Source organism: Melanerpes formicivorus, unplaced genomic scaffold, assembly GCF_026170545.1.
Source record: "Melanerpes formicivorus ecotype bairdi unplaced genomic scaffold, bMelFor1.0.p_v2 SCAF_4, whole genome shotgun sequence".
NCBI lineage: Eukaryota > Metazoa > Chordata > Aves > Piciformes > Picidae > Melanerpes > Melanerpes formicivorus.
In genome coordinates, this window is record NW_027142356.1 from 37,643,040 (window position 1) to 38,210,430 (window position 567,391).

General features: G+C 50.8%; 5 protein-coding genes, 1 long non-coding RNA gene and 1 other non-coding gene across 16 annotated transcripts; 4 read left to right on the plus strand and 3 right to left on the minus strand.

Annotated features, from left to right (window-relative positions):
* Positions 1-23,731: 23,731 nt before the first annotated feature.
* On the minus strand, positions 23,732-100,968 carry USP46 (ubiquitin specific peptidase 46). 3 transcript variants are annotated; one of them, XM_068137685.1, is made up of 12 exons: positions 100,897-100,968; positions 99,517-99,624; positions 86,983-87,143; positions 57,425-57,579; positions 44,765-44,845; positions 40,467-40,680; positions 39,287-39,516; positions 36,091-36,167; positions 33,024-33,107; positions 32,022-32,219; positions 30,812-30,890; positions 23,732-29,828 (listed from the first exon to the last, which is right to left on the minus strand). In XM_068137685.1, the coding sequence occupies exons 4-12, from the start codon at positions 57,458-57,460 to the stop codon at positions 29,727-29,729; spliced, it is 1,101 nt and encodes a 366-aa protein (XP_067993786.1). In that variant the 5' UTR covers positions 57,461-57,579; positions 86,983-87,143; positions 99,517-99,624; positions 100,897-100,968; the 3' UTR covers positions 23,732-29,726. The 3 variants fall into 3 exon arrangements, with proteins under 3 accessions (XP_067993786.1, XP_067993787.1, XP_067993789.1); XM_068137686.1 differs by lacking the exons at positions 86,983-87,143; positions 99,517-99,624; positions 100,897-100,968 and adding an exon at positions 67,512-68,022; XM_068137688.1 differs by lacking the exons at positions 86,983-87,143; positions 99,517-99,624; positions 100,897-100,968 and having other exon boundaries at positions 40,467-40,644; positions 57,425-57,916.
* Positions 68,210-70,936, plus strand: LOC137440346 (uncharacterized). Its single transcript, XR_010987099.1, has 5 exons — positions 68,210-68,227; positions 68,518-68,667; positions 69,677-69,782; positions 70,201-70,278; positions 70,649-70,936. It is a non-coding gene; the product is annotated as an uncharacterized lncRNA (long non-coding RNA).
* LOC137440965 (small nucleolar RNA SNORA26) lies at positions 69,954-70,071 on the plus strand. The gene has a single exon (XR_010987275.1). It is a non-coding gene; the product is annotated as a small nucleolar RNA SNORA26 (small nucleolar RNA).
* A 12,733-nt stretch (positions 100,969-113,701) lies between the features above and the next one.
* On the plus strand, positions 113,702-118,378 carry RASL11B (RAS like family 11 member B). Its single transcript, XM_068137689.1, has 4 exons — positions 113,702-113,843; positions 113,932-113,988; positions 115,158-115,234; positions 116,049-118,378. The coding sequence occupies exons 1-4, from the start codon at positions 113,717-113,719 to the stop codon at positions 116,514-116,516; spliced, it is 729 nt and encodes a 242-aa protein (XP_067993790.1). The 5' UTR covers positions 113,702-113,716; the 3' UTR covers positions 116,517-118,378.
* A 1,779-nt stretch (positions 118,379-120,157) lies between these two features.
* SCFD2 (sec1 family domain containing 2) lies at positions 120,158-307,585 on the minus strand. The gene is made up of 9 exons (XM_068137763.1): positions 306,844-307,585; positions 299,524-299,692; positions 274,558-274,685; positions 258,266-258,441; positions 223,723-223,972; positions 138,025-138,170; positions 133,621-133,755; positions 127,036-127,155; positions 120,158-122,530 (listed from the first exon to the last, which is right to left on the minus strand). The coding sequence occupies exons 1-9, from the start codon at positions 307,583-307,585 to the stop codon at positions 122,438-122,440; spliced, it is 1,959 nt and encodes a 652-aa protein (XP_067993864.1). The 3' UTR covers positions 120,158-122,437.
* A 4,155-nt stretch (positions 307,586-311,740) lies between these two features.
* FIP1L1 (factor interacting with PAPOLA and CPSF1) lies at positions 311,741-350,183 on the plus strand. 5 transcript variants are annotated; one of them, XM_068137694.1, is made up of 18 exons: positions 311,741-311,913; positions 312,659-312,698; positions 316,321-316,378; positions 318,507-318,610; positions 321,207-321,268; positions 321,829-321,936; positions 323,760-323,890; positions 324,160-324,228; positions 327,358-327,467; positions 330,607-330,700; positions 332,275-332,428; positions 336,194-336,220; positions 338,647-338,701; positions 339,060-339,115; positions 340,511-340,606; positions 342,226-342,424; positions 348,244-348,381; positions 349,835-350,183. In XM_068137694.1, exons 1-18 carry the CDS (start codon positions 311,832-311,834, stop codon positions 349,980-349,982), a joined length of 1,731 nt encoding a protein of 576 aa, XP_067993795.1. In that variant the 5' UTR covers positions 311,741-311,831; the 3' UTR covers positions 349,983-350,183. The 5 variants fall into 5 exon arrangements, with proteins under 5 accessions (XP_067993795.1, XP_067993797.1, XP_067993798.1 ...); XM_068137696.1 differs by lacking the exon at positions 340,511-340,606 and having other exon boundaries at positions 342,205-342,424; XM_068137697.1 differs by lacking the exon at positions 340,511-340,606.
* Positions 350,184-351,127: 944 nt separating this feature from the next.
* On the minus strand, positions 351,128-458,079 carry LNX1 (ligand of numb-protein X 1). 4 transcript variants are annotated; one of them, XM_068137690.1, is made up of 12 exons: positions 457,954-458,079; positions 437,690-438,169; positions 397,209-397,450; positions 396,222-396,377; positions 388,907-389,062; positions 384,561-384,763; positions 380,252-380,623; positions 373,817-373,954; positions 363,876-364,053; positions 361,254-361,482; positions 353,081-353,239; positions 351,128-352,062 (listed from the first exon to the last, which is right to left on the minus strand). In XM_068137690.1, the coding sequence occupies exons 1-12, from the start codon at positions 457,977-457,979 to the stop codon at positions 351,927-351,929; spliced, it is 2,475 nt and encodes an 824-aa protein (XP_067993791.1). In that variant the 5' UTR covers positions 457,980-458,079; the 3' UTR covers positions 351,128-351,926. The 4 variants fall into 4 exon arrangements, with proteins under 4 accessions (XP_067993791.1, XP_067993792.1, XP_067993793.1 ...); XM_068137691.1 differs by lacking the exon at positions 388,907-389,062; XM_068137692.1 differs by lacking the exons at positions 437,690-438,169; positions 457,954-458,079 and adding an exon at positions 431,801-432,421 and having other exon boundaries at positions 351,131-352,062.
* Between the last annotated feature and the right edge of the window lie 109,312 nt (positions 458,080-567,391).

A 567,391-nucleotide genomic window follows, 5' to 3' on the forward strand; every position in this document is an offset into this window, starting at 1 on the left:
TGTAAATCAAGTGTGAGAGTCTGGAGAGTGACATCCAAAGGTATGTGCTGGATAAAGCTTTTCTCTGTTTGTTTTTTCCCCATAAATGAAGGTCAGGACTCTAACAACAAAGCATGGGACAAGATGAATAATCACAGTGACAGTGAAAGCTGTTAAACATCTCCAGTCACTGTCTGAAGGACCAAAGGTATGCTGTAAGACACTGATAAAAGTGGCAGCTTATGATAAGACTAAGAGTGGTACTTGAAGCCATTTGCAACAGAAAGTGCATTCCTCCAAATACAAAAGCCTGATCCACTCTGTCTGACCTCAGCCTGCCATCAGGCACAGGCACTCTTGCAATGTAACACACTCCTGGGGACTCTTTGAAAACTCAAAGGATGACTGGAGATCCAAGTATAGGCACCTGAAATGGGGATGGCACAGCATGTGGACCAGGGCTTAGCACTGAAATGATGCCAGGTGGTGTTCAGAAGGAGACTTGATGGGGTGCTTGGTGCCATGGGTTAGCTGATTAGGTGGTGTTGGATGATAGGTTGGATACGATGATCTCGAAGGTCTCTTCCAACCTGGTCTATCCTATCCTATCCTATCCTATCCTATCCTATCCTATCCTATCCTATCCTATCCTATCCTATCCTATCCTATCCTATCCTATCCTATCCTACCATGCAGTATGGCATCCACCAATCCACTCTGTTCATTAACTCTCACTTGCTTTCCCTTGTGGCACAGAAGTTGATGCAAAGTCCCAGAGTCTGGTTAGGGCTTTCCTCAGTGAACACCTCCCACCCCTGCTGTGTTGTCCTGTCAGATGTTCCCTGGGAGAGGACAGTTTCGTGATCAATGCAGAGGAAAAAGCCACTGCCAAACTGTTAACAGCCCTCATTAGTCTCTGCCTGCTTTCTGAGCTGCCTTTGTGCTCAGTGAGTCAAGTCAAAATGTGCATCATTCATTATGTCCTTATTTATCTTTCATATTCACAGAGACCTGGTAAGAGGTTTTCTTTCCCTGGCTGATATCTCCCCAGTGTAACCTAGGCTAGGAAGGAAAGTGACTCAAGTGAAAAGAAACCAGCAGAAGAGTAGAAGACTGCACAGCCCAGCTGTCAGGGGTGGTAAGATGCAACAGACTTTGTCTCAGAGAGGTGCTTCCAATGTAGTGCATTGCTTATGGGGGAAGGGTGAAGAGAGTCACATCCCAGCAGCAGAAGAGTCTTTGCTGTGGTTAGGAAGTGCTGCAGTTTGCAGAGGTTTTGCCAAGCAGGAGAGGGGATGTTGTGGTACATTTTTTTGGTGAACAGGGAATAGTGACTTAGAATGGAGCAAAAGTTAAGGCTTAAGTGTGTAGCTGTCAAAACTGAAGCTCCCAAGCCAAAGTGCCATTGGCTTTAATTACTCAGGTATTTGCAGTCTGCTCTGGAGTTGAAGGCCAGAGGATGACTAATATAGGCTGGTTTATTTAAACTGCCTCCTTCCACAGTTTGTAATACTTTTAGAGGAGAACAATCAAGGAAAGCTCTAATGAATATCTTTAGGATAAAGTCATCACGACACACTCGGAGCAAAGCAGGTCTTTGACTTCATCACAGCACCTTACCAAGCTGCTTTTTAAAGCCACAAAAAAGTCTTCAGCATCTAAAATAACCATCTGGGTAGAGCAGCACTGGCTGGGAGCAACAAGCAAAGTGGTTGTGTCTTCTATTCAAGAAATGCCCAGACACAAACCAGAATGATCAGGTTTGTGACCAGAGCCATCCTCAGGCAGCACTGACCATGCAGCATGAATCAAACCTGATACTCGACAGGGCACAATATGTGAAGAGCTTTAGTGGCAAAAATTTGGTGCATCTTAGACTTAGAATCATAGAATCCACCAGGTTGGAAGAGATCTCCAAGATCATCCACTCCAACCTATCACCCAGCCCTATCCAATCAACCAGATGCTGGCAGTGAGTGCCTCAGCCAGGCTTTTCTTGAAGGTCTCCAGGGACAGGGACTCCACCACCTCCCTGGGCAGCACAGCCCAATGGCAAATCACTCTCTCTGTGATTTCCCATGGGGGCCACTGTTTTAAAGAAGAAAGGAAGTGAAGGTCTTGCTCCACTTGCTCTACATCATAGGTTTTTAATATGCTAACTATTGCCTTCTTTCAGAAAAGTCTTGCAGAGTGCATTGGGTTGGAAGGGACCCTCAAAGCTCATCTTGTCCATCCCCCCTGCAATAAGCAGGGACATCTCCAATCAGATCAGGTTGCTCAGGGTTCCATCAAGTTTGACCTTGAATCATAGAATCACAGAATGGCTCAGGTTGGAAGGGACCTCAGTGATCACCTACTCCAAACTCCACACTATGGGCAGGGACACCTCTCAGCTCGACTCAGCTGCTCAAGGCCTCATCCAACCTGGCTTTCAACAACCTTGGGGAGGAGGCAGCCACAGCCTCCCTGGGCAGCCTATTCCAGAGTATCACCACTCTCCTACTGAAGAACTTCTTCCTAAGATCCAGTCCAACCCTATTCTTCCTCAGCTTCACACCATTCCCCCTTGTCCTGTCTCTAGACAACCTCAGGAGAAGTCCCTCTGCAGCCTTCCTGTAGGATCCTTTCAGCTATTGGAAGGCAGCTCTGAGGTCCCCCCCAGAGTCTTCTCTTCTCCAGGCTGAACACCCTCAGCTCCCTCAGCCTATCCTCACAGCCAGAGGTGCTCCAGCCCTTAGATCATCTTTGTGGCCCTCTGGACTCGCTCCACCAGCTCTGTGTCCTTCTTATGATGGGGACACTAGGTGGGGTCCCAGGGACAGGGCCTCAAGCACATCTCCTGGCAACCTGTTCCAGTGTTTCACCACTCTCACTATAAAGAACTTCCTCCTGATGTCCAACCCAAATCCACTCTGCTCCAGTTTACAACCATTGCTCCTCATCCTATTGCTACAAGCTCTTCTAAACACCTGAAAGTCAATTGTGGCCTTCCAGTATCTGAAGGGGGCCTACAGGAGGGCTAGGGAGGGACTGCTCAGGATCTCAGGTAGTGATAGGACTAGGGGGAATGGAATGAAGCTGGAGGTGGGGAGATTCAGGCTGGAGGTGAGGAGGAGGTTCTTCACCATGAGAGTGGTGAAGCCCTGGAATGGGTTGTCCAGGGAAGTGGTTGAGGCCCTGTCCCTGGAGGTGTTTAAGGCCAGGCTGGATGAGGCTCTGGCCAGGCTGATCTAGTGTGGGGTGTCCCTGCCCATAGCAGGGGGGTTGGAACTGGATGATCCTTGTGGTCCCTTCCACCCCTGACTGATACTATGATACTATGAAATGGCCTTGACTGTGACTAAAACCAGGCATGGGCTGCCTGCCAGGAGAGAAAGACAAACTGTCAAGAAGTCAAGAACTGGGGCAGCAAGCTCAGAATCTTGAAATCCTCCTCAGATCAGTGGGGTTTTTTGTCTAAAAGCCTTCCTGGTCAGTGTCTCTGGCTTCAATTTGTGCTTCATGGGAATGTCCTCAGCAGAGCACAGCAGCAGCACTCATTGAGAGCTGGAACAGAGTATTTCCACCACGGTGTTTATCGACCAGAAAAAGCTGCTTCAGAATGAGTTGTTGTTGGGGCTTTTTTTTCCCTTCCCATATGGTTGTTGATGTGAAACCTCTCTCCAAGAGAAGCCAGTGAGGTATTGCAAGAATGGTGAAATGTTCCCTGTGCCATTTCCCCAGTGTGCCTCTGCTGTTTGCTATTCAAGATTGACTTTCTTTCTAATAGTTTGTAAACAGTTGAAAACTGTAATTCAGATGGATATTAAACATCTTACAGAGGCCAAAGCAAAATACTTCCAGGCCAGGCCAAACACATTTGGTTTCAAACTTTGATTCACAACCAAAAAAAATTAACTCCAAACATCAAACCCTGTCTGTGGAACACAGGGTCTCAATTCAAATTGGTTTTATTCCTTCCAAATAAAGTGGCTTGATGGCTTGTTAGAGGTCTTCTCAGACCTGCTGGAGTGCACAAGGAGGAATAGGAGGTCATCAGGAAGGACACTCTGGCCAGGGAATCAGGGAATTCAGGGAGTCCTGAATCAGCCACAACTGCAGCAGCTTTAAAGGCACTGCTCTGTTAGTGAATTGTGCTGAGGGTTGGGCTTTTGGCTCCTCTGGATTTCAGCACCCACAATAGTGTCTGAACACAGTGCTACACTGTCCTTGTTCGGGTCGGAGTCGCCTTTGTGAGGCACAGACAGAGCAGAGAGAACTAAAATTGCTCTGTGACGTTTGAGAGTGTGTCTGGATTCCAGGAGCAGTGGATGTAAGCTGCAGCACAGGAGATTCCACCTCAACACAAGGGGGAACCTCTTTCTGTAAGGGTCACAGAGCACTGGAACAGGCTGCCCAGAGAGGTTGTGGAGTCTCCTCCTCTGGAGACTTTCAAGGCCTGTCTGGATGTGTTCCTGTGTGACCTGAGCTAGATTGAGATCCTGCTGTGGTAGGGGGGTTGGACTCAGTGATCTTTAGAGGTTCCTTCCAACCCCTGACATCCTGTGATCCAGCTCCCAGGTGTTGTCCTGGGCAGCCACCCTTTGTCTGAGACCACAGGTTGAGAAGAATGTCCTTGGTGGAGAAATGCACTGGCATTGACTATCAGAGCAGGCAGAACCATTTGTGGTTGGCAGGTAGGGAAGCTTCTCACTGGTCACATCTTAAAACTGAAGAAGGCAGAGTGTTTAGAGATGTATAAGGAAGGAAACTGCTAACAGGGATACCTGGCAAGATGGTTAATCCTTTACTTGTCTGAGAGTCCTTTAGTGTTCACAGGAGCTGTAACTTGGTTTCCAAGACACATCTTAGCAGTCAGAAATACCTTGCTCTCAGGCATCCTGTAGGTTTTGCTTGGAGTCCTGTCAGGCAGACAGGCTCTGCTCAGTTGCACCCTGGGATAGGACAAGGGGCAATGGATATGAACTCCAGCACAGGAGGTTCCACCTCAACCTGAGGAGGAACTTCTTCACTGTCAGGGTCCCAGAGCCCTGGAGCAGGCTGCCCAGAGAGGCTGTGGAATCTCCTTCTCTGGAGACTTTCAAGCCCCATCTGGATGTGTTCCTGTGTGACCTGTGCTGGATTCTATGGTGCTGCTCTGGCAGGGGACTTGGACTGGAAGTTCTCCAGAGGACCTGTGAGCCTGTGACCTCCTGCTTCTGGATAGAGCCATAACTTGTTGATTTCAACCTGATTGTATCCCCAGTGCATTTCCAGTGGGGAGCAAAATCTGAATGTTTAACATCTCTCCTCAGTTTACATTGAGTTCTAGCTGGGATTTGCCAGTCCCAGCCCCACCATCAGTGCAGATCTGGAGTAGGATTTTGTGGCTAAGTGCATTGTGCCCCTGGCTAGCACAAGTACATGAACCAGGGAGCCTTTCTTCATTTCACTCCCAGCTCTACCTTTTCACATTGTTTACCTAACAGGGCTGACCTGCAGTCTTTCCAGTGACAGTTGGAAGGTATCAGTGTGTCAGTGTCTAATCAGGCAGCAACTGGTGCTAATGCATTACCTATTTGGGACTTAAACCCAGAAGTTTTCCTCACCTTAGTTCTCATAATGCATCAGTACTGAACTGCTTTGTTTTATGAGGCTAATAAATTGAAAGTTACTTTCCATGTTCTCTGGAAAAGACAAAAAGTTGTTATTATTCTTGCAAAACCCACATTAAACAGAAAGCAGCAGCAAGCAGGGGATTGCTGACAGTGCTTAATGAAAACCAGAGCACTACAGTGCAAAACACACTGGAAAGGACAGCTTCAATTAGAGGAGAAAAGAGATTAAAGAGCTCCCTTTTATACAACCTAGGGAAGGAATGTGCAAGAATGGGTTTGAAGAAGGGCCTAATTGAAGGGTAAAATGGAAACAGTAACTGGCTTATGATAAGATCAGCAGGCAGAGAGTGAAGCCAGCATCGCCAGGAATAGTGTGTACGAGTCCATAAACCTCCCCCAAGCCAATTCAGTCTGGAACAGACAGACACAAAGGAAATATTCCAGGAATTGGGAACGTGTAGAAATCCTATTGGCCAAGGACAAAAGGTTTGAAAGGAAAGAATGTCAATAGTTTGCAAACCCATCAGGTATTTTTCACATTAAGCAAAATATTCACTGACAGGGGAGGAAAGTCAGGAAGATCAAGGAGGAATGGATGGAATTTGGTGACACTTCTGGTCTGAAGATCCCCCTGCAATCACAGCAAGCTGGGCTTCTCAGCAGGGAAAATCAGTAGAGCTTGGAAAGGTAAAACCTTTTAAACTTGAAAGTACCACAACCATTATGACCTATTTCATCCTAATATGGTGCATAGAAGAGCTTTGGCTCTACACAGCTATGCTTTTAATTCATTTAAATTGTTAATTCAGCCAAGCTAAGGACAAGGAAAGTGGGATGGAGGAAATTATTTCAGCTTCAAAGGATATCCAGCTGCATTAACAAGAGAAACAGGAGGCTGTCTGCAAAGTCCTCCTCCTCCCTTGGCTTTCTATAACAGCTCCAAAAATTCAGCCTTTCTGTTTGCTGCTTCTCTGATTTTGAAGCAGGGCTGACCAGTCCTGTGGTCATTCACCCATGGTTGCTTTGGAGAGTGGCTCCACCTGAGCATTCTGCCACCAGTCTCTGCCAGTGCAATACTTTCTCACCACAGCACAGGTTAAGTGCTGTTATCTCTTGCAGTTATCATTGCCATCTGATCCCCTGACTGGTCCAGTTATTCTGTGAAGTCTCTGGGATGTCTCTGCTCTCTCAGGAGGTCATTTCTTCCTGTTCTTGACTGAATCACAGAATCAGCCAGGTTGGAAGAGACCTCCAAGATCATCAAGTGCAACCTATCACCCAACCCTAACTACTCAACCAGACCATGGCACTAAGTGCCTCATCCAGGCCTTTCCTAAACACCTCCAGGATGTCGACCCCACCACCTCCCTGGGCAGCACATCCCAATGGCCAGTCTCTCTTGCTGGGAAGAACTTCTTTCTAAGACCAAGCCTAAACTTCCCCCTGGCACAGCTTAAGACTGTGTCCTCTTGTTCTGGTGCTGCTTGCCTGGGAGAAGAGACCAACCCCCACCTGGCTGCAACCTCCCTTCAGGGAGTTGTAGACAGCTGCTCCCTGCCCTGCCTTTGTGCCACACACCTCTGCTTGCCACTTGGTCTACTCTTATCCTACCAAGTTTATTTCTCTCTCAGCTTTTAAAAGCCCTGGGGCTAGAGCAGTCTGCCTGTATATAAATGCCCCTATGGATGTATTTCATCTCTCCAAGCCATGGTCCTTTATTGATGGCAACTGTTTTGGTGCCAGTTGGCTGGCAGATATGGGCAGTGGTGGAAGGAGGGCAACCTGTCCCTGCATGAGAAGTATGTGAGGAAGCTTGGCTGGTGCCTGCCTGTGCCATACCTAGCTCTGTGTCCATTTGCTTTAGCAGTACTTAAGGCTCCTTTGGAGTATTTACAGTTTTTTATTGGGTGTTGCTAAGAGACTCACATAACACAATGGGTTCACCGGTGATTCTGCTGTGGTGTGTTTATAAATGCAGGCTTTAGTGTCTTTGGAAAGTTCAGGATTTCACATTGGAGGATGCAAGTTTACACAGAGGTAGAAATGTGAACCAGCAGAGTGAGGCCACTAGGGAAGAGTTTCTATTTTTGCCTGAAGTAGATGAGCATTGACTGACAATCCTTACAAGCACATGGCCCTGGCTTCTCACTGACTGATTGGCACTCTTTGATTTAAACTCTGTCCTGGGGAGGCACCAGGGAATGTTCCTGTTGCAGCAGCAGAGCTATGTACAGCTACCCACATTAATTAGTCCTGTTCATCAGCCAGGTGTACTCACCCAGGCTGAAGAGTATTTGTAACTTCATACAACCACAGAATTGTTCCAGCTGGAAGAGACCTCCAAGATCATCCACCACCATGGCCACTAAACCATGCCCCCAAGTGCTATACCCACACATTTCTTGAGCACCTCTAGGCATGGTGACTCTGCCACCTTCCTGGGCAACCTATTCCAATGCCTGACCACTCTTTCTGTAAAGAAATTTCTCCTACTGTCCAATCTAAGCCTCCCCTGGCACAGTTTCAGGCCATTTCCTCTCATTCTATCACCTGATACTAGGGAGAAGGGGCTTTTTAGTCCAGATAAGACTGAGAGGGGGGTTTAATATATGTTTCTAAATATCTGAGGGCTGGGGGTCAGGAGGGAGGGGACAGGCTCTGATCAGTAGCACACAGGAATAGGACAAGGGGCAGTGGGGAGAAATTACAGCACAGGAGGTTCCACCCCAACATGAGGAGGAACTTCTTCACTGTGAGGGTCACAGAGCACTGCAACAGGCTGCCCAGAGAGGTTGTGGAGTCTCCTTCTCTGGAGACTCTTTCAAGGCCTGTCTGGATGTGTTCCTGTGTGACCTGTGCTGGATTCTATGGTCCTGCTCTGGCAGGGGACTTGGACTTGATGATCTGTGGAGGTCCCCTCCAACCCCTAACATCCTGTGAGCCTGTGACCCCCACCTCACTCCAACCACCTTTCAGGTAGTTGTAGAGAGCAATGAGGTCTCCCCTCAGCCTCTTCTTACTCCAGACTAAATGATCTGAGCTCCCTGATGAGTTTCCTTGTCACAGCCCTGTGTCACATAGACATGTTCAGACTAACCTTCATTACATGCCTAGCAACTGGAGCCATTTTTATGCCAGAGTGATTAAGTGACCATCAGAAGGTCACAGGTGGAGGTCATGATCCTGGCCATGAAGTGGGGCAGCACCTGGAGGAGCTCTTTCTCCACAGCTGCCTGTAGTTAACTCTGATAGCCTAGCAGGGCATGTCATCAGCTTAACTCCAGGCAGGTGATCTCCACTTGTTTTTCTCCTTGCGGTCAGAGAGCTTGGTGAGTGTTCTCAAGGCAGAGTTCTGGAGAGGGGAAAAGTTGTTCAGACCCTAGCAGTAAGACTGGCCATCAGTCTTCCCAAAACAGCCCTTGTGCTTTTTAATTGCCTTACAAATTAGGCAAACTTCAGTTTCCAGTCTGAAGTTTTCATGGGCTGGAGAAAGACATTGCCCAGGCAGCTCTGGTCAGGAGGGTGTCGCTGGGCCCCTTCTGGGACCTGCATCCTGTCACACACCACGCTGCAGATCCTGTGGAAGGAAGAGTCTGCAATGCAAGATCCTGCATGGGTAAGTGCTGTTGCTTGTGTAACTGCCTCAGTGGTGGGCTGGGATGACATTAGCTGTAGGATATCTGAACAGCTGGGTGGGAAGTTTGGAGAGATGCTGCCCTGGGCCCATTCTCCCTGGGACCTTTTTTCTCTTCAGTATCCTTCAACCACATCCTGCACTTCTCTTGGATATTTTCTGCCTCATTTTTTCCCCTGGTCAAATCAGTGTCAAAAGTGGAACCAGACTGTAAGAGAGTTTGTTTATGCTTCTCCTGTCCTCAGCTTCTCAGAGGAGGCAAGCCCTGCAGAAGGGAGGCAGTTTGCTACTATTTTATGTTGAAATGTATTTGTGTATCTGTGCTGACTCATTGAAATGCTTGCTCCACTGACTGAGAGACTTCCCTGGGACATACCTTTGATAGACATGCCCTTCAGACACCACAGTTTGAACACCTGACTTTGCAACTGCAGTGAACCAGCTCCTGCTTCTGCTACATGAAATGATCCTTCAGCTTTGACTTTGTTTAGGCAAGGCACTGCTCAAAGTACCTTTCAACATAAGCCAAAGGGAATAGAAATTGTCTGTCTCTTTAAATGCTTCCTAAAGATGTTTGGTGCCACTGGCTTGGCCTCTGAGCAGTCAGTAGATCAAAGATTTCAGAGGCATGAGAATCAGCAAGTTTTCTAAAGCTTTCTTTGGGGGTGGGGGAAGGAGGTTTGGGGAAGGTGTTTATCAGAATGAGGGAGGCTGAGCTGGGCAGAGGCAGGTGCCTTTGCTCCTCTCTTTTGAAGAACTAGTTTGGTTATTTCCTATTTGTAATGCTTTTGAAGTGCATCTGGACGTGACTGACATTGTAAAGGCTCAGTGTACCCTGCCTGGTGTTGCAAAATGGAGCCTGAGAATGTGATGGCAAATAACCTGTCTTTGAGATGGAAACTAAGTAGAAAGCAATGAATATTTCACCAGGTGTGTAATAAGGCCCTGCAGGAGGTGGGGAATGATTTGTGGCATGCTTGTTGAGCAGGAAGGAATGTGGCCAAGGTGACAGTGGTCTGCCTGGGTAGTTTATTTCCTAGTGGTGGCAGAAGAGCAGAGGCAATAAAATCTGAGATCAGTGCAGCTCTGAGCCTCCCACAGAGAACCCAAGTCCTGCTTTTGAGGAATGAGCAGAAATAAAGATCCTGTGAGGCACTATGGCAACCATCACCAGGGAGACCAGCACAGATCAGAAACATGTTTATCTGGAGGAATTACAAGTTGGGGGGTGGTGGTGGGGGGGATGGCAAACTTGGAAAGGGTGCTTTAAAAGTAAAAACACTGTCAGCTGCTAATTGCAGTGGCATAAAAACCCCACACTTTGACTTCTTAATAAAACAAAACTGCCTTGAACAGACAGAGCAGCAAGCACCTGCCAGAAATAGCTCCAGAGAGCTGTGGTGCCAAAATATCTGTGTGGAAGTGAGCTGGCTGTGGTGCAAGAGGCGAAACCAGACCAACAAAGTCTCTGCAGTAGAACTGGGTAAAGATCTTTGAGCAAAGCAGAAGTAAAAGTTAAAAAGAAAGACAGAACCAAACCAAACACAAACCAGAAATAAAACCTACAAAACAAAAACCCCAAACAAGCAACAACATAAAAAACCCCAACCAAAACTCAATGAAATGAATAATGTCAGAAATGTGTCATGCTCCTGTGTAAGACCGACCCAAACTGACCTCCACACTTAATCCTGTGTGTGGGTGAAGCGAATTCTGTTGGGTATAGAATAGTCCTCGTGGCTAGGGGGTCAGCTGAGCTGTCCCCACACATGGCAAAGGTGGAAACCCCACCAGATTCTTGGCCTGGCTTTGTTTGCAAGAGGGAAGTGCCTCATTCTGTTCCTGGAGGCATCACTGACCTGTGTGTCACACTGGGCAGTTCATTTACAAGCCTATGAGGAGAGGCTGAGGGAGCTGGGATTGTTTAGCCTGGAGAAGAGGAGGCTCAGGGGTGACCTTCTTGCTGTCTACAACTACCTGAAAGGTGGCTGTAGCCAGGAAGAGGTTGGTCTCTTCTCCCAGGCAACCAGCACCAGAACAAGAGGACACAGTCTCAAGCTGTGCCAGGGGAAGTTTAGGCTGGAGGTGAGGAGAAAGTTCTTCATGGAGAGAGTCATTTGTGTTTGCATTGATGTGCTGCACAGGGAGGTGGTGGAGTCACCACCCCTGGAGGTGTTCAAGAGGGGACTGGATGTGGCACTTGGTGCCATGGTCTAAGCATGAGGTCTGTGGTGACAGGTTGGACTCAATGACCTTTGAGGTCTCTGCCAACCTTAGTGATACTGTGATCCACTTGGGTCCAGTTTCTGTCTCTCAACAGAAGACAAATGCTTGGTAGAGTGTTATGAAAATGAGCTACCTCCCTTGTATGCAGAGGTTGACAGTTGTACAGAGTTGGTTTACAAAACACTGGCTGCTGCCATGTGTTGGCGTTCTTCACAATGCACAGTTTCTATCATGGGTCTGGGATGTTTTTTCTCTTCCATCTTGTTTCTTCATGAGTCCTCCAGTTTCACATAGTTCTTGTTGATACTCTCAGCTCATATCTTCTGCAGAGGTACAGAAAAAGATAGTGTTTTCCTTTGCTCATGCTGAACCCTAACAGAATGTCAGGGGTTGGAAGGGACCTCGAAAGATCATCCAGTCCCAACCCCCCTGCCAGAGCAGGAGCACCTAGGAACACATCCAGGTTGGTTTGGGATGTCTGCAGAGAGGGAAAATTCACAACCCCCCTGGGCAATCTGTTCCAGTGTTCCATCAACCTTACAGGGAAAAAAATGTTTCCTCCTGTTTCCATGGCACTTCCTCTGCTCAGCTTCCACCACTGCCCCTTGTGCTGGCATTGGGCATCCCCCAGCAGAGCCTGGCTCCAGCCTCTGGGCACTCACCCTGCACAGCTTTAGCAACAGCAATGAGGTCACCCTCAGGCTCCTCCTCTCCAGGCTACAGAGCCCTCAGCTCCCCCAGGCTCTCCTCATGAGGAAGATCTTCCACTACATCATTTTTGTGGCTCTGTGCTGGACTCTTTCAAGCAGTTCCCTGTGGTGTTGAACTGAGGGGCCCAGAACTGGACACAATATTCCAGATTGGCCTCACCAGGACAGAGTAGAGAGGGAGGAGAACCTCTCTTGACCTACTAACCACAGCCCTTCTAATCCACCCCAGGATGCCATTGGCCTTCTTGGCCACAAGAGCACATCAGCCATGAGTGATCCTGTAAGATCACTCTAATACTAATACAGCAGCAGTCTCCAAATCTCAGAGGCAGGCCTGGTGCAGATGTGAGATTGAACTCTCTTTCTGGTAGTTGGATGGTTCCAGTCTTCTGATTCACCTCTCTGGGTGTATTCATATCCAGCAACCTTTACAGGTACTTCACTTAAAAAGCCATCCAGTGTCCCACAAGTCCCTCAGTATCTGCTGGGATCCCCAGCTGGTGCCACTTGGCTTCCCCAGGAAGCTGGAGGCTGTTGGCCAGGGCTGGCTTACCCTGATGGGATAGTTGCATACCTGCTTGTACTCTGCACCACCCAGGAGAGGAAAATAAACAGGACTGCAGTCCATATTGCTGCTGCTGAGGCAAGTACAAAGCAGCCTCAATCAGAAGACTATTTCTACTGTTTGAGATTTGAGAGCAAGGAGCATTGTTTGTGTAGTAGTAGCCTAACCCTGATTTGGAGTAGCAAAAAGCTGTTCCTGAGTAGCAGGGAAGACAAAAGTCAAAGGCAAGTGATCATTCCCTCTCAGTCTCCAAAACACTGCCACTGCAGTAGTTTCTGAGGTGCTTTTTTGACTCTGTTATTGTGAGTGCAGTGTTTGCCTCCCAAGAGGCCATCAAACCATTTCTAAGTGCCTGTGTCTTGGCTTATGACTGAAGAAATGAGCATTTTGTTCTGCCCTGTTGTTTAACATTACTCTTCCCTGTCACTGGCAGTAATCTGTCACTGTCACACACTGACAAAACCTTAATCATCCTCTCAGTGGCTGCTTTACCCACATGAAATCAACCAATACATGCTGCATAAAAGCTAACATGGCTCAGCTCAGTCCAGCAGCCAAGAGGCTCAATCACTCCCTGCAACTGCTATCTTTGGTTATATTAGCATTGCATCCTTATGGTTTTGGAAGGCACTTATAGAATCATACAATTGCCAGGCTTGGAAGGGACCTCAAGGATCAGCCAGTCCCAACCCCCTGCCATGGGCAGGGACACCTCACACTACAGCAGGTTGCTCACAGCCACATCCAGCCTGGCTGCAAACACCTCCAGGGATGAGGCTTCCACCACCTCCCTGGGCAACCTGTGCCAGGCTCTCACCACCCTCCTGGGGAACAACTTCTTCCTAACATCCAATCTGAATCTACACATTTCTAGTTTTGCAGCCTGGCTTCTCTTGCTGCTGAGCTCACAGACCTTTATCATTTCAGTTTGCTCTATAATTGAGTGTGCTTGGAGTGAGGAGTTACAGGATTGTTATTGTTTTCCTTCTAACCTTTTTTTCCGCTTGAGTTTCAAGGCTGCAGAACAGTGTCTAGGAGAAGGGGCAGTGGATGGAAACTGCAGCACAGGAGGTTCCACCTCAACATGAGGAGGAACTTCTTCCCTGTGAGGGTTCCAGAGCTCTGGAACAGGCTGCCCAGAGAGGTTGTGGAGTCTCCTTCTCTGGAGCCTTTCCAGCCCCATCTGGATGTGTTCCTGTGTGACCTGTGCTGGATTCTATGGCCCTGCTCTGGCAGGGGGTTGGACTTGATGACTTCTACAAGTCCCTTCCAACCCTTAACATCCTGTGAGCCTTTGATCCTGTGTTGTGATGCAGGCAGCTGCTGCAGCTGTTGTGTGGGTGATGCACTTCCCTGCATAGCTTCCTTCTGCTTCTCCCTGGGGCACCTGCTTGCCTTCCACTCGTGGCAGTGTTGTGCCCAGGCTTCTCCACATCCTTGTGGAGCAGTTTGCTCTGAGTGCTGAATGATTCAGGTGTTTGTGAGGATTAAGACAGACAGCAAGGCCTCTCCTAATGATTCAGTGTAGTAGTTAGGGCTTATTTCTAGGTGGATGTGATCATAGTTTTCCCTTTCTAAATGCATACACCAAGTACAACTCAATTCCACTACCCTATGAATCAGAGGAAGTGCCTCTATGGAAAGGCTGCCGATGTGGGAGTCTCAAGCTGCATTGCTGCAGAGAAGCTGTGACTCTCTCTTAAGTGATTTAGGAAAGTCCATCCTGACAGCTGGCCTCCATGACCTTAGAGGTCCTTTCCAACTCAAATGATTCTCTGCTCTATTACAAATAGAAGAATCAACTCTCTGCACTAGGTACACAGCACAGAGACTCTGCACCACCTCATCACAGGATGGTAGGGGTTGGAAGGGACCTCTGGAGATCTTCAAGGCTAACTGCCCTGTCAGAGCAGGACTGCAGAATCCAGCACAGGTCACACAGAACACATCCAGACAGGACTGGAAAATCTCCAGAGAAGGAGACTCCACAACTTCTCTGGGCAGCCTGCTCCAGTGCTCTGGGACCCTCACAGGGAAGAAGTTCCTCCTCATGTTGAGGTGGAGCCTCTTGTGCTGAAGTTTCTATCCATTGCTTCTTGTCCTGTCACAGGGCACAAGTGAGCAGAGGCTGTCCCTTCCTTCCTGACACTCAGACCTCAGATATTGATAGGCATTGATCAGATCCCCTCTCAGTCTTCTCCTCTCCAGACTGCACAGCCCCAGGGCTCTCAGCCTCTCCTCCCCAGGCAGTGCACCACTCCCTTCAGCATCCTGTAGCCCTCTAATGGACTCTCTTGAGTAGATCCCTGCCCTCTTGAACTGGGGATCATGAAGATAATCATGAATAATAATCATGAAGATGGGGGGGAAAAGGAATCTTGTTTCACTTTGAAAGAGTTGCTGGGAGGAAGCAGCAGAGCTACAGCTTTCTGCTTGGCTGGGAAACATCATTTAGATCCTTGGACATCTCTCTTTTGGGTATTTTCACAACCTGCTTTTATAGCAAACTAAAGAGGAAGGGGAGAGATGAATTTTCAATTCTGTTATGGATCAAACTTTTTAGGGGTAACTCACAAAGAGATTCATGTGACAGCTCCCCCACAGCCCCAAGGCTGCACACCTAAAATTAGAACCACTTGGTTCAGAGGAGACAGCAACAGAGAAGGCTGGAGGATGGTTTCCATGCAGTGGAAATCAGTAAGCTTTCACAGCTCCCAGCAGAGCCTGTTCCAGCAGAGGACTTGGCTCCTTAGCTGCACACAAGGCTTGTTGTCAAAGGTGGCTCTTCTTGGAGAGGCATGCCAGGGTTCACAAGCTGCTGGGCAGCTCCAGAGTGAAAGAGAGAAGGCTGAAAGCTCCAGGGAAAGCCTCAGGTTTTCTAGTGCCTTATTCCTTACTCAGAACTAGATAAGCATCATGAAACACCTCGAGGGAGACCTTCCACAGGAAACTTGGTATCTGGTGTCAGAGCTCCAGCCCTCTGCTCATCCTCATGGCCCTTCTCTGGACACCTTCCAGGTCCTTCCTGTGCTAGGGGCTCCAGAAGGTGGGTTTCTGTTTTGGTGTAGCCAGTAAAGCAGAAAGGTTTGATCCTGCTGTGGAGGTGTATAGCAGAGATCCTTGTAGAAGGGATTTTCATGCAGCTTAAATGCAGTAATGGAGATTTGCTGCTGCAGAGACCAAATCCATGGTGATGAGAAACTCAGGCAGCAGAGAGTCATTGGGATGTGGACACTCATCATAATAAAAAGGCAGCATGGGAATATTTGTAGTTGTTTAAGGTTTAGAAGAGGCTGGTTCTAAATCACCTCTGCTCCCAGCACCAAAGGGACCCTCTGTCAGAGAGACCTTTCATCAACCCCCTTAGAAACTGGTTTTATTCCAGATCCATGTGTGTGAGTTGCTCTTGTACAAATCCTTGGGTTACAGCTAGGTGCTGAAAAGGAGGAGAAACCAAAATCAACTGCCCCCCAAACCCTGCTGTTCCACGATGAGCCACACTCCTGGAGCTGACATCTCCTCCAGAAATCTTTCATTTTCATGTTTTCAGACTCACTTTGTCTGGAAATTGCTCTGGAAAGGCAGAACTGCCAGAGTGAAGAAATTCATGATGGCCAGCCAAGGCCATGGCATCAGAATGATGTGTGCAGCCAGGGCTCACTCTCTTCTCTCTGTCCTGGGACATGGGTGCTGTAATCTTGTTGTAGCCTTCCAGTGCCTGAAGGGAGCCTACAGGTAAGCTGGCAGTCATAGGGCTGGAGGGAATGGATCCAAACTAGAAATGGGTAGATTCAGCTTGGATGTCAGGAAGAAGTTCTTCCCCATGAGGGTGGTGAGAGCCTGGCACAGGCTGCCCAGGGAGGTGGTGGAAGCCTCATCCCTGGAGGTGTTTGCAGCCAGGCTGGATGTGGCTGTGGGCAACCTGCTGTAGTGTGAGGTGTCCCTGCCCATGGCAGGGGGGTTGGAGCTGGCTGAGCCTTGAGGTCCCTTCCAACCCTACCAATTCTGTGATTTTATGTGGGTTGGAAGGGACCTTAAAGATCATCCAGTTCCAACCCCCCTGCCACTGGATCAGGCTGTTCAAAGCCCCATCCAACCTGACACTTCCAGGGAGGAGGCATCCACAGCTCCTCTGGGCAGCTTGGGTTTCATCCACCACCTCCTGCAAATCCTTCTCTACAAGTCTGCTCTCAGTGCTCTTGGGTCCAACATCTCTCCACTATGTTTTCAGCTGCAGTAACCTGCACCTAGTGATGAGCCTGATCTGTGTGCTTCCAGTGAACAGGCACCAGCTGTCCTGGCCAGTTTTCCCAACACAACAGCATAAAAATTGCTCCTATTGACTTCAGTGAATGCCCCCAGACACATGAAAGAGGCAGGGTTTCCTTTCCCATCTGTTCAAGTGCAACAAATACTGTCTGAATGTAGGTGCTGCTAATTCATGCCAGTTGGGGGTTGTTTGGATGTGCTGTTGTGTATCGGAGCTCATCTGTCATCAGACCGTGCTCCTGGGGCTGCTTTCATCCACTGGCAGTCAGGATGCTTTGAGGCAGGAGGGGCTTGCTTTGTCTGGCTTTTTGTTAGGTTCTTGTTATGGCAGGTAGGGTCTGGGAGGAAGAAGAGCAGTTCCTTTCCATGTAAGTGGGAAAACAGAGTTGCAGTGTGAATGAGATCAGTGTCACAGGGCACCTGCTGCCAAGGAAATACACTGCATTTGGGAAGTAAGATCAGTTTTCTCCTGTTGCAGCTTCTCTGTCTTAATTACATGTTAGAGTCATAGTATCATAGTATCAGGGTTGGAAGGGACAACAAGGATCATCTAGTTCCAACCCCCCTGCCATGGGCAGGGACACCCCACACTAGATCAGCCTGGCCAGAGCCTCATCCAGCCTGGGCTTAAACACCTCCAGGGACAGGGCCCCAACCACCTCCCTGGACAACCCATTCCAGGGCTTCACCACTCTCATGGGGAAGAACTTCCTCCTCACCTCCAGCTTCATTCCATTCCCCCTAGTCCTATCACTACCTATCCAGAGGAAAGAGCAGCAGGAGGGGAAGCTGCTGTTACAAAACACTTGGGCACAGATGGTATTCAGAACGATCTTCACAAGTGATAGCAGGATGACTCTTGATGCTCTCATTAGCACCGCAGGTCACACTGGAGCACAAGGATGCCCATGCCTGAGGCAGTCATCCCTTCCTGCTCCCATCACTTTCTCAAGCAGACCTTAAACCTGAGAGACAGGATATTCTTTGTGGCTGACACTGTGCATTGAGTGAGAAGCAAGGAAAAGTGGGTGATGATGAAACCCTTGTCACTTACGAGTGCCTGAGGCCCACACCGGTGTGAGGTGTCTGACCCATTGCAGCACCCCTCAGGAGATCAGGCACGAGCTAGCCAGCCTTTGCCACTTGAAAATGGATTTGAACCATATGGTTGTCAGCCTCATAACGGGAGTTCAGCTGGGTCCCAGGTCCTGCTTCTAACAATCACAAAACCATAGAACTGTCAGGGCTGGAAGGGACCTCAAGGCTCAGCCAGTTCCAAGCCCCCTGCCATGGGCTCACACCACAGCAGGTTGCTCACAGCCACATCCAGCCTGGCTGCAAACACCTCCAGGGATGAGGCTTCCACCACCTCCCTGGGTAACCTGTGCCAGGCTCTCACCACCCTCATGGGGAACAACTTCTTCCTCACAGCCAATCTCAATCTACCCACTGCTAGCTTTCCTCCCTTCCCCCTATCCTATTACTTGAATTATTTCTAACATTTTTGCATCTCTCATAAATTTGGAGCTGATTGTAAGCCTGGCTCTGACCTTTCCCAAAGTCTGGGCATGCTGAGGTGGTTATTATAGGGTTGTGAGGCCAAAAAGGACAGGCAACACTTAGTAAACCTCCACAAATAAAGAGAGAAAAAGCCCTAAGGAGCACAAAACATTTTCATGTCACATATTTGATGTGGCCCAAACCCAAAGGACAGTGACTGGTGTAAGGTCCTTGAGGACTCTTATTTATTCTGTGAAGTTCTGCATGGGACAGCAATGTGCCTTGTGGCCAAGAGAGCCAAGGGGGTCCTCAGGTGCAGCAAGAGAAGTGTGGCCAGCAGGGCTAGGGAAGTTTTTCTCCCTCCCTACTCTGCCCTGCTGAGACCACACCTTGAGTCCTGTGTCCAGTTCTGGGCTCCCCAGTTCCAGAGAGACAGAGACCTGCTGGAGAGAGTCCAAGGGAGAGCCAGGAGGATGCTTAGGGGACTTGAGCATCTCCCCTGGGAAGAGAGGCTGAGAGCCCTGGGGCTGTTTAGTCTGGAGAAGAGAAGGCTGAGAGGGATCTGAGATCTGAGAGGGGTCTATCAATAGCTGAGGGATGGGGGTCAGGTGGAGGGGGCCAAGCTCTTCTCAGTGGTGCACAGTAACAAGAGAAGGAACAACGGGTTCCAGCTTGAACATAGAAGATTTCATCTCAGCATGAGGAGAAACTTCTTTAGAGTGAGGGTGGCAGAGCCCTGGAGCAGGCTGCCCAGAGAGGTTGTGGAGTCTCCTTCTCTGGAGCCTTTCCAACCCCACCTGGATGCATTCCTGTGCAGACTGCCCTGGGTGATGCTGCTCTGGCAGAGGGGTTGGACTGGATGCTCTCTGGAGGTCCCTTCCAACCTCTGATGTACTGTGAGGCTGTGACCCCTGTGGTAAGCAGAAGAGGCCACAGAGTCACACAGGCTTGCTCCATTTTTCCAGAGGGGTTGGTAAGGTCGGTTAGGGACCCTCCCTGGTGCTGTGTCTCTTGGCTATGGAAGGAAGGAAACAAAAGCAAACTATTCTGCTGGAAAATCAGCATTCAGTCAAGTTGATTTTTGTTCTACAAAAGCTCTTAGGAGCTTTGGGAAGAGAATGGCTGCCTTTGCTTTGCTCCTTGCCCAGCAGGAAGGACCTCATGAGGAGGGGCATTGGAAATGAAAGGTAGCTCTTTAAAACAGGACTCCATTCACAGTGACAGCTAAGGGTGGTTCGCTCCTGCACCTCTGCCAGTGTTTGTTCCAGGTTCAGTATGTGAGCTAAGGTAGTTCACTCCCCACCTGGAGCACTGTGTCCAGTTCTGGAGCCTCAGTTACAGGAAACATCTGGAGGTGCTGGAAGGTGTCCAGAGAAGGGCCACAAGGATGAGCAGAGGGCTGGAGCTGCTCTGCTGTGAGGACAGACTGAGGGAGTTGGGGTTGTGCAGTCTGGAGAAGAGAAGGCTCCAAGGAGACCTCATTGTGGCCTTCCAGTATCTGAAGGGGGCTACAAGAAAGCTGGGGAGGGACTTTGGAGGGTGTCAGGGAGTGATAGGAGTGGGGGGGATGGAGCAAAGCTAGAAATGGGGAGATTGAAATTGGATGTTAGGAAGAAGTTGTTCCCCATGAGGGTGGTGAGAGCCTGGCACAGGTTGCCCAGGGAGGTGGTGGAAGCCTCATCCCTGGAGGCTTTGAAGGCCAGGCTGGATGTGGCTGTGAGCAACCTGATCTAATGTGAGGAGTCCCTGCCCATGGCAGAGGGATTGGAACTGAATGCTCCTTGAGGTGCCTTCCACCCCTGGCAGTTCTGTGACTCTAAGTGCTGTTGCAGCCACATCCCAGCTCAGTGCTGCAGCGTGCCCAGAGGTGTGCCCAGAAATGTCAGCAGTAGAATTAGCAACCTGCACTTAAAAATATCAGACTGTAAAGGTTATAAGGAAGAATCCTGCTTACCTTTTGGGTATTTTTGGTCCTCAAGGCCAGCTCCTGACAGGCAACTGTGTGTCATTCTGGTGCCCTGGCCAAGACTGGTCTCTGCCTGAGCTACTCATCTTGCAGAGTGAAAGCAGTCACTGCTCCAGTGACCTTGCCTCAGAATACTTTGAGATGCAGCTGGGAATACCCAGAAACAAACCAAACAAATGACACTGTTCTTGCTTTAGCTGCTATTTCCTGCTAGTGTACAACAATTAACAAGTGCTAGGGGGCAAAAGGAAACTAATCCATGTCTTGGAAAGCAGAGTGCTGTTGTGTCAAACCTCCTGGGTAACCTCAGCTGCCCCAGTGCATTCCAGGCAAGGCAAGCTGGCTCAGAGATAGCAAGGGCTCAGGTTCTATGGGATCCATGTGCTACCAGATCTGCCCTTTGAACTGCATCCAGGAGGGAGGAGGCCAGCAGGGCAGCTGCTGGGGAGCCAGGGAAAATGTTCCTACCAGTCAAGCAGATCTGGCTGAGGGCTGGCCAGGTGCAGGTCAAGTTGTAGCTATCTGAAATGTGTAGGGAGTCTGGGAGCACAGGACCCCATCCCCACAGCCAACCTGAAGCTGGAAAGATTAAGGGAATGGGGAAAGAAAAGGAAACAAGGCTTCCTAAATGACAGTTGGAGTGGTCACTAGTGACTGAATATAGTGTGAGAGAGACAATAATTGAGTAGAGAAAGAGGGAGAGTGTGCAGGAGAGAGAGAGAAGGAGGGGGAGAAAGAAAGAGGGAGGGAGGGAAAGAAAGAGGGTGAAAGCAAGCAAGCTAGCTAGCTGGGGAGGGACATTTCCCAAGGGCTTGTTAGGATAGCATGCGAGGGAATGGATTGAAGCTTGAGGAGGGCAGACTGCAGATTAGGAAGAAATTCCTCACAGTGAGGGTGGTGAGACACTGGCACAGGTTGCCCAGGGAAGCTGTGGATGTCCCCTCCCTGGAGGTGTTCAAGGGCAGGTTGCATGAGGCCTTGTGCAACCTGGGCTAGTGGGAAGTGTCCCTGGCATTGCCAGAGGGGTTGGAGCTAGATGATTTTTAAGGTCCCTTCCAATCCAGGCCCTTCTACGATTTCATTTGTGCTCCTGAGCTGTGTTTTTGGAGAGCAGAGAGAATCCTGTGCTGCTTCTCCAGTGCTTAGTGTTCCACATGTAGCTGTAGCTCAAGGCTGCAGGTGAACCACAGCTCTGCACACCAGATGTTGTGTGAGGATGTTTTAAGAAACTTCCTTCCAGGTTCTGTTATTACTTATCCCAGTGCAAAACTGCAAACCAGCCTGGAGCTTCATTACAGCAACACCTGACAGTGACTGACAGTAGGATTTGGACTCCAGCAGGGAGCATCCAGTTTGATGCCTAAGCATCGCTGCTTGGGTGATGGCCAAGCAAGGGGGTGGGGGTCAGGAGGAAGGTGCCAGGCTGCTCTTGGTGGTGGCCCAGTGATAGGACAAAGAACAATGGGTACAAGCTGATGGCACCTTAACAGGAGGAGACACTTCTGTATGGGGAGGGGGACAGAGCCCTGGAGCAGGCTGCCCAGAGAGGTTGTGGAGTCTCCTTCTCTGGAGGAATTCAAACCCCACCTGGATGTGTTCCTGTGTGACCTGCCCTGGGTGACTCTGCTCTGGCAGGAGGGTTGAATTCCATGATCTCTGGAGGTTCCTTTCCAACCCCTACCATTCTGTGAGTCTGTGATTTGTGATGTCTAGTTTGCAATGCTGGGTGAAATCTGTATCCTGTCTTTGGACATCTTTCCTGTTCTGGAATGTGACTTGAATATTTTTCCTCATATGTGTGTGAAATGAAATCCAAAGGATAATCTTTCACTCGGGCTTGTTCCAACCTTCATTCCAGTGTATTAACCTCTCTATTTTAGCCTTCCAGTAATTTGGGGGGAGGGAGAATCTATTAGTCTCCAACTCTTGAATTCTGTTTGGCCATGAAAGATCTCTTGTGCATCCTGGGGCAACCTGCAAACTCCAGGCTATTGCCTCCCCTGCTGCTTCTGTGCTCATGGCACTGCTGGCACCAGGTGAAGTGTCTGTGGCTGGTTAAACTGAAACAGGCAAAGAGATGCTCACGTTAAGAATACAGAATTCACCAGGTTGGAAAAGACCTTTGAGATCATTGAGTCCAACCTATCACCCAACACCATCTAATCAACTAAACCATGGCACCAAGTGCCTCATCCAGGCTCTTTTTGAACACCTCCAGTGATGGTGACTCCACCACCTCCCTGGGCAGCACATCCCAATGGCCAATCTCTCTTGCTGGGAAGAATTTCTTCCTAACATCCAGCCTAACCCTCCCCTGGCACAGCTTGAGACTGTGTCCTCTTGTTCTGGTGCTGGTTGCCTGGGAGAAGAGACCAACCCCCACCTGGCTACAACCTCCCTTCAGGTAGTTGTAGAGAGCAATGAGGTCTCCCCTGAGCCTCCTCTTCTCCAGGCTAAGCAACCCCAGCTGCCTCAGCCTCTCCTCACAGGGCTGTGCTGCACTTTGATAACTTGCAGTTATGCACAGGGAGATGTTAGGTTATGGTTGGACTCAGTCCCAAGGGCTTTACCAATCAGGTGATTGTATGATCACTCTTCACAGCAGTGAATGCCACCTACAGCTTCCTTCACAGCTGAAGCCTGGACACTTGCTGTGACAAAGTAAACTGAGAGTTCCTCCCCCCCAGCCATGGGGGAATGAGGAAGGGAAGCATAGGGCTAAGAAAACAAAAAAACCCAAAGGAAAGGCAAAGTTGTTGTGGTTCAGAGTAGTCTTGGATTGATTCACTAAAGGAATCTTCTTAGGTCATGACCCCCTGAGCCACCTGAAGCAAGAGAGTGCTTGTGGTTGGTTACCCTTCTCTCTAGAGCTGCTCATGCTTTACTGGCAGGAACACACAACTTGTGCAAAGATGAGCTTGGGCCAAATGTGTATTGCAGCTGCCTAGGTGTGGAGCAGAGAGAGCCAGCACTGGGCTCATCTCTGGACTTGCTACAACAGGGCTTGGGATTCTCATTGTTCCCTGATACAAAAGGTTAGCTTGAGCCCAGCTGCTTTTCATTCTGCTGACTTTCAGCTGTTCTCAGCCACCCTGGCAAGGTCAGTGATGTGCAGCTAGGTGATGTGTAACTAGGGCCAGCTCAGGATTCTGTGGATAGTCCACCAAGACAACTCCTGAACTGCATGCAAAATGTTGCCCTCAGAGGCAGTCAGCTTAGGTGGAGAAAAATCCTCCTAGGTCTGAGGCTCTGGCTGAGCTCAAAGGAAGGTGACTGGAAGCAAGGTGAGCCAGGGAGTTTATTTTATGCAAAATAGAAACATGTTAACAGGAGAAAATACTGCTGCTCTTATGGTACAACCTGAATAACCAACAGGAGACTTTATTTTACAGGTCTGCAGGTAGTGCAGGGTTTAATTACATGTACAGGACTAAAAAGAGCAGAGACAGCTGTACACATACAGCAGGTGTTGGGGGCTTCCCTGCAAACTCAGGATTTCTGTGTCCCTCCCTTCTGTGCCTCAGGTTTTATTACCTCTGACTCCATTTACAAAAGAGAAAAACCACAAACAAACAAAAGCAAAACCTCACACAAAGTATTGAAGTGGTTTCATGATGATTGCCTGGGTTTGACAAAGTGGAGAGGGGCTGTGCCTTTACAAACAGATAGACAGATTCAAATCCCCAAGAGAAACCCCAAACCCCATCTCTCCCCATGTTTTCCTCCCTTCCCTTTCTCTTCCCCCTAGCCTACACTCAAATTCATGCAGCATTTGGTAACTTAACTCCTCCCAAGTCACAGGTAAGTTACAGAGCTTGGCTCAGGTTGTCCTCAACAAAGCCATGAAGCTGGAAAGTTGTCTCCAGCAAAAGCATTTGAACCTATACCATGGCTGCTCTGATGCTGCTCTTGCTGCTAGGGAGTGGGGAGAGGACAAGGAGACAATGTGAACATGATCTGGGTTGGGAGGTTTGCAAATCACAGAATCATCCTAGAATGGCTTAGGTCAGAAGGGACCTCAGGGATCCTCTACTCCAAACTCCCCACCACGGGCAGGGACACCTCTCAACTACACTCAGCTGCTCAAGGCCTCATCCAGCCTGGCCTTCAGCACCCCCAGGGAGGAGGCAGCCACAGCCTATTCCAGACTCTCACCACCCTTGTACTGAAGAACGACCTCAGCTCCCATCTAACCCCGCTTCAAACCATAGCCCCTTGCCCTGTCTCTAGCGCCCCTCATGACAAGTCCCTCTCTCAGTGAGAGCCCAACTGGAGAGAATGAAGATGCAAGATGATTTATTACTCTTCTTGCTAGCAGTCACACAAGGGCCAGGAATTAATGCATCTCTCAAGATTATTCCCACTTGAGACTGTAGAGGACACAGATCAAAAGGCAAAGGGAGCAGTACCTGCCTCATCAGCTGCTGGACAGCTGACTGTCTTTGGGCAAGGGAACTCTGCTGGGAAAAGTGCAGCTTCTCTCCCTGACAGTCACTGATCACTGTGCCACAGATGAAAGTCTCACTCTCACTGTCAGATGAGTTGGCAGGCAGAGTGCAAGAGGGGCTGTGTACCCCACACACTGCTGTGGGCAGCAGACATGCAGTAAATCCTGCACCCTTGTTATGTACTAGCACCTGTGAGCAAATGTGGCCTGCCCAGCTTTACAGCCCAGCTAGGACTAGAAGCCTAGGAAAGGACACTGGGCTGCAGCTGGAGGTGTCAGATCCAAAGCAAACAGCTGCAAGAGCACAAGGACCAAGTGTTAAGCTGCTTGGAATCTCAACAAGGGTGACAGTGTTGCTAAAGTGCTTGGGTTGATTACATTAACAAAAATTAATACCAATCAGAGTCCACCAAAGTGAAACCAGCAAACTGCTAACACAAACTCCATTAAGTTACTGTACAAATACAATAACAGACCAACAAAAGAAAGAGAAATAAATTAAACCAAACACTGCCAGCAAAGGACAAGTGCCCAGCCCACACTCAGGCTTTCCAGCACACTCAGCTGTAAGATGCTGCTTGCTCCTGGCAGCTACAAGCAGCAAACATTAAGAGAGACTGAACAAGGAGGGTCTGCTGCTGAGAGGCAGCTGTGAGCTGTCAGCTCAGGTCCCTGCTGTACAGATGGGTGAATGAAATGCAATGTCTGAAGACAAAAGGCAGGTTGTGGGAGCACTTTAGACCCCAGCATGTAAGAGGAATTTCAGTTCCAGCTTAGTTAGGTCTTTAATATCTTTATTAAATCTAATCCCTGCTAGTTTATTTTCTTTGCTCCAGCTGCTAATGGAACAAGGCCTCTAAGATGTAATCTACTGCTCTGTGGGGCCTGTGAATGATTACAGTAAAAGTGGCAGGAGGAATCTTGGGACTTGATTTCAACAAGGTGTTCTTCTTCACTGGTCTGGCCTCTCCCTCAGCTCCCTCTTCTGCCTCCCTCTGCTATGGCCCCAAAAATAGAAGTTACATAAAATCCTGACAGCCTGTTCTAGGAAGCATAAAAGCTGAGGGCTGAACTCATTCTCCACCTGATTCATTGGGTTCAGCAGGAAAACAGCACAGGACAAAATCGCTTTTTGCTAAGGAAGAACAAAGTAATGGATCTAGAAATGGACAACACAGCTCAGCAACAGCAGGTGAAAGAGAGAACTTCAGATGGCCTTAGGCCTGCTGACACTGTAAACCCACTCATGTCAGGGAATCATAATGTATCATTAGACATCTGTGCCACGAGTTTGTTCCCTAGTTGCTGGCTGGAAAGCTTTTTATTGTCCTAGATATTTTTCCATCCGTTCCTAAGTTTGTCTGAGGGTTGGACTCCAACTTTCAGAAGTCCCTTCCAACCCCTAACCCCTCCTGTGCTCTAAGGGACTGGCAATCTCTCCCCCAGCAGAAGAGAACAAGGATTATGGCTTACTTAAGCACAACACTTTAGAACCTAGGATTGTTCCTGGGAGGATCCCAGTCCTGCAGACCTGGATTTGACATAGGAATTGTGCTGCCTGCACTGGCAGCCTTCAGGCTGCCCTGATGGACAGCTTTTGCTGGACCCAAGTCAAGACATTGAGCACACAGAATCACAGCATGTTAGGGGTTGGAAGGGACCTCCACACATTGAGTCCAACCCCCCTGCCAAAGCAGGATCACCTAGGGCAGGCTGCACAGGAACACATCCAGATGGATTTTGGAAGTCTCCAGAGCAGGAGACTCCACAACCTCTCTGGGCAGCCTGTTCCAGGGCTCTGGCACCCTCACCATAAAGTGCCTCCTCCTGCTGAGGTGGAAGCTCAGTATCCTTTCCCTGGGCATCACTGAAAAGAACCTGGCCCCCTCATCCTGGCACCCACCCCTCAGATACATTGATCAGATCCCTCTCAGCCTTCTCTTCTCCAGACCAGACAGCCCCAGGGCTCTCAGTCTCTTCACAGCAGCAATCTTTACCCCAATTGGCTCCTCTCCAGCAGATCCCTGTCTCCCTTGAACCGGGGAAGCCCAAAACTGGACACAGTATTCCAGGTGTGGTCGCTTCACAGCGGAGCAGAGGGGAAGGAGAACCTCCCTGGAGCTGTAGATGGGACAGAAGTTACAGAACTGTGCCCACAATCAATTGTGTTTTGTTAGCCAAAATAAAATGATCCTTAGCATGAAGTGAGCACTCCACAGCTTTGCAGAGCTGATGTCAGCTCACTGCTGTTGGACTTGGTGTGATACTCATGCTGGGACCTTTCCATGAGCTACGGTTTGCACTGCCTTATTGAACAGCTCTGCTAGCAATTTTCCTCTCACTTATCTGTGTTTTACACTCTAGAGCAGTCCTGCAGCTGGAGAAAAGCAGAGCATTACATTCATACCCACTCATATGATTCATGTTTTGAAGAGCAGGTTTCTGGTAAGCAAATTCAAATGTGGAAAACCATCTCCTAAAAGCCAGCTGATCTTAAATTAATTGCAATGGAGACTTACATCAGGTATCAACATGAGCTCTCACCCTTCCAATAACACTCCTGTGAATATAATCCTTGTGTTGCTTGTTTTAAACTTGAAGCATGTTCAGCAGTAAACTGAAGTACAGCCCTTGGGAGCAGCACTAGTTAATGTCAGTCCAGAAAGTGCCTTCATTCACAGTGAGGACACCTGCCTAACCTTCCCAGGCAAGTGATGGTTATTCTCTTTTCACAGGGAAATTCTGATTGCTTACCAATCAAGCCCCTGAAGAAGGCTTTGCAGGTTTAGCTGTTCAGTGGAGAAGCTGCTGGGCCTCAGAGCTGAGGGTAAAGTCTTCTCTGAGACAGAACATTTCATTCTAACCTCAATACAAGGACCAGAGCTGCATCCCGAGTCTGGAGCTTGCAGAGCAGCCTTCATCCGTGGGAGTGATCTCAGCAGACCACTACTGGTGCCCCAGGTAGGTACTCTAAGGTTACATTCTCTGTTTGCTGGTATAACAATAGGATGAGTCACAAACAGTGCCAGATGAAAAGTCCACTTCTGATTCTCATTCCATGTAAAGTGCTACCTTGGTTTACAAAACAGCCATTGCTAAACCCAGCTGAGCTCCACCTGAAGTTGCAGTCAAAGCTACTACTTCATTTTCACCATGACTTAACAAAACATATTCACATTCACAGTAGATTACAATGCAAGGGGGGGAAAACCAAGAAAGGTCCAAAAAAGGTCATTCTCTTTCCTACAGAAGACTAAAAATGCAAGATCTAGCTGCACTTCAAAAGCCATTGCTCAGAAGGGAGTGGCAGCCAGGGAGGGGCCAGCTCTTCAGCTCTTCTGTGCAAGAGCAGAAGGGCCAGAAGCAACCTTGGCTACCACATACCTAATGAAAGTGAGTGAAGGAAACTGAACAGCTGGAAATAATGGAAATGACTTTTGTGAGCTGAGAACACCTCCTTGTAAACACTACAGCCAGCAGCCAGGCTGAAGGCAGCACGGGGCTTTGCTGCTGACTTCAGTGCAACAGCAACTTGGCTACTGGAGTTCAAGGATTGTCTAAGTGTCAAAGCAAGCAAAGTAGTGACCCAGTGTTAGCACTGCCTCAACCTGCTTTCAATCCCTTCTCATGCACTCTTGACACTTCCTCCTACATTCATTCTTTGCCAGATGCCACTGTGTGACTTCAGCAATTTTCTTGGCCAGTGCATTCCTAGTGCCAGCCAGGCTTACCCAGGAAATCAGACTTCAGCCTTCTGAGGTCTTTAAAACCAGACACTCCAGAGCCCTGCTTCTCTGCTGACCCAAATGCTGTCACACCTGGCCAAACTGCTAGGGCTGATTTACACCTGGCAGTGCTTGTGAAGTAATGGTTGGGGTGTACTCAGTGGTGGTGAGAGGAACTGGGCTCTGTCTTGAGGCATTAAAATGGGACCTCCAGGCCTTCAGCAAACAGCAGGATCTAGACCTTGCCTCATGTACTGGAGAAGGGCTGCAGCTGCAGTCCTGATGGACACGTCACATGAGAGCAGGGCTGCAATCTCTGCACACCCAACTGAGTAACCAACCTGGGGTGCAGTTCTAGCAGAGAGATCAGCTCAGTGGTGTGGTTTCTCTCTCTGTCATCTGGCTTCTCTCACTCCCTTTACACTGAGCTATCAGCTGTACTGCCTTCACCACAGACTGCCCATAGAGGATGACTCAGTTCCATTGTCATTTAAATCCTTCTCTGGGAATTTTTGGCCTCAGGAGATGCACTGCAAGGTTTTTAAGAGCCCAAAGATTAAAATGATTTTGGAGGAGTCTCTCTTACAGCAATACATTAAAAATAAATCACCCCCTCTCCAACCCTAATTCCACTCAGCATGGAGCAGAGTGGGCTTGGTTTGTTTTCCTTCCACTTCAGCAGCTGTCAGGATGTACTTAAAGGAATGCTTTGTAAATCAACACACCCCAAAAGCTTAGAAACAGTTTTGCCCTAAATGCAATGAACACTTCCATAGGGAAACAAACCTTACTCTAGTTGGGCTGGGCTGTAACAGTTGACATCCAAACCTTGTTACCTGTCAGTGTTAGTCCATGGAAATGCCACTAAAATCTGACTGCAATTAGGGCTCCTCAATAGGACTTAAAAACTACAAAGGACTCCCCCCACCCCCACCCCAAGGTAAAGTTCTGTGTGTCAAAAACGGAGGGTTCTGGTCAGTGATGACATGGACCAGGAGACAGAGAGGATCCTTGTGCAGCCACACAAGATGCAGAAGTCAGTTCAGGGAGGCCCAGCAGCTCCTTGTGGTTGCAGCAGTGGTGTGCGTGGAGGTCGCCGGTGGCCCAGTCACTCTCTTGACTGATAGAATAAAATATAGCCAGACTCTGAATTCTTTGATATGTCAGATGTCAGCCCATAGAACTCCTCAATAGCCTGAGCATCTATTTTCTGTGGAAGAAAGGAAAGGGGTGGTTTGTTGTGCTTGGCTTTGCTGTTAGGTAACAAGAAACAGGAGAAATGGGTTAAATGGCTGCAGAAACAAGAGCTGGGGTCTGTGTTGCAAGGCAGCAGTGAGCAAGTTCTGGTCATGACTTAAGCACTGAAAGGATCATGCTCAAGGGCTGAGCCCTACTGCTCTCATCATGGAAGTCACCAGAATCAGAGTCATAGAATGGCTTGGGTTGGAAGGGACCTCCAAAGGTCACCGAGTCCATCCCTGAGCATTCCTGAGTTAGGCTTTTTGCAGCAAGAGAGAGAGACTCCTTGGCATGTGGCACTGAGCATGGTGCAAACACCTAAGTGTCACCAGCTGAAGTTCCCAGGGACCCTCTTCCAGACATGCTCTACCCAATGTCCCACTGCTCACTTTCCTGCTGCTGGGCAATCAGACTCCAGGCTCCAGTTTTGCCCAGGTGCCACAATGACACAGAGGGTTTGCTTTAGAATGATTGCAGAATGCTGAGGCAGACTCTGCAATAGCTGTGGGCCAGACCTTGCTCTAGTTTACACTCAAAGCCAGACTGGCTGCAGCACCCAGACTTCCTTGTAACTTCTCAGTGGTTCAACAATGAACATTCTCCAGCAGTGTTAGCTTTGCACAGTCCAATTTTGCCCAGTGCTGTTGCCAAGGGTTGCAACATAGCTGCTGAAGGTTTTAGTGAATTCAATTGATTTCATTAGATCTAGAAAACACTCCAAAGTAAGCTCCTTCAGAGTGATACTACACATGTCTGAAAACAGGAGTGAAATCTACAGGCTTGATGATGTTGTTTGCAGCCTTCCTTTCTAACATTGCTGAGCTAGACATCACACTACAGTCACACTGTGGCTGTGCAGGCTGCTAATCCAAACCCAGATCTGGATCAGAATTTGAACTTCCAATAGAGAACATGCAGACCAAAAGCTGTGCTTGTGACCTTCAGCATACTGACCTCTACAATGTCATCATCAAAGAGGAGCCAAAATCCATGACTCTTCACAATAGTGATATAATGCCCCCGGTTGGGTCCGCTAGAAGGCAAACAAAAGAAGCACAACCCCCAGAATATTAGAAGGTAATGAGTCCAGTTTGATCAGCCACACCTCTGCATGCATGAGGAGAGAAGTAGAACTGTTATGAGTCAGAGTGTTAGGGGTTGGAAGGGATCTTGAAAAGCTCATCCAGTGCAACCCCCCTGCCAGAGCAGGAGCACCCAGGGCAGGTCACCCGGGAACACACCCAGGTAGGTTTTGAGTATCTCCTGAGAAGGAGGCTCCACAACCCCCCTGGGCAGCCTGCTCCAGTGCTCCATCAACCTTACAGGGAAAAAAATGTTTCCTCCTGTTTCCATGGCACTTCCTCTGCCTCAGCTTCCACCCCTGCCCCTTGTGCTGGCATTGGGCATCCCCCAGCAGAGCCTGGCTCCAGCCTCTGGGCACTCATCCTGCACAGCTTTAGCACCAGCAATGAGGTCACCCTCAGGCTCCTCCTCTCCAAGCTCCAGAGCCCTCAGCTCCCCCAGGCTCTCCTTGTAAGGAAGATGTTCCACTGCCCTAATCAAGACAGCAGCTAACTCACCCCTGGTGGTACATTTACTGACTTGTTGCAGAGGTTTTTTCACCTCTGCCACTACCATTTGGAAATTCACCTACAGAACATTTCCCAACTTGCTTGGGGCAGGCCAACATATTTCAACCATTAGGAACTAAACTTGAGGAGGAAAACTGTTTGATGCCAACCATGAGCCTTTAGTTAGACAGCCTTTGAGAAGAGGGAGAACCAAGCTGTGTTCCTGGAGCACCAAGGACTTGTCTGTTGCACAGCTGACAGCACCCCAGGGGAGAGGCTGTATTAGAACTATCATTTTCATTGCCTGGACAGCAGAGCAAGCTGCTCTGGTGTAGGGCCTGCATGCTAGCAGTGTCCAGCCCTCACAGAGGCCTGGCTGATGAGAAAGGAGGCAGCTCCAGTAATTCCAGCCAGCCCTGGGACTCCTGAAGGCTTGAGACATCACTTTTTATACAAGTGCAGATTTACAATGAGGGAGAGTGGCTAAGAGGCTCAGGCCAAGGCATGGGGAAGTTGGTGCTGCAGCAGGGTTTATGTCTTCCCTCCTGCCCTCCCCCTCATTCTGTCTCAAGGTGTACAGGAGAGCAGCTCACCTCCCACAGTGCACAACAACAGCCACCAGGTCGTACATCCGGTCCAAGTTGACAGCGTCGCCGGAGGTGTTGAAGAGCCGTAACTCCAGCGGGAACACCACGCGGTAGGACAGCTTGGTGTACCTGTGCAACTGCTCCATGTACTTGAATCTCTTCAGGTGTAAGGCAAGGATCATTGGCAGTTTTTTCACTCTCATCCTGGGAAACCATCAGAGTGCAGATGATAAAGGCCTGCCCAGGTCAGAGCCATCCTGCCCTTCGCTACTGAGGAAAGGTTTGCTTTATAAAGCTCTTCCTAAGTGTCAGCAGACAGCTAACAAACTTCTGGATGGAGAGACCTGGCCCACACAGACTGCAGCTGGGCTGCAAAGCTTCCACATGCCTAAACACAATAAATCACAGACTCACAGAATGGCTCTGGCTGGAAGGGACCTCAGAGATCATCTCCCTCAATCTCCCTGCCAGGGGCACGGACACCTCTCAACTAGCCTCAGCTGCCCAAGGCCTCATCCAGCCTGGCCTTCAACACCCCTTGGGTAGCCTATTCCAGAGTCTCACCACCCTCACACTGAAGAACTACTTCCTAACTCCAGTCTAACCCTGCTCTGCCTCAGCTTCAAACCATTCCCCCTTGTCCTGTCTCTAGGCATCCTTAGGAGAAGTCCCTCTGCAGCCTTCCTGTAGGATCCCTTCAGCTACTGGAAGGCAGCTCTAAGGTCCCTGTGGGGTCTTCTCCAGGCTGACCACCCCCAGGCTCCCTCAGCCTGTCCTCATAGCAGAGGTGGATCATCTTTGCCCTTGGATCATCTTTGTGGCCTCCTCTGGAGTCACTCCAACATCTCTGTGTCCTTCTTATGCTGGGGACACCACAGCTGGAGGTGGTGTTGGAGCTGAGGCCTCTCTTAACCTTCTGGCCACACTCCTCTTCATACAGCCCAGGATACAGTAGCAAGGAGGAGGTTTATCAAAGCCCAGGAGGGAACCAGCCAGCAATTCACTTACCTTTTCTGTGCCTCTTGTTTACTGCAGCAAGTCTCACAGTAGTATTTCTGCTCACTACATAAGGTCTCTGTGTTACTGAAGTCTCTGTAAATAAACACAATGATCAGTTCTTAAAGGATCTTAACCCTTTTGCCCCCCCTGGGCTGGTGAACTGGAACCTGAAGACGACACACAGAGGATTAGCTTCTCTCTGCACTGAGACCAGTTTTCTAAAGCATGTAAAGCAGCTGTCCTGGGGCCTGCAAAGGGGCTTCAGGTATCTGGCTGCTATGTACCAGGAGCTGGGGCCCTCCAGGATACAGGTGGATGGTCAGGTACCTCAGCATGGGACATAGCTCTTAGGGGCTGCCTAGACCTGGGGGTAGTTGCTCAAGCCATCCAGTTGTTTGTTTTGGCATTGCTTGCAGAATGGAACAGCTTCTGATACCTCTCATCCTCAAACAGCTCACTGTGGTGGTCTTCTGTGAGCTGGGCTTGAGTCCTCTTGCACACACACAGAGTTCTTGGAATGGAAAAGAGCAAAGCAAAGCACAACTGGGCTGCTTAGAAGTCAGAACCAAATGGAGGGGTGAACTCTGCAACTCCCAGTGGAAATAACAGCATTGTGTCTGTACTCTATTTGTTACTAGACTTCTGCTTCAGGCCCAGGTGGCTCCCCTGTGGTGCCAGCCTATGCCAGAGGCTTGTACTCTCTGGACATGTTCAATCTGGAGAAAGCTACAGGAATAACTCTAAAGAGCATCAGGCTGCTGAGGGAAAGAAATTAAGGCTACTTGCTCTCAGCTTTACCTTCTCAATGCAGCAGCACTTAAAGCTGTAAGGACACAGCAAAGCAGCTGTTAAACACAAACCCAGAGTTTCCAAAGAGAGCAGTAACTTGGCTGCTCCTACTGAGACCCCACAAAAGCACATGTCGCTGAATAGTGCCACAGAACAGCCAGGGGAAATCCATGTGCTGGCTGCAGATCTGCTTTCTAAGCAGAGGCAGGCACACAGCCAGTGTGAAAGGCAAGCAGCAGAGATGAGAGGTGAGGGCTCCCCTCTTTCCAGCTGTGAATTGTCACCCCTGCTTCCCACTCCAAGGACAGAAAAACTGGGATTTTGCTTCCCTTTGTTGCAAAAGGAACAATGGGTGGACAGGCTGGGAGGAGTTGGGGCTGTTCAGCCTGGAGAAGAGGAGGCTCTGGGGAGACCTAACAGCAGCCTGCCAGTACCTGGAGGGGGCTACAGGAAGGCCAGAGAGAGCCTGTTTGCAGAGGCCTGCAGAGACAGAACAGGGAGCAATGGCTTCAAACTGGAGAAGAGCAGATCTAGACTGGGTATCAGGAAGAAGTTCTTTACTATGAGGGTGGTGAAACACTGGAGCAGGTTGCCCAGGAGGGTGGCTGAGGCTCCATCCCTGGAGATATTCAAGGTGAGGCTGGAGAGGGCTCTGGGCAACCTGATCTAGTTGGGGATGTCCCTGCTGACTGCAGGGAGGTTGGACTGGATGAGCTTTGGATGTCCCTGGAGCATTCTATGACTCTGTGACTTCAAAATGCACATCATGCTGTTGGAGTAAGGCAAATACTGCCCTGGGATGTGCACAGAGAGAGTTAGGGTATCCTTTCTTGTCATGATTGAGTAATCTCTAGAGGAACACTGTGCCTACTTTTCAGCAGCTGCAGTTCAAGAGAGAGAGGCTCAGCTGGAGAGAAGGCCCAAGAGTAATGAACATGAGCAGAGACCTAGAGAAGACAGCCAGTGCTCAGGCTGAAAGGAGCTCAGCAGAGGCACTCTTCAGCCTCCTTTGCATGTCAGTAGGCTTTCACATTGCCTTTGAACAGCATAGGGAAGTGCTAGGGGGTTAAGGATTGCTGCAGTGTCCTGCAGGAGACCAAAGAGAAGCTGAGAAGGAGGAAAAAACAATTTACTGGATCTAGCACTTCCAAATGTACCAGAAATTGCCTGGTGGAGGTGTGGTCCCCACAGAGCAATCACTGCTTGCTGAGTCAGCAATGTTTTCTCTGTCTGTGGCTCTGGTCTTCCTCAGCATTGCAGAACTGTGAAATGCAGTTTCAAACTTGGGAGCAATTTTGGAGTTTGAAAGACAAATGCCCAGCTGATAAACCATTACCTTGGAGCAGCAGCAGAGTGCCCTAAATCCAAGTATGAATTTATTGCACCACTGTCCAAACTCCAGAGCTTTCAAATCACTGAGAGAAACCCTCCAGGCAAAGCTGGAAATCGCTCTGACCTCTCCAAGTGGTATTTGGTTAACACCTAGGGATGTAACAGGAGCAGAGGTGCCACTTGGAATGAAAGACTTCTCCCTGGCAGTTCAGGATGAGAGAGAGTAAGAAACTCCCATGGCAGGGAAGTAGACTTTGGAAACCTTTCAGCCTGCAGGGCTCCAGCACTCACCCTGCAAAGCACACACTTCACTTAATACATGCACAGCAGTCCTGATCAACAAAGCACTTGAGCAGAAGCTGGAAGTTAAGCACATGTAAATCCCTTTGAAGCCCCATTACCATTCTGCAGCACTTCTTCAGCTGACAAGGCAAGCCAGCATTTTCCCCAAGAGATTATTTCCATTGACAGAGAAACCAGGGCATCAATGCATGTTTTGCTACTAGAGGAAACAGCCAGTTTGGAGACCCAATTTAGAGCTGTGGGTTTTTTCCCTTCTGCCTCATTAAGAAACCTCAACTCCCAGTGCCCTTCCACTTCTCTTTTCTGTACCTGCTGGACATGGAAAATTCATCAAAGCCAGACAGAGCTACCTGCCAAGGATACACACACATATATAATACAGAATTCACCAGGTTGGAAAAGACCTTCAAGATCATCCAGTCCAAGCTATCACCCAGCACCACCTAATCAACTAAACCATGGCACCAAGTGCCTCAGCCAGGCTCCTCTTAAACACCTCCAGCTCTGCTGACTCCACCACCTCCCTGGGCAGCACATCCCAATGGCCAATCTCTCTTGCTGGGAAGAATTTCTTCCTAACATCCAGCCTCACCCTCCCCTGGCACAGCTTGAGACTGTGTCCTCTTGCTCTGTCACAGGTGCATTCATTTACCTTAGACAGTGTGTAATTGAGGTGTTCTGCTCCACATCAACAGAGAGGTCAAGAAAATCTTCATCTTTGCTACTAACCTGTACAAAACCCAAACACAAGACAAAGTGAAAGGCTTAGTAAGCTGCCATACATCTGAATCATAGGCTCACAGAATTTCAGGGTTGGAAGGGACCTCAAGGGTCATCCAACACCAAACTCTAAGCCATGGGCAGGGACACCTCACACTACAGCAGGCTGACCAGAGCCACATCCAACCTGGCCTTCAAAACCTCCAGGGATGAGGCTTCCACCACCTCCCTGGGCAACCTGTGCCAGGCTCTCACCGCCCTCATGGGGAAGAAGGAGGTTAAATACCTCACAGAATGGCTCAGGTTGGAAGGGAGCTCAGAGATCATCTACTCCAACATCCCCACCATGGGCAGGGACACCTCTCAGCTAGACTCAGCTGCTTAAGGCCTCGTCCAACCTGGCTTTCAACACCCCCAGGCAGGAGGCAGCCACAACCTCCCTGGGCAGCCTGGAAAAGCCTTTGGCAGGTACAGTGTTTCATCTGAACACCAGACAGAAGGTAGGAAGTTTGCTACTGACTTCAGCACATCAAACACTCTCTGAAAGGGGATGGTGAGCTAGAGCCAGGATACAGATCAGAACTAAAGGCAGCTGGAGACCCAGACTCAGACTGCAATCTCTGTGAGCATAAGAACTGCCTGACTGTGCACCACACATGAATATGTTACCAAGAGGAACACCTCTGAATCCACTTTACAATTCCTCAAAGACTTCACAGTACAATAACACAAGAAAAAGCAAACTGGAGCAGTATCCCGAGCAGCACACAGGGTGTTGCTGCACTCCCAGTCAGCCTCAGGTAGGTCTTCCTCCACCAGCAGTCCCTAGCACTGGCTTTCCATGAAGCTTGGTCACAGAGTGACACACAGGGAGACTCTTGCTGTTGCCCAGGGACATCCCCTGAGCTCAGCACAGTTCTGTCTGAGCAGACACTGGCTATGAATTCAGAATTAGGCCTCAGCTGTTTCAAGAAGCTTGGCAGAATGATTTCTAACTGACCTTTCATTTCTTTCAGCTGTTACTGTTACTTGGGGGTTTAGAACTGAAGTCTAATTCCCAGTCTCTCTCTCCTGTTTGCACTCACACAAGCTTGTTCCAAACTTGGCCCAACTCCTTTTTTCATGTTGACTATCTCTCTCTCTCCTTCCCCACCCCACCCCTGACCCAAATCTGTGGGTAAGTCAGTCATAGTTCCTTGGAGTGCAGAGCCACAGGGCTGTTCTGGATGACCAGCAGCACCAGAATGTGTTCTTTCAGGCCCTGGGATGGTTTCTCTCACCTGAATTCAGCTGTCTACAGTTAGAAATTTAAGCTCAGCTTGCTGTCTGAAGATGCCTTCTCTGGGCACCTTACCCCATCTTAGTGCAGCTGAGATCAACTTCCATTTTTTCCTTTAGAGGAAGTCCTTGGTAGCAGCACTGAGTTAAGAGCACATCATTCTTAGGCCAGGTCAGTTGGTTGGCCCAGTGCACAGCATGGCTGCAGCACTAATGCAACAGCTCAGGACCACCACAGAGCCAGGCCACTGCCTTGTGAAGTACAACACCTGATCCTGCCAAAAACACTCTGTCTCCTGAAAGAAGCTAGAGGCAGATGGAGAGAGCTTCCTGAAGGACCTCCTTTGCAATCTCCATCATCTACAGAAGGAGCTGAGCAAACTACTTCATCCCTGAACACTTCCATTCTACAAGGCAAAGGTTAGGTGAGGTTGATTCCAACCTTTTTGGAAAGCTGGTGTCATTGCTCTCCCAAGCCAGATTTTTCCCCTCTCTGTCCTCTCTCACATAGCAACCTCACAGAGAAACTTCTCTTCTATTATTCCTTTTAAGTAGGAGCATGTGATTGGAAACCACAGCAATCAACAGACGACTTGCAATCAGGTTTCCCAACTAGAACTAATTCTCACTCAGGCTTTCAAGTGGCAGCATCCTCCAGGAAATACCAGGGGGAGAGAAGAAAACACATGGCTTGTTAATAACAAATCTGCATGCCACTCACTTCCTCAGGGCTCCATGAACACAAATGAATCTGAACATTAAACTTATTCATGGAGCAGTGATCTCAGTAGCTGCTCCTAAAGGTACAGTGAGAAGGAAAGGATTGTAACTGTAAAGAGAGGTACTAGGGGCAGCAAGGCTTAGTTTCCACAATCATAGAATCAGTAAGGTTGGAAAAGACCTCAGAGATCATCAAGTCCAACCTATCACCCAGCACCTCCTGACAACTAAACCATGGCTCCAAGTGCCACATCCAATCCTTTTGTGAACACCTCCAGGGATGGTGACTCCACCACCTCCCTGGGCAGCACATCCCAATGGCTAACAACTCTTCCAGTGAAGAACTTTCTCCTCACCTCAAGCCTAAACCTCCCCTGGCACAGCTTGAGTCTGTGTCCTCTTGTTCTGTGCTGGCTGCCTGGGAGAAGAGCCCAAGCCCCACCTGGCTACAACCTCCCTTCAGGGAGTTGTAGAGAGCAAGAAGATCTTCCCCTGAGCTTCCTTCAGGCTAAGCAACCCCAGCTCCCTCAGCCTCTCCTCACAGGGCTGTGCTCAAGGCCTCTCCCCAGCCTTGTTGCCCTTCTCTGGACACCTTCAAGTCTCTCAGTGTCCTTCCTAAACTGAGGGGCCCAGAACTGCACACAGGACTCAAGGTGTGGCCTCAGCAGTGCTGAGCACAGGGCAGAATGACTTCCCTGCTTTTGCTGCCCACGCTCTTCCTGATGCAGGCCAGGATGCCATTGGCCTTCTTGGCCACCTGGGCACTTGGCAGAGGTTGGCCAAGGAATGCTTAGGAGAAAAATAGATACATATATCTTTAGAATAGAATCATAGGATCAATAAGGTTGGAACAGACCTCAGAGATCATCAAGTCCAAGCTGTCACCCAGCACCTTATGACTAACTAACCCATGGCTTCAAGTGCCACATCCAATCCCCTCTTGAACATACTCCCTTCAAGAAGTCTACAGGAATGCCCACACTCTGAGCTGTCTGAACAGATTCATGTGTTTGTGTGTGCATATAAAATGTGTCTGCCTATGAAAGGGCAACAACCCAACCCCCCCAGCACCCTCCCCCAGCACCCTCCCCCCCAGCACCCTCCCCCCCAGCACCCTCCCCAGAGCTCACGGTTTCACAGTTCAAACATCTGGTTTCGTTGGTCAGCGTGCCCTGGAAGATCTCATGCACCCAGGTGAGCTCCTGCTTGTTGCTCTCCTCAGCTTCGTTCATGTTGCCATTTTTCAGCTTCCCATTCTGCTTCTCCTGCTTCTTCTCCTCCTGCAGGATGTCTGCGATGGTGTTGAGCAGGTAGTTCAGAAACTCGTGAGCGTCCTGCTGCATGTAGTTGTCAAAGAGATCTGGGAACAGAGAGTTGGGCTTTCTACAGCTAACTGCATCCTTTCCTCCCACAGAGCAAAGCAAAGTCATGGCTGAGAGGTCATCTACTCCAACTCCCCACCATGGGCAGGACACCTCCCAGCTAGACTCAGCTGCTCAAGGCCTCTTCTAACCTGGCCTTCAACACTCCCAGGGAGGAGCTGTGATTCTAATCCACCCCAGGATGCCACTGGCCTTCTGGACCACAACAGCACATTGCTGGCTCACGGTCAACCTTCCATCCACCAGGACCCCCAGGTCCTTTTCCTCTTCACTGCTCTGCAGCAGGTCAGTCCCCAACCTATCCTGCTCCATGGGGTTGTTCTTTCCTAGGTGCAAGACTCCACACTTGCCCTTGAGAACTTCATCAAATTCCTCCCTGCCCAGCTCCCAGCCTGCCCAAGTCCCACTGAATGGCAGCACAATGCTCTGGTGTGGCAGCCACTCCACCCAGCTTGGGGTCATCATGTTGAGGTGGAACCTCCTGTGCTGGAGTTTCCATCCATTGCCCCTTGTCCTATCACAGGGTGCAAAGTGAGCAGAGGCTGTTCCTCCCTTCTTGACCCCCAGCCCTCAACTGTTCATGGACATTGATCAGATCCCTCTCAGTCTTCTCTCCAGACTAATCAGCCCCATGACTCTCAGCCTCTCCTCCCCAGGCAGTGCTCCAGTCCCTCAGTCATCCTTGTAGCCTTCCCTAGACTCTCTCCAGCAGATCCCTGTCCCTCCTGTACTGGGGAGCCCAGAACTGGATGCAGTATTCCAGCTGTGGCCTCACCATGGCAGAGCAGAGGGAGAGGAAACCTCCCTGGATCTGCTGGCAACCCTCCTCTGCATGCAGCTCAGATGTCCCCTGCTCCCTGTCCCAACATTTGTTACCCTTTCCTGATGGCTGTGTGCACCCCCAGGGGGACCCCGGTTTGACACTCACCATTCTCCTTCCGTAGCCTCGAGATGAACTTCTTTGGTGGGATAACTCCAACTTTCTTCTTCTGAGTAGCAATACTGTGGAAAAGGTCTGCCAGGCAAGTCAAGAGGTTTTCCTTCTTTTTCTGCTGGGCCTTGTAGGACAGCACGTTCTCCCGGAAGGGCCGGCAGAAGTACAGCGCCTGCAGCACCGAGTTACAGTAGCAGGTGTTCCCAAACTGCCAGCCAAGGGAGAACAAACCACCTTAGGCCCTCTGCAGCAAAGTCAAACTGGTTGCTTCCTCTGACTCCTTGTTTCACAGTATCACAGTATCACAGTATCACTTAGGTTGGAAAGGACCTCGAGGATCATCGAGTCCAACCTGACACCGCAGACCCCATGACTAGACCATGGCACCAAGTGCCACGTCCAATCTCCCCTTGAACGCCTCCAGGGTCGATGACTCAACCACCTCCCTGGGCAACCCATTCCAATGCCGAATGACTCGCTCGGTGAAGAACTTCCTCCTCACCTCGAGTCTGAACCTCCCCTGGCGCAGCTTGAGACTGTGTCCCCTTGTTCTGGTGCTGGTTGCCTCGGAGAAGAGGCCAACTCCCTCCTGGCTACAACCACCCTTCAGGTAGTTGTAGAGGGCAATAAGGTCACCCCTGAGCCTCCTCTTCTCCAGGCTAAACAATCCCAGCTCCCTCAGCCTCTCCTCATAGGGCTTGTGTTCAAGGCCTCTCACCAGCCTTGTTGCCCTTCTCTGGACACGCTCAAGTGTCTCAATGTCCTTCTTAAACTGAGGAGCCCAGAACTGGACACAGTACTCAAGGTGCGGCCTAACCAGAGCAGAGTACAGGGGCACTATGACCTCCCTGCTCCTGCTGGCCACACTATTCCTAATGCAGGCCAGAATGCTATTGGCCCTCCTGGCCACCTGAGCACACTGCTGGCTCATATTCAGGTGGCTGTCGATCAGCACACCCAGGTCCCTCTCTGTCTGGGAGCTCTCCAGCCACTCCGACCCCAGCCTATAGCTCTGCATGGGATTGCCATGGCCAAAGTGCAGCACTCGGCACTTGGACTTGTTGAAAGCCATCCCATTGGACTCTGCCCATCTTTCCAGTCGGTCGAGGTCCCTCTGCAGAGCCTTTCTACCCTCTAATTGACTAACATCTGCCCCTAACTTTGTGTCATCTGCAAACTTGCTGATGACTGACTCTACCCCTTCATCCAGATCATCAACGAATATGTTGAAGAGGACAGGGCCCAGCACTGATCCCTGGGGGACACCACTGGTGACTGGCCTCCAGCTGGATGCGGCACCGTTCACGACCACTCTCTGGGCCCGGCCCTCCAGCCAGTTCCTAACCCAGCACAGAGTGTAGTGGTCCAATCCACAGGCTGACAGCTTAGTCAGCAGTTTGCTGTGGGGGACGGTGTCAAAGGCCTTGCTGAAGTCTAGGTAGACCACATCCACAGGCCTCCCCACATCCACCAGGCGGGTCACCTGATCATAGAAAGAGATCAGGTTGGAGAGGCAGGATCTGCCCTTCCTGAATCCATGTTGGCTGGACCTGAGCCCTTGGCCATCCTTCAGGTGCGCAGTTATTGCTGCCAGGATAATCTGCTCCATCACTTTCCCTGGCACTGAGGTCAGGCTGACTGGCCTGTAGTTTCCAGGTTCCTCCATCCGACCCTTCTTGTGGATGGGGACCACGTTGGCCAGTTTCCAGTCATCTGGGACCTTACCAGTGAGCCAGGACTGGAGGAAAATGATGGAGAGTGGCCTAGCTAGCACATCCGCCAGCTCTCTCAGCACCCTAGGATGGATCCCATCTGGTCCCATGGACTTGTGGATATCCAAGTGGCTCAGCAGGTCCCGAACTAACTCCTCATGGATTTCCAGGGTATTACTCTGCTCCCCGACCCCAACGCCCAGCTCCGGAGACCACTCGTCCTGAACTCCTGCCTTGCTGTTAAACATTGAGGTAAAGAAGGTGTTCAGGACCTCAGCTTTATCCTCATCCTCAGTAACTGTGTTCCCCTCCAGGTCCACTAGGGAGTGCAGGTTCTTCCTGCCCTTCTTCTTATTGTTAATATATTTATAAAAATGCTTTTTATTATCTTTGACTGAGGTGGCCAGCTTCAGTTCCAGCTGGGCCTTAGCCTCCCTAATTTTATTCCTACATAATCTAACAGCTTCCTTGAACATACCTCGAGAAGCCTTCCCCTCCTTCCAAAGGTGATACAGCCTCCTCTTCCCCCTTAAATCCTCCAGGAGCTGCTTGCTCATCCAGGCCGGTCGCCTTCCCCGCCGGCTTGCCTTCCGGCACATGGGGACCGCCAATTCCTGTGCCTTCAAGAGCTCCTGTTTGAAGTAGGTCCAACCCTCCTGAACCCCTTGGTTCATGAGGGCTGGTACCCAGGGGACTTTGCAGACAAGTTTTTTAAATAGGCTGAAGTTCGCCCTTCGGAAGTCCAAGGTGGAGGTTCTGTTTCCTTGCCCCTTGCCACGTACCAGCCACGTTACCACCCATTTCCACCCCCACCCCTGCTTGCAGACTCCCCCCTGCCGAGATGTCACACAATCACAGCATTGTCAGGGCTGGAAGGGACCTCAAGGCTCAGCCAGCTCCAACCCCCTGCCATGGGCAGGGACACCTCTCACTACAGCAGGTTGCTCACAGCCACATCCAGCCTGGCTGCAAACACCTCCAGGGATGAGGCTGCCACCACCTCCCTGGGCAACCTGTGCCAGGCTCTCACCACCCTCATGGGGAACAACTTCTTCCTCACAGCCAATCTCAATCTCCCCATTTCTAGTTTTGCTTCATCCCCCCCACTCCTATCACTCCCTGACACCCTCCAAAGTCCCTCCCCAGCTTTCTTGTAGCCCCCTTCAGATACTGGAAGGCCACAATGAGGTCTCCTGGGAGCCTTCTCTTCTCCAGACTGCACAAGCCCAACTCCCTCAGTCTGTCCTGATAAGAGAAGCAATCCAGCCCTCTGCTCATCCTCCCGGCCCTTCTCTGGACATGGCCTAAGTTAACTAGGATGCAAAGCACAAGTTTCCACTTGCAAGAGATGTGTTTGTTGCAGTGAATCTCATTAAGCTTGTTTCCACATACTAATATACTCCTGCTGGGCTCTATCCTACTGCTCATAGCAGAATGGAAAGGACTGCTGCGTGTGTTTGATTTGCATAGGAACAAACAAGTGACTAAGCACACTGCTCATTCATTCTCTCCTCAGACTCCTGGGAGAGTCCCCAGGCTCTCTTTGGGTGCAGTGCAGGCTGCTGTACTTGAGCTGCACAGAAAGCAGTGCTCTCCATCACTTCCTCCCTCACATTTCATAGCTAAAATAGGCTTGTATCTTTATTTAAAGTGTAAGTTCTAAGCCCTGGAGACACTCAGAGAACAGCAAATTGGTTTTGTTGTTGTGTTTTGTTTTTTTCTGGAGGCATACAAAGCTACCATAGAATCATAGAAAGAGAATAGAATAGGCCAGACCAGGTTGGAAGAGACCTTCATGATCATCAAGTCCAACCTATCACCCAACACCATCTAATCAACTGAACCATGGCACCAAGGGCCTCATCCAGTCTCTTCCTAAACACCTCCAGGGATGGTGACTCCACCACCTCCCTGGGCAGCACATTCCAATGGCCAGTCACTCTCTCTGTGTACAATTTCTTCCTAACATCCAGCCTAAACCTCCCCTGGCACAGCTTGAGACTGTCTCCTCCTGTTCTGGTGCTGGGTGCCTGGGAGAAGAGACCAACCCCCACCTGGCTACAACCTCCCTTCAGGGAGTTGTAGAGAGCAATAAGGTCTCCTCTGAGCCTCCTCTTCTCCAGGCTAAGCAACCCCAGCTCCCTCAGCCTCTCCTTGTAGGGTTTGTGCTCCAGACCCCTCCCCAGCTTTGTTGCCCTTCCCTGGACACCTTCCAGCAAGTCAACCTCCTTCCTAAACTGAGGGGCCCAGAACTGGACACAGGACTCAAGGTGTGGCCTGAGCAGTGCTGAGCACAGGGCAGAATGACCTCCCTGCTCCTGCTGTACACTGTTCCTGGTGCAGGCCAGGATGCCATTGTTAGGGCTGGAAGGGAGCTCAGGGATCATCCAGCTCCAACCCCCCTTCAAACACAGACAGTTTTGCAACCAACGTCACCTGAAATTGAAAGACAAGCAGCCCCCTGCCTTTTTTGTGTGTGTTAATGTTAGTTTTGAAGAGATTATCCTCCCCTGGGGCCAGAGAAGAAGCTGCAATTGAAGCACAAGCATCAGCACAGCTCGGTATGGGGGTGGTACTTACATTGACCAAGCCGAAGTAGTGCTCATTGATTGGGAACTGCTCTGGGCCGATGTCTTTCTCCAGAGCAGAGGCATTGGTGCCCTGTGAAACAAACAAACAAACACACACACAAACATTATTCAGAATAGTAAGAGTCTAAAATAAAATTGGGGCTGGCATCAAGACAGAAAAGTAACTTTCTTCCCTTTCAGCTACAGCTAGCCAAGCTAACTGTCTTACCAATGGGCAAGCAAAACTGCCCCAGGAGCCAGCCAAAACCCTTAGGTGATGGAGCTGGCCTGATCTGGACACTGCAGTGATGGCTGATGAGAAGTGAAGAGGTCACAACAATGGGGCTCTCCCCACAGCCACCTGCCCCTTACTGCCACAGAGTGCATGAGCAGCTGAGCCTTCCACCACAGAGAGAAAGCCCCCCAGCAGTACCAGAGAGTGCAAGGGGCTGGACACAGGAAAGCAGCATCTTTGTTATTTCATTCCTATCACACTGCATCCCCCTACACAGAAGGACATCACAGGCAGCTCTTGCTGCTTTCCTCCCTCTCTCTGCTCCTCTTATCTCCATGGTAGCCTGGGGGAGGCTGGGGCCTTACACGGTGAATTTTGTGCCATGCAATTTTGGCCTGGGGTGGCAGGGAGGCTTAGGGGGAGCTGAGGCACTGGGAGGCCTGTCCTGGAAGTTGCAGGTGGGGAGGGCAGTTCAGCCTGCTCCTGGGCCTGCTAAGGTTGAGTGGGGGGAGGCTGTTGGGAGGTTTTGGTTTGGTGAGCCTAATTTCACAGGCTCACAGGATGCTAGGGGTTGGAAGGGACCTCTGGAGCTCGAGTCCAACCCCCCTGCCAGAGCAGGGCCACACAACCTAGCACAGGTCACACAGGAACACATCCAGGGGTGTCTTGAAAGCCTCCAGAGGAGACTCCACAACCTCTCTGGGCAGCCTGCTGCAGGGCTCTGGGACCCTCACAGGGAAGAAGTTCCTCCTCATGTTGAGGTGGAACCTCCTGTGCTGGAGTTTCCATCCATTGCTCCTTGTCCTATCGCAGGGCACAGTGAGCAGAGGCTGTCCCTTCCTTCCTGACACCCAGCCCCTCAGGGTGTCAACTGGCAATAACTCTCCAGTGCTTAAAGTAAATGACAAAGAATTAGGACATTTATTAAATCCCCTGTCAGTCTCCTCTCCAGGCTAAACACCCCCAGGGCTCTCAGCCTCTCCTCCCCAGGCAGTGCTGCAGTCCCTTCAGCATCCTTGGAGCCCTCCCTTGGACTCTCTCCAGCAGATCCCTGTCCCTCCTGAGCTGGGGAGCCCAGAACTGGATGCAGTATTCCAGCTGTGGTCTCACCAGGGCAGAGCAGAGGAGAACCTCCCTGGGTCTGCTGGACACACTCTTCTTAATGCCCCCCAGGATCCCACTGGCCCTCTTGGCCACCAGGGCACATTGCTGACCCAAAGTGTGTATATATTGTGTACATGTTCCTTTTCCCCCTGAACACCTCTTGTGATGCTGTATATATTTGTAAATACAACTCATATTTAACCTCTAACTCTGTGTGAGTGTTTTTATTTGACTCCCCTGGGGGCACAATACCTTTCTGTCCTGCTGCCCTAAGCAGCTCACAGCTCAAACCTTTACCTCTGCAAAAATCAGCCCTTGGCTCTTGCAAATACTGTGTGCTGGATTCCCAATGAAACAGAGAGGCTACACTCAGTCTCTGGCTAAGCTGACATAACTCCCATGGACTTCAACAGGTATTGTGCCCTCTTAGATAAAGTCATTTCAGCCTGCTTTCTTTTAAGGTCTCCAAAAAGTTACAATTAAATGCATAGAAAAAGAAGAGTAGGAAGGCAGGGAAGAAGCACAGAGATCTAATACTTCAAAGCAGGATATATCCCTTATGTGGAGAATAAAAGCTCTCAGACAGATGACTCAGTAACCTCCAGCCATGCTGTGCTGCATATATGTGACATGTTTTCATAGGAAGACTCCTTAAAGCAGCAACTGACATGATGACAGCAGAAATGATTGCAAGTCATTCTCACCAAAGCATAGCAGAAACTGTACACCCAAACCAGTTTTAAACTGGGGGGGGGGGGGAAGAAAAGTTCTTGGAGATGTGTTAAAGCTAATTCAGAACTGAGTTTAAACCAACCATATCAAACCCAGAAAGCATGTCAGCCCACTGAGGTTAGCCTACAGCAAAAACCCAACAGGAGTGGTTTTAATCATGGCTGTGGTTGTCCCCACTCCCAGCAAGCCCCTTGGCTTACTCCTGCAGTGCCAACCTCCTCAAATGCTTTTTAATGCAATCCATTCTCTACAGGCTTATGGAGAGTCCTGAGCCTCAGCTGAATCTACTCCAGCTTCATCAGGGTGGCTAGCAACAGGACAAGGGGGAAGGGCTTGAAGCTGAGGCAGAGTCGGTTTAGACTGGCTCTTAGCAAGAAGCTCTTCAGTAGCAGGGTGGGGAGTCTCTGGAATAGGCTGCCCAGGAATGCTGGGGCTGCATCCCCTCTGGGGGTGTTCAAGGCTGGGATGGATGAGGCCTTGAGCAGCTGAGTCTGGCTGAGAGGCAGGGAGGCTGGGGCAGATGGTCTCTGAGGCCCCTTCATCCTAAGCCATTCTATGATTCATAGAGAAGCCAGCAAGAGTGGCTGTGCAGCCACAGAGCTTGGAATGAGGGCAGCCCATGTGCAGGGGCAGCTGGGGCTCTTAAACAGGCTATGGAGCCAGTCAATGAGCCTGGCTCCTTCCTGAAAGAGCACACTAGGAAGGAAATGCAACAGAGTGCTGTGGTGGCCAGACAGCATGAGGACAAGAACCAGGTTAGTGTAGAAACTCCTGTACCGTACTTGTGATGTTGGTGAACCCTGATGCCTCTGAAGTTTCCCCACTTGACTCAGCAAGCAGTATTCAGCCCTTACAAAATGGCCACAACACAGCACACAGAAAGAGGAAACAGAGCCAAGCAAGGGGCACCTCAGGCCAAGCTTTCTTCCACAGCAGCACTCCAAAACCATGCTGGCCATATGACCTGTATTTTCCCCCCCTCTTGTGATTTTGCTCCAGGCCTTCCAAGAGATAAATCTGCCAGGTTGCAGCTGAAATTTCTGATAATGTTGCTAAGAGCTTATTTTGCATCACATGACACAGATTAAGCTCAACAAACCCCTCCTGTTCCTTTGCACTGCAGGGAGCGGATTCTCCCCCTCTGCTCCACTCTGCTGAGACCACAGCTGGAGCTCTGTGTCCAGTTCTGGAGCCTCTATTACAGGAAGGATCTGGAGGGGCTGGAAGGTGTCCAGAGAAGGGCCACGAGGATGAGCAGAGGGCTGGAGCTGCTCTGCTGTGAGGACAGACTGAGGGAGTTGGGGTTGTGAAGTCTGGAGAGGAGAAGGCTCTGAGGAGACCTAATTGTGGCCTTCCAGGATCTGCAGGGGGCTCCAAGAAAGCTGGGGAGGGACTTTTTAGTTTCAGGTAATGGAGCAGAACTAGAAATGGGTAGATTGAGATTGGATGTTAGGAAGAAGTTGTTCCCCATGAGGGTGGTGAGAGCCTGGCACAGGTTGCCCAGGGAGGTGGTGGAAGCCTCATCCCTGGAGGTGTTTGCAGCCAGGCTGGATGTGGCTGTGAGCAACCTGCTGCAGTGTGAGGTGTCCCTGCCCATGGCAGGGGGTTGGGGCTGGCTGAGCCTTGAGGTCCCTTCCAACACTACTCATTCCATGATTCAGGATGTAAACAAAACAACAGTGCAGGGGTGGGGGAAGAGAGAGCAGGGCAGATTGTTGATCTCACATGTAGCAAAATAACTGAAATACAATTATTCTAAAGAGGGTGAGAAATGGAATGGAGCTGATCTGAAAGGCACTGCAGACAGCAAATCAGACTCAACTTTCTAGGGGGATAGAGCTAAAAAATAAATGGCACTAACTTTCCAGGGCTTAGTTTAAAGTAAAGGAGTAAAGGAATTTGGATACCTCCTAAGTCACCTGTGGCAAACCTACTAAACAGGCATCACCAAATGAACAAGGTGTGAATAAGGATAACAGACAAAAGAAGAAGTGGCAAGAAGTACCACAAGAAAATGGCAAACACTGTAAGAAACCAACCCAACCCCCAAATCCCAAACACACACCAATGTCATTTTCCAGACAGAAACTGTAACACATACATAAAGCACAGCAGCTCAGGGAGGGAAGATGGGTGGTCCACAAGGAAGGGCTTCAGATCACATACACCTCTGAACTAAGTTGGGTTGGTGGTTTGGGGTTTTTTCTCCCCCCCCTTAATATGCAGGGAAAGTGAGAACACTGCACTAGAAACAGAGTTGTTTCCTGAGGGGAGAAGCTGAAGACTCAAGACAAACTAAGGGTGATGGCTGGGCTGGTAGAAGAGGAATCAGAGTGAAAATAGAAATGGCTTCAGGGCCAGGCAGCCTGAGCTTCAGGATTTTGGAAGGCACAGCATATGGGAGGGAGGGGAGAAAGCAGAGGAAGAAATCTGTGGAAGGCCTCCTGGCCAGCAAAATGGCAGTGATTGATAACTCAAAGGACTGTAAGTGAAATCCTAACTCAGCTGCAGAAGCAGCACAAAGGAAAGGAGAGCCCAAGTGCAGCAAGCAGTGTCACACATGCAGTGTGCATGCAACTGTCTCCAGCAGACACAGCACCTGTCCTCAGTGCTGCTCAGCCCCAGCCCTCAGTGCTGCACAGCCCCAGGTGCAGAGAGCTGTGGGGAGTAGGTGGAACAAGGGAACTAGCCTTCTTCAAACTCACAGGCATCAAGTGTCAGAGCCAAACAGTTCCTGCAACTGTTAAAGTCCCAGGAGGGGGTTGAACTGCACCTGGGAAAGAACCCATGGACCAGCATAGGCTAGGGGCTGACCTGCTGGAGAAGAGCCTAGGGCAGAGGACTTGGGACTCCTGGTGGACAGCAGGATGCCCCTGAGCCAGCAATGTGCCCTTGTGGCCAGGAAGGCAAATGGCATCCTGGGGTGGATTACAAGGGTTGTGCTTGGTAGGTCGAGAGAGGTTCTCCTCTCCCTCTACTACTCTGCCCTGCTGAGGCCACATCTGGAATATTGTGACCAGTTCTGGGACCCTCAGGTCAGGGAAGGACCTCAGGGAACTGCTTGAAAGAGTCCAGCACAGAGCCACAAAGCTGCTGCAGGCAGTGGAACATCTCCCTGTGAGGCCAGGCTGAGGGAGCTGGGGCTTGGAGCAGAGGAGCCTGAGGGCTGCCCTCATTCCTGCTGATAAAGATATGCAGGGCAGTGTCAGGAGGATGGAGCCAGGCTCTGCTCAGGGGTGTCCCATGACAGGACAAGGGGCAAGGGGAGCAAGCTGGGGCAGGGGAGGTGCCATGGGAACATAAGGAAAAACTTTGTCACTGTGAGTGTGGCAGAGCCCTGGAGCAAGCTGCCCAGAGAGGTTGTGGAGTCTCCTCTGGAGACACTCAAAACCCACCTGGATGTGTTCCTGGGTGACCCTGCTCTGGCAGGGGGGTTGGACTGGCTGACCTCTGGAGGTCCCTTCCAGCCCCTAAGATTCTGCAATTCCAAGCAGTTAACCAGATTAGCTTTTCTTACAAACAAACCAACAGTTTGCTTGTTCTTTCAGCAGAGCTACTTTGGGTGTTTGATGCCAGGAGAGGGAAGAGAAAACCCTGTGGAAAATACTGTTTTTGGATTAGCTGCAGTAAGGCCTTTGCTGGAACAAGTAGCAAAACCTTTTGTTGAGCTCTCTCCTTGGCCATTTCCCTTCCTCAGAACACATAACCCTGAGATGGCCTCACAAGTGCAAGGAGACTGAGATTTGTTTACAGACCCTAGTGTTTTTCAGTAACATTTTGGTCTGGGCCACACAGACTGCGTGTTTGGTGCCTCAGAGCATTACAGGGGCAAGGCACCTTCTAGACTTCAGCACAGCTGCACCAGCTGCCTGACCTGGAGACAGAATAGCCTCATTAAATATAGGCTGGGCAGGGACTGGCTTGAGAGCAACCCTGAAGAAAATGACTGGGGGCTGCTGGTGCAGGAGAAGCAAAACAGGAGCCAGCAGTCAGCACTTGCAGCCCAGAGAGCCAAGCAGAGCCTGGGCTGCAGCAAGAGAAGCAGAGCCAGCAAGGCCAGGGAGGGGATTCTGCCTCTCTGCTCCACTCTGCTGAGACCACAGCTGGAGCTCTGTGTCCAGTTCTGGAGCCTCTATTACAGGAAGGATCTGGAGGTGCTGGAAGGTGTCCAGAGAAGGGCCAGGAGGATGAGCAGAGGGCTGGAGCTGCTCTGCTGTGAGGACAGACTGAGGGAGTTGGGGTTGTGCAGTGTATGCAAGAGAAGGCTCTGAGGAGACCTAATTGTGGCCTTCCAGGATCTGAAGGGGGCTCCAAGAAAACTGGGGAGGGACTTTTGAGGGTGTCAGGGAGTGACAGGACTGGGGGGAATGGAACAAAAGTAGAAATGGGGAGATTCAGATATGGATGTTAGGAAGAAGTTGTTCCCCATGAGGGTGGTGAGAGCCTGGCACAGGTTGCCCAGGGAGGTGGTGGCAGCCTCACCCCTGGAGGTGTTTGCAGCCAGGCTGGATGTGGCTGTGAGCAACCTGCTGCAGTGTGAGGTGTCCCTGCCCATGGCAGGGGGGTTGGGACTGGCTGAGCCTTGAGGTCCCTTCCAGCCCTAACAGGTCTGTGCTTCTGTGGACTCTCCACAGGAGTTATGAGGGCTGCAGTTATGGTGTGGGACAGATTCAGAACTCAAAATCCTTTTCAACAGCCAGGTTTTGGCAGTGTTTTTCTGAAACCTGTTGAAATTCTGTTGAGGTAAGTGCAAGGTTCTGCTCCTGAACAGAAGAATCACTTCTCCATTTACAGCATGAGAAACACCTGACTAAGACTACAAAAAACAAAGGGTCTAGAGACTGCCCTGGTAGGTAGTGCAAGATCAATCAGCATCAGCTGTGCAGTGCCAGTTCAGACAATAATAGATGCTGACAACATAATGAAAGCCTCAAAGGTAAGAGTCTACAAAGTTCCTAAGGTAACTTTCCTGTTTAATTTGTCATTGGTAAGGCTGAGGCCCAGTAAGTCAAAGTTGAGCTTCAACAACTCACAGTGCAAGGTCCTGCACCTGGGTCAGGTCAACCCCAGGCATGAACCCAGGCTGGGTGCAGAGTGGGTTAAGAGTAGTTCTGAAAAAAAGAGACTTGGGGATGTTGGTTGCTGAGAAGCTCAGCATGAGCCAGCAGTGCCCTCATGCAGCCCAGCAGGCAGCTGTGTGCTGGGCTGCAGCCAGAGGAGTGTGGGCAGCAGGGCAAGAGAGGGGATTCTGCCCCTTGGCTCTGCTCTGCTGAGACCTCACCTCCAATCCTGCCTCCAGGTCTGGTGTCCCCAGCAGAAGGAGGACACAGAGCTGTTAGAGTCTAGAGAAGGGCACAGAGATGATCCAAGGGCTGCAACACCTCTGCTACAACTTTAGACTGGGGTTGTCCAGCCTGGAGAAGAAAAGATTCTGGGTGGACTGTAGAGCTGCCTTCCAGTACCTGAAGGGATCCTGCAGGAAGGCTGCAGAGAGACTTGTCATCAGGGTGTCTGGAGACAGGACAAGGGGGAATGGTTTGAAGCTGATGCACAGCAGGGTTGGAATGGATCTGAGGACAAGTTCTTCAGTAGGAGGGTGCTGAGACTCTGGCCCAGGCTGCCCAGGCAGGTTGTGGCTGCCCCTCCCTGCAGGTATTGAAGGGCAGGTTGGATGAAGCAGCTGAGTCTAGCTGAGAGGTGTCCCTGCCCATGGCAGAGAGGTTGGACAAGATGATCTCTGAGCTCCCTTCCAAGCTGAGCCATTCTATGACTTAGGACAGAACCTGATGTCCAGTTTTGGGTGCTGTTTCAAGAAAGATGAAGAGAGACTTCAAGAAAGATGAAGAAAGATGAAGATAACTGGAGAGAAGCCAAAAGAAGGCAGTTCAAATGAAAAACTCAACTCTAGGGAAAAGCTACCTGTAAAAAAAGCATTGAGCAGGCCTGTGGTGCATAAGGCAGAAAAGTCTGAGGCAGGGCATGACCATGTTTCCAAGCACAGAGTGTGCTACTGATCTGTTGTCACTCTCAAGGTGGACAGGTGAGAAGTACCAAGTTCAACCCACAGTAATGTGGATTTCAGGTAAGACAGCAAGAAACATTCCAGACATAAGGACACTGGAAGCATCAGGACAGACTGCCTAGAGCAATGAGGTAGTCACCACCACTGGAAATCTCCCAGTTTGACAGACATGCATCAGAAGTAACACAAGTTGATCAAATGGGATTGCAGTGGACAGTTGGAGACTTTATTGTCCTAGGGCAGTTTAGATGCAACTATTGATTGTGACATCAAATGAAATAACCTCAACATACATTGTGCAGCAGCTGCTCAGCACAGCAGCTTGCTCTGCAAAGGCTGAGCACACCCAAAACATGCCTCCAGTGGAGGCCTGATGGTGGAGAAGCTCCCTAGAAGTGTCACTATACTGTGGTGTTAAGAGTGCATAAAGTGTGCCCACCAAACACCCAGCCAAGGGCATGTCTTGAGCCTAGAGGAAGACCAGCAGAAGAGTTTCCTGACTGCCTGTCTGACTGGCCCTGATGTACACCCCACAGGCTGTGGCTCTCTGAGTCCACCACACACAGCTAATTAGGGTCCAGAGCCTACTTCTAATCCCACCTCTTCCACCATTCAGACTCACTCAGCCTTGCTGAGCTGTAATTAAGAGGTTCCTTTAGGAAAGTATTTAGCATAACCAGAGGGTTGCTCTTAATGCAGCAACTTGCAGCCAGCCTGTATGCATCTGAAGGAAACAAACTGTGACCCACTCCTGCAGGCATGAACTGTCCTGGAGTGTTTGTCTTCCAGGCAACTGGGAGCTGCCTGATAGCCACTTCAGCCACACACAGAGAGCAGGTATTCCTGCAAGACAGGCCTTGGTCATTAGCCCAGGACAGACATCAGAAGGGATGCAGTAGCATGTTCCTTACTTTCCACAGCCTCCTCCACCCCATTAAAAGTGATCTTTTGTGGAGTTCTGCTTATCTGCTGATGGAAAATGCACACTGTGTGCTTGCCAGCCCAGTTCCCACTTGTCAGCCACGCTCTCCAATTCCTCATTTCTTCACCAATCTTACAACAATTATCATAGTATCATAGTATCAGTCAGGGTTGGAAGGGACCACAAGGATCATTCAGTTCCACCCCCCTGCCATGGGCAGGGACACCCCACACTACATCAGCCTGGCCAGAGCCTCATCCAGCCTGGGCTTAAACACCTCCAGGGACAGGGCCCCAACCACCTCCCTGGACAACACATTCCAGGGCTTCACCACTCTCATGGGGAAGAACTTCCTCCTCACCTCCAGCTTCATTCCATTCCCCCTAGTTCTATCACTCCCTGAGATCCTGAGCAGTCCCTCCCCAGCCTTCTTGTAGGCACCCCTCAGATACTGGAAGGCCACAATGAGGTCACCTGGGAGCCTTCTCTTCTGCAGACTGAACAGCCCCAACTCCTTCAGCCAGTCCTCATAGGAGAGGTGCTCCAGCCCTCTGCTCATCCTCACATCCTTCACAGTCTCCATGTTTTTCATATTTTTATCCCTCATACTGGCATTGTGCACTCCTGAGGCCCTGCTTCTCAAATTGCCTTGTTTCAACTGCCTGCAGCTAATCCTTTCAGAGGTAGAAGTCTATTTTCCCTTAGCACTCTAAACATACCTTCATATTTTGCTGCCTTGCCTTGTGTTACCCTGCTTAAACCTCTGCTTATGAGCAGTTTGAAAAGTCATGGGGAAAAAATAACACACACTGCAAGCTGTGCTAAAGCCATTCAGCTAATTTTCATCTCATTTTGTCCTTCAGGAGATGAAAGTACTTGGAGAAACACAAACTTTGCCAAGACAGGATTACCATCTATGTTGCATTCAGAGAAGGACAAGTATCTCAGGAGCAATTCCTCCCTCTCTCCCTCCTCCTGCTCCCTCTCCCCCACCCAAGAAAAGAATCCTTTTTTTTAACCCTCCCCTTTGTGTTGCAAAACTTAGAGGAAAAATAAATCTCTGGGAGCACTCCCAAGTGGAACAGAAATTGATACAAAGATGATTATTTCCCCCCCCCCCCCCCCTCCCCATGTTCAAAGAGGTTAAAGACCTCAGAAACATCCTATTAAGGAGTATCATCTACCAAAATACACTTTATTGCCTCAGAATTGTGCACCTATTTCTTAGCCCACACATTTTAAGCAGCTCATTGCTTCAAGCTCTGTGTTACAGAGCAGGAAAAAAAGGCCTGGGAATGAACATCTTTGTCTGGTGGGTTCCTGCAGGTGCCTCACATCAGCCTGGCAATGCAAACCATCAGGTTTTTCACAGGTAAAATGTTTTCTGATCTACCCTCTAACCTTTCAAAGTCCCATTCTCATAGCTCCTCCTCCAGACCACTGAGTTCAGCTCCACCACCTCAGCTCATCTAAGAGGACATGTTTTCAAAGGAGCTGTAATGCAGATATAACTAACTCCAAGAATCATATTTGTCCTGAAGCCCCAAATTCCTGTAGGTTCCTGCAAAATCTCACCTTTGGTTTCTTTCCCCCCCTGGAATAACTTCCAGTGCCTGTGGGTTACCCAGAAAAGACTAAATATGACCAGCACAACACAGCTCCAAAAGCAAAGCACACAGGTCCCAAGGAATATGCAGACTGAAAACATCATTATCATCAAACCCACCTCACCTTCTCTCACAGCACTGGTCCCGTGAGCTAGAACTGCCTTGAGCTGTGAGCCCTCCTTTGGCTTCTCTGCCTGAGGCTCTAAGGCTTCCCTTCAGCTTCTCCATTCCTCAGGTGCTGCTTTAGCAGTATGAACATGCTGAGCAGCACACCACTGGAACCACCTCATCAGTGGAGCTGTGAATCTGTTCAGTCTTTAGGACTGCACATAAGTTCACTGTATATAAGCCTGAAGCACACACACACAAATACATCACAGAGCTCCTAGCACTTTATCTCAACCCCAAGTCTCCCCTCCATCACACCCACCATTCATCAGTCACAAGAAGTGGAGCATGCTTCAGAAGCAAGGTGAGTGTGCAGAGGTTTTCTCACCCCTCCTGCACTGCTCCCTCACCACCTCTCTCTGCAGTATCCCTGGCCCCGTGGCCCACAGGACTGGGAACTGTTAACAGTGCAAAGTTTAGGACACTGCTCACTGCTGGTGAAGCAAGGGGAGCACCCAGATGGCTTCGCCCAAGTCTGCACTTTGCATTCGGTTTTTTAACCCCCAGATCCAGCCCTCTCGCTCTGCATTTCACAGCAGGTGTTTCAAAGGGAGGGCTGAGGATGAAGTCAGAACTATGTGTGGGATGGATACCTCTGTCTTCAGTGATTCTGTCTGGAAACAAAAGAGCAAGCCCACTGAGGTGGAAGCGTGGACATGTGGGAAGGGGAGCAGGCTCACAATCCACACTGCCTTGCACAGACCACTGCTGCTGACCCACAGGAGCCAGGCCTCAAGGACTCAGCTGGTGTGTGACCCTGGAGGTAGGCTCTGCTCTCCAGGGCAGATGTGTGGCACCACCTGCACAAAGCATGCTGGAGCACCCCATGAAGGGAAGCTGGCAACTGCATGCAGCTGTTCTTGAAGAGCCTGGGAACGTGGGGGGGGAAACACAGATAAACCAACAAAATGGGCAGAAAGAGGTTTCCCTTCTCTTTGCACTGGGGTGCTCAGCAACACCCCCGTTTGACAGGTTTATTGCTGCCTCACTGTATTAATAAAGCTTTGAGGACAAAGTTTGAGCTCTCCCTTCCCCCTTCAAGAAGTTTCCAAAATCTAAACCCAATCAGCTGCTCCAGGTTTGTTAGGATTGCAATCAGAGCCAAGCACAAGGCAGGAAGTGTCCTTTCAGCTGTTCCTGGGAAGGAAAGTGGCAAAGTCTGAGCATAACAAACCAACCCACCAATGTTTCCTAATTGCCTAGTCTGATTTGGAGAAAGATAAGTGATTCAAGAGTACTTAACAAACAGCAGTCCTCTCCGGCAGTGCAGCCAAAGCCTGATAGCTCTAAAGGCAAGACTTCCTGGAGCAGGTACCTAGCATCGGCATCCAAAAGCTTATTATCAGGCAACCAACATCCTCACTTTCTGTGTGCCCTAGGGAGCTCCCGGCCCCATGGGACCACAGTATACCTGCATGAGAGCTTTAAACGGGGTCACTGACTTAACGCGGATCCAGACCCCAACTTCGGGGTCCTTTAGAAGCACTACCAGGGCAGGAGGAAGGAGGAAGGGCAGGAGTAAGGGCGGGTTACGGCTCAGTCGGAACCGCGTACCGGTAGGGGCCAACCCTCCTCCGGAGGGCCCCGCACCGGCTCAGCATCTCCCTCCCTCCCTGGCCCACTCCCAGGCTGCTCCGGGAGAACTCCTCGGGACATCGCTGCTCTCCGGCAGCCAACTCCATCGCACGGGCAGAGCCCGGCGCAGCCTGCCCTGCTGCCCCGCCGCCGGGGCAGGGATGCGGCGGCTGCCTCTGCCTGGCCCCCTCGGGGGGGGGGGGGGGCCGCCCCTCCAGCCGCCCCTCCGCCGGCCGCAGCAGGGCCTGCCCCCGGAGGGGCTGCCGTGCCGTGCCGCGCCGCCCCCGCCCCCCGCCGGCACTCACCATATTACAGATGGAGGCGATGTTTCTGACAGTCATGAGTCTAAAGGTTGCAGCGATCCCGCACCGCCATCTTTATAAGGTGAAAACAGCCCCGCTCATGGTGGGAAGCGCGCAGGAAGGCAGAGGGGGCGGCGGCGGCTCCTTCAGCTCCGGGGCTGGAATAAAAGCAAGAGGAGGGGACGGCTGAGGCACCCTTTGAGCCCGCCGAGCAGGACGGAGCTTCCTGCCCTGCCTCCTCCGGGCGAGTGACCGGGGCCTCAGCGGCGCGGGCAGAGCAGCCGCATCTCCGCTCCTTCCGCCTCCGACTCTGGCAGGGTCCGCAGGGCCCCGGGCTCCCGCCGGAGCGCTCAGCCGCGCCTCTGCGCCAGCCGGCACCGCGCTAATCTCTCCCTTCCTCCTCCTCCTCTTCCTCCTCCTCCTCCGCCAGCGGCTGCCTCTGCCGCTCGCCGCTCCATCGCAGCGCCGCGCCCGCTGATCCGCGCTGACGGCGCCGGGGAAGGGAAGGGAAGGGAAGGTCAGAGGCGGTGACCGGCGCGGGGCGCCCCGGCGGGCCTGGCCGGGCGGCCGCCGCCGCAGCCAATGCGCTGCTGCGGGGAGGAGGAAGAGGGGGCGCGGGGGCTGCCCCGGCCGCCGCCTCCCGGCTGCCAGCGGCCTGGGGCGGGCGCCCCGGAGGAAGCGGAGGGGTCTGACTCGGCAGGCCCGCAGCGGAGACGGGCCGGGAGAGTCGGGATTCGGTGCAAACGGAATCACGGAGGCAGGGCGAAGGGCAGGAAGACGGCACCGACGTGCGGCAACGAGAGCATCGCTGCACTCCGGGACGCTCTGCACCTAATCTGAGGCAGCCAGGAGCCCAGGCACTTGCAACCCCCAGAGCAGCGGGCTGGAACGTAATCTGCTGCCCGCAGCAGGCTCGCTGCGCTGCCCTTCATGCAGAGCACGTTTATCTTCCCGCAGCAAACGCTGCTGTGGGAGCATGCCCGTGCCGTGCACCTTAGGGACAAAGAGCTCCTCACAGGTGTGCAGCACCTGGCACCTACAGAGCACTGTTAACTGCAGGCATCTCAGCTCCTCATCAGGCACAGGTGGAGGTCAGTGCCTTTCTCCAAGGCAGAGCAGTGCTGATGTTAAGTTGACACACATGGTAACAGGCACAGGGCTGATAAATAGCCAGCTCGAGGCCCCCCAGCACACGACCGAGAGAAGCAAAAGCAGAGTTCAGCTAGGGCAATGCCTCATCTTACAATTCCCCTTTTCCTCAGGAGGTGCTTTTTCTTTCCCCAGCATTAGCTTAAGGCCTGGTTATTGTTCCTCTGCTATGATGAGGAAATCATTGAAATGAAGAGAGAACTGCTAGCAATTCTACAGGCACCTCTGCTCCTCGCAGTCTCAAGCTGCTCCAGGGGAGGTTCAGGCTGGATGTTGGGAAGAAATTCTTCCCAGCAAGAGAGATTGGCCCTTGGGATGTGCTGCCCAGGGAGGTGGTGGAGTCACCATCCCTGGAGGTGTTCAAAAAGAGCCTGGATGAGGCACTTGGTGCCATGGGTTAGTTAGTTGATGAGATGGTGCTGGGTGGTAGGTTGGACTGGATGATCTCTGAGGTCTTTTCCCATCTGGTTAATTCCATTCACCTGGGAGGGTCACACACTCAGGCCACTCCCTTCATGATGATAGAATATAATCATTTCAGTCTACAGAGCCTGACCCCCACAGGCTTTCTTTACAGGAAAGAGTCTGAAGTCAGGGGGTTTACTTCAAGAGAAGATCTATGATTATTAATAAAAACCTGGCATCAGCAGCAGCATCTAAAGATAAATTCCTACCCTGAGAATACTGCTAGGCCTCAAGCCAGCTCATCATGGACCAGTGCCCAGTTTACAAAGACCATATCAAATCTGGCACAAGTTGGCATCTTGCTGACAGATTCAGCAAAGAAACCCAAAATAGAGTTGTCACAGAACTTTCTTTCCTCAGGAGGTTTGACTAGGTACATCACATCACTGCAGGTATCATAGCATCAGCCAGGGCTGGAAGGGACCACAAGGATCAGCTAGTTCCAACCCCCTGCCATGGGCAGGGACACCCCACACTAGATCAGCCTGGCCAGAGCCTCATCCAGCCTGGGCTTAAACACCTCCAGGGACAGGGCCTGGACCACCTCCCTGGACAACCCATTCCAGGGCTTCACCACTCTCATGGGGAAGAACTTCCTCCTCACATCCAGCCTGAATCTCCCCACCTCCAGCTTCATTCCATTCCTCCTAGTCCTATCACTGCCTGAGATCCTGAGCAGTCCCTCCCCAGCCTTCTTGGAGCCCCCTTCAGATCCTGGAATGCCACAGTTAGGTCACCTGGGAGCCTTCTCTTCTGCAGACTGAACAGCCCCAACTCCTTCAGCCTGTCCTCATATAGTATGATAGTATCAGTCAGGGTTGGAAGGGGGTGCCAAAGATTTCTGGAGATTATGGAGTAAAAGCTGTCAGGGCTTCAAACTGCTTTGTAAGTCTACAAATCACTACATCCAGGGAGGTGGTTGAGGCCCTGTCCCTGGAGGTGTTTAAGCCCAGGCTGGATGAGGCTCTGGCCAGGCTGATCTAGTGTGGGGTGTCCCTGCCCATGGCAGGGGGCTTGGAACTAGCTGATCCTTGTGGTCCCTTCCCACCCTGGCTGATGCTATGAACATTACCAAGGGAGATGGGAGTTAAGCAGAGGTGTCCTTTCAGGACTGACCACCTCCTGCCTCAGTTGTGAGGCAACCAAGGCCTGGTTGGTTTCCAGTGCATTTCCAAGTAGCCTACAGAGGAATGGTTCTTCAACTCAGACGCCAATTGTTCTGGAAGCCTAACTGTACCCTTTGCTGCAGCCCATTTATTCTGCTTTGCTGTAGGAACTGCACTTGCTCTCAGTGAAAATGCATGAGGCCAAGGGATGGGTTTGAAAGGTGATTGAAAATGTAAGTGAAACAAAAGGCAGGAACTAATGAAGCCATTTATTTTCATGTCAAAGATATTATTCCCATAGTAGGAAGGCCTGAGGAATGACACAAAGTAGGAAAATCAGAAAAGTATTAAAGTTAAGTGGTGTCTTCATGGTTTTGCCTTCTCACTGATGCCAGTTACTTGACTTCAGGGTCAGGTTTCAGGTGGTTTCTGTTTGTTAAACCTTTTTTTTCCCTAAACACTATTAAATTGCTCTTATTTGAGCATGTATTGGTTGTTCAAGGGCTACTGCTGAAAGCAAGGCTACTTGGAAATGTGCACATACACACATACAGAACTCGGTCAAGAATTCACTACCATTATCCTCAATGCCAACACAAACACTTTAGTTTCTGTGCACACATTTCATGTCTTGTCTCTGAGGATCACAGGCTCACAGGATGTCAGGGGTTGGAAGGGACCCAAAGAGATTGAGTCCAACCCCCCTGCCAGAGCAGGACCATACAATCTAGCTCAGCTCACAGAGGAACACATCCAGATGGGCCTCGAAAGTCTCCAGAAAAAGAGACTCCATCACCTCTCTGGGAAGCCTGTGCCAGGGCTCTGTGACTCTTACAGTGAAGAAGTTCCTCCTCATGTTGAGGTGGAGCCTCCTGTGCTGCAGCTTACATCCATTGCTCCTTGTCCTATCCCAGGGTGCAACTGAGCAGAGCCTGTCCCCTCCCTCCTGACCCCCAGCCCTCAGACATTTATAAACACTTATTAAATCCCTTCTAAGTCTTCTCTTCTCCAGACTAAAAAGCCCCAGGTCCCTCAGCCTCTCCTCAGCCCTGTGCAAAATGAGAAATAACGTACAAGTGCTTGTGTGCCAGCACTGGGTGGTTGTTTTTCTCCTCTTCTATCATACATCAAACCCTGAAAGGATATAGAAGCTTTCTTGAAATGGGCTGCTGAGTGTTTTGGTTTTCTTCTGGTGCTGCAGCTTTCAGTACTAGAAAGTTCAATTCTGCAGCTTTTAGGAGATGGAGAAGTGCTAAGAAAAGCAACAAATGCTAGTTACAAACATTACAGGAGCTGTATAAATCAGGAACAGTGAGCAATTGTTTCCACTCTAAAAGCCTTGCCCTATCCCTTCCTAACAAACAACTAACCCTGTGTTTCTTCTGAGTGTGAGACAAAGAGGAGGAAAACAAAGGACTATTTATAACTTAAGAGTGCTTATATAATTTCTGCTGAAAGGTCAGAACCAAAGAAATGCCTCCTGCATTTAATTTTCCAGCAGCCTTGGTCTCATCTGGTGACACACTTGAACGTTTCCATTGCACCACATAAAGCAAGAACCCGCTGCAAATATCCTCCTCGGCTAACAGCGACTCGGGCTTTCATAACATCTCCCCTGTGACATTCTCACAGCACTTTGCAAACATTCACTCAGACTTGTCAGATTATTGGGTGGCAAGTTAATATCAGCTGCTTTTGCAGAGCCAGGGAGCAGGCAGCAGAAATCCAGCAGCTTCTCCAAAGCTAGGCAGGGAAGGGGGGAGCGCAGCCGGGATTAGAGCAGCTCCCTCGCTCTGTGCTGTCTGAGAGGATATTGCATTTCCTCTCCAGAAAGCTTGGAAAATTCCACAGAGGGATCATTCATGTTTGCCTTGTAATAAACTCTGCTCCAGAAATGGGTCATCATCAGGCAGTTTTGCTGAACAAGTATTTGGAAGCCAATCAAGTTTGGGATACATTTCCAGGCAATTAAAAGAGCATTTGAATGGAAAAGGCAGTTAAAAAAATACCCAGGTTTTCTGGAAGGGGGGAGGAGGGGGAAGAATGCATAAGAAGAATTAAAAGATAATTCAAATATCTGAAATCTTAAGTCCTGACAATACATGATTAGAACTTTACCTGTTTTTCCATGTGCAATACACTCATGTGTTTTAAAATGCATTTGGTGTTTCTGTATCTCACATTAAATTATGATCTGCAAGATAAAAAACCCACCCCAACAAAACAATGTGGCAAATATGGAGGCACAAGCATGAGGAGCAAGGGTTTTCCAGGAAGCTTGGCCACTTCTGCAGAACAGATTGGGAGCTTGAGCACAATGCCAAATGCCAGCTTGCAGTCCAGGGGCTGAGACTGTAATGCGTGGCTCACAGCAGGGCCACAGAAGCCACTCCGTTCACACCCGAAATTCTAACGGAAGGAGGGAGCTCTCCATGAGAAACTCATGGCAATCCACAGAAAATGTGCTGTCTGCTGGGGTCACAGAATTTCAGGGGCTGGAAGAGACCTTGAAAGATCATCCAGGTCATAGAATCAGTAAGGCTGGAAAAGATCTGAGATCATCGAGTCCAACCTATCACCCAACACCTCCTGACAACTAAACCCTGGCTCCAAGTGCCACATCCAGTCCTTTTGTGAACACCTCCAGGGATGGTGACTCCACCACCTCCCTGGGCAGCACATCCCAATGGCAAATTACTCTTTCTGAGAAGAACTTTCTCCTCACCTCCAGCCTGAACCTTCCCTGGCACAGCTTGAGACTGTGTCCTCTTGTTCTGGTGCTAATTGCCGGGGAGAAGAGACCAACCCCCACCTGGCTACGACCTCTTTTCAGGCAGTTGTAGAGAGCTATGAGGTCTCCCCTGAGCCTCCTCTTCTTTCCCCAACTTTGCAGTCAATATTCTTTGAGACTGTCAGCTTCCAAGCAACTCCTACCTCAGATTTTCATATTAGCTGAGAAATTCTTTCTCTTGATTGAAAAGTTGCTAAAGCTTTACCTTCAGGATCCTAAAAAGCCATATTCTCACCTACCAAACACAAAGCAGAGAAAACAAACCTCTGCACTAAATGAATCTCTTCATCATACCCATCTCTGCTGGTGTAAACACTGGACAGCTGGCAGAGAGGGAAGACTACCTCTTCCTTTTGGCTATTTTTACAAGAAGACAACAAACCACATTTACCACACCTGAGTCAGCGGGTGGTTTTTTGGCCAGACATCAGATCTGAAAGCCCCAAGACAGCAGAACATGACAGGTGCAAACATATTGATTCAGATACACCAGAAGCATTCTGAAGAGATAAAAGGAGCTAATAGGTGCTGCAGTGATAACTCTTCCACAGTCTGCTTCATGAAGATGCTACTTAGGCCTTTCAGTCAGTTTGATGCTTGATAGTGGCCTAGAGGTGTGATTATCTCCTAACATCCCACTCTTGCTTTTTTCCTTCTGCTTTTGCCTCAAAGAAATTGTATTAGGAGCTTTGAGCAGTGACAATAAGAGAACTACTTTATATTGCTTCATCAGTTTATGTAACATTAATCTTCTCTGACATTCACCATTCAACTGCAAACACTCCTCCCTTTCTGTAAGGGAGAGGCCTGAGGAATGGCTGCTCTCTCAGGTATGTTATTCAGCAGGGAAGATCACTAGCAAACTCTCCTGCCATTTTTCCTACCTCAGAATCAGTAAGGTTGCAAAAGACCTCAGAGATCATCAAGTCCAACCTATCACCCAACGCCTCATGACAAATAAACCATGGCTCCAAGTGCCACATCCAAGCCTTTTGTGAACACCTCCAGGGATGGTGACTCCACCTCCCTGGGCAGCACATCCCAATGGCCAACTACTCTTTCTGGGAAGAGCTTTCTCCTCACCTCCAGCTTAACTTCCCCTGGCACAGCTTGAGACTGTGTCCTCTTGTTCTGGTGCTGCTTACCTGGGAGAAGACACCAACCCCCACCTGGCTACAACCTCCCTTCAGGGAGTTGGAGAGAGCAAGAAGGTCTCCCCTGAGCCTCCTCTTCTCCAGGCTAAGCAACCCCAGCTCCCTCAGCCTCTCCTCCCAGGGCTGTGCTCCAGACCCCTCCCCAGCCTCCTTGCCCTTCTCTGAACATGCTCAAGTCTCTCAATGTCCTTCTTAAATTGTTTCCAGGTGGAAGGACACTGTTTAAGTTCTAATCATCCACACCTGTCAGAAAGAGGTAACCAAAATTTGCAACCCTGGGAATAATTTGTCAAAGAAGAAGGGACTCAGTGAGCAAGAAGAACAGAAACTGTCAGTTTCTACCAGCAATGTGTGACCATTTCTGCCTGTGGAAAGGAAATATCAATTCTGCCCTTCCCTCCTCCTCTTCTCCAAAGATTTTATTTACTGTTTTTGTTCTGTTCCACAGGCTCTAATTTTAAGACACACTCTGAAGACAAAGCACAAAGGCTATTTTGACAGCAGGCAGGCTGTAAGTGGCATTTAGTCTATTTTTTCCCCCCCTTTCAGCATGAATTGAAACCAGGCTTTTCATTTTATGTAAATTGTGGCATGAATGAATCAGATTACACTTCTATGGCATTAGCATATCAAAGTTTTAATCAAATTAAAACAAAGATATGCCTGCTACACTGCAAGACCCCCAGATCTGCCAATTATCTAATGCAGATGGATCCTGTCATCCATCTGCAAGGACTGATGGCCACCACGGCATGATTTCATTTGCTTGTGGGGAAAGACAATGAAAAGTGAAATGAAACAGCAATGACAACTCTGCATTGTGCTGAGCCCAACAGGCTGCTTTTAAATGAGTGTTTTCCAGCAGCCTTTCAGCTGAGAGAGGCATCAGAGCAGTGCCTTTGAGATGAAATTCATGCATGCCACAAAGACTTGGCTAATTAAAGCATCACTCCTCAAGACCTGACCAGCTGAGTTCAGATCATCACAGACTCCTCACCAAGCCCAACACCAAATCCACAGGACAACCAAGGCACTCTGCTATCACTCAACTCCAAAAGGAAGACCTTCAGATGTTCTGCTCCATGACTACATAATGTGGTAATGTCCTGATGTAGCCAAACCTAACATCATCTACTGGCATGGTTGGCCTGACAGTTTTTCTTGGCCATGTGCAGAACCTGCTAACCTCTCACACTGAAGAGAAGCAAAGGCTTTTTTTTTCACCATGAGCAGTGTGGCACAAAGGTAGTACACCAAGAATCTGCTTCTTTAGTTCACATAACAAATATCATAGTTTCATAGTATCATGGTATCAGTCAGGGTTGGAAGGGACCACAAGGAGCATCTAGTTCCAACCCCCCTGCCATGGGCAGGGACACCCAACACTAGAGCAGGCTGCCCAGAGCCTCATCCAGCCGGGGCTTAAACACCTCCAGGGACAGGGCCCCAACCACCTCCCTGGACAACCCATTCCAGGGCTTCACCACTCTCATGGGGAAGAACTTCCTCCTCACCTCCAGCCTGAATCTCCCCACCTCCAGCTTCATTCCATTCCCCCTAGTCCTATCACTACCTGAGATCCTGAGCAGTCCCTCCCCAGCCTTCCTGTAGCCCCCTTCAGATACTGGAAGGCCACAATGAGGTCACCTTGGAGCCTTCTCTTCTCCAGACTGAACAGCCCCAACTCCCTCAGTCTGTCCTCACAGCAAGAGCAGCTCCAGCCCTCTGCTCATGCTTGTGGCCCTTCTCTGGACACGTTCCAGCACCTCCAGATCCCTCTTGTAATAGGGGCTCCAGAACTGGACACAGTACCCCATACATGCCCCTCCCCTCTTCAATATTTTCATGTTCACTGGTTAAGCTCCCATGATAACTGAAGTTCCAGCAAATTCTACCCATGACCAGACCTGCACCTCCCCTGGCAAGGATCCAGGATGCATGTCAGAGTTAAGCTGTACTTCGATCCACCAGCAATGGGGGCTTTCCCACAAAGTCCCCAAGACAGCCAGGGCTGTGGGCAGACTCAGCTCAGCTAAGTTAGTCAGAGGCAGACCTTTCCACTCCAACAAAACAGATCTGCCTGCAGTCTTGGAGGTAGCAACTCAATGGTTACAGCACTTGTCCAGGAAACAGAACCCTGCCTGCATGTAAAAGATGCTCAGATTCATGTCTGACTCTTCTATTCTACAGGGAAGGGACAGACAGGGCAGGTGGCCTCTGCATTCTGCCTCTGGAAGTACTGCCACTATGAGACAAGGAGCCAGAGGGAAGGCAAACTGCAAAGTCTGCACAGGGGAAAGAGAAGAAAATGTGTGCAGGGGAAGAAAAAGGAGTCAAGTATCATGTGAGTGGTTAAAATGCTCCTATGGGATGGATATTGATCACTGGTTTGCTGTGCTAAGAGAGGTGCCATTTTACACTGTATGGAAAAGAACTTGAGCTTGATATACATCTCACTCTGGCACAGGTAGTGAAAGTGGCAGAAGAAGTAACTAGAAGTTATCTCTAAACTCTAAGTAACAATTTGTAGAGCAACTTCTTGATTGCAGTTGTGTGACTGTGTGTTTCAGGCTGAATCACATTGGTTTGGATCTGCTGAATGTAATTTCAAAGCAGGGTTCAGAAAACTCTCAGGGATGGTGGGCCAACCTGTTAATTTGTTCCCACACAGTTAGAGGTTTTGTGCTGGAAGCAACTCAGTATGAGCCAAGATCATAGAACCATGGAATCATCAGGGTTGGAAGGGACCTCAAGGCTCAGCCAGTCCCAACCCCCCTGCCATGGGCAGGGACACCTCACACTACAGCAGGTTGCTCACAGCCACATCCAGCCTGGCTGCAAACACCTCCAGGGATGAGGCTGCCACCACCTCCCTGGGCAGCCTGTGCCAGGCTCTCACCACCCTCCTGGGGAACAACTTCTTCCTAACATCCAATCTGAATCTCCCCATTTCTAGTTTTGCTCCATCCCCCCCAGTCCTGTCTCTCCCTGACACCCTCAGAAGTCCCTCCCCAGCTCTCTTGCAGCCCCCTACAGATACTGCAAGGCCACAATTAGGTCTCCTCAGAGCCTTCTCTTCTCCAGCCTGCACAACCCCAACTCCCTCAGTCTGTGCTCACAGCAGAGCAGCTCCAGCCCTCTGCTCATCCTTGTGGCCCTTCTCTGGACACCTTCCAGCACCTCCAGATCCTTCCTGGAACAGAGGCTCCAGAACTGGACACCGTGCTCCTGTTTGTCCTGTTTCTCAGAGAGAAAGCTAGGAATTCTCAGCCATAACTCCACCTCTTTGTGCTGCAGGGCCCTCAGAACTCCCTGGGCAGCAGGAGGTTGTGGTCCCTACCTACCAGCGCTTTGCTGGGCAACGTCCAAAGTCTCCGTGCTACCAATCACTAACCGCCAGTTTACGCTAACCTGCTTGTACTCACCCTAAAGTCTGTTAGCAGTGTCCTCAGTCGGGCTGCCCATCTCGGCTAAGGTGTTTGGGTCGGTGTGGCGCGCCCACAGGGCTGGCACGGCAGCGGGCGGCAGCGGGCGCGCGGGGGAGCCGCATGTGCTGCGGCACCCAAGGGATTAGCGCAGGCTGGAGGCTTACTGCCCCATCCCCTACAGACACGTCCTAAGCCTGCCAAAGTAGGGCTTAGATGGGAGTTTAGACAGATCAGCAGCAGCATTTAGTTCCTCAGGACTGCTGCACAGCTGCCGCTTCGCACCGGGGACACTTTTGTTTCTCTGCCGTCAAGACCTCCGGCCCCCTCACAGAGCTCAGCCGGGGTCCAGAGGGACAATTCTGTCCCAGCCAAGGCGGAAGCCTCGTCAGTAGGCAGGCCACAGGCCCGCCCCGAACAGGCCGTCCGCAGGGAGCGCGATTGAGCAGCCGGGGCCCATCTGACCGAGGCAGAAGGCAGCCCTCGCATAGCCGACCCCAGGCGCGGCCAGCCCCACGGCAGCGCCACAGCCTACCCCCCGCACCGCAGGGGCTGCTAGGAGCGCAGCGCCGCGCGGCCAGCCACGCCCCCGCGGGGTCACGCGTGCCGCCCCTACCAATGGCGGGGGCCGTGCGGGCTCTCGCGGGAGCGGCGCGGGGCTATTTAAGGCCCCGGGTGGGGGCGGGCTGCCTCTCTCCGTGCCGGTGTCGCATGTGGTAAGGCTGCCGCAGCCGCTCTCGCAGGAGACGTGGGCTCACAGCGGGCGGGGCTGTGGGTGGGGGCGCGGGAGCTGCTCCAGTCTTCCCTTCACATTTTGCCCTCTCGGAGCCTGGCCGTGGCCCGGGGAGTCAACACAGGGGGATAGAGTACCTTCCCCTCACAAAAACCCAGGGCGGAGCCGTCCCCTCCGCTCTGCATCCTGTCGTGAGGCACAAGCGGCCGCGCTGCCTTGTCCCTTCCCCCGCGCCCCTCAGTGCTGGGCGCTGATGCCTCTCTTCCTCCGCAGCGTGTAGGATGGGCCGCACGCAGCCTCGCGGTGGTGGCTCGGCGAGGCGGAAGGCGGCGGGGAGCACCGCGAGGTACGGGCGAGGCCTGCAAGTGCGCTGCGCGCATGGTGCCCCGGGACAGCCGCAGTCGCGCCACCCAACGCATGGAGGTAAGGCAGCACGCCGACCTCCCGCCGCCTCAGCAGTGAGGCTTTGGGTTCAGAAGTGAAAGGCTTTGGCTCCTGAGAGAGTGCAGCACGCAAATACACATAGGGGTGTGAATCACCGCGGGGTGAAGAAGTGCCTGGCTAGGGCGGTATCCTTCTGCCCGTGTCCAAATGAGAGGCACGGAGCTGCACATACCCGATCCAGGTCAGGGATTTCGTTTTTGATAGGCTGCATCGAGAAAAGTGCAGTTACTGAGTGCACTTAATACCAGATACTCCAGCAAAGTCACTGAGTGCCTGGAGAAGAGAAGGCTCCGAGGAGACCTTCCAGTACCTGAAGGGGGCTACAAGAAAGCTGGGGAGAGACTTTTTAGGGTGTCAGGGAGTGACACGACTGGGGGGCATGGAACAAAACTAGAAGTGGGTAGATTCAGATTGGCTGTTAGGAAGAAGCTCTTCCCCAGGAAGGTGGTGAGAGCCTGGAATTCCAGAGATTGCCCAGGGAGGTGGTGGAAGCCTCATCCCAGAGGTGTTTGCAGCCAGGTTGGATGTGGCTGTGAGCAACCTGCTGCAGTGTGAGGTGTCCCTGCCCATGGCAGGGGGGTTGAATGACCTTTGAGGTCCCTTCCAACCCTAACAATTCTATGATTGCATAAGCCCAGTCTTGTAATAGCTCTGTGAGAGTGACTTTTGCTGCCTGCCATGGTTGAGCTCTGCATAATTTGATAGGTGGTGTATGTGAGGCAGAATGTGGCAGCTACCTGGCAAATGATCAGTTTGCTACATGTAGAAATTTAGTTTGCTTTAGGGTAGTGGCAATGCTCACACCAGTTTGGACTTGATAACCTTTGCATTGTTACTGTCTAGTAAACTGTTTTAAAAGATGCTGCTCTTAAGGCTTGACAGTGAGCTTTACATAACTGACCTCTAACCTTGTAGACTATGACTTTTCAAACTGTAATTAAACTATACATTCTAAGTTAATAACTTCAGAACTTCATGTGCTGTTTAGGGGTCCTGCTTGGCAGCCTCATGTCTGAAATGATCTAGATATGGATGATCACATCTAACTTCAAAGCACAGCTCAGGACTTCCTAGGAAAGGCCTTCTAACAGAACGTAAGTGTGCTCTAGGCTAATGAGAGTTACAGGTAGCTTTAAATCTTCCCTCTTTTTTTTTGACAACCCATGAATTTCAAGCAAATTGTAACGCCCCTGTGAGTCAGTGCTAAGTTCACATCATCCTAGTCAATAAGAAAATGGTGCTGTATTCTGCTCCCCTTTTATGCTTTGCCCTCTTAAGTCTGGCAGTGTCTTAAGTGGCCAATACAGAGGGGTATAAAAATTCTCTCTCAAACCCAGAGATGAGGTTAAAACTTGTCTTTGGATCATGCTGAGAGGAACACAGTCATGAGACTACTGAACTTCAGGATGCTACTAAATCAGCTGCTCATAGCTTGCAGGTAGATCTTGAACTGTCATCTGATGCTCTCTGGGTCTTAGTATCTGTCTCATGTGAATCTTAAACCTTTTTCAGGTTTCTGAAGTCTCTTCTTTGCAAGCCTATGTGATCAGTGTCTCCAGTGAAGAGAGTTCCTTGTAAAGTGGTCTCCAGGTATGTAGTGCAAAAAGGATTATCTGATGTTAGTAATGGATTGCTTTCTATATTGAAAAGAAGTTCAGATAGGCCTTACCATAGGAAGCCAAAATTAGTTTGGACTGATCTAAATTGGAAGACACCTAAGGAAAGCTATTAGTGGATCCATTTACTCATCCCAGACTGGCTGGTCCTCTGGAATGGAATCCATGTGAATAGTATGGGAAAGGAAAACAGTCCTGTAGCAGTGAAGACATTCCTATTGAGCAATGGCTCTGACACAGGGGTTAGTGTCTTGTAGGATGTTCCTAGAGCTATAGCTCAACCTTCAGCCAGCTGCCTCTTCTGTGTGCTCAAGACTGCAAATGACACTAAACATCTTTTACAGGGAGGAAGCCAGCATGTGCAAGGAACTTCAGCTGACAACAACCACCAGCTTATGATGTCCTGAGTGGCTGATTTCTGAATGCATACTAGATGACTGCAGTTGTCACCTGTAAAGCATTGGGCTGAGAGTGGAACTGAGACAAGCAGTGGCTGAAACAGCACCCCTTCAATCAGCATGCTTCATCAAACAGGAACGTCACCAGTTGTTGGAACAAGTTTCTTACCCCCAAAATGCTCTAATTTATTGCCATGTCTGTGTGGATTAATTGAAATAAAACATGAGTGCTACCAGAAGTTCATGTGCTCTGAAGTTTTGTTAAGGTACTCATGAAGGCATCACTACATGGATGTGAATGCTTGTGTTGTCATGCGTGTGCAAACCTGATGAGCTTAACCTTTCATTCACAAATCCACTGAAAATGGCCTTTATCTTTTAAATGGCTGCTCATGGTTCTCTAAGTTTAGAATGCAAAAGCTCTTCAAAGTGAACTTGGCCAACTTCTAAATTACTTCATCAGGCTGAATGTGTTGTTTGGGTGTTCTCCAACTAGATTGTCTCCAGCTATGGAGAACAAATCCTATCAGACCTAGAGCAAGAATCCCATTGCCTGCCTGTGGAAAATGTTGCAGTGTTCCACCTAAAGAACAACCAGTGAGAAGGTCCTTGAAAAACATGGTCAGTATTCTTGACCCACTGAAAGCCTGTTTGTGCTTTTCAGTTGCTTATGTTGAGGTAAATACTCAAAACTCATTCTTCAGTTGTAGGTCTTGCCATGGGCTGTTTTATGTGCATCCTATCACTAGCCAATGCTCCTTAGAATGCACAAAAGAGCATAAAATGCAGGTGAAAGGAGCTGTGGCACTCCCCATCACCTACAGAGGAAAGGGAGTGTGAATTTAGGACCAAACTAGCGTGTCCAGATATATACCTGGCCAGACTGACATTAAGGATCATCCAGTTCCAACCCCCTGCCATAGGCAGGGACACCTTCCACTAGCTCAGGTTGCTCAAGGCTTCACCCAGCCTGACCTTGAATACCTCCAGGGAGAGGGAATCCAGGACCTCCTTGGGCAACCTGTTCCAGTGTCTCACCACCCTTACTGTAATTAGCTTGTTTCTTTTCCTTCTTCACTGATTTCCATCTTCAGGGGGGTTTTGGAACATAAATGCATCAGTTCAGACATCATGCACTTGATGGGTTAAGAAATACACAGGCAGTTAAAGAGTGAAGCCAACCAGAGGGCTTAATACTGGTCTGGGAATAATAATAAACCCGGTTGGAAGAGACCTTCAAGATCATTGTGTCCAATCCATCAACCAATCCAACCCACCCAAACAACTAACCCATGGCACCAAGCACCCCATCCAGTCTCCTCCTGAACACCTCCAGTGATGGTGACTCCACCACCTCCCCAGGCAGCCCATTCCAATGGGCAATCACTCTCTGTATAGAACTTCTTCCTAACATCCAGCCTAAACCTCCCCTGGTGCAGCCTGAGACTGTGTCCTCTTGTTCTGGTGCTGGCTGCCTGGGAGAAGAGACCAACATCCACCTGGCTACAACCTCCCTTCAGGTAATTGTAGAGAGCAATAAGGTCACCCCTGAGTCTCCTCCAGGCTAAGCAACCCCAGCTCCCTCATACACAGTCTGAACCTGGTAAGTTGTAACTTTGCTCACTCATTGCATACCTGGGGCTGTGCAAGTCACCCACAGCTGGCTTGTACAAATGTGATCCTCTAAGTGAAGTTATTCCTGTTTTCCCTTTTGTTACTCATTGGGTAAGTGAGGATTAATGGAGAAAAAAACAATAAGCAGATTGGCTGCAGAATAAGCAAGGCCTAGCTAGCTGGCTTACACCCTCAGAGATTTAGATTAACCAGCTGTTACAAACTAAATGACTCTCAGGCAAGTTCTGTCCTCTTAGGGCTATGTTTGCATGGATGGTTTTGTGCAGTGTGAGAGTTTGGGGGGAATTATTGGTGGAGGAAAGCTAGAATACATCTTTCTGTACACTCCTGTTCTCAGTGTTGGTTGCTGCTTTGGCTTTCCATTGCCTGAAGCTGCAAGAAAGTTCAATTTGTTCAGCAAGGCTGTCAGACAGAAAGGGAGATGTTTTCATCTGTGTGTATCTGTGCAGTGTTCTAGCAGACAGTTGAAAAACTTCAGATTTTGTACTTCCCTTCCTTTTACTAAGTTGTTCTAAGTGGTGAGAGGCAGTGATCAGAGGAAATGAATCTGAAGAATGCTGAGATGTCCTTCAGGCTTGAGAAGAGGGCCAGCGACAACTGCATGAGGTTCAACAAGTCACAGTGCAAGTCACTGCAGCTGGGTCAGGCCAGTCCCAGGCACAAATCCAGGCTGGGTGCAGTGAGTTAAGAGTAGCCCCAAAGAAAGAGACTTGGGGATGTTGGTTGCTGAGCAGCTCCCCAGGAGCCAGCAGTGCCCTCATGCAGCCCGGCAGGCAGCTGTGTGCTGGGCTGCAGCCAGAGGAGTGTGGGCAGCAGGGTGAGAGAGGGGATTCTGCCCCTTGACTCTGCTCTGCTGAGACCCCATCCCAAATACTGCCTCCAGTTCTGATGTCCCCAGCATGAGAAGGACACAGAGATGCTGGAGTGAGTCTACAGGAGGCCACAGAGATGATCCAAGGGCTGGAGAATCTCTGCTGTGAGGATAGGCTGAGGGAGCTGGGCATGTTCAGCCTGGGGAAGAGAAGACTCTGGGAGAACCTTAGAGCTGCCTTCCAATACCTGAAGGGATCCTACAGGAAGGCTGCAGAGGGGCTTTTCATCAGGGTGTCTAGAGGCAGGACAAGGGGGAATGGTTTGAAGCTGAGGATTAGACTGGATCTGAGGAAGAAGTTTTTCAGTATGAGGCTTGGTGAGACTCCAGAACAGGCTGCCCAGGGAGGCTGTGGCTGTCTCCTCCCTGGGGATGCTGAAGGCCAGGTTGGATGAGGCCTTGAGCAGCTGAGTCCAGTTGAGAGGTGTCCCTGACCATGGCAGGGAGTCTGAGGTCCCTTCTATCCTAAGCTATTCTCATGATTCTGTGTAGCACACCTGCTAAGCCCTGGCCTGTTTCCTGGACACAGGGCTTGTTTTGTCTTCTGTGCAAGGGCCTAGCATGAAAACAGTAATAATAGCTTATTCTTTCTTTTAAAAAAGGAGGAAAAAAGGAAGAATTGTTGAGAGAGCAGCTTGGAAGCCTGTTATCTCCCCAGCATTGCAGTTCTGAGGAGCTTGGTAGTATCAAGAGTTCATGTGACTTCTAATTGGTAACACAGATTTATTCTCCCCAGGGTTTGTCCTGCTTTGTTTCCAAGAATCTAAAGTTGGGATGCAGGCATTAATTCCTGTTAGGGTTAGCTTTATGACCCTCTGTGGCCTTACAATAATAATTCATACCTGTTGGTCTCCAGGGGGGAGCTTGGAGGCAACACTCAGGTAAGAATGGCTACTTGTCCTAGCTATTCTTTTGAGTTGACTCTTAGCTGCCTGCATCTTCCTTACTTTTCCTCATGCCTTCCCCCAATGTTTCTGAGATGCTTGAGGTCATGGAAAGAGCCAAAGAGCAGCAAGGTGAGAGCACAGGCTCAGTGCACTTGTATCTAAGAAGCAGTGAGTGCAACCCATGTGTTCTGGTTTGGATCAATGCAGGCAGACAGTTCTTACAAGAGTAGCTTATGAGATGGAAAAATCCTCTTGTTAAGGTCAGCAGATACTACACCTATACAGAACACATCTTCTTACAACTTCCTCCATTTGCCTTCAGATGCAGCTCCCCCCTGGATTTTTCCACACATCAGTATTTTGCCTGTCTAAACATGGGTGAAAGCTGCATCACTTTCACTGCCATTCATTGTCCAGGCAGGGCCTCTCCTGCCCAGTGGCCTCTGATGTAAAGATCAGAGATTTCCTCTTATGCTTTGATATTTAAGTTCTACAGCTTCAGCTCCATGCATTGATGCTGATCCTAACCCTGGCAAAACTTGGCACTCTTGCAGGTGAAAGAGAAGGGCAGAAGTTGCCAACAGTGCCTTTGCCACCTTCAGATCCTGTTGGATGCTTACTGTAAGGCACAAAGTTCATTTAACTCACAACTTGTTCTAAGAAGCTTAAATACACATTATTAAAACCCCTGGAAATAGGCAGAGGCCTGGGAAGTGCAGTGTGCATCAAAGCAGAGGGGGAAGGAATGCTGGAGCTCCTGCCTGCAGCACTGCCTGGGTTTGGAGGCAGTAGGTCATGTGGATCTGTGGTTAATGTGGCAGCAGGTGAGGTCGGTTTAGTTCCTTCTCAGTGGCATATTGCACACTAAAGCAGAGGTGCTCTGTGGCCTGTGATTCACAGTGGGTTTCCAGACTTTCTCCTGATCAGTGAAACAGCATGAGGTTTGACAAGTCTGAACAGAGTGGCTGGAGGGCAGCCAGGCAGAAAGGGACCTGGGGGTACTGGTTGACAGTAGGCTCAACATGTGCCAGCAGTGTGCCCAGGTGGCCAAGAAGGCCAAGGGCATCCTGGCCTGCATCAGAAATAGTGTGGCCAGCAGGAGCAGGGAGGTCATTCTGCCCTGTACTCAGTACTGGTTAGGCCACACCTTGAGTCCTGTGTCCAGTTCTGGGCTCCTCCATTCAAGAAAGATGTTGAGCTGCTGGAAGGTGTCCAGAGAAGGGCAACAAAGCTGGGGAGGGGTCTGGAGCACAGCCCTGTGAGGAGAGGCTGAGGGAGCTGGGGTTGTTTAGCCTGGAGAAGAGGAGGCTCAGGGGAGACCTTCTTGCTCTCTACAACTCCCTGAAGGGAGGCTGTAGCCAGGTGGGGGTTGGTCTCTTCTTCCAGGCAAGCAGCATCAGAACACGAGGACACAGTCTCAAGCTGTGCCAGGGGAGGTTTGGGCTGGATGTGAGGAAGAAATTCTTCACAAAGAAACTGGCCATTGGGATGTGCTGCCCAGGGGGGTGGTGGAGTCACCATCCCTGAAGGTGTTTAGGAAGAGCCTGGCTGAGGCCCTTGGTGCCATGGGTTAGTTGATTAGATGGTGCTGGGTGACAGGTTGGACTGGATGATCTCCAGCCTGGTTCATTCTGGGATTCTGTGATTACATGAAGGTAATTTGTATAAAGGAATTTGGCTTAGGTTTGATTTGTGCTTCTGCAATTGAGCCTTATTACAGGTGATGCAGGACAATGAATTTCCAGCTGCTGTTTGGCTGTAGCATGACCTGTGCCTTATAAATAGAAAGTTGCCTCATGCAGTTTGCAAAGTAAAAGAAAATCAGTAGCAGCTCTACAGAACATAATCTCTGCAAGCTACTGAGATAGATTGCTGACAGGCCTCTCAGGGCCCTTCCAGCCTAGGCCATTCTATGAGTCTATGATATGCTAAACCAAAACCTGTCCTAATCTGGCAGCATATGGAGCAAGAACTGCTTTCAATAAGCAGCATGGGATGGGGGGGTGGGTGTGATTTGAAAGAAGGACACAATTAGATGCTCTAAAGACAATAAGCACAAATTTAAGGCATGAAAAAATATTAGCCCTGCCTTGTAGCTCTCTGTGTGACTATGACTAATATTTACCATTACAGGCAGTATTGAGCTGGTACTTAAAAGTGACCAAAAATAAATGATTCTTCTTGCCATGCCTACAGGGAGAATATTTTAGAGGTGAGCAGGAAGAGAAAATTTACTGCCATTGTCATACTTTCATAATGAAGTTAGCACCACCTGGCTTATGCAATGCATTCTGTGGAGTCCACAACTTGTATCAACCCTTTCCCTGAACTGCTCAGAGTCACAGAACTGTCAGGGTTGGAAGGGACCTCAAGGCTCAGCCAGTTCCAACCCCCTGCCGTGGGCAGGGACACCTCACACTACAGCAGGTTGCTCACAGCCACATCCAGCCTGGCTGCAAACACCTCCAGGGATGAGGCTGCCACCACCTCCCGGGGCAGCCTGTGCCAGGCTCTCACCACCCTCATGGGGAACAACTTCTTCCTAATGTCTAACCTAAATCTCCCCTCCTCCAGCTTGGATCCATTCCCCCCAGTCCTATCACTCCCTGACACCCTCAAAAGTCCCTCCCCATATTTCTTGCATGCTCCTTCAATACTGGAAGGCCACAATTAGGTCTCCTCGGAGCCTTCTCCTCTCAAGACTGAACAACCCCAACTCCCTTGGTCTGTCCTCATAACAGAGCAGCTCCAGCCCTCTGCTCATCCTCGTGGCCCTCCTCTGGACATATTCCAGCACATCCAGATCTTTCTTGTAGGGGCTCCAGAACTGGATGCAGTACTCAAGGTACTTTCCTTGCTCACATTCCTTGGAAATCACTGTGAGAAGAAGGAAAGTTGCCAAGAATTCACCAGAAAACACTGAGAACTTCAGTATCTCTATTTATGCCATCAAGGGAGGGGCTTTCCTCTGACTAGAATGATGGCTGCCAACTGAATGCAGCTTCCAGTTTCAGAGGGACAGCCTTTTCAGGGATTTGGACAGAAGATTTGGATGGAAAATTAAAAGGTAAAGAAAAATGACTGCATGATATACACTCTGAATTATCCCATGGATCTCAAGCTGCCTCCCAGCACCAGGAGTTACAGTGCTGCTGTATTTGTCATGTGGTTAGTTAAACCCTGTAACCCTTGGACAGAACTCGATTTATGAGGATGAAAATACAGCCAGGGTGCAACTATCATAGTATAGCATCATAATATAGTATCAGTCAGGGTTGGAAGGGACCACAAGGATCATCTAGTTCCAACCCCCCTGCCATGGGCAGGGACACCCCACACTAGATCAGGCTGCCCAGAGCCTCATCCAGCCTGGGCTTAAACACCTCCAGGGCTGGGGCCCCAACCACCTCCCTGGACAACCCATTCCAGGGCTTCACCACTCTCATGGGGAAGAACTTCCTCCTCCCCTCCAGCCTGAACTAGTGTTGAATTGTTTTGTTTGCAGAACATTGTTGCAGTTGTCATTGCTCCATGGAACAGAGCTGCTCTCTCAGCTCTCTCTGGCTGGAGAGCTATCAGTTAGAGTTTGATAAGGCTGCTTGAGCTTAGCTTTCACACTTCCTAAAAGCAGGCGTGCGAGCTTGGCTGGGAGCAGTTGCCAGGCCCTGTAAATCCCTCTGGTGGAGGACAAGCACAGATGTAGGCTGGGTCTTCAAACTCTCCCACTGAACTCCAAGGACATTGTGTTTGCTTCAGCAGAGACTTGGGCCCTCCACTCCTCTCTGTCCACCTCAGCCATCTTCTGAGGTTGCTATTCCCATCCTAATGTCTGAAATGACTTCAGGTTCTGTCTGCAGCCTTGCCTCTTTCTTTAGCCAAGCAGCTCAGCATTCCTGCCCTGTGCTGTGCCACGAGGTGCAAAGTCTGAAGGTTTGGGGTTATATAAAGCTGGGTTATTTATGCCATTTCTCACTAGCCCTCAGGCTGTTTACCTGAACTCGTCTTTGATCTCTCTCCATCAGGGCCTCACAAGTTTCTGGCTTGACTCACACATTTTCTCATGCACTGCCTTTGCTTTTTGCTTTAAGAACAATCATCTTTTTTCTTCCATACAAGTGATCTGTCCTTCTATTGTGGCTCCTGCAGTCTAATTGTTACTTGTTCCCTTTTCACCACTTTTATTTAGAGTAATTGCATTATTACAGCCTGCCTGAAGCATATGATTCAATTTCTTTCCCTGTACCTTTGTGTGAGCACAGAGAGAAAAAGTCCCTTGCAATTTGTACTAAGAACCTTTAAAGCAGTTATAGACTGTGAGTGAAGTGCTTTTGCTTTTATTCTGTTGGATTTTAACACAGTTTATGCATGTTTTTATTGCCTTTGAGATCTGACTACGTGTTGGACCTGCTTGAGGGAGCCTTGCATAAAATTCAGTAGTGCAAGATGCTGTTGCCATTTTCTTGTTGGAGAAATAAACCAGAGGTGAACATTTCATGCATTGAAAAGAAGGTGGGGATGAATTATTTTTCCTCCCAAGCAAATGATCTTCAGTTGTCAGATTAAAAAGCTCCAGTCAGAATATCACATGGATCATCTGTTTGCTGTTATTCCCAGCTGCCTTTCACATCCACCCTGGCAGCATTTCTCATGGTGGATTCTATAAACTGCATGTTTGGAAGTCATTTAAAGCAAAGATTGATTGATTGATTGATTGATTTTAGGGTAGGGTTTTTCAGAAGTATCCAGGCACTGGACTCTTTCCAGCCTTTCTGAAATCAGAGTTTTACTGCTGATGTCAACAGAGCAAAAATGTGGCCAGTGCCAAAGAGTTTGAAGATCCCACTGCTGGTTACTAAGAATCAAAAGCATTGGCATTCGTTCATCTCTTCAAGTGGCAGAGCAGGTTTGGTGCAGCCAGATGATTTGGTCTGGCCATGCTGAAACTGTTGACAATGTAATTCCACTCTTATGTCATGAAGCCAAGAGGGAAAACTGATTTATTCCCCTGTAGGCACTGAGGGAAATAGCAAACATGCACACAGAGTTGTAGACTCCCTTTCAAGAAGGCTTGGTTCAAGCCCCGTGCATCATCAAATGCATCACCAAGTGTAAGTAGTCCTGCAAATATGAATGGGTTTAGTGGGCAGCAGCTTGATGTCATAGCATCATAGAATTGTCAGGGTTGGAAGGGACCTTGAGGATCATCCAGTTCCAACTAGGGGGAGGGAGACCTTCCACTAGATCAGGTTGCCCAGAACCACATCCAGCCTGGCCTGAATGACTTCCACTGCTCACCTCCCTTTAGGCTCATTTGTAGATTTGCAGCTCCTGGGAGAGAAGAGAACACTAATTCCTGAGTGAGGGAGCTGTACCCTTCTCTTGTCCTGCAAATGTCTGAGAGCATCACTGCCCAGGTACACAAACTGCAGGGGGGCCCCATCCACTTCCATGACCCTCCTCACTCCCTGGCTTCTTCCTCAAGACATAATGCCCCACAGAATTTGGCTCTGCTTTTTGATGGGCCCCCCATCCTTGTCCTGATTAGCCTTGGCTAGCCAACCATCCCTGGTGTTAGTGGGCAGCAGCTTGATTTGAGGAAGCTGGTTTTGTTACTCATGGTGATGTTCTTTCAAGAACCTATGTTAGACCCTGCAATAATAACTCCCTGCTTGAATTTTGTTTCCTAAAGTACAGCAGTAGAGAGTAGAGTCACTATTTATGTCCCACACCCAGCCTGTAGCACTCTGCAGGGCCAACCTCTAAATCAAAACAGTCATTGAGGTAAAGAGCCAGGGAGTGAGGAGGGTCATGGACGTGGATGGGGCCCCCCTACAGTTTGTGTACCTGTGAAAGGAGGCTCTCAGACATTTGCAGGACAAGAGAAGGGTACAGCTCCCTCACTCAGGAATTAGCTTTCTGTTCTCTCCTGGGAGCTGCAAATCCACAAATGAGCCTAAAGGGATGTGAGCAGTGCAGTGTAGAAAAGTCCACTGCAATTGATGTAGAACCAGTCCTTCTGGTGGCAGCAGAGAGGAAGGAGGTAAATAAGCTGCAGGGAACAGCATAAAATTGCATTTAGACTTCTTGCAGCATGCAAATTAACCTGCTTGAACCTCATTTGGTGGGGGACTTTGTGCCCTTGAGTCTGGATATTCCCCATTAGGGCGGTGAGAGACTGGCACAGGTTGCCCAGGGAGGTGGTGGAAGCCTCATCCCTGGAGGTTTTGAAGGCCAGGCTGGATGTGGCTCTGGGCAACCTGATCTAGTGGAAAGTCTCCTTGCCCAAGGCCGGGGGGTTGGAACTGGCTGATCCTTGAGGTCCCTTCCAACCCTGACAATTCTGTGTGATTCTGTGACTTGGTTCTCTATTGTGTTGGACATCCAGCAGCAGGGGAGGATACAGAGCATGAATGATTTTACAGCAACAATAATTTAGATCTTCTGCAGCTGTTATAAATAGCTGGAACTGGAGCAAATGTGTCACCTTATAATCATACTCCTATAAATAACTGCTTTTGCTGGGCTGAGAAATGAGCTCCTTCTTGTGTTATCCATTACCTCATCGTACCACAGCCAAACACCTTGGCTACCTAAAGACAAAAGGTTCATTTCATTTAAAGATATTCTTCTGCCCCCTTTATTCTGGGCATCCTAATTGCTAGATTCTCTGGATACAGTAACAGAGCTGCTTCTTACACCGTGATAGCTTAGAGCAGGCTTGCTCTGATTCACAGCAATGTGCAAGAAGCTTCCCCTAAGTCCCAGAAGTGATGGAGTTGTAGTAGTGAAGTGGCATAGATAGGTTTTTGAAACCTAATGAGTTGTAACTAAAAGGCTTCTTAGAACAGAATAGAATAGAATAGAATAGAATAGAATAGAATAGAATAGAATAGAATAGAATAGAATAGAATAGAATAGAATAGAATAGAATTAACCAGGTTGGAAAAGACCTTTGAGATCATCGAGTCCAACCTATCACCCAACACCATCTAATCAACTAAACCATGGCACCAAGTGCTTTATCCAGTCTCTTTTTAAACACCTCCAGGGATGGTGACTCCACCACCTCCCTGGGCAGCACATTCCAATGGCCAATCACTCTCTCTATGAAGAATTTCTTCCTAACATCCAGCTTAAACCTCCCTTGGCACAGCTTGAGACTGTGTCCTCCCAGGTTGCCTGGGAGAAGAGACCAACCCCCACCTGGCTACAACCTCCCTTCAGGGAGTTGGAGAGAGCAAGAAGGTCTCCCCTGAGCCTCCTCTTCTCCAGGCTAAGCAACCCCAGCTCCCTCAGCCTCTCCTCACAGGGCTGTGCTCCAGACCCCTCCCCAGCCTTGTTGCCCTTATTGGTCTGGCAAAATTCCGATGGCTGTATCAAAAATAACAGCCAGCCACATTTGCTGTTAGAATGCCTAGGTTTAGAACAACAATCTCACTGAGCACTGCCCTGGATGAAAGATGTCTGAGCCACACTTGTGCTCCTGCTGACGGATTTTTTCCGGCTCAGCAGCTCTGCTGGCTGCACACAAACTCAGAGTGCCAGAGACCCCTCTCAAGAAGCACTCCAGGTCAGTTAAGCTGCCTACACTTCTTGCATCTTCCCCACCTTCCTAATTTGAGTTGGCAGCACTTGTGAAGGGTGTCAGGTTGTCAGCACTACAGAACTGTTCCTTTTGTTCCCAGGGCTAGTACAGCGTGAGCTTTCTCGTCCAGCGGCACAGGACAACCCAGATGAGTTGCAATCCCTCATCTAAAGCAAGAGCACCAAAGGATTTCATGACTCAGCACTAGACCTAGCAGAGGAGCTGCTGCTGAAGCCTATGCTCATGCTGATAATCTCTCAATTTGGTTTTTCCCTAGGGGGACAGTGAGCAGTAATAAAATCCCTCCCATCACGCAGCAAAGATCAATACACAGTGTGCACTTGGCTTGGTTCTGTGGAGCTAACTCCTGACCTTGTGCCCCTGGGAGGAGGTGCTAACACCATGCCTGTCCTCCTGCACTCCTATGCCTCTTTGGGAATCCAACAAGCTAATTTCTATGTTTATTCAGAATGTGTACAGTGCTGTATCCCACAGTACCTCTGGGGTCCCTGATTCACCTGCTGGAGAGCAATTCATCTGTACTTGAATCACCTTCACATTAATGATGGAATCCTTAAGGTCAGAGTGGCCAAAGAGGCTCTTGCCTCTCACAGCAAGCAGAAATCACTAAATCCATTATCAAGGTTTCTTTGTCTTGCTTACCTAGGGACATTTCAGTCCTACAAATTATCACATTGCAGACCCTTGCCACCCTTGCAGTTCAACAAAATGCTTTATTCTAGGAGTGAAAGCCTTGCCCAACATCTTCCTTCTTCTCAAGAAGCTCTGTCCCACAGGTACCCCAAACAGCTACACAGCTGCAAGGCCAGGAAGCATGAGAAGTGGGTGTTTAGTGGCTGGCAGGATGGTCTCAGCACACTGGACGTGCTGTTCTATCGAGGCTCTTGAAAGCTCCTGACTGTAGTGCTAAATGCAGTCAGCATGGTTGAAAAACACATTGAGCACCAGTTTGAAGAGGGAGCAGTTCTGGCAACCACTGATGAGATAATTACTCTAGTTCTGGTCTAAACCATTGCTTGTCCCAGTGAGGAAGCAGCTTTCCTGCACCTCCTGACATGAAACGAGATCTTTGTGTAGCTTGTCCTTAGCTGGCAGGTAACCTCCTGTGTGCCCCCATCTCCCTTCCCAGAGCTGTCTCTAGGGATGTCCTCCCTAGTCATGGCCTTTCAGCATGGTATTTCCCCTCCATCAACACAGAATCACAGAATTACTGAGGCTGGAGAAGACCTCTGAGATCAAGTCCAGCCTATGATCCAACACCCCCACATCAGCTAAACCATGGCACCAAGTGCCACATCCAAGCTCTTCTTAAAGACCTCCACTGATGGTGACTCCACCACCTTCCTGGGCAGTGCATCCCAGTGCCTAATCAGCCTTGCTGTCAGGAAGTGCTTCCTAATATCCAACCTAACCTTCCCCTGGTGCAGCTTCAGGCCATACCCTCTTGTCCTGTCACAAGTTGCCTGGGAGAAGAGCCTGACTCCCACCTGACTACCACTTCCTTTTAGGTACTTGTAGAGAGTCATAAGGTCCCCTCTAAGTCTCCTTTTCTCCTGGCTGAACACCCCCAGCTCCCTCAGCCTTTCCTCATACAACTTTTCCTCCAGCCCCCTCCCCAGTCTGGCTGCTCTCCTCTGGACCCACTCGAGCACCTCAATATCCTTCCCGAAGTGAGGGGCCCAGAGCAGCACACTGGTGAGGCCTCACCAGTGCTGAGCACAGGGCAGAATGACTTCCCTGCTCCTGCTGGCCACACATTCCTGATCCAGGCCAGGATGCCATTGGCCTTCTGTGCCCCCTGGGCACACTGCTGGCTCATGTTCAGCAGCTGTCAACCAGTGCCCCCAGGTCCCTCTCAGCCAGGCTGCTCTCCATCACTCATGCCCCAGTCTGTAGCACTGCATGGGGTTGTTGTGGCCAAAGTGCAGGACCTTCTCCTGCAAGGCTCCAGCAGGGAAAGGGAGCAGCAAATTTGGGTTAATTCTCTTCCCTCCAACACCTTAATGTTTCATCCTCCTGCCAGCTCTCCTTTCTGACACTCACCTTCATCCTTCCTCTTCACCTGTTGAGACAGGGGAATCCATGACCCCGCTGCTCAAGGGGCAGAACAGTTTGGAAACAAGCAGATACTTCTAAAGGCATTGGACCTGTTGCACTTTTTACAAGCTGGTTGTAAACTGTCTCACTGTTTACTGATCCAGTTGTGTATTTTTCACCCAGGCTTGCTCAACAAAGGAATGTTCCCATCTGAGCCTCTTGGCAAGGCGGAGCGAGAACCAGGGCTTGCAAAAATCCCTTCTGGCCACGCTGGAGAAATAACTTTTGCTAGGATTTGGGGACTTTGGATGAGAAGTTTCTGTGTTGTGTGTGTTCCCCAACCAGTGCTGTGTAATGAGGTCCTGATGTCTCAGCAGAAGAGTGCTCCCCAGCCCGCTGCCAGGGCGGCCTGCTCCCTGGTGCACCTGCACAAAGCTTCCTGATGAGGCTGCGCTAACCGGGAGCTGAAGGAACGTGGGGAGGATCAGCAGCAAGTCACCAGCACAGTGGCTCCACTGTATCCCCTGTTAATCTGTAACTGAGATATAAATAGGGAAAAAACCCACCCCAGCTTCTTGTTTGCAACAAGCAGTGTGTGGAGTTGAGCTTTTGAACAAGTAAGACTGACACCTCTACATGCTCATGAATGAGAAGTCTGAATGATGAGTTCTGGTTCTGTAGCACATGTGAAGGGAGGTGGTGGAGTCACCGTCCCTGGAGGCGCTCAAGAGGGCATTGGACGTGGCACTTGGTGCCATGGTTTAGTCCTGAGGTCTGTGGTGACAGGTTGGACTTGATGATCTTTGAGGTCTCTTCCAATCTTAGTGATACTGTGAGACTGTGAGTTAGAGTAGATTAGATATTTATGTTGAATGGAGAGAACTTCAGTGGTTCCCAAATGCTTGGGTTTGATTCAGGCAAACCCTGCAGCCCTGGGAGAGAAGGTCTGCAAATCCAAATCCAGGCAACCTCACCATCATTGGAGAGAATTTCAGTGGTTCCCAAACGCTTGGGTTTGATTCAGGCAAACCCTGCAGCCCTGGGAGAGAAGGTTTGCAAACCCAAATCCAGGCAATCTTACCATTCTCAGAGAGAATTTCAGTGGTTCCCAAATGCTTGGGTTTGAGTCAGGCAAACCCTGCAGCCCTGGGAGAGGAGGTCTGCAAACCCAAATCCAGGCAATCACCATTAGATCATCATTGCTTTTCAAAATGCATATAACTTGCCCTTTTTTTGCTCATAGGTAAGACCAAATGAAGAGCTTTCCCCTCTCTTAAATGTAGGAGAGAATGGTCACCATCCTGTCAAAAGTTATGGCATCTTTTTTCCAGCACTTTCTTTTGAGCACAGGTTGCAATTACCTGTCCCATGCTAACATTTAAGTTACCAGGTAAGACCCAAGCCACATTCTGCTAAATTCTGCACAAGCCTGCTGTGCTCTGGCAGGTTGCATGCTGTTGAGCTACTCACATAAAACATGCTAACAGGAAGGATCAAAGTGCTTTCCTTACCCCTGGGCAGGTCACTGCAGAATCCCATGGACCAGAAGTTTCACAGAACCATAGACTCAGAGAATAACTTAGCTTGGAAGGGACCTAGAGATCATCTACTCCAACCTCTCTGCCATGAGCAGGGACACCTCTCAACAAGATTCAGCTTGAGGCCTCATCCAGCCTGACCTTCAACACCCCCAGGCAGGAGGCAGCCACAACCTTCCTGGGCAGCCTGTGCCAGTGTCTCACCACCCTCATACTGAAAAATGTCTTCCTCACCTCCAGTCTAACCCTGCTCTCCCTCAGCTTCAAACCGTTCCCCCTTGTCCTGTCTCCAGACACCCTGATGAAAAGTCCCTCTGCAGCCCTCCTGTAGGATCCCTTCAGCTACTGGAAGGCAGCTCTAAGGTCCTCCTGGAGTCTTCTCTCCAGGCTGAACACCCCCAGCTCCCTCAGACTGCCCCCACAGCAGAGGTGCTCCAGCCCTTGGATCATCTTTGTGTCCCTCCTCTGGACTCACTCCAGCAGCTCTGTGTCCTTCTCATGCTGGGAACACCATAACTGGAGGCAGGACTGGAGGTGGGGTCTCGGCAGAGCAGAGTCAAGGGGCAGAATCCCCTCTCTTGCCCTGCTGCCCTCACTCCTCTTGCTGCAGCCCAGCACACAGCTGCCTGCTGGGCTGCATGAGGGCACTGCTGGCTCATGCTGAGCTTCTCAGCAATCAACATCCCCAAGTCTCTGTCTTCAGAGCTACTCTTAACTCACTCTGCACCCAGCCTGGATTTGTGCCTGGGATTGGCCTGATCCAGATAATTTGGCCACAGTGACTGAATCCCTGTGGCCAACTGCTGCTCTTCACACTCCTTCCATACCATGGATCTTCATCAGATGTTACAGGTGACAGACCAGCACCTGGAGGGGTAATGGGTGCCCATGGCTCCCTTCATTTAGCCATCCATATGATCAAGATGTGTATTCCTAGGAAGACTGGATTGCTCCTGGAGGTTTCTCAGACATTCTATACACTTCTGGCTGAATGGTTATCAAGAGATCAGAGCAAAGTAAAAGCCAGGATGGGCCCAGCTGACCGAGGACACAGCTCTGTTAGCAGCTTGTGTGCTGTGCAATGCTCTTTTCTTTGGTTCCCTGAATGAAAGCATAAATAAAAGTATGCAGAAGAGGCTGGGACATTGTCTTGTCACAGCAAAATCCTACACCTAGGAGCCTTTTCAAAGCCACTGCCTGCAAACTGCTTTTTACCCCTTTGCAGTATCTTCAAACCAGATAAGCTCTCACTGAGGAGCTTCCATACAGCCTCCTGCTGCTGCTCTCCAAAGAGACAAACAACAGAGCACTGGGGCAGTGTCACTGTGAACAGACCCTATCACTGGGTGACTTGAAGAGCTTTCCTGACTAAAGATGTTTTGCTGCCTCGAGTCCAGACCTGTGATAATGCAGCCCCCTCTCACAGCCACTCTTCTGGTGATACCTGAGTGCTTTTGGAGTCTTGAATCTATTTCTGTTCTCTGTGATGGAGAGAGGCTGCAACAACTTTTACCCAGTCATACAGAAGAGCTCTGTCAGGGAGTGACTCAGAGTAGCCTCTCAGAAATCACAGGCTGCCTCACCAAGACATTCCTCACCTTGCTTATGTTTTACTGATGGGGTGGACACATTTTTGCCTTCTCCTCCATCTCCTTCCCCCCTCCTCTCTCTCCCCCCTCCCCCCCCCCCCCCTTTGCTCCACTTACATTTCCAGGTGTCTTGGTCCATCACACTTCCTTTGACAATGTGTAGACTTAAAATCACAGCTGGAGCTGAATTCCCATCCAGTTTCAGCTTGCTTGTTGCTGGTACTGAAGTATCACCTGATGCACATTGCACAGATTTCGTTGCTGTCCTTGCACAGGAGCTGAAGGGACACAACAGAACTTGCTGTTAGCAGAATGCTGTTCCAACACTCCCCAAGAGCCAGCCTCTGAACCAGGCTGCAGCTCCACCCTGGCAGAAGTTATTCTTCTGTGGGGGTCCTACAAAGGAGTCACACTGTGACATGGGCCACAAGGGTGACCAGAGGGCTGGAGCTCCTCTCCTGTGAGGACAGACTGAGAGTTGGGATTGTTCAGTGTGGAGAGGACAAGGCTCCAAGAAGACCTAATTGTGGCCTTCCAGTATCTGAAGGGGGCTCCAAGAAAGCTGGGGAGGGACTTTTTATGGTGTCAGGTAGTGATAGGACTAGGGGGGGAATGCATCCAAGCTAGAGAAGGGGAGATTTATACTGGATGTCAGGAAGAAGTTGTTCCCCATGAGGGTGGTGAGAGCCTGGCACAGGTTGCCCAGGGAGGTGGTGCAAGCCTCATGTCTGGAAGCTTTTAAGGCCAGGCTGGATGTGGCTGTGAGCAACCTGCTGTAGTGTGGGGTGTCCCTGCCCATGGCAGAGGGGTTGGAACTGGATGATCCTTAAGGTCCTTTCCAACCCTGACCATTCTGTGATTCTATGATCTTGAGGTCAGCACTGCTGCAGTCTCAGAACATCCAGCTCTGGATTAATGATGGCTTCACAAACCTTTCATCTGGCATACACATCACTGCTGCAAGAATGGCTTCAGAGTGGTACTAGCAGTGAGGAGATGGCCCTAAATGTGACATAGCATCTGTGCTGCATGCCTCAATGCTGGCACCAGCTCCCACTGGTGAGAGTCCTGGGGTTCTTTTAAGGAGGTTCATGAAAGAAGGGAGACTCCAGCATTGCAACTGAGTTTCAGAGTAACTTCTATCAGGTTATTAGAGCTGAGATCTCATCAACATCTGTAAATATCTAAGGGGTGGGAGTCAAGATAGCACAAGGAATAATGGGTACAAGCTGGAACACAGGAGGTGCCCCCTCAACACAGGAGGAGAAACTTCTTTACTGTGAGGGTGATGCAGCCCTGGAGCAGGCTGCCCAGAGAGGCTGTGGAGTCTCCTTCTCTGGAGACTTTCCAAACTCACTTGGATGTGTTCCTGTGTGACCTGCCCTGGGTGATCCTGCTTGGGCAGGGGGGTTGGACTGGATGCTCTCTGGATGTCCCTTCCAATCCCTACCATTCTGTGATTCCCAGGCAATTTTGCAGTCTCCCTGCATAGAAAGAGACACAAAACCCCTCAGAAGTGCTGCAAACCTTTCTTTCCATCCTAACAAAGGTAGGACTTCCTCCAAAAGTGCTCTCAGTGAGCTCTAAAATGAGCAAAGTTCAGAGTAGAAGCAGTGATGAAGTTGGGGGATGCCTCAACCTTGGAAGCATTCAAGGCCAGGTTGGACAGGGCTTTGAGCAACCTGATCCAGCTGATGGTGCCTGAGCTGATGGCAGGGACACTGGACTAGCTGATCTCTGACGATGACCTCTGGAGGTGCCTTCCCACCCCTACCATTCCATGATTCTGTGATTCATAGCTCTCTTATGGGATGTGTGGGTGTAATGGAAGTGTTTCTCCAAGCCCCAGCTCTGTTCTGCTGCATTATCTATGGATACAGACTGGCTTGCTAGTCTTCAGACTAGCCTGAGAGAGACGTAGGAGGGCACCTCAGTTCACAAGACAAGACTGCTTTCCTCTCTAACACTGCCAGTGTGGCTGCTGAGTTAGTGGGGAAAGGCTGTTCTCAGAGCAGGCTCTCCTGCCAGGGCACTCTCAGGAGTGCCAGCAGGGCAGTCACTGGGTGTTCTGCATTCATGGAGGAAGCAAAATGGAGAGAAAAGCCTCCAAGCCTTTAAGCAAGAGCCTGTCTTTAAGGAGACAGTGGGAGAGGGGAGAGATAGGTACCAAGCACTTTAATCTCTGACATCTGCCCTGGGGGTAGTTGGAGTTTTCTTGTCTTTGAGAAGTAATTCTGGTGCACATCCTGGTGAAATCCAGCTGCCCTCAGTTTGAAAGTCTTTTCTTGAGTAGTTCAGAGATGGGAAAGAGAAGGGCAAATCCAGCTCAGAGCTCTGGCTGGCTCATGGCCAGCCCTGAGACACAGCCCCAGCTCACAGACCACTACTGCAGCTTGCCTTGCTTGTGTCCTTTCTGGGAACTGGCCTTGCCTGAGCTCAAGGAAAGGTCAGTATGAAAGTGGCAAAGCTCAAGAAAGGTTCTCCTGCAGATTCCCTTTCCTGAGCCAAGAGGAGCTTGGACAGAAGAGCCCCATGAAGAAGGGGGGATCCATGCAGCCAGTGTGGTGCCTGAGTTACTAATAGCATCTTTGCACTGATAAGCAGGAAAAAATGCAAAGGGCTTTGAATTTCTTTGTTGTGCCTTACTTCCTTCTTGGCTTACTTGCACTCCATTGCCTCAGTCTGGGCAGTGAAAGGCATCTCTCCTTTCTCATTCATGCTCTCAGTGGCAGTCTCCTCAGACATCCATCTTCAAAGTGCAGGATTTATTTCATTTAGAAAGAAGAGCTTTTAAATGAAATGGGAATGATACCTCATTTCATTTTGCTTCAGGTTTAATTTGTGGACAAAGCTGGACTAAATAATACCTTTTAGACAATGAAGCCCTTGCAAATAGCTCTTTACAGCACAGAATCACAGAATGCTCTGGGTTGGAAGGGACCTCCAAAGCTCATCCAGTCCAACCCCCTCTGCACTCAGCAGGGACATCCTCAACTGGATCAGGTTGCCCAGAGCCCTGTCCAGCCTCACCTTGAATATCTCCAGGGATGGGGCCCCAACCACCTCCTGGGCAACCTGTTCCAGTGTTCCACCACCCTCCTGGTGCAGAACTTGTTCCTAACATCCAATCTAAATCTGCTCTGCTCTAGTTTGAGTCCATTGCCCCTGGTCCTGTCCCTGCAGGCCTTTGCAAACAGTCTCTCTGCAGCCTTCTTGTAGCCCCTTCAGGTCCTGGCAGGCTGCTATTAGCTCTCCCTGGAGCCTTCTCTTCTCCAGGCTGAACACTCCCAGCTCCCTCAGCCTGTCCTTGTAGCAGAGCTGCTCCAACCCCCTGATCATTTGTGTGGCCCTCCTCTGAAGCTGCTCCATCAGGTCCATGTCCTTCCTGTGCTGAGGACTCCAGAGCTGGACGCAGCACTCCAGGTGAGGTCTCAGCAGAGCAGAGGGGAGTGGCAGAGTTGTGTCCTGCTCCCCAGGGGCTCAGCAGTGTGGCAGCCAACAGATAGACAAATCTACAGCCACTTTCCCTCCAGTTAAATAAACTTTGCAGGCAAATGCTCCATTAGCTCCTGACCATCAATCCTAAGGTAATAATGGGGCTGTTTAAAGCCAGAGAGGCTTCCCCCTCCGTTCTATTAAAATATTTACATTGTAAGAACTCAGTAGCTTTTTTCTTTTGAAACCCCCCTCCCTCCCTGGTTTTTTTCCCCCTAAATGGAAGGCCTGTAAGTGGGTGAAAGTATTTTAAAGCAGGGTGAGACTGAAGGGAGGTGACATGTTATTGCATTGAAGGGCCTTAGAAGGTGAGGGCTGAGCAGCCATAAATCCCAGGAATGCGGATGTGACTCCCTGAGTGTGTATATGAAGTTGACAAAGTTTGACAGCTACCATCTGTGAACAATAATGTATAGAGGAGCCAGGGCTGCAGGATGCAGGGCTGGAATGCACCTATCAGGCTCCCAGGGCTATAACAATTTACTCCTCATTATCAGCGGCTGCGGTCATGATTAGCCGCAGGGCTTGGAATGGAACTTGGGAACCATGAGGACAAAGTTCCCCTTGTTAAAGCAGAGTAATTAGTTTAATACAGAGGAGGAGAACACGGGCAGGAGACCTCCTCTATTTTCCCTGCTCAGGAACACTAAACCAAGCAGCACAGTAAAAATGGATGGGCTGTGATTCCTTTCTGAACCACTCAAAACCTAAGCCAAAGGCTGCTTTGTGTGCAGGCCCTTGCTGGTCCAGAGCCCTCCACAGCTCTGCAGTCTCTGCAGAGATGGAATTGTGTGACAACCATGTTTGTGCTACATTTGGTGTTCAAGGTTGATTTCTTGTGGTCTGTACTTTTCTGTGTTCCACCAGGGCATAGCATTTTGGCCTCAGATGTGCCTTTGAGCCACAGCATCTTGTAAGTAAAATCTCTGCTCCAGGACAGGGCTCTGTTGTTTGCTCAGTGGTGCATGTCAAAACCAAACCACTGCTTCCCCACAGGTTTAACTTTTCCTCACTCTCTGGAGCCTTTCCAGCCCCATCTGGATGTGTTCCTGTGTGACCTGTGCTGGGTTCTATGGTCCTGCTCTGGCAGGGGGGCTGGACTTGATGATCTTTGGAGGTCCCTTCCAACCCCTAGCATCCTCTGATCCTGTGATCGTGATGTGCAGTGCACCTGGAGCCACAGAGAAATGCTGTGGAGTCTCATTTCAGGCAGCTCAAGCACACTGTCTGTCAAGGCTGAGAATCAGCTTATTGCCAAGAGTAAACTGGCATGGGTCACTCCTGCTTGACATTGTGTTTATACCAGCTGAGAATCTGTCCCAGAAAAGCAGGGGCTGTACCAGGTAGGAAACAAAACAATCCCAAACCATCTTCATAATGCCCTGGGCAACCTGATCTAGTTGAGGATCCTGCTCTAGTTGAGTCCCTGCTGACTGCAGAGGGGGTTGGAGTGGATGACCTTTGGAGGTCCCTTCCAACCCAGACCCTTCTGTGATTCATATCACAATCCAACAAAAAAACACACATATTCCCACAACAACAGTTATTCCCAGTCTTTTCCAGCAAGAATGTTCCTTCCTTTCAAGAACAACAGCAACCCCAGTCTATAAATAATAACCAACAGCAAACTCCAACAACAACTTTCAGCTCCAACAAACAAGGTGCCCAGATTTCTGGGAAGGGCATTTGGCTTTGCCAAACACCCAGCAGGAACAACCCACAGAAAAGGAGAAAAGGCAGGAAGTCTACTGAGCAAGAAAGATATCATCCATCCTCTTCTAACTGAAAGATAAAGGTTAAGGTTGCTTCAGACAGAATGTGTGAGCAGACAAGAAAAGGACAGTAAGCAGTTCCTGTGATAGATGGTTTAAATTTAGTTGTTCCTGCCTGGGGTGGTGGGGATGATGAGGTTGGGCAACATGACCTTGTTGGGTCCCTTTTACTGCTAATGCAAAGATGAGGTTATTCCTCAGCTGGAATGCTGCCTGCCTTTCTGTTATTTGCTTCAGAACAACATACAGCAGGGAGGTGATCACCAGAGAGCTGATAACAGCATGTGTGCATCCAGGACGAGTGACTGACACAGGCAGGAGTCTGTCACAGACACACAATCCTACAGTCACAGAATCACAGAATGGCTCAGGTTGGAAGGGACCTCAGAGCTCATCCACTCCAACCTCCCCACCATGGGCAGGGACACCTCTCAGCTAGACTCAGCTGCTCAAGGCCTCACCCAACCTGGCCTTCAACACCCCCAGGCAGGAGGCAGCCACAAGCTTACTGGGCAGCCTGGGCCAGAGTCTCAGTACCCTCATACCAAAGAACTTCCTCAGCTCCAGTCTAACCCTGCTCTGCCTCAGCTTCAAACCATTCCCCCTTGTCCTGTCTCTAGATACCCTGATGAAAAGTTCCTCTGCAGCCTTCCTGCAGGATCCCTTCAGGTATTGGAAGGCAGCTCTGAGGTCCCCCTCCAGCTCTAAGGTCCTCTTCTCCAGGCTGAACACCCCCAGCTCCCTCAACCTATCCTCACAGCAGAGCTGCTTCAGCCCTTGGATCATCTTTGTGGCCTCCTCTGGACTCATTTCAACAGCTCTGTGTCCTTCTCATGCTGGGGAGACCAGAACTGGAGGCAGGATTGGAGGTGGGGTCTCAGCAGAGCAGAGTGTTGCAGGGCATCAAGTTAACAGTGATGAACTTGGGTTGGATCTTGTGTCATTGTTGGGTGATGGCCACTGGACTGGCAAAGCATGGCCACAGCGAGCTGCTGCTTCTGCTGCTACTGATGTGTCATTTTGTGCCTTGCTTTCCTGTTCAGAGCCTGTTGGGTGCCTGCTAACTGAAATTGGTGGCTTTCACCTCACTCCTCTCCTTATGCTAGGCTCCCCTATTGCTTTGCCCTATTTGCACAGCACCTGCCACAATCTTAACAATGATTGTTTCAAAACAGAGTTAAGCAACAAGCAGGGGGTATTAACCACACCTTCTGGACATTAGTTACCAGCCTGGACTTGAGAGAGTGCCAAGACAAACAGTTGCACTGACCATTTCTGGTTGTCTTGTACCCAGCCATCCCCCAAATGCTTTGCTATTCAGACCTCACCCACAGAGACACAAGCTGCCAATATCCAATAACAAGTCCTAGTCAGGGGTCTAGAAGGGTCTTTGTGTTCTGAAACCTTTCCTCCCTGCAGATCTCTCTTAACAGGTCCCAGTCCCTTGCTAGCAGAGTTCAAATGGACATGCTGTGCAAAAGGACCCTTCTGCTGGCTGTCTGTGATGCCATTTGATGCTGTGTGCAATTAACTTTGTCCCTAGCCTGATCAGATTCCAGCTGGGAGAGTGAGGGGGGAGCTCCACTAATTAGGCATCATCATCATTTGTGTCACTGCCTGTGAGACAGAAGAGAAGCCCACACAAGACCAAGGTGGGCTGACAGAGGCTGGGGCACAAGCTGGAGACCCAGCTGTAAGCCACCCTGGGGCTCCCCATGGATGTTACAGACACAAGCTGCCCTGGAAGGCCCTTTCTACCTGCTGTGCCTTGGCTGCTACTGTTATCTGCAACGGCAAGATAAAAGCTTGTTGAGGTTTACCAAGCTATTTTGTGCCCTTTATTTCCCTGGGCAGACATTTCCAAGGGCATTAAAGGCTTCAGACTGCAGCAGCCTGTAAACCAGAGCCATTTTCTAAGCCTGCCTGTCTGATGCAGGTAATCTACTGCATTCCTTCAAAGCAGTAAAGAAAACAGCAATGAGGCTGAAATTGCCTGTAATTTTCCTCCCAGCAGTCTCTAACTGTGTTATTTTACCTCTCCCTGTTATGTGGAGGCAGCTTCAGAGGCCTTGGGATCGTATTTCTCTAGAAAATAGTCTGTCTTTATATGCTTTTAAACTTCAGCATCACATTCAAGTTGGGAGAGCAGCTACCAAACACTTGAACACTCAGTTACAGGTCTGTCTTATCTTTACCAGTGTTTGTTCCTCTCCCCATCCTAAAAGGCCAGGCCAGGAGGGGAGTGGGACTGGCCAGGAGGTCTCACCTCATTCCCTACTTTTGCTGCTTGCTCATTTCAAAATGTTGTTGTCAGGCAGGGATTTGTCTTTCAAGCTGCCCCTTCCCCCCTGCCCAGCTCCTGGCAGCCCTTTGCATTCCGGCTGCCTCGCGGTGGTTAACCGACTGACAAAGGCACTACCAGCAGTGTGCCTGACCTGAAGGGATGGGCATCTCCAAAGGCCTTGTGCCTACTTCATGCCCTGCAAGTTCAACCTCAACACCTTCCAGGCTTTGCACAGTAACTGCTTTTTTTGCCTAGTGTGGCTTTGAGATGTTGTTGGGTTGTGGAGGTTTTGTAACCTGCTTTGTTGCTCAGGGGTTGGTCTCTTCTCCCAGGCAGCCAGCAGCAGAACAAGAGGACACAGTCTCAGGTTGCACCAGGAGAGGTTTAGGCTGGAGGTTAGGAGGAAGTTCTACACAGAGAGAGTGATTGCCCATTGGAATGGGCTGCCTGGGGAGGTGGTGGAGTCACCATCACTGGAGGTGTTCAGGAGGAGACTTGACAGGGTGCTTGGTGCCATGGGTTAGTTGATTAGGTGGTGTTGGATGATAGGTTGGACACGATGCTCTTGAAGGTCTCTTCCAACCTGGTCTATTCTATTCTAATTCTATTCTATCCTATTCTATTCTATTCTATTCTAATTAAGCAGTAAGGGGTCTGCTGGAGAGGGTCCAGTGGAGGGCTGTGAGGATGATTAGGGGACTAGGAAAGGCTGAGGGACCTGGGGCTGTTTAGTCTCAAAAAGAGAAGACTGAGAGGGGGTTTAATAAATGTTTATAAACATCTGAGGGCTGGGGGTCAGGAGGGAGGGGACAGGCTCTGCTCACTTGCACCCTGGGATAGGACAAGGAGCAATGGATGTAAGCTGCAGCACAGGAGGTTCCACCTCAACACCAGGGGGAACTTCTTTACTGTAAGGGTCACAGAGCACTGGAGCAGGCTGCCCAGAGAGGCTGTGGTTGTCTCTCTCTCTCTGGAGCCTTTCAAGGCCTGTCTGGATGTGTTCCTGTGTGACCTGAGCTAGACTGTATGCTCCTGCTCTGGCAGGGGGTTGGACTGGATGGTCTGTTTGGGTCCCTTCCAAGCCCTGACATCCTGTGATGAGTTTCTGAAGATCTTTTCAAAACATGCAACACTGGTCCCACTCAGCAACTACTAACTGACAGCCTTGTCATTGTTTTTCCAGTGCTCTGTGCTTTTTCTCTGCCTCTGCATTGCCATGACACTAAGCTGTTGATCTCAGAGGACAATGGATCAGCTACCTTAATGCTGCCTGCTCTTGCAAAGCCTTTAGGCTCAGTTTTACTGGAGAGTCATCTCCCTTCCCACTGGACACAGCTTTTGAAAATGTTTTTATTCAACATCTGATACCATGCTTCATCTTTAGGCAGGGTGCACAGCATCACAGCAGGTCAGGGGTTGGAAGGGACTGATAGAGATCATCCAGTCCCACCCCGCTGCCAGAGCAGGGCCATAGAATCCAGCACAGGTCACACAGGAACACATCCAGATGGGGCTGGAAAGGCTCCAGAGAAGACAACTCCACAGCCTCTCTGGGCAGCCTGCTCCAGGGCTCTGGGACCCTCACAGGGAAGAGGTTCCTCCTCATGTTGAGGTGGAACCTCCTGTGCTGCAGTTTCCATCCATTGCTCCTTGTCCTATTCCTGGGTGCAGCTGAGCAGAACCTGTCTCCTCTCTCTTGGCCCCCAGCCCTCAGATATTGATAGACATTGATTAAATCCCCCCTCAGTCTTCTCCTCTCCAGACTAACAAGCCCCAAGCCTCTCAGCCTCTCCTCACAGGACAATGCTGCAGTCCCTCAATCATCCTTGCAGCCTTCCATTGGACTCTCTCCAGCAGATCCCTGTCCCTCTTAAACTGGGGAGCCCAGAACTGGATGCAGTATTCCAGGTGAGGTCTCACTAGGGCAGAGTAGAGGGAGAGGAGAACCTCCCTGGACCTCCCTGGACACCCTCCTCTGAATGCAGCCCAGGATCCCATTGGCCGCCTTGGCCACCAGGGCACATTGCTGACCCATGGATAACTTATGATCCAGCAGCACTCCCAGGTCCTTCTCCTTGGGGCTGCTCTCCAGCAGATCCCCTCCCAACGTGTACTGCTGCAGTTTATTCTTCCTGCCCAGCTGCAGGACTCTGCACTTCTCCTGGTTGAACCTCATCAGGCTTCCCTCTGCCCAGCATGCTGAGTATGCAGTGATGTTTGGAAGGAAGTACAGACACCTTTCATTCTGCATCCCTTTTACCTTGTGCAACTGAATTCTCTCTAGGGTGGCATTGCTCAGGTTTCAGGTAGGAGGCAGGTGTCAGGGTATGGTATGAGTGCCCCCCTTCCTGTGGTGCTAATGTCCTCTGCCATGCCTGGGCACCCAGAAGACACTCAAGGGTAAGACCTGATGCTGTCCTTTTAAGGAGCAACCTGATCATGGATAACAAAGCAGTGGCCAAGCAAAAGGGGCTGGGTCAGCATGAAAGCTTTCTGGCAGCCAGGCCAGCATTAGCAGCTAGCCTGGGGTGCAGGACACACGCAGAGATCTTTCCCTGTCCCCAGATCCTGGCTACTGGCTCCCTGCTTGTCTGCTGAGACATAATTGTCCTTGACCTTCACTCCTCTGAGCATTTCAGAGGCCTGGATCACTGTCAGAGCCTGTCCCCTGCTGTTCTCAAAAGCAGAGCCAGTGGGAGGGAGAAAATGAGCCCCAGGACATGCATGCACTTGCTCATGACCTTAACAAATTCACCCTCCCCCCCGAAGCTGGTTCTTGTTAGGCTGCCCCTCTGCTGAGTCAGCAGCTTTGGAGCCTCAGTTCAAGACTGTGGCGCTTACCTGTGACTTTAATAGCTAGAGAGCAGGGCTGCTCTGTCAAGCTGCCAGTTCTTTGGACTGCCTCTCGTTTCGCCTAGCAGAAGAGGGCTCCAGGGGAGGCCACAGGCCATAGGACTCATTATAATAACAAAGATTGCCCGGGGCTTGCTTCCAGCCTATGCTCTGCCGAGAGACAGGAGGCTGCCTTCATCAGCAGGGCAGCAGCCCCTACCTTTTCAGCTGCAAGCACTAATGAATCAGTGGTGTCCCTCTGCTCCCACAGGATAAGGCGTTCCAGCAGCAGGCATTGGAGCTTCCTTGAGAAAGCTTCTGGTTTTCAATCTGACCTCAAAGTTTTCAAACTGACCTCATTCCTGGTGATAAAGATGTGCAGGGCAGTGTGGGGAGGACAGAGCCAGGCCCTGCTCAGGGATGTCCAACAACAGGACAAAGGGCAATGGAGGAGATGCCACAGAACAGAAGGGAAAACTTTGTCACTGTGAGGGTGGCAGAGCCCTGGAGCAGGCTGCCCAGAGAGGTTGTGGAGTCTTCTCTGGAGACATTCCAAACCCACCTGGATGTGTTCCTGTGTGAGCTGCTCTAGGTGACCCTGCTCTGGCAGGGGGATTGGACTAGATGATCTTTGGAGGTCCCTTCCAACCCCTAATGCCTTGAAATTCTGTGATTCAGGAGGGGATCTGCTCAGGTCACAGCTGGAATGGAAGTGCCCAGCTCTTCAACTCCTCTTACAATTCAGAGTTAGCAAATGTCAATAACTGTTAAATAAACTTAGACTGGAAGCCTCTGCATTTCATCAAAAGAACAGCTGCAGATATTTCCTTGGGGTTTGCTCAGTTGGGTTGGGTTGGTTGGTGTTGGGTTGGGTTGGGTTTGGTTTGCTTTAGTTTGGTTTGGTTTTGGTTTGATTTTGGGTTTGACTTGGTTTGGTTTGGGTTTGGTTTGGGGTTTGGTTTTGGTTTGATTTTGGGTTTGACTTGGTTTGGTTTGGGTTTGGTTTGGGGTTTGGTTTGGTTTTGACTTGGTTTGGCTTGGGTTTGGTTTGGAGTTTGGTTTGGTTTTGGTTTGGTTTTGACTTGGTTTGGCTTGGGTTTGGTTTGGGGTTTGGTTTGGTTTTGGTTGGTTTTGGTTTTGACTTGGTTTGGCTTGGGTTTGGTTTGGGGTTTGGCTTGGGTTTGGTTTGGTTTTGGTTGGTTTTGGGTTTGGTTTGGAACATGCTGCTCAGAGAGGTTGTGGAGTCTCCTTCTCTGGAGCCTTTCCAGCCCCATCTGGATGTGTTCCTGTGTGACCCGTGCTGGATTCTGTGGTGCTGCTCTGGCAGGAGGGCTGGACTGGATGAGCTCCAGAGGTCCCTTCCAACCCCTAACTTCCTGTGAGCAGCTCTGCCACCTTGCCAAATAGATAGAAGTTAATCCCTGCTAGGGAATCATGGAATGTCATTCTCAGAAAGCTCCCCAAGCTTTCATCCCCTGCCAGCACAACCTGGCCTCACTCCCATGCCAGAAGCACCTGCACATTTTCTTTGCAAGCCACCATTTTAACTACCCATGCATCACATCTTGACAGTGCTCTTCATCCACCCACCTCACAGCACTGGATGCTGAAGGGAAACATTATTGCCTCATTCCAGAGGTGGGGAAAATGAGGAGCCAGGCAATTCAGCTTGCTTTTGATGTCAGTCAGAACTGGAAGCAAGGCAGCATTACAGCAAGCAGCCAGGGGAATGCTTCAATGGTTATGGCCCATTGGAGAGGGCCAACTACATATTTGATAGCCAGGAGAACAGCAGAATATGTGCTAGACATGCACACTCTCTGGCCATGATTTATACACCCTGGAGGATCTATCAGCAGGCTTCAAGGGAGGAGAGAGGGAAAGGAAAATGAAGAGAAGCTTCTTGAACTGTGCATGAAGTTCTTTCTGGATTTCCCTGCACTTAGATAATCAGAATCACAGAATCAGCCAGGCTGGAAGAGCCCTCCAAGAGCATCAAGTCCAGCTGATCATCCAACCCTATCTAATCATCCAGCTCTGGCCTAGCCACCTCCAGGGATGTTGACCCCACCACCTCCCTGGGCAGCACATCCCAAGCCAATCTCTCTGTGAAGAACTTCTTTCTCAGATCAAGCCTAAACTTCAGCTGCACCAACCTTTCCCTCTCTCCTCACAGTATTTATGTGTCACAGGCACACAGCCTGCTGGTACTCCACACAGCACACACTGCTGCCAGGTGTCTGCCTGGCAGATATTGTCTATCTTTACCTGCAGCTTGTCTTCTCTGTGGGCTGAAGTATGCCTGAGCTTGGAGGAGCTTGTCTTAGCTGTGACTGCAGGGGATGCCAGCTGGGTCTGCTCTTTCTTCCCAGAGGCCTGCAAGGCAGGACAAGTCAGCTGAGTTTGGCATGTGAACAAAAGCTGCTCAGCAGCTGTAAGAAAAACAACTGCTGCATGCTCTGGGAGCTGCTGCTGGCTGGTGTGCTGGATCAAAGTGTGGCCCTCACTGCCTCACAGCAGCTCTGCTCCTCAGCTCAGCCTTGCAGCAAGGCCAAGAACAAGCCTCACAGTCTGTGGGTCTTCATCTTGTAGGAACCACTTCATTTTCTAGAGGTGAAGCCTCTGTCCTGCAGTAACCTGTGCTGAAATGTCCATTGTGAATGCTCTGTACCCAGCCCTGCTGCCCCTGCTGGCAGGCTCTCCCTGGGGGCCTCCAGAGCCCCACACACTCCCATGATGCTTATGTTTTCTCAATACAGCCCCCAGAGAAGCCATGCCTGAGGCCAGGAGCCTGATGACAGAACTGCCTGGCAATTAGCCAGGGGAAAGATCTGCAAAGATGTCGAGGTGAAAAAAAGCCACAAACTGGGAAAAAGCCTCTTGAGAGTCACAGACTGCCTTGTCCCTAGCCCCAGGGCTCCCTGACCTCAGATCCAGGCCACTTCCATCTCCCACACAGCATCACTGCTGCATGCCACTGCCTGTACCACCGGGGAGATTGTGAGCCACTGCACATTCCAACTGGGAGCTGGCTCTGCTCTCCTCTCAGCACCTCTGGGGCAGCAGCCAGCAGCTGTCTCAGGTGCCACATCAGCACCTGTGGGGGACAGGGGAGCTTCTGGCTGCTTGCCCAGCAAGCCCTCAGACAGAAGGGTGGCCTGGCACAGAAGCCTGCAGGAGTGTCACCAGTGCAGGAGCTGTGCCTCTGGTTTGGGATGCCACAAGCCAGCTCAAAGCACGGGGTGGGGGCAGGCAGAGATGTGCAAGGGCTGGGCTCAGCACAGGAGTTTGTATGGCAGGGAAGAGTGGTGGAGGAAGAAGGCATGGAGTCTGGCTGGATTTGGCTCTGTGTTAGGGTGGGTGGCACAAGGATGGAGCAAAGGGCTCTGGGCATGGCTCACCCTGAGATGTGACCAGAGGCAGGCCCAAGATCACTGCTTTGTCAGGTGCTGACTGTCTCTCTACCTTTTGCTACCTGCTGCTGTCAGTGGGTTAACTTTGGGCACCTCAGGTGTAAGGAGGTACTCAGCACCTGGAGGCCATGAGCCAAAGCCACCAAGCTCCAGAAACCTTTGTGGTGTCAGTAAGCTTCAGACCTGGCTGTGTACTGAGACTGAGCTGAGCTGAGGAAGGAGAAATATTTCTTACCTGTTCTGATCTCCCTGCTCCACCTCTGGTTGCCCATGCACCTCTCTGCTCAGGGAAACAGCTCATCTGGTTTGCTGCTTGGTCTGCAGGGTCACCAGTCACCAGCTGAGCTGGCAGATGAGGCTGGCAGCAGGGCTCTCAGCATGTGAACACTGCTGCTTGTTGCTGCTGTAGCTCTTGGTGGTTGATAACTCTCAGGACTGAAGCAGCTACCTGCAAAGCACAGTGGTAGGGCAGCATTTAGGAGACCTGCACATTCTGGCCTGTAAAATACTGAGAGAATGCTTCCCAGCCCCCTCACCTCCTTGCAGGACTAACAGAGGCTCTCTGTCCAGCCTGCCTCTCTCCCTGTCCCCAGCTGCCAGCTGCAAGTCATGTCTGTGGGCTTTGTTCTCCACTCTCTACTTGCTGCATGCTTCTTGTCTCACCTTGGAAGAGCTTCTCCCTGGAAGCACTTTGAGCACTTTAAGTGCAAGTGGAGCCACAAGCCTGAAACACAAACCAAGACAGACTTTGCCTCTGCATTTCACTGCAAACAATAAGACAAGATAACTAAAATATCCTTGCTTAGTACTCCTTTGCCAGCTGAAGGAGAGGAGAGTCTGTCCTTACAGCTTGCTGAACTTTCAAGCTGAATTGCCATAGATGAGCTGCTGAACAGCTTCCAGAGGGTGGGGGAGAAAAAGGTTCTGTCTGGAAACACAGCCCCTTGTTACAGCTCTGGGCAAAGCTTCCTCCTTCTCAAGTGATTTGCTGGTCAAAGGAAGTGGGACATCCATGAACAAATGTAAATGTTGGGTTAGAAAATGCTCTGTGAGAGGAGTCAGAGGAAATGCTCTGCTGTACTCTCAGCCAGTTGTTTCTTTTGCTTCCTCAGAATATTTTCACTCAGCTTTAAGGAGGATCAGGCCTCTGTCAGGAACAGTGTGGCCAGCAGGAGCAGGGAAGTCATTCTGCCCTGTGCTCAGCACTGCTCAGGCCACACCTTGACTCCTGTGTCCAGTTCTGGGCTCCTCAATTCAAGAGAGATGTTGAGATGCTGGAAGGTGTCCAGAGAAGGGCAACAAAGCTGGGGAGGAGTCCTGCTCTGGCTGGGGTTGAAGTGGCTGGAGAGCAGCAAGGCAGAAAGGGACCTCGGGGTGCTGGTTGACAGTAGGCTGAACATGAGCCAGCAGTGTGCCCAGGTGGCCAAGAAAGCCAATGGCATCCTGGCCAGCATCAGGAGTGTGGCCAGCAGGAGCAGGGAAGTCATTCTACACTGTACTCAGCACTGGTTAGGTCACACCTTGAGTCCTGTGTCCAGTCCTGGGCTCCTCAGTTTAAGAAGGACATTGAGACTCTTGAACATGTCCAGAGAAGGGCAACAAAGCTGGGGAGGGGTCTGGAGCACAGCCCTGGGAGGAGAGGCTGAGGGAGCTGGGGTTGCTTAGCCTGGAGAAGAGGAGGCTCAGGGGAGACCTTCTTGCTCTCTCCAACTCCCTGAAGGGAGGCTGTAGCCAGGTGGGGGTTGGTCTCTTCTCCCAGGCAAGCAGCAACAGAACAAGAGGACACAGTCTCAAGCTGTGCCAGGGGAGGTTCAGGCTGGATGTGAGGAGAAAGTTCTTCCCAGCAAGAGAGATTGGCCATTGGGATGTGCTGCCCAGGGAGGTGGTGGAGTCACCATCCCTGGAGGTGTTTAAGCAAAGCCTGGCTGAGGCACTTTGTGCCATGGTCTGGTGGATTAGATAGGGTTGGGTGATTGGTTGGACTTGGTGATCCTGGAGGTCTACTTCCAGCCTGGTTGATTCTGTGCTCCTGTGATCTGGGGGTTAATTACAACATTGCAATCATCTGCCCCCAGATCAGCCACAAGGCAGTTACACTTCTTGCTGAGCAGACAAGGAGAATGAATTGCAACTTCAGTTCTTTCATAGCTGATTCATAGAGCAGAAGAGAATGAAGCTTTTATGTGCAACTGCCTCCTGGCATTTTGAAAGCCCAGACTTTTTGAAACAGCTGAGACTGCAGTTGCTGCTCAGACACCAGTGAGAACATTCCAGTTGTGTGTTCATGTTTAATTCATGGCTGCATGTAATATTGATGCAAAAGGCCTCTCCTGCTCAGATCAGTTTGGGATGCTTCAGCCATTTCAGCTGCCAGGAGCGGAGAGGATTTGTGATCCTAAGCAGTGAGTCAGCTCATCCATAGCTGTGTGGCATGGCTGGAGTAACTTTTAACTGCTCCTGCCAATTATTTTTGTGCCAAACCTATTCCTTTTCATGCCCACAGGAATCCAGGGGAGATGCTGACAATAACTACTGAGGAGGATTAATATTGTTTGTAGTTAGACCTGCAGATGCCACAAGGATGATCAGAGGCCTGCATCACTTCTCCTATGGAGAATGATGGAGAGAGTTGGGGCTGTTCAGTCTCGAGAAGGCTCTGAGGAGACCTAATTGTGGCCTTCCAGTATCTGAAGGGGACCTACAAGACAGCTGGGGAGGGACTTTTGAGGGTGTCAGGGAGTGATAGGATTAGGGGGGAATGGATCCAAGCTAGAGGAGGGGAGATATAGATTGGATGTTAAGTAGTTCCTGCCCATGAGGGTGGTGAGAGCCTGGCACAGGTTGCCCAGGGAGGTGGTGGAAGCCTCCTGCCTGGAGGTGTTTGCAGCCAGGCTGGATGTGGCTGTGAGCAACCTGCTGCAGTGTGAGGTGTCCCTGCCCATGGCAGGGGGCTTGGAACTGGCTGAGCCTTGAGGTCCCTTCCAACCCTGACAATTCTGTGATGCTCTGAAATTTCAGCATGCTCTGATTTTCCCCTGATTGATTGTAGCTGGAATTGCACTTAGGCTTGACTTAGCACAGGAATTTTTCTACTTGCTTATTGTGATTATTCTTAGCACTCATTTCAGCAACCTGAAAGTCTATCTGGACTTACAAGTCATTCTTACTCAGAATTCTCTCTCAAGTTAAAAGAAAGATAAATCTGGTTGACTAAAGTAACTGTGCAAAAGCACCATTTCCCCCTGATTTTCTAGACACTGTTTGGCCTTGGTTCTGTTTCCCCCACACCCCAACTTCCTGTTATGGGAATGCACTTTCATAGAGTCACAGAATCACAGAATCATCCAGGTTGGAAAGGACTCAGAGATCATCAGGTCCAACCTAGTACCTAATACCTACTCCTGACAACTAAACCCTGGCTCCAAGTGCCACATCCAAGCCTTTAGTGAACACCTCCAGGAATGGTGATTCCACCACCTCCCTGGGCAGCACATCCCAATGGCCAATCTCTCTTGCTGGGAAGAACTTTCTCCTCACCTCCAGCCTAAACCTCCCCTGGCACAGCTTGAGACTGTGTCCTCTTGTTCTGGTGCTGCTTGCCTGGGAGAAGAGACCAACCCCCACCTGGCTACAACCTCCCTTCAGGGAGTTGTAGAGAGCAAGAAGGTCTCCCCTGAGCCTCCTCTTCTCCAGGCTAAGCAACCCCAGCTCCCTCAGCCTCTCCTCCCAGGGCTGTGCTCCAGACCCCTCCCCAGCTTTGTTGCCCTTCTCTGGACACATTCCAGACAATGGCTCAGGTTGGAAGGGACCTCAGAGATCATCTACTCCAACCTCTCTGCCATGGGATAAAACTCACCCTTGAGCTAAGGTGCAGCAGCACACAAGGCACTGCAGCAGAGCCCCCCCACACCCCCAAGCTGTCCCCCCCCAGGTTCTAGCCACAAGCTAGAAGAGAAGTTGTTTGCTGCTAGCATTTTCCTTTCCCATTTGGTGGCCACTTCTGTGGTTGATTCTGTTAGAAGCCATGACTAATGGAGTTCATAAGCTGAGGCTTTGGGGGATTGTTTGGGGGAATTCAGTGTAGCTCAGCCAGAGATACCTATCTCCAGGACATTTTGGGGGGGCAACCCCACAGAATCAGAGACTGCAAAGGGAGAGGATTTGTTTTCAAAGCTTCTGAATGTTTTAGGAAGAAGGAAAAATTGCTCTGCAGTGGCATAAGGGAGAAGTGGAAATGTTTTCCCTCTGTCTGGAGTCAATGCTCTCCTTTTCTTCCCACCAGTAAGCCAGCATTAAAGCTTGAAATGTGCAGCTGAACACCCTGCAGTGTCCCCTCAGACTCTGCAAGCAGTGCACCTCCCCTGAAGGCTGCTGGCAGGGGAGGCCCTGCCAGGGGTGAAGAGAGGAGCAGAGCTGGCGGCTGGTGGGAGCAGGGCCCCACTTCCTGCCTCGCCTGGGGACCCATTCCAGCCATACCAGGGCTGCAGCACTGCAGGTAGTGCAGGGCAAATCCCCCTGGGCTCTGAGCAAGCAAGCAAATATAAAAAGGAGCATGGAAATCGCCCAACTGGTTACAACTGGCTCCAGCCAGGAACTGAAGTCCCACCTCGGAGTGCTCAGGTCCTGTTTGGACAGCCCAGCTTTACATTCCAGATGGAGAACTGATGGCTTTTGCTTTGCACAATATCCTCAGCAGAGATGCCCCAGCATACCAACCTCTGTGTTTTGGGGAGGTGGAATTTGTAAACTCCTCCAGGAGCTGCATTCTTCTAAGCATTGCTTCTATTCTGGGGGCTGACTGCTTGCTTTATTTAGGGGAAAAGAAACAAAAAGAAACCCAGAGAAAAGCCCAACCCTGTGCTCTTGTCAAAGAGAGACTCTCTGAGTCATCCATACAGTAACACTGATCTCCCCTTCTCTCCTCTGCTGCAGCTCATCAGCACCACAATGGGATGTACAGGAAACAAACTGAGCTGACAGAGCCTGCTCTTGAGCTTCCTGTGTTCAATCCCGGGGCATGAGAGTGGTGAAGCCCTGGAATGGGTTGTCCAGGGAGGTGGTTGGGGCCTTGTCCCTGGGGGTGTTTAAGACCAGGCTGGATGAGGCTCTGGCCAGCCTGGAACTAGTGTGGGGTGTCCCTGCCCATGGCAGGGGGGTTGGAACTAGCTGATCCTTGTGGTCCCTTCCAACCCTGAATGATACTATGATACTATGATACTATGATACTATGATACTATGTTCAGCCAGCAGAGCAGCGAGCGGCGGAGGAATGGATTGGTGGTGCAGGAGCTCCAAAGCCAGGCTGGATGTGGCTGTGAGCAACCTGCTGTAGTGTGAGGTGTCCCTGTCCATAGGGGTTGGAACTGGCTGATCCTTGAGGTCCCTTCCAACCCTGCCAACTCTGTGATTCTGTGATTCCCCTGTACCATGTCTCTCCACACCCTGAGAAGCTGGCGAAGGAGTCAGCAATTCCTGTGCTAGAGGACACTTCTGGTGTTGCACCGTGGGCTCATTAATCAGGGCTTTAAGAGAACTGCTGAATAACATCCACATCCTCTTTTATATTTAGGTGCTCTATTCCCAAGGGCAAATAGAAGACAGACTGCCAGTACAACAGGAGACAGTGTAATGATATGACATGATGCAAGGAAGGCTGCAAGAGAATGCATCTGCCTGTGGGAGGATGAGTTGAGGTTGCCCAGGCAATCTTATTTCTGGCGTTTCCTCTCTTTTCTGTGTTTGGCTTTGCAACCTACACACAACTTTGTCTTGTAGTAGGTAGGCATGACTTGAATTCACATCCCTCTTGCTAAAGAAGCTGCACTGCTAATGCAAAGCTTTCAGTATATTGCCACTTCAGAACAAGGACAGATCAAGTCATGCTCACTGGGGTCTTGTGCCATCCCAGGTCATAGATTCTATGGTCCTGCTCTGGCTGGGCTTGGAGTGGCTGGAGAGCAGCCAGGCAGAAAGGGACCTCGGGGTGCTGGTTGATGGTAGGCTGAACATGAGCCAGCAGTGTGCCCAGGTGGCCAAGAAAGCCAATGGCATCCTGGCCTGCATCAGGAGCAGTGTGGCCAGCAGGAGCAGGGAAGTCATTCTACACTGTACTCAGCACTGGTTAGGTCACACCTTGAGTCCTGTGTCCAGTTCTGGGCTCCTCAGGTTAAGAAGGATATTGAGACTCTTGAACATGTCCAGAGAAGGGCAACAAGGCTGGGGAGGGGTCTGGAGCACAGCCCTGTGAGGAGAGGCTGAGGGAGCTGGGGTTGCTTAGCCTGGAGAAGAGGAGGCTCAGGGGAGACCTTCTTGCTCTCTCCAACTCCCTGAAGGGAGGTTGTAGCCAGGTGGGGGTTGGTCTCTTCTCCCAGGCAAGCAGCACCAGAACAAGAGGACACAGTCTCAAGCTGTGCCAGGGGAGGTTTAGGCTGGAGGTGGGGAGAAAGTTCTTCCCAGCAAGAGAGATTGGCCATTGGGATGTGCTGCCCAGGGAGGTGGTGGAATCACCATTCCTGAAGGTGTTCACAAAAGGCTTGGATGTGGCACTTGGAGCCACGGTTTAGTTGTCAGAAGGTGTTAGGTATTAGGTACTAGGTTGGACCTGATGATCTCTGAGGTCTTTTCCAACCTGGATGATTCTGTGATTCTGTGACTTGATGATCTAGTGCCATGGTCTAGTTGGTTAGTTAGGGTTGGTTGATTGGTTTGACTTGATGCTCTTGGAGGTCCCTTCCAACCCCTAACATCCTGTGATCCTTGCTGGCCCCCTCATAGCAGGGCTGGACAAGTGCACCCAGGGCTTCCCTCCAGCAGAGCTGCAGGGACAGTTGCTTCCAGCCCCAAGGTGACAGCTAACATCTGGAAAGGCAGTAACCAAAATGCTGCCCCCCCTGTCTGTAGCTTCAGGGAGATGGCTTCTGTGTGATGACTCTATGAAGTGCAAGGATCTGCAGAGGCTCAGCTTACAGATGGTACATGCAAAAAGCTGTTCATTAGCAAGCAAGAAAGGCTGCTCCAGCCCCAGTGCTCCTCTGCTGGTGACAGCAGTGTCCTGAGGTTTGCCTGGCACAGCAGGGCTGGTCGGTGACCTTCCCTAATGCACCCCAGGTGTCAGCCCCTTGCTGAGCTGACCCTGTTGTAACACACAGTGAGATTAAGAGAGGCTGACAACAGCACTTTAATGCCACAGTTTTTAGAGGGCTTAAGCCTGGGGCATTCCTAAAATGGACAATGAAAATTCTGCTCAGCTGTCTCCTACACATTTGAGAACAAAGCATTAGAGCCTGCCTTAATTCAAGAGATTCCAGCACTGGGGCTTTCCCCCTCACTCACTTCAGGTCAAAGCAGCACTCTGTGTGCAGAACAACTGCTTGCACTGTGGGGACACAAACCAGCACACACACATACACACAAAAATAATACTGGCAGCAGATGGGCAGCCCTGAGTGGGAAAGAAAGCCTTGAGCTCTTCCACCTCTGAGATTAGAGTTTGGGAGCGTTACATAAGGAGGAAATGGGGGGGAGGGAGGGGGAATGCAAGCTTAAGAGAAGATAAAATCTGATTAAAATACCAACTAATATAATTGCAGCACATTAGTCAGGCTTTCTTGTGGAGAGAGAAAAATGTCTGCAATTGTGCTGCTATAGAAACCACCTAGGGTCTGTGGGTAGGTGAGAGTGCACGGAGCTCGGCCCTCCCTCCCCTCCTTCTGCACCCTGGAATGAAGATCCTATCTTGCTCAGTAAGCTTGGCCTTTGCTGCCCAGGAGATCCCTCCCAGTACAGAGGGAGGCTGTTTTCCTGTTTTTGTAGCTCCTTTCTGTTCCCCCTCTGTTTTGCTTTGCTCTTGGAAGATGCTGCAGGGCTGTGGCTGAGGTAGGGGTAAACTTCTCAGCCCTCCCCCAGGAGCTGGTCGGCTGGGCTCCGTGCACTGGGAGCATGGGACACATGTGCTGTGCTGTGAACAGAGGGCTGCCTTGTATTTACAGAGCCAAAGAGAGAATCCATAGTGCTTTGGAAAGTAAATATTTATCTGGAATGAGCTGACACTGTCTGTGTTCTGAACACCCTGTCCAAGCTGCTTGTTTCCCTGCAGACACACGTTAGAAGCTAATTACCAGAGCAGCAGACAGCAGAGCAGGGCTCAGTCCCTGGCTGTGGATGGAAGGGTCTTTATGGGAGGTGTAAGCTGCAGGCAGACTTACCCTGTGAGCAGAATCAGCCACAGAAACGTCTCCTCGAGGCGTGGAAGTGTGTATCCACACACAGCAGCTCCAACCCATGGCCACCCAGGCTAAGACTTTGTCCCTGGCAGCAGTCCCTTCTGCCTACCTGAGAGAGAGACACAAGAAATTATTTATTGAAAGGCTTGCTGGATGAGCAAGCCTGCCCACACCGTGCTGGAGCTCTTTCCGCTCCACTGGACTTATGAGAGTGGTGTAAAATTAGAGGAGGTTAATTTATTACTCTTCATCTTAACTTTGAGCTAGCATAGCAGAGTGCAAAGCTGCTTTCTCTCCTGAGTTCTAAATGCCCACTCCTTCAGTCTTTGTCCCAGTGCCTTCCCACAACTCAGTGGCTCAGTTATGTATTTCACAATGCATTTTGTACCTCAGTGTGTGGAGAAGTTCCACCATTCAGCCTGGCTGACTGTTTCACTTCTGATGTCCTGACACAGAGGGACAAGATCCCATTTCCCACTTATTTTAGCACTTTGGTCCAGTCTCTAATTAATCATCTCCATTATAAAACTATTTTCTTGATGTGTTGTTTCATTTTCATCATCCTTTCCCAGTTCCCCTTTTCTACCACACCCCATTGTTTGTTGCAGACACATTGCTCTAGGCTAGGCCCTGGTGAGGCCTCACCTGGAATACTGCATCCAGTTCTGGGCTCCCCAGTTCAAGAGGGACAGGGATCTGCTAGAGAGTCCATCAGAGGGCTACAGGATGCTGAAGGGACTGCAGCACTGCCTGGGGAGGAGAGGCTGAGAGCCCTGGGGCTGTGCAGTCTGGAGAGGAGAAGACTGAGAGGGGATTTAATCAATGTCTATCAATAGCTGAGGGCTGGGGGTCAGGAGGGAGGGGACAGCCTCTGCTCAGCAGCACCCTGGGATAGGACAAGTGGCAATGGATGGAAACTGCAGCACAGGAGGTTCCACCTCAACATGAGGAGGAACTTCTTCCCTGTGAGGGTCACAGAGCACTGAACAGGCTCCCCAGGGAGGTTGTGGAGTTTCCTTCCCTGGAGCCTTTCCAGCCCCATCTGGATGTGTTCTGTGTGACCTGTGCTGGATTCTATGGTGCTGCTCTGGCAGGGGGTTGGACTGGATGATCTTTGGAGGTCCCTTCCAACCCCTAACATCCTGTGAGCCTGTGAATGGTGCTTGAACATTCTCTGTAAGCCTCTAGAAGAGATCTCTTGGCCATCCACCCTCATTGTCACTGCAGTCAGTGACACCATTTAGTCCTTCTGTAAACTCCTCTGATTTTGCCCCTGCCACTTGGAACAAGGGCTGTTTGATGCCTTGCTTCCTCTGACTGCAGAGTTGAACTTATGCCCACTTGTGATGCTGGCCATGGCCCTTGCCTTAAACCTTCCTGGCTTCCCCATGTCCCAAGCCCTACTTTGACTTGCCAAACTGAAACCACTGAGTGTTTTCATCCTCCAAGTCCCTGATGATCAGTCATTGTTGTCTGCACTTGTTTGATTCACTCCTGCCTGACTGACAGAACAACAGATTGCACTGCAGATCTTGTCTGAAATTACTGATCTGGCATTGATGGGTTTACATTTCCCTTTTTACACGGCTCCCACTCATCTTGTGATTAACTAGTCTCTTCCTTCCAAGTGCTGATCTCATAGTCAGTGGAAGACATATTGGTGATTAATCTCTGCATGTCATTAGTATAATCAAACTTAATTATGTTTTCATTAATCCACTTCTGAGAGGCATGCAGTTTCTCCAACATACTATTCCCATGCAGTTTCTCCAATACACTGTTCCCACCCTTGTTTGAACTGGTCTCCCAGCACTGCCAACAGCAGATTTCATTGCCATGCTTCCTGTTCACAGGCTCACAGGATGTTAGGGGTTGGAAGGGACCTCCAAAGATCACCCAGTGCAACCCCCCTGCCAGAGCAGGAGCATAGAATCCAGCACAGGTCACACAGAACACATCCAGGTGGGGCTGGAAAGTCTCCAGAGAAGGAGACTCCACAACCTCCCTGTGGAGTCTGTTCCAGTGCTCTGTGACCCTCACAGGGAAGAAGTTCCTCCTCATGTTGAGGTGGAACTTCCTGTACTGCAGTTTCCATCCATTGCCTCTTGTCCTATCCCAGGGTGCAACTGAGCAGAGCCTGTCCCCTCCCTCTTGACACTCAGCTCTCAGATATTGATAGACATTTATTAAGTTCCCTCTCAGTCTTCTCCTCCCCACACTAACCAACCCCAGGGCTCTCAGTCTCTCCTCACCAGGCAGTGCTGCACTCCCTTCATCATCCTCATAGCCCTGTGTTGGACTCTCTCCAGCAGATTCCTGTCCCTCTTGAACAAGGGAGCCCAAAACTGGATGCTAACTAGCCCCAATGCTCCAGTCTCCTCATCACCCTTTAGCCCTCCATTTGACTCTCTCAAGCACATAGGACACCAGGAGCCACAGAGCAGCTTTCCTTCAGTCTGATGCCTTCCATGTAAGATACCACTCTGCTGTTGTCTCCTCATCCCCACATTCTTCTGCTGAAACAGCTGTTTTCCATCTGGGCAGCACCAGGTGTTGCTGACCCCAAAGAGATGATGTCTACCACATCTCCTTTCTTTAAGGCAAAGGGAAGCTAAACTGTGCCAGGGAAAGACAGACTGAAGCAACACCTCACATAATTGCAGAGTTCCTTTTCTCCCATTCACTCCCATACCTTTAATTACTTCTTCCTTCACAATTTGCCCACACCATTGTAAATGATTTCCCTCCCTTTCCTTAAAGCAAGCATTCCATAATGATTTGAGTGCTGCAGTAAAACTTGCTCCTTTCACTCTCACCTTCACACCCTTGGCCTGTCTCCACTCAGGACACGACAGTTTGCTTTTCCCCAGTGCAGTGATTGCCCATTCCTGATCCTCCTTCTGCTCCCATCTTTCACATAACCATCCCCATCAAAAATAGAAGCTTGCTGGCTTTGTAGCTACTGCCAGATTTCCTCTGAGCCCTTCTCGCTGCATGGCAGCCCTGGGTTTTGTTTCCTTTTTCCTGGTTGCAGTAGCTGCTTCTGGCTGCCATTATTTACCTTTTGCATTTCCTCATCTTGAGGACAAAGCTTTCTTAGGAGCGCGATCGTCCTCGCTGCTACATGGAGATGTTCTGTCTCAGGTGAGCTTGGCTACCAAGGTGCTGTGAGATCTTCTGTGAAACCCTTCCCCTTTGCTTAAGATACAATGTCCAGATCATTCCTGCTGCTCTGGCATGAGGAAATCCACTCTTCCCTTTGTATTCAAGTCCTTGAGTCCTTCAGCCCAGTCCTTCAGCCCTTCTTGTCCTTCCCTCTTTTGCTTGAGTGCCTTTTCAGAAACTTACCCACTTATGTATTTTAAACTGCAGTCACCAAACAATTCTTTCTTCCCTAGGGGCTTAGCAGCCTTACAATATACTTTCTCCTTACAAACCTAACCTGCCATCACCTCTTGGTCTGGTGGCTGGCCAAGGGAGCTGCTCCTCTGTGGTACCTGGCACTGCTCAGCCCCAGGCATCATTCATGGTGGATGTGGGAAAGCAGCAGCTACTGTGGGAGCAGCAATTTGTTTCACTGCAGTCCAGGTATCTTTCCAAAGGCAGATACAGTTCTGAAGCTTCTAGAAAGCTCTACATAAACGTTTGCAGGGATGGGGATGATCTTTGCCCAGTGTCACCATCAGACTCACAGCTCTACCCTTGACTCTCAACACTTTCCCTGCTTTCAGTGTAAGAGTGTCCCTCACTGTGAGGTCTGTCCTTCCCCCAAACAGGAGAGTTACTGTGTCCTGCTCTGTTGCCTCTCTCCTAGCAAGCTTTGTTTCATGCATGGGCAGGTTTTTTACGCCCTTTTTGTTGCTCAGGCTCCTTGCTTATGCTGACAAGTGTCTCCAGTGCTTTACACTGACCACTCCTAGCTCCCAGATTGGTACACTCCTCGGTTTCCCACCCACCTCTCACTTCTCTCTCTCCTTCCTTGCCATCATCTTCTGTTGTTCCTTTACCCTCTGTCATATCCTCGTTGCACTCGACTTTTTTCCCTGTGTCAGTGTATCGCAACCGAGCCGAGAGGGCACAGGCCTCTCCCCTGGTTCCAATTCTTTTCCCCGCAGTTGCTGCAGTTCTGTTTTTTTCGAACTCCGTGTCCAGGGCAGGGCTAGAGAGAAGGGGAAGCTGTCCGGAGGGTTGGGAGTGGGGGTCTGCATGGACTGACACCTGCCCTGGTGGGACCAGCACTGATTTAGCAATCCGTAAACGCTGCAGGCTAAAAATCAGGAGAGGTAGCCGAGACTTTCTGCCGTGCTGGGTATGTGTGAGTCTGGGGGGGACCCTGAGACATACACTCAGCCCTGAAACGCTCGGTCTCTTGCCGTTACGAGCCGGAGGTGGTCGACACCCGGGAGGCATGGAGATCGCACACACGCCCGTTTCCAGGCTTCTCATCCTGCCCAGAAACCCCTCATTCCTGACAGCCTTCACCGCCTGCCCCACGGCTCCGTCCCGCCGGGGGCCAGAGCTCCCCCCCGCCACTAACGGGGCCGCTCACCCCGGGCCGCCCCCAACACGCTCCCGGCTCGGCGGGGCGGGGATCGGGGCGCGCTGAGTGGCTGGCGGGAATGGGGCGTGGCGCAGGGCGTGTCATGGGGGAGGCCGAGTGCGCTGAGTGGCTGCCGGGAGCGAGGGCGGGGCTTTGGGCGGGGCTTGGGGTGGCCGGGAGCGCCGAGTGGCCGCCGGGGCCCGGGGCGGGGCCCGGGGCGGTGGCGGGGGCGAGAAAAGCGGCGGGGGAGCGGCGGCGGCGGGTACGAGTGTGCGGGGGGCGGCGGAGTGGCGATGCGCCTGACGCAGAGCATGTGCACCATCGCCGAGTGCGCGCCCGGCGGGGACGGCTGCCCCGCTGCCGCCCGGCCCCGCCTCGTCAAGATCGCGGTGGTGGGAGGCAGCGGCGTGGGCAAGACAGGTGAGGAGGGGGGCGGCGGCGGGGCGGCGGCGGGGGTTGGCTCGGGGCGGCGGAGCGCGGCTAACGGCTCTCTGTGCCTGCCCCGCAGCGCTGGTGGTGCGGTTCCTCACCCGGCGGTTCATCGGCGACTACGAGAGGAACGCAGGTAGGCGAGCGGCGGTGATCTCCTCTCTTCCCGCCGGGATCGGGGATCGGGCTGCGGGGTGGTGGCGGCGGCCGGATGGGGCAGTGGGGTTTCGGCTCCGGCCCCCGGGTCTACCCTGGAGCTGCTCTAGAGGTGCCCAGGCTGGAGAATGAGGTGTGCCTGCCAAGCCCAGCACTGAGGCAGGTCCCACGTGTAAAAGAGCGAGCTCGGAGCCGGGGCTATAGGTGCATCGCACAGGTAATTTTACCAGCCCAAGGCACCACCTTACGAGGCTGTCAGCTCAGAGAACTCGTTCCCTCTGCGGCCCCCGCGAGTCTCTGCCTGGTAGTCCCCGGAAAAGGGCACAATGGTCCCAGCAAGCACGCAGTTTATGGTCACAGCTTCACCAGCCGTGGCTTTCACTGCATCTGTTTTCTGACAGAGTTTATATGGTGAAAATGTCCCCCATAAATCAAGAAAACCTTCTGTAAACCTAATTCTTTTTTGTAAACCTTTGCAAACTGAATGCCAGCAGCTAGACAGTGCCAGCTTAATGGGGAAAGCTGATGTGAGGTTTGTGCTCGAGTGCAGTAGTGTGGGAAGTCTGAGCTACTGTGAACATAAAATATACAGCATTCTGTTGAGGAAATGGCTTGGAAAAAGCCAAACAAGTAAGAAAACCCCAAACCCACCCAACAAGGCTTTGAAGCCAGCCACTAAGAGATCACTGAAGTGAGAGGCAAACTGCTTTTCGATAGTGAAAGCTTTGCACCCTTACCTTTAGCATCTAGGCTAAGACTGGCTTTAAGAAGTGATGAAGTTCCAAGTTGCACAACATTAAAGGCTGAGCTTCCAAACAAGGCTTCTAGGGAAGGTCATGCATTTCTGGGTCGTTACACACAAAACTTGCAATGCTGGCACCTCACTTCCTAAACAGAGATCCTTTTCTTGCACCTCTAATGGACAGCAGAAGCAATGGTTGTCAGTGTGTAGAGCGGTGAGCCTGAAAATGGTCAGGCGTTGGAACAGGCTGGCCAGGGAGGTGGTGGAGTCACCACCCCTGGAGGTGTTCAAAACATGCAGACATGGCTCTTCAGGACGTGGTTTAGTGGCCATGGTGGTGTTAGGTTGATGGTTGGAGTCCTTTCTTTACTGAAAGGACTCAATGATTCTGTTGGTGTTTTTGCCAGGTAATCTCTACAGCAGACACATCCAGATCGATGGAGAGATGCTGGCTATTCAAGTGCAAGACACTCCAGGAGTTCAGGTGAGCTAGATGCAGCCACGGGTCAGCAAAGCACCCCTGCACCTGTGTGTGCCTGCAGCCCTCTGCCTGCAGCATCTTCTTGTGGTCTATTTCAGAGCTTGGTGTCAGTTCTGTGTGGGAGAAGTGACAACTAGCTGTGTTGGGTGGCAGTAGAAGAGAACACACCAGTGTGGTGAAGGCCTTTTGCTTTTGAGTGGCTGAATGGCTTCAGTGCCTCGTTCCTGCACAGTGGGAACATTAGACACGAGCCCAGAAACGATTGTGTGCAAATAAGGTCCATGTGGAAGAAAATGTCATGACCACTGCCCAGCAGGCTCCATAAATGTGTCTGCTGCAAAGCAAAGACTGCTGGCTTGTGGCTGTGCTCATTACTGTGTCAAGAAGTTAAAGTCCTGAACGTATAGACCTGAGTAATGCTGGATTGTTGCCTTTTTGAACTGGGCACCACTCCAGGTCTAAATGCTTCCAGCTCATATCTTTGCTTCCCCAGACTTACTGTCTAGCCAGTTAATTTCCCATTCTGTGGAACTACAAAGTCTTTCTCTGCATGAAGAACTACTCAGGTCAATTTTCCATCTGAGTATAGCAAACTCCAGTGTTAAGTTCCAGCTTTTTGCAGCTGAATCAACATATGCATTTATTCACCGTGCTGGGATTAAGTTTGCACTTAGGATGTGAAATGCAGCTATGTAGGGTCTGGAGCTGTGAAATGTGCTCTGGCTCTTACAGGCACCCTCAAAGACAGGGTCCTTGCATCTTGCATGACTTCAGCTATCTAATTGGAGACCATTCATTTCCATTTGGGTTTTTTCAGATCCACGAGCACAGCCTGCACTGCAATGAGCAGCTGAACAGATGCATTCGCTGGGCAGATGCCCTGGTGATTGTCTTCTCCATCACAGACTATAAGAGCTATGAGCTGCTCAGTCACCTCTATCATCACATCCGGCAGCTGCATCCAGGAAGCGCTGTCCCCATTGTCATCGTTGCAAACAAAGCTGATCTCTTGCATATCAAAGAGGTAGAGCCTCAGCACGGACTTCAGCTGGCCAACATGCTGGGCTGTACTTTCTATGAGGTATCAGTCAGTGAGAACTACAACGACATCTTCAATGCCTTCCACCTGCTCTGCAGGGAAGTCAGCAAGCAGCAAAGCACCAGCACCCCCGAGAGAAGGAGAACCTCTCTCATCCCACGGCCCAAATCGCCCAACATGCAGGATCTGAAGAGGAGGTTTAAGCAAGCTTTGTCTGCCAAAGTGAGGACTGTCACCTCTGTCTGACAGCAGAGCTGGCCTTCCCCAGTGCCTAGCTTAAGACTCGGACCTGGGCTGTTGGGCATGTTAGACTCCAAGGCGTTGTCCAAGAAGGATGGCTCGGGAAGTCTTCTGCATGGCTGTACAAGTCCTTAAGCAGCTGCTTAAAAGAGGAACAGAGGCAGACTGGAAAAGGTTGGGAGGGGTGGGGGGGGTGGAAAAAGGCAGCAAAACCAAAAACCCAAACCTCTTGAAACAGTTGTAGGCTGAGACTTGCAGAACAAGTATTTTCCATTGGAAAAGGACCTCTTCTGTAAAGGAAACAAGCGTTCAGTTTGCCTTCTCTCCAGTCAGACAGATTTGGCTTTGACTTGTGCAGAAACAATCCTTTTTTTAGCTGCAACTCAGCTTGTACTCCATTAGGGGAAACACCCTGAACTGCACTTCACTGCTTAAAAGCAACCACTCAAGCCTTGTTTGCAGCTGGATGAAGGGCAGCATGACATATGTGCTTCGTTTCATTTCACACTTTCATTCCCCATCTATTCCAGAACAACATGAAATGGGTCTGTGGAAAAAGAGAAGTGTAAAATAAGTGGATGTGACTGGCTCTCCAGACTGTAAACAGTGGTCCTTTAGTTTGTTGGGTGGGTTGGGGTTGGTTTTTTTACCAGCTGTGTTATTGCTGACAACTTGACCAGAGGCTTTGTATGCAAAAGCATTGTCCACAGGGTGTAAATAGCTAATTATAAATAGCTTGTGGGGTTTTTTTACTGTCAAAAAATACATGTCCAGACTAAATGATCCAACATGGAGCTCTCTGAGCAATGAGTGTGGAGTTGGAGTGATGGTCCACTACATCTGCCAGTGCAAGACACCTCTCCCTGTGCAGCAGGCACAGAAGGAATGTGGCTGTGATTCAGCATGGCTGGCTCCAGGCAATGAAGCTGGTGGCTTGTTCTGAGCTGAGCCAGTCCCCCTGGCAGTGGAGCTGGTGGCTTGTTGTGAGCTGAGCCAGTCCCCCTGGCAGTGGAGCTGGTGGCTTGTTCTAAGCTGAGCCAGTCCCCCCTGGCAGTGGAGCTGGTGGCTTGTTCTGAGCTGAGCCAGTCCCCCTGGCAGTAGAGCTGGTGGCTTGTTGTGAGCTGAGCCAGTCCCCCTGGCAGTGGAGCTGGTGGCTTGTTGTGAGCTGAGCCAGTCCCCCTGGCAGTGGAGCTGGTGGCTTGTTGTGAGCTGAGCCAGTCCCCCCTGGCAGTGGAGCTGGTGGCTTGTTCTGAGCTGAGCCAGTCCCCCCTGGCAGTGGAGCTGGTGGCTTGTTCTGAGCTGAGCCAGTCCCCCCTGGCAGTGGAGCTGGTGGCTTGTTCTGAGCTGAGCCAGTCCCCCCTGGCAGTGGAGCTGGTGGCTTGTTGTGAGCTGAGCCAGTCCCCCCTGGCAGTGGAGCTGGTGGCTTGTTGTGAGCTGAGCCAGTGCCCCCTGGCAGTGGAGCTGGTGGCTTGTTGTGAGCTGAGCCAGTGCCCCCTGGCAGTGGAGCTGGTGGCTTGTTGTGAGCTGAGCCAGTGCCCCCTGGCAGTGGAGCTGGTGGCTTGTTGTGAGCTGAGCCAGTCCCCCCTGGCAGTGGAGCTGGTGGCTTGTTCTGAGCTGAGCCAGTCCCTCTCCATCTTTAAATGCATGTAGGCAGATTTCTACACACCAGAACTTTTCTTTCTTCTTTTCACCTTGAGCCCATGGGGTTCACAGGCTAAAGGCCTTCTACACATGCACTTTAAGAAGCCAGTTGTGCTTTGGTTTCAACTTGTAACTTATTTATTTTGTGTACAGCTGCTCCCTCCTGGGGAGTGGACTTTTTCATTCTTCCTGCCTGGTCCCACATTAAACTCTGGAATTGCACGGTTCCTTGGTGTGTTCTTGGGGGGTGAGAAGCCACGGGCAGGTGTGGAGACAAAGCACTTGTTTTCTCAAGGTAGTTAACAAGAGTCAGGAGGCTCTTTCCTGCCTCTACCGCTGCTTTATTAGCATAAACCGCAGGGGGGGAGATCTCACAACGGTGTTACAGCTTCCTTTTAAGAGATTCTTGTAGGAGAGGACCTAAATAAGGCAGAGACCTTTCAAATGATAATGGCATTCTCTATTTTCCCCTTGTCAAATAAAAAAGCAGCTAAATCCAGTGAGAAAGGAATGGCACCGTCCCTGGAGGTGGTCAGGAGGGGATTGGATGTGGCACTTGGTGCCATGGTCTAGTCATGAGGTCTGTGGTGACAGGTTGGACTCGATGATCTTTGAGGTCTCTTCCAACCTTGGTGATTCTGTGTGAGGTAGGTCAAAATCTGGAAGAGCACTGAAGTCTTTTAAGGGAGCACCACTTTATCTCTTTTGGGAGATGCTTTACCTGCTGAGCTGTGTCACAACGAAGCACTTGGCAGATTTGCAGTCTTTCAGTTGATCAATTGGACAAATCAGTATTTTATTCATGTTCAAGATAGCTGTACTGGGAGGCTTCCTGAGGAGGGGGTTGGAGCTGAGACTTGGGTGGCTGCTGCACAGGCTCAGCAGGCAGCTGTAGTCACTGGTGGGGGCAAAAGCTGTCGAGGTCCTGCTGATGACAATCTTTGAGCTACCAGCCAAGTGACTGAGACTTGCAAACAACACTGAGCTGGCCCTTCCAGTCTGAGCTTACTCCTGTACTAACAAGCTGAGCAGTATTTGATGATAAAGTCATTAGCCAAGGGTGACTTTGTGTTTTCTTCTGCTCTGGCAGTATCCTTTAGTGCCACACCCCAAGGCATTAGGCACTCCTTGCTGTGGTCCAGCACCTGCCCAAGCAAAGTCTCTTGTGCTGCTCCTGCTTGTGTGGCTAGCAGGTGACCTCTCATTCCCCTGGCCTTTCCCCCAGGCACAGTCTGTGAGTGGCTACTACAGCTATCTCCCACAGAGGAGGAGTTCACTCTTGCACTAGGAATGCTGGAGAGACTCCAGTCTTGGTCTGGGAAAGGAGCAGACTTTTGTGGCCACCTTCTTTCATCTCTTCAGCTACTCAATATGATGAGATGGTGGCTGAGTCACAGCCACCCATCACCTCAGCTGTGGGGGCCCCTGGCCAAAAAGATTCCTCCAGTGTGGGCCTGGAAGACGAGTCTCTGCCTCAGTCAGAGGTGCTGCTTGACCCACAGGAGAGGCAAGAGCACCAGTGTCAGCTGAGGCTTGCTCCCTGCTTCTCACCAGCCTCTACAGGGTGTCCTTAGATGGCCATCAGAGACCTGAGAGCACCTGATGAAAGACATCAGCCTTCCTCACCTCAGGAATGCTGCAGCATCTCAGAGGTGTGAGTGCCTGAACTCAACTGCTCAGCAATGGCCACTGGATGAAGGGGGCTACAGGAGAGCTGGGAAGGCACTTTCTACCAAGGTTTGTAGTGATAGGATGAGAGGGAATGGATTGAATCTTGAGGAGGGCAGATTCAGACTGGAGAGTAGGAAGAAATTCTTTCCAGTGAGGGTGGTGAGACACTGGGACAGGTTGCCCAGGGAGGTTGTGGATGTTCCCTCCCTGGAGGTGTTCAAGGCCAGGCTGGATGAGGCCTTGAGCAGCCTGGGCTGGTGGGAGGTGTCCCTGCCCAAGGCAGAGGGGTTGGTACCGGATGATCTTTAAGCTCCCTTCCAACCCAAACCATTCTATGAATCTATCCTATGAATCTCTGAGAGGCTTTCTGCACCCTGCAGGGTGTGGCAAGCCCTCTGGGACACCTCCCAGCATCCTGGGAGTCCTGGCTGTGTAGGAAAGGAGGAGAAGAGGGACAAGGCTTAGCATTGCCAGAGCAGGGCTTTATTGATGACAGAATGAACAAAACATCCACATGCTGAGGTGAAACGGCACAGAAGGCCAGGAGAGAAACCCAGAGGCTGCCAATTTGCTTCCCAGTTGCCCTGTTCAAACTGCTCCTCCAGCTTTCAGCACTGCAATCTCCTAATAGCTCTCATTTTTTACAGCACAAAGTGCCATTCTACAGCCACTCTCCTCCATCCCTTCTCCATAAGGGGCAACATTGTCCATGCTTTATAAAGGGTCCATTGTTACCTTCTAGCCAGTCAAGAGTGACTTGAAATCAGAATGCAGCCTCTTCTGAAGCCCAGCACAAACATTTAAGAGGACTGGTGCTAGCTAGTGAGCAAAGGTTAAAAAGCTACTTCCCAGTTTAAGCTGCTCCTTTGGCAGAGTAAGGAATGCTACAACAGAGTGAATGCCACTTCCAGTGTCCCCTTCTCACCTCACTCTAAGTGGTGGCCTTGGCATCCCCTGCAGCCTGAAGAGCTGCCTGGGAGCTGCACATCTTCCCCTGCAGCCTGAAGAGCTGCCTGGGAGCTGCACATCTTCCCTTGCAGCCTGAAGAGCTGCCTGGGAGCTGCACATCTTCCCCTGCAGCCTGAAGAGCTGCCTGGGAGCTGCACATCTTCCCCTGCAGCCTGAAGAGCTGCCTGGGAGCTGCACATCTTCCCCTGCAGCCTGAAGAGCTGCCTGGGAGCTGCACATCTTCCCTGGCAGCCTGCAGCAGGCCCCAGGCCATTTTTTGGAAGGCCACTGGGGAAGGGAAGGAGCAGGGATGTGATGTTTCCAGCTGAGGCCCTCACTCATCTTCCCCATCAGATAGCAGTGTCAGGGTGGAGATGAAGCAAGAGGCTGCAGCTTTGGAGCTCCACTGTTTTATGTTGCCCTTCAGAACTCGCTGTGCTATAGGCAACCACAACCTATTGGCAGCTGCTTTTTTAAGCACAGATTGGAGCAAAGATTCAGCAGGAAAGACTGACAGAACTGAATTTGATAGCAGCTCTTCCATGATCACAAATTAAACCCAAGAGCTGTTCCCTAATCATCCTGCTCAGAAATCCAGATCAAGGAGGAATCTGGCACTGCTGGCCTCCTGAAAATGGGATTGTGCTTTTTGGCCCTTTTAAATGCATGTGGGGGGAGGATTCTTCCAGGGTTATCATCAAGCCATTGCAGCCCATATGTCCTCCTGCATAAAGCTACAGAGAAGTGTGCCACCAGAAACAGCTTCTTCTCCTGGGACTGTGGGTAGAGAAACTAGGGCAGGAAAAGGGAAGCTGAGAGAGAAGCTACCACATAACCCAGCCCTTGAGTCTGGCTTTCTGATTCTCTGCCTCTACCAGTCCAGCCAGGAGAGCACAGCTGGACTGGGAGCCACTCTGCTGGCTTGGAGAAGGGCTCTGCTCCATCATCAGGATGAAGTAAGAGCAGAGGTGGACAATGCTGTGTAAGGCACATGTGCTTTGTAAGGTAACATGGCAGAGAGGGTGGCTTGTGCCAGCCTTTCACTCCCTCAGCAGCACTGGCCAACAGAAGCAACCCCAGAGAACCATCAGGAATACCCAAGAGATGAAAGCAGTGCTTGGGGGCTGCAAAGTCAGCATCTCCTGGTCCTCAGCTGCTAATGTCCTTGGGAATTATCACAAGTGATCCCCCTGGCCACATGCACACTGGGACCGTTAAGGAGAGGAAAGTCGTAGTTGGACAACTGGATCATGTTAAAGAGCTGCCTGGGAGCTGCACATGTTCCCCTGCAGCCTGAAGAGCTGCCTGGGAGCTGCACATCTTCCCCTGCAGCCTGAAGAGCTGCCTGGGAGCTGCACATCTTCCCCTGCAGCCTGAAGAGCTGCCTGGGAGCTGCACATCTTCCCCTGCAGCCTGAAGAGCTGCCTGGGAGCTGCACATCTTCCCCTGCAGCCTAAAGAGCTGCCTGGGAGCTGCACATCTTCCCCTGCAGCCTGAAGAGCTGCCTGGGAGCTGCACATCTTCCCTGGCAGCCACAAAGCTGCTTCACCCTGCTTCAGCTGGAGCCATGACTGCAGCAGGGGCCAGGCTATTCTTTGGAAGGCCATTGGGAAGGGAAGGAGCAGGGATGTGATGTTTCCAGCTGAGGCCCTCACTCATCTTCCCCATCAGATAGCAGGGTCAGGGTGGAGCCCATCAGTGGCAAACAACAACTCAACAGCCCTGCGTGGTGTCAGGAGTGCAGAGGAGAGCACCAGGACCTGCAAGAAGGGGGACAAGCATTAACAAAGTCAAACGAAGGGGGCTGGGGCTGATCACGGTGCTAAGGAGCTGTGGCTGTGAAGGGTTTGCTTCAGGCAGCCCTGGACAGGCTGTGTGCTTCTGCTGTTTACTGACAGCCCAACACAACCTGCCCAGGGAAGCTGCCTGCCCGCTAATAAGTGCAGTGAAATCGGGTTAAGGAGCTTAATGACTGCCAGCATTGTACTCTTAATGAGTGTGCTTTGACTCGCTGCTACCCACCTCTTACCCGCTGATTTGTTGGGACTGCCACTGTGTTTACTGGGAGCTGATGGAGCAAGGGTTTTCCTCTCCCACAGTGAAGTTTGGAGGCAAACACCACAGAAGAGCCTGCTGGGCTGCTGCAGGGAGCTACAGTCGCTGGACAGAAGCATCTCCTCTGATCAGGCACCGGCTGGCTCTGCACAGCAGGACCAAAGGTCAACCTCCAGCACTGCTGGGATGCCACTGCTTTTGTTTGGTCAAGTTTTTAAACCCAAGACAGCTCCGATCAGAGAATCACAGAATGTTAGGGGCCTCCAAAGATCATCCAGTCCAACCCCCCTGCCAGAGCAGGATCACCCAGGGCAGGTCACACAGGAACACATCCAGGTGGGGTTTGAGTGTCTCCAGAGCAGGAGACTCCACAACCTCTCTGGGCAGCCTGCTCCAGGGCTCTGCCACCCTCTGTTCCTGTGGCACCTCCTCTGCTCCAGCCTGCCCCCAGTGCCCCTTGTCCTGTCCTTGGTCTGATGAATGAAACCACAGCTCACTTAGAGCCACAACACCCCCCCTGCTAGATGGACCTCCAGGGTGGAGCTGCCTACCCTGCCGGCTCCTCTGCAGAGCCAGGCCATCAGCAGGGAGTGAAGACACGGAATCATGGAATCACTTCAGTTGGAAGAGACCTTTAAGATCATCAAGTCCAACCATTCCCTAACTCTACCAAGTCTGATGCTAAACCATGGCCCTCAGCACCTCTGTGTCTTTTCAACACCTGCAGGGATGGGGCTTCAACCACCTCTCTTGGAAAACTATTAAGAACCCTTTCAGTGAAGGAGTTTCTGCTAATATCCAACTTAAACTGCCCCTGGTGTGACTTGAGGCCATCTCCTCTTGTCCTACCAGTTGTGACTCCTGTGTGAAGAGATGGACCCCACCTGGCTCAAACCTCCTTTCAGGGAGCTGTGGAGAGGAAGAGGGTCTCCCCTCAGCCCCCTTTTCTGCAGGCTGCAGGAGCCCAGCTCCCCCAGCTGCTCCGCACACATCCGCTCCTGCTGCCCGGAGCTAACTTGGGGTCAGCTGTGGGACACTGCTCCTAGGAAGCCCCGAGTTCAGCAGTGTCCACGGGGTCAGGACTGCAGCCAGGGACACAGATTTATCTTAGTGGGCCACTTGAAGATGAATTTGCTTCTGGAGTGCAAATGCAAGGGGAGGAAGCAGAGGCATCACCAAGGGAGCGTGCCTGTGTGTCTGGCTGGCTGCTGCAGCAGCTATCACAGGGCTCTGTGCCCTTGTCTCCTGGCTCCCCCGTGCAGCATGGCTGCGTCTCAGCTTTTGTGTTGTTCCTCCTTTCATCTTTTCACTTCAAATAACGAAAGGAATCTGGCGTTAAGTTACTACAGATCCCTCCTGCACCGCTGGTAGCCTCCCCCTCCCCTGTCCTCCCACGCAGTCTGTGGCAAACTGACAGTGATTCTCTCTGCTCCTTCCTGGGGACGGAGGGCTGTGATCTGCAGATGCCAAAGGCTGCCACCGCCTGAGCTGTGCTACAAGAGAAGCAGACCGCAGCACAGCGTGTGCTCTGCTTGTTACCACGCAGACTGAGGCTGCAAAACACGAAGGGACACGTTGCTGAAGGCTTTTGGGTGCACAAGCCAAACATCAACAATGGCCACTGCCAGAGAAAAGCAATTACTCCTTGGAGTCCCCCTGCTGAACCCTGAGGGGATTTGTGCAACTAACGGCAAGCCCAAGAGAGAAAAATCTGAGCTGCAGCTTTAACGTCTGAGAAAGGATGCAGCCAAACACTGTGGCACCTTCCTCCCTTCCCTCCACTATCTCTGAGGGCTGCCTGAGGGGCATGAATGTGAAGATTTCGAACTTCATGTTTCTAGAGATGGGGAGAGCTGCTCAGAGAAGTCCATCTCTCCCCCAGGCAGGTCCCTTCAGGGCAGTGGAGCTCCTCTGCAGACCTTCTCCTCGTTCAGCACAGCGTGCCTGTCTTTGATGCTTCTGCTGAAGGCCTACCTGTCCTGATGGCACCTGAGGAGCCAGGGCCCCTGTGCTGCAGAGGGCAAGGGAATGCTGCAGCTAACATCTGATGGTGCAGCTGGAGGAATTTATCCGCTTGCATGCCTCAGCCACAACCACACAGCCGGCTGTGCACGCTGGGAGGGAGGAGGGTGAAACATCCACTCGTGCTCCTTCCCCTCTTCCACTCTCCTGCTTGAGGAGGGGAAAAGAAAGGCCATTGCTTCCTGTGAGAGCAGCATACTTCTCACTGGCTTAGGGAAGCTATTCCCCACCATCCAACCCCAAATGTTAGGCAGGAAATGTTGTACTCCTCTGTGCTGCTCCATGGGAAACACAACTGGCATGTGTGTTCAGCTGCAGGGCAGGTCTGGGGATGGAAACTCGTGTCTCCTAGCCCACATGTAAATGGCATTTGCCTCAGCTCCAAACAACTGCTGAAGCAATCAGTCTGTCCTGTCAGCTTTTCTGCTACTTTCCTCAAGTCTGTCTTTTTTTGTTGCACCCACAAGCCTCTCTATTTTTCCAAGTATAAATATCAGAGCTTGGTTTGACTGGAAGGGACTTGGGAGGCCAGGAGTGTTCCACTGATGCCTGAAGGCCACAAGAAAAAGCTGTGTCAAGGGCTGGCTTGGCTCAGACAAATGCTTGGCTCTTTGAAGAGGCAGTAATCCCAAACAGGTGGCAGACACTCAGGGCTGGGGGTGCAGCAACCCAGGTAAATCCAAGAGGCAGGAACTCTCTTTGCACAACTGCTTCTTTTCTTCTTTCTCTTTCCCCCTCCTGGCTCTCCCCCTCAAGTCCTTCTGCCTCCACCCACAGCACATTTGGACAAAGGGCAAGAGGCAGCAAAAGCTTAAAATTCTTTAGGAATCTGCCTCAGAGGGTGACCTGCCACTGGGGTTAAGCCAAAGCAAAGCAACACCAGATCCCATGTCACCACTGTCAAGCCTCAAGTCCCTCTAGAAAGGCAGTCAGAAGTCCCCCTGCATAGCTCTCCATCAGCTCATGTGTTAACCCTCTGCTTATCTTTCACACTGTATTAACACATTCTGGGGGTGGATTAACTTGTCCATCAGGGTGTCACAGCTCAAGCCCCCTTCAAGGGGAGAAAGAATTTCATTTGCTGCTTGGAGGGGGTTAGCAATAGGCTAACTGGGGAGAAACACACTATCAGATCAAAAACCCCCATTCCTGAACCCAGCACTCCACACTACAAACCCCACCGATGGAGGTTGCCTTGCATGACAACTGCAAGGTGCAAAACACAGGTCCAAGCCAGGGGCTGCTCAGCCTTTGGCTGGCTCCATTTGGCTCCTGATTTCTCACTCAGCAAAAGTGCATTCCATAGGAACTGAAAAGAAAATGTTTACAAGCCAGCCCAGGAACCAGCCTGATGTTTGCAGAGCAGCTGCTCCCACAGCACTTCCCTGCCCTGCAGAGCTGCACTGCTCAGCACATCCCCAACTGCTCTCCTTGCACACAGGGATGATTTTGAACATCTCAGATGCCACCTCAGCCCATCCATCCTCCTCCTCTCCCTCCCTACTCCATTCAGATGGCAGCTGCGGTAGTCAAGTACTGCTGCCAGAGGGTGGACGAGGCAAAGACCAGCTGCATGGAAGCTATTGAAGCTTCACTGGAGGAGCCATCCTCTTCCTCCTCCCAGGAGCCTGCCAGCACACCCAAGGGCTGCAGAGATGTGGGGTTTTCACCACATCACCTGCTTCAGGCTACTTAAGGCATCTAGTGCTCAGGTACCCATCAGAGATACCTGGCCTGGGCCAGAGATCAGCTGTACCCAGGCTAACTTATCTTGCTCCCCAGCAATGCCAACAACTTGCCAGCAGGATCACCACTGATGTGGCACTAGGCAGCACCCAGGCATCCTGTAGATGCTCTCAGGGAGCCTGCAGCCTTTTGGACAGCAAATGTTTCTGTTTACAGAGAATACCAAGCAATGAGTGTTCTGGGAGATGAGTAAAGCTCCTCAGAATAATGCAAGCCTGTTCTGAGCTCTCCAGCCTGACTTGGAACTCGTACTGCAGACTCCAGCAGGCAAACCCCAGACCCTTGGTGTCCGAGCACCCTGCAGCTACATCCCAACACCATCCCTGCCCTCCTGGCTGTGGCTTTCTGTAGGTCTGGTGGCAGTGCTGCAGGGAACACTCCCTGATGGGTTTTCTTAGGTCTTTTTGTCAGACAGAACCTGTGCCTTCAGGGCTGGTGTTACCTGGGTGCCAGGCTTGCGTGCTGCCACCACGTCCTTCACCGTTTTGACCTCGGAGACTGTCACGCCCCCGAGCACAAAGAGGAGCAGAAGAGGATGGTCACCGGGGTGAGGGCGATTCACCTGCAGGAGGAAGGGAAGCCTTACTTGCACTTGCTCAGCACCACCCCAAACCCACAGACCGACAGCAGCCAGCTCCCTGAGCTGCTGGAGGAGGATGAATGAGGAGCTCCAAAAGGGAATATCCGTGGGAGGCTGGTTTCTGTAGCAGCTGAGGGGGGGGATCAGTATCAGTGAGGATGATGCCCAGTGAAAGGAATGAACTGTTTCCAGGGGAATGGCCTCTGCATGGCTCTCCCTGAAACCTAGGGGAGCTCCTCAGGAGGTCACAGAACCACAGAATGTTAGGGGCTGGAAGGGACCTCGAGAGATCATCCAGGCCAACCCCCCTGCCAGAGCAGGAGCACCTACACCAGGTCACATAGGATAGGATAGGATAGGATAGGATAGGATAGGATAGGATAGGATAGGGTAGAATAGAATAGAATAGAATAGAATAGAATAGAATAGAATAGAATAGAATAGAATAGAATAGAATAGAATAGAATAGAATAGAATAGAATAGAATAGACCAGGTTGGAACAGAGCTCCAAGATCATCAAGTCCAACCTATCACCCAACACCATCTAATCAACTAACCCATGGCACCAAGCGCCGCAGCCAGGCTCTTCCTAAACACCTCCAGGCATGGTGACTCCACCACCTCCCTGGGCAGCACATTCCAATGGCCAAGCTCTCTTGCTGGGAAGAATTTCTTCCTGACATCCAGCCTGAACCTCCCCTGGCACAGCTTGAGACTGTGTCCTCTTGTTCTGGTGCTGCTTGCCTGGGAGAAGAGACCAACCCCCACCTGGCTACAACCTCCCTTCAGGGAGCTGTAGAGAGCAAGAAGGTCTCCCCTGAGTCTCCTCTTCTCCAGGCTAAGCAACCCCAGCTCCCTCAGCCTCTCCTCAAAGGGCTGTGCTCCAGACCCCTCCCCAGCTTTGTTGCCCTTCTCTGGACACCTTCCAGCATTTCAACATCTTTCCTAAACTGAGGAGCCCAGAACTGGAGCCAGGACTCAAGGATCATCCAGTGTAAACAAATCAAGTTCATGATGATATGAAATCAGTTTCCAGCTTGGTTCACTTCAGTTTTCAATACTTCTGTGACTGGATTGCAGCTAGTACAGAGGCACCTTAAGCCCCAACAAAGCACTGGTGTCATTTTCCTCAGTCACCACTCAAATGGCACTCAGGTTCCATCTGAGTTCAGACTTTACAACCCCAGGTTTTAATTTTAAAGATGAAGGTCTAGCTTTACATCAGTTTCCTCTCAACCACTCCTGGAAGCCTGATCACTTTGCTGTTTCCTAGTGAACTCTTTCTTCCTTGCTGTAACCCCCTCCTCTGATCACACCTTGCTGCAGCCCTTGGGGATGATGTCAGTGGAGCCAAGCCACTGCTCTTGTCACACCCCCCTGAGTCTGAAACATTCCAAACGTTTGGCTCTGACAAGTGCCAGTGAGAACAGTTCCATTTGCTGCTTTTTAGACTCCACACCCCCTCTCCTTCTGCTGGCACAGGTTTGCAACAGCTTTCACTCAACAGAAGGCAAGTGGTCATCAGCTCGTGCTTGGGAGGGACCCAGGCCCTCTGCTTTCACCACCAGGCAGCTATCTTTGATCCCTCTGGCTCCAGCTCTCCAGGGCACAGCTCTTCTCCTCCTCCTGGTTGGGGCTGCCCTCTGTTTAGTCTTTGGGCAGTTTTTCATCAGGCTTTCTGACTGGCAGCCTTCAGAGGAGCCTCTACTCCTTGAAGCCAGCATGGGGGTGCTTTGTCTCCAGGCTAGCTGGCCTTACACACAGCTCCCTCTGCAGTGCTGCTCCCCAGGCAGGCAGCTCTTCAGCTCCCCGGGAGGTTGAAACCAGGACAAAAGGCCTTAGACGAATGTATCAGTGAGCTGAGCATTTGTGCACTGGGTATTGTCTCCACCTTGCCAACCACCTCCACTGCACTGCCGGCACAGGCAGCATTTGTACTGCAGCTCAGGAGGCTGCCCTGCCCTTGAGCTATTTCCCATCTACAGCAGAAGGCCAATTAAGTGGGTACAGCAGGGCTGACAAAGACTTTCTTTGTGCACTTCCCCCCAAGTGTCAACCCCAAATGGGAAAAACTCCATTCCTTCTACAAACCCCAGGAGGAGGGTAAGTACTCACTCAGAAAGAAGGGCAGATAGAGCTATCATTTGCTGAAATCTTAGGGGGCTTCATGCCATAATTACTGTAAGCAGTGACAAAAGGTTAAAATAAAGCCTGCTTGCAATGATGGGGGAGGAGAAAGCTGACAAAGTGCTCTGCTGCAGCACTTCAAGGCAAACACAGCATTTGTTTTATTCCTTTCCATGGCTCTTTGCTCTTTGGAACCCTGTCACCACAGCAAACAGCTCCACTCCATCTCATGAAGCTTCTGAATGCCAAGGCCAGGTTGGATGAGTGGAGTAACTTTTAACTGCTCCTCTTCTAACTGCTCCTCCTCTAACTGCTCCTCCTAATTATTTCTGTGCCAACCCTATTCCCTTTCATGCCCACAGGAATGCAGGAGAGATGCTGACAATAACTACTGAGGAGGATTAATATTGTTTGTAGTTAGACCTGCAGGCACCAGGAGGGTGATCAGAGGCCTGCATCACTTCTCCTGTGAGCACAGGCTGAGGGAGTTGGGGCTGTTCAGTCTGGAGAGGAGAAGGCTCCCAGGAGACCTCATTGTGGCCTTCCAGTATCTGAAGGGGGCTAGAAGGAAGCTGGGGAGGGACTTCTGAGGGTGTCAGGGAGGGATAGGACTGGGGGGGATGGAAAAAATATAGAAATGGGTAGACTTAGGTTGGATGTTAGGAAGAAGTTGTTCCCCATGAGGGTGGTGAGAGCCTGGCACAGGTTGCCCAGGGAGGTGGTGGAAGCCTCATCCCTGGAGGTGTTTGCAGCCAGGCTGGATGTGGCTGTGAGCAACCTGCTGTAGTGTGAGGTGTCCCTGCCCATGGCAGGGGGGTTGGAACTGGCTGAGCCTTGAGGTCCCTTCCAACCCTGACAGTTCTGTGATCTCTAAGGTCCCTTCCAACCTAAGCCACAGTATCACAGTATCACAGTATCACTTAGGTTGGAAAGGACCTCAAGGACCATCGAGTCCAACCTATCAACACAGACCCCATGCCTAGACCATGGCACCAAGTGCCATGTCCAATCTCCCCTTGAACGCCTGCAGGGTCATTCTATGATTCTATGGAGTTCAGAAAGCTGCTATTGGATAGAGCTTCTCTTTCCTGATACCTTTCCTAGTGACCACAAACTCATCATGCTTAACACTGGATACAGTCTCACAGTATCACCAAGGTTGGAAGAGACACTGAGGATCATCGAGTCCAACCTGTCACCACAGACCTCATGACTAGACCATGGCACCAAGTGCCACATCCAATCCCCTTTGGAACACCTCCAGGGATGGGGACTCCACCACCTCCCTGGGCAGCACATACATCCCAATGACCAATGACTCTCTCAGTGAAGAACTTTCTCCTCACCTTGAGCCTAAACTTCCCCTGGCACAGCTTGAGACTGTGTCCTCTTGTTCTGGTGCTGGTTGCTAGAGAAAAGAGACCAACCCCTTCCTGGCTACAACCTCCCTTCAGGGAGTTGTAGACAGCAATAAGGTCTCTCCTGAGCCTCCTCTTCTCCAGGCTAAGCACCCCCAGCTCCCTCAGCCTCTCCTCACAGGGCTGTGCTCAATCCACTGGCAGGACATCCAGGACACAAGCAGGGACCAGAACACACAAGCTTGCTTGGCAATATGAAAGAGTCCTGACAAATCATTTCCTTCAGTCAAAATACACCAGGATCCAAACACATGGTGCCTATAGAAAACTGACTTTTTCAGAAGACTGAAGTTCAAACCACACACTCCAGCAGTGCAGATTCAAACCAGCCCCAGGCATGCAAGCCCTAAATCAAATGAAAGCTGCAATGGGAAAGGGGGCTTGGAATCTGCCATTGCGTTATGCTCTGCACAAGTGTTTTGAAGCAGGACAATACTCTGGGTACAAAATATTTGGCTGAGTGAAGAATGTGAGTTTCTGCCAAGATTTTTATTGTGGGGGGTGGGGGGAAGTTTTTTTGTTTGCTAATACAACCACCCAAGGCTCTCTCTGGAAGGAACTGGCTGCCTGTAAGCTAAACACAGCTCGTTTCTGTCGCACTGAAATGGACTGCAACCAAAGCAACATGTGTCTTCTGCGAGCCTTCCAAGAGTTTGGTTGTTCTGGAACGTTTCTGAGGGCTCTGAAATGGTATTCACTGCCAAACTGGAATCTTCTTCCAGAATGCCCAAGTGAAATGTGCTTGCAGCTCAAAACCCTGGGCCTTGAAAACCGTGGGGGTGGGTACGACGGGCAACGGGCAACACTAACCAGGAGCAAAGCAACAGCCACTGCATCAAATGAAGGAGCCTGAAGGAAGGAGGAGGAGTGGGTCCCTGGGAAAGCACAACATCCCAGATGGACATCAGGGACTTCTCCCCAGCTCTGAGCCCACCACTCCTGCATTTCCTCAGGCTGCTGCTGATTGCAGGGCTCTTTGCTGGTGCATCTGCCTGCGAGGGGCAGATGGGCAAGTGGGGTGACAGTGGCCAAGGACACTCTCAAACCAGAACAGGAACAGATTTGTTCTCCTGGCAGATCACAAAGCTCAGCCTTTTGCTCTGAGGAAAGCAGAAACAATTGCTACTGCCCCACAAGGGCCACCTCTGCCAAGCAGGACCCCAGCAGCAGCGCACCTGGTATTTGTGACCAGCCTGAAACCAACTAGCTGCAAAGCTGCAAAAGAGAAACTCCCTTGGCCACCAGAAGTGAGACTGCCAGGCAAGGCACTCAGTACCAAGGATATCAAGCTCAGGTCCCCATAAGCCACCTGTGTTCTAAGCAGCTGCCAAAAGAGGAATCCTTGTGGCTGAGAGACCTGTCCCCCCTCACCCTCCTGAAGCTTCAAAACAAACACAAAAGGTATCTTTAAAAGTCTGGCCTGGCTGAACATAGATTTAGAGATTCACAGAACAGTTTGGGTTGGAAAGAACCTTGGAGATCAACTATTTCCATCCCCCCTGCCCTGGGCAGGGACACCTCACTCTAAACCAGGTTGCTCAAGGCTTCATCCAACCTGGATGTGAACACCTCCACAGAGGAGACCCCCACAACCTCCCCGGGCAACCTGTGCCAGTGTCTCACCACCTTCACTGCAATGAACTTCTTCCTGATCTCCAGTCTGAATCTGCCCTCCTCAAGCTTCAATCCATCCCCTCTCAGCCTATCACTACAAGCCCTTGTAAAAAGTGTCCCCCCCAGCTTTCTTGCAGGCTCCCTTCAGGGCCACTAAGAGGTCTTCCTGGAGCCTTCTTTTCTCCATGTCTGAGTCCATCACATCCCAAAGCATGTCTCTGTGGACTGGCACTGAGCAAAACTAAACACCTATGGAAGCTCCTGAAACAATGAAGATGCTGATGGTGCAGTAAGTGGAGAAGGTCCTCTGGTGTGAGAAATACAGGCTGGTCAGAAACTCATTCAGGGAACAACTGAGCTCCTGCCAACGAGCCAGGCTACAAACCAGCTGAGCAAGCATGGACACATTTGTGAGGTATGTGGGGATGCCTGCAAAACATTTATCCCACATGAGGTTCACTTGCTCATCTGTTATATATTCCTTCCAGTAGGGTGTTTATCTTCCTGGCAGAGATGCAGGTGCACATTGCCATAGTGTACTTCATACCCTTACATAATGCACTTCAATGGAGACCCCAGGACAGAGAATCATAGAATCAATAAGCTTGGAAAAGACCTCAGAGATCAAGTCCAACCTATCACCCAACACCTCCTGACAACTAAACCATGGCTCCAAGTGCCACATCCAAGCCTTTTTTGAACACCTCCAGGGATGGTGACGCCACCACCTCCCTGGGCAGCACATCCCAATGGCCAATCTCTCTTGCTGGGAAGAACTTTCTCCTCACCTTGAGCCTAAAGCTCCCCTGGCACAGCTCAAGACTGTGTCCTCTTGTTCTGGTGCTGGTTGCCTGACAAGAAACAACAGGTTCAAGCTTGAACATAGAAGGTTTCAGCTCAACATGAGGAAAAAGTTCTTGACAGTGAGGGTGCCAGAGCCCTGGAGCAGGCTGCACACACAGGTCATGGAGTCTCCTTCTCTGGAGACCTTCCAAACTCACCTGGATGCATTCCCATGCAGACTACCATACTCTGGGAGGGGGGTTGGGCTGGATGCTCTCTGGAGGTCCCTTCCAACCTCTACTGCACTGTGATACTGTGATTCTGTGACCAGCCTGCTCCATTCCTCTTGTTTTGCCCAGCTGCTGCTACTGGTTTGGACTGTACCTGCCTCAAGCTATTTCCATCTCCCCTGCAAGGATTTAATTCTTAACTTCCCCCTTCTGAACTCAAGCATGCTATGACCTCAGGAAAATCTCACAGAGGAGCTTGGGAAGCTGAGCTTACCTTCATGAACATGCTGAACCCAGTTTTCAGGAGATCAGTGAGGCCTGATGACATGTGCTCAATATCAACAGGCTCAGGTCGCTCGGCGCTGCAGATCTCTTCCACCACCTGTTTCAGCAGCGGTTTGTAAGAAGCCTGCACAGAAGGAACACCACAGGGTGAGCAAAGCTGTTTAGGCTTGGTGCAACTGCTCCTCTAAGTGTTTTATTTCCATGAAAGGTAGCAATTACACTCAGAGAGTCAGCACTTATGGAAGCAGCAGTGGGCTGTGCAACCTTGACTGCAAATGGGGTGCACTGGCACAGCATCAAGCTGAGAAGGCAGGAAGATGGCCACACATTTCCCCTGCCCCACGTGGGTGATGTGACTAAAAGGAGACAAAGGGCTTCTGGTCTCTCTGCAATCTCTTTGGAGGTAGCACAGAAAGGGACAGCACCAGAGATGACCCTCTGTTGCCTGTTATGCACCCAGAGGATCTCATTCCCTTTGTCAGGACTCAAAGAGGGACTTTTAGAGGTTGCTTCCTGACCATTCCTGCCCTCCCATGTGTCATGTCAGCACTGGGGCCTGGATATCAGCAGGGCTGGGAAGAGGCCAACCTGCCTGTTGGTCCCTCATGTCCCCTCCCTGTTTGTCCTTGTTAATCCTTCAGTTTCCATGACCAGGGCACCTGTGGGAAACCTTGAGCTAAAGAGGCCATACAGCACCACTGACACCATGCATGTCTGAGCTTCTGAGAAGTTAGAGGCCAAGAAAAGCAAAACATGTCAGGGTACAATTGGCCAGCACCCTGGAAGGTCAACTTCCAAAGGATCCACCCTGCATCCTCTTCAGGGTCCACAAAGCTGTGCTGAGTATGAGCCAGGAGCCTAGAAATGCCAAGGCTTAAAGCACTCTGCCATCCTGACAGAGTTCCCAAGAGAGAAAATGCAGGGACTTGCAGAAAGATGCTCTTTCATCAACATTCAGTCTACCTTGGTTTGCAGATGGAGTTTTGTGTGGCTGCTTTCAGCTTCTACAAGGGAACTGCCATCATTCCAGGGAGCCCAACTGCTTCAGCATACTGACAGCTTTCAAACTGGTGTCCATCTGTTGGAGGGGAGGAGGGCCCTGCAGAGTGACCCTGACAGGCTGGATGGGTGGGCAGAGGCCAATGGGATGAGATTCAATAAGGCTAAGTGCAGGGTTCTACACTTTGGCCACAACAACCCCGAGCAGCACTATAGGCTGGGGAGAGAATGGCTGGAGAGCAGCCAGGCAGAAAGGGACCTGGGGGTGCTGATAGACAGTAGGCTGAACATGAGCCTGCACTGTGCCCAGGTGGCCAAGCAAGCCAATGGCATCCTGGCCTGGATCAGGAACAGTGTGGCCAGCAGGAGCAGGGAAGTCATTCTGCCCTGTGCTCAGCACTGCTGAGGCCACACCTTGAGTCCTGTGTCCAGTTCTGGGCTCCTCAGTTAGGAAAGATGTTGAGCTGCTGGAAGGTGTCCAGAGAAGGGCAACAAAGCTGGGGAGGGGTCTGGAGCACAGCCCTGGGAGGAGAGGCTGAGGGAGCTGGGGTTGCTTAGCCTGGAGAAAAGGAGGCTCAGGGGAGACCTTATTGCTCTCTCCAACTCCCTGAAGGGAGGTTGTAGCCAGGTGGGGGTTGGTCTCTTCTCCCAGGCAGCCAGCACCAGAAGAGGACACAGTCTCAAGCTGTGCCAGGGGAGGTTTAGGCTCAAAGTGAGGAGAAAGTTCTTCCCAGAAGAGAGATTGGCCATTGGAATGTGCTGCCCAGGGAGGTGGTGGAGTCACTGCCCCTGATGATCTTCAAGAAAAGCCTGGCTGAGGCTCTCAGTGCCAGGGTCTGGTTGGTTGGACAGGGCTGGGTGAGAGGTTGGAGTGGATGATCTTGGAGGTCTCTTCCAGCCTGGTTGACTCTATGATTCGTTTGCCTTTTGGGGCTAGCCCAGGTACACATCATCCCCTGAACTTCTTGAGGGAATCTTTAGGTGTAACATCATTCATTTTGTCAAGATGATATCTTCAAGAGACAAGACCAACACCCCAAAGAGGGGAGGGGAAATCAGTTGCGAGCCACTGGCTCCAGCCAAACATTTCCTGGAGTCATTAAAAGAAATGGTTTTCATCCAGCACTCTACAGTGAGAAGCAAAACTGAACAGTTTGGGAGTACAATCCTGTCAACAAAGATTTATACAAGGCATCTCAGTCCTTCTCACAACATGTGAGTAATTCTTAATTGAGCCAACAAAGCAAATTACAGCAGACGTGAGCTGTGAGAGCCTTGCAGGGGAACACGCCAAGGTTGGTGTCCAATCCACTCCTGCAGTCAACAGCTGCCTGCAAACACACACAGGCATGGGGTCCTCTCTGCAGAGCCCTGCTCAATGTCTCCATAGAGCAGGAACAGAAAGACTGAGAGAGTATGGCTGTTCAGTCTGGAGAAGAGAAGGCTCCCAGGAGACCTAATTGTGGCCTCCCAGTATGTGAAGGGGGCTGCAAGAAAGCTGGGGAGGGACTTCTGAGGGTGCCAGGGAGTGATAGGGCTGGGGGGGATGGAGCAAAACTAGACATGGGGAGATTCAGATTGGATGTTAGGAAGAAGTTAGGAAGCAGGCTGGATGAGGCTCTGGGCAGCCTGATCTAGTGTGGGGTGTCCCTGCCCATGGCAGGGGGGGTTGGAACTAGATGATCCTTGTGGTCCCTTCCAACCCTGAATGAAACTATGAAACTATAAGTTGTTCCCCATGAGGGTGGTGAGAGCCTGGCACAGGTTGCCCAGGGAGGTGGTGAAAGCCTCATCCCTGGAGGTGTTTGCAGCCAGGCTGGAGGTGGCTGTGAGCAACCTGCTGCAGTGTGAGGTGTCCCTGCCCACGGCAGGGGGTTGGGACTGGCTGAGCCTTAGGGTGCCTTCCAGCCCTGACAGTTCTGTGACACAAGCTGGGTTACCTCCAGACAGCATAGTGATGCTAATTACACTGCCAGGAAACTTCTACAGGGTCTTTCTTATCATCTGACCACCTCCCCCTCGTTGAACTGTGTTCAATGCTTCCCCACTTCAGCCTGGTTCCAGAAGGCTTCAGGAGCAGGCTTTCTCCACCTGAGTTTTCTGGTGGCAATTTGCATCACTCCCAATTTCTGTTCTCACAAAGCCCTGCTTGATCTGAGCTGCATCTCCTTGCTGGTCTACAGAATAATGATGAGTTTGGAATGATTTTTTGTTGTCTGGCTCAAAGCTAGAATGAAGTTTTCTGCTCTCTCTCTCTAAATCACTGCCTGTGCTCTCCATTCAACAATTCTATTTTTAACAGGCCAAGTTCAAACACTTTGGAGGAGATGGAGAGAGAGAGAAAAATTCTGTACATTGGTGCTGAAGCCCCATAGGGACATCACAGCTCCTGTGTGCATGTCTTAGAAACAAACCCTGCTGTTTTAACCTATTTACAAACAGAGCTGCCCTCACACTTCCAGAGGTGGGAGAGAAGGTAGGCAGCAATACAGCTGCTGTGCAGATGCAGGCATCCTGCCCTGCTGTGCCATGAGAGCTCGCAGTCCAGAACTGTCATAACCTAGCCCTACCTTTCTCAGGCATCCATGGCATGGCAGAGAATCCCCACAGAATCCTGAAGTGGCTCAGGTTGGAAGGGACCTCAGAGATCAGCTGCTCCAACCTCCCCACCATGGGTTGGGACATCTCTCACTGAGACTCAGCTGCTCAAGGCCTCATCCAGCCTGGTCTTCAACACCCCCAGGCAGGAGGCAGCCACAGCCTCCCTGGGCAGCCTGGGCCAGACTCTCACCACCCCCACACCAAAGAACTTCCTCAGCTCCAGTCTAACCCTGCTCTGCCTCAGCTTCAAACCATTCTCCCTTGTGCTGTCTCCAGACACCCTGATGAGAAGTCCCTCTGCAGCCTTCCTGCAGGATCCCTTCAGGTACTGGCAGGCTGCTCTAAGGTCCTTCTGGAGCCTTCTCTTCTCCAGGCTGAACACCCCCAGCTCCCTCAGCCTGCCCTCACAGCAGAGGTACTCCAGCCTTTGGATCACCTTTGTGGCCCTCCTCTGGACTCACTCCAACAGCTCTGTGTCTTTCTCATGCTGGGGACACCAGAACTGGAGGCAGTGTTGGAGGTGAGGTCTCAGCAGAGCAGAGCCAAGGGGCAGAATCCCCTCTCTTGCCCTGCTGGCCATGGAGCTGCAGAGCACCCCCCAGATTTCTTCCTCAGCCAAGTCTCTGTTGAGCTCAGCACAGATATGCCTGAGCTTGGATGAAGAACTTGGAGAAGGCCAACTACAGAATCTGTATTCCACGTGGGCAGAACACAGAGAGGGTTGAAGCAGTGCTGCAGTTTTGACAGCATGCTAGAGAAACACCATACACAGGGCAAAGAGAGCCCCACTTGCCTGGAGGGTGCTGCTGCCTGGATCATGGATGGAATGGAACTGCTTCAAGTGGGCTCGAGCTCTGGCGACGTCCCTGAGGCACCGGAAGACATCGTCCACTGCACCCCTGGCCGCCTGAGCTGGCAGGCCCAGGGAGGACTCACAGCCTAAGGGAGCACACAAACATGGAGCTGAGTGAGTGGGAAGCTTTCACATGACTTGCTGACAAGCAGTGAGAAGAAGATCTCGAGCACAGAGAGCTTGTGGTGTGGGTGTGCTTGGCCCCTGCCTGTGGCAGCACAGGGCTGAGGAGCCAGGGCAGTCCCCGGGAGCTCTCAGCTCCGAGGCTCTGCACGTTCAGGAGTCCATGTTTAGAAACCAGTTTGCAAAGGCAAGTGAAGAGCTCTGGCTCACTACTGTGTGCCACATTTTTGCCCTCTCTGAGACAAGCTTTCTCTGTTTAGGTCACCTTAGAGATAAGCAGCTCCCAGTTCATGTAAGCAGTGGTATTTCTTTTGCCCTCTCTTCAGTCCTTTATCTGCACAAGGCACTGCTTTTGAGCCAGGCACCTCTGCCATGCTGCCTTTCACTGCCAAACACACTGACCAGGCAAGGTAAAATCACATCAGGTTTGCTTTGCTTTGCACACTCTGGGTTGTTTGTTTTCTTGTCTTAAGTGTTTATTTCCTCAGGCCATTTACAAACCTTTTGGTTTGGCCCTGCAGCTATGTTTCATAGAATTACAGAATCAAGCAGGTTGGAAGAGACCTCAGAGATCACCCAGTCCAACCTGTCACCCAGCACCTAACATGACAACTAACCATGGCACTGAGTGCCTCAGCCAGGCTCTTTCTAAACACCTCCAGGGATGGGGACTCCACCACCTCCCTGGGCAGCACATCCCAATGGCCAATCTCTCTTCTGGGAAGAACTTTTTCCTCACCTCCAGCCTAAACCTCCCCTGGCACAGCTTGAGACTGTGTCCTCTTCTGGTGCTGCTTGCCTGGGAGAAGAGACCAACCCCCACCTGGCTACAACCTCCCTGCAGGTAGTTGTAGAGAGCAAGAAGGTCTCCCCTGAGCCTCCTCTTCTCCAGGCTAAGCAACCCCAGCTCCCTCAGCCTCTCCTCACAGGGCTGTGCTCCAGACCCCGTTGCCCTTCTCTGGAGACATTCAATATCTCAATGTTCTCCTTAAATTGAGGAGCCCAGGACTGGACACAGGTCTCAGAGATATTTGTTTCCTTCTCCTGTTGGCATCACCTCTCCTTCTCTCCTTATTAAAAAAAGAGTCTCCTGATCAAGGAGTTTCAAACCAGCTTTTCACTCCTGGAATTGCAGGGCAGTCTGCAGTGGATATGGCCTGGGTGGAAGCTCCTGAGGTGCTCCTCACCTTGCCTGGCCCAGTGCATCCCACTTTGCTTTTTGTCACTGGGGCAATCTTCCCCTGAGTGCAGCCTCTGCAACATCCCTGCCTGCTTGAACCTCATTGCCAGGGAAATGCTGCCTGGAGCTCAGGCTTTCATTTACAGCTTGTGCTGACACACTCATGGGCTGGAGGAGGCCATGAAATCATTCACCTTCCCCATCTGCTTAACAGGCCACATCACTTCATCACCATCACCCCAACCCAAGAGAGAGAGGCACAGGAGCCTTGGTGTGCTGGGCTGTGTGCCAGCAGCTCCTCACCCTCCAGGTCCAGCCCTGCCTCCTGGCAGAGCAGTGCCTGTCTCCAGGGGCACTGCAGCAGGGGCTCAGTGCCTGCTTCCAGACCCCACGGCAGAGCCTGGTGCTGGACCCAGTTTAGGAGCCACTGGGAGTCTGAGTTCCAGTCTGGCAGCAGCCTAAGGCTGAGCAGACAGAGTTGTGCTTCCAGAGGGCTCTCTAAGATGTGGCTTCCCTGGGATTGCTGGCTGAAACGTCACGTCTGGGGAAGTTATGGCTCTCCTTTTTCCAGCCTGCCATCCAATTTGTCTGGCTTTAAATGTAAAGGGGGAAAAAAGGGGGGGGGGAGGAGGGAAAGCTTTCTCTGCAGCATTGCCTTTACAGAATTCACCAGGTTGGAAAAGACCTCAGAGATCATCCAGTCCAACCTATCACCCAGCACCATCTGATCAACTCAACCATGGCACCAAGTGCCTCAGCCAGGCTCTTCCTAAACACCTCCAGGGATGGTGACTCCACCACCTCCCTGGGCAGCACATTCCCATGGCCAATCTCTCTTGCTGGGAAGAACTTCTTCCTCACATCCATCCTGAACACCCCCCAGCACAGCTTGAGACTGTGTCCTCTTGTTCTGGTGCTGGCTGCCTGGGAGAAGAGACCAACCCCCATCTGGCTACAACCTCCCTGCAGGCAGTTGTAGAGAGCAAGAAGGTCTCCCCTGAGCCTCCTCTTCTCCAGGCTAAGCAACCCCAGCTCCCTCAGCCTCTCCTCACAGGGCTGTGCCCCAGACCCCTCCCCAGCTTTGTTGCCCTTCACAATCCTGCCCTTTGTTGCCCTTTGCAATCCCTTGCTGTTGAAATGAATCACAAAACCTCAGGTTGTCTGAAGGCTGCTGCCTACCTGTGGCACTGCCTTGGGCTAGAAGTGGGGAGCTGGGTCCCTCTCCAGCCTGGGGAACAAGAGGAGCTTGTGTAGTGCAAAAAGGGCAGGCAGCTACAAATCAGCTCGCGTTCACACCTCCCCTGTGAATGGGGCTGTGTGTGCACACAGAGCAGAACACAATCCCCCTTCTCTGCTCCCTTCATGCTAACCAAGAAATCTGCTGCCTTTACAACAATGAAGAGGTGGAATACATTAGCTGCTGCTGCACAGCTCCTGTGCTAATTAAAACAACTCCTGCCCTGGCTGGCTCTTTGCACGGGAAGCGAAGTGGCACTGGGGATCCAGGCTGAATGAGTTCCTTTGAATCCCAAGCCCTGTTACACAGGGGAAAGGCAGTTACATGAAATTTGGGGATTTCCTGTCAGACTTGAAGAAACCCAGTTGTGGAAACAAAGAAAACCCTCTATGAATCAGGCTGGGACTAAAGCTTTTCAAGCACCTACTGGGGATGCTGATGGCATCCCAAGAAGAACACAAGGCTCTGCGGTGAACGCTGCCTGACCGCACTGCTCCTGCTGCTGCTCCTGCCCTGCCTTCATCCACTGGGCCTGAATTTCATAGTATCATAGAATCAGTCAAGGTGGGAAGGGACCACAAGGATCAGCTAGTTCCAACCCCCCTGCCATGGGCAGGGACACCCCACACTAGATCAGCCTGGCCAGAGCCTCAGCCAGCCTGGGCTTAAACACCCCTTCAGTTTAAGAAGGACATCGAAACGCTTGAACGTGTCCAGAGAAGGGCAACAAGGCTGGGGAGAGGCCTTGAGCACAGCCCTATGAGGAGAGGCTGAGGGAGCTGGGGTTGCTTAGCCTGGAGAAGAGGAGGCTCAGGGGTGACCTCATTGCCCTCTACAACTACCTGAAGGGTGGTTGTAGCCAGGAAGGGGTTGGCCTCTTCTCCCAGGCAACCAGCACCAGAACAAGGGGACACAGTCTCAAGCTGTGCCAGGGGAGGTTCAGACTCGAGGTGAGGAGGAAGTTCTTCACCAAGCGAGTCATTGGCCACTGGGATGTGCTGCCCAGGGAGGTGGTTGAGTCATTGACCCTGGAGGCGTTCAAGAGAGGATTGGATATGGCACTTGGTGCCATGGTCTAGGCATGGGGTCTGTGTTGATAGGTTGGACTCGATGATCCTTGAGGTCCTTTCCAACCTAAGTGATACTGTGATACTGTGATACCTCCAGGGACAGGGCCTCAACCACCTCCCTGCACAACCCATTCCAGGGCTTCACCACTCTCCTGGGGAAGAACTTCCTCCTCACCTCCAGCCTGAATCTCCCCACCTCCAGGAGAGGAGAGAATTTGAGGAGAGTGAGGCTGTCAAGAACTGCATTTGGCACCAAACAGGATCATAGAATCACAGAATGCTAGGGGTTGAAAGGGACCTTTGGACATCGAGTCCAACTCTGCTGCCCAAGCAGGATCACCTAGAGTAGGCCACACAGGACCATGCCCAGGTGGGTTTTGAAAGCCTCCAGAGGAGGTAGGAGAAGAGTCTGGAGAAGAGAAGGCTCCCAGGTGACCTCATTGTGGCCTTCCAGTACCTGAAGGGGGCTACAAGAAGGCTGGGGAGGAACTGCTCAGGATCTCAGGCAGTGATAGGACTAGGGGGAATGGAATGAAGCTGGAGGTGGGGAGATTCAGGCTGGAGGGGAGGAGGAAGTTCTTCCCCAGGAGAGTGGTGAAGCCCTGGAATGGGTTGTCCAGGGAGGTGGTTGAGGCCCCGTCCCTGGAGGTGTTTAAGCCCAGGCTGGCTGAGGCTCTGGCCAGGCTGCTCTAGTGTGGGGTGTCCCTGCCCATGGCAGGGGGGTTGGAACTGGATGATCCTTGTGGTCCCTTCCAACCCTGACTGATTCTATGATTCTATGATGAGACTACCAGCACTTATTTGGAGCTACTGTTGAACACCTGCTCTTAAGCTGCACACCTGCACAGCCATTAGTACCAGAAGCAGTCCATCTTCATAGAAGCTTGGAAAGAGAACAGGGCTGCTCTTCTCCACAGTCTGGGAGTGACCCAGAAAGCAAACTGGACCAGCTTTGCTGACTCATTCCTGCCCCTGGAAGGAAGATAACTTGAAACCAAGGACACACAGATCTGTATGGAGGTATGGGATTGATTATTCCCCCCCTGAGTGCAGCAAATGAGACTCTCAGGCCCCTGTATCAGACAGCCTTTAGCTGTGCTTTGTCTCTTTGGGTCTGGGGTGCAGGTGTCACAAAGAGTATCTCTCTTTCTCTAAAGCAATCTGATGAAGACCAACACTTTGTGAAGCTCTTGGATACCTACCCACAGCCTCCAGCCTCTCCTGCCCCTACAGCAGCCACAGCATGTTCCTAAGCCTCCTGATCCACCTCCTTTCCTCCCCCTCCCCACTCCCTGCAGCGGCCCCTTGCTCCAGTCATGCCTCAGCCCTTCACTAACCCAGCCTGGACCACACTGCTGCAAAACCACTCTGTCCCCTTGGCCCTCCTTGGGGCCAGGCAAGTTATTTGTGCAGCAGAGGGGAAGAGGCTGAAACTCCTCCAAGGCATCCAAGAGATTAGCATCACAGCCAGAGCAGGAACTTGGGATTTCCCAGCCCTGGGCTTCATCAGTGCTTCTGCCAGTCCACACAGCACTGAATGACAGACTGCAGATGCTGGCAGGCAGAAACATAAACAGGGAGGAGATGGAAAGCAAAGAAGAGCTGCAGATGGGGAAGAGATTAGAAGAGGGAGGGAAGATGTGTACAGTGCTCAGAGTCAAAGCAGAATGGTTTCCCCCTCAATTATTAGCAAGATTTGATTGGAACCTATTTGAAACCCAAGGTTTGCCTGGAGGGTGGCTGCAGAGCTCTGTCTGAGGGCTGAAACTTCAGATTCAGTCAAAGCCACACAGCAGAGAAGAACAGCTCCCCATTTCTAGAGATGCCATTTATGATCTGATGGCACAGGGAGTGTGAAAACACAACAGCATGCAGGGATAGAACAGAATCATACAATCAATACAATCAATAAGATCTCAGAGATCATCAAGTCCAACCTCTCACCCAACACCTCCTGACAACTCAACCATGGCTCCAAGTGCCACATCCAAGCCTTGTTTGAACACCTCCAGGGCTGGGGACTCCACCACCCCCCTGGGCAGCACATCCCAATGGCCAATCTCTCTTTCTATGAAGAACTTCTTCCTAACATCCAGCCTGAACCTCCCCTGGCACAGCTTGAGGACTGTGTCCTCTTGTTCTGCTGCTGCTTGCCTGGGAGAAGAGACCAACCCCCACCTGGACACAACCTCCCTTCAGGGAGTTGGAGAGAGCAAGAAGGTCTCCCCTGAGCCTCCTCTTCTCCAGGCTAAGCAACCCCAGCTCCCTCAGCCTCTCCTCCCAGGGCTGTGCTCCAGACCCCTCCCCAGCCTTGTTGCCCTTCTCTGGACATGTTCAAGTGTCTCAATGTCCTTCTTGGATGCTCCAAGGCAGCCACTAGCACCATGCAGCACCAGGGGAAGCATGGATGTGGTGTCTGTCCCAGGAGGAGGGAGAAGGAAGCCATGGAAATTTGTGCTGCACCCAGTGAAGGAGCAATGTGCAGTCCAGTTTAACCAGGACAGACATCTCCCACTTGAGAGATGGAGAACAGCAGCTAAATTTAGAATCAGCTTTTAAATCAGTGTCCAAACCTTAGCAGTGCTGAGCATCCAGGGATCTTACCTATCCATCCCCATGGGCACCAGCACAAATACAGAATACAGGATTAACCAGGTTGGAAAAGACCTTGGAGACCCAGTCCAACCTCTCACCCAACACCACCTAATCAACTAAGCCATGGCACCAAGTGCCTCAGCCAGGCTCTTTCTAAACACCTCCAGGGATGGTGACTCCACCACCTCCCTGGGCAGCACATCCCAGTGGCCAGTCTCTCTTGCTGGGAAGAACTTCTTCCTCACACCCAGCCTAAACCTCCCCTGGCACAGCTGTTACACAGACACATCCTGCAAGCTGTGGAGCTCTGGAGGGAGGGATGGCAAGAGCCAGAGGTGTGCTTGGAAAGCTCCTAGCTGGCCTCAAGTGCAGGAAAGTTGTCTGGAAAGAGCTCTTGAGCCTGCGAGGCACAGTGCAAGGCACACACAGCACCGTGTGGCTGAGTGCTCTGCTGGCTCTCAAGCTCTGAAGCTGCACACATGACAGCTCTGGCCACTGAACTACAATGATTAAATGCAGATTTAAGAGCTGCCTTTGGAGAGCAGTGACACAGGGCAAGGAAAGCTCTGCCCTCCAGATCTGGCACTTGGAGGTTTCTGCTTTCCGGGAGTATTCGATTGCTTGCTCCCTGCCAACAGCCAGCAGCACAACTTGGAAGCTCAGCTCCCATGAAGCACTGCAGGCTCTCATCTTACCTGAAATGAAAGCTGTCAGTTCAGTGAACAGTGACAGGGGGAAAAGAACCTACAGCACTTACTGGGCTCAATTCCATCAATTAATGGCAGGAGGAATTTCACTGAGGCTCAGGTGTGCCTGCTGAAGGAGATGATTGTACCTAATTGGTCAGGGAACTGCTCAGTTCCCTCCTCAAGCAGGCCACATCTCAATGAAGAAGCCACAGGTGTTACTGAAGCCGTGGCAGATGCTCTGCCAGCCCAATCAGGCCTCCCAACAAGGCTCTTGCGAGAGCTCAAACTCCAGGTTTGACCAACCAGCGCAGAGCTTTGGGACAGACCACCCTGGCACCTGCACCAGCAAATCTCCTCAGCCTCCTGCAAGTCCTTCTCACCTGCCTTCCTTGTGTCTTCAGACTGGTGGCTGCCCTTCAGCCACGAGAGCTTGCTGGTCCCCCCATGGACATCCTCCTATCACACACCAGCCAGCGCTCTGCCGCCGCGCTGGGAAGCTTCCCCTCGGCCCTGCTGCCTCCCACCCGCTCTGCAAGGTAGTCCGAGAGGAGCAGTGAGGCATGGGGAAGAGGAGGCAGAAGGTCCATGGGCAGGGGAGGCAGCAGGTACCACCAGTGTGGCAAAGCCTCCTTGGCCAGCAGGCACCAGAGCAGAGGGCACCCTGCCCGTGGGGGACAGCGAGGCTGTCCTGGAGGACAGCCAGCAGGTGGGACATGGGTGGCACCCTGACACAGCCCTCCTGAGCTACTTACTCAAGAGCTGATAGTCCTCTCTCTCCCTTCCTTTCTTCAAGCACCAGCCCTTGTGGAGCTGGCTGAGCCTTTTGCAGCCTCTGGCCTTGCTTGTGCTCAGACAGCCCTGTCCATGTAGCATGGATGTTTTGAAGGCCAGGCTGGATGGGGCTCTGGGCAGCCTGATCTAGTGTGGGGTGTCCTTGCCCACAGCAGGGGGGTTGAATTAGATGATCCTTGGGGTCCCTTCCAACCCTGACAATTCTGTGATTCATTTCATACCACCCAGGCTGAGGAAAGCTGCATGCAAAGAAAAGTGTTCCTAAGCAACTGTGCTTAAAGCCCTTCCTAATGAGACACCCAGAGGAACTGTTGTGGATCTGTACTACAAAGCAGCAGAGAGGAGAGGAGAGGAACCTCAGGCAGACGTCCATGAGAGTCCAGGTGCTCTCTCCACTGGGCCTCAGAGGGGAAGCTCAGGAAAACAGAACCACAGAACCTGTCAGGATCTGTAGATGTCCTTAGCTTCACACACCTGTTCCTCTTGATGTTTATTACAGGGAATCATACCTCCAGAGCACCAAGTGAAATCAGACTTTTTTCCTTTAGCTTGGCCAACAGAAAGGAATCCAACCAGTGTCTGTGGCATCCACAGTCCAGTCTGGCTGCACATTCCTCACACTGCCAAGTCAGGCTTGCAGACATGACTGGCAAATGCTCCCTCTGGAAGCAACTGCCCTACCTAGAGCTTCTAAACTGCTTCAGCTGATGGGTTGCAGAATGATGGCAATGAGGGCATCACATAGACCCACAGAATGCCAGGGGCTGCAAGGGGCCTCCAAAGCTCATCCTGTCCAACCCCCCTGCCAGAGCAGGGTCACCTAGAGCAGCTCACACAGGAACACATCCAGGCAGGTTTTGAGGATCTCCAGAGCAGGAAACTCCACAACCTCTCTGGGCAGCCTGCTCCAGGGCTCTGGGACCCTGACAGTAAAGAAGTTCTTCCTCATGCTCACAGTATCAGCCTCACAGCACATTAGGTGTTGGAAGGGACCTCCAGAGATCATCCAGCCCAAGCCCCCTGCCAAAGCAGGATCACTTAGGGTAGTCTGCACAGGGAAGCATCCAGGTGTTGAGGTGGAACCTCCTGTGCTGGAGTTTCCATCCATTGCCCCTTGTCCTATCACAGGGCACAAGTGAGCAGAGGCTGACCCCATCCCTTCCTGACCCCTAGCCCTCAGATACTGATAGACATTGATTAAATCCCCTCTCAGTCTCCTCCTCTCCAGACTGCACAGCCCCAGGGCTCTCAGCCTCTCCTCCCCAGGCAGTGCTGCAGTCCCTTCAGCATCCTTGTAGCCCTCCCTTGGACTCTCTCCAGCAGATCCCTGTCCCTCCTGAGCTGGGGAGCCCAGAACTGGCTGCAATATTCCAGGTGGAGCCTCACCAGGGCAGAGTGGAGGGAGAGGAGAACCTCCCTGGCTCTGCTGGACACCCTGCTCTGCATGCAGCCCAGCTGAAGGGCTTTGGGAGCTGGGCTACAATGTTTAAGGGTTAAGATTTCTTGGGTTTTGCCCTGGGTACAGATGGGAACCAACACTTGCCAGGATGACAACACAGCTTGTAGCACAGGCCTGAAGAAACACCAAGGGGCAGAAAATGCCTGGGGCCTGCAGCCCTTTCCATTCAGTATAAATGGTTAATGTTTCCAGGGAAAGGGAGTAATGAAGAGCACTCATCTCCTAGTCAAGTTTCAACACCTGCTTATTTACTGCAGCCAGAAGAAGGAGGCTAAGATGATTTATGCCCCAAGCATATGGCACAGGCACAGAGAGCTTTCTTCATTACATTTGGTCTGCCTAGCAGCCCAAGAGGAGCTGTCAGCTCAGAATTAACTGGGGTTGATTGTTTTGCTGGTGTTTAGGAAACAAAGACATTAGCAAATGCAAACAGCCAGTCAAGTCTTAAGGGCTGGTACCAGCACTTTGACCATGAGGATCATCTGGGGCAACCCAAAGCTCTTTGCCACCAAGGGACTGGGCAAATGTGGCTGTGGTGACTCCAGACCACCACCAAGTGTTCTTTGCAGGGTGCTGGGACAATGGCAGTGGTGTAGCTGCAACAGGATACACCTAAGCTAACAGGCTCTCAAATGATCTGTGGACAGAGATGCACTTCCATGTGCAGTGAGGCCTGTGGAGGAGAAGAGGAGACTCCTACCTTAACCATATTTCACTTCAGAAGGGGAAAGTGATGACATGCAGCCCAGAAGGCAAATTGTGTGCTGGGCTGCAGCCAGAGGAGTGTGGGCAGCAGGCAAGAGAGGGGATTCTGCCCCTTGACTCTGCTCTGCTGGGACCCCACCTCCAGTCCTGCCTCCAGTTCTGGTGTCCCCAGCATGAGAAGGACACAGAGCTGTTGGAGTTGAGTCCAGAGGAGGGACACAAAGATGATCCAGGGCTGCAGCACCTCTGCTATGAGGACAGCCAAGGGAGCTGGGGGTGTTCAGCCCAGAAAGGACTCACCTGGATGCAATATTCCAGGTGAGGTCTCACCAGGACAGAGCAGAGGGGGAGGAGAACCTGCCTCAATCTGCTGGATGCCTCCTTCCACGAATTCCATGTGTTGTTAGTCATAAGGTGACCCAAATGACTGCCACAGCCTGCTAGTTCCAAGGCTTACTCAGTGTGCATGGAAGCATGCTACTGAAGGGCAGAAGGCTGCTCTCAAAACCTCTCCCTCTGCCATGGCTGCTTGGTGGATACTCCTTCCTTCTTCCTCCTGCCATGGGAAGACAGACGGGGCTGCAGAGGATGTGCAATTCATTCATCCAAGTGTAATTAGACCTCAGGTTGCTCTTGCAGACCTGCACTTGGTTTATCTTGATTAGCAGCCACTTTAGACATTCTGAAGTGGGCTTCCTCTTTAGTAGAATCAGCCTTCTGAAACCCAGACATCCAGTCCATACTTACTACCTCAGCCCAGATCTGCCTGCACCACCTACAGAGACTCTAGGGAGCTCCAACTCCTACCATCAACAAAGTTGGGGAGGGACTTTGGAGGGTGTCAGGGAGTGAGCAACCTGCTGTAGTGTGAGGTGTCCCTGCCCATGGCAGGGGGTTGGGACTGGCTGAGCCTTGAGGTCCCTTCCAGCCCCGACAGTTCTGTGATTCTAAAACCCTGACTGAAAAGCAGCAGAATCCAAAGCTCCAAGGGATGACTCAGGGAGCTGGGAAGTGACAGATCACAGCCTGGGGGAGCTGTGACCCTCTCAGTGATCACTGCTCCAGCCTGGGGGAGCTGTGACCCTCTCACTGATCACTGCTCCAGCCTGGGGCAGCTGTGACCTTCTCACTGATCACTGCTCCACCAGCTGAGCTGTGACCCTCTCACTGATCACTGCTCCACCAGCTGAGCTAAGCCCTGCTGGATTTTCCCCATGAAGACATGCAAGGGTGCTCTTGCCAAACACACTCCAGGCTTCCCAGGACACAGTGCTAACAAAGCAGTCCACCCAGCACCTCTCAAGAACAGCAAGCTGTGATCTGTCACTTCCCAGCTCCCAACTGTGATCTGACAGCAAAAGAAGTGCCATGTTCACACCCCCCCCCAGCAGCCTGCCCCATTTCCTGGGCTCCATCCAGGCCAGGGCTGCTCAGCCACTGCACTGGTGCCAATGGGGTTAGAGCCAGAGCTGCAGCAAGGAGCAGGCTGCTAATGGCACCCAGGCAATGATGAGCCTCTGTCAAAAGACAAAGTCCAGACTAAAAGTGAGCTGTAAAAAGCTAATTTCTATTTTGGGAGGGGGAATGTAGTGAGCTGTTAAGCTAGAGAGGAATTTGCCACCCCCCAACTGCACCTACCAATCCATTCATGATGCTGACATCCATTTATTTTATGAAGCCTATTCCTTGCCAGGTTAGCTGCACAAAGCTCAGCATCCTCCCCCTCCCCCCCCAGCACCCCAGAACCCCACCCCCCACTCATACTTGGGATGCCTAAGGGGCTCCCATCAAGCTCTCCATATTGACTAAGCATGTAAAGAAGGTGCCATGACCTCAGCAGGGGTCAGCCACTCCACACTTTTTCCAAAGGACAATGCACAGATGGAAAGAATGATGAGGAAGAGAGTCAGTGAAGAAGGATCAGCAAGGGGGCTGGGCACAGACCAAGCTGCATGTGCAAGGAAGACAGCAAAATGGGCCAGCAGTGCTCCTGGGGCAAGTGTGCCTCGAGGAAGCTGGGAGAGCAGCTGCTGCAAGGATGGATACTCAGATGGCAGGAAGCTGCAGCCTGGGTGCTATATGCAAGGGTGGAATGTTACCAGGTTCCAGTTTTAGGCAGCCTTAAAATACTGCAATGGGCAAAGGGGGAAAAAAAAGAATCTCAGAAAATGAAAGCTGAGAGATGAGCACAGCCCCAGAAAGCACAGAAATGAGCAGGAGTGTGGCACCTAGCACAGCCACGAGTGATGATGAAGCACAGCAGAAGAGCTGGAGGCACAGCCCAGAGAGAATGTGGCAGTAAGTGCTGGGAAGAAGAGCAGGATGTGACTGGTGGAGATCCTGCTCAGCAGCACAGCAGCTGCTCTGCTGCCCTCAGGATGGGGGTACAGGGATGATCAGCCTCTAAGCACTGTGTATCCTCACAGCTCCAGGTGCCTTGCAGCTCCCTGGATGTTAGGGAAGACTCAGGGACCTCGAGCTGCACTGTCAGCTCAATGGGAACCCACTCTGGAAGGATGCATTGAAAGCTATCAGAAAGCTGAGCAGTTGAGTTGCTTGATCCTGGCCAGAGAAGGGCAGCAAGGCTGGGGAGGGGTCTGGAGCACAGCCCTGGGAGGAGAGGCTGAGGGAGCTGGGGTTGCTTAGCCTGGAGAAGAGGAGGCTCAGGGGAGACCTTCTTGCTCTCTCCAACTCCCTGAAGGGAGGTTGGAGCCAGGTGGGGTTGGTCTCTTCTCCCAGGCAAGCAGCAGCAGAACAAGAGGACACAGTCTCAAGCTGTGCCAGGGGAGGTTTGGGCTGGATGTTAGGAAGAAATTCTTCCCAGCAAGAGAGATTGGCCATTGGGATGTGCTGCCCAGGGAGGTGGTGGAGTCACCATCCCTGGAGGTGTTTAAGAAGAGCCTGGCTGAGGCACTTGGTGCCATGGTTCAGTTGATCAGATGGTGCTGGGTGATAGTTGGACTGGATGAGCTCTGAGGTCTTTTCCAACCTGGTTAACACTGTATTCTGTTGTGGAACATCATTTGGCTGTGGTGCTTGGGGCTATGGTTTAGGGATGAACCTTGCAGAGTAGGGTTCTTGGTTGGACTTGGTGAACCTGAATGTTGCTGGGATTCTCTGATCATGAGCTCAGTTTCTCATGGAAGAATCTTAGCTTGGTTTAGCTGACAGGGTTGGGTTTTTTTGCTAGCTTGTAACTTAAAAGCCAGAGTGTTGCTTGTACTTATTTATGAGGGGTAAAAAATCCCCCCAAAGTTTCTGAGAAAGCAGCACTTTCTCACTGAGAAAGTGAGATCACCAGGGCTATGTTACAAGGAGATTAGCAGCAAACCTGGGCAGAAGTTTGAAACACCAGAGGCTCCAGGAGCATTAGAGTCAAAGTTTAAACACAAGTCAATTAGGTCAAGAAAAGGATTGCAATCATCTGGTCTGCTTAAAACCTTTTTGCTTTGATGGCTATCTGCAAAGCAGACAACCCAAGGCAGTCTGGTCATGGCTGGGACGTGGTGTAAGGGCCATGGCAGTGCTAGGTCAATGGTTGGACTCAACAGAATCATAGAATGCTCTGGGTTGGAAGGGACTTCCAAAGCTCATCCACTCCAACCCCCTCTGCAGCCAGCAGGGACATCCTCCACTAGATCAGGTTGCCACATCCAGCCTGGCCTTCAAAATCTCCAAGGATGAGGCTTCCACCACCTCCCTGGGCAACCTGTGCCAGGCTCTCACCACCCTCATGGGGAACAACTTCTTCCTAACATCCAATCTGAATCTCCCCATTTCTAGTTTTGCTCCATCCCCCCCAGTCCTATCCCTCCCTGACACCCTCAAAAGTCCCTCCCCAGCTTTCTCGCAGCCCCCTTCAGATACTGGCAGGCCACAATCAGGTCTCCTCAGAGCCTTCTCTTCTCCAAACTGAATAACCCCAAGTGTCTCAGCCTGTCCTCACAGGAGAGGAGCTCCACACTCAGCACACCCTCCAGCAGCAATCCACAGTGCTGGGTCAGATGTCAGCAAGGCAGGAGCCTTAGATTCATTCAATCTTTCCACCTCTAGGCACTAAACTTTGCTTGACTTTCTTAGGAGAATGAGCAACATGCCAACCTGCTGTCTGGATGGGCACAGGGCATGCCAGGCCTGATCACTGTGGAGAGCTGATTGAGCCTCTTTGTAGCAGTGGCTCTAGGCTGAGCTGCCTAGGCAGGTAGAGAGCTGTGTTCAACCACACACTTAATGTCAGACCAGAGCAACACACACACATGAATTAGGTGGTGGCTCAAATTCTTCTGAAGAATACACCTAGAAACCTCTGGATGGTTCAGGAGAGAGAATGCAAGTGATAATGCAGAGGAGCCATTGCTTTCAGAGGCAAGATTGCCTCCTCTCACTTGGAGCTCCCTCCACCATAAAGGATGGGTAAATTACTTCTGCTTTTGTTAGACTACTGGAATGGAACCAAGAAAGGACAACAAACTGCAGTGCTGTACTAAGGTATGGACAATTATTGGTGTAAGGCATCAGTTCAGCTCTGACTTGGACATCCATGCCCCTCTAAAGCACCCTGAAACAGAGCTGGGAGGCGAAATTGCCAGCAAGCTGCCAGGTTCAGCAGGGAAGCTCACACTTTCTGCACTCTTGGAGTCACTTCTCAACAGTGATGGCCTTTATAAGTCCACCTCCAGACTGCATCTTAACCCTCCAGTAACTGCACCAACTGCTCAGCTCTTCAGGGACTTCAGAATCTTAACACTAAACACACTTTTATCATCCTTTCAGGGAACTTAGGGAACAGCTACAATTAAGAAAGGGCCACACAGAACAGAACAGAACAGAACAGAACAGAACAGAATAGAATAGAATAGAATAGAATAGAATAGAATAGAATAGAATAGAATAGAATAGAATAGAATAGAATAGAATAGGCCAGGTTGGAAAAGACCTCTGAGATCATCCAGTCCAACCTATCACCCAACACCATCTGATCAACTCAACCATGGCACCAAGTGCCTCAGCCAGGCTCTTCCTAAACACCTCCAGGGATGGTGACTCCACCACCTCCCTGGGCAGCACATTCCAAAGGCCAATCTCTCTTGCTGGGAAGGATTTCTTCCTTGCATCCAGCCCAAACCTCCCCTGGCACAGCTTGAGACTGTGTCCTCTTGTTCTGCTGCTGCTTGCCTGGGAGAAGAGACCAACTCCCACCTGGCTCCAACCTCCCTTCAGGGAGTTGGAGAGAGCAAGAAGGTCTCCCCTGAGCCTCCTCTTCTCCAGGCTAAGCAACCCCAGCTCCCTCAGCCTCTCCTCCCAGGGCTGTGCTCCAGACCCCTCCCCAGCCTTGTTGCCCTTGTGCAGTGTGATCAGACAGCTCTTGGCAAAGCAGAAGCAGAAGCTGTTGGGTCATGGTTATGGTGCAGGCAGCCCATGCCTTCCCCAAGCCCCCTTCTCTCCTTCCTTTGGAGCAATCCCTTTGGCAATTCAACACTGCAGAAGTCTTTCAAATCAAAGGATTGAGGCCAATTGCTCTGACAGGCGTCTAGGAGGTTGCTCACCCTAAGAACCAGGGCATGAATTTCAGCAGGAGTCAGCGTGAACAGAGCTACTTCAAAGCAAGAGCTACACAACCCCCGGCTCTGTAAACTGCTGGCAATGATCCCTCTGTACATTCATTAGACTGCTAGGGGCACCCATTGTATACAACCACTCACTGCCAGCGCTGCTGGCTGGCCTCTGATGCTCAAGGCATGGCCTTAGGGTACACAGGAGCACTCAGGAAGGAGGGGCAGGCTTTTTAAGGTAGCTGTCTACCCAGAGGACCTCCCTTGTTGTAGTCAGCAGTAAGGTCTCCCCTGGGCCTCCTCTTCGCCAGGCTGAGCACCCCCAGCTCCCTCAGCCTCTCCTCCCAGGGCTGTGCTCCAGACCCCTCCCCAGCTTTGTTGCCCTTCTCTGGACACCTTCCAGCAGCTCAACCTCTTTCCTAACCTGAGGGGCCCAAGAGAGGTTTGGTGGTGTTGTGAGTGCAATCACCCACACATGACCATGCTAGAAGCCAACTCTTCTTGCCTGCTCTGTTCACAAATGCCTGAAGAAGAGCTGTGCAATGATTCTGAGTCCCTTTCAAAAGCACCCTCTGGTGTAGGCATTTCAGTTCCATCAGCTGCATCACCTACTTGAAAGTTCCATTTGGATTAGGTGCTTGGATGAGAATCTTCTCCTAGCTCCCACTTGCTGTGCTTCAGTTTGCATTGCAGAGCGGCCTTGGAGTGCACTAACTGAGTTCCTTCTCCACTGAAACCGAACCAGCAATGTCCTCCAGCAACCAATCCAGCCCCCAGGAGCAGATGGAAATCCATCTCTAACTCCTTAAGCATGGACACTGGGTCCTCAGCTGTGCCAGAGTGTATGGAGAAGAAGCAGCAGGGAAGCAGCAAGTTACCCCACGCAGAGAGAGACTGCTGTGACACACACCCAGAGCTCTGTGACTTGGGGGGAAAAAGGCAAGTAAGGTCAGCAGGCAGCAGAGAGATGCAAACCTGCCCCGAAACCTTCTGCTGTTTGGAAAGCTCTAAACATAACAACCGGCCCTGCTGCTAAGCACCAGGAAAAACACCGGGGTGGAAGTAAACCTTTCAGAGTTGTTAGCATAAGAAAAGGAGGAGAAACTAAGCTCTGAAAGGGAAAAGAAAGAATGAAGGGGGAGGGGAGAGGAGGAGTCAGTGAGTGAGTGTAGGTCACCTGTTTCCTACTCACAAAGCAAAGCAGGCTTGTGCTGAAGGAATCCCTACCCGCAGGAAGTCTGCTTTTGAACAGCTGCTGATGATGTCTCTTTCTGTTTGAGCACCCAGCTACACCTCCCCTTCAAAAAACCCCTCCAAAACTGCGGCAAATTCTTTTGCCTGCTGCTTTTCACTTCCATGCACTTACTGCTTGGGAGAGTTCCATTCACAGAATCACAGAATTGTCAGGGCTGGAAGGGACCTCAAGGCTCAGCCAGTCCCAACCCCCTGTCACAGGCAGGGACACCTCACACTGCAGCAGGTTGCTCACAGCCACATCCAGCCTGGCTGCAAACACCTCCAGGGATGAGGCTGCCACCACCTCCCTGGGCAGCCTGTGCCAGGCTCTCACCACCCTCATGGGGAACAACTTCTTCCTAACATCCATTCTGAATCTCCCCATTTCTAGTTTTGCTCCATCCTCCCCAGTCCTATCACTCCCTAACACCCTCAAAAGTCCCTCCCCAGCTTTCTTGGAGCCCCCTTCAGATACTGGAAGGCCACAATTAGGTCTCCTGGGAGCCTTCTCTTCTCCAGACTGAACAGCCCCAACTCCCTCAGTCAATCTTCACAGCAGAGCAGCTCCAGCCCTCTGCTCATCCTCCTGGCCCTTCTCTGGACACCTTCCAGCACCTCCAGATCCTTCCTGTAATAGAGGTTCCAGACCAGGACACAGAGCTCCAGGTGAGGTCTCCAGAGTGGAGCACAGGGGGAGAATCATCTCCCTCAACCTGCTGGCTCTGCTTCTCCTGCTGCAGCCCAGGCTGTGGTTGGCTTTCTGGGATTCAGCTAAGTGAATGGAAAAGACTCTGATCCTGTGACCCCCACAGCAGCTCACCACAGCCAAGGCTGCAAAACAAAGGCAGCAGGTAATGTAGGGTGGTTCAGCACAGCCTTCCCTGGGCTGTATCTATGGCTTTACCTCTTCCCAGTCCTCAGGGCACAACTCAGCTGAGGCATGCAAAGCTAAGATGAGCTCCCAAGCTGCCTCCTTTACCTGTGCTTGGCACACAGATGGGACGTAGGATTGAAGGAGCTGACAATCCTCTCCTGCTTGTGCTGACAGCTGCTTGGATAGGACTGGGTGGCACAGTGGCCCCTGTGAGGTCTGTGTTACCATGGATGCTGAGCAGGTCCTTTCTACACAGCACTCAAAGGCAGGTGAGTAAGGAGCCAGCTGCATCTCTGTGCTGTGCAAGCACAGCACTCTCACAGTCTGAGAAAGAAAGGAACTTCTAGGAAGACTGTGTCACCCCAGCAGTCTCTGGAGGCTACCAGAAGGCCCCATGCTGGATGCTTTAGCTCAGCTGACCAATTTGTCTTCTGTGCTGAATGACCCAACCACCAAATTCCCACCCCCCTGGCCAGTGAACTGCCCTTGTGCCTTCTACAGTTGTGTTCCCATGCTTTTGGAGGGACAAGGCAGGGATTTCCTCCTGCCTGCAGGGGTGTCCCCTCCCAGGAGGTGCTCAAGGCCAGGCTGGGTGAGGCCTTGAGCAGCCTGGGCTGGTGGGAGGTGTCCCTGCCCATGGCAGGGGGTGGGAACTGGGTGGTCTTTAAGGTCCCTTCCAGCCCAACCCATTCTATGCCTCTATGATCACTTTCTTCTTCCTCTGCCTACAAACATCAGAGTCACCCTGTTGTTTTGGTGGGGAGGCAGAGAAGGGCACAGCTCAGCAGGGTAACCCCCTGCCAGAGGGGCAGGGCCATGAGGATGGCAGGAGGCACAGCAGCCCCAGACACTGCTGCATGTGCTCCCTGAGCTGCACACGATCAGAGAGCCAGCACAGCACCACTGCTGTGTGACAGAATGGCAGCAGGAGCTCCGGGGCTGCCCTGGCTCAGAGGACAAAGCTGTCTCTCCTCACTTCCTGCTCTGTGCTTTGAGGGGCTCTGGATCAAATGGTGCCTCAGCACATTCCCCCTGCTCAGCTACACTGCAAATCCCAACAGCCACCAAACACTGCTTGTCCTGCAGCTCAGCACAGGCAGCTGGACACCTGCCCAATACCCCACAGCACCCTCAGCTGAAACAAAAGCTGCTGCCATGCTTTTGTCTGCCCCCCCAAGAAATGGCTCTCTCTTCAGCATGAAAAATAAACCACAGCAGCACCACAGCACCACAGATGCTAGGGCTTGGAAGGGACCTCTGGAGATCTTCCAGTCCAACCCCCCTGCCAGAGCAGGACCATAGAATCCAGCACAGGTCACACAGGAACACATCCAGATGGGGCTGGAAAGGCTCTAGAGAAGAGAAGGAGACTCCACAACCTCTCTGGGCAGCCTGCTCCAGGGCTCTGGGACCCTCACAGGGAAGAAGTTCCTCCTCATGTTGAGGTGGAACCTCCTGTGCTGGAGTTTCCATCCACTGCCCCTTGTCCTATCACAGGCACAAGTGAGCAGAGCCTGTCCCTGTCCCCTCCCTCCTGACCCCCAGCCCTCAGATATTTACAAAGAGTTATTGAATCCCCTCTCAGCCTTCTCCTCTCCAGACTAAACAGCCCCAGGGCTCTCAGCCTCTCCTCCCCAGGCAGTGCTCCAGTCCATTCATCATGCTTGGAGCCCTCCCTTGGGCTCTCTCCAGCAGATCCCTGTCCCTCTTGAACTGGGGAGCCCAGAACTGGCTGCAATATTCCAGCTGTGGCCTCCCCAGGGCAGAGCAGAGGGAGAGGAGAACCTCCCTTGACCAGCAACATAAACAGCAGCACTCTCTAGCTTGAGCCACTAACCAACTCTGAATCCCAGGTGCAGTGTGCCTGTGAACCAAACCCACTTATGTGCAGGAAGGAAAGCCATTTCCAGAGGTTTTGCCTTGGTGCTGATGGAAATAATCATGCTTCCTGTATATATTCCTGTATAGATGTCTGTATCCCTGCTCACCTACTTTGCTGCTGGCTGGGGTGCTCAGACACTCCTGCACTGCCCTCTCCTGTTCCATCCTCAGCCTGCTGGTTTCTGGAACACAACAGCAGCTGGACAAGCAAGCAACAGCTTCTGCCTTTTGTTTTCCCTTAAGGCAGGACAAGGTTCAGTTTGTCAGGTTTGATTTTACAGTCAGAAAGGACTGCCATCTACAGGGTGGGCTGCAGGTAATATGGTGCTGACCATATTGAAAGTGGGCTTGGCTGGGGAGAAAACTTCCCTGCAGTTCCTCCTCTCTCCACTCTTTCCCCTCTCCTGTGTCATGCCACCCCTCACTCTAACCAGGCTCATCTGAAAGGGTCTTTATGAGCACTACATGAGCACCAACAGCCTCCCTGAGGTCCCAGGGCATGCTGCCAGGTTTGTCCTGTTCCAAGGGCAAGAAACACACACACCAAACTCCCCTCTTGGGCTGCTCTGGCAAGGGACAACTGGCATTTGGTACTCTGGGGAGAAGGCTGAAACCTGTCTGAGCAGAGACTGTCATTGTCCTCCCCTATACTCTGCCCTGGGGAGGCTGCATCTGAAATACTGGGTCCAGTTCTGGGCCCTTCAGGTCAAGGAGGACCTCAGGGAACTACTTGAAAGAGTCCAGCACAGAGCCACAGAGCTGCTGCAGGCAGTGGAACATCTCCCTGTGAGGACAGGCTGGGGGGAGCTGGGGGCTCTTGAGCTTGGAGCAGAGGAGCCTGAGGGCTGCCCTTAGTGCTGTGCAGGGCAGTGCTGGGAGGCCAGAGCCAGGCTCTGCTCAAGTCCAGTGTCAGTGACAGGACAAGGGGCAGTGGGGGCAAGCTGCAGCAGGGGAGGTGCCATGGGAACAGAAAGACAAACTTACTGCAGGGGTGCCAGAGCCCTGGAGCAGGCTGCCCACAGAGGCTGGGGAGTCTCCTCTGGAGATACTCAGTGCCCTGCCCTGGGTGCTCCTGCTCTGGCAGGGGGTTGGACTGGATGACCTCTGGAGGCCCCTTCCAACCCCTGACAGTCTGTGATTCTGTGAGTGCACATCCTCCTGTCTTCCACAGGAATCACTGTGGAGGATCTCCAACCCCCAATGCCCCTTTTGGACTGAGAGGACTCTGCACTGGGAGGATTTTGCATGGATCACCGAGACAGAGACGCTGGTTCTTTGCTACAGGAAAACTAACCTGAACTAGCACTTCCCTCCTGGAGGAAGAAAGGCTCTGATGTTGGCACCCAAGCATCCTGACTGCTTCCTGATGGCTCCACCGGTTTTCCTAATGAGCACAGTGACCTCTACTGTCTTGGGAAGAGGCTGTTCAGAAGCACGGCAAGAGGCACCCCCCACCTCCTCCTGCTTCAGCCACTCCCTGCCTGCCTCGGCAGAGGGGAAAAGCCAAGCAGCATGCATTGATCTTACTGCTCTTGATGTGAAGAGAGAAATCCTTCTGGGTATCTGTCTGTCTGTCCTAGCTGCAGAAACCCTGCTCTGAGTGGGTCCCACCAGCAGTGGTGATGCTCTGAAGGCTTTTGTTCCCGGAGTGAGGTGCTGCCCAGGAGGCTCCCTGAATGAAGCCATAATTCACCTCTTCTCTTGGAAGACAGAGGGACTTTTAGTCCTTCTATAATCAACTGCAACCATGTCAACAGCTCCTCACAGCGGAGGAGGAGCTGGTATCCATTTAAATCCATCCTGGGAATCATAAACAGCTTGTTGACAGAGGTCACAGCCACAGGGGAGCTCACAGTTGATTAGCTCTCCTCCACAGAGCCTTTGCAGGCAGCGTGATTTGCACTCCAGGAGAGGATTTCAGACAGAGATGTGCTGAACTCACCAGAAACTATTTCAGATGGTTGTGTTGTGTCTGTTAAGATGCCTAAGGAAGGGGGAAATGGAAAGAGCCATGAGTGTTGAACTGAGCTTTGCTCCTTTAGCTGTGTGCTGCATGCCTGTTTCTGACCTATCAGCTGGAACAGGCTGCCCAGGGGGGCTGTGGAGTTTCCCTCTCTGGAGGGAGGTTCAAAACCACCTGGATGAGTTCCTGTGTGATCTGCTCTGGGTGATGCTGTTGTGGCAGGGGGGTTGGTCAGGATGATCTTTCCAGGTCCCTTCCAGCCCCTAACCCTGTGATTCTGTGATTCTGTTGCTCCCTGTGCTGGGTTGCACCAAATCCACAGCTTCTACCTCAGTAAGAACACCTCTTGGACAGCAACATGGCCAGGCTGCCCATCACATCACTACACTTAAACACCTACAGTGCAGCTCTCCTCTAAGTATTCCCTCCCCTCATCCATTTTACTGCCTGAGCTCCTTCTCATTTCCTTTACAGTTACTGCAGTTCTATTCCCTGAATGTCTCCTTATTTACTTGCTGTGGTTTGTCACTGCACGGCTGTAAAACTCTCAATAAACAAAAGGAAAGATCAAGTCCAAAGAGCTAAAAAGCCCTAATGTCATCCACAACAGCAATATCCCACTGCACTACAGCTGGTGGCTCCAGCATTCTCCAGCCACCCTTTCCCCAGGCTCTTCACAACTAGCTGGTGTTTATTACTACTGCAGGACAATGTTCCTACCAATTCTGCTTTATCCCTTCACCTGTCTTACCCTACAGGAGGAAGTGAGAAGTCTTGCATCTGGGAAAGAACAACCCCATGGAGCAGTATAGGCTGGGGACTGACCTGCAGGAGAGCAGCACAGAGGAGAGGGTCCAGAGGAGGGCCAGGAGGATGAGCTGAGGGCTGGAGCTGCTCTGCTGTGAGGACAGACAGAGTTGGGGCTGTTCAGTCTGGAGAGGAGAAGGCTCCCAGGAGACCTAATTGTGGCCTTCCAGTATCTGAAGGGGGCTCCAAGAAAACTGGGGAGGGACTTTGGAGGGTGTCAGGGAGTGATAGGACTGGGGGGGATGGAGCAAAAGCAAAAATAGGGAAATTCAGATTGGATGTTAGGAAGAAGTTGTTGCCCATGAGGGTGGTGAGAGCCTGGCACAGGTTGCCCAGGGAGGTGGTAGAAGCCTCATGCCTGGAGGTGTTTGCAGCCAGGCTGGATGTGGCTGTGAGCAACCTGCTGTAGTGTGAGGTGTCCCTGCCCATGGCAGGGGGGTTGGGACTGGCTGGTCCTTGAGGTCCCTTCCAAGCCTGTGATTCTATGATTCTATGACCTGGGGGTCCTGATGGACAGAAGGATGCCCATGAGTCAGCAATGTGCCCTTGTGGCCAAGAAGGCCAATGGCACCCTGGGGCAGAAGGGCTGTGGTTAGTAGGCCGAGAGAGGTTCTCCCTCCTCTCTACTCTGCCATTGAGAGGCCACATCTAGAATGTTGTGTCCAATTCTGGGCCCCTCAGGTCAAGAAGGACCTCAGGGAACTGCTTGTAAGATTCTAGCACAGAGCCACAAAGCTGCTGCAGGCAGTGGAACATCTCCCTGTGAGGCCAGGCTGAGGGAGCTGGGGCTCTTGAGCTGGGAGCAGAGGAGCCTGAGGCCTTTCCTCATTCGTGTGAAACACATCCAGGGTTGGTGACTCAACCACCTCCCTGGGCAGCGTATTCCAATGCCTGACCTCTTCTAATTCCTCTTGCTGGGAAAAAACTGTTCCTACTGCCCAGTCTAACCCTACCCAGTCACACTGTCACTAATTACCTGGGAGAAGAGACCAGCAGCAGCCTCTCCACAACCTCCTTTCAGGGAGCTGTAGACAGCCAGGAGGTCTCCCCTCAGCCTCCTCTCTTTCACACTAACCAGCCCCAGCTCCTTCAGTTGCTCTCCATCAGATTTCTTCTCCAGGCCCTTCCCAGCTTCCTTGCCCTGCTCTGCCCTGGCTCCAGCACCTCCACATCTCTCTTGTGTTGAGCTGCCCAGAGCTGGCCACAGCACTCCAGGTGTGGCCTGAGCAGAGCTGAGCACAGTGTTGTGCTGCCTCAGGTCTTTGCAGCAGCATTGCTATGTGTAGTGCCACCACACACTGCAAGACCCTCTGCCCTGCCCAGGGAAGGCTCCACCCTTCCCAAAAGGCAACTGGAAAAGCAAAGGAATAAGAAAAAACAAACCACACAAACCAAAGAACAAAACCCTGACTAATGGAACCCAGCTCAGCAGACAGACTGCTGAATTGTTACATCTTTGACCTCCACAGCAATGCACATCCTGGGGTGTGCCAGGAACAAATGAGGCTGGCTGCAGTTGGGACTTCTCAGGGGAGAAAAGGGAAAAACAGCTTCTTTCCTAGACATATGAAGCAAGCAGCTCTGCACCAGTGCTGAGAGCTCACAGGTAAAGATTCCCTCCTGGCAGTCATGTGTGGTACATTCAAGGATATATCAGGAGGAAGAGATTAGTTGTTGGGGTTTTTCCCCTTGCTTCTTCTTTCTTAAATGAGTACATGGCAGAAATAGCAAATCTGCTGACAACTCCACTGAGCTGCTGACTTCCAATGTCCACTGCTGGTTGTCAAACACATGCCCCTGTGGGCTCCATACTGCTGCAAAACAAAGGAACTCCTACCTTGAGTGCACACCCACCCCATCCCCTCTTCCTTCTACACAGCAAAAATAGCAAATGTCTTGATCTGAGGCTCACAGGATGTCAGGGGTTGGAATGGACCTCCAGAGATCACTCAGTCCAACCCCCCTGCCAGAGCAGCACCACAGAATCCAGCACAGGAACACATCCAGATGGGGCTGGAAAGTCTCCAGAGCAGAAGACTCCACAACCTCTCTGGGCAGCCTGCTCCAGGGCTCTGGGACCCTCACAGGGAAGAAGTTCCTCCTCCTGTTGAGGTGGAACCCACTGCGTTCATGGCTTTACATTTCCATGCTCCTGTGGGCCCCATGCTGCTGTCAAACAGAAAGTCTCCTACCTGAACAGTCCCCAGGTGTCTTTTTTCCCCCTTTCAAATCTCTTGATAACTCCACTGAGTTCATGGCTTTACATCTCCACTGCTTGCTGTCAAACACATGCTCCTGTGGGCTCCATATTGCTTTAAATCAAGAGGAGCTCCCACCCTGACTGCACCCAGGTGCCGGCGAGCTCTGGCTGAGGAGAGCAATGTTGGTGTCACTCACAAGGATCCTGCTCATTTTCCAGGCTCATTTTCCCCGCTAGATGCCACTTTGCTTTTTCTTTCCAGGGCGAAATGAGCCATGTGTAAGTAGAGGAGTGAGTTTTCTTTCCCAAAGCAGAATGAAGCAGCCCCAGAAGCCATTTGTCCCATTGCTCTCTGGGCATCCATTAGAAGGAGGATGAAATGAGTTATTACCAATACACTTTCCTGAAAGGAGCTACTCAAAGCATTTATGTTCAATGTAGCATCAGTCTGAGCCCCAGCTAACACCTCAGCTCTAAGCAGACCTCTAGCCACAAAGAAGAATAGAGTAGAGTAGAGTAGAGTAGAGTAGAGTAGAGTAGAGTAGAATAGAATAGAATAGAATAGAATAGAATAGAATAGAATAGAATAGAATAGAATAGAATAGAATTAACCAGGTTGGAAAAGAACTTTGAAATCATCGTGTCCAACCTATCACCCAACACCATCTGATCAACTAACCCATGGCACCAAGCACCCCATCAAGTCTCCTCCCGAACACCTCCACTGATGGTGACTCCACCACCTCCCCAGGCAGCCCATTCCAATGGGCAATCACTCTCTCTGTGTAAAATTTCCTCCTAACCTCCAGCCTGAACCTCCCCTGGTGCAGCCTGAGACTGTGTCCTCTTGTTCTGGTGCTGGTTGTCTGGGAGAAGAGACCAACCTCTGCCAGTCTACAACCTTCCTTCAGGTAGTTGTAGAGAGCAATAAGGTCACCCCTGAGTCTCCTCTTCTCCAGGCTAAGCAACCCCAGCTCCCTCAGCCTCTCCTCACAGGGCTGTGTTCCAAGCCCCTCACCAACTTTGTTGCCCTTCTCTGGACTTGTTCCAGCAAGTCAACCTCCTTCCTAAACTGAGGGGCCCAGAACTGGACACAGCTCAGAAGGGCTGGTGGTTTTTGCCCTGTGTGATTTGCCTCCAGCTCTAATGAAGAGGCCAAACACTGAGTTTGCCCAGCTTACTCTCCCTGTGCCGCTCCACAGCCACATTCTCAATCCCCTATTTGCCTGTGCAGCTCCAGCACAAGGCTGCAGGATGGCCACACTCAGCTAAGCTCTGCTCTGCTGGAGGAAGTTCACTTCAGCACAGATAACTCAAGTGAATTCAGCTGTCAAAATACAGCCAGAGAAATCTGAGAGCAGCAGTGCAATTTCCTAATATTATCTTCCTTGCTCATGTTTCCTTCACCCCTGGGACAGTAACAGAGCAGCTACTCAGGGTAAACCCTCTGCTCTGCAGCCCAAAAGGGAGAGAAGTGGCAAAGGCAATCAGGAATATCACACTTCAGCCTGTCTGGAGAACTTCAGGCACGCTCAGCTTGAATGGCTGAGGCTATTTTTGGTACCCTGCTCGTGGCTTTTGGAACACTTCTGAATGTGTGAGCTTTTAGCAATCTGTAAGTGAATGTTCCAGGCTGCTCCATGGCCATTTAGCTTATGGAAAAGCCTTGGGTGAGGGTTGTTGATAAAATGCCTCTACAGCAGCCAGGAGGGCTCAAGCACAGAGAGCTGATTACTGCCTCCTTTTTTACCCCAGCCAATGAGCACTTACACATTAAGAGTTAATTCTGCACAAGCCACAGTAACTCTCCTCCCCACTGCTTCACTAGCTCCCTTCTTTGTTACTCAGCATCACACCTCTGAAGTCAACAGAATCTGCTCAAGTCTAAATACAAACAGAATCTTCTTTGATGACCCTGGATATGTGGCCCTGCTCAGCAACCCCAACCTTCCTGCCCTGGCCAGGGCCCTGGCCCCAGGCTTCCTGAGGTCATAGTATCACAGTATCAGTCAGGGTTGGAAGGGACCACAAGGATCAGCTAGTTCTAACCCCCCTGCCATGGGCAGGGACACCCCACACTAGATCAGCCTGGCCAGAGCCTCAGCCAGCCTGGCCTTAAACACCTCCAGGGACAGGGCCCCAACCACCTCCCTGGACAACCCATTCCAGGGCTTCACCACTCTCATGGGGAAGAACTTCCTCCTCACCTCCAGCCTGAATCTCCCCACCTCCAGCTTCATTCCATTCCCCCTAGGCCTAACACTACCTGGTGTCTGGTGGCACTGAGACAGATTCCTTCATTTTTGATCCCTACAAGGATTCAACTTCAGAAGTCCTTGATGAAGAAATCTTTTGAAGAGACTTTGCTTGTAAGGTAGTCATTCACCCCTACCCCTCACCCCCCCAGATAGCAGTGTGCTTTGGGGAGCTGCTTAGTGAGAGGGTACCTGTCAAAAACGCAAGGAGACAAAAATCATTTACTCCATCTGCCAGGTCTGGTTACTTTGAGAGACACAGAAAGTCACTGCCCTGCTTAGTACAGTGAGAAATTAGGCTGGAGAAAGGATTCACTTCTACCTGAGACAGAGAGGATGTGCCTTTCATAAAGCCTTCTTCCCACCCCTGGAAACAGGCAGTTGCTGACTACAGCTCAATGGCATCCTTCACCTAACTGTGTTGCTCCAAAGCCTGCAGTTACACAGACAACACCAGGGCTCTGGTTGGGGAGAACTGCCTGCACAGTTTCATTAAGCTGCCTGAGTCAACTCTTTCTGAATTAGCTTCAAGCAATTAGGAAACAGCCAGTTAATTCTAAGCCTTCATTAAGCTCTTTTCATTAGCCTTGCACACCTTGGGTTTACATTGTCAGCCTCTCCCCCTCCCTCCTCCAGCCACAAGGGATACCAACTTCTTTTTCTTCCAAATGACATCCTCAGGTTATAGCCCAGATCCAGCAGTTGGAGTTTAAACAGAAGGACCAAAACCTGCCAGACTTGGGCCTGGGGGGAGTGGAAGAGCAGTGAATGAGGCACCACAAAGGATTCTGACCCTGCCTGTACCAGCACTGAGGTTTGTTGCCCTCAGCAGCTAGGAGCTGAGGAAGGCAGACAGAAAAAAGCTTTGTGCTCATGCCCAGGATCCTGCTTAATCAGATGAATTATACCCACATACTCCTTTTGTTTCCTCTTGCTCCTGACCCTAGTTTGTGAAAGGTATGGAGTGGGTATCAGAGCACCAGGGCTGCTTCTGCTCAGTGCAGATTGTACCAGCCACTGAACACCATTGGTGTCCACACATGCCCTCCATCCACATTTGCACTGAAGCAAAACCACCTTGCAGCTCCTCCTCTGCATTCTGCAGGGTTTCCCAGATCATGGCCAAAGAGTCCTCCTCACACATTCAAGGGGGGAAAGCCCCCAAGACTTTTGCAGTCAGTAAAATGATCTCTTTCCCCTGAGAGTGGCAAGTCTGCAGCTATTCCATTCCCCCCAGCAAATGGGAACCATATGACCACGAGGCAAGGGAAAGTGCAGCTAGTGTACACTGCAGCCTTTCCACCAGACACCTCTCCAGTCTCTGCATGGGGAAAGCTTCTCCTGTGAGTATCAGACCTGGTCATGGCTTGGGATAGTGCCAGAACAGATGTGGTCCCTTCTGCAGGTCCCAGCACAGTTGTCAGGCCTCTCTTTTCTGTCCTTTTCCCCCTGGTTTCTATACCTTGCATATTTATTTTCCTCCTCAGCCTTTCCTGAAGGTGTACTTTTCTCTCTGCAGATTTTGACAGTTCTCCCACTGCTGGCTCCTAACCAAGGGGGCTACAAGAAAGCTGGGGAGGGACTTCTGAGGGTGTCAGGGAGTGATAGGACTGGGGGGGATGGAGCAAAACTAAAGTGGGGAGATTCAGATTGGCTGTTAGGAAGAAGTTGTTCCCCAGGAGGGTGGTGAGAGCCTGGCACAGGTTGCCCAGGGAGGTGGTGGAAGCCTCATCCCTGGAGGTTTTTGCAGCCAGGCTGGATGTGGCTGTGAGCAACCTGCTGTAGTGTGAGGTGTCCCTGCCCATGGCAGGGGGGTTGGAACTAGATGGTCCTTGAGGTCCCTTCCAAGCCTGACAATTCTGTGATTCTATGACTCAGGGAAGCTGGGATGGTACAGCAAGGGATGCACTCTGCTTCCTGGGCCCTGCTCTGCTCTCCTTTAACCCTCTACGGAAAACAGACTGCCAGGCCAGCCAGGGCCTTGTTCCTACCCACTACACTGGTGCTTATGTACTTAGTTAATTTGCACTTGCCCCAGCAGCTTCAGCAGCCTTACTCCTGGAACTGCTGTTACCTTTATCTGGGATCCTGCCTGCACTAAAAGGTGCCTCTGTCAGAGCTGGGCACTGCCCTGGAACCGGAGATGAAACGTGCCTCTCCCTTCAAGCTTGCTCACCCAGGCAGAGACACCCTTCAAATAAGGGATCTGTAGGCAGTTGTCTTTCCCAATTTGCATGCTTGTCATCTTCCCCATTGTGTTTTCATACCCTTGTCCTCAGCAGACAAAAGCCCTGCTCTGGCTTCTCCCCACGTCAGTGGGAACTCTGCCATCGGTTCCAGCAGTAGCTGGATTGGGGCCAAGATGTTAGCCACTCCGCTTCCCCTGAAGTCATTCCCAAACAATCCTTCTTTGATTGCCTATCAAGCCTGAGGGGTCTCAGTTATCTCCTAACCCCCTCCCTTCTATCTCCAGTATCTATGGATTCCATAGTGTAGGCAGGAACTGTTTGAACAGAAGGGTCTTGATCATCAAAAGTACTTTTCTTCCCCAGCCACGTTTCTGCTCAAAGGGAGTTTGTTGCCAACTCCTTTGGGAGCGAGAAGGGGGAAAATGAAAAGGAAATGACACAGGTTTAAAGAGAAGCTAAGACAAAACACACACACACACACAAAACCCCCCAACCCCACTGAAAGATACATTTCTGACATCTGAGCACCAATGTACCTATAATCAAATTCACCAGGAGAAATAAACCCCCAGATCTGATGCAAGGATGATGCACGGATAAGCCTGGCTGGGTTTGCAAGAGCCTTCAGGATAAGAAGAGTAATTCTAACTGCTTAAGTCTAACCAGCCCAACATTGCTTTAATTGGTTCTGAGAGTGCTCCCAGACTTGTGAATGGTAATGGTGCTCCCCTTTAATCAGAGACTCTGACACTTACACTCTGCCAGAAAGAGAAGCTGTGCTTAGACATTCAGTTTCCAGCCACAGAGGGAAACTCCACACCGCCGTGAATGGTCACTCCCTGCAGATGCCTCTTGGTGAAGGATGAAATGGCTACAGGAGGCAACCAGCCTGACTCAGGAGAGCAAAACAGGACCCTCTCCAAACTGTGTCCTGCAAATAACATCTTCACAAGTGGAGAAGGATGGCACTGCAGTCAGCATTAGTTACAACAAAGACATAAAAACAACCTCCCTGCAGAACTGCAAAGCTGTGCCACAAATGGGGCATACAGAAGAAGGCTTCTGTGTACTTCAGGTGAAAGAGATTCAGGATGGAAATATATACAGGATGGATGAGGATTTCTTTTTGGATTAAGTGGTTATTTTGCTCTTCCACCAAAGAGCAGGTGAGTAAATGAACAAATACATTCAACATAAAACCAGTGAACAAATAGATCCAACATAAAACCAATGAACAAATGCATCCAACATAAAACCAATGAACAAATAGATCCAACACAAAACCAATGAACAAACAGATCCAACATAAAACCAATGAACAAACAGATCCAACATGAAACCAATGAACAAACAGATCCAACATAAAACCAATCAACAAATAGATTCAAACCAAAATCTGCAGATAATATTAGTGGCTAGACTGCTTGAGTTTAAAAGTGGCTGCAAGCCAGGACATGCAACACATCACATTTTATCAGCCTTCTCCTATAGGATGTTCTTAGGGTGACTTTTAAGAGTAGAACATAACCAATAGTGATTTGAGTCACTAGTATTTTGTTGAAGAGGTTTGGACTCTCAGCTAGACTCAAGGCCTCATCCAGCCTGGCCTTCAACACCCCCAGGCAGGAGGCAGCCACAGCCTCCCTGGGCAGCCTATTCCAGAGTCTCACCACCCTCCTCCTGAAGAGCTTTTTCCTCAGCTCCAGTCTAACCCTGCTCTCCCTCAGCTTCAAACCATTCCCCCTTGTCCTGTCTCCAGACACCCTTAGGAGAAGTCCCTCTGCAGCCTTCCTGTAGGATCCCTTCAGGTACTGGAAGGCAGCTCTGAGGTTCCCCTGGAGTCTTCTCCAGGCTGAACACCCCCAGCTCCCTCAGCCTGTCCTCAGAGCAGAGCTGCTCCAGCCCTTGGATCATCTTTGTGGCCTCCTCTGGACTCTCTCCAGCAGCTCTGTGTCCTGCTGGGGACACCAGAGCTGGAGGCAGGATTGGAGGTGAGGTCTCAGCAGAGCAGAGTCAAGGGGCAGAATCCTCTGTTGCCCTGCTGCCCACACCCCTGGCTGCAGCCCAGCACACAGCTGCCTGCTGGGCTGCATGAGGGCACTGCTGGCTCCTGGGGAGCTGCTCAGCAATCAATACACACCAACTAGTCTAAGCCACATGTCAATAAGCCACAGTGTCTTTTCAATTCCTTCTCTTTCCCTCTCTTTCCAACTGAATACAGCAAAGTGCCAGATTCACTGCTAGAAAAATCCCAGTGTGACTAGGTTATGACTTTAATTCATCAAGACCTAAGAGATGATTAGGGCAGCTCGGGATAATGATTGAATCAATGCTGCAAGTTGGTCAGCTCAAACTTGAGGAAGCACTGAGAGTCACTTGAGAGAATGTTCTAAAGGAAAGTTATCACCTGGCTCCAGCCCTCTCTGTGCTAAAGGGTACAGATATTAACTCCAGTGTTTGTATGGCACTACAGAGCCCTGGAGCAGGCTGCCCAGAGAGGTTGTGGAGTCTCCTTCTCTGGGGACTTTCAAACCCCACCTGGATGCATTTCTGTGTGGCCTGCCCTGGGTGCTCCTGCTCTGGCAGGGGGTTGGACTGAATGATCTCTTGAGATCCCTTCCAACCCCTAACATGCTGTGGTTCTGAGACATCTCTGCAGAGCTATTTCTTTAGTGGCTGTAGCTCAGAAGTCAAAGCCCCCCAAACCACTCAAAATACCTTCATGGAGACAAAGCTATGGCAGAAATTGGCAGGATGCTTCCAGAGGGAAGACTCATCCTTTCATTCAGCAGCAAGACATTCGCTGAACTCCCAAATGCTGCACTGGGAAATCTACATTTAGAAAGAGTTTATGGTTGCTTTTTTCCCCTAAGATGGGCAAGGGAAGAGGTGAGACAGGGGCTGTCACTCAGTGAGGCTGGGGAGAGCTCCTGAGCCCTGTGAGGAGAGGCTGAGGGAGCTGGGGTTGCTTAGCCTGGAGAAGAGGAGGCTCAGGGGAGACCTTCTTGCTCTCTCCAACTGCCTGAAGGGAGGTTGTGTCCAGGTGGGGGTTGGTCTCTTCTCCCAGGCACCCAGCACCAGAACAAGAGCACACAGTCTCAAGCTGTGCCAGGGGAAGTTTAGACTGGAGGTGTGGAGAAAGTTCTTCCCAGAAAGAGTTAAATGGCCACTGGAATGTGCTGCCCAGGGGGGTGGGGGAGTCACCATCCCTGGAGGTGTTCAAAAAAGGCTTGGATGTGGCACTTGGAGCCATGGTTTAGTTGTCAGGAGGTGTTAGGGATTAGGTAATAGGTTGGACTTGTTGATCTCTGAGGTCTTTTCTAACCTGGTTGACTCTATGGTTCTGTGATTTCCTTGACATTTGCTGCTGTGACCCTGAGAACATCACAGCTCCTGTCACCAGAGCTCTGTTGTTAGAGGCCACTCTTGCTGTGAACCCTTCACAGCACATCTCTGTGCACCTCAGCAATTCCACTGGGGCTCTACACTAAAAAAAAGCAATAATTAAGAAAATCACTGAGATTCCTTTAATAATACCAGCAAATAGTTCCAGCTTTCCACAGCTGCAGGAGCTTGTAGCCCCTAGAGGTCTGCCAGGGTCCAGCTCTCGCTTCCAATCCAAACAGTGACAGAGTGGCCATGATTTACAGCTGGCAGGGGCTTGATGAGGGAACAGCACTGAGCAAACTATCAGACAACTGCACAGACCTTTGAATGTGCAGGGCTTTCTATCCTCACCCTCACAAAGACATTGAAAGAAATAAAACCAAACCCCAAATACACCAAACCTCATTTCCTGCCCAGGAGCTAAGGGAAAGGGGAGCTGGAAGTTCTGATTTCTCCTCCTCTGTTGTTGAGATTTCAACCAGCAGTGTTCAGCCATAACTGAGTCTGGCTCTTTAAACAACTTTGTCCTTACCATTTGGAATGAAAAGCAGCTGCACTGCCACAGCAACAGCACTGCAAAACTTGCACAGTGGAAAAAAAAGTCGGGAAGAACAGGTATTAAGGTTGAGTTGTCAGGCTGAAAATGGCTCTCAGGTAATGGAGATGTTCCCTCACAGAGTTATGAGGAAATAAATACTGAGATGGACAAAAGAAAGATAACCAAACCTGGGATTTGATGTATGAAAGGAACATCAATATTGCTCCATGGTTTTATTAGACTAGACTAGACTAGACTAGAATAGAATAGAATAGGAGTAGAGTAGAGTAGCGTAGAGTAGAGCAGGTTGGATAAGACCTTTGAGATCATCAATAGCATCAAGAATCAGGGCTGTCACACAATTACAGAATGTTAGAGGTTGGAGGAGACCTCCAGAGATCAGAGTCCAACCCCCCTGCCAAAAGCAGGATCACCCAGAGCAGGCCACACAAGAACGCATCCAGGTGGGTGTGGAAAGCCTCCAGAGAAGGAGACTCCACAACCTCTCTGGGCAGCCTGCTCCAGGGCTCTGCCACCCCCAATGGAAAGAAGTTTCTCCTCATGTTGAGCTGAAACCTTCTTTGTTCTTGTTTGTATCCATTCCTCCTTGTCCTATTACTGCACACCACTGAGAAGAGCTTGGCCCCCTCCACTTGACCCTCACCCCTCAGCTATTGATAGACATTGATCAGATCCCTCTCAGCCTTCTCTTCTCCACACTAAACAGCCCCAGGGCTCTCAGTCTCTCTTCCCAGGGGAGATGCTCAAGTCCCCTGAGCATCTTCCTGGCTCTCTGTTGGATTCTCTCCAGCAGGTCTCTGTCTCTCTTGAGCTGGGGAGCCCAGAACTGGGCAGAGGATTGCAGCTGTGGTCTCAGCAGGGCAGAGTAGGGGGGGGAGAAGAACAAGCTCATGTCCCTGGACGTGATGCCTCGTTGCTGTGCACACTGAATCTGCCTGAGCAGAATGGAAACAGGAACTGTGTGCAAGGAATGTCAGGATTTTTCTTTTCTAGGAAAACAAGGCTTAAAATAGCCTGCAGAACAATATGAAATGACACACACAGCAGGCTGGGCATGGTTTGCAATTTCATTAGTTGCTAAGCTGCAGTTTTTGGCACTGGGTTTTTGCTGTAGTAACTGCATTTGGAGAAAGCTGGAAGTGTTTGAGTGGCAAGAAAGTGACCTCAGGTTTCCTTAGCAAAGTGACCTCAGGTTTCCTTAGCAAAATACTGCAGCAGAGGATGGATTCTAACTGCTGACTTCTACAAGTTTCTCACAGACTTCTGAGTAGGAGTGGAAGGAGGCACCAGCAGTGTAAGGGGCTGCAATTCTTCAAAGGAGTTTTGGGGGTTTCTGTTTCAGAGCAGGGATGCTGTAGGGATTCACCAGTGACAAGAGCTCTCAAGCCACAAACAGAATTACAGGATTGACCAGGTTGGAAAAGACCTTAGAGACCATCAAGTCCAACCTATCACCCAACACCACCACCTAATCAACTAAACCATGGCACCAAGGGCCTCAGCCAGGCTCCTGTTAAACACCTCCAGGGATGGTGACTCCACCACCTCCCTGGGCAGCACATCCCCAGGGCCAATCTCTCTTGCTGGGAAGAATTTCTTCCTCACCTCCAGCCTGAACCTCCCCTGGCACAGCTTGAGACTGTGTCCTCTTGTTCTGGTGCTGGGTGCCTGGGAGAAGAGACCAACCCCCACCTGGCTACAATCTCCCTTCAGGGAGTTGCAGAGAGCAATAAGGTCTCCTCTGAGCCTCCTCTTCTCCAGGCTAAGCAACCCCAGCTCCCTCAGCCTCTCCTCCCAGGGCTGTGCTCCAGACCCCTCCCCAGCTTTGTTGCCTTTCTCTGGACACCTTCCAGCATCTCAACATCTTTCCTAACCTGAGGGGTCCAGAACCAATGTGGCATGAAAATGTCCTGAGTCCATTTGGAAATGCTGCTGCTCTTTATCCTGCAAATGAGAGACACCTCTGGCAAAGGACAAAAAAACCCAACCCAACCCAACCAACAAAGACAAAACAACAACAAAACCAAAGCAATTTTCAAGCTCTTAGCTGTGCTGCTAAGCCTAACACAAGCCTTGAGACTCTTACTATCACACACGTTAGACATTAAGCAGGAAGCCTGAGGCTGTTTGTCTGTCTCCCTTGGAGCTGAGAGTCCATTCTTTCCCTGCTGAGAAATGAATCTGTGAACAGTCAGAGTGTCCAACTACCATTGCTCCCTGAGAGGACAACCCAGGTCTGTGGTGTTTGCTTTATCCTCTGCAATCTGCAGCCTTCAGTGAAGAAGCTGTTTGCTTCTTTCCTTCCCTCCCTGGTGAGGCAGTGAGGAGCCCTCTGCATTTATGGAGTTAACAGGCTGCTGATGAATTTTACCCTGCCCTTCTTTTTTTTTCTTGTTGTTTTAATAGGAACCTAATGCAAACCATGTTTATGTGCTCAAAGGCACAGAGGAAATTCATTACTCTGAGGAATAACACACTCCACAAGTGAAATGAAAGTAATCTTATTTATGACAGGAAGAGGCCTTCGCTAGACTCCACTCCACCACACTTGGGCTGACACTGCTTGCATGACAAGAAGCTGCAAACCCAGGCCCTGCTTTCCAGTGCAAGCCTCATCTCATTTGCAGCAGAGCCTGGCAGACACACCAAGCCTGCCCAAGGACAGTGCTGATGAGGCTTCTTGTTCCGGGCTCCTTCCTTGCACCCAGAAATGAGCCTCCCCCCGCTCCCCAGTCAGCACCCAGCAGAGCACACACCTATGCCTGCAGCCAGCCTGCTTCCTGATCAGATCTGGCACTTAGCAGCAGCTTGGGCAGTACTCCTGCGCTGACTGACACTGCTCAGTGTCCTGTGGGGAGCTGAGACCCTGCCTGGGGAGTCCTGGGGGCTGAGGGCAGATGCAGGCAGATGGATGGATGGGATGCAGGGCAGGACAGGGCTGGAACCTCGGTTGGCTAAAGGGCTCAGTGCCCACTGATGTGTGCAATACCCAGCACAGCCAGGTAATTCCCAAAGCAGGAAAGGGAAATCAAAAATCAAAGAACCCTAGAATGACTCAGGTTGGAAGGGAGCTCAGAGATCATCTCCTCTAACCTCCCCACCACAGGCAGGGACACCTCTCAACTAGACTCAGCTGCTCAGGGCCTCATCTAACCTGGCCTTGAACACTTCCAGAGAGAAGGCATCCACAGCCTCCCTGGGCAGCCTATTCCAGAGTCTCACCACCCTTGTACTGAAGAACTTCTTCCTAAGATCCAGTCTAAATGGCCAAAAGATTTACTGTCCCATCCACCCAGCCCTGCACAGGTCTGTGCCTGAGTATCTGCAGCCATGTGAAAGAAAGAGAAACATCTGGGGAAGGTGATGAGAAAAGGCCTGAGGAGCTAGTGCTGCCTCCACTTCTGTGTGAGCCTGCATCTTCCTCTTCAACAAAATCAAACCAAAAAGGAAAAATGCTTCTTGGCACCCTGCAAGTCGAACTCCACCTTCAGCTCCTTCCTCCAGACTTCAAAGGAGAGCTTTCACTCGTGGGAAGTTGTGGTGGCCGGGCCCACACGCGTGTGCATCTTCTGTTCTAAGCCCACATGTTCCACGTTCCTCGGGTCTCTTCCTCGAGTGGTGTTGAGTTAAACAAGGGGAGGCAGAGGAAGCAGCGAGCTCGCAGCCAGCAGTAAGCCCTTTTGCCCACGAGAAGGCACTGCAAGGTAACAAATAGGGGCAGGCCGATGCCGCTGCAGGCAGCTGCGGAGCTTTCCTCCCTGCTGGCTTTTTGCTAAGGGCCCAGCACAAGACCTGTGGCTTTCTCCAGCATCATGAAGGACAGCTGCCTTTGTCTCCCCGCAGATGTTTGGCCAATGCAGTTTGGATGCTCGGGCAGCGAGTGAGATAAGCTTTGCACAAAGAACTAACTGATACCCACGTACAGCTCCCCCTAGGAAGCTGCTTTTAATAATACTAAACTCAGGCTTCATGAATGGGGAGAGTGAGTTAAAGACGACTGTGTAAGCATTGTCCTTTGCTGCACTCCTTGTGCCCTTCCAAGATGTTGGCATTTGCGCAGGCACTTCTCTTTCTCCTCAGGGGATCTGAGTCCCCCTTCTCCTTCGCCCCGCGCAGAGCGATCAGTCCTCTCTTTGCAACATTAGTCGGTCGTCATGGGAGTTAATCAGGCTTCACAAACCCAGAAGGAGGAACATTTTGGGATCGCACATGGAGAGAACAGGGTGAGATGGAGCAAGCACAGCCTTTAGGAAGAGCTTGGTCCAGCCTGAGGGCACCAGCAAAAGAGATGTTTTGGAAGAGCACTTTTAAAGCAGGGAAAACCCCCGCAGCCTTTTGTCTCAAGCAAGGTTCCCCCCGAGAGGCAAGTCCTTCTTTGAATCACACACAGCCTGTTGCTCAATCTTTGTGTCTAGGTTTGAACAGCTAGGAGAGCAGAACTGAGACTCTCCTCTCCCCTTCACAGATGATCTATGTGCTGACAGAGACGAGCAGGGGAGTGGACAATCTCAGCAGTGCTTTTCCACAGCCGTATGTTATCCTCCCCCCACCACAACATGAGCACAGAAAAGCAGGGGCAGCTGCACTGAGGAACGAAGCAATGCTGGTCTCTGTGATGTCTATATCCTTCACGGTGGTGGAAGGAGCCTGCCATGGGCCAAAGTTCTCTGTGATGCCACAGCTGAAGGCCAGCACAGAGCTGCAGCACAAGAGGGGTCACTGCAGACTTGCAAGAGCTACTTTCAGGTAGTGAATACACCCAGTCTCCTACATGATCCTGGATAAAACACTGTCTGGCCTGCACGAAGAAGACAGACAGTGCCAGACAGCCATTTGGGCTGGGGGAGCTGCCAGACTAGCTCCACACAGCCAAAAGATGTTGTACAGACATTATCAGGATCGAATTAAGATGAACTGGCAATCAGAACAGAGATAGGAGATGGAACCGTTAGCTGCCTCGCTGCTGCCTCCTCTCCCAGATTAAATGAGCTGCTGCCCTGCCCCAGCAGCAAGCTGCCTGCCCACAGCTGCCCCAGGCTTGTGTCACAAAGCGCAAGTGACAGCAGGGCTCTCTTCTCGGGCAGGGAAGGAGGGGCACTTTATAATGAGTATATTCACGCTCCTTCAAAGGGCTTTTCAGATGGCTGTCTGCCAACACTCACAACATCTAAGTTCTCCCCTCTGACACACTGATGGGAAGCATCTCAAAACACTGACAAGGAAGAAAAGCTGGGGTGAAAATGTCAGTCTTAGCTTCCACTAAATCCCATAGCAACCCATAACCTACCCGAGCTAGGGAGGGAACAACAGGGGGACTGACCCCTGCAAGACAGGAAGCCAATCTCAGTGATAACCACAGCTGACCCTCTTCCCTGAAGGAAGAGAAGCCTACATTAAGAAACACCCCTCAGATATTCCAGGAAACGTCCAATACATTTCTCATTGGCATTTCAGGTCGCACTGGAAAGTCTGTGAGCACAGGTATCCGACAGGCAACATCCCCCTGAAGCATTTGCAGTTCAAGCACCTCAGCACAAACACTTTAAGATCCTGCAGGAAGGCTGCAGAGGGACTTTGCATCAGGGTGTCTGGCAATAGGACAAGGGGGAATGGTTTGAAGCTGAGGGAGAGCAGGGTTAGACTGGAGCTTAGCAAGAAATCTGGTGGTGAGACTCTGGCACAGGCTGCCCAGGGAGGCTGGGGCTGCCTGGGGGTGTTGAAGGCCAGGCTGGATGAGGCCTTGAGCAGCTGAGTCTAGCTGAGGGGTGCCCCTGCCTATGGCAGAGAGGTTGGAGGAGATGACCTCTGAGGTCCCTTCCAACCTAAGCCATTCTAGGATTCTAAGAAGGAGAAATGGCTGAGCAAACAAGTTCAGTTTTACCACCTGGGCACCTACCTCTCATCTGAACTGGAGCAGTGCCACAGCTTGGAAAATCTGTGTAGCTTTCATTCACTGAGCTTCTACTCCTAGGCACAAAGCTTGTCATTTCTCTCCACTTTGATGAGTTTATGTGTTACCTCATCAAAATTAACTGCCAGGGCACCTGGATTCTGCCCTCATACAACCCACCACACCTGAATCCCCTGACGAGACACGTAGCCTGAATGACCTGTGTGAGCGCTATGCTGAACTGAGGGGTGCCAAGCTACAATGATGGAGTGACACAGTCAATCAGGTATGATGGAGAAAGGCTGGCACTACTCAAAGATAAATGTGAGGCTGCATTCTTTCAGCCAGCAAGGCTGCACTTTCAGCCAGTAAAGTCATCCTACGGTGACCGATCAGAGGAACATGCCCTAAGCCACTGCGATAAAACTGAGGAGCTCACAGGATCAGAGGCTCACAGGATGGTAGAGGTTGGAAAGGACCACTGAAGATCACCCAGCCCAACCCCCCTGCCAGAGCAGGAGCATAGAATCCAGCACAGGTCACACAGGAACACATCAAGACAGGCCCTGAAAGTCTCCAGAGAAGGAGACTCCACAGCCCCCCTGGGGAGCCTGTTCAGTGCTCTGTGAGCCTTACAGGGAAGAACTTCCTCCTTGTGTTGAGGTGGAACCTCCTGTGCTGCAGCTTACATCCATTGCCCCTTGTCCTATCCCAGGGTGCAAATGAGCAGAGCCTGTCCCCTCCCTCCTGACCCCCAGCCCTCAGGTATTGATAGGCATTGATTAAATCCCTTCTCAGTCTTCTCTCCAGACTGCACAGCCCCAGGGCTCTCAGCCTCTCCTCACCAGGCAGTGCTCCACTCCCTTCATCATCCTGGCAGCTCTCTGTTGGACTCTCTCCAGCAGATCCCTGTCCCTTTTGAACTGGGGAGCCCAGAACTGGATGCAATATTCCAGGTGGAGCCTCACCAGGGCAGAGTAAAGGGGGAGGAGAACCTCCCTGGACCTGCTGGCCACATTCCTCTGAATGCCCCCCAGGATCCCTTTGGCCTTCTTGGCCACCAGGGCACATTGCTGACCCTGCATTGGCTGCCCTGGACCTTTGGCACAAAGGGAGAAATGATCCAAGCAGCAGGGTTTTGCACACCTAGGTGCTGTCACAGAGCCTTTTTTCCAACCTTTTGCAAATTGCACAGAAATGAAACTGCAGAGAGCAGGCTCCCTGAAGCACTCCCTTGCAACAGCCCAGCTGACTCCAGCTTCCAGAGCTGCTGGCTTCGTGGCTTGCTTTGTGCCTTTCCCAGACACACACAGCCCCAGGGGTGATGCCAGCCACGAGATCCTGGCACCCTCTCAGCCCCCACTCAACCCCTCCATTAAGTGAAAAGCCCAATGGATCTTACAGCTAACAATTTGCCTCCTGCTATTTTCTTTCTGCTTCAAGAGGCGTTTCCTGAAAGCAGAGCTCTGCATTATCTGCCCCAAAGATCTGGCAGAACACTCAGGAAGTGCAGCCCAGCCCATGCCAGCCTGACCTCACTCATTGCTAGCTGTGTAGAGCACATGTTCTGGGATTGTCCTTGTACAACCAAATTAACCTTTGGGCCGCCTGCCTTCGGCCCTCATTCACTGCAGCTACTTCTCAGCTGCCATGGCCAGGGCTGCTGACAGGGCAGAAATATCATCCCATGCTGATAGCCAAGCTGATAGCAGAGCAGAAGGTTCTGCTTCCACCAGAGCAGTATAATTAACAGTGCAGACACAGAATCAGTTGTGTCTGCATCAGGGGGCAATGCTCTTCATTTGCAGCTTCTGCTGAGCAGGCAGTGGGAGCTCCCAGCCCAGGACAATGCATCCTGGGCTGCACCAGAAGCATGGCCAGCACATCAAGAGATTCTGCCACTTTGCTCTGCTCTGCTGAGACCTCACCTGGAGCCCAGCTCTGGAGCCCTCAGTACAGGAAGGACATGGACCAGGTGGAGCAGGTCCAGAGAAGGGCCATGAAAATGATCAGGGGGTTGGAGCAGTTCTGCTACAAGGACAGGCTGAGGGAGCTGGGGGTGTTCAGCCTGGAGAAGAGAAGGCTCCAGGGAGACCTAAGAGCAGCCTGCCAGGACCTGAAGGGGGCTACAGGAAGGCTGGAGAGAGACTGTTTGCAAAGGCCTGCAGGGACAGGACCAGGGGCAATGGCTTCAAACTAGAGCAGAGCAGATTTAGATTGGATGTTAGGAACAAGTTCTGCACCATGAGGGTGGTGGAACACTGAACAGGTTGCCCAGGGAGGTGGTTGAGGCTCCATCCCTGGAGATATCCAAGGTGAGGCTGGAGAGGGCTCTGGGCAACCTTATCTAGTTGAGGATGTCCCTGCTGACTGCAGAGGGGGTTGGACTGGATGAGCTTTGGAGGTCCCTCCCAAACCAGATTCCATGAAACTCAGCCTAGAAATGTTTGAATGAAGGTGGAAGGGACGAAGAGCCAAGGCAGGAAAGGAAGAGACAAGTCAGAGACTTTCCCCAGGCACTGGATTAATTTCACAGTAGCAGCTTACTTTTAGTGGGAGGGCTACACATTGCTCCTGCCTTGCCCACATTAGTTCCACCCCACTGCTAAGTACTGCCTGAATGCACCGTGCTGCTCAGGGGCTAAGGAGGTCACCTCCACAGCTTCCTTCACTGACACTATCTTGCTGAGCAAGGGGGAGAGCCACTCTTCCCACACCTCCAAGCAGGGATGATGGAGTATGCTTGTCAGGACAAGCAAGAGTCCCCCCTCCTCCATCTGATCCACAGCCATCACAAGAGAGCTCAACAAGAGCCTTCCCTGCCATAGGTGAGCACCAGCAGCGCATCTAACATGATGAGACCCCAGCAGCTGTTCCCAGCTGGCCTGCTTCACAGAGTCAGCCAGGCAGGAAGAGACCTCCAAGATCATCAAGTCCAACTGATCACCCAACCCTAACTAATCAACTAAACCATGGCACTAAGTGCCTCATCCAGGCTGTTCTTAAACACCTCCAGGGATGGTGACCCCACCAGCTCCCTGGGCAGCACATCCCAATGGCCAATCTCTCTTGCTGGGAAGACCTTTCTAAGATCAAACCTAAACTTCCCTCTGGCACAGCACCTCTTGTTCTGGTGCACAACACCTCTTACTCTGGTGTTGCTTGCCTGGGAGAAGAGACCAACCCCCACCTGGCTACAACCTCCCTTCAGGGAGTTGGAGAGAGCAAGAAGGTCTCCCCTGAGCCTCCTCTTCTCCAGGCTAAGCAACCCCAGCTCCCTCAGCCTCTGCTCACAGGGCTGTGCTCCAGACCCTCCCCAGCCTCACTGCCCAGGATGTACCAAGCACAAAGCTGTGAAGCTGCATCTGTGGTGACTTATTCTGAGGAGGACAGCTGTGCTCTGGAGCTCTCAGGAACCCAAGCCTCAGTTTCCAGTTCAATTTGTGCTCAACACTGCTGGAAGAAAGAAAGAAAAAAGGAAAGAAAGAAACCCACCCCAAACCAGGCTGCAAAATGAGTTTCTGGTTTCTCCCAGAGCAACAACAACAACAGAATGTTCCTTGCGTAATGTTTGGCTCCTTCCCTAGGAGAAACCTCGCACAACAGAGTCTGCTACCTTCGGCAGTGAAGTTTCTTTCCATTTCTGTAAACCATCACAACCTTGTGCTGCTGAAAGAAACACCTCCTTGCCAAGGGAGAGGAGGGACAGCCTGCCCTCCTGCAAGGCATCTTGGCACAGGAGAGCTCGAGAGAGGAACCGAGCAACACCTCCTGAACGACGGCGCCAGGACAGCAGCTGGAGGCTGGGCTAACCAGAAGCATGGCTCTGGGCCTCCAGACAGCTGCTACCAGCACTAAGGTTATGTTGGGCTCCCTCTCACTATTTGAAGCTTTTAAGGGAGTGAAGGAACCACAGCATCTCCTAGGAGGAAAAGGCCAGCCTGCCCACAGTGGGGAGCAGGGGACACTGCTTCCCTGGCTGTGCCTTTGGGCTGGCTATGGAGCCCAGATCCTGCCACTCCAGGGTCACGAGCAGTCCTCTGTTCCCATGAGAGAGAACAATGACACAACTCTTGAGTTCAAGCCTGAATTCATAGTATCATAGTATCAGTCAGGGTTGGAAGGGACCACAAGGAGCATCTAGTTCCACCCACCCCTGCCATGGGCAGGGACACCCCACACTAGAGCAGCCTGGCCAGAGCCTCATCCAGCCTGGGCTTAAGCACCTCCAGGGACAGGGCCCCAACCACCTCCCTGGACAACCCATTCCAGGGCTTCACCACTCTCATGGGGAAGAACTTCCTCCTCACCTCCAGCCTGAATCTCCCCACCTCCAGCTTCATTCCATTCCCCCTAGTCCTATCACTACCTGAGATCCTGAGCAGTCCCTCCCCAGCCTTTCTGTAGGCCCCCTTCAGATACTGGAAGGCCACAATGAGGTCACCTGGGAGCCTTCTCTTCTCCAGCCTGGATTTGTGCCTGGGATTGCCTCGACCCAGCTGCAGGACCCTGCACTTGGTCTTGTTGAACCTCATGAGGTTAGCTTGTGCCCACCTAATTCAGGTGGGGCAAGAGGAGAGAGACTCCAATCATCACAGAAGAGCTTTGCAATGACCTTCTCCATTGTGGACAAACCCTGCAGGCATGAGAGGGGTTGTGTGGCACAAGGAGGCTGTCCAGGCAGAGATGCTGAGAACAGCCTGAGGTATCTGCTGCCCCAGGGGCCAGAAAAGACTGAGAGATCAGCAAAGGAAAATAATTTAGGGGCCCAGCAAAGGGCCCCAAATGACGTTTGTCCAGCCTCAGGTGGCTGCCAGGCTCTCAGGTTTCTGAGTATGAAACTCAGTAGGAACTCAGGAAAAATAAGCTCGGACTTTCATGAGCAAATGCCTGTGCACAAAACAAGTCTCAGGACCCCACTTTGGGACACAGGGGTACTGGGGAATCAAACAGAAAACTCCAGATGGGAAACAGGCAAAGGAGGAAAGCGATAGTAACCATTTCTGGCTTTAATCACTGCGTAAGGGCCAAGCCCAGAGCAGCTACGACATGTGATGACTGCTTGGATTCTCCTTAGGGATAAACTTGGCTCTCACAGCACTATGGGGAAAACTACCCCTCACACAGGATGGGATGGGAGCAGCAGCAGGTCCTGACTATCACATTCCACCAGAAACTGATGGTGCTTGAGAAGGATGCAGCAGTTTCTGCTCTTCAGAGCAGAACTCTTTTGCGGCTGTTTGGTTTCTTTAAGGCACACTCTTGTGTCCAGTGAGCTTGGAGAACTCACCTTACAGACTAGACTTTCCAAAGGACTGGAGTTCATTCCAGGAGCTACACTCTATCCCTACACACTTTCAGTCTGGGGAGGCTGAGAGTGACAGCAAGTAACCAAAGCCTGGCCTTGGCTGTTGTGGATGGAAGGAGGGAAGGACAAAGGCAGTGGCAGCCTCCGCAGGGCCCGTGCCCTCGGTGGCTCTGCAGTCATGCTGCTTTACTTTGCCTGCTAGCAACGGGCCAGGAGTTCCATTCCCTGGTGGAGGTGCTGCTCCAACCAGAGCCCAACATCAAATTAAAGGGAGAAGCACTGTTTGTTTGTGTCTGGGGCAAGAACTGCTGCAGTCAGACTCACATTTCATGCCTGTGATCAGAAGCAGATTGGTTTACGCAGGGGATGTCAAATACACCCAGTAAAACAGTGTGGGGGGTTGGCTTGCTTCTTTCCCTCCCTGCCCCCAAAGAAACAACAACAACAAGAAAGGATTTGACTTGATTGCACTGAACAGATTTTGCAGTTTTCATGGGAGGGATTTTGTGGAAATTCAATCTCTTCTGTAAAGTAAACCTGCAGGCTGCAGCTGAGAATCCTCTCCTGCTCTCCGAAAGCTCTGGGCACTGAGCAGATTCCATCCTGCTCAGCCACATTGCCTGGCCATATGCCTTGGACATTAAAAATGCCCAGGACATTTAACAAGGGAAGAAAAACTCCTGGCCAAGCTGTTAGTGTAGCCTGTGTGCTGCTTCTCCATTTGATTTTGATTCTGCCCCTTGACTCTGCTCTCCCAAGACCCCACCTCCAGTCCTGCCTCCAGTTCTGGTGTCCCCAGCATGAGAAGGACACAGAGCTGTTGAAATGAGTCCAGAGGAGGCCACAAAGATGATCCAAGGGCTGCTTTGAGTACAGGCTGAGGGTTGCTGTTCAGACTGAAGAAGACTCCAGAGAACCTTAGAGCTGCCTTCCAATTCCTGAGGGGATCCTGCAGGAAGGCTGCAGAGGGACTTTTCATCAGGGTGTCTGAAGACACCACAAGGGGGAATGGTTTGAAGCTGAGGGAGAGCAGGGTTAGACTGGAGCTGAGAAAGAAGTTCTTCAGCACAAGGATGGTGAGACTCTGGAACAGGCTGCCCAGGGTGGTTGTGGCTGCCTCAGGTTCAATAATGCCTTGAGCAGCTGAGTCTAGCTCCAGAGAGGTGTCCCTGCTCACAGAGGGGAGGATGGAGTAGATGACCTCTGAGGTCCCTTCCAACCTGAGCTCTTCTGTGATTCTCTGGTTTTGTACTTCCTTTTAGGATCTCATACAATTTCATATCCATGAGCCTGCTTCTGTAGCCTACTGGCTACCAAAGCTCTTCCCACCTGCTGCAGTCAGCCAGGGCTGATGACCAGCAGCACATCACACAGGGCAGGAATAAGGGAAGAAATCTGGGTCACAAGAAATTTGGATCCCAAGAACCTGCCACCAGCTCCAGTGGATTCAGGATGTTAATTCCTGCTTCCAGGCCTTCCAGAGAAACAATCACTTGAACATGTCCAGAGAAGGGCAAGGAGGCTGGGGAGGGGTCTGGAGCACAGCCCTGTGAGGAGAGGCTGAGGGAGCTGGGGTTGCTTAGCCTGGAGAAGAGGAGGCTCAGGGGAGACCTTCTTGCTCTTTACAACTCCCTGCAGGGAGGTTGTAGCCAGGTGGGGGGTGGTCTCTTCTCCCAGGCAACCAGCCCCAGAACAAGAGGACACAGTCTCAAGCTGTGCCAGGGGAGGTTTAGGCTGGAGGTGAGGAGAAAGTTCTTCATAGAAAGAGTAATTGGCCACTGGGATGTGCTGCCCAGGGAGGTGGTGGAGTCCCCATCCCTGGAGGTGTTCAAGAGGGGATTGGATGTGGCACTTGAAGCCATGGTTTAGTGGTCAGGAGGTGTTGGCTGACAGGTTGGACTGGATGATCTGTGAGGTCTTTTTCAACCTTGCTGGTTCCAGGAGTCTATGAAACCAACCCCAGTCCACCACACACAATCTCTTTGTTCTGAGCCCTGCAAGGACACAAGCTGCAGTCCAGAGAATGCCAAACCTTTTTTCTGCAGGTTCTTTAGGTGCCTTTCACTAAAACAACAACTATGGAGTAGCCTGCTTTTTAAGACATGTAAAGAAGGAATACAAATCCTGAGAGTTGCTAGGCAAGCTCCACAGCATGCAGAGAGAGCTGGTGCTGAGTGTTCCACGTGGGGGTTTAAAGGAACACATGCACACTCGCTGTGCAGCAACAAAACCAAACCTCACAGCTCCAAGGGCCCATTTCAAGGTACCTTTTAGAATAGAATAGAATAGAATAGAATAGAATAGAATAGAATAGAATAGAATAGAATAGACCAGGTTGGAAGAGACTTTCAAGATCATCATGTCCAACCCATCAACCAATCCAACCCACCTAATCAACTAACCCATGGCACCAAGCACCCCATCAAGTCTCCTCCTGAACACCTCCACTGATGGTGACTCCACCACCTCCCTGGGCAGCACATCCCAATGGGCAATCACTCTCTCTGTGTAGAATTTCCTCCTAACATCCAGCCTAAACCTCCCCTGGCACAGCCTGAGACTGTGTCCTATTGTTCTGATGCTGGTTGCCTGGGAGAAGAGACCAACCTCTGCCTGTCTACAGTCCCCCTTCAGGTAGTTTCAGAGAGCAATAAGGTCACCCCTGAGTTTTTGGTCAGTTCTCTGCAAACCAAGAGTTTGAATCTGTACAACTTAGTCAACTGACATCTCCACGACTTCAGCTGCTGAGTACCATGCCCTGAAAAGTCTCCAACACAAAGAAACTCGAGCACCTGAGGCAGGGCTGGCAGAGGACCTTGCAGCCAGCTGGGCATTTGGACTTTGACAAAGCAAAATGCTGGTCTGAAACCCTGCCCACTCCTGGAACAGAGAGGAGCACTGATGGGGCTCTACACATTAAGGGTTGGAAGGGACCTCCAAAGATCATCCAGTTCAACCCCCTGTCAGATGAGGAGCACCCAGGGCAGCTCACACAGGAACACATCCAGGTGGGGTTGGAAAGGCTCCAGAGAAGGAGACTCCACAGCCTCTGTGGGCAGCCTGCTCCAGGGCTCTGCCACCCCCTCACAGGGAAAAAGTTTTGCATTATGCTCCTGTGGCACCTCCTCTGCTCCAGCTTGCCCCCAGTGCCCCTTGTCCTGTCACTGGACATCCCTGAGCAGAGCCTGCCTCTGTCCCTGCACATCTTTATCCCCAGCAATGAGGGCAGCCCTCAGGCTCCTCTGCTCCAAGCCCCAAGCCCCAGCTCCCCCAGCCTGTCCTCACAGGGAGATGTTCCACTGCCTGCAGCAGCTCTGTGGCACTGTGCTGGACTCTTTCAAGTAGTTCCCTGAGGTCCTTCTTGACCTGAGGGCCCCATAACTGGACACAACATCCTAGATATGGCCTCATCAGGGCAGAGTAGAGGGGGAGGAGAACCTCTCTCGACCTGCTAACCAGAGCCCTTTTAATCCCCCCCAGGCCCTCCTGGCCACAAGGGCATATTGCTGGTTCGTGGGTCTCCTGTTGTCAACCAGGACTCTCCAACAGCTCAGCCCTCAACCTATCCTGGTCCGTGGGGTTGTTCTTCCCCACCTGTAGACTCTACACTTGTCCTTGTAGGATTTCATTCAATTTCTCCTCACCCAACTCTCCAGCCTGTCCAGGTCTCACTGAATAGCAGCACAGCCTTCAGGTGTGTCAGCCACTGCTCCCACTTTGCTGTCTCTAGCAAGCTTGTTAAGAGTGGCCCCTGTGCCCTCATCCAGGGGGCTGATGAATATATTGACTCCTGAACAGGCTGAGTGATGCATCTGGGTAAGCCTCTGGATCCCCCCCCCACTGCTATCCACATCTGCTTGCTCAGCCAGGCCAGTCTGACAGCAAGCTCCAGCTTACACATTTCTCCCTGAACACAGCCTGCCACATGCAGCAGCAGCTCTTGAGCTTGCTTGCTAGCACTTACACATGACTTTCTGACTTACTGCTCTACAAGTAAGATGGAGCAGGTCAATGAAGCTCAGCTTTTCCAGCTCAGGTAAATGGATTAACTTTTCAGCATTCCTCCAGCACGGCACTGGAAGGAAGATCACAGCCCCTTCAGCCAGCCAGCAGCACTGCCAAGTCACTGCTGAATGTGAAATCATTTCAAGCTGGGGCTGCAAAGTGAAGGGAAGGCCTGCCAGGCTCAGGAAATCTAGGAAAGAGGGAAATGTGTTTTTTACCATGGAGTGAGGATGAGCCAACACGATGCTGAACTGCTCTGAGAGCAGAGCTGAGTCATCAGACAGGGCTGGGGTGGGCTAAGGATAAGGATCAGCAGCACCACAGCAGCTGAGTCTTGCTGAGAGCTGTCCCTGCCCATGGTGGGGAGGTAGCAGCAGATGACCTCTAAGGTCCCTTCCAACCCAAGCCATTCTGTGACTCTGTGGTTTACTGCTCAGGACACAGCAGGAAAAACTGATAAAAAGGTATTCTAGAGACTGGAGAGCACAATCAGGAAACACCTGGCTACAACCTCCCTGCAGGGAGTTGGAGAGAGCAAGAAGGTCTCCCCTGAGCCTCCTCCTCTCCAGGCTAAGCAACCCCAGCTCCCTCAGCCTCTCCTCCCAGGGCTGTGCTCCAGACCCCTCCCCAGCCTTGTTGCCCTTCTCTGGACACCTTCCTGTACCTGAACATCTCCCTTCAAGAGAGAATGGGAAGGTGAGCAGGAGATGCTGGGAGATGTCACCAGCCAAAGCAATAACCCATAATCAAAGATCCCATGTGCATGGCCAAGAGTTCAGAGTAAACCACATGTAAATGGATCATGTTCATGCATGTCTCCAAGGGCTGGTTAATGGTTTTGTTCCCTGCATTTCTGCATGCTCTACAAATAAATCTTCCTGCAGTTAGAAATGTGTCTGGCCTCCCCACTTCCCTAATTCCACACCATCTCTGCTGCCAGTGCTACCATATGATCAGGAAAAGCACCATCTGCCTCTTCCAAATGTGGCACTGCTCATTTAGCACTGCCACCTCACAGGCTGCATATGCTCCTTGTCACATGTTTGCTCCTTTCCCCCCAGACTTCTCTTCAAAGCACAGAAAAAGAAGGGAAAGAAAGGCCAACTTAATGGAGTTGCTCAAATGTGCCCAGAGAAGGGCAACAAAGCTGGGGAGGGGTCTGGAGCACAGCCCTGGGAGGAGAGGCTGAGGGAGCTGGGGTTGCTTAGCCTGGAGAGGAGGAGGCTCAGGGGAGACCTTCTTGCTCTCTCCAACTCCCTGCAGGGAGGCTGTAGCCAGGTGGGGGTTGGTCTCTTCTCCCAGCACACACTGTAAGAATTGTTTTGTATAGAAAAAGGGGGTTTGAGATTCCATGTTTATGAACATCAGGGGATTCACTGAGACTGTAGAAGGCAATTACACCAATAAAAAGCCTTGAAATGAGAGAGTTCACCTGTTTGAGGAAAGGAAGAGGGAGAACAGGAACACAGAAAGGAACTGCATGCAAGGAAAGAGAGACTCCAAAAGTGAAGCAATTTTGTATGCAAGATCACAACCAAATTAGAACCACAAGGTAAAAAGGCCTCAGGAAAGTCACTGTTGCCTCAGAAACACAAAACAAGACACAAACATACAGCAGAAAACCTAGGAGGGGGAGATCCACAGGGCTAAATCATGAGGGCTGCACTGACTTCAGGCCATCAGAAGTCATGGGAAGTGCAGCTCAGCTCAGCCCACTCCAGATGAAATACAGCCATGCACAGGCACAGGCAGAACACACAGAGGTGCTGCTGATGCCCCCTGGGAGGGCTGGCAAGAAAGCATTGGAAGAGGGGTAAAGAAGGAGGAAGGAATTGCTGGGAGATGACAAGAAAAACTGAAGCCACTGTTCTTAACTGCAAGCTCTGTCCATGCACAGGTACTCCCCAGGAGGGGAATGGCTTTGATGCCTGCTGCAGCCCTGGCTAGCCAAGATAACATCATCAGATGGTTAGAATGCTCATGGACAGAGCAGAGGAAAACCAGACTAGATCAGTGGAGATGTCTTCCTGTCAGCTGGGCCAGATGAATTGCACCTGAGGGAATTAAGAGAAGTCAGTGAACTAATCTCAGCCCCACGACAGGCTTGCTTTGAGGAGGCACAGGCAATGGCTGAAGGTTTAACAGGCCAGGAGGAGGGAAGGGCCTGTCTCTAGCAAGGGGAGTGCAGGGACAGGTCAGGCTTGCAAACAGCCTGCAAGAGAGGCAAGCCCCATGCTGAGCATTACAGACAGCAGCAGCAGCATGTGGGAGAAACACAAAACACCCCAGCCCTCTGCTCTGCAGGGATGGCTCAGCTGTGGCATTGCTCCTTGTTGTGACCACTGCACTTGAGGAAGCTCATGGAAAGCTTGACGAGAGCCTGGAGCAAGGTGCCTGAAATCAGCTCAGTGCTGGCAAAGCCCAGAGTAAGAGCCCTTGGTTTACTTAGTCTGGGGCACAGAAGACAGGAAGGAACAGGGGAGCATTTTTCACATGCTCTTCTCAGTCACCCTTTACCTAACAGACCTTCCTGTGGCCACTGAAGCTGGGATTAAGTTGCAGGAAGATTTAAGGCACTGGATGTTAGGAGAGAGGTTCTGGAATAAGGTGAGGGATGAGCTTGAGTCTCTAGGGGACTGCTGGAGGTTTTACAGCACTGCATGGACAGTTGTTAAGAACTGGGCAGATAAACATCTGCTAGGAAGGGCTTCGGTAGAACTGCTCCTGCCTGGGGCCAGGGGATCTACTTAGGGATGTCTCAGGGGCCTGTCAGATTCCTTCTCCTGTAGTGCACACCACCAGGGAGTTGGGGGCATGATTCTCTCTCCCTCTGAGCACAGGCTTAGGCAGAAATGCCTTGCCCAGTAAACTCTCCAACAGATGCACCAGCATGCAAATGCAGCTCTCCGCTCTCTAGGTTTAGAGACCTTAACTACATCCAAAGAGAGGGGAGCAAGGAGCCCATGAGGGTCATTCCTTCATGTTATTGGTGGGAAAGGACAGGAGCCTGCAGCCAGGATTGCTCCCAGCAACGACCAGCCTGCCCTAAATGAAACAGGAACATGATATGCCAGACTCAGCAACAGCTAACAGTTCCAGATGTGCTCCCAGTGAACTTGGCAGGGAAAAAACCTGGTAAAAATTTGTTGGTGCTGTAATCTAGCTAAAGGATTTGTCACAATGAGGAATAACTTCTACAGCATGCTCTTGGTTCAAGCTGACACCTCGAGAAGCACAAGGCCGCAGCAGGAACGCTCGTCCTGCCGGCCTCAGCTGTGGCTGCACCTGGGGAAACCACTCAAAGGACAGCCACAGGATTAGAAAATGGAGTGAAAGATGTGAGCATGGAGAGCTGCAGGCAGCCTGCAGGAAGGCTGCAGAGGGATGCTCATCAGGGTGTCTAGAGACAGGCCAAGGGGGAATGGTTTGAAGCTGAGGCAGAGCAGGGATAGAGTGGATCTTAGGAAGAAGTTCTCCAGTAGGAGGGTGCTGAGACCCTGGAACAGGCTGCCCAGGGAAGCTGTGGCTGCATCCTGTTCAAGGCCAGGTTGGATGAGGCCTTGAGCAGCTGAGTGTAGCTGAGAGGTGTCCCTGCCCATGATGGGGAGGTTGGAGGAGATGAGCTCTGAGGTCCCTTCCAGCCTGAGCCATCCTGTGATTGTATGAACTGGGCCACACTAGAGTAAGAAACCATTCTCAACTTGAAGAAATATGGTGGAAGGTATTCTCAATATTATAGGTACAATCAGTTCTCTTCATTAGCAGTACAACACAGTTGTACGAGCTGCTGTGCTATAGTGACCTGCTCTTCAAGCCACTCTCCTTACCCATTTCCTGCTCCTGTTTCAAATATCCTTTAGCCCTGCCAATTATAAATCCCAGAATATCCATCTCCATTGTGGGCTGGTCTCTTCTCCCAGGCACCCAGCACTAGAACAAGAGGACACAGTCTCAAGCTGTGCCAGGGGAGGTTCAGGCTGGATGGTAGGCAGAAATTCTTCCCAGCAAGAGAGATTGGCCACTGGGATGTGCTGCCCAGGGAGGTGGTGGAGTCACCATCCCTGGAGGTGTTTAGGAAGAGCCTGGCTGAGGCCCTTGGTGCCATGGTTTAGTTGATTAGATGGTGCTGGGTGATAGGTTGGACTGGATGATCTCTGAGGTCTTTTCCAACCTGGTTTGGTCCATTCCATTCCATTCCATTCCATTCCATTCCATTCCATTCCATTCCATTCCATTGCATTCCATTCCATTCCATTCCAGACACAAGTACCAGGCTGAGACACACTTTCGCCCAGGATACTCTTCTTGTTTCCATGGAGGCCTGAATAGAATCACAGAGTTGTCAGGGTTGGAAGGGACCTCAAGGCTCAGCCAGTCCCAACCCCCCTGCCATGGGCAGGGACACCTCACACTACAGCAGGTTGCTCACAGCCACATCCAGCCTGGCTGCAAACACCTCCAGGGATGAGGCTTCCACCACCTCCCTGGGCAGCCTGTGCCAGTCTCTCACCACCCTCATGGGGAACAACTTCTTCCTAACAGACAATCTAAATCTCCCCACTTCAAGTTTTGCTCCATTCCCCCCAGTCCTATCACACAGAATCACAGAATCAGTCAGGGTTGGAAAGGACCTCAAGGATCAGCCAGTTCCAACCCTCCTGCCATGGGCAGGGACACCTCACACTAGATCAGGTTGGCCAGAGCCTAATCCAGCCTGGTTTTAAACACCCTAAGAAGTCCCTCCCCAGCATTCTTATAGCCCCCTTCAGATAGTGGAAGGCCACAATTAGGTCTCCTCAGGGCCTTCTCCAGACTGAACAAAACTACAGCCCCTGCCTTCCTTTCATTCCTGTCCAGCTTTGGCCTTTCCAAAGGTCAAGGACACTCTCAGCTCTTCTTCCAGTATTCTCTTCATGTTCCTAAAGTACAGAAAATTCTACCACTGTGCAAAATTGCTGAGCTCAGATGTGGACAAAACCTGACTCACCAAATTCCTGAGTCAGAGCCACAGCTGTTTGCCATTTGCTTCTGTGCTACTGTATTTATCTAGCTACCCTTCCTTGGGAGAGCACAATGCAAAAGGCAGAGGGAATACACAGCAAAAGCAGGCAGCAAACCCTGAGAACTGGGGGGTCCCAGAAAACCTCTCCTTTGTTGGAGTGGCTTTAACAGCACCATTTCTTGGCGAAGGAAAACCCCAAGCACATCACAGTGCTCAGAGCAAACCTCCTGCTGAAGGCCTTTAAGAGCAAACATTACAATCAAGGACTGAACCCAACTCTTTCCTTTCCCACAGCAACACCAAGCCCAGGAGTTGGGTTTGCCACATTAGCTGTGTGCTTTTAGCTTACAGCAAGGCCAACAGGGAGTGAAATGAAATGAAATGAAATGATGGGGGCACGAGAGGCAATGGCTTCAGACTAGGAAAGAGCAGATTTAGATTGGGCATTGGGAACAGATTCTTTACTCTGAGGGTGGTGGAACACTGGAACAGGTTGCCCAGGCAGGTGATAGGGGCCCCATCCCTAGAGAGATTCAAGCTGAGGCTCACTGCCACTTTGCTCTGCTGAGACCTCACCTGGAGCCCAGCTCTGGAGCCCTCAATACAGGAAGGACATGGACCTGATGGAGCTGGTCTGGAGGAGGGCCATGAAATGATGGAGCAGCTCTGCTATGAGCACAGGCTGAGGGAGCTGGGGGAGTTCAGCCTGGAGAAGAGAAGGCTCCAGGGAGACCTAAGAGCAGCCTGCCAGTACCTGAAGGAGGCTTCAAGGACGGAGAGAGACTGTTTGCAAAGGCCTGCAGGGATAGGACAAAGGACAATGGATTCAAACTAGAGCAGAGCAGATTGAGATTGGATGTTAGGAACAAGTTCTGCACCAGGAGGGTGGTGGAACACTGGAACAGGTTGCTCAGGGAGGTGGTTGAGGCTCTTTCCCTGGAGATATTCAAGGTGAGGCTGGACAGGGCTCTGGGCAACCTGATCTAGTGGAGGATGTCCCTGCTGAATGCAGAGGGGATTGGACTGGCTGAGCTTTGGAGGTCCCTTCTAACCCAGACCATTCCATGATTCTCTGAATCCTGGGTGGGAGTCTTGTCTGGCAGTGTGGCCAAGCTATCAGCAGTTAAAGCAGTTCAATTACTTAAGGGTGCTGTGCAGCTCTCAGGCTCTACAGCATGGCCTAGCAATCAGTTCTCTCCCTTCCTGGCATCTCTACCCTGCCTTTTTGTGTCTTGGTATGAGAAGCAACTATAGCTCTTGCCTCAACATGTTTCAAAGTGAAGTTAAACTCTCATTCTGCTGCAGGACACCTTGGAGATTAACTTGCCATGGCTGTATGGGTTTCTAACTGCAGTCACCCAAAGCTTTGCTTAGAGTAGCACGTAGAAGATCATGCTTGTTTCATCTTAGGCTCCCTACCATCTAGTGAGGTTGTGCAGAGAAAAGAGGAAGCCCTTTTGGTGTCCATAACAGCAACAGGCAAAGAGAAATTCCCCTTTTTCAATCCATCACAGCAACAGACAAAAGAGAAATCCTCTTTTTTGGATTCCTAACAGCCAGAGGTGAAAGAGAAGTTCCTTTGTTCTTACCCACAACAGCAACAGCTGAAGTGAAAGTCCTTTCTCTTTCACCCACCACAGCAGCAGACCAAAGAGGAATCCTTTTTTTGCCCATAACAGCACCATCACATAGTTGGAAAGGAGAGGAGACAGTAATACTTTCTAAGCTCCTAAAATCCCCCCAAAAGGATGAACATTTGAGCTGAGGCTTGACCACGTGTATCAGCATCTAAAGCATCGTCCTGAACTGTGCCACGGGAAAGAGACTGCAGCAGATTACCGTCACAGCACCTAGCTCTCAGAAACCAAAGGTGTTTGACCCAAATTTTCTCTCTCTCCCATCTTCTTTTCACGGCATGGGAACATCTAAGGGCTAAACACTGACCTTCTGTCTTCATCCCCATGCAAGACCCCATGGCTGGCAAAGCTGGAGCAAGAAGAAACCTCCTCTTGTAGCCTCAGTTTCATCTCAGACGGATGTGCGGGGCACAAAGGCAGCCAAGCGATAAATAGCTCCTGGCAGCTCAGCCTTCCTTACCTTGAGTGGTGGCAGTTTGTCATGGGGGCTGCCCATTCAGCACAGGAAACAGGGCAAGCAGCGTGGTGTTGTCTCAGGCTATACTCAACAGATACTTCATAGAAATCCTTGGCAAAGAGTCAGCAAGTACTAAAAAGCATAAAAAGTGGCTTTATGATGCCGGGAACAGACAGACCTCCAAAGGATCCGCTGAGGAAGCCCAGCAGAGGGGAAGCCTAGGCTGGGGTTAAAAGAGCTGGTTTATTCCCCTCTTCACTGGGCACAATGCACACACTGATTCCCTCCACCAGCCCTTTGGCTAATTTTGCACCTTGGAAATGAGTGGGGGGGCACATGCAAATCAGCCTTTGCAGCTAAGGAGGCGTGTGAAAGGGCTATGGCTCCCGGCACAGCCCAGGGAAAACGCTTTAATGATCTTCTTGCTGTTTGTAACAGCTCCTCTGGCAAGATTGTCACTGAAGAGCCCAGCTCTGCAGCCTCTGCTGCCAGGAGCTCCCAGCAGCAAGCTGCTTCAGCTGACAATTTCACAGTATCATAGTATCATAGTCTCAGTCAGGGTTGGAAGGGACCACAAGGATCATCTAGTTCCAACCAATTTGCCAGGCCACCACCCAGCAAGAGCTGCAGAAGAGGCTCTGCCAAGTCCACATTCTCCCAACAACAGAAGCCAAAGAGGGATTTATACAAACACTGCCCTGCCCAGTGCAGAACACAACAACGTGGGACACCAGGGTGAGCAGAGGCCTGGAGCCTATGAGGGCAGGCTGGGAGAGTTGGGGCTGTTCAGTCCGGAGAAGAGAAGGCTCCCAGGAGACCTAACTGTGGCCTTCCAGTGTCTGAAGGGGGCTACAAGAAAGCTGGGGAGGGACTTTTGAGGGTGTCAGGGAGTGACAGGGCTGGGGGGGATGGATCCAAGCTGGAGGAGGGAAGATTTAGATTAGACTTTAGGAAGAAGTTGTTCCCCATGAGGGTGGTGAGAGCCTGGCACAGGTTGCCCAGGGAGGTGGTGGAAGCCTCCTGCCTGGAGGTGTTTGCAGCCAGGCTGGATGTGGCTGTGAGCAACCTGCTGTAGTGTGAGGTGTCCCTGCCCATGGCAGGGGGTTGGGACTGGCTGAGCCTTGAGGTCCCTTCCAACCTTGACAGTTCTGTGATTCTGTGAACACTCAGAGGATCACCTCCCAGGCAGAAGCATGGCTGATGAGCTTTCCCCATCCCTCTCTTACCACAGACTTTCAGGTGGCCACATTAATTAGGGAAGTTAATTGAAACACTAAGTTGAAGCTAATGACCCAGGCTCAAGGATCCCTGCTGTAATGCCACTCCAGTCACTTACATTGCTGCAGGAATTAATTGGTCTCCATGTGTTTACCATTTGCTATTGGAACAAAGAAGAAGAAGAAGGGAAAGAAAAGGTGCCAAGTTTCTTGACACTTTACTTCTCATTAAAGCAGGCAGAGTGGGAGCCTGACAGCTGCAGGGCTCCTTGTGGAAGGAACAGAGCAGGCACAGCATAATGAGTTTCAAATGTGGGAGAAATGCACCAGAACCTCTGCAGTGCAGAGCTGGCTTGTAACATCTCTGACTCTTCTCCCCTTCTCAAACCCAAGACCTGCCTTCTGCACTGAACATTACAATTAAGGGACAGAAAAGAGTAAGTGGATTGCCTGGCAAAATACATTCCTTTCCTTGCTGTCCAAAAGAAATTCCTCAGGGAGAGAGAAAAATGCAGCTCAGCTTCCTGACCACAGCCAGTGTTCCACAACATGTGGCACAACACAGAGCAGCACCACAGCTGCCTGGTTCTGCTGCTTGCTCCCCAGCAGATCAGAGCTCGTGCCCAGAGCCCCCCCAAGGGGCAGTTTTCCAGCAGGCAGGAGCACTGTGATAGGAGAAGTGCAGCAAGGGCATGGGACTGTGCTTGTACCTCCACCTCATGGTCCATTCTGCACTTTGTCCTAAGAGCACCCCTCCATGCCACCTTCTGACACAAAGCCCTGCAGAGGTTCAGTGCTGTCACAGCCAACTCTCACCAGCAAAACACTGGGAGGTGCCAAAGACTCCTTCCAGTCCCTCCTAGAAGGGCAGAGTCAAGCTGCAGACCACAGGCACTGCATCAGCTGCTTGCTCATCATCTCCAATCCCTGCCCAGACCCCACTGCAAGGTGGTTTTGTTGCTCTCCAACCTACCACCCTTGATAAAGCCCTCTACAGTGTGAAGTCCCTGTGACTGATGCCTTTCTTGGTGGGCAGAAACATGGTTGCCCCCTCTTTGCTGAAGGTTGAAGTTGCCTAGCTCCCAAAAATCTCTCCTGTTTTTAATGCCCTGCTCCAGAGAACCAGAGAATGCTTTGGGTTGGAAGGGCCCTTCAGAGATCAGCTAGTCCAGTGTCCCTGCCATCAGCTCAGGCACCATCAGCTGGATCAGGTTGCTCAAAGCCCTGTCCAACCTGGCCTTGAATGCTTCCAAGGATGAGGCATCCCCCAACTTCATCACTGCTTCTAGTCTGAACTTTGCTCATTTTAGGCCTCACTGAGAGCACTTTTGGAGGAAGTCCTTCCTTTGTTAGGATGGTTTGCAGCACTTCTGAGGGGTTTTTGTGTGTCTTTGTATGCAGGGAGACTGCAAAATTGCCTGGGAATCACAGAATGATAGAGATTGGAAGGGACATCCAGAGAGCATCCAGTCCAACCCCCCTGCCCAAGCAGGGTCACCCAGGGCAGTCTGCACAGGAACACATCCAGGTGGGGTTGGAAAGTCTCCAGGGAAGGAGACTCCACAACCTCTCTGGGCAGCCTGCTCCAGGGCCCTGTCACCCTCTCAGTAAAGAAGTTTCTCTTCATGTTGAGCTGAAATCTTCTATGTTCCAGCTTGTACCTGTTGTTCCTTGTCCTATCACTGGGCACCACCAAACAGAGCCTGGCATCATCATCCTGACCCCCAGCCCTCAGCTATTGATAGCCATTGATCAGATCCCTCTCAGCCTTCTCTTCTCCACACTAAACAGCCCCAGGGCTCTCAGTCTTTCTTCATAGCAGAGATGTTCAAATCCCACAGTCATTCCCATAGCTCTCCAGCAGGTCTCTGTCTCTCTTGAACTGGGGAGCCCCAAACTGGACACAATGTTCCAGGTGTGGTCTCACCAGGCAGAGCAGAGGAGGAGAACCTCCCTAGCCCTGCTGGACACACTTTGCTTAATGCACCCCAGGATCCCACTGGCTCTCTTGGCCACAAGGACACATTGCTGTCCCATGGAAAACTTGCTGCCCACTAGGACTCCAAGGTCTTTCTCCATGGAGCTGCTTTCCAGCAGGACAACCCCCAGTCTGTGCTTTAGATATTGCTGGAGAACAGATTAACGGGCAGCATGCAGGTGAGACTGTCAGAGGCAGGTGATGAATGACTGTGCTGCAGGAGTGCAGCTCATCAGGAGACTCCCAGCTCCCTGGAGTATGCCATGCCCAGGGCTACAAGGGGTGTATTATTTTACACAGAGCTCTGGAGTGCAGAACCTGCCTCACACTAGACAAAACAGGATGGCTAAAGTGGGAGACCATTCTACTTCTTTCATGATTAGCAGATTAAATGAGCAAGCCAATCATGACATTACCTCATTATTTCATTAGCTGAATTATACACAGAAGAAGTTCCCTGCTGTGAGGCTGCTCCTGCCAGCACAACAAGAGAGTAAACCACAAAGAAATGCTGCTCCTGGTAAATAAAGGATTTGGTACACAAGCCATTTTAATTCTGAGCCTGGAAATGCCATTAGCAGCAGGATCTGAAGGCTGTGTGCCTGTCTGTGTACAGATGCACACACAGACAGACACATTTGGACGCTCAGAATAATCCAACTGATCACTTTCCAGACGGCAACATGTGGCTCCCTTTCTGTGTGTGTCACGCAGCCAAGCAAGGAATCTAGACAGGCTTCCTACCAGGAGGCTTGGGGCTGGGATTTGGTGTAGAAGTGCCTGTGTTTAGAGGGGATTTCTGCAATAGGAAAGTGCCTGCAACTATCTGGAGGCTCATGACATGTTTTGAAGACAGCAGCAAATGAAGCACTGCTATTGAAGTCAGGCAGTGCAGCAGTGGAGCAGGGAGGCACTTGAGTTCCTAGCTGTTGGCTGTGCAGCTACACAGCTATGGAAAGGACTCTGCCTTCTGGCAATCCTCTACCACACTATAATGCAAAGTAGCACAGGACCAGAGAATAGCTGTACAAGACTCTAGAGATCATGTCCTCCAACCTCCCTGCCATGGGCAGGGGCACCTCTCATCTAGATTCAGCTGCTCAGAGAATCAAAGAAGAATCAAAGAAAACATCTGGTTGGAAGAGACCTCCATGATCATCCAGTCCAACCTTCAACCCAACGCTGAAGGATCAACACTAAACCATGTCCCTAAGCACCAGGTCTAAGGCCTGACCTGGCTGTGAGATTCCCTCTTATGTTGCCAGCTGCTTTTGTTTCCAATTCAGCTTTCAACAGAGGTTAGAATAATATGAAAACCAACCCAAACAACAAAACCTGTGGTATATCCCAATGACTTCATATTATCTCAATCATCAGTTATCTCAATATTCAACTCAAATATTATCTCAATCATCAGTTATCTCAATATTCAACTCAAATACTATCTCAATCATCCAATATGATCTCAGTCATCAATTGTCTCCATATTCAATGGCCCCAGTTCTTTTGTATCAGCCTCCAAGATCTTGCTTGTCCTTGCTGAGGCAGGTTTCTGAAGGCAAAAGGGAATGTTTTCATTGGCCTGGGGACTGGAACTGGAGCAGGCAGGCATGGAACCCATTTCACAAGCACATGAACCAGCTGAGCTCCTGAGGCTGCAGAGAATGGATGGACACAGCAGGTGAAACCCTGCCTCTGCATCAGCCAGTGAGAGCTCTGCCAGTGTGCTCAGGGCTAGGACAGGACACTGCTCTCCCCCTCAACTGTTCTGCTGCTCTCCAGTCTTCAGCAGTGAAGGCAGCAGTGAAGGCCTCTCTCTGTACAGTGCACATTCCCCTTTTCTCCTAATATTTCAGCAATTTGTTTCAGCAACACCTCTGGGCCTGACATTTATTAGAGCACAAATCTATGCTAGACACTTGCTAGCTCCTCGGGTCCAGCAGCAGACTCCTGGAGTCAGCTTGACAAATGGGCAGAGCTCAGACTCCAGCCATAAATCACGGCTTGGTCTTGTCAGCTCTCTGGCCTCTGCTGCACAGTGAAATGTCTTTGCAGAGCAGATGGAGCTGCTCTGGGCTGTCTTCTGAACTTCCTGTTGTGTGCATGCTGCTCATCAGAGCCCACTCTGCAGAGAGCACCTCCTGCACAAAGCTGAAACAGGGCCTGGGGTTTTTTTCTCCTAAAGAAAAATGGATGAACATTTTCTGTGCTCACAGAATTCTCTTCTTTTGAAAAGGAAAGAGCTGCATGTGAGTGAAACTTTGAGCCATGCTGAAAGCTGGGCTTGTTTCAGTTAAAAACCACTGAGGCCAAGGGCATGAGATGGAACACATCCAACTGCCAGGCTCTACACTTTGGCCACACCAACCCCAGGCAGTGCTACAGGCTGGGGACAGAGTGGCTGAGAGCAGCCAGGCAGAAAGGGACCTGGGGGGATTGGTTGATAGTAGGCTGAACATGAGCCTGCAGTGTGCCCAGTGTGCCCAAGAAGGCCAAGGGCATCCTGGCCTGCAGCAGAAACAGTGTGGCCAGCAGGGGCAGGGAGGTCATTCTGCCCTGTACTCAGCACTGCTCAGGCCACACCTTGAGTCCTGTGTCCAGTTCTGGGCCCCTCAATTCAAGAAAGATGTTGAGCTGCTGGAAGGTGTCCAGAGAAGGGCAACAAAGCTGGGGAGGGGTCTGGGGGAGGGGTCTGGAGCACAGCCCTATGAGGAGAGGCTGAGGGAGCTGGGGTTGCTTAGCCTGGAGAAGAGGAGGCTCAGGGGAGACCTTCTTGCTCTCTACAACTCCCTGCAGGGAGGTTGTAGCCAGGTGGGGGTTGGTCTCTTCTCCCAGGCACCCAGCACCAGAACAAGAGGACACAGTCTCAAGCTGTGCCAGGGGAGGTTTAGGCTGGAGGTGAGGAAGAAATTCTTCCCAGCAAGAGAGATTGGCCATTGGGATGTGCTGCCCAGGGAAGTGGTGGAGTCACCATCCCTGGAGGTGTTTAGGAAGAGCCTGGCTGAGGCACTTGGTGCCATGGTTGAGTTGATCAGATGGTGTTGGGTGATGGGTTGGACTGGATGATCTCTGAGGTCTTTTCCACCCTGGTTCATTCTGTATTCTATGTTGCTGGAACCCCACCCTGATCCAAGCTTTTAATGGGCTTTAAATCCCATCAGAGATTATTCAGGAACCTTTAAGCCTTTGATGTAGAAAAGGTTTCTTGTGATCTCTAATTCTTGCTCATGAAAAAGATGCTTTTATGATCTGTACTTCTTGCTGATAATACAAAGAAAGCTTTAACGATCTCCCATTGCTGCTCTCATCAGTGCTGTTGCAGCCACTCTCATTAGCCCCTGCATTTATAAAGATAAGCACTGCTTTCTTGCCTCATCATTTTGAGGGCTGACTTGCAGAGTGCTGTCTGAAGTGACCTTGCAAGTTCCAACATGCATCAGTTGTGGGCAAAGCCACCTCCCCTGCTGCCAGAGTGCACTGTGTGCATTGTGCAATCCCCACACACAGCTGCTTGCAATTGGGGCAGCTATGCTTCAGATGGCTCTCTGCAAAGTCTCCTCATTGCAGAGCTCTTAGAAGTTCAAGCTGGGAGGAATCAGTGTTGAAATGCTGTAGATTTGTAGAATCAGCCATTAAAGGAACTTTTAAAGACTTTCATATTTACAACTGCTATGCTTCCTTACAGCAGTTTAAAGGCAGATGTCTAGCTATGACCCCAGACAAAATTCATGGATGGAAAAAAGGGAAGACTTCTGCTGCCTAAAGCTTTCAGCCTAAATGCCAATGGCATCCTGGCCTGCATCAGGAGCAGTGTGGCCAGCAGGAGCAGGGAAGTCATTCTGCCCTGTGCTCAGCACTGGTCAGGCTACACCTTGAGTCCTGTGTCCAGTTCTGGGCTCCTCAGGTTAGGGAAAATGTTGAGATGCTGGAAGGTGTCCAGAGAAGGGCAAGAAAGCTGGGGAGGGGTCTGGAGCACAGCCCTGTGAGGAGAGGCTGAGGGAGCTGGGGTTGCTTAGCCTGGAGAAGAGGAGGCTCAGGGGAGACCTTCTTGCTCTCTCCAACTACCTGAAGGGAGGTTGCAGCCAGGTGGGGGTTGGTCTCTTCTCCCAGGCAAGCAGCACCAGAACAAGGGGACACAGTCTCAAGCTGTGCCAGGGGAGGTTTAGGCTGGAGGTAAGGAAGAAATTCTTCCCAGAGAGATTGGCCACTGGGATGTGCTGCCCAGGGAGGTGGTGGAGTCACCATCCCTGGAGGTGTTTAGGAAGAGACTGGATGAGGCCCTTGGTGCCATGGTTCAGCTGATTAGATGGTGCTGGGTGATAGTTGGACTGGATGATCTCCAAGGTCTCTTCCATCCTGACTGATTCTGTGATTCTGCCTTGGGGTTCTAGCTCTCATGACTTTGATGTATGGAAGGGAGTCATTCCCCCAGGCTCACTCTGTGTGGCACAGGACCATCACAGTTCAAGCAGAGCTGGCCAGATGCTGTGGCACGGTCGTGGCACGAATCCAGGCACATGGCTTTCAGTGGAAGGAATCTGAGCTCCACACCAGCCTGTACAGCAACATGTGCCATGCAGCCCAGCCATGGAGAACCCCAGTGTGCTGGGGCTGTGCCAGGCTTATTCTGCATGCACACCACCAATGCACTGCATAGATACTGCTGTGCAGCTCCTGCCTTGGTAGGACAGAGAAGAGGCTGGCACCAGGCAGTGCTGAAACTCCTTCCCAGCCCAGTGTGTTCTCTTGGTCTACTCCACATCACACTTGTTAAAGTCTTCAATTTGTTAAGTCATTAAGAAAGGAGGAGTCAGTCAGACTCCAAGCATCCAGTCTTAGAGGGAGGCAGAACCACACCACCCTTGCTTAAGGCAGAGCCATGAAGATGGAAGTGGATAGAGTGTGCTTGGCAGACTTTGCAACTGCTCTGCAGCCTAATTAATTTGGTTCACCTCACTTTACAACCACTCTGAACATCTTTTCAGAGTGCATTATAAAGAGGGCTTCCAGCTAGTGCTCAAGTACTATCAATCACCGCTTGAATCCATCTATTCCTGACATGTAACGAGACTAAAAAGCCTTAGCTTCCCTTTTTGTTTGCAAACACAACATGAACAGGAGAATCTATAAGCACTGCCAGGGAATGTGTCCCTATTAAAGTGGATCCTGCTCTGACTGCCTTAAAAATGAAAAGATTCTAATCAAAAACTTGGCATGTGGGCAAACAGCACCAGAGGATATCTGCTAGCCCCAATTCTGCAGCAGGACTGCTGTCATCTGCAGCCCTGAGGTGCACAAGGCTGTAGATCAGCTCTGTCTGTGACCTGTCAGTAACAGACCACAGTGACTCTCTCCAGCCAAGAATAATCTCAGCACAGAGCTGTTCATAGCATCACAGAGTTATAGAATCACAGGGTTGGAAGGGACCTCAAGGATCAGCCAGCTCCAACCCCCTGCCATGGGCAGGGACACCTCACACTGCAGCAGGTTGCTCACAGCCACATCCAGCCTGGCTGCAAACACCTCCAGGGATGAGGCTGCCACCACCTCCCTGGGCAACCTGTGCCAGGCTCTCACCACCCTCATGGGGAACAACTTCTTCCTAACATCCCAGCTGAATCTCCCCATTTCTAGTTTTGCTCCATCCCCCCCAGTCCTATCCCTCCCTGACACCCTCAAAAGTCCCTCCCCAGCTTTCTTGGAGCCCCCTGCACATACTGGAAGGCCACAATGAGGTCTCCTGGGAGCCTTCTCCTCTCCAGACTGCACAACCCCAACTCCCTCAGTCTGTCCTCACAGCAGAGCAGCTCCAGCCCTCTGCTCATCCTCGTGGCCCTTCTCTGGACACCTTCTAGCACCTCCAGATCCTTCCTGGCACAGAGGCTCCAGAACTGGACCCAGAGCTCCAGCTGTGGTCTCAGCAGAGTGGAACAGAGGGGGAGAATCACCTTCCTCACCTGCTGGCTCTGCTTCTCTTGCTGCAGCCCAGGCTCTGCTTGGCTCTCTGGGCTGCAAGCGCTCACTGCTGGCTCCTGTTGAGCTTCTCCTCCCCCAGCACCCCCAAGGCCTTTTCCTCAGGGCTGCTCTCAAGCAGTCCCTGCCCAGCCTGTATCAGTGCTTAGGATTGCCCTGCCCCAGATGCAGAGAGCTCTTGCAACTGACTTTCTAAGCCCTACCTGCATTCTGAGACCTTTCTCAGGCCTCTTTCTCAGGCACCAGGAACCAATGCTCCATTTCTTTGACTGCTTTGTTGTGGAGCAAAAAGTGCACATAAATAAGTCAGCTCTAAACAGACACAGCTTTGAAGAGACTCTTCTCCAAAGTGATCTAGCTGGCAGATACTGAAAGAATGACTGCTTTGGCCATACTAAATGCTAAAGGCACCCTAAAAAAGCCAACCAAGCAGGAATGCACACTTCTGGAAAGGGGTATAAACTACCAGATTGTTATCAGGGAGGAAGAAAGTTATCTGGAAGTGTCATTTATACTGACTTGAGCATGGTTATCAGGAATAAACAACCCAAGATCCGTTGCAGAACAAAGGTATCCTGTTCAGAAGAGCTATGTAAGGAAGATTCTGTGCCCTGGCCACAGAGGGTAGATTCTCAGCTCTTTCCAGCACACTTGAAATAGAAGCCCTGTGTGGTGCTGGTTTGAAAGCCTCTGAAAACCCATTGAAATGAAGGACAGGGAGAGCTGAAGAGGCATCTTAATTAAGCAGATTTGAGAATAATATCCTTCTTCCTCCAGAATTATTCATGGACAAAGCCACCAGGCACTCCTACTTCAGCAAGACTGAAACACTCAGGGCTTGGAGCTCAGCTATAGGACCCTAGGAGCTTAGTTCTGTCAGCTTGGTGCTTGTGGATACTGTGGCAGCTTTAGGCTATGCCTAGGAAAATGTTTCACAGATTGAGTAGAAAGTCATAGAATAAACAGGTTGTCCAGGGAGGTGGTGGCAGCCTCACCCCTGGAGGTGTTTGCAGCCAGGCTGGATGTGGCTGTGAGCAACCTGCTGTAGTATGAGGTGTGCCTGCCCATGGCAGGGGGGTTGGAGCTGGCTGAGCCTTGAGGTCCCTTCCAGCCCTGATAACTCTGTGACTCTATGAAATAAATCCTACCTATGACTAAAATGGTAAGTCACTTACCAGTAGTTGTAAAAGGGAAAATGATGCTAAGGTCTAACTAATCCCACTGGGCTGATATCTAACAGACAGTTGTGCAAACTAAATGCCTTTTGGACTTCTTTGCCCTAGCAGATCCCAGCTGCTGGCTTTTGCTTGGCTGTTGCTGACCTCAGCTGCATTCTTCTTGTGGCTCAGTACTAACAAGCTGCTCTCTGCTCTTTTTTCTTGTCCCATGTACAGGGACCCAGCACCACCTAATCAACTAAACCATGGCACCAAGTGCCTCATCCAGTCTCTTCCTAAACACCTCCAGGGATGGTGACTCCACCACCCCCCTGGGCAGCACATCCCAATGGCCAATCTCTCTTGCTGGGAAGAATTTCTTCCTAACATCCAGCCTGAACCTCCCCTGGCACAGCTTGAGACTGTGTCCTCTTGTTCTGGTGCTGAGTGCCTGGGAGAAGAGACCAACCCTCACCTGGCTACAACCTCCCTTCAGGGAGTTGTAGATAGCAATAAGGTCTCCCCTGAGCCTCCTACCATCCAATCTAAAGCTGCTCTGCTCTAGTTTGAAGCCATTACTCCTCATCCTGTCCCTGCAGGCCTTTGCACACAGTCCCTCTGCAGCCTTCTTGTAGCTCTTCAGATACTGGCAGGCTGCTATTAGGTCTTCCTGGAGCCTTCTCTTGTGCAGGCTGAACAACCCCAGCTCCTTCAGCCTGTCCTTGTAGCAGAGGTGCTCCAACCCAGAATGGAAGAGGCTGGAGGTGGTGGAGCTGTAGATGAAATACATTTCACTAAGTAATGATGCTGTGGTAGAAAGAGAAACCCAAGTGCCATATTTCACTGTTGGGCACTTCAAAGGAAACTCCTCTCCTAGTAATCCTCTGATCTGCTTCCTGTCACAGCTCACCTAAACTATGTTCACAAAGCTCCTGGCTGGAGAACTCACTCAGCATTGAAGGTGCCACAATGCTTTGTTGACATCCCAAGTTCAAGGGCACTGCTATTTCTCTGTAGCCTCTTGTTTATGAAGATGGCTCCTCAAGAGTGAGGTGACACTTGCTTGGAGAGGGAGGAGAGTTTTCTGCTGGAAGCCATGTGATGAGGTTAGACAGTGCCTGGCAGTTAGGTGGCTGCTGCTCTGAGCATGAGGACCAAAGCAGAGCCCAAAGGTGTGCCTTAACCATTGACTGCTGCCTCACTGTGACCTAGGGGGTCCTGGTCTGTCTGAATGCAAAGATGAAAGTTCTCCTCCAGAGTACTTTGCCACCTTGAAGAGTAGAATGCAACCACAGTAACTGCTGCTAGAATTCTGAACAGGGGCTGGACTTTTGGCACCAAACTCCTGCTGGGAAGCTGGCATTCACCATGTGGTGCCTTTGGCTCTGCACCCTCCATCCCCAGGGACTCTGTCAAATGATGCTTCCCTCCCTGGTTTATCATTCCTTTACCTCTCTCTGCTGGCAGCTCACCTGGGTCAGCTGGGACAGCAATGTGCCCTGGGGGCCAAGAGGGCCAATGGGAACCTGGGGGGCATTAAGAGGAGGGTGTCCAGCAGACCCAGGGAGGGTCTCCTCCCCCTCCACTCTGCCCTGGGGAGGCCTGGAGTATTGCATACAGTTCTGGGCTCCCCAGTTCAGGAGGGACAGGGATCTGCTGGAGAGCCCAACACAGGGCTCCAAGGATGCTGAAGGGACTGCAGCACTGCCTGGGGAGGAGAGGCTGAGAGCCCTGGGGCTGTGCAGTCTGCAGAGAAGACTGAGAGGGATCTGATCAATGTCTATCAATAGCTGAGGGCTGGGGGTCAGGAGGGAGGGGACAGGTTCTGCTCAGTTGCACCCTGGAATAGGACAAGGAGCAATGGATGGAAACTCCAGCACAGGAGGTTCCACCTCAACATGAGGAGGAACTTCTTCCCTGTGAGGGTGCCAGAGCCCTGGAGCAGGTTGCCCAGAGAGGTTGTGGAGTCTCCTTCTCTGGAGCCTTTCCAGCCCCATCTGGATGTGTTCTGTGTGACCTGTGCTGGGTTCTATGGCCCTGCCCTGGCAGGGGGGTTGGACTTGATATTTGGAGGTCCCTTCCAACCCCTGACATCCTGTGAGCCTGTGACCTCCATCACCTGCACTTGCCAGAGTCATCTGCAAAACCCTGGGCTAAGTTCAGAGACCAGAGGCTGGATAAAAAGCAGGTGTCAAAAACTGCCTCCACCAACAGATTTATGTCAGTTGGATTATTTTTTCCCTCCTATTAAGATTCCAAAATTGAGATTCCCTTTGGGTTTTTCTTTTGAGAGGGCTACACTTGCATAACCACCTCCCTCACCCTGCATTTGGTGCTGAAATATCAAAGGACATCAAAGTCCTGACCTGGCAGAAATCTCTGGCTAAATCCTAGGGATCCAAGGTTGTTTGAAGCATTCAGCTTTGGGCAGCTGCAGCTTCTCCTGCAGGTGCAGGGGGAACATTTCCTTTAAGTCAGTGCATTCATCTAGCTCCATTCAAAGGCTGCCTCACTCAGAGCTGAGAAACATCTTTGCTTGTTAGCTACAGAGAACCAATTTCCAATTTCCTGATAAAAACCTGAGAGCAAGGGATGAGCTCCAGTCAAGTGAAGCTTTTAAGACACTGAGATCTGTCAGCACTTGTTAACTGGGGGAAAAACCCCACCTTGCATTATTTAGATGTATCAAAATGCCTTTGAATTCAGCTCCAAAGAAGCCTTCTGCACATTTGAAGGCAGCTTTGATTAAAACCAGAAACAGTTTCCAGCCTCAAAATTTGATTCCACATTTCACCTGGAGGGAGGTTGGTAGAACCTATGGGCACAAAATAACCATGGGGGAAAAAATTACAAACAGAGGCTAAGTGATGAAGGGAAATAAATGTGGCTAGAGAGGATGGAACTTCCTGAGGAGCAGAAGAAGTCTAATTATTGTGTGGGAGCAGTATTTGTGGTGCTGCACAACCACCTTGGTACTTAGAAAGCATAAAGGAGGAATAAATGCAGCAAGGACTTCAGCTGGCACAACACAGAAACATGGAATGGCTCAGGCTGGAAGGGCCCTCAGAGAGCAGCTCCTCCAACCTCCCCACCCTGCCCAGGGACACCTCTCAGCCAGACTCAGCTGCTCAAGGCTCATCCAGCCTGGCCTGAAACACCCCCAGGGAGAAGGCAGCCACAACCTCCCTGAGCAGCCTGTTCCACAGCCTCACCACACTTGTACTGAACTTCTTCTTAAGATCCAATCTGAACCTGCTCTGCCTCAGCTTCAAACCATTCCCCCTTGTCCTGTCTCTAGCCACCCTGATGAAAAGTCCCTCTGCAGCCTTCCTGCAGGATCCCTTCAGGCAGCTCTGAGGTGCCCCCAGTCTTCTCTTCTGCAGGCTGAACACCCCCAGCTCCCTCAGCCTGTGCTTACAGCAGAGCTGCTCCAGCCCTTGGAGCATCTTTGTGGCCTCCCCTGGAGTCTCTCCAACAGCTCAGTGTTGCCCTCCTGCTGGGGACACCAGAACTGGAGGCCTCAGCACTGTGGTGCTGCTTTATCATCTCCTATATCCCAGAAACTATGCTCCTGAGGTGAACCATGCTGAGGTGCTACCAAACTCCAAGAAACTGGAATGCCTGCTTTAGGGAAGCACTGCTAACTGCTGCTCCTCTTGCTGTAGCTCTTGGAGGGTTTGTGTGGAAAATGCAATGCTGTCTGTGGAGAGACAAAATGCCATTTGTGTCTAGACCATCTGCATTCCACAAAGCAGAGCCTTCAACAACACCAGATATCTCCCTGAGACAACTCTTGGGGGACCAGGGGAGCTCTCCTCAGCATGACTTCCTGGCAGGAAGAGGGGAGGATGATGTAAGGGAGGTAGATTAGATTAAAACAAATAATGGAGAATGGATAAAGATACATCCAGGGGCCTGAGAGTCCTGTGGGGATGGGTAGGGGAAAGGCAAGTGGGATTTAGCACCCAGACAGCAACACTACCAACTGCTCATTAAGATGCATTTCTGCTGTTAGCAGCACACAAAAACTGCAGACCATGATGGCCCCAGCAATGTGCTGTAGGGTGCTGGAGGAGACCCACCATCTCCAGTCTCCAGGAGAGTTGCTGCTGGTTTGTTCCACTGCCTGTCCAACAGCCATGGGAATGGCTGAGCAGAGGAAGCAGGAGGATGCCCTGGTGAAAGCTATGGAATCTCTGCATTTGGCTGATAAAATGCTAACCATGTGCACCTCAAGCTCATGCAACAAATGGTTGTGCAGGCTGGCCAGCAGCCAGGGTGATGGCAGGAGCCCTCCTCCCTCCCAGCACTGCAAACCAGCTCCCTTGGCCACGCTGCTGCAAGCTGATCAACAAGGTGCACTGTGAAGAGGTCAGGAATGAACCCAAGCTAACAACCACCTGGAAACGATGCTGTAAGGCTTTGTGGATCCATAGGGACTGGGAACTCTCTCTCATGATCTGCAGTGTCTGTAGGGACCTCTCAACTAGACTCAGTTGCTTAAGGCCTCATCCAACCTGGCCTTCAACACCCCAAAGGAAGCAGCAGCCCCAGCCTCCCTGGGCAGCCTATTCCAGACTCACCACCCTCCTCCTGAAGAGCTTCTTCCTCAGCTCCACTCTAACCCTGCTCTCCCTCAGCTTCAAACCATTCCCCCTTGTCCTGTCTCCAGACACCCTCAGGGAAAGTCTCTTTGCAGCCTTCCTGTAGGATCTAAGGTCCCCCCAGATGCTTCTCTTCTCCAGGCTGAACACCCCCAGCTCCCTTGGCTGTCCTCATAGCAGAGGTGCTCCAGCCCTTGGATGACCTTTGTGGCCTCCTCTGGACTCACTCCAACACCTGTGTGTCCTTTTTGTGCTGGGGACAGGAGAACAAGAGGCAGTGCTGGAGGTGGGGTCTCAGCAGAGCAGAGTCCAGGGCTATTTTCTGCAGGTATTCAAGAAAGCTGAGCAAGAATTCTCCATGACTATGCTCACAACAACCAGTAAATCCTCCTGGCTATTTCCTGGTAACCTTGTGCTTTGTTCCTCTCTGCTGCCCTCTACACACGATGGCACTTGCTGATGGTGCAGAATTTGCCTGGGCAAAGAGAGCAACCTGAGCTCAACAAGAGGGAGCAGCGTGACCTGAACTCAGGTGTACACAAATTAGAGCACACCCGGGGAAGCTGCAGGTACTACTTCAGGTGCCAGTCAAAACCCCATCTGCCACAGCTTGCATTCAAGACCATCTGCAGAAGAAGCTCTTCTGTTTCTCATGAAGCATGGAAGGTGTCAGTCATACAAGGGAAGGAGGCATTTACTTCCACTTGCCCTTGGTAGAGAAGAAACAGAAGCAAGACACTTCTTGTGAGGAATGACAATTGATTGTGGGAGGGAAATGATGCAACCAGCAGGGGCTAAGGCTGTGTTTGGAGGAACAGTTTCTTTTCTCCACCTCTTCCCAGGCAAAGTATGCAGACAATGATGACTTGCAGGCCAGCAACACTCCCTTCTCACTCCTGTGCTAACAAGCACCTTCCTCCTTGATAAACTGGGCTGAGGAACAAAGCTGCTATTCATGGGGTGCACCTCTCCACTTTGGTCACCAGCCCTGGCCCCACTCTCCACACAGCTTGGACATGTAAAGTGTGGACCTTGCAGCTCAGCTGCTTCTCTTAGCTGAGTCTGAACTTCAGATGCCCTTGGTGGTGCATGGTACCCCCCCAAGGGCCCTGCAGCTTTATGATAACCCTCCAGAAACCCCAGCCAAGATGCCCTCTGGGAGCACCTGCAAAGTATCAGAGACAATTTCTACCAAAGCTGGGAGCAGCAGGCAGCACTTTGCCCATGGTGGCTGCAAACAGAACCCTAAGGCCTTCCATGGCAATCTTTTCAAAGCAGCTGGGGGGTTGTGCTCAGGAGTTCCTCACAGCAGCCACCACATCAGCTGGAGCAAAAAGCCAGGTAAAAATATCACACAGAACTGATTCTCAGGCACCAGCCCACCCAGGCCCCAGCCCATTCCCAGGGGGAGCAAACACCTCTTGAGAATTTGCCTCCATCAGATGTGCAGCTCAGGTACCTAACACAGACAGCTAAGCACTAGCAGCACCAAGGCAGCCCTGCTGCCTTGACTGTGCCTAACAGCCCTTTGGCAGCAATGTGCTCATGGCCAAGGCCATCCTGGGCTGGATTAGCAGGGCTGTGGTTAGTAGGTTGAGAGAGGTTCTCCTGCCCCTCTACTCTGCCCTGCTGAGGTCACAGCTGGAATACTGTGTCCACTTTGGGGACCCTCAGGTCAAGAAGGACCTCTGAGAACTGCTTGAAAGAATCCAGCACAGAGACACAAAAATGCTGAAGGCAGTGGAAGATCTTCCTCAGGAGGAGAGCCTGAGGGAGCTGAGGGCTCTGTAGCTTGGAGAGGAGGAGCCTGAGGGTGACCTCATTGCTGTTGCTAAAGCTGTGCAGGGGCAGTGCCCAGAGGCTGGAGCCAGGCTCTGCTGGGGAATGCCCAATGCCAGCACAAGGGGCAGGGGTGGAAGCTGAGGCAGAGGAAGTTCTGTGAGGGTGCCAGAGCCCTGGAACAGGCTGCCCAGGGGGGTTGTGGAGTCTCCCTCTCTGGAGATACTCAACACCTGCCTGGATGTGTTCCTGTGTGACCTGCTCCAGGTGCTCCTGCTCTGGCAGGGGGGTTGGACTGGCTGATGTTTTGAGGTCACTTCCACCCCTAACATTCTGTGCTTCTTTCCTCCACATCTGCTATACCTTCATAGGGTATTTGACACACCTTGGGAAAAGACCTTCCCAGCAGAGGCAGGAGCACTGACAGCAGCCATAAGCCAGCATGACTCTTTCTACCCTTCAACAGTAGCTCTGTTTGCACCAAGCCAGACACAAACACAGAGGCTGATTAACCATCCAACGTCTGTAGCACGAACCCTTTCCCTAGCCTGTTTGTCAAGGGACTCATTTAGCAAGGAACAAAGCTGGAGAGCAGACAACAATTTAGCACAATCATATCCATTTCTTCCAGCTCCCTTTTGACAGTCCAAAACCCCTTACCTTCTGCAAATTAAACTGGAACTCCAAAGTCAGGATCGATGCCATTAGCACAGCTGAGTAGCTTTGTCTTGCTGCAAAGCTGAAGTTCAGCATCATGCTGACAAAAAAGGTTTATTAGCATTAAGGCTTTCCCCCCCAAGGTTAATAATTCTGCCCCCAATCCCCCCCAAAGAAGAGCCAAACTAAAAGGTTTGCACTTTCAGATCCACCAGTGAAGCAACTTTGTATTTTACTGTCAGTGTAAGCCCTCAGCTCAGCCTAAAACTTTCTAGCTAACAATGCTTTTCTCCTCTAGGAGCATTCCTCTGGTGCCATCCAGGAAGGCCCTGAGCAGACTTGCTAAAAATTAGCTTCATTAAATGCATTAAAACAGCCCCAAATTTACTTTTCTAAGCCTTCCCAGGGAGCAGGTTGGAGATGATTGCCTTAAAGTCAAGCTTCAAAATCAGGTCTTTGCTTATTCTTTTTCTGCTGCCCATTTTCCATCTGAGTCCATTGGCTGGCTGGAATGTTTTCAACATGAGGCTATTTGCCTTCTCTTTCTTTCACTTGGAATGATATTTGCAAAGCTCCCCTGGATGACTCAGTTCCAAGGCAGTGATGTGAGAGGGTTAAACAGCCCTTTGACTTTGGTTTTCCTTCCAGTCTGGATGAGGGCATCGAGTCCATCAGCAGTAAGTTTGCAGATGACACCAAGCTGGGGGCAGGAGTTGATCTGTTAGAGGGAAGGAGAGCTCTGCAGAGGGACCTTGCCAGGCTGGACAGATGGGCAGAGTGCACGGGCAGGAGATTGAACACATGCAAGTGCCAGGTTCTGCACATTGGCCACAGCAACCCCAGGCAGTGCTACAGGCTGGGGTCAGAGTGACTGAGAGCAGCCAGGCAGAAAGGGAGCTGGTGGTACTGGTGGACAGCAGCTGAACATGAGCCAGCAGTGTGCCCAGGTAGCCAAGAAGGCCAATGGCATCCTGGCCTGACAACATAAGGATGGTGAGAGACTGTTTGCAAAGGCCTGCAGTGACAGGACCAGGGGCAGTGCCTTCAAACTAGAGCAGAGCAGATTTAGATTGGATGTGAGGAACCAGTTCTGCACCATGAGGGTGGTGGAACACTGGAAGAGGTTGCCCAGGGAGATGGGTGTGACTTGACAGGGCTCTGGGCAACCTATCTAGCTGGGGATGTCCCTGCTGACTGCAGAGGGGGTTGGACGAGGTGAGCTCCAGAGGTCCCTTCCAACCCAGACCATTCAACTAGACTCAGCTGCTCAAAGCCTCATCCAGCCTGCCCTTCAACACCCCCAGGGAGGAGGCAGCCACAGCCTCCCTGGGAAGCCTGTTCCAGAGTCTCACCACCCCTGTACTGAAGGCCTTCTTACTAAGATCCAGTCTAACCCTGCTCTCCCTCAGCTTCAAACCATTTCCCCTTGTCCTGTCTCTAGACACCCTTAGGAAAAGTCCCTCTGCAGCCTTCTTGTAGCATCTCTTCAGCTATTGGAAGGTAGCTCTAAGGTACCCCTGAGAGTCTTCCCTAAGCTGAACCACCCCAGCTCCCCCCAGCCTGTCCTACAAAGAAATGGCCCTGATGTCAGCAATTACCATCCTTCAGGAAAACCCTGCACTAAGCAAGCAAAACAACAAATGGGGGGAACCCCCCAGCATGGCAGGAGTTGTTTGGTTACTATGAATAGAAGAGAACATTATTTCTCTGAGCTTAGCTCTGTGTCAAGTTGTTTGGAGGCCTGGAAGCCTGCCAGCTGTCTGGGCACACACACCCCACCACTGAGCATGCTTTTGTTTCACAGAGGTTGTGGACACCCCCCCCAAAGTGATGTAATCCCCAGTGGAAGACTGACAAGCTTTGAGATATTCCAACTGCACAGCTGACAGATGAAACAGCCAGCAACCAGGGGAGCTGTACTGGATATTAGCCTGTGAGAATCCAGCTCCACAAACCTAATGCAGCAGATAAGAGCCTTGCTCTCAGCCAGCCAGGGGCAGGACGTCACAAAGGCTTTTCCAAGGAAGAAATCATCCAAGGAGGACAATTATCTACATGGGTGGAAGGGGAACATCTGCCTGTCATCATTAGGGGCCCAATGATACTGTAGCCAAAAGGGATTCTTTACATTTGCAATGTAATTACATTTCAGGATGCAGCAGAGTAATTGGTATTCCTGCAGGCTGCTTGGAGACAACTTCATCTGCCTAGGGAGGGGGAAAGAAAACAGCAAACCCCAGTGACCTTCATACCAGCTCTGCCTCATAGCATAGGACTTCTGCCTGATGTCCTCATGGCCCCTTTTCCATCTGTGGAGTAGCTGCTCTGTGACTCATCCCAGGTTATCTCCTCCAAACCAGGGAAGAGAGACCAGCAAACAGACTGGAATCAAAGTGATATTAAACCAATCACAGCTGCTCCCAGGAAAAACAAACCTAGCTGCTCCAGACACCACTGCCAGGGAGAGACTGGAAGAGGTTATTTGCACACACAAGACAGCACCTCAAGGCAGAGCCAACACAGGAGTTAGGAATGGGAAGGATGTGCACTGTCAAGTGCAGACAGCCTCACTTACTGCAAATTAAAAGGCATGCTGCACTCATGGGATCATAGAATGGGTTGGGTTGGAAGGGACCTCCAAAGGCCATCTAGTGGGGAGTGAAACATTGGAACAGGCTGCCCAGGGAGGCTGTTGGGACCTCATCCCTGGAGATATTCAAGGTGAGGCTGGACAGAGCTCTGAGCAACCTGATCTAGTTGAGGATGTCCCTACTGAATGCAGAGGGGGTTGGACCTCCAAGGTCCCTTCTAGCTCAGACCATTCTGTGACAGCCTGCAGGTGGGAGCCTGAGGAGACCAAAGGCAGACTTGAGGAGAAAGGGGGACAAAACCCAGGAAGCTTAGCAACGAGCTAAAAGTGGACTGGATCCATGCAGGTGATGCAGAGACAGAGGGAAGAACTGAGGCAGGGAGCTAGGAATGAGGGCAGATGTGAAAACAGATGGACAGAGAGGACTGAGATGGATGGTGAGGGAGAAGAGCTGCAGCATAAAGGGATGAAAGAAGCTAAAGGAATACAGGCAAAAATCTCCAACTGAATCAGTTCTCCACAAACCTCAGAACTCCTTTGCTGTCACATACCTGCATAGCCCAGGTGGCATGCTGACCTGCTGGCCCTGCTATTGCCCTCTCATCACTTCACTAGTGCAAGCTGCAGGCAGCTATGATGTGAGCTTGCCAGCCAAGCAAGGATCACTCTTGACAGGCCAAATGTTGGTTCAGCTTTTGAGGGGTTTGCTTGCTTGCTTCAGCAATCATGTTGAAAGCTCTGAAGGACCAGCAGTGAGTTTGTGAAGGCAAGCACTCAGAAGCTGACCATGGCCAGGATTACAGTTGCTCAGAGTGACCAACATTAAGACACAGATGGAATTGATTAGCCCCTGCTCTTTGTCTCTTCCTCAGTGCACAGGATTTGCAGGAATGTGAGCAGGGTATGGAGCAGACAGCAGAAAGAAGCAGAAGAGGAAAAGATGCTGAAGAAACTGAACAACTGAATTCTCTTTCCCTGACTCTAAATTCTCCTCTGCTGTTAGGCAAAGCTACTGGGTGTGAGCCTCCTGCCAAACTTGGATTTTATGAGGCTCTTCTCTTTTGCAGCCTCTATTCCAATAAACTCCCTTCAAGCTAACCCAGGGGTGCCCCTTCAAGGTCTGTAATTCTCCAATTGCTCAACATTTTAACAGGAGGAAGGCAGAATTCCCTCCTGGAGCCTGCTGGGTACAGACATGCCAACAGCCAGCAATAGCCTGGGAAAGAAGTTGTCATCTAGGTAGCTCTGCTTGGTGAGCAGACAGCAGCTCTTTTCTGTGGCTACAGGCACTCCCCAAAGGCTGCTTTAGAACTCAAACCCCACCTCTCTCTCCCCCTGTTATGGCTTTTTTTAAGTCTTGAGGGCTACCTCAGCTGTGCACAGATCTGCAAAACAAACAGCCACAGCCAGCACCAGAAGCAAAGGCCTGAAGGAGGAGATTTGGATGCAGCAGGAACTTTCCCACATTGCATCCACACATTCCCCACATGACCACAAATCCATGCAAGGCAAATCCATATTTGTGTTGGTTTCTTGTTAAATAAATGTGCCTAATTGGCCATGACTGGCTGCTGCCACCTCTCATCAGGCAGCTGTTGCCACAGCAGTGTTTATTTCAATGAATAAAGAGGGGAATTAGGAGAGAATCAGGCATTTGGTTCGACCCCAGCCTCTGGGATGCAAGATGCTCACTAAAATTGTGCAGGGCACCAACAGCCCTCTGCTTTCTTCCCCCCCTCCCCCAGAGCTCTGATTTAACAGAGCTCACTCCATCTCATTTGACAAACATTACTTTTCCTGCCTGCCAAAAGGATATCCAAGCAAGAAGGGGAGGAGTAGGGGGCAAGAAGCCCTCAGGCTACGATCTGTGAACTTTCCTGCCTTGACAGACCACAGTCCCAGCGTCTGCAGAAGAGAGCAGCAGGGTCACAGCCAAATGTAACTTGACCTGAACTTTAACCACCAGAGGTGACATTTACTCAACTATAAAATGTAAAACTAAACAAGAGCAAAGAGGGAGAAAGGGGCTGGGAGAGCACCTTCTCCATGTTGGTTTCAAATGTAAGGCCACAAGAGATCTGCCTCTCGGCTTTGGAGTAAGGCCCTGAGTGCACATGAGAGAGACTTCATTTCAGTAAGGCAGTGCTTGGAACTTCTGCTGCAAGTGCCAATATTTAGGTGCTATGAGAAACACAAAGAGCTGCTTGCCAAAGGAAGGTGTTTAACTGGGTGTATTAACAAGGGTCTGCTAGCAAGGTTGACAGATCACTGAAAATAATTGATCCTGCTTATCAAAATTGATCCACAGACAGCATCAGAATGCTCTCCTCCATCCCTTAAGCTGCAGCTCAGGACTGCTGCAAGCAGGAGGAGCAGCACTCTATGTTTTTACACTGATTTCTACAGAAGCAGAACCTGACCCTTGTAATACATGTGAAAGAAAGTTATCTTGATTACAGTGAAGGATTGAGCAGAGGACCTCCAGGGCCAAAATCCATGAGCCTCCAAAGCTTGAGGGGAAAATGAGGGCATGAGTGAACTGCATGGGCAAGTGATGGATGTTCAAGCTCTAAACCTCTGAGCCATTTAATAGGTTACAGACATTCTTTTTGACTGTGATTTTTATCTTCCTGGTTTTCATCATCCTGCTGGTGAGATGTAAAGATGACCAAGACTGCAAAGGTTCTGCAAGCCACAAGATGGGTTATGATCAACTACTCAAGAGATTTCTCTGCTTTCATCAATGCAAGAGATCTCTCTGGTTTAACACTGCAGTAAGGCAGAGCTGGCTGACTTCAGACCATGCCTGGGATCAATTGTTTCTTCAGATACTGGCTTTCAAAACCCTGCATCATCATTAAGGCACATGGAGGCTGCTAGCCTGACACAGACTGCCCCCAATTCAAAGGAGGGAATTCAGCCCTGACAAAATCTCCTGGGAAGCACAAGAGAATCACCACCACCACCCTATCTAGAATATACACATCTGAAGCTGACAGGGCACCTCCTTGCCTAGCCTTGTGCCACTGGATCCAGCACATAGCAGGGGATTTACAACAGACACCAACCTGGCAAGAATTCCAACAGAATGCTCAGCGCCTCGGCTGTAGCCAGGAGGGGGTTGGGCTCTTCTCCCAGGCACCCAGCACCAGAACAAGAGGACACAGTCTCAAGCTGTGCCAGGGGAGGTTTAGACTGGATGTTAGGAAGAAATTCTTCATAGAGAGAGTGATTTGCAGCCAGGCAGAAAGGGACCTGGGGGTACTGGTTGATAGTAGGCTGAATGTGGGCCAGCAGTGTGCCCAGGGGGCCAAGAAGGCAAACAACATCCTGGCCTGCATTAGGAACAGTGTGGCCAGCAGGAGCAGGGAGGTCATTCTGCCCTGTGCTTAGCACTGCTTAGGCCACACCTTGAGTCCTGTGTCCAGTTCTGGGCTCCTCAGTTTAGGAAAGATGTTGAGATGCTGGAAGGTGTCCAGAGAAGGGCAACAAAGCTGGGGAGGGGTCTGGAGCACAGCCCTGGGAGGAGAGGCTGAGGGAGCTGGGGTTGCTTAGCCTGGAGAAGAGGAGGCTCAGGGGAGGCCTTCTTGCTCTCTACAACTCCCTGAAGGGAGGTTGTAGCCAGGTGGGGGTTGGTCTCTTCTCCCAGGCACCCAGCACCAGAACAAGAGGACACAGTCTCAAGCTGTGCCAGGGGAGGTTTAGGCTGGATGTTAGGAAGAAATTCTTCCCAGCAAGAGAGATTGGCCACTGGGATGTGCTGCCCAGGGAGGTGGTGGAGTCACCATCCCTGGAGGTGTTTAGGAAGAGCCTGGCTGAGGCACTTGGTGCCATGGTTTAGTTGATTAGGTGGTGTTGGGTGATAGGTTGGGCATGATGAGCTTGAAGGTCTCTTCCAACCTGGTCTATTCTATTCTATTCTAAAGGAATTCAGATGTGAGGAGGCAACATTTGCAGTCTCCAGCAAACACCTTAGCATTCCTTTGTGCCTGTGGGCAAGAGGAAAAACAACCACCCCCCCAAAAATCTTACAATTGGTTTTCTGTCCTCTGGGTGGTGATTAGAAATGAGGATTTGTTTTCCTATTTGCTTTTAGGTGGTTTTTTTCCCCTTTATTTTGATAGCTATGTAATACTTCACCATTTTTTGGTTGGCTAGGCTGGGTGTGCTCTGCAAAACAGCAAGGATTTACTCATCATTTTACAGTATGCCAACACTTGAAGGTCTTGCAAGGAAGTGACTCACATGGAAAAAAGGGAAAAAAAAAGGGGGATTGGAGCCTGCCACAGACACAGAAAAACACCTTCTGAAAAGCTGCCTCATTCTGAAGCAGCTTCTGCTTCCATTTTGAGTTTAAAGGAAAAGAAAGGGGGAGAAAAAAAAAAGTGATGTTTGATGGCAGAAGCATCTTCAAAATGCTGTTGAATTTGCATGCTGGAAAAGAACACAAACAATGCATGAAAACTGCACCCTATCAGTTTCCTGTTGCAGTTGGCAGGGGGACAGCAGCCTGCAGAGCTCCAGGCATATGTCTCATGTTATAAAAGGGTGAGGGGGGGAAGAGAAAAAGACTTCATGTTATAAACACTTCAATGAAAATGATTATCCAGTCTGGAGCCAAGGGAGACCAGGTGCTGGAGACTAAAGAAATAAATAGATGGAAGTGTTTTAAAGAGAAAATTAAAACTCCCCAACACCCTTGGGCTTCTCCACTGGGACTGGCTCCTGCCACACATCTGAAGCAGGAAATCCAAGCAAGGCATCACAGAACCCTAGGATGGCTCAGGTTGGAAGGGACCTCAGAGATCACCTTCTCCAACCTCCCCATCATGGGCAGGGACAGCTCTCAGCTAGACTCAGCTGCAGGGCCTCATCCAGCCTGGCCTTCAACAGCCCCCAGAGGAGGCAGCCACAGCCTCCCTGGGCAGCCTGTTCCAAAGGAACACCACCCTTCAACTTATTCCTGAGATCCAGTTCAAATTCACCCTCCCTCAGCTTCAACCCATTCCCCCTTGGCCTGTCTCTACACACCTTAATGAAAAGTCCCTCTGCAGCCTTCCTGCAGGATCCCTTCAGGTGTCAGAAGGCAGCTCTAAGGTCCCCCAGAGCCTTCTCTTCTGCAGGCTGCACACCCCCAGCTCCCTCAGCCTGTGCTCACAGCAGAGCTGCTCCAGCCCTTGGATCTTCTTTGTGGCCCTCTAGCTCTGTAGAGAGCAGCCTGATTTCTTCACCTTTAGCACCACAGCATGATGACATGCCCTGTAATTTTAAGGCCTACCAAAAAGGTGCATATGCAAATTCAGACACACGTGAACCCAGACCAGTGCTGCAATGTGAGCCCCAAACAACTCACTAGAAAACTCTCCATGTTTTCCAGAGAGAAACAGCCCAGGAATCCAACCAGCCAGTGACAGAGAGCCTGAAGTCAACGACTGCTGATTTGCTTTGCCAGCCTCTGCTCCTTGGTGTCAAGTGACAGGACCAGAGGAAATGGTTTCAAGCTGCACCAGAGGAGGTTCAGGCTGGGTATTAGGAAATATTTCTTCACTGAAATATTTCTTCACATTGGAATGGTCTGCCCAGGGCAGTGGTGGAGAGACCATCCATGGATGGAGGTGTTCAAGCAGTGGGGACCTGGCACTTAGGAACCTGGTTTAGTGCTGATTCTTCAGTGCTGGGCTGAGGGTTGGAGTGGATGAGCTTGGAGGTCTCCCCCAACCAGATGTACTCTGTGATTGTGTGAGTCTGTCTCCCTCTTGACATCCATAGATTGTGGTGAACAGAAATAGGTAAAAGCCCTTGGGAGGGTCTCAGCAGAAAGGGACTGGGGTCTTGGAGAGCTCAGGGGTCCTAAGGAGGACTGACAAAGATAAGGACATGTCCTCTGCACCTGCAGAGCCTGCCAAAGCAGAGCAGGTCTTTGCTTTGGTGCATCTCCCCCTTGTTTTGCAGAGAGGTCACAACAAGCCCCATGAATCCTCCTGACTGTTGTGTAAATCATGTGAATACCTTGGGACATGCAAGTGATCTTTTCCCCTCAAGAGCTCTGCTGCCACGAAGGACTGCAGTACTGCACCTGTGGCAGCCTTTCAGGGTTAAGTCACCCCCAGGAGCTCCTTATGCAGCACCTCTTGCATGGGCAGGCAGCAGCTTGGCTCACATCCTCCCTGTGCTCCTGGATCCCTCTCAGATCCACCCTCCTCTGGGACTGCTGGACCACAAATACATTCCACTGGATCATGTCCAAGAGGCATTGAGAGAAGAACACAGATAGCAGGAGGTCAGCTTGCACACAGCCTCTGCCAGCCAGAGGGGTGACTCAGGGGAGGTCTCTAAAATCAGCTGAAGCAACAGGAAAAGAAAACCTCCTGAACATCTAACTCCTGTTCCAGAACTGGGGAGAAAATGCTCTGGGTTTCCTCTGGCTGTGGCAGGAAAGTCTGCACCGTGGCAGGATGAAGCTCTTCAGCTCTATCAACAGAGACTACATTTTGTCATCCAAAGCAAAAGGGAAAGCTCACTCCAGCTGTGCCTTGTCTGCACACCAGCCTGGGAAGGCTCTGCAGGGCAAGGACCACCTCCTGAATGCTAAGGGAGACACAGAGCATGGGAGAAAGAAACACTGCCATGATCTGAGCCCAGCTCTTGTTTTACCATTTGACTGGAGCCAGCCTATAAGGATCTTTTCCATCCTTACAATGCAGCCATGATCACAGAATCCCCAGGGCTGGAAGAGACCTCAAAGATCATCAAGTCCAACCCATCACCACAGACCTCATGACTAAACCATGGCACCAAGTGCCACATCCAATCCCCTCTTGAACACCTCCAGGGATGGGGACTCCACCACCTCCCTGGGCAGCACATTGCAGTGGTCAATCTCTCTTCTGGGAAGAACTTTCTCCTCACCTCCAGCCTAAACCTCTCCTGGCACAGCTTGAGACTGTGTCCTCTTGTTCTGGTGCTGCTTGCCTGGGAGAAGAGACCAACCCCCACCTGGCTACAACCTCCCTTCAGGGAGTTGTAAGCAGCAAGAAGGTCTCCCCTGAGCCTCCTCTTCTCCAGGCTAAGCAACCCCAGCTCCCTCAGCCTCTCCTCACAGGGCTGTGCTCAAGTCCTCTCCCCAGCCTCATTGCCCTTCTCTGGACACAATGATGAGCTCCTGCCACATCTATGCTGGAGAAGGTGCAACTGCTTCCTCCAGCCCTACCAGCTGAGAGCTCTCAGTGGGAGAAGGTTCAACAGCTTCCTCCAGCCCTACCAGCTGAGAGCTCTCAGACGTGGGCAGCGTAACTGCCTGCCCTGCTGGCCTCCAGAGCAGACCATGAAAGGCAGATCTGCTCTACAAAGCTCCCACAGAGAGCTGCAGCTGAAAAAATAGATCTGTGATTGCTTTGCTGCTCTATTAGCATTACTACTGCATACATTAGTAGCTGCACACAGCTCTAGGAGGATGTTTACAAACCTACAGCAGCAGATAGGAGGAATACAATAGTTTGGGGGTTGTTTTCTTTCACCAGCTGCCAGAAAGACCCACCCCAAGTGCCCCCCAACCTGGCATGCTGTTGAAAAGCCTCATTTTCCATGATGTTTTGGTCTGTTCTGCTTTCCCTCCAATTGGTAACATTCTGCTGGAAGGAGTGATGGAGAACATATGTCTGTGGTCAATCACACCCAGGAGAACTCTTGGAACTGTTACACTCAGCTTTATGACCCAAAGGCATTCAGTCAGTCTCCCAAAGCCTGGATTATTGAACAGCTCCAGCAAACACAGCACCACGAAAAGGGAGCTATTTTTTCCTGTTATTATGCATGCAAAGAAAATAATTGCATCCTGGGTCTTCAGTCCCATGAATGGGGGGGAGCAACATGCTGCATTTGCATCTTCATCAACATCTGCTGGCTTCTCTTCAGTGCTTCAGGGGAAGAAGGTGGCAGAGAAATGCAGAATGTCATGGCACAAATAGTTTGCAAAACATCTGGGCAGGCAGCAATAAGGTTGAGCAGCCTAACACTCAGCAGCCTGGGAATGCTGAGTGCCTGCACTTCTGTCATAGTATCAGCTAGCTCTGCACCTTAACATGTTCTGCAGGGGGCTGTAATCACCTAGGCTACATCATCATGTTCTGCAGGGGGCTGTAATCACCTAGGCTACATCATCATTACATCCCTGGAGGTGTTTAAGAAGAGCCTGGCTGAGGCCCTTGGTGCCATGGTTTAGTTGATGAGATGGTGTTGGGTGATAGGTTGGACTGGTTGATCTCAAAGGTCTTTTCCAACCTGGTTAATTCTATTCTAAGGGAAATCTAGTGTGGCCAGCTTTCAGGCAACTTTTTCGTAAGCTCCAGTCTAACCCTTCTCTCCCTCAGCTTCAAATCATTGCCCCTTGTCCTGTTGCTAGACACCCTGATGAAAAGCTCCTCTGCAGCCTTCCTGTAGGATCCTTTCAGCTATTGGAAGGTAGCCTGAAGGTCCCCCCCAGGGAAGAGAAGGCTCTGGGGAGACCTAATAGCAGCATTCCAATACCTGAAGAGGGCTACAAGAAGGATGCAGAGGGACTTCTATAGGCTGAACAACCCCAGCTCCCCCAGCTTATCCTCATGAAGCTGCTGACTGTGCATAGCAGGTATGCTACACAGCTATGGAAAATCATCTTCCTTCTGGCAATCTTCTACTACACTGTAATTCAAAGTACCACAGAATGGCTTTAAAGGACCTCAGAGTTCATCTCCTCCAACCTCCCCACCATGGGCAGGGACACCTCTCAACTAGACTCAACTGCTCAAGGCCTCATCCAGCCTGGCCTTAACACCCCCAGGGAGGAGGCAGCCACAACCTCCCTGAGCAACCTATTCCAGCATCTCACCACTCTCACACTGAAAAGCAGCTTCCTAAGCTCCAGTCTAAACCTGCTCTCCCTCAGCTTCAAACCATTCCCCCTTGTCCTGTCTCTAGACACCCTGATGAGAAGTCCCTCTGCAGCCTTCCTGTAGGATCCCTTCAGCTACTGGAAGGCAGCTCTAAGGTCCCCCCAGAGTCTTCTCTTCTCCAGGCTGAACACCCTCAGCTCCCTCAGCCTGTCCTCAGAGCAGAGGTGCACCAGCCCTTGGATCACCTTTGTGGCCCTCTGTGTAATAAGGCAGACAGAATTTTTATGTCATAAACTAAAGAGTCTCTGCAGTAAAATATTCATTCACCTGTCCCTGTGTCCAGAAGCTGAGAGCAACCACTCAGATCCTCACACTTACTCAGCAATCATGCAGACTGCAAATGGATCTCATAAAAGCCATGGAGTTACTGAGAGGTTATGGGACACAAAGCAAGCACAGCATCTGTTTTGATCTCCATCTGTGCTTGCAACTACATAACCCCAGAGCCACAAGGGAAGCATCTATGTACACAGGAACTCAACTCCACTTTGGTACTCCAATGAAGCTTTAGAGACTCCAAACCTCCCCATAACAAAGAGAAGCTGAGAAAATTGTGATTCAAAGCACTGCCAATCACAGGAGAAAAGACAAATAATGAAAAGAGAGGTTTAGAAATGATTGCATCATGGCAAGTAGAGGACACCACTGGTGTTGTGAGGCAGGCTCCAAACAGTGCAGTGCACACTGGAAAGGAGGAGAGAAAACCCCAACAAGGAGCCTCCAGCAGTGCAGGCACTGTGGCCAGGGGGATTAAAGCAAGAGCACAGTGCAGACATGGCTGACCATGCCCATTCCTACCCTGAGAGCCTTTTAACCATGGCAGCATTTTACACCCAAAGCCACAACAGAGCAGTCAGACCACAGCTGCATTTGGAAGTGACCCTGAGGAACAGCACCAGGATAACCAACAGCAGCATTGTTCCACCTCCTTTGAGACTCCCCATGCAGGCCCATTCTTGGCAAAGGCTCCTCATAACATCTTGATTTATGTTCCTATGCTCCCTACCTCAGAGATGACCTGGTCAATGACCTGCTCCCTAGCAGTAAAGAATGAGCAAACTGAGAGCAGGAAGTGAGATCCCTTCTGCCATTCAGACATGTCACCCTGGAGCCATTGCTCCTTCCTCTTAATTAATGTTCCCAGCAATTATTTTATCCCAAAGCATGGCACCAGCAGCAAGAGGTTAGGGCTTCCCTAGTCCAGGAGTGCTCATCTAAAAAAAGGGCTTAGTGTGCTCTTTTGAAGGGCTAATGTTCATGTTGCTTCAGCAAAAAAACCAGCTCAGTGTTGCTTTTAGACACATTGCTCCTTTTATGCCACAGAGGCCAGCTCCTGGTGTTCACAAAACAACTGTGGTTCACTGAGCCTCTTCCCAGAATTCCTTTGGAGTTCTCAGGCTCCACTTTGCACTGATCAATGAAGGAAACTGTGGAAGAGATTACCTTATGAAAACACAGCAGCTTAGCCAACCTCTAACAAAAAGGGCAACTGGTGGAGCTTTTGTCAGCCTCAGCACTCTTCAAGGCCAGCCTGTCAGCATTTGGCACTCATTTGCACATGGGAGATGGAACAAATCTGCAGGAAATCCTTCTGCTTACTCAGGTACCCTCTGCACCACAGAGCCAAGCCACTTTCAGATGTTTCTCCCAGCTCCTGCATTCCCAACCATCCAGTTTCTCACCACCCAAGCAGAATCCTACCTGCTATTTTCTGCAGCAGAGGAGAGGGCTCCGGCTCATCACAAACGGCCTTGGCTAGGGCCTTTTTCACCTCTTCTTCAGCTGCATCCAGCTCTTTCCCGCTTTTCAGCTCTCCAACCACAGAGTACATGTATACCAGCAGGACAAGGAAGTCCTCACAGCTATAATCATCTTTTCTCCTCTCCTTGTAAGGCTTGATCATTGGCAGCAGCTGCTTTAGAACACTGGGCATCTCTGACTCCCCGAGGGTCTGGAAAAGAGAAGGCAGAGGAGTGTCTCAGGTTGTGCTATCACCACCAGTGATGATTCCTCCTCACAGCACTGCTCCTTTAACAAAGCACTGTTCACTACTTGCATTCTCATTTCTCAGAGTAAGGGCCTGTGACAGACAGCAAGCACCTCCCTTTGCTACAAGTTCCTTCCTAAGCCCTCATGATGCACGGAGAAGCCTGCTGATCAGAGCTCCATGTCCCAGGCTGATGAGAGGCTGGGAACATCAGGCTCTGCTGTGTGGAGAGAAGTCAGACAAAGCACAGGGTTAAATGCCTCGTAGCATGGTTTGAGTTGGAAGGGACCTCCAAAGCTCACCCACTCCAAACCCCTGCAGCAAGCAGGGACATCCTCCACTAGATCACACTGCTCACAGCCTTATTGAGCCTGACCTTGGATATCTCCAGGGATGGAGCCTCAATGATGTCCCTGGGCAACCTCTGCTGCAGTGTTACCCTCATGGTAAAGAGCTTGCTCCTAACGTTCCCCTAAATGCTGTTCCTCCTCCTTGGGCCTGGCTTTGCAATTGGGCAGGGCATTCAAAGCCCAGCTCAAACTGACTTCAGCTGCTATTGTGAGCACTCAGCACACCTGCCTGTATGCTCTGGGGCCAGAAACCCAGACAGTCAGAAAGAGAAGAACCCACTTGTGAAGCAGGTGGCTGAAGTGACCTGCATGGTTTCCCAGAAGAGCTCCATGATAGCAGCAATGTGCCCTGACCTTGTCCCTCTGCCTTCTTCCCAGCACACTCACAGGCTTCTCAAGCCATGTAACATGGGACATCCACACTGGAAAAGCCTCCTGTGCTAGGCAGGTCAGGCTCACTCCCACATCACATCCATGCTGCAGGGTGAGTAAGGCAAAGGCCATGTGGAAGCAGGGAGAGCTGCCAGGCTGAATGATCATAATGTGTGTATGAGGAAGGCAAAAGGGGGAAACTGGGAGCATGCTGGGATGCCCTAGGTGCTCAGGAGCTGAAACTGCACTCAGTTCCACCACCCAGGGAGGTGGTGGAAGCCTCATCCCTGGAGGTGTTTGCAGCCAGGCTGGATGTGGCTGTGAGCAAGCTGCTGTAGTGTGAGGTGTCCCTGCCCATGGCAGGGGGGTTGGGACTGGCTGAGCCTTGAGCTCCCTTACAACCCTGATAGTTCTGTGATTCTGTGATTGTTCTCATCTCCGTGGGAGAGTGCCCATACAGCTTCACTGTGGTGGCAAAAAGGAGACTTCAGACATGAATCCCCTGAAGTGCCATGCTGACATCCACATCATCTAACACCAAGGCTGGCATTTACACCCACCACATGGTTCACTGCCACTCAGGATGGCAGTGTGACAACTGTACTGGCAGACTGCCACCCTCCCTGTGCACACCCCCCCATGGATGAAATCTCCACACTCTGTTGAGCAGTTTGCAGCTCAGCAGTGGGGTCAGGTGAGAAGCAGGGCAGTGCAAGGCAAGCAGGAGCACATACTGCTCAGGGAGGGGCAGGTGGGAGGAGGGAAGAGCAGCCTTCCTCTCTCAATGGATCACTCAGACCCAGGCAGGAGGTTTCTTGCAGCATCAGCACACAGCTCCCAGTGAAAACCTGTTGGTCAACTGAGAACAGAATGTTGACTGCATTATAACCCTGGGCTGCTACTCTTGGTTGTTACTACAACAGCTTTAAACATACTAATCATAGCAGAGGCTCCAGAGCCAACAGGACACTCCTTAAATAGACTCCTGTGGTGGTTTTAGGCACAAGACATACAAGCAAACAGACCATAAAGATTGCTGCAATTAGAGAACAGGTTTATCACTGCTTTTCGCTGCACTCATTTAGTCCTGAGCTCTTTTGACACCTGAGCAGTTTATTTCTGAAGCCTGGGTGGAGCTTTCAGTCTAACTTCAGTAAGGTGGACTTGAGTTTCATAGAGCAGGGGTAGGATTAACCAGGTTGGAAAAGACCTTGGAGATCATCCAGTCCAACCTATCACCCAACACCATCTAGCCAACTAAACCATGGCACTAAGGGCCTCATCCAGGCTCTTTTGAGACACCTCCAGTGATGGTGACTCCACCACCTCCCTGGGCAGCACATCCCAATGGCCAATCTCTCTTTCTATGAAGAACTTCTTCCTAACATCCAGCCTGAACCTCCCCTGGCAGAGCTTGAGGCTGTGTCCTCTTGTTCTGTTGGTGGTTGCCTGGGAGAAGAGCCCAACCCCCACCTGGCTACATCTCCTGGTGCACTCCATACAGCACTTCAGGAGGGTCCAGAATTGGGTTTTGCTTTAGTTGGTCTCTGGCAATTTCATCAAACACTAAGCAGCAGTCTGTGAACTCTTGATTTGTATACCTACACCACTCCACTACAGATCTTGCCCATAAAGAAAGCACAGATTACTCAAGGTATCAAGAAGGGTTGTGAGGGTTTTGTGCAGCAGTCTGGTCCCCACCCTGCTCCTGACACAAGTTCTGCCACAGGCCCATCATCCAAGGGCCCTTAATGTGGTCAGATGTTTTGTTTCTACTTGAATACATACCTTAGAGAAGAATTTTCCAACGGCCCACATGCTAAAACAATGAGTGCAACTGTGGACTTGAAGCAGTAAATTACAAAGCTCCTGTGGGTCTGAAGCATGTGGGAGCCCAAATGGAGTTGGCACCCTGTGTGTGTTTGGGCAGGGAGCACTAAATCACACCCTCAACGAGTCCAGGCACTGCTCTGCTTGGGAAGCACATCCATGGTGGTTGGCACTGCTGTGGCATATGCTGGCAGCTGGGCCACCCTCAAGACAGGGCTCTCAGTGCCCAGAGTTTAACTCATCCCTGCCTCACTTCAGTATCTTCCTGAAAAGGGACACAAACAAGTTCTCATCTCTACAGCAGCACAGTGAATGCCAGATCACATGGACCCTAAAATGGACAGAGAGGCACAAATCCAGGCTGGGTGCAGAGTGCCTTGGGAGTAGCTCTGAAGACAGAGACTTGGGGATGTTGGCTGCTGAGAAGCTCAGCATGAGCCAGCAGTGCCCTCATGCAGCCCAGCAGGCAGCTGTGTGCTGGGCTGCAGCCAGAGGAGTGAGGGCAGCAGGGCAAGAGAGGGGATTCTGCCCCTTGACTCTGCTCTGCTGAGACCTCACCTCCAATCCTGCCTCCAGTTCTGGTGTCCCCAGCATGAGAAGGACACAGAGCTATTGGGAGTGAGTCTGGAAGAGGCCACAAAGATGATGCAAGGGCTGGAGCACCTCTGCTATGAGGATAAGCTGAGGGAGCTGGGGGAGTTCAGCCTGGAGAAGAGAAGATTCTGGGGGGACCTTAGAGCTGCCTTCCAATACCTGCAGACTGCAGAGGGACTTTTCATCAGGGAGAATGGTTTGAAGCTGAGGGAGAGCAGGGTTAGACTGGAGCTGAGGAAGAAGTTTAGTACAAGGGTGGTGAGACTCTGGAATAGGCTGCCCAGGGAGGCTGTGGCTGCCTCCTCCTGGGGCTGTTGAAGGCCAGGCTGGATAAGACCTTGAGCAGCTGAGTCTAGTTGAGAGGTGTCCCTGCCTGTGGTGGGGAGGTTGGAGTAGGTGATCTCTGAGGTCCCTTCCAACCTGGGCCATTCTATTCCACTCACCCCTCCCAACACACAAACTCTTTTCTCTGCTCCATCTCTTGATATTTCATAGCATGGTCCTGGAGCATGAAAAATGAGGCCTTGAAAAAGCTCTGCTTTGCATGCAGAGCTTTTCCATGCTCGTGGAGCCCAGAGGATGCAGAGAGTGAGATAAAACAGCAGGGGCAACAGGTCCTGCTGGAGGACAGCAGCTCCTCGTGGCACACGTGTGCAGCATCTCTGGCAAAGTTTCAAACACACATGACAGACAAAATAACCCCACCTTGGCCTACCCTTGCAGGATGATTTACTGCAGGGCAGGCTAAAACTCCACAACTTAAAGCAACAATTGCCACCTCTTATCTTCAAAGTGAAAATGAGAGAGAGGGGAAAAAAAAGCAACACGAAAGAGCTCTACTAACCCGTTAACTTCACAACACATGGAGGGTCCTTCTGGGCTATGAACTGCTCTGGAATGTTTTCCCCTTATCTCTTGGGAAATGGCACCAGAGAGGACTTCAAATGGAGCTGCCAAGCTTCAGAGGCTATTCTGTCCAAGCAGGCCAGTTGGGCTGCAGCGTGCCTGGAAAAACAACTCGGGGCTCGCAGCCCCACTGCAGAGCACTGCTCCACGGGGAGCTGGGAAATTTGCCTCCAACCAAATCCACTGGCAGCCTGTCATTATCTGGCCACCTCTGATGATTTAGGGGCTCCCTGCCCCGCCTAACAATCAATCAATTAGCCTGATTGAACGAGCCTAGAAGACGAGGTTTAAAAATGTAACTACAGATGACCCAAATTTCCTGCTGGTGATGTTGGCCCGGGGTGAGCTCCATTTGTCTGTGCTCCTGGGAGCCAACAAAAACAACAAAACCAGGTCAAGCCTCAGCTTTCCACAGGCTGCACAAAACCATCAATGCTGCTGAAGGCACAGCCAGTTAAGGCCCCAGCTCTGACACCTTCTCACTCAGGCGCTCCGAGTGGGCATTTCCACGCCAGCGTCATGTGCCCTTCAGAACGCAGGGCAGAGTTTCTGCTAGGTTCTTGTTGTTGTTTTCCATCTCCTTCCTCCACCCTCTTTAGTTAGCTGTTTTCCTAACTTGAGCTGTGCAGTAATTTACTGTCCCTCAGGGCAGGGGAACTGACGTCAGTTTGCCGGGGTTTGCAAAGGGCAGATGGGAGGACAGTGCAGCAAGCACAACTGTAACTCAGCCTCCGAACACCCAGCCGGAGAGTGTGCTGCAAAAGGGACCTTCCCAATGGGATTTAAAGGGTCTCCAGGAACATAGAGGAAGTGCAGCAAAAAAAACCCCAAACCAACAAAATGATGTTTTGCATTGCTGTGAAAGTCTTTACTCTCTGTATACACTAAATCTGGAAGGATCTAAAGCCACGTGGATCGCGAGCCGGCTTTTACACAACAGAAACCGGAGTGGGCTGGGGAGGAGGAGGGGAGGAGGGTCAGAGAGTGCTCCAATTCACACCTGGCCCTGACAAAACTGAGAAGAGAACTGAGCCCTCTAATCCCCCTGCTCCCAGCCCACTGTCCTCAACACATCATTAAAAATATTAGAGCAAAAATCAACTTCAAGCAAGGGGAATTTGTTTTCTTTTAAAATGCAGGAGGAAGGAGGAGAGAAATCTTAAGAGACTACTTCACTGTGTAAATATTCTAGCAGCTTTGCATTTGGGAAGCAAAGCCACGTTTTAACTCCTTCCAAACACGATTCTTTCCTTCCAAACACATTTCTTTCCTTCAAAACACGTTCTAATTCCTTTAAAACAAGTTTCCTTCCTTCCAAACATGTTGAATTCCTTCAGAGGTGGCAGGAGTTAACACAACTTTTTGGGATGGGAACCACCCAGCTTTGCCTCAGTGAGGGATTTGACTGGGGGAAAACAAAACTAGAAAGGAACCTCTCCAGCCAGCTGCAGGTAAAAGCAGCAGAAGGAGCAGTGGCACCTCACAACTCACAGAATACAGAATAACCAGGTTGGAAAAGAGCTCTGAGGTCATCAAGTCCAAGCTATCACCCAACACCATCTGATCAACTAAACCATGGCACCAAGGGACTCATCCAGGTTCCTATTAAACACCTCCAGGGATGGTGACTCCACCACCTCCCTGGGCAGCACATCCCAATGGCCAATCTCTCTTGCTGGGAAGAATTTCTTCCTCACCTCCAGCCTGAACCTCCCCTGGCACAGCTTGAGACTGTGTCCTCTTGTTCTGGTGCTGGCTGCCTGGCAGAAGAGACCAACCCCTACCTGGCTACAACCTCCCTGCAGGGAGTTGGAGAGAGCAAGAAGGTCTCCCCTGAGCCTCCTCTTCTCCAGGCTAAGCAACCCCAGCTCCCTCAGCCTCTCCTCCCAGGGCTGTGCTCCAGACCCCTCCCCAGCTTTGTTGCCCTTCTCTGGACACCTTCCAGCATCTTAACATCTTTCCTAAACTGAGGAGCCCAGAACTGGACACAGGACTCAAGGTGTGGCCTAAGCAGTGCTGAGCACAGGGCACAAGGACTTCCCTGCTCCTGCTGGCCACACTGTTCCTGATGCAGGCCAGGATGCCATTGGCCCTCTTGGCCACCTGGGCACACTGCAGGCTCATGTTCAGCCTACTATCAACCAGTACCCCCAGGTCCCTCTCTGCCTGGCTGCTCTCAGCCACTCTGACCCCAGCCTGTAGCACTGCCTGGGGTTGTTGTGGCCAATGTGTAGAACCTGGCACTTGGATGTGTTCCATCTCATGCCCTTGGGTCCTTTGGGTCATTTGCTGCCCCACATTCCTGGAGCACCCTGCTCTAGAAATGCTGCTTTTATTGATAATATGGGGGGGTTAACATTAAATAAATACTATGAGAGTAATCCAAAGCTATTTCTACTGGCAAGTCATTAACCTGCTGAAAGAAAACCCAGTTAAGTTTTTCTAACTCTGGTTGATAAGGAGTTAAAATATGTCAAGTGTGGTGTGAGGGTAGGCTGAGGGAGCTGGGGGTGTTCACTCTGGAGAAGAAAAGACTCCGGGGTGGGGGTGGGGAACTACACCTTAGAGCTACCTTGGAATACCTGAAGGGATCCTACAGGAAGGCTGCAGAGGGACTTTTCACCAGGGTGTCTAGAGACAGGACAAGGGGGAATGGTTTGAAGCTGAGGCAGAGTAGGTTTAAAATGGATCTTAGATCTTGGATCTTAGGAAGAAGCTGTTCAGTAGGAGGGTGGTGAGACTCTGGCACAGGCTGCCCAGGGAGGCTGTGGTGTTGAAGGGCAGGTTGGATGAAGCCTTGAGCAGCTGAGTCTAGTTGAGAGGTGTCCCTGTCCACGTGGGGAGGTTGGAGTGGATGATCTCTGAGGTCCCTTCCAACCTAAGCCATGCTGGGATTCTGTGATTAGGAAACTCCTCAACCTGTCAGTGCCAAAATATATAGCATCCAATTACTCAGGCAAGCTATTTGAGAAGAGCATGAAATCATTTTGCTAAGTGAAATCCACTCTCTGTACACTTCCTTTTGCAGGAAGTGAGTTTGGATCCCAGGGAAGTTTCATCTCAAACTTTTATTTCCAGCTGGGGATGACTGACAAAGCTTCACTTTGCAGGAGGAATGCTCAAACTTTAGCCTTAGGGGAAAGCAGACAAAGCACCCAGCAAATTCACAACAGCTTGTGAGCGGAGGTGTGAGATGCTGCCAGTAAATGGCCATTTGCAGGAGAAAACAAAAAGGTAAGGCTTTGTCATGAAAGGTAAGGTTGCCTTTTGTTGGGGACCACAGCAGGTTTATGACTTTCTCCCCTCAATACCAAGAGACCTGCATTTTCCTCTCGTTAACGGCAGCGTTTGTCTATTCACTTGAGAGCTGACACAGAAGTCCAGCAGAAAACGTGTCTGAAGAAAACAGCAGAGAACTAAACTGCCAGTGAGAGACACAGGAAACAGTAAAAGCATCCTAGGACCTGTCTCCTCTGTCATTACTCTTAATGACTCCTCTGTTGTTAATGAAATATCCTTGCAGAGCCAATTCCATCTCCTGTCCCCATTTCTGCATTTATCACCCACTCTGAGCACTGGCCCTGGAGCTATACTCTCAAAACCACAGAGACAATTCCCAGGCAGCCCTTGCAGACAGTCTTAAAATTCTCCCATAAACAAAGAAAAAGCAAATAAAAGGAGGGAGGTTTTTTTAAAAAGCTCTTTTAAACCTGGCTCACTCTGTCAGAGACACAGATTCACACTCAGCCTCCCTCTATGCTCTCCCAGTTTGCCTTCATCCTTGCTTTCTGCCCACCAGAGCAGCTTCTGTTGAAGCATTCCTCTGACTCTGCATGAGAGGAAACCATTTGAGCCAGGCTGGTGCTCTGCTCAGGTTGCTGCCTGGCCTCAGGAACACTCACACTAGCCATGAAGGCCGGGGATTGGACCATTCCCTAACTCAACAGCACTGGCTTGAAGCCTACATGAACTAGAGTTTAAGGTTGCCAAGAGATAAAAAAGGAAAATCACAGAAATGATCACCTACTCCTTGGATGACTTCTTCAGCACACTGGCCAGATTCTTCCTTGCTGTCTGTCAGTCAACACTACAGACACCAAGAGCCCTTTGCCAATTTACACCTGCTGAGTATCTGCCCAGCGTGTCAGCACTTACTGCAGAACACAAGGAGGGCTCAAAGGCAAGAAAAATGAGCTTACAACACAAAAGCCTTCAGAAAGCACAACATTTGTGAGCTCTTCTGCTCAGAGAGAATGGGTTTTTAGCATGTCTTGCACCATTCCACAAACACCCCTCCACAACACTTAACACCTAATATGTAATAACAACACAAATATTTAAACCAAGCTGCTCAAGCCCTATCACTTCTAAAACCAAAACAAAAGCAAAGCCCAGGACAGTTCTTCCAGCCAGTTAACTCCCTTGTCCCTGATCATGACCTAAGCAATTGGATTCCACCTATAATCCACTGCCAAAGTTGTGTATTCCAGTATTTGTCTTTAATCTTTCTCAGGACATAACAAGAAAACACATTTGAAGCAGTATGATTAGGGCTGGAAAGCAGCTCCAAGGAGAAAGCCCTTGGAGTCCTAGTGGACAGTAAGTTATCCATGGGACAGCAATGTGCTCTTGTGGCCAAAAAGGCCAATGGAATCCTGGGGTGCAATAACCAAAGTGTGTCCAGCAGGGCTAGGGAGGCTCTCACCCCTCCACTCTGCCCTGCTAAGACCACAGCTGCAATCCTGTGTCCAGTTCTGGGCTTCCCAGTTCTGGGCTTCCCAGTTCAAGAGAGACAGAGACCTGCTGGAGAGAGTGCAATGGAGAGCTATGAGGATGATGAAAGGACTTGAGCATCTCTGCTATGAAGAAAGACCTGGGGCTGTTTGGTCTGGAGAAGGGAAGGCTGAAAGGAGACCATATGAGTATCTAGAAATATCTGAGGGGTAGGTGACAAGAGGAAGGGGCCAGGCCCTTTTCAGTGGTGCCCAGTGACAGGACAAGGAGTAATGGATATAAGCTAGACCATAGGAAGTTCCACCTCAACATGAGCAGACACTTCTTCACTGTGAGGGTGCTGGAGCACTGGAGCAGGCTGCCCAGAGAGGCAATGGAGTCTCCTTCCCTGGAGACTGTGAAAGACAGCCTGGATGTGTCACTGTGCAGCCTGCCCTGGGTGCTCCTGCTCTGGCAGGGGGGTTGGACTGGATGCTCTCTGGAGGTCCCTTCCAACCCCTAACACTCTGTGATTCTATGGTTAAGATTTCCTCTTTTCACCTTTCTCCTTTCTTTACTGAGTACTTCTTTCAGTATTTCCTGCTATCAATCTTCAGTCATTTTTGTTTGTTGTGTTACAGGAGGCAGGTTTGGTTACTTTGTCAGAACTGCAAGATGCATATGTGCATCGAGAGACAATTTCAGTGTCACCACAAAAGCTTCTCAGAAACTCACTGACAGCTTCCACAGTACAGAAATCACCTCAGTGATTCCATCACACAGGTTTTTCCCTCTCTCTTTGGAAACCATCTAAGTGTGAGGCTGTGCTAAGATATTTTAATGGGGTCTTAGGAGCTGAGCAGCAACAGCAGACTGGAAAAAAAACGGATACTTAATCAATCTGGATTTAATTAGACAAAGCTCTGCAAGGAGAGGGACAGTTTTACTTAAACCACTGCATGTCTGACATAGGACAAGGGGGAATGGGTTAAAGCTGAGGAAGAGTAGGTTTAGACTGGATCTTAGGAAGAAGTTCTTCAGTGTCAGGGTGGTGAGACTCTGGAATAAGCTGCCCAGGGAGGCTGTGGCTGCCTCCTTCCTGGGGGTGTGTTTAAGGCCAGGCTGGATGAGGCCTTGAGCAGCTGAGTCTAGTTAAGAGGTGGTGCTGCCCACGGTGGGGAGGTTCGAAGAGGTGATCTCTGAGGTCTCTTCCAACCTGAGCCGTTCTGTGCTGATTGTATGATTCTATGACATAAGAGACTCATCAGCACGTTAATAAGGGAAGACTTCCAACCCCCTCAGTCCAAAGCTTTTAGCTGTGATGGCTTCTGCAGATGTGCTCAGTAAAAACATGAAGCAGCATGGCAAAAAGGTTGCCAGAAGAACGAAATTGTACAGTCAAGATAAAACAAGTATCAGAGACAAATCTTGGTGCTATGCATGCCAGGAGATCTTCTGTGTGTGGCTGGTTGAGATTGGTTGGTTTTACAAGCCTTGGAACATTGGGCAAACTGCCAGGAGATGGTAAGGGCTCAGAACTGAGAGAAGGAGACAAGGGTAACATCATTTCCTAGGAGATTAAAACTCACATTGGCTCTGAGGAGAACAATGGGAAAGCTTTCAGTTGCTACAAGCCAAAGGATAAGAATCCACAGGGACTGAAAACAAACCAAAGGGGTTATAAATCAAGAAAAAAATGAGTACAATCAAATCAGTCATTCAACAGTGCAGACAGTATCTGCAAAAGGAGGGGATTCTGTCGTGGGAGATGGTTACCAAAAAGGATTTGAGATGCTCTGGACAGAGAACATGAATCTCTGATTAGATCACTTGGCTATAACCCTGCAGGTTAGAAAAACAGATAACTCAGGGGGGATAAAAGCTCTGAAAAATCACAAATGGACTAGAGAAGGCAGGTAGGAATTCATTACTTACCCTCTGTCCCAGCACAGGAAGGGCAATAAAGCAAGCTGGTGAGAAGCAGTTCAAAAAGCAAGTTAGAGGCAGGGAGTTCTTCCTGCGGTTTGCTAGAGGTTGTTGTGCTGTTAAGCTCTGACTTGGGTCACAAAGAGGATTGGAAAACTCACAGAGGAAAACATTTCTGTCAAAAATTAGTAAATACACAGAAATCACAGCTGGTCCAGAGCTCACAATGATCAGAGCTGGGAGAGTATCACATAACCTTCTTCTCTCCATCTTCTGTAGGCAGCTGCTTTTGGGTGTGCTTAGAAAAAGCAAAGTAGCTCAGCTACATTGTTGATCTGGTCAGAAGAGACAGACTTCCCTTAGAGCCCCAGCTAAAGCACCCATCTCACTCCAAAGGCCAGCATCCAGGGGAAGGCAACAGGTGTAGCACAGTATGTGGAGCTGGCAGAATTAATTCCAGTATCTTGTGCCCAGTTCCAGTGTCCACATTTCTAAGAAGCTATGGAAACCTAGAGGTAACCTTGGTGCCAACTGCATGAGGTTCAACAAGCCAAAGTGTAAGGCCCTGCATTTGGGTTGGGCCAGTTCCAGGCACAAATGCAGGCTGCCTGCAGAGCAGGTTGAGAGCAGGAAGAGATTTGGGGGTGTTGATTGCTGAGAAGCTCAGCAGGAGCCAGCAGTGCCCTCACACAGCCCAGAAGGCAAATTGTGTTGTGGGCTGCAGCCAGAGGAGTGTGGGCAGCAGGGCAAGTGAGGATATTCTGCCCCTTGACTCTGCTCTGCTGAGACCTCACCTCCAATACTACCTCCAGTTCTGTTGTCCCCAGCATAAGAAGGACATAGAGCTGCTGGAGTGAGTCCAGAGGAGGCCCCAAAGATCATCCAAGGGCTGCAACACCTTGGCTATGAGGATAGGCTGAGGGAGCTCCAGGGGGACCTTAGAGCTGCCTTCCAATAGCTGAAAGGAGCCTACAGGAAGGCTGGAGAGGGTCTCAAATTGCCACAGGAACCAGTGCCAGTGTGCTCCAAACCATCACACAAATCATGATTCCAACTCTGAGCCAAATACACACCTGATGGCTTTTAGTGGTGCTTAGAGGTTGTTCTAAGACATAGAATCATAGAATTGTCAGGGTTGGAAGGGACCTCAAGGCTCAGCCAGTTCCAACCCCCTGCCATGGGCAGGGACACCTCACACCACAGCAGGTTGCTCACAGCCACATCCAGCCTGGCTGCAAACACCTCCAGGGATGAGGCTGCCACCACCTCCCTGGGCAGCCTGTGCCAGGCTCTCACCACCCTCCTGGGGAACAACTTCTTCCTCACATCCAATCTGAATCTCCCCATTTCTAGGTTTTTTTCCATGAACAAGGGTACTCTTTGGACCAAAACATTCCACATTTCACAGTATCCCTGAGACTCAACTTTCTGTTGACAGAGTCAATGGATGCAGATCTGGGCACAGTGCATCTTCCCTCCCTATTGCTTCTCTTTTGCTCTTTTTCTTCAAAGCAAAACCAAACCAAACCCCAACAACTTAGTGAAAATCTACCCCTAAGATGTTTAGCTGCCCAAACCTGTTTGCTATACCAAAAAGCTAGGAATTGAAACTACTGTGAGTGAAGAAGAACTTGAACGGCATCAACTGTGCCATTGAAAGCCATCACATTACTGCGTTTTAGGGACAGGGATTTAGGCAGTAGCTAGCTTGGAAATGTTTTGCTGTGTCCTTGAAAAACCTTTTATACCTCAGTATGCAGCTAAACAAAGACATAATATATGACATAAACCACAAAGCAAAATTATAGGGGCCTGGGAGGTTTGCAGAGGAGAAGCTCCCACTGCCTTGCCCAAAGTCCTGGCTGGAGCCACAGGAAGGAGACAGAATGGCAACAGAGAGACACGTGGAGGCAGATTATCAGTGCAGTGCAGAGCACCAGGGCTCTTAATCAGTACAGTAAATGTTAGCACAATACAGGACTGACATTCCTAGCCTTTGGACAAGGCTCATCATGCTTTAAACAGGACTCAGGCTTTCGTGGTCATTAGAGGCAGATGCTACAGGAGTTAAGTCTCTAACTTGAGTCCTTTGCCCATTTCTGTGTGGGGAAGGGATCTCACTGACAGGACATCTTCACTGGAGGATGTTCCCTGTGGCATGCTTTGCACAAGGAGTAACACTTTCCTTTTTCAGGTTGGGAAGAACAAACCAAGCTTAATTATACAGCTGTATCTCATTTCATCCTATGAAAGCTGTCAGGTTAAAATGCTGATTTTCCTGTCCCATTAAGAACTCAGCAGGTTCCCACCTCCCAGAGAGCAGCAGGTGGCAGAAACAACAGTGATGCCTCCATGTCAAGGATGGAAGTTTTTGTTTCACCTAGAAGTGTGCAAGAACTGCAGCCACAGTGGCTATTGCTCATGTATCTAACATAAAACACACATACAGACATAGGCAAAAGCACAATCATTTTCCCACTGTGATAGTGCTCTGAAATCCCATTCTCTTAATCCTCTCATCCCATCCTGGAAATGTTTTCCTGCTCTAGAAGCTAACAGTGGTCTCTTCAAGCACAGTTTAGCTGGGCTGCCTACAAGCTGCTCTTTCAGCTCCTTAACTGGGCAGGAGCGTTCAGTGCTGCTATGCACAAGTGGTGGTGCACACACTGCCTCTCCTGGGTTAGGCACCCATGCCTCTGCAGGGCCATATGGACCTGCCAGCAGGCCAGTTATCAGAAGTACACCCAACACCTGCTTGTTTGTCCTGATGCTCCATGTCCCTTGCCACATGTGCCCTCCCCACAGCTGGCACACAGCAAGTCCTCTCCTCCCTCAGCTCCTTTCACAGAATCACAGAACTGTCAGGGCTGGAAGGGACCTCAAGACTCAGCCAGCTCCAACCCCCCTGCCACGAGCAGGGACACCTCACACTACAGCAGGTTGCCCAGAGCCGCATCCAGACTGGCCTTCAAAACCTCCAGGCATGAGGCTTCCACCACCTCCCTGGGCAACCTGTGCCAGTCTCTCACCACCCTCATGGTGAAAACCTTCTCCCTAGCATCCAATCTCAACCTACCCATTTCTGGTTTTGTTCCATTACCTGACACCCTCACAAGTCCCTCCCCAGCTTTCTTGCAGCCCCCTGCAGATACTGGAAGGCCACAATTAGGTCTCCTCAGAGCCTTCTCTTCTCCAGACTGAACAGCCCTAACTCTCTCAGCCTGTTCCTAGGAGAGGTGCTCCAGCCCTTTCAGCAATCCCAACCTCCCCCCCCGAGGCTGGGTGGCACTGGCAGTGGTTTTGCAGCTGGCTCCTTGCTCTGGATAGAGAAGACATCAGGCTGCACTCCCGCTGCCAACTGCAAGGGCCATGTGAGGGCACCCTGGCTGCCAGGGATTACTCCTGCCACACCTCCCCCTCGTCTGTTTGTCCAGCACAAGCTACAACTAGCAAAACAATCCCAGCTTTCTGTCCCCCTGGGATTTCCCTCCCACTCAGCCCAACGTCTGAGTCAGCACAACCATCCCTCATGATATCACGTTTGTGCAAAGGGAGCTGAGTGGAGCACAGGACATCTGGTCCCAATATCTGAAAACACTTAAATCATGCATGTCATTCCAAACATTTAAGAACTTCAGAAGGTTTCAGTTACTTTCATAGATATTTCCTAGTTGCTTCATGCAGAAAGGATTTCCAATGTTCAAATTTCACCCTGAAGCTCCAGAGAAATGTATATTCTGTGGCATTTGAACTGGAACCCCCAGCCCAGCCTCAGAGGTAAGCCCAGACACAAGCCTAAGCTTCCTTCAGAAGAGCTATTTTTAAAAGAACTCTTTCAGGAGCACACCAAACTCTGCAGAGAATTTAATAACAGGTTAAAAAACCCCATGTGGCTGTGTGTGCTTAAGTGCAGTGTTCCAAGGGAAACACACACCAAACACAACAAACTGAAAGCTCCCCCACAAATTGAGTTGTATATGCTTGAGATGTTTTCTAGTTCCCCACTGTGCTTTTCTGGTAGGAGAGAAAGGGTCAGGCACCAGACTGAGGCTCTGGAGACTGATGCTCACCTCCACTGCTGACTGCAAGCTTCTTGCTTTTCTCTACCCCATGCAACCTATTTTAATTCAGCTGCTCTAATCACAGAATCACAGACTGGGCTGGCTTGGAAGGGACCTCCAAAGCTCATCCAGTCCAGCCCCCTGAAGTCAGCAGGGGCATCCTCAACTAGATCAGGCTGCCCAGAGCCTCACCTTAAATATCTCCAGGGATGGAGCCTCAGTCACCAACACAGGAAACCTGTTCCAGTGTTCCACCACCCTCGTGGTAAAGAACCTGTTCCTAACAGCCAATCTAAATCTGCTCTGATGCTGAGTCCCAGGTATGAGTAATAACATCCAGTGCAGCAACTAAGTCACTCTGCAGCTGCCCATCCACTGCAAGTGATGGTACAGTGACACCAGCACAGGGTGGGCACACTGAGTCTCTTGGAACCGATTTTGCTTGAGTACCAACAGCTGTCAATCTGCCACAGGCAGGAGCTCAGCATTGCCTTGTTTCTTCTTCAACAGCCAGCATGGCTCAGACCCTCACATCCCAGACTGCTTCTAGTTTCCCAGGAGCAAACATTCCAGCATACAGACTTAACCAGGTTGGAAAAGACCTTGAGATCATCCAGTCCAACCCATCACCCAACACCATCTAATCAACTAAACCATGGCACCAAGGGCCTCAGTCTTTCCCAGGATCACGAAGCCCACAAAATTTCAGTGCCACTGTTCTTGAACAGCAGGTTCTGCCAGGGAAGGCACAGTTGTTTTCTCTTTTGAATTCCACTTGGTTTTTGTGAGGGGGGGAACAAGCACTACAATATATCTCCCCCAGCCTCAGGCCAGTCTTTTCTCCTGCTTCCAAATTATTCCCCTTCCCTCACCTAAGTGATTGCCACTGCTGGTCAGACCCCAGTAAATTACAGGTTGGTGGTCTCACTGTTCCACTCCAAGCCTCATTTTAATTAGTCAGAGAAGATCATTGTACAACTATTGCAGGAAGGATCTGGAGGTGCTGGAAGGTGTCCAGAGAAGGGCCACGAGGATGAGCAGAGGGCTGGAGCTGCTCTGCTATGAGGACAGACTGAGGGAGCTGGGGGTGTTCAGTCTGGAGAAGAGAAGGCTCCCAGGAGACCTCATTGTGGCCTTTCAGGATCTGAAGGGGGCTGCAAGAAAGCTGGGGAGGGACTTTTGAGGGTGTCAGGGAGTGATAGGACTGAGGAGGATGGAGCAAAACTAGCAATGGGGAGGTTGAGATTGGATGTGAGGAAGAAGTTGTTGCCCATGAGGGTGGTGAGAGCCTGGCACAGGTTGCCCAGGGAGGTGGTGGAAGCCTCCTGCCTGGAGGTGTTTGCAGCCAGGCTGGAGGTGGCTGTGAGCAACCTGCTGCAGTGTGAGGTGTCCCTGCCCATGGCAGGGGGTTGGGACTGGCTGAGCCTTGAGGTCCCTTCCAAGCCTGACAATTCTGTGATTCCATTGGTGAATCTTCCAAGAAGAGTCACACTCTGTCCATTCTATTCACAATGAAGAAAGCAAACAGCTCTTGAAGAGCTCTCAATAAAGATTTTTTGCCTGCCTCCTGCTTGCAGCCCACGTCTGTGGTAAGAAGTAGGGGGGAGGGATATAAATCTTTTTCAAATGACCCCCCCCCACCTCCCAGTTTTTAAGGCAGCCTGGTTATAAACTGCCTGCTTCCGTTTTGCCTGCCCAAGCAAGCCCTGCTCAGGATAGACTGGAACTAATTTAATGTGCTCCAGGTTTAATCCCCATCCTCCCAGCTTTTACTGGCAGATTGTACACAGAGGGCTACTGCTGACTTCACCAATGATTCATGGGGTAAGTGGGGTTTGATTTGGCCCTTTTTGATTTGGTTTTTATTTTTCACCAGAAAACCTGCAACAGAAATGCCACCAAAAGTGTTTTAATGGAACATGATCCTGGCCTCCCAGCATCTGAAAGGGGCTACAAGAAAGCTGGGGAGGGACTTTGGAGGGTGTCAGGGAGTGATAGGACTGGGGGGGATGGAGCAAAACTAGAAGTGGGGAGATTTGAGATTGGCTGTGAGGAAGAAGTTGTTCCCCATGAGGGTGGTGAGAGCCTGGCACAGGTTGCCCAGGGAGGTGGTGGCAGCCTCCTGCCTGGAGGTGTTTGCAGCCAGGCTGGATGTGGCTGTGAGCAACCTGCTGCAGTGTGAGGTGTCCCTGCCCATGGCAGGGGGGTTGGGACTGGCTGAGCCTTGAGCTCCCTTCCAGCCCTGACAGCTCTGTGATCGAGTTATGAGACAGATTAACACACACAGAGGAAAACATGTCATTAAACTTCAACACAAGAACGGTTTCCCTGTGCTGTGAAGGCACTGAGGTGAGTTATTACCTTGCTTTGTGCCAAGGGAAAAAGGAATCCACAGAGGTCCGTGTGTGGGCTGGGGGGAAGGCAGCGCCAGCTCCGGGGCAGCAGCGCACAGGCCGCAGGGCCTGCAGGCCCTCTCGGGAACGCTGAACAGCCGAACCAACGCCAAGCCGCCCATCACCCGCCGGCCCCTCGGCGGGGAACGGCCTGGGCCACGGGCTGCGCCTCTGCGCCTCGGGCCGCGCCGCGGCCTCACAGCGGGTCTGGGCCGCAGATGGCGCCTGCGCCCACAAGGGCTCGGGGCGGCTTGGGCCGACAGAGACACCCGGGCCGACAGAGAGAGCTGGGCCAACAACGAGACCTGGGCCGACAGAGAGAGCTGGGCCCACAACGAGACCCGGACCGACGTCGAGAGCTGCGCCGCCGGCGGGGTCGGGGCGGTGGTGGCGGCGCAGCCTGTACTGCCCGCGAGGCCCTGCAGGCGGCAGTGTTGTCGCGCCGGAGGGAAGAGAGCTGCTTGCCTGGAAACCCGATCCCGCCTGCACCCCAGCCCCCCGCGGCGATCAGCCCGGCACCGCGAAAAGCTCTGCTGCTACACGGCGACAGCGCCGGCGTGCTGCTCGCGCTTTCCTTCTCCCTCTCTTCTTCTCGCTCTCTCTCTTTATCTCTCTCTCTATCTCTCTATCGTTCGCAGAAGGGAAACTCCTCCCTTCATTGGCACCGAACACTGAAAAAGGGACAGCATTTAGAGAAGGAATAAATATTTCCCCCTCTGCTCTGCTCTGCTGAGACTTGGAGCTCTGTGTCCAGTTCTGGAGCCTCTGTTCCAGGAAGGATCTGGAGGTGCTGGAAGGTGTCCAGAGCAGGACCATGAGGATGAGCAGAGGGCTGGAGCTGCTCTGCTGTGAGGACAGACTGAGGGAGTTGGGGTTGTGCAGGCTGGAGAGGAGAAGGCTCCAAGGAGACCTAATTGTGGCCTTCCAGTATCTGAAGGGGGCTCCAAGAAAGCTGGGGAGGGACTTTTGAGGGTGTCAGGGAGTGATAGGACTGGGGGGGATGGAGCAAAACTAGAAATGGGGAGATTCAGCTTGGATGTCAGAAAGAAGATGTTGCCCATGAGGGTGGTGAGAGCCTGGCACAGGTTGCCCAGGGAGGTGGTGGCAGCCTCATCCCTGGAGGTGTTTGCAGCCAGGCTGGATGTGGCTGAGAGCAACCTGCTGTGGTGTGAGGTGTCCCTGCCCATGGAACTGGCTGAGCCTTGAGGGTCAATTCTATGATTTTTCTTTCTTTTCTTTTATTTCTTTCCTGTTTTCTTTTAACAAAACACAGCTGAATTGCTGAGGCAGAGCCCACAGATAGTATTTTGCAATGGTGGCGTAGCAAAGCCCTTGCTCATCTACATGAACCAGATGTTTCTTTGACAAACCAAATTCCTCAAGGAGAAAACAGAAGTTGCTCTGCACTTCACGTCCCAAATGAAAGCTGATGTGAACATACAACAGAAATGTTCCACTAGCTGCTAAAGGCGAGCATTAAGCTCCACAGTTTTCTTCTACATAGAAGAGGGCTTAAAGTGATCCTTGGCAGAAGGGTTAGAAAAGGAAAATGAAGCTGCTTTCATAGAATTGTCAGGGTTGGAAGGGACCTCAAGGCTCAGCCAGTTCCAACCCCCTGCCATGGGCAGGGACACCTCACACTACAGCAGGTTGCTCACAGCCACATCTAGCCTGGCTTTCAAAACCTCCAGGGATGAGGCTTCCAGCACCTCCCTGGGCAACCTGTGCCAGTCTCTCACCACCCTCATGGTGAATTTGATTGTCTTCACTGCCTATTCACTGCCAAATCACTTCTGTCCATGGCTTCACTCCCCTTGGGGACTCCACTTAAATTTCTTTGCCAGACCTTGGCACACAAACCACTCCACTCCCAAAACCAGTGATCCCTGTTCCTCATTCCTGCAGACCTGGCTCCAGGAATCCTTCTTCCCAGTACCCAGTTCCCTCAGGATTATGAGAGTAACAAGAAAAATGATTATTTAACTCTTTTAGTGGTCACTTAAAACTTACAGGATTTTGGTACATGTGGATGAAATGAAGAATATAGAATCATAGAATCATAGAATGCTCTGGGTTGGAAGGCACCTCCAAAGGTCATGCAGTCCAGCCCCCTCTGCACTCAGCAGGGACACCCCCAACTAGATCAAGTTGCCCAAAGCCCTGCCCAGCCTCACCTTGAATATCTCAGGGATGGAGCCTCAACCACCTCCCTGAGCAACCTGTTCCAGGGTTCCACCACTCTGATAGTAAAGAATCTGTTCCTAATACACAACCTAAAACTCCTGCAGCTTGAAGCCATTGCTCCTTGTCCTGGCCCTGCAGGCCTTTGCAAACAGTTTCTTTCCATCCTTCTTGTAGCCCCCTTCTGGTACTGGCAGGCTTCTCTCTTAGGTGTCCCTGGAGCCTTCTCTTCTCCAGGCTGAACAACCCTAGCTCCCTCAACCTATCCTCACAGCAGAGGTGCCCCAAGAAGGGGAATAAGCATTTGCTATAGCACAGGAAGAAATCACAACTAGTTTCTAAAATGCCTCAGTTACTCCTAACTCTTACAGCTTTCACCAATAAGCAGCTTGCCAATTGTCTAGATTACAACAGGAACAACATATTTTACACTGAACCTGAAAGGCTGAATTAATGGGAGATGTCTGAAGGGTTACACTCATTACTCAGTCTTCCAGAGCGTACCCTCGCCTGCCCAATCCATGGATCTACCAACTTTTGGTGTGGAGCTGCTAAAGAGGGCAAGTCCTCCTCTCAGAGCAACAGAGAATCTGCAGTATGAGCAAAACATTCAGCTTGAGACTAACGAGCAGGTGGGTGAAGCACAACCACCATCTAACCAAGAATTACCCAAACATCAGCAAAAGAGGGTGAGCTCTACATCCAGTATTTCCTCCTCTGCAGAGTGCAAGGATGGCCAGGAGATTTGGAGGGGGCTCTGAAGCTGCAGCCACCAATAACAGAAGCCACGCAGCAAAGGCAAGTGTGATGATGGCAATGGCAAAAGGATGAGGAAAAGTAATCTCTTCCTTTGAGAATGTTTTGGAACTACTAGGATGTCCCAACCCACCCTGTGTCCTGGGATTGAGGCATCCTTGGGATTTCCAAGAGCTGAGCAAGCTTTGAGCAGTAAGCAGCTCTCCCTGGGAACAGCACAGGCATTTTTATTTTCTTAGCCCCATCTCTTCAGTGCAGGTTAGCAAATACTGAGCCAAATAACTTGGTCCTAAAGGACCACTTCATCAGTTCTCAGCCTTGAAGCAGGTCACACGTTTCACTGGCCACCAATCTCACCTACAAATGAACTCGAAGACAAGGCAATTATATCTCAATGTCCAACCACTCAAGAAATGTATGTGGCCACTTTAGCAATTAAACCTGAAACAAAACACCCCAGAACAACACCTTACACTTCACCTCTGCTGTTGGTCCTGTCAAGGGACACTGTGTGGATGTAAAAGAGCTACATGGACCTAGCTCATGGCAGTCGTGTTTCCCTCTCCTGACAGCAGCAGGGCACTGCCACAAACCCCACACTTCTCACATCCAGACATAGACTACTCTCAAAACTCCCATGTCCAGAAATTTTCATGGGGTGCCTCAAAATCCTCTCCACTTAAATCCTCTCTGCATGGAGTGCAACAAAATCCTCTACACTTAAGTCCTCTCTGCATGGAGTGCAACAAAAGCCTCTGCACTTAAGTCTTCTCTACATAAGGTGTCTCAAAATCCTCTGCACTTAAATACTTTCTGCATGGAGTGCCTCAAAATCCTCTGCACTTAAGTCCCTGCTTGTCTGGCAAGAATGATGCCACGAACATGATCAGATATAACAGGATAAACATCTATGTGCACGCTGAGCCTCCTGCCAACTCAGCCAGAAAACTTGTCATGTGTATCTGGGGGGGAAAATGTGAACCCCAACCCAGTTAAAATGCTGGTTTGGCTGCATCCCTCCAGCACTGTGAGCTGCAACCAGCAGTAAGCCTTGGAAAGGCACTCCTCCAAAATCACACCTTCTCAGCTTACAGAGCTCTCTCAACATAAAATAACGGGGCACTGTCAGATGCTGACAGACATTCAACTCAGTCTAGAATGGTTTTCCCCCTCAAATCTTATGGAAAGAAAGAAATCAACAAGCAGCATGCTTGGGTCACTGCTTGGGGGCTGCAGAACCAGAGCAATTCCAAGTCAGCATTTTGGGTTTGTGTTTTTAATTAAAGGAGGAGAAGGGGGAAATAAACCCCTCATGATACCTATCAAAAACCATCACTCACGTAGTTTGTTCCCAACACTCATCAGAACCACACATTAATTTCCAGCAGAGGTTCACTTTACACATCTGATATGGTGGAATGGCTGAACCCAGGCCCACAGCTACAGAATTGAATGCAGTGTTTTCGTGTTAGAGCAAGGGCTGGACTGACGGCGTGGCGAAGCTAAAGCCCTTATCTACACAACTGATAAAGGAAGTATGCAAAGCTCAGGAGGTTAGAGGGTAGCCCAAGCTCCCTTCCTACTCAGTCTTTGCCAATTTGGCATCAGTTAGACCCTTAAGAACCAGATTAAGGGCAACAAAGCTGCTGAGGGGTTTGGAGCATAAGGCCTATGAGGAGGGGCTGAGGGAGCTGAGGTTGCTTAGCCTGGAGAGGAGGAGGCTCAGGGGAGACCTCATTGCTCTCTACAACTCCCAGAAGGGAGGTTGTAGCCAGGTGGGGGTTGGTCTCTTCTCCCAGGCAACCAGCAACAGAACAAGAGGACACAGTCTCAAGCTGTGCCAGGGGAAGTTTAGGCTGGAGCTGAGGAGGGAGTTCTTCCCAGCAAGAGAGATTGGCCATTGGGATGTGCTGCCCAGGGAGGTGGTGGAGTCACCATCCCTGGAGGTGTTTAAGAAGAGCTTGGATGAGGCCCTTGGTGCCATGGTTTAGTTGATTAGATGGTGCTGGGTGATAGCTTGGACTTGATGATCTCAGAGGTCTTTTCCAAACTGGTTAATTCTAGTCTAGTCTAGTCTAGTCCATTCCATTCTATTCATATCCTCCTTTTATTTTGTACATGCCCCGAACAGCCAGCGTGCAGCAGGGCCTTAAAAGCAAGGATCTAAAGCTAAAAAATTTCCTTGCTTTTGGCTCCCCCCACCAAAAAAAAAATAATAAATCCATCAAACTTCTTCTTCCAGCCATGTGCCTGAAGTTTCTCACACTGTTAGCAGATCCCTGCCTGACTGCAACACTCATGACACGCTGGTTTATCTTTAAAAGTAAAGCCGTAGCTTGCCAGCTCCGAAGCTGACTTCCCAGCCTGAGGACTTCATGCTGTTGCTGGAATTTTGGGATTATTTCTACCAGGTCTCCCAACTTTCCAGAGCTTAAATGGAATATCTAAAGCTATCAGCTGACCAAGAACGATTTTCCCTCTCAAGAGATGTTGCACCGAGACTTTAAAACAAATTAAACAATAAAACCACATTGCAAAATGTAACCAGCTGTAGAAATGAAACCATCCAGTCAGTCTTCCTGACAGCACAAAACTGGTCCCCAGGGTGTGAATTTTGTTCCTAATAAGCTGGAGATGTGTGACGAACTGAAAAAAAAGAAACTTCAAGTTATTTTTCCCAGGAAGATTTTTCCCCCCCACACCAGATTCTTTGCAGAGCTGCCCTCTTGCTCTGTACAACATCCTCTGCTCCTCAGCCTTCATAATATAGTGTCATAGTATCAGTCAGGGTTGGAAGGGACCACAAGGATCAGCTAGTTCCAACCCCCCTGCCATGGGCAGGGACACCCCACACTACATCAGCCTGGCCAGAGCCTCATCCAGCCTGGGCTTAAACACCTCCAGGGACAGGGCCCCAACCACCTCCCTGGACAACCCATTCCAGGGCTTCACCACTCTCATGGTGAAGAACCTCCTCCTCACCTCCAGCCTGAATCTCCCCACCTCCAGCTTCATTCCATTCCCCCTAGTCCTATCACTACCTGAGATCCTGAGCAGTCCCTCCCCAGCCTTCCTGTAGCCCCCTTCAGATACTGGAAGGCCACAATGAGGTCACCTGGGAGCCTTCTCTTCTGCAGACTGAACAGCCCCAACTCCTTCAGTCTGTCCTCACAGGAGAGGTGCTCCAGCCCTCTGCTCATCCTCGTGGCCCTTCTCTGGACACCTTCCAGCACCTCCAGATCCCTCTTGGAATAGGGGCTCCAGAACTGGACGCAGTGCTCCAGGTGGGGTCTCAGCAGAGCTGAGCAGAGGGGGAGAATCACCTCCCTTGCCCTGCTGGCCACACTTCTCCTGATGCAGCCCAGGATCTGATTGGCTTTCTGGGCTGCAAGTGCACACTGAGAGCTCCTGGTGAGCTTCTCCTCCACCAGCATCCCCAAGGCTCTCTCCTCAGGGCTGCTTTCCTACATTATTCAGCTGGTAGCCTGCTGGCTGATGAGGTTACAAATAAGATGATGCTCAGTACTTATATGAAGACTCCACTTAAAAATGTGTTTTTGGAAGCAATGCTAAAGCAGTTTGCTTTTCCACAAGAAAAAAGGCCCAAAGCACAGGCAGAATCCAACGTGGAAGGAGAAAGGATTCCATCTAGCAGCAGCGAGGAGCGCCTGGACACCCTGCAACGGGTGGGGACAAGCTGGGCAGGGCAGCAATTAGAAATGTTTTGGAAGAAGAAAACCTTGTTTTGGGTGAAAGTTAATTTCTACTGTGCCAATCACAATTTAAGTTCCATTCAAGTTTATTTTTCCTCCTTGGGTTTATGATCTCATCTAGTCATCAGGCATGATTGATGATGTTTCAGGACTTGGGCCTTCGCCAGTTGCAAGGAGAAGGGAGTTATTTATTTTTCTTTAGTGCTACGCTGTTGCCATTAACTGGATCCCACCCCCTTCTGTTTACAGCCTGTCACAGCTTTATTTGAATAGGGTGTGAGATCTCGTCTGGGGTTGCTGGTGGAAGGGCTCTGGCAGAAGGCTTGCACAGCCAGCAGCACTTTGCACGGCGAGCACGCAACCTTTCCTTCTGCAGTGATCCCTGCCGGTGCGCCAGACGCGACTGTCTGCTCCCATTTGTACCTGGACTTCAAAGCCAGACTTGAGCAATAGGCACTATTCATTTTCCTCCTGGTAAAGCTACATTTATTTAATCCCTTTGAAAACAAACAAACAAGAAAATGACTTTGACCTTTGCCTCGGTGCAAGGATCCTGATGTGCAGCGTGTATTACATTTCTTGTGCGCTGTAACCCTGTCTGGCTGAACTGGGCCAGACTGATGTGCAACCAGGAGAAAAAGGAAACCAAAGCAATTTAGTTTTCATGTCTGTTAATATCAAAACATCTTCAAGTGGCAGAAAGCTTTAAAATGAAACACACAGAATACTACTATTACTACTAAAAAGAAGGGGGGAAAAAAGGAGGGTAAAAAGAAGGGGGGAAAAAAGAGGGTAAAAAGGGGGTGATAAAAGAGGGTAACTGGAATAGGAGAGGCTTGCTAAAAACTGCCTTCAATAATGAATGTGGACTTTCTCACTTGCATTTTTGTCTGGTTTGAACTACTCAAAAATGTGTCTGAATGTCCCCACTTTGGCTGTTCCTAAGCCACAGGGAAGTTTTTTTGCCTGAACTCTTCAACCTGAGAGTTTTAGCAGAAAAGCTTCTTTGCAAGGCTTAATTAAAAGCAGGCTCAAGTCGGGGCCCTCACTCACTCTGGTTTTTATTTTGGCCTTCTCTCTGTGTCAGAAGTCAGGTCCCCAAAGAGAAATGAAGTTCATTATTGAGTCAGGAGAGTATTTTCTCCTTCATTTTAAGCCCAACTAAACACGTTTCAGGTTTGAGTTTGGCTTTAGTTATCTCCAAATGAGATTTCATATCATATGCACCTAAGGGTGAAATGTAAGAGGATGCTAATCACATTTTTTTTTTTAACTCTGCCCTACATAATAAATAATGTGTGAAAAGCACACTGCAATCTCCTTTGCATGCAACTGATTTAGTAGAGGGATGTATTGTAAGCAGATGGTGTTCAGACCGAGCTTGCTTCACACCACGAGAGGCTCACCATAAATGCAACGTCACGAAGCATGCTGAACAGGCATGCAGTCAGCAGCATGAAATGCATTGAGCAATGCACCACACCACAACAGCACTGACAGGGCTGGAGGAAAACATTCAACCTTTTCCAGGATGTTTTAAGTTGCAGTTCAGTGGGGACTTGGTGATCAGGGGGCTGGAACACCTCTCCTAGGAGGACAGGCTGAGAGCATTGGGGTTGTTCAGTCCGGAGAAGAGAAGGCTCTGAGGAGACGTAATTGTGGCCTTCCAGGATCTGAAGGGGGCTACAAGAAAGCTGGGGAGGGACTTTTGAGGGTGTCAGGGAGTGATAGGACTGGGGGGGATTGAAGCAAAACTAGAAGTGGGTAGATTCAGATTGGATGTTAGAAAGAAGTTGTTCCCCATGAGGGTGGTGAGAGCCTGGCACAGGTTGCCCAGGGAGGTGGTGGAAGCCTCATGCCTGGAGTTGTTTGCAGCCCAGGCTGGATGTGGCTGTGAGCAACTTGCTGTAGTGTGAGGGGTTGGAACTAGATGATTCTTGAGGTCCCTTCCAAGCCTGACAATTCTGTGATTCTGTGACTTTCTAGATTGAATGCTGTGCCAGCAGATTTTAAGGTATGTTCTCATCAGGAGCAAGGAGATATTTTAGAGTAACTCTAAAGAAGAGGCTTCCTATCAGTCCCTAAAAACGCAGCTGTTTTCTTCCTGCTGCCCCTTTTTCCCACGCTGCCTTAGTCCACAGAGAGAGATAGACATGCAGCACAGCCCAGTGTGCTTTCAGCAGAACAAGGAGGCATGGTGATTCCAGGGGCAAGAACAGGAACCAGCAGTCAAGCTGTTAATTCACTCTGGTTATCTGGAAACGCATTGGGTTACCTGTGGTGATTTTGCAACTGGACAGCCTGGCAAATCCTGTTTGCAACCAACAGTGGAGGCAGATGCAAGAGGGTGGTATTTGCCATAAGCATCTCTAAGAAGCAAAAACATGGGGCTGTGTTTTCAAAAGGCCCTTTGAATGTTCACCAGATGTGGAGCAGATGTGGCCCTTGAATGCGAGGGAAGAACGCGACAATAACGTGGAATCAATACAATGTGTGCCAGTAATCACACCAAGCTGACATGCAAATGGGTGGAAAAGCAGAAATATGTCCAGTATTTTTAGTTCTTCAGGACAGCAGAGAATGGGCCACCTGGACATCCAGGGGTTGCTGTTTGCAGCGTTGTTTCAGAGCCCATCTGCATGAAAGATGTCGCTGCCTCTGCGAGAGGGCGTCCGGCTTTTGTGCTTGCACATCCGAGACGCAGTTCCCGTGCCGCTGCCTACTGAAAGCACTGCAGGGGTAACAGACTGAAAGGTGTCCTCTGCCTCTGCATATCTGATCAAAATAAGAACTCCTATGAACAGCACCTGCAGGCAGATGACAAGATAACTAGTGCCCTGCAAGAGAGCTTTAGTGGTGTGTCTCACGACTGGGTGACCTCTTTTGACTGACAGAAGGACGGTAGGATGAGGAAGGGCTCACTGCTCCATGCTTATCTTTTCTTCTAAGTCCATCCATCAGATACTAAAGAAATCATTCATTTTCCAGGAGTGATCACCTCTAATACTCAGGCTCTGGGTAACACACCAGTGCCCACAGTGACAGGCTAGGAAGGAATTCATTTCACAGGGGCAGCCAAACCGTTTGCAGACGCTGACATTTGGAGTTCAAACTGAGAGCCTTATACCATCTGAAATCACACAGGAAAGGTTTCACTCCCTGTAGCTGCAAAAACTGGGTGACATTAGAACCCAAAGCAAAACATTGAAGCCTTGCATCCTGCTAATAGACAGCTCAGCAACTGTCCCCAGAAAAGCATGGTGACTTCCCAATCTACACATCTGTTTCCAACACATGCAGACAGGCCACAGCCAGTTAAATGTTGGCACACTGTGCCTTGGGTACATTCAACCTCTGCTCTGCAGTGAAGGAGCAAGTGAAACTAAAGCAGAGTCAGACAATGCAATACAGAGATACACAGAATGGCTCAGAGATCATCTCCTCCAAACCCCCGGCACAGGCAGGGACACCTCTCAACTAGACTCAGCTACTCAAGGCCTCATCCAGCCTGGCCACACTCCTCTGGCTGCAGCCCAGCACACACCACCTTCTGGGCTGCATGAGGGCCCTGCTGGCTCATGGTGAGCCTCTCAGCAATCAACATCCCCAAGTCCCTTTCTTCAGAGCTACTCTCAACCCACTCTGCACCCAGCCTGGATCTGTGCCTGGGGCTGACCCAACCCAGATGCAGGACCTTTGAGTTCTTGGACCTCATGGAGTTGGCACTGGCCAACATCTTTGAAGAGTTTCTCATCTTTGGCAGCTTTTCCTCTTCTCTTACAAATGCCCTTGTTAAAAAAACATTAAAAAAGCATGTGAAACTTTCCCCTTCCCCAGGCTGTCATTTGCTACTTACCTGGTATCTCCATCTCACTCTCCTGAAGGCCAAACCTACATGAACCTGCCAGTTTGTGCTCAATGGCAGTGGTTTCTAGCCTGAGCCATTTCTTGCTGGTAACTACAACCACATGTTTTAACCTGCTGCAGAGTTATGAAATACTTCCCCTCCCCAGTCCAAGTTGGATTTCTATACTGAGCTGCCTAATGTGAGCAAACAGCATTGCTGTGCTGGGCTTCAGACAGGCAGAGCGAGGGGAGCTAAACAGCACTGAGCTGTCCTCATGGCTTATTAGGCACAGCTGCACAAATGGGCTGTCAGAGCTCATTAGCCAACACTGTCCAAGTTTTTAGGTGTGCCTGCTGCCCTGCAGCTCTGCAGGCAGCATGACTGCTGGGACTCACAGCAACACTCCCAGGGCCAGATGCTGTTTGTTTGAAAGGCACACAGAAGTAAACGCTCCGGGAAGGGGTAGTGCAGGGTGGGACACCCAGGGAGAAATCTCTCTTTTCCCCCCCTTTTCTCCTGTGCCTAGTGCATTCTTCATTAACAAAGCATTCTTATAGGATGGGTTTGCTTGGAAAAGGCCTTTGAGGTCATGGAGCCAAACTATCCTCTGACTCCACCAAGCCAATGTCTTTCCAACGCCTCCAGGGGACTCAACCACCTCCCTGGGCAGCCTGCTCCAGTCCCCAAGAACTCCCTCAGTCACACTATCACAGTACATTAGGAGTTGGAAGGGACCTCCAGAGGTCATCCTGGATGATCTGCCAAAAGCAGGGTCACCCAGGGTGGCCTGCACAGGAATGCATCCAGGTGGGGTTGGAAAGTCTCCAGAGGAGACTCCACAACCTCTCTGGGCAGCCTGCTCCAGGGCTCTGCCACCCTCACTGTAAAGAAGTTTCTCCCCATGTTGAGCTGAAATCTGTGTTTAAACTAGAACCTGTTGTTTCTTGTCTTATTGCTGTGCACCACCAAAAAGAGCTTGGCCCCTCCACTTGACCCCCAGCCCTCAGCTATTGATAGACATTGATCAGATCCCTTTTTAGCCTTCTCCACACTAAACAGCCCCAGGACTCTCAGTCTCTCTTCCCAGGGGAGATGCTCAAGTCCCCTAAGCATCCTTGTGGCTCTCTGTTGGATTCTCTTAAGCAGTTCTCTGTCTTTCTTGAGCTGAGGAGCCCAAAACTGGATGCAGTATGTCCAACCCAAAACTCCCCCAGTGCAAAACCCAAGGGCACTTCCTCCCATCCCACCAGCTGTCCCTTGGGAGAAGAAACAAACCCCCTCCTGGCTCCAACCTCCCTTCAGGGAGTTGAAGAGAGCAACTGGGTCTCCCCTCAGCCCTCTCCCCCTGCTTCTCTAGGCAGAACAACCCCAGTTCCCTCAGCTGTTCCCCACCAGACCTGCTCTCCAGTACCCTTCACCAGCTTGCCCTTCTCTGGAGAAGCTGCAGCAGTTCTGTGTCCTTCTCGGTGTGAGGGGAGTGGAAGAGTCAACTCAGATAAAATCCTGCTACAGAAGGCTCAGACTAGGCTAAAGCAAGCCATTTCTAGCTATGGAGCAAGTATGTCCTTTTGCTTTTTGGGGGCAGATGGGGTGAAAAAGAGAAGGAAAGAGGGGTTTGGACTAGATGACCTTTGGAGGTCCCTTCCAACCCAGACCATGCCATGACTCTGTGATTCTATAAACACCACCTTGTTTTCCATCAAGTCAGCAAAATCAAATGAAGAACATACTTGGGTTTCCTACTGGAAGTAATGGGCTGGGGCAAAAGCTGAGCTTCAGAGCCTGAGCACAGTAGTGCTTTCAAGGAGCTTCATGATGAAGAACAGATGATGCAGAGGTAAGAGCTGCAGTTTGCAGGCAGCAGCCATGAAGATGTTTGCACAAGCATGTCAAGACACACCAACGTTTATTTTTTGTAGCTGGGGCATGTTCTGCGGGCCACAAGACAATCAGAGAGGCTTAGCTCACCCCTAAGGATCAGTGCTGTGCCACTGGGTCTGTCTGCTCTCCAGGCTGGGAGTGACTAACACCCAGGCAAGGCAGACCGTGGGAAAAGCAGTTCAGGGTGCACCTGTGTGTCTGTGCATGTACCCTGTGCCCAGCAATGTCTGTGAGCCAAGGAAGTGCGTGGGCTAGCAGGAAGGGAAATATGCAGCTCATGAAGGTGGAAAGGGACAGAGGGAATGCAACGTGGCAGCACCACTGTTAATTTTGGATCTCACCCACAGCAAAGCTTGCCTTCAGTTTCACTTGTGTTGTTACTCTGCCTTCTCCTTGCCGGTCTGTAGGAAACAATCAACTCTACCCTCCCCAAAAATGAGGAAAACTAACATGACAGAGTAATAGAATCCCCCTCAAACCCAGATATGCAGTGCTGGCTCTACCCAGCTGGTTTGCAGGCAAGAGATTGGAGCTCTGATTTACTGCCTCTGACCTAACAGCCATAATGTTGTTGCCAGGAGTGAAGCTCTCACCAGAGGCTGTGCTCTGTGGTATTGATTTCATTGTTGTTACAAGAGTAACTAGAGTCTTACCTAGGGACAACACATGGACCCTAAAAGTAAGGACTGTAACATATTTAGTGAAAGCAGACAAAACCCAAAGGTAAATGCTCCACACCCAGAGCAGGGGCAAAATCCAGTCAGGATCATTAGGTGACAAACCTGTTTGCAAAGGCCTGCAGGGACAGGACAAGGGGCACTGGCTGCAAACTAGAGCAGAGCAGATTGAGATTGGATGTTAGGAACAAGTTCTGCACCATGAGGGTGGTGGAACACTGGAACAGGTTGCCCAGGGAGGTGGTTGAGGCTCCATCCCTGGAGATCTTCAAGGTGAGGCTGGAAAGGGCTCTGGGCAACCTGATCTAGTTGAGGATGTCCCTGCTGAGTGCAGAGGGGGTTGGACTGGATGAGCTTTGGAGGTCCCTTCCAACCCAGACCATTCTGTGATTCTATGATCTTAAACAAACCTAGCCTATGAGGAGCTGAGTGAACCATCCTGACTGAAAGCATCCCCCAAAAATACACCAAACAGCTGTTTGATGAAAATAACAGGGATCATAATGGACAAAACTAACAGAAAGTGAAATGCTTGAACCAAGATAGCGCTGCCCCACCGGGGAAGAGAAGGCTCTGGGGAGACCTAATAGCATCATTCCAATACCTGAAGAGGGCTACAAGAAGGCTGCAGAGGGACTGTTTCCAAAGGCCTGCAGTGACAGGACGAGAGGCAATGGTTTGAAATGAGAGGAGATTCAGATTGGATGTTAGGAACAAGTTCCATGAGGGTGCCCAGGTTGCCCAGGGAGGCAGCTGGGACCCCAGCCCTGGAGATATTCAAGGTGAGGCTTGACAGGGCCCTGAGCAACCTCGTCTAGTGGAGAATGTCCCTGCTGACTACAGGGTGGGTGGACTAGATGAGCTTTGGAGGTGCCTTCCAACCCAAACCATTCTGTGCTTCTATGATTTTCTTACCTTCTCTTACATCCCTAAATTTGAACTCCTCCCTGGAAGGAGAACGAGGCAGCCATAGGAGGAATACAGGGGAGTTGCAGGCAGCATGGTGCAGCATTTAGCTGTGTTCCCCTTCCCACTTAGCAGTTTTAAAGAGGGTGAGAATTAGAAAAGTAGAAAGAGGAGCTCAAGAGGAGGAAAAGGCAATTTGGCAGAGTACCTCCTTGATAACCAGGATATAGTGTTTCAACTCTCACAGCAATGAAAACTTCTGGGTAGTAAAAGCTCCATTATGTGCAGAGGTAGAGCAGCAGAACACAGGGAAAGCTTGTGACTGACAAGACAAATCCTCCTGATGCATTACTTAGCACCAGATCCTCTTTCCTCTGAGGTCAAGGCCACGATCCCATCAAAATCCAATTATGCTCTCAGGCCATTCATCCATCTCAGTAAAGGAGGGGACAACTCAAAGTGTGCAGCTGCACCAACTTCCAGTGGGCTCTCTCCATCAGATCCCTTAGTCTCTTGAAGTGGGGAGCCCAAAACTGGACACAGTACTGCAGGTGTGGTCTCAGAAGCAGACAGTGCAGGTCAGGCTCTGTCCTGCACCCAGAGTTACTAAAAGGCTCCAGGCTGCACAGACTGTGCACTTCAGAACAACTGCTGTTTGAAGCACTGGCAAGGAGCAGGGGCTGCAGGAACAGTCACAAATGTTAGCCTACAAAGTTTGCTTTGGCTACCACATTTTCACCCTCATATGCTGGGTGGGAGGCAGTGGCTGTAATCCAAAGCCACCTATGACCACCAGAGTGCTTGTTACCCATTTCTGGGTTAGGAAGGATGCAGTTTGGCTGTTCCTTTCCTCTGCTCTTTCCACTCCCCAACGATTTACCCAGTGGCTTTTATATAGGCAGCTGTCTGTTGCTGTGAAAACAAGGCTGAGCTTGCAGCTTTATTTTGATTCTAAAGCTGAACTGGTTTTAAGGTGGAACTTAGCCAGCTTCTGAGAAGAGCTACGTGATGTGAATCACTGCAGGACTCTGGGCTGCCAGACCCAAGCTTGCCAGTGCAGACAACCAGAGAAGGCTGCAGTGGCTTCCTTTATCTGAGAGAGAGCATCATTAAATAGGCTGGGTTGGAAGGGACCTCCAAAGGTCATCCAGTCCCACCCCCTCTGCTAGGTCAGGTGCTGTTTCTTAACAAGAGACACTTCTTTACAGGGAGAGTGATGGAGCACTGGAGCAGGCTGCCCAGACAGACTTTCAGAACCCAGCTGGATGTGTTCCTGTGTGACCTGCCCCAGGTGAGCCTGCCCTGGCAGGGGGGTTGGACTGGCTGATCTCTGGAAGCCCCTTCCAGCCCCTACCATTCTGTGACTCAGTGAAAGCAGGAGTCTCTGTTATTACACAATGGTTCAGTCTTACCAAGGGAGAATAGGGGGGGTTAATAAATAAAACCAAGAGCTTGCTACTTGTTAAGTTTTGCATTTTTGGCCCCCTCTAAATGTCAAAGAAATTGACTGACTACTAAGACATCAAGCATGGGCAGAGTCTTCTCAAAAGAGCAAGGATTACATCGCAGAATCACAGGTTCCATCAGGTTGGAAGGGACCTTCAAAAGTCATCTCGTGCAACCCCCATGAAGTCAGCAGGGACACCTCCAGGCTTCCCAGGGCCATACTGAGTCTGACCTTGGATGTCTCCAGGGATGGAGTCTTAACCCCATCCCTGGGCAGCCTGTCCCAGTGTTTCACCCCTCTCATTGTAAAGAACTTCCTCCTAATGCCCAACCTCAATCTACCCTGCTCCAGCTTAACTCCAGCTGGAAATCCCAGCACTTCTGCCTCTTAGAACTCTGCCAGCATTTGAAAGCTCTGTGTGTAAGCCCAGCTCAGAGAACCCAACATCATTCACCCTCTCTGGAATCCACCTTCAGAGGTAACAGAGCTGGGCTGTTGGTTGGTTTTCAACATCTGGACAAAGAGGTAGCTTTTGCAGCACTATCTGGTTTTAGCTGAGGCCCCACACGACACATGTAAGGCTCATGAAGACTTGCCTCTTGCTGGGACTTCAGGAGATGGTTCCCCTACAAAACACAACAATGGCAGAAGAGCCAGCACAGGGAGGCAGGTTTTGAGCCTTCCCTGAGTTTCAGCAGAAATTAATCCAGACAAACTCCTCCTTTGTTTAGAACTACATCTCCAAAGGTTAGTAGGAGAGAGTTCAATGCACCACTAAATCTTAATTTCCTGAGAGAAATCCATACTGGTATGTAAAGAATACTGTGGTCACCAACAGGATGCCATAAAAAATGTGCTGGTGGGAAAAGCTGAGGGCAGATGACAGCTGTGAGCAGGACAAAACAACTCACTCCCTGGGTGCATGGAATCTCCTACTGGGGTGCAACTGCTTAGTAAATTACACAAGTTTTACACTCAGAGTAAGAGAGTCCTGATGCAGCACCTGACCTCAAGAAGCATCTTCAGACTGGGAGTGCAAATAATAATCTGTCCCTGGGGAGGGACTTTTGAGGGTGTCAGGGAGTGACAGGACTGGGGGGAATGGAGGGGGGGACTGGGGGGAATTCTATTCTATTCTATTCTATTCTATTCTATTCTATTCTATTCTATTCTATTCTATTCTATTCTATTCTGTTCTATTCTATTCTATGTGGGTAGATTCAGATTGGATGTTAGGAAGAAATTTTTCCCCATGAGGGTGGTGAGAGCCTGGCACAGGTTGCCCAGGGAGGTGGTGGAAGCCTCATCCCTGGAGGTGTTTGCAGCCAGGCTGGATGTGGCTGTGAGCAACCTGCTGTAGTGTGAGGTGTCCCTGCCCATGGCAGGGGATTTGGGACTGGCTGAGCCTTGAGGTCCCTTCCAACCCTGAGACTTCTATGATTCTGTGATCTCATCCAACAAAAAGCTCTATTAGCTTGAAACTTCTGACAGATGTAAAACCATCACCCAACTCAGACTATTCATGTGCTTTACCTTGAAGAACTACACTCAAGCATGTAGGCTCCCCTTCCCTGCACCAGTTTGGTGATCAGGAGCAGCTTTCTCTCCTGCCTCATAACAAAATACAAGCTCCAAAAATTCAATTCCAAGGTAAAAGGAAGCATTTTTTTCCTTAGGGCAAATCAATCCACAGCATATAGGTACCTGCAGAAGTAATCTCTCAAAGGCAAGGAAGTTGTCCCATTTGGCAGTCTGAGGGTGTTTCAAGGTCTGGACTGCAGCCAGCACGAGCTGTAGAAGACCACAATGGTTCTCCAAAGCTTTGAGATTATTTCTGAACAGCTGAATGTATGAGCTGAGCTGTTCTGGGGTGACTCTGCCTGTGGAAAGGAAAAGAGGGGACAGCAGTCAGTGGTGGCAAACACAGATCTCTGCTTTTTATAGAGAGGGAATGAGTTACAGAGAGCTTCAGAAGCTCTCTCTACTGTGAGCCTGGCTTCATTGCAATTGCTGGGAGCCCCAAGCTGCAGCAAGAGGTGAAGAGAAAGATTCATTACATTTCATTTCATTTCATTCCATTCCATTTCATTTCATTTCATAGAATAGAATAGACTAGAATAGGACCAGGTTGGAAAAGACCTCAGAGATTATCAAGTCCAACCTATCACCCAACACCATCTAATCAACTAGACCATGGCTCCAAGTGCCTCATACAGGCTCTTCCTAAACACCTCCAGGGATGGTGACTCCACCACCTCCCTGGGCAGCACATCCCAATGGCCAATCTCTCTTGCTGGGAAGAATTTCTTCCTAACATCCAGCCTGAACCTCCCCTGGCACAGCTTGAGACTGTGTCCTCTTGTTCTGGTGCTGCTTGCCTGGGAGAAGAGACCAACCCCCACCTGGCTACAACCTCCCTTCAGGGAGTTGGAGAGAGCAAGAAGGTCTCCCCTGAGCCTCCTTTTCTCCAGGCTAAGCAACCCCAGCTCCCTCAGCCTCTCCTCACAGGGCTGTGCTCCAGACCCCTCCCCAGCTTTGTTGCCCTTCTCTGGACACCTTCCAGTATCTCAACATCTTTCCTAAACTGAGGAGCCCAGAACTGGACACAGGACTCAAGGTGTGGCCTAAGCAGTGCTGAGCACAGGGGCAGGATGTCATCTTACTCAGGCAAACCAGATCTAAAGAGCAGGGCCATAGGAGATGGATTGAGGAGGTGCCCTTATCTGAATCAGGACAACCTTTGGTGCCAGGAAGGTGCTAGGCAGTTCATGGATTGCACCACTGACCATTTTATGCCTTGTTTTTCCACAAGGGAAAGCTCTGGTAAGGCTGTCCCTGTGTTTCTTCTCTGTGTTTGGTTCTATCATCACTTTACAAGGCTCTCCATCTGTCTCCATCCTTTCAGCATCATCTAAATGGCAAATAAATAATTCCAAGACTGAATAAATGTTGAAAGCATTTTCTCTCAGCTTCAGCTGACAGCAAGAGTGCTCTTTGGAAGAGCTTTTGGATTAGGGAAGCTGCTAAATAAAGCAAAGAAATACACAGGCTCTTCATGTGAACTTTAACAGAAAGCATCAAACCTGAACAAGAGGACACAGTCTCAAGCTGTGCCAGGGGAAGTTTAGGCTGGATGCTAGGAGGAAGTTCTTCCCAGCAAGAGAGATTGGCCATTGGGATGTGCTGCCCAGGGAGGTGGAGTCACCATCCCTGGAAGTGTTCCAAAAAGGCTTGGATGTGGCACTTGGAGCCATGGTTTAGTTGTCAGGAGGTGTTAGGTGTTGGGTAATAGGTTGGACTTGATGATCTCTGAGGTCTTTTCCAACCTGCTTGATTCTATGATTCTATGCCAGTCAGCAAATTAACACAGCTCCAGCTGACACCACTCAGTGGGCTGGAAAAGCTGAACATAGGGCTTCCACCCTTAGCTCACATGGGCTACAGCAGCAACCCCAGCCATGGCTGTCCTTAGACTAAACACTGGAGCCTTCAGCCTTGTTTTATTTCTTTTCAAGCTGTGTCAGGCAGATTTACCTGGTGATTTGGAGATGTCAGCCCAGGAGCATACCTTTGCTAATGACTGCATTAGTGCCTAGAGCAGTCCTGAGATGAGATTCAACACATCTGAGTGCTGGGTTCCACACTGACCACAACCACCCCAGGCAGCTCTACAGGCTGATGTCCTAAGTTCATTGGCTGGCTGGAATGTTTTCAACATGAGGCTATTTGCCTTCTCTTTCTTTCACTTGGAATGATATTTGCAAAGCTCCCCTGGATGACTCAGTTCTAAGGCAGTGATGTGAGAGGGTTAAACAGCCCTTTGGTTTTGGTTTTCCTTCCAGTCTGGATGAAGGCATCAAGTCCATCAGCAGTAAGTTTGCAGATGGCACCAAGCTGGGGGCAGGAGTTGACTGTTAGAGGGAAGGAGAGCTCTGCAGAGGAACCTTGCCAAGCTGGGCAGAGTGCAAGGGCAGGAGATTGAACACATCCAAGTGCCAGGTTCTGCACATTGGCCACACTAACCCCATGCAGTGCTACAGGCTGGGGTCAGAGTGGCTGGAGAGCAGCCAGGCAGAGAGGGACCTGGGGGAACTGGTAGACAGCAGCTAAATGTGAGCCAGCAGTGTGCCCAGGTGGCCAAGAAGGCCAAGGGCATCCTGGCCTGGATCAGGAATGGTGTGGCCAGCAGGAGCAGGGAGGTCATTCTGCCCTGTAGAGCAGTCCTGAGATGTTGCAGCAGATTCAGACTCTGCTTCAACTGAGAAGACAGCAAGCTGGCAGCCCTTCCCTCACGTGAAACAGGGACAATGGGAGTGCTGGCAACACTCCTGATTTCAATTTAAAATCAACCACCACCATTTTTCAAGGGTTTTGTTCCATATCATCCCTTCTGAAAGTGAATCCAGATGCAGCACTAGAGCAGTGTGAGATAAACAATCAAATCCTTTCCCACCCTAAAGAGTGTCACCAAGAGAAAGTCCAACACCTATGTCAACAGAAGAGAAATCCTGACCTGAGCAAGTCATTAACCCAACTTACACTGGCATGAAAGAGGGCAGCATCTCAGCTGTGATCTACCCACAGAACCACTTGGACCCAGGCTTCAAGAGCCCCAGCCAATTTCAGCAGAGGAATCTCCCAGGACAGTTGGCTGCTAAGTACAACTGAGCCAACAGATGGGGAAAGGAATCTGGGAGAGTGATTGGTGCTAATCAGCAATTAATTGACTTTTCCTGAAGCCTAAATCCTCGTTGCCTTCCCTGCTGCTTGCTCACAGAGGGAGATTTCAGCACAACAGACTAAACTTCATCTGCTCCCAGCCCCACCAGCCTTCTGTTTGTTTTTTTTAAGACCCTCTGCCATTTCAGGTCCCTCTGTGTTCCAGTGTGGCAGGGAAGTCCTCTGAAGCCAAGAGGAGATGGATGTCAAGCAGGTCATCACGTCTCAACTGCCATGTCGCTCTTCTAAAGCAAATCCAGAGATTCACAGGCAGAGGATGGCAACTACTGCCAGAAAGCACTGCAAACAACCTTGTCCTTCCCTCTTCTCTTCCTGCTCCATCACAGTTATCCTCTGCTCCTAACTTTACTCCTATGTTTGTGCAGGTACCAAAGTCACAGGGTCACAGATCAGAGGATGTTAGGGGTTGGAAGGGAGCTCTGGAGATCATTGAGTCCAACCCCCTCTGTCAGAGCAGGATCTATGGAGATCTGGTGCAAAGGCCTTGCTGAAGCAGCTTCACCTAGAGCAGGCATTAGTGCACAAGTACTTTGCTCGCTCCTAACTAACCATTCACAGTTCCTCAGCTACATTAATTTCTGTACTACCCACAGCATCAATCTTAGCATTTCTGCTTTCCTTCCCTGCTCCAAATCCTCTTTTATCCAAGCTGAGTGGTGCTGATACACCAGAGGGATGGGATGTCGTCCAGGGGCCCTGCACAAGCTGGAGAGCTGGGCTCAGGTGAACCCCATGAGGTTCAACAAGAGCAAGTGCAGGGCTCTGCACCTGGGTCAGAACAATCCTCACTGTCAGTACAGGCTGGGGGAGGAGGTGATAGAAAGCAGCCCTGAGGATAAGGATTTGGGGGTGCTGGTGGATGAGAGGCTGGCCAGGAGCAGGCAGGGTGAGCTTGCAGCACAGAAGGCAAATCTCAGCCTGGGCTGCATCCAAAGCAGTGTTGCCAGCAGAGCCAGAAAGGTGATGCTGACACTTTGCTCTGCTGAGACCTCACCTGGAGTGCTGCATCCAGATCTGGAGCTCTCAACACAGGAAGGACATGGAGCTGATGGAGAGGGTCTAGAGGAGGGCCATGAAAATGATCGGGAGGTTGGAGCACCTCTGCTCTGAGGACAAGCTGAAGGAGCTGGGGGTGTTCAGCCTGGAGAAGTCTCCAGGGAGAGCTAATAGCAGCCTGCCAGTACCTGAAGGGGGTTACCAGAAGGATGGAGAGAGACTGTTTACAAATGCCTGTGGTGGTAGGATGAGGGGCAATGGTTGGAAACTAGAGTAGATTTAGATTGGATGTTAGGAACAACATTTGGACTAGATCTCCATAGGTCCCATCCAATCCCTACCATTCTGTGATGCTGTAGTGCAAGGAGCTTGGACAACAGAAAGAAGAAATCATGTAGGGAATGAAAAAAACCATTACAGAAGTAACAGAAACATCATGGAGTGGGTGCCAGCCTCCCCAGTGAAAAGGCACTTCTGTCCCAGACTGAAATCAGTGTGAGCAAGCAGCTCTGTATTTTAGTAATCTGATTAACTCAGGATAAGAAGGAAGAGATAACAGGGACCAGCCTAGACCAGGAAAAAAAGAAAGCTAATATTTATGTCTAAGGAACTGTGGAAATGAGCTACTTTATTAATCTGATGCCAGGACTGTGAAAAGGCCCTGGGTAAATGTCCAAGAAAAACACACCTTGCATCAGAGAAAAGGAGGATAAAATGCAGAGGACATTCATCAGATAGAATCATGTCAAGCTAATCTGTAGCCAGTTAACTAACTGATTATATTCCACATGGATTTAGTACAGCAGTAACTACCACAGCCATATTTAAGGGGGGAAAACTAGGATTAGAGGAATTGTTAGGTATCTAAGAAACTTCCACAAGTGGGTGGCGAGTAAGATGCAGCAGGGAAGTGCTAGCATATAGCAAGGTGACAGAAGAGTGTCCTTGTGTGCCCAGGTACATATTTGTAGGACAAATGTTGGCACTAAGCTGTCACAAGGGTGTGAAGCACCATTAAGATGGAGAAAGAGCAGAAGGCATAGCTGGATTGCTCTGAGTATTGGCCTTACATAAGGGGGTTGAAATCCTGATGCCTGTTAGCACACAGTGAGATGAACCACAGAACTGGAGACTCCTGCAAGATCAAAACATGCTGTGGTCAAGGAATCAAACCACAGCTGCCAGAGCTGAGAACTGGTCACAATTTAAAGGTAGAAACCCTTTGCAGCTGACAAGGATGGAAACAGCAGGCAAGGAATCTGGTTAGATTGAGGAGTTCTAGACCCTGGAGCTGGGTAGACAAGTGCAAAGAGAAACAGAACATTTGTGATGCATCAAGGCAACAGCAGCAGCTGTTCAAGAGGAGACAACTTCCACTGTCTCTGAACAAAGAGTTTCACTGAATTCTGCAGAAATGAAAAACTGGGCAGAACAGAATACAGAACTAACCAGGCTGGAAAGGACCTCGGAGATCATCCAGTCCAACCTATCACCCAACACCATCTGATCAACTAAACCATGGCACCAAGTGCCTCAGCCAGGCTCTTCCTAAACACCTCCAGGGATGGGGACTCCACCACCTCCCTGGGCAGCACATCCCAATGGCCAATCTCTCTTGCTGCGAAGAATTTCTTCCTAACATCCAGCCCAAACCTCCCCTGGCACAGCTTGAGACTGTGTCCTCTTGTTCTGGTGCTGCTTGCCTGGGAGAAGAGACCAACCCCCACCTGGCTACAACCTCCCTTCAGGCAGTTGTAGATGGCAGTAAGGTCTCCCCTGAGCCTCCTCTTCTCCAGGCTAAGCAACCCCAGCTCCCTCAGCCTCTCCTCATAGCAAAGGTGATTTGCCCTTTGTGAAGCCCTGCTGGCTGTCGCCTGAAGGACCCTCAGGTACTGGATCCTCAGGTATTTGAGTAGTGAGAGCAAGCTGAGTGGCACAGAAAGACTTTCACCTCAGCAGTTAACTGGAGCATACCACCTTTGGAGACACAAGGCCAGAGGAGGAGCTTCTTTTTCCCTTTCAACTGACTGCTGCAGTCTCGGTCGTGTCACGCAGGCACCGCTGCGAGACCAGAATTGCTTTTCCTGACAGATTTAGTGGTGGCAGCAAATTATTAAACCTCAGAATCTCTCAAAGTGCCTTTTATTATTATTTTTTACCTCAGGATTTATGGATGATCAAGGTGTCTGAAGAGCACAGGTCAGAATTATCAGTGTAGTGTTCCAAACACAGCCCTTGTTTCTCCTTCTGCCGCTTAGTCAATTATCTCCGCAGGGACAAGCAAACAAGTGAAGAGGGAAGCACCAAAGTACCTTGTGTGAGCAATTGCATAAAGGAGTGGATGCTTCTCCATCACTACAGGGACTGTCAAACACACACAGCTTTAAACTTGGTTCACCTTTATGCAGGAAAAACAAGAAAGAAGTTTTGAGCTTCCCTGGCCACAGCGCTTTTGTTGAGGTCCTTTTCTCACCTGACAGAGCCACGAATAAGAAAGGACCTTGGCACACTTGTGCTAAGACATTCCTGCTGTGTTTCTCCAAAAGAAAGCTTCTCCATGTAGCAGAAAGCTCCTCAGGCCCAGGGAGGTGGTGGAATCACCATCCCTGGAGGTGTTCAGGAGGAGACTTGACAGGGTGCTTGGTGCCATGGTTTAGTTGATTAGGTGGTGTTGGATGATAGGTTGGACACGATGATCTTGAAGGTCTCTTCCAACATGGTCTGGTCTATTCTATTCCTATTCTATTCTATTCTATTCTATTCTATTCTATTCTATTCTATTCTATTCTATTCTATTCTATTCTATTTTTCAAGGCAGTCAAGAGCTGAAAAACTTTTAAAGCCCCTGGTTTCCTCTTCTTAGGAATGGGCTGTTAGAACTGGGGCTGTTCAGTCTGGAGGAGAGAAGGCTGAGAGGGATCTGATCAATGTCTATCAATACCTGAAGGGTGAGGAAGCTGCCAGGCTCTTTTTGGTGGAGCCCAGTGATGGGACAAGGAACAGTGTGTACAAGGTGGAACACAGGAGGTTCCACCTCACCCTGAGGAGATACTTGTGTATGGTGAGGGTGGTGGAACACTGGAGCAGGCTGCCCAGAGAGGTTGTGGAGTCTCCTTCTCTGGAGCCTTTCCAGCCCCACCTGGGTGTGTTCCTGTGACCTGCCCGAGGTGATCCTGCTCTGGCAGGGAGGTTGGACTGGATGGTCAGTGGAGGTCCCTTCCAACCCCTGATTTGCTGTGATTACAGCTGAATACAGACCTCCCTCTCTCAGCAGCTTGCCTGTGATCATGTCCAGCACCGGATGGATACTTGTGAAGAATGCAGAAAGCTCTGACGCTCCCCAAGGCCAAGTGGGCAGCAGCACTGCCTGGGGACCTGGATGTTGTGCAAGCTAAGTGAGAGCAATTTAGCAGAGCGGATGACGCTCCTTAGGTCTCCTTGTTAGTGCAATTGCCAGATGAAACTATTAACTCAAAACACTTTTGTTCCTCTCAGGAAGTTTCAGCAGCCCTCTTTAGCAGGAAGTGCCAGAATAACAATCTGAGCTCAGCTTCAGCTCAGTTCAGAAGTCATCTGGTCCTTAAACTGTTAACGAAGCAGTGGAGAGCTCCAACTCCTGCTCAGTTCTTAGGCAAGATGAAAAGTAGGCCAGCATGAGATGCTGCTTGGCTGCCTTCTCCACACTGTCTCTGGACCTGAAGAGCAGTAAAGCCTACAGCAGACTGAAAGCAGATGTCACAGGCTTACTTCTAAGAATGTTTGCTCACCCACCACAAACAAAGCCATCCTCTCTGGGGCTGATGGTCACCTGCAAGTCTTTCTTGCTCTTCTCTACTTCCTTCTGTGTGCATTCTGACATTCAGCTTCCCCTTTTCACTGTTAAATCAGGATGGACACAAAAGCAGCAGCTCTCCCTAGCCAGTGCCTGCATTATTCTCTGCTTGTGTTCCCAAACAAAGCAGATGACAAAACTTTTTTAATACCTGCTCTTCCAGAATTGAGCTTTCTAGAGACTGTCATCTATACTAAACTTCTGCCCTGCTGAGGCTCTATCTGGAATACTGTGTCCTGTTCTGAGCTCCTCAGATCAAGAAGGACCTCAGGGAGCTGTTTGAAAGAGTCCAGCAGAACCACAAAGCTGCTGCAGGCAGTGGACCATCTGCCTGGGAGCACAGGCTGAGGGAGCTGGGGCTTAGAGCTTGGAGCAGAGGAGCCTGAGGGCTGCCCTCATTGCTGGGGATAAAGATGTGCAGGGACAGAGCCAGGCTCTGCTCAGGGATGTCCAATGACAGGACAAGGGGCACTGGGGGCAAGCTGGAGCAGAGGAGATGCCATGGGAACACAGGGGAAAACTTTGTCACTGTGAAGGTGCTGGAGCCTGGAGCAGGCTGCCCAGAGAGGTTGTGGAGTCTCCTCTGGAGACACTCAAACCCCACCTGGATGTGTTCCTGTGTGACCTGCCCTGGGTGCTCCTGCTCTGGCAGGGGGGTGGACTGGATGATCTCTGGAGGCCCCTTCCAGCCCCTAACATCCTGGAATTCTGTGAATGTTGGCATACCAGAATCTTCTTAGTCTTGACTTAATAGGTACCAGGGCCACATTTTATTACCTTATTTTTCACTTCTTCCACCAGGTTAATAAATATTAGGCCAAGTCCCAGCAACCAGAGGGTCTCCAGCCCTGGATGAAGACTAATCCTTGCAAACTGCACTTCCCTGTGACTCAGAGGGGACTTGAAATCAGCAAATTTGGTTGAAAAAGCTCCTGAATGCTTTAAGCCTCTTGTAGAAATGAGCCTGTTTGTCTTAAAACAACACACCCAAAGGGTTTCAGGTGGCTTCTGCATGTCCTCATCTAGCACTGAGACATATGTTTGCAGACACTGAGTATTTCATCGTGTTCTTGGCATGCTGTCCCAGCCAGAGGGAGGTCCTTATTCTTCTTCAGTACATTATTCACAGGACTGACTATTTCTCTGATGCTTTCTGGAAGACCTCTGCAGCTCAGACTACCCTAACAATCATTTTGGGTGGTAAGCAAATAAATAGGGATGGAAAACATGATGCTGCCTGAGTACACACATATGTAATTCACCGTGTCTCTTGTGTACCCGAGTCATCCTCTGCGAGGCTGACTGATGAGGCTTACACAACTCTGCTTGGAAGAACAGCCCTGGGCAAGGCACCCAGCTCTGCTCTATTGCCATGTTCCACCTCCAGCCTCACACTTCAAGAGTTTGAAAGCACACCAGAACATACTGTATCTTGGATGTAAAGCCTTTGGCACAGACTCTTCTTAGCAACGCTTCATCCCTTTCCTTCCACACCACTTCTCAGCTACCTTCTTCGAACTTGCTCCTGCCTGGGTTGGACCAGATGGCTCCTGTCTTAATGTAAAGAAATCCTGAGGCCCTCTCTGCAATCTCCTCAGACAAACAAAGCACTTAGTGCTGACACTCACAACTGTCCCAGTGTTCCAACAAACTACAGGTGTGCCACATTTCCACTGCGTGCCAAGCAAGACACCAGAATCAGCATCTCCCACCCCACCAGCACCAGCAGACAGGGACCTGGGGGCGCTGGTTGACATCAGCTGAACATGAGCCAGCAGTGTGCCCAGCTGGCCAAGGAGGCCAATGGCATCCTGGCCTGGGTCAGGAACAGTGTGGCCAGCAGGAGCAGGGAGGTCATTTTGCCCTGTGCTCAGCACTGCTCAGGCCACACCTTGAGCCCTGTGTCCAGTTCTGGGCTCCTCAGTTCAGGAAAGATGTTGAGATGCTGGAAGGTGTCCAGAGAAGGGCAACAAAGCTGGGGAGGGGTCTGGAGCACAGCCCTGTGAGGAGAGGCTGAGGGAGCTGGGGTTGCTTAGCCTGGAGAAGAGGAGGCTCGGGGAGACCTTCTTGCTCTCTAAAACTCCCTGGAGCCACAGGCTGAGCCCCCACAGCTCCCTCAGCCTGTCCTCATAACAGAGGTGCTCCAACCCCCTGACCATTTCTTCATGGCCCTCCTGAAGGAGTATTGTTATTCATGACATCTCACAGCAACAGTCACCAGAATCTAGGCAAGCAAATGCTAATTGAATTTCTAAGCTTGTAGCCCACAATCATTTCCCTTAAGAGATCCACAGTACAAGAAGCTAGTAACAAGGTGCATTCACTTTCAACATTTGATTCACAAATGTTTACCCCTTCATTCTTTACTCCCAACTGCTGTGAACATAGAATCACAGAATTGTCAGGGTTGGAAGGGACCTCAAGGGGAAGCCTTCTCTTCTCCAGACTGAATAGTCCCAGCTCCCTCAGTCTGTCCTCATAGCAGAGCAGCTCCAGCCCTCTGCTCATCCTCCTGGCCCTTCTCTGGACACCTTCCAGCACCTCCAGATCCTTCCTGTAATAGAGGCTCCAGAACTGGACACAGTGGTCCAGGTGTGGTCTCACCAGAGCAGGGTACAGGGGAGAATCACCTCACTCACTGGCTCTGCTTCTCTTGCTGCAGCCCAGGCTCTGCTTGGCTCTCTGGGCTGCAAGTGCTCACTGCTGGCTCCTGTTGAGCTTCTCCTCCCCCAGCACCCCCAAGACCTTTTCTCCAGGGCTGCTCTCAAGCAGTCCCTGCCCAGCCTGTATCAGTGCTTGGGATTGCCCTGACCCAGCTGCAGCACCTTGCCCTTGGTCTTGTTGAACCTCATGAGGTTGTCATGGGCTCAGCTCTGCAGCCTGTCCAGGTCCCTCTGGATGGATCTTTCCCTCCAGCTGTCAGCTGCACCACACAGCTTGGTGTCATCAGCAAACCTGCTGAGGCTGCACTCAGTGCCACTGCCCATGGCACCCACAGAGATGTTAACCAAGCCTGGTCCCAGTACTGATCCCTGAGGAACTCCACCTGTCCCTGGCCTCCACTTGGCCATGGAGCCATGGACAGCCCCCCTTTGGGGGCAGCCTTCAAGCCAGTTCTGTACCCACTGACTGGTCCTTCCATCTCCCCAACTGTCTAGAAAAGACCATTTTAACAGAGGCTTTTCCTCCATACTGTAGGACAAAACAGACTTCACACTGAAGTGAACAGAAGCCTTGCAGCACCCCATCAGCAAATGATAAAATTCTATATTTGGAGAGCCCCTGCAAGAGCAACTCACTCCTGTTTTCTTTGACATTTTTAAGAGTTATCTTCAGCCCTAATCACAACCAGACATGGAAGGAGATCTGGCCCTAAGTTCATATTTAAGTGTTTGGGTTTAATGTCTGGGAAAAAAAGAAACCCAACAGAATAATTAACCCCTACCTAACCCTCCCCTGCAAAAAAACAACCCTTAAGATACAGACTTCATCCAAAAAGTCTGGAGACACAGCAAAAGCTACTGTCACCCACTCCTGTCTTCAAAGTGACATAAGCTTAGCCAAACAGCCCTGCAACCATGTGCCAGCCACAATTTAACCAAAGCTAATACACTACCAGCTGACTGCTCTGCTTCACCTCACTGCACAGGGCTCTGTGTTTCACTTCCATCTGCTGTTTTACAGCAGTGAGGTGCAAGGTAAATGAGGTATGAGACACAAACATGCCATGCAGCACAGTTTTGTTGGGGCTTGAACCGTTACCCATCTTACACCACAAGAGGCTACTCAGCACGCAGCAAGCAGGGCCAGTCCCAGGCACAAGTCCAGGCTGGCTGCAGAGTGGATTGAGAGTGGCTCTGAAGAAAGAGACTTGGGGGTGCTGGTTGCTGAGAGGCTCAGCAGGAGCCAGCAGGGCCCTCATGCAGCCCAGCAGGCAGCTGTGTGCTGGGCTGCAGCCAGAGGAGTGTGGGCAGCAGGGCAAGAGAGGGGATTCTGCCCCTTGGCTCTGCTCTGCTGAGACCTTACCTCCAATCCTGCCTCCAGGTCTGGTGTCCCAGTGTAAGAAGGACACAGAGCTGCTGGAGCGAGTCCAGAGGAGGCCACAAAGATGATCCAAGGGCTGAGGCAGCTGAGGACAGGCTGAGGGAGCTGGGGGTGCTCAGCCTGGAAACAAGAAGACTCTGAGGGGACCTTATTGCTGCTTTCCAGTACCTGAAGGGATCCTACAGGAAGGCTGCAGAGGCCAAGGGGGAATGGTTTGAAGCTGAGGGAGAACAGGGTTAGAATGGATCTTAGGAAGAAGTTCTGCAGCAGGAAGGTGGTGAGACTCTGGCACAGGCTGCCCTGGGAGGCTGTGGCTGCCTCCTGCCTGGGGGTGTTGAAGGCCAGGTTGGATGAGACCTTGAGCAGCTGAGTGTAGCTGAGAGGTGTCCCTGCCCATGGTGGGGAGGTTTGAGGAGATGATCTCTGAGGTCCCTTCCATTCTATGATCAAGGCTTATCAGGGAAAGCCTGACCCCACTGCACTCAAGCAGCATTGCCCTGGCAATGCCAAGGCCTAGACTGAAGCCCTCCAAATGGGAATGTATCCACAATCTTTAGAAACACTCCAAGCTCTTTGAAAGCATTTAGCACTCTGAGAAGCCTTCCTGCCTCCAGGGGTGAGTGATGCAACACAACATCTGCTGCACTGACCGTCACAGGGACTGGGAACATTTACTTCAGGTCAAAACTATACTTTTAGTTGCACTACAGGGAGCAGTCAGGAACTCAGTGTTGCAAAAGGCTGGAAGCCCCAAATCTGCTTGGCTGGAGTGTCCCACACTGCAGGCTCCTCTTGCTGAGACCTAGAGCAGACTAATTGAACTCAGGAACCACTGCCTCATGATCCAGGCTATGGAGTTCAGGTGTGGGACAAGCAGCATCCCCCCTCCTTGGAAGAATGGCCTGAGAACAGCAGTGAGCCCTTGGAGCAGCACTCTGAGACTCACCAGCAGGAGTCTGGGACTCCTTGGGCTAAGCCAGGCCTGTCTCAGCCAAGCTGGTACAGAAAGCCTCTGCTTCAGGAGGATGCCAGGAGAGAGATTTTGGCTGCTGCCTCACTGATTCTGCAGCTTCCTCTCCTGCTAGGTTTGGAGATCAGGAAAATGGGCAACAGAAAAACATCAGCCTCCCAAGAAGCAGCCTACAACATCATCTCCTCTCTGCATGGTTCTTCCCCATGAGGGTGGTGAGAGACTGGCACAGGTTGCCCAGGGAGGTGGTGGCAGCCTCATCCCTAGAGGCTTTTAAGGCCAGGCTGGATGTGGCTGTGAGCAACCTGCTGTAGTGTGAGGTGTCCCTGCCCATGGCAGGGGGCTTGGAACTGGCTGATCCTTGGGGTCCCTTCCAACCCTGACACTTCTGTGATTCTGCAGAATCAGAGGTCACAGAGTTACCTGGGTACCCCTCACTCAGCCAGAGATGTGCCACAGAAGGCATTCAAACACCCTGCAGCCCACCTCAAGCCCTGCAGTGCTGATCTGCTTTCTCCTCATTTCTGAGGACCTCAACCCCACAGTGACATTGTCTCACTACTTGTCTCCATCACAGAACTGTCCTCATTTTGGATGTCTGAGTTGGGACTTTCTTTCCCTGGGGAGCTGTGTATGTCCTTCTCTACTCCACTGCAGCTCCTTTGCTTAGTGGGTAGCTTTTATCCCTAAAGTTTAATCCAGGAATTGATGGTATTGACTCTTGATTTGATTTGATTTTGCACTGCTCTTGTCAGGAATAAAGAGCCTGTTGAACAGCCTTACAGCTCAATGCACCTTTGCATTTAAGACACAAGTTAATGCACAACCCACACCCTTTATGTTTCCAGGTAAAAAGCATTGAGCTGTGGTTTCCCTGTCAATTTTAAGGTACTTTGCTAACTCAAAATGGGTCACTGGGACATATCTCCAGGCTAAAAATGTCAGGATCCTCTCACTTCTAGCCAAAGCTTAGGAGGTGTTAGGTATTAGGTACTAGGTTGGGCTTGATGATCTCTCAGGTCTTTTCCAACCTGGCTGATTCTGTGATACTAAAGCAGTTTCAGAGTTCAACTCCACCCATGCCCATCTGAAAAGGTTCCAGGGCTCTTCTTTACTTCACCAAGCCTGAGGCTTTGCTAATGTTTGCTGTGGGCTTGATTTTTAAAGCTCTATTTGTACAGTTCAGGGGGTGAGAAACCCAAAGGCTTCCCTTCTGCCAACCAGGGCTCGTGGAGCAGCACAGTGCACTTTGTTTCTGCCACTGGACCACTGTTTGCACTTCCATCAGTCTCCATGCCACTGAAAAGACACAATAAAGGAATTCAGGCTTGATGAAGGTTTCCTGTGCTCTTTTTCCAAGCAGAAGAGCAAGGGTGTTTCTAAAGGCACAAAAGAACATTTGTAGCAACATTTTTTGCCACTGCCAAATGCTGGGCTAATAGCAAAGTTTTCAACAAGAGATTCATGGGCTGCCAGGCTCAGAAGGTGATTAAGATATGCATCAGACTGATAAAGAATGAAATGGGAAGCAGAGGAATGGCAAAGCAGCAACCTTTCCACTGTACTGCAAGTCAGGCTGATGCTTCAGAGCAGGACTCCTTCCACTCACACACTTTAAGGCCTGAGCAGAAATAATCCCCTTCCAGTATTTACACTCTCACTTGAATTTAGCTACTCTGCTGATCTCCTGAACTGCCTTCCAGAGGGCTTCTCAAAAGGAGGCTTCATCCTCTAAATGAGCTTCCTTAAATGCCAGGATTTTTATTACCCCCAAATAATTTACATCTACATATTCATAGGGAGGACACAGAGCTGCTGGAGCGAGTCCAGAGGAGGACTTTCAGACATCCCCCCTACCCCTCTCCTTGATATGACCAGTAAAATGAATATGCCAACCAAGAACACCTGAAAGCAAAGCTCCAATCAACTCAGTTCAAAAAATGTGACAGAATTCACTGACTTCCTTTGTTGCTCTTTCTTCTCCCTCAGAACTGAACTCCTCTCCTCTCTCTACTCCTGCTGCTTTCAATGGGAGAAGAGAAGGTACCCAGTGGCCTGCAGACATCTGAGGGTGTTGAGGAGAAGGCATATGTCCCCTTCTACAGTTCTCCTAGTCTCCTTCCCTCTCAGGATGAAGAGGACACATTCAGAAGGTACCAAAACCCAAAACTTTGAGCTGTGTGTCCTCCCACAGCTCTCTGAACTTCAGCCACACACAGCCAGGCAGAGAAAGCAGCAGGCTGGGCATGAGGCATGTTGCTTGCAGGAGAAACATGGGCAAGCACATGCACAGCCCAGAGTAAGGAGCAGCCTTTCACAGCCCAGAAAACAGCAGAGTTTATTTTCCTTGCACTGAAAATACAGACACAGGATGGGATTAAGTTTCTCATCACTGCAGAGGGCTCCTGGGCTGCCACAGTGTCACAGAGATGCAGTTTTTCAGGCAGGTGGCCACTGCAGGAGGGCTCAGCTACACCAAATGGAATTCAAAGCTTTGCTTTCAAATGTAATTCACTCCTTATTTCCAGGGGGAGGGGAGGGAAAAAGAAGGCAAAAAAGTAGTAGTAAGGAAAATACTGACCATCTGACACAGCTGCTCTTAGTAAGAAGAGGCAACTTTCACGCTAGAAAAAGCCTCTGACATTTCATATTAGGGCCATTCCTGTTAGAAAATACCCCAAGTGGTGGGAAAACCTATGTGCAATCCACCAAGGGCTGCCAAAACTCAACCCAGCAATCAGGGGCAGAACAGGCCACTCGAATTCTTCCTTCCCCACAACAGCAGCAATTGCTAAACAACACAGGTTGGAGCTTCCCTACAGAGAACTCAGGTGTTCAGTAGCAATGAATGCTGCCATGGTGTAGACCTGCTCTAAAAAGCAGATGCTCCATGGCTTCCACCTATATACCAGCAATATCCCATGCTGGCCACAGTGCTCACCTGAAATCTGCAGACAAGAATGAGGATAAACCAAGGATAGGGGTTGGGGGTGCTCAAGAGGACGAAAAGGAGCTGATTTCTGCTCTCAATCTTCTGAAGGTTGCTGTATTTATAACAGAACACTTCCCTTTCACTTACATACCAGCAATATCCTATAGTAACTGGTGCTCACCTGAAATCTGCAGACAAGAATGAGGATAAACCAAGGATAGGGGTTGGGGGTGCTCAAGAGCACGAAAAGGAGCTGATTTCTGCTCTCAATCTTCTGAAGGTTGCTGTATTTATGATAAACCCCTTCCCTTGCACTTATATACCAGAAACATCCCATGCTGGCCACAGTGCTCACCTGAAATCTGCAGACAAGAATGAGGATAAAGCAAGGAGAGGGTTGGGGGTCCCCAAAAGGAGGAAGAGGAGCTGACATCCTCTGTCACTCTACCAGTGTGCAGGAAAGGATATCTGACCCCACTCACCCATGCTCATTCTAATAGGCAAATTCTCTCTGCTCGCAGCCTCCACAAGGTGTCTCCTGGCCTCCATCACAGCTTCCTTCTGTTTGACGTTCATGAAGGACTCCCAGAGAGCTTTGGCAGCTGGATCACTGCGAGAAAACGATAGGGTTACACTGCACGTAGCTTGCAGCCAGCTTCAGGCAACAACACTGGCATTTTAAGAGGAGGGCTCCTACTTAGGAACTTCTCTGAGGTGGGCAGGATGCAAGTCCAAAACAAAGTGGTGTCAAAGCTTGATTTGCCTTAGTGGAACATTTGTGACAATTTCTGATGCATTTCTGGCCTGCAGCAGGAACAGTGTGGCCAGCAGGAGCAGGGAGGTCATTCTGCCCTGTGCTCAGCACTGCTCAGGCCACACCTTGAGTCCTGTGTCCAGTTCTGGGCCCCTCAGTTTAGGAAAGATGTTGAGATGCTGGAAGGTGTCCAGAGAAGGGCAATGAGGCTGGGGAGGGGTCTGGAGCACAGCCCTGTGAGGAGAGGCTGAGGGAGCTGGGGTTGCTTAGCCTGGAGAAGAGGAGGCTCAGGGGAGACCTTCTTGCTCTCTACAACTCCCTGAAGGGAGGTTGTAGCCAGGTGGGGGTTGGTCTCTTCTCCCAGGCAAGCAGCACCAGAACAAGAGGACACAGTCTCAAACTGTGCCAGGAGAAGTTTAGGCTGGAGGTGAGGAGAAAGTTCTTCCCTGAGAGAGTTGTTAGCCATTGGAATGTGCTGCCCAGGGAGGTGGTGGAGTCACCATCCCTGAAGGTGTTTAGGAGGGGATTGGATGTGGCACTTGGTACCATGGTTTAGTAGTCAGGAGGTCTTGGGTGACAGGTTGGACTTGATGATCTTTGAGGTCTCTTCCAACCTTATTGATCCTATGAAAACAAAGAAACAAACCAAAAGCCCAGTATTTTGCTTTATTTGCCACCAACTCTAAAGTGTAAGAACCCACACAGAATAAATGAACACAGCAGCCTCAAAGGAACCACTGCTCTTCAACCAGGGGATTACCAGGAACAGTCCAAAGTGCTTCAATTACCCACCCCCCCAAAAAAAAAGCTACAAAAAGGCTGGGCACTAACTTCTCCATGAGAGTTTAAGTCCCAAAGCCAATACTTGCAGCCCTGCAGGCTGCTGGTGTGATCTGATGAACTCCCATCCCCTATGAGTTTCATCATGGCAAGAAGAATCCACAGCCAACTGTAATAAATGTCCTTATGGTTTCTGTTCTCACAGGTTTCCTGTTTATTGCTGCTGTTGCTAAGCGTAAATTAGGTATTTGTGTGGCTCATCTGCACTCAGTTCCCTGACAGACTTCTCTCTCCTCCAGGACACTGCATCTGTTGCTGTTGTGAATGAATTGGGTAGGGTTTTGTTAAGCTAGGAGAGAGAAGAAGGGAGGAAACAATCCTTGCCTGGGGCTACAGCCCCACATTGGGGTTGACTGCTTTGGATTTCTCTTTTATTTGTTTTCTTTCTTAAAGAAAAAGTTTCCCTCATTTTTTTCCCCCCTCAGGAGACATTTAACTCCTGGATAGGTTTTGCTGTCATTTACAACATGCTTATAAACATGCCAAACCAAGCTTTGCTTTGTGGCACATAAAAAAACCCAGCAATGAATCCACTTGAAGCCTCTGACAGAGCAGCTGTGCTTAAACTCTGCTGCAAGGGCAGGGCTGTGCTCAGCAGACCTCTGCTGTCTCCCACACCAGGTAAAGGGATGGCCACGTCCCACTCCTGTCAGACCAGGAGCCCACATCCTCTGTCAAAGCCTGAGTGGGTGGAAGGACCATGGGAAGAAAGCTGACTTGACTCTTCTGAACAAACCACAAATGAATAGGAAGAGCAAAACTCATCCTATGGCTGTGCTTTGAGAAAGGAAAAGTCAGCTGCCTGACACCACCTCTCCCTTTCTCTTTCACAGAGTGCAACTCAACCTTCCTCCAGCAGTGAGGGCAGCACATCCCAAAGCAGCCAGGACATCTGCAGCAGGGCCCTCTGCCCATTTGTCAAGGGTGATGTCAGCTCTGGTGCTGAGCAGCGCTCATGGGCAGCAGTTTTAACCTCCCAGCATCACTCAGAAGCTCAGCCTATGGACCCTGCTCACTTCCCATTCACAGGGCCCAGCTGTCGTTTACAGTGGTGCCTGAGGTCGGGGCTGCAAGAAGCCACCACTTTGCCCGTCCCCTAAGCCCTTCCTGAACATGCAGATCCAAATGGGCAGCTACAGAGCTCAGGAAGCAGCAGGGAGCTAGTTTCAAAGAGAGTTGGGGTTATTTTATTCTGTCTGGAAGAAAACTCAAGCTTCTCTTTCCTAATATGTTAACCTGTTCTCATTTTCCCAGCTCTCTTCATCACCATAAACATCAGCAGACTCACAGAAAGACAGACCCCAGCAGCTAAGACTTTAAAACAGAGGGGAAAAAAACCAAACATAAGGAAGCTACAATAAAAGTCTCCCAGAGCTTGCACAGGTTTGGGGCAGTCTCAACTTTCTCACTCCTATACTTCATAAAGATGTTTAGGAAATAGTAAAGGGTGGGAAATTAATCCCCAAAGAGCCTACAGACCTCAGCAAAAGTCATTCTTTTTCTATTTGTTGCCATTGCTTGCTGCTCTCCCTTCCCAAACTTGTCAGCTTAGACTGCAAGCTCTTTGGAAGGAACCTATACTATAGCTGTATCACAGAATTGTCAGGGTTGGAAGGGACCTCAAGGATCAGCCAGTTCCAACCCCCCTGCCATGGCCAGGGACACCTCACACTACAGCAGGTTGCTCACAGCCACATCCAGCCTGGCTGCAAACACCTCCAGGCATGAGGCTGCCACCACCTCCCTGGGCAACCTGTGCCAGGCTCTCACCACCCTCCTGGGGAACAACTTCTTCCTCACATCCAATCTCAATCTCCCCATTTCTAGTTTGGCTTCATCCCCCCCAGTCCTATCACTCCCTGACACCCTCAAAAGTCCCTCCCCAGCTTTCTTGGAGCCCCCTGCAGATCCTGGAAGGCCACAATTAGGTCTCCTCAGAGCCTTCTCTTCTCCAGACTGAACAACCCCAACTCCCTCAATCTGTCCTCAGAGCAGAGCAGCTCCAGCCCTCTGCTCATCCTTGTGGCCCTTCTCTGGACACCTTCCAGCACCTCCAGATCCTTCCTGGAGCAGAGGCTCCAGACCTGGACACAGTGCTCCAGGTGGGGTCTCAGCAGAGCAGAGCATCACTACTGCAAGTCCCTACTTCAGCTGCTACTCCTACTTGCTCCTAGTTTAAACATTCAAACCCCTCTGAAATAACAGACTGGCTATTTTGAATTTAATTAACTACCTAAGCAAAAGGAGAATGATTCATACAACTGAAACAAATGGCAGGGGAGGGTGGAGGAGGCTGGTCTGCTTTTTTGGCTTTGTAAACTCTTTCTTCCTCCTTTGGCCACAGTAGGTTTGCTTTAATCCCAGGGACCTAAGTTTGCATGATCTCTGAGGCCTGCTTCAGCACACCAAAAATAGCAAAGAGTAAACCAACTGTGGTGTGGCCCAAGCGCAGATGGGGGTCAACCACACTCCTGTATGCTGAGATCTCTGTAACCCACTGAGTTTCTGGAGGCATTTTTCATCTGGAGGCATTTTTCATCTGGAGGCATTACATTCTCCTGTGCAGAATACCTGGTGGTTTAGGTACCATCCAGGGAACAGCCTATAAAGAGGGTGAGATCAATGTGCATTTATAGCTCACGTGCACAGGCAGCTGCCGAGGTCGGCCCACGGAGAGCAGCAGTGATGGGGTCAGCACATTTTTGGGTAATGAAAGAAGGAAAAGGAGCAACAGAAGTGTGCTTTCTACTGTGAGGACAGACTGAGGGAGTTGGGGCTGTGCAGTCTGGAAAAGAGAAGGCTCCCAGGAGACCTCATTGTGGCCTTCCAGGATCTGCAGGGGGCTCCAAGAAAGCTGGGGAGGGACTTCTGATGGTGTCAGGGAGTGATAGGACTGGGGGGGATGGAGCAAAACTAGAAATGGGGAGATTGAGATTGGATGTGAGGAAGAAGTTGTTCCCCATGAGGGTGGTGAGAGCCTGGCACAGGTTGCCCAGGGAGGTGGTGGCAGCCTCATCCCTGGAGGTGTTTGCAGCCAGGCTGGATGTGGCTGTGAGCAACCTGCTGCAGTGTGAGGTGTCCCTGCCCATGGCAGGGGGGTTGGGACTGGCTGAGCCTCGAGGTCCCTTCCAAGCCTGACAGTTCTCTGATTCTATGATACTAAAAAAAACAAACCCAAAAGCATTTCCCATTCACCCCCTATTCCCCTTTCAGAGAAAGGCTTTTGCTTTGAACAACTGCCCATCCTTCAACTTCAGCAGTGACCAGAGAGGAATAGCTGCTGGGAGTGAGTCAGCAGGACACAGCACAGTGCTCTGGCACTGCCTCTTGCCTGATCTGAGAAGTCACCACAGCTTTGTCCCTCTAGAGCTTTCCAACACTCGGAAACAATATTATCTTATCTTCCCTTGTGGTGAGACATTTGCCTGTGATTGCCTTTCAGCTCTTGTCACAGCCCCTTCCCCTCCTCTTTTTCCCATCTGCAGTTCCTCTGCTTGAGTCCAAATGCCCTGATCCGATGACACTGGTGCCATAATCAGTGCTGGGCATGGGATCCAGTCCCCCAGTTCCTCTCCTTCCTCTCACATTCCTGCACTTCCCAAGGTCTGTTTATTGCTTTTACACATTGTCCAGTGACCCACTGCTCTCTGGAAGGAGTTTTCTGTATTTTTTTGAAATCTAAGTAGATTTCTTTAGTCTTTAAAATAAGATTTTACACACTGCAGAGCCTTTGGAAAGACTGTGCCTAAATCATGTGGGTTTGCTTCAGAGAAATGTGAGACCTGGATTTACACAATCCACACAGACCTGTTAGGGTTGGAAGGGACCTCAAGGCTCAGCCAGTTCCAACCCCCCTGCCATGGGCAGGGACACCTCACACTGCAGCAGGTTGCTCACAGCCACATCCAGCCTGGCTGCAAACACCTCCAGGGATGAGGCTTCCACCACCTCCCTGGGCAACCTGTGCCAGGCTCTCACCACCCTCATGGGGAACAACTTCTTCCTGACATCCAATCTCAATCTCCCCATTTCTATTTCTGCTCCATTCCCCCCAGTCCTATCACTCCCTGACACCCTCAAAGTCCCTCCCCAGCTTTCCTGTAGGCCCCCATAGTTACACTATAATGCAGGCCAGGAACTCTAAACCATTCTACAATATAAATGTCACAACAAGAGGTAAATTACTGCAGTGCACAGCTCTGTGCATCTCCTCCCTTCCAGCATCTTGCCTCACCCCTGGAGGTTTTGAAGGCCAGGCTGGATGTGGCTGTGAGCAACCTGCTGTGGTGAGGTGTCCCTGCCCATGGCAGGGGGATTTGAACTGGATGATCCTTGAGGTCCCTTCCAACCCTAACAATGCTGTGATTCTAACACCTTTTGCAGAGCACAGCAAGCCTGACAATGAGAGGAGAGCATAAAACCTCAGGGGGTTCTGCCACTAAGCAGTCACACCAATGAGCTTTGATGTTTGCTCACAGGTTCTCATAGCCTGTCCCTTCCTTTTGTCATTGGCCCCAGTACCTAATCAAGCAGCCAGCTCCGAAAGCAGAATGAAAGCAATCACAGGAGATATCCAGTAGACTAATTCTTGGTTTATGAAACAAAAGCATTACGTTATGGCCAGAGATAAGGCTGCAGTCTTTGCAGGAGCAGGGAAGTCATTCTGCTCTGTACTCAGCACTGGTGAGGCCACACCTTGAGTCCTGTGACTAGTTCTGGGCTCCTCAATTCAAGAAAGATGTTGAGATGCTGGAACATATCCAGAGAAGGGCAACAAAGCTGGGGAGGGGTCTGGAGCACAGCCCTATGAGGAGAGGCTGAGGGAGCTGGGGTTGCTTAGCCTGGAAAAGAGGAGGCTCAGGGGAGACCTTATTGCTATCTACAACTCCCTGAAGGGAGGTTGTAGCCAGGTGGGGGTTGGGCTCTTCTCCCAGGCAACAGGGACTTGTGGAACAGGGAAGAGCCAGCAGGGACTTGTGGAACTGGCAAATGTGCTCAGCCTAATAGGAAGTAGGAGCCTGAACTATTTTCCACTCCATCCTAACTTCCAAAAAGCAGGTAAACAGAGAGGTAATGTCATCTTGCTATTGTGACTGCAGAAAACCACTGAAGGAGCATTGGATATCAGCACCTTAACCCCAGCCTAGTCAAGATATTGAAACGTGGCAAAATACACAAAACTGGTTAAAAAACCTCTTTGCCACTGGGCAGCTTAGAACATTATTCTGACAGCCTCACTTAGATGTGGGTTTAAATGCCCTCCATGCATTAGTTTTTATGCTAAGAACATGCAAATGGTACTGGAAAAAAAAGCAACCATAAAATAAGAGCCCAAGAGCCAAGGTTAGAGAACATAAAAGTGATCCTGAATCATTTAACTGTTGTTTGCCAGTTTCCCTCCAAGCCCTGAAGCCACTTGGTGGATGTAATCTGCTCTAGACTCAACTGTGGCTATGTACTTTGGCACCAAGTCAAAACAGAGAGGTTATTGTTTGATTTATATGCCAAAAGCCTCTTAGATAAAGGGGCTAATGGCAGGCTGATAGCTTCAGCCTTTGCATGTGGTGTTTATACAGAGCCTTCTTTCCTCTCCCTCCTTTCTGCCTGGACTCCAGGAAGGCTGTGTCACATCAAGATCAAGTCAATTAATTAACTCATACTACCATAATTTGATTGATAAAACAATGGATTCAACTAAAGGTCGTGGGGAGTGCTGCTGAGACACCAGCAGCACAGATTGCTCCTGCTGCACGAAGGCTTTGAGACTTGCACTTCCCTACGCTGAAAGGAGCAGTTCCAAAGCAACAATCACACTGCAAAAACTGAAGGGAGAAGCTATGAGATGAAAATTACTCTGTCAATTAAGGAGCCCCACAAAGTTCAGCAGCTATTCCAGTACTCCAGGAGCACAGAATAAAGCAACTCCTACACCAGGAAGGTCCACGTAAGAGAACTTTCGGTGTGATTAGTCTGCAAGCTATTGAACTCTCTCCAAAAGAAAGCTAAAGGCCTTCCCTGGCTGATAAACTTTGCTGTTTACTACAGCCAGACCTGGAGTATTTCATGGGATATAAATGCTTCTGTACTGTTAAAATGCTCCTAGAGGTAACACAGCTGAGGGAGCTGGGGTTGTTCAGCCCAGAGGAGAAAAGACTCCAGGGGGACCTTAGAGCTGCCTTCCAATGGCTGAAGGGAACCTGCAGGAAGGCTGCAGAGGGACTTTCATCAGGGTGTCTATCAATAGCACAAGGGGGAATGGTTTGAAGCTGAGGCAGAGCAGGGCTAGACTGGAGCTCAGGAAGAAGTTCCTCAGTAGGAGGGTGGTGAGACTCTGTGTGGCTGCCTCATCCCTGGGGGTGTTGAAGGCCAGGTTGGATGAGACCTTGAGCAGCTGAGTCTAGTTGAGAGGTGTCCCTGCCCATTTTGGGGAGCTTGGAGTAGATGACCTCTGAGGCCCCTTGCAACCTCAGCCATTCTATGATTCTCTGATGACTGTATGATAGAGCTCAGATGAGCTGTAACCAAATGTTATGAACCAAACAAGCTGGTAACCAAATGTCATGCCATGCAGCACTGAAAGGAGAATTAATCATTTAGGAGGTTCTCAGACAGACAACCAACACAGCAACCCCCAACTGCTTCACAGCTACTCTGTTTACCTACAGCTCTTTGCTTGGGGCTGGATTCCTTTCCCCTCATTCACAGATAAATGGGCAGTAAATCAGACTCCTTACATTTGACATATTTTTGGCCCCACAGGTGAACTGAATTACAATAAATTGTAACAACTAATTCCTGAGGGGTTGTCAAGGATTCACAGAATCCTAGAATCATAGAATCAACAAAGATGGAAAAGACCTCAAAGATCATCAAGTCCACCCTGTCACCCAACACCTCCTGACAACTAAACCATGGCTTCAAGTGCCACATCCAATCCCCTCTTGAACACCTCCAGGGATGGTGACTCCACCACCTCCCTGGGCAGCACATCCTAATGGCCAATCTCTCTTGCTGGGAAGAACTTTCTGCTCACCTCCAGCCTAAACCTCCTCTGGTGCAGCCTGAGATTGTGTCCTCTTGTTCTGGTGCTGCTTGCCTGGGATTCAGTTCACATCAGGAAGTGATGAGAGTGAGAGGAGAAATTCCTCCCAACAAAAGTGCACTCTGCATACTGCCTCCCCTCCTTGGGTCTTCAGTGTGGAAAAATAAACCCCAAAACATTAGAGAGAAAGTGCACTTTTCTGGCTCATTCATACATCCACTTCACAGATGGCCATATTTATAAACTAGAATATGTACACAAGCCTGATGACTGTGGCCAACCACCATCTGAAGCAGGTTCCTCCCTTGCCAAACCCACGGCGTTATGTTTGCAGCAAACATTTCCTCAGCCCCAGCATCATGTAAACTTGCAAGCACAAGCATCTTAACCCCACTCCTGTTTCATGTTGATCTAAATATAGATGTATTTATATTTATATATATATATACATGCTGTGATACACACACAAGAAGATTTTTGGCTTCAGCACACCAAGAGAAAAATAAAGTTCAATGTATACACTTCAGCATCCAGGATGCAGAACGACTTGACTTGCTGATAACCACAGAGATGAGACAGTGCAGCTGTGCACAGAGTGAGAACAGAACAGAATAGAACATAATTAACCAGGTTGGAAAAGACCTTTTGAGATCATCCAGTCCAACCCATCACCCAGCACCATCTAATCAACCAAACCATGGCACCAAGTGCCTCAGCCAGGCTCCTCTTAAACACCTCCAGGGATGGTGACTCCACCACCTCCCTGGGCAGCACATCCCAATGGCCAATCTCTCTTGCTGGGAAGAATTTCTTCCTCACGTCCAGCCTGAACCTCCCCTAGCACAGCTTGAGACTGTGTCCTCTTGTTCTGGTGCTGCTTGCCTGGGAGAAGAGACCAACCCCCACCTGGCTACAACCTCCCTTCAAGGAGCTGTAGAGAGCAAGAAGGTCTCCCCTGAGCCTCCTCTTCTCCAGGCTAAGCAACCCCAGCTCCCTCAGCCTCTCCTCCCAGGGCTGTGCTCCAGTCCCCTCCCCAGCTTTGTTGCCCTTCTCTGGACACCTTCCAGCAACTCAACCTCTTTCCTAAACTGAGGAGCCCAGAACTGGACACAGGACTCAAGGTGTGGCCTAACCAGTGCTGAGTCCAGGGCAGAATGACCTCCCTGCTCCTGCTGGCCACACTCTTCCTGATGCAGGCCAGGATGCCATTGGCCTTCTTAGCCCCCTGGGCACACTGCTGGCTGTTACTGAGAACTAATGCAGCTGCACTCCCTGCTGCTTCCAGTAGCAAAGAGTGACAGTGCAACCCAAGGACACCAGTGTGCATGAAACCAAAACAGAAAAATGAGTCAAGAGAGCAGAAAAGTAATCCATGGACCATCTTTTACTGTAACCAAAGTCAGCACAAATGGAGTACCTGAAAAGAAGATTTTTGTTTTAAATCCTCTTATTCTATTCCATTTACACAGAATCACAGAATATATCTGGTTGGAAGAGACCTCCAATTCTGTCCAGCAGCATAAGAGGGGCATGGAGCTGCTGGAGCAAGTCCAGAGGAGGGTTACAAAGATGAGCAGAGGGCTGGGGTTGTTCAGCCTGGAGAAGAAAAGACTCCAGGGGAACCTTAATGCTGCCTTCCAATAGCTGAAGGATCCTGCAGGAAGGCTGCAGAGGGACTTTTCATCAGGGTGCCTATCAATAGCACAAGGGGAATGGTTTGAAGCTGAGGCAGAGCAGGGTTAGACTGGGGCTGAGGAAGAAGTTCTTCTTTATGGAATAGGCTGCCAGGGAGGCTGTGGCTGCCTCTTCCCTAGGGGTGTTGAAGGCCAGGCTGGATAAGGCCTTCCTCTATGGGGACAGGCTGAGAGAGTTGGGGCTGTACAGCCTGGAAAAGGCTCCAGAGAGACTATAGAGCAGCCTTCCAGTACCCATAGGAGATTCTCCAAGAAAGGCAGGAAAGGACTTTGTGCAAGGGTTTGTAGTGCTAGGATGAGAGACAATGGCTTAGGGATTGGGGAGGGTAGATTTAGGCTCCCTGCAAGTACTGGAATGCAGACATATTGGGAGCCATCCAAGCAGGCAGGCTGAGCTCTGCAATTTCAGATGGCATCTCTGATCACATTCTGCAGCCCAGACTGCCAGTGATGCTTCACACCATCTGACTACTGTGCCAGCTGCACCATGGTGTTTGTCCTAATGCTAATGTTGGAAGATATTACCCTGAGGCAAGTCTGAAGGAAGCCAAGGCATGTTAGAGAAGGCAAGTGGTACAGGAAAAGGAACCCATGCAGAGCTGTTGCTGCTCACCAAGCTGAAGCATGACTGAAAGGGAAGCATTAGTCATGGAAACAGAAGCCATGACTGGCAGTTGCACCAACAAGAAACAGATCACCAGCTCTGCCTGGAGTCCTTTTATGACAGTTGCTTATTAACTTCAAGAACCTCTATAATCTTGTATGATTATTATCCTGGAACCAACTGCCTCTGGTTGTCTTAAGATAGATGCATTTCAGTGCATCTCTTTCAAAGCTTGGATTATCTCAAAAACTTCACTGAAAGCCTAGTGCACCACTAAAAGAGGGATTCTATTCATCTTTTCCAAGGACTCTTCTGTTTGATCTACTGCAAGTGTGCTTTCCAAACACAGGGTCTCATCATTTTAACCTTTCCTACTGACATCCTAAGCAGATGGACCTGGCAGATGACTGGAAGAGCAAAGAAAACAGACAAGATGCATCTCAGGAAGGTAGGACTGGTTTTGACAGAAGCTGACTAATGGTTAGGTTTTACTAATCCTTGAAGCATCCAATCCCTCTAAGCTCCACCCTGCACACAGGCATGATTGTGAACATGTCCTGTGGAAAGAGAAAAGCAGATTAACTATCAACTGGGCTCTAAGATGTGGTCAGCATGCCTCAAAACTTTTTAACTCTATCCTTCCTCTAACCCCCATCTGTTCCTTTTTAAAGTGATGTCATTTAACAACACATAATGCAGACTGTTCCCATATTCATCCATTAACCACCTGGGCAGGGTCCACTCCCTTCCATGATAGCCCCACACCAGCCACCTCTGCAGAAGGAGCCTTTATCACAGGCCACAGAACATTCAGCATGTGGAAAAAAACACCCAAAGGGTTATTCCAGATGTCCACCACCACTCAAAAGCAGAAGTGGCACCTGATCTTTAGACCCCTGAGCAACAATTAAAAGGCAGGCTGATGCAAACAAACAACCACAGCCAGTGGGAGGACTGCCAGAGAAACAACACAGCTGACCACCCAGCTGAACACTGAAGTCGGTTTGCTTCCTTTGAGACAACCAAGAGAGGAAAATTGAGAGAAAAATGAAGAGAGGAAAGAGTCAAAAAGAAAGAAAAAAAGAGAACGAAAAAGAGAGGGGGGGGGGGAAAAAGGGAACGAAAAAGAGAGGGGGGGGAAAAAAAGAGAACGAAAAAGAGAGGGGGGAAAAAAGAGAAAGAAAAAGAGAGGGGGAAAAAGAGAACGAAAAAGAGAGGGGGAAAAAAGAGAACGAAAAAGAGAGGGGGAAAAAAGAGAAAGAAAAAGAGAGGGGGAAAAAAGAGAAAGAAAAAGAGAGGGGGAAAAAAGAGAAAGAAAAAGAGAGGGGGAAAAAAGAGAACGAAAAAGAGAGGGGGAAAAAAGAGAACGAAAAAGAGAGGGGGAAAAAGAGAACGAAAAAGAGAGGGGGAAAAAGAGAACGAAAAAGAGAGGGGGAAAAAAGAGAAAGAAAAAGAGAGGGGGAAAAAAGAGAAAGAAAGAGAGGGGAAAAAAGAGAAAGAAAGAGAGGGGAAAAAAGAGAAAGAAAGAGAGGGGAAAAAAGAGAAAGAAAGGGGAAAAGGAAAGAAAGAGAAGGGAAAAAAGAGGGAAAAAAGAGAGGAAAAAAAAAAAGATTAAAAAAGAGAGAGAAAAAAAGAGTACAAAGAAAAAGAGAGAAAAAAAGGTAAAAGAGAGGGGAAAAAAAAAAAACACAAAAAAAGAGAGAAAAGAAGAAGGAAAGATCACTGAAAACTGGCATTGTTTCTGTTGCTGGTACAATTGCTTATTGTGCCCCAACCCAGCCTCTATTCCAATTAGCAGCTGTGGATGTACAGTGTTTTGTGAGACCCCACCTGCAGCACTGCAGCCAGTTCTGGGGCCCCCAGTACCTGGGGCTGCTGGAATGGGTCCAGAGAAGGGCCACGAAGATGATGAGAGGGCTGGAGAACCTCCCCTGTGGGGCCAGGCTGGGAGAGTTGGGGCTGTTACCTGGAGAAGGAAGGCTCCAAGCAGACCTTAGAGCAGCCTTCCAGTACCTGCAGGGGGCCTACGAGAAAGTTAAGAAGGGACTTCTTACAAGGGCTTGTAGTGATAAGCACAGACTGAAGCTGGAACAGGAGAGATTGGGGATTAGGAAGACATCCTTGAAGTTGGGGAGACACTGGCACAGGTTGCCCAGGGAGGTTGTGGATGACCCTTCCCTGGAGGTGCTCAAGGCCCGGCTGGACGAGGTCCTGGACAAGCTGGGTTGGTGGAAGGTGTCCCTGCCCAAGGCAGGAGGGTTGGAATGGGAGGATCTTTAAGATCTCTTCCAACCATTCTATGAATCTATGAACATAATCTGGAGTGTTCTGCTGTGAAACTTTAAGGCAGTTTCCTTAAACTACACTTCCTTTTCTTTTTTTTCTCTAGCAGAGAGCCAAGAAGATAAACTCCAAGCTGAGCCAGGAGTTAACTTGGAGGAGTTACAAAAGGAGGAGGAATTTGGTTCATGGATTAATTCTCAAATTTGCTAACTGTGGCTTTCTAGAAAATGCTATTTCATCAGAACAAGATGAGTAGAAATCTAGATGATCTTCAAGGTCCCCTCAACCCAAACCATCCCATGAATGCATGGATAAAGGGAAGGCTCTGTGCTGGAAAGGCTTCCCAGACACGCCACGGCCCTCCTGCTGACAAACCTTTGCCAATAAAGCAAACTTCATTATTCCACCTACCCCAGAATTCTGTCTTCCTCCTCTACCAGTCTCCACAACTCTGCAGAGGCAAAGGAAAAGGCCAAGTGGTTTCTTAAAACCTTCTAATACTCATCACTAGCATTTAGCCCAGACTCTCAGCTGGCTGCTTTTTGGCTTTCAAGTCCAACTAAACGTTTCTGTAAACTGTTTCATTCCTCCAAGCTGCAGGACAGCTTCCACAGCGTGCCAGACTGAGTTAACTGCATGAATCACATTAATTGAAAGCTTCTGAGTAGGATTTTGCACACTACAAGGTACATCCAAAGCCTTGCCAAGCAGCTCTGGGGGAAGAACAGAAAAATAATGAAATAAATGTTGTATAGTAAAGAGTTGCTTGTCAGGGATTTTAATTTAGGGGTGGCTTTTTTGGACAAAGCAAATGAATGATGCTAAAAATAAAGCCTGATCCTTACAGCAGATGTAGTGCTTGGGAGTGCTACATGTAAGATAAACCAGGTTAATTCAGAGCATCCTCCTCTGTGTTCTAAAGGCTACTTTAATAAGAAGTATGCCAGTGCAGGAACAGTTAGTAATGAGGTGCTGACAATTGACTCAGGGATTGCACTGCAGGGCCAAGTCCACTTTCACAGATGCACACTGCTGAGCTCTCCAATAGATGTCCTCCAGGCATGTAAAGCCAATATATTCTGGGTCCCATTTGGCAGCAGGGATAGATGAGACAAGTGAAAACATTCACCAAGAACACATCTGAAGGGTGTTTTTCTGATTAGAGAAATGTAAGGAAATAAACCCAGATGCCGTGGAATGCCAGGAATTCCCTCCACTCAATGCTTCTGATTTACAAGGCCACTTTTTGGTAGTCTCCTTTGACCCCCCCTCCCTCATTGGCTGGCCTAAAGCCTCGAATTGCTGATGCAACCTCTTGTCTAGGCCATTTTGAGGGCTTAATGTAGAGGAATATGTCTTCATCAGAGAAGGGAAGAGAAGCCTCTCCATAAGTGACTCACTCACCACAAGCATCATTGCTGATAAAGTCTTAAGGCATAGAGTAGTTAAAGATACTTCACTTCAGGAGCTGAGCAGTGTTCAAGTAGAGACTTGGAGACACAAGATGTAAGTACTAAAAAGAAAATAAATCTGAAGCAGACCTTGCATCTTCAGTATGCATTGTTTGAACACAGAGGGCAGGATTGAGTCTCTGCTAGGATGCTGGTGGAAGCAAACTCAGAGCAGTTTGAGGGTTTGGCCTTTCCTTATTCCCCTCTCTCACTTCAAAGCAGCGTATTTGTCACAGTTTCAATGCCAACCTAGAGCCCCAGCTTCTTCAGATCTCATGCAAACCTCTAGCCTTCAAAACCAAACTGACAGATAGTCAGAGAAAACAAAGCCCCAGCCTCTCTGGCTTTCATTTTTATAACCATTTCCATGCTCTGGTTGATCTGTCATAGAGAAGGAGATAAGGACTTCTGCCTACATTGCATATATTTGCTGTGTGATCTGGGTATCTTCTCACAATCCCTCCCTGACACACAAAATGAGTCAGGGGAGCAGAATTTTGACTTAATCCAAAAGTTCTGGAGGTTTGGTGGCTCTTTGTAGTCATTCAACACTAACACTGCAGTCTCCTCCTAAAAAGGTCTTGTTTAAGAGGTGTGTTGGGTGCTGTCTAATTCCCCTCCTCCTCCACAATCCCTCCTTGACACCAAACCAAGTGTATCCTTGGCAGTATTTTCTGCCCTGTGCCCTGTGAGGAGAGGCTGAGGGAGCTGGGGTTGCTTAGCCTGGAGAAGAGGAGGCTCAGGGGAGACCTTCTTGCTCTCTACAACTCCCTGAAGGGAGGTTGTAGCCAGGTGGGGGTTGGTCTCTTCTCCCAGGCAACCAGCACCAGAACAAGAGGACACAGTCTCAAGCTGCATCAGGGGAGGTTTAGGCTGGATGTTAGGAAGAAATTCTTCCCAGCAAGAGAGATTGGCCATTGGGATGTGCTGCCCAGGGAGGTGGTGGAGCCAGCAGAGCTGGAGGTGTTTAGAAAGAGCCTGGCTGAGGCACTTGGTGCCATGGTTTAGCAGTCCCAAGGTCTTGGGTGACAGGTTGGACTTGATGATCTTTGAGGTCTTTACCAACCTTATTGATTCTATGAGTCTATGATTCTAAGGGTGTTTGAAGCCATGACAGATTCAGTTGTCATGAATAAGAACTGCTGAGGATAATTCCCTTTTCCCAAGGGGAGGCCAAAGCTTGAGAACAGATCAGGTGCAGCATGGACATTCACTGCATGCTCTGGGGCTGTTTCCAGTAACTGAAAATGGCTCAGCACGGATTTCTTTCTCTGGTTGCCTCTTTAGATCAGCAGTAGAGCTGGGGAGAGATCCAGCTGAGGTCTGAAACTTGTCTCCCACAGCAAATGGGAATTTTTTCCCAGTTGAAGCTCACTTCAGAAAACACATTCACAATCTGTGGAAACCACAGAATCAGAGAATGGTTTGGATTGAAAGGGACCTCCAGAGGTCATCCAGTCCAACCCAAATGCAGTAAGCAAGGACATCATCTGCTAGATCAGGTTGCCCAGAGCCCTGCTGAGCCTCACCTTGAGTATCTCCAGGGATGGAGCCTCAACTACCTCCCTGGGCAACCTGCTCCAGTGTTCCACGACCCTCCTGGTGCAGAACTTGTTCCTAACATCCAATCTCAATCTGCTCTGCTCTAGTTTGAAGCCACTGCCCCTCATCCTGTCCCTGCAGGCCTTTGGAAACACAAATGGGAACTCACTTTGGAGATATCAGAAGTCTGCTTAGACAGACATAGCCTGTGTGCTGCTACTGAACTCTGAACCCAGCTGCAGGAAGATGCACTCTGGCCACATCAAGAGAAAAACTTCGCAAGCTTTACCCAGGGAAAAAGGAAACTTAAACAATTCACCCCAAAAGTATTCAGGTAAGGAGAAAAGGATGTCAGCTTCAAAAGAAATGCTGCAGCCCAGAAGGCAAATCCCATCCTGGGCTGCACCAAAAGCAGTGTTGCCAGCAGATCCAGAGAAGTGATTCTGCCACTTTGCTCTGCTCTGGCGAGACCCCACCTGGAGTACTGTATCCAGCTCTGGAGCTCTCAATACAGGAAAGATATGGACCTGATGGAGCAGGTCCAGAGGAGGGCCATGAAAATGCTCAGGGGGTTGGAGCAGCTCTGCTATGAGGACAGGATGAGGGAGCTGGGGGTGTTCAGCCTGGAGAAGAGGAGGCCCTGGGGAGACCAAAGAGCAGCCTGCCAGTACCTGAAGGGGGCTACAGGAAGGCTGGAGAGAGACTGTTTGCAAAGGCCTGCAGGGACAGGACAAGGGGCAATGGCTTCAAACTAGAGCAGAGCAGATTTAGATTGGATGTTAGGAACAGGTTCTTTACTATGAGGGTGGTAGAACACTGGAGCAGGTTGCCCAGGGAGGTGGTTGAGGCTTCATCCCTGGAGATATTCAAGGTGAGGCTGGAGAGGGCTCTGGGTAACCTGAACTAGCTGGGGATGTCCATGCAGAGGGGGTTGGACTGAGTGACTTTTGGAGGTCCCTTCCAACCCAGCCCATTTTATCACTCTATGAAAAAGCCAGCAGCTCTAAGCAACATAAAGATCTTTCCTTTCTGCAGACACTAGTCCTTAGGAGTTATCCAATTTGTCCTTCTCTCCACCCACCTTGCACTGAATGTACCTGCAGAAGACAGCAATGCTAACAAGGAAACAGAAGCTCAGTTAGCTGCTGTGCTGCAACTGCTGAACTCTTAGAGGTGCTAAGGTAGCGTGCTGTGCTAACCCTGGAATGGCTTAGGCTGGAAGAGACTTTAGAGACCATCTACTTCAACCTCCCCAGCATGGGCAGGGACACCTCTCACCTAGCAGGGGATGGCATCTCCGACCTCTTGATCCTTGCACTCTGAGGATGGCTGTGCAAGTGAATTCTGGCTGAAACCTTTCATCAGTAGCCCAGATAAAGAGTGTAGTTAGAGCTCCTAAAAGCACTAGGAACAAAGTCTTGAGCAGTCCAGCTTCCCACAGCCCCCCAGAAGTCCTTTTTGTGGGCTGAGACAGATAAGGAAGAATTGTGCAGCTGATGCTGGGAGCTTGTCAGCCCAATTTATTCTTTATCTTAAGGAAAATAAACTTCAAGCTTCCTCTTATCTAGAAGACAAACTTCTAAGGCTCTGAGGCCTGCCAGAACAGAGGACTGAAAGCAACCTGGCACCTCTTAGGCTGGAATCTGCAGTTCCTGTGCCAGTTACTTCAACACAGCCACTGCTGCAGCAAGCAGGGCTTTTGCTGAGTGTCAGTGAGGCCTTCTAGCAAAGCTGCATGGGACACAGGGCAGGCAGGCCAGAAGTCCTGACCCCCCTCCTGGAATTTCCACCCCTTGGCACACCCCTCTCACCCTTTGCCTTTTTCCATTTCAAGGAGGTCCCACACTGAAAGAACCCAGGCAAATGCTCACATTTCTTGTGAGATCTAATAAAACTTATCAGCTTGTTCATCTTATCCTGTGGCAACAGCCAATTATGTTCATTTGGTTCAGGCTGCTTTGAAACTGAGCAGAAAGTGTCTCCTGGAAAGCTTGTCTTGACTGACAAACCCCAGAAGCTGCTGCAGCCAGGGCTGTAATACCCAACAAGAAGATGCCCTGAGAAATGTCAAACAATGAGGAGACTCTGAACAAGCCTCAGCTCAGGGCTGTGCTCTGAGCTTGTAGGGGTAAAATAAAGGGCTGGAGCACAGCCCTGGGAGGAGAGGCTGAGGGAGCTGGGGTTGCTTAGCCTGGAGAAGAGGAGGCTCAGGGGAGACCTTCTTGCTCTCTACAACTCCCTGAAGGGAGGTTGTAGCCAGGTGGGGGTTGGTCTCTTCTCCCAGGCAAGCAGCACCAGAACAAGAGGACACAGTCTCAAGCTGTGCCAGGGGAGTTTCAGGCTGGATGTTAGGAAGAAATTCTTCACAGGGAGAGAGATTGGCCATGGGAATGTGCTGCTCAGGGAGGTGGTGGAGTCACTGTCCCTGGAGATCTTCAAGAGAAGCCTGGATGAGGCACTTGGTGCCATGGTCTGATTGACTGGATAGGGCTGGGTGATAGGTTGCACTGGAGGATCTTGGAGGTCTCTTCCAACCTGGTTGATTCTATGATTCTATGAAGTGGTAAGCAGGAAGATTGCCAGGCCAGGAAGGTGGTGGCAGCTGGGGATGCTGTGTGAGGGACATTCCTACTGCCCAATCCACCACCTAGAAAAGCACCTTCTGGTTGGATTGCTGAAAAAGCAAAAGGTAACAAACTGAAAAAGATCCTGGAAAGCCCAATTCATCTTCCTGGAAATGGACCTGAGTGGCACAGAGTCCCAGAGGAACAGGGCTGGGCTGCAATTTCTCCTGGGAGTCCTGGTGGATGGGAGGCTGACCATGAGCCAGCAATGTGCCAAGAAGGCCAATGGCATCCTGGGGTGGATTGGAAGGGCTGTGGTTAGTAGGTCAAGAGAGGTTCTCCTTCCCCTCTGCTCTGCCCTGCTGAGGCCACATCTGGAGTCCATTTCTGGGCCCCTCAGCTCAGGAAGGACCTCAGGGAACTGCTTGAAAAAGTCCAGCACAGAGCCACAAGGATGATGAAGGCAGTGGAAGGTCTTCCTTATGAGGAGAGCCTGAGGGAGCTGAGGGCTCTGGAGCTTGGAGAGGAGGAGCCTGAGGGTGACCTCATTGCTGGTGATAAAGCTGTGCAGGGTGAGTGCCCAGAGGCTGGAGCCAGGCTCTGCTGGGGGATGCCCAATGCCAGCACAAGGGGCAGTGGTGGAAGCTGAGGCAGAGGAAATTCCATGGAAACAGGAGGAAAGATTTTTTCCCTGTGAGGGTGACAGAGCCCTGGAGCAGGCTGCCCAGGGGGTTGTGGAGTCTCCTCCTCTGGAGATATTCAAAACCCACCTGGATGTGTTCCTGTGTGAGCTGCTCTAGGTGACCCTGCTCTGGCAGGGGGTTGGACTGGATGATCTGTGAAGGCCCTTCCAGCCCCTAACACTGTGACTGGTGAAGGGAAATGGCAGGGTTGGGTGGTTTGGTTTTTTCATGTGATGTCTGCTTTCCACAAAGCCTGCAGTTAAGCTCTCCTCTGCTCACTGTGTTCAGAAAGGCAGAGAGAAAAGGGCTGTCCATGGGTGGAGGTTTGTTCTCTGCTTAGTTTGGAGTTGGTTGGTTCAAAGCAAGCCTCAAGAGCAGGGCTCAGCAGGGCACTGCAGCAGAGCAGGAGGCCAGGTCCCAGGCAAGCAGGAGCACGCAGCTCCCAGCAGAGGGAAGCAGCCAGCAGCCCAAGAGCTGGAGCAGGGGTGCAGAAGCTGGGCCATGCAGGGAGCCCCAGAAGCACCCTGCTGCTCCTGAACCACCACCAACAGGCCAGGGCAGATCCAAAAGCAGTTCAGAGCAAGCAGTTCTCCCTCTCCCTGTCTTGCCATCCATTGTTTTGGTCTACCCTTCCTCCTCCACCAGGCTCTCAGGGGCTATGAAGCAGTAAGAGTTGTGCCATCTGGATTTCCTTACTGCAGTATTAATGTTTCCTCTTTAATATTAACATTCCAGAAAGGAAAATTACTTCTCATTTATGCCATAAATTCCCAGCTCACTCTAGAATAACACTGTCCCAAATTACCTTCTCCTTGCAAGCTTTCATAAGCTTGTGCATGGAAAAAACAGAAGTTGGGGGTTGGTTTGACTTCCCCCCCCTTTAATTAATATCTACAGCTGGCATAAAGGAAAGACTTCAACATTAAAATTGAAAATACCACAAAGATCCAAGCACCATCCTCCCCCAAAGCTCAGCTTCAATTAATTCTGTGTTAAGAACAGCACTGCTCTGAGATCCTGCAGATGCTTAAAATAAATCAGGGCTTAGAGCCGGGGGTTGTGCAGCCTGGAGAAGAGAAGGCTCCCAGGAGACCTCATTGTGGCCTTCCAGTACCTGAAGGGGGCTACAAGAAAGCTGGGGAGGGACTTTTGAGGGTGTCAGGGAGTGATGGGACAGGGGGAGGATGGGAACAAAACTAGAAATGGGTAGATTCAGATTGGATGTTAGGAAGTTCTTCCCCATGAGGGTGGTGAGAGCCTGGCACAGGTTGCCCAGGGAGAGGTGGTGGAGTCACCATCACTGGAGGTGTTTAAGAAGAGCCTGGCTGAGGCACTTGGTGCCATGGTTTAGCTGATGAGATGGTGCTGGGTGAGAGGTTGGACTGGATCTCCAAGGTCTTTTCCAACCTGGTTAATTCTATTCTGTATTAGAAAAACAAAAAGGTAGAAAAATCCATTAAAAAAGAGAAGTCTCTTCCCCAGCTCAAAAGGAGACTTTCATCTCCTTTCCAGCTTCAATTCTTGCTGCTCTGCTCTTTGCCATGCAAGCAACAATAATCTTTCCTTTGAAATTCCCCTCACACACAAATGGTTCAAAGAATACTGCAGGGGGGAGTTCTACAGGCAGCACAGAATGGTCTGGCTTGGAAGGGACCTCCAAAGCTCATCCAGTCCAACCCCCTCTGCAGCCAGCAGGGACATCCTCAACTAGATCAGGTTGCTCAGAGCCCTGTCCAGCCTCACCTTGAATATCTCCAGGGATGAACCCCCAAACACCTCCCTGGGCAACCTGTAGAACTTTGCTGCACTGGGGAAAGGAGACTGCTTTGAGTTGTGTCCTTCAAGTCCCCTTTTCTATGAGCTGGTGAAGCAGCAGTTCCAATGATGAGGGGCAAAGAAATCAAACTAGAGAAGAGCAGATTTAGACTGGATGTGAGGAACAAGTTCTGCACCATGAGGGTGGTGGAACACTGGAGCAGGTTGCCCAGGGAGGCAGTTGAGGCTCCATCCCTGGAGATATTCAAACTTGGACTTTTGAGGGAGTCAGGTAATGATAGGACTGGGGAGAATGGAGCAAAACTAGAAATGGGGAGATTCAGACTGGATGTGAGGAAGAAGTTGTTCCCCATGAGGGTGGTGAGAGCCTGGCACAGGCTGCCCAGGGAGGTGGTGGAAGCCTCATCCCTGGAGGTGTTTGCAGCCAGGCTGGAGGTGGCTGTGAGCAACCTGCTGTAGTGTGAGGTGTCCCTGCCCATGGCAGGGGGTTGGAACTGGCTGCTCCTTGAGGTCCCTTCCAACCCTGACAATTCTGTGACCTTTGGATGTCCCTCCAGACCATTCCATAACTCTATGGCCTTGATGCAAAATGCTTGCTGCAAGAACCCAACAGGTATTTTGTATTTTGCTTCAAATGCATATTTTACATGGAAGTCTGTTCTTTTCCTGATCTTTTACCATTACATTGGATTCCAAGAAGCCTGCAAACTCCAAGGACTGGAGCAAAGCAGCAAGAGTGGAAAAAACAGGCAAGAAATCTCTGTTCAGCAAGTTCTTGAGATGTGCATAAACAAATTAAACATTCAGCTTATTCAGCAAAATAGGAGAGCACATCAAAGATGCTCCTGGGTAGTGAAAGGGCAGGTTAAAAAAGAGCAAGCAGAGGGACTTTTTCAGTTGCCCACAGTTCAGGATCACATAACTCTCTCCTTGTTCCCACATGCCACAGGATGTAAGCAACTGAACACTGATCTGAGGCTTCAAGGAGCCAGGAGACCTCCAGACAACTTGGCTCCCGGCCTGCAGGAGGTGGAAAACAGCAGAAGATAAACCCCCATCAAGGTGAGCCCATTACTGACAGCAGGATGCTTCCACATGATAAAAAACCCATCTGCAAAACACAGGGCAGCTGCTTTGAGAAACAAAGTGGCCAACAAAGGCTCAGGAACACAGAGCTTCATTCCAGCAGAAAACTTCTAGAAGCCACTGGATGTACTCTGAAAAGCAGAGGCTGAAGTTTGGAGGAATTCCTCCAAAAACACTGTATGGATATCACAATACAGAAGCTCAGACAGGCTCAGGCTGGAAGGGAGCTCAGAGCTCATCTCCTCCAACCTCCCCACCATGGGCAGCAACACCTCTTAACTAGACTCAGCTGCTCAAGGCCTCATCCAGCCTTGCCCTTCAACACCCCCAGGGAGGAGGCAGCCACAGCCTCCCTGGGCAGCCTGTGCCAGAGTCTCACCACCCTCACACTAAAGAACTTCTTCCTAAGATCCAGTCTAACCCTGCTCTCCCTCAGCTTCAAACCATTCCCCCTTGTCCTGTCTCTAGACACCCTGATGAGAAGTCCCTCTGCAGCCTCCCTGCAGGACCCCTTCAGCTATTGGGAGGCAGCTCTAAGGTCCCCACAGAGGCTTCTCTTCTCCAGGCTGAAGAACCCAAATTCCCTCAGCCTGTCCTCATAGCAAAGGTGTTGCAGCCCTTGGATCATCTTTGGGGCCTCCTCTGGACTCTCCCCAGCAGCTCTGCATCCTCCTCCTGCTGGGGACACCACAACTGGAGGCAGGATTGGAGGTGAGGTCTCAGCAGAGCAGAGTCAAGAGGCAGAATCTCTTCTGCAGCCCAGCGGCACACAGCTGCATGAGGGCACTGCCAGCTCATGTTGTGAGTCAGTGACTCTATGCCTGTGACTACAGCAGGGCACACAATTACCCCACAAGATTTTTAAGGCTACCAGGACTAATTAAGAGCTCTGGCTATTTGATTATTTTCTTAAGAGAAATTCTCTTCCTCTCCAGGAGAGCCCCTGCAAAGCACAGTAACTCCAGCAGCATGTGGCATCTACATTTCCATACAGACCTTTACAGAAGTCCCTTATTTCCTTAGATTTGAGAGAAGAGCCCTGCTTTATTTCACCACACCAGCCATAAATTATTCATTAATGCTGCCTGCTAACTCTGTAACTGAGCCCAGATGTTTCTGCTGGAGAGGCATTCCATAAGAAGAGTTAAATATAGTAAGCTGTGTGGAAGCAGCAGACCTCTCTCTCCCCTTCTCTCTTTCTCTCCACAACCCCTGCCACCACAGCATGCTCAAATAATACTGGAGAGAAAATCATGAAGGCATTTGAAAACTATTCTGGATATGCACCTTGGTGAAATGCTGCAGTCTGGACACAAAATTCCATGGGTCACATTTGGGTGTGACTGAAGTTACTGCTCCTGTCCCTGGGAAAGGTGCTGGCACTTCCACTTGCCAGAGTAAACAGAACTGACAAAGAGAGGAATGCTCCTTGCCATGCATCATGTACAGAGAGAAATCAAGGCTGCAGTTTTCAGTCATAAGAGACACTTCTGAGCCAGCTAGCAAGGGCAATAACCACATGGATGAAGAACTGAGAGCAGCCTATGGAATTGTCTAATGGAACTGCCATGGAAACTTACTGGTGGGCATTTTCAATCCACTTCAGAGGAAGTTCAGCCACATTACAGCAGCAAAGATGATTAAACACAGAACTGTTAGGTTGGAATGAACCACAAGCATCACTCAGTTCCAACCCCCCTGCCATGGGCAGGGACACCTCACACTACAGCAGGTTGCTCACAGCCACATCCAGCCTGGCTGCAAACACCTCCAGGCAGGAGGCTTCCACCACCTCCCTGGGCAGCCTGTGCCAGGCTCTCACCACCCTCATGGGGAACAACTTCTTCCTGACATCCAATCTGAGTCTACTCACTTCTGGTTTTGCTGATTAATGCTACTGTCTATAACAGCTTCCATTCTGTTCAGCAGGACTCTACCATCTTCAGCCACACATTCAGACAGGGGAAGGGTTTCTAGCATTCTTCAACAGGGGTCTCAAACTGGTTTGGGAAAGGCCTGTTTTAATGTAAAAGCTATTCCTGATCATTGCATAGATGAAGAAAAAGTGAAAGACACAGGGCTCAACATCACAGAGCCACATTCTATTGAGATTCTTCTCAGGTACACAACACTTCTTCAGTTGCAGTGATCACAGGAGAGATTTTGAGATCAAGGCAAGACCAAGGCTATTATTCAAACCAGTATTTCCCTAATCTGTTGGAGTGATTCCAAGGGAGGGCCACAAAGATAAGGGCTGCAATGAGGATAGACTGAGGGAGCTGGGGGTCTTCAGCCTGGAGAAGAGAAAACTCCAGGGGGAACCTTAGAGCTGCCTTCCATTACCTGAAGGGGTCCTACTGGAAGGCTGCAGAAGAACTTGTCATCAGGGTGTCTAGAGACAGGACAAGGGGGAATGGTTTGAAGCTGAGGGACAGCAGGTCCAGATTGGATCTTAGGAAGAAGTTCTTCAGTACAAGGGTGGTGAGACTCTGGAATAAGCTGCCCAGGAAGGTTGTGGCAGTGGCCTGGGGGTGTTGAAGGCCAGGTTGGATGAAGCATTGAGCAACCTGGTCCAGTGGAGGGTGTCTCTGTTCATAGCAGGGGGATTGGAACTGGATGATCTTCAAGGTCTCTTCCACCCTAAACCTTTCTATGAATATATAAAGAGACTCATGGGAAAAGGCAGCCACACTTACACCTACCCATTTGTATCATCATAGAATGGCTTAGGCTGGAAGAGACCTTAGAGATCATCTAATCCAACCTCCCTGCCACGGGCAGGGGCACCTCATGGTCTATTACTTAAGCAGAAATGTCCCAAGGAAGAACTCTTGGTGCCTAATCTGTGTTGATTTCTAGTGCTGCAATATCTACAGCAATCTGTACAACCCAGAGCTACAAAGGTCTTGAGAATTCCCCACTTTGGGGAGTCTCACCTGGCTCACTCACTCCATGCCCACACAGAGATGATTATATTCCAGCAGAATTAGGAGCAGAGAGGCTTCTGCTGTAAGCTTGACTTCTTTTTTTAGAGAAAGACTTCTTGTCCTTGGCTCATTTTTTCCCCCACAAAGAGATAACAAGCACATTAAACACCTTAGAATTAAAAGTAAGAAACAGAGTGCTTACTTGGGTTGTGCTAAGCAGCCAGGTGCTATAATGCTGCAGGTTTCATCTGTAGTCTGCAGTGCTGTGAGTTCCACCATGTTAACCATCACATCAGTCTTGTGGCCAGGAAGCTTGGGAAGCACAGAGAGGATCTTCTCTGCAAGGTTGTCACCGTGATGGCCAACTGCTCCTAGGGAGGGAAGAGACCAAAAACCTCTCAGATGCATAACCAGCACAAACCAAAGCCCAAACCAACCAACCAACCCCAAAGCAAACAAAGACCAGAGGCAGAAGGACCTGAGGACAAAACACCAACCACATGTTTTGGGAAGAAGGGTAGTCACAGCAGGCAGAGCACACTGATCTTTTCAAAGGTGCTTTGCTGCAAAGTAAAATGGATTCCTGGGCTATCTGAAGTGACAAAGCATTGATAACATTTCAGAGAGGCTCGTTTAAAAAGCATCAGTCAGGCTTAACTTCTGCAGCTGCTACTTTCACTGATGTTGGCCTGACACATGCAAAATATTTCTCTCTGCAGATGGGAGCTGTTGAACAAGATGTGCAGCTGTTATTTAAAGGCAGGTACATATTTATACCCACACAGGCACATGCAAACTCTGCTCTCCTGCCTCAACTCACTACACCCAGTGTAAGACTGTGAGCCACACCAGAGCAGGAAAAACATGATGAAAAAGTCAGGGGTTGGACTAGATGACCTCCAGAGGTTCGTTCCAACCTTCATCATTCTGTGGAAACTGTGAAAAAGTCAGAGAGGGACCAGAAGCTTTATTGCCTTTAAGTGAGGAACAAGTTGCAGGTGTTTTTGGTCTGCCACTCATCTATGGATCAGCTGTCACCACAGGGCTGGACATCAGTGCTGAGCTTTGTATTTTTCTCCTGAGAGTAAAGCCAGAAGAAAAATACAGAGGACCCCTGAAGCAAATATCAAGAGGCAGGGAAAAAATAATCTTCCAGGCTATGGCCCCACTCTCTCCAAGTCTGTCCCTGTAGCACCCTAACTGCTCTCACTTTTCAGCATTTATAAAGACAGAGGAGGTCTGCTTCAACAGCTGAGGCAGCCTCACATGCTCCAAAAATACAGTCAAAGCATTTACTGTAGTGGGGCAGTGGTGGAAGTTGAGGCATAGGAAGTTCCATGGAAGCAGGAGGAAGAATTATTTCCCTGTGAGGGTGAGAGAACCCTGGAGCAGGCTGCCCAGGGGGGCTGTGGAGTCTCCCTCTCTGGAGATATTCAAGACCCACCTGGGTGAGTTCCTGCCCTAGGTGCTCCTGCTCTGGCAGGGGGGATGGTCTGGATGATCTCTCCAGGTCCCTTCCAGCCCCTAACATTGTGTTTCACTGCTTTTGCATAAGCAGAAGGCTGTCTCCAGCAAGTCTGCAGCAGCCCGTGCTGTCAGTAAAAGCCCTTCATGGTTTATCAACCACTCTGAGCTGTAGACAAAGTTGCCAAAAGAAGCAAGGATGAAAAGGGAGGAGAAAAAGTGAAGTCAAACTCCCTTCTGACAATGGCTCTCTCCAGAGAAGGCAAGGCAGGCACACGTGTCCAGCACATGGTGGTACTGCACCAGGCACACCTGGCTGCTCAGCTGGACTGAGAGCACCAATTTGTTTCACCAGAGACTGCACCAGTCCCAGAATGACAGCAACTTTCCTTTCCCCCATCCCCAGCCAGATTCAAACCCCCAAAGTGCAGATGAAACGAGCTGTGCTGCCTTTGCAACTCCCTGAGCCATCTGCTCTCCAAAGCCTCTACATTCTTCTTCCTGGGTCAGTCACTTGTCAGCCACACTGCAGTTATCAACACTCGCAGAGTCAGACATGGAAAACAGATGGCAATCTTCTGAACCTCCACCCCCACACACTGGAAGCACTGTCTCTCTCTCTCCCCACACTTGCTGCACATTTAGCTAGACAAAGACGTTGAAATGCCAGACTGGCAACATCTCAAATGCAAATAGATGCCCATTCACTGGCAACATTCTTCCTTCCTCCCTGCCACAGGGAGAAGGCTCCACATAGCCAAGTTGCTTCCATGCCATCTCAGCCTCATAGCTGGTCATGGGTACTGCTTGTTCACACTTTAATCTGTTAAGGGAGGGGGGATGGAGCCAAGCTCTGCTCAAGGATGTCCCACAGTAAGACAAGGGGCAATGGGGACAAGCTGGAGAAGGCTCCATGGGAACAGAAGGGAAAACTTTGTCACTGTGAGGGTGGCAGAGCCCTGGAGCAGGCTGCCCAGAGAGGTTGTGGAGTCTCCTTCCCTAGAGACACTCAAAACCCACCTGGATGTGTTCCTGTGTGACCTGCCCTGGGTGCTCCTGCTCTGGCAGGGGGGTTGGACTGGATGATCTCTGGAGGCCCCTTCCAAACCCTAGCATCCTGTGACTCCCATAACTGTTAGTCCTTCAGGCTCCCACTGGTCTGCAGGCACTAATGGCTTTTGCTGTTCCTCATCAAATCAATCAGAAAACACCTCCTGGGAGTTTTAAAACTCACCATCACCCCTGATCAACTACACAAATCAACCAAGGCTGGAAAGAGGAGAACCTCCTGAGAGGAGGCCAGGAAATCACAGGGGGTCGCTTTTCAATGGCACTGACTTGGGCAGGGTGCACAGGACTGGTTCCCACTCTCTCTCTTCATCAGTTGAGGCCACTCAGCAGCTTCTCACAACCAAGGGTGTTGCTGGCAGGTTTTAATGCTGCCAACATGCACAAACCCCAAGTGTCAGAGTGACAAGAAGTTACCTGACCAATGGAAAATAGGGGCCAGCGAGGCAGGCAAACATCCAGCCTTGAGGACACACACATCACACTGTTCCAGTTCTACTTTCCCAGCTCATTCTGAGTTACTAACTGAAATACACAACATTTAACACAACCAGTCAGCTCAGCAGCAGCCAGGAACTCATTAACTACACCCTTCCTTCCCCCCAGAAGGCACTGGCATGCCTGCAAAAGAGTGTTTTCTAAAAGGCCATTACTAGCCCTCTATCACACCACTTGTACTCCATCTCATACCTTCCCCTTCTGCATCTCCTGTCTGGTTCAAAACCAAACCAACCAACAAGCAGATTCAAGTGCACACAAAGCAGATTGCATTGCACCAACATGAGACCTTGGGCAATGGGAAGACTTAAAGTCAATTAAAGCCTGCAGAGTTGAACATCAGGAGTGTGAATCAGAAAAGGGATGAGCTTCAGCAAGGCCAAGTGCCAGGTCCTGCACCTGGGTCACAACAACCCTAAGCAATGCTCCAGGCTTGGGGCAGTGTGGCTGGAAAGCTGCTGGCAGAAAGGGACCTGGGGGTGCTGATGGACAAGCAGCTGAACAGGAGCCAGCAGTGTGCCCAGGTGGCCAAGAAAGCCAAAGGCCTCCTGGCTGGGATCAGCAATGCTGTGTCCAGTAGCAGCAGGGAGGGGATTGTCCCCTGGCACTCAGCTCTGCTCAGGCCACACCTGGAGTGCTGTGGCCAGCTCTGGGCAGCTCAACACAAGAGAGATGTGGAGGTGCTGGAGCCAGGGCAGAGCAGGGCAAGGAAGCTGGGAAGGGCCTGGAGAAGAAATCTGATGGAGAGCAACTGAAGGAGCTGGGGCTGGTTAGTGTGAAAGAGAGGAGGCTGAGGGGAGACCTCCTGGCTGTCTACAGCTCCCTGAAAGGAGGCTGTGGAGAGGCTGCTGCTGGTCTCTTCTCCCAGGTAATTAGTGACAGAACAAGAGGCAACGGCCTCAAGTGTGACTGGGTAGGGTTAGACTGGGCAGTAGGAAACATTTTGTCGGAGCCAGAATGGTCAGGGATTGGAATGTGCTGCCCAGGAAGCTGGTGGAGTAACCAACCTTGGATGTGTTTGAAGGTGGTTTGGATGTAGTGCTTAGGGCTATGGTTTAGGGGTGACCCTTGCAGAGTAGGGCTCATGGTTGGACTTGGTGATCCTGAGAGGCTTTTCCAACCTGAATGTTCCTGTGACTCTGTGATCAGTTCTACAAAGGCATTGCTCATTAGCCCACAATTAATGCAGCTGATTTCCACTGGGGTGATTACCTCAATCAATGTGTAACTATTAAGAGGCTGTGCACAAAAACAGTATGCAAGGCCTACCTTGACCCCACTACCAAGATCTCTCAACATCTGCTGGTTTAACTACTTTGCAGATTACTTCAGGACTGGTGATTTTGGAAGGCTGCATGGACAAACCCCTCCCAGTTGTGATGATGTTTCAGCATTGCACACTCACCCAGTCCTTTTCTAGGAAGACAGTTCCTATGATGCAGCTTTCTTAGGCACTGCATTACCTCAGTGACTGTAGGGCTTCAAATACCAGAAGGCATAAATGTTTACAACTGTTCTTGAAAGGGGAGGCTGCAGTGAGGAAGCCTCTTCTCCCTGGTGGCAAGTGACAGGACTAGAGGAGATGGTCCCAAGCTGCACTAGGGGAGGTTCAGGCTGGGTATTAGGAAATATTTCTTCACTGAAAGGGTTCCCAGACACTGGAATGGTCTGCCCAGGGCAGTGCTGGAGTCTCCATCCCTGGGGGTGTTCAAGCAGCCTGTGGAGCTGTTGCTTAGGGACATGGTTTAGTGCTGACCCTTCAGCGCTTGATGATCTTGGATGTCTGTTCCAACCAAAGATATTCTACACACATCTGGAGCTCTGTTTCCAAAGCTTGTCAAAGTTTTGCCAGATTCTTTCATCCAGTGCTAGCTTAAGCTGACCTTATTAAACAGCACTGGAAAGCAGCCTGTTCCCAGGAACCATTATGCAGCATTCAAGGCAACCTAGACCACCCTCCTACCTTGTCAAAAGACAGATCCTCCTTTGTACTGACAAAGGAACATGAAAGCAGTCAGTTACCTGCCCCTCTGTGCTGCCTACTGAATCTTAAGCTAAAAACCACACCAAGAACACACCAAGCCCAAACAATCAATAACACTACAAGCCCCACCCTGCTCAAACAAAAAGCCCCCCACAAAAAAGCTTGTATCCCAGCAGCAGGAGCACAAAAGCCCACACTCAAAAAACAGCAGCAGAGAGCTGCCACAGAAAGAGGACAGGCCTCCCCACCTCTCACAGCACAGCTGCTGCAGAGGGTAGGAAATTAGGAGAGGAGAAATACCTAGGCACCTGCTCAAGCCTTGTCATTTCCAAGCCCTCTGCAACGACCCAGCCACCTGCAGGGGCCTCTACAACAGGCAAAACTCTCTCCATTTATTTGCTTCTCTCTCTGAAGCCTCTGAAGCATTTAAAAGCCTATTCTAAAAACAAAAAACCATAAAAGCTTTGGTGTGCCTGTTCTGCACTAGCAGAATCTTTGCAGCCCACACCAAAGCAGAGGCTGCACCCTGCCCCACAGCACTCAGCTGACACCACTTGAACATTTTCAGCTGCCATCACTCCTCCCAGCTGCAGCCCTACGACCTCAAGTAACCATAATAATTTAAGCAATGGTTGCCTCCTGTGTCAAAACCCCAGCCTGGCTGATAAAAAGGGAACTACTGTGCTCTGCAGGCTTCAATATTTATGTTTTCAAGGCATCAGCTGATATGGCAAGGAAGAAAAACCCATGGGTTTGTTTCCGTTAAGAAGCCATTAGTGTCAAGCCAGTAACATGCCAACTTGGAAGAGGCTGCAATCAAAGAGCATGATGAGTAAAGCTCTCCCAATTAACACAGAGTAGCTGTCATCAATTACAAACAGTGTAAGAGAAAAAATAACCAAATAGAGATAGCAGCCAGAAGCAGACTCCTAGAAAGGCATGGGCCTGTGCTGGTCTTTGCTCTCATCCTCCTCTCTGATTATACACAGAATATATTCTTTGAAGAAATGAACACTCACTCATCTCTCATCCTTACTCCAGGAGCTCTGATGTATCCCCTCCAAAGCTGCCCCACCACAGCCCTGATGTCTTCTCCAAAACCCCTTCTGCTACTGAAGCACAAGACCCCAGACTTTACTTCCCAGATTTACCTCTCTTCATGCCACAACAGTCTCCTTGCCAGGCAGCTCACTGTCACCCACAATTTCCAGCTCCTTTTCTTCTTTTCAACTCTTCCCACCACCTGAGTACACAAAACCTTGTCCAGCTTCACTGGTTCCCACCACAAACTGGCACAGTTTTATTTCAAGGTGCTTCATCCAAGCCCACGCTCCTGCAGTCCTCTCAACCCCAGCACAGCCTCAACAGCCCAGATTCACACCCAGGTGCTCTTCAGCAAGCTGCTGACAGCTATGAAACCTAGAGCAGTGCAAGGCCACACAAAGCCAAAACTGAGGAGGCAAAAAACCCAACAAGAAGACAATTCAGAAGCAGATGAGAAGCGGGTGCAACGCTGTGCCAAGCATTGCTAGGAGTTAGGTGGCAAAATTACAGCCTGAATTACTGACTATAAGCAGTGCAAACAGAACCAGGCCCACACACTAGATATGTGAGCATGTCTATCATGAGGTAAGCAAAGACAGCCACTCCTAAATCAACTGTTCTCTGCCTTAACTGTTTCCTGTCAGAGATGGCTGTTCCAGAAGCGAGAGCCTGATACAAACCTTTTCTGGGTCGCTGGCCCAGCACCTTGCTGGTGACTCAGTCACTCTTCTACTTTCTGCCCTCAAAATCACATCTTATCAGCTTTAGAAGACCTCACCTAACTCACCAGGCTTGCAGGTTGATCACAATACATTCTCCTTCTGCTGGTTTCTCACTGGACTTTCACACCACCTTCTCCCCTTCCCAACTTCTGCAGCAATTCTGCAGTAATTATCAGTATTAGATTAACCATATGGTTTATTTTCACCTTCATGTGCTTCTCAGAAAGGGCTATATAGACAATTCCATACTGGTTTAACTCTAAAGTAGTGTTTTCAAAGTTAGCAACTGATTCATTCAAAGTACAGAGCACATTCAGAGACACTTGGAGGCATACAGACATAGCTAAGAGCATATATAGATGTCAACCTCTCTAGACAGGTAGAATGCCAAGGGTGACAATCAGACCCATGGAGGAATGCTTCACAGCAATTCATAAGGCACAGCATGTGCATCCTGTCTCCTTCACACCTTGGGATGGGACACACACACACAGCTAAGGTCTCCAGTTTGTAGCAAAGTGGAAGCGCCAGAAACAGTCCCTTGTGTTTCCAGCACAGCCTCCTGCTTCACTCTTGGTTTCCATGATGCACAGGGGAGCAAGGATATGTGTGCAGCCACCGTGGCCACAGTGTTACACATGCTCCCAAGCCACGAAGCCTCCTGCAACTATCTGCAAACCACCCGAGAGCGTGGCTGCGGGCCCGCGGGGATGACAATCGCCCCCAGCAGTGAGTTTCTTACCAGCGAGGTCCAACGTCCTGTCCACGAAGACGACAGAGGCCTTACTAGTGCCCATCCTCCTCCTGTTCCTGGCCGGGGCGTAGCTTGCCAGCTCAGCAGCCACGACCCTACTGAGAGTCCCCACGGCGAAGCATTCCTCACGCAGCCCCAGGGCGGTGAACAAAGCGTCGAGGTCGCCCACCAGGGCCCGAATCGCCGACCGCAACTCGGCGGACAGGGCACCCAGGCCGGCCTCCACGGGGCCGGGCCCGCCGGAGCCGGGCAGAGGCGGAAGGAACGTCGCCAGGCCAGGCAGCAAGCAGAGCTCCGCCGAGACGGGCGCCAGGAGCGGCGGGCCCCGCAGCACCACCTCGACGCGGCCGCTTTCGCCCATCCACCGCCGCAGGGTCTCTTCCATCTCGGCCTGCTCGCCGTCCTCCGCCTCGCCGCCGCACACCAGGACGCAGTGCCGCACGGCGCCCTGGTCCAACACTCCGCGCACGGCGGCGGCCGCGCCTCCCCGCAGCGGCCCGCTCACCACGAAGACGACGCGGCCCGACGCCGCCGCTCCCCGCGTCTCAGCGGGTAGAGCCCTGACGGCCAGCGCCCCCGCCGCCAGCAGCTCGCCCGCCCCGCCGCCTCCCCAGTGCAGCGCCTCGGCGCACGCCGCGTCTAGGAAGACGACCGCCCGACTCGCCCTGGCGAGCACGGGCTCCCAGGCCTGCTGGCACACCCGGCGCAGCTCCGGCACCGGCGCCGCCATGGCCGCGGCAGCGCTGACAGCCACAACACCCCGCACGTGCCCGCGCGCCGCCGGCGCTTGGGATGAGGTGGCGGGCGCGGATTGGCTGCCCGCCGGCGGGGAGGCGGAGCACAGCGAGCGCTGCCGTCCCGCCAGAGGCGTCCGTGGGGAGGGAGGCGGCTGGGGGCGGTCGTGGCGGCTCAGGTGTCGTTAATGGAGCCGGTGAGGCTGCGGGGGCTGTGTTGTGGTGCCCTCACCGCAATCGGGGCGTCTGCTGACGGGCTGATCCTCGCAGCGTTCCTTTGCACCTGCTGTGGGGCTTGGCCTCCCCAGGGGTTGGCTTCGGGCAGTTCTCCCGTCCTGCGGCTGGGACGCAGTCTGGGACGCAGTGCTGGGGTACTGCGCTGGGACAGGAGAGGGTAGTGGGCTCTTCTTGATGGTAGTGCCAAGTTCTGACAACCATTGAAGCGTTTCTCTCATCTACAGTCTGTATTAGAAACGATGCTTCAGCCCTGGCCAGCAGCAGGAGGTCCGTCTGAGCACTGAGAGTTCAGTTCTGCCTGACGCTGTCCTGAGGAGGCTTCCTTGGTCTTGCTCCTGGTAAATGTTAAAACAATTCTATGTCATTAACACTTCAGTGCTGCATCGGTATCTTTATTATACCAAAACATTGTGGTACTCACTAAAGTGCACAGCAGTGGGAAGGTGAAACTTCCTTCAGCGTTCCCTGTTCCATAGTTCTGAATTTCTGGTGTTAGCATTAATGAATCAGTGGTTGGGAAACTAGCAACAAGAAAGAATTTCTTTTAATAAATGCAGCTTTTATGATATTCAGTTGGAGATGTGAAAATTCTACTACTTAGAAGAATTCTGGATCTCAAACCCTATTTCAAATAGAGCTAGGGGAAAAAAAACAAGACATACCATAATGTGCATCTACAGTCTCTTCTCCTCAAGAGTGTGGATGGCTCCTCTGCAAATCTGCTCTGCATGGAATTTCACTTGGGCAGCCTCAATACAGAATGAGGAGGACACTTTTTCTGACATGGGATATAATGTGGAATTAAATACAAGGGAATTAAGTCCTCTCCTTCCAGTCTGGCCCATGCCTGTTCCTACCCTGCTGCATTCCCAGGCGGCCAAGAGGGCCAATGGTATCCTGGCCTGCATCAGGAACAGTGTGGCCAGCAGGAGCAGGGAGGTCATTCTGCCCTGTGCTCAGCACTGCTTAGGCCACACCTGGAATCCTGTGTCCAGTTCTGGGCCCCTCAGTTTAGGAAAGATGTTGAGTTGCTGGAAGGTGTCCAGAGAAGGGCAAGGAGGCTGGGGAGGGGTCTGGAGCACAGCCCTGTGAGGAGAGGCTGAGGGAGCTGGGGTTACTTAGCCTGGAGAAGAGGAGGCTCAGGGGAGACCTTCTTGCTCTCTACAACTCCCTGAAGGGAGGCAGTAGCCAGGTGGGGGTTGGTCTCTTCTCCCAGGCAAGCAGCACCAGAACAAGAGGACACAGTCTCAAGCTGTGCCAGGGGAGGTTCAGGCTGGATGTGAGGAAGAAATTCTACACAGAGAGAGTGATTGGCCATTGGGATGTGCTGCCCAGGGAGGTGGTGGAGTCACCATCACTGGAGGTGTTTAGGAAGAGACTGGATGAGGCGCTTGGTGCCATGGTTTAGTTCATCAGATGGTGTTGGGTGATAGGTTGCCCCCTTCAGATACTGGAAGGACACACTTAGGTCTCCTCAGAGCCTTCTCTTCTCCAGCCTGAACAGCCCCAACTCCCTCAGTCTGTCCTCATAGCAGAGCAGCTCCAGCCCTCTGCTCACCCTTGTGGCCCTTCTCTGGACACATTCCACACCTCCAGATCCTTCCTGCAAGAACTCCGGAGGGCTCCTAAGGTCTCCAGAACAGGACACAGTGCTCCAAGTGGGGTCTCACCAGAATGGAGTAGAGGGGGAGAATCACCTCCCTCGACCTGTTGTTTAATGTTGGTCAGAAGTGTGCTAAGTGGCCGAGTAAAGAAAGCAAGAATGAACATGAAGAGACTGATGCCCAGTTAGAGGTGCTACAATACACATTTATTTCATGAGAGACAAGTGCCTGGAAATGTTATGGGTGAGAAGCCACCTTGGTTGGCTTCTCTGCTACATATATTTATAAAAGAAACCTAAAGGAGTTGCACAATGAATGAAAACCTTCCCAGTTGTAGCACACAATCCATGATCTCTATGTGACTCCCAAGCATTTAATTATCAAGGAGAAAAAAAGTGGAAAAAAGACTGCTTTTTATGAAGGAAGATTGATCATGTGAAGTCAAGTGAAGTGTCTTGCTCTGAACCTGAAAACAAGGCTCTCTCTGCAGGCAGTTCAAAGAATAGGCTTTCCCCACCCACCCAGAGGTGTGATGTGTTTGTAACACAGCCAAGCCCTCTGGTCCAATCTTTCCCAAGCTGTCCTGATGTGCAAAAGGAGTCCTTTTAGTTTACACAAACCTCCCTAGCACAGAGGAGAGGAGGGTCAGGGGAGACCTTATTGCTCTCTACAACTACCTGAAGGGAGGCAGTAGACAGGTGGGGGTTGGTCTCTTCTCCCAAGCAACCAGCACCAGAACAAGAGGACACAGTCTCAAGCTGTGCCAGGGGAGGTTTGGGCTGGATGTTAGGAAGAAATTCTTCATAGAGAGAGTGATTTGCCATTGGAATGGGCTGCCCAGGGAGGTGGTGGAGTCACCATCCCTGGAGGTGTTTAAAGACACTGGATGAGGTACTTGGTGCCATGGTTTAGTTGATTAGATGGTGTTGGGTGATAGGTTCAACTGGATGATCTCAAAGGTCTTTTCCAACCTGGTTCATTCCATTCCATTCCATTCCATTCCATTCCATTCCATTCCATTCCATTCCATTCCATTCCATTCTGCAGTGAAGTCGCCATCACTGGAGGTGTTTAGGAGGAGACTTGACGGGGTGCTTGGTGCCATGGGTTAGTTGATTAGATGGTGTTGGGTGATGGGTTGGACATGCTGATCTCAAAGGTCTCCTCCAACCTGGTCTATTCTATCCTATCCTATCCTATTCTATGGTGCTGGGGACTCCCTTTGTACACACAACTGGTCAAAACCTATTTTGACAATTGCTAGGATGGCACATTCCTAATGAATCTTGCAGCATTCCCAGGTGCAAAGCGAAAACATCATCAATAAAAACGGTTTGCTACTTCCTGCCACTTTTCCAAGAGCAATTTCTTCGTTGAATGCATGGTTAGAGTGGGGAACACTCACAGCACGCTTTGGATGTTAAACGCTTACTGGCGCTAAAAATAAAACTGGGGTGGGGGGCGGTAAAAAAAAAGTCTATAAAGAGTTGCTAAGCCTTAAATACTGGCTGCAGCTGGGAGAGTCCTCGAGCAGAGAGCGAGGACAGCACTCGTAGAAGCGGCAGCGTGTCTATCCAGCGGCTACGCTCCCCGCGGCAGCTGCCATCAGCTACCAGCAGAAGCACGGCACCGGGCTGGACGTGTGTCTGGCCAAGCCCTGCTTCTGGAGAGGGGCGAGGATGTCCCAGAAGAGCCCGCCGCGCTGCCGGTGATCCGTGGTGAGGGGGCGGACGGGCGTTTGGGGATGCAGAAGAGCGCAAGGAGCGCCGAGCGCGGCGGAGACAAAGAGCGGCGAGAGGGAGGCAAGGCGGCTGCGGCCGGCACGCCGCGCCTCGGGACCGCGGGGAAGGCTCAGGGGAGGTGAGTGCCGGCGGCTGGCAGCGCGCGGAGGGCAGACCGAGAGCGCGAGCGGCCCCGGGCACGGCCTGGCCGCACAGCCGCCCTCCCCTTCGCCCTGCGGCCCGGCTCGCTCCCGCCGCGGGCAGCCGGGAGGCCCCGCGGCTTCTCCTCGCTCGCAGTCCCTCGGCGAGCAGCGGCGCCTGGCCGCGCGGGCCGCGTCCCCGAGCCGGCGGCAGGGAGGAAGCTGTGCGAGCGGCCGGGCGCCGCCGGGCCGCCCCCCGCATGCCCGTGCCCAGGGCGCCGCGGGGCCGGGCCGGGCCCGCTTCCTGTGCGTGTCACTCACTCGGCGGGGGAGGGGAAGCGCCGAGCAGGCGGCGGCCGTTCCTCCGCCAGCGGTGCCGTTGGGCCGGGTGGGCTCTCCCAACGCTCCCCCCGCCCCGGCTGCCGCTCCATCGCGGCCCCGGGCGCCGGCGGAGGCGCGGGAGGTGGCGGCGGCGCTGCCCAGCGGCGGGAGGCGCCGGCGCCGCCGGGCCTGGGCCCTCGCGTCCCGCGGGAGGCGGCCATGTCTACCGGCGAGGTGGAGCGGCCGTCGGCAGACCTCGGCGGGGCCGCCGGGGACGAGGAGGAGGAGTGGCTCTATGGCGGTACGCACCTTCCCAGACCCCCGTTCCCAGCCCGCCTCCCCGCCGCCGTGCCCCGCCGCGGCGGGAGGGGGTGGGGGTGGCGGTGGGGGTGGGTAGGCCGCGGCGTGCGCCGCCGCACCGGCCCGGGACCGATCGTGACCCGCCGCGCCGGGCTGGCAGGCGGCCGTTTGAAAGGGTCCCGCCGCCGCTGCTCAGTCCCCTCCTCCTGGCCGGCCCTCCGGCGGCGCCGTCCCGGGCCTGTGCGCGGCCCCCTGCCCGGCGCAGGGTGGTCGCAGTGCCCTACCCCGCGGCCGGGCGCTGAGGATCCGCCGTCCGCTCCGCCCTGGCCGCGCAGGCCGAGGCGTGCTGGGCCTCGGCAGCGGGAGGCCCGCATGGTGTGCCTGCCTCGCACGTACCCCTGCCGCGGCCCATCCTCTCCCCTGGACCCCCCTGCCTGGGCGTGCAGCGTTAAAGTACCGAAGCGGCCTCAACCTTCTCTGTGTTAAACTTTCTTTGCAACTTCGGGGACTCCCTTTACGCTCAAATCGTAATGAAACCTGTAAGCCCAGCCCTGCCCCCACGGTGGGCCCGTCAGTATAGAGCACTGTGAGAGCTCGGGAGCCTGCTCAGATGATTTCACAACGTCTCAATCAAACCCTTCACAAACTGAAGGGTTGCCTGACAATACTCATGACAAGATATCTGTCACATTCCGGGGGGAGGTCTGTTGTTAACTGCTGTGTTGTTTTTTTTCCTCTTGTGGTAGATGAAAATGAAGCAGAGAAACCAGAGGAAGAAAAAGCTAGGTGAGTGTCTTGACACCTGAAAGTCTGGTAGCGTGGCTGCACAGAAGTTTTATTCACTACGTTCTTCTTCCCAGCTGCTTGAGACATCACAGTGCCCAGACACGCTCTGGTATCTCTGCAGATCTCTTTGACATAGTATGTTTGGTCTGCTGGAATGACTTGGCCTGCCTGTGAAATGGTTTTACCTCTGGAATTGGGGCACTTGTGTTTTGAAGTCAAATTTTGGCTGTGAGGCTAGCAGCAGCCCCTCACAAGATGCCAGCAGGTCTGTTATTTCTCCAAGCATTGTGCTTTGCACTCTTAGTAATGGACCAAGACTTCATTTGTCCTAGATAATTTAGGAGTTGAAGGGCAGTCTGCTTCCCAGAATGTTGACAAAGGACTGCAGGGAGGCAGTGGAAGACTCCTAGGTGGTTGGGTTTGCAAGTCCCATAACACATCTGTTTAGAGTTTTGGGGGTCTTTTTATTATAAAAAGAGAGTACTTGGAATACATTTAGAAGAAGCAGGATTTGGGACTGCCTGCTTGAGTTATAAGCAGCTGCATGAGAAAATGCTGCTTTGAAAGTCTAGCTGAGTTGTTGGAGGTTGATAGCAAAGGCTGAAAATGGGAATCTGTCTTTCCTCCTGGAGGGAAGAAGTCTCCCAACTCTTAAACTATGGAAATTGTTGACTGTCAAGACAAATTAAACGAGTAAAGGGGAAGTCAGTGCAAGAAATCGTGCCTTGTTACAGTCTCTCAATGCTTTCAGCCAACAGGTGGTTTTCCTTTCCATGAGAACTCTTGACTTTAGTTGCTCTTGGTGGACTGACTTAGCTTGCTGAGCTGCTGCTTTGAAGTGGTGTCAACTGTTGACATGCAGAGTGTGACACAGCAGTAATGACCTCCACCACTTGACAACATGCAGTATCATTTTGAAGCAGCCACTAGATGCAATTGTTTGATTCCCATTGATTCTTGTAGTGTAAGAGCCAGAGGTTTGTTCCTGTCACCTTTTCCTTGTCACTTATCAGTTTCCTAAACCTCTACTGCATTCAGCTTGAATCATCTCCTTCCCAGGATGAAAAATTCTACTCAGTTATTTGCTCTTTATTTTCAAGCTATTCTATTCTAATTGATCCCTTGTGTTCAGCTACCTCTCCTGGACCTGAGACCTTTTCCCACTGTTACTGTTGTTTAAGAAAATTATTTGCATGTCAGATTAAGAGGAGTGTGGCCAGCAGATCCAGGGAGGTTCTCCTCTGCCCTGCCCTGGTGAGGCCACACCTGGAATACTGCATCCAGTTCTGGGCTCCCCAATTCAAGAGGGACAGGGATCTGCTGGAGAGAGCCCAACAGAGGGCTAAAAGGATGATGAATGGACTGGAGCACTGCCTGGTGAGGAGAGGCTGAGAGCCCTGGGGCTGTTTAGTCTGGAGAGGAGAAGACTGAGAGGGGATTTAATAAATGTCTATCAATATCTGAGGGCTGGGGGTCAGGAGGGAGGGGACAGGCTCTAATCAGTGGCACGCTGGGATAGGACAAGGGGCAGTGGACAGAAACTGCTGCACAGGAGGTTCTACCTCAACATGAGGAGGAACTTCTTCCCTATAAGGGTCCCAGAGCCCTGGAGCAGGCTGCCCAGAGAGGTTGTGGAGTCTCCTTCTCTGGATACTTTCCAGCCCTATCTGGATGTGTTCCTGTGTGACCTGAGCTGGATTCTATGGCCCTGCTCTGGCAGGGGGGTTGGACTGGGTGATCTCCAGAGGTCCCTTCCAACCCCTAACATCCTGTGATTAGAAAAGGTGTTATACTCCAGTGTCTGCTCAGTTGTGTCTAGCTTGGGAATTGACTGCCTCAGGTTCAGAGCTGTGGACTGCAAAGCATAGCAAATGGTTGCTTCTGCATCTTGTGAGTTGCATTTGAAATTCTGGAAGTGTGGTGATAGTTGCCTCTTAGAAGTCTTGGTCTCTGGCATCCCACATTGTGAGCTTTTCTTTGAGTTCTGGAGCTAGTCTGACATGTTAATGGGTGATGAAGTGACACAGTCAAGCTTGAATTCTGGAGCTGTGTTGGGTTTTGCTGCAGCACTCAGGAGTGGGTGTAACAGGTTGCCCAGGGAGGTGGTGGAAGCCTCATCCCTGGAGGTGTTTGCAGCCAGGCTGGATGTGGCTGTGAGCAACCTGCTGTAGTGTGAGGTGTCCCTGCCCATGGCAGGGGGTTGGAACTGGCTGATCCTCGAGGTCCCTTCCAACCCTGACAATTCTATGATCCTATCTATTCTATTTTGCCAATAGAAGATAGGATGCAAATCATTCTGTTCCCGAAGAACTGGCAGTTGCTCACTGCATTTCAGAAATACCTTTTCCAGTGAAATAATATTGTTGGGAAATGGCTCCTTGCTTACTCTGCTGTTTGTGGTGTAACAGCCTGCCAGTTAATGGAACTGTAAGGAATGAAGATAGTGCTGTGGAGGAAAGAGCAGGAGGTGTGACACAGCTCATTTGCATGACTTGGACAGTGCTGGCCATTTTAGATGCACCAGGAGTTTCAAAATGTTTCCAGTTTTCAGTCTTCATCACTGAATTGATTTAATTGTAGCTGTTCCATATGGTGGAAGGAGGCTTTCCAGTGCACATGTGGGAGTTTTGCTTCAGTGCAACATGGCCTATGGGAGTTTAAATGTTCTTTTTTTCCTCCCATTATTTCTTTGAAATATGTATTTCCAGGGGGGGAAAAAATGCTGTTGTTCTCCCTTTGTGTGTTGTTCAAATAAGGATTTAGGTCTAGTGCCTTACTGCTTCCAACCACTCCACCAACACATAGGTTTTATAGTAGTGAAATATTATCCTGCTAATATAAACTCATACTAATCTAGATCATTTTAATGTAGAGTAGCATAGAATTAACCAGGTTGGAAAATACCTTGGAGATCAGCAAGTCCAATCTATCACCCAGCACCATCTAATCAACTAAACCATGGCACCAAGTGCCTCAGCCAGGCTCTTAAACACCTCCAGGGATGGTGACTCCACCACCTCTCTTGGTAGCACATTCCAATGGCCAATCTCTCTGGGAAGAATTTCTTCCTCACATCCAGCCCAACCCTCCCCTGGCACAGCTTGAGACTGTGTCCTCTTGTTCTGGTGGTGGTTGCCTGGGAAAAGAGACTGAGCCCCACCTGGCTACAGCCTCCTATCATGTAGTTGTAGAGAGCAATAAGGTCTCCCCTGAGCCTCCTCCTCTCCAGGCTAAGCAACACCAGCTCCCTCAGCCTCTCCTCACAGGGCTGTGCTCCAGACCCCTCCCCAGCTTTGTTGCCCTTCTCTGGACACCTTCCAGCAACTCAACATCTTTCATAACCTGAGTAACCCAGAACTGGACACAGGACTCAAGGTGTGGCCTTAGGAGTGCTGAGCACAGGGCAGAATGACTTCCCTGCTCCTGCTGGCCACACTCTTCCTCATGCAGGCCAGGATGCCATTAGCCTTCTTGGCCACAGCCAGAAGATAGCTGAAGCTGTGTCTCTTCTCTGGAGTAATGTAGTAAAGGGGTTTTCTTCCCCCTCATTAGCTGGTATGTGTGAAATAATCATGTGCACAAATCCCTAGTTTCATCTTTCCCTCTTTGTTCTTGTTTGAAGTGTTCCACCTCCACCTGGAAGCGAAGAGGAAGCAGCAGAAAATGGCCTTGTGAAAACGGTAGCTCTGAATGTCTTTGTCTTTTGATTTGGGGGGGGGGGGTGGGGGCATGATTAATTTGGCTGAATTGATGAACTCCTGTGGAATGTGTGCCTTTGACTTTTCTGTCCTGAAAGGTGTTTGACAATCCCTGCAGAGGCTCTGTGGAAATCACTGAATTAGGAAATTCAGTGCTTACCTGCACTCTGCTTTTTCAAGCCAAAAGGGAAAAAATGAGTAGTGCTTCTAGGGGGTTTGGGGGTGGGGGGGGTAGAGAGGATGCCTCAAGGCATCTCTCTTTTCCCAGACATACCCTTTTTCAAAGTTAGGCCCAGTTTTGTCCTCCTTGATAAGAACATAGCATTCTCTACTTGTTTTGCATTTGTGAATGTGATGAGCAGTTGGCATCTGCAGAATGATAGGAAACTATGGTTCAAGAGATGAATTACACAGGCTCCTCAGAGCAGAGTAAAGCACTTCTTTGTTAGTGGCTTGTGGCCAGCAGGGCAAGAGAGGAGATTCTGCCCCTTGACTCTGCTCTGCTGAGACCCCACCTCCAATCCTGTGTCCAGTTCTTGTATGCTGAGCATCAGAAGGTAACGGCTGGTGGAGCGAGTCCAGGGGAGGCCACAAAGATGATCCAAGGGCTGCAGCACCTCTGCTGTGAACACAGGCTGAGGGAGCTGGGGATGCTCAGCCTGGAGAAGAGAATACTCTCAGGGGACCTTAGAGCTGCCTCCCAATAGCTGAAGGGGTTCTCCAGGAAGGCTGCAGAGGGGCTTTTCATCAGGGTGTCTAGAGACAGGACAAGGGGAAATGGTTTGAAGCTGAGGCAGAGCAAGGTTAGACTGGATCTTAGGAAGAAGTTCTTCTGTAGGAGAGTGGTGAGACTCTTTAATAGGCTGCCCAGGGAGGTTGAGGTTCTGAATCTATCTGAACAAGTAAGGAGTTAAATGGTTATTGGAATTCTGCTTAGAAAAAGGAGGGTGATGTTCAGGGAGGAAAAAGGGTGGTCTCTAAGCTGATCATTACCACGTGGGAGGGCCACACTAAGTCAAGTAGAGAGATTCATTAATTGATGGCTAAGTGCTTGTCTGGAGTCTAAAACACCAGTTAAACTTTGCCATGTAGGAGAAATTGGATAGAGAACACAGTGGAAGATCTCATTCCACCATGAATTCATTATTCAGTTGCACCCTGAATTTTGTGCTGTTTTGTTCCTCTCACATCAGAACTGGAAAAAGTTGGTTGAAGTAGTGATGCAAGAGCAATCAAGGTAGCTCCTGTACAAGGAATGGCTGAGTAAGCAAAGACTTCTCAGTCTGGAAGACAGGCACACAGAGGGTGTGATGGAGCCTAACAAAATCATGTATGGAAGCTATAACTAAGGATTTATTCCTCCAAGTCCTTTCCATATGAAAACTGGGACTGGACATGAAAGTTGTAGGGCCCAGGATGAAAACAGTCCTCCTGCAGTAGTGGGTGCTGTGGAGCTCCTTGCCAAAGAGAGTGCCACTGCTGGGAGCTTGCGTGAGTCCAAGGGAAGTCTGGACAAGTACTTGAGAGAAAGATCCATTGGAGGTTACTGAAGAAACAAACCATACCTGGCTCCTGTTGAGCTTCTCCTCCACCAGCACCCCCAGGTGCTTTTCTTCAGGGCTGCTCTCAAGCCTTTGCCAACAATCCCTCTGCATCCATCTTGTAGCCCTCTTCAGATACTGGAAGGCTGCTATAAGGTCTCCCCAAAGCCTTCCCTCCTCCAGGCTGAACAACCCCAACTCCCTCAGCCTGTCTTCATAGGAGAGGTGCTCCAGCCCCCTTGATCATTTCCTTTAGGTTCTTTCCTGAGTGGCAAGATAAGAGTAGAACCAGTGTGCATGAGCTAGATAGAGGGAAGCAGGCTGTTAGGTGGTAGAAACTCTTCTGTGCTCATTGAGGAAACATCTTGGTTCCGAAACAGGACTTGGTATTCAAACTACTTCCCTATTTGCATCCAGAGGTTTCAGGCACTTGCAGCCTTTCAGCAGGTGAGCTTCCTAAATGTGCTGTTACTGCTACTCAGTTCTGAAGTGTAGAGTTGAAGAATTGTGGCCTGGGTAGCTTTGTCCACTGGAGAGGTGAGTGACTGCTTTGGCCTTTTCTTTCGTAGAAGGCAGCCGAGGCTGAGGAGGACAGCGACAGCGATAGCGATGATGATGAAGATGATGTTCAAGTCACCATAGGGGATATTAAAACAGGAGCTCCACAGTACAGGTAAGTTGCTGCAACACATTAACTGGGGGAACTTTTAAGATCACATTTAATTGCCTGCTGAGGCTCTTTCATAGTTGTCAGTGTCAGTTGTTATGCAAATGAGTCTCAGTTTAGGTTTAGTTTCAGCTCTTTGACAGTGCTCTGTAGAGATGCACTAACTTGTAAACAACAAGGTGAAATGGGAGAGCTCTTGCATGAGTTAAACTTTGCTTTCAAATGTTGAGAAATAGGTGTGTTAGTTTTGTAAACCAGGAGGTTGGGTTTTATCATGGAATGGCTGCCACCCAGCATTTTTAGCATTGTTCTGGGGGAGGTGGATTTTTGTTGCACAGTGGTAGAGTGGTGAGCACAGAGAACATCAGAAATATGTGTCCTTGTTCTGTTGGGAGTGGATACAGCTCTAATTAGACCTCTGCAGTTTCAATTCCTATTGCTGCTCTCCACTGAGATTTTCATGTACTTCAGAGTGGAGCTGCCAGGCTCTGGAGATAGTTTCTCAAGAGCATGGGTTGGGCATTTGGGCTTTACACGAATTTCTTGGCCCCTGTTACTGCCACATATTCCTCCTTCTCTTGATAAAGGGCTTGGTTTTCACTGAAAGCTTTAGAGCAGATTGAATTGTACCCAAAGTTATGAAACACTCTTTTTTTTCATGGCATGGACAATTCTCTGAGGAAAGTGATTTGCTTGTTTCTCTTGGCAATCCCAATGCTTATTAAAACCAGAGGTGCTAGGGTGCCATTTCTTACCAGGGTTATGACAGGTCTGCAGGTAAGTCTGACTCATGTATAGTGTTGCATTCTTACCTTCAGAATGCAGCTGGTAGACTCATTTTTTTTGTTTTGAAACACAGGGTTTTTAAACTGTCAGTCTTTTGTCCCCTGAACTAACTGCAAACCACTGTAATACAGACAGAGCAGTCCTCTACTTGTCTGCTTTCAATAACTTGGAAGTATGCTTATGGTGGAGGCAGTGACCTCAAGTTTTTCAAGTCTAAAGCAAAACTAGCTTCATATTCTCAGTGGATTTGCTGGTGCTCTCCCCCATGAATACAGAAAACAAAGCAGATGATCCTAAATCTAATTAGAGTGGAAAGTTTTATGAAGAAATGGTTGTTTTCTGGGGACCCTTTTTTCTCCTGGGCAAATGGGGCAGAAAGTTCATTGAAGGGTGGTAATCTAAACCAAACTGCTCATTGCTTTTAACTTGAGGATAACAAGCTCCTTTTATAGGATTAAATGATTTTTCCTGTGCTCCTTTTATAGGATTAAATGGTTTTTCTTGTAGCAATCAACTGCTGTTACAACATCAGATTTGTTTGACAGAGTTGTGCACAAATACAGCATGGCAGATCAGAAGGTTAAATGGAACCTCCTGGGACCTCTGGTCCTTTAGCAGAGAAATTGGACTGGGTGATCTCCACAGGTCCCTTCCAGCCCCCACCACACTGGGATTCCAGGATTCTATGGGTGTTGTTTTACAATGTACTGGAACCAAAGCTTTTCTTGAGCCTTGATCTGAGGGTACTGAGGAATCTCAGGCACTCAGGAGTCTCCTGGGTTGATCACCCTGGTGAGACCCTGGAACAGGTTGCCCAGGGAGGTCATGGATGTCCCCTTCTGGGAGGTGTTCAAGGCCAGGTTGGATGGGACCTTGACCAACCTGGTCTAGTGGAAGGTGTCCCTGCCAGTAGCAGGATGTTGGATCCAGATGGTCTTGAAGGGCCCTTCCAACCCAAACTGTTCTATGACTGTCTGTTTTGGGTCAGGTTTGTGCTGTCGCAGTGCTTGAAGGGAAACTCCAAGTGGGTGGAAGTGGTGCTGCAAACTGTAGACTGCCTTCTGATTAGAAACTAGTCTCATTATGGATTGATACTGCCTGTAAGCATAACCTCCAGTGCATGCAAGTGGTTGTGAAAGCTAGCTCTTAATGATTCACATGAGCAATATTGTCGTTCCTAAAGGAAGTAAATCAGTACTTGGAGTTCTGAAGTGCATTTTTATGAAGGAAGCTCTCAAGTAGTTTAGAAAGTGAAATGGCACGTTGTTGGAGCTCACCAGAACAGGTGATTGCTGGAAGTACACTGAAACAAGACAGCCTTTGAGTCATTGTAGAGAACTGGTTCTATTTGCCACTTCTGCACAGATTAAATGGAGTAATTCTGGAAAAGAGAGCCAATCTCTCTAAGCCCTTTCTGGTTGGTTTGGGTTGGATTTTGTTTCTACTTTATTCTCCAGAGTGTCATCTGTATCCCTAAATGAACTTCATTTTTCCTTTCTCTCTTCTTCTGGTTATGTCCATTCTTGTTTCTATCAAGGTCTTTATCCTTTCAACTCAGGAAGAGTGGCTGGGACTTGCTTCACAACTGTTTATTAGTTGGAGAAGTTGCTTCTGAGCATAGAAAGGTACACCTCTCTTCCTCCTAGGCTGAACTCTTTACTTTTACAGTGTTACCAGCTTGGAAAGCTAGAGATTCAGGATGGTGATTGAGACTGGGTCCAGTTTGTTTCTGGATCTAGCTAACACTTGTTTTGTATTTTCTCCTGGGTTTAGGTTTTTCTCTAATTCAGTTTTTTTGTTGTTTTTATTTTTGAAGTTATGGAGCAGCACCTGTGAATCTCAACATAAAGACAGGAGGACGAGCTTTTGCATCTTCTGGTAAGGAATTGCACACAGCAATGTGAGTGAAAAGGCTAAAGAAGAATTTCATGGAATGGCTCAGCTTGGAAGGGAGCTCAGAGCTCATCTCCTCCAACCTCCCCACCATGCCCAGGGACACCTCTCAATTAGACTCAGCTGCTCAGGGCCTCATCCAGCCTGGCCTTGAATACCCTCACTGGGGAGGCAGCCACAGCTTCCCTGGACACTCTATTCCAGAGTCTCACCACCCTAATACTGGAGAACTTCTTCCTAAGATCCAGTCTAACCCTACTCTCCCTCAGCTTCAAACCATTGCCCCTTGTCCTGTCTCTAGGTGCCCTGATGCAAAGTCCCTCTGCAGCCTTCCTGTGGGATCCCTTCAGGTATTGGAAGGCAGCTCTAAGGTCCCCTGGGGGTCTTCTCTTCTCCAGCTCCCTCAGCCTGTCCTCCAGAAGGAAATAATTTTCACTTCCAAAACTTCTTGATAAATTTAAATCTGACTTACACCCCCAATATTAAATATGTTCCAACTATTTGGTAGAGTCAGAAGGCTCTAACTTTCTCCTTTTTCCTCACAGGTGCCAAGGTGAAAGGGGTGGATCTAGATGCACCAGGGAGTATTAATGGTGTGCCACTTCTGGAAGTAGATTTAGATTCTTTTGAAGATAAGCCTTGGAGAAAGCCAGGTAATTCTCTGCTTTACATTAACTGCTGTGCAGATGTTCAGTAGGCTCACAGGATGTTAGGGGTTGGAAGGGACCTCCAGAGATCATAGTATCAGTCAGGGTTGGAAGGGACCACAAGGATCATCTAGTTCCAACCCCCCTGCCATGGGCAGGGACACCCCACACTAGATCAGGCTGGCCAGAGCCTCATCCAGCCTGGTCTTAAACACCTCCAGGGACAGGGACCCAACCACCTCCCTGCACAACCCATTCCAGGGCTTCGCCACTCTCATGGGGAAGAACTTCCTCCTTACATCCAGCCTGAATCTCCCCACCTCCAGCTTCATTCCATTCCCCCTAGGCCTATCACTACCTGTCCAGCTCCCCTGCCAGAGCAGGACCATGCAATCTAGCTCAGGTCACAGAGGAATGCATCCAGACAGGCCTTGAAAGTCTCCAGAGAAGGAGACTCCATAACCTCTCTGGGCAGCCTGTTCCAGGGCTCTGAGACCCTGACAGTGAAGAAGTTCCTCCTTGTGTGGAGGTGGAACCTCCTGTGCTGCAGCTTACATCCATCCAGGTTATTTATTATTTCCTGTTTGCTATATATAGCTCTTACCTACCCTATAGCTAGAAGATACTGTACCACATCATCTGGGAAAAGCAGCTAAGCTGCCTTTGTGCTGTGCCACAGAGCATGTGGGTGTGCTTCTGTTCCTTAGAATACATCCCACACACATGTGAGTAAAAGAGACTGCAGGACACACACTGTGTGGTTTTCTTAAACACGTGTATCCTGAACCCTCCTTGGAGATCTGTGGAGATAACTTCCACTGGCCTCTGCCATAGGACAGCAGATACAGCTGGACAGAAAGTAGTGCTAGCAGGTTTAGCCATGAAGAATGGTGAAAGAGAGCTGCTTGTGGTTCTTTGGGTTCATGGATAAGATGTCCACAGGCTTTGAAGAAGCTGCTACCACATGAAGTTTTCCTGAGTCTCCTGTGTTTATTGTCTGCTTCTCTCAAGTGACTTACTTCAATACCAGCACTGGGTGACTGGTTGGTTGTTTTTTTAGTGGCAGTATATCTTGATGCTCTTGTCTAGGTTTTTCCCTAGTGTTTGTGGATTGCTTTGGCAATGCAATTAGGGTCTACAAAATGGGGGGGGGGAAAAGAAGTCTGTGGTGTTTGACCTCTCAGATATTGAAAAGACTCTCTGCATTTGAGCTTTGTCTTACAAGAAAAAATCTTGGTGGCATCAAGTGAAACTGGGCATCAAAATGAAATGAGTCAAATGCAGCACAAGCAAAAGGAAGCTGAAGGAACCTGTAGATAGAATGGAATAGGCCAGGTTGGAAGAGACCTTCAAGATCATTGTGTCCAACCTATCATCCAACACCACCTAATCAACTAAACCATGGCACCAAGCACCCCATCAAGTCTCCTCCTGACCACTTCCAGTGATGGTGACTCCACCACCTCCTCAAGCAGCCCATTCCAATGGGCAATCACTCTCTCTGTATAGAACTTCCTCCTAACCTCCAGCCTAAAGATCTTGCACTTGCCTTACTGCAAAGATACAGGGGTTGTAATGTCCTGTAATTTTCTGTAGTTGCCTACTCTTGCTCCCTCAGACAGGCTGCCAGGCAAGGTACTCCAGCTACATTTGAATGTTCTGATAGCCTTAGCCATGGGTGCTGCATGTTCAGTGATGCAGCACTCTGTTGTGTGCTTCATTAGGAAGCTTTCAGGTGAAGACCTGATCTGTTGTGATGTGTTAATTTGCTCAGTGAAGAAAAGGTTCACTTCCTGATGTCCTGAACCTCTCTGGTTTTCTGTTTGAAGGGGCTGATCTTTCTGATTATTTCAACTATGGCTTCAATGAAGATACCTGGAAAGCTTACTGTGAAAAACAGAAAAGAATACGGATGGGGCTTGAAATTCTCCCAGTTACCTCAGCCACCAATAAAATCACGGTAAGCAGTACCCCTTTGGTGTACATTCCAGGAGCCTCTTTGCTCTCCCACCCCTGTAAAGCTGCTTGTGTGCCATAAGCTTGTTCTGCCCTGCTCTGTGCTTGGTAGCTCACACCTCGCTCCCCGCCCCGAGCCTAGAGCGTGGCAGTTTGTGTGGATAGTGTGCCAGACTAGCTCCAGCTAGGTTGCATCTGTCCCCTGACTCAGATTGTGGCCCATCACCTCAGCCTTGTGTGGTATCTTAATGGGCAATGTGTTATTTAACTTAGGCTGAAGACAAAGCTATGGAAGTAAGACCAAGTGCAGAGGTTCTCGGTGGCAGATACCATCTTTTGAAGGTGAATTTTAGTGAACTTTGTGTTGGTTGCTCTCAGTTTTACTTTGGGCTTTTTTGTATGAAGTATTGCTTCCCATGCCACCACAGGCCTGACAGAAGACCAAGTTGAAGTGAACCTTAACCATCATTTCAGTCTCTCCTCTTGCATCAGTGACCTTCTGCCCGTGTCACAAAACGCTGCTTTAAAGCAGAGCTTTGCTTTGCTCATCACCCTGCTGCAAGCATGTGAGTTAGTGGCCTGGGGATCTAACAAAGTGCCCAGGGAAACTTCAGACTTCTTTATGTGATGGTTCCTTTTTTTTTGGAGTTGCTTATGCAGGTGAAAGAGTTTGTGCAGATGGTGCTGAGGAAGATTCACTGGCTTATGGCTTGGTTGTGTTTTTTCCTGGGGCCTCGTAGCTCTTAACTGTGTTTTGTAGCACTTCTCCTTGGCAGCTCTGAGATGTGACAATCAACCTTCTCATATTTTTGTCCATCTGGGATTAGACTGCACTAAATCAACTCCTAGATAACATTCTGTTCAGAAGTGCTGATTTTTCAGGGAGCAGAAAGAATAGAATAGATTAGAATAGAATAGACCAGGCTGGAAGAGACCTTCAAGATCATTGTGTCCAACCTATCATCCAACACCACCTAATCAACTAACCCATGGCACCAAGCACCCTGTCAAGTCTCCTCCTGAACACCTCCAGTGATGGTGACTCCACCACCTCCCTGGGCAGCCCATTCCAATGGGCAATCACTCTCTCTGTGTAAAACTTCATCCTAACCTCCAGCCTAAACCTCCCCTGGCACAGCCTGAGACTGTGTCCTCTTGTTCTGGTGCTGGCTGCCTGGGAGAAGAGACCAACCTCTGCCTGTCTAGAACTCCCCTTCAGGTAGTTGTGGAGAGCAATAAAAATTGGTATGCCAGGACTCATTTTCAGGACAGAACAGGGTTTTGTAGGTTCTTATTTTCTCCTTTCCTCTTCTGTTTCATCCTAAAGTTGAAATCAAAATACAAAGGTTATTTATTTTGGGGCTTTTGTTCAGTTGTGTTTGGTTTTGGTTTGGATTTGGGGTTTTTGGAGGGGGACTTGGGGTTTTTTTTTTTGTTGGTATTGGTTTGTTGGTGTTGTGGGTGGGTTTTGTTTGGGGTTTTGGGGGGTTTTGGGGTTGGTTTATTGGGGTTTTGTTACTATTTAGTAACTTTTGTGCTTGAGCTGTCATTAAACTGGCCTGGAACTGTTTGTTGCTTCCCTCTGTGTACTTCTGTGACAGAAACCAGGTATTTTTGTTTGCCCTCATATGCTGCTGGAGGGTATTTCAGTCAGTTTGGCTTTATCTCAGTCAGAACAGATCAGAAGCTCCCCAGGGCTTTTTGCCTTCCTCAGTTTCCATTCTGATAGCTGCAGTGGTGGGCAGTGGGAGTGATGATTTGCAGCTGACTTCTCTCAACTGTTGTCCTGAGGGAAGGAGGATAAATATTCCAAACCAAAGCTTCCCCTTAGAGATTTTTCAGAGAAATCCTTACCCCAAACCTCTCAGATGGTTTTGGTTTTTAATACATATTTCTGGATACTGAAGTTGAATTCATTTTTTAACACATCTTAACTATATGTGTGCATTTCTGAGCTCAGGGAAAGAAGTGCCTATGTTTAGAAGTGAGCTTGCCCAAGGGGGTGGTTGGGGCTCTATCCCTGGAGATCATAGCATCAGTCAGGGTTGGAAGGGGCCACAAGGATCATCTAGTTCCAACCCCCCTGCCATGGGCAGGGACACCTCACACTAGATCAGACTGGCCAGAGACTTATCCAGCCTGGAGATATTCAAGGTGAAGCTCAACAGGAGTCTGGACAACCTGATCTAGTTGAGGATGTCCCTGCTGAGTGCAGAGGAGGTTGGATTGGATGAGCTTTGGAGGTCCCTTCCAACCCAGAACCATTCTATGATTCTGCTAAAGCTTAAGTAGTTCACTTGCCTACAAGCAGCTGTGAGAACACAACCTGTATGATCACCAAATCACAGAACATCAGGGGATGGAAGGGACCTCCAGAGTTCAGAACCTGTATGATGTCTCACTGTGACTGAACTGGAGTGATGTAGCTGTAGGTTGCTACAGAGGGAGTGTCTTTAAACGCTGAAGCAGCACAGGTTTGTGCTTAGTGCTGAGCCATGCAGGGCTTTCTTGTCCTGTATGATGTGCTGCTGAAGTCAAGCAGTACTTGAAGGGGCTGCACCAAGGGTCTTGCACAGCTTTAGTAAAGTGTCTCTGGAATGCTGCAGTACTCCAAAAGCTTACTGCTGGTGCTGAGGTATTCAGTCTGAGCTAGTGACAAATCTCCTGAAGTTTGCACAACCCCCAGGGCATGAAGTGACTTCCTGCTAGGACTCAAATTAGATCTCATGGTCAGCAGGGCAGACTTGAGAATCCATCCACTCTGTTTCTTGTCTTGTGGTTTGTTGTTGTTGGGTAGCAGACCTTGTTGGCCTATCTCCCTCCTGAAGATTATGAACATTTTTATTTTGTTAATAAGTTTGCTTCTTCTCAAAATTTAATACCTTCTTTTGTCCAGAGAGAAAATCCTACCTGGGGAATCAGTTTTGGTTTGCTCATGTTAAATGCTTGGAAAGTAAATATCATAGTATCAGTCAGGGCTGGAAGGGACCACAAGGATCATCTAGTTCCAACCCCCCTGCCATGGGCAGGGACACCCCACACTAGATCAGCCTGGCCAGAGCCTCATCCAGCCTGGCCTTAAACACCTCCAGGGACAGGGCCCCAACCACCTCCTTGGACAACCCATTCCAGGGCTTCACCACTCTCATGGGGAAGAACTTCCTCCTCACCTCCAGCCTGAATCTCCCCACCTCCAGCTTCATTCCATTCCCCCTAGTCCTGTCACTACCTGATACCCTGGGTATCCTTTAAGCAGTAACAAGTTATTCTCTGGCACATTGCTTCCTACCTGTATTAAACACAGCACTGAAGTAATATATCCTTGGAGGGTTTTATTGGCTGTGCAAAGGTGATAGTTTATAAAAAGGCCTGGTTAAAGTTGGACTTCCCTCTCTTTTTGTGTGTGCTGTGCTGAGTGTTGGGGCTGCTACACTCCTGGGGTTGAACTAATGCTGAAATGTTGTTTTGAAGGTACAGCAGGGCAGAACTGGAAATTTGGAGAAAGAGTTGGCAGTGCAGTCGACCAAAGCTGAGTTCACATCTCCTCCTGCCTTATTCAAATCAGGAATCCCACCAAACAGGTCAGTCAGTGCTAACTCAAGACCAAAAGAAAAACCTTTTTATGCTCTTACCTTGGTGTATTTGGAGTTGATGATTTTTGCAGGAACAAGGGAAATGGCATTTCTGTAAGAGGTATAAATGAGGCTAGGAGGATGATTAGGGGACTGGAGCACTGCCTGATGAGGAGAGGCTGAGGGACCTGGGGCTTTTTAGTCTGGACAAGAGAAGACTGAGAGGGGATTTAATAACTCTTTATAAATATCTGAGGGCTGGGGGTCAGGAGGGAGGGGACAGGCTCTGCTCACTTGCTCCCTGGGATAGGACAAGGAGCAATGGATGTAAGCTGCAGCACAGGAGGTTCCACCTCAACACCAGGAGGAACTTCTTCACAGTGAGGCTCACAGAGCACTGGAACTGCCCAGAGAGGTTGCGGAGTCTCCTTCTCTGGAGCCTTTCAAAGCCTGTCTGGGTGTGTTCCTGTGTGAGCTGTGCTGGATTGTATGCTCCTGCTGGGGCAGTGGGGTTGGACTGGATGATCTCTTTGGGTCCCTTCCAAGCCCTAACATCCCATGAGTGAAGGAGTGATTCTAATCACTTTTACCCTTCAGGCTAAGCTTAGGACAAGTCTGTTTTCTCCTAGTACAGATTGACCTTAGCAAAGACTGGGAAACATATATGTTTTTAAGAAGAAATCATGAAGTTGTCTGTTGGGTAGATAAAGAGGAAAGGACACAAGACATTTGCAGCTGTTTCACTGGTGTGTGTTGCAGTGGTTAGAATCAGTTGTTTGATATCAATTGAGTGTGAATGCTCTGAGTTGTTACAATGCTGAAGCTTCACTGCCACATGAGAACTGCTTCCAGCAATTTCACCTAGAGCTACTGCAAAGGCCTCCTGGCAGACAGCCAGTTATTTTAAGTTACAGAATCAGGCAATGGTTTGGGTGGGAAAGGACCTCCAAAGGTCATCTAATGCAATGCCCCTGCACTAAGCAGGGACATCCTCCCCTAGAGCAGGTTGCTCAGAGCCTTGTCCACACAGAGTCTGAATATCTCCAGGGATGGAGCCTCAGCCACCTCCCTGGGCAGCCTGTGGCAGTGTTCTACCACCCTCATGGTGCAGAACTTGGTCCTAACACCCAGTCTAAATCTCCTCTCATTTCAAACCATTGCTCCTTGTCCTATCACTGCAGGCCTTTGGAAACAGCCCTCTGCAGCCTTCTTGTAGCCTCCTTCAACTAGAGTTTAATTCTTAGACTAGGCTCTAAGTCTAGTGAGTTAAGTGGCAGCCAGTAGTTAGAGTGTTTCTGGATCCTGAAAAGGGGCAATGTGTGTCCCAAAAGCAGTTCATTTATAGTGCTTGGAGTGATTTCTGAAGCTATGAATGTGCAAAAGAATTTGGTTTGTCTTTTTTCTTCTTCTTTTCTTCGTTTTCCTTCCACTTTCTCTTTGCTCTGTAGCACCCAAATGAACTCAGCTTGCCAAGTGAGATTGAGTTATCTGTCTGACATCAATCTCCATGGAGGGTGGTGTTCATAGTGCAAATAGCTCATAAATAACCAGTCTCTAATGAGAGTGGAATCACTCACTGAGCTGCTGGAATGTTCCTTTCAGGCTCCACTTTGTCTGAGCTCTGCTGTGGGCTCATGTGCTTCCCACACGTGTGGATTGCTTTTTCATCTTGGGCTGTATCCATTGGGAATGCATCTGTATCCCAGGTGCCCTCATCATGTCAGGGACAAACCAAGACCTTTCTTCTCTTGGCATACTTTGAGACAGAAATCTAGTAATGTCTGCTTAAGATCTTACTACTGAGCTAGGTGGTGGCTGAGGAGTCTTTGAGGTTTCCCCATGGGAATCAAGATCCAAGGCTTCAGATTTGCCCTGAATAGAATAGAATTGTATAAACATTTGAGATAATTCAGCAGTAGCCTTGGCTATGGGATAATTAACAAAGGGAATAGAATACAATTAACCAGCTTGGAAAAGACCTTGGAGATCATCCAGTCCAACCCATCACCCAACACCACCTCATCAACTAAACCATGGCACCAAGTGCCTCATCCAGGCTCTTCCTAAACACCTCCAGGGATGGTGACTCCAGCACATCCCAATGACCAATTACTCTTTCTGGGAAGAACTTTCTCCTCATCTCCAGCCTACACCTCCCCTGGCACAGTTTGAGACTCTGTCCTCTTGTTCTGGTGCTGCTTGCCTGGGAGAAGAGACCAACCCCTACCTGGCTACAACCTCCCTGCAGGGAGTTGGAGAGAGCAAGAAGGTCTCCCCTGAGCCTCCTCTTCTCCAGGCTAAGCAACCCCAGCTCCCTCAGCCTCTCCTCACAGGGCTGTGCTCCAGACCCCTCCCCAGCTTTGTTGCCCTTCTCTGTTGGCCCTTCAGTGCTGGGACAAGGCTTGGACTGGATGATCTTGGAGGTCTCCCAACCAGATACATTCTGTGATTCTTTTGCAGCTCTTGGGTCATCTCTGTGTCCTCCTCCGGACTCACTCCAACAGCTCTGTGTCCTGCTGATGCTGGGGACACCAGAACTGGAGGCAGTATTTGGGGTGGGGTCTCAGCAAAGGAGAGTCAAGGGATAGAATCCTCTCTCTCACCCTGCTGCCCACACTCCTCTGGCTGCAGCCCAGCACACAGCTGCCTGCTGGGCTGCATGAGGGCCCTGCTGGCTCCTGCTGAGCTTCTCAGCAATCAGCACCCCCAAGACTTTTTCTTCAGAGCTTATTTCATATGTCTGATAACTGTTTTGCTTCCATTCTTTGTAGTAGTTCTGCTTAATGCTTTTTTTTTCTATACTGAGGTGGGGTTTTTTTATTCCTTTAATTTCCCCCCCCTCCTTTTACTGGTAACAGCAGTGTAGGTTTAGCACCTTGTAGGGAATGGAGAGTCAGCTTTTGTCTTACAGGAGTCTTTATTGCTGCATTATTTAGTTCTACACACCTGCATGGCTCAGCAAATTTCACCCACACTTAGTGTTCTTCAAAAATGGTCTCTTAGGCTTGGTAGAGGAGAAGGAGCTCCTGGCATTCACAATGAGAGAAGTCTGCAAGCCTTCCTGCTCTCTCTCTTGTACTTTCCTTTTGGGTTTTGCCTCTTCCAGTTCTGCTTGTTGACTCTGCTTTGTCCTGTGTTGTTCTTGCAGGAGAATATCTGGCACGATAGATGTGATTGGACAGAGCATCACTATCAGCAGGGTGGAAGGACGCCGGCGGGCTAACGAGAACAGCAACATACAGGTTTTGTGCTGCAGATTTGCCTCTTATCCTTGCCTAAACCTCCCTGCAGGGAGTTGTAGAGAGCAAGGAGGTCTGCCCTGAGCCTCCTCTTCTCCAGGCTAAGCAATCCCAGCTCCCTCAGCCTCTCCTCACAGGGTACAGGGCAGAAAATACTGCCAAGGATACACTTGGTTTAGTGTCAAGGAGGCAATGTGGAGGAGGAGGAGTCTGTGCTCCAGACCTCTCCCCAGCCTCATTGCCCTTCTCTGGACACCTTCAAGTGTCTCAATGTCCTTCTTAAATTGAGGGGCCCAGAACTAGACACAGGACTCAAGGTGTGGTCTAACCAGTGCTGAGTACAGGGCAGAATGACCTCCCTGCTCCTGCTGGCCACACTGTTCCTGATGCAGGCCAGGATGCCATTGGCCTTCTTGGCCCCTTGGGCACAATGCAGGCTCATGTTCAGCTGGCTGTCACCCAGCACCCCCAGGTCCCTCTCTGCCTGGCTGGTTGTGGTAGTTAATTAAAATGCATTCAGGTGAAATACTTACTGCTAAAGATAAATGTTTTGGTCTACCTGAGTGAAGGACATAAGAGAGCCTGCAGACTTGCAATGCAGGAGACAGCATTGGCTCTGCATGGGGTAGCATTTTGTTTACTAAGTGATTGAGATGAATATTTTAAACCCATTTCTCCCCTGTTCCTGCCAGGCACTAATGCTGAAAGCAGAAGCCTCTTTGTATGCAGATTGAGAAGTGCAGCCCTTTCAAACTAAGTGGTGAAGGAATGGGGTTGAGAGTCCTTAAAAAAAGACATATTATGTTATTTAACCCATAAATTGTAAGCTTAGTCTTCATGATTTTAGTCTTTGTGGGCTTGGCTTATGAGGAATAGAAGCCATTCCCCTGCCCCCTTTCTTACTCCAGATACGTACCCAATGAATTTGTTGAGAGTAATCTTTTGTTTTCCTTTCCACACCCAAGAGTGATTTGTTTAGATTTTTCTGCTTGAACTCTGTAACTGCATTTTAAAGGCATAGCCTAAACCCACCACAGCTTCTCTGAAGAAAACAGCTAAATGCATTGAGATTGAATACTCCTCTTTCTCTGTGGGGAAGCCTCAGGGTTGCTTGGTGCCCTACCTGCATTTCCATGCCATGGTTGAGGTTAAAGAGTGGAGAGAGTCCTGGATTGTAGTCCTGTTGAAAACACTGCCATGTGTTTTTTCAGCTGATCTCTCAGTATTTAAGCAACCTGATGGCTTTGGGGTTTCCATACTGATTTCTTTTCTCTAGATACTTTGCTTTGTGTGTAAACTTCAGATGCTGTTGTGAGCCATATTCAGATGAGTTATGTTGCCCCTCAAATCTCCCAGCCCTGTTGGCTGCTCTTACACACTCCAAATGACTTGGCAAGGGTGGGATGCTGAGCATAGGGGTGCAGCTTGAACTCAAACCATCTGAATATGGCTCTTTAGCTACATAAGTAATACTGTTCCTGTTGTAGTGACTGGAAAGAGAGGAAACCTCTGAGGAGGGAACCTCTGAGAGGAAAGCATTGAGCTGGCAATTGTAACTATAGTTTGATATTTTACAGGTTCTTTCAGAACGATCTAATCCTGAAGTAGACAATTTTACCAAGCCACCTCCATTTTTCCCTCCAGGAGCTCCACCTACCCACCTTCCACCACCTCCTTTCCTCCCACCCCCTCCTACTGTCAGTTCTGCTCCACCTCTGATTCCCCCACCAGGTAAATATCCCGCACTACTACCCCGGGTGTGAAGAATGAGGAGGGCATGACCACCCAATGTTTAATGATACTGACTGAAACACAGTTTGTTCCATGCATGCTTGCCTAGATGTGCAGAATTTGCTACTCTTAAGTACCTCTGCAAGGCAGAAACAGAATCCATGGCCTTTATTTTCTCAGTAAGCACAATCCCAATTAGTAAATGATTACCTAAAGACTAGATGTTGGATCTTGTGCCTGTGGAGATGTTTGAACAGAGGAGCTGTTTTCTCTAAGTCAACTGCTGTTGAGAGGTAGATGGTAACAAATCATTCTACAAACTGCTGGCATCCCATGACTTTATGGCAGAAGTTGGGTTCTCTCTGCTGTCCAAGGTCAGAGCAGAAGCTCTACTCCTCCTTTCCCCACGAATTACCAGAAGTCTGATGAGAATCACACTTGTGCCCTGTCCTTCCTTTCAGCCAGAGGTCTTGCCAGCATCTGGGGGTTTTATCCACCATCCTGTGCCTGTGAATCACAAAAGACTGAAAGCTCTTTGAGAGCTCTGCTCATTGCTAAATCTGAATTCACTGACATTTACTGAATGGTGACAGAAACTTGATCTTTATGGAACTTTCCAGCCATTTGTTACCTGAGTGGGGTCATCCTCAGGAATTAAGTTCCAAAGGACTCAGCAGGGAGCTAAGAATGGACAGAAATGAAAATAGATGGAGAAACTTGGGGGGGGATTTAAGTAGGAAAGTGAAGGATTGGTTATAGAAGACACTGATTGGAGGTGAGGCACTTTCCTTGGTTTCTCCTTTTGTTCCTTGGCTTCTTTTGCTTGATGTGTTTTGAAACCATGTGGAGCAGTTTCCATGCTATTCTCTTTGCACATATAAAAGCTTCTCTGTTACAATATTGCTGTGTGTAAGCAAGGAAGTGAAGTCATTATTTCTGTTCAATGACTTTGTGTGGGGCTTTATAGGTTTGAAGTCCTCATAGAAGTGATTGCTTTCTCCAGACACTAAAACTATTAGCTCCTGCTGCCTGGCAAGCTCTGGCCTTCTTCAGCTGATGTCATCCATAAAGTGATGCAACCTGGAAAACAGAAGAGATTTAAAGATGAAATAATTCTTTGCCCTTTCCCAGGTTTTTATGCCTGAATGGAAAAAGGAGGCTGGCTGAAGAGAGAATGTGCTCTTTGCTCTGACAGTTTCGTGACGTGTCCCTCTTGCAGGGGGACAGGACCCTGATGCTCTTAGCTGTTAGTGTTAAGCTGAGTTAAACCCTCTCTGATTCAATAATACAGCTAATGCATTGCAAATTGTTATTGTATTAATTATTGGATGAAAGGAACCCCCACCAACACACCAGATACTCTTGGTGCAGGGATATCAACTGTTCTTAAGGAGTCCCTCACCTGTTGAGCTTTTAAAGGTGAAAGAAATCCACATGTGCTAGAGATTTAGCAAGCAGGTTTGCCTTTAGCCTTGTGGTCCCCAGACAGGTTTATGACATCCACTTGTTCAGAAGGTCTCCTTCCACATCCTTCCCTGCTTCAAGCAGACTTGGAAATAACAATGAAGAGGATTTGGTTTCTGCAGGCCTGTGTTTTAATTGTGCTGTTGCCAGCTCTTCATCTTCAAAGCTACTCCTAAAATAGAATCTGCCATCCCTCTTAGGTTCAGTGAAGGAGGAGCTTAAAAAAAAAAACCCAATCCTACTCTTAACCATTATTAAACCAGGACTACTTGCCAGAAAATTTAAGTATTCCAAATGTAAAACATCCTCCAAAAGCCCCTTTGAAAGAGAAGCTCACTTTGAAGTTAGATCTCTTGTTCTGAATTCATTCACTTGTGTGATTCAACTCTTTTTTTTTTCCCCCAGGAGTAAGTCCTGGAATGATTCAAAGGGCCAAATGCACCAAATTCTCCAAACACTCCTAGGAGCTCAGTGGCTGTGGCATGAAATGTGTTGTGTTTTGTTCCCTGGCTTTATTGCTATTAACAGCAGAAGGTGGATGCTTCTGTCTGACAGCCTTTAAAAGCTGATTGATGTCTTCTGCTTTTAAGAGTGTGGTTAAAATGTGCCCTGTATTTGTGACACTGCAAACCCAAACAACCCCAGATCTCAAGGACTGAACTGCTGTTGCTTACCTTTGGGAGGTTTGACTGCCTAAGCTTCTAGCAGGGCTTAGCAGGGAACTGTAAATCTGCTCAGCCCTAGCAATCTAAGTTTGTACTCTGGTGACAAATGAGTGAGAAGTTGACTTATTTTAGCCTGTGGCAAAAGGCTGAGTTCTGTTGCAGTGCTGTGGGCTGTTAGAGAGGTCAGCTCATTGGCAGGCTGTCGCTAAGCTGTGGCAGCATTGTCTGGTTCCTTCCTCTCCAAGAGGAGCAGGGGTGGCTTTGCTTTCCTTCAGGAAAACCTGCCTGGGCTTCTGTAATTACTGACCAGCCTGGAGTTCCTAGGATGGCCTGAAAGCAGTTCTGAGCACATCACCTAATATACTGCACTAATCCCACTTGGACTGCTTCTGACCTGTGAGTCTTGAGGATTCAGGCTTAGGCCAGCTCTATCTTTGTGGCAGTCCAAGGTGTTGTAGGGGCATGAGGTGATCTGTGCAGTCACCTTCTTGCACTGGTACTCAGGTTTAGTCCACACCTTGCAAGAAGTGACTCAGTATTTCCAGAGCCCTTTTTCTTCCTCAGAAGTCATTTCACAGAATCACAGAATGTTAGGGGGTTGGAAGGGACCTCCAAAGCTCATCCAGCCCAACCTCCCTGCCAGAGCAGGAGCACCTAGGGCAGGTCACAGAGGAAGGCACCCAAGGAGGTTTTGAATGCTTCCACAGCAGGAGCCTCCACAACCTTTTCTCTCAGAAATGTGAAAAGACCAAACACTGCTAATGAAATATTTCACTGTCAGACTTTTTATGGTGTGCTCTCCAGTGTTCTTAACAGCAGTGCTGCACATTGCAGGCTTGTGTGCTGAGGAACTGAAAATAGCTCAATGTGCTAGAGAAATTTGGCTCTTTACTCCCTCTCCCCCCAAGTCTCTTCCTTCAGAGCTACTCTGCACCCAGCCTGGACTTGTGCCTGGGATTTGCCTGACCCAGATGCAGGACCTTGACTTTGATGCACTTTTAATTATTTGGGAAGGGTTTCTCAGCCTTTAGTTAGCTGTGTGACAGCTGAGCTGGCTCTGAAAAGCAGGAAAGTTGGGGGGCAGTTCTGGAGTGTGTCCCTTATCAAAGGCTTCTCCTTTCTCAGATGTTAACAACAAAAATAAAATACCAAATGATGGGGTTTGCTAAACTCTGCAGGTAGCAACTAAGTGATTAAATGCAGTGTGGCATATCACTGGCTGACAAGTCTGCAGTGCTTACTGGTGCTGGAGTGTTTTGTCCACGTGGACCTGCTCTTTCCTGCACTAAGCTCTGAAAGGCCAGGTTCATCCAGGACCACAAACCAGTGCAAATGCAATTCTTTGGGATGTTCCTTTCCTTCTGGGTATTAAGCACTTCAGGGTTATGGGTTGAATTCCCTTCTTGAGACCCAGACTCATTCTTGGTTTGGTTTTGCCTCTGAAATCCTGAGGAACAGGAATGAAAAAGCCAGATCTGAGAAGGCTTGTGTAAAATCCTACTGGTTGGTGTTAAGCTGAGACCTTGATCACAGACAATAAGTTCTCATTCTTTCTGAGCACGTAGGTGGTGATAGCTTAACTTTATTTCAGACCTACAGTTACTAGAACCTGATCCCTTATTCCTTGTCTTTTTAGGTATCCCAATAACAGTGCCACCACCAGGTAAACTTGCTTGAAATCCTTTTCCACACTTGGGTAAGAAAGGAGAACTGAAATGGTCTGCAGCGTAGCAGCTTCCATCCAGTTAGCTAGATAAGAGTTGATCAATACAGAACTAGATGCAGAGCTGGAGGCTCAGGTGTTGTGGTGCCAGGCAGAAAAGCAGATGAATGAAAATGCTGCTGAGTAATGGAGCTCATCAGCCACTTGTAGATGGGGGATTTGGACTTTTTTCCCCTTTGGCTTGGTGTTTTGGGGGTTGGTTTTTCTTTTTTATCTCCTTTTTCCTCTCTTTTTTCCCTCCCTCTTTCCCCTTTTTTTCCTCTCTTTTTTCCCCTCCCTCTCTCCCCTTTTTTTCTCTCTTTTTTTCCCCTCCCTTTCTCCCCTTTTTCTCCCTCTTTTTTCCCCTCCCTTTCTCCCTCTTTTTTCCCCTCCCTTTCTCCCTCTTTTTTCCCCTCCCTTTCTCCCTCTTTTTTCCCCTCCCTTTCTCCCTCTTTTTTCCCCTCCCTTTCTCCCTCTTTTTTCCCCTCCCTTTCTCCCTCTTTTTTCCCCTCCCTTTCTCCCTCTTTTTTCCCCTCCCTTTCTCCCTCTTTTTTCCCCTCCCTTTCTCCCTCTTTTTTCCCCTCCCTTTCTCCCTCTTTTTTCCCCTCCCTTTCTCCCTCTTTTTTCCCCTCCCTTTCTCCCTCTTTTTTCCCCTCCCTTTCTCCCTCTTTTTTCCCCTCCCTTTCTCCCTCTTTTTTCCCCTCCCTTTCTCCCTCTTTTTTCCCCTCCCTTTCTCCCTCTTTTTTCCCCTCCCTTTCTCCCTCTTTTTTCCCCTCCCTTTCTCCCTCTTTTTTCCCCTCCCTTTCTCCCTCTTTTTTCCCCTCCCTTTCTCCCTCTTTTTTCCCCTCCCTTTCTCCCTCTTTTTTCCCCTCCCTTTCTCCCTCTTTTTTCCCCTCCCTTTCTCCCTCTTTTTTCCCCTCCCTTTCTCCCTCTTTTTTCCCCTCCCTTTCTCCCTCTTTTTTCCCCTCCCTTTCTCCCTCTTTTTTCCCCTCCCTTTCTCCCTCTTTTTTCCCCTCCCTTTCTCCCTCTTTTTTCCCCTCCCTTTCTCCCTCTTTTTTCCCCTCCCTTTCTCCCTCTTTTTTCCCCTCCCTTTCTCCCTCTTTTTTCCCCTCCCTTTCTCCCTCTTTTTTCCCCTCCCTTTCTCCCTCTTTTTTCCCCTCCCTTTCTCCCTCTTTTTTCCCCTCCCTTTCTCCCTCTTTTTTCCCCTCCCTTTCTCCCTCTTTTTTCCCCTCCCTTTCTCCCTCTTTTTTCCCCTCCCTTTCTCCCTCTTTTTTCCCCTCCCTTTCTCCCTCTTTTTTCCCCTCCCTTTCTCCCTCTTTTTTCCCCTCCCTTTCTCCCTCTTTTTTCCCCTCCCTTTCTCCCTCTTTTTTCCCCTCCCTTTCTCCCTCTTTTTTCCCCTCCCTTTCTCCCTCTTTTTTCCCCTCCCTCTCTCCCCTTTTTTTCTCTCTCTCTCTTTCCCTCCCCCCTCCCCTTTTTTTCCCTCTCTCTTACTCTCCCCCCTCCCTTTTTTTTCCCTCTCTCTTACTCTCCCCCCTCCCCTTTTTTCCCTCTCTCTTTCCCTCCCCCCTCCCCTTTTTTTCCCTCTCTCTTTCCCTCCCCCCTCCCCTTTTTTTCCCTCTCTCTTTCCCTCCCCCCTCCCCTTTTTTTCCCTCTCTCTTTCCCTCCCCCCTCCCCTTTTTTTCCCTCTCTTTCCCTCCCCCCCTCCCCTTTTTTTCCCTCTCTTTCCCTCCCCCCCTCCCCTTTTTTTCCCTCTCTCTTTCCCTCCCCCCCTCCCCTTTTTTTCCCTCTCTTTCCCTCCCCCTCTCCCCTGTTTTGTTCTCTCTCTCTTTCCCTCCCCCTCTCCCCTGTTTTGTTCTCTCTCTCTTTCCCTCCCCCTCTCCCCTGTTTTGTTCTCTCTCTCTTTCCCTCCCCCTCTCCCCTGTTTTGTTCTCTCTCTCTTTCCCTCCCCCTCTCCCCTGTTTTGTTCTCTCTCTCTTTCCCTCCCCCTCTCCCCTGTTTTGTTCTCTCTCTCTTTCCCTCCCCCTCTCCCCTGTTTTGTTCTCTCTCTTTTTCTCCCTGTCCTATTCAGAAAATAGTTGTGGTAGGTTTTTATGAAGTGCTGTTAACCACTCAGGAATTTCCCTGTGTTTCTAGCTGACTGTGTTTTTAAGAGTGCCAAGGTATTTGATTTGAAGCCCTGATGGTGCGTGTTTAATAGCCTGCCTTTGTGAAGCAGGAAGGTAGTTGTCAGTCTTACAAGATAAACCCCATTTACACAGTGAAAAACAATAGTTGCCTTGTACTCTGGAACTGATTTGCTAGTGCATGCTTAGCCTGGTTCTGTTATGTGTTTATGGTTTGGTTTCATTTTTGCTCTCCCTCCCCCCTCACCTAATTTGTTGTTCCAGGCTTTGCACCACCTCCTGGCGGCCCTCCACCTTCCCTCATACCCACCATAGACAGGTGGGTGAAATCTTACAGCCTGATGTGTCAGCATTCTGGAGCTGAAGGCAGGGCTCTTACACTACCCAGTGGCTTATGGATTTTACCAGGGGGTGGTGAGACAGTCTCAGCTTTGTGCAGTGTTTGTACAGCAGTGTCAGTAGTCTCCCCTGCCTGGCACTGAAGTGGCAGACAGCTTCCTTAACTAGTCCTGCTCAAAGCAGAGGGCTTACATCCATTGATAGCAAACACTTTGGTTTGGTCTGTATGGTGGGAAGAATCCAGGGGAATACTATGGAGAGGATGTGTTTCTTGGTGGTAGATGTTTCTTGGCTTTCATGGTAAAAGTGGGTTTTTACCTGTGTTCTCTCTTCAACAGTGGCCACTCTTCTGGCTACGATGGTCGCTCTGTTCGTGCGTTTTCCTATGGCAGCGGTAAGTAAGCTGCTGGCTTTGAAAACCTTGCCTGCTGCTAGATCAAACTGTTCATAGATAGCAAATTGTTTGATAAGACTCATCAGGGTTTTAGCTAAGGGACTGAACAGATCCTTTCAGCAGTTCATTGTGAAAGCTCATTGCCTGCTGCTGTAAACAGATAGATCTTTGCAAACCCAGCAGCTCTTGCTAAACGCCGTTGGTTTGCTTGGGTATTTGTGTGCTGGATTTTTTTCCATGCTGCTCTCATGGCAGAGCTGCCCCAGCCCTTGGAGAATCTCTGTGGCCTCCTCTGGACTCACTCCAACAGCTCTATGTTCTTCTTGTGCTGGGGATGCCAGCACTGGAGGCAGGATTGGAGGTGTGGTCTCAGCAGAGCAGAGTCAAGGGGCAGCATCCCTTCTCTTGCCCTGCTGCCCACACTCCTCTGGATTCACCCCAGCACAAGACTTGCCTTCTGTGCTGCACTGCTGGCTCATGGTGAGCTTCTCGTCAATCAGTACACCCAAACCTGTTTCTTCAGAGCTACTCTCAACCCTCAGCTGTCTGAGCAGCAAACAGAACAGCAGTTCATACTCCAAAGTAAGCTGCTTGTCTGTTCTGAAGAGTTCCTGGTGAAAGTGTAGATAACAAAGCTGCACCCTGGTAGATCTCAGGCTCTTGGGATGGAAATGACATACTTCTGTCTGATGGGAATTACTGCAGGGATGGAGGAGTAGCCAAAATCCACTGTAAACGTTGATCCCACCATTAATAACTGAATTGTATGCATTTAATGTGAAACTGGAGTTTACACCTGAGATGAGACTGTCCTGGCAGCCAGCAACTCCTCTAACCATCCTTATGTTGTTGACATAGTGGCAAGTTAAGGAAATTAGCAGGCTTTAAAGTCCAGCTGCTTTTTTGCTATTCCTGGCTGCTTTCCTTAGAAGAATTCCAGGCTTTTGGCAGGGTGATGAACAACATAGTATTGTATGAGGGTATTTATTTTTCTGTCCTGTTAACTCCTCATTTTGTCTGTAGCCCTCAAGTGTGGAGCACTCTGTCAGATGCAAAGCCTCCTGGAAGTGCTTTGTCCCAGAGTTGCAATGTTTTTCATGCAAGTGTATTTTAACAATCAAGCAGGGTTTTCCTGCCCAAAAGGCCTTTTGTATTCCTCCTTTGGCTGCTTGGCAAGCTGCTGTCATCAGCTTCTGCCAAAGCAGGCATACCCCAGCCACTGCAGGCAAGGCAGTCAGAAGATAGCTGCCTGGAGAAGCCACTGATGTCACAACAGCATTAAATGTAGCAGCAGTAATGCACTTGGCATTGTTCAGTGGGGATTCATGTTCATGATACTGCTCATGTCTCTGTGTGCCACCATGGAGTCAAGTGAATGTTGTTCTCATGTTATAGATAATGAAGTGGAACTCAAAGCAAACGAGTTATTGAAGGCTATGTTATCATTGGCTAGCAAAGCAGATAAGCAGAAAGTGGGAAGTCCTCTGTACTGTAAGTCCACCAGAGAGTGCTGTTTCCAGTTAAACACCACAGCCCTGATGTTTTTTCATCAAGAGGATGCATTCACAGGGCTCCTGGAGAGGGAGGGCAGGACAGGACACCTGGGGCATGAGGAGCAGCAGTTAGTTATTACGGGGGAGTTGGCAGAAAGCAATGGAGAAGCTTGGCCCTTCCCACTGCTGCTTACCTAAAGAGATTGGCAGGCAGTGGTGTGACTTCCTGAGCAGATCATCTTTTAGATGGAAGAGAATATGCTGCAGTTCCTGAAACTATGCCATTGTAGTGCTAATGGTGATGCTGCTGAGCCTTCAGTAGCAATGGTATCTTAGCAAGCTTTATTTCCTCTCCTCAGCCTGATTACATGGGATTTTGGTTCTGTAATCAGGAAAGGTTGGCAGAGCAGTGTAGGATATCAGTCAGTGATTGACAACTTGGAAACCGACAGTATGTTTTTATTGGATATCAATTGGTGACTGAAAACCTGGCAACCAACATCCTATCTTTGTAGGACATCGATTAGTGACGGAAAACCTGGCAGCCAACATCATATTTTAAAACCCAGGTCCTTTAAAGGCCAAAATACAGAAAGAACATCTCCTAAACACCAGGTTTTCCCTGGTTTTTTGTTTGTTTGGGGCTTTTTTTCTTGTCTTTTCAGAACTGTAATTTCAGAGCCACTGGGTGTCAAAGGCAGTTTTAGTTCTGGTTATTTAGTTGTTCCCCCCCCACCCAAAAAAACCCAAAGCCATAGCTATTTGAGCACCTGACATCACATTGCTTTCAGCAAATCCTTCCACAGTATTTTAATTAGGTTTTTTACCCTTTTTTTAAAGAGGATTTAGATCATTTTTGTGCTGTGCATCCTGGTCCTGAACATCTCCACAAGCAAGGTTTAAATGACAGCTTTTGTGCTGTACATCCTTGCTCTGAGCATCTCCACAAGCAGGATTTAAATGAGTGCCAGAGGCCTTTATTAGAATAGAATAGAATTAACCAGGTTGGAAAAGACCTTCAAGGTCATAGAGTCCAACCTATCACCCAACACCAGCTAATCAACTAAACCATGGCACCAAGTGCCTCAGCCAGGGTCTTCTTAAACACCTCCAGTGATGTTGACTCCACCACCTCTCTGGGCAGCACATTCCAAGGGCAAATCTCTCTTGCTGGAAAGAATTTCTTCCTAACATCCAGCCTGAACCTCCCCTGGCACAGCTTGAGACTGTGTCCTCTTGTTCTGTTGCTGCTTGCTTGGGAGAAGAGACCAATTGCCACCTGGCTACAGCCTCCCTTCAGGTAGATGTAGACAGCAAGGAGGTCTTCCCTGAGCCTCCTCCAGGCTAAGCACCCCCAGCTCCCTCAGCCTCTTCTCACAGGGCTTGTGCTGTAAACCTCTCACCAGCTTAGCATTGTGAGGGAGGGGAAAAAGGCAGGCAGAGCTTACTCAGGATGCAGCTGGCTGTGCAAGGGGAAGGTTGAGGGCTGTGAGTGAGGCGGCTGGCAGGCGCGGATGTGTTGGTGCAGCAGTAGTGTTACAGTCTTCACCTGCTCTCTGCTTTTGTTCCTTCTAATCCCTGCGTCTTTTTCTTTAGTCACCTTTCCGCACCTTGCAGGTTCCTCTCCTTCCTGGCCTAGCCTGATGGACACCAGCAAGCAGTGGGATTACTATGCACGGCGAGAGAAGGACAGGGAGCGCGAGCGAGAGCGCTCCCGAGACCGGGACCGGGACCGCGAGCGGGAGCGGGACCGCGAGCGCACCAGGGACAGGGAGAGGGAGCGAGACCACAGCCCGACCCCCAGCGTCTTCAACAGGTGAGTGCCTTGGCTCTGCTCACAGCCTCTGCTAGGGCTTGGGAGGGACCTCTGCACATAGCCAGTCCAAAGCCCCTGCCAGTTCACATGGAATGCTCCAGGCTGGAAGGCACCTCCAAAGCTCATCCAACCCAACCTCCCCGCAGTCAGCAGGGGCATCCCCAGCTAGATCAGGTTGCCCAGGGCCTTGTCAAGCCTCACCTCAAACATCCCCAGGAATGGGGCCTCAACCACCTCCCTGGGCAACCTGTGCCAGTGTTCCACCACCCTCACAGTGTTGAGCTACTTCCTGATACTCAATCTAAATCCTTCCTTCTCTGGTTTGAAGCCATTGCCCCTTGTCCTGTCCCTGCAGGCCCTTGTAAACAGTCTCTCACCACCCTTACTATAGGACTTCTCAGGTACTGGCAGGCTACCATTAGGTCTCCCTAGAGCCTTCTCTTCTCCAGGCTGAACACCTCCAGCTCCCTCAGCCTGTCCTCATAGCAGAGACACTCCAAGCCCCTGATCATTTTTGTGGCCCTCTGGATCCTCTCCATCAGGTCCATATCCTTCCTGTGTTGAGGGCTCCAGACCTGTACACAGTACTCCAGGTGAGGTCTCAGCACAGCAGAGTAAAGTGGCAGAATCACCTCTCTGGATCTTCTGGCAACACATCTTTTGTTTCAGCCCAGGCTGTGATTTGCCTTCTGTGCTGCAAGCTCACACTGCCTGCTCCTGTCCAGCTTCTCTTCTACCAGCACCCCCAAGTCCTTTTCCTCAGAGCTGCTTTCTAACATCCTCAGTCTGTATTGATGGTGAGCTTTGTGCCAGCCCAGGTGCAGAACCCTGAACTTGCTCTCGTTGAATTTCATGAGGTTCACCTGGGCCACCTCTCCAGCTTGTCCAGGTCCCACCTCACTACCCAGTGATCCAGCCAACACTTCCTCAGTTGAGCTGCAGGGATGCTCAAACACCTGCACCTGTGTTTGTGTGCTCCAGCATTAAATGTAGTGTTCAGTTGTGTGTTCCAAGGAGCCACAGGACATGGCTTCCTCCCCTTCCCCCTTTTCTCTTGGAACCTGTGAGTAAACCTCTAAATGCCAACCAGAAGTGTAAAAGCAGCAGCCTGTGTCCCAACTGATCTGAGTGCTGTGCAGGTCAAAGGTGTGATTTAAGCCCTCTGTATGAGTAGGATGTCCAGCTCTCTGATCTCAGTAGGATCATGACAGAATGCCTTACGTTGGAAGGGACCTCACAGATCATCTACTCCAACTTTCAACTACAGTTGGTTGCTCAAGGCCTCATCCATCCTGGCCTTGAACACCTCCAGGGAGAAGGCAGCCACAGCCTCCCAAGGCAACCTGTTCCACTCTCAGCACCCTCCTGCTGAACAACTTCTTGCTCAACTCCACTCTAACCCTGCTCTGCCTCAGCTTCAAACCATTCCCCCTTGGCCTGTCTGCAGACACCCTGAGGAGAAGTCCCTCTGCAGCCTTCCTGCAGGATCCCTTCAGGCAGCTCTAAGGTCCCCCTGGAGCCTCCTCTCCAGCAGATCTAGAAAAATCTGTACAAGAGCTAGGTGAATCTGGGTTGCCAGTTCAGTGCCAAGAGCAATGTGCTGCAGCATTTGACCTTAATGACTGGTGCTAATAGCTGCTAAAATGGTTAATCTGGTGATTAGCAGGGACTGGGTAATTATGGATCCTATCTTGTGTCAAACTTTGCATTTCAAAGGCAAGAACTTCTGAGTTTGCAGACAAATGATGAAACCAGCAAACTCTGGCACTGCTGGCAGCCAACTTTGGTCTGCTGTCAACTGCTTGCTTTAAAAAGAAAGGACCAAAGGTGCAGCTGCTGTGTGGTGCCTGTGCAGGAGGACAAAGCTTGTAATGCTCAGCTTGCTGTGACTCCACAGAGCAGAGCTCTGCTGGCTGCCAGGCTTAGCTGCATTGACTTTGCTCATTATTGGCTAAGTGTTTCTGAGTAAACATCCTGACACTTCTCTCAGCCTTGGGGTGTGTTGTGTTGCTCTCAGGTTTTTTGCAGCATTATCCCTCTATTAGCTGGGGATTCTTCTAGCACTGGGTTGAGAGCACCCAGGCTCAGCATCACTGCAGCTGAGAGAGGACACTAGGGCTTGTTTTTGCACAGAGTTTGTTAGCTGGTACAAGATAAGAGGATTCTTCCATGTAGGCAGATGTGCTGATGTCCTCTCCTGTGAGCACACAGTGTCAGATCTTGAGAGCTCCAGCCCAATCTAAACATCTGTTTCTCAGACAGCTTGATTGAAGGCCAGATAGAAGCCTGGTCATTCAAGGGTGCTTGAAATGAACCTTAATAGCTTCCAGCCCTCCAGAAATCTCTGTGCTGCTGCCAGAGTTATCTGTAAAGGAGGGGGGAAGAGCAGGCCTCAGCTTTTTTTTTATGTGACTAAATTATCCACCATCTGCAGCAAAGCTGTTGCCACATGGCTGTGGAAGAAAACTGAGGCCCTTAGCTAGTGTCAGTTGGTTTGAGAGTCACAGGGAAGGTGGGAGAGGCTTACAAGAGGACATGCAGACATGATGTTAGTTAAGGAGGTTTATTTTCAGTTCTTTGCCCTTAATCACAATAAAATGAAACAAGCTATGAGGAGAGGAAAGTGAACTGGCTTGGAGAGTGCACAGAGGCAGGCCTTCCATTTTGCTTCCCTTTGTTTCATTTTGCTCAAGCTGTGCTGGGGTGGGGTTTGAAGCAAGCATCATCAGCTTTCTACAGAGGATTTTGCTTTCAATGTTTGCAGCAGCTCATGGAATGATGGAATGGTTTGGGTTGGGAGAGACCTCTAAAGGTCCTCTATTTGTGTTAGGGTATTTGTGTGGCCAGAGAAAGGCAACAAAGCTGGGGAGGGGTCTGGAGCACAGCCCTGGGAGGAGAGGCTGAGGGAGCTGGGGTTGCTTAGCCTGGAGAAGAGGAGGCTCAGGGGAGACCTTCTTGCTCACTACAGCTCCCTGAAGGGAGGTTGTAGCCAGGTGGGGGTTGGTCTCTTCTCCCAGGCAACCAGCACCAGAACAAGAGGACACAGTCCCAAACTGTGCCAGGGGAGGTTTAAGCTGGAGGTGAGGAAGAAATTCTTCCCAGCAAGAGAGATTGGCCATTGGGATGTGCTGCCCAGGGAGGTGGTGGAGTCACCATGCCTGGAGGTGTTTAAGAAGAGCCTGGCTGAGGCACTTGGTGCCATGGTTTAGTTGATTAGCTGGTGTTGGGTGATAGGTTGGACTGGATGATCTCCAAGGTCTTTTCCAACCTGGTTGATTCTGGATTTGTTAGGCTTTTAAAAGAGAGTGGGAACTCTTTATTCTGTGAGTAGAACCAAAAATGTGCTTGAAAAATGAACCCTCCAGCTCTCTTTATTTATATACCTTTGCCCTGCTGTGCTGAGGAAAAATAGTGCATTGTCACAACACAGCTCCCTGTCCCTTGGGGCTCTTGTCCCTTCTGCACAGCTGATGTTTGCTTTGGTCCTGTTTCCATAGCTTGGTGCCAGTCACTTGCCACTGAGAGTGTAGTCTTTGGGATTTGATTGAGAGCTCAGCAGTTGGTGGGGTTTCCTTCAGCTGTTTGAAAAACAAACCCAAACCAAACACATCTCCTGTGAGGGTGACTGAGCACTGCCACAGGCTGGCCAGAGAGGTTGTGGCCTCCCCCTGGATGAAGATGGCCAAAAGCCATCCAGGCAGGCTCCCAGGCAACTTGTGGCCCTTCTTGAGCAGAGCTGTAGACCAGATGGCCTTCAGTCATTCCTTCCAACCTCAGTCATTCTGTGCTGTGTCACTGATGTGCTCTGCAGCATTTGATCAGCTCACTCTCAGCTCTGTAAGTGAATGACACCATGTGACAAAGGTTACAGGCACTGCTCACTCACTGCAGTCACAGCACTCAGTGGACAGCTCAGAACTTCCTTCCTGGTGTGGATGTGTGAATCTTTTCAGGATCCCTTGCAGGCTGTTTAATGCTTCTCTGCACTGTCTTATGGCCAGTTGTTGCAGTTTGCTCCATGGTGTCATCATACAGAGTTTCACAGTGCTGTTGCTTCAGGCACTGCCCCTTCTCACTCTGAGCTCTCAGGCAGAGCTGTAATAGGCACTAAAAGTCCTGTCTGCACTTGGGCAGTGCCCACAGGATTCAACTCATGGCAGATAAAATTGGTTTGCTCTAAGTTCTCACTGCTCCAGGACATGAGAAATGTCTTTAGGTTTGAGCTGCTCTCCTTGTGTGAGCTGTCTGGTTTGTTCTGCTGCTGGCAGGGACCTCAGCAGGAGACTTGCTTTGTTGGGAAACTAGAAAGCATTAAACACTTGGCTTTTGGTGAGCCTCCCCTGTTTCAGTGGGTGCCTCAGAAAGCCTGGCCACATTGTGCCTCTCTTTGGGACATGCTAGAGATCCTCCAACCTATGAGTACAAAGACTTGGTAGGATCTATAAATAGTTCCTGTAGGTTCATTTGTGTTGCAGACTCGTTGTTAAATGATGCTAGACACTGTGTCTGGGTAGGATTGCCCTGGTTCAGGGGATAAAGTGAGCCCAGCTTGTTAGAGCTGTGCTAAGGTGATCCTGCTCTAGCAGGGGAGGGGATGGACTAGATGAGCTTAAGAGGTCCCTTCCAACCCCTATCAATCTGTGACTGTGTGATCCTGTAATGTAGCATTTCAGTGGTGTTGGCTAAGTGCAGATACTGCTCTCACCTGCTGCTTAGAACCACACTTCTCATCAGGTCAGGCTATGGAAATACACTCACTAAGGCAGGCCTTTAAATTCTCTTAGAGCCTGTCATATTGTGGGGGTTTCTTACCAGCCTTGTAGCAGGGCAGCGCTTGTGGTAGTCCAAAGGAGGAATGGAGGTAGGAGATAGCATTGAGACTGGAGAGAAAGGGATTTTAAAAGCAACCTAAACCACTGAGTGGATTTTGCTGTCCTTCCTTGAAGCCAGTGGAAGGAAATGGCTCAACTGTACCAACATTTAATGACTCCAGTGGTAGATAGGCCAAAAGTGTGCTGGTAAGTGTTGAGCAGTGCACACACAGAGCTGAAACGCTTCTGAACGTTGCACAGGGCTGTGCTTTGCTGCAGCCAGGTACAGCTATGAGCTGACTGCGTCATACTTTCATCTGACACTTTGGGAAGCTCTCCCTTTCCACTTGTATTGAACAAGCCCCTTTCAAACTGCATGGCTCACAGGAGTCTGGCAGGTCTCCTGTGAGGACAGACTGAAGGAGTTGGGGCTGTTCAGTCTGGAGAAGAGAAGGCTCCCAGGTGACCTCATTGTGGCCTTCCAGTATCTGAAGGGGGCTACAAGAAGACTGGGGAGGGACTGCTTAGGATTCCAGGTAGTGATAGGACTAGGGGGAATGGAATGAAGCTGGAGGTGGGGAGATTCAGGCTGGAGGGGAGGAGGAAGTTCTTCCCCATGAGAGTGGTGAAGCCCTGGAATGGGTTGTCCAGGGAGGTGGTTGGGGCCCTGTCCCTGGAGGTGTTTAAGCCCAGGCTGGCTGAGGCTCTGGCCAGGCTGACCTAGTGTGGGGTGTCCCTGCCCATGGCGGGGGGTTGGAACTAGCTGATCCTTGTGGTCCCTTCCAACCCTGACTGATAGTATGATACTATGACAGGTCAGGTGAAGAGCCTTAACATCCTTTGAGCAGGTGGCGTGGCCCTCGGTTAGAAACCCAGAGGCACATTCAGCTTTTTCTCTCATTTCTCTCGAGTATCTGTAAGGTTTTCATATTGTTGTTTTTAAGTCTGGGTACAGCTTGGTGTTTGGTGTCCTGAAAATTTGCTCTTTGGTTTTTTTCCCCCCATCAGTGATGAAGAAAGATACAGATACAGAGACTATGCAGAGAGAGGCTACGACCGCCACAGGACGAGCAGGGAGAAGGAAGATCGCCACAGAGACAGGAGGCACAGAGAGAAGGAAGAGACCAGGCACAAGTCATCTCGAAGGTTTGCTTGCTGTTTGTTGGCTCCTTTTTAATAGGACAGCAAAGACTTTTGACCAGTTCAAAAAACCACAACCTAAGTTTTGAGAAGAAGGCCAAAGAAAGGGGAGCTGTGTGTGGCAAGGCTGGGAGCGCTCAGCCGCCTGCCACAGAAAAGGAGGCCAGGCCAAAAGCTCTAACTCCCTGTGGGAGGCTGCATGTGAGCAGAACTGGTGAATCTGGGGAAAGAAGGCTGAAAAGGGGGACTCAGAAAGAGGTGGAGCAAAGCTGACATTCAGCAGCAGTTCTTGTCAAGTTAATTAACCCTCATCATCACCTGATAGGAAGGGTGCAAAGTGATCCTTCTGAAGTTAAAAACAAAGCTTAAGCCCAGGGAAGAGGGCCAGTAAAAATGTTAGCCCATTAAGGGATGTGACATCCTGATTGTGGCCTGCCAGTATCTGAAGGGGGCTGCAAGAAAGCTGGGGAGGGACTTCTGAGGGTGTCAGGGAGTGATAGGACTGGGGGGGATGGATCCAAGCTAGAGGAGGGGAGATTGAGATTGGATGTGAGGAAGAAGTTGTTCCCCAGGAGGGTGGTGAGAGCCTGGCACAGGTTGCCCAGGGAGGTGGTGGAAGCCTCATGCCTGGAGGTTTTGAAGGCCAGGCTGGATGTGGCTGTGAGCAACCTGCTGTAGTGTGAGGTGTCCCTGCCCATGGCAGGGGGATTGGAACTGGATAATCCTTGAGATCCCTTCCAACCCTGACATGATTCCATTTGCCAACAAAAAGTACAGGATGGGAAAATTCAGTTTGGGGCTGGCATCCACATTCCAAATGGGTCAAATCAGGAGCAGATGCCCAATGCAAAGGCTGGGGTGGTTCACCTCTCACCTAGACTCAGCTGCTCAAGGCCTCATCCAGCCTGGCCTTCAACACCCCCAGGGAGGAGGCAGCCACAGCCTCCCTGGGCAGCCTGTTGGAGAAGAGGAGGCTCAGAGGAGACCTTGCTCTCTACAACTCCCTGAAGGGAGGTTGTAGCCAGGTGGGGGTTGGTCTCTTCTACCAGGCGGCCAGCACCAGAACAAGAGGACACAGTCTCAAGCTGTGCCAGGGGAGGTTTTGGCTGGATGCTAGGAAGAAATTCTTCCCAGAAGGAGAGATTGGCCATTGGGATGTGCTGCCTGGGGAGGTGGTGGAGTCACCATCCCTGGAGGTGTTTAGGAGGAGACTGGATGGGGTGCTTGGTGCCATGGGTTAGTTGATTAGATGGTGTTGGGTGATGGGTTGGACTTGATGATCTCGCCCTGCCCTGCCCTGCCCTGCCCTGCCCTGCCCTGCCCTGCCCTGCCCTGCCCTGCCCTGCCCTGCCCTGCCCTGCCCTGCCCTGCCCTGCCCTGCCCTGCCCTGCCCCTCTGCAGTGCAGTGGGGCCTGAGCACGCTGCAGAGGTGTGAGGCACTGTTTGCTCTGTGTTGCAGTAACAGCAGACGCCGTCACGACAGCGAGGAAGGGGACAGCCACAGGAGGCACAAGCACAAAAAGTCCAAAAGAAGCAAAGAAGGGAAGGAAGCCAGCGGTGACCCTGCTCCAGAGCAGGAGAACACTGAAGCTGCCCCTGGGGAGTAGGCTGGTGTGCTTGGGTTGGTTGGGGTTCTGGGGTGTTTTTTTGGGGTCTCCTTGCAGATATATTAGTGCCAGAAATAGATGGCTATATAAATCTTGTTATTTTTCTGGGGATTGAAGTAATTTGCTCTTGTTCTGATAGTTTGAGATCAGAGGTTACTTTGGGGTTTTTTGGACAATAAAAGAACGCATTTTTCACGTTGAGCTTGCTGGGCTGCCTGTCTTTCAAGGACCATCTGAGAGTTAGAGGCTTATGCTCTTAAAATGTACAGAGGGCTTAAGTTCTTTGTATTAAATGGTCTCCTTTTCTCCTCAGCCACAGGGAAGGTCATTCTCTCACTGCCTTGAGAAACAGTGTGCTGTCTCTTTTATCTATGAACAGCTGGAGCACTGTGGCTTTAGGAGAGCTGTAGGAGCTCGCATCTGAGGAGGTCATCCTTTTCTGCAGGCACAGGAGCTGCAGACTCCTCAAGAACCTTGGACTAAGCTGAAAGGAAAAACAAAACACACCTCAGAGAAAAGTGGGCAAGGTGCTGCTTGTTCTGAGTGTGGTGGAAAGAGTGAGGGTGGTGCTCATAGACTTGGTAATGATGTTTGGTGTGTGTGGGTGCACAAGGCTGCGTTAAGCTGGATAATCACCCCTGCTGCTTCCCAGAGGCTTAAGAGAAAGTTCATTTTAGTCTTTGTTCTGGGGGAACAGCTGTCCTTAACATGCCAGAGATTAACAGGCACAGCCTCCTCCCAGTGAGGAAAAGGCAAGGCTGGGGAAGATGGGGAATCTGCTGAGAGAAGAGAGTTCTTTCCCTGAGACAAAGCATGAAGACCATCCCCACTATCAGCTCTCCCCCACTCAGAGCAGCAGCAAATGTCAGTGGGCAGGGCAGGGCTGCTGCAATTGCACTGCCCTGGCTGGGTGTGCTCTGGAGAAGCCTTGATGGACTTGATGACCTCTGAGGTCTTTTCCACCCTTATTGATTCTATTGATTGATTGATTTCTATGGTATCAGCAGGGTGTGCAGGGTGCTTCCTTTAAAAACCAAACCACCCACACTAATTCTCTATAAACCAACCCCCCCCCCCCCCCCCTAGATTGAGTAGCATTAAGCAGAGCAGGGAAACTAGGTCACTTGGCTCTGGCTGGTGTGCAAGTCCACAGGCAAGAGGTTAGCTGCTGGAATTATCTTAGAAATGTTTAATTCACAGTTTGGTTACAGACTTAACAAAACAGAACAACAACAGTCTTGACAGTCCCAGCTTCGTGCTGACCAGCAAAAGGTACAGGGAAGCAAAGTGCTCTTAGTGTGTTTGGGGTCAAAACCTTCACCTCAGCTTTTGCTTTTGATGGGTTTGGGGTTGTGAGGGTTTATTTTTTGCAACTGGAAAAACTGCAGTCATATTTATTACTTCCCCCTCCCCTCCCTGATCTTTTGCTGCTGATTGTTTGGGTTTGGTTTTTTGCAACTGGAAAACCCAACAATCTTTATTTCCCCCTCCCCCCTATCTTTTGATTGTTTGGGTTTGTTGTTGGCTTTGGGTTTTTTGGCAACTAGAAAAAAATTGCAGTAATATTTAGGTGGTTTTTCACCCATCCCCCCTCCCCCAGGAGTTCCTTTCTTCAACCACAATCCAAAGCAGGGGCTGAGCAGGAGCTGCTTTGGCTGCTCCTGGAGTTTCATCATCCCTTAGAACGCTTTAAATAGATGTGAAAAACCCCCAAAGAAATAAACAACCCAACAAAAGAGCTTAAGAACACAGGGAAGGAAAGACTCAACTCTGGAGCTTGAACCACTGTGCAGTGCTGCTTTTTTCCCCTCTGGCAGGTGTCCCTGCTCTGCCTAAGCCTGGCTGCTCCTGACGTGCAGGGGGGAGTTACACAAACCTTTGTCTTGAGCCCGGAAAGCCAAACCTGACCTCTCTGCCTTCTCTTTTTGTCTCCCTGCCCCACTCTTATACAAGAGTGCCAGGCCAGGACACAATGGTGAGGGTAATTTTGCCTTTCAGTTCTTTGAGCAGCCTTGCCAAGCAGGAGTGCATCATTCCTGAGGTGTTCCTGCCGTTGACAGCCAGGAGGATGTCGCCGCACCTGCAAAACCAAAGGCAGAGAGGAGACAAAGCATCAACAGCCTGGCTGCTGCTGCTCCTGGGGCTTTGCCAATGCCAAGGGATGGCCCTAGCCTGGCAGCAAGGGCTAGCAATGAGTCTCACTGCTCCTCCTCTGGCTGGTCATGTAGCCAGGTGGGGCTTGGTCTCTTCTCCCAGGCAGCCAGCACCAGAACAAGAGGACACAGTCTCAAGCTGTGCCAGGGGAGGTTTAGGCTGGAGGTGAGGAGAAAGTTCTTCCTAGAAAGAGTAATTGGCCCTTGGGATGTGCTGCCCAGGGAGGTGGTGGAGTCACCATCCCTGGAGGTGTCTAAAACGAGCCTGGATGAGGCCCTTAGTGCCATGGTTTAGTTGGTTAGGTGGTGTTGGGTGGTAGGTTGGACTGGATGATCTCCAAGGTCTTTTCCAACCTGGTTAATCCTACTCTGTTGAGAATAAAGCAGGTGGAAATGCTTTGCTTGCTTGGGTTTTTGCCTTGCACTTTGATAAGAAGACATATTGAAAAGAAAATAGGAGGTGGGTTTTTTTTCAGAGGGGAATGGTTCATGCTGTGATCAAACCATGCTTTGGGACTTCTTGGTTAAGTCTGCTGCATGAGTCTGCATTTATTTACTCTCTCAAATTGTCATGGTGTTTGCAGGGAAGGTGAGTGGTGTCTGGGGGGGCTGCTTTGGTGGGTGGGGAGGTGGTTGATGGGTGGGGTGGGTGGGTGGGGTTTTGAGCTGAGAAGGTGGAAAAGCTTCCCTGTACTGCCATGCTTTGCACTACCCCAGAGATCAAACTGCCATACTGATCCCAGTGCCAGCCAGACTGCTGCAAAACTTCAGCCTAAAGGCAAAGCTCCTGCAGTTCAGGATGCTTGTGTCCCTGTATCAGTGAGACCCTTCTCCCACACCCCTTACACAGTCCTCAGGAAAACTTACTTCAAAAACCAAAGAGAACACAAATGACCTGGATGAGAGCCCCCTGAATGCTGCTTTCCAGGAGGTAGTTCCCATTACCTGATTCTGCCATCGTTGTATGCTGGTGTTCCTCCAACAATGGACTTGATGAAGAAGGGTTTGTTCCCAGTCTGCTCCTCGTAGCCTCCCACGATGCTGAAGCCAAGGCTCCCAGCTGTGTTTCTTCTCAAGACGATTTCTTTGCAGCTGTACAAATACCTGAGACAAAGCAGCCTCATTATGTGGCTGATGAGTGACTTCAGATTCTGCTGCAGCAGGAGTGAGGACTCTGCCTTTGCATGCACAAGGAGAGGCTAGCTGGAAGATGCAAAATACCTCCAAAGCTCTGTTCCGTTAGACACCTGCCCTTCCCTTCTCCTGCTGTAATGCTGCTTTCCACAGCCACTTCGACTAAGAGAGAGCTACTGGGCAGCCTTGGGCTTCAAAGAAGCTAGACAGGGCAAAGATTTATGCAGATTAAAATCACAGAACTGTCAGGCTTGGAAGGGACCTCAAGGCTCAGCCAGCTCCAACCCTCTGCCACGGGCAGGGACACCTCACACTACAGCAGGTTGCTCACAGCCACATCCAGCCTGGCTGCAAACACCTCCAGGCAGGAGGCTTCCACCACCTCCCTGGGCAACCTGTGCCAGGCTCTCACCACCCTCCTGGGGAACAACTGCTTCCTGATGTCTGATCAAAGTCTACCCTCCTTGAACTCAGATTCATCTAGCTGGAATTGAAAGCAATGGGGAAAAACAAACCTAACTGAGACTTGATTTAGTATTTGGAACCATCACTCTGCCTCCAGTTCTGCTGTCCCTAGCAGAAGGAGGAGGCCACAAAGAGGATCCAAGGGCTGGAGCACCTCTGCTATGAAGACAGGCTGAGGGAGCTGGGGGTGTTCAGCCTGGAGAAGAGAAGACTCTGGGGGGACCTTAGAGCTGCCTTCCAGTACCTGAAGGTATCCTACAGGCAGGCTGCAGAGGGTCTTCTCCTCAGGGTATCTAGAGGCAGGCCAAGGGGGAATGGTTTGAAGCTGAGGCAGAGCAGGGATAGACTGGAGCTGAGGAAGAAGTTCTTCAGCACACTGAGGGTTGGATAAGGCCTTGAGCAGCTGAGTCTAGTTAAGAGGCATCCCTGCCCATGGCAGGGAGGTTATCATAGTATCATAGTGATATCATATGTTAGCATAGTTATCATAGTATCATAGGTTATCATAGTATCATAGGTTGGAGCAGCAGATCTGAGCTCCCTTCCAACCTGAGCCATTCTATAGTATATTGTTTTGTTTTGTTTTCAAGCAGGGAGAAAAATAACAAGTGCCAGAGCAACAGAAAGTGCAGGGCTCAGTACCTGCCCCACTCCTAGGAGCCTGAAAACCCTTTAGTGACTCCAAATGTGAAGGAAGAGGCAAGCCACTGCAAGAAGCTCTGATCAGAAGCTCTTCAGGTTTCCAAGCAGCAGCTGCCCCTCCTGCAGAAGGATAACTAAGCAGAGTGTCTCTAGCTTTTCAAGACTCTGCTCTGTCTAATAATGCTGCTGCTGTGCTTCACAGCAGAATTTTATAGCCAGCACTAGATGAGTCCCCCAGGGCCTACAAATATTCACCTGCTGCCAGGCTGGTAGATATATAAGAGCTGCACAAGCATTCACTGCCTGCTAATGGAAGAAACAGGGCACTTGTGCTGCTCAGCAGTCAGCCATTAGCACTTTACCAGCTGTGGCCTTCTCCAATGTGCAAAACCACTTAGCCCCCCCATGTTTGATGGCACTTATCAAGGCCATGACAAAGCAATGCCAGGGTTTAGCCCTCGGTGTGGATTTGGGGGCTGCAGGGGTTTCTGCTGCCCAGTGCTGTGCTTGCTGCCTGAAGGAGGAAATGCAAGGGTGATCAGCCCCCTGCTGATGGCATAGAAATGAAACAGCCACTCAGAACTACAGAATGTTAGGGCCAGGAAGGGACCTCCAGAGATCAGCTGGAGGCTGGATGTGTTCCTGTGTGACCTGTGCTGGATTCTAGGGTCCTGCTCTGGCAGGGGAGTTGGACTGGGTGATCTCTGCAGGTTCCTTCCAACCCCTAACATCCTGTGGTCCAGTCAACCCTCCCTGCCAGAGCAGGATCACCTGGAGCAGACCACACAGGAACACCTCCAGACACAAGAAGAAAACTCAGTGAAGACAAACAAGGTTCCCCTGCATTCTGTGCACATAGGCATAAGGTCAGCAGCTGCATGGTCTGCATCCATCCAGCACTTTGCTGTCCAAAGGTAGCATAGTATCAGTCAGGGTTGGAAGGGACCACAAGGATCACCTAGTTCCAACACCCCACACTAGATCAGCCTGGCCAGAGCCTCATCCAGCCTGGGCTTAAACACCTCCAGGGACAGGGCCCCAACCACCTCCCTGGACAACCCATTCCAGGGCTTCACCACTCTCATGGGGAAGAACTTCCTCCTCAAGTCCAGCCTGAATCTCCCCACCTCCAGCTTCATTCCATTCCCCCCAGTCCTATCACTCCCTGGCACCCTCAAAAGTCCCTCCCCAGCCTTCCTGTAGGCCCCCTTCAGATACTGGAAGGCAAGGAACACTGAATAAAGTAAAATCCACCCTTGAGTAGAATGCACAGACAGCAGCATCAGCACTGTTCTCTCTGCCCAGAGATGGGGAGCAAGCAAGGGCAGAAAGTAACTTCCTCAGCCCTGGGTGCCTCACTGAAGAGGTGAGGTGTAACCCATGGGGACAAGGAAGCAGTGGAGACCAGGAAGGAAGCAGGAGAGGTGCTGGAGTGAAGCTGAGCATGGCAACAGGGCAGGACAGGAGTTTTCCCAAGGTGTTTAGGGTGTCAGGGAGTGATAGGTCTGGGAGGAATGGAGCAAAAATAGAAATGGATTAATTCAGATTGGATGTTGGGAAGAAATTCTTCCCCAGGAGGGTGGTGAGAGCCTGGCACAGGTTGCCCAGGGAGGTGGTGGAAGCAGGACAATCTATAAAGTAGTTTACAGTGCTAGCTGGGGGAGGGAGGGCAAAGAAAGGAGAGCAGGGACACAGAATGACAGGAACATTCAGGTTGGAAAAGACCTTCAGGATCATCAAGTCCAACCATGACCCCTACACTACGAGGCTCACCCCTAAACCATAGCCCCAAGCACCACAGCCAAACCACCTTCAAACACAGCCAGGCTTGGGGACTCAGCCACCTCCCTGCCCAGCACATTCCAATCCCTGATGACTCTTGCTGGGAAAAACTTCTTCCTACTGTCCAGTCTAACCCTACCCAGTCACAGCCTGAGGCCATTGCCTCTTGTTCTGTCACTAATTACCTGGGAGCAGAGACCAGCAGCAGCCTCTCCACAGCCTCCTTTCAGGGAGCTGCAGACAGCCAGGAGGTCTCCCCTCAGCCTCCTCTCTTTCACACTAACCAGCCCCAGCTCCTTCAGTTGCTCTCCATCAGATTTCTTCTCCAGGCCTTTCCCAGCTTCCTTGCCCTGCTCTGCCCTGGCTCCAGCACCTCCACATCTCTCTTGTGTTGAGCTGCCCAGAACTGGGCACACATTAACCATCCTCCTTCAGTCACTCTTCACCAGATCTCCTCTCCAAGCCAGAGCAGAAGAGACCTTGCGGAGGCTGGGGGAGTGCCTCTCACCAGCTGCTCCACATTACTGCCTTTGTGCTTCCCAACATCTCCCTCCAAAAGCACAAAGGAGAGGAGCTGCCTTCCTCAACAACAAACAATGAAATCAGCTACCCTGCCATAAGTCTCGGGGCAGGGATGCTTGAGGTCCTGCATCACTGTTTCCTCCCCGCACGCAGCTCCCCTCGCCCGCGGGGCCAGGCTTTGGCAGCCCTCAGAGGCACATCTGTGTCTCTTTTGCAGCCACCCCAGCTTGGACTGGCCTACTCCAAGAGCACAGCACTTGTTTATGTGTGATCAAGCCATGGAAAAGTCACCCAAGCCAACACTAAGCTCTCACGAGAAAGAAAGAAAGAAAGAAAGAAAGAAAGGCTGACACTGAAGTGAGCTCCACAACTGTTAATGCCTGCACGAAGGCTTTCCTGAGCCCTTGGTGTGAGGACTCAGAGCACCCCTCTGACCCTGCTGCTTCTGACTCACACCAGGAAGATAGAATAGAATAGACCAGACCAAGTTGGAAGAGACCTTCAAGATCATTGTGTCCACCCTATCATCCAACACCACCTAATCAACTAAACCATGCAACCAAGCACTCTGTCAAGTCTCCTCCTGAACACCTCCACTGATGGTGACTCCCCCACCTCCCCAGGCAGCCCATTCCAATGGGCAATCACTCTCTTTATGAAGAATTTCTTCCTAACCTCCAGCCTAAACCTCCCCTGGTGCAGCCTGAGACTGTGTCCTCTTGTTCTGGTGCTGGGTGCCTGGGAGAAGAGACCAACCTCTGCCTGTCTACAACCTCCCTTCAGGGAGTTGTAGACAGCAAGAAGGTCTCCCCTGAGCCTCCTCTTCTCCAGGCTAAGCAGCCCCAGCTCCCTCAGCCTCTCCTCACAGGGCTGTGTTCCAGGCCCCTCCCCAACTTCGCTGCCCTTCTCTGGACAGGCTCCAGCAAGTCAACCTCCTTCCTGAACTGAGGGGCACAGAAGTTCCATGAATTAATACCTTAAAAATTAACTTCACCTAGAAAACCCCAAGACCCCAAGATGGTGTCATGGAGTCAAGGAGTGGCTCAGGTTGGAAGGGAGCTCAGAGCTCATCTCCTCCAATCTCCCCACCCTGCCCAGGGACACCTCTCAGCTACACTCAGCTGCTCAGGGCCTCATCCAGCCTGGCCTTCAGCACCCCCAGGCAGGAGGCAGCCACAGCCTCCCTGGGCAGCCTGGGCCAGAGCCTCAGCAGCCTCCTGCTGAAGAGCTTCTTCCTCAGCCCCAGTCTAACCCTGCTCTCCCCTAACCTTCAGTATTTGCCTCTCTTGTCTGTGCCCATCTCTAAGGTGTCTGCAGGCCCTGGAAAAGGAGCAAGTGCTGTGCTGGTGTGGAGAATTAGGCAAGCCTTGACTTCCATCATCTAGCTCTTGTTACTATTAGCCTGTTTTCTACCTCATCAGTCATGGGCAGAGGTCTGTAGATGTCCTCCAGCATTTGGCTCAACTCAGCACATTGTAAGGGACTATCCTTCACAGGATTCTAACCAGAACTCCATGCTTTTGGAACACAGAAGGAAAGACTCTCCTCTGCCCTTCATTGCCTGAGCCTGAGCATTCCCAGGCAGCCTTCCTCTGCACCCTGGCAGTGCCATGGCATCTCTCCCTCCTCACAGAGCTCTAAAGTCCACCCTCCTGCCTCCTCTCTTTAATTTCTCCAGTCATGCTGTTCCTGCCCCACAGCTTTGCCACCTTTCCTGTTTGTTCAGTTTCCCTCCTGCAGCTGTGCCCTGAGCTGCCCATCTCCCCAGGTGCCCTCTCTTGATCTGTCATAGGCTTGATTTTGACATTTCTGCTTTTCCATCAGCTGCATCCCAATGTCCTTAGACTCATGAAGCTCAGAGCAATCCCTCTGGTAAATGATTTTGAGTCAGGGAGATGAATGTTCCCTGCCTTGCCCCATGCTTGCACATCAAGCACCTTGGCCAAGATGAGCCTGGGAGACATCCAGGTGGACAGAGAAGGATTTTTCTCTATCAGCCTGACAAAACCTCATGAGACTGCTGGCAATACCTTGAGATCTAGTGGGGGTGGGGTCCCTGCTGAAAGTCAAGCAGGGACCCTGTGGGCCCTGGGGGATCACTATAAGAGGGGTAAGCAGTCAGGTGCTGGGGAAAGACTGAAGGGTCTGAGAATCACAGAAACACTCAGGCTGGAAAAGCCCCTCAGGATCACCAAGGCCAACCATGAGCCCTACTCTGCAAGGCTCACCCCTAAACCAGAGCCCCAAGCACCACATCCAAACCACCTTCAAACACAGCCAGGCTTGGGGACTCCACCACCTCCCTGCCCAGCACAGTCCAATCCCTGACCACTCTTGCTGGGAAATGATTTTCCTACTGCCCAGTCTAACCCTTCCCAGTCACACTTGAGGCCATTGCCTCTTGTTCTGTCACTAATTACCTGGGAGAAGAGACCAGCAGCAGCCTCTCCACAACCTCCTTTCAGGTGGCTGTAGAGAGCCAGGAGGTCTCCCCTCAGCCTCCTCTTTTAATACCTAATGAGCAAAGCCAAACCTGGTTCTCCTGTCAACCAGCAGTGCACCTTTGTTGCTGTCACCTGGAATCAGCCTTGGTGCCTGCCTCAGTCTGATGTTCAGAGCTGCCTACCAGCTCAGCATACCAATCCCCTGGCTGTCCTGGGCAGAGAAGGGCTGTGCTGTGCTCTGCGAACGGGGTTGCAGCTGGGGATGGAGTTACAATGACCTCCTGTCTTCAGTGCTGACACTGGGGCCAAAGGGATGGGAATGCCTTGGCAGGAGTGGGGATAGAGTGAGCTCAGAGACTGCTTTTAAATTGGGAAACCCACCTTTTCTTCCCAAACTGGAGGGGACAGGCTCTGCTCAGCTGCACCCTGGGATAGGACAAGGAGCAATGGATGGAAACTGCAGCACAGGAGGTTCCACCTCAGCATGAGGAGGAACTTCTTCCCTGTGAGGGTCCCAGAGCCCTGGAGCAGGCTGCCCAGAGAGGTTGTGGAGTCTCCTCTGGGGCCTTTCCAGCCCCATCTGGATGTGTTCCTGTGTGACCTGTGCTGGATTCTATGGTGCTGCTCTGGCAGGAGGTTGGACTGGATGACCTTTGGAGGTCCCTTCCGCCCCCTGACATCTTCTGATCCTGTGAACTGCAAAGTGGAGCTGACTGTTGTGGGCACTGGGTCCAAGCCTGCAGGACTCTGGATCTCTGTCCCTCATCTCTGTCACCTTGCTGTGGACATGAGGACTTCAGGCAGCTGTAGCTAGGAGATGATGAGCAGGCAACTCAAGTTTTCTGTCTAGCCCAGTGAGGGTGGTGTTAGGGCAGGTGCAGGCAGGGTGCAAATGTTTTAGTCCACCTAGCAAGACTGCAGCATCTGTAAGGCAGGCCCCTAGTCTGCTGGGAACATCATGCATGCTCCTTCAAGTGCCTTCAAGATGCTGCTAGTCAAGCTCAGGGGTGCAGGGATCAGGACCTTCCCAGGCTTGCCTGTCTGCAGTGAAACTGAGGAAGAGAAGTTTGCCACTGCTGGGTGTAGCAAGTCATGGTCCAACCATTTGCTGGTTTAGGTAGCCCTCTCCACTGGAAGAGGCTTCTTTCACCTGTGAGGGACAGATGCACAGCCTGCCTTTGCCTCTTGCAGCCATTAGCCTCAGACCCAGGCCAAAGCACATCTCACCCTCACAGCAGACCTTGCAGCAAGGTGAGTGAGCTCCAAATGGAAGGGAAAGGATCTGAATGGCTCTGCAAGAGTGGGAAGGGAAAAGGAGCCTTGGAACTGTGCCTGGAGCAAAAGCCCACCTGCTCTGCAGCCTGGCTTTGTGTGCTTCTCCATCAAAGAGGAAGAGACAGCCTGAGCTGCTGCCAGGGTTGGGCAGATGGCCAAAAAGTGACTTTTAAGCAACATTCCTCCTGCCTTCACACTGAGCATCAGCCACACTTGTGTGTGAGGCTGGCTTTGCAGACCCTCAGCCTGCCCTCATCTCATACCTCACAAAGCCTGGCCGAGGCTGCAGGTATGAGCCCTGCATCCAAGTGCCTGAGGCACCCTCAGGACGTGGCTTTTATTCTCCTCACTGGAATGACAACACAGCTGCTTCCTGTGCATGACAAATGCACTGCTCCAGTCGGGGGTGGGGTGAAGAGAGGTGATCTGGAGGCAGTGGCCAACGGCAGGAACTCTGCAGCAACATCTGGGCAAAGTCAAACGGTTCAGCTGGCTTTGGCTAAGAGCAGCCTGGGAGGTGCAGGAGGGTAAGCTCTGCCTTCAGCAGGGTGGTCCGGCCTAGACCCCAGTTCAGCAAGCTCCTGTCCATCCTGCAAGCTTTTCCTGTCACTCCCTAAGTGCCAGATATGTTGTCGAGACAATGCAGGACCCTTTCCTCCCTCGCACAGAGATCTACGTGTCCCTTTTTCCACGTCCCCTTTCACAGCAGAGGTATTTAGAGTGGAGCCTGTGACACAGCCTGGCTTTAATTAAGCTGTCAGTGCAACGAATGGAGCCAAGGGGAAAAGCTGCCAGAAAACACAAATCCTTCCTCCCACTCCCCTGCAGCAAGAGGATGCAATCTGCAGGCTTACCGTGGCAGTCCCAGCCACATCACCCAGGACGGTGACCACTCGCTGCTCTCGGAGCTCTCCTGCATGGCTTCAGAGGAGGGCAGGTGGCCTGGCTCCTCCTGGGCTTCACAGGCTCTCATCTCCAGAGCTTTGAGCACCACTGAGGAGTTGGTGTTCTTCAGCAGGGCCACGGCCTCGCTGCGGCTCACCCCCGTCAGGTCGATGCCGTTCACGTTCAGGAGGATGTCACCTGGGACCAACCAAAGGGATGATGAAAGCCCCTGCAAGTGTTCCCAGGCCCCCTCCCCACCCCCAGCAACAAGCCAGTCAAAGCCAAGGGCAGGGACTTCTGCCTGCCCAGGCTGTTCCTTGATCCTGTGGTTGAAGGTGGGTGTGCAGCACATGCCACAGGCACGGCCCAGGTCGCCCCACACAGCAGGATCTGGGGCTGGATGGAGGCTTTGGTCCTGGGTTTTTCTGTCCCATCCCATCCTGCATCCAGAGCTGAATGGCACAGCTGGAGCCCTGCTGTATCAACAAGCTTTGATACAGGCACCTGATGCCAGTCCAGGCCTCTGAAGTCTGCTTCCAGCTAACAATTTCTGTGCTTGACACGAGCTTGAAAGCTGCAAGCTCTGAGGAGGTTTTGTGCCAGCACCCCCTGAGCTGAGGGCTGCTGCTCCAGCTGCCCTTTGCAAAGTTTGCTGTGCAGAGCCATGCATTAGGACTTTAATGTCAGTGCTGGCTGGGCTGGCTGCAAGCCAGAACCTCTTTGCTGCATGCCTTATTTACACTGTAGGCACAGCAGCTACACAGCAAAAGGCAGCAGTGACCTCAGTCACTACAGGGAGAGCAACGAAGGCATCCTTGGTGTCATGCAAGCAGCCACTGTGCCCTGTGGCTTCCCTGGCTGCCCTCTGTGCTCCTCCTGCCTGCTCCCTTGGGCAGGGGCTGTGCTCAGCAGCAGTCCAGGCAGCAGAAGGTGAACATTAGCCTCTGCTTGTGGGACAGACCAGAGCCCAGGGGCTGCTCTGGAGCGTGGAGGCTCATGGCACTGCTCTGCCAGCATGCATGCAGTTGTTTCTAATTTCATCCAGTTAAGCAGGCTCCATTTGCCACGTGCCTCAGCAAGGAATGGTTCTTGGAAAGTGTATCCTCCTGAGGCAGCCATTTCCCAGCAGGGGCAAAGGGGGAACTTGCTGCTTGGCTTCTGTGGTCGTGTTCTTACAGGAGCTTTGATGAGCAGCTGTAGCTCCTGCAAAGTGGGGATCCCACAGGCACTGCTGCTGGGCACTGTGGCCCAGGCTAGTGGGGCCTGGCTGGGCTGCAGCTATTCTGCTCCATGTTTGGGTTCCTTCACTTCCCTCACACTCAGGGTTTGCCCCCAGCTTCTGGGCACTGACTGGGCTGAAGCTGAGTGTAGGGGAGGAAGGGAGAGGAGAGGAAGGGCAGGGGGACGAAGCTGCCCAGGGAGGTGGCTGAGTCCCCAAGCCTGGATGTGTTTGAAGGTGGTTTGGATGTGGTGCTTGGGGCTACGGTTTAGGGGTGAGCCTTGCAGAGTAGGATTAATGATTGGACTTGGTGATCCTGAGGGTCATTTCCAGCCTGAATGCTCGTGTCATTCTGTGACTGTGAAGGGCAGGGGGAGGAAGGGCAGGGGGATGGGGAAGCTGTGTGGTTGCTGGATGCAGGGCACCCAGGAGATGTAACACCCTGGAAGCTGAGGGTTTCCCCATTGCTCTACTGCCTACCTACTGCCATGAAGGCCACTGACAAAGCACACTCCTCATGTTACCCTAGAGCCTTGTTCATGCAGAGGGCAAGAAGCTGTTAGCTTTGTCATTCAGCTACACCAAGAGCCAACTGGAGCTGCGAAGCCAAAGTTCCCAGACGTGATCTTGGGCCACAAGGCACTAACATTGCTTCATATATGATGGGAAATCTGCTCCTTTGTGTTCCTTTCAAAGCCACAGGGCACCAACATTGCTTCATACATGATGGGAATCCTGCTTTCAGAGCCATGAAGGACATGACAAACAAGCACACACAGAAACCACCCCGTGAGGGCTGCACAACAAAGATGTGAGTAGTTAGGAGATGGAAGTGCAAGCTCATTCTCCTGGGTCACCCAGAACATGCCTCCACCTCACTGCACAGGGATGCCTACTGCTGCCTTTTACTGGTAGCTGATCTGAGACCCTCTACTCTGATGCATCCCAAAAATCATCTATGGGGTGGCTGAAGACATCCCTCACTATCCCTCTGTTTTTCAAAGGAAGCCTTTGAGTTGTCATAGAATCAATAAGGTTGGAAAAGACCTCAGAGATCATCAGGTCCAATCTATCACCCAACGCCTCCTGACAACTAAACCATGGCTCCAAGTGCCACATCCAAGCCTTTTTGGAACACCTCCAGGGATGGTGACTCCACCACCTCCCTGGGCAGCACATCCCAATGGCCAATCTCTCTTTCTGGGAAGAACTTCCTAACATCCAGCCTGAACCTCCCCTGGCACAGCTTGAGACGGTGTGCTCTTGTTCTGGTGCTGTTCCAGTGTCTCAATGTCCTTCTTAAACTGAGGGGCCCAGAATTAAAGCAGGCTTTTAAAATCCTCCCCCAACCCCCTTTTTTCCCCCCCCTTACCTGTTTTTATCCTGCTGTCTCTGCTGATGACTCCTCCAGGCTCCACACTGATCACGTAGATGGGCAAATCCCACTCCCGGTGAGAGGCTCCGCCTGCCACAGTCATCCCCAGGGATTCGGTGTGATCCTTGCGGACAGACACCACCTTCTCGTGACAGGTGACAGCGTGCAGGCTGCTCTGTGATGGAGAAAGCAGCAGCAAGCACAGTGGGCACAGGGAGCTCGCCCACAGCCCAAGTGTTTTCTGCTGAAATGAAGGTTTGCTTGTGGAACACCGCAGCACAGCGCAGCGCAGCACAGCACAGCGCAGCACAGCGCAGCACAGTGCAGCTGCCCGGCAGGCCTGGCCAGAGGGCAGGCTTGACTCCCTCCAGGGTCCAGGCATCTGTGGGTCAGAGCTAGCACCAGGACAATCTCTGCTTCCATAGAATCATGGAACCACTGGATGGCTCAGGTTGGAAGGGACCTCAGAACTCATCTCCTCCAACCTCCCCACCCTGCCCAGGGACACCTCTCAGCTAGACTCAGCTGCTCAAGGCCTCATCCAGCCTGGCCTTCAGCACCCCCAGGCAGGAGGCAGCCACAGCCTCCCTGGGCAGCCTGGGACAGTCTCACCACTGAAGAACTTCTTCCTCAGCTCCAGGCTAACCCTGCTCTGCCTCAGCTTCAAACCATTCCCCCATGCCCTGTCTCTAGAAACCCTGATGCAAAGTCCCTCTGCAGCCTTCCTGCAGGATCCCTTCAGCTACTGGAAGGCAGCTCTATGGTCCTTCAAGAGTTGTCTCTTCTCTTCTCCAGGCTGAACACCCCCAGCTCCCTCAGCCTGTCCTCACAGCAGAGCTGCTCCAGCCCTTGGATCATCTTTGTGGCCTCCTCTGGGCTCACTCCAACAGCTCTGTGTCCTCCTTCTGCTGTGGACACCAGAACTGGAGGCAGGGTTGGAGATGGGGTCTCAGCAGAGCCTTAAGTCAGGCACTCTGCCAAAGAGTGTGGAGATGAATGGAAGCAGCTCTGCTCTTTGAAATGCAAATCAGGAATCTGATGTTTAAACCAAGCAACAAAACAGCTCCTGATATTCCTATCTAGTGCTCTTCAGATCTTTGACTGTCAAGTCACAGTTCCTATCTTGCTGCTTGCAGTCTGAGCATCATCTGTGTAGTTACTGAGACATGGTCCACCTGGGGTTAAAGGAGTAAACCTCTTGGGGCCAGAGCCTTTGTTTGCTTTCCTAGATCTCTGTGTTCCTGCACAAGTTACTGGTGGGAATGCACTCCAGGAACATTTGTTTCTGTTCAGGATAGGAGAAGGACACTTATGGGAGGAAGAGGCAGCAGTCTACAGAGGGCTGTTCCTACAGCTTGTGCTTGAAGGGTAACCTTGGGACAGCCACCTCTGCTGCCTGAGGACTGTCATCCCCTTACTCCTCCCACTGAAGAGGAAAAGTTAGACACACACCACTGGTCAGGCAGCAACCAGGGCTGGAGGGAGGGGGAAACAACCTCACAGGCAGCCTTGGGATGGAGAGCAAGACAAGCTCCAACAAAACCTGTGGAGCAAATGCCAGGTCTCCAAATGCACACCCAAGCTCTTATAGCAGAGTGCAAGAGACAAGGCTGCTCCTGCAGGAAGCCTGGGTTGAAATCCTAAGTGCTCTGATTTCCTGAAGCCTTTCTTAAGCTGTGCTCCTGGCATCAACTCCTGAAGACCCCAGCCCCTCCTGAAGAAACCTCACCATCCACTGCAGGCTGGTGAGACAACACCATGCTGCTGGAGATAACAACATGTTGCTAGACCAACTCAAATGCATATTAAGCAAGCCCTCCACCTCCTCATGCACAGGGGTGGCCTCAACTTTTATAATATCACAGTACCACAGGGCATCAGAGGTTGGAAGGGACCTCCAGAGAGCATCCAGTCCAGCCCCCCTGCCAGAGCAGCATCACCCAGGGGAGTCTGCACAGGAATGCATCCAGGTGGGGTTGGAAAGGCTCCAGAGAGGGACACTCCACAACCTCTCTGGGAAGCTCCAGGGCTCTGGCACCCTGACTGTAAAGAGGTTTATCCTCATGCTGAGCTGAAACCTTCTGTGTTCCATCTTCTACCCCTTGTTCCCTGTCCTATTTCTGTGCACCTCTGAAAAGAGCTTGGCCCCCTCCACCTGACCCCCAGCCCTCAGCTATTGATAGACATTGATCAGATCCCTCTCAGCCTTCTCTTCTCCAGACTAAACAGCCCCAGGGCTCTCAGTCTCTCTTCAAATAATTTATAAAACTCATTTAAAGCCACATGAATCTCCTCTTAGAAACCCAAGACCCCACAAAGGCACTCCACCCTGCTTCCTGGGCCAGCAGTGCAGGAAGAGGAGCAACCCCCTCCTGGCTACAACCTCCCTTCAGGGAGTTGGAGAGAGCAAGAAGGTCTCCCCTGAGCCTCCTCTTCTCCAGGCTAAGCAACCCCAGCTCCCTCAGCCTCTCCTCACAGGGCTGTGCTCCAGACCCCTCCCCAGCTTTGTTGCCCTTCTCTGGACACCTTCCAGCATCTCAACATCTTTCCTAAACTGAGGGGGCCCAGAACTGGACACAGGACTCAAGGTGTGGCCTAACCAGTGCTGAGCACAGGGCAGAATGACCTCCCTGCTCCTGCTGGCCACACTGTTCCTGATGCAGGCCAGGATGCCATTGGCCTTCTTGGCCACCTGGGCACACTGCTGGCTCATGTTCAGCCTACTATCAGCCAGGTCCCTCTCTGCCTGGCAGAAGAAAAGTGGCTGCCACAGAGATCCAGGAAAGACCTCAGTGGAAAAGATGCTAGATCTGGGACAAAACCCACCCTGCCACCATTGGACATATCACACCTGAGCTGTGGAGAGCACAGGCACTGTGTCAGAGGAATTTGGCTCATGGCTTGCAAATGATCCTTAACATTTCTGAAGGGTTTACAACACTTGGGAAAAAGCAGTTCTAGCTGAGATCATAGAATCACAGAATTGTCAGGGCTGGAAGGGACCTCAAGGATCAGCCAGTTCCACCCCCCCTGCCATGGGCAGGGACTCCTCACACCAGATCAGGTTGCTAGATAATTGTAGCCATTAACCTTTAAGATGTAAATGTTTAAAACACAGCAGTGTAAACTACACTTCATGCTCCATCCATGTTTGTGAAAGATGTTCTCCTCCTTCCCTTGGAAAGGAATGGCTTTCCATCAGGAAAAGGTCACCTGCTGAAGCCTCTGGGATGGGGACAGAACTAAAGCAAACTGCTGCTTGAATTTTTGCAGCAAGCCATGAAACTGGGATCAGACTCACAACTCCAAGTGTGCAGAGCAGTCCTGCCACTTAGGCAGCCTCCAGCAAGCCTCAGACAACCACAGCATGAGCTGATAAGACAGCTAGTCACAGAATGGTCTGGCTTGGAAGGAACCTCCAGAGCTCATCCAGTCCAACCCCCTCTGCACTCAGCAGGGACATCCTCAACTAGATCAGGTTGTCCAGAGCCCTCTCCAGCCTCACCTTGAACATCTCCAGGGATGGAGCCTCAACCACCTCCCTGAGCAACCTGTTCCAGTGTTCCACCACCCTCCTGGTGCAGAACTTGTTCCTCACATCCAATCTAAATCTGCTCTGTTCTGAATCCACTGCCCCGGTCCTGTCCCTGCAGGCCTTTGCAAACAGTCCCTCTGCAGAGGGAGCAATCAGGGAGCAATCAGCACAGGGAGAAGCAGGTTTCAAAGCAGTGCTTGGTAACAAATGGCCCTGGTACACCTCAGTGAAGAATCATAAAAGTCCCGGCGCTTGTGTCCCCCACTCTGCAGGAGCAGTCGCCCTTTGAAGCTGCTCTCCCCCGTGTTGTTCTGTGCACGGTTGTAGGCAGAAAGGAACTGGGGTGAGGCTGCTGGGACAAAAGGCAGTGATGAAAGGGAAGCAGAGCCTTGCTTGGTAAACACACGTAGAGCTTTGCTGGAGGTACAGCTGATAATCAGCAAGCCAGTTAAAAGCCAGTGTTTATCAGCGGCTGCATTTCAATGCGCTCTCCTCTAAACAGTTGTCCCTGTCTGTCCTTTGGAAGTGACCTCGGAGGTCAGGAGAAGCACAATGTAACAGTTCATCTCCTCCTCCCTTCATGGTTTTTTTCCCTTTCCTTTATATGTACTGGAAAACAAATATTTACTGGAAGATAAATATTTACAGCAGCCCCTCCCCACATCCAAGGCAGGACACGTGTCCAGCAGGCAGGAGACACAGCAGCGTCGGCTCGGAAAGTGTGCTGCACAGACTCACAGAAACACTCAGGGTGGAAAAGCCTCTCAGGGTCACCAAGGCCAACCATCAACCCTGCTCTGCAAGCCTCAACCCTGCTCTGCAAGCCTCACCCCTAAACCAGAGCCCCAAGCTCCACATCCAAACCACCTTCAAACACAGCCAGGCTTGGGGGCTCAGCCACATCCCTTCCCAGCACATTCCAATCCCTGACCACTCTTGCCTTGACAAAGTGTTTCCTACTGTCACAGCCTGAGGCCATTGCCTCTTGTTCTGTCACTAATCACCTGGGAGAAGAGACCAGCAGCAGCCTCTCCACAGCCTCCTTTCAGGGAGCTGTAGAGAGCCAGGAGGTCTCCCCTCAGCCTCCTCTCTTTCACACTAACCAGCCCCAGCTCCTTCAGTTGCTCTCCATCAGATTTCTTCTCCAGGCCCTTCCCAGCTTCCTTGCCCTGCTCTGCCCTGGCTCCAGCACCTCCACATCTCTCTTGTGTTGAGCTGCCCAGAACTGGGCACAGCACTGCAGGTGTGGCCTGAGCAGAGCTGAGTGCCAGGGGACAATCCCCTGCCTGCTGCTGCTGGACACAGCATTGCTGATCCCAGCCTGGAGGCCTTTGGCTTTCTTGGCCCCCTGGGCACACTGCTGGCTCCTGTTCAGCTGCTTGTCCATCAGCACCCCCAGGTCCCTTTCTGCCAGCAGCTTTCCAGCCTCACTGCCCCAAGCCTGCAGCACTGCTTGGGGTTGTTGTGCCCCAAGGGCAGGACCTGGCACTTGGCCTTGCTGAAGCTCCTCCTGATAACATTGGCCATGGATCCAACCTATCCAAGTGCCTCTGCAGAGCCTCCCTGCCCTGGTGCAGACCAACACTGACACCTGACTTGGTGCCATCTGAGAACTCACTGCTGGCACACTCTGTGTCTTCATCAAGGTCATCAATGAAGATGTGAAACAGACGTGGTCCCAGCGCTGAGGCCTGAGGAGCACCCCTGGTGACTGGCTGCCTGCTGAAGGCTGACCTGCTCCTGTGGTCAGCAGACATTGCCTGCCCAAGCCACAGGGCCACAGTTGTGCTTGAAGCACTGGCCAGTGTGTTAGGAAGGAGGAAGAAAACAGCTCCAATTAAACCCAAGTGCTGTTTAGTTAATGGCAAAGCTCCCACTGACTTCAAAGAAACCAGCCTGGCCTGTTTATGGGTTGCAGCCCAGCTTGACAACCTCGGCTGCACGAGAGCCTGCTTGACATCTCTCCTCTAAAGCCAGGCAGCAGCCACAACTGTGTGAGCTGTGCCTCCCCTGTGGTGTGGGGAGAGCCTCTGCAGGACCAATCTCCCAGCACACCACCACCATCACTGCTGCTAGAGAAGGACTTGCTCCCTGCAGACTGTTACAGAATCACAGAGTCAGACAGGTTGGAAGAGACCTCCAGGCTCACCAAGTCCAGCTGATCACCCAACCCTAACTAATCAACCAGACCATGGCACCAAGTGCCTCATCCAGTCCCAGCCTTTTCTTAACCACTTCCAGGGACAATGAGGAAGGGCTGAGGGAGCTGGGGTTGCTTAGCCTGGAGAAGAGGAGGCTCAGGGGAGACCTCATTGCTCTCTACAACTCCCTGAAGGGAGGTTGCAGCCAGGTGGGGGTTGGTCTCTTCTCCCAGGCACCCAGCACCAGAACAAGAGGACACAGTCTCAAGCTGTGCCAGGGGAGGTTTAGACTTGATCTCAGAAAGAAGTTCTTCACAGAAATTGTGATTCTCTCCTTTCTCCAGCACCTTGGTTGCTTGGCTGATTGCTGTTGGCATTGGCTTGAAAGGCAGCTGCCCCCTTGCACTCTACAGATGGAGGCAGGCTGTCATGAGGGCAGCAGCTTGGCCAGGAGTGTTCCCTGAGCTGTCACACAGGCAAGACAGCTGCTGGAAGCCAGACTTCACTCTTGGTGCTACATGCAGCCAAGCCCTGAGAGCAGATCTCTGCCAACATTTACGTGCCTGCTTTGCAGCAAGAGCTGCTCCCTTCAGAGACAATATTCCTGCCCTGCTAGAGTAAGCTCAGGAAAATCACCTTACAATTGATCAGAATTCAAAGCAGTTAGCCATCCCTCTTCCAGCCTCAAGCCACAAAGCAACCCCACTGAATGCAGCAGACTCATCAAATCACACACACATAGGAAAGGTCCTTGGCAGTGAAGCCCAGCCAACAAACACTGCCTTGGTTGTGAGCAGGACCATGTGCTGTGTTAGCACACTGGGCAGGCCCCAGGTCTCCAGCTTTCCTCCTGCACTAATGCCTGTGTAAAAACCACCACATAACATTTTAAGCCTGCCAAAGCCTGGAGTTTAAAGATCTTAGAGTTGCAAGTGATGTTCAGTTAAACCTCCATCAAAAGCACATGAGAAACCCAAGCTGACAGCCTCATACCCCAATAAAAGGGCAAACAAACACTCCAGCCATGACTGCAGCAGACCAAAAGCCCACAGTGCCTGAAACTCATTGTGTGCCCACCAGCTGGACTGCCTGCCTGATCTGCTGCCAGAGCATTTCCTGATCTAAGGCCTCCACTGCACACAAACAGAGCTAAAGGGAGCCAGGAACCCTTCAGAACTGGGGATTGGATGTGGCACTTGGAGCCATGGTTTAGCTGTCAGGAGGTGTTGGATGATAAATTGGACTTGATGATCTCTGAGGTTGTTTCCAACCTTATTGATTCTATGAATCTTTTTTTTTTCTTCTTCTTCTTTGGCTGTGATCTTCCCTGGGAAATGCCCAAATGGTAGGCACTGGAGGGAAGCCTACAGCACACCCACTCAGGCACTTCTGTATCACCCATCTCCTCTGGCAAACTGGAAATCCCCCTAAAAGAGGAGACCTATCCAACAAAACAGGATCCATTAGTCTTTAAAGGAGAGTGGCAAGGTCAGCATGTGCTGGAAGGTGTCCAGAGAAGGGCCAGGAGGATGAGCAGAGGGCTGGAGCTGCTCTGCTGTGAGGACAGACTGAGGGAGTTGGGGTTGTGCAGGCTGGAGAAGAGAAGGCTCCCAGGAGACCTAATTATGGCCTTCCAGTATCTGAAGGGGGCTACAAGAAAGCTGGGGAGGGACTTTTGAGGGTGTCAGGGAGGGATAGGACTGGGGGGGGGGGGGGATGAAGCCAAACTAGGAATGGGTAGATTCAGCTTGGATGTGAGGAAGAAGTTGTTCCCCATGAGGGTGGTGAGAGCCTGGCACAGGTTGCCCAGGGAGGTGGTGGCAGCCTCCTGCCTGGAGGTGTTTGCAGCCAGGCTGGATGTGGCTGTGAGCAACCTGCTGCAGTGTGAGGTGTCCCTGCCCATGGCAGGGGGGTTGGGACTGGCTGAGCCTTGAGGTCCCTTCCAACCCTGACAATTCTGTGATTCTATGATCTCAACTAGAACTCTTTTTTTCCCAGCTGTTGTAAAACCTTCAGCCTCTCAGCCATCCAACATAATGTTGGACTTACTGCTGAGATTTCCTATCTAACACCTCTTGGTCCAGGAGGAGGGAGTTAGGATGCAGGGCAATTGGTGGGAGACAAGACATGGTCCCCAATAATCAATCCTGTGTGGTATCAGTTAATCAGCTCAACATGGGCAGAGCTGGGAGGTGCTCAGAGCTTCACTAGAAACCATCCAGGAACAACAGAAGCTAACTGCTGCCCCAGACAGATCTCCCCAAGGGAATCATTACCCCATTAGGAAGTGCTGCCTGGCAGATGCATGACTTGTTGGGCACTAGATACTGGTAGCTACCCAGCATTGGCTCTGCTCTCTGGTTTAACCTCTGCTGCTCCAGTCCCATCTAACTGAAGGGCTGTGCCTGTGCCTTTGTGGAGAAGGAAAACTCAACTAAGGTCAGTGGGCACTGGTGTATTTCTTTACACATCAAAACAGTGAACAATGTGGTGGGGGGGTTGTTACAAGACTCACCCTGCAGACATGGGCATGCACTTGGGAACTGCAGAGCTGGGCCTTGTCTGCTGCCTGCCAGCTGTGCACTCCATCTGACAGCTGCTTCACAACAAAGGGCTCCTTAAGGACACATCTGGCTGCCTGGCAGGCAGGATGGACTGAGGCCAGCCCTGCCTGTCCACCTCCCTGATGCACCTCTGCTAGGGGTGGCCAGGGGACAGCTTGCAAGGGCTTGCATAAGTGACACAGAGAGGTGAGTGGGAATGAACCAGGGATGGGACTTGAACTGCAGTGAAATGAACAAATTCAGCTCCTGCAAGAGCATGCCTTGCTCTGACCATAGTGCACAGAGAACTCTGAGCAAGCTCAGAAAAGGCATTTTCAAAGTCCTGCTGCACTGGGCCCTGCTTCCAAAACTCATCTATTTCACTGCCAGAGTCTCACTACCTGATACAGAAAGCATGTGCCAGTCTAAAGGCACTAAGCACAGGGTGCAAGAGGGTGCTGAGGAGCAGCTGTGGGGACAGTTTGGTAACCTGAACCCTAGCATCTCAGCAAGGTGGTTGCTCTGTGCCAAGTGGCCCTGCTCTGGCCATGCTGCACATTGCTGGCTCTCACAGCTCCCATCCCACCCAAGTGCCAGGTGCTGCCAGAGCAAGCCCAGCACAGTTTGGTCCAAAGCTCCACAGAATGGCTCCATGCTTGCAGGGGCCATGGAGACCACAGCTGATGACTGCTGCCCAACTGCCAGGGGGGCCAAGGCTGAGATCCAGGGAGGTTCTCCTCCCCCTCTACTCTGCCCTGGTGAGACCTCACCTGGAATACTGCATCCAGTTCTGGGCTCCTCAGTTCATGAGGGACAGGGATCTGCTGGAGAGAGCCCAACAGAGAGCTACCAGCCTGATTAAGGGACTGGAGCATGATTAAGGGACTGGAGAGATTGAGAGCCCTGGGGTTTTTCAGTCTGGAGAAGAGAACACTGAGAGGGTATTCAATCAATGTCTATCAGTATTGGAGGGCTAGGGGTCAGGAGGGAGGGGACAGGCTCTGCTCACTTGTGCCTGGGATAGGACAAGGGACAATGGAGAGAAACTCCAGCTCCACCTCAACATGAGGAGGAACTTCTTCACTGTGAGGCTCACATAGCCCTGGAGCAGGCTGCCCAGAGAGGTTGTGGAGTCTCCTTCTCTGGAGCCTTTCCAGCCCCATCTGGATGTGTCCCTGTGTGACCTGTGCTGGATTCTATGGCCCTGCTCTGGCAGTGGGGTTGGACTGGGTGATCTCCAGAGGTCCCTTCCAACCCCTAACATCCTGTGAGCCTCTGAACTCAAGAAACAAGCTACAGACTAATGAATACTGTAACTTTGAAGCTGCTCATGAGAGGTCAGTGAGTGAAAGCTTTTTGCCTGAAGACTTCTCTCCAGATGGAGGAACCTCAGATGAGCCTCTGATTTCCACTGGAGCTTGCTGCCCTGTGCTGGCTCACGCTGCCATCCGTGCCCACAGCCAGGACTCCCTGTACACTTCAGCCCCCAGGCCCACCCCTGCCCTTTGCCTTGCCCTTCCCTTCCCACCCCAGATGGAGTCAGGGCAGAAGCAGTGTGTAAAGGAGGAGCACAGCCTCTGTGTGTCCATGGCAAAGTAAGCCACAGCTCTTCTGGTGACAGAGACCAGAGACACCACCCCCGGACAGCCGAATGCCACCTGCCCTCCCACTCCCCCGACCCAGGGATGGCAGACACCACACCAGCACCCATGGCCTCACCTTGCTGGGGTTGTTTCTCTCAGCAGGACAGGGCTGGGGGTTGCCAGCACCATAACTCCATCCTGTCTCCTGCAAGATATCTGGGGTCTGCTGCCTGGTCTGCCGTGACACGACGAAGTGGACCTGCTTCTCGCTGGCCTGCGGGAGGAGGTACAGCGTGAATCCCACCAGCTCAGCACCACAGACCCCTGTGCTTCAGCCTCTGAGGGGCCACCAAGAGCCCTGAAACCCTCCCTACCTGTGCTTCAGCCCCTGAGGGGCCACCAAGAGCTCTGAAACCCTCCCTGCCTGTGCTTCAGCCTCTGAGGGGCCACCAAGAGCCCTGAAACCCTCCCTGCCTGTGCTTCAGCCCCTGAGGGGCCACCAAGAGCTCTGAAACCCTCCCTGCCTGTGCTTCAGCCCCTGAGGGGCCACCAAGAGCTCTGAAACCCTCCCTGCCTGTGCTTCAGCCCCTGAGGGGACACCAAGAGCCCTGAAACCCTCCCTGCCTGTGCTTCAGCCCCTGAGGGGACACCAAGAGCCCTGAAACCCTCCCTGCCTGTGCTTCAGCCCCTGAGGGGCCACCAAGAGCCCTGAAACCCTCCCTACCTGTGCTTCAGCCCCTGAGGGGACACCAAGAGCTCTGAAACCCTCCCTGCCTGTGCTTCAGCCCCTGAGGGGCCACCATCTAGTGCCTCATCCAGTCTTCTCTTAAACACCTCCAGGGATGGTGACTCCACCACCTCCCTGGGCAGCACATTCCAGTGGCCAATCTCTCTTTCTATGAAGAACTTCTTCCTAACATCCAGCCTGAACCTCCCCTGGCACAGCTTGAGACTGTGTCCTCTTGTTCTGGTGCTGCTTGCCTGGGAGAAGAGACCAACCCCCACCTGGCTACCACCTCCCTTCAGGCAGTTGTAGAGAGCAATGAGGTCTCCCCTGAGCCTCCTCTTCTCCAGGCTAAGCAACCCCAGCTCCCTCAGCCTCTCCTCATAGGGCTCCAGACCCCTCCCCAGCTCTGTTGCCCTCGCTGGTGTGCTGATGTGCTCTGCTTGCTGGTCCAGGGAAAGCTGGCACAGAATCCAAAGCCAGATCTGGTTGCACTGCTGGAACAAACTCTCCCACAGACAATTACCAGAAGGCAGAGGAGGCCCCCTGGGATCGTTGTGGGTTTTATTTTATGGTTTGGTTTGTCTTTCCTGAGAGTTAAAAAATGCTTTGGGGGGAAAAAAAAGGTCACTGTAATTAAAAATGAACAACTGACCTCCCCCTAAACCTCCAGCTCCAGTCCTGAGATCTGCATCTCCAAGCTGTGTTGCCTCCAAGGAAGAGAATCACAGAGTTGTTTAGGATGGAAGAGACCTTTAAGATCATGGAGTCCAACTCTTCACCCAGCACTGCCAGCTCCTCACTAAACCATGGCTCTCAGCACCACTTCTGCTCAGGGACTCCACCAGTGCCCTGGACAGCCTGTTCCAGGCCCTGGCAGCCCTTTGGGGGAAGAAATTGTTCTTCATGCCCAAACTTAACCTCTCCTGGAGCAACTTGAGGCCATGCCCTCTTGCCCTGTTGCTTGCTTCTCACTCCAACCTCCTTTCAGGGAGCTGTAGAGAGCCTCCTCTTCTCCACACTAAACACCCCCAGCTCCCTCAGCTGCTGTTCTCCAGGCCCTGTTCTCCAGACCCTGGTAGGTAGTATCTCAGTCAAAAATGGGCACTTCCTTCTTACTTTCCCAACATCTTAGAGGATAACAGGTCCTTTCTTTTCACCAGATCTGCATAGCTTCATAATCACAGAATTAACCAGGTTGGAAGAGGCCTCCAAGACCATCAAGTCCAATCCATCACCCAACCATATCTAATTAACCAGACCATGGCACTAAGAGCCTCAGCCAGGCTTTGCTTAAACACCTCCAGGGACATTGATCCCACCTCCCTGGGCAGCACATTCCAATGGCCAATCTCTCTTGCTGGGAAGAATTTCTTCCTGATATCCAGCCCAAACCTCCCCTGGCACAGCTTGAGACTGTGTCCTCTTGTTCTGGTGCTGCTTGCCTGGGAGAAGAGACCAATCCCCACCTGGCTACAGCCTCCCTTCAGGTAGTTGTGGAGAGCAAGGAGGTCTCCCCTGAGCCTCCTCTTCTCCAGGCTAAGCAACCCCAGCTCCCTCAGCCTCTCCTCACAGGGCTGTGCTCCAGACCCCTCCCCAGCCTTGCTGCCCTTCTCTGGACACAATAACCTGAGGAGCCCAGAACTGGACACAGGACTCAAGGTGTCATTTGGGAGACACACACACACTCCTCTCTCAAAACTATTCTCCAGGTCTTTTTACCAGCTGTGATTTCATGGACCTTTAATTCCCAAACACAAGTGGGTGCCCAGAAGCAGAGTGTTGCAGCTCAGGAGAAAGGGAACCACCCTGGTCTCTAGTTTGTACCAAATACAAAGCTCAGCCCCCTAGGAGCCCGTGGCCTCATGCAAGTCCACTTTTCCCTGACACAAACAGCTCCAGCAGCTTCTGTTTTAAGCCTCATCTGCTGCCACATGGTTAGCCTCAACCTTGGTTATTTAGAGGAAGGTTGTAAATGTGATTAATCCTTGTAGAGCCACTAGCAAGAGTTCAGCAAGAGTCTCTGCTGCAGTTTGTCTCCAGGTCAGTCAAGTTAAGTAATTTCTCAGAAGTTCCAGAGGGCTTTGAAAAGTTATCCAAACAGCTTTTGTATTTACTTACTTCCACATCAAACCCCATTAATGTTCCTAATGATCAGAATATTAATTACTCCCTGCCTCTTACCACTTCACCACCCCCCTAACCCCCTCCCCCAATTCCTTCTCTGTTTTTGATGATGAAACAAGAATTAAGAGAAATTAGATTAGCTTTGAGCCTGAGTGCAAGTAATAACTGAAGCAAGAGCTGGAGCTGCTCTCCTATGGAGACAGGCTGAGAGAGTTGGGGCTGTTCAGTCTGGAAAAGAGAAGGCTCTGAGGAGACCTAATTGTGGCCTTCCAGGACCTGAAGGGGGCTACAAGAAAGCTGGGGAGGGACTTATGAGGGTGTCAGGGAGTGATAGGACTGGGGGTATGGAGCAAAACTAGAAATGGGGAGATTGAGATTGGATGTCAGGAAGAAGTTGTTCCCCATGAGGGTGGTGAGAGCCTGGCACAGGTTGCCCAGGGAGGTGGTGGCAGCCTCATCCCTGGAGGTGTTTGCAGCCAGGCTGGATGTGGCTGTGAGCAACCTGCTGTAGTGTGAGGTGTCCCTGCCCATGGCAGTGGGGTTGGAACTGGCTGATCCTTGAGGTCAGCCAGGTCTGTGCTTCTGTGAATCTATCAGAACTAAAATTCATGTCATTCATGAAGCTGGGAGGCAGGGGCAGAGTGGCAGCTTCTGAGCACCCAGTAGGTAAATGCATCCAGAAAAAGGCAGCAGTGCTGCTCTCAGCAGCAGCTTCCCCATCTCTTGCAGGGATGATGGAGCATGGGTGCACTCCTCATCAGGACTTGCTTACAGCTGGTGGCAGTTGTGATGCAAAGGGTGCAGCTGCTCTGAACTGTGGTGGGGAGCAGGGGAGAGAGGAGAGCAAACATCTGGGGGGCAGTACAGCCTGGCTCACCCCATGCAGCTGCAGCTTGGCTCGCTGTGCCCACACCAGTGGCCACCCATCTGTCACCTTGTGCCTTTCCTTGTTGCTCCCACGGCAAGCAGATGTGGAATGTGATGTTACTGAGATGAGAAGGGCCCCAGCTGCCACAAGGCCATGACTAAAGATGACACAACAGATGGGGAGCAGCGAGCTCCCAAGCGTCACGAGGTGCACACGCTCCTGGCCAGCACCCACGTGCTTCCCTTCCAGCTCTTGAGACTGAGCCTCTGCACAGCCAGGCACCTAACCTACCCATCAACAGCTGGTCTACCCCAAGGTAAAATTGCTGAAGGACCAGATTTACCTCAGGTTTACACTGGTTAGAAATCAAACCCAATCAGAAATCTGATGTTCTCCCAGCTGCACTTGGCCTAACCTCCATCTACCAGTGAGGGTTGGCTCTGCTTAGAAATCACAGAAGTATCAGGGTTAGAAGGGACCTCAAGGATCATCCAACCCCCCTGCCATGGGCAGGGACACCTCACACTGCAGCAGGTTGCTCACAGCCACATCCAGCCTGGCTGCAAACACCTCCAGGGATGAGGCTTCCACCACCTCCCTGGGCAGCCTGTGCCAGGCTCTCACCACCCTCATGGGGAACAACTTCTTCCTAATATCCTGAATCTACCCACTGCCATGGTAGGAAGAAACTGTTCACAGAATGGCAGAATGTCAGGGCCTGGAAGGGACCTCCCCAGGATCACAGGATATTAGGGGTTGGAAGGGATGCAAGGAGATCATCCAGTCCAACCCTCCTGCCCGAGCAGGGCCATAGAATCCAGCACAGGTCACACAGGAATGCCTCCAGGTAGGGCTGGAAAGTCTCCAGAGAAGGAGACCACACAACTTCTCTGGGCAGCCTGCTCCAGTGCTCTGTGACTCTCACAGTGAAGAAGTTCCTCCTCATGTTGAGGTGGAACCTCCTGTGCTGGAGTATCTATCCATTGCCCCTAGTCCTGTCCCAGGGTGCAACTGAGCAGCCCTCAGATATTGATAAACATCAAATTTCTCCTCAGTCTTCTCTTCTCCACACTAAACAGCCTCCAGAGATCACTGAGTCCCAAAGCAGGAGCTGATGGTGTACCTGAAGCTCCCAGCACTATTGAAGGCCCCACTGCATTGTGAGCTAAGCTCTGTGAGGTCTCCACAGGCAGGATGCTGTTGAGAAATCAGAGCACAACGTGAAACATCCCTTCGTGTAAGGAGCAAATGCAAAACACTTGTGGCATCAGTACAATGTTTCCTCTCTGGCCTAAACATGGAAACAGGAAAGGCAAATGATGATTGATGAGAAACCATGACCAAAAAAAAATAGAAAGGAAGGGAAAGAAAGAGGCAGGATCTGGGAATTTTGCACCAGGCAAGTGTGGAGCTCACATCACAGCGATGCCATCCTGGCGGTCTGGAAAGCTCAGCCCCCTCCCCTCTCCCCCTTGGATGGGCACATTGTTTAAATTCCCAGGGACTGGTGTGCATTTCAAGCATTACCATCCCTACCATCCCCTCCCTGCAAGCCAGTCAGAGCTTCAGCTGTGTTTGCAGGCCCCTGTGTGTGAGCGGTGCCATCAGGCACTGCCCCCGTGCCACCCCTAGGCTGCCCGTGGGCTTTGCCCAGGGAGCACTCTTGCATTCTTTTGCAGCCATGCAGAGCACCAAGGTTTTTAGCAAGGCTTCCATTCCAGGCTTGCTCCCCTCAGAGAATTTAAATCTCTCCCACTGCTGCCTGTTAGTGAGATCTGGACAGGCTGGAGAGCTGGGTGCAGGCAAACCTCAGGAAGATCAGTAAGGACAAGTGAGGGGTCCTGAGTCTGGGGAGGAATAACAACAGGCACCAGGACAGGTTAGGGGCTGCCCTGCAGGGAAGACAGTGCAGGCTGGCCTGGCTTTGGGCAGATAGCATCACTCTTTGGGGATACACAGGGTGATAGACAGTGCAGGCTGGCCTGGCTTTGGGCAGATAGCATCACTCTTTGGGGATACACAGGGTGACAGACAGTGCAGGCTGGCCTGGCTTTGGGCAGATAGCATCACTCTTTGGGGATACACAGGGTTATAAGGGTGCTGATATTGATCTCTACCTTACAGAGTCTGATGGTAACAGAAATCACTGTAAGACACCATGCCCATATTCAACCCAAACCCAAGGACCCTTTGGAGGTGCAAATTTCCATTTAAGTTGGACAAGTCTCCTTCCCCCCCACCCAAATCACAGGATCAGAGGCTCACAGGATGTTAGGGGTTGGAAGGGACCTCAGGAGGTCATCCAGTCCACCCCCCCCTGCCAGAGCAGCACCATAGAATCCAGCACAGGTCACACAGGAACACATCCAGACAAGGCTTGAAAATCTCCAGAGAAGGAGACTCCACAACCTCTCTGGGCAGCCTGCTCCAGGGCTCTGTGACCCTCACAGGGAAGTTCCTCCTCATGTTGAGGTGGAACCTCCTGTGCTGTAGTTCATATCCATTGCCCCTTGTCCTATCCCAGGGTGCAACTGAGCAGAGCCTGTCCCCTCCCTCTTGACCCCCAGCCCTCAGCTATTGACAGACATTGATCAGATCCCTCTCAGTCTTCTCTTCTCCAGACTAAAAGGCCCCAGGGCTCTCAGCCTCTCCTCACCAGGCAGTGCTCCAGTCCCTCAATCATGCTTGTAGCCCTCTGTGGGACTCTCTCTAGCAGATCCCTGTCCCTCTGGAACTGGGGAGCCCCAAACCGGCTCCCCACATACCCACACATATTAAGTTTGGTCCCCGCTTGGCAAAGCCCTGCTTTTGGCCACGCTCGGCAAGCAGGGCCGGGAGCGGCAGTGACCAACCTGTATGAGCTGGGCGGCGCTCTCGGGGCTGCCGTAGCGGTGGTCGCGGCCGTTGATGGCCAGGACGCGGTCGTTCTCCTGCAGCTGCCCGTCGCGGGCGGCCACGCCGCCCTCCAGCAGGTTGAAAATGAACACCCCCGGCTCATCCGCCCTGCGCACCAGCTTGATCCCCAGCTGCTCGTCCGGGCTGCTCTTGTTCAGCACGACGTGGAAGCTGTCGTCCCTGCCGCGGTGAGCGTCGAGGGGGAGGCTGCTGTGCCGGCAGCGGTAGCGCTGCTCCCGGAGCACCGTCAGGCGCAGCACATGGCAGGGCTGCTTCAGCAGGGACAGGGCGTAGTTGTGAGGCACATTTTTGATGTCCATGCCGTTCACCTGGAAGAGAGGAGGCTAAATCAGCAGCGGCAAGGTGTCTGAGCGCTCTCTACAGCTTCCTCAAAGGAAGTTGTAGTCAGGTGGGGGTCAGGCTCTTTCCTAGGCAACCAGTGACAGGACAAGAGGGCATGGCAGTGTCACAGTACATTAGAGGTTGGAAGAGACCTCCAGAGTTCATCCAGTCCAACCCCCCTGCCAGAGTAGGAGCACCCAGGACAGTTCACACAGGAATGCATCCAGGGGGGGTTGGAAAGGCTCCAGAGAAGGAGACTCCACAACCTCTCTGGGCAGCCTGCTCCAGGGCTCTGCCACCCTCACTGCAAAGAAGTTTCTCCTCATGCTGAGATGAAATTTTCTATGTTCAAGCTTGACCCTGTTGTCCCTTGTCTTATTGCTGTGCACCACTAAAAAGAGCTTGGCCCCCTCCACTTGCTCCCCACCCCTCAGCTATTGGTAGACATTGATCAGATCCCTCTCAGCCTTCTCCTCTCCACACTAAACAGCCCCAGAGCTCTCAGTCTCTCTTCCCAGGGGAGATGCTCAAGTCCCCTGAGCATCCTTAGGGGAAGAAGAAAAAAAAAGGAAGAAGAAAAAAAAAACGAAGAAGGAAAAAGGAAAGAATAAAGATTAAACAAAAAAGAAGATCCCTAAAGCCTCTCCAGTGAAACTGAAGGAAAGAAAGGCCTCAAGCAGAAGGTCAAACAGCCTGGCTATTCACTCTGCTGTTGTATCACCCCAGACAACTGAGCTCTCTGCATGTCTCCGTGGTTTCCAGGTAGGGCTCAGCTCAGCTGGCAGTAAAGCTGCACAAATGCCACTTCTTTAATCTGGCTGGAGAAAAAGGAAGAGGAAGGAAAGAGCTTGCAGTCAGCCCTGTCATATCCCTGCCTGCAGGAATGACTAGGCTAAATGAAAACCAGTTGTCAGGCTGTAATTTGTAGCTGGCTGGAGAGCCTGACTCAGACAAGTTATTTCCATGTAGCTTTACTCTGCCCAGGTTGAACCATTTAAACATTCAGAAACGTTCAGAAACGTTTCCAAAGTGCAATAGACATGCTCCCCAGCACCAACAGAAGTGTTCAGCTGGCACTGGTTGTGGCAGACTCTGGGGGTGTGATGGGGCTGCCATCTGATGGGGTGGGGGGGATGACTGCACCCCTAGAGGCACAGCTCAGCCAGCTTGGTTGTCAGCTGGGGTACCACAAACGGTGTGAGCTGCACCATCGTGGGGCTGACGCTGCTGAGAATCCACAGCAAAGCCCTGGGCTGGCAGCCAGGGCTGGGGAGAGCTGAGCTGGGCCTGCCCATGCTGCAGTCACAGCTTCCCACTGCACTTTGGATGTGCCCTGCAGGAAGGGTTTTGGGGTCAGTGGTGCCATTAACTCTGCTGCTCTCTGCTGGCACCAGGACCAAGAGCCTCCCCAAAATACATGACCGGGTGACACTCATCTAGGTGCTGCATGGCACCACAATCCAGAGGTAGGTTTCCACAGTGCCAGAGGGAAGCATGCACACATCATGATCCTTAGAAATCCCTTTGGCCATGGTCTGTCAGCCACGGAGCAGGAGACAGGCCACAACCCTGGCATGGGGTCAGCAAAAGCCAGGAAAGCAGAGTGGCTTTCATAGATCACCTAGGTCATAGAATCAGTAAGGTTGGAAAAGACCTCAGAGATCATCAATTCCAACCTATCACCCAACACCTCCTGACAACTAAACCAAGTGCCACATCCAATCCTTTAGTGAACACCTCCAAGGATGGTGACTCCACCACCTCCCTGGGCAGCACATCCCAATGGCCAATTACTCTTTCTGGGAAGAACTTTCTCCTCACCTCCAGCCTAAACTTCAGGTGGTGCTCTGGACAGAAGAGCATCCTTCATATTCACATGGGATATGTAGAAGGTCAGTAGGCCTGGGAGAACTACTCACTAACCCTATCAGCAGGCAGCAAGCTGGGCATCCACAGTCCCACCTAGAAGATAACCCTGAGATGTGCATGACAGAGTCTTGCAGGCTTCCAGCTCCCATAGCCTCATCCCAGCTAATGCCACACTGGGTACCAGCAGCAGTGCATCCATGGCAGTGTGGTCCCCCAGTGAACAAAGCAGCCTGCTAAATCCTTTGCTAGATCTTCCCCCTGCCAGAGCAGGAGCACCTAGGGCAGGTCATACAACAACACATCCTGGTAGGTTTTGAATATCTCCAGAGAAGGAGACTCCACAACCCCCCTGGGCAGCCTGTTCCAGGGCTCTGCCACCCTCACAGGGAAAACATTTTCCTCCTGTTTCCATGGCACTTCCTCTGCCTCAGCTTCCACCACTGCCCCTTGTGCTGGCATTGGGCATCCCCCAGCAGAGCCTGGCTCCAGCCTCTGGGCACTCACCCTGCACATCTTTAGCAACAGCAATGAGATGACCCTCAGGCTCCTCCTCTCCAGGCTACAGAGCCCTCAGCTCCCTCAGGCTCTCCTCCTAAGGAAGATCTTCCACTGCCTTCAGCATCTTTGTGGCTCTCCACTGGACTCTCTCAAGCAGTTCCCTGGGGTCCTCCTTGATCTGAGGGCCCCAGAACCAGACACAATATTCCAGATGTGGCCTCAGCAGGGCAGAGTAGAGGGGGAAAATTGGGAAAAAATATGTGGAAAACCTATGCTGAGCAATTTGCTGCCTCTGGACACACTGGCACCAATATTTGAGTGGGGGTGCTTTAAGATGCTTGGGTTCTACCTGGGTGAGCTGCAGCTGTATTTTCAGCTTCCAATATGAAGATTCCTTTGCCCTCCAATTACACATCACCAAAGCAAGGAACTGGCATTTTCTGTCACTGCTCTTTTCTTCTAAGGCTTGAAGCATTCAGACAATTCAGCACCCTTGCAGAGCTCCACAAGAGCTCTAGGGGCAACTAAGAATGCAGCTCCCATTCAATAGCTATTGTTGAAACCACTGCTCCCAAGAGACATGACCTTTAATTATCTGGCCTGATTCTTGCTCAGCTCTTACATGCTCTTACAGGAAGAGCAGCAGAAGCAGCAGCCAAAACTAGAAGTGGGTAGATTCAGACTGGATGTCAGGAAGAAGTTCTTCCCCATGTAGGTGGTGAGAGCCTGGCACAGGTTGCCCAGGGAGGTGGTGGAAGCCTCATCCCTGAAGGTGTTTGCAGCCAGGCTGGATGTGGCTGTGAGCAACCTGCTGCAGTGTGAGGTGTCCCTGGCCATGGCAGGGGGTTGGAGCTGGCTGAGCCTTGAGGTCCCTTCCAACCCTGACAATTCTGTGATTCTGTGACTGCTGCTTGAGTTTGTTCTTAGGAACGTCACCTGTGGCTGCTGGTGCTCCCAAAATAGAGTGGGCAGCACCTCATGCTCTGCAGTGCTGAACACATCATGCAGAGGAGCTAGATGCTGAAATAACTTAGCCTTGATCAGCCCCCAGTCACCTGTTCTGGTGCAAGTGGGATGAAAGGCAGTGGAAACCTCACTAAGTGAGATTTAAGCCCACGGTTAGTAGAAGAGCTGGGCAACAAGCCCAGCCTCTGCTTGTAGGAAAAAATCCCTTTTGCACCAGGGGGTCAGAAATAGAATCACAGAATGACAGAATGCTCTGGGTTAGAAGGGACCTTGAAAGGTCACCTAGTCCAACCCCCCCTGCATTAAGCAGGGGCATCCCCAACTTAGATCAAATACCAGCAGTCTGTTGTATCTACATTGCATATCGAATCTATCACGGTTGGGAAGAAATCAGAGAGGCCTGGTAGTGAGCAGGAAAAGGAAATCTGTGAGCCTCTAAACCTGCTGAAAGCAGTGAAACCCTCCCAGCCTGCAGAAGAACTTCCTGCGAGCATTGTTCTACCCACCACAAAAACCCCAAACCCAACACTGCGAATCTCACCCTGGAGCTCATCTTACTCCTGCTTGGGGTACTTCCTATCTGGACTGTACCTTCAGGATCATGTCTCCAGGCAGTAATCTTCCATCTCTGGCAATGACCCCATCTCGATAGATGTGCTGGATGATGATGTGAGCCAGAGGAGTCTCGCTGCCTCCCACGATCCTGATGGCCAGGTTCTCGTGGGGGTCGCTCCGGCTGATCTTGATGCAGGTGATTTCCCCGTCTGGAATCAGGTGATACAGCCTGGGGAAGCCTGGAAATGCACATGGTGAGGGCTTTCATTTGACATCACAGCTTGGCTTGCTTAAAACCAGCACTGGAGACCTCCAAGCACCTGCCAGGCATCCAAACTCGCTTTTCTGTGTGGATGCAACTGATCCTAAGTGGGGAGGGAAGGATACCTTGCTTGCTGAGAGGACTTGAGGGGACCTATTTAATTCATATATTCAAAACTCTGGGTTGGTTTTGTTGTTGTTGTATTGTTTTGGGGTTTTGTGTGTCTTAGTTTAGTTTAGTTTTGTTTTTCCTCCCCAGAGAATCACCCAAAACATCTGGCTGGAAGAGACCTCAAAGATCATCGAGTCCAGCCTTCAACCCAGCCACATGCAGCCTCAAACTTGTGATGCAATCCAGGCAGATAAAATGTAGTCAAACCCAGTTACCCCTGCTGATATTTCAAAGGAACAGAATACATTTTTAGTCACCAGAGACCCCCTCCTTGCTGGCCCTAAGGTGGATGGGCATGGGCACCTCAACAAACATCCACCTCTGCGGTGGTGGCTGCAGATGCTGCCTCCCAGCCTGCCCTGTTCTCCTCCATGTTTGGTGCCACAGCTGAAGATGAGGCACTTGGCTTGTGGCATCCAAGGAAGTGGCTTTTCATAGAATGCTCTGGGTTGGAGGAGACCTCCAAAACTCATCCAGTCCAACCCCCTCTGCACTCAGCAGGGATATCCTCAACTACATCAGGTTGCCCAGAGCCCTCTCCAGCCTCACCTTGAATATCTCTAGGGATGAGGCCTCAACCACCTCCCTGGGCAAACTGTTCCAGTGCTCCACCACCCTCCTGGTGCAGAACTTGTTCCTAACATCCAATCTCAATCTGCTCTCCTCTAGTTTGAAGCCATGGCCCCTTGTCCTGTCCCTGCAGGCCTTTATAAACAGTCTCTCTCCATCCTTCTTCAGGTACTAGAAGGTCACTATTAGCTCTCCTTGGAGTCTTCTCTTCTTCTCTCTTCTTTTCTACCTTCAGCTAACAGAGAGACAAGATTTCCCAGGCAACCCAAAGCACACAGTTGTTTTCCTACCTGACTCCTCTCCTTTCATCACTGCTTGAACTCTAGGGAGCAGGAATAACTGGCTGTGGTGGAAAAACCACGGTATGCTCAAGGTGCCTGGAGGGAAAGATCTCTGCTGGCCACAGCAAACTTGGGTGTGGGGAAGAGGGATTAATGGTGGGCAGGGGTCCTTTTTGTATTGATGATGCAGTGCATAGGAGTATCCCTCTCCAAACCCTACTTTTCAGCAGCATGTCACTAATGCTTTCTTTCCTTCTAGGTCAACTTAAAATTTTAATCATAGCATCACAGAACTGTCAGGGTTGGAAGGGACCTCAAGGATCAGCCAGCTCCAACCCCCGTTCCACGGACAGGGACACCTCACACTGCAGCAGGTTGCTCACAGCCACATCCAGCCTGGCTGCAAACACCATTTCTAGTTTTGTTCCATTCCCCCCAGTCCTATCACTCCCTGACACCCTCAACACCTCCAGGGATGAGGCTTCCATCACCTCCCTGGGCAACCTGTGCCAGGCTCTCACCACCCTCATGGGGGAAGAACTTCTCCTTTAATCCCCATTCAAGAGCTAGCCAAGCTGAAGTTGAACCCCCAGGGAGTTTTCTGGAAGAGGTGTGTGTCAGCCTTCGGTTATTTGGAATCCTCCACCAAGGAGAGAAAGCTTTTGGATTATTTGTGTGTGTGTGTCTGGGTCCAATCCCGTGCTTGCATGGAAAGCCTGTAAGTCAAACCTGGAAGTGCTAATGCGCTCTCAGCAACCCGGCTTAGAAACGCAAGCAGAGCGACTGCTGCTGAGCAGCACTAAAGCCTTAAACAGAGATTAGCAGAGCATTACCCAAGAGAAATGTCTTCTTCCTACTGCAGAATTAGCAGGCAACAAACCAGCAAGGCCCCAGAACGTTTTGGGAGAGAGCAAAGAGGAAAAGAAGAACAGGAGAAAGCACATTAAGAAGCACCACGTTGCATCCCTTACCACTTCCTTGATCAAATGCTCTCCGGGGCGGGAAGCTCTCTTCCTCCACGTCTGTGAAAAGCACCTACTGGTAGCACAGGCTTTCACTTTGGTGGGTTTAACACAGAGCTGACAGGCAACAAGACTCTGCCTAGATAACTTCACCAACCTAGCAGCCAAGGATTCATTGGGCTCACACTCTCACAGAAACACTTTCTGCTCTCACGTGGGTTTACTCCAGTTTTGTACACAAGCTGACAGCCAGCTCAACATGAGCCAGCAGTGTGCCCAGGCAGCCAAGAAGACCAATGGCATCCTGCCTGGATCAGGAACAGTGTGGCCAGCAGAAACAGGGAAGTCATTCTGCCCTGTACTCAGCACTGGTGAGACCACACCACTCCTGTGTCCAGTTCTGGGCCTCTCCACTCAAGAAAGATGTTGACTTGCTGGAAGGTGTTCAGAGAAGGGCAAGAAAGCTGGGGAGGGGTCTGGAGCACAGCCCTGTGAGGAGAGGCTGAGGGAGCTGGGGTTGCTTAGCCTGGAGAAGAGGAAGCTCAGGGGAGACCTTCTTGCTCTCTACACCTCCCTGAAGGGAGGTTGTAGCCAGGTGGGGGCTGGTCTCTTCTCCCAGGTAACCAGCACCAGAACAAGAGGACACAGTCTCAAGCTGTGCCAGGGGAGGTTTGGGCTGGATGTTAGGAAGAAATTCTTCCCAGCAAGAGAGATTGGCCATTGGAATGTGCTACCCAGGGAGGTGGTTGGAGTCACCATCACTGGAGGTACACACACACACAGAGTACACACAGTATCACCAAGGTTGGAAGAGTGTTCAAAAAAGGGTTAGATGTGGCACTTGGTGCCATGGTTTAGTTGATCAGATGGTGTTGGGTGATAGGTTGGACTTGACGACCTCAAAGGTCTTTTCCAACCTGGTTAATTCTGTATTCTGTATTCTTCCAGCTCAGAGGGGTGCTGAGCTTCAGGTGACACAAGCACTCCTCAAAAATCACCAAAGGCCTAATCCCTGCAGGCACCAGCACAAGCATGCAGATTCTGCACTCAGTGCGGCTCAAAGGGCATTTATATGTAAACATGCAAATTCTGACCTGGATCCCCAGATCCTCTCTGCATGAAAACAGCATGAAAACCATCTCTGGATGTCTTGGAGGCTATCAAAGCTGTCCTATAGCACAGCTACTTCCATTCCCCATTGCTCCACCACTGATCTCCTGCGCTAACAAACTGCTCTTTTGGACTCAACCACTCATTCTCCCACAGCTTGTACCAAAACCTTTTCTAAAGCAACTACCCAGCTACAGATTTTGAGCTTGGAGGACTGTGAACCCAACAGGCTACAGACACCCTGGTGGTATTTCAGGCTGTGATTATCCCAGAGCAGTCTGGCACTCAGAAAGTCTCTACACTTATATAATACTTACATAGAGCTTTATATAAGGCAGAAGCCTTTATTTAATGGTTTTTTTTTGCATCTTGAACAATGCCTTCACTGCTGTAGAATACAGAACTAACCATGTTGGAAAAGACCTCCAAGATCATCCAGTCCAACCTATCACCCAACACCATCTAATCAACTAAACCATGGCACCAAGTGCCTCAGCCAGGCTCTTCCTAAACACCTCCAGGGATGGTGACTCCACCACCTCCCTGGGCAGCACATCCCAAAGGCCAATCTCTCTTGATGGGAAGAATTTCTTCCTTGCATCCAGCCTGAACCTCCCCTGGCACAGCTTGAGACTGTGTCCTCTTGTTCTGGTGCTGGGTGCCTGTGAGAAGAGACCAACCCCCACCTGGGTACAACCTCCCTTCAGGTAGCTGTAGAGAGCAAGAAGGCCTCCCCTGAGCCTCTGGTGTCTGGTGAGCAATGTCTTCAGCTATTGTATATCTACACCGTGCCCAGGAGAGGTCTGCCTTGCTCCAGCCCCTGGCTGGAGGCCTCAGCAGCCCAGTTTAAGGGACGCCAGCCGGGTTGAGGGTTTGCCCCAGTCACACATGCACACACAGCCTGCTGTGATGCTGGAGCAGCAGTGGTGCCCAGACCCCCATTCCCCAGCCTTTACACTCCTCATGGTGTCCTCTGCCCTCTTCGAGCAGGTTTTCCAAAGAGGAAAACCAGGAGAGTTGCATTACCTTTCTTTACCATTTTACACTTCCAGTCCTTAAATAGGGAACAGCTGCTGAATCTAGAGAGCAGAAAGCTTTCTGTCTTGGCTTTGGTGGCTCTTGCAGGGTTTCCCACAGAGGGTGGTGGCTGTGTCACCGAGGGCTGTGTGGAGCATTCTGAATCTGTCAATACAACAAAATGCCATCTGCGTTCAGAAAGGTGCTGCTGTGCTTTTCCCTCAGGCAATATTGCCCTTCTGTTAGTGGCCAGTTTGAGTGGCATATTCACACCTCCCCCCCATTAGGTTAACAAATAATCTAGGGGAGACCAGCTTCACCCAGTAAACTCTGCCTGCCTGCTGTGCTGCAGGACACAGAGCACTCGGTGCAGTGGCCAGCAGACCATAACACAAACATTTTTAGCACGCTTAATATTTGTCTCCCCACAGTTTATAACACTTAATGGTGGTGTTCCTTCAGGGCTCAGGTTCTGGCTCGTTTGCAGTGCTGCCATCAGGGTAATTTCTGTCTTCCTTCCCAGTATCCAGCATGACAAAGCAGTGTGTAATGTTTGCTATGACTTTTGAGTCCAGATCAGTCAGAGGCTAACAGAAACAAAACTTGTGGCTCAGGTTGCAAGTCCTTACTTAAGACCAGAAGGTCTGACTGATGTGAAGTGCCAGCCCCTTCCCCTCCAATCAGGCTTCTACAAGGACACTTATTCATGCTTCCCACACCTAGGCACCTGAATTCCCATGAAGCTTGTACAAGTTGTTGTTGGAAAGTTCTTCTTTCTGTGGATGCCACATGCCCTTGCACTAGTGTGGGACATTGCTCTGCAGCTCTTCCTTCCCACCTGATCTTCATTTGGCATCTCAGCCTCTCAGTGCTTTGCCATCATTTTGATTTAATGCCTTCCATTAGCTCTCCAGGAATGCTGGGCTGGGGCAGGAGGCAGCTAGAAGGCAATGCCAGCTCTAATGTCTCTTCTTGCATCTGAATATTCCTTTCACCAAAGGAGTCCCAAAAGAACTGGCAATGAAGCTGTTGCAGAGCTGAATGTGCCTCTGAAGAGTTGCAAGCACCTCATCTACAGCAGGCAAAGCTTGCTGGTCTGCAGTGGAGGAGATGCTACAGAGCCAATCTCTTCTGGAAATTGCCTGGCTGATTATCCTGGAGCAGAGTGCTCTGAATGGGCTCTGCAAGATTTCCAACAGCCCTTTTGGGGAATCAGAACTGCAACTGAATTAAATCTGGGGAAAACAGAGGCAGTGTGGGAGTCCTGCAGGGTGCAGCTTTCCTGAGGCACTGCTCTCTTGTCCTTGAGAGCCACTTCCTTTTCTGCCTTCATGCCACAAGATGAAGGCAGCAGTGGCCTACAACCACTGCTGTTGCACAAACCTTCCTTTTCTTACTTACCTTTCCTTACTTCCTTCACTTACCTTTCCCAAACACTGAAATATTTATGGTACCCCTCTATTATATACACAGACAGGCACAACACGTAACAGGGCTCACACTGAGCAGTAGGAGTGGAGGTACACCCACCATGGTCTTGACTGCTGGAAAGCAGTAACAGATGGTAGAGCTGCCCCCACGATGAGTTTGACTTTGAACAGCATTTTACACTGCTTGAGCAATCAGAAATTCAATTCATTTTCCAGTGGCTTGACTACAGGATGGAGCTGAGGAATGCTTTGGAAAAGCAGCAGTGTGGTTCCCTGTTCCTGCAGAACTGTGTAAAGGTTGCTGCAGCTGCAGCCCCAAACTCATTCCTCCTGGAGCAGGAGCTGGTTTGCAGCTTCTATCTGTAGATTACTTGGAGTAAAGATTCCCCCTCTACTCTGCCCTGGTGAGGCTGCATCTGGAATATTGTGTCCAGTGCTGGGACCCTCAGATCAAGAAGGACCACAGGGAACAGTTTGAGAGAGTCCAGCAGAGAGACACAAAAATGATGAAGGCAGTGGAAGATCTTCCTTAGGAGGAGAGCCTGAGGGAGCTGAGGGCTCTGGAGCTTGGAGAGGAGGAGCCTGAGGGTGACCTCATTGCTGGTGATAAAGCTGTGCAGGGGCAGTGCCCAGAGGCTGGAGCCAGGCTCTGCTGGGGGATGCCCAATGCCAGCACAAGGGGCAGTGGTGGAAGCTGAGGCAGAGGAAGCTCCGTGGAAACAGGAGGAAAAATCTTTTCCCTGTGAGGGTGGCAGAGCCCTGGAGCAGGCTGCCCAGGGGGTTGTGGAGTTTCCTCTGGAGATACTCAAAACCCACCAGGATGTGTTGCTGTATGACCTGCTCTGGCAGGGGGGTTGGACTGGATGATTTCTGGAGGTCCCTTCCAACCCCTAACATTCATTCTGCGATTCTCTGTTACCTCCTGGAGCTGAACTGAAAGAGTGGGATACCGAGCTAAGCACCCAGTGACACCAAGAAGCCTAGCAGAGCTGGAGCAGTCTTTGCTTGGAGACATTTTATCATTTAAGTGGATTGTCAAGGTCATTTACAGCAGTGGATCCAGTCAGATGATATTACATCTTCAAGGCGTCAGCGCCGGGAGGATGTCCCTGTCACCCTCCCTCAGATCTCAGGATGAAACCAGCTCTTTGCAGCTTTCCTCACTCCTGCTTCAGTCCTGGAGAGCTGTAAGAGCAATTAGGCAGATTCCTACCAGGTAGAGGTCCCAGGCTGGGGTGCTGCACTGCAGACAATCACTTCTTTGCATGGCTTCTTTGCCAAGAAACAATGAGTTCAAAATGAGAGAAGCCTTCATGCCTCATTCCTCCCCCACACCCCCAGGCCTTTCCTGTTGGCACTTCTCATTCACTTTTAGCATCCTAGAGTGTTTGGATAATGGAAATGCCACACAGAATCACAGAACCTTAGAGGTTGGAAGGGACCTCCAAAGCTCATCCAGTCCAACCCCCCTGCCAGAGCAGCATCACCCAGGGCAGGTCACACAGGAACACATCCAGGTGGGTTTTGAATGTCTCCAGAGAAGGAGACTCCACAACCTCTCTGGGCAGCCTGCTCCAGGGCTCTGCCACCCTCACAGTGTAAAAGGTTTTCCTTCTGTTCCCATGGAACTTCCTCTGCTCCAGTTTGCATCCAGTGCCCCTTGTCCTGTCTTTGGACACCCCTGAGCAGAGCCTGGCTCAATCCTCCTGGCACTGCCCTGCACATCTTTATCAACAGGAATGAGGTTACCCCTCAGGCTCCTCTGCTTCCAAGCTAAAGAGCTCCAGCTCCAAAATGTTTAAACAGAGCAACAAAGAAAATCTAAGCCATTTACATCCAGAATGGAAGTGTATGGCACTGCTCAAAGAAATCAAAGCACAGGCTGCAAATGGAACTCAAGAGGTAACCTTCACAGTGCAGGACTGCTCCCAGCTCCAGCTGTGAGCTAGCATTAGACTGGAACTATTTCTCTGCTGTAATGATGACAGAAACACTTTTGCCATTAGACATAATATTTTTCAGAGTCCCTGGGTAGCAAAGGAGCTTTCCAAAACCAGTAGTGCATTCAGCTTCCAGTTAAACAGAATCATGGTTATCTTTTCTCCCACCCCAGGAGTGATTGCTTTGTCTTGCACCTTCGCAGTCACATTGCAACTGAACACTGGCCTCACAGATGTGTTGGCTTCAGGCTGAAGACTGCAGTGGGCAAGCAGCTGATTTGACATCAGTGCTGCTGATACTGAGGGCCAAGAGCTAGGCACACAGTGTGGTTTTCTTTCTCAGAGCTCCTCTGAGCAAAATACAGGGAAACACAGATTAAACAGAGACTTCTGAACTGAAGTGAGGGGATTCTGGAAACCGGGCACAGGTGGGTTATGGTTAACTTGAGCTTTGCCAGATAATGGGACAGCTCCTTTATCAAGAGTAACCTCTTGATCAAGGCAGTCCACTCTGTGCCCTCTGTGAGGCTGGTACAGCCTCAGCTTGACTCTGCTGACTCACTGACTAAGCCTGGCAAGGCAGGGAGCCGCTGAGGTGTCCTGACTGATCTCCTGGAGCAACAAGGAATGGCTGAGATGTGCTCTTGTCTGACCCCAGGCATCAGCCTGTGAAACCTGGGGCAAGGCAGCAGCAGATTTCACACCAGGTATGGGCACCTCTGAAGCCAGGAATCACCACCCTCAGGAGCACCTCTGTTCCCAGGAGTGTGAGTTGGCAAAGGGGAGACAGAGAGACACTGCTGCCTTTTCCCAGTGGGTTTGAGCTGGTCCTTTGGCAAGCACTGGGGCAGAGCAGGCTGCAGCTATCTTTAAAGAGTGTCCAGCAGCTCTAATGAAAAGTCCAACTGTAGGCTGCTCAGAGCAGCTGAGGTTTAAAAGCAACAAACAAATAAATAAGTCAAAGAAGAAAACAAACAGAACTGGAGAAGAAAACAAGCCTCCAGCTGGCAGGAAGATAACAACTGCAGAAAGAAGCATATTCATCTCTCCCTTTCCTACCAGAAGAAACAGAGAGTGCCTTTGAGATGCCAGGACACAAAGCACCTGTCGCAAAGGGCTGAGTAGAGGCCTTTGTTGAAGCTGCATTTGCACTGCTGCAAGTTACTAGCTTGCATTTGTCAGCTTTTGTTTAAAAGGCCAAATTCCAGCCCTGTGCAATCCAAATGCATTCTTTGCATGTGTAATGAATGCAGTCAGGTAGGCAGCCAGCTCCTGTGAGCTCAGCCAGCAGAGCAGCTGCTCATGAAGCAATCAGATGCCTACCTGGTTTTTCCAGTGCAGGGTCATGTGTGTGGAGGTTTGTGGCCAGGCTTGGTGCAGAGGAATGAAACCACATCAGAGGCGAGGAGAGAATGACAGCCTTGATACTGTTAATGGAGTCCTGGAGTGATCACCACTTGAGGGCCTCATTATGTGGCCCTTCAAAAGGCTTTTCATCCTGCTAGCAATGTAAAGGCCAGTGTCATCTCCACACCTCCTGCTGCTAGCATCTGGAATTCACTGGGTGGCTGGATAGGGACTGCTGGCATCCAGATCATCCACACACTCTGGACACGAAACTAAGCTTTCAGTGGAACAATTGCCAATGGCAACTAGAAGCCTAGGTAGGGAGCAGTCATGAGAATGTCTATGCCCCATCCTGAAGAGGTGGCTTTTGAAGAGTATGCACTGGAGATCAGGGACTGTTTAGGATGTCAGGCTGTGACAGGACTGGGGGGATGGAGCAAAACTAGAAATGGGGAGATTCAATTTGGATGTCAGGAAGAAATTCTTCCCCAGGAGGGTGGTGAGAGCCTGGCACAGGCTGCCCAGGGAGGTGGTGGAAGCCTCATCCCCGGAGGTGTTTGCAGCCAGGCTGGATGTGGCTGTGAGCAACCTGCTGTAGTGTGAGGTGTCCCTGCTCATGGCAGCGGGGATGGAGCTGGCTGAGCCTTGAGGTCCCTTCCAACCCTGACAATTCTATGAGAGATGCTTGAGATTCCAGCTGGAGGGCAAGCTTTGGCTTCCAATGGCTTGAACATTTGCAAGGGAATGAGAAACATTTGTCTGCCCAAATAGAGCTGCAGACAACCTATTTGCAGCCAGATTCTGTGACTGAAATACAGGGCAAAGGGAAGCTGGATGTTTTGTCTTCTTGTCTTCTGCCCTCACCCTGAACATTGGATCTGGTAAGAGGCATGAGGTGCTGAGGCATCAAGCAAAGGAATAACGAGCTGGGTGAAGACCTTGATTAAGGCAATGATTCCCACTCTATCATCACTTCCTCTTGCTGCATGAATGCTAATGCAGGCTGGGTAATTACAGTCCAAAGCAATTAGTAACATTTGCTTATTGCTTGGAGAATGCCAAATGCTGAGTGCTCCTGCCTGCCAGACCCCTCATCCGCCACAGACGTCAGACAAAGCCTTGCCTCTCCCCCGTGGTTAAGAGCAGAACATTCCTGCCTCAGCACCTGCCCAGCTGAGGGAATGCAGGGCTGCCACCAAGGATCCCACAGAAGTGCTGGAATAATTGCACCTTCCTACCATCCTCCCACCAGGAATTTTCAGGGCTTCATAAACACTACCCCAAGCTTGTGATTTTCCTATGATGCATAGAATCACAGAACTGTCAGGGTTGGAAGGGAGCTCAAGGCTCAGCCAGCTCCAACCTCCTGCCATGGCCAGGGACACCTCACACTACAGCAGGCTGCTCACAGCCACATCCAGCCTGGCTGCAAACACCTCCAGGGATGAGGCTTCCACCACCTCCCTGGGCAACCTGTGCCAGGCTCTCACCACCCTCATGGGGAACAACTTCTTCCCCACATCCAAGTTGAATCTCCTCATTTCTAGTTTTGCTCCATCCCCCCCAGTCCTATCACTCCCTAACACCCTGAATGATGGCTGTGACCAGTGTGCTTTAGGTGAGTTGGGTGATAGGTTGGACACAATGATCTGCATGGTCTCTTCCAACCTGGTCCATTCCATCCCATCCCATCCCATTCCACTCCATTCTTTAGAAGGACAGATCACAGAATCAACCAGATTGGAAGAGACCTCCAAGATCAAGTCCAACTGATCACCCAACCCTAACTAATCAACCAGACCATGGCACTAAGTGCCTCATCCAGGCTTTGCTTAAACACCTCCAGAGACACTGACGCCACCACCTCCCTGGGCAGCACATCCCATGCTGATGAAGCCTCTTGAACCAAATGACAGAGCAAAGCAGTGACAGCTCCACTAACAGATTCCAGATGCCCAGATCCCATCTGCTAGATACTGGGCTGGCTGTTACCAGACCAGCCCTACATGAGGTCCCACTCACCCCAGCAACACTCTTGCCTGCCAGTCAGTCACTGACAACTTTTCAAAGAAGAAAATGAGGGAAGATTGACTTTTCCATTTCTCTTGTTTTTCCACTCACACACCACATGAAAGGCATGTCACTCATAGACACCCAGTTTCCACGTGGATTACAGGCTCACAGGATGTTAGGGGTTGGAAGGGACCCAAAGAGATCATCCAGTCCAAGCCCCCTGCCAGAGCAGGGCCACAGAATCCAGGACAGGTCACACAAGAACCCATCCAGACACGGCTGGAGAGTCTCCAGACACGGCTGGAGAGTCTCCAGAGAAGGAGACTCCACAACCTCTCTGGGCAGCCTGCTCCAGGGCTCTGTGACCCTCACTCATAGTGAAGAAGTTCCTCCTCATGTTGAGGTGGAACCTCCTGTGCTGCAGTTTCCATCCATTGCCCCTTGTCCTATCCCAGGGAGCAGAGCCTGTCCCTGTCCCTTCTTTGCTGACACAGCCCTCAGATACTTATAAACATGTATTAGGTTCCCTCCCAGCCTTCTCCTCTCCCGTGGATAGGGTCCACTACCCCTTTTGAAGTGAGATCCAAGCATTACCTTCATCTCCAGCAGCAGAGTTGCCAGCAGCCTCCCTCTCCCGGTCGGTTTGGTTGGAAACGGCGCTTCCACTTTTTGTCCTTCTTAGAACACTGAAGGCCTTGTTGATTTTCTTAAAAGATCTGCTTCTGATGGTGGAGCGTTCAAAGTGTCGAGCTGCAGCAGCAGGGAGAGCCAAATCAGCATGGTTCAGCAGCCAGGGCTCCTTCCTGCAGCCCTGGGCATGTGGTGTGGCACAACAGCAGCAGCAGTGCTGCCCGCGCTTCACCTCTGCGCCTCGCCCCAGCTGATGCTCCCAAGGTATCCCCCCCGGTACCTGGGTGCAATTAGCCTACTTCTGTCCCTCACTCTGGAACTGCCAACTGCCCTACCTGATGTGTCAGCCACCTGTGAGTGCGGTAGCCTGGCAGAGAATAATAGAATCATTGAATGGTCCAGGCTGGAAGGGACCTCCAAAGGTCATCCAACCCAACCTCCTCTGCAGTCAGCAGGGACATCTTCAACTAGATCAGGTTGCCCAGAGCCCTCTTCAGCCTCACCTTGAATATCTCCAGGGATGGAGCCTCAACCACCTCCCTGGGACACCTGCTCCAGTGTTCCACCACCCTCATAGTGAAGAACTTGCTGCTATCCAATCTAAATCTGCTCTGCTCTAGTTTGAAGCCATTGCCCCTGGTCCTGTCCCTGCAGGCCTTTGCAAACAGTCTCTCTCCAGCCTTCTTGCAGCCCCCTTCAGATACTGGCAGGCTGCTATTAGCAATCCCTGGGGCTTCCTCTTCTCCAGGCTGAACACCCCCAGCTCCCTCAGCCTGTCCTCACAGCAGAGCTGCTCCAACCCCCTGAGCATTTTCATGGCCCTCCTCTGGACCCTCTCCCTCAGGTCCACATCCTTCCTACATTTAAAGCCTCCAAGAGCCCATATTGCACCGGGAAGCAAAGGCTGAGGAGAGGCCAGCAGGCTCTGAGCGCCTTGCTCTCGGCTCTTACTCCTGTTGCGGTGGGCGCGCTGCGGGTCTGCAGGGCTGCTGGCCGCCTGGCTCTCCTCCGAGGTGGGGCTGAAGGCTGGGTTCACCAGGCCTGGCTCATCGGTCATTAAGGCGATGGCAGCAGCTGCAGAGAGCTCAGGGCCCAGGGCAGCTACTGCTAAGCTGGAGCCATGGTCTGGAGAGCAGTCTTGGGAACGCCTCTTCCGTTCCTTGGTAAGGCCATAGTGGGATGCTCCTTTACATCTGCGGAGAAGGGAGGCAAAGGGGAACAGGGTGAGTGGCCTTCAAATGTTCACACAGTCACAGAGGGTTAGGGGCTGGAAGGGACCTCCAAAGCTCATCCAGTCCAACCCCCCTGCCAGAGCAGGAGCACCTAGGGCTGTTCTCCAAAGACAACCTCTGCCTTACAGAGACCCTGCCAAGGCTCAGAACACAACCTCTGCCTGCACCACATTTTGTTTCATTTCATATTTCATTTGCCTCTGTTTTCAGTAAGTTTCAGTAAAGGTTCAGCAGCTGATGTTTGGGCACCAGCCCTGTGGAAGGGCCCTCAAATGTAGACCTTTCCTATTCACACAATCACAGAATGTTAGGGGTTGGAAAGGACCTCCAGAGATCATCCAGTCCAACCCCCCTGCCAGACCAGCAGCACCCAGGGCAGGTCACACAGGAACACATCCAGGTGGGGTTTGAATATCTCCAGAGAGGGAGACTCCACAACCCCCTGGGCAGCCTGTTCCAGGGCTCTGGCACCCTCACAGGGAAAACATTTTTCCTCCTGTTTCCATGGCACTTCCTCTGCCTCAGCTTCCACCACTGCCCCTTGTGCTGGCATTGGGCATCCCCCAGCAGAGCCTGGCTCCAGCCTCTGGGCACTCACCCTTTATAAACGTGAATGAGGTCACCCTCAGGCTCCTCCAAGCTACAGAGCTCTCAGCTCCCTCAGTCTCCCCTCACAAAGAAGATGTTTCACTCCCCTACTCATTTTTGTGGCTCTGCACTGGACTCTTTCAAGCTGTTCCCCGAGATCCTTCTTGACCTGAGGGTCCCAGAGCTGGACACAATATTCCAAACATTTTTTCCTCTTGTTTCCATGGAGCTTTCTATGCCTCAGCTTCCACCACTGGCCCTTGTGCTGGCAAGGGCCCTTCAGAGATCATGGAGGCCAGCCCTGTGCAAAAAGCAGGATAACTGAGTGCAGATCCTCAGAACAAGGCATTTGGGCCAACCTCAGACTTCACCAAGTTTGGGGAGCTCAAGGATGCTTCTAAAATAATTCCAGAGGAAAATCTAGATCCTGACTTGACCTTCAGAAACCAAATCCTCTCTTTCTGGTGCAGAGGAACAGCTGAAAACACAGCACAGCAAGAGGCAAACTACAAGCCTGCTTTGAAGCAACCTGAGGTCCCAGCTATCTGCTCTAGATTCATCCTGGACAGCAGGGGCAGGATCATGCCTGGCATTTCTTTCTTCAGACTTGTTGAAGAGAGTCACTTGAATGAAACTGAAGGTTGCTGAGCTCTTCAGGAGCCAGGGTTTAATTAAGGCTGTAAAGCAACTGAAGAGACAGAGTGGCCCAAGGACACAGCACCTATGACTCTTCTCCAGCACCACTTCTGCCCAGGGTCCACTTAGTAGGGGACACTAGGGGGGTTTGGAGCACAGCCCTGTGAGGAGAGGCTGAGGGAGCTGGGGTTGCTTAGCCTGCAGAAGAGGAGGCTCAAGGGAGACCTTCTTGCTCTCTACAACTCCCTGAAGGGAGGTTGTAGCCAGGTGGGGGTTGGTCTCTTCTCCCAGGCAACCAGCACCAGAACAAGAGGACACAGTCTCAAGCTGTGCCAGGGGAGGTTCAGGCTGGATGTTAGGAAGAAATTCTTCCCAGCAAGAGAGATTGGCCATTGGGATGTGCTGCCCAGGGAGGTGGTGGAGTCACCATCAATGGAGGTGTTTAGGAAGAGACTGGATGAGGCCCTTGGTGCCATGGTTTAGTTGGTTAGCTGGTGTTGGGTGATAGGTTGGACTGGATGATCTCAAAGGTCTTTTCCAATCTGGTCTGGTCTGGTCTGGTCTATCCTATCCTATCCTATCCTATCCAAACCTCATTCACTGCATTAAAAAAACAACCAACCAAACCAACCCAAACAACCCCCAAATCTGCCTTTTAGTTTAATGAGCTTGGCCTACTTTCAGTTACTATTAGCCCTTGCTTCCTAGCACAGGCTAACTGATGACTTTCATAAGAGTGCCCTGTAGGACAAACTCACAGAAATAGCTGCAGAAACCCTTAGGGAGAGAAAGCTCTTCCTAATATATGTCATGCTCAAAAGGGGATGCATAATACATACAGTACACAAAGCTAGTGGGTTAAGTGTCAGAAAAAAGAGGTAGTGTGCTCTGAAAGGAGGCCTTGGAAGAGAAATGGTTGTACTGAAGCAGTTTCTGGGACAGGAAGATGAGATGAGGACGACTCAGAGAGCTCTCTGCCAGCTCCCAAGCAGCACTTTAATAACTCTTATGATACTTTGGTGGTTTTTTTTTTCCTTTTTATGAGAGCCAATTTAATTGAATTATGGAATTGTTAGGGCTGGAAGTGACCTCAAATACCATCTAGTTCCAACCCCCCTGCCATGGGCAGGGACCTCACACTACAGCAGGTTGCTCACAGCCACATCCAGCCTGGCTGCAAACACCTCCAGGGATGAGGCTTCCACCACTTCCCTGGGCAACCTGTGCCAGGCTCTCACCACCCTCATGGGGAACAACTTCTTCCTCACATCCAATCTGAATCTGCCCATTTCTATTTTGTTTCCATTCCCCCCAGTCCTATCATTCCCTGACACCCTCAAAAGTCCCTCCCCAGCTTTCTTGGAGCCCCCTTCACATACTGGAAAGCCACAATGAGGTCTCCTAGGAGCCTTCTCTTCTCCAGATTGAGCAGCCCCAACTCCCTCAGTCTGTCCTCATAGCAGAGCAGCTCCAGCCCTCTGCTCATCCTTGTGGCCCTTCTCTGGACACCTTCCAGTGCCTCCAGATCCTTCCTGGAACAGAGGCTCCAGAACTGGCCACAGAGCTCCAGGTGGGGTGTCATGAGAGTGGAGCAGAGAGGCAGAATCTCCTCCCTGGCCCTGCTAGCTCTGCTTCTCTTGCTGCAGCCCAGGCTCTGCTTGGCTCTCTGGGCTGCAAGTGCTCACTGCTGGCTCCTGTTGAGCTTCTCATCCCCCAGCACCCCCAAGTCCTTTTCCTCAGGGCTGCTCTCAAGCCAGTCCCTGCCCAGCCTGTATCAGTGCTTGGGATTGCCCCAACCCTGGTGCAGAACCTTGCCCTTGGTCTTGTTGAACCTCATGAGTTTGTCATGGGCCCAGCTCTGCAGCCTGTCCAGGTCCCTCTGGAAGGCATCAACACTTTTTTAGCACTGCATTAGGATTTTCCATCATTTATCATCATTTCCTCATGTTGCTTCTGCCTTAGAGAGGAGAAAAATCAAGCCAGCCCCAAACTGCAGCATATGAATGCAAGTGTGTGAGGGCTTTGTATACCCCTCAAGGTTTGGATGGGAATGGCTGTGGCAGAAGGTATTTCTGAAACCTTTCACCAGTTAAATGAGGCATCTCAAAAAAAACCACCCCAAAACAAACAAATCAACTCCCAAACAACTCTTATGGCAGAGAAGGTTGCTCAGCCCTTTCAAAAGAGCAACAAAATCCTATTTGTGGCACCAATTCCAAGACAAGACTGCAACAATAATCCTTTAAGAGAGAAAGGAAGAGCTCTCCTGCCTCCACTCCAGCAGGCATTTTCCTACTCCTTCCTGAAAAAGAGATGTGTCTCCCTCACCCTCTCAACATCCCACACTGAGGCAGGGAACTCTCTTTTATCTTTGATAAGGAGCAGAACCAAGAGAGGCCTTTCCCTCTTGCAGCCCACCCAAACTTCTCCAACAGAGCCTTTTGTAAACCTGTCCTTGACCTCTCTCACTTGCAGAAAGGTCCAATTTGCTGATCCAGCCTATGAAGCCTCAGCAAATATTTGCTGGTCTCAAGAGGCAACCTCTGCCTTACAGAGACCCTGCCAAGGCTCAGAACACAACCTCTGCCTGTACCACATTTTGTTTCATTTCATATTTCATTTGCCTCTGTTTTCACTATGGCAGTAAAGGTTCAGCAGCTGATGTTAGGGCACCAGCCCTGTGAAAGGGGCCTCAAATGTAGACCTCTTCTATTTGCACAATCACAGAATGTTAGGGGTTGGAAGGGGCATCCAGAGATCATCCAGTCCAACCCCCTGCCAGACCAAGAGCACCCAGGGCAGGTCACACAGGAACACATCCAGGTGGGGTTTGAATATCTCCAGAGAGGGAGACTCCACACCCCCCCGGGCAGCCTGCTCCAGGGCTCTGTCACCCTCACAGGGAAAACATTTTTCCTCCTGTTTCCATGTTTCCTCTGCCTCAGCTTCCACCACTGCCCCTTGTGCTGGCATTGGGCATCCCCCAGCAGAGCCTGGCTCCAGCCTCTGGGCACTCATCCTGCACATCACCAGCAATGAGGTCACCCTCAAGCTCCTCCTCTCCAAGCGCCAGAGCCCTCAGCTCCCTCAGGCTCTCCTTGTAAGTCTTTCCCTTCATCATTTTTGTGGCTCTGTGCTGGTCTCTTTCAAGCTGTTCCCTGAGGTCCTTCCTGAACTGAGGGGCCCAGAACTGGACACAATATTCAAGATGCAGCCTCAGCAGGGCAGAGTAGAGGGGGAGGAGAACCTCTCTCAACCTGCTAACCACAGCCCTTCTAATCCACCCCAGGATGCCATTGGCCTTCTTGGCCAGAAGAACAGATTGCTGGCTCATGGTCAACCTTCCATCCACTAGGACCCCAGGTCCTTTTCCTCTTCACTGCTCTCCAACAGCTCAGTCCCCAACCTATCCTGCTCCACGGGGTTGCTATTTTTGGAGGCATGCATGAAGATCAACACGAAGAGCAGAAATAGCTCTGCTCAGAGATTCCCAGCTCCATGGATCCCACCTCTGCCTGGTGCCCATCTGCACTCCCCTGCCAAAGCCTTCACTTGCTGTGGAAAGCCTCACTGGCTGCTGCTGGCTGCAGTGCAGCCACTCAGCTCATGGCCATCCATCCCCCAGCAGCCAAGAGGAGAGAGCTCTCTGGAATGTGGAGAGGGCTGACACCCTTTCAGATGTGGCTTCTAGGAGAAGACAACTCATGAGACAAAGCACCAGGCACATCTCTTTCTAACTCTGCCAGAAACAGTTAAAAGAGAAGCAGAGCTCCTCATGTGTGAGCACTGCAGCTATTCCTTAAATAACTGTGGCAGGCACAAATGAACACAAATCAAGGCCTCTTTCTTCAAATTAACACAGCGTCCTTGAAGCAGGGGAAAAAAGAGACTCCCAAGCCCTCAGACTCATAACAAAATCTGCAAGAGCATCTCTTCACTTTCATTGTTTCCCTTGTGCTGACACTGCTGTGATAACAGAAAACAGAAGAGCTGACTGCCTAAGTAGAATCATATTTATAGTGTCTCAGCTACATCTTTCCATATGGTTGGAGCTGGCTCCCAGAAAAAAAAGAGAGATCCCCAAAGCAGCTATGTGCTGCTGATATCTCTCTCTCTCTCTCTCTCACTGTGATTGTTAATCAGCTGCCTGATTTACAGCTGGGGGAGTGGGATACAGAATACAGAATCAACCAGGTTGGAATAGACCTTGGAGATGGAGTCCAACCTATCACCCAACACCATCTAACCAACTAAACCACGGCACCAAGTGCCTCAGCCAGGCTCTTCCTAAATACCTCCAGAGATGGTGACTCCACCACCTCCCTGGGCAGCACATCCCAATGGCCAATCTCTCTTGCTGGGAAGAATTTCTTCCTAACATCCAGCCTGAACCTCCCCTGGCACAACTTGAGACTGTGTCCCCTTGTTCTGGTACTGGTTGCCTAGGAGAAGAGACCAACCCCCAGCTGGCTGCAACCTCCCTTCAGGTAGTATTAGACAGCAATAAGATCTCCCCTGAGCCTCCTCTTCTGCAGGCTAAGCAACCCCAGCTCCCTCAGCCTCTCCTCCCAGGGCTGTGCTCCAAACCCCTCAGGACACCTGATTAACACAGCCCAGGCAGAAAGTGACCCCAGCAGTGTCTGGTGGCCAAGGTGAACTACAGATTTATGCTGGGCAGAGAGTGCTGCCCGTGCAGACCTACAACACCAAAACAATTTGAAGGCCAAGCCTGAGAGAGGGAAGCAGTCATGAATAATGTCTGCTGCAGAGTTCACACCATCACAGCACCTTCTCTGGCTGCATGCAGGACACTCAGAAGGCAGTTGCTTCTCTTTGCACAGCCTCTTTATGCAGCAGCAATGTGCTGCCCTAAGTCCTAGCCTCATGAGCTAAACACTCTGCAGTGAGAGGATAGTGGTGGCTGCTGAAACTTCACCCAGGGCTGCAGCTCTGGCTGGCATCAACCTGCCCTGTGCCCTGCTCCAGACACATGGGAGGCTCTGCACTCCAGCCCTCAGGAGCAGCACATCCCAGCTGCTGGAGCCAGGAGATCCAAACCCCTGTGGCTGCCATGACTTGGGGCTATCATCTGCAAAACCAAGCGTGGGTCAGACTCAAGGACAAGAGAAACATTTCCACAGCATTTGCCCATTCAGATGTTACAAGGGGCTTAAAAGCAGAGATGCATTTTCCTTGCAGCATCCCTGACTCACAAAGCAAAGGAGGGGGTTGGACTGGGTGACCTTCAGAGGTCCCTTCCAGCCCAGACCATCCTATGATGCTATGACCCCAATGTGAAGTTGACCTCAAGGATTTCCATTGCCAAGGGTGACAAAGGGGCAAATTGTAGTGGCAGAAGATGAACAAGGATGTCTGCAATGTCTCACTTCACTTTTAGTGAGCTAAATGAAACATCAGGGGGGAAATATATATATATGTATGTATTTATAACACCTTTGCTCTTCCAAAACTGCCCTGCTTTCCCTCTGAGTCACTGCACAGGCCACCCCTCATGCTCTCTCTCTCTCTCTCTCACAGCTGACTGCTTGGCCACAAAACAGGGCAAATAAGCAGATCTAGAGGGTGACAGTGCTCATGAGCCATCTCTGGCACAAATGAAGAGAGCAGAAGCAGCTCTCTTTGCCAAATTCCAGCAGGGCTTTTTCCAACTTCACTTCCACTGCACTCAGGTTTTGCTGCTGCTTTTGCTTTGTTGGAACAGCAGTGGACAGACAGAAGTGTCTGAGTGCAGTTAAGAATAATGTACACAAAGCATTCAGGATGGCCCAGGAAGAAGAAAATATTGCATAATGGGCTGCTGTCATCACTGAGCTGAAGCTCAATGCTGATCAGGGTAGAGAAGTGTGTTCCAGCTATGCCCTCAATGCAAGCAGTCTCATCCCTGTGTAATCTGGGCTCCCTGTGAGCTGGGATCAGAAGTACCAAGAGTGAACACCACACCCTGGCCCTGGCATAGAAACTCTCCTGCTTGTCCTGGCACCCCTGGGGCTGTGGAAAGCCTGATGGGGAAACTGAAGCTGGCTGACAAGGAGCATCCTGCACTTGCAGCCCAGAAAGCAAATCACATCCTGGGCTGCAGCAAGAGAAGCACAGCCAGCCACTCTGCTGAGCCCACAGCTGGAGCTCTGGGGCCAGGTCTGGAGCCTTTATTACAGGGAGGATCTGGAGGTGCTGGAAGGTGTCCAGAGAAGGGCCACGAGGATGAGCAGAGGGCTGGAGCTGCTCTGCTGTGAGGACAGACTGAGGGAGTAGGGTTTGTGCAGTCTGGAGAAGAGAAGGCTCCCAGGAGACCTTATTGTGGCCTTCCAGTATCTGAAGGGGGCTACAAGAAAGCTGGGGAGGGACTTTTGAGGGTGTCAGGGAGGGATAGGACTGGGGGGAATGGATCCAAGCTAGAGGAGGGGAGATTGAGATTAGATGTGAGGAAGAAGTTCTTCCCCATGAGGGTGGTGAGAGCCTGGCACAGGTTGCCCAGGGAGGTGGTGGAAGCCTCATGCCTGGAGGTGTTTGCAGCCAGGCTGGATGTGGCTGTGAGCAACCTGCTGTGGTGTGAGGTGTCCCTGCCCATGGCAGGGGGTTGGAACTGGCTGAGCCTTGAGGTTCCTTCCAGCCCTGACAGTTCTGTGATGCTATGATCCTGGATAATCTGATGCTGATAACCTCATTTGTGAGAGCCTGATGGGAGGAGGCTCCTGCTGTGCTGTGGCTGGGTTTGAGAAGGGAGATTTGGACTGGAAAGGTTGACTCACAAGGAGATGTTGACAATTCCTGCCCCAGAGGAACCATTTGCAGCCTGTGCCCATCAGCAGTAGCTGTAGCCCAAACAAGTCAAATGCCAACCATATGGATTTCAGGCCAAATGCCTAAACCCTGTAGCTTTCTGAAACTCCATCATAAGAGAGTGAACTGACTTGCTCTGTTCTCAGGCACCAACTCTCCTGATCTCATTTCTGCCCACAGTACACTGGAGTCCTAATTGAAAAAAGGAAGAGGCACATAAAGCCCAACCAAATCCCATATAATAGCACCACAGTACATGAGAGGGTGGAAGGGACCTCCAGAGACCATCCAGTCCAACCCCCTGCCAGAGCAGCATCTCCCTGCTGTAGTCAGCATCTCTGGCTAGAAGGGTCCTGCCTCCCCTAAATCTTCCTCAATATTCACAAAGAAAAGGATAAGCCACTTAAAAAGCAAAGCTTAACCTCCTGGATGCCAGTTTCCAACCACCACTCCCTGCAAGGCAGGCTGCAAAAGCCTTGCCTGAGCATGCAGCTAGGAGCCAGCTGCCCTCTGCACCTGCCTTTGGATTCCCCAGCGCCAGCAACCTTTCCAGAGGCTCACCACCGCTGCTCTGTACTCTCTGTACCCTGGTCTCGGTGCACCTGGGTATCCTCTCCCTGCTGATCTCCCAGTGCTGGGGGTGGGGAAGGCTCGTTTATCACCTAAGCAGGAAGCTGTCCCACTTACTATTGCTCTTTCCCATCAACAATCCTATAAACAAAACCCTTTTAGAGAGGGCTTCCTGACACCTGGGGCGGCAGGGCTGGCTGGCAGGGAGGCTGGGGGCCAGCAGCTTCATCCCTGCTGCTCTGGAAGGGTTGAGGATGAGCAGTTGTGCCCTGTGCTTCCACAAACACCGCTCTGCCCCGTGTCAGCACCCAGAGAGCTGTGAGGGAAGGTCAGCTGAGGCAAATGGCTTTCTCTGTCTAGCTGTCAGAAAGATTTCCTCATGTTATTTCTCCCCACTGTCAACCACAGGCCTTTGCTCAAGCATAAACATGTAGTAGATTTAGTGGCTCTGGATTTCTGCATTACTACTCTATAAATATTTACAAAGGTCCTCCTAACATTTAGGTCTTTAAGCTAAAGTTATTTAGCTTCAATATTTTCCCACAAGATAAGAAAAAGCCTCTCAAATATCAGTTCTTTTTTCCCCCAGTTGAATTTCTGCACATCACAGAATCAGACAGGATGGAAGAGACCTGCAAGATCATCAAGTCCATGACCCAATCCAATCAACTAAACCATGGCACCAAGTGCCTTATCCAGGCTCTTCTTAAACACCTCCAGGGATGGCGACTCCACCACCTCCCTGGGCAGCACATCCCAAGGGCCAATCTCTCTTGCTGGGAAGAATTTCTTCCTAACATTCAGCCTAAACCTCCCCCTGGCACAGCTTGAGACTGTGTCCTCTTGTTCTGGTGCTGGGAGAAGAGACCAACCTCCACCTGGCTGCAACCTCCCTTCAGGTAGCTGTAGAGAGCAAGAAGGTCTCCCCTGAGCCTCCTCTTCTCCAGGCTCCATCCACACCCCTCTCCTTCCTACCCACACAGCACCTAGCTGAAGTGCAAAAGGCTGTGTCAGACCTTCCTCCCCAGGTGCAGGACCCTGCAATTGTCCTTAATGAGCTTCATGAGGCTTGCCTGCACCCAGCTCTCAGCCTGCCCAGATCTCACTGGATGGCAGCACAGCCTGACAGGTGTCAGCCACCCAGCCCATCAGGAACTCACTGAGGGCCCTCTCAATCCCCTCATCCAGATTGTGGAGAAAGATACTGAACAAAACTGGACACAGTTCTTCAGAGGGGCTGATAGTCACAACTGACTTTGTGGCATCACCTTCTGTCTCCTCTTCCCCACTTTTACAGCACCACAGAATATTAGAGTTTGGAAGGGACCTCCAGAGATCATCCAGTCCAAGCCCCCTGCCAGAGCAGCATCACCCAGGGGAGTGCACACAGAAATGCATCCAGGTGGGGTTGGAAAGGCTCCAGAGCAGGAGACTCCACAACCTCTCTGGGCAGCCTGCTCCAGGGCTCTGCCACCCTCACTGCAAAGAAGTTTCTCCTCATGTTGAGCTGAAATCTTCTTTCAGGGGTGCTGGCAGCACTGAATTCACAATACAGAATTAACCAGGTTGGAGAAGAACATCCAGGCCAACCTATCCCCCAGCACCATCTCATCAGCTAAACCATGGCAGCAAGTGCCTCAGCCAGGCTCTTTTAAAACACCTCCAGGGATGGTGACTCCACCACCTCCCTGGGCAGCACATTCCAATGGCCAATCTCTCTTGCTGGGAAGAACTTCTTCCTAACATCCAGCCTGAACCTCCCCTGGCACAGCTTGAGACTGTGTCCTCTTGTTCTGGTGCTGGTTGCCTGGGAGAAGAGCCCAACCCCCAGCTGGCTACAACCTCCCTTCAGGCAGTTGGAGGTGGTGCCTAAGCCCCCACTGCTCTGAGCACACACAGTGCCATCAGCAGCCTGTTCCCACTGCTCTGTAAGGCATGGTGGCCTTGGGTTGCTGCTCCAGCTTGTACCTTTTTCAACACTGCCTTTAAGTGCAGTGCTTGCAGAGCACAAGTAGACCCTGAGCAACAAAAGTGAGGACTTACCCAGGGTGAGAGACTGCAGACAGCCTAGTCATCATTATTTGCTCCTAGATTACTACAAACAAACATTGTCATCCCTGGGAAGTCAGTGGCCAGAAGAGCAGGCCCAGAGTGATCTCACATGAAGGAAAACACCAGTAGTGTTTATTTAGGCTGAGGTTAATTAAGTGCTGAAGTTCCTCAAGAGTAATCTGCATATCTCCTTTGATCTACTCACAGCACCTGACACAAAGAAGGAAAGCAGAGGAGCAGCATTCTATCTCTTAACCCTTCCTTGGTGCTCAGGTAGCAGCACAGCAAGGAACCTGTGAGTAGCTGGGTCGAAGACTGAGAGCAAAATGAGAGGGAAAAGCAGGACACACGAGGCTGGCACTGCTGAGCAAACCTTGTTGATGGTGTCAAGTGCTTGTAGCATCCAACATCTAATACCTGAACAACATGGGAGATGTGGCAGCTGGAGTTGCAGAGATGACAGAGGTGCTGAATGCCTTCTCTGCTTCAGCTTTACTCCTAAGACCAGCACTGATGACACAAAACTGGGGGGGAGGAGCAGACAGCACATCAGGCTGTGCTGCCATCTCAATGAGATCTGGACAGGCTGAGAGCTAGGTGGAGGCAAACCTCACGAAGTTCAAGATGGATGAGTGCAGGGTCCTGCATCTGGGGAGGAATAACAGCAGGCACCAGGGCAGTCTGGGGGTTGTCCTGCTGGAAAGCAGCTCCATAGCAAAAGACCTTTGAGTGCTGGTGGACAGCAAGTTCCCCATGGCACAGCAATGTGGCCTTGTGGTCAATAGAGCCAATGGGGTCCTGGGGTGCAGCAAGAAAAGTGTGGCCAGCAGGGATAGGAAAGTTCTTCTCCCCCTCTGCTCTGCCCTTCTGAAACCACAGCTGCAATCCTGTGTCCAGTTCTGGGCTCCCCAGCTCAAGAGAGACAGAGACCTGCTGGAGAGAGTCCAACAGAGAGCCAGGAGGATGCTTAGGGGACTTGAGCATCTCCCCTGGGAAGAGAGACTGAGAGCCCTGGGGCTGTTTAGTGTGGAGAAGAGAAGGCTGAGAGGGATCTGATCAATGTCTCTCAATATCTGAGGGCTGGGTGTCAAGTGGAGGGGGCCAAGCTCTTTTGGGTGGTGCACAGCAATAAGACAAGAAACAGGTTCCAGCTTAAGCGCAGACGATTTCACCTCAGCATGAAGAGAAACTTCTTTCCAGTGAGGGTGGCAGAGCCCTGGAGCAGGCTGCCCAGAGAGGTTGTGGAGTCTCCTCTGGAGCCTTTCCAACCCCACCTGGATGCATTCCTGTGCAGACTGCCCTGGGTGATGCTGCTCTGGCAGAGGGGTTGGACTGGATGCTCTCTGGAGGTCCCTTCCAACCTCTAACATTCTATGATTCTATGATTTAAGCCTACTAATCCTGTTCAAGTGCTATATGAAAGCCCTAAGGTACTAAAAATAATCCTCTTGACTTCAGGAAGGGTGGAGTTTGATGAAAACCTCACCAGATGCTTTCATCACCTTCCAGAACTGCATCATTTCCTGTACAATACACTTTAAACCTTTGTCTGTGCATGACACTTAAGAGCTTTGTGCAAGGAACACACTTAAGAGCTTTATGCAAGGAACACATTTAAGAGCTTTACCCCTGAAGAAGAATAAAACTCAAACACTGTTTCAAAAGAAAGTCAGAAAACACAAATCAGAAAGACCCCCAAAAGGTTTCTACATGGGAGACTTTGGTACCTCTCTGTACCTTGTGTTCTGCATTCTGTTAGCTAAAGAGAGCAAGCAGCAGGGAGCAATTGCATGCAGGGTGTCTCAGCTGGGTATTTGGAAACCAACGCCAGACCTGCCATGGGCAGCTGGCAGCTACAGATCTGCTTTTCAGGCCCATCCAGAACACAGAAGTAGCCAGGTTGGAAAAGACCTCAGAGATCATCCAGTCCAACCTATCACCCAGCTCCATCTAATCAGCTAAACCATGGCACCAAGGGACTCAGCCAGGCTCCTTTTAAACACCTCCAGGGATGGTGACTCCACCATCTCCCTGGGCAGCACATCCCAATGGCCAATCTCTCTTGCTGGGAAGAATTTCTTCCTGATATCCAGCCCAAACCTCCCCTGGCACAGCTTGAGACTGTGTCCTCTTGTTCTGGTGCTGGGTGCCTGGGAGAAGAGACCAACCCCCACCTGGCTACAACCTCCCTTCAGGAAGTTGTAGAGAGCAATGAGGTCTCCCCTGATCCAAGAGCAGTACTGGTACTCTGCAGGCAGTCCTGACATCTAATTGTGGGGTTTACTAATTAAATAGGAATGTAACATTTTTCATAGTAGGAATGGGAATGTCTGCCATGAGGATGCAGCAGGGCCATGGAGTTATTCCTCATTCTGAGCCTTAACTGGAAAATGAGTCTAAGGCAAATCACAGGGCTGGAGCAGCTCTGCTGTGAGCACAGGCTGAGGGAGCTGGGGATGTGCAGCCTGGAGAAGTGAAGGCTCCAGGGAGACCTTGGAGCTGCCATCCAGGAGCTGAAGGGATCCTGCAGGAAGGCTGCAGAGGGACTTATCCTGTCTGCAGACAGGCCAAAGGGGAATGGTTTGAAGCTGAGGCAGAGCAGGGTTAGAGTGGAGCTGAGGAAGAAGTTGTTGAGCAGGAGGCTGCTGAGACTCTGGCCCAGGCTGCCCAGGGAGGCTGTGGCTGCCTCCTGCCTGGGGGTGCTGAAGGCCAGGCTGGATGAGGCCTTGAGCAGCTGAGTCTAGCTGAGAGGTGTCCCTGGGCATGGTGGGGAGGTTGGAGGAGCTGAGCTCTGAGCTCCCTTCCAACCTGAGCCACTTCAGGATTCTGTAGATACAAGGCTCCATAGAAGTTGAAGCTACTAAAATCAAGATACCTGTGACAAAAACACCAAGTGTGAGGCCAAAGGAAGGTGAAGGCATTGCAATGCTGTACCTCATCATGCTCCACAGTCCAATCCACTGCACTTACACCCATAATTGATGTCAAGAGGGGTTCAGTCTCTCAATCCCTGTGTGTTCCACATTCAATGTTTGGTGTTTTGACCACTGGATTAATATTCAACAGGTAGAACTTGTCTGCTGGAGCTCAGGATCTCAGCATCATCTTCCCTTCCTACTCTCCATCCACACCTATGCTATAAAAGCCTGATGATGCAGTGAGGAAAGTATGCTTCCAAGGGACAAGAGGGGTTTGGGTTTTTAACAAGAGCCAGTGTTAGTGTAACCCAGTTCCAGGAAGAAGCTTGTCATTTACACACACAGAGCACACAGTCATTTATCAATTAACACTAATCTCTGTCACAGATTCAACATGCCAGCACCACTGAGAGGAGGTTGGAGGCTTCTGCTGGCACACAGCAGTGGCAGAGGCACATTACATGCTCACAGGATGTTAGGGGTTGGAAGGGACCCAAAGAGATCATCCAGTCCAACCCCCCTGCCAGAGCAGGACCATAGAATCTAGCTCAGGTCATAGAGGAATGCATCCAGACAGGCCTTGAAAGTCTCCAGGGAAGGAGACTCCACAACCTCTCTGGGCAGCCTGCTCCAGTGCTCTGTGACCCTCACAGTAAAGAAGTTCCTCCTTGTGTTGAGGTGGAACCTCCTGTGCTGCAGTTTACATCCATTGCTCCTTCTCCTATCCCAGGGAGCAAGTGAGCAGAGCCTGTCCCCTCCCTCCTGACCCCCAGCCCTCAAGCTGTGCCAGGGCAGGTTGAGGCTGGATGTTAGGAAGAAGTTCTTCCCAGCAAGAGAGATTGGCCATTGGGATGTGCTGCCCAGGGAGATGATGAGGTGATGGAGTCACCATCCCTGGAGATGTTTAGGAAGAGCCTGGATGAGGCACTTGGTGCCATGGTTTAGTTAGTTAGATGGTGCTGGGTGATAGGTTGGACTTGATGACCTCCAAGGTGGGAAGGGGAGGGGGAAGGGGAAGGGGAAGGGGAAGGGGAAGGGGAAGGGGAAGGGGAAGGGGAAGGGGAAGGGGAAGGGGAAGGGGAAGGGGAAGGGGAAGGGGAAGGGGAACTTTGGAGTAGCTAAGTCACACCACTGAATCAATATCTCATTGCACTATGTTTTAGTGTTCCCTTTCTGGGGGCAAGATCACAGCCAGCAGCACATTTTGCTAGAGAAACAACCTTCTGGCTTCTAATCCTCCTGGCTCTGCAGTCTTCTCCTTTGCAACATATGGCTGGGAGAAGATGGATCAGAGGGACGTCACAAATCGGTTTCCAGACCCAAACTCCCCAAGCCCATTTGGCATGCAAAAATCCTCCACTGCTGGTGGTTTTGTGGGTTCCACCCAGCTGAATAGGAGGCATCTCAGGGAGATATTTCATGGACCCCCCCCCCACCCCCACCCCCAATTAAAACAAACACACATCATAAAAGCATTTAAAAGCTCCAGAAAGGCCACATCCAGCACAGCTATGGCTTGGAATGTTGTTTACAGCCTTCTGGAAGCTCACATGGTAGGAAATGCTCAGACAGCCTGTTACAACTGTGCAAAACCCCCTTTTTCTCAGTCCCCACTTTTAACAGGGGTATCAGGAATACTTTTAACCTGGCTTCCTTCATCCATACATTTAGGGTCCCAGGTAATGATAGGAGTGGGGGGAATGGAAAGAAAATTGTAATGGGTAGATTCAGATTGGCTGTTAGGAAGAGGCTCTTCCTCATGGGGAGGTGGTGGCAGCCTCATCCCTGGAGGTGTTTGCAGCCAGGCTGGATGTGGCTGTGAGCAACCTGCTGCAGTGTGAGGTGTCCCTGCCCATGGCAGGGGGGGTGGAACTGGCTGAGCCTTGAGGTCCCTTCCAAGCCTGACAGTTCTGTGATTCTGTGACCCACACATGAAACAAACAAAAACATCTCAGCCTTCTCCCCACACAGTTGCTCTTTCTTTCCCCTTTTATGCCACTGCAGACTGGGAAATTCCACTGTTTGAGTTGCAATCACTATTTTTGCTTCCACAATTAAAATACAAACATCATAGAATCATAGAATTGTCAGGGCTGGAAGGGACCTCAAGGCTCAGCCAGTCCCAACCCCCTGCCATGGGCAGGGACACCTCACACTGCAGCAGGTTGCTCACAGCCACCTCCAGCCTGGCTGCAAACACCTCCAGGCAGGAGGCTGCCACCACCTTCCTGGGCAGCCTGTGCCAGGCTCTCACCACCCTCATGGGGAGGAACTTCTTCCTCACATCCAATCTGAATCTCCCCATTTCTAGTTTTGCTCCATTCCCCCCCAGTCTTATCACTCCCTGGCACCCTCAAAAGTCCCTTCCCAGCTTTCTTGGAGCCCTCTTCAGATCCTGGAAGGCCACAACGAGGTTTCCTGGGAGCCTTCTCCTCTCCAGACTGCACAACCCCCACTCCCTCAGTCTGTGCTCACAGCAGAGCAGCTCCAGCCCTCTGCTCATCCTTGTGGCCCTTCTCTGGACACCTTCCAGCACCTCCAGATCCTTCCTGCAACAGAGGCTCCAGAACTGGACACAGAGCTCCAGCTGTGGTCTCAGCAGAGTGGAGCAGAGGGGCAGAATCCCCTCCCTGGCCCTTCTGGCCATGATCCTCGTGCTGCATGCAGCTGAGCCCTGAGAACACTGTGGGCAGCAGGTTTGGAGAGCTGAACCTTCAGCAGAAGCTGCAGTTCTATCAGCCTGGGCAATGTAAGATTGTGGCCTTGCCCTTGCTGTCCTAGGAGAGGGCACATCCTACTTGACCTTGCTGCTCCCACAAAATGGATTGGGGCTGCTGTGTGAGAAGTTGCCTGGAGATCAATCCAAGCCATGAATTCTGTGTGACAGGCTGTGGCATCTGGGTGACTCAGGCAGCCTCTGTGCCCGAGGCTGCTCCAGCCCAGGCTGTGATTGTGTTAACATCATGATTTAAGTAGACTTAGGTCTTGTTAGCAGCTTTGATGGACCCCTTGAAGGAAAAGCCAAGGTGGCATAGGAAAGGATGTCAGTTCATTATCAGCTCTAAAGGGGGATAATTACATCTGTCTTCTCCAGACTGAGATGACCCTGGCCCTCCAGAAGGGAGCTGGCACCTCAGCCTGGGCAGCTCATTCACGCCATGCCTCATGGCTCCTTAATTTTCACAGCAATAGCACTACCCAGGTCCTGACTCGAGGTGACCCAAGCCATCAACAACAGACAGCATTTCCAGCTGGGCAGAGTGTCCAGCACTAATGGACACCAGTGGCTAGCAGCCTGCTGCTGGCTTAGCAGCCCAGATTCAGACATACATCAACCAAGCCCTGCTTGCTTCATGTAAGCATTGCTGTGCCAGCCTGCCAGTGCAGGTGCCTCTCCCAGCCAAACCAGCCACCTTTAGAACACACAATCAGCTTACAGCCACAGCAGGGACACCTGCCACCAGCCCAGGTTGCTCAAGGCTCCATCCAACCTGGCCTTGAACACCTCCAGGGAGGAGGCAGCCACAACCTCCCTGGGCAGCCTGTGCCCGTGCCTCACCACACTCCCTCAGTCTGTCCTTAGGATCAGCTAACAGGCACTGTTGTCCTGTAGCTCAAGCTCTGGAGCTCTGAGAGCCAGCATCTACCCACCACATGTCACATACTGAAAACAAGCTACAGGCTGACATTATTCCATGTGCAATAAGAAGTCCTTAGGGCTTACTGTGTTTTTGTTCAATGTCTCCCACAACAGAGTTTTGGCTCATTTGAGGCTTCTTTAAACCATCAGAGCACAAAGCCCAGTAAGAATAAAGGCAGGAATGGCACTTTTATTCCACAGCAGATATCTCAGCATCTCTAGCAACAAAAAGAAAGGAGAGGAAAGAAAATAGCCAGCACCCATCTACCTTCTAAAAGCACAAAAGGTGCTGGGACTTGGACCAGAGCTCTGGCACCCTGTCCAAGTGGTGCTAAGGATGCAACTAATCTTCTGTGCTCAGCCCTGGACCTGAGAGCTCAGCCTTGGCTTGCAAGCCTGAGGGACATTTCTCCTCCACATGATTATCTCAGAAGGCCTGGAAGGAGCACTGTACAAAGCAGTCAGGAGGGAGGGGAGGATAACATCAGCAACTGCTTCCCTGGCACAGTGGGACCATAGGCAGCACAGCTGCTCTTTTTGGAGATGTCAGAGAGGAAAACAAACTGCTGAGGGAGTTGCCATTGGCAGGCAGCACAATAGGTGATGCCAGAACAATGCTTCACACAGTCAGAATCTTCTCTCCAAAACATTGCTCAGGAAGCCCAGGCCTGGCTCACTTTATGAGCTGCAAACGTGGCTTGAAAAACAAACATGTGAAGCATAAACCCACTGAGGATCCAGTTTCCCTGCTCCTCTGTGAGGAAGGGGACTGCAGGCATGTCTCAGTGCAGAAGCTGCTGCTGCTGAGAGTCCTCTTATCAGCCCTCTCCTGCCTGGTCACAGCCATGTCCAGAGAATGCCAGCAGCAGGATTTCAGGACGCGCTCATGAACTCAGCTCTCTGTCTGCTTCCCTTTGCCTGCAGCAGGTAAGGTCCAGACAGGGCCAGCTGGCCCATCAGCACCCACAGACACTTGCAAGAAGCTGTCCTGGGCTCTGCAGGAAGCCAGACACCTTCAGGGGCAAACCACAGTCTCAAGGCTGTTTTGAAATGCTGCTGATGTGTGCCCGTGTGGAGAGCCACAGCAGCTCTCGTGAGGACATGAGCTACTTCCTGCCCTCCTGGGTGCCCAGGGCCTCCCCAGGTGGGAGGATGGGGACAGGGAGGGAGCAGTGTCATACAGGGCCAGATATACTCCACTGCTGAGCACTAGCAGAAGATGGGGGAAAAAATGAGACAGAAGCTTTCTGAACTAAGAAGATCCAAGCCATGAGCCCTGAACTTCCCTGCAGCCAACAGAAAAACCCAAACTTGAGTCTTGTGCCCAGGACACTGAGGTGACATTGAAGTGTCAAAACGATTCCTGCTTCAACCCCATCCCTTTGGCCAACCAAATGTGTGATGAGAGGGGACCAGAATTTGTTTGTAGCCTGTAGCTACACTATTAAGACTTCTTCAGTAACTTATGAGACAAGGCAGCAAGTTCATTCTCTGCCATGCTGAGACCACAGCTGCAATCCTGTGTCCAGATTTGGGCTCCCCAGATCAAGAGAGACAGAGACCTGCTGGAGAGAGTCCAAGGGAGAGCCATGAGGATGCTCAGGGGACTTGAGCATCTCCCCTGGGAAGAGAGACTGAGAGCCCTGGGGCTGTTTAGTGTGGAGAGGAGAAGGCTGAGAGGGATCTGATCAATGTCGATCAATATGTGAGGGCTGGGGGGCAAGTGGAGGGGGCCAAGCTCTTTTGGGTGGTGCACAGCAATAAGACAAGGAACAGTGAATACAAAGTTGAACAAAGAAGGTTTCAGCTCAGCATGGAATAATGGATACAAGCCAGAACACAGCAGGTTCCACCTCAACATGAGGAGAAACTTTGGTGTGAGGGTGGCAGAGCCCTGGAGCAGGCTGCCCAGAGAGGTTGTGGAGTCTCCTTCTCTGGAGCCTTTCCAACCCCCCCTGGATGCATTCCTGTGGGGTCTGCCCTGGGTGATGCTGCTCTGGCAGGGGGCTTGGACTGGATGATCTCTGGAGGTCCCTTCCAACCTCTAATGTACTGTGGTTCACCCCTAAACTCCTTGAAGCCTCCTGTGGCAGCGCAGATGACCTTCACAAGGACTACCTTCAAAGCTGGAGACAAGCAGGGACCTTTCTGCACCCTTTTAACCTTTAGCCACAGAGGAGAGCAGGCAGCAGGGGGCTGCTGTTTCATCACCAGTCCTGCAGCTCTCCTGAAAACATTCTGTTACTAAGGGACTTTCTGCTCAGTCTTAGAGTCCTGGACTTTGTGTCTGCCAAGGCAGGGAGATGAATTTCAACAACAAAATGATCAGGAGGAAAGAAAAATAACTACCATTTGGTGTGATGTGTTGTCATGGATCCACCACTGTCACAAGGGACAGGAGCAGTGGAGCCTGAGGTTTGATGAAGTTCTCACACAGGGGTGGGGTTTTTTGGGGGGGAGGAGGAGGTTGTCACAGAGACTGCAGAAGCTGGAGCCTGTGGCATTTTGTCTGTACTGTTTCAACTGGTTCACCCACACAGCCTAAAGGGATGTTCTGGTTTTTAATGTGGCTGTTTCTGCTCAGACCCCCACGTGGTGTGAATCAGCGTGGTCAGATGGGCCTTCCCTACTTCTTGTGGATCTCTGCTCTTCTCTCTCTCTCTCTCTCTGTTCTCTAGATGTGAAAAACAAACGTTTGCTCATGTACCCAAACCCTCATTTTGCTTCCTAATTCATTCCAATAACATCCAAGAGAGTAATTTGCTGAAGTCAGTGGAAGATGTCCCTGCTCGCTGCTGGGAGGTTGGACCAGATGACCTTTGGAGTCCCTTCCCACCCAGAGCACTCTGTGACCCTATGAATAATATCTCTGTGGAACTAAACTAAGTGAGGAGGAAAAAAAAGTCACATTGCTACTACTTCTTCCATCACTTCCTCTTACTGTTCATTACTTCTTCCAGAGAAGAGAACAGGATAGAATTAACCAGGTTGGAAAAGACCTCAGAGATCACCAAGTCCAACCTATCACCCAGCACCATCTGATCAAGTGACCCATGGCACCAAGTGTCTCAGCCAGGCTCTTCCTAAACACCTTCAGGGATGGTGACTCCACCACCTCCCTGGGCAGCACATCCCAATGGCCAATCTCTCTTGCTGGGAAGAATTTCTTCCTAACATCCAGGCTGAACCTCCCCTGGCACAGCTTGAGACTGTGTCCTCTTGTTCTGTCACACAGCCTCTCCTCATAGGGCTGTGCTCTAAACCCCTCTGAATACTGAGAGAGCAGATAGAGGAATAACTAGAGATGAAGTTCTTGAATGAAACAAACCTATTAGGTAAGAAGAACTGAACATGACTGGGGGGGAATTTATGGCCCTCATCATAGAATCATTCAGGTTGGGATGATCCTGGCATCATCAAGTCCACCGCTATGAGGAGAGGCTGAGGGAGCTGGGGTTGCTTAGCCTGGAGAAGAGGAGGCTCAGGGGAGACCTTCTTGCTGTCTACAGCTACCTGAAGGGAGGCTGTAGCCAGGAGGGGGTTGGTCTCTTCTTCCAGGCAACCAGCAGCAGAACAAGAGGACACAGTCTCAGGCTGTGCCAGGGGAGGTTCAGGCTGGATGTTAGGAAGAAATTCTTCCCAGCAAGAGAGATTGGCCATTGGGATGTGCTGCCCAGGGAGGTGGTGGAGTCACCATCCCTGGAGGTGTTTTAAAAGAGCCTGGCTGAGGCCCTTGGTGCCATGGTTTAGTTGATTAGATGGTGCTGGGTGATAGGTTGGACTTGATGATCTTGAAGGTCTTTTCCAACCTGGTTAATTCTGTAACCATTGCCCCTACTCCACAAAGCTCACCCCTAAACCATAACCCTCAGCACCACATCTAAAGCACTTTATTTTCTTGCTTGCTTTGTTTTTAGTGAGTTTTGTGGGACAGTTTGCAGCTCTAAGAGGTATTTCAGTCCAGCAATTCAACCAGACAGAGGGTCACTTGATAAAACTCAGATTAGATGTCAGCTCTACAACTGAGCTGTTTCACAGCCTGGCTTAACCTCTGTTTAGTCTAACAGATAAATGTTTAGAGTTGACCAAGACCACTGAAACGAAGCTAATACAAAGAGAGTCTCAGCAAACCTGCTCAGTCCATAAAGCTGTCTTTGTTTTTGGCCCTCAGCTCAGCATGTTGTGCTGAAGTTAAGCTCTGCAGCTTAAACCCAGAATTTGCTCATAAATTTAAAACAAGGAGCACAAGCAGCTCAGAGCTTTTGCAGCGCTGCAGTAGTGCAAGGTGATGGAAGACACATGGCGCTGCTGAGCTAACCACAAGGCTCCCTGACACACCAAATCAGTTGCTCTTTCCCTTTCCTCCCTGCTCTCCTTGAACAAGAGAGCAGCCCTTTCACAGGCTAGTTCACAGACCAAGCAGGTGCTTGGAGACAACAGGAGGCAGCAGACAGGGTCTCACCACCATGACACAGAGGACAGAGGAATCATAGGTTAGAAGAGAGCTCATAGATCATCTCCCACCTCCCCACCATGGACAGGGACACTTCTCACCTAGACTCAGTTGCTCATCCAACCTGGCCTTGAACACCCCCACAACCTCTCTGGGCAGCCTATGCCAGAGTCTCACCACCCTCATGACAAGAATTTCTTCCTCAGCTCCACTCTAACCCTGCTCTACCTCAGCTTCAAACCATTCCCCCTCATCCTACTGCTAGACATCCTACTGGTAGTTGATTAGGTGGTGTTGGATGATAGGTTGGACACAATGATCTTGAAGGTCTCTTCCAACCTGGTCTGGTCTGGTCTATTCCATTCCATTCCATTCACATCCTTATGACAAGTCCCTCTCCAGCATTCCCAAAGGATTCCTTCAGGTACTGGAAGGCAGCTCTAAAATGCCCCCAGTGTTTTCACTTCTCCAGGCTGAACACCCCCAGCTCCTTCAGCCTGCCCTCACAGCAGAGCTGCTCCAGCCCTTGGATCATCTCTGTGCCCTCCTCTGGACTTGCTCCAACAGCTCAGTGTCCTTCTTGTGAGTGGGACACTGGAACTAGACACAGGATCTCTTCCTGGACTGACTGAAATGGTCAGCTTGTAGTAACTTCAAAATGACAGCTGGGTGACATCCATTCACACACCACCACTAAATCCAGGCTGCTGTGTCCTTATTTGATCTGGACTCTGAGCCTTGCCTGCAGTGCTACCAATGGAGCCTGTGTCTGAGCAAGCCCTGTCCTTTTAAACCAATTCAATTCTCCTTCACCAGACAGAAAGACATGCTGCCATCATGCCATGCATCCCCTCAGAACCTTGATCCCTTGTTACTGCTCTAGCAAGCAGGGCAGGCTTGGGAGAGGCAAGGGCAGAGATGTGATGGAAAGACAACTGAGAGGAAACAAGGAGAAAGCCAAGATGCAGGGTAGCCAGGAGCAGCCAGGAGGAAAATGGCTAAAGAACCCAACACAGACTGGCACTGGTGATGACAGAGACCTAATGAGCTCTTCTCATTTGCTCCCTGGGATAGGACAAGGAGCAATGGATGGAAGCTGCAGCACAGGAGGTTCCACCTCAAGTCTAAGGGGGAACTTCTTTACTGTGTGGGTGTCAGAGCCCTGGAGCAGGCTGCCCAGAGAGGCTGTGGAGTCTCTTTCTCTGGGGACTTTCAAGGCCTGTCTGGATGTGTCCCTGTGTGACCTGAGCTAGATTGCATGGTCCTGCTCTGGCAGGGGGGTTAGACTGGATGATCTCTTTGGGTCCCTTCCAGCCCCTGACATCCTGTGAGCCTGTGATTACAAGTCCTATCAAGGGAACCAGCAGAAAGAATCCTGTTTGAAGGCTTCCAAGCCCACACCTCCTCTCCAAACACACCTATAAGGGCAGAAGAGGCTGATTCACACTTGGCAGGTAGCATCCAGGGAGTTTATGTAACATCAGCACCTCTTGAAGAGCAGGCTGTTATTTTTACTCTACACACCAGCAAACCAAGCTCTCTCATCACAGATAAAAACCCTTCCTGCTGTCAGCTGTGAGGTCTCTTGGTGTTGTAAAGCACCACAGGGCACACAATCACTACAGTGTTGGGGTTTTTTTTTTCCCCTGTGTGCTGGTTGTCAACCTCTATCTGCTGGCAGTTGGAAAAACAGAGGAGACAAGGAGCACAGCAAGGTCTGAACAACAATTAGCAGATCTTAAAGAGCAAGGAGACCATCACAGATCTGTGAAATAAGGGGGGAAGGGGGAAGGGGGAAGGGGGAAGGGGGAAGGGGGAAGGGGGAAGGGGGAAGGGGGAAGGGGGAAGGGGGAAGGGGGAAGGGGGAAGGGGGAAGGGGGAAGGGGGAAGGGGGAAGGGGGAAGGGGGAAGGGGGAAGGGGGAAGGGGGAAGGGGGAAGGGGGAAGGGGGAAGGGGGAAGGGGGAAGGGGGAAGGGGGAAGGGGGAAGGGGGAAGGGGGAAGGGGGAAGGGGGAAGGGGGAAGGGGGAAGGGGGAAAGGGGAAAGGAGGGAAGGGGGAAGGGGGAAAGGGAGGGAATTGTGAGGTATCTGGAAGAAGCCAAAAAGCATTTTGGAAAGAGCTGCTATGGCTTACAACTGATCAACTCTAGAAGGGGTTACTTGACCTTGGCCTCCCTTTATGAATGTCTTTTGCTCACTTGGGTCATGTTACTATTATTCAAGCCTGGTTCACAACAACAACAACAGAGAAAGAAATCTGTGGGACTGCCTTTGCTAGCTCAGCTCAATCTGTTAAGCCCAAGTTTCTCTGTACTCTATATATCTTATTAAATGCTCTGTCCTGTTTCGGTCTGTTCTCCTCTGATTTATGTTGAGCTCAAAGCCCGTAAGTGCAAGTGCCTGCAAACCTCCAGATGCTTAGACCACTGGGGAAAGAGCAGGGGGGAAAAAAAAAGTAGTGAAATGCATCAACCATTACTGTCCAACTTCATTACACTCATGCCTTGGAAGAATAAAACAAGAATGTACTGGAATTCAATCTCCTCTGAGGGAAGAAACTGCGAGGAGCAGGCCGGCCAGAAACAAGGCACACTCAGCCCACTGAAGATCACCAAGAGAAGCAAAATGGAAATGCCCTTCAAAAAGGGACACTGAGAATATTTACAGGCACAGACAAGGTTTGTGTGGCCTTGACCCACAGCAGCACAGAGCAGGTGGGAAGCAGATGTGGAGAGCACAGCGTGGCAGCAGCACTGGAGGCTGCGAGGGACTCTGCCAGTACTGTGCCAGGGTCCAGGTTGTAGCAGAGGGACACGAGGATGGCACAGGCTGCAGTAGCCACTTTCAGGGTGCTTTCAGCACTGCTAGCCTGATTTATTACTATTATCAGTGTCAGTATTTCCATCATGTTCCAGGTTGGGGCAAAGCAGCAGCAATGAGGACACACTGGCTTGAGAGAAGCCCTGAAGAAAAGGACCTGGGGGTGCTGGTGGAGGAGAAGCTCAACAGGAGCCAGCAGTGAGCACTTGCAGCCCAGAGAGCCAAGCAGAGCCTGGGCTGCAGCAAGAGAAGTGTGGCCAGCAGGGCCAGGGAGGGGATTCTGCCCCTCTGCTCCACTCTGCTGAGACCACAGCTGGAGCTCTGGGGCCAGTTCTGGAGCCTCTCTTACAGGAAGGATCTGGAGGTGCCAGCTGCAACCTCAGCAGTGCCAAGAGCAGAAAGGAAACACCAATGGGGACACACTGCATTTGGGAAAGAATTGTGCTCACCCCTTCTGCAGCACTGGCAGCTGCCTGCTCTAGTTACCAACCAGGTAACAGCACTCGAAGGAGAGCTGTGCCAAATGTCTAAACCAGACCCAGTGGCAAGGCTCCTTTGGGAGCTTCTAAAGGCAAGTCACAGCCACCCCCAGGGATTCCTGCTCCCACTGTGAAACCTGTTTGGTGAAGGGCTGTGTTACAACATGTGCTCTTCATGTGGAGCACTTGTTCCTGACTGCAGCTGAGCTTCTTGGCAGGAGCTGCTCATCCATGTCAAGGGAAAGAGCCTTGCTCATCTATCTCGAGCTACACATTCTCATCCAGCAGCAGGAGGACAGCACACTCCCTGCTTCCAGTGCTCTCCTGTGGATCACAGGGCAGGTTTCATTAACCATGAATTAGCATAGAGTAGAGTAGAGTAGAGTAGAGTAGAATAGAATAGAATAGAATAGAATAGAACCAGGTTAGAAAAGACCTCAGAGATCATCCAGTCCAACCTATCATCCAACACCATCTAATCAATTAAACCTTGGCAGCAAGTGCCTCACCCAGGCTCCTCTTACACACCTCCAGGGATGGTGACTCCACCACCTCCCTGGGCAGCACACCCCAATGGCCAATCTCTCTTGCTGGGAAGAACTTCTTCCTACCATCCAGCCTAAACCTCCCCTGGCACAGCCTGAGACTGTGTCCTCTCCTTCTGTCATTGGTTGCCTAGGAGAAGAGACCAACCCCCAGCTGGCTACAACCTCCCTTCAGGGAGTTGTAGACAGCAATGAGGTCTCCCCTGAGCCTCCTCTTCTCCAGGCTAAGCAACCTGTTCTTCTCCTCTCTATAAAGTCTGCTCCATCAGAGCCTTTCCCTGGTGGATCACAGGGCAGATTGTGTTAACCATGTCCTGGAGTCATGGCTTCACTTGCCAACAGGTACTGTCACTCCCTTCTCCTATCATGAGGAGATATTGTACAGTATGGAGAAGCTATGAATGTTTCCCTGCTGGGTTTGGGTTTGAGTGTGTCAAGGTTGCATAGGATCTGTTGCAACCTCCAGGCATTTCATTAGGGTGCTCCTGAAATGGCTTCAATCTCTATGCAGAATCTGTTGTCAATCAATAAATTATATGAATGGAGGAAAAAAATACTTCCAAGAGGCCCAGGGGTTCCCTGGCTCCATTCAGTCTTCATCAGCTGCAACTCTGCTGAGGCCTAGAGCTGGGTTCAACTAAAGCTGTTTAACAAACCGGTTCACATTATTAACCCCAAAGCAGAATTCAGCTCCAAGGCAGGGATCCTTCAGCAGCAGTGAGGTTTTGGCCATGACATATGCCACTGACTAACAGATCCCTCCACTGAGGTGCCAGGTAGACCCAGGGGCACCAGTCTGAACTCTCCTGTTGAAAGAGGAAGCCCCAAGCAGCCACATCTGTGCTGCCACACAATCAATTCCCTCAGACCAGCACTGCCACTGATGTCACTATAAGTCCTCTGCCAACTTCTGCTGCCATTCTTGTGCACCAAGTCACTTCAGGGCTCAGGGGAGGCAGTTTGGACATGCAGCCACATGCCAAGCTGCAGAAAACCAGCTCGAGCTCCTGAACCATTGCTCTGCTCCTGGAGAAGGTCATGGAATACAGCTGGCTGCTCTGTGGCCCAGGGACCTTGAAGGCAGAATTCCCCCTCAGTAGGTCAAGAGTGTTAAAAAGCCCCCAGAGGACCCTTAGACCTACTGTTCTGCTTCCCTCCAGTGAAGTGAGCTGCGCTGCAGCTGAGCTCAGGACCAGAATCCAGAGCAGGGTTTAAGCTATGACAAGCACAAGAGCTCTGCAAGAGCAGTGTTTATCCTTGCCTTGCAGGACAGCCCAGTTCTGCCAGATCTGTCAGAGAAATAGCTCAAGGAAAAATCCCTTTGTCATGCTGCCAGTGCCAGTGCTGAACTAGGTTAATTATCAGAGAGATGAGGAGGTCGGCCAAGCTGGCAGCACACAGCCTGTGTGGCTTCATGTCAGACCAGAAATGAGAGCAACCCCCCACCTCCTGCAGCTCCCACCACAGGATCACAGAGGGGTCTGGGTTAGAAGGGACCTCCAAAGGTCATCTAACCCAATCCCCTCTGCAGTCAGATCATCAACTAGATCAGGTTGCTCAGAGCCCTGTTCAGCCTCACCTTGAATATCTCCAGGGATGGAGCCTCATCCACCTCCTGGGCAACCTGTTCCAGTGTTCCACCACCCTCATGGTGAAGAACTTCCTGATATCCAGGCTAAATCTGCTCTTCTCTAGTTTGAAGCCATTGCCCCTTGTCCTGTCTAAACAGTCCCTCTCCATCCTTCTCACAGCCCCCTTCAGGTACTGGCAGGCTGAATGAACACTTATGAGTGCTTGTGATCCATTAGCCATTGCTGGGAGTTTTGGGAGAAACTGTAGAAGCTGGAAGGCAAGTCAGCCCCTTGGAGGATCTGCTGCCCTTGAAGAAAGCCTGGGGAGAAACAAAGGCAGCCTGAGAATGCCCAGTGCCTACTGCTTCCCTGCACCATGCTACCTGCTGGGACTCAATGCAAGAAGATATCCAGATCAGAAGCTTTCCCAAAGAGGATATTGAAGACAGGAAGGGTGAGGAACCAAAAAGATTGGATTTCTTGCTTCCAAGCACGGTGCCAGATTGTGCCATGCTTTCATCCTGGCCCCTTTCTGAAGCCAGTGAGAAGCCCTTCATGCACCCAGTGAGAAGCCCTTCATGCACCCATGTCCTGCTTTAACCCACCTCAGTCCTGCTTTCCCTGGGAGACATCCAATCCTAGCACACTGGGAAAGCCTCTTCACCTTTTAGCTGAGCATGCTTTGCCTTTGCCTATTTAGTGCTGATATTCCAAACATACTCCCTTAGCTTTCCAATCAAGAACCTTTTCCATTCAAACCTTGCTCTCCAATGTTTCAGCTTTAATCAACCTCCCAGCTTCACTCTGCCATCCATTGCCATCCCCATCTCTGCACAGAGGCAGGAGGCCAGCACAGGGCTTTCACCTGCACTCTTCACTCTGCCATCCATTGCCATCCCCAGCTCTGCACAGAGGCAGGAGGCCAGCACAGGGCTTTCACTCTGCACTCTTCCCTCTGCCATCCATTGCCATCCCCATCTCTGCACAGAGGCAGGAGGCCAGCACAGGGCTTTCACCTGCACTCTTCACTCTGCCATCCATTGCCATCCCCAGCTCTGCACAGAGGCAGGAGGCCAGCACAGGGCTTTCACTCTGCACTCTTCACTCTGCCATCCATTGCCATCCCCAGCTCTGCACAGAGGCAGAAGGTCAGCACAGGGCTTTCACTCTGCACTCTTCACTCCTGCTCTGGCAGGGGGGTAGGACTGGATGAGCTTTCATGAGCCATCCATTGCCATCCCCAGCTCTGCCCAGAGGCAGGAGGCCAGCACAGGGCTTTCACTCTGCACTCTTCCTTCTGCCATCCATTGGCATCCCCAGCTCTGCACAGAGGCAGGAAGCCAGCATGGAGCTTTCACTCTGGACTAACAGAGGAGCCCCAAAGGTGCTCCAGGCTTCTCAGTGCTCTCACAATTAATGTGTGCCCTGCCTTCCCCAGCTGATTTCACAGGGCAGACCTGAAGTCAGACACAAGCTTCCCCTCCCAGCTGCACAGAAATGAAAGCAGCTGGCCACATGCTTAAGCTCAGTGCTGGAAGGGGGGCTGGGAAGGTGCCCCCTAACAGCTTAACCTGACTTATTCTTATCCTAGAGCAAATGGACACTAGAAGACATCTGGTGCTTGTGTCTTTGGTTTTTAAATGGCATGAGCAGAGAAATGCAATTTTACTGGCTGCCCCAGCCCAAAGTGCTGGTCTGAAATGCAAGAGTAATTATCATATAAAAGTTATATGGGGAAAATTGATCCAGTTCATTAGGTGAGATCCCTTTGGCTCTTTCCACATAAAAAACCAAGGGGGAGAAGGAGAGAAAAAAGAAAAAGAAAATAAAAGCAGGAGGTTTTTTACATGCAGGAGTAGGCTGTGCCTTTCACTCTGAGAAACAAGGGATTTATATATATATATATATTTAGGTGGCTGGATGTGTTCCTGTGTGATCTGCTATAGGTGATCCTGCTCTGGCAGGGGGGTAGGACTGGATGAGCTTTCATCAAGGTCCTTTCCAGCCCCTAACATTCTGTGATTCAGATCAGTGGGGTGGATCTAGCTGGTGTATTGCCAGCAGTCACCAAGCCAGGAGCTGTCTGATCCTTGGAGAGAAGCAGCACCAGCAAGTGTGGCTGCCAGGGGCTCACCCAGCACTCAGCCTGTGCTGAGCACACGCAGTGCTGGGCACCCTCTTGGTCATGGTGATGTGCTGAAGGGGGATTAGGTTGGAAACCACTCCACTCCTTCCACATGGCTGAATAGAGCAGAGCAGAGCAGAGCAGAGTAGGATAGGATAGGATAGGATAGGATAGGATAGGATAGGATAGGATAGGATAGGATAGGATAGGATAGGATAGGATAGGATAGGATAGGATAGGATAGGATAGGATAGGATAGGATAGGATAGGATAGGATAGGATAGGATAGGATAGGATAGAACAGAACAGAACAGAACAGAACAGAACAAACCAGGTTGGAAAAGACCTTTGAGATCATCAAGTCCAACCTCTCCCCCAACACCATCTAATCAACTAAACCATGGCACCAAGCACCCCGTCCAGTCTCTTCCTAAACACTTCCAGTGATGGTGACTCCACCACCTCCCTGGGCATCACATAAAGGGCTGTTACTCTGCACTCTGTTATTCTGTATTCTGGTTTACCACGGGCTTGCTCTTCAGTATTTGGCTAAGAGCAAGGACAGGAAGAGCACCTGTGCTGAAATCTTTGCTGGGGGCAAGGGAGGGACAACAAGCAACAGTCATGGAAGTGGTTTTGGTGCAGGCAAGTGTCTGGAGATATGTACCTGCTTGCTGGGAATACCTATAATTATCAGGCTGCAAATAGAAAACCAAAAATAGCAGCACCCAACACCTGATCCATCAAGGTCACTACAACACGTCACAGAATCACCACAGAATCAACCAGGTTGGAAGAGATCGCCAAGATCACAGTATCACAGTAGATCAGCAAGTCCAACCAATCACCCAACTCTATCTAATCACCCAACCCTACCTAATCACAGTATCACCAAGGTTGGAAGAGACCTCAAAGATCATCGAGTCCAACCTGTCACCACAGACCTCATGACTAGACCATGGCACCAAGACCATGGTTCTAAGTGCCTCATCCAGTCTGTTCTTAAACACCTTCAGGGACATTGACCCCACCACCTCCCTGGGCAGCACATTCCAAAGGGCAATCTTTCTGTCTGGGAAGAACTTCTCTCTAAGATCAAGCCTGAACTTCCCCCTGCACAGCTTGAGGCTGTGTCCTCTTGTTCTGGTGCTGCTTGCCTGGGAGAAGAGACCAACCCCCACCTGGCTACAACCTCCCTTCAGATAGTATTAGAGAGCAATAAGGTCTCCCCTGAGCCTCCTCTTCTGCAGGCTTCATCCACACCCCTCTCCTTCCCACCCACATGGCACCTAGCTGAAGTGCAAAAGGCTGTGTCAGACCTTCTCCACTTTGTTCCTCCTCTTTGATTCTCCTAGAAGCTCCTGTTTATTTCTTAGCTGAATCCCAGAGCCTGCATCTCCAGATGGGCTTTGGGCTGCTCTATAATCCCTTTTCCCCATGCCGCAGGCTCTGCACTCAGGCAAACAAGACGCCCTTGAACTACAGAAAATGCCACCACATGCAGCACAAATAACCTGACCCTTGTTTGTTTGGGTGGGGTAGAAGGGAGTGCAGTGTAAATCCTCTTATGCCAGCACCAGTGATGGCAACTGCAGCCCCTTAATTACAACCCCCATGGTCCTCAGGCTATTCCCTTGCTGCTCGCACCCCTGCTTGCCCCCTCCTCCTCAGCTGGCATCTTTGGTGCCTGCCAGCCAACAAAATGATCTGAGGCCAATATTTGTACTGGCCAGCAACCAAAGATAGTGTGATAATGATAACAGAAAGAAAGAAAGAAGTGTTTTCTACCTTCTGCTGGCTAGCTCTGAGCCATGGGGCAAGCTGTCAGATACACTACACGAGGCAGTGGCTTTTCAGTCTCCTGCAGAGAATGATTTCCAAAGCTGCCTCTGTGGTGTTTGGGGCAGTAACCCTAGGTGCCAGACTGTCCTTGACACTGTTGCCCATGCTCTTCCACCCCAAAAAAACCTTTGATTAAAAACATCCTGCATGCATAAGTGCCTCAGCAAGCAAAATATTAGGGGGTTGGAAGAGACCTCCAGAGATTGAGTCCAAGCTCCCTGCCAGAGCAAAATCACAGCCTGTAGGTCATAATGTTTGTATAAATTGATTAAGCAGAACTGAAAACTGTATTCCACCTTTTCTTGTAGTCAGCTGCTGGGGGTGGAGGGGAATTTTTGGCCCATCACATTCTGTTAGAGGGGATCTTGAACCCACCCCACATCAGTGGCTTGTGCAGCACCCAGCAGCAGCCAGAGGCACCAAATACACACCGAGGAGACACTCCTGAAACAAACTCAAACTGCCAGGCAGCCTTTTGGATTATGTCAGCCTCAGAAAATCCTGCTTCCCCCTGCCCTGGCCACAGACAGAGTGGAGCAGGAGGTCCTGAGCTCTGACTCCTGGTAGCAGGTAGCATCCAGGGCTGGGTACCGGAGAGGGAGCTTGCACCTCCCATTGCTAGCAACCAAAGACGCACGTCCAAGCCCCAGCCCACACCCACTCCAGCAAGAAGGGCTGCTGGCAAGCAGCAAGATTCACATCTCTGTGGGTTACAAGGCTAAATAAATAAGAGAGAAACAGCTCCTGGACGTGGTAGCCCTTTAGCCTGGCAGAATCAGTGAACCTGAATTCCCCAAGAGCGGCATGGAGTCTGCGCCTGCGGCTGTGCTCCGATTAATCCCCTCGGGTTTGTTTTCCCTGGATGTCCCAGATGCCGTTGCTCCCGTCAGAAGTGTTCATCTGCTCTGCTTTGAGCTTGATTGCTCCTGTAGCCTGCTTGGCTTAACCCTGTTGTTTGGGGTTGGGTTTGTTTTTGTTTCCAATGAACGTTCTAAAGCAAAAAGCCAGCGAATTAAAACGAGGGCATCGCCGCAGCCCCTCAACAGCAGCTGGGTGAAGTGTTTCAAGCACCTATGGCACACAGAAACCCTGAGCTGTGGAAAGCAGCCTGACGAAATTATTCATAGTTGCCTTGCACATCACACAAGAAATGTAAAAGGAGACTTTAGGTTCTTCAAAACACTGCTTTACCACCCACCCCACCCCCCTTCTTTTCCCCTTCTCTCTCCTTTCTTTTCCCTTTCTCTCTTCTTTCTTTCCCCCCTTCTTTTCCCCTTCTTTCCCCGTTTCTTTTCCCCTTCTTTCCCCCTTTCTTGTCCCCTTCCTTTTCCCCTTTCTTTTCTCCTTCTCTTCCCCTTTCTTTCCCCTTTCTCTTCCCCTTCTCTCTCCTTTCTTTCCCCCCTTCTTTCCCCCTTCTTTTCCCCTTCCTTTTCCCCTTCTCTTCCCCTTCTCTCTCTCTCCTTTCTTTCCCCCTTTCTTTCCTCCTTCTCTCTCCTTTCTTTCCTCCTTCTCTCTCCTTTCTTTCCCCCTTTCTTTCCCCCTTCTCTCTCCTTTCTTTCCCCCTTTCTTTCCCCCTCCTCTCTCCTTTCTTTCCCCCTTTCTTTCCCCCTCCTCTCTCCTTTCTTTCCCCCTCCTCTCTCCTTTCTTTCCCCCTCCTCTCTCCTTTCTTTCCCCCTCCTCTCTCCTTTCTTTCCCCCTCCTCTCTCCTTTCTTTTCCCCTTTCTTTCCCCCTCCTCTCTCCTTTCTTTCCCCCTTCTCTCTCCTTTCTTCCCCCCTTCTTCCCCCCTTTCTTTCCCCCTTCTTCCCCTCTTTCTTCTTTCTTTTCCCCTTCTTCCTCTCTCTCTTATTATTTCTTTTTTGGGGGGTGGGGTGTCTGGCAGTAGAGACAAAACCATCTGGAAACGAGTCCCATTGATACTAATCACAACTGTTAGGAAAACATTCCCACTGTAGGCACAACACAGCCATCAGGCCACTCTGAGCACAATTAGCCATTCCAGTCATTTATCTGGAGGGAACAACAACAAAAAATAATCTTGAGAGCTACAATTGGTTAAAATGCAACCAAAATACAATTAACTGAAGCAGGCTGGGATAAGTATCTAGTTCCAGTTATCAAAGCCCTGCTAACTAGCACAATACCATCCCAGCACAAATGAAAAGTAGTATCCTTTACAGCACCTTTATGTTACGGGATGGAAAGCTCAGCTCTGGGGTTGTTGGTGGTGTGAGAATTTATTAATATTAAAAAAAAAAGCCCCAAACTATGATATTTGAACTCAAATTTGCATTACTGTGGTGGGTTGAAAATTCCCCACCCTCCTCCTACCCCCTTTGTACAGAAGGGACAAGAGACAGAAGCAGAGAAGTTAATACCAGTCACAACAAAAGCAGTGCAGCCAGGGTCAAGCAGAAGCAAGTTAGAACCTCCCAGCCCGAGGAAGCAAGAAGAGAGAGGGAAATTGTTTACATGACTAGCTTAAGTCCATTCTCTTTCCAATGGGATTGTTTAGAACTATCCTTATTGCCCTGTTTGCACCCAATATTTACATTTCACTTCTTTCTGTTCAGGATCTGTGGCAAACAATTTTAAAGGCATAGCCTAAAACTGCCACAAATTACAGAGAAAAGAATGTTCTGCTCTGGGAGAAAAAATAAAAGGAAGGAGAAAAAAACCCAAACCAAACCAGCAAGCCAGAAATAGAGGAAATCTCTTCCCTGTCTCAAGTGAATTATTTCTGGGGAAAGGCTTCTCAGCATTTTTGCTACAGGCACCACAGCTTTACACACAGAACATTATGCACTATACACACAGAGAGCGCTCGACTGGGGGTGTCTAGCTTGATGTCTTCCTCTCTGCCTAGCTCCTGTGTGAAGCTATTTATGGAGAGCAAAGAGAAAGGAAACCAAAACCCCACAGATTTAGAAGTGGGGAGGGAAGAAGAAAAATGAAAAGAAAGGCAACAAACCAAACCCAACCAAACCAAACTAAACCCAACCAAACCGCCATGGAAAACGTCGGCACTGGAAGCAAGTTGGCAGGGGGAACGCAATGGGGATGCTCTGCTATTATTAGTCCCCTGGATGGGAAGCAGTTGGCAAGCCACTGAGGGATTTTCCTGGGTACATACACACAGACACATAGACAGACAGACAGACACCACCCCCCCCCCCCCCCAGACACAAAACAGGGTGGTGGCGAGCCCCTTCCCGCCGCTCGGGTAGGACAGACAGACAGAGAGCACGAGGCCGGCGCGCCCGTGCGTACTCACAGCTCGGAGTACAAGAAGTGCAGGTTGCCCACATTGTCTATGTAGTTTGCAGGACTTAGCCAAGGTAGGACCAGTAACAGGAGAGCCTTCATTGTTTCAGTGCAGGGCTGGCACTGCTGCTAGGTTTCCTCTTGCCCACAGTCTCTCTCTCTCTCTCCTGTGCTGGTGGGACACACAACGTGAAGCTTTTGTGCCAGCCAAGCCCCTTCTAAGCCAGCCTTCCCATTTCAAGGCAAGGGTAGCACATTGTGAATCGAGCTCAAATCCCTTTAAAGGAAGCTAGACTGCAAAAAAACAACAGCAAAAAATAATAGTAAAAAAATAATAATCATTGACCTGTAAGAGGATTACTCCATCTGACTCTCAGATGGGGAGAGGTGAAGGTTTAGGGACAAGCACGGCGTGGTTGGCGAGACAGTGACTTATGCTGCAGAGGAGAGCGATGCTCAGGGAAGGGACCTGCCTCCTGCAGGATTCAGAGTGGTTCTTCAGAGGCAGCTGGTACGTTTACATCACTGCCCACAAGCAGATGGGTTACGAGCTGAGCTGCATCACGGAAGGGTGTAGCTGTCTGACAAGGAAGGGAGGAGTGTGCGAGTGTCTGTGTGTGTTGGGAGGGGGGATAAAAAATATGCCCCCCGTGGAGTTTTGAAGCAGGCGATATCAGAAGGCCACACCTTTTTAAAGTCAAACCACCACAAAAGAGCACAGCCAACTGCTGGCTGCGTGCAGCTCAGCCTGGATTCCCCCAGCCCCAGTCAGATGGCTCTGTGCAAACGTAAATCATGCAATAATCCAAGGACGTTGTCTCTTCCCAGGGCTTCTCTGGGTGAAGGATGCGAGAGCAAGCGCCTTAAAGGAGGATGCTTGCAGCGCTCTACACCATGGCAACCAGCACTGCAAACAAAAAAAATAATAATAAAGTTGTCTCCTCCATTGCAGAGCATGGAAGAGCAAACTCACCTTGCTCCACCAGTGACCTCCTCCCTGAGGAGGGCAAGTCAGAATGTTTGTCCCCCCTCCGAGAGCCAGGATTGGAGTGAGCCTGAATCGTGCGAGAGCAGCGAGGGGCTGCCAGCTGCCCTGGTGCCTCTCCTCTAATGTGTTCCCTGAGAACGCAGATCACGTTCAGGGGAGATCTCAGGTGGGCTCTGAGCTGCTCTCACTGTCAGCACAGGGGTGCTCATGGTTATTATTTCATTGTCATTATCACAGTCCCACACTTCCTCTCCCCTCCCTCTCTATTCACCAGAGGCACAGGACGGCATTGGCTCGGGCTGTGCCTGGGCATGCCGAAGCACAACGTCCTTCTCCTCTCCTGCTCTGCCGTGAGTTGGAGGTGGGATGGCAAGGGAGGTGTTTGCATTTCTGAGAACTAAATGAGGCAGAGGCATAAGACACCTTTGGCAATAATCAATCCATCATACAATTGCAAAGAAAAAAAATCGAAGTACTGCAGAGCCTCTGAAAGCAGAAGGTTGCAGAAGTCCTCGTTTAAGGGTCAGCCATTCAGGAATCACAGAAGGGTCTGGGTTGGAAGGGACCTCCAAAGCTCATCCAGTCCAACCCCTCTGCAGTCAGCAGGGGCATCCTCAACCAGATCAGGTTGCCCAGAGCCCTGTTGAGCCTCACCTTGATTATCTCGAGGGATGGAGCCTCTACCACCTCCCTGGGCAGGCAACCTATTCCAGTGTTCCACTAACATCCACTCTAAATCTGCTCTTCTCTGGCTTGAAGCCATTGTCCCTTTTCCTGTCCCTGCAGGCCTTTGCAAACAGTCTCTCTCCATCCTTCTTGTAGCCCTCTTCAGGTACTGGAAGGTCATTATTAGGTCTCCCTGGAGCCTTCTCTTCTCCAGGCTGAACACCCCCAGCTCCCTCAGCCTGTCCTCGTGGCAGAGGTGCTCCAACCCCTGGTCCTCTGGACTTGCTCCATCAGATTCAGGTTTTTCCTATATTGAGAGCTCCAGACCTGGATGCAGCACTCCAGGTGAGGTCTCACCAGAACAAAGTAGTAGGGCCACCTCACTGTATCTGCTGGCCACTCTGCTTTTGATGCAGCCCAGGACATTATAGTGCCCTCCTATTCCTTCCCTTGGGTGAAAAGCTGAAATCCCCAGCAGCAAACATTCCCCATGCTTTCCTACTCCCCTGCCTCTGGCCTTAGGATAACTCAGCCCTCAAAACCATACTAAGGAAGGAAAATCCATGTCATGAGTAGCAAAGTAGCAGCCTCCCAGCCTCTGTAGTGCTGCCTTCTAGTGCAGGTTTGGATGGGAAGGGAGACCACTGCTTTCTCTTTCCAGGCTCCTGCTCCATGGGTTTGCAAAGCCAGGACTTGTTGGGAGGAGTCTGACACAGGGAAGAAGGAACAGGAGGAGGCTGTGGGAATGTTGCTGGGCCAGTCTTACTACCTCTGGGTGGACTTAGGCCAGGTGAGCCAGGGACATTAGATCTTAGAGGTAGTAAGGGGGAAATCTAGGCCACAGGCATTCAATTACAACCACTGGAATTAAACTTGCCAGGTTTTTGCAGGACCAAGCCATGGTTTACAACACTGCAAGACATGTATGTGAAGGGTATCATTACCTTCTCCTCCTTTGTCTCACAGAGAAACCGAGATACTTGCATATGCCCATGCAGGAGAGTCACCACTAGAGATCAGGGACTGTGTCACAAACAATACTGCAGTTTGCTTATTTGTTGTGTGGGCTGGGGTTTTTTCTCGCCAGTTTTATGGCCACAGCCACCCTCATGTCAAAAAGACATTAAGAGGATCTAAACCCCAGTAAAATCAACTCTGTGCACAGCAAAAAGTAAGGATCTTTGCACTAGGGGAGTAAGATTTGGGGGCTGGAGTCAGGAGAGAAATCATCTCAGTGACAGCAGCTTGCAGCATACTGCCAGACCCCTTACCTGCTTTGCTATTTAAATCAGTATTTGAGGTCTGTCAGAGAAGGACACTGGGCTGGACACTGCTGCTGTCATATTTTAGGTCAAGACCCAGCAGCAGCTTCAACAGAGAAAGCCAGATCCAGAGCTGGGTGGGCCAAGGACACCCAAACCCACAAACACCAAGCCTCTAGCACATGAAAAGTAAGCTCTTGACCTTTGGCAAGGGGATCAAGAAGCTGTTTGGTGTTTTGGGTTTGGTTGGTTGCTTGTTTGTTGTTTCCTGCCCCCCTCCTCCCCCCCCCCCCATATTTTTAGTAAGGCAAAATGGTCACATTTATTTGGTTGGTTAAACCATCATAACTTCAGTGAATAAATTCCTTGTGAGAATCCAGATGCTTCAGGAAATGAGGTCTGCAGTTCAAACGGGGACACGTTTGACTGGCAAGCAGCGCAGCCATTTCTCGTTACAGCCTTCAAGACCCTGGAGCCTGCAGCCATGCCAACACCCTTCTGTTCTGCCTGGCTCACAAGATGCTCTGACCCTAAGCATTACCTGTCTGTGCAGGAATGTGTCCCCAGAAGCAGTGTGGAGGCTGGGGCTTGCTCCACAGTGCACAGGTAGAAGCACACAGTTAGGAGCGCAACTCACATCTGCAAACCACAGGGGAGTAATTTCACTGGACAGGAGACACAGGTCACAAAAAGGGCATCTCTCAGACCTCCACCCCTTCTCAAATCTGAGCTGCTGGTGCCTGAACTATCACAGAATCACACAATGTTAGAGGTTGGAAGGGACCTCCAGAGATCATTGAGTCCAACTCCCCTGCCAGAGCAGCATCACCCAGGGCAGTCCCCACAGGAATGCATCCAGGTGGGGTTGGAAAGGCTCCAGAGAAGGAGACTCCACAACCTCTCTGGGCAGCCTGCTCCAGGGCTCTGCCACCCTCACTGCAAAGAAGTTTCTCCTCATGTTGAGCTGAAACTTTCTAGGTTCAAGTTTGTATCCATTGTTCTTTCTCGTATTGCTGTGCACCACTGAAAAGAGCTTGGCCCCCTCCACTTGCCCCCCACCCCTCAGATATTGATGGACACTGATCAGATCCCCTCTCAGCCTTCTCTTCTCTGGACTGAAGTACACCAAAGCATTTGTCTGCCTTCAGAAATCACAGCCCTGAATGGATCTCTTCACTCTCCTGCCCTTTCTTTCAAAAGACAGAAGATGCAAGGCAGAAGCAGCAGCACCAGCCCGTGCTTTCACCCAGCAACACACAGCAGTCATCATCAGCTCTCTCCTTGCAGGGGATCCAAACTGCTCCCTGGGGAGGATGTCCCAGATGCAGAAGAGAGGGTGTCCTGACCCCCAGAAGAGGTCAGGCTGGAAGAGGAGCCTAGCCAGGATGCCCTTCCACACCCTGCTCTGTGAGCCCCATGGTGCCATACGCTGGTTCAGTTCTCACCTGGCAGGAAGGAGCCCTCAGCGCCAAAGACCATCACCAAACCAGGACATTTTCTGCTCTACTTCTCATATAGGTCATTTGTGATTCAAAACAGGATTGAAGAAAGGGCAATTATAAAACCCTTAATGTACTACTAAAATTTTTATGATAGCTCAGCTTCCCAAAACTCACAGATCTCTCTGGATGACTTCAATCCACACTTCCATTATGCAGCTAACCACAAACGGTATCCAACCACGTCACAAAGCACTTTGAAAGCATTTGATTCCACATAAAAAAGGAGTGAGACATTCAGAGAATCACAGAACTGTCAGGGCTGGAAGGGACCTCAAGGCTCAGCCAGTTCCAACCCCCCTGCCATGGGCAGGGACACCTCACACTACAGCAGGTTGCTCACAGCCACATCCAGCCTGGCTGCAAACACTTCCAGGCATGAGGCTTCCACCACCTCCCTGGGCAACCTGTGCCAGTCTCTCAACAACCTCATAGAGAAGAACTTCTTCCTAGCATCCAAGATGAATCTACCCATTGCTAGTCTTTTTCCATCCCCCCCAGTCCTATCCCTCCCTGACATCCTCAAAAGTCCCTCCCCAGCATTCCTGGAGCCCCCTTCACATACTGGAAGGCCACAATTAGGTCTCCTGGGAGCCTTCTCTGCTCCAGACTGAACAACCCCAACTCCCTCAGTCTGTCTCCATAGCAGAGCAGCTCCAGCCCTCTGCTCATCCCCATGGTCCTTCTCTGGACACCTTCCAGCACCTCCAGATCCTTCCTGTAAGAGAGGCTCCAGAACTGGACACAGAGCTCCAGCTGTGGTCTCACCAGAGCAGAGTAGAGGGGGAGAATCCCCTCCCTCATCCTGCTGGCTCTGCTGCTCTGGATGCAGCCTAGGATGTGATTTGCTTTCTGGGCTGCAAGTATATAGATGAATGAAGCTCTATATATACACACATATATACACACAGAGAATCACAGAGTCAACCAAGTTGGAATACACCTCAGACATCATCAAGTCCAACCTATTACCTAATACCCAACACCTCCTGACAACTAAACCATGGCTGCAAGTGCCACATCCAATCCCTTTTTGAACACCTCCAGGGATGGTGACTCCACCACCTTCCTGGGCAGCACATTCCAATGGGCAATTACTCTTTCTGGGATGAACTTTCTCCTCACTTCCAGCCTAAACCTCTCCTGGCACAGCTTGAGACTGTGTCCTCTTGTTCTGGTGCTGCTTGCCTGGGAGAAGAGACCAACCCCCACCTGGCTACAACCTCCCTTCAGGTAGTTGTAGAGAGCAATAAGGTCTCCCCTGAGCCTCCTCTTCTCCAGGCTAAGCAACCCCAGCTCCCTCAACACCTCCTCACAGGGCTTGTGCTTCCACTGTGCTTCTAGTCTGTCAAATTTTCCTGGGGTGGGGGTGGGAGTGAGGTGTGATCTCAGCACACCACACAGTAAGAAAAAGAGCAAAGGAAAGGGGAAAAACAAAAACCCAAGAAAAATCAAGTACAACTTTTTCAGCACCAGCAACTTACCCTGTCTGGAAATGCTGTTCAAGGTGCCCACGCTGCACCACCTGTGAGCAGTGCTCTGTGAAAGGGCAGCTAACCATTAGCTTGTCCAGCAGGTTGTACACAAGGATGCTGGACCTCCGGCACGCCTGGAGGATCACCAGCTTGCGGTCCATGGGGCAGAAGTCCTTCTCCGCCAGGAAGTTGGTAAGGCAGGCTGTGCAGAAGGTGTGGCCACAGAGCGTGTCCAGGGGCTGGAGCAAAGGCTGCAGGCAGATGTGGCAGATCAGATCATCATCCACTTCTTCAGTGTAGCTGTACAAGTGGTTTTCCTCTGGGCAGTGAGCCTGGCCGCAGGTGACGCAGAGCGGCGGGGAGCTGCCCTCCATCCCTGCTGCTCTCCGCCTCCTGAGCGAGAACTGATGCAATTGAAGAGGGCAGAGGGCAGTACCAGACCTGGTGTCTACTGCTGAGAGCTGCAGCAAGGCTGATGTGCCATCAGATCTGTGGGGAAGAGAGCTGAAGGTTAGATTCTGTATTTAGGACATGTACCTGGAGACAAAGTACTCTAGAAGAGAGCTGAAGGGTTAGATTCTGTACTTAGAGCATGTACCTGGACACAAAGTACTCCAGAAGAGAGCTGAAGGTTAGATTGTGTACTTAGGACATGAACCTGGGTACAAAGTACTCCAGAAGAAAACTGAAGGGTTAGATTCTGTCCATAGGTCATGAACCTGGACATAAAGTACTCCAGAAGAGAGCTGAAGGGTTGGATTCTGTCCTTAGAGCATGTACCTGGAGACAAAATGCTCTAGAAGAAAGCTGAAGGGTTAGATTCTGTGCTTAGGACATGAACCTGGAGACAAAGCACTCCAGATGAGAGCTGAAGGGTTGGATTCTGTCCTTAGGGCATGAACCTGGACACAAAGCACTCCAGAAGAGAGCTGAAGGGTTAGATTCTGTCCATAGGTCATGAACCTGGACACAAAGTACTGCAGAAGAGAGCTGAAGGGTTAGATTCTGTCCTTAGGGCATGTACCTGGAGACAAAGTACTCCAGAAGAGAGCTGAAGGGTTAGATTCTGTACTTAGGACATGAACCTGGACATAAAGTACTCCAGAAGAGAGCTGAAGGGTTGGATTCTGTCCTTAGAGCATGTACCTGGAGACAAAATGCTCTAGAAGAAAGCTGAAGGGTTAGATTCTGTGCTTAGGACATGAACCTGGAGACAAAGCACTCCAGATGAGAGCTGAAGGGTTGGATTCTGTCCTTAGGGCATGAACCTGGACACAAAGCACTCCAGATGAGAGCTGAAGGGTTAGATTCTGTACATAGGACATGAACCTGGACACAAAGTACTCCAGAAGAGAGCTGAAGGGTTAGATTCTGTACTTAGAGCATGTACCTGGGTACAAAGTACTCCAGAAGAGAGCTGAAGGGTTAGATTCTGTCCTTAGGGCATGAACCTGGAGACAAAATGCTCTAGAAGAAAGCTGAAGGGTTAGATTCTGTACTTAGAGCATGTACCTGGAGACAAAGTACTGTAGCAGGTATTAGAGGTTAATTACATCTTTGGAATAGGAGGGTGAAGCAAAGGAGGGGGCAGAAAAAAGCCTACCTGTAAACTTCTTTTCCCTTGCATCCAGCTCTATTAGTCTCATTGGAAAGCAAGTGATCAAAATAGGGAGAAAGAGAACCATGGAATGGTCTGGGCTGGAAGGGACCTCCAAGATCATCCAGTCCAACCCCCTCTGCAGGGACATCCTCAACTAGATCAGGTTGTCTAGAGCCCTGTTGAGCCTCACCTTGATGGTGATGGGGCCCCAGGGATGGGGCCCCAACCACCTCCCTGGGCAACCTGTTGCAGTGTTCCACCACCCTCCTGGTGCAGAACTTGTTGATCTCTGAGGCCTTTTCCAGCCTTGTTGATCCTGTGTAAACTGTGTGGGTGGCAGCAACACTGCAGAGCCATTTGTAGTTTTCACTTGATGAACCCTCGCTGCTGGTTGGAGCACTTAAGACTCATTACACGTGTGCTTGCTTGGGTAGACTGCTTGGAAAACACGGGGGGATAAAATATGCAATGGCCTAATTACTGCTCCTGCTTGAAAAATGGCAATGTGATGTGCTGCTCTGCTGTAGCACCCTGCCCCGGCTCCCAGCTTGACTTAATTTGCTGAGACAATGTGTCAGCCTCAGACACCCACGCTGGGAGGGCAAAGCGGGGAAAGAACAACAGCAACCACCACCACCAGCAGCAGTGGCAGAGCACGTTCTCGTACCAAATAGCATCTGATTATTTTTTTCAATGCCATGCTCAACGACTCCAAACCTGAGAAACTCAGCTTGAATGTGGCAGCTCGTTCTTGGCATCAAGGTAAAATGAGAGCCCCCGCTAACTCTAACCAGATGCTTAAATGTCAAACATTCACTTTAATGCTTTGCTAGATCCCACTCTTGTGCAGCAATTATGCTAAGTGGATGTACCATCATAATTTTTCTGTGCTTGCAAGGCTGAGTTGTGCCTAAGCTCTGCTTCCCCATTAGCAGCAGCTTCACTGGAGTCAAAATCACTGCCTCTTAGAATGCCTGAAGAGAGCTCAAAAGCTCCGTGCTGCAGCAAACGTTTCCTTTGGTCAAAATACTCAGCTGAACAGGTTTTGGTGAAGGAAAAACAAAGCATCTTTAGTGCAAAGACAGCTCTGGCTGCTGCCTGAGCACAGGGGTGCTGGAACCTCTCTTCCAGGAAGGATCTGGAGGGGCTGGAAGGTGTCCAGAGAAGGGCCACGAGGATGAGCAAAGGGCTGGAGCTGCTCTGCTATGGAAATAGACTGAGGGAGTTGGGGTTGTGCAGTCTGGAGAAGAGAAGGCTCCCAGGAAACCTCATTGTGGCCTTCCAGTATGTGAAGGGGGCTCCAAGAAAGCTGGGGAGGGACTTTTGAGGTTGACAGGGAGTGACAGGACTGGGGGGGATGGAGCAAAACTAGAAATGGGGAGATTCAGCTGGGATGTTAGGAAGAAGTTGTTCCCCATGAGGGTGGTGAGAGCCTGGCACATGCTGCCCAGGGAGGTGTTTGCAGCCAGGCTGGATGTGGCTGTGAGCAACCTGCTGTAGTGTGAGGTGTCCCTGCCCATGGCAGGGGGCTTGGGACTGGCTGAGCCTTGAGGTCCCTTCCAACCCTGACAATTCTGTGAATTAAAAGCAATGTGATTTGGTTCTACTAAGGTGATGTGCTGCAGAATAAACCAAGAGAAAAGATGGTCGTGAGGCTGAGGTGGGGACTGCTTGAGGAGATCAATAAATTCTGTGCATGTAGAGACCAATAAGGTCTCCCCTGAGCCTCCTGTTCTCCATCCTGAACATAAAACCACAGAATGCTCTGGGTTGGAAAGGACCTCCAAAGCTCATCCAGTCCAACCCCCTCTGCACTCAGCAGGGACATCCTCAACTGGATCAGGTTGCCCAGAGCCCTGTTGAGCCTCACCTTTAATATCTCCAGGGATGGAGCCTCAACCACCTCCCTGGGCAACCTAATCCAGTGTTCCACCACCCTCCTGGTGCAGAACTTGTTCCTAACGTTCAATCTAAATCTCTTCTTCTCCTCAGTTCCCTCAGCAGCTCCTCCTCAGACCTGGTCTCTAGGTACAACTAGAAACAGCACTCCAGCTGCAAAAGGACTCAGATTATTTCCACAATGACAGCAGAGAAAGAGAGGCAGCACTGCCCTGAGACCACGCTCTGCTGCAGCACAAACCAGGAGAGAAGCCTTAGTGGACACCAAGGCAAACCCTCCTGGCCAGATTCCTACTCCTGAGGAATCTGACTGATTAATAATGCATTGCTTGGGAGAGAGGGGAGGTGCAGGGAGCTGCACCTGAAGCTTACAATGGTTACACCAATTACAAATGCTTGCTGCTGTGCAGGGAAACAATCCCCAGCCCTGTTAATTAGTAACAGGCACTGAAGTTTTAGCAGGGCTTAATTGAAGTCCTGTGACCTCCATCATTCAGGGAGTGTGCAGCAGATAGCAGCATACATTCTGGAGGAAAGAATCCAGAATTATTGGCTGCTTCTGGTTAACTGCTTTGTGTTCAACCAGCAGGAACACTCTGGACACATCAAGCAGTGACATGATTGCTGTCTGCCTCTGGGAGCTGATTACACCATGGAGCTGCCAGCCAGATTCAGACTCTGTTTGCAGTCAGCTCTAGCATTTCTGCACTGCCACAACAGGGCACACAATTAATTTCAGGTCCTTCTGGGAAGCTTACAGCCTTGCTTCCTCTTTAACAATATAGAGGAGAGGGAGAGGTGGATTTACAACTGACCTACATAAGACCAGTGCCTATTTCTCCTTCTATTAACTGAATAACAAAATCTGCTATGAGCAAGGAACCCTTCCTCAGGTAGGAGGCAAACCACAGCTAAGTGAAAGAAGGCAAACGTTACCTGGCTGAATGTCTTTCCTTCAAGGCTTGTGCTTAGGAGAGGATGAGGGAGGGAAGTAGAGGGGAGGAACCATAGAATTGTTAGGGTTGGAAGGGACCTCAAGGATCATCCAGCTCCAACCCCCCTGCCATGGGCAGGGACACCTCACACTGCAGCAGGTTGCTCACAGCCACATCCAGCCTGGCTGCAAACACCTCCAGGCATGAGGCTGCCATCACGTCCCTGGGCAACCTGTGCCAGGCTCTCAACACCCTCATGGGGAACAACTTCTTCCTAGCATCCAATCTGAAACTACCCATTTCTAGTTTTGCTCCATCCCCCCCAGTCCTATCCCTCCCTGACACCCTCAAAAGTCCCTCCCCAGCTTTCTTGGAGTCCCCTGCAGATACTGGAAGGCCACAATTAGATCTCCTCAGAGCCTTCTCTTCTCCAGACTGCACAACCCCAACTCCCTCAGTCTGTCCTCACAGCAGAGCAGCTCCAGCCCTCTGCTCATCCTCCTGGCCTTTCTCTGGACACCTTCCAGCCCCTCCAGATGCTTCCTGGCACAGAGGCTCCAGAACTGGCCCCAGAGCTCCAGCTGTGGTCTCAGCAGAGTGGAGCAGAGGGGCAGAATCCCCTCCCTGGCCCTGCTGGCTCTGCTTCTCTTGCTGCAGCCCAGGATGTGATTTGCTTTCTGGGCTGCAAGTGCTCACTGCTGGCTCCTGTTGAGCTTCTCCTCCCCCAGCACCCCCAAGTCCCAGGTGTCAACAGCACTGCCAACCTCAGCAGGACAAAGATGCCACCCTGGCAGTCTCATGCTTGCTTACAGCTAGAGCCACATTAAGAAGGACTCCTTGCTGCATGGACGATTGGCAAAAGGAGCCTTTGGAGGTGTTAGCAGTGCCATGACCAAGAGGACAGCACCAGTGTCTGCTGCTTTGCTGCTGTGCAAGAAGCTTTTTGCAGGTCAGGTGCCAGAGTTAGCATTGTTGCACAGCAGGGCTTAGAGAAATAAAGCTAAACACTGATCTGCAAGAACTTCAGTGTGGTGACACTGCAGTAAACCAAGCTCCAGGCCAAGGCAGAGGTCTGCAGCACACAAATATGGTGCAAAAGAGGAAGGAAGAGCATTGCCATCTTGGATATCCATATTGCCAAGCTTTCAGTCACAAGCTGGAATGAGAATGGTCACATCAGAGCATGAGACACCCCCCAGAGCAAGGCAGCACCATGGTAACACATCCACCCATCATGGTAACACATCCACCCAACAGGCTGCACAGAACTGACGGAGCTGCAGCTTAAGGGTCCTCACTGCTTAGGAATTCACGGCCAGCAGGAGCTCTAATGGCTGCTACCCAGGGAGGTGGTGGCAGCCTCATCCCTGGAGGTGTTTGCAGCCAGGCTGGATGTGGCTGTGAGCAACCTGCTGCAGTGTGAGGTGTCCCTGCCCATGGCAGGGGGTTGGAGCTGGCTGAGCCTTGAGGTCCTTTCCAACCCTGACAATTCTGTGATTCTTAAGAGAAAACAAAGCAGATGCAGACAATGAGCAGGGACAGTAAACAATGGAGAGCAGGTAGAGGAAAGGCTTTTCATCACCAGCACAGCCAGGACTCTAGCTGTCCCACCCAGTGAAGCACTTAAGCAATCTTAAGTTGAAATCCTGACTTACCATCCCAGTGACACTGGCAGCCGCATGGCAAGAGGAGGGCTGGCTGAGCAGAGCAGCAGAGCTACCTCTGCCCAGCCACCCCATCAAATATTAACCCAGCAGCTCAGGAGGCTGCACCTGGCAGCAGCATGGCACAAAAGGGAAGGAGTTTAGAGTGGAAGAAAAAAAGAGTAAGTAAGGGGGAAAAAACACCCTAAATGCTCAAAGGTCACCAACCCTGCAGGTGTTTCAGGGTGGTCTGGATGTGGTGCTTGAGGATATGGCTTAGGGGTGACCCTTGTAGAGTAGGGTTATTGGTTGGACTTGGTGATCCTGAGGGTCTTCTCCAACCTGAATGTTTCTGTGATTCTGTAGTGAGAAAACAGCTAATGTAGGAAAGAAAAATGAGATGCAAAGCCACCAGACACTGACACAGAGCCTGGAAGGGCAGCAACTGGCTTAAAACCCCAGTGCTGAAAGTCCAGGGAGTAAATGAGCATCCCTGGAAAACAGAACACCACCACAGATGAGCTGCAAGATGATCAAGGCAGAGAAATTTAGCTCCAGTAGCTCTGCAGTAGCATATCTGGAGGATAAAGAAGTCCTCCAAAGACAGGGTGGGCAGGATGTGAAGGGACAGGGGATTCTCAAGAGTACAGGAAGAGCACCAAATATGAGTTGGTTTGGAGCTTTTGTTTTTGGTTTAGTTTTCTCTCTGTGCTTAAGAGCACTTGCAGCCCAGCGAGCCAAACACAGCCTGGGCTGCAGCAAGAGAAGCACAGCCAGCAGGGCCAGGGAGGGGATTCTCCCCCTCTGCTCCACTCTGCTGTTCAGTCTACAAGAAAGCTGGGGAGGGACTTTTGAGGGTGTCAGGGAGGGATAGGACTGGGGGGGATGGAGCAAAACTAGAAATGGGGAGATTGAGATTGGATGTGAGGAAGAAGTTGTTCCCCAGGAGGGTGGTGAGAGCCTGGCACAGGTTGCCCAGGGAGGTGGTGGCAGCCTCAGCCCTGGAGGTGTTTGCAGCCAGGCTGGATGTGGCTGTGAGCAACCTGCTGCAGTGTGAGGTGTCCCTGCCCATGGCAGGGGGGTTGGAACTGGCTGAGCCTTGAGGTCCTTTCCAGCCCTGACAATTCTATGATTAATGCTCTGGTGTTATTTTGGGGCCTTAAGCATGTGCATAACAAATCCTGTATCTGCTGAATGGAAGAGGGTGCCTCTTCTTGCTCTGCTTCCCTGCCACACAGCCCTGTAGGAGGTGGAGGTCCTGCTGACACAGCTGTCCTGCTCCTCTTAGCTGGACCACAACAGCAAAGTCCTGCTGCCTTCTTCCCCCAGCCTCTGCATGGGCTGTCATCTCTACACAACTATGGGCATCTCAAAGTGAGTCACAGCCACTGCATGGCCAAAGGGACTGGTTGGAGGCATCCAAGTCAACTGTTCCATGACAGCAGCATGGCCAGGTGCCAAGTTAAAGCTCTTTGTTCTCCCAGGGATGGTTTTACCTGGCTGTCCTCTCAGCACAGGAGCTGTGAGCATCCTGCAATCAACATCTGCCTTTCTGGGCTCCCAGCTTGTTTTGCTGAGAGCCTGCAGTCTGCCATCCTGCTTGTCAAGGTTGAAAAATAACCACATAAAATTGCTAGGAGACTTGGCATCTTTTACAGCCTCAGAATGAACTCTCTCCTGAGTCACAGAATGGCTCAGGGTGGAAGAGAGCTCAGAGCTCATCTCCTCCAACCTCCCCACTATGCCAAGGGACACCTCTCCACTAGGATCAGATGCTCAAGGCCTCATTCAACCTGGCCTTCAACACCCCCAGGCAGGAGGCAGCCACAGCCTCCCTGGGCAGCCTGTGCCAGTCTCAGCACCCTCCTGCTGAACAACTTCTTCCTATGATCCAGTCTGAATCTACTGTTCCTCAGCTTCAAACCATTCCCCCTTGTCCTATTTCTAGACACCCTTAGGGAAAGTCCTTCCCAGCTTCAGCCCAGCTGCCAGTGGCTACACTGGTCAAGAGATGTGGGCATTGTCCCCATCTAGTGGCTTACCTACAGTGGGTAGAAGAGTGGATCACAACCAGGAGGGAGCTGAGGTCTTCCTTCACCCTCAAGCAACTGCACAAACCTTTCAGGTTATGCAGGTTTAGCTGTGACCATACTCAGGAGAGCACAGCTCTTGCTAGAGAATCCAGGGAGCAAGAGCAGTTCATCTAGTTCCCAGTGAGTTCTACAGTGGAGGCATCAGATTGGATGCTCATACAAAAAGCTATTTGCCATTAGTTAGAGAAACTGCAACATGATTTTCATTCCCTTTCACCAGACTCTCTCAACTGGCAGCAGCTTTCCCCTTGCTGTGTTTTGGACCACTGAGTGCTTCCCTCCAGCTGCAGTATTTCACAGCTAGCTAGCACTGACTTCACTGCTCAGGGTAGTGCTTGGATTTTGGAGGCCACTGGGCAGCCTTCTTGCTTCAGAATGCTAGAAAAGAGTTGTGGGAAATGATCTAGAGAGACCCCCACTCCAGTAACACCACTGGGCAGTGTGTTACATCCAAAAAGGAAGTGAGTCACATTTCTAAGGACTCTCTATAAGATAAAAGTCTGGAGAAGAGAAGGCTCCCAGGAGACCTCATTGTGGCTTTCCAGGACCTGAAGGGAGAAAACTGGGGAGCGACCTTTGAGGGTGTCAGGAGGGATAGGACTGGGGGGGATGGAGCAAAACTAGAAATGGGGAGATTGAGATTGGATGTTAGGAAGAAGTTGTTCCCCATGAGGGTGGTGAGAGACTGGCACAGGTTGCCCAGGGAGGTGGTGGAAGCCTCATCCCTGGAGGTGTTTGCAGCCAGGCTGGAGGTGGCTGTGAGCAACCTGCTGTAGTGTGAGGTGTCCCTGCCCATGGCAGGGGGGTTGGAACTGGCTGAGCCTTGAGGTCCCTTCCAGCCCTGACAGTTCTGTGATTCTATGAAAACCATAGCCTAGTTTGCACCAACCTTGGCATAGCTGCAGTAAAGGCCAAAGGGCTGAGTCAGTCACTCAGGCTACATTAAACTTTGTTCAGAGGAAGCTTTAGAGCCTGGATGAGGCACTTGGAGCCATGGTTTAATTGATTAGATGTTGTTGGGTGATAGGTTGGAATTGATGATCTCAAAGGTCTTTTCCAACCTGGTTAATTCTGTATTCTGATAAAACACTGAGAAAAGGAGAAGAGGAAAAGCAAAGGAGAAGAGGAAAAGCAAAGGAGAAGAGGAAAAGCAAAGGAGAAGAGGAAAAGCAAAGGAGAAGAGGAAAAGCAAAGGAGAAGAGGAAAAGCAAAGAAGAGGAAAAGCAAAGGAGAAGAGGAAAAGCAAAGGAGAAGAGGAAAAGCAAAGGAGAAGAGGAAAAGCAAAGGAGAAGAGGAAAAGCAAAGGAGAAGAGGAAAAGCAAAGGAGAAGAGGAAAAGCAAAGGAGAAGAGGAAAAGCAAAGGAGAAGAGGAAAAGCAAAGGAGAAGAGGAAAAGCAAAGGAGAAGAGGAAAAGCAAAGGAGAAGAGGAAAAGCAAAGGAGAAGAGGAAAAGCAAAGGAGAAGAGGAAAAGCAAAGGAGAGAAAAGGAAAAAAAAATAGAAGAGAAAAGAGAGAAGAGAAACCAGGTTGGAAAAGACTTTTGAGATCCAACCTATCACCCAACACCATCTAATCAACTAACCCATGGCACCATGGTTTAGTGCAGACCATCTCCAGTGGAGATTTGTTGTGGGCAGAGGTGAGAGATCACAGAACTTCAGGGGCTGGAAGGGACCTCGAGAGATGATCCAGCTCAACACCCCCTGCCAGAGCAGGATCACCTACACCAGAGACCACAGGCTGCATACCTCCAGTAGCTTGAAAAGGTTTGGGGGGGATCCCAGAGATATTGACTGAGCAGATAAGAGGTCAGCTTAGCTTCTAAGTTTCTAGAAAAGGCCGTTAGAACTGGCTCTTGGGGGAAGATAATTGACTTCAAAGCTCAGCACATCAGTACAGAATGTCTCTGAGACAAACAGGAGCTCCCAAACCTCTCTGCTGCTTAGACTCAGCTTGAAGACAGGCTGGGTTTGGGGTTATTTTCTTTTTCCCCTCAAAGCTATTATTAGTTTAAAAAAAGTTCCTTCTCTGAGCTCCCAACAAGCAGAGGATTTTGCAGAGCCTTTGGTGATGAAAGGCATTTCCCAGTGCAGAGCAGAATCCAGCAGTACAGAGGGTGAATAACCTCAGCTTTTCAAGTTGCAGCTCAAGCTGTGAAACCTGACAGCAATGTCATCCTCTGCCTGCATGCAGAGGAACTTCAAAAACCAGAACCAGATTGGTTGAGAACAAAAAACACCCCCCCAAAAACCCCCCAACAACCCAAAACCCCAAACACCAAATAACTGTTTTCCCTTTGGCTCGTGCTGGAATTTCCAGAACAAAGCAATGCTGGGAAAAGGGTGGTGGGGGTGGGGGTTTGGTTGTTGTGGAATTACATCTCTGAAATGTCTGTTTGGAATGTATGGAAATAGATTCTGCTTCTTCATCTCCCTCTCCTGCACACCCACGCAAACCTGAGAGTCTCTGACAGATTCCTGGATGCAGAACTTTGCTCAGCCTGTGGTAAAATGAAGGAGATTCAGCCCAGAGGTAATTTTTTGAGGCTATTAGGAAGAGCTGAAGGAGATCTGAGTGACCAGATCTGAAGAAAGCAGTCCATGTCCTACCCATACTACCAGAGACACAATCACAGAAGGTCAGGGCTGGGAAGGGACCTGGAAAGATCATAGAATGATAGAATGGTCAGAGCTGGAAGGGACCTCAAGGCTCAGCCAGTTCCAACCCCCTACCAAGGGCAGGGACACCTCACACTGCAGCAGGTTGCTCACAGCCACATCCAGCCTGGCTGCAAACACCTCCAGGGATGAGGCTGCCACCACCTCCCTGGGCAACCTGTGCCAGGCTCTCACCACCCTCGTGGGGAACAACTTCTTCCTCACATCCAAACTCAATCTCCCCATTTCTAGTTTTGCTCCATCCCCCCCAGTCCTATCCCTCCCTGACACCCTCAAAAGTCCCTCCCCAGCTTTCTTGGAGCCCCCTTCAGATACTGCAAGGCCATAATTAGTCTCCTGGTAGCCTTCTCTTCTCCAGCCTGCACAACCCCAACTCTAAGCCCCCTTGGCTGTGTGGAGGAACTCACCTCAGCAGGTTGTGCTTCTGAGGAGCCTTGGTTGGGGCATGCCTGTAAGTTGTCAAACCCTGTGTCAGCTGAGGGAATAATTTCCGTTCCTTGCTTGGTTTTCAGAGCCCAGCAAACCCCAGCCTTGGGCCAGCAGCTTATGCCAGGACTCCCAGCCCACACTCCAAGTGCAGAGAGGAGTTGTAGCCCAGTGGGCAGGCTGTGGGTAACAGCTACCCAAAGGCAGAGGGTTTACCTGCTCGGAGGAAGTCAATCATGTGGCCGAAGCAAGGCTGTGTGAGCAATAATTATGATTGGCTCCTAAAGGCCTTCCTAAACATGTGCTCACTCTAATTGACATAATAAATGCCATGGGCATTTGACATACTCAATTAGCAGATTGCATGGCTAGTTATGTAACAAAAGGTGAGTTAGGGCTCTCAGCTGCCGGGTTGCTCTGGCTGCCAACCTCGCTGTGGGGGGTTGAAATGACCCCCCCCCAAAGTAAACCCTGCCAGACCAGCTCAGTGACAAAGCAAAGGAAGCTCTATGTACAAGCAAAACTACAACCTAGAAACATGAAGTGTCATGAATGTGTACAAAAATGGACAACATTTACATGGTGAGACCACAGCTGGAGCTCTGTGTCCAGTTCTGGAGCCTCTATTACAGGAAGGATCTGGAGGTGCTGGAAGGGCATGGACCTGATGGAGAGGGTCCAGAGGAGGGACGTGAAAATGACTGGAAGATTGGAGGACCTCTGCTATGAGGACAGGATGAGGGAGCTGGGGGTGTTCAGCCTGGAGGAGAGAAGGCTCTGGGGAGACCTAATAGCAGCCTGCTAGTACCTGGAGAAGATCACAAGAAGTGTGGAGAGACTGTTTACAAAGGCCTGCAGTGACAGGAGGAGGGACAATGGCTTCAAACTAGCACAGAGCAGATTTGGTTTGGATATCAGGAAGAAGTTCTTCACTGTGAGGATGATGGAACACTGGAACAGGTTGCCCAGGGAGGTGGTTGAGGCTCCTTCCCTGGAGATAGTCAAGGTAAGACTTGATGAGGCCCTGGGCAGCCTGATCCAGTTGGGGACATCCCTGCTGGCTGCAGAGGGGTTGGACTGGATGAGCTTTGGAGGTCCTTTCTGACCTGGACCATTCTATGATTGTATTCTGTGATTCTATGATGTGAGAATGGTTCAGCCAGCACAAAGGCATCCTGAGAGCACCTGTACATGCCCTGCTGGATGTTCACTGCACAGGCAAAAACAAGGCAACCCAAAACTGCTGCAAGGGGTCACAGCATCTGCACAGACAAACCCACATGTGGACCAGGCATCCCCTGTGCATGCCTGCCCTACTTGACTTTAAACAACAGCTCACTAAGCAGAGCAAAATGCATGGGGATGTGAAAACCTTCACTTAATACAGCTCCATAGTGAGTCTTCATCTCTCTTCACAGTCCTCTCCCAGAGCCCCAAGAGGGTCAGCAGGGCAGGTAGACAATGCTACCTCTGTACCCTCAGTGCCAGCTGCTGAGGAGGGAATGAAAGGGCAGGGGCAGGAGCACCTTGGAGAGCTTCTCCCCAGAGGACATTGAAGCTTTACACACCTCACTCTGTGTCCCATGGCCACAGTGCCAGCCACCCTCAGGCTGCACAGCATCTTCACGTGGGACCATGAGATAAGACTTAATAGCTACAAAGTGCAGGACATGTGATGGGTAACCCTGCTAATAACACATCATAAAGCAAGCCAGACTTTAATTACATCGTGCCTTTACAAGTGCTGCTCCGAGCCCAGCAGCCTCTTCATGCTTGACAAACTACTTAATGAGTTCTCACAACACCCTGTGGGGACCTTTTTAAGTAAGGAGCAGCTTGCAGTCTGCTTAAGTGATGAGGGGAGCAGGCAGCTCCTGTGATTCCAGTGCTGAGATGCCAGGGCCACGAGGCTGAGCAGGGGGCTGGAGCTGCTCTGCTATGGAGATAGACTGAGGGAGTTGGGGCTGTGCAGTCTGGAGAAGAGAAGGCTCCAAGGAGACCTCATTGTGGCCTTCCAGTATCTGAAGGGGGCTCCAGGAAAGCTGGGGAGGGACTTTTGAGGGTATCAGGGAGTGATAGGACTGGGGGAGATGGAACAGAACTAGAAATGGGGAGATTGATATTGGATGTGAGGAAGAAGTTGTTCCCCAGGAGGGTGGTGAGAGCCTGGCACAGGTTGCCCAGGGAGGTGGTGGAAGCCTCATCCCTGGAGGTGTTTGCAGCCAGGCTGGATGTGGCTGTGAGCAACCTGCTGTGGTGTGAGGTGTCCCTGCCCAGGGCAGTGGGCTTGGAACTGGCTGATCCTTGAGGTCTCTTCTAACCCAAACAATTCCATGATTCTGTGATTCTGATTATAACCACCCTCCAAATCCAAAGGACTGGAGAAACATCAAGCATCTGAGCAGGGCTCAAAGCAGCTCTCTGGCTAAGCCTGTGCAATAGTTTCCCTCCTGCAGCAGGATAATGACTAAGATTCATGTCTCAGCTAATGAATTTTGCTTATTATAACGACCAAGCCCTCAGCTACCAAAACACATCCTCCAGAGCCTGGTTCTGCCTCCCTCTTCTCAGTGCTGGGAAGCAGCATCCCTGAGCACAGCACTACTCACTGGAGTTGATTCATCACTGCTTTAATTGAGGCTCTGTGGGAAGTCCCCAGTCGATGCTAATTAACATGCACGGGCTGCTGATGGCCCTTGTAACATTCTCCTTGAAACGAAGGTTCTGTCAGCCAGCACAGGCAGGTGAGTGACACCAGCCTGGCTGAGCTCATACCTGCTTCCAGAACTGGTTCTGTGGGGGTGGAGACCAATTGTGTGCTGCTTAATCCCACGATGAGAAACTAATTAGGAATGATGTGCTCAAACTGTCCTGCTTCCTGCATCCATCCACATGCTCAGATGTGACCTGCTGCAGGCAGGCAGGTAAGGGGGGGTTTAGTTATTCTTTCCTTGTTCTTTACCAGGTTGGAAGGGACACCCCAGGATCCTTTGGTCCAACCTTTCTGGCTGTAGTGGGTTGAGATTTCCCCCCAACAGACTAACTCACTTGGAAGCAAATGGAAGCTAAAACTACCACACTGGCCCAGCACCCTGTTGAGCTGAGCCTTAAAACTGACCAATGGAGGGGAACCCACTGCTCCCCTTGAGAGATGATTCCAATGTCTGACTGCTCTCATGGTGAAAAATTAGAGAACACAGAACTAACCAGGTTGGAAAAGACCTTCAAGGTCATTGAGTCCAACCTATCACCCAACACCATCTGAACAACTAAACCTTCACCCTCAGGATTCCAACAGAAGTCTCCCCAGGAGTGAGTTGTACCTGCTCCCCCTCGCCATTTCCACATGACTCCTGGTAAAAAGGGATTTTAAGAGTCTTGGAAATCTCTCCTACAAGTCACAGCTGCCTCAGAGCCTTTCCTGACTGGATCTAAACTGTGACATCCTTTCAAACTGCGGTGGCATGATTAGGTGATTCCCCAGACTGACACCCTGAAAAGCCAAAGCTATGCTACAAGATACTTCCCAACACTGAGTTCTGCTTGCACAAGCTTGTGTGAACTGATACCACTAAATACATAGCAGAAAGGGCTACAAATAAAAATCACCTTTCAAAGAGAGCAGCAAATAAAAGGAGAGCTTCACCCATAATTTTTTTAACTCCAGCTCAACTACAGGGGTCTGGAGCACAGTCCTGGGAGGAGAGGCTGAGGGAGCTGGGGTTGCTTAGCCTGGAGAAGAGGAGGCTCAGGGGAGACCTTCTTGCTCTCTACAACTACCTGGAGGGAGGTTGTAGCCAAGAGGGGGTTGGTCTCTTCTCCCAGGCAAGCAGCACCAGAACAAGAGGACACAGTCTCAAGCTGTGCCAGGGGAAGTTCAGGCTGGATGTGAGGAAGAAATTCTTCCCAGCAAGAGAGATTGGCCATTGGGATGTGCTGCCCAGGGAGGTGGTGGAGTCACCATCACTGGAGGTGTTTAGGAAGTGCCTGGCTGAGGCCCTTGGTGCCATGGTTGAGTTGATTAGATGGTGTTGGGTGATAGGTTGGACTGGATGATCTCTGAGGTCTTTTCCAACCTGGTTAATCCTATCCTATCCTATCCTATCCTATCCTATCCTATCCTATCCTATCCTATCCTATCCTATCCTATCCTATCCTATCCTATCCTATCCTATCCTATCCTATCCTATCCAGCATCTTTACCATGCAGCTGTATGCATGGGAAGGAGACCAGGCAGAAGACAGGCAGGAAGTGGCCTGGAATTGCATCCAAAACTGGAGTGCAATTTACCCATGCTCAGGCAAGTCACTTCCCAACAAGTGTGTTAAGTCCAGACAGAGAAGCAGCTCTCAGCCCTTCAGAAGCAATCCCTGGCACATCAGAACCATCATTTTGTTACTGCCCTGGGTTTTAATGGCAATGCTGCAGGTGTATTAAAGCAAAATCACAGAGTCTTGCCAGGTAGGAAGCTCCAGGCTGTTTGATTTCCTTGTGAAGAGGTGATTGATGTTTACTCAGAGGGAGGGCAACATTATGCTGTTGCAGGAGGCTGTACATGACAGAATCCACTGGCTAACCACTCCCTGAACCTTTGCTGGAGGTGAAAGTTTCTGCTTCCCTCTCGACTCCCCTGGAATCACATGATTCAGGTAATCATCTTTTACAGTTTCCAGCCTGGACCACTGGGAAAAGCCTCAGAGAGATCAATTGCATCACAGAATCATAGAGCTGTGGAGGCTGGAAGAGACCTTTGAGATCATAAAGTCCAAAGGCTTGCCTAGAGCTTGCAATCCCATGACTGCTGCTAAGCCACTGTCAGTGAACTCTGTCCCTAAGCACCATACCCATGTGTCTTTGAAATAGCTCCAGGGATGGCAGCTGCACCACCTCCCTGCCCAACCCATCCCAATGCCTGATAAACCTCTCTGTGAAGAGGTTTTTTCCCAACCTTCCTTGGCACAACTGGAGGTTGCTTCCTCTTGTCCTGTCACTTGTTACACATGAGAAGAGCTCCCCCTCCACCTTGCTGCAGCCTCCTTCGAGGTAGTTGTAGAGGATAATGAGGTCTCCCCTCACAGCATTCTCTTCTGAAGACCAAACCACCACAGCTGTCCCAGCCATTCCCCATGAAACTTGTGCTCAAGGACCTTCACCAGCTTTGGACACTTTCCAGGACCTCAATGTCCTCCTTGCTTCTTGTATCTTTCTACATCTCAGGAGCAAAAATCACAGTAGAAGAACTGGATGAGAATAGAATAGAATAGAATAGAATAGAATAGACCAGAATAGAATAGACCAGAATAGAATAGACCAGACCAGACCAGACCAGACTGGAAGAGACCTTCAAGATCATTGTGTCCACCCTGTCATCCAACACCACCTAATCAACTAACCCATGGCACCAAGCACCCCATCAAGTCTCCTCCTGAACACCTCCAGTGATGGTGACTCCACCACCTCCCCAGGCAGCCCATTCCAATGGGCAATCACTCTCTCTGTGTAAAACTTCCTCCTAACCTCCAGCCTAAACCTCCCCTGGCGCAGCCTGAGACTGTGTCCTCTTGTTCTGGTGCTGGCTGCCTGGGAGAAGAGGCCAACCTCTGCCTGTCTAGAACCCCCCTTCAGGTAGTTGTAGAGAGCAATAAGGTCACCCCTGAGCCTCCTCTGTGCGCTGCAAACAAGTGTCACATCAGGCAGCCTCGCATGACACCAGTGTGCATCATGCGCAGGAGCCTCATTAGCCTCCCAAAGAAAGCTCTGACCACAGAGTCCCTCAAAACCAGCTGCAGGCCTCCCTCTGCTGCTGCAGGGAGAGGAGGCAGACAGGCCAGGCAGCAGCACCCAGCAGCACAGACAGGACTGGCTGCTTCCTCGCAGCAGCCAGCCTGGAGGAGACTCTCTTGCATTTGAAAGCCTTTAGTCATTTACCTTCCTTCTGCAAACAATGTGCTCGATTTCCTGGTTTGCAGTGGAACGAGGCTAATCCATCATCTCGTCCCGCCTGCCAGATTGATTCACATTGTGCAAAGGGAAAAGCTTTGCCGGGGGAGGATGCCAGCACCTTCAAACCTCTTCCAAGAGACAATTCAATTTTCTCTTCTGATAGATGATCACAAGCCAGAGCCAGCAACCTTCTCCTTTCCAGCTCTGTGCTACAATGAAGTCCTGATGCAGTTCAAACAGCTTGGAACGGCCTCCCAAAAGGCAGAGCCCGGGCAAGCAAAGGGACAGACACTTGTAGAGGAAGGACCACGATCCAGTAAGAGAAATTATCAGCAGGAGGAAGAGTATTTTCAGGTGGGCAGGAAAGGATGATGAAGAGACAACCTTCCTCAGGCTGATTCAATTTGTATCTTTGGAGAACACACACAGGCTCTGAGGCTTGGAGTGGAAGAATGTAAACCAGCAAATTAGGAACAGATTACTTCCTTCAGAGCAATTTTCAGTCTCAGGGAAGCAGACAGGAGCACTGAAGGAAGATGCAGCTCCTTCCAAGGCTTTCCAAAATGCCTGACAATGAGTCCTGGCTTTGATTTGAAGCTCAGCATTGGTGCTTTTCCAGCACCAGCACTTAGCAGGCTGTGCTGTTTCAATAAAGAGCTGGAGTGGCCATGGGGATGTTGTGCACAAACCTGAACGAGCAACTGAGGAGCTCTTTGGAGGGTGGCATGGAGAGGAGGCTCCATTTCTACAGGAGACTGTGGGGAAAACAGGTGGACTGCCCAGTACAGTCACCTAAGGTGTGCTTGGTTTTCCTGCTGGTGGAGGAAACCTCTCCTACACGTCAGGAAGCTGAAACGCAAGTCCAGAATGCACACCACTTCTGGTTTTAACATTTTCCTTTTGTAGGTGTCGAAGCAGCCAAGATCTTGACACAAGCAGTCACAGAACCACAGAAACATTCAGCTTGGAAAAGACCTTCAGGATCACCAAATCCAACCATGAACCCTACTCTACAAGGCTCACCCCTGAACCATAGCCCCACGCACCACATCCAAACCACCTTCAAACACAGCCAGGCTTGGGTCCATGGGCAGCCTGATCCAGTGCCTGACCACTCTTGCTGGGAAAAACTTCTTCCTACTGCCCAGTCTAACCCTACCCAGTCACAGCTTGAGGCCATTCCCTCTTGTTCTGTCACTAATTACCTAGTCACTAAAAACACCCTGAAACATTCTTAGCCTTAAACATTTGAAGGAGTCCTGCTGAATTATGTACCTGGACACTTCTTGTCTGCTGAGTACTCTAAGTGTGTGAGGATGTCCGTGTATCCCGATTGCAGCCTTGGGTTCTGTGTTAGCACCTCTGTGCCTACACAACTTTCTCACATGAATGATCAGGCTTGGCAGAAATGAACCTTGTAAGAAGCTAGGTGCATTCAATATCCACCCACAGGTTTGCAAACATTTCACATCCACACTGAATTACAAAACTGTTAAAGAACTGAGTATTAGCTTAAAGTGGAGGACAGAGTGAGATAAAACCCAAACAGAGTTCAACAAGACCAAGGGCAAGGTCCTGCAGTTGAGTCAGGGAAATCCCAGGCACCAATACAGGCTGGGCAGGGACTGGCTTGAGAGCAGCCCTGGAGGAAAGAACCTGGGGGTGCTGGGGGAGGAGAAGCTCAACAGGAGCCAGCAGTGAGCACTTGCAGCCCAGAGAGCCAAGCAGAGCCTGGGCTGCAGCAAGAGAAGTGTGGCCAGCAGGGCCAGGGAGGGGATTCTGCCCCTCTGCTCTGCTGAGACCACACCTGGAGCTCTGTGTCCAGTTCTGGAGTCCCTATTACAAGAAGGATCTGGAGGTGCTGGAAGGTGTCCAGAACAGGGCCAGGAGGATGAGCAGAGGGCTGGAGCTGCTCTGCTGTGAGCACAGAGTGAGAAAGTTGAGGTTGTGCAGGCTGGAGAAGAGAAGGCTCCAAGGAGACCTCATTGTGGCCTTCCAGTATCTGAAGGGGACTACAAGAAAGCTGGGGAGGGACTTCTGAGGGTGTCAGGGAGTGATAGGACTGGGGGGGATGGAACAGAACTAGAAATGGGGAGATTCAGCTTGGATGTTAGGAAGAAGTTGTTCCCCAGGAGGGTGGTGAGAGCCTGGCACAGGCTGCCCAGGGAGGTGGTGGCAGCCTCATCCCTGGAGGTGTTTGCAGCCAGGCTGGAGGTGGCTGTGAGCAACCTGCTGCAGTGTGAGGTGTCCCTGCCCATGGCAGGGGGGTTGGAACTGGCTGATCCTTGAGGTCCCTTCCAACCCTGACAATTCCATGATTCTCTCCTCACCTCAGCTGCAGTTATATGTATAAAAATGAAGCTACAAGATGCAGTAAGGGTGAATGTAGCCTCAATTTATCTCCTGTGGCTGCAGCAAGACTTTGTAGGCTTTAACCTGGGGGGGGAGGGAGAAATGGTTTTCCAGAGGATTAAAAAACCAAACAAACCACAAACAGCAACCAGCCAGCAATGGGCTAAAAGCAGCTGCAGCACAAATGGCACCTCTGCACAGAGTCACTTGGATTCTAACAGACTTTGTCTGGAAAGCCAACCTTCTTAGCAAAGGGAAAGCAGAAAACCAAACACATCTAGCTAGCAAAAACAACCCCAAAGGGTAATGACCTGAGCATGGCACTTCTGCACCCAGGCAACACAGCATCTGTGTCAGAAGCATCTGAATGCTGGCTACCAAGAAACACAGCGACCTGCAGGTGCACCAGATGTTATCTCCTCTGGGAGATTATGAAAGTAATCCCTGTGCATTAGATTATGGAGAGAGAGGAGCACGGACAGCAGGCACAAGAAAGGTTTATTGCTGCCTTGCTGCATGGCACTGCCGAGGGTGCAGGCTGAGACTGGGGACCCAACTCCTTCCTGCCGCCAACCAAAGCTGCTTCAGTTTGCCGGAGCATCTCCTTCCACCTTCCCTCCTCCCAGCTGAAAGGTAAAAGTGGGAACAGCACAAAAGACCCCCCCAAAACACCAAGCAAACCCAACACAAGTCTGTAAACTCACATGCCTGCCTCTGCTGTGTCTCTCATCCACTGCTGGTGGAGTCCTGTGGGCACACAACCGGCGGCGCGGGTGCACCGCGCAGCTCTGCGGGCGGTGAGCGGCCGGCAGCCCCGGCAGCTGGGCAAGCCTGTGGCATGGCAGGAGGCACAGAGACAAAGAAGAGCTGAATTGCATAAACCTGGGCAATTTGAGGTTTAGAAAACCACACCCTCCTGGTCATTGCTCCCGCAGGCAGCTAAGCATGTGCAGGCTGCTCGGTGGAATTTGAAGCTTTTCCTTTTCTTTCCGGCTTGCACCAAAGTTCATTTTCGGTTCGGCTCTTCCTCGTGTTTCTTTCAGCCTTGCAACCAACAGGGTTCAAAATGTAATGAAGTCAAGTAGACCATCTTGAAAATTGCTTCAGAGAAGGAAGATTCATGTTGGCTTTTCCCTTGGAGAAGGAAGATGAAGCCCTGAAGCACTAACCCTGAGTCTCTGCTATGGAAGCTCAACCTTCACCTCCTTCCTGCACTCTTGAAGTTGGTGGTGAAGACATAAACCATGCAGGGGAACTTTGTAAGCCCTAGAGTCAGCTGGGGAGGGGTCTGGAGCACAGCCCTGTGAGGAGAGGCTGAGGGAGCTGGGGGTGTTTAGGCTCAAGGGAGACCTTGATGCTATCTACAACTACCTGAAGGGAGGCTGTAGCCAGGTGGGGGTTGGTCTCTTCTCCCAGGCAAGCAGCACCAGAACAAGAGGACACAGTCTCAAGCTGTGCCAGGGGAGGTTTAGGCTGGAGATGAGGAGAAATTTCTTAACAGCAAGAGAGATTGGCCATTGGGACGTGCTGCCCAGGGAGGTGGTGGAGGCACCATCACTGGAGGTGTTTAAGAGGAGACTGGATGAAGCACTTAGTGCCATGGTTCAGTTGATTAGATGGTGTTGGGTGATAGGTTGGACTTGATAATCTCTGAGGTCTTTTCCAACCTGGTTGATTCTGTGAAGCACTACTAAATGCAATGACTGCAGCCATCATAAGCATTTGTTCCTAGGGAAGGAAGTATTATTCAGGAAACAAAGCAGCTTTGGGGGTGGACTTGAAGGAAACAACCGCAGAAACAAGCAGAAGGAAATCCCCAGCCTCTGATGGAAACATCTCTGGCTACCAGGTCTTGGCCTCCAATTCATTCTTACATAAATTTGTTTCCCTTCAAACATTTTAAAAGCATACTTGCTGCTTCTGATTATAAAACCCCTTGGCACACATTTATTTGAAGAAACCATAAGTGGCCTGTCAAGCCCTGCCAGCAAGTGTGACCGTCGCATCCTTAGGCTCTTGGATGTTTGCTTGCAGGAGTAATTTGCATCTGCTGTCCTGACAGCACAGCACCTCTGCTCCAAGCTGCTCAGGGAAATCTGGGATAGGTCCCTGCTGAAACAGCCTGCCAGTGCTTGGCACAGTTGGCCAAAACCCAGGTGTGTGCCAGCAGTGCCATGCTAGAGCCAGGGCACTGTGCGGTACTGAAGTGTTGCTGCTCTTCCACTGGAATAGGGTCAGTCACAGAACTGTCAGGCTTGGAAGGGACCTCAATCCCCCTGTTTGAGTTCCAACCCCCCTGCCATGGGCAGGGACACCTCACACTACAGCAGGTTGCTCACAGCCACATCCAGCCTGGCTGCAAACACCTCCAGGGATGAGGCTGCCACCACCTCCCTGGGCAGCCTGTGCCAGGCTCTCACCACCCTCCTGGGGAACAACTTCTTCCTAACATCCAAGCTGAATCTACCCACTTCTAGTTTTGTTCCACCACTCCAAGTCCTATCCCTCCCTGACACCCTCAAAAGTCCCTCCCCAGCTTTCTTGTAGCCCCCTTCAGATCCTGGAAGGCCACAATTAGGTCTCCTCAGATCCTTCTCTTCTCCAGACTGAACAGCCCCAACTCCCTCAGTCTGTCCTCACAGCAGAGCAGCTCCAGCCCTCTGCTCATCCTCCTGGCCCTTCTCTGGACACCTTCCAGCCCCTCCAGATCCTTCCTGGCACAGAGGCTCCAGGACTGGACACAGTGCTCCAGGTGTGGTCTCAGCAGAGTGGAGCAGAGGGGGAGAATCACCTCCCTCACTCTGCTGGCCACAGCTCTCTTGCTGCAGCCCAATGCTCAGAGGCTCAGCCTGCTTGGGAGCAGATGTCCAGGAGAGTCACAAGGGCAGACATGCAAGCCTCCTGCGTCAGCTGCCTGCAGAACTGCACTTTGCATATGCAATGTACTTTCAAAAACATGCTTAAGCTACAGAAGCTTAAACATCAGCAGATACATCCCTGCAGAGCAAAGCCTGTGTTTAAATCCTTCCTCACATGGGAGGTCTCTGTGAGGCTGAGTGCCCTGGATCTGAAAGCCCAGAGCCCTGCTGTCGCAGGTGACCACATCAGACACTCAGCTACACAACTTCATTTCCACCTTAGGAACTAGCCAAGTTTTCACCCACTCCCACTGCTGGAGGCTTTCCTGAGTTTCCAGACGAAGGGCCAGTTCAAACTCAGCTGTTCTCATGCTGATGTTGCTGGGTTGCTTAAATGCCTTTTCCCCTCTCCTGATGTCCTACTTTAGAACCACAGAATTGTCAGGCTTGGAAGGGACCTCAAGGCTCAGCCAGTTCCAACCCCCTGCCATGGGCAGGGACACCTCACACCACAGCAGGTTGCTCACAGCCACATCCAGCCTGGCTGCAAACACCTCCAGGGATGAGGGTTCCACCACCTCCCTGGGCAACCTGTGCCAGGCTCTCACCACCCTCATGGGGAAGAATTTCTTCCTAACATCCAATCTGAATCTCCCCATTTTTAGTTTTGCTCCATCCCCCCCAGTCCTATCCCTCCCTGACATCCTCCAAAGTCCCTCCCCAGCTTTCTTGGAGCCCCCTTCAGATACTGGAAGGCCACCAGAAGGTCTCCTGGGAGCCTTCTCCTCTCCAGCCTGCACAACCCCAACTCCCTCAGTCTGTCCTCAGAGCAGAGCAGCTCCAGCCCTCTGCTCATCCTCCTGGCCCTTCTCTGGACACCTTCCAGCACTTCCAGATCCTTCCTGCAACAGGGGCTCAAAAACTGGACACAGTGCTCCAGGTGGGGTCTCACCAGAGCAGAGCAGAGGGGGAGAAACACCTCCCTCAGGCAGGACAGATTGCTCTGTTGCTCCAAAGGGGGCAAAAGAACAATGCCCACACAAGCGGATTGGGTAGCAACAGAAAAGCAATTCATGAGTGCTAGAAAAACTGCACAGCATAGTGGTGAGCATAGCAAAGGTCCTTTACACCAAACCAGAAAGCCCAATGCTTCCCTTCTCCCCACCTGTGGTTCACCCAAAGACCTCCAGGGCTCTCAAGATTAAAAGGGGAGGGGGAAGTTACTCAGGTCAATGAATCCTCTGATAGTCCCCTGTTGTCACCAGATAAGGAAGCATCTCTCTCCCATGGGAACAGAGAGGGAAGAATCCTTGCAGCCAGATTGATAAGGGTTCAGGATTTATGTGTGGAAATCCACGGCTTCCTGTGCCCACCCATGGGGCTGGGCACTCCAGACACTGGAGATCTCTACTTGTGGCTTCTTTTTGGAGGCACCCAGCCTTGACAGCCACACATGGCACTCTCCCTAGTTTCCCTTCCCACTCCAACTCTCTGAGTCTCTGCTCAGAAGAAAGGCTCTCTGCTGTGCTGCTCACCCAGACAGCCCTCTTGGGCACTCATTCCTGTCCAGGTGCTTCACTCTGGAGCATGGCAGTAATAACTCCTTAAGCATACCAGCCTAACTATTTCCCTAGAAGGTGACTGGTTTATTGGCTCTGAACCAAAGAGCTGCTTGGGCTGTGGCTGCTGATGGAAGATCCTGTGCTGAACCTGCTGGGGAGGAGCACAGAAGGATCTCCTGGGAGCTGCTTGGGCTATAGCTGCTGATGGAAGATCCTGTGCTGAACCTGCTGGGGAGGAGCACAGAAGGATCTCCTGTGAGCTGCTTGGGCTATAGCTGCTGATGGAAGATCCTGTGCTGAACCTGCTGGGGAGGAGCACAGAAGGATCTCCTGGGAGCTGCTTGGGCTATAGCTGCTGATGGAAGATCCTGTGCTGAACCTGCTGGGGAGGAGCACAGAAGGATCTCCTGGGAGCTGCAGGTTGTGGCTGCTGATGGAGGATCCTGTGCTGAACCTGCTGGGGAGGAGCACAGAAGGATCTCCTGTGAGCTGCTTGGGCTATAGCTGCTGATGGAAGATCCTGTGCTGAACCTGCTGGGGAGGAACACAGAAGGATCTCCTGGGAGCTGCAGTCTGTGTACTGCATTGGTTACAGAGCCTCTCCTTTACCTGCAGCTGGCCAAAGGCTCTGGCAGATTTTCTTCATCAAGAGCACACACACCAAAAAAAAAAAATAAAAGTGAGAGCATTTCCCTGCTACAATTAATTGTTTAGCACTGAAATGCCAGCAGCATCTCCCAGATCTGACTGGTGTGAAGACAACTGCTTGAGAAACTTGCATCAAAGAGATTCATACACTGGAGGGGAGGGGAGGGGAAAAAGTCACTTATTCAGGTCTGCTTCATTTTCAAGCAGCTGGGTAGGGTTTGTCTCGACTGCAAATCACAGTCTGAGGACAGAATGTAAAAGCCCAGGAAGCCAAACATATCCTGGGCTGCAGCAAGAGAAGCAGAGCCAGCAGGGCCAGGGAGGGGATTCTGCCCCTCTGCTCCACTCTGCTGAGACCACAGCTGGAGCTCTGTGTCCAGTTCTGGAGCCTCTGTGCCAGGAAGGATCTGGAGGTGCTGGAAGATGTCCAGAGCAGGGCCATGAGGATGAGCAGAGGGCTGGAGCTGCTCTGCTGTGAGGACAGACTGAGGGAGTTGGGGTTGTGCAGTCTGGAGAAGAGAAGGCTCTGAGGAGACCTAATTGTGGCCTTCCAGTATCTGAAGTGGGCTCCAAGAAAGCTGGGGAGGGACTTTTGAGGGTGTCAGGGAGTGATAGGACTGGGGGGGATGGAACAAAACTATGAATGGGGAGATTCAGCTTGGCTGTGAGGAAGAAGTTGTTCCCCATGAGGGTGGTGAGAGCCTGGCACAGGCTGCCCAGGGAGGTGGTGGCAGCCTCATCCCTGGAGGTGTTTGCAGCCAGGCTGGATGTGGCTGTGAGCAACCTGCTGTAGTGTGAGGTGTCCCTGCCCATGGCAGGGGGGTTGGAACTGGCTGAGCCTTGAGGTCCCTTCCAGCCCTGACAGTTCTGTGATCCTGTGACAGGCCTTTCCACGTTGCAGATGCTTCCCTACTGCTGAAATGATTTCCAGGAGGACAAGATGCCATAAATTCTATTGTCTTAGGCTTACTCACTTATTTACTTCAGCTAAATGCTTTCAGCATATATTGCAAGGGTTGGCAGTACATGCTGTGCAAGCTAAGGTTAGAGGAGCAGTCAAGGCACATTATGGGAAATGCTAATAATCAAATGCTGGATGAGAATGTTGTAATGGATGCCATCTGTGGAAGGTTGGACAGATCACTGTGTCCTGCAAGCACAGAGCCCTGTGCAGCCTCTGTGGAGGTCCACGAAGCTGGAGCAGACAAATCATACAATGGTCCTGGTTGGAAGGGACCTCCAAAGGTCATCCAGTCCAACCCCCTTAGAAATGTGGGCAATAAAAGCAGTGCTAGGAAAGAGCTGCATTTTCACACCACTGCCTGTGCTGGTGCTGGAGCCATGCTGCCATCTGCCCTTGTCCAGACTGTCTGCTCCCAACCAGATCTTTGCTGCTGGTGGGGGGTGTCCCCTCCCATGAAATGCCAGTTCAGGGAGATAACCTGGCAGAAAGCTACTTGCTCTCCTGTGGCTTACTCTGCAGGCTGAGGGCTGTAAGGTGGCTCATACAGGATCAGCTGTGAGCCAGCTCTAAAGCAAGGGAGGGGGCAGGAACTGGAAGGAAAAAGAGAGGCTGCTGTGGACCTGTACCTTCTGGAACAATGCCACCTCGGCCAGATGACCAAAGATGGACTCAAGGTAAACCTGAAGGGCTGGGGCAGGGTCTAGTAGCTAAATATTTCATCACCTCTGCTCACAGCCAATGCACTGGTGGAGAGATTAAACAAAGCAGATCTCTGCCTGCTGCTGATCTCTCCTCTCTGCCAGCCCCTGCTCTGGGCCAGCCTACAGAGTGCTTGGAAGAAGAGGAAAGAAACCAGCTGTCTCCAGGGCATGTTGCATTGCTGTCCACACAGACCAGGCAGAGGGCTGAGCTGTGCTGTCTCTTTCACAGCACTGTCAGGCTTGGAACGGACCTCAAAGATCAGCCAGGTCCAACCCCCCTGCCATGGGCAGGGACACCTCACACTGCAGCAGGTTGCTCACAGCCACATCCAGCCTGGCCTTAAATACTTCCAAGTGCTTTCAAGTACACAAGGAATCACAGTGCTGTCGAGTGTTTGTGTGAGGGCCCCTCGATGGTGACATACCCTTGTCCATGGCCCCCTCCATGGGTGCACAGTAGGATGGGGACCAAGAAGCAGAGGGTGAGTGGCCCTGGCTGGTACTCTGCCTTAGTGGAGGAGCAGCAAGAACAGGTAGCCAGGGAAAGAGCACCAAGAGCTGTTGATTATGGCTCAGGGTGGTGGGGACAAACCAGGTAGGAGAAGATGGGAGTCTTCAAGATGAAACTGCCTCCCCCCTTGACCTCCATGGTGACAGGGCTCATCTACACCTGGACATTTGATTCAGTGTGTTCATGGGGGACTGCACCACACATACACTTTGGTTTGCAGAGGCATTACCAGAGAAGAGGAACAAAGCTGGGGAAGTGAGGTGGATAGACATTAAAATGAAGGTGAATGTTTCCATGTCAGTTCCCTCTCCTTGTTTCCTCTTTGTGGGCAATCAGCAGCCTGCACTGGATCACAAAGCATGAAAGGAAAGATTGCCAGGCCATGCACTTGTACTCTGGACTCTCTGGGGACTGCTGAGTGCCACTGACAGTCTGGTTGGAAAGGAAACTCTGGACTCTTGCAGTCATTAATCACTGATGCTAAACTGGCAGCTCCCCACAGCGTGACAGCTTAAATAAGATGCTGGCTTCCAAAGCTGGCCTGCTTGGTGCAGTTTGGAGATGGCCAGGATCTCAGGCAGTGTTTGTTACTCTGGGAAATCAGCTCTCATTTTCCATAACCATTGCTGTATCTATCTTCTGTACCTCTACATTTTCTAGAAGGCTCATGAGAAGAGCAGCAGCAGCATGATGAAGAAACTAAGCTCACAGCATTAACACAATCTCTTGTCCTCAATCAATGAGCCTTAATGAGCCCTGCAACTCCTCCTTCCTGGAGTGGACAGCATTCATGGGCTGAGAGAGGACAGAATTCAACCTGGTCCTGCTGGGTAACAGAACCTAACCATCCACAACAACAAACCACAGGCTCACAGGAACCTGTTGGAAAGGACCTACAGAGATCACCCAGTCCAACCCCCCTGCCAGAGCAGGACCATGGAACCCAGCACAGGTCACACAGGAACACATCCAGATGGGGCTGGAAAGGCTCCAGCAACCATGCTAGCAACTAAAATCATCCAACCAAAGAAAGAAGCTGAGTTGCTGGAAGGTGTCCAGAGAAGGGCAACAAGGCTGGGGAGGTGTCTGGAGCACAGCCCTGGGAGGAGAGGCTGAGGGAGCTGGGGTTGCTTAGCCTGGAGAAGAGGAGGCTCAGGGGAGACCTTCTTGCTCTCTACAACTACCTGAAAGGAGGTTGTGGCCAGGTGGGGGTTGGTCTCTTCTCCCAGGCACCCAGCACCAGAACAAGAGGACACAGTCTGAAGCTGTGCCAGGGGAGGTTTAGGCTGGATGTTAGGAGAAAGAGAGATTGGCCATTGGAACGTGCTGCCCAGGGAGGTGGTGGGATCACCATCCCTGGAGGTGTTTAGGAAGAGCCTGGATGAGTCCCTTGGTGCCATGGTTTAGTTGATGAGATGGTGTTGGGTGGTAAGTTGGACTGGATGATCTCTGAGGTCTTTCCCAACCTGGTTAATTCTGTGTTCTGCAAAAAGAGCTCACCTGGCATCTGTCAGGAGGGCTTCCAACTGGGAAAGAATAAACTTTATTTAGAATAAACTTTATTTAGAATAAACCAAACCAGGCTGGAAGAGACCTTCAAGATCATCATGTCCAACCCATCAACCAATCCAACCCAGCTAAACAACTAACCCATGGCACCAAGCACCTCACCAAGCCCACAGGCCCAGCTGTACTGTCTCAAGTGAAACCTGGGGTCCTTCCAGCCCCCTCCAGAAAGATCTGAGCTCTGTGCATGCAAAGCAAAACAAACACTCAAGTGGCCAAGTCACTCTGGCTGGTGGGAGAGGATAATATTACAGCTAGCCAGGCTCTGTATGTTTTCTCTTGGGAGAAATCAGTGAAGTTAAAAGATTAATCTGGGCTCTCAGCACACTCATTAGTTAAATTGCAAAGCAAGCTCATTACATAACCAATCCCAGGACAATTGTATTTGTGTCGTCAAGGTTCACAGTAGGGGTGGATTGCTGACCAAGCTGATGCAAATGCCTTCTGAGACAGGAGCTCTCTCATCCCTGTGCCCTACCTCAGCTTCTGGGTTTCCCTAGGTCTTTCTGGAAGAATATCTTTGCATAATCCCTCCCACAGGTCTCTCCAGGATGAAGGGAAGGACTGAGGATAGCTGGGCTGGCTCTCTGCTGGTGGTCAAACAAGGCACAGAAATGAAGTGACCTGCTCCTAATGACCAAGCTCCTAATTACCTGTCACAATGAGGATCTTCACCACCTCTCCCCTGCTTTGTAACTGACAGCAAAGGGAACTGTTTAAGGTGGAGTAAAATGTCTGTACTAAAAGCATGTACAGATACATAGAATCATAGAAGCACAGAATGGGCTGGGCTGGAAGGGACCTCCAAAGGTCATCCCCCTGCGCTCAGCAGGGACATCCCCAGCTAGAGCAGGGTGCTCAGAACCCTGTTGAGCCTCACCTTGAATATCTCCAGGGATAGTTGCCCCAACCACCTCCCCAGGCCACCTGTTCCAGTGTTCCACCACCCTCCTGGTAAAAGTGGGAAGGTTCAGACTGGATGTAGCCAGGTGGGGGTTGGTCTCTTCTCCCAGGCACCCAGCACCAGAACAAGAGGACACAGTCTCAAGCTGTGCCAGGGGAGGTTCAGGCTGGAGGTAAGGGAGAAATTCTTCCCAGCAAGAGAGATTGGCCCTTGGGATGTGCTGCCCAGGGAGGTGGTGGAGTCACCATCCCTGGAGGTGTTTAAGAGGAGACTGGATGAGGCCCTTGGTGCCATGGTTGAGTTGATTAGATGGTGTTGGGTGGTAGCTTGGACTGGATGATCTCTGAGGTCTTTTCCAACCTGGTTAATTCTGTATTCTGTAAGAAGTTCTTCCCCAGGAGGGTGGTGAGAGCCTGGCACAGGCTGCCCAGGGAGGTGGTGGCAGCCTCACCCCTGGAGGTGTTTGCAGCCAGGCTGGATGTGGCTGTGAGCAACCTGCTGTGGTGTGAGGTGTCCCTGCCCATGGCAGGGGGTTGGAGCTGGCTGATCCTTGAGGTCCCTTCCAACCCCAACAATTCCATGATTCTTGCTGCCATGTTCCCTGCTCTGTGCCCATTACAGACCCCACTGCCTGGGTTTAGAGCTACCAGAAATCTTTCCAGAAGACTGTCCCACCCTGGTTTGAAGAAGCAGAAGATGGGGACTCTGCTGGGAATTAGCTGCAAAAACAGATGGCTAATTCATAGCTGATTTGATGGCGTTGCTTCAGGCTGTCATCACCAATTCTTGTTATGCATTTCCTAGCTGGCTGGAAGAGCTCTTCCCGAGCTGCTGCCTGCACCTTGTACACCACTCCCTGCCCTGCACTTGCACTAACATCCCCACACGCTTCACAGACTCCTAGAAGGGCTCAAGGCTGGAAGGGACCTTAGAGATCATCTACTCCATCCTCCCTGCCATGGGCAGGGGACCAAAAAGGCTGTGCTCCAAATCACAGGTGCATTCCCCAGCCTCTCTGTAAGATCTGTGATAGACATAGAATCATAGAATCAGTCAGGGTGGAAAGGCCTCAAAGATCATTGCATTCCCTTCTAATTTTGAAGTGATCAAGTGCTGGCTGTGATGTGATTGAGCTTACTCCCCATATGCATACATACCATAAACACAGACAAAAGCAGATCCTTGCCCTGACTTGATTCCTTCCTGCCTATGAACTCAAGGCTTTTGTCCTGCCATTGTGATAGGACTGAGGGCTTGGCACAGGCTGCCCAGGGGGGTGGTGGAGTCACAGTGTCAGAGTACATGAGAGGTTGGGAGGGACCTGCAGAGATCATCCAGTCCAACCCCCTGCCAGAGCAGGAGCACCCAGGACAGGTCACACAGAACACATCCAGGTGAGGTTGGAAAGGCTCCAGAGAAGACTCTACAACCTCTCTGGGCAGCCTGCTCCAGGGCTCTGCCACCCCCACTGTCAAGAAGTTTCTCCTCATGTTGAGGTGGAACCTGCTGTGTTCTAGCTTGTATCCATTATTCCTTGTCCTATTCCTGTGCATCACTGCAAAGAGCTTGGCCTCCTCCACTTGCCCCCCACCTCTCAGATATTGATAGATATTGATCAGGTCCCTCTTAGCTTTCTCTTCTCCACACTAAACAGCCCAAGGGCTCTCAGTCTCTCTTCCCAGGGGAGATGCTCAAGTCCCCTAAGCATCCTCCTGGTTCTCTGTTGGACTCCCTCCAGCAGGTCTCTGTCTCTCTTGAGCTGGGGAGCCCAGAACTGGACACAGGATTGCAGCTGTGGTCTCAGCAGGGCAGAGCAGAGGGGGAGAAGAACCTCCCCAGCCCTGCTGGCTACACTTTTCTTGCTGCACCCCAGCATCCCATTGGCTCTCTTGGCCACCAGGGCACATTGCTGTCCCATGGGGAACTTGCTGCCCACCAGCACTCCAAGGCCTTTCTCTGTGGAGCTGCTTTCCAGCAGGGCAGCCCTAACCTGTCCTGGTGGCTGTGTCACCACCCCTGGAGGTGTCCAAGGACCTGGAGGTGTGCTGCTTCAGGTTTAGTAGTCATGGTAGTTTGGACTGGATGATCTTAAAGGCCTTTTCTTCAGACAACTCCTAGTGTCCAGTCTGGTGGATAAATCCCTTGTGATCTATTGCCAGACTGCCTGAAAGCAGAGTTCTTCCACGCCAGGTTTGATAACATTTGTTTTGCAGAGCTATCACCCAGTATTTGATGCTTGCCTGGTGATGTTTCACAGGTACCCAAACAAACCCTTCATCAAGCCTTCCAAATGAAGTTCCCCAGAGTGACACAGCTCTGTTCTCACATGCAGCAGCAGCTCATTCTGTCATCACATTCACCTCAATGACTTACAATAATCACAACTGCCCGCTCCTGCTTGCTTCTGGGCTCTGGTAATCAACATCTTGCCCTGAGTTCCTTCAGCTCCTGCACTTCCCAGCTCTAAGTTAGGCAGATATAAGCCACTGGCTCATGCACAAAGCCATTCCTCTCACTCAATTTCTTTTATCTCCCTCAGCCTGCTTAAACAGCTTGTACAATGTTCTGACATACTGGTCCCTCTAGCACTGAAACCTGATCAGACAATTAAGCTGAATTTGTCTTGATTATTGAGAAGTTCCAGTCCCTCCCTCTCGCTGCCCAGAGCCCCAGCTCCAGCACATGAGCACTGCCAAGTGCATTTCTCTTTGGATTCTCCACCAGGCTGATTCAGCTCCTCCCTGACGTGGCAAATTTGAACCACATTTACTACAAGCCCTCCTCAGCAGCTTTTGTTTGCTGCTTTTACTTTAAATATAGTTGTGGCACTTCCTAGGAGCCAAGATTCTTTTGCTCCTCAACCATGCCTACTGTAGAATCACAGATTTGTCAGGGTTGGAAGGGACCTCAAGGCTCAGCCAGCTCCAAACCCCTGCCATGGGCAGGGACACCTCATACTGCAGCAGGTTGCTCACAGCCACATCCAGCCTGGCTGCAAACACCTCCAGGGATGAGGCTTCCACCATCTCCCTGGGCAACCTGTGCCAGGCTCTCACCACCCTCCTGGGGAGCAACTTCTTACAGAACATAGACTTAACCAGGTTGGAAAAGACCTGAAAGATCATCAAGTCCAACCTATCACCCAGCACCATCTGATCCACTAAACCATGGCACCAAGGGCCTCATCCAGGCTCTTCTTAAACACCACCAGGGATGTTGACTCCACCACCTCCCTGGGCAGCACATCCCAATGGCAATATTCAAGGTGAGGCTGGAGAGGGCTCTGAGCAACCTGATCTAGTTGAGGATGTCCCTGCTGACTGCAGAGGGGTTGGACTGGATGACTTTTGGAGGTCTCTTCTAACCCAGGCCACTCTATGATTCTGACAACTGTCTGTAGTTCCATCACTGTCTCTATAATTCACATATATATGAATATATATACATACAAATTAATTCATATATACATATGTAAAACCCAACAACATTTTCAACAGCTTCTCATAAAGGTCTTCCTCACCTTTACTATTATGAAGGAGTCTTCTATCTGCAGCCCAGGGTGTGAATGCTTAAGTACCATTTCAAATGACAGACACTGCAGAGAACCTTTAGGCTTTTCCATGCATTGTCATGAAAGGCCTCAGAAGTGGCAACACCATTGCAGGTGGTTAAAAGAAACCAAGGGACTTCATTTATCTGACTTACAAATCTCTTATTATTTGGTCTATCTTCCCCTCTCAAGTCCATTATGGCCTGCAGCAAAACCACAGAAAGCACTTCAGCAAAGTGCAGAAGATAAGCCCTTATGTGACATTACCAACCCATAAACTCAGCTTTCACTGCTTGCTGCAGACTCCAGTGAATATTTTATGTACTTTCCCTACTATAATTATACCTGGGAAATCTCCACTGGGCATCTTGAACTGCTAAGAAGGCAAAACCAAGGTTTTGGCCAAGGCATATGAAGCTGAAGCTTTTTTAAAGGTGTTCTGAACACAGCTCTGCTGCTTGAACCTCCTTTGGCAGCACTGACCAAACATCCCCTCTATTCCCCTCTGCTGAGACCACACCTGGAGCACTGTGTCCCCTTCTGGGAGCCTCTGTGCCAGGAAGGATCTGGAGGTGCTGGAAGGTGTCCAGAGCAGGGCCACGAGGATGAGCAGAGGGCTGGAGCTGCTCTGCTGTGAGGACAGACTGAGGGAGTTGGGGTTGTGCAGGCTGGAGAAGAGAAGGCTCTGAGGAGACCTAATTGTGGCCTTCCAGTATGTGAAGGGGGCTCCAAGAAAGCTGGGGAGGGACTTTTGAGGGTGTCAGGGAGTGATAGGACTGGGGGGGATGGAGCCAAACTAGAAATGGGGAGATTGAGATTGGATGTTAGGAAGAAGTTGTTTCCCATGAGGGTGGTGAGAGCCTGGCACAGGTTGCCCAGGGAGGTGGTGGAAGCCTCCTGCCTGGAGGTGTTTGCAGCCAGGCTGGAGGTGGCTGAGAGCAACCTGCTGCAGTGTGAGGTGTCCCTGGCCATGGCAGGGGGATTGGGACTGGCTGAGCCTTGAGGTCCCTTCCAACCCTAACAAACCCACCAAACTGTTTCTGTTTATGATGGCAGGACCCAAACCTCCAGCAAACTATTTCTGCATGTGATGAGATGGCAGGAGCAAAACCAAAACCTCCACCAAGAGAAGACTTAGAGGGGATCTGATCAATGTCTATAAATAGCTGGGGGTCAGGAGGGAGGGGACAGGCTCTGCTCACTTCCACTCTGGGATAGGACAAGGGGCAATGGATGTAAGCTGCAGCACAGGAGGTTCCACCTCAACACAAGGAGGAACTTCTTCACTGTGAGCTTGTATGAATGAGGTTGCTGTCATCCATCTGAGGCTGCAGGAGATGCTACAAGCAACCCTGATATGTGTGAGTCCTGTGTCCAGCTCTGGATCCCTCAGTTTAGGAAAGATGTTGAGGTACTGGAAGGTGTCCAGAGAAGGGCAACAAAGCTGGGGAGGGGTCTGGAGCACAGCCCTGGGAGGAGAGGCTGAGGGAGCTGGGGTTGCTTAGCCTGGAGAAGAGGAGGCTCAGGGGAGACCTTCTTGCTCTCTCCAACTCCCTGAAGGGAGGCAGTAGCCAGGTGGGGGTTGGTCTCTTCTCCCAGGCAACCAGCACCAGAACAAGAGGACACAGTCTCAAGCTGTGCCAGGGGAGGTTTAGTCTTGGTCTTAGGAAGTAATTCTTCCCGTCAAGAGAGATTTGCCATTGGGATGTGCTGCCCAGGGAGGTGGTGGAGTCACCATCCCTGGAAGTGTTTCACAAGAGCCTGGCTGAGGCACTTGGTGCCATGGTTTAGTTGATCAGATGGTGTTGGGTGATAGGCTGGGCTCAATGATCTCTGAGGCCTTTTCCAACCTGGTTAATTCTGTGTTCTGTATGCACTGCTGGTCCCAGAACAAGCCTACATTCAGGCCCCTGGGGACAAAAGTCGCCCATTCGCAGTTAGATTTGTGCCACGCTCACAAAGCTCCTTGGGAGAGCTGCTTGCTTTCTGTGGTGGGGAAATGGATCAGAAGATACTGACAATTTTCAGAATGCTGGCTTTGAATCTCAATGTCTCCTCCTTGTCCTGGCTAACAGTGACCTACTGTTGCTGCACACTAAGTCCCTCACGCTGCACACAGAGGATGTTCGCTGGCTGAGTGTGTGGAGACTGCAAAGTCCCTGGCCTACCCCTCCCTTCCCAAACCACCAGCAATGGAGCATTATCTTTGGTTTTGACATCTGAAGGGAAAATGCAAATGTGCAAATGCCAGGAAGGAAGCTTTTAACATGTGTAAAAAAAAAAAATAATCCTCTGTAAAAGCCCTTCCAAAGGGAATACTGCAACAGGAGACAGTAAAGAGAAAACAGGGGAAGACTTGGAGGGGGAGAAGCTCACACCATCAATGAAAACCACTGAGGATAAAACCAACCCCAAAGCACATCCAAACTCACTTCTGCTTAAGAGAAAACAAGTGGAATTTCTGCTTAAAAGAGAATCACAGACCTCTCAGGGCTGGAAGGGACCTCCAGGCTCAGCCAGTCCCAAGCCCCTGCCATGGGCAGGGACACCTCACACCACAGCAGGTTGCTCACAGCCACATCCAGCCTGGCTGCAAACACCTCCAGGGATGAGGCTGCCACCACCTCCCTGGGCAACCTGTGCCAGGCTCTCACCAGCTGAAGCACATTAGTGGAATACTTGAACATGTCTAATTTATACCTCCCAGACTCTGCAGTGTGGCTCAAAGGAGATGAAAGTACGCTCGGGACTGATGCTGAGGCCACCCCCGCTGGACCACCAAGGCAGAAGGTGAAATGTGGAGGTTGCAAACTGAGCATTAGGACACAAATCCTTTGAGAGACATCTCCTTTACATCACCATGGTATCAGCTCAAGAATCAGGAAAACCAAAAGTTATCTTTAAAGTCACTGAACGGGAGATTAGAAACCTCCAGCCTGAGCATCTTGCTAAGAGCTGGTCCCTGTAAAATCCTCCTGACCTGCTTTGTTTCGGAGGGAGTCACTAGCTCAGGGCTATCTACATTCTACTCCACAACAACATGTAATATAAAAGCAAACATTACCCTAATTGGAGCCTCTCTCCTCCCCTAGCCTCTCTTGCTAAACACAGCCAGGGTAGAGTGTGTGCCGTGGAAGCCACGCAGACAGTCTGCACATCAAAGAATTTGCAAGCAAAGCAGCTGACATCAGGAGATCAGCTCTGCAGAAGGAAATCCAGAACAACTCAGGCATCCCATGGGCTGGGTGCACGACCTGAAGGTCACGCTGGGAAGATTGACACTCGGCAGAGACAGGGGATTGTGACTTGCTGAAGAAGGCTAAGAAGCTCTGAGCAGTTGTGAAGCGCAGCTGAGTGTCAAAGACATTTCTGAGCAGCTAAGAAGCTGTCCTAGGGAAGAGGAGGGCAGAGCACAGCAAAGCAGCAGTGCTGACTTGGCTTGTGGTTTCTCCTCTATTATCAAGGTCTTTTGTCAGAATGCTTTCCAAAGGCCAAAGGCATTACAACAAAATCAGAGCAGAGCTTTTCTGGTCTATTTGGAGAAGTGTAGATTTGAGACAGAGTAAAATGTGCTGGTTTCAATTAAAACTGCAGCAAGAGATCACAGAGGAGTAAATTAAATGGATGTCATTAGGCTCATAGTTGAAGAGATACTGAAGGAAAACTATACAGCACCCTTAGCTGGTGGTTTCATGGAGTCATGGAATTGTCAGGACTGGAAGGGACCTCAAGGCGCAGCCAGGTCCAACCCCCCTGCCATGGGCAGGGACACCTCACACCACAGCAGGTTGCTCACAGCCACATCCAGCCTGGCTGCAAACACCTCCAGGGATGAGGCTGCCACCACCTCCCTGGGCAGCCTGTGCCAGGCTCTCACCACCCTCATGGGGAACAACTTCTTCCTAACATCCAATCTCAATCTCCCTATTTCTAGTTTTGCTCCATCCCCCCCAGTCCTATCCCTCCCTGACACCCTCAAAAGTCCCTTCCCAGCTTTCTTGGAGCCTCCTTCAGATACTGGAAGGCCACCAGAAGGTCTCCTGGGATCCTTCTCCTCTCCAGCCTGCACAACCCCAACTCCCTCAGTCTGTCCTCAGAGCAGAGCAGCTCCAGCCCTCTGCTCATATGCTGGGGGGATGAGCACTGTTGTGTAGGTGCTGAGCCCCAAAAGTGGAACCTGAGCAACCCTAGCAAGGCTCTGGGTGAGTGACAGGACAGCACTCAACTATCAAAAGCTCTAAGGGGAGAGGGTATAGAAAAAAAACTATCCCTGTCTCCTTTTAATTAAGAAAGCAGAGAACACTTAGCCTCACAGCTTTAAACTCCCCTTCTGCCTAATTAATAATTTATTCCTCAGCCAATTTCCCAGGGAAACAAAGCTGAGGCAATCACACCTCCCCCCATCTGTACCTGCCTGCCTCCCTTCTGGATCTTCAGAGCCCAGAACCCTGCCTTTGGCAGAGAGTAACAAAGACACTGTGTGCCCATAAAGGCAAAGAAAAGGTGGCAGAGTGATGAGAGAGGAAAGCATTCAGAGGGAGAGGAAGGCTGAGGCATAAAATACATCCCTTATTAGACACCAAAGGATCAACAACAGGCTTGGAATACTTGAGTGCCTCAAGGGAAACGCTTCAACTGAACTCAGGCCTTTCTAAACATCAGGAAATCCTGCTACCAGACACAGAGCTGTAAGAAACCAGGCTCCACTGGCTCTGCTGCTCACCCAGCAGCTTCACTTCAGCAAGCAAAGCCGTTCCTCTAGCTGCAAAACACCACATGGGGCAGGGAGCACCGCAAACAGGCTGCTGGTGAGGAACCTAGGCATGAGAAACGTCCAGGAAGCTGTTTCCAGTCAGCAATCCTCATCAAAGTGAAGCTTCCTCTCTCCTCCCCCTCCAGGGCAGAGTTCTGGGGAGCCCATGGGAAGGGGCACTGAGTGGCCAGGGGCAGATGGGGCTGTGGCTGTTGCATGGGGAGGGCTCCCTTGCTGGAGGGGAAGCAGAGTGGTGAACCCAAGAACAACAAAGCAGCATTACACTTAATCCACTGCCATCTGGCTTCGTTTTGACAATCCACCCAAAAAAGAATCAGACACAGCATTCTTCTGCAAAATCCCTGAAAAACAACACAGAGCCAGTGACAAACCCAGCATCCTCTCCCTCTCTGGCCCCTCTGAGGGCTTTCAAGGAGAGGTTTCTCATGAAAGGAGGAGCAGTTCCCCCAAGTGACAGTTCTGCAGGAGCATTTCTGCAGGCTGCAGATGTTTCCACTGTGGCAGAAGAGTTTGTGTACTGCAGTGCCTGTTGTTGTGTTGATGGTCACAGGGAGGGGGGAGGGGGGTGAGGAACAGAAAATAGGAAAGGCTGTAGGCTGTGGTGTTGAGCTGCAGGTGAGGAATCATCTGGAAGAGGTTATCCACACTCTCCTTGCTCTCAACCTGACCAAGGGAGAACCAGGACCATCCAGCTTCCCTAGCAGAAAGCAAATGGACATCCCTGAGGGGACAAAGGTGAACCACAGCCTTTAGACTGCCTGGGAACAGAGTCCTGTGTGACCTGTGCTAGATTCTCCTCTGCCAGGGGGGTTGGATGTCCCTGCTGACTGCAGTGGGGTTGGCCTAGATGACCTTTAAAGATCCCTTCCAACCCAAACTGTTCTACAGTTCTAGGACAGGATGATCTTCAGAGGTCCCTTCCAACACCTAACATCCTGTGATATTGTGATCCTTCAGCAAAGCAGCAGGAAAAATCCTGTTATTTTGTATTATTGTTAATTAGTATTAATTCCAAACCATGCACTGCAGGAGAAACCTTGGCCTGCAGCATTTGCATTGTTACTGAGGCACTAAGGTAGTCTACATAGCTTGCTTGCTAAATGGGCTCAAATATTGCCTGGTAGCTGATGGCTGTCATGACTACATTACAGAGATGCTTCTTCCTCTAACAGGAGGCAGAAAACCAACCAAGAGTCCTGAAGCAATGCCTGAGATGCTTCTTCCTCTACCAGGAGGCAGAAAGGTAACCAAGAGTCCTGAAGCAATACCTGAGATGCTTCTTCCTCTACCAGGAGGCAGAAAGGCACCCCAAAGTCCTGAGGCAATGCCTGAGCCAGGCTGCATCGTGTTCCCCTTGAGAAGCCCCTGGTTATCTACAGAAAACGACTCGCCAAGGACCCAATCGAATTCTCCTTGTCACCTCCCAGCTTAGGGATGCAGCTCAGCTGCTGGGTTTCTCATGGCCTTGCAGACACTGGAGGGTTGGAGACACCTGGCCTGTGGTGTGACTGTCTTCTGGCAGGCTCCTTGCTGACAGCAGTGTTCCTGTTCAGCAGGCACATCCCCGAGGAGCACCACACGTGCGCTCGTCAGGCAGCTTTCATAATGCTCAAGGTTAGAGAGTCATGGGCTCACTAAAGGCTGGGACAGACCCTTGAGATCATCCAGGCCAACCATAACCCAACTACCAGCACCACTAACCCATGTCCTGAAGCTCCACATCTACAGCTTGTTGAGCACCTCCAGGGATGGGGACTCCACCACCTCACTGGGCAGCCTGGTCCAACCCCTCACCACTCTCTCACTAAAGAGGTTTTTCCTCATGTCCAACCTAAACCTCTCCTGGAAGGATTTCAACCCATTTCCTCCCACCCTATTGCTGGTTACTTGGGAGAAGAGACCAACACCAGCCTCACCATGGCAGGGATCAACCTTTCCTGCCCTGGATGAGAAGCAGCAAGGTGACCTGCTGGAGAGTGCAAGAGAGCCACAAGGATTCTTAGGGGACTTGAGCATCTCCCCTGGGAAGAGAGACTGAGAGCCCTGGGGCTGTTTAGTCTGGAGAAGAGAAGGCTGAGAGGGATCTGATCAATGTCTATCAATATGTGATGAGTGGGGGGCAAGTGGAGGGGACCAAGCTCTTTTCAGTTGTGCACACTAATAAGACAAGGAACAAGGAGTTCAAGCTTGAACAGAGAAGGTTTCAGCTCAACATGAAGAGAAACTTCTTTGGTGTGAGGGTGGCAGAGCCCTGGAGCAGGCTGCCCAGAGAGGTTGTGGAGTCTCCTTCTCTGGAGACTTTCCAAGCCCCCCTGGATGCATTCCTGTGCAGCCTGCCCTGGGTGATGCTGCTCTGGCAGGGGGGTTGGAGTGGATGACCTCTGGAGGTCCCTTCCAACCTCTGTGCACTGTGGTACTGTGAAATGGAAAGAGTTAAGTTCCCTGTGCTACAGCAGTGCTACCTGCAAGGGACTTGAAACTCCATAACCATTTATCCTACTGAAACTCCCAAATGCTTCCAGTTGCAAGGTGTGAAAGCCCATAGTGAAGTGCTGGCCTGAGAGGAGGAAATGGCACACTTGTGCTGGATCCTGGGGGATTGGTGTTACAGCAAAGGCTGTGACTGAGACAGAAAAGCCACCCTCACACACCAGCAGCTCAAGCAACTCCACACCCAGGAGAGAGGGGAAGGGAGAACACAATCTCCTGTAAAACCAGAACTGTAACACTGCTGTTGGAGAGGACAGTAAGGAAACAATGAGCAAATGAGACACTTGTAGACCTGGTATCTGTTTTAAATCCCCCCTGCAGAAAGCTTGGTTGTGACTCAGGCTAAAAGGAGTGAGGAAGCTGCACTGGGATAAATACTGCTGACAGGGAATTTGTGATGTGAAGAGGTGGTCCTTCTCACAGCTAATAAGTGATAGAACCAGAGGGAATGGCCTCAAGCTGTAGCAAGGGAGGTTTAGACTGGACTATAGGAAGTAGTTTTTCCCTGCAGGAGTGGTCAGGGACTGGAATGTGCTGCCCAGGGAGGTGGCTGAGTCCCCAAGCCTGGCTGTGTTTGAAGGTGGTTTGGATGTGGTGCTTGGGGCTCTGGTTTAGGGGTGAGCCTTGCAGAGTAGGGCTCATGGTTGGACTTGGTGATCCTGAGGGCCTGTTCCAACCTGAATGCTTCTGTGATTTGTGATGAGGTATAAAAGACACACAGGGTGACAAGCAGCAGACTTCAAGCTGAAGGTGTAAGCTGCTGTTCCTTGCTCTCTAATTATGTCTCATTAAATTGTATATTTTGCAGGTCCAGGCTGGGGTTTTGATCATTTCATGAGGTAGGTTTCTGCCTCCGCTCACAGTGTGAGTCCCCCCCAAGGATGCAGCCTCACCCCAGAGGGGAAGTTAGATGTGCAGTGCTGCTTTACAGCCAAGGAACATCTAAAAGGATGGTGGAGTCCAAACTGCAAGCTTGTACTGAGAGGAGAGGCTTCCAGATTATAGTTTCCTTTTGCACAGACATGCCTGGCACCTCCCTCTCTCTCTTTTCTCTCCACTAATTCCTTTCCATACACCATGACTAAGCAGTCACAGTATCACAGTACATCAGAGGTTGGAAGGGACCTCCAGAGGTCATCCAGTCCAACCCCTGCCAGAGCAGCAGCACCCAGGGCAGTCCCCACAGGAATGCATCCAGGTGGGGTTGGAAAGGCTCCAGAGAAGGAGACTCCACAACCTCTCTGGGCAGCCTGCTCCAGGGCTCTGCCACCCTCACACCAAAGAAGTTTCTCCTCATGGTGAGCTCAAATCTTCTATGTCCAAGCTAGACCCTGTTGTTCCCTGTCTTATTGCTGTGTACCACCAAAATGAGCTTGACCCCCTCCACTTGCCCCCCACCCCTCACATATTGATAGACACTGATCAGATCCTTCTCAGCTTTCTCTTCTCCAGACTAAACAGGGCTCTCAGTCACTCAGCCTAGAGGTGGGCTGTGGTCCTGAGGGCATCAGAGGGGTTCCTCAGAGGCTGTGAGCAAACAGAGAGGTAATGGCAAGACAATGGAACGGCTGGAGAGTGAGAGGGCATTTCTGCTTTGGTTTGGTTGGGTTTGTTTTGTTGTTTCTTTGGTTTGTTTTGCTTTCCTGGAAGACCAAGTCCAACCTGTTCCATTTTTACTCACAGGTCCTGTGCAACGCTTGATAGCGAGCACAACAGGTTTGGAGTTGTCTCTTGGCCAAACCCATGTCCCCTGCATAACCTTGAGTCCTGTCTCCAGTTCTGGGCCCCTCAGTTTAAGAAGGATACTGAGACCCTTGAATGTGTCCAGAGAAGGGCAACGAGGCTGGGGATCAGATGGTGTTGGGTGAGAGGTTGGACCTGATGGTCTTGAAGGTCTTTTCCAACCTGGTTAATTCTCTATTCCTGCCCCAAACCTTATCATCTCCAACCTCTCTCACTCTGCCTCAGCTCCATTCCTTTATCAGGGTCCATGTAGTGTTCTGAATGGAAAGAGTGGCTTAAGGATGTTGCTTTTGCTGAAGTGTTGTCTTTCCCTTCCCTGGGAGCTAGCAACACTTTGCTGAGGGAGGACATCCTGCAGCCCCTGAGGTGTCTCAACAGAGCTGTGTGAAACATTTGAGTAAAAATGATGAGAGGCTGAAATACTCATCTGCAGCCATCTGCTCCACAGGATATGTGCTGGTTTGCTGTTTCCATACCCATCAGCTATGTGCAGCAGTTTAAAGCTCTGCTCTGCTTTAAACCAGAAAGGTAAAACCTTTTTTTCTGTTATTGTTGGGTTTGGGTTTTTTTTGTTTCACACTCCATTGACTGGCCAGCTGGATCTGCAATGCCTGCTCCCATTCCTTTGTGAGAGTTCAGAGGAGAGAATATTAGAGGATGAGCAGAGGGCTGGAGCACCTCTGCTATGAGCACAGACTGAGAGAGTTGGGGCTGTTCAGCCTGGAGAAGAGAAGGCTCCGAGGAGACCTAATTGTGGCCTTCCAGTACCTGCAGGGCACTACAAGAAAGCTGGGGAGGGACTTTTGAGGATGTCAGGATGGTACAGAGCAGCCTCCTTTCCAGCCCTCACCCAAGCTCAGAGATCATCAGAGAGCAGAAAAGAAATCCTTAAGAGCAGAAAGAACAGAAAGGATCCCTGGAAGTGTTTAAGAGCAAGCTGCAAGAGGCTTTGAGCAACCTGGTTTAGTGAGAGGTGTTCCTGCCCTTGGCAGGAGGGTTGGAACTAGATGGATCTTTAAGGTCCCCTCCAACTTCAAGCCATTCTATGATTTCTTTCTACTTCCTGTAGAAAAAAAACCCAGCTGAAAATATCTGCTGCTTGAGAAGGCTGTAAGCTAAGAGAAGGCTAGGAGGCATCCTGAGAGCTGCTGCAAATGGCCCATCCATGCTGGAACTGTGAGATGGTACAGAGCAGCCTCCCTTCCAGCCCTCACCTCAGCTCAGAGATCATCAGAGAGCTCAAATGAGTCACAGCTGCATCTTTCACTTCTTGAGAGGGGAGGCTTGAGCTCGGCCAGCTCTTGAGGAGCACCACCTACCCCGACCCCACCACCCCTGGGTGGCTTTGGCTCGTGGTGTTAAGGCAAAACCAAGCCATAGCCTAAGCCTTTAATGAAAGAAAAAGAAAAAATTGGAAATGTGATACCCTGCTGGTGGCATAATTGTTTCAGTTTGTCTGGAGCTGGAAGGCTCCACGAGCAGACAATATTGGAAAACCAGAGAGGACTTCTGTAAAGACACACACACAAAAAGGCAGCAGGCTTCTGGCAGAGGCAGAGATGCTTCCTGAATGAATTGGAAGGAAGCTGCAGGCTCAGCAGCTCAGCCCCAGAACTGGAAAGGGGTCTGGGTTTCAACCCAACATCTAAACTCTTGGCTGTGTCACACACAGAGGTGTGCCATGAGGCTGGTGGTGGGAGCCAAGCTGTGCACCTCTGCTCCCAGCGTGCTTCCAAGTCAGGCAAGCAGTGGCAGGGACCAGATGTGCAAAAGCCAGAATACAGAATTCACCAGGTTGGAAAGGACCTCAGAGATCACTGAGCCCAGCCTATCACCCAGCACCATCTAATCAACTAAACCATGGCACCAAGTGCCTCAGCCAGGCTCTTCCTAAACACTTCCAGCGATGGTGACTCCACCACCTCCCTGGGCAGCACATTCCAAAGGCCAATCTCTCTTGCTGGCAAGAATTACTAAGACCAAGCCTAAACCTCTCCTGGCACAGCTGCAGACTGTGTCCTCTCGTTCTGTTGCTGCTTGCCTGGGAGAAGAGACCAACCCCCACCTGGCTACAACCTCCCTTCAGGGAGTTGGAGAGAGCAAGAAGGTCTCCCCTGAGCCTCCTCTTCTCCAGGCTAAGCAACCCCAGCTCCCTCAGCCTCTCCTCCCAGGGCTGTGCTCCAGACACCTCCCCAGCTTTGTTGCCCTTCTCTGGACACCTTCCAGCATCTCAACATCTTTCCTAAACTGAGGGGTCCAGAACTGGACACAGGACTCAAGGTGTGGCCTGAGCAGTGCTGAGCAGAGGGCAGAATGACTTCCCTGCTCCTGCTGGCCACACTGTTCCTGCTGCAGGCCAGGATGCACAGGTGGGCTGCATTTTGCACAGATCAAAGAAAACCCAGGGAGGCAGCAGAGCCCAGCTTTACAGGAGCAAAATCATCAGAGCTCCTTCCACCCTGGTGCCTAAGAGTGGCTGCCCCCTCTCCAGTGAGACTGATGCAGCTCAGGTATTACTTTCCTTAGCAGAAGGCTACTAGGCTGTAATCCCTCCACCCTGAAGTAGAGTTTGAGGTGGCATTGCTTGGCTTCTCTTCCAGAGCGGTCTCTGCACAGCCCTCACACCTAGGAGAGACTTAAGCCAGGCTTGTAACAAAACCTCCTGGGTTCTTTGGTGTCTTTTGGCACTTTTACAAAGTAACTAATAAAAAACATTGGCAAAACAGAAGGCAAATGGCAGCCAGCAAAGGTTTGGCGAGAACATTGGCTCCAGTGTTCCAAAGTGGAATGGCTTTTCCTTCTCACTGCATTTCCTATGAGACCCTGCCCTTTAGCCCAGCACTAAAGCTCACTGTAATTACATCAGTCATTTTCTTTCCCCACTGTGGCAAAGCTTTGCCTAAAATGGCTCAGGCAGCACAACCTGAATTTATTTTGCATTGCCCAAAGTCAGCTCAAGTGCTGCTTGGGATTAAATAAAGCCACATGCACCAGTGGAAATTGCAGCAGTAGGGTGTGTTATAGATTTTCCAGTAAGGGTTTGTTCAGAGAGCCAAGAAGCAGAGCTCATGCTGGGAGGTGGGGGGGGAAGAGGTGGGTGGATACAACAACAAAACTGAGAAAGCATATTGAGGGCATGGCTGTGCTCTAAAGCCCCTAGAAGCTGTAAAGCCACGCCTAGAAGGCAGCAGGCACCCCCAAGTCTGTGGAGCTTGGTGAGAAAATGTCCAGCCTTGCATTATGCCAGCGGGGTAGGGGTTGTCCCCTGGGACTCAGCTCTGCTCAGGCCACACCTGGAGTGTTGTATTGGGACACCTCAATACAAGAGAGATGTGGAGGTGATGGATGCAGGGCAGAGGAGGGCAAGGAAGCTGGGAAGGGCCTGGAGAAGAAATCTGATGGAGAGCAACTGAAGGAGCTGGGGCTGGTTAGTGTGAAAGAGAGGAGGCTGAGGGGAGAGCTCCTGGCTGCCTACAGCTCCCTGAAAGGAGGTTGTGGAGAGGCTGCTGCTGGTCTCTTCTCCCAGGTAATTAGTGACAGAACAAGAGGCAATGGCCTCAAGCTGCAGCAAGGGAGGTTTAGACTGGACTGTAGGAAGTAGTTTTTCCCATCCAGAGTGGTCAGGGATTGGAATGTGCTGGACAGGGAGGTAGTGGAGTCCCCAAGGCTGGCTGTGTTTGAAGGTGGTTTGGATGTGGTGCTTGGGGCTATGGTTTAGGAGTGAGCCTTGCAGAGCAGGGCTCATGGCTGGACTTGGTGATCCTGAGGGTCTGTTCCAACCTGAACGTTTCTGTGACTCTGATTTTGAATCATGGAAACCAGCTCACTGCTCCTGAAGAGCAGCAGGGAACAGAAAGCCTTGTTGTACCAAGGTGAGTGGAAGGAGTCAGTGCAAGTGAGCTGAGATGGGAGTGTTGGTGCTGGCATTGCTCACATTCCTTTCCCCCCTCACCACACGGTGGGCAAGTGGAATTTACAGTTTACAGCTGGCAGGCTGCTTACATCTTCTCCCAAGCTGTTCACTGTTGTCTTGATTTGTATTGTTTCTTCCCTAACACAGCAGCTCCTTCCCGAGGCTTTGTTGTGGACAGGCTTATGTACATGGCAAAGCTTCCCATATGGAATGGTTTAATGGCTCTGGGATATCGATGTGATCACTGTGGTTTGCAACAGATGGGGCTTGGTTAGACAAGGAGGCAGTCGCTGTGGGTGTTTTTACAGTTGTTTTACTCAGCTCTCCTATCACCACTTGGAGGTAGAGCAGGCAAGAGATGCCTTCGGGGACAGAGAAGCTGGCTAGAAGGGATGTGCCGGCCGAAAGACAGAAGGAACAAAGGAAAGCAGGGAGTTAATGAATTAGGCTAATGGCTGCATGTGAATTTGAATGAGGGACCAGCCCTGTATGTACTGATGGTACTAGCAGCCACAGGGTGGCCGTTAATTCTCCTCCAGACTGTGACTGATCAACCAGTCAGGCCAACAGCCAGAGCAGAGACAAATAGCCTCGTCTGCTTCAGCTGTTTCAGCCCTACTTCCACTTGCTCCATCTGCTTCTAGCCCCAGAGACCAGGCTATGTTATGCAACAGCATTGCATATGAATGTCACCATCCAGGCAGAGCGAAGCGTTGCAGCCTGGCACTAAACACTCAGCTGAAACATTGCAGCCGCAGTTACAGCTCCCAGACACAGAAAGCAGTTGGGGGATCCCTAATGGTTTGCATCTGGGGGTTAGGCTCAGGTTTAGGCTGGGCTTATAGTCCATAGGGTAAAGGTGATTTATAGGTCCTCTGCTTGGTGTTCCACTCAGGGTTTCTCCCTTTGCAAAAGCAATGCAGTGAGACTCTGCTGCCTGTGCCTGTTGGTTACCAACTGGAACTTGTGCTCCTCTCAGAGGAGCTGCCACAGAATCACAGAATCAACCAGATTAGAAGAGACCTCCAAGATCAATTCCAACTGATCACCCAGCCCTAAATAATCAACCAGACCATGGCACCAAGTGCCTCAGCCAGGCCTTTCTTGAACACCTCCAGGGATGGTGACTCCACCACCTCCCTGGGCAGCACATCCCAATGGCCAATCTCTCTTGCTGGGAAGAACATTCTCGTCACCTCCAGCCTAAAACTCCCCTGGCACAGTTTGAGACTGTGTCCTCTTGTTCTGGTGCTGCTTGCCTGGGAGAAGAGACCAACCCCCACCTGGCTACAACCTCCCTTCAGGGAGTTGGAGAGAGCAAGGTCTCCCCTGAGCCTCCTCTTCTGCAGGCTAAGCAACCCCAGCTCCCTCAGCCTCTCCTCACAGGGCTGTGCTCCAGACCCCTCCCCAGCTTTGTTGCCCTTCTCTGGACACCTTCCAGCATCTCAACATCTCTCTTGAATTGAGGAGCCCAGAACAGGACACAGGACTCAAGGTGTGGCCTAACCAGTGCTGAGCAGAGGGAAGAATGACCTCCCTGCTCCTGCTGGCCACACTGCTCCTGCTGCAGGCCAGGAGGCCATTGGCCTTTTTGGCCACCTGGGCACACTGCTGGCTCATGTTCAGCTGCTGTCAACCAGTAGCCCCAGGTCCCTCTCTGCCTGGCTGCTCTCCATCCATGGCTTCAAAATCACCCTAAGAGAGGCAAAAGGTGGGCAGTGGTGAAAATGGGTCTGCTGAGGCTTGAAGCTACCCTTCCACTTCTGCTCATTTGCAAAGCAGGCTGCTGGGAAGTGACAAGTGGCTGCAGGCTCCTGCAGCAGGTGAGGGTCAGCATGTTCTCAGTGCTCTGGGGCATTGTGTGGAGATGGCAATACCATAACCCTCCCCAGCACTTTCAGGAGAAAGTTTATCTCCTGCCCTTCCACAGATTCAGCTAACCTCAAACATAATGGAGCCACAGATCTCCCATCTCTCAGGGTCAAGGAGCAAAGCAGCGGGCAGGGTCCAGGCAAGTAACAAACAAAACAAAACTCAACTGAAACAAAGGAGGACATTTAGATGGGGAGAAGAAGGAGGAGTTGTGTGAAAGCAATGACATTTTTTGATGGAACAAAAAGCATATTTGCTGAAAGCCAAGAGCTGGATCCGAGGAGGAGATCTGAATCATCCCCTTGGACCTGCTCCACTCTTAATAAGCCATTAACTGTTCATTGAGAGCGAGCACACGTGTGTGCATGAATCAGTAGCCTGGCAGGTCCTCTTTTAAGAGAGCAGACTTCCTGAGCACCAGTCCCTCTTCTAGTAAACGTTAATTTGTTCATTCACCGTGGAACAGCTTCAAGGGGAGAGGCTGAGGGCTTCCCAACTGCCTCCTCCTTGGGCAGAGCAGCGGCAGGAGAGTTGGACAAGCTCCTTGATTGCTCCACCATTCAGGAAAGAGGACACACTCACAAACCTCTTCCTCCCTTCCTTGCCAAACAGAAATATTTGGGAGTTTGGTTGGAAAAAAACCTGGAAGCCAGAATCCCTCTCAGTGCTCTCCCTGAGTCGGATTTACCCCCTGCTCTTTTCCAGCTGCAGAGCAGCCCCGGTGCTGACCTGGTGAAGGAGCCCTTTCCTCCCCCCAGCTCTCCCTGTGGTCCCCAGCCCCCCATGAGTGCAACCAGACACCTGCAGAAGATCTGTGCTCTCTTGCAAAACATAGGCTGAGGGAAAGGGGTTTCTACAAGCCCTGATGAAATCAGCCCCTCTAATAGCAGCAAGGAATGGGTCTCCCCCAGAGCAGCCAGCCACCTGCCTCGGGCTTTGTGGTGGCCACCAAGTCAGGAGCAGTAGGAAGCCTCTTGGAATTCAACACTTTTCACAACCAAAAGAGAGCAGTTCTTGCTTGCATGTGTCAGCTGGTGACAGCCAGCTCCCTGCCAGCATGTTTGCAAGGCTTGTTTATGCTTCCCATCAGCTATTCCCCCAAGGATCAATCCCTCTAGCAGGCTGGAGGCTTCAAGGCAGCATTGCTTGGCCATTTCAAACCCAAAGGGCAACCTAACCGTTGTGGGGAGGGGGTGGGGGAGGAAGAGACATCACTTCCTTTTTGTCATCACACACTTCGGCTTGGGCACAGCCAGGCAGGAAAGTTCTGTTCCCATTCCCATGGCCAGAGGGTGTTTCGTCACCATCCTGCCTCTGAACACCTTCCTGTGTCTTAGGAACCAGCCAGGACTGCTCACCACAGGACTGCTCACTGGCAAATGCTGCCAGCCTGGTAACATTTACTTCATCTTATACCTGGGGAAAGCAGAGGCTGGACTCAACCTGTGATGGGAATCACAGAATTGTCAAGGCTGGAAGAGACCTCAAGGACCAGCTAGTTCCAACCCCCCTGCCATGGGCAGGGACACCTCACACTGCAGCAGGTTGCTCACAGCCACATCCAGCCTGGCTGCAAACACCTCCAGGGGTGAGGCTTCCACCACCTCCCTGGGCAACCTGTGCCAGGCTCTCACCACCCTCATGGGGAACAACTTCTTCCTAACATCCAAGATGAATCTACCCACTTCTAATTTTGTTCCATCTCCTCCAGTCCTATCACTCCCTGACACCCTCACAAGTCCCTCCCCAGCTTTCTTGGAGCCCCCTTCAGATACTGGAAGGCCACAAGGAGGTCTCCTTGGAGCCTTCTCTTCTCCAGACTGCACAACCCCAACTCCCTCAGTCTGTCCTCACAGCAGAGCAGCTCCAGCCCTCTGCTCATCCTCATGGCCCTTCTCTGGACACCTTCCAGCACCTCCAGACCCTTCCTGTGCTAGGGGCTCCAGAACTGGACACAGAGCTCCAGCTGTGGTCTCAGCAGAACAAAGCAGAGAGGGAGAATCACCTCCCTGGCTCAGCTTCTCTTGCTGCAGCCCAGGCTCTGCTTGGCTCTCTGGGCTGCAAGTGCTCACTGCTGGCTCCTGTTGAGCTTCTCACCAGCACCCCTAGGCCCTTCTCTTCAGGGCTGCTCTCAAGCCAGTCCCTGCCCAGCCTATATTGGTGCCTGGGATTGCCCTGACCCAGCTGCAGGACCTTGCACTTGGTTGAGTTGAACCTCATGAGGCTGTCAACCACTGCAGCCTTTCTAATCCCTCAACCACAACTGCAGCCATGTCCCTTCTCTAATTTTTTGCAGGTTTTGGCTGCTCTTTGTTGCTGTGTGCCTGCACACACACACAGGGATGGGTTGAAATTACTCCCCCCCTTTTCCCACCCCATGAAATTGCCAGTCGAGCTCAGCTGAAAGCAAATGAAGTTGTCCTTACAAGAAACATGAAACACAAGGAATCTGAACAAAGTACGCAATACTGACATGGATTTGTAGTTTATAAACAGCACAAGAACCCCCCTGGACAAAACCAGGGGGTTACCAACAGCTTCCCCCCCCATCTCAATCATTACCAGCTCTGCCAGCTCTGCCAGCTCTCAATAGCAGCTTTAAAGAGGGAGACATCTCACATTTTAAGCAGTCTTCACTGATCATGGACACAAAGCAAATAAGGCAATCAGGAGTGCAGGTCAGATGTCTTCTACACACTGCCAGCTCCTACTGAACCACACTGAACCAGCAAGCCCAGGGACTTGGCCCAAAAATCACAGACACATTCAGGTTGGAAAAGCCTCTCAGGATCACCAAGTCCAACCATGAACCCTACACAACAGGGCTCACCCCTAAACCAGAGTCCCAAGCACCACATCCAAACCACCTTCAAACACAGCCAGGCTTGGGGACTCCACCACCTCCCTGCCCAGCACATTCCAATCCCTGACCACTCTGGATGGGAAAAACTACTTCCTACAGTCCAGTCTAACCCTCCCTTGCTGCAGCTTGAGGCCATTGCCTCTTGTTCTGTCACTAATTACCTGGGAGAAGAGACCAGCAGCAGCCTCTCCACAACCTCCTTTCAGGGAGCTGTAGACAGCCAGGAGGTCTCCCCTCAGCCTCCTCTCTTTCACACTAACCATCCCCAGCTCCTTCAGTTGCACTTCATCAGATTTATTCTTCCTGAGCACCTTCACAGCTTCCTTGCCCTCCCCTGCACTGGCTCCAGCTCCCTTCAGAAGTAGCCACAAAACACTTCACTTACATCTTACAAGGCTGGAACCAGCCAGCAAGCAAAGCAGCATTGGTTAGGTTACACCCCTACAAGAAAGGCACATTGCTTTCACCTACCTGGCCAGGCTCAGCTCACCCAGAGCTTCCAGGACACAGCAGCTCCTTCCTCCTCCCTTGCAGAAATCCCTGCCTAAAGTTTCCAAAGCACCCAACCTGCAAAGCAGGACCAAACAGGAACCTCTTCTGGAAAAGTCTTCAGCAAGGAGCTACAGTCACAGCTGGCAATGCTTATTGATAATGGGAGACAGCAGAGGGAACTGATTGGGTCAGGGTAATCCCAGGCACCAACACAGGCTGGGCAGGGACTGAAGGAAAGCACCTGGGGGTAGTGGTGGATGAGAAGCTCAACAGGAGCCAGCTGTGAGCACTTGCAGCCCAGAAACCAACCACAACCAGGGCTGCAGCAAGAGAAGCAGAGCCAGCAGGTGAGGGAGGCGATTCTCCCCCTCTGCTCAGACCACAGCTGGAGCTCTGTGTCCAGTTCTGGAGCCTCTATTACAGGAAGGGTCTGGAGGGGCTAGAAGGTATCCAGAGAAGGGCCAGGAGGATGAGCAAAGGGCTGGAGCTGCTCTGCTATGAGGACAGACTGAGAGAGCTGGGACTATTCAGTCTGGAGAAGAGAAGGCTCTGAGGAGACCTAATTGTGGCCTTCCAGTATCTGAAGGGGGCTCCAAGAAAGCTGGGGAGGGACTTTTGAGGGTGTCAGGGAGTGATAGGACTGGGGGGGATGGAACAAAACTAGAAATGGGTAGATTCATCTTGGATGTTAGGAAGAAGTTTTTCCCCAGGAGGGTGGTGAGAGCCTGGCACAGGTTGCCCAGGGAGGTGGTGGAAGCCTCATCCCTGGAGGTGTTTGCAGCCAGGCTGGAGGTGGCTGTGAGCAACCTGCTGTAGTGTGAGGTGTCCCTGCCCATGGCAGGGGGTTGGAACTGGCTGGTCCCTGAGGTCCCTTCCAACCCTGACAATTCCATGGTTGAACAAGTAAATGAAGTATTTTCCACACCTTGCACCCATTTCAGGTCTCCTCCCCCCGGGGGATGCTGTCAGGGAACGCAAGCACAGCTCTGCCACGGCAGCCCCACACTCATCAGCACCTTTCTCACGGGGAAAGCACCAAACCTCTCAGGCAGGCTGCCGGAGCAGGGCACTGCTTACAAGCCCTCAGCCTCATTATTGGCCAAACAGCAGCTGGAAGGTTTTAAGCTTTAGTTTGCGCTGTGCTTGTTCTCTGGCCATTAGCAAGTATTTAAACGGAGTTAATTGGCTGCTTGCAAGGACGTTTCAATAACTCTTGCAACAAAGGCTTGCACACAGAGGGGAAATGGCACAGAGGGCTCAGCCTGCCAGCAGCACCAGCCTGCAGCGTGAAGTTTGGGTGGCTGAGCTCAGTATTGGAGACAGCTCCTCAGAGCAGTCACCCCTTTTGTGAGTGCAGAACCACGTACAAGCAGCTCCTTTCTGTATTCACCCAAGTCACTTTATAGTTAGGGACCCAAATAGTGGCAGAAAGGGCAACAGAATGAGCAAGCTGGAGGCAGGTCACAGGGGAAGGAATCTCATTTTGCTGGTAACCACAAACTGGTGCTTTCTTCCCACCAAAATGATGCTCTTCCCTCTGAGCAGAGCCGAGGTTCAGCAGCACAGCCAGGCACTGTAAGGCTGCTTGTAAAGAACATTCATAGAATCAGGGGATGCTAGGGGTGGGAAGGGGTCTCCAGAGATCATCCAGTCCAACCCCTGCCAGAGCAGGAGCACCCAGGGCAGTCTGCACAGGAATGCATCCAGGTGGGGTTGGAAAGGCTCCAGAGAAGGAGACTCCACAACCTCTCTGGGCAGCCTGCTCCAGGGCTCTGCCACCCTCACACCAAAGAAGTTTCTCCTCATGTTGAGGTGGAACCTGCTGTGTTCTGGCTTGTATCCATTATTCCTTGTTCTATTGCTGGGTGCCACTGCAAAGAGCCTGACCCCCTCCACTTGCCCCCCAGCCCTCACCTATTGATGGACATTGATCAGCTGCCTCTCAGCCTTCTCTTCTCCAGACTAAACAGCCCCAGGGCTCTCAGTCTCTCTTCCCAGGGGAGATGCTCAAGTCCCCTAAGCATCCTCCTGGTTCTCTGTTGGACTCTCTCCAGCAGGTCTCTGTCTCTCTTGAGCTGGGGAGCCCAGAACTGGGCACAGGATTGCAGCTGTGGTCTCAGCAGGGCAGAGCAGAGAGGGAGGAGAACCTCCCCAGCCCTGCTGGCCACACTTCTACTAATGCTCCCCAGGATCCCATTGTCCTTCTTGGCCCCCAGGGCACATTGCTGTCCCATGCAGAATTTGCTGCCCACCAGCACTGCAAGGTCTTTCTCTTCGGAGCTGCTTTCCAGCAGGACAACCTCTAATCTGTCCTGGTGCCTGCACAACTATTCCTGGTCTAAAGACAGCATTTCTCTCAGGTGCATGCCTCTCTGCCAGGAGAGAATTCAATCTCTGGGCTTTCTCAGTAGCTAACAGCTGCAGTAAACCACCCAGCACCATAAATTACACAATTAGCAATCTATTGTGCCTGAGCCACTCCTAAATTATGGCCCAATTTGTAGATGGATTGGGTAGTTTGCATAATTAAGCCAACACGTGCTCCTAATCCTATCTCTGCTCACAAAAGTTGCAGCAATCTGCAGCCCCAAAATTACTTAATGACACCCATGGACTTTCTCAAATGCAGTTATTAAATCCTTGGGAGAAAATACACAAAATACTGACAGGGAAAAGAAAAAAAACCAACCCAAATCAGAGAGGAAAGGACCAAGCAGAGCAGTCCTGTAAATGCTCACCCAGCTCCACAAATAAGTCAGCAAAATAAAAGAACCCTAGAATGGCTCAGGGTGAAAGGGAGCTCAGAGCTCAGCTCCAACAACCCCAACATGCCCAGGGACACCTCTCAGCTAGGCTCAGCTGCTCAAGGCTCATCCAGCCTGGCCTTCAGCACCCCCAGGCAGGAGGCAGCCACAGCCTCCCTGGGCAGCCTGGGACAAAGTCTCAGCAGCCTCCTGCTCAACAACTTCTTCCTCAGCTCCACTCTAACCCTGCTCTGCCTCAGCTTCAAACCATTCCCCCTTGGCCTGTCTGCAGACACCCTGAGGAGAAGTCCCTCTGCAGCCTTCCTGCAGGATCCCTTCAGGTCCTGGCAGGCAGCTCTGAGGTCCCCCCAGAGCCTTCTCTTCTCCAGGCTGCACAGCCCCAGCTCCCTCAGGCTGTGCTCACAGCAGAGCTGCTCCAGCCCTTGGACCCTGGGAGGAGAGGCTGAGGGAGCTGGGGGTGTGCAGCCTGGAGAAGAGGAGGCTCAGGGGAGACCTTCTTGCTCTCTACAACTCCCTGAAGGGAGGTTGTAGCCAGGTGGGAGTTGGTCTCTTTTCCCAGGTAACCAGCACCAGAACAAGAGGACACAGTCTCAAGCTGTGCCAGAGGAGGTTTAGGCTGGAAGTGAGGAGAAATTTCTTCCCAGCAAGAGAGATTGGCCATTGGGATGTGCTGCCCAGGGAGGTGTTGGAGTCCCCATCCCTGGAGGTGTTCCAAAAAGGCTTGGATGAGGCACTTGGAGCCATGGTTTAGTTGTCAGGAGGTGCTAGGTATGAGGTAATAGGTTGGACTTGATCTCAGAGGTCTTTCCCAACCTTATTGATTCTGTGATCATCTTTGTGGCTCTCCTCTAGACTCTCCCCACCAGCTCTGTGTCCCTGTGCTGGGGACACATGTCATAGCCAAGCCTTTGTGAGCAGTGTGTTGTATGCAAGGAGGCAAGTGGCAGCTTGTCAAAACAAGCTGAGTCAAAGCAGATCATCAGAGTTCTGGCATCCTGCCAGTTGGGAGACATTTATCTCCTCCCTGGCATGAGAAGAATTTGTCATTAGGGTTTTTTTTTCAGGACTGTTGTAGCCACAAGGGGCTTGATAATGTAAATTTGTCATGCTACAGTTGGCATTGGTACATTAGAAAGTATTGTGCCAGGGACCAATTAGCCTAATTGAGCTGTAATAGGCTCCGAAGTAGCCATTACCACTTAGAAAAGGATGTTGGGATCGTGGGCAAACATCAACACAGTGCTCTGAAGAGAATATCTGAGACATGACAAACTATTTAGAGAAGGAAGAGCTCTCCCACTGCATTCATCTGTGGATATGTTCAGAAACCCTTCACAGTCATTTGTCTCCTGCAGGCATAGCAGGGCTCCAAGAGACACCAAAAATAGCACAGGAGATGCTATGGAGATCTATCAAACCTTGAAAGACACAGGGAAAGCGATCAGGGGGATGATTATTCCCCTTTTCCTAGCACAGAGGAAAGAGGCAGCAATCCATCAGGCTAGCAAGTCACAGGCTTAAGCCCAACACAAAGGAAGGGACTTCCAAACCCTGAAAAAGGTCCAAAGCACATCCTGATCAAAACCATTAAACTGCTCAGAGCTGCAGCACATTAGCCTGCAGCACATCCTAACCAGCCTGGATTTTATTTGACTCATGGGTCAAGATTTCCAAACATGGAACAGCTCCTGAGGGTGGATGAATGAGTTCCTGTATCCCCTCCAGTGGATTTTGCTACTGCCCATTCCTGAGCTCAGGGTGAGCACTGGGGAAGGCTCCTGTGCAGTGGTAGCTGTGGTGCAGACACAGCTCTAAACCATGCTCATAGCAGAATCACAGAACTGTCAGGGTTGGGAGGGACCTCAAGGCTCAGCCAGTCCCAACCCCCTGCCATGGGCAGGGACACCTCACACTACAGCAGGTTGCTCACAGCCACATCCAGCCTGGTCTTAAACACCTCCAGGGATGAGGCTGCAACCACCTCCCTGGGCAACCTGTGCCAGGCTCTCACCACCCTCATGGGGAACAACTTCTTCCTAACATCCAATCTCAATCTCCCCATTTCTAGTTTTGCTCCATCCCCCCCAGTCCTATCCCTCCCTGACACCCTCAAAAGTCCCTCCCCAGCTTTCTTGGAGCCTTCTTCAGATACTGGAAGGCCACAACTAGGTCCCCTCAGAGTTTTCTCCAGACTGAACAGCCCCAACTCCCTCAGTCTGTCCTCACAGCAGAGCAGCTCCAGCCCTCTGCTCATCCTCCTGGCCCTTCTCTGGACACCTTCCAGCCCCTCCAGATCCTTCCTGGCACAGAGGCTCCAGAACTGGACCCAGAGCTCCAGCTGTGGTCTCACCAGAGTGGAGCATCCTTTCCCTGGCCCTGCTGGCTCTGCTTCTCTTGCTGCAGCCCAGATGTGCACACTGCTGGCTCATGTTGAGCTTCTCATCCCCCAGCAACCCCAAGTTTGTTTCTTCAGGGCTAAGAAGAACTTACCCTGCTTTGAAGAAGCCACATGAATGGAAGGACCTTGGAGCTGAGCACTTCTTCACACAACAATAGTGGTGAAAGCATTTTAGAGGCTGGGCTCAGCTGATGGTTCCATGGTCATGGCAATGTAAGGAAACTCCCAATCACTGTGTGCCAGCACCAAGACACCCAGAGACCTACAAGCCTGTCCTGGGCTGAATGATGAGCTCACCCAAAATAGGAACAGAAGCAGCATTATGCATTTCTAATTGTTGACAACCAACATTTCATGTGTGGCACTCAGCATTCCCCAGTGGTTTGGTCAGACTTTAAAGCCAGCTTGAGCTGAAATGAAAATCCATTGAGTCCATTTGTTGTGCAGGAAAAAAAGCAGTACATTCTCTGGGTTAATGTCACCAGAGTTAGCTCTCTACTCAAGTCCCTTAAATAAGTAAGCCATTAAAAAAAGTTCCTAAAACCATGGATTAAGTCACAGCAGAATGCAGAGGGCTGGAGCTGCTCTGCTAGGAGGACAGACTGAGGGAGCTGGGGCTGTGCAGGCTGGAGAGGAGAAGGCTCCCAAGAGACCTAATTGTGGCCTTCCCGCATCTGAAGGGGGGTACAGGAAAGCTGGGGAGGGACTTTTGAGGGTGTCAGGGAGGGATAGGGCTGAGGGGATGAAGCAAAACTAGAAATGGGGAGATTCAGACTGGATGTGAGGAAGAAGTTGTTCCCCATGAGGGTGGTGAGAGCTTGGTACAGGTTGCCCAGGGAGGTGGTGGCAGCCTCCTGCCTGGAGGTGTTTGCAGCCAGGCTGGATGTGGCTGTGAGCAACCTGCTGCAGTGTGAGGTGTCCCTGCCCATGGCAGGGGGGTTGGAGCTGGCTGATCCTTGAGGTCCCTTCCAGCCCTGACAGTTCTGTGAGTCTATAATTCTAAGTTATTCCATTCTGTGCTTAGGCTGAAGTGTTTTGTGCAGTTTAGAGCAAGCCAGAGACATTAAAACTGGTTTTATCTGTGGACTCCCTGTGCAGCTGCAGCTTTTCCCATGAGTATGGGAGAGAGCTGGATCTGGAACATCTGTGCCTTGTTCTGCAGGCAATTGACATCAAACAGGTGACACTTGTGGTGAACTCCTCAGGATTAACTGAAAGGGAAGAAAGTGAGACTCTCACAGGACCTTTCATGAAGCCCTGCATTTAAAACATCTTATTTGATTATTTACTTAAAGAGCTTTTAAGGTGATATTGCTTTATCTAAAAGAGCTTGGTAATGAAAGGAAGCAAACCCAGGCCTTTCAACTCGTGCCTTCCATCAACTGCAAACAGATTCCAGCTTATCTAGTCAATGGCTTCCACATTTGGGTGGTTTTTAAAGGCAGAGCCAGCACCTCAGTAAATAAATAAATATTTCTTTTAAAATCTGTGTCTCAATTTAAAATTATCTCAGAGGCAAGGGAAGCAGCCCTGGAGTGCTGAACAGTGTTGTACTCAAGGATTACACAGTTCCAACCCCCTGCCATGCGCAGGGACACCTCACACCACAGCAGGTTGCTCACAGCCACATCCAGCCTGGCTGCAAACACCTCCAGGTAGGAGGCTTCCACCACCTCCCTAGGCAGCCTGTGCCAGGCTCTCACCACCCTCATGGGGAACAACTTCTTCCTCACATCCAATCTCAGTCTCCCCATTTCTAGTTTTGCTCCATCCTCCCAGTCCTATCACTCCCTGACACCCTCAAAAGTCCCTCCCCAGCTTTCTTGGAGCCTCCTTCAGATCCTGGAAGGCCACAAGAAGGTCTCCTGGGAGCCTTCTCTTCTCCAGCCTGCACAACCCCAGCTCCCTCAGTCTGTCCTCACAGCAGAGCAGCTCCAGCCCTCTGCTCATCCTCCTGGCCCTTCTCTGGACACCTTCCAGGACCTCCAGATCCTTCCTGGCACAGAGGCTCCATAACTGGACCCAGAGCTCCAGGTGTGGTCTCAACAGAGCAGAGCAGAGGGGCAGAACCACCTCTCTCAACCTGCTGGCTCTGCTTCTCTTGCTGCAGCCCAGGATGTGATTTGCTTTCTGGGCTGCAAGTGATTTTACATCCCTCTGTGGGGTGGAAGGACTCTGTTACAGCTGCAAGAAGTCTTTACAGTAGTGATCTTGTCAGCCAGAGAAAGATTAACCAGAAATGTCCTCTGCTTTCCAGCCAGCAAGGCTCTCCAGCCAGCCAAGGAGGCTTTGCACAGCTCTGCCCTGCTGGGACAGAATGTCTGTGAAAGTCAGAGGCAGTTCACTCAGTCCTGTGACTCAGCTCTGTCTCTCAGCTTCCCCTGCAGCTCAGGGCAGTGCAACACTTAACAGGTTGTTCAGAGAGGTCGTTGAGGCTCCATCCATGGAGATATTCAAGGTGAGGCTGGACAGGGCTCTGGGCAACCTGATCTAGTTGAGGATGTCCCTGCTGACTGCAGAGGGGTTGGACTGGATGAGCTTTGGAGGTCCCTTACAACCCAGCCCATGCTGTGATTGTGTGATTCAGGTAACTCACTCCCTCCTTCTTCAGCTCCCACCAGTACCCACCTCCAGACCTCCATCACTGGGTCTGTCTGGTCAGGCTTTTTTCTTGTGTGTGTTAAAAGCCATCTGCTTTGTGATGGAGTGACACAGACATCATCTCAAGGTCTTCAGGAGATAAAGCAAGCCTGGGTTGAAAGAGCCCAGCTGTGAGAGTGCAGCCAGAACACAGAGACATCATGTGATCTCCAGGTATTTTTAGAGGTGCCAAGAAAAGCAGAAGGCATCAGCAGCTCCTGCCTAGAAGAAAGGATCTGGTGGCTCAGCCAGCAGCTGGTTTAGCAGATTTTTCCCAGCAATGTTTGCAAATAAAGATGTGAAAGTAAGATACCTGCCGTGCTCACATAGAATGGTTTGGGTTGGAAGGGTCCTCCAAGGGTCATCCAGTCCAACTTCCTCTGCAGTCAGCAGGGACATCCTCAGCTAGATCAGGTTGCCCAAAGCCCTGTTGAGCCTCACCTTGAATATCCTCAGGGATGGAGCCTCAACCACCTCCCTGGGCAACCTGTTCCAGTGTTCCACCACCCTCATGGTGCAGAACTTGTTCCTAACATCCAATCTAAATCTGCTCTGCTCTGATTCCAAACCATTGCCCCTCACCCTATCACTGCAGGCCTTTGCAAACAGTCCCTCTGCAGCCTTATTAGAGCCCCCTTCAGGAACTGGACCATGCACCTATCCGTAGTGTCATCTGCTCCTGAGAATCCCTTTAGACCTAAAGAAACAAATATCTCTGCAGGGCTGGGCAACATCTGGCCTGGAGTAGTGTTAATGCTCTGTTAGTTTGTGCAGTATTATTTAAGTTAGAATTGTCAGGGCTGGAAGGGACCTCAAGGCTCAGCCAGTCCCAACCCCCTGCCATGGGCAGGGACACCTCACACTACAGCAGGTTGCTCACAGCCACATCCAGCCTGGCTGCAAACACCTCCAGGGATGAGGCTTCCACCACCTCCCTGGGCAACCTGTGCCAGGCTCTCACCACCCTCATGGGGAACAACTTCTTCCTCACATCCAATCTCAATCTCCCCATTTCTAGTTTTGCTTCATCCCCTCAGTCCTACCACTCCCTGACACCCTAAAAATCCTCATGGCCTTTGTCTGGACACATTCCAGCACCTCCAAATCTTTCTTGTAATAGGGGTTTCAGAACTGGACACATTACTCCAGGTAGGGTTAAACATAATATTCCATCTCCAGAAGCTCTCACATCCTTTCACAGAGCAGAACTGAACAGAAAATTAGAGGTTGGAAGGGACCTCCAGAGATCACCCAGTCCAACCTCCCCTGCCAGAGCATCACCCAGGGCAGTCTGCACAGGAATGCATCCAGGTGCGGCTGGAAAGGCTCCGGAGAAGGAGACTCCACAACCTCTCTGGGCAGCCTGCTCCAGGGCTCTGCCACCCTCACTGTCAAGAAGTTTCTCCTCATGTTGAGCTGAAACCTTCTTTGCTCAAGTTTGTATCCCTCGTTCATTGTCTTATTGCTGTGCACCACTGAAAAGGGCTTGGCCCCCTCCACCTGACCCCCACCCCTCAGCTATTGATAGACATTGATCAGATAATAACGGCAAAAATGTTGCATCTGGATGAAAAGATGAAGTGAAATGAAACTAAATCCCTGGGCAATGCATGCCCCAAAGGTGATACTTTCATGCTGTGCTGTGTCCTTGCACACAGAGGTTTGATCTTGTACAGCTGTTGCATGTTGGGAAGCTGCAAAATAAACCAGGCCCAGAAGCTGGATGGGGATCAAACATTTTGACTCCATGCAAAACCCAAGCACTCTGTCCCCATTAAAATTCAGCAGGGGTGATAAATCAGAGCTCGTGCAAACTGCTGTGGAAATTTACCTTCAGGGAAGCTGACCTCTTTCACAGCCCCGAGGAAGGAAGGTTTCCCAACCCCAAACCCTTCACTGCAGTGTTGTTAGTGCAACTGCAAGGTCTTTCCACGTTCCCACGAGGGGGCTGCACTGCTTGTTACGGTGGAGGCAGATGGCAGGAGAGCCTCGAGGTCTCTTCCAACCTTAGTGATTCTGTGCTACTGTGACACATCCAGGCAGCATTAAAAGCAAGTGGGTGACAATTCATCTGCTGGGAGACATCCAGCAAGTTCTAGACTTGTTTACTAAGCCCCAGACTAGACCAGCTCATCAAACTGCAGCGCTTCAACTCAGAGCTGAAGCTCAAACCTTTTAAACTGTGCTTTTGGAAACACTCTGTGAGAGCTGAAACTCCTGGATGGGGTCCAAGAGTTGTCTCTGAAGCTGCCATCTCCTAATTAAATCAACACACTCCAGAGGTGCTCACTCCAAATGATGCCTTAAGCACATTCTGGGGATTGCTGGGTGGCTGGAGATAGGAAAGTTTCCTCACAATTAATTTTGGCATGTTTGAATGTCTAAACAATTTTGACAGCCTCATGTTTCCTTCCACAGACTTACAAATGCTGAAGTTTGGGGGACAGTTTGTTCAATGCCTTCCAGATTTTTGGCTGCATGATTCTCTGAAAGCTGGGCTGATACTGGCTGGAAGTGTCAGGGTTTGAGGCATTGAAGCTGGTCAAGGCTTCAGGAAAACTTGCAAGAGAGGGAGAATCCCAGAACTGTCAGGGTTGGAAGGGACCTCAGGGATCAGCCAGTTCCCACCCCCCTGCCATGGGCAGGGACACCTCACACTACAGCAGGTTGCTCACAGCCACATCCAGCCTGGCTGCAAACACCTCCAGGCAGGAGGCTTCCACCACCTCCCTGGGCAGCCTGTGCCAGGCTCTCACCAGAGACCTCTTCCAAAGAGAAATCTTCAAATATTTGATAGTGCTGAAGACTTTTTATGACTTTTGGTTTGGTTGTTCAAAGGAAATGCCTGAGCTCTTCAGCAAACATGCAGAGTCTCAGAACTGTGGAGGGAAAAACAACCTAGAGCTGTTCTGAGAGATTTCCTCGTTTACTCACGGGTATATCCAACGAGTTTCCAATGGTTTAGGCTGGATGTTAGGAAGAAATTCTTCCCAGCAAGAGAGATTGGCCACTGGGATGTGCTACCCAGGGAGGTGATGGAGTCCCCATCCCTGGAGGTGTTTAAAATCAGCCTGGCTGAGGCACTTGGTGCCATGGTTTGGTTGATTAGATGGTGTTGGGAGACTGGTTGGGCTCAGTGATCTCAAAGGTCTCTTCCAACCTGGTTAATTCTGTGCTCTGCAGAACTGGGGGTGAGAAGAGTTGAGTCTTGGCAGCCCCAACCCAGCTGAGCTCCCAAAACGAAACTTGAAGGATTTGGCAGGACTCAGGTTGCATTTTTCAAGAGTTACTGTAAGTGTAAATGTTATTTTATCCACCCCCTTCAACTGGCTCATCCTGGCCAGCCACCAGGCAACCCCTCCCACGCTGCTGCTTCAACAGCTGCAGGGATGGGGTCAAGATTGTCCATGTTCTGTGTAACTCAAACCCTGTTATTAAAGTAATTCATTTGCAAATAAATCATCCTCCTGAGGCAGCTCCAAGGAAAAGGAGGAACAGAACAAGAGCTCACCAGCCTGAGTTAATTTTTTGCTGGGTGCAAATCCTGCTCCCTTCCCTCAGCACCTCTCCATAATCAAAAACTCGGTCACCAAGCCACCGCTCCTTCTTTCATTCAGATCTGGGCAAGCTGATGCAGTAACCATGAAAGGATAACAGAAACTAGAAAGAACCCAAACCCAGAGGTTTGTCAGGGGATGGCTCCTCAGAGGAAAACAGCAAAGGTCAAAGGATCTGAGGGGGGGGACAGGCTGCCCAAAGAGGTGGTGGAAGCCTCACCCCTGGAGGTGTTCAAGACCGGGTTGGATGGGGCCTTGAGCAGCCTGGGCTAGTGGGAGGTGTCCCTGCCCATGGCAAGGAGATTGGAAGTGGTTGATCTTTAAGGTCCCTCCCAACCCAAACCATTCTCTGAATCCCTGAGTCTCCAAGCTGAAGCACTTACAGTATTTTACCTTTATTTCCATGAAGCTGCTGTGTTTGTGTCCACACAAGTTCTGTAACAGCTGCTTGAGTAAACCCCACCTGGAAGGTCTCATTAAATTTACTTTAACTCCTTACTAAGTTAAAGTGACTTAAACTCTTTAATAAATTAGAGTTACTTAAACTCTTTACTGCCTACAGGAGGCTAAGTGTCCTTGTGGATGTTTCTAGAGATCCCATGCTTCCCACTATCACAGACTGGGTTGGGAAGGACCTCCAAAGGTCATCTAGTCCAACCCCCCCAGTACTATGTGGCCACATAACCTATACATTTGAGAGAGACTTTTTTCCCCCCTATACAATTATAATGCCAGTAATCTGTGTTTTTTTCATTGCTTTACCATTTTAACCCACAAGCACACACAACCACCCCACAACCCCCCCAAAAAGGCAATACATATATTATTTATTTATATTGATTGTAAAGATAATCCTTCATGTGATATCTGAAAGTCATTCTGTTTTCTGAAGCCTAGACTGAAGCCAACAAATACCTAGAATCACAGAATTGTCAGGGTAGGAAGGGACCTCAAGGCTCAGCCAGTTCCAACCCCCCTGCCATGGAGGGTAGAGCAGGTTGCTCACAGCCACATCCAGCCTGGCTGCAAACACCTCCAGGCATGAGGCTTCCACCACCTCCCTGGGCAACCTGTGCCAGGCTCTCACCACCCTCATGGGGAACAACTTCTTCCTGACATCTAATCTAAATCTCCCCTCCTCTAGCTTGGATCCATTCCCCCAGTCCTTTCATTCCCTGACACCCTTGAAAGTCCCTCCCCAGCTTTTCTGTAGCCCCCTTCAGATCCTGGAAGGCCACAACTAGGTCTCCTTGGAGCCTTCTCTTCTCCAGACTGCACAACCCCAACTCAGTCTGTCCTCACAGGAGAGGAGCTCCAGCGAGCAGCAGCAGCAAGCACAGTTTTGGATGCTACATGCTAAGCCCCAGTGCTTCTTTTCCCCCCCTCCTGGTGATCTACATGGCTCAGAGCTCAGGTCCCTTGCAGGCAGAGCCTGCATGCTGCTGGGTGCCTTCCTGAAAGCAACAGTGCTCAGCAATTTCTTGCCAGCTTACAGGAGAGAAACAATAAAGCATCTGTGATGAAGCCTGGGCTGCAGCAGCCAACATGAAAAAGATACAAACAAGCAGAAGAGACTTTGCCAGCACTTCACTCTGCTCCTCCACCTCCCCTTCTCTTTCTCTCCATGGGACCTACCTCAGATGTCTACCAAGCACAGTAATGCACTCTGCTCCTCCCTTCTCTTTCTCTCCATGGGACCTACCTCAGACATCTACCAAGCAGAACTGTGGCATCAACCTGTGAGGAGCCCGTTCCCACCACCAGCTTTCCTGCCACTGTCACTCTCACAGCACTTGCCCCCCACCAGCTGGAAATTACCTCATCCTTCCTCAGCATGGGTCTGGTTGTTAGAGGCTTGGGAACTCAGGAGTGGTGCTCCCTGGCTTTCCCAGGGAATAGCCTCACTGGCTGAGTCTCAGGAGGGAATTAGCTGCTAGGACCCACACTCCTCAAACATGGAAAGAGCAAGAGCTCACTCTCTTTACACTCCAGAGAGAGATGTGCCAGGCAAAGGGCACGTGAGATTTGGGAGGAAAAAAGCAGAGAGAGAAAGTATCAATGGTCTCTTATTCACTCATCTTCCAAAACACAGTGCAGCACCAAAACAAAAGTGCAACTGTTCCCCACACAATAAAGGGGGCATTGATGGTGCTCCTAAAAACAAGCTGGCCTGCTCTGGACACTCTCCTCTTGTTGAATCTTCATGAAACTGTCACAGCTGCTTGATTGCAATTTGTCTGCTCTGACAACTCAAATTGCCCTGAGAGCAAAGGAAATGCCATGCCAGCTCAGGCAGCCTCTCTGCATAAGTAGAGGGGACCTAAGAAGGCATTAGGAGGAGGGCAGGGCATATAAAAAGTGGCCACAAAGATGATCCAAGGGCTGGAGCAGCTCTGCTATGAGGATAGGCAGAGGGAGCTGGGGGTGTTCAGCCTGGAGAAGAGAAGACTCTGGGGGGACCTCAGAGCTGCCTGTCAGGACCTGAAGGGATCCTGCAGGAAGGCTGCAGAGGGACTTCTCCTCCGGGTGTCTGCAGACAGGCCCAGGGTGAATGGTTTGAAGCTGAGGCAGAGCAGGGTTAGAGTGGAGCTGAGGAAGAAGTTGTTGAGCAGGAGGCTGCTGAGACTCTGGCCCAGGCTGCCCAGGGAGGCTGTGGCTGCCTCCTGCCTGGGGGTGCTGAAGGCCAGGCTGGATGAGGCCTTGAGCAGCTGAGCCTAGCTGAGAGGCTCTCCTGTGATGCAGAGCTTGGTGTAGTTGATCTCTGAGGTCTCTTCCAACCTAAGCCTTTCTAGGATTCTATGGAAATAAGGAATTTGTTGAACACTTCAAGACACAGCTGGAAGCATCAACAAAGGTGAAGAACTACAACTGATTGGAGAGCCTGGAAGCTGTCAGTAAACTTCCATGCAGACACATGGTCACAAGATGAGCAGAGACAACCCCTAAAGAGATGCAGAATATTCAACATCAATGCTTATGACTACTGAATACTGATCAGTCATCTGTCTTTTTTTCATTAGCAACCTCCAGAAAACACTTCCCCAGCCTCTTTGTGGATGTGAGCAACCTGCTGCAGTGTGAGGTGTCCCTGCCCATGGCAGGGGGTTGGAACTGGCTGAGCCTTGAGGTCCCTTCCAGCCCTGACAGTTCTGTGATTCTATGATTCTAATCTCATTAAACTTATAAAATCAAACACTCAAGAAATCCCAGGAGTCAAACTGCAGTGCACTCAATCCATCTCCATGGCAAGTGTGCTTAAGTGGTAGCATTTAACCACATGAACCCCAAAGCTTCTCCTCCTTCTAGTTCAGAGTGGATGGTTCACAGTCTCACAGTCTCACAGTGCATTAGAGGTTGGAAGGGACCTCCAGAGATCATCCAGTCCAACCCCTGCCAGAGCAGCATCACCCAGGGCAGTCCCCACAGGAATGCATCCAGGTGGGGTTGGAAAGGCTCCAGAGCAGGAGACTCCACAACCTCTCTGGGCAGCCTGCTCCAGGGCTCTGCCACCCTCACTGTCAAGAAGTTTCTCCTCATGTTGAGGTGGAACCTGCTGTGTTCTAGCTTGTATCCATTATTCCTTGTTCTATTGCTGGGTGCCACTGCAAAGAGCCTGGCACCTTCCTCTTGCCCCCCAGCCCTCAGCTATTGACAGACATTGATCAGATCCCTCTCAGCCTTCTCTTCTCCAGACTAAACAGCCCCAGGGCTCTCAGTCTCTCTTCCCAGGGGAGATGCTCAAGTCCCCTGAACATCCTCCTGGCTCTCTGTTGGACTCCCTCCAGCAGGTCTCTGTCTCTCTGGAACTGGGGAGCCCAGAACTGAACACAGAACAATTTCAAACACTGGATAGCAGAAATCTTTCTGCATCTCTTGTGCATCAGCTTCTGCTAACTGTGCTTATGATATTTCTTTTCAATGAATTAAAAGGGGGGGAAAAAAATGAAGAAAGGACAGATGTTTCTGATTTTCCTCTGTCTGGATGACAAAGTAGGAATGTGCTGTGGAATCTGGCATGGCCTAGTTCTTGTAGTGATGTTACCACATGTCCTAATCACCAAACAGCAACACACAGTCTAACGTTTCTGGAAAGAGTCCTTGCTGCACTACAATGCATCACACACAAAAAGTTTGCAATCCACGAGTCCTGCCCAAAAATAGAAGCCAGCAAAGATTCCTGCTATCCAGTGTTTGAAATGGGAACCCAGTTCACAAATCAGAGTGGGGGCAAAGGGGAGGGGGCTGGAAATTACTTGTACTTTACAGGAAACCCCTGATCTGTTAAAAAAAATCACTGCAGGCTGCTGAGCAAAACAACAAATATTGGTTTTAAAAGTCATGCAGAACATCCTTTGAAATCTGGAAAAAATATCCTGTGCAGCAGGGCTGGGGAGGTTCTGCTCCCCCTCTGCTCTGCCCTGCTGAGACCACACCTGCAATACTGTGTCCAGGTTTGGGCTCCCCAGGTCAAGAGAGAGACAGAACTGCTGGAGAGAGCCCAGCAGAGAGCCAGGAGGATGCTTAGGGGACTTGAGCATCTCCCCTGGGAAGAGAGACTGAGAGCCCTGGGGCTGTTTAGTGTGGAGAGGAGAAGGCTGAGAGGGATCTGATCAATGTCTATCAATAGCTGAGGGGTGGGGGGCAAGTGGAGGGAGCCAAGCTCTTTTCAGTGGTGCAGAGCAATAAGCCAAGGAACAACAGGGTCAAGCTTGAACATAGAAGGTTTCAGCTCAACATGAGGAGAAACCTCTTGACAGTGAGGGTGGCAGAGCCCTGGAGCAGGCTGCCCAGAGAGGTTGTGGAGTCTTCTTCTCTGGAGACTTTCCAACCCCACCTGGATGCATTCCTGTGCAGACTGCCCTGGGTGATGCTGCTCTGGCAGGGGGGTTGGACTGGATGACACCCTTCCAACCTCTAATGTACTGTGGTATTTGGTGAAAATGCTCCTTAATTGATTAAATCAATTAATCCAAAGGAGGCCTGGCACAGCTATCTGGTTTGATGTTCTTTATCACACAGGAGAGAAGGCTTCCCTAAAGTAACGCCAGCTTGAACTGAAGACAGGTTCAAAAGCTCCCCAGTGATGGGGAACATGCCATCAAACTTGTTAGGTCACTTGGTAAATGGCTGGTTGTATGTCACAGGGTGTGTGTCCAGGCTTGAGGGTGTTATTCCCCAGGGAAGCACTTATAATCTTGAGGTTCCTTTCATCCTTTCAGCCCCTGTTGGGAAGCTGAGCGTGTGTCAGCACGCACCCACCTCCATTCCCAGACTAAACCTCCTCCAACACCTAGGGCATCCATCTGCATCCACTGAACCCACCCTCAAACAATCCCACACCACCACCTTGGGAACTTCTCAATGAGTGGGTAATTAAACCAGAAGCATCCCTCATGTCCCTAATGGTTGCTTTTCAGAAGGCTGGGCATTCCTTGCACGTTCATAGATCACTTTTCCCAAGCAGCATTAACTGAGGAGACCTCCAGCTCAGGTGGGACAGTGCCCAAACACATCTGCTACCACTTTGTTTGACCCATCAAGGTACCCTGGACAAGCCCAGGGACTTGGCAAGTTACTTTATCCCATCTTTATGATAAGATCTGGGGACTCAGAGAAGGGACAAGGACAGAGGAGCGACCTGTTCAAAATGATGCCAGAAAAGACAAACCCACACAGCCCCACTGTTACTGAACAGGGATTTAGTAGGTGTTTGCCCCCTGCACCCTCTGGGCTCCAGCCACAATTCTGAGCTCCTCAAAGCAGCTTTACTTCCAAAAATTGCAGCCAAGCTGAGGAAGCTGAGGGTTGATATTAACCCCATGCCTCCTGCCAATTAAAGTGACCAAGCTGAGACCGTGTGAAGTGTTCAGGATGCGGCTGGCTGGGGAGGTGACTGGGTAACCACTGGCACTGACTAGCAGGATGCCTGCTTCACCTGTCAGGCATAAGGAAGGTGCTTCTGGTTTGCCCTCCAGGAGGAAACCCAGCAGCTGAGGAGCAGGGCAATACCTCCTGTGGCTGTTCAAAGCACAGCTCTCCCCCCAGAGGTGGAAACCTCATGGAGGTCCACTGGCTGGTGAGGAGTTTCACATGCTGAGTGTAGAGATCTTCTGCTGCATCTGGTTTTACTCTCCACCCAACAACAAGACTTGCAGGCAACTCATGCTAGGAATTGGAAAGAAATCACCAAATGGTTTAAAAACAAAGAAAAATGGTTTAGAAATGTAGAGAATCAGAACAGAGACAGTGTAAGAGGAAGGCTTTTTGGTGTGTGATTTCTGGATCACAGCTCCACCACAGGGAAGATGCCAAGCAGTTTACATTTTCCATTCTTTCTCACATCTTTCCTTTTGTCTCCTCTGTTTATAATGACAGCTCTTTGGGGAAACAGACACCTTGGGGTTTGTTTGATGTAAAGCTGTTTTGCATAGTCAAACTGAAGTCCACCAAGACACAAGGGGCAAAGAGGCATTTTAGACACACTCCGATCCCCCCAGGCTTGCTGCTGCAGAGGTGGTGGAAATCAGCAGTGTCAGCAGCCTCAGCAGCGCCATGGCAGGAGGTAGGATGGCATCTTACAGAACCACAGAATCAGCCAGGTTGGAAGAGACCTCCAAGATGATCAAGTCCAAGCAATCACCCAACCCTACCTAATCAACCAGACCATGGCACCAAGTGCCTCATCCAGGCCTTTCTCAAACACCTCCAGGGATGGTGACTCCACCACCTCCCTGGGCAGCACATCCCAATGGCCAATCTCTCTTGCTGGGAAGAATTGCTTCCTAACATCCAGTCTACACCTCCCCTGGCACAGCTTCAGACTGTGTCCTCTTGTTCTGCTGCTGCTTGCCTGGCAGAAGAGATCAATCCCCACCTGGCTACAGCCTCCCTTCAGGGAGTTGGAGAGAGCAAGAAGGTCTCCCCTGAGCCTCCTCTTCTGCAGGCTAAGCATCCTCAGCTCCCTCAGCCTCTCCTCCCAGGGCTGTGCTCCAGACCCCTCCCCAGCTTTGTTGTCCTTCTCTGGACACCTTCCAGCATTTCAACTCCTTTCTTGAGCTGAGGAGCCCAGAACTGGACACAGGACTCAAGGTGTGTCCTAACCAGACCTAAAAGCCAGCAGCCATCCTCAGGATGAATGCAACACTTTGTCCACTCATCTGGCTGGAGCAGGAGCATATCCACAGGGCTGTTCAACCCCAGCCCCCTGGAATGCTAATGTGAACACCTTACACTTGCTTCGTGCTGTTCATCCCCAGCCCCCTGGAATGCTAATGTGAACACCTTACACTTACTTCATGCTTTGCCTTTAAAGCCTTTTGCCAACCTTAATAACAATGCCACTACTCATGGAGCTTTTGTAAGGATTAATTTGTTGTGGTCATTACAGTCCACTGCTCTTTGCCACAGTCATGTAATAACACAGTATCACAGTATCAGTCAGGGTTGGAGGGGACCACAAGGATCATCTAGTTCCAACCCCCCTGCCATGGGCAGGGACACCCCACACTAGAGCAGGCTGGCCAGAGCCTCATCCAGCCTGGGCTTAAACTCCTGCAGGGATGGCATATTTAGTATACTCTCCAAAAAAATATCAATAAAAAAGAGACAGAAGCCATCTGCAGTACCTTAACATCTGCTTAAGGGAAGCCAGTGATTGATTCTCTCCACATCCTGATGATAACCTGCAGCCACATGCAACAGCCTCTTAAATCCCATCTCTGCTCTCAGCTTTATGTGCACCCCAGAAATAGAATTGTCCCCACATCTGCCAGGCTTCTCTTCCCTGAGGACACTTGTAAGTGCATGCTGAAGTACCAAGCAGTACTCTTACAGCATCTCTGTGAACACTTCTTCCTTCTCTCAGCATGGCTCACCTCAACTTCCCAGTCCCTCACAGAGATCTACAGCAAGGCAGCAGCTGGCCTGTCACCTTGTGTTCTAGTTACAGAATCATAGAAACAGTTAACCAGGTTGGAAAAGACTTTAGGGATCACCAAGTCCATTATTTGTAAAGCTGGGGAGGGACTTTTGAGGGTGTCAAGTAATGATAGGACTGGGGGGAATGGAAGTAAAACTAGAAATGGGTAGATTCAGATTGGATGTCAGGAAGAAGTTCTTCTCCATGAGGGTGGTGAGAGCCTGGCACAGGTTGCCCAGGGAGGTGCTGGAAGCCTCATCCCTGGAGGTGTTTGCAGCCAGGCTGGATGTGGCTGTGAGCAACCTGCTGTAGTGTGAGGTGTCCCTGCCCATGGCAGGGGGTTGGAACTGGCTGAGCCTTGAGGTCCCTTCCAGCCCTGACAATTCTATGATTATTACAGAGAACCCAAGCTTTGTCCCAACAAGCCCACAAGGAAATGCTGATGTTGTACAGATCCTGATGAGCTACTTGGTACACAGCACTGGTGCAGGAAGAAACAGGCTGGGGTTGGTCTCTAAGCAAAAGTTCCCTGCCCTGCTCCCCACTACTGTCTCATCAACGTGCTTCAAGCATTCCTCCTCACTACTCTCTTCCAACATAAAGACCATTTCTCTCTTTCAGAGGTGAAAACTGATAGCTTTTACCTGATGGGTAGGCCTTCACTTCAGTGCAGGGCAGTAGTGCCTCTTCTTTTCCAGCTTCTTTATCTTGTCCAAGCCCTTCACCAATCTTATCCCCAGCTTCTGAGAGAAATGTAAGGCACAGAGAGACCACAGCCCAGCATCATCCCTGCTGCCTCTTCCAGAAGGAAAGCAAAGCTCCTACTTCGGGCAGAGCTGTTAAGTGCCTAAATTTAGCTGGGATGAACCTGGGATTAGACCATCAGAGCAGGGAATAAAACCAAGTATTAGGCTAGAACCTTAAGACCATCCCCTGCTGCCTTTAGACCATCCCCTGCATGGATTGCACTGCAGACCTCTGCCATTCAGGGGCCCAAGTGTGCCACTTTAAAAATGATGTGCACAGGATCAGAGGATGCTAGGGGCTGGGAGGGACCTTTGAGGAGCATCAAGTCCAACCCTGCTGAGCTCAGTGCAAGTGCAGAGATCAAACCTTCATGCAGGGCAGCACTTAGCTTCCATCACCACTCCCACTCTGTATTGTTGATTTTTTATGCTGCTGCTATTTTTTTTTTACTTGATTTTAATTCTTATTTTTTATTTTAATTATTTTTAACATTTTTATTTTATTTTTATTCTTATTTTTTTATTTTACTTTTTAATTGTTTTAATTTTTATTTCATTTTATTTTTATCTCTATTTCTATTTTAATTTCATTTCTACCTTTTTATTTCTATTTTTCTTTTCTTTTCTTTTTCATTTTTATTTTATTTGTATTCTTTTTTATTGCGTTTTAGTTTTAAGCCTTCGTTTCAGTTTGATTTTATGTTTCTGTCTAGTGTGTTTATTTATGATGAACTTCAGGGAGAGCAACGTTACCATGAAGACTAATTGGATCCCAGCAGCGCTCGAGAGCGACACTTAGCTGTCCCTGCGCACGCACGGGAGGGTGCTGCCCCCCACCCCACGGCCCTGACCAGGCGCTTTCGGAAGGTAACTTCACGCACCAGCCTGCCCTGGCGTGTCACGGAGCAAATGAAGCCTGTGCTTAATTGAGTCTGTTAGCAGGTGGACAGCCCCTGGTGAGTCAGGAGTGCCTGTACTCAAGGAGCTATGCCTGCTTGCATCACGCTGAGAAGAGCAGCCAAGGCACAGCCCTGGCTAAATGCTGCTTAATTACAGCCATAATGTGCCTGCCTGGCTGATGAGCTCAGAAAGCAAAGGTGGAAAAGCCCTGCTGCAGAACCTCAGCGCTGCCATGGTGAAGGATGGCTCCCTTCCTCTTGGAGGTGCTGGGGCTTTCACTGCTCACCTGTGAAGGAATGGCCCTTGGCTTTTACTCGCCTCTGACTCGCTAGGACTTTCTGATGTTCTCTTCCTTATTACATTATTTTCTGAGTCCACCCATTTCCAGCACTTAATACTTCCTCCAACTCCCACCTGCCAACTGCTTTTCTGAGCACGCTGACCTGCACCTGTCCTTCAAAGCCCCTGTAGAGAGCCCTGAGCCCTCCGTGTAGCCCACAGGAGGTCCCTGCTCCCCACAGTTTGGGGCTACTAATCTGCAAGGCTGCTGTGTAGGGCTGGGGGGCTGACCCTCCTGCCACAGACATTCACGGGGCTCATTGCAGAGCCTTGAGGTCAGATTTGGCTCCCTCCCCTCCTCTTCCTGCCTGCACCACCCATCTAAATCACCTTCTACTTGTTTGCTGATGTCCTCCTGCTCTGCAGCCGTTTACAGAAGGAAAGGAATACAGAATACCAAAGGGTTGATGTCCTTCTGTTTCTTTTCACCCATTCTTAGACATTTTGGTGGTGTTTGCTCTGGGTTCCCACAACACTTGCAGCCTCCCTGGCGCAGCAAGGTCTCACCAAGAGAGGACCCTGTGTGTACAGCACTAATCCCAAGCCACAGCCTCCTCCTCCTCCCCTGCTATTATCTGCGGAGCTCCGATGCCAGATGCGTCACCGCAGGAAGCTCATCCAAAACTCTCCGTCTGGCAAACGAGGAAACACCTCATGCATCCAGCAGGGAGTTCAGATGTGCATTTCTCCCCACCAGGATCAACACAAGCTGCTATTGACTATTGATTTATTTATTTAGCCCCTGAGATGGCTGCTGTGCACTTTTGACCTGCTGCTGGAGCAGGGATGAGCTGTTCACGGGACGCAAGGCTGTACTGCAGCGAGGATGCACTTTTGTAAGTACAGACTGCCAGCCCTTGCAGGCATTGTCTGGGGGGATTTTGGTTTTTAACTCCCCTTCCCCACACTCAGCACTGGAGACAAACCATGGTGGAAAGGAATGGGTCAGAAGCTCAGGAAGCAAGCCTCCTGTGTTTGGCTCTTAGGTTCCCACAGCGAGCTGAAGCTACCAACCAGCTGGGGAGCTACACAACGTTTTAGACTCACAGCCCAAGAGTCCCTCAGACTCTACCAGACTTTTAGGCAGAGCTCTTCAGGTATTTTCCATTCTTACAAAGGGATTTGAATGAAGAAAACCACCCAGTTTTTGTTGTCAGATGTGGAAAAGCTCTGGGTAAGGCTTCAAACTGTGCAGGAGGCTGCAGAGGTGCATTGGTGTGATGAGCGAGGATCAACTGCTTGCATGGTCCCCTGGATGTCAGGGAATGACAGAATCACAGAAGCATAGAATTATGGACTCATAGGATTGTAGAATTACAGGATCAGAGAATCACAGAATGATATTAACCTCCACTGTTACAAAAGGAACCTTCCTCAGCAAAAGCCTCAGCAAACCCATGCAAGATTTCTGCCCTCCTCCTGTGTCCCCAGCCTGCTGGGAGCTGCAGACAGCAGCCTGTGGCCTCCTCTGAAAGCCAGCTCAGAGCTCTGTTTTCCAACACTGAACTTGTAGGGATTGTGTTTAGATGTAATAAAAATGCATTCATTCAGATACCCAGAGCTGCTGCAGCTGCTCCTCACCTATCCATCTTACAGGACTACCACAAGTTTCCATGTAAAATGTTGGGGTTTTTCCCCCCTCCAGATTCCTGGGATTCCCATCACAGGTTATCCAGAGCCAGCTTAAACAGAAACTGTAGCTCCCAAATGCAGGTGATTAAACAAATGAAAGAGATAAAAGGATAACCAAGTTTTGTGCTGATGCTCTTTCCAGGATCCTGGAGAAAAACTGAATGAAATTCCTGCTCTTCTGGCACTTGCAGCAGCTCTAACCTGAAACCATCACACTTATTAGAGCCTTGCCAAGAGCATTTCCAGGTTTTGACTGAGCAATGCACCTGAAAAAAAAAACCCCACATTAAAATACTGAATTCTCCCAGACTTTAACTGTGGTGCTTCACTCCTCCTGCATGCTGAGAGCACATACATTATACTCTGAGTCAGGGCTGCAGTCATGACATATGGAACTTCTTAACTTCCCAGGCTCTCATGTAGATTGACATGAGAGGGGAGCACAGTCAGCAGGGCCAGGGAGGTGATTCTCCCCCTCTGCTCTGCTCTGCTGAGACCCCACCTGGAGCTCTGTGTCCAGTTCTGGAGCCTCTGTTCCAGGAAGGATCTGGAGGGGCTGGAAGGGGTCCAGAGAAGGGCCAGGAGGATGAGCAGAGGGCTGGAGCTGCTCTGCTGTGAGGACAGACTGAGGGAGTTGGGGTTGTGCAGTCTGGAGAAGAGAAGGTTCCAAGGAGACCTAATTGTGGCCTTCCAGGATCTGAAAGCTGGGGAGGGACTTTTTGAGGATGTCAGGGAGTGATAGGACTGGGGGGAATGGAAGAAAACTTGCAATGGATAGATTCAGCTTGGATGTTAGGAGGAAGTTGCTCCCCATGAGGGTGGTGAGAGCCTGGCACAGGTTGCCCAAGGAGGTGGTGGAAGCCTCATCCCTGGAGGATTTGAAGGCCAGGCTGGATGTGGCTGTGAGCAACCTGCTGCAGTGTGAGGTGTCCCTGCCCATGGCAGGGGGGTTGGGACTGGCTGATCCTTGAGGTCCCTTCCAACCCTAACATTTTTGTGATGCTTGGTCACAAGGGCACATTATACTAATTTTAAGAGAAATGAATAATTACCAGCAGATGGCAGGGCCCTGGCACGATGCAGAGCCAACAACCTGTCCATCCCCCCTGCTCGCTTTGTAAGGAGGGAGGAGAGTTGATCCAGAGAGGGTGTTCTGGGTGGGCTGCTGCAGGGCAGAGGGGCAACCCCCAGGAGAAGCAGCAGAGCAGGGGGTGGCTCATCACCTCTCATCTCCCCTTCTTTCCTGATGCCTGAGGGGAGATTTGGCTCAGCCAGCCTGCAGCAAGGCTGCAAAAACAGAGAGGCCATTCCTAGCTTCACCATCTTTGCAAACAGGCTTTCCTCTGTAGTTGTCTCTGCTCATCTGGAAGCAATCTGAGGCCATGATGAAATTGCATGCCCTGCACACGGGGAGGTGGGAATTTAGCTTGGAGGTTCTTACACACACACACAGAGCAGCCGTGGGAGTCACTGCTTGGGGTCAGGCTCCCAGCTGACCCCAGGACCACGGTGCAAGGAGGGCAGCAGCGGCAGCACAGCCACCTCCACGGACTTGCCATCCTGCCCAGCCCTGCAGGGATGAGATCCAGGGAGGAAAAAGCCTCCTTTCTCAGAGCAGGATTGCTTAAACGAGCACCACAGAGGATGGAGCTTTCTGTTGTGCTTTGCTACATCCCCGATCTCTTGCTGGGAGATGTTCATGCAGCAAATCCAACTCAATCAGGCATTTATTTGTCCTGCACTCCAGCAGGAGCCTAGGCAATTGAATAAGCAGCCCAAGCAGGGCTGCCTCTCAAAATGCCTCTGTGGGTTTTTTTCCCCCCTATGATCTATGCAAAGAGGAGTGTTTATAAACAGACTGCAAGATCTCTTTATCCTGCAACTCAAGACATCTAGACAGTAGCAACTCAGAGCCTTTTGATGGAGGCGGCAAACTGAGCTGGAAATTGATCTGACAGGAAACAAAAGCTCAAACTGTTTGTGTTTTGCCCTAAAAGCCAGCAGATAACACTAACAGGCTGGGATGAGTAAGAGCATGGAATCCAGATCAAGAGGCTGGGATGAGATTCATCTTTATAGAACAACAAATCACCCCCAACCCAGCAGCACATTTCAATCAGGCAGCAAGAGAAGTGTGGAGCAGAGCTACTAAAAGTCCCCAGCAGGGTCTCCTGTTCAGCAAGAGAAAAATTTCATGGTGAGCAACGTTAAAAACTAGAAATAAAATAAAAGCCAAGACTAATAAATGGCTTGAATCCACAGACAGCTTCTGGATGACTGCAGGGGGTAGGTCAGCACTATCTCCAGTTTGTTCTAGAAGAAATCCTTGATTAGGTCCATCCAGACAGATCTCTTTCTCACATGTCTGTGAACTTACAGAATACAGAATGAACCAGGTTGGAAAAGACCTCTGAGATCATCCAGTCCAACCTATCACCCAGCACCATCTGATCAACTCAACCATGGCACCAAGTGCCTCAGCCAGGCTCTTCCTAAACACCTCCAGGGATGGTGACTCCACCACCTCCCTGGGCAGCACATTCCAATGGCCAATCTCTCTTGCTGGGAAGAATTGCTTCCTAACATCCAGTCTACACCTCCCCTGGCACAGCTTGAGACTGTGTCCTCTTGTTCTGCTGCTGCTTGCCTGGGAGAAGAGACCAACCCCCACCTGTCTACAACCTCCCTTCAGGGAGTTGTAGAGAGCAAGAAGGTCTCCCCTGAGCCTCCTCTTCTCCAGGCTAAGCAACCCCAGCTCCCTCAGCCTCTCCTCACAGGGCTGTGCTCCAGACCCCTCCCCAGCTTTGTTGCCCTTCTCTGGACACCTTCCTGTACCTCAATATCTCTCTTGAATTGAGGAGCCCCGAACTGGACACAGGACTCCAGGTGTGGCCTCACCAGTGCTGAGCACAGGAGAAGAACAACCTCCTTTGTCCTGCTGGCCACACCATTCCTGATGCAGGCCAGGATGCCATTGGCCTTCTTGGCCACCTGGGCACACTGCTGGCTCATGTTCAGCCTACTATTCACCAGCACCCCCAGGTCCCTTTCTGCCTGGCTGCTCTCCAGCCACTCTGTCCCCAGCCTGTAGCTGCATGTGGTTGTTGTGGACAAAGTGTAGAACCCTGTACTTAGGTCCATCCAGACAGGTATCTTACTCACATGTGTGTGAACTGCCAAGGTTTACCATCTCTCTACAAGCAAAGAGGCTGAAATCAGTGGAATTAAAGATGGAACCAAAACAGTCCTGCAGCAGTACAGATGCTAATGCTTCTGGAGGGGTACAACAACAACGCTGCAACATCCAAACCAAACAACCACAGAGAAGAAGAGCACAAGAGCAGCAGTAACACAAACATCAGCTGAACTGTTCCTATTAAGCTCATGCAACCCAGACAAATGGGGGAGGGAAAGACCACAGCACCTGGGTGACTAGGATTAGACCTAATGAGCAGGGAAGAAACCCCAGGCAGAAAAGGTTAGCACAGTGCAGCTCCCGAGCTGCCTGCTGGCGCAATCCATTTCCAAGCCCAACCGGCTTCGGCGGAGCCTCTGGAGGAAGCAGCAGCTCAGCAGAGCTGCCTTGCAACACCAGCTCCAGGAAGTCATCAATCAGCCCTAGGAGAGTTATGCTGAGGTTCTGCCCAGATGGGAGGTTATCAGCAGAAATAATGTTCCTGCTGGAAAATAAACCAACCCAACCAACCAGCAGGGGAACTAAAAATGGATGCTCAAATCGCTAATCAAACTGCATCCCTGCTCTGATAGGCAGAGTAACTCAACACCCTTTGCAAGCTGGATGCCCCTAACCTTCTCCTCCACCTCTGCTCTGACCTGGTGAGACCTCACCTGGAATGTTGTGTCCAGTTTTGGGTTCCCCAGTTTAAGAGGGACAAGGTTCTGCTGGAGGGAGTCCAAGGGAGGGCTACCAGGGCCTGGAGCATGTGCCATACGAGGAGAGGCTGAGGGACCTGGGGCTTTTTAGTCTGGAGAAGAGAAGACTTGGAGGGGATCTGATCAATGCCTATAAATATCTGAGGGATGGGGTTCAAGAGGGAGGGCACAGGCTCTGCTCAGTTGGAAGGACAAGGGGCAATGGATAGGAACTCCAGCACAGGAGGTTCCACCTCAACATGAGGAGGAACTTCTTCCCCGTGAGGGTCACAGAGCCCTGGAGCAGGCTGCCCAGAGAAGTTGTGGAGTCTCCTTTTCTGGAGCCTTTCCAGCCCTGTCTGGATGTGTTCCTGTGCTGGATTCTATGCTCCTGCTGTGGCAGGGGGGGGTGGACTGGACAATCTCTTTGGAGGTCCCTCCCAACCCCTGACATCTGTGAGCCTGTGATTATTCTGGAGGTCCTGTGGAGACACAGCAGTGCTGTTTCAGCCTGGCAAGATGACACATCAGCAAGACATCAGCTAGCTCTTAGATCAGCTAAGCAGCTTTGACTGGAAATGAAATGACTAACCCCCGAGTCACGGACAAAGCCACATGGGGTGAGAGCGAGGATCCTGCCCAGCATCCTGCTCCTGCCCCACAGGAGGTGTCCAGGGAAGAGCAAGAGAACACCTGCAGAAAGAGGCTTCCCTGCCTTCTCCTCCACATCACCTGTGGTTTAGGAACCTCTGCCAGAGGTCACATCCTACTTTCCAAAGAAGTTACCTGCTTGAACTGGCAATTCAAGGACACTGAGAGTGATCCCTCAGTCAGGGAGGGAGCACACGTCTCCAGATCAAGAGCCAAATAAACTAATGGAAAGCTGAGGTGTGAAGCAAGAAGGTGTGAAGCAAGAAGGTGTGAAGCCCTTCAATCCACCTCAAACCCTGGGGGAGTTAGCAAGCACACAGATAGTGAGGCTCCAGGCTCCTTCTGTCTGAAGCATCTGGCAGCCAAGAACCCTGGCAGGAAAAGGGCAGGTTTTGTATTCTGGCATGAGCAGAGTGTCTGTGGCAGGGGTTCAAAGGCAAATACAGTGTCAGACAACATGGCCAATATTTGCTCTCCCCATCAGGGCTACACTCACTGTGGTTTCACCCATAACAAGCCCCAGGGATGGCCTGCAGGGACCTTATCTGACTGCCAGCAACTACTAAGATGTTGTGGGGTTCCTATGTAGAAGCAGCCCCCTCAAACTGGTTAGCTGCCACCTAATGGGACTCAGGTTTGCAAAACCAGCACACTGAGGTGTTGAGGTGGAACAGTTTTGCTTTTGGCCACCAGTGCCTGTTGCAGGCAGGCAGAGTGAGAAGCTCTGCAGGACTAGAAGCACACCTGGCAATATTCAGCAGAGACAGAAATCAGCAAATGGCTCTTTAAAACAAGCACAAGATTGTCTGCATCACATTAATAGGAGTTTAGAACATTTAAAACCATTTCCATGGAATCAAAGAGTCACAGAATGGCTTATGCTGGAAGGGACCTCAGAGATCAACTGCTCCAAGCTCCCCACCATGCCCAGGGACACCTCTCAGCTACACTCAGCTGCTCAAGGTCTCCTACAGCCTGGCCTTCAGCACCCCCAGGCAGGAGGCAGCCACAGCCTCCCTGGGCAGCCTGGGCCAGAGTCTCAGCAGCCTCCTGCTGAACAACTTCTTCCTCAGCTCCACTCTAACCCTGCTCTGCCTCAGCTTCAAACCATTCCCCCTTGGCCTGTCTCTAGACATCCTCAGGAAAAGTTTCTCAGCAGCCTTCCTGCAGGATCCCTTCAGGTATTCCAAGGTAGCTCTGAGGTCCCCCCAGAGCCTTCTCTTCTCCAGGCTGAACACCCCCAGCTCCCTCAGCCTGTCCTCACAGCAGAGGTCCTCCAGCCCTTGGATCATCTTTGTGGCTCTCCTCTGGACTCTTTCCAACAGCTCTGTGTCCTGCTTAAGAGTTAAGCATATTCTGGCCATGATTAGAACACTAAATGGAGCAAATTTCTTGGAAGACGGTCTTCAGAGGGTGAGTACAGGTGCTGCACATCTGCTTGGGCACCTAGTGGTAAATATTTGAAAGTGCTCAGAAAAACGAAGGGAGGAATCTTAAACAGGAAGGAAAAGCCTAAAGGGGGTCAGCAAGAGGTTTAGCAAAATACCCCTGCTGGCAAGGTGAGAATGAAACCACTCACAAAGATCCACACTGAGAAAAGACAATTCAACTTACTTCACTGGGAGCAGCTTGGAAGTTCTTTCTGTCCTGGAGAGCAGAAAGCTCAGGTGGCTTCAGGTTAGGATCTCATGATCATAGAATCACAGAATTGTTAGGGTTCAAAGGGACCTCAAGGCTCAGCCAGTTCCAACCCCCCTGCCATGGGCAGGGACACCTCACACTGCAGCAGGTTGCTCACAGCCACATCCAGCCTGGCTGCAAACACCTCCAGGCAGGAGGCTTACACCACCTCCCTGGGCAACCTGTGCCAGGCTCTTACCACCCTCATGGGGAACAACTTCTTCCTGACATCCAAGATGAATCTCCCCATTTCTAGTTTTGCTCCATCCCCCCCAGTCTTATCACTCCCTGACACCCTCAAAAGTCCCTCCCCAGCTTTCTTAGAGCCCCCTTCAGATACTGGAAGGCCACAATTAGGTCTCCTCAGAGCCTTCTCTACTCCAGACTTAACAGCCCCAACTTCCTCAGTCTGTCCTCACAGCAGAGCAGCTCCAGCCCTCTGCTCATCCTCCTGGCCCTTCTCTGGACACCTTCCAGCCCCTCCAGATCCTTCCTGGCACAGAGGCTCCAGAGCTGGCCCCAGAGCTCCAGCTGTGGTCTCAGCAGAGTGGAGCAGAGGGGCAGAATCCCCTCCCTGGCCCTGCTGGCTCTGCTTCTCTTGGTGCAGCCCAGGCTCTGCTTGGCTCTCTGGGCTTCAAGTGCTCACTGCTGGCTCCTGTTGAGCTTCTCCTCCCCCAGCACCCCCAGGGCCTTTTCTCCAGGGCTGCTCTCAAGCCAGTCCCTGCCCAGCCTACATCAGTGCTTGGAATTGCCTCAACCCAGCTGCAGGACCTTCACTTGGTCTTTCTGAACCTCATGAGGTTATCATGGGCTCAGCTCTGCAGCCTGTCCAGGTCCTTCTGGATGTCATCCCTTCCCTCCAGCTGTCTGCTGCACCACACAGCTTGGTGTATGTGTTTTCTTGGGGTTCTGTTTGCTTGTTTGTTTTTGTTTGGTTTGGTTTGGTTGGGTTGGGTTTGGCTTTGTTTTGGGTTGGGGTTTGGCTTTGTTTTGGGTTTGGGTTTGGGTTTGGTTTGGGTTTGTGTTTGAGTTTGGGTTGGGGTTTGGGTTGGGTTTGGGTTTGGTTTGGGTTTGGCTTTGTTTTGTTTTGGGTTTGGGTTTGGGTTTGGTTTGGTTTTTGTTTGGGTCTGGTTTGGTTTGGGTTGGTTTCTTTTTGTGGGTTTGGGTTTGGTTTGGGTTTTGGTTTGGTTTGGTTTGGTTTTGGTTTGGATCTGATTTGGTTTGAGTTGGTTTCTTTTTGTGTGTGTCAGTGATGCTGTGCATTTGAAACTGTTTTATCCTCCAGACAATTGCTTTAATTCCTTGGAATTCCAAACTGGATTTCATCTCTTCCTTTTTCTTATCAGCAGAGGCACTCCAAGGTTGCATGTCTGTGGCAATTTCAATATCCTGTGACTTTCCTAAGCCCTTCATGGAGACCATTTTGCAAAAGCATTGATGTCAGCTGCAATGTGTGAAGCCAGAGAGGGAGCACAAAGTAAGCTCTCTGTTGTAGGAACAGTCTGATAAAAATGAGGACATTTTTTCTCCCCCTCCTGAATGCTGATCAGCTGGTTTCAGTGCTAAAAGGCTGCTCAGCTCTTTCTCACCCCAGCACTCACAGCAAGGCTGGAACATGCTCTTTCCCACTCCCCCCTCCCCTCCCCTCCTTTTTGATATGTGAGCTGCAGACTGCATGCTTGGTACAAGGAGCCCATTCCCAGAAGAATGCTTTCCAAGTATACATTCTGTTTAAAATGTTGTTTTAGTGCTTGGAGTTGTCTCTCCTCTTATCTGGTGCCTGAGTTCCTTTGGTGGACTTTCACTGAACCCCACAGAGATGGCTCTTTTGGCTCTGGGATGCTTTAGAATCCCATATTCTGCTGTCTGTGATGGGAAGAGGGTAACTGACGCATCTTCTCTCACCCTTGAGGGGATGGAAAGCAGCCCTGCAGAAAGGACTTGGCAGTTCTGGCGGGTGAGGAGCTGGGCATGAGCCAGCAATGGGCATTTGCAGCCCAGAAGGCCAAGGGCAGCCTGGGCTTCATCAAAAGCAGCATGGCCAGAGATGGAGAGAGGGGATCCTGCCCTTCTGCTCTGCTCTGGGGAGACCTCAGCTGCAGTGCTGTGTTCAGCTCTGGAACTCTCAACACAAGGACATGGACCTGATGGAGAGGGTCCAGAGGAGGGCCATGAAAATGCTCAGGGGGTTGGAGCAGCTCTGCTATGAGGCCAGGCTGAGGGAGCTGGGGGTGTTCAGCCTGCAGAAGAGAAGGCTCCAGGGACATCTAATAGCAGCCTGTCAGTACCTGAAGGGGGCTACAAGAAGGATGGAGAGAGACTGTTTGCAAAGGCCTGCAGGGACAGGACCAGGGACAATGGCTTCAAACTAGAGCAGAGCAGATTTAGGTTGGATGTGAGGAACAGGTTCTGCACCATGAGGGTGGTGGAACACTGCCACAGGTTGCCCAGGGAGGTGGTGGAAGCCTCATCCCTGGAGGTATTCAAGGTGAGGCTCAACAGGACTCTGGGCAGGCTGATCCAGTTGGGGATGTCCCTGCTGAGTGCAGAGGGGTTGGACTGGATGAGTTTGGAGGTTCCTTCCATCCCAAATCATTCTATGATTCTAATGTGGTCACACTCTTGCCCCAGTTGCCCAGCACCAGTCTCTTGCTTTGCTGGGTTTGAGAGCAGGTTTTGACAGCAATACTACAGGAGCTGTTTCCACCCCAGGCAGCCTATTGGACTACCCAGGGCAGAAAATCTCCCTCTATCATTCTTATTGTCTTCTTTGTGAGAAGAATATTCCTGCTCTAAGCACACAGCACAGAACTGCCCTCAGCCAGAACACTTGAAATGAGTCACCCATGAAAAGAGAGAGGTTTAAATTCCAGGGGAAAAAAGAAAAGAAATAAAAATGAATGCTTTGCACACTGACTTAGTGCTGCAAACCCCCAGAAATAGCTCAGGAGACCTGGAGAGACTCCAGTTCCACTGCATTCATCCATTCCCTGAGTCCCCAGCCATTCAGTCTTCCTGTCAGCCTCCCTCCTTCTGGGAGATTGTGAAGTTTTGGTGTGTGCAAGGCTGAAAGCAAGCTGCCCAGGAATGGATGTGTTAATAGGGAGGGAGAAAGGAGTCATTCTCTTCTTATTGCCAACAGGGGAGTCACTGCTGTAGAGGCTCTCCTGGCTTCATCCCACAGTCTCTGCCCTGGCTTTTGTTACACACACACAGATTTGGGACAGCATATTTGAGTTACAGATAACCACAGAGTGTCTCATCCAAGCCATTCCCTTGGCTGCTCATGGCAAGAGCTGAGTGCAGCACAGCACAGTGTTGCTGTCTGTGGTTTTGATGAGCTGGATCCAAACCAGATTCTGTTCTGGGGCCGTGAGAGTCAGAGCCTGGCCTGGAAGTTCAGGCTTTTAAGAATTAGGATGGGATGGGATAGGATAGGATAGGATGGGATAGGATGGGATGGGATAGGATGGGATGGGATGGGATGGGATAGAATAGAATAGAATAGAATAGAATAGAATAGAATAGAATAGAATAGAATAGAATAGAATAGAATAGAATAGAATAGAATAGAATTAACCAGGTTGGAAAAGACCTTGGAGATCATCCAGTCCAACCTATCACCCAACACCATCTGATCAACTCAACCATGGCACCAAGTGCCTCATCCAGGCTCTTCCTAAACACCTCCAGGGATGGTGACTCCACCACCTCCCTGGGCAGCACATCCCAGTGGCCAATCTCTCTTGCTGGGAAGAACTTCTTCCTAACATCCAGCCTAACATCCATCCAACCTCCCCTGGCACAGCTTGAGACTGTGTCCTCTTGTTCTGGTGCTGCTTGCCTGGGAGAAGAGACCAACCCCCACCTGGCTACAACCTCCCTTCAGGGAGTTATAGAGAGCAAGAAGGTCTCCCCTGAGCCTCCTCTTCTCCAGGCTCCCTCAGCAAATGTAGAAGAGCCTGGATCATTATCTACTTCACAGGCTGGGGCTGGTCTCTTCTCCCAGGTGACCAGGGACAGGATGAGAGGAACTGGGTTCCAGTTGTGCCAGGGGAGGGCTAGGTGGGAGATTAGGAAAAATTTCTTTCCTGCAAGAGGGGTGAGGGACTGGAACAAGCTGCAAGGAGTCACCATCCCTGGGGGTGTTCAAGAAGCTTAGAATCACAGAATCTATGATTCTAAGCTGTAGATGTGGTGCTTCAGGACTAGTGGTCATGGTAGTTGGGTTATGGTTGCACTTGCTGATCTTGGAGGTCTTTTCCAGCCTTGATGGTTCTATGATTCCATACATCTTACAAAACCTTCCCTGCCATGGCAGGCTGCAACCTGGACTCATCTATTTCAAGTAGGAATTTCTTTCTGCCTCCTGCTTGCAAGCACAGAATCACAGAACTGTCAGGGTTGGAAGGGACCTCAAGGCTCAGCCAGTTCCAACCCCCCTGCAATGGGCAGGGACACCTCACACTGCAGCAGGTTGCTCACAGCCACATCCAGCCTGGCTGCAAACACCTCCAGGGATGAGGCTGCCACCACCTCCCTGGGCAACCTGTGCCAGGCTCTCACCACCCTCATGGGGAAAAACTTCTTCCTAGCATCCAAGCTGAATCTCCCCATTTCTAGTTTTGCTCCATCCCCCCCAGTCCTATCACTCCCTGACACCCTCAAAAGTCCCTCCCCAGCTTTCTTGGAGCCCCCTTCAGATACTGGAAGGCCACAATAAGATCTCCTCAGAGCCTCCTCTTCTGCAGACTAAGAATCCCCAACTCCCTCAGTCTGTCCTCATAGCAGAGCAGCTCCAGCCCTCTGCTCATCCTCATGGCCCTTCTCTGGACACCTTCCAGCACCTCCAGATCCTTCCTGTAATAGAGGCTCCAGAACTGGACACAGTGCTCCAGGTGTGGTCTCAGCAGAGCAGAGCAGAGGGCCCGAGCCAGCATGCTGCTGAGTGCCTTCCTGAAAGCAACACTGGATGGTTCCTAACATCTGATCAAACCCTCCCTCTCCTCTAGCTTGGATCCATCCCCCCCACCCCCCAGTCCTCTCACTCCCTGACACCCTCAAAAGTCCCTCCCCAGGCATTTGGCTGCCTGTATCTACTAGCTTTGAAAGCAGACAGCCTGTGCACCAAGACTTGCACTTTCCAATGGGAATCATCTTCTGTGCTGCTCTTCCCCTTCTCCTCGAGCTCTCACGCTCATGGTTGAGGGAGGTATAAACAGAGCCTCACCATGCCACAAAACACAGAGCAGCACTTTGGGAAGTTTGACAAACTGCAATGCATGTTTAGATTTCCTGACTCAGAGACAATGCAGAAGAGAGGATCCTGGCAAGCTTCCTGCTGAGGGGATGCAACTGCTCCGCTCGGCAAGATGCAGTCAGGGCTAGAGGCACTCCTGAACATTTACAGAGCAGCAGCTCGAGGAGAACAAATCACTTTTTAATCTTTGTGTTGTAATTAAATGCAACCTTGGTGGGGGGTTTGCATGTGAGGAAGCTGGCTGGAGAGAAGTCAGATTGCTGTGAACTAAAAAGAAGTTACTGCACAGCATGGAGAAGAGGAAGCTCAGGGGAGACCTTAGTGCTGTCTACCACTACCTGAAAGGAGGCTGTAGCCAGGTGGGGGTTGGTCTCTTCTCCCAGGCAACCAGCACCCGAACAAGAGGACACAGTCTCAAACTGTGCCAGGGGAGGTTTAGGCTGGAGGTGAGGAGAAAGCTCTTCCCAGCAAGAGAGATTGGCCATTGGGATGTTCTGCCCTGGGAGGTGGTGGAGTCACCCTCCCTGGAGGTGTTCAAAAAAGGCTTGGATGTGGCACTTGGATGTGGCACTTGGATGTGGCACTTGGATGTGGCACATCTTCTACAATGTGCTGTCTTTGGAGCATCCATGGTTTGCCTACTCACAGCTCCTTCTGACCACCCTCTCCACTGCTGAGTTACCTTCTCTTCCACTTCAGTGCTCACCCAGCCCCCAACAGGCAGATTCCATCATCTCCAATCTCCTGTGGATCAGCTCCTGGCATTCCTCCATACCTCTGTCCCTAAAGCAAGTGAAGGAATCACACTGAGAGGGGATCTGACCAATGTCTATCAATATCTGAGGGCTGGGGGTCAGGAGGAAGGGGACAGGGACAGCCTCTGCTCAGATGCACCCTGGGATAGGACAAGGGACAATGGATAGAAACTCCAGCACAGGAGGTTCCACCTCAACAGGAGGAGGAACTTCTTCCCTGTGAGGGTCCCAGAGCCCTGGAGCAGGCTGCCCAGAGAGGTTGTGGAGTCTCCTTCTCTGGAGCCTTTCCAGCCCCATCTGGATGTGTTCTGTGTGACCTGTGCTGGATTCTCTGGTCCTGCTCTGGCAGGGATGTTGGACTGGATGATCTCCAGAGGTCCCTTCCAACCCCTGACATCCTGTGATCCAGCTGATCCTGTGTGAACTTTCCAATTCCTCTCATCCTTTCAAACTAGATTTTCCCCTTAAAAACAGTAGACTATTGTTGATGACTTTGCACTTGTTGATAGCATCACCACTGATACTGCACTTCAGCTCCAGTGATCAGCTTCAGTCTCCATCAATTTGGAGTTTGATTATTGTTATTCAACAGCCCCATTATTTTAAGCCCAGGAAGCTAATGTTTTCTGAAAGGCTGAGCAACTAGCACAGGAGGCCAAGCATGCTGAAACTGATCTCTCAGGCTCAGGGAAGCTCTGGTGGAAAAGCCGTGCTTGCTTTTAAAAAAGAAAAGAGTAGACCACAAAAAAACCTTTAAATGAAGCTGGAAGAACACTTCATAAACATACAGTTGTCTCACAGCAGCTATCAGTGGTTTGTACAGAAACCTCAGCACACAAAGAGCACTCACAGAGTCACAGAGTCACAGAGTCACAGAATGTTAGGGACTGGAAGGTAGAATTTACACAGAATAAACCAGGTTGGAAGAGACCTTCAAGATCATCGCGTCCAACCCATCAACCAATCCAACCCACCCAAACAGCTAACCCATGGCACCAAGCACCCCCTCAAGTCTCCTTCTGAACACCTCCAGTGATGATGACTCCAACACCTCCCCAGGCAGCCCATTCCAGTGGGCAATCACTCTCTCTGTGTAGAACTTCTTCCTGACATCCAACCTAAACCTCCCCTGGTGCAGCCTGAGACTGTACCTCCAGAGATCATAGAATCATAGAGTCAATAAGGTTGGAAAAGACCTTTGAGATCATCCAGTCCAACTTATCACCCAGCACCATCTAATCAACTAAACCTTGGCACCAAGGGACTCATCCAGGCTCTTCTTAAACACCTCCAGTGATGCTGACTCCACCACCTGCCTGGGCAGCACATTCCAATGGCCAAGCTCTCTTGCTGGGAAGAACTTCCTAACATCCAGCCTAAACCTCCCCTGGCACAGCTTGAGTCTGTGTCCTCTAGTTCTGATGCTGGAGAAAAGACCAACCCCCATCTGGCTACAACCTCCCTTCAGGGAGTTGTAGAGAGCAAGAAGGTCTCCCCTGAACCTCCTCTTCTCCAGGCTAAGCAACCCTAACATCCTGTGAGCCTCTGATCATCCAGATCCAACCCCCCTGCCAAGGGCAGGGACACTTTCCACTAGATCAGATTGCCCAGAGCCACATCCAGCCTGGCCTTAGAAGCCCTTTCAAGTGGCCCTGCTGCATGCTACTGGGTTGTGTCACCTGGACAAAACCAGGCAGGCAAACAGTTTACTTCACAATATTGGTGGAGACCACAGAGGATGTGCAAATAAAATACACAGGGGGAAAAAACCCAAACTGCCCAACAGGGAAGAAATAGAAACCAAGAGAGAGAGAACACCTTTAGGGAAGAGGTTTTAGGAAGCAGTAAATACATCTGAGAGAGGCAAGGTTATCTGGGCTTTAGACATGTCCCCAAATATTTATGCCAGGTGCTACAAAGCAGCATTGCCCTTGCTGCACTCTATTTGGAGAAGCAGGCTTACAGCTTTCCTCCCTGTGTAAACAGTGGAGCAGCATTCTAAACAGATTAATAGCAGTATCTGTTCAAGTCAAATATTTATGTAAGCTGGCTGAGTGGAAAAGGTAGGGCTGAGGAGAACGTTTGAACCACAGGCTCTAAAAGGTACTGCAGCACCCAGCCCACCTTGCCCAAATCGCTCTGTTTACACTGGGAGAGTTTAATGACCTAATCCATCGTTTCCAGGGACCTGAGAAAGATTCTCCCTCCTGGCAGGAGCTGTCAGAGATGTTGCTGGGTTTCTGCTAACCAGCACAGCAGAGAGGGAACCCAGTCCAGAAACCTGCAAAACCAGACTTCAGTGGCCAAGTGCTGGGCTGAGAAGGGGACCACAGCTTTTCCCTGGGCTTGCTCTGGTTTGATTCTGCAATTGTGAGTGGGTAACTCGTGCTCACATTGTCTCATCTGCATTGTCTCATCTGCACCCAGGTGGAAGTGAAAGCAGAAGAGCAGAGGGGAGGATCATGCTTCTGTGCCATGTCAGCAGAGCCCCTGGACCACAGAGTCACAGAATCACAGAAACACTCAGGGTGGAAAAGCCCCTCAGGATCACCAAGGCCAACCATGAGCCCTGCTCTGCAAGGCTCACCCCTGAACCAGAGCCCCAAGCACCACATCCAAACCACCTTCAAACACAGCCAGGCTTGGGGACTCCACCACCTCCCTGCCCAGCACATTCCAAGCCCTGACCACCCTTGCCCTGAAAAAATGTTTCCTACTGCCCAGTCTAACCCTACCCAGTCACAGCCTGAGGCCATTGCCTCCTGTGCTGTCACTAATGGCCTGGGAGAAGAGACCAGCAGCAGCCTCTCCACAACCTCCTCTCAGGGAGCTGTAGAGAGCCAGGAGGTCTCCCCTCAGCCTCCTCTCTTTCACACTAACCAGCCCCAGCTCCTTCAGTTGCTCTCCATCACATTTCTTCTCCAGCCCCTTCCCAGCTTCCTTGCCCTCCTCTGCCCTGGCTCCAGCACCTCCACATCTCTCTTGTGTTGAGCTGCCCAGAACTGGCCACAGCCCTCAAGGTATAGCCTGAGCAGAGCTGAGTGCCAGGGGACAATCCCCTCCCTGCTGCTGCTGGACACAGCATTGCTGATCCCAGCCAGGATGTCTTTGGCTTTCTTGGCCCCCTGGGCACCCTGCTGGCTCCTGTTTAGCTGCTTGTCCTTCAGCACCCCCAGGTCCCTTTCTGCCAGCAGCTTTCCAGCCACACTGCCCCAAGCCTGCAGCACTGCTTGGGGTTGCTCTGACCAGTCAGAGCTGCTACCCATGGGTCAGGCTGCTCACGTGCAAGCTGTTTGCACTGCCTACTGTCAGCCTGTGACAGAGCACAGTATGGAACACCTCTCCTAGTCCAGAAACCCATTGGAGAAACTCAGATTTTATGGTGCTGCTGTGGGCCAGGCAAAACAGAGAGACATTAAACCTGCTGGGATTTAAGAGGGCTGAAAAAGCCAAAGAGGTTTTTGCCCCTCTCTCACAGCCATGGTCACTGGGCTTGAAGAAAACTTGCATACATCAAGTTTTTACACATGAAGCAAGATCCCTTATCCATTCCTGTCTTCTGAATTTTTCAGCTCCAGAAAGAATGAGTTTTGAACACTGAGCAGCTCTGGAGCTGGAGCAGCACATGACAGGGGATGAGCTGTTCAATAGCTCCAACCCGACGGCTCATCTTTCACCACAATGTTTTCAACATCTGCAGATTCCTCTTCTTTTGGGGGGGAAAAAGACAGGGGGAAATATCTCACAGAACAGGCACCAAAGAAAAGCAGCCAAGATATTTAGGTGGCACAGCTGTGCTGCCTCAAGAGCTGGACAGAAGGCTTTCCCTGAGAGCAAGCAGAGTGAGGGAGCCTTGCACAGCTACATGCATTCACTGCTCTTTTATTACACCAGGCATTTGTCTTCTTCCCCTCTGGAAGCCAAACAGCAATGGATAATTGGTTTGGAGCACAGAAAAATCCTGGTGGGAGCAGTCAGCACCAGGCCAAGCAGCCTTCCCCTGAAGTCAGGTCTCTAAGCACCAGCACCCAGGGACTCCGGGGAGGTGAGGAGCTCAGCAAACCACCATCTCCAAGCATCATAGATCCATAGAACTGTTTCAGCTGGAACAGACCTCGAAGATCATTGAGTCCAACCATCAACCCAACACCACCCATGGCCATTCAACCATGTGCCAAAGTGCCATGGCCCCACATTCCCTGAACACCTCCAGGGATGGTGACTCCACCACAGCATCACAGTTGCACAGTCTCACAGTACATTAGAGCTTGGAAGGGACCCCAAGAGATCAGCATCACCCAGGGTAGTCTGTGCAGGAGTGCATCCAGGTGGGGTTGGAAAGGCTCCAGAGAAGGAGACTCCACAACCTCCCTGAGCAGCCTGTTCCAATCCCTGACCACTCTTGCAGCAAAGCAATTGTTCCTAATCTCCAACCTAAACTTCCCCTGGCACAATTTCAGGCTATTTCCTCTGACACTAGGGAGAAGAGGCCAACCCCCACCTCAGTGCCTAAGGACACAGGAATTGTGTCCTGCTGTGGGTGACTGCCTTGGGAGGCATGAGGCAAGAGCAGGTCCTGTACCCACAGCCAGCAGGGCAAGGAGGAAGGAGGGGACAAGACCTGGTGCAGATGTAGGAGCATCAGGCACTCCCAGTGGAGGAGACTGTGAGCCTCACTGCTGGCCTGGCCAGGACCCCCAGCTCTCTCAGCACAAGTTTGTGAGCAAAGGGCAGCCAGCACACCACCCTGCTGGGTGTCTTTCCCAAATGGGAAGCAAGAGCCACAGCCAGCTCAAGCTCATGCCAGAGTGGTTTGCTGCCCTGTCTCACACCCATTTGCAAGGGCAGCCAGGGACAAGGCAGTGACCCACACGCAGCTCTCCCAGAGTCCCCAGCACTACACCTCCTGCCACCCCCAGTCTGGAAAGCACTCATACTGCAGAGTGCCTGCAGGCTTCTTCGTGCAGCACAGGCTCCAGTGAAGAAGCCTCCTGTAGAACCTGGTTTTCCAGCTGGTTTTCAGCGTTCCCAGATGAGCTTCCTTGCAGGAAATGTGCACCTTGGAGCACAGCCATTTGCATCGGCTCTAATCCCAGAGGCCTTCCTGCCTTGTTGGGGCTGGAAATAGGAGTCATAGAGCCTGGCACAGGAACTGTGCTGTCCTGTCATAGCCTCAGAAAGGCAGACAGTTAAAAAAGACAGCACAAAGCAGCCCCAAAGCACAAGGCTGCAGTGTGGCACAGTCTGATTGCTGCTGCTCACACTCACACCAAGTCCAGAAAGCCTTCGCTCAGCCTGCACAATGTCCTCCCAAGCTGAGCCTCAGCCTGCAAGGAATCCTCACACACGCACACAAAAACCCAACCCAAAACCCACCAGTAAAAAAAAATTAACTGTTGCATTATGGCAGACTGGAGCTATAAATCCTGAGCTCACATCTGAGGGATAAATGAGGCTGAGTTTAAAAGTCCACCTTCAGAGGCTGGAGCGCTGAGTTTCAGCTCTTGTTTCAAGCCCAGAGGTAGTGCTCTAAGTAGCTGCACACAGTTCCTGGAAATGTCATTGCCAAAGAAAAATTGCTGAGGACAAGTGGGATTAGATTAGAGTCTCTTCTAGATGGCCAGGAAATGGAAATGGTCTTTGCACTGAGATTTAGGTGTCTGGGTTTTGGGGGAGTCTCCTCGACAGGCAACGCTTCCACTGAGTTTCTGTTGCAAGCAAGGGGATGGCTCTGCTTGAGGATGATGGCTGCTGGCACTCACAGCCCCAGCTCTCACGCCACAGCCATTGGAGGCTTCTACTCACAACTGCTCTTTCTCAAAACTGCTGCTGCAGCAGGGTGGAAATGCTTCCAGAGCAAAGGCCAGGAGGAGCTGGGGCTCCTTCACCAGGGCTCACAGGACTGGCAGCTCAGCTCGTGCCATCAAATTGCTGAGACTGAGTCATACAACCTCTGCTCTGCCTCACAAGAGGAGATTGCATGCTGCTGCAGCCAGGCACACAGGAAAGACTCCCACATTTTAACATGATTAACCAAAGGTGCAGCAGTTCCTGGAAGAGGCTGCAAGCATGGCTCTTCCTTATGCTGAGCAAAGCAGAGGTGCTCCAGACACATCACAAACTTCTCTTTGCTACCAAAGGATTTTCCCTCAGCAGGGTTGCTGATGACACCAAGCTGTGTGGTGCAGCAGACACCTTGGAGGGAAGGGATCCATCCTGAAGGACCTGGACAGGCTACAGAGCAGGGCCCAGGACAACCTCATGAGGTTCAACAAGACCAAGTTCAAGGTCCTGCAGCTGGGTTGGGGCAATCCCAAGCACTGATGCAGGCTGGGCAGGGACTGGCTTGAGAGCAGCCCTGAGGAAAAGGACCTGGGGGTGCTGGTGGAGGAGAAGCTCAACAGGAGCCAGCAGTGAGCACTTAGCCTGGGAAGCAAACCAGAGCCTGGGCTGCAACAATTCTATCATTCTAAGTGTGGCCAGCAGGGCCAGGGAGGGGATTCTCACCCTTTACTCTGCTCTGCTGAGACCACAGCTGGAGCTCTGTGTCCAGTTCCAGAACCCCTAGTACAGGAAGGATCTGGAGGTGCTGGAAAGTGTCCAGAGAAGGGCCAGAAAGATGAGCAGAGGGCTGGAGCTGCTCTGCTGTGAGGACAGACTGAGGGAGTTGGGGTTGTGCAGTCTGGAAAAGAGAAGGCTCTGAGGAGACCTAATTGAGGCCTTCCAGTATCTGAAGGGGGCTACAAGAAAGCTGGGGAGGGACTTTTGAGGGTGTTAGGGAGTGATAGGACTGGGGGGGATGGAAACAAAACCAGAAGTGGGTAGATTGAAATTGGATGTCAGGAAGAAATTGTTCCCCAGGAGGGTGGTGAGAGCCTGGCACAGGTTGCCCAGGGAGGTGGTGGAAGCCTCATCCCTGGAGGTGTTTGCAGCCAGGCTGGATGTGGCTGTGAGCAACCTGCTGCAGTGTGAGGTGTCCCTGCCCATGGCAGGGGGGTTGGAACTGGCTGAGCCCTGAGCTCCCTTCCAACCCTGACAATTCTGTGAGTCTATGATGAGTACAAGCCTATCACAAGTGTTAACACCTATTCTCCCTTATCAATGCAGGCAGTCTATATCTTGCAGGGAGCTGAAAGCAAGGATTTTCTCATGTCAGCTGAAGGATAATAGCTGAACAGCACACAGGAAGCATGAAACTCTTCAAAACAGGAAGGAGAGGCTGCTTTCTGCATGAACAACACATCGAGGTGAACATTAGTTTCGAGCTCCAAGTGGCTTCTTTTCCAGATGAGCATCTTGTCTGCAGTGCTGCCTGTGTAGGTGGGGTGCATTGCATGGCAGGAGTTAGCAGGCTTTGGTTTGTGCAATTAACAAATATTTACAACACACAGAGTACACAGAACTCCTCTCATCTAGCTGTAGCTCATGGACACAAAGCACTGCACAGGAAAGGAAAGTAACCTGAAATCCAGCTCTGTATTCTGGTAGCTTCTAACATCTTGCTGTTGAGCAGTGATACTGCACAGAATCACAGAAACACTCAGGGGGGAAAAGCCTCTCAGGGTCACCAAGTCCAACCATGAACCCTACACAACAGGGCTCACCCCTAAACCAGAGCCCCAAGCACCACATCCAAACCACCTTCAAACACAGCCAGCCTTGGGGACTCCACCACCTCCCTGTCCAGCACATTCCAATCCCTGACCACTCTTGATGGGAAAAACTTCTTCCTACTGTCCAGTCTAACCCTACCCAGTCACACTTGAGGCCATTGCCTCTTGTTCTGTCACTAATTACCTGGGAGAAGAGACCAGCAGCAGCCTCTCCACAACCTCCTTTCAGGGAGCTGCAGACAGCCAGGAGGTCTCCCCTCAGCCTCCTCTCTTTCACACTAACCAGCCCCAGCTCCTTCATCAGATTTCTTCTCCAGGCCCTTCCCAGCTTCCTTGCCCTGCTCTGCCCTGGCTCCAGCACCTCCACATCTCTCTTGTGTTGAGCTGCCCAGAGCCGGACACAGCACTCCAGGTGTGGCCTGAGCAGAGCTGAGTGCCAGGGGACAATCCCCTCCCTGCTCCTGCTGGACACAGCATTGCTGATCCCAGCCAGGAGGCCTTTGGCTTTCTTGGCCACCTGGGCACCCTGCTGGCTCCTGTTCAGCTGCTTGTCCATCAGCACCCCCAGGTCCCTTTCTGCCAGCAGCTTTCCAGCCTCACTGCCCCAAGCCTGCAGCACTGCTTGGGGTTGTTGTGCCCCAAGGGCAGGACCTGGCACTTGGCCTTGCTGAAGCTACTCCTGATAACATTGGCCATGGATCCAACCTATCCAAGTGCCTCTGCAGAGCCTCCCTGCCCTGGTGCAGACCAACACTGACACCTAACTTGGTGCCATCTGAGAACTCACTGCTGACACACTCTCTGTCACCTGGGCACACTGCTGGCTCCTGTTCAGCTGCTTGTCCATGAGCACCCCCAGCTCCCTTTCTGCCAGACACAATAAGAGAGGGGAAAAAAACCCCAACATCTCCTTTGGGGGGGTGGGTTGAGTCTAAAGCAAGGCTTTTGAGACTGAAACAATGCTAGGAGAAGTTACAGGAAACCTAGTTAAATGGACACCAAAAATTTTCCAACCAGCCATGCCAAGTTCAATGTAACCCAATCCAAGGAGCATCAGAGGAACACTCAGAGCCTTGCTATGATTATCTGCATCTGTGCCTCCACAGAGCACAGTTTTCAGGGCAGTGTGACTTAGCAGGATGTTCATAAATAGATCCCTAGCCTCCCATCTAAGTCACATCAAAGCTGAATCAAGCATCCAGTTGTAAGTGCCATACCATATCCTCTAGGTATTGATTGAATGGAAGCTGCAATTATTGCAAACTCAGCATCAACTGAGCAGATCTTAGAGTCACAGAATGGCTCAGGCTGGAAGGGGCCTCAGAGCTCATCTCCTCCAAACTCCCCACCACGGGCAGGGACACCTCTCAGCTAGGCTCAGCTGCTCGAGGCCTCATCCAGCCTGGCTTTGAACACCCTGAGGGTGGAGGCTGCCACAATCTCCTGTTCCAGAGTCTCACCACCCTCCTACTGAAGAACTTCTTCCTGAGAATCAGTCCCACCCCACTCCCCCTCAGCTTCAAACCATTTCCCTTTGTCCTATTGCTACGCACTCTGATGAGAAGTCCCTCTGCAGCCTTCCTGCAGGATCCCTTCAGGTACTGGAAGGCAGCTCTGAGATCCCCCCAGAGTCTTCTCTTCTCCAGGCTGAACACCCCCACCTCCCTCAGCCTGTGCTCAAAGCAGAGCTGCTCCAGCCCTTAGCCATCTTTGTGGCCTCCTCTGGACTCACTCCAACAGCTCTGTGTCTTTCTTGTGCTGGGGACACCAGAACTGGAGGCAGTATTCTAGGTGGGGTCTCAGCAGAGCAGAGCAAAGGGCAGGACAGCTCTTGCCCTCCATCTGATGGTGTGCTGCAGCTGAGCTGGCAATGGCCCTCGTCCAGTTAACAATGTGATGAGTTCTTTATACTCTGCAGAGTTGGAATTATCTCATCCCTTCCCTCTCCTCCCTCCTCCTCACAATTTAATGGCAATTATATGCAGACACTCTAAAGAGCTTCATTCTTGAATGGACCAGCTTGTAATTTAATACATGGGAGCTCCAGAGCTGGTCTGCTGCCACCTCAGCAGAGGGACAAGACTCTGCATTCAGGCAATCTTTCCCTCAGTTCCCTCTGGATTCAGAGGCTGGCAGGAGCCAAACCTTGCTGGACTCCCATGCTGAATCAGTACCACTTCGGAGGCTCACACACCTCCACTGGGACAGAAACAAGCAGCCTCACTTAAAACAGGGTTTGGCTTTTCTCTACCCTCCCCCTGCTTTCTCATCTTGTGTTTTTTGGCTTCTTCCTACTCACAAGAGGGAAACAGAGGACACATTAGGCTGATAGTTCAGTGTAGAGAGATGAAAGGCTGAAAACAGAGCCAAGGAATCACAAAACCTCTGGGGCTAACTGCTGCAGCCTTCTGCATGCTGACTGAGCCTACATGCCTGTGTGTCTTCACAAATTATTCTGCTGGTAGGAAAGGACCTTTGCTATTTTCTTTCCCTTCTGCTATCCCAGTGAAGCAGCCCCAGTGAAGCAGCAAGCATCATGCTTGCACCACCTGAGCTCTCAGGAGCAGTTTGTCCTTCCTTCTCAGCTGGCTGTTGCCTAGCTTTGATAGCCAAGAAACCAAACCTTGCAGTATCTGAAGGGGGCTACAGGAGAGCTGGGGAGGGACTTTTGAGGGTGTCAGGGACTGACAGAATTGAGGGTATGAAACAAAACTAGAAAGGGGTAGATTGAGACTGGATGTTAGGAAGAAGTTCTTCCCCATGAGGGTGGTGAGAGCCTGGCACAGGTTGCCCAGGGAGGTGGTGGAAGCCTCACCACTGGAGGGGACAATTCTAGGATTCAGCTTTCAGTGGTGAGCTGTGAAGAGCTGCATCCTAACCAAGGACAAACCTCACACAGCTCAGGTCCTTGAAAGACATGGTGAAAGAAATCACAGAATTGTCAGAGCTGGAAGGGACCTCAAGACTCAGCCAGTCCCAACCCCCCTGCCATGGGCAGGGACACCTCACACTGCAGCAGGTTGCTCACAGCCACATCCAGCCTGGCTGCAAACACCTCCAGGCAGGAGGCTTCCACCACCTCCCTGGGCAACCTGTGCCAGGCTCTCACCACCCTCATGGGGAACAACTTCTTCCTAACATCCAATCTCAATCTCCCCATTTCTGGTTTTGCTCCATCCCCCCCAGTCCTATCCCTCCCTGACACCCTCAAAACTCCCTCCCCAGCTTTCCTGTAGACCCCTTCAGATACTGGAAGGCCACAGTGAGGTCTCCTGGGAGCCTTCTCTTCTCCAGACTGCACATCCCCAACTCCCTCAGTCTGTCCTCAGAGCAGAGCAGCTCCAGCCCTCTGCTCATCCTTGTGGTCCTTCCCTGGACACCTTCCAGCACCTCCAGACCCTTCCTGTACTAGGAGCTTCAGACCTGGACCCAGAGCTCCAGCTGTGGTCTCAGCAGAGCAGAGCAGAGGGGGAGGATCACCTCCCTCGATCTAAATACCCATCAGCTTACAGGAAGAAAAAAGAAAGCCTTCTTTCTCCCATCAGAATCTGAACAGTTCAGCAGTGCTTGGCACCAGCAGGGACTTCCATAGTGTTGGTTATTCTCCAGCTGATTCCAGGTATCGTGGCAGGGCTTTGGCTGGAGGATTTCCTTGGCCTGAGCAAGAGCTTAATTCCAGTTTCCAAGACTGCAGTGCACATAACAGAGACTTCCCATGCAGGAAGCACGTTAGGGTTCTGAGCTCCAAACCCTTTCTTTGTAGGAGGCTTGGCAAAACACAAGGATCCATAACTGTGCATGCAAAGTACTGAAAGTGTGAGCTGATGCTCACCATCAGGCCCTGTGCAGGCAGAACAGCTGCACTGGCACAAAGTCCTGCCCTGGGTAAGGACTGGGTTGGACTGGATGATCTCTTGAGGTCCCTTCCAACCTCTAATGGCCTGTGATGCTGGGACCTCTGACCCAGGCAAGCATCATAAGGTGTTTTTTCTGTTTTACAAATGATTGAATTAAGATCCAAAGCAAGACTGACTTCCAGCCTGGTACAGCAGAATAGTCATCAAGAGCATAACATCTAAGTGATTTTTGTCTGGGTTTGGTTTCTTGGCTATCAAGGCAGGGCAACAGCCAGTGAGAAAGCAGCAGGAGGGTGACCAGAGGAGCCTGGCTCACCCAGGGATCTCCTCCTGCACAAGGCACAGACCTCTTGCTGTTCCACCAACAGCCACTGAGCATCAGGGCCACCCACTGCAACCCATCTGGGCCAAGATGCAGCCTGCTCCCTCCTCTGCAGGGCAGCTGCCTCCTGCAGATAAGGAGATAGCCTCTTGAACTTATCACAGCTCGATGTGATATCCAAATCACCCCAAACCTTGGATCCTTAGATGTCAGTGTGAAAAGTCTCAGGGGATGTAGGGATCAAGGCTGAGGGAGTTGGGGTTGTTCAGCCTGGAGAGGAGAAGGCTCCAGGGAGACTTAATAACAGCCTGCCAGTACCTGAAGGAGGCTCCAAGCAGGCTGCAGAGGGACTGCTTGCAAAGGCCTGCAGGGACAGGATGAAGTGCAATGGTTTGCAATTAGAGAAGAGAAGATTCAGACTGGATGGGAGGAACAAGTTCTGCACCAGGAGGGTGGTAGAACACTGGGGCAGGCTGCCCAGGGAGGTGGTTGGGGACCTGTCCCTGGAGGTATTCAAGGTGAAGTTTGACAGGGCTCTGGGCAACTTGCTCTAGTTGAGGATGTCCCTGCTGACTGCAGAGGGGATTGGATGACCTTTGGGGGTCCCTTCCAACCCAAGCCATTCTATGATTCTAGGTACCTGAACCATTTCAGTTTAGCTGCTCTTTTGCCTTGTGTGCTTTGCTGCATGCTTCTCTCCATGTGCACTCACAGCCCCCCCAGCACACCGTCAGTCAGGAAGCACAGAGAGACCTGAAGTGATAGCCTGCTGATAAGCCACTCAGCAGCACTGTCTGACACTGTGTGTGACAAACCAAAGCAGCCACCTCCCACCCCACGAGCTGCTGGAGCTGTGTTTGAATTCCCTACAGGGACAGCAGAATGTCCTCCAGAATATGTGTGCCTGTCGTGTGCACAGACAGACAAACACACACAGACAGACAAACAACACACAGACAGACAAACACACACAGACAGACAAACACAGACAGACAAACACACACAGACAGACAAACAACACACACAGACAAACACACACAGACAGACAAACACACACAGACAGGCACCTCCCCAGTGCTGCCCTGGAAACTCTACATGGAAACAAGTCAGCCTGACTTTTAGCCAACCTAAAGAGAGCCACAAGGAATTGCAGCTCACACACCTATCCCTGCCTGCCCCTGCCAAGCTGTGGTTTAGCCATCACTTTTTCCTATTAAAAAAGAGGGGGGAGGGGGGGAAGTGTAAATGTTTCCTCTGTTCCTGTGTTAAGACACAGCAGAAATAGGAAAAGTTACTAATACAATGGCTGGCTGGACAAAACTTTATAGCATCTATCCCCAACAGGCAATGCTTTGGCACTCTTGCAGCTGACAGCACTCAGAATGCAGCAGAGCCAGGATTTCCCTGCCCCCCCAGCGCTGCAAATCCACCAAGTAAAGGCAATACAGGGAAGGAGAAAGAAAGGCTGCAAGAGCTTTGCTCTCCTGCAGTCATTAACTTCAATTGCTGGCTGCCTTTACCACAATACCTGTAAAGAGCTGCATAATTCCTCACTTTTAGAAGTCCCACTCTTAGGAGAGGAGGCTGTGAAGCTGCAGAGGGCTTCAAATGCCTGGGTGAAAGTTAGGAGCAAAGAGAGAGTCAGCAGCAGAGCTGAGGGCAGCACAACCCAGGCTGGAGAGGAGGTTGTGAAGCTGCAGAGGCTTTAAATGCCTGGGTGAAGCTTCAGAGCAAAGAGAGAGTCAGCAGCAGAGCTGAGGGCAGCACAACACAATGTGGAGAGGAGGTTGTGAAGCTGCAGAGGGCTTCAAATGCCTGGGTGAAGCTTCAGAGCAAAGAGAGAGTCAGCAGCAGAGCTGAGGGCAGCACAACTCAATGCTGTTGCAATCCCTTCTCAGTCCTGCTGTAGGCTCAGTCCCTTACAAATTCAGCCCTCTGCTCAGGCTGAGGCCATCTTTCCCAGGAAGCCCCTGCTGGCAGTGTGGATTCTAGGGGAGGAGTGGGGGGGAGAAGAAAGGTGAAATGTAAAATGAAAAATCAAAAAGGAGCTGAGGGAGCAGGATTGTCCCTTTAAGTGCTTTGACAGCTCCAAGTGTTTTCTTCCTGCTCAGGAGGCTTGTTGGCAGCCTTAGCCGACCTGCAGCCTGCTGTCTTTAATCATGGGCCTCTGGCCAGGAGCTGCTTGTAGGCTCCTGCTTAATCTTAGCCTTCCCCATTGGAATGGAATGGAATGGAATGGAATGGAATGGAATGGAATGGAGTAGACCAGGTTGGAAAAGACCTCTTAGCATTAGGGGAGATGTGCTGCTGGCCTGCAGGTAGGTGTGCCCCAGCCCAGGGCACAGGCTTTGGTCTTGGGGTCCAGGGGTGGATGTTCCCGTGGCTGTGACAGGCTGCAGCTCACACAGAGAGTTGTGCAGTTGTGACATCAGGGCACAGGACCCAGGTGCCACCAGGCCAAGGACCAGTGCAGGGGCTGCCACACTGCTGATTCTCCCTTCCTTGATATTACTAAAGGTGAGGGCAAAGGGAAGAGCTTTGCTGGATTTTGGGGGGCTGCCCTCATCCTTAGGCCCTCCAGGAGAGCACACAAGCCTTACAAACATCCCCAAACACCTCATGCAGCCCAAGAGGCTGCCAATCACCCTCTTCTTGCCCCAAGGAAGAAAGGATGAGCAGGCTCTGGCCACGAATCACAGGCAGCAAAGTCAGAAGGACTTCAACACTTAAACTCTTGCACAAGGAGCAGAAACAAGAGACATTCCAAAGGGGGAAAAAAAGAGTTCAGGATGTCTCTGTGGTTACTTTAAGAAGATGCTGATGTCTTCAGAGGCTGTTTTTTCCCTTCTGGACATCATAACTCAAGAGAGACATCCCACATTATGGGCAGCAAATGTTTCCCAGGACAATCACAGTAGGAGCAAGATCTTTCTGAGGCACTAATTAACAGGGAATGGTAAGGATGAACAAAGCACACTCTGAAAACTCCTTGTAGATGCATTAGAGATGACATCTCTGCTCGGAGGCTGTCCCAGAGCATCCCACAGGACTCTCCCAGTCATGTCACTTCACATCATCTGACGTGGTGCCACGGGCAGCTGATAAAAGCAGACAGACACACACAACAATAATGTAACCATGCCTCCAGAAAATGGCAAAATTAGGCCCCTGTGACATTGTGACCAAGTGAATTAAAGTCAGAAGGGCTACCTAGTATGAAATGACTCAGTTATTTACTATCTGAGTCCTTTTTTTCTGCAAGCAGCTGGCACTTTATGAGACAGGGAAGGACTTACTCAGGGAGTATAAACTGCCCTTTTGTGTGTGTAAACTAAGAGCAGCCACAAAAGACATCCTGTTGACAGAAGGATGTGAAAATGGCTGGAGAGAAGAAGTAGATGAGGGATGCTGCAGGGCAGCATCGGTTACCTCATCACATCTTGCTGGAAAAATGATGGTGCTTGCCATCACTTCAAATTAGAAGGCATCTTCCTTGCAGTTTAGCATGGTGTTCCCAGCCCAAGCATCTAGTCTCCAGGATTTGAGGTCCTGAGCTGTGAGTCAGCAGAGCCTGCTGCTTTGCTTGACTGATCCAGGCCTTGCCCAAAGGCAGCACAGTGCCCTTGCCTCTCTCCTTGGCTCTTACTGCACCTTCGAGCAGCTGAAGCTTTACCTCTGCCCCACAGAGCCCCATAGCTGGACGTTAGGAAACACTTTTTCTTCATGGAAAGAGTGGTCAGGGGTTGGAATGGGCTGGGCAGGGAGCTGGCTGAGTCACCAAGCCTGGATGTGTTTAAAGGTGGTTTGGATGTGGTGGTTTGGGGTGAGCCTTGTAGAGTAGGGTTGATGGTTGGACTTGGTGACCCTGAGGGGCTTTTCCAACCTGAATGTTTCTGTGGTCCTGTGATCTCTCCTGACTTGCTTCATCCAAACCTCTCTTTTGTACAAGCTGCCATACTGGATCAGACAAAAGGTCCACCTCCCCCCCCATTTGGGGCTCCAACAGCAGCCCACAGCCCCTGCTGTGCTCCCAGGGCAAACGCCGATGGAGCTTCTCCCACCCACCACACTTTCTCAGCTCCCCTTGATGAATACCTAGCTCGTTACAATCACAGAGTCTAAATATTTGGGGCAAGAAATGGAACAGTTATTGATGTCAAATGCTCCTATAAAAGCACTTATGGGAGATTTCACAGATTCTGCTTTGCATGGAAATGCTTCATGCTGTCAAGCACTGCTTTGGGAAATATAAACGCCCTAAGTTCTTTGTGTACATAGAGAAGAGACTCCCTGATTAGCCTGACCTGTCTTTAACATTTCCCAATCCCTTCCCCATCCTATTGCAGTTGCCCATTTTCACCTTTAAACGACAGTAACAACAAACACCAGCAGCAGGACTGAGGGAAACCAGCCCTGAACGCTGCTTCAAATGGACGTTGAGAAGTTTAAGCCCAAACACTGCAGTCCCTTTTGAGAAGGAAGCCTGAGGGAAAAGCATTTTTAGCCCCCATTTAAAAAACTCACCATGCACTAAGCAAGACTTGCTGGGAGAAACCCCCTAAGCCCTCTTGCTCTGAAGCAGGGACTGGGATTTGGGTGCAGGAGCCCAGGACCTGTGACACCCAAACCACAACAGCAAAGGTGACCTGGGAGAGGAGTAGCAAAAGGAGGGCAAAGAATGCAGCAAACAGGCAGAGAGGCAGGAATCAGTGAGCAGAGAGGAGAAAAGTCACACACAGAGGTGTTGCTTACCACAGCATCTCCTGATCCTGAGGCCATGGCAGAGCCTGGCTTGCCTGAGGTTCAGCATCCCTCTGCTCCAAGGATCCAGGGGCAGATGGCTTCTCCCTCTGCTCTCACCCAGGTCCCTGCAGACAGCAGCAATTAAGGATGGTCAGCAACTAAGACATTTAAGGTGCCAGAGATCCTGTGTAATAGTTTCCATGGCCTCAAGCACATTGTAGGTGCCAGATAGATGCCAGTAGGGTGCTGTGTTGTAAAACCTTTGGGGGCAGAGCTACCAAAAGCAAACTGGGAGGGTGCAGATGGGAGGAAATAAGACAGGCACTTTAAGTGCAGTACTTAGAAGAACTAGTTTGGCTGTGTCAGGCAAGGTCTGAAATGAGGCTGTCTCTACAAGCCTAAAGCAGTTCCTTCCATGCTCTTTGTTGGGATGCTATCTTGCCATTACAGGGGGACACAGAATTTGTTCCATTTAATCCCTTCCCACAGTCAGTGCAAAGGAAAGAGAAGCTGTAGAAACACAGCAGAATGAGATGCAGAATGAAAGCTCTTGGTGCAATCCAGGTACTGCAGAGAACAATTTGCTTTGGAAGATGGGGCTGGGAAGGGCAGATAAAATCAGAGAGGTCCAGTTTGACATGCAACAGCCAGCAAAGCAGTTTCCCTCTCCACTCTCCCTAGAGAAGACTAAAGCAGCTGAGCTAAACTCTTCACTTGGAGGCTTACTGCATATTCCTTCTATTTTTAAGGTGCCTGATCTCAGCTGCTTGCAGTTGCTTGTTGGCTGAGGTGCATGGGGATGTGTGGAGTGGAGCTCTGTGGCAGCACACCAATGAGCCTCAGTTGTTTTCTCTTTTGCCTTACTTTGGTTAACTTCCTGTGCACAAGGTCATCACCAAGCACATGCATAACTACAGTGACATTTGTGAAATGCTTGGAAGGTGTCCAGAGAAGAGCCAGGAGGATGAGCAGAGGGCTGGAGCTGCTCTGCTGTGAGGACAGACTGAGGGAGTTGGGGTTGTGCAGTCTGGAGAAGAGAAGGCTCTGAGGAGACCTAATTGTGGCCTTCCAGGATCTGAAGGGGGCTTCAAGAAAGCTGGGGAGGGACTTTTGAGGGTGTCAGGGAGGGATAGGACTGGTGGGGGGGGGGGGTGGAACAAAATTAGAAGTGGGTAGATTCAGCTTGGATGTTAGGAAGAAGTTGTTCCCCATGAGGGTGGTGAGAGCCTGGCACAGGTTGCCCAGGGAGGTGGTGGAAGGGACCTCAGGAATCAGCCAGTCCCAAGCCCCCTGCCATGGGCAGGGACACCTCACACTACAGCAGGTTGCTCACAGCCACCTCCAGCCTGGCTGCAAACACCTCCAGGGATGAGGCTTCCACCACCTCCCTGGGCAACCTGTGCCAGGCTCTCACCACCCTCATGGGGAACAACTTCCTAACATCCAATCTCAAGCTCCCCTCCTCTATCTTGCATCTATCCCCCCCAGTCCTATCACTCCCTGACACCCTCAAAAGTCCCTCCCCAGCTTACTTGCAGCTCACTTAAGAGTTCTTCTAATATTTCTCTCAGGCAAGCATTTGATATTGATACCATGCCTGAGATCATGCCTTTTAAAACCAAACCCAACCCAACAAGCAGATTCTTTGCTGCTAGAGATAGGAGCCCCTCATCTGCTGAACATCTGGCTTGGAAAAAACCACCTGGTAGAGTTTGGAAGTTGTTCTCTGAATGCTTTCAGTGACTTTAATGTTTTAACACTGAAATAGCACATTGCTCTTGCTCTTTCAAGATGCATTCTCAAACTGCCTGCCTAGACCCAACCAGGCAGGGCTACCATGACTACCATGACTACCTGGATCCAAGCAGACAGGGCTACCATGCCTGCCTAAACCTGACCAGTCAGGGTAAACATGCCTGCCTAGACCTAAGCAGAGGACTACCATGCCTGGACCTAAGCAGAGAGGGCTACCATGCCTGCCTGGACCTAACCAAACAGGGTTACCATGCCTAGAACTAACCAGAGAGGGCTACCATGCCTGCCTGGACCTGAGCAGACCCCTAGTCCCTGCAGCCACTCTGGAGGAATGCATGGACTTGGGCAGGAAGAGCAAGAGTCTGCTGCTTTGTGCTTCTAGATCATCTAATGCAGCCTCCAGACATGCTGATAAGAAAGTGGCTGGCTCAGAGCACAGCTGTGCACCATATGCATTTGACTGGGGTTTGGTGACTTCATTATCTCTACCTAGTAGTTTCATCAGGGTGTTGTGTCAGAGTAAGGAGACTTCATAATGTGTGCTCTGGAGGAGAGGCAGTGGCTGCTCATAGCTCCCCAGAGCCCTCGCTTGGGAGCTCATCTTCCTCCAACAGCTAAGCTCAGCCACTGGCACAGCTTGCTCCAGAGCTATTTCTTCCCTTTCTCCTCTTTTCTATAGGTGTGCATGTGCATAGGTGTGTAAGTGCCATGGGTTGGTTGTTTAGGTGGGTTGGATGTTGTTGTTTAGGATGGGTTGGATGCTATGATCTTGAAGGTCTCTTCCAACCTGGTTTATTCCTATTCTATTCTATTCTATTCTATTCTATTCTATTCTATTCTATTCTATTCTATTCTATTCTATTCTATTCTATTCTGTGCTGTTCTGTTCTATGTGTGCACCTCTGGGAAGGTGTTAGCAGTGCTGCCTCCAGAGAGAGCTGCCTGGGGCTCTTCTCCTTCTGCTTTTGGGGCTCTTTCCCCTGCATGACTTGGCTCAGAGAACAGAGAAGCTTCTTGTCTGCATGCAAACCCAGACTTCACTAGTGGCAAAAGCAAAATCCCCTCTGTCAGGCAGTGGCTCCTCTGCTTGAGTTTGGACTTGATGACCTCTGAGGTCTTTTGCAACCTTGTTGATTCTATGATGCCATGGTTCTATGATTCCATGATTCAATGAAACCTATCAGAAAAAGTAGGAACAAAAAGATTTTGCATCAAAAGCTGCCTAATAATCTAGCACCTACTGAGAGTGTCCCTGGCTGGGCTCTGAGGGCAGTTCAGAGTCTTTCTGACTCTGGGGGCAGATGGGCAAATATCCACAACTGCCAAACAGCCTTCTTCCATTTCTGTGTGGCTGTGAAAGGAGCCCCTCTGTGACAGAGGCCAGGATGCCAGTGGACAGGAGTTTGGCACTGGTCATCCAAGCAATGGAAGTGCCCATCCCTTCATGGTATCACAGTCCCACAGTACATTAGGGCTTGGAAGGGACCTCTAGAGAGGTTTTTTTTTAATAGAATAGAATAGAATTAACCAGGTTGTAAAAGACCATCCAGTCCAACCTCTCACCCAGCACCACCTGATCAACTAAACCATGGCACCAAGTGCCTCATCCAGGCTCTTGAGTTGGGGCTGTACAGTCTGCAGAAGAGAAGGCTCCGAGGAGACCTAATTGTCGCCTTCCAGTATCTGAAGGGGGCTACAGGAAGGCTGGGGAAGGACTTCTCAGGATATCAGGTAGTGATAGGACTAGGGGGAATGGAATGAAGCTGGAGGTGGGGAGATTCAGGCTAGATGTGAGGAGGAGGTTCTTCACCATGAGAGTGGTGAAACCCTGGAATGGGTTGTCCAGGGAGGTGGTCGAGGCCCCGTCCCTGGGGGTGTTTAAGCCCAGGCTGGATGAGGCTCTGTCCAGCCTGATCTAGTGTGGGGTGTCCCTGCCCATGGCAGGGGGGTTGGAACTAGATGATCCTTGTGGTCCCTTCCAACCCTGAATGAAACTATGAAACTATGAAACTATGAAACTATGAAACTATGAAACTATGAAACTATGAAACTATGAAACCTCCAGTGATGGTGACTCCACCACCTCCCTGGGCAGCACATCCCAAGGGCCAATCTCTCTTGCTGGGAAGAATTTCTTCCTAACATCCAGCCTAAACTTCCCCTGGCACAGCTTGAGACTGTGTCCTCTTGTTCTGGTGCTGGGTGCCTGGGAGAAGAGACCAACCCCCACCTGGCTGCAACCTCCCTTCAGGCAGTTGTAGGCAGCAATAAGGTCTCCTCTGAGCCAGTTTTTTCCATCTGACTGCTCTAATTTGCTCCAATGTTATACAGAATACAGAATTAACCAGGTTGGAAAAGACCTTTGAGATCATCCAGTCCAACCTATCCCCCAACACCATCTGATCAATTAAACCATGGCACCAAGTGCCTCAGCCAGGCTCTTATGGCCCCTTAGAGGCCAGGCTGGGATTATTACAGTAATTTGCTCATCCCTACATGGTACAAACTTTACAACACTTCCCCAGCAGCAGCCTTGCTTGCTTATCACAGTCCCACAGTACATGAGAGGCTGGAAGGGACATCCAGAGATCATCCAGTCCAGCCTCCCTGCCAGAGCAGCATCACCCAGGGCAGTCTGCACAGGAATGCATCCAGGTGGGGTTGGAAAGGCTCCAGAGCAGGAGACTCCACAACCTCTCTGGGCAGCCTGCTCCAGGGCTCTGCCACCCTCACTGCAAAGAAGTTTCTCCTCATGTTGAGCTGAAACCTTCTCTGTTCCAGCTTCACCCTGCTGTTCTTTGGCTTATTAGTGTGCACCATCACAAAGAGCTTGGCCCCCTCCACTTGCCCCCCACCCCAGCTACTGATAGGCATTGATCAGATCCCTCTCAGCCTTCTCTTCTCCAGACTAAGCAGCCCCAGGGCTCTCAGTCACTTTCTGAGTGAAGGTAGCCAACGACTCCAGTGTGTAAGGATTTATAAACTGTGCTGCTCAGCATTGCTGCCCTGCTACAAACAACAGCAGGGGAAACACAACCCTCTGGAGCCAGCCTAGGAGTGCAAAGCCCCATTCTTGTCCTTGGGGAGACCACCCAATTTCCAAGCAGCGATCAGCTATGGTTCAGGGATGAAGGAATTGCCAGGTTTGAGAGAATTGCTTACACTGGGCTGTCTGTAGTCTGTCTCTGGAAAAAGGCAATCTGATTTGGCAACACTCTGCTGAAGGCTGTTGCTTAAAAATTCAAGGGGAAGCAATATTTCTGTTCTCTGCTTCTTTGGATAGTGTCCCATCTAATGGCTTAAAGGAGACCAGCCTGGGCTGCAACAAGAGAAGCAGAGCCAGCAGGGCCAGAGAGGTGATTCTCCCCCTCTGCTCCACTCTGCTGAGACCCAGAGCTCTGGAGCTATGGAGCTCTGTGTCCAGTTCTGGAGCCTCTGTTCCAGGAAGGATCTGGAGGTGCTGGAAGGTGTCCAGAGAAGGGCCACGAGGATGAGCAGAGGGCTGGAGCTGCTCTGCTCTGAGGACAGACTGAGGGAGTTGGGGTTGTGCAGGCTGGAGAGGAGAGGGCTCTGAAGAGACCTAATTGTGGCCTTCCAGTATCTGAAGGGGGCTCCAAGAAAGCTGGGGAGGGACTTCTGAGGGTGTCAGGGAGTGATAGGACTGGGGGGGATGGAGCAAAACTAGAAATGGGGAGATTGAGATTGGATGTTAGGAAGAAGTTGTTCCCCATGAGACACTGGAACAGGGAGGTGGTGGCAGCCTCCTGCCTGGAGGTGTTTGCAGCCAGGCTGGATGTGGCTGTGAGCAACCTGCTGTAGTGTGAGGTGTCCCTGCCCATGGCAGGGGGCTTGGAACTGGCTGAGCCTTGAGCTCCCTTCCAACCCTGACAATTTTGTGATTCTATGATTGGATGTGAGGAACAAGTTCTGCACCATGAGGGTGGTGGAACACTGGAACAGGTTGCCCAGGGAGGTGGTTGAGGCTCCATCCCTGGAGATATTCAAGGTGAGGCTCAACAGGGCTCTGGGCAACCTGATTTAGTTGAGCATGTCCCTGCTGACTGCAGAGGGCTTGGACTGGATGCTGTTTGGGGGTCCCTTCCAAGAGGCCATTCTGTGGTTGTGTGATTCTATAATTCTCTGACTCTGTGCCAAGCACATGTTGTGTGCTTGTTCTGGTCCTTTCTGAACACCAAACTAGAGGCAGGGCTTGTACCCTGATCAACAACAACTACTTCAGAACTCCCTGGAAATTCAGATGCTGCAGAGCCACAGTGGCCCTTTCTGATCTCTTTTCCTCCTAAGCCACTCTGCAAAGTCTCCTTTTCATGACGGATAATGTATCTCCTGATGGCACAGAAAGTGCACACTGACATTTTGGGGGATGTGAGGCATGTGTTTCTGAAATGTTCCAGAGATCAGCACACATGGAAATACAGGAGCATTGTTTGCTAACACTGGTCAGGAAAGTTAAGCCTCTAAAGTTGATGTTTAGGTTCCCAGATAGGAATAGCAGAATGATCCATGTAGAAACCTAACAGTAAGGATCTGCTCTGTGCTCCACAAAATTATTTGTACCTATTATTAAACCTTTAAATCAGGGTGTGGGGGTTTTATTTAGCAAACAAGTGGGAGAGTTATTCCCCAGTGTTAGCTACCACAGCACCCTCCACAGTGAGAAGGGCCAGCAGAATATCAGGGAACTCCTTTGTGCTTTGCAGGAGGAGAAAAGTCCAACTGTGCTGATAGAATTCAACTCATTGCATCCTCCTGGGAGCTCTGTGAGGTGGTGATGAGAGCTGTGCTGGAAAAGGGGTGCTGGAACTGGCTCTTGAAACAGGTGTCCTGCACTGATTCTCACCATTCACTCAGAGGGAGGGAAACAGTTTGGACTAAGGTCAATAAAGAGTCCCCCTCTGTCCCTGCTGGCTTAGGCTTCGACCCAGTGATCCACACTCACAGAAGCACAGAACTGTCAGGGCTGGAAGGGACCTCAAGGATCAGCCAGTTCCAACCCCTCTGCCATGGCCAGGGACTCCTCACACTACAGCAGGTTGCTCACAGCCACATCCAGCCTGGCTGCAAACACCTCCAGGGATGAAGCTTCCATCACCTCCCTGGGCAACCTGTGCCAGGCTCTCACCACCCTCATGGGGAAGAAATTCCTAATGTCTAATCTAACTCTCCCCTCCTCTAGCTTGGATCCATTCCCCCCAGCCCTATAATTCCCTGACATCCTAAAAAGTCCCTCCCCAGCTTTCTTGGAGCCCCCTGCAGATACTGGAAGGCCACAATTAGGTCTCCTTGAAGCCTTCTCCTCTCCAGCCTGCACAACCCCAACTCCCTCAGTCTGTCCTCACAGCAGAGCAGCTCCAGCCCTCTGCTCACCCTCCTGGCCCTTCTCTGGACACCTTCCAGCACCTCCAGATCCTTCCTGGCACAGAGGCTCCAGAACTGGACACAGTGCTCCAGGTGTGGTCTCAGCAGAGCAGAGCAGAGCAGAGGGGCAGAATCCCCTCCCTGGCCCTGCTGGCCACACTTCTCTTGCTGCAGCCCAGGCTCTGCTTGGCTCTCTGGGCTGCAAGTGCTCCCTGCTGGCTCCTGTTGAGCTTCTCCTCCCCCAGCACCCCCAAGTCCCTAATCCTTCTTTCAGACAAGACTTGAAGACTGACTTTGGCTCATCTTCTCCAGAACAAAGAAAAGCTAAAATCTTGAGGGAGTGTGAGCAAGGAGAGCAGAGGAGTGGAATGTGCAGGCTCTGTGCTGGGCTCAGCGCTGCGCTGAAGGGCAGAGACGCTCCCGCGGCGACGTCCCAGCAAGCTCAGTCACAAGAACTGCTGCTGTTTGTTGTGGGGAAGGGGAAGAATTTTGCCAACATCAAGCTTATTAGCCATCTGCTCTTGTGGGGTGGAAATCAGAGCTTGGAGCCCACTCCTTTTTTTGCAGGGAGATATCAGAGTATTCAAAATGCCTTACAGGAGGAGGCGACTTCCCTTCTTCCCATCTCCAGCTGTGGACACCCATGGCAGAAGTGAAGCTTATCTAGCAATCAGGGGGCAAGGCTGCAAGCAGAGCTCAAACCAGGACCCCACAGCAGCAGTCCCATTGAGGCAATGGACCTCAGGCCAAGGGAGGAAAAGACTGTGGGAGATTTGGGCTCTGAGGGGAGGAAAGGGCTCAGCACGTTCAGAAAAGCAAGATCAGAGGCTTGTTGAAGACAAAGAGCATTTTGAAGCCTGTAAGTCAAAACACAAATCAAAGCAGCTCACAGATAACTGTTGGAGAGGGTAAGGATTTTGTTTGCTGCAAAAAAAGTTATAACATAGAATCACAGAATCAGCCAGGTTGGAAGAGACCTCCAAGATCAAGTCCAACTGATCACCCAACCCTAACTGGTCAACCAGACCATGGCACTAAGTGCCCCATCCAGGCTTTGCTTAAACACCTCCAGGGATGTCGATCCCACCCCTTCCCTGGGCAGCACATTCAAAGAGAGCAGCAATGTCTGATGTCTCCTGCCTGCACCAGTCTGACCCACAGTACCTTCTCACTCAACCCAGAGTCATGGGAGGGAAAAAAAGACAGGACCCCCTTGACTTGAGATGCCAAAGCCCCCTGTTCCAGGAAGGATCTGGAGGTGCTGGAAGGTGTCCAGAGAAGGGCCATGAGGATGAGCAGAGGGCTGGAGCTGCTCTGCTATGAGGACAGACTGAGGGAGTTGGGGCTGTTCAGTCTGGAGAAGAGAAGGCTCCCAGGAGACCTTATTGCAGCCTTCCAGTATCTGAAGTGGGCTCCAAGAAAGCTGGGGAAGGACTTTTGAGGGTGTCAGGGAGTGATAGGACTGGGGGGGATGGAGCAAAACTAGAAGTGGGTAGATTGAGATTGGATGTTAGGAAGAAGTTGTTCCCCATGAGGGTGGTGAGAGCCTGGCACAGGTTGCCCAGGGAGGTGGTGGCAGCCTCATCCCTGGAGGTGTTTGCAGCCAGGCTGGATGTGGCTGTGAGCAACCTGCTGTAGTGTGAGGTGTCCCTGCCCATGGCAGGGGGTTGGAACTGGCTGATCCTTGAGGTCCCTTCCAACCCTGACAGTCCTGTGATTCTGTGTGTTTAACTGAGATCCCTATCCAGGCTCCAGTCCCATCCCTGCAAGTCTGAGGGCATAAACTGGCTGTCAGGATAGATCAGAGCAAAACACCATGGGAGTGTTTTGAGCTGTGACATGACCACAGACCTTGCTTGTTGCCCTGGAGAGCTTTCTGCACACACACAATGGGAGTGATAACAGTGAAAATCCCCATGGACTGCTGAGTCCAACCCAAATCTCTTCTAACCATTCCTGTCTTCAGTTATCCTCTTACTGCAAGGCATAAAGCAGCCTGTGGTGGGGGGAGAGGTGGGAGATGTCACTAGCAGTGTGGCCCCTGCCAAGGCTGGTGGGGATTCTCATTCACACATCAGCTTGCTGCTGGGCAAACCCACTTCCATGGCAGGCTTCTTCCCAATACTGGGCTGCTGCACTAGCTCACAAGTGTCTGAATTCCTAAGACAATTGACAAAGAACATGTCAATGCCCATGTGTAGAGACACCAAACAGATCTCCTGCCAAAGCCAGAACCTTTTTAAACCAAAAGGACAAGCTGGAAAGCTCTTTGGAGCCACCCAAGGCTGCTCAATAGCTGATGCTTGGGCTTTGTGGCCAAGGACCTGAGCTCCTTCACCCCCAAGCACTCTCCTTCCACCAGGATAATGACTTCAACAGACACACCATGGCTCCAGAGGACATATATTGTCTCCTGGACACACATAAGCAGTCCCTATCGATTCCCATGGCATATTGCTATTTACACCCTCTTCTTTTTCAAGTGTAAAGAGAAGGCATCTAAGGAACCAACAGAGTGTGATGAAAGGATCCATTTCAGACAGACTTTTGCAGCATGAGATGTATCTGTATGAAGACCTAGCATTCTCCCCCTGGAGAATCATCTACAACCACCTGGGCAGCACCTTTTCTCTTGTGTTGTACACTTGAAGATTGCTTGAAACAAGTCTCCTTCTGCCCCTTGCCTACAGCTGTGAATGGCCTCAGCAGCCTCTGTGATGACCCAGGACTTCCACCTCCTGCTTTTGGCATCTGGCCTTTTTAAACCCATCCCAACCCATCCCTGTTTTGCTGGGCCTGGCAGCTGAAGTCCCCCTGGATTCTCTCTGGCCCCTTTCTCACTTCCTTGTCCTCTCTTTGTGTGAGAGTGCTTCTCTCACATCCCCTGTGGCTACAGGCATGTTTCCTTGTGTCACTCCTCACCAAGTGCCCTCAGGGTACAGCTATTATTAATTGTTTGCCATGCCTCGTACAAGGAACCTTTCTTTGAGGAGAAAACTCCTAATGAGCCTGGAGAAGACACACCAGGACACCAACCCCAGCCTGAGCCAGCCTCTTGAAAATAAAGGGAGAGCTTCTGCAAAGAGGTTTTTCTGCCCAAAAGTTGAAGAAAGAAAACATCTGAGAGGGTTTTGCAAGGGGTGAAGGACTTTGGAATGGCTGAAGCATCCAAGTGGTATTTTGGATGAGCTGTGTTTGAATGATTTCAGGTTTTCATCCATCAGGTGATGAATTTGGCAAAATGAGACAAAAACATCTAACTGCTCAAAAATACTTCAAGGGGCAGTGCCCAGAGGCTGGAGCCAGGCTCTGCTCAAGGATGCCCAATGCCAGCACAAGGGGCAATGGTGGAAGTTGAGGCATAGAAAGTTCCATGGAAACAGGAGGAAGAATTATTTCACTGTGAGGGCAACAGAGCCCTGGAAGAGACTGCCCAGGGGGGGTGTGGAGTCTCCCTCTCTGGAGAGATTCAAAACCTGCCTGGATGTGTTCCTGTGTGAGCTGCTCTGGGTGCTCCCTCTCTGGCAGGGGAGGAGGTTGGACTGGATGATCTCTTGGGGTCCCTTCCAGCCCCTAACACTCAGTGATTCTGTGATCAACATCCAGGGTAGAAAGACAGAAAGGTCATTAGGGTCTAAAGCCAAGGGGGAAGGGGAGGGGGATGTATCATCAAGAAGAAATTGATGCTATTGCCAAATAGTCTTCTAAAGCAATCCAGCTAAACTCACAGCAATATTTCTCTTTACAGCCCTTTTTTTGACTCAGTGTAAAAATTACACCTTGGAGGTTGAAGCACATTTGTTCCAAATGTCTCTGAAGAGGCTGAGCCCATGGCCAGGCTCACAGCATTGTACTGGCAGCAGGGGCGATAACCACGAAGAGCTGCTGTAACCACCTCCTACTTCCTGGGCTCTGGAGCCAAACCATGCCACAAAATGAAGTGAAATGACATGTCCCACGCTAGGGAATCAAACAGTACTTGGGCTGGCACAGGCACTGTACTTGGCAGGAAAACCTCACAGCAGTTTCACTAGCCAAGCATCCTGGCTCGTTCCTGCGTTGTAACTCCAATGTTTATCAACTCTTCTGTTGCAGCTGAATACAGAACACAGAATTCACCAGGCTGGAAAAGACCTCAGAGATCATCAAGCCCAACCTATCACCCAGCACCATCTCATCAACTAAACCAAGGCACCAAGTGCCTCAGCCAGGCTCTTTCTTAAAGACTTCCAGGGATGGTGACTCCACCACCTCCCTGGGCAGCACATCCCAGTGGCCAAGCTCCAAACCGAAAATGCCTGCAATGCTCTTCTGGGAGGATACATTCATCACACCTGGGGCTTGGCAAAAGGAAGGACTGACCACTCTTAGATGCATAAATTCTCTGAGATAGCTTCAATGTGGAAAAGCAAAATCTTCTTCCAATATAGACATCTCCTCTATTTACAGCTCTGTCAGCCGCAGAGCTCTGCGAAGCTCAGCGCAGGGCTCCCTGGAGCCCAGCCCAGGGAAGAATTGGTGAACAGTTTATCTTTCATAAGAGAGCCTGAAGCCTCTGTTATTAGCTATACACTGGGAGCAGGACATTTCCTGAGCCCTCACTTGCTGCCATAACATTGCAACACTAAATCAAGCTTTAGGTGGGGCTTTTTTTGCTCTGTTTGTTTGTTACTGAGGGGATATTCTCCTCATCTAAAGGCCCACTGCTTCGTGATGTGGAGAGGGGGAAAGAGACAAAGACTTTTGTTTTGAAGGGGGAAACGTGGAATTAGCAGAGAGTTACTGAGGCTGGGCTGGATCTCTGAGCTCAGCAAGCCCAGCAGCTGAATTACACGTGTGTTTTGAATTCCATGTCTATAACATGCACCACTTCACATGTACAACTTCATTTGGATGAAGGGCTTGCATCCTCCAGAAATGAAGAACATTATCCCCTTCACTTTTCTAATTAAAGAGCCCACACTAATTAGCAGCCATGACAATCAATGCTCCTCCAGCTCTCTACGTGCAGGGAGAGGGCCTTCAGAGCAGGAACTCTGTTTATCAAAGGAAGCGATTCCCTTGCTGTTTAAAGCTGAGTACAGCGTTTGGGAGGGTTTGGCTTTAAGCACGTTGGATTCCTCTGACTTTGGATGCATTCATCTACGCACTTTTCTTCTCTTCTCTTCTCTTCTCTTCTCTTCTCTTCTCTTCTCTTCTCTTCTCTTCTCTTCTCTTCTCTTCTCTTCTCTTCTCTTCTCTTCTCTTCTCTTCTCTTCTCTTCTCTTCTCTTCTCTTCTCTTCTCTTCTCTTCTCTTCTCTCTTTCCCTTTCCTTCTTCCCTTTCCTTTCCTTTCCTTTCCTTTCCTTTCCTTTCCTTTCCTTTCCTTTCCTTTCCTTTCCTTTCCTTTCCTTTCCTTTCCTTTCCTTTCCTTTCCTTTCCTTTCCTTTCCTTTCCTTTCCTTTCCTTTCCTTTCCTTTCCTTTCCTTTCCTTTCCTTTCCTTTCCCTTTCCTTTCCCCTTTCCCTTTCCCTTTCCCTTTCCCTTTCCCTTTCCCTTCCCTTCCCTTTCCTTTTCCTTTTCTTTCCTTTTCTTTTCTCTTTTCTCTTTTCTCTTTTCTCTTTTCTCTTTTCTCTTTTCTCTTTTCTCTTTTCTCTTTTCTCTTTTCTCTTTTCTCTTCTCTTTTCTTCTCTTTTCTTCTCTTTTAATTTATTTTCTTTTCTTTTCCTTTCCCCCCCCCCCCTCCCCTTTCTCTGTAGCCTGCATTCTTTTGGAGTGTCCAGGGGCTGCAATTTGTTTCAGTAAAGCCAAAAATGTGGTTTTGCTTTGTATACTTAGCACTGGTTTCTATGTAAGATACACACTGGACAGATCTCAAGTAAAGGTCTCTTCCAGCAGAAGGTCAGACTCTTGGTGCCTTTTCCATATGTTCTGAGCAGTGTTTGCTGGCTGTGTGCTGAAAAGGAGCTTTGAGAGGGAGCTGTGAGTCCTCCTCCTCCTCCTTGCACATCTGGAAATGTTGCTGGTCACTCAGATGTTAAAGCATGCTGGTCATTCTCCGCAGCAGAGATTCAACATACCTTCCAGGCACAAGCAGGGGTTTCCAAATGCTCACCACATTCCAGTGGGCATTTCAAATGGAGAGAGAGAGGGAGAGAGAGAGAGGGAATGGACTTAAAAATACCTAACAAATGACCTTATACCCTCCAGAGTCCCTGTGTGCCCCTGCCAGTGTCGAACCGCTCGCAGTAAGAGACGAAACCTTTGGTGTTGATGTGGGTTGCTGGGCTGCTGGTTTACATACCGAAATGATCAATAGGATTTGCATCATGAAGTTTGTCCAGGAAAAGAATAAAAATTGATGGAAAAGGAAGGCAGCAAAACCTTCTTAGGCAAGAGGAAAGCCCCTGGTTAGCCTTGAGAACCTAAAGACAGATGTGGCTGAAGTGGAACAAGCAAATTGTCCTCTGTGCCCCTCACTAAATTAAAAGAGGTAGTGCTTTCACAGCTGAGAATATCTAGGGGGAGATAAACCTCTTTTGCTTCACACAGTGCCATGGCTCTGGCCAAAACAAAAGATCTTCTCTCGTTTCAAGAAAGCATTATATGCTTGCCCAGGCTTCTGGAAGAGGCAGAAGGGACTTATGGTGAGAGGATTTGGGGGCCAAGAGTCAGATTCTAGCTCCTCAGTTCAATCTGTGCTATGTTAACACAGTCCCCAAAGAGCAAGGTTCTCTCAATCTTTTTTGTAATAGCCATTCTCACATTGCTTGTATGAATAGCTGCAGATTCTGCACTGCAAACACTTGGCTGTATTCTTCTGTTTCAGTGGGAGGGTTTCATCACCTGACTTGCCTTCAAGGGACAAGGAAAGGAGAGCAGGGCCATGAGGAAAGGCAGAGGGCTGGAGCTGCTCTGCTGTGAGGACAGACTGAGGGAGTTGGGGTTGTGCAGTCTGGAGAAGAGAAGGCTCCCAGGAGACCTCATTGTGGCCTTCCAGGATCTGAAGGGAGCTCCAAGAAAGCTGGGGAGGGACTTTTGAGGGTGTCAGGGAGTGATAGGACTGGGGGGAATGGAACAAAATGAGAAATGGGTAGCCTGAATGTTAGGAAGAATTCTTCCCCATGAGGGTGGTGAGAGCCTGGCACAGGTTGCCCAGGGAGGTGGTGCAAGCCTCATCCCTGGAGGTGTTTGTAGCCAGGCTGGATGTGGCTGTGAGCAACCTGCTGTAGTGTGAGGTGTCCCTGCCCATGGCAGGGGGGTTGGAACTGGCTGATCCCTGAGGTCCCTTCCAACCCTGACAATTCTGTGCTTCTATATAACATCAGAGACAGTGGAAATCTTCAGCTTTTAACACCCTTAGGAACTTACTCAGTAGTTTTAATCAACTGTTGGCTGACTGAAGGCTGCAAGACCCTCTGCTTTCCTGAAGGCTCTGTATTTCATCCTAGAGTTCACACATTCACAGATTGCACTGGGTTGGGAGGGACCCTCAAAGGTCATCTTGTCCAACCCCTCTGCACTCAGCAGGGACACCTCCAACTAAATCAGGCTGCCCAGGGCAACATCAAGTCTGATCTTGAATGTCTCCGGGGATGGAGCCTCAACAGCAACCCTGGGCAGCCTGTTCCAGGTTTACCACTCTCAATGTGCAGAACTTCCTCCTGATATCCAGCCTATATCAGCCTGGCTCTGGTTTCAAACCATTGCCCTTTGTCCCATCACTCCAAGCCCTTCCAAACAGTCCCTCTCCAGCCTTCCTGTAGGCCCCCTTCAGAGATTATAATGTAGCTCTAAGGTCTCTTCAGAGCATTCTCTTCTCCAGGCTGAACAGCCCAAATTCTTCCATCCTGCCTTCACAGCAGAGGTTCTCCAGCCCTCTGATCATCTCTGTATCCCTTCTCAGGACCCACTCCAGCAGATCCATGTCTCTCTTGTGTTGGGGGCCCCAGAGCTGAGCACAGTTCATTTTGCTTGGCTGGCTTGTTGGGCTCTTTTAATTTGCCTTTGATAGCAAAGTGGTTTTCCTGAAAAGGGTTTATCTCAGTCTGCATCTTATTTGCAGCTGCAAATAGCTCTCCAACAGTGAAATAGCTGCAGCTAGTATAAAGCCATCATGTCACAGATCAATGAGTGCAATTTCCAGTCAGCTGAAATCAGATCATTCCAATGCAACCAGGTAACTGGGGAGGAAGCTGAACACTGCCCTGGGAGCTGTGTGGTGTTTACTCATGATGTCTCCAGTACTGCATTCCCCACAAGTAAGATAAACTCTCTTTGGAGAATGAATCTGATGAAGAGTGACTGAAGGAGCTGGGGATGGTTAGTGTGAAAGAGAGGAGGCTGAGGGGAGACCTCCTGGCTGTCTACAACTACCTGAAAAGAGGTTGTGGAGAGGCTGCTGCTGGTCTCTTCTCCCAGGTAATTAGTGACAGAACAAGAGGCAATGGCCTCAGGCTGCAGCAGGGTTTAGACTGGGCAGTAGGAAGAATTTTTTTCCATCAAGAGTGGTCAGGCACTGGAATGTGCTGGGCAGGGAGGTGGAGGAGTCCCCAAGCCTGGAAGTGTTTCAAAGTGGTTTGGCTGTAGTGCTTGGGGCTCTGGTTTAGGGGTGAGCCTTGTAGAGTAGGGTTGATGGTTGGACTTGGTGCTCCTGAGAGGCTTTTCCAGCCTGAATGTTCCTGTGATTTCTGTTAGATTGTTAGATATGAGCAGGTCTTGCAGGCTTGAGGTCAAGGTAAGAGTTCAACTGGTGAAAATCTTAGTGCTACTAACTTGCCAAGGTTAAAAAAGCTCTTTTTAAGGCTTACCTGCCACAGCAAGTTCAACAGGTAGCATGAAGCTGGAGGCATGGAGCCTCGGCTACCCAGCCACAGCTGCACACAGCAGAGTAACAGCCTTCTGTTATGGCAATCCCTTTGGCTTCAACCTGAGCACATGCAGAGCTGGCTTCTAAGGCATGAGATCTCTACTGGCCCCCATTTGTGCCACTCCCAGTGGATGCAAACCCCAGGTGTAGGTCTTTTAGAGCACAGCAGGAAGGCAGCCTCAGCTCTGGACTCCAGACAGTGCTTGCTTTCCCTTCTCCAGAGGTCCTGCTTTGAAGGTTGAGGCTCTCTTGTCCCTCTCTCCATTTATTTATTTGTTTATTTTAAAGACATTAAATAATTATCTATTTAAAACAACTCAAAAAAAAAAAAGTGTACTGAATGTTTGGAAATCCCTGGAGATAACCCTTGAGTTATGGAATAAACTGTTTGAGGGCTGTGTAAACTGTGTTTCAGAGTGATCACTTGTGGTAAATAATTTGGAGAGCAGATAAACAAGATGGGTTATATATATAGAGAGAGATATGTATATATTGGGGTTCTTTTTCATCCAGCCAGGCCAATGGTTTGTGAAACATTCCTCACAACCTCTTGAGGAGATGGAGAAAGAGACATCCTGGAACTGCAGGGGAGTGCCAGGCTCCACGGGGCAGGCGGAGTGGAAGATGGCACCGGAGAGATCCTCTGGGGCAGTGGTTAGGAGGTCTGAGCTCAGCTCACCAGTTCCAAAAGAAACCTCTGAGAAGTGGAGGGAAACACAGTGCAGGAAGTCATCTGAGAGCTCAGCTTTCCCAGTGCTAAAACTAGGGACATAGGGTAGGGGCATGCAGAATGCAGAATTCACCAGGTTGAGAAAAGACCTCAGAGCTCATCCAGTCCAGCCTATCACCCAGCACCATCTGATCAACTCAACCATGGCACCAAGGGCCTCATCCAGGCTCTTCCTAAACACCTCCAGGGATGGGGACTCCACCACCTCCCTGGGCAGACATCCCAATGGCCAATCTCTCTTGCTGGGAAGAATTTCTTCCACACCTCCAGCCCAAACCTCCCCTGGCCCAGCTTGAGACTGTGTACTCTTGTTCTGGTGTTGGTTGCCTGGGAGAAGAGACCAACCCCCACCTGGCTGCAACCTCCCTTCAGGGAGTTGTAGAGAGCAAGAAGGTCTCCCCTGAGCCTCCTCTTCTCCAGGCTAAGCAACCCCAGCTCCCTCAGCCTCTCCTCACAGGGCTGTGCTCCAGACCCCTCCCCAGCTTTGTTGCCCATACATGATCCTGCTGGGGGCTACACAGTAACCACTAAAGATATCTGTCTGTGCCCAGCTTCACCCAAGCCATGACCATTCCCTCCTGGTTCATGATTTGTGAAGAACTGAAGCACTCATCCATGCACAACATCCTGAGGGTCTGACACAGGCACCTCTATGTCCTCACCACCTCCCTGTCACTAGTGCTGTCTTGCTCATCCAGTTTGTTCTTAATCCCATGACACTTGGTGTCATGGTTTAGTAGTCTTGGGTGACAGGTTAGACTTGATGGTCCTTGAGGTCTTTTCCAACCTTATTGATTCTATGGTTCTGTGACTTCCAGTCATTGTAATTCCACCACCTGCCTGGGCAGCACATCCCAATGGCCAATCTCTCTTGCTGGGAAGAATTTCTTCCTCACCTCCAGCCCAACCCTCCCCTGGCACAGCTTGAGACTGTGTCCTTTCCTTCTGTCACTGGTTGTCTGGGAGAAGAAGCTGACCCCCACCTGGCTACAACCTCCCTTCAGGTAGCAAGAAGTTCACCCTGGGTGCAGCATTCAGCTTTGGCTGTGCCCTGTGTGACGCTCAGGCATACCCAGGCTGCTTGTGCCCAGAACGGCAGCCAGGGAGCAGGGCTTGGTGATGGCATCCTGTGGATGTTCCCTGGGGGCTGTCTTTCAGGTGATCTCTCCCTTTACAAGCTATGGATTGATTTTAAAGGGCTTTAGAGTAATAGGCTTATCCCTGGCCGTGTTTAATCCATTAATCTTTCCGACATGCATGAGGTTGCTCAGAGGCAAGGCCAATCCAGGATGACAGTGACAAAGGGACCACATTCAAGCAGTAATTGTTTCCATGTCAAAGACCAAGCCCTCATTTGCATAAGGCTGAGAGGTTCTTCTCTTTTTTGTTGTTGCTGTTCTGAAGTTTAGCACAACCAGGAACACCATCACTATCTCAGGCATTGTCCTCTCTCACACGTGGCCTGGAGATGAGGGAGCTACATTTAAAAGCAATTAATTCCCATCCCTGATTCACCTCTGGGATTTCCTGAGGGTCCAGCACCTCCAGCTGGACCAGCCTCATTACCAGCCACGCTGCTGCCCAAGCCATTGCTGTTGCCACACAAGGTGGAGAGCCAGCAGGTAAATTCCTGAGGGCTGGATGGGATTTCCAAATAGAACTCCAGGAAATTTCCTATTATCGAGGAGCTGACCATTTAATGAAGAACAGATGATTAATATTACTCACACTGAAGTAAACAGGCAATGGTCTTCATTACTGTGCCGTGCCTGTGCTGACTCAGGGCTTGCTAACTTGTTAGGCTGAAAGGTTGCTCCTTCAGCCGTGCTTTACACTTCACCCTGTGCCAGTAAAGCTCACTTCCCCTGAGTAATGCTGGCATCTAAGCCAGCAAAATTGATTTAAAAGTAAATCCTGCAACACAAGAGATAAAGGCTGAGGAGACAGAGGGCAAGGCTGGGGGTTATCAGGGCAACAAGGCTGGGGAGGGGTCTGGAGCACAGCCCTGTGAGGAGAGGCTGAGGGAGCTGGGGTTGCTTAGCCTGCAGAAGAGGAGGCTCAGGGGAGACCTCATTGCTCTCTACAACTCCCTGAAGGGAGGTTGTAGCCAGGAGGGGGTTGGTCTCCTCTCCCAGGCACCCAGCACCAGAACAAGAGGACACAGTCTCAAGCTGTGCCGGGGGAGGTTTAGGCTGGATGTTAGGAAGTAATTCTTCCCAGCAAGAGAGATTGGCCATTGGGATGTGCTGCCCAGGGAGGTGGTGGAGTCACCATCCCTGGAGGTGTTTAGGAAGAGCCTGGCTGAGGCACTTGGTGCCATGGTTTAGCTGATGAGATGGTGTTGGGTGATAGGCTGGACTTGATGATCTCAGAGGCCTTTTCCAACCTGGTTCATTCCATTCCATTCCATTCCATTCCATTCCATTCCATTCCATTCCATTCCATTCCATTCCATTCCATTCCATTCCATTCCATTCCATTCCATTCCACTCAAAGAGCAGTGGGAGAGGACCAGGCTGCAGGTCTGGGTGTTTTCCAAGATGAGCACCAGCAAACCCAGGTTTCCCTTGCTGGTTTCCCCATTGCAGCTGCTCCTCCCCAGCCACCAGCCCTGCAGCATTTCACAATTCAGCCTTTTGAAGGCTCCCTCCTTTGAAGGAGAGGAGCGTGGCCTTCCGAGGCAGACTCAACTGTGCTCCGAGTTTACTGCTGCGCATCTTGGGACCAGCACCCTGCAAGGGGGACAGGGCCTCGACCACAAACCAGCTACAAGCCCTTGGAGAGACTGTATGAAGGGAGTGGTCTGGGAAACGTTTTAGAAGATGAGAAAATGCTGCAACTTTCTCTGGGAGCTGGCAAATAGCTAAATACATGGATGGTGGCGACTGAGCACAACAACTTTGGGTTGTGACTCACAAGCCACAGAAGCTTTTGCTACCTCAAATCTTCCATGGAATACAGAGAAAGAGACCCAAGGAAAGCCATCAGCAGAGACTTGTTTCTGGGTAGTGTAGTGGGGTGGGTGTTTTTTTTCCCCCCTCCTGTCTCGTCCTGGTTTGTCTCCTGCACACAGAACTGCACTAATCAAATTTTAGGGTAAATCAGGAAAGGATTTTTGCATCTTCTGGCAACATTTTCATTCAATGTTTTTTATTGTCTGAAGCATTTGAAGTATTTGCATCCAGAGAGGGTTTTTGGTTTTGGCTCTGATGTGTGTACAGACTCCTGAGTGGGATTCTAGGGGAAGTGTTCAGTCTGGAGAAGAGAAGGCTCCCAGGAGACCTCATTGTGGCCTTCCAGTATCTGAAGGGGGCTGCAAGAAGGCTGGGGAGGGACTGCTCAGGATCTCAGGCAGTGATAGGACTAGGGGGAATGGAATGAAGCTGGAGGTGGGGAGATTCAGGCTGGATGTGAGGAGGAAGTTGTTCCCCATGAGAGTGGTGAAGCCCTGGAATGGGTTGTCCAGGGAGGTGGTCGAGGCCCCGTCCCTGGAGGTGTTTAAGGCCAGGCTGGCTGAGGCTCTGGCCAGGCTGATCTAATGTGGGGTGTCCCTGCCCATGGCAGGGGGTTGGAACTAGCTGATCCTTGTGGTCCCTTCCAACCCTGACTGGTACTATGATACTAGTATTGCTTATTTGACCTGCTTAAGCAGAGCTGGGCTGCTAAGGTTTTGCAGCCATACATCATCTTCACCAGCCAAGGCTTTTTGACTAATTAAGGGACATCCAACCAGGAAAGAGAAAAAAAAACCCAACCACCACCATCTATTTAAGTTGCCAACAGAAAAAAAGGTCACATGTTGGGCATGAAATATTTGCAAACGCTCCACAGCTGGGAATGGTTCTCCCCTAAGGAGCTCAGAAGAAATGTCAAATAATGAATGTGTGAAGCATATGCAGTTTGCACTTTCAGGAAGTAAAATCAATTAGACTGCTAATTACAATCATTTGCCTAATGGTAGTTAAGGATCAGAGAATCACAGAATGGGCTGGGCTGGAAGGGAGTTCCAAAGGTCATCCAGTCCAACCCCCCCCCCCCGAAGTCAGCAGGGACATGGAATGAAGCTGGAGCAATGGAATGAAGCTGGAGGTGGGGAGATTCAGGCTGGAGGTGAGGAGGAAGTTCTTCCCCATGAGAGTGGTGAAGCCCTGGAATGGGTTGTCCAGGGAGGTGGTTGGGGCTCCATCCCTGGAGGTGTTTAAGCCCAGGCTGGATGAGGCTCTGAGCAGCCTGATCTAGTGTGGGGTGTCCCTGCCCATGGCAGGGGGGTTGGAGCTAGGTCCTTGTGGTCCCTTCCAACCCTGACTGATACTATGATACTATGATTTTGCATCCCATGAGCAGCACCTGCTGTCAAGAGACCTCTGGGTCTCTTTGTATGCAGATGCTGCTCTCTTGAGTGTAAGGACTGGTTGGCTCTAACAGAAATCATTTGCTTTGGGTGGGCCTCCCTGCACACAAGAATTTCCATACAGTACTCTGTGAGAAGCCAAGGAGGGAGCTGGCCCCAAACAAAAGAGGCTCTGGGAAGCCAGCTCTGCCAAGCAAGCCTGTTAACAGGGTTTTGAACAAACCAGAGCCCTGCTAAGATCAAGGGTTTGATCTGAGGCATATATCCTATTCCTGCAAGTCATAGATGGCTATCTGCAGCTCTTAGCTCAGTAAGCAAGAGCACAGCTGCCAGGCCATGGTGTGCAGAAGAGCTGTCTCGTGGGGCTGTGCTGCGCAGGCACCAGGAAATAGCAAGGAGCCCACAGCAAGCCAAGTGAGTTGGAACATGCCAACAGCACAAGTGCCAGACCTCTCAGCAGAGGGAAGTTCTGGGGAAGCTGAGGCTCTCCAACATAGTTTTTCTTTCCCCTCCAGCATTCTTTTTCCTCCAGTCTGGCTCGGGTTCGGTAACTGGGCTTTATCCAGTTAGTATTGCAGCCGGGCCCAGGAGAGCAGCTCAGGCAGCTCAGTCTCCTGTGAAGGCAAGGCAGAACCAAAGCAACACAGGCACAAAGGTGCACAACAGCCCTGACTCTAAAGCTCTCCTGCAGGAGTGCTGCACCAGGGGAGCTGGGCTGGGCGAGGGCAGAGGTGGCTGGGCGAGGGCAGAGGTGGCTGCCCACACAAACGTGCTGGGTGTCAGCAAGCCTCTTCCCAGCAGCGGGCTGAGGGAAAGGGCTGAGGCTGCCTCAGCCTTATCTAACTGATCAGCCAGCTGATGAGAGCAGTGTGGGCTGCGGGGGACTTACCAGCACACAGGGCTGAGGCAAGGCAGGCTGTGCTCAGCCAACTCAGCAAGGAAGTGGAGGAAGATTTCAGGAGCAGAAGCCTTTCTCTAAGGTGATACTTAGGGATAATGAATGGAATGGAATGGAATGGAATGGAATAGAATAGAATAGAATAGGTTGGAAAAGACCTCAGAGATCACCAAGTCCAACCTATAACCCAACACCATCTAATCAACTAAACCATGGCACCAGGTGCCTCATCCAGGCTCTTCCTAAACACCTCCAGGGATGGGGACTCCACCACCTCCCTGGGCAGCACATCCCAATGGCCAATCTCTCTTGCTGGGAAGAACTTCTTCCTAACATCCAGCCTAAACCACCCCTGGCACAGCTTGAGACTGTGTCCTCTTGTTCTGGTGCTGGTTGCCTGGGAGAAGAGACCATCGCCCACCTGGCTATGACCTCCCTTCAGGGAGTTGGAGAGAGCAAGAAGGTCTCCCCTGAGCCTCCCCTTCTGCAGGCTAAGCAACCCCAGCTCCCTCAGCCTCTCCTCACAGGGCTGTGCTCCAGACCCCTCCCCAGCTTTGTTGCCCATACATGATCCTGCTGGGGACTGCACAGTAACCACTAAAGATATCTGTCTGTGCTCAGCTTCACCCAAGCCATGACAATTCTCTCCTGGTTTATGATTTGTGAAGAACTGAAGCACTCACCCATCCCTCAGGACGTCCTGAGGGTCTGACACAGGCATCTCCATGTCCTCACCACATTCCCTGTCACTAGTGCTGTCTTGCTGCCTTCCCCCCCCCAGCCAAAACCAGAAGACACAACCCCTCTGTGGCCACACTGCCTCAAGAGTAAGGGCAGGGAAGCAGGAGTGACCTTGTGATTTTCTCCTGCTGCTGCCATGGCGGGAAACATCAGCACCAGGATTGTGACCACACCGAACTGCTCCTCACTTCTGATTTCTCTGAGCAGATAAGAATGACCTAGGGCCTCTAAGTGTGTTTTACATCAAAGACTGATGAAGAGTCCTGACAGCCTTGATGTCAGTGCTGTAAATAAACCATTAATCACACTGCCATTCCAGGGAACAGCCTTCTCCCAGAGGGCATGAACCTCCTTCAGGTCACTAATATAAACCACATCTCCTCTAATCCAGCGGGGTGGTGGCAGTGTCAGGGCTTTCAAGGTGGGCTGCAAGTGGGACACTCCATTACCCTCATTTTAAGGCACAGGTCACTGTTATGGTTCCAGTGGATTACAAATGGTCAATTAACAGAGAAGCAGTTACAGTGAGTTTAAAATAAAGTGTGGTGCAGCTGGAGTCAGGGAGAGAAGAGGAAAGAGCAGGAGGCTCAGTGTCCTCTTAACACTTTGGCTGTGGGTTGAGTACTGCAGAAAAAGAGTCATGAGGTCTGTGGTGACAGGTTGGACTCGATGATCTTTGAGGTCTCTTCCAACCTTGGTGATACTGAATACTGAAAATGTAAGGCAGAGGTGTAGGGGAAACAGCAGGGTCAGGGATCTAGCAAGCAACCAGCACAAGGTGGTGCTGGCAGGCACTGCGCAGCCCGGTGCCACCAACACAAAAAAGCTACTCTTGAAGAAGGATCTGATTTTAAAACCAGGCCACAGCCTTCTCAGCTGTCTTCTGTGTCATGACACAGTGGGGAAGCCTATGACTGACTCTTCAGTGAGACTGGCAGGGGAAGTAACACATTAAGGTCACATCAGGGGGTTGGAGCACCTCTCCTATGAGGACAGGCTGGGAGAGTTGGGGCTGTTCAGTGTGGAGAGGAGAAGGCTCCCAGGAGACCTAATTGTGGCCTTCCAGGATCTGCAGGGGGCTACAAGAAAGCTGGGGAGGGACTTTTGAGGGTGTCAGGGAGGGATAGGACTGGGGGGGATGGAGCAAAACTAGAAATGGGGAGATTGAGATTGGATGTTAGGAAGAAATTCTTCCCCATGAGGGTGGTGAGAGCCTGGCACAGGTTGCCCAGGGAGGTGGTGGAAGCCTCCTGCCTGGAGGTGTTTGCAGCCAGGCTGGAGGTGGCTGTGAGCAACCTGCTGTGGTGTGAGGTGTCCCTGGCCATGGCAGGGGGCTTGGGACTGGCTGATCCCTGAGGTCCCTTCCAGCCCTGACAGTTCTGTGTCTACCTGTGTAAACCCAAGCACTCCATCTGCAGTATACATCTCACACACAAGCTACATATAATACCTACATTATACATGTGACACATTTACACCTACACACATACCTACTGAAGGAACATCTTAGGGTGACTTGGAAGTACAGATAAAACCAAAGCCAATCCAACCTGCTCTCTGTGGCTGGGCTGTTCAGACCTGACAGGGAAACTACAAGCAGGACCTCTACCAGAGTAGCTTTTGCAGTGGGAACTGCATCACCATGCATGGCCCTCTGCACCTCCCAGGGGGGAAAACAAGCCTAGAAAAGCGGATACAAGGGAGCTGGCTGCTGCCTCTCTGCATTAGAGCTCCTGGGGACTGCCTGTGGTTCCCAGGAGTAGCCCTGACCCGGGGAGCTCAGGGCTCCTCCAGACTGTGCTAACACAACTTTTCCTACGCTCAGTTTCTGTGTTTTTTAAAGTGGTCCCAAGGGCCTGGGAGCCAGCTGGCACTGGCCATTTTCACACACTCTCCTCACCACAGCCTGGCACAGAGACTGCTAACACAGCTTGCTGTCACCAGAGGAAACCCCCATGCTTTCCCCTGCAGGCTGAGCCCAGGGTTTCAGGCTGCACAGTGTGGTTTGCATACCCAGTCCAGACGATGTGCTCCTGAAGCCAAACTCACAAAGCCTCTGCAGAGCTGAGAGGGCAGGGAATGCCTGCAGGCACTGCAGCCCCCCTCTGGGCAGAGGATCTGTGGTGCAGCCAGGAGGGGCTTCACACCATGCCCTCTGTCCTCCCCCAGCCATGCTTGCTTAAGGACTCCCACATCAGATGCAGCATCTCACAACTTGACTTCTCTAATTGCTTTAAAGCCTGACACTTGCTAACCCAGATGGGCACTGACCTGGATCTGCACCACCCAGGCTACTGTCTCAGGGCAGATTCCTTACTAAGGAAAGCTCCCAACTGCTGTGCTCTGCAGGGCAGGCTGGGCACCACACAAGCTCAAGCTCCCACTGGCTCCAAGAATCCAACTAATAAACTCCAAACACCTCAGGCAACTCCATCACAGCTCTGCTGGGCTCCATCTATTTAAAGCAAAGTCAGTGCCAGCACTATAGGTTGGACCTGATGATCTCTGAGGTCTTTTCCAACCTGCCCAGCTCTTTTGGATGGCAGCACAGCCTGACAGGATGCTTCACTTAAAGGAGATGGGAAAAGAAGACCCTCTGTGGAAGCACACAGGGCTGGAGCCTAAGTCTGTAAGATTGCACAGATGCAAAAGCAGCTCATGCTTACAGAAAGGGTTTACTGGTGCTGGCAAGTCGAATGGACCTTTAACTGCACTGAGGAGCAGAGCTGTAGCCAGGTACAGAACACAGAATACAGAATTAACCAGCTTGGAAAAGACCTTTGAAATCAAGTCCAACCTATCACCCAGCACCATCTCATCAACTAACCCCTGGCACCAAGTGCCTCAGCCAGGCTCTTCCTAAACACCTCCAGGGATGGTGACTCCACCACCTCCCTGGGCAGCACATCCCCATGGCCAATCTCTCTTGCTGGGAAGAATTTCTTCCTAACATCCAGCCTGAACCTCCCCTGGCACAGCTTGAGACTGTGTCCTCTTGTTCTGCTGCTGCTTGCCTGGGAGAAGAATAGAATGGTAGAATCATAGAATGGTCTGGGTTGGAAGGGACCTCCAAAGGTCATCCAGCTCAGTCCCTCTGCACACAGCAGGGACATCCTCAGCTAGATCAGGTTGCTCAGATCCTTGCTGAGCCTCACCTTGAATACCTCCAGGGATGGGGCCCAAACCACCTCCCTGGGCAACCTGTTCCAGTGTTCCAACATCCTCCTGGTGCAGATCATGTTCCTCACATCCAGTCTCAATCTGCTCTGCTCTGGTTTGAAGCCATTGTCCCTTGCCCTGTCCCTTCAGGCCTTTGCAAACAGTCTCTCTCCATCCTTCTTGGAGGCCTTCTTCAGGTACTTGAAACTCTTCCAGAAGTGCCATTAAATGCAACCCCCTTGCAAGTGCCTGCAAGCAAAACCTGGCCCTTTGCTGCTGCTGTACCACTGTCAGCAGCAGTTTTCAGTCCCCTACCCCAGCAGTTCTGCTAGCTGAAACACACAGGCTATTGTTACAACCCTCCCTTCTTTTTTCTTGTTGGTTTGGGGGTTTTTGGTGTGGTTGTTGTGTTCTTCCTCTCACACAACCTCCATCTTGTCCCCAAGAGTGAGCAGATCTCGAATGAATCCAGGCCCTTTTTGCAGCTCTTGCTCTAAGTGCTGCTGGCCACTGTGCTGCTGCAGCACATCACCAAGGGGTAGGGCCAGTGGGGAGGAGAGCTCTGCAGGCTGACAGCTCAAGCAACCTTTATTAAATGCAAACTGCCAGCTTTAGGTACTTTAGATAAATGCTTTGATTTAGAAGGGTCAGAGGCAGGCAGAAGGTGTCAGCAGACAGGCTGGAAGGTCTCTGGGACTCCTCAAGAGATTTATAAGCTGCCTTTTGTTTAACTGTTTGGGTCTGAAGCATTTTGGTTTCTTTGGGGCACTCAGATCCAAGCTGACTTTTGCCTTCTAATCTTGCTGGCTGCTGACTAGGCAAGTTTAACAAAAAACACTGCCATTTTTCACTGTTCTTAGTGATTTAGCAGGAAACCTCAATAATCTCCTAGGTAAAAATGACCTAGGAATAGCCCCTGGCCTGCAGCCTCCACATGCAGCCTAAAAACACAGCAGCACAGCACCCAGGGCTGCAACACAGAGCTGGGGTTTGTGAGTCACCAGGCTGCAGCTCACTCTGTGTGTAATGAAATCATCACTGCTCTTCTGCACCAGTAAAGCAGTCAGAGCAAACTTGGCCTGACCTGGGGTTAGTAGGAGAGGTTGCTGCTCTCTCTTCAAACACATTTAACCCTCAGCTGGCCCCTGGCAGCCCCAAACTGGCTCTAGCTGCAGGGAGAGCAGTCCTGCTTCTGTCCCTTGTGCCAGCTGGCAGCTGCTGA

Coding starts and splice junctions, on each gene's coding strand:
- USP46 (XM_068137685.1), bottom strand. CDS start 57,460: ATGACTGTCAGAAACATCGCCTCCATCTGTAATATG. Junction 40,681..44,764: donor ACTACTTCGGCTTGGTCAAT/GTAAGTACCACC, acceptor CTTGGCTGGCAG/TTTGGGAACACCTGCTACTG. Junction 33,108..36,090: donor TCAATTACACACTGTCTAAG/GTAAATGAATGC, acceptor GTTTATTTACAG/AGACTTCAGTAACACAGAGA.
- LNX1 (XM_068137690.1), bottom strand. CDS start 457,979: ATGAGAGACACAGCAGAGGCAGGCAT. Junction 438,170..457,953: donor GACACAGCAGAGGCAGGCAT/GTGAGTTTACAG, acceptor TCTTCCCCACAG/ATCTGATGGCACATCAGCCT. Junction 364,054..373,816: donor AGAGAAACAACCCCAGCAAG/GTGAGGCCATGG, acceptor TCTCCATCACAG/AGCAGCCTGCACGCTGTCAC.
- SCFD2 (XM_068137763.1), bottom strand. CDS start 307,585: ATGGCGGCGCCGGTGCCGGAGCTGCGCCGGGTGTGCCAGCAGGCCTGG. Junction 138,171..223,722: donor TCTGCTGCAGAAAATAGCAG/GTAGGATTCTGC, acceptor GTGCTCCCTTAG/GCTGTGAGTCCTCCCTGGGC. Junction 122,531..127,035: donor CACGCAAGCCTGGCACCCAG/GTAACACCAGCC, acceptor CCCTTCTTGCAG/GTCCTGGTGCTCTCCTCTGC.
- FIP1L1 (XM_068137694.1), top strand. CDS start 311,832: ATGTCTACCGGCGAGGTGGAGCGGCCGTCGGCAGACCTCGGCGGGGCC. Junction 312,699..316,320: donor CCAGAGGAAGAAAAAGCTAG/GTGAGTGTCTTG, acceptor TCTTGTTTGAAG/TGTTCCACCTCCACCTGGAA. Junction 340,607..342,225: donor AGTGGGAAGTCCTCTGTACT/GTAAGTCCACCA, acceptor CGCACCTTGCAG/GTTCCTCTCCTTCCTGGCCT.
- RASL11B (XM_068137689.1), top strand. CDS start 113,717: ATGCGCCTGACGCAGAGCATGTGCACCATCGCCGAGTGCGCGCCCGGC. Junction 113,989..115,157: donor CGACTACGAGAGGAACGCAG/GTAGGCGAGCGG, acceptor TGTTTTTGCCAG/GTAATCTCTACAGCAGACAC. Junction 115,235..116,048: donor AAGACACTCCAGGAGTTCAG/GTGAGCTAGATG, acceptor GGGTTTTTTCAG/ATCCACGAGCACAGCCTGCA.